Source organism: Phyllostomus discolor, chromosome 3, assembly GCF_004126475.2.
Source record: "Phyllostomus discolor isolate MPI-MPIP mPhyDis1 chromosome 3, mPhyDis1.pri.v3, whole genome shotgun sequence".
NCBI lineage: Eukaryota > Metazoa > Chordata > Mammalia > Chiroptera > Phyllostomidae > Phyllostomus > Phyllostomus discolor.
In genome coordinates this window covers 147546646-148003337 of record NC_040905.2, presented here as the reverse complement: position 1 = coordinate 148003337, position 456692 = coordinate 147546646, and the positions used below count along the sequence as shown (strand labels likewise).

At 37.5% G+C, this 456692-nt stretch overlaps 2 protein-coding genes and 1 long non-coding RNA gene across 5 annotated transcripts in view; 2 read left to right on the top strand and 1 right to left on the bottom strand.

Moving 5' to 3' along the window:
* The first annotated feature begins 58336 nt into the window (after positions 1 to 58336).
* FOCAD (focadhesin) lies at positions 58337 to 380277 on the top strand. Of its 2 annotated transcripts, XM_028508513.2 has the most exons (44): positions 58337 to 58412; positions 97002 to 97090; positions 99876 to 99950; positions 102233 to 102387; positions 119477 to 119581; positions 135643 to 135744; positions 145674 to 145878; positions 151150 to 151356; positions 159352 to 159439; positions 162403 to 162605; positions 169022 to 169279; positions 213108 to 213212; positions 213616 to 213717; positions 214247 to 214377; positions 216358 to 216484; positions 254749 to 254883; positions 258579 to 258629; positions 259331 to 259414; positions 268951 to 269089; positions 273436 to 273621; positions 280774 to 280895; positions 297832 to 297924; positions 303746 to 303834; positions 309262 to 309306; positions 313886 to 313994; positions 317454 to 317570; positions 320026 to 320264; positions 323857 to 323946; positions 330699 to 330846; positions 332683 to 332802; positions 334131 to 334253; positions 334709 to 334786; positions 335440 to 335511; positions 336806 to 336908; positions 338795 to 338875; positions 359009 to 359137; positions 361291 to 361406; positions 363748 to 364008; positions 364897 to 364986; positions 368408 to 368585; positions 370119 to 370216; positions 371675 to 371926; positions 373711 to 373786; positions 375701 to 380277. In XM_028508513.2, the coding sequence occupies exons 2-44, from the start codon at positions 97034 to 97036 to the stop codon at positions 375772 to 375774; spliced, it is 5418 nt and encodes a 1805-aa protein (XP_028364314.1). In that variant the 5' UTR covers positions 58337 to 58412; positions 97002 to 97033; the 3' UTR covers positions 375775 to 380277. The 2 variants fall into 2 exon arrangements, with proteins under 2 accessions (XP_028364314.1, XP_035877437.1); XM_036021544.1 differs by lacking the exons at positions 361291 to 361406; positions 363748 to 364008; positions 364897 to 364986; ... (3 more) ...; positions 373711 to 373786; positions 375701 to 380277 and adding an exon at positions 359217 to 361262 and having other exon boundaries at positions 58390 to 58412.
* Positions 380278 to 380888: 611 nt separating this feature from the next.
* HACD4 (3-hydroxyacyl-CoA dehydratase 4) lies at positions 380889 to 410124 on the bottom strand. Of its 2 annotated transcripts, none has more exons than XM_028520562.2 (7): positions 409976 to 410124; positions 408523 to 408626; positions 405778 to 405905; positions 396125 to 396237; positions 392600 to 392706; positions 383116 to 383241; positions 380889 to 382241 (listed from the first exon to the last, which is right to left on the bottom strand). In XM_028520562.2, exons 1-7 carry the CDS (start codon positions 410002 to 410004, stop codon positions 382159 to 382161), a joined length of 690 nt encoding a protein of 229 aa, XP_028376363.1. In that variant the 5' UTR covers positions 410005 to 410124; the 3' UTR covers positions 380889 to 382158. The 2 variants fall into 2 exon arrangements, with proteins under 2 accessions (XP_028376363.1, XP_035877438.1); XM_036021545.1 differs by lacking the exon at positions 409976 to 410124 and adding an exon at positions 409825 to 409843.
* A 45324-nt stretch (positions 410125 to 455448) lies between these two features.
* LOC118499346 overlaps positions 455449 to 456692 on the top strand; it is a 16515-nt gene continuing 15271 nt past the window's right edge. The window contains exon 1 of the long non-coding RNA XR_004901862.1: positions 455449 to 455502. This is a non-coding gene — a long non-coding RNA (uncharacterized LOC118499346). The remainder of the gene's footprint in view (positions 455503 to 456692) is intronic.

Sequence of the window (456692 nt, the reverse complement as noted above, 5' to 3'; positions counted from 1 at the left end):
TTAAAGTGAGTGTTGTCAGGGGAAGGAGGTTACCTGGGGCATTCCAGGTCTTCGTTGTTAATTTTCAGTTCTCCCAGCTGCTCACAAAAAAATAACATGAATCAGATCCGACCACTTCGGGCCAACTTTAATTTCCAATCCAACCCTCTAACTCCAACAGTTTGTACTTACAAAACTGATACTCTGCTCTCCCTTCCATTTGCAACCAAGAAAACTTTTCTGGCTTGAGGACTCCTATTTCTCCCATCTCTCTATTGAATTTAGCACAGAGTGGAGAGAACTAGGAAGGGAGAGACATTTTAATTCAAGTCCAAGGGCTTAGATTTTTTAACTGACCTACATGCGCAAAGATGCATATCATCTTGTAGGTGTGCCCACAGGTGTGTCTCTGTGCACAAAAGCACTAAATGTATATACAGTTAGACAAGCTGTGTGTTAGGATCTACGTGAAGGGTGGGCCTGCTTGCTATGCATTATTAAATTCTTGATAAAATAATCAAATTGAGAAGTCCTGTGCAATAAGATTGGAAACTGATGGTTACCTGGATGTGCCATTAGTAAAGCCATTTCCTATAAGGCAGCAACCATTAGGCAGCCAGTGTAGCTCACCACACAGGTGAAAAACAACCATCCTATTCATTGTTTAAGTTGACTTCAAGGTTTGGCTAGCTTCTTCCAATGCCAAACGGGCTCCCTTGGAACTTCACCTTGGAACTTGTACTCGCACTAAGGAGCTGATGTCTTCTTTTTGAGTTATGTGTTTGCTGAATCCAGATTTATTCCAGGTGTCACCAATATGTCATAGAGTCAGGGAGAGTCTTTTCCCTTTACCCATCCTTTCTAAAGAATACTTTAAAAAAAGAACGTGGGTGTAATTCTCATTATCCCGACCCCCTGGAAATATGGATTCCGTCAGTAGATGGCGCACAGAGCCCTTTTACCAACGTCCTTACTTGACCTCTTTAGAACAGAAAACACCAGGAGGGGGAGAAAAGAAAAAAAAAACACACACACACATGCACAATCCTAAATACTCTAGATTCAACTTTTGGGTAAGGAACTTTATGCCAGTCTGTTGATTTATTATTTATAACATTCTAACAAGCCAGCTATTGATGAAAAGCAATCAAACGGGAATAACAGCAGGTTGATTTTGTGCCCAGCATGTCTGAAGACGTTTGCACTTTGAGGTACAAATATGAAACGACCTTTTGATACTTAACAATGTTGTAGATAATATTTTCAAATAAATTTTAAGACAAACATCTTCCATATTAAATAGCAAAAATGGAAGTGATGAGAGACAAAACCATCTATTTATCCAAAAAAACAATTATCTTACCAAAATTTGTACTATAGGACTTAGCACAGATGAAGCACCATAGGGTTAGCTTTGAGGAGCAGAAAAGGAAAGCAATTTACATAGTTATATCAAATAAACTATGTGATGAAGGATAAAAGATGACAATGTGTGAGACAGATCGTAACTCCTGACCATTACCACCACCTTCACCACTGTCCTAACACCATCGTTTTGGCTGCAGCCCTTTTATTTGCAATTGTCCTGTTTACTTTGGAAGCTGAGGCCAGTTTGGATGCTTCTAGAACAAAATAACTCATTTGCAGAGTAATTATGGTATAAAGAAGAAACTGTTTTTTCTTTCTAGAATTTTATCTATTTGTTGTGGTAAATTACGGATGTATGAACTCAAATAATCAAATCAGTAAAAAATAACTATTGCTCGTGCTTTGAAATATGGACTTGGAGAGAAAGGGAGGAATCCTTTTCATGCATGGAAAATAACGATAATGGGACAAACATTAACGAGATATCTTGCAAATATTAGATTCAGAATAATTAATGGTACGCTTTTTCTGTGTACTCCACCCGTGTGTTCACCTACCCAAACTATGTTTTGTCTTTTGCATGTGCCAGGCACAGAGTTGAGCTCTAAGAATAAAAGAATGGCAGGGTTCCTGCTGCCAAAGAGGGAAAGTATTTCACCAAAAGTGTTTCTCTGTAATTTTTTCTTTTTAAAATATTTTATTTATTTACTTTTAGAGAGAGGGGAAAGGAAGGAGGAAGAGAGGGAGAAATATCAGTATAAGTGAGTGCCTCTCCAAACCCACAGTCCAGGCATGTGCCCTGACTGGAAACTGAACTGGTGACATTTCACTTTGCAGAACAATGCCCAACCAACTGAGCCACACAGGTTGGGGCTCTTTGTAATTTTATAATACCAAAATTTGGGATTAAGATGTGTGTCATACATAAGCAAGCAGCATACAAATTTGACATAAACATCCCAAGGACAAGAAAAAGAGTGGCTGGAAATTAGAAGCCAGGAGTCATTGCCCTCAAAGCCACCTTTTAACACTTAAAATAAGGTGGGAGGGGAGTGGCCTCTTTTTGCAACAGCAGCCAAGTCCTAATTTTTTCCCTTGATCTTGAAATGTTTTTCTCTGTTCACCTTATTATAGCTCTTTTAAGAAAAAAAAAACAGGCCCTGACTGGCTTAGCTCAGTGGATTGAGCGTGGGCTGCGAACCAAAGTGTCGCAGGTTCAATTCCTAGCCAGGGTACATGCCTGGGTTGCAGGCCATAACCCCCAGCAACCGCACATTGATGTCTCTCTCTCTCTCTCCCTCCCTCCCTCCCTCTCTCCCTTCCCTCTCTAAAAATAAATAAATAAATAAATCTTTAAAAAAAAAAAGAATGTCAGTTAGTACACAAAATCTTAAAAAGAAAAAGAAAAAAATCCCCTCACAATGAAAGAAAGTTTACTAAAGCTTTTCAAGATCATGAGCATATTTTCTATTGAGACATTTCTCTCTTTCTTATGAAAATTTTTGGTTCAAAATGTTACATTTTTAACATTATGTTTAGTTCATGATTCTAGGATAGTGTGTTAGGAACCCCAAAATAGTACGAATCATTTGAAGAAACAATTGCTCTGATACCACTTCAAGACCTAGTCCAGGACTATTTCCTGGAAATACACAAAGCTATTTTAAACACCAGAGCCTTTTCATGTGTAAATCATTCCCTGAGAATAATTTAAGCAATGTATTTATACATTCAGAAGACAAGAGTGCCTCCACTATAATAATTTATTAATTTACTAGGTTGTATCTCTAATTTAATAAATAGCACCTATAGGCCCAAAACTTAATCAAGGATATTATGTAAGACCAACAATGTGAAACATAAGTATTGGAGACCAGTTGGCATAGTGTGATTGAAAAGATCTTCCCAATACATATAAGAACCCCAGTGGAATATTTATTTGTAGGTAAAATGCATATTAAATTGAAACTGCTTTCTGTAAAACTATCTAAAAAGTTGACCTTTTTATGTATTGCTGGCAGTTCCTCAAAGGCTGCTGCATAATTTCCTATCTTTAATAATGATGTGACTTTCTTAATTTTCAGGGGAAGTTCTGTTTTCATATATGATTTCACTATTCTCATTCACATATTATGAATGGAAAATTAAAATAATCACTTTATCGTAAATCATAAACTATATTTTCCCTATTTGGTAAAAATGGAAAAATAGCATACTAGGCCTATGACCTAATGTAGACAGCTCACACTTCAATTAAAACTGTGTTAAAAACTTAGGAAGTAGAAATTATTGCCTTCTATGTATTAAATGGTCTGACACTAGTTTGAAAATAATAGTAAGCCCCTAAGAAGTGAGTGATTTATTGCGTTCTGATAGGATCAAGTATCCTGATTGGGTTAAACTATTTATAATCAGCTCTGAATAATCCATGAGTGTATTATCCACTTTGTAGATAATCTATAATGACAAACTTATGTGTGGGTTTTATGAATGTAAATTTATGTTTAAGTTTTTAAAAAACTGTACAAAATACACACATGACTGCATCTATTCGTCAGTTTCCATTCATAATTCTTCTCACAGAGAAGTTTGTTAATTCATCCCCTCTCTTTTGGACCCCACATTCTAACTTTTGTTAAGCAATTTAGCAGTTTGTCGTCCCAGAGGCAAAACGCTTTGGCGCGGGGGGGGGGGGGGGGGTAATAACCCTGTTATCTAGTGAGCAATACAAATTGAAAAGAAAAAAAGGAATATTCATTTACTAGCATGCTGAATCAAAAGAATTCCTATAAGCTATTAGTAATTAGTGTTCTATTATATATTTTCTATGAAATCAAATACAGGAATGGTAGTGAAGGACTATCTTCTAAACTGTAGTGGTAGCAATATTGGGGAAATTTCAAGTTGTAACAAGGAGATAAAAATCACTTATGAATAGCAAAAGAGCTTTACTTATTTCTATACAGTTAGACCCTTAACCTGTATTATTTTAATCGTTTGGCTTATGTTTCATGACTTTGACATTTGGTTCTACTATTAATTCAATGTATTCAATTAACTTTTATTGGTTCTTCATTGAAGGTCAGCCACTGTACTTGGTCTTTTGAAATCAGGATACAAGTATAGGATGCCTCTAACACTCTCATTTATTTCAAGGCATTTCACAATTACTACTTTGGAGTTGATAGGTTGTCACAAAAAAATGAAAGATGTTATTAAGCACATAACAATAAAGCCTTGTTATTCACTATATTTCTATTGAAGAAAGAAAAAAGATTTAACCATGACATTGGCAGTTATCCTTTTTTTTTTCAATTTTGATATCATGAAATTATTGCCCTGGTTGGTGTGCCTCAGTGTATTGAGTGCTGGCCTGTGAATCAAAAGGTCTCTAGTTCAGTTCCCGTAAAGGGCACATGCCTGGGTTGTGGGCCAGTTGGGGTAGTGCAAGAGACAACTGATCAATGTATCTCTTGCACATCAATGTTTCTCTCCCTCTCTTTCTCCCTCCCTCCCTCTCTCTCTAAAAATAAATAAATAAAATCTTTTTTAAAAAATATGAAAGAATTGACTGCGGTCACAAACAAGCACTGAGAGTACTTCCAGATCAAAATTTTATTTTTAAGGGCTCCAATTGGTCAAATTTGGGGAAACTTGAGTCTCAAAAAAAATCTATGAGTCCATAATGATAATTTAAAAAAAATAAGCAGGTAAAAGAAAAAGTTTCTCCTTACAGAAAAAATACCAGCTAATTAGTATATATAAAAGGAATGTTAAAATTAGAAAAATCATTATTTTATAGCCACCAGTGCAGTAATAGATTTCGTCCAGGCTCATCAATGTACAATATGCTGAAAGCATAGAAAGTGAAAGATTTTTGAAAAATACATTATTCACAATGATACAATGTCTCATTATATCACTCCACAAATTACATATAAATTACATAGGGAGAAAAGGGTCTGTACAGTGAAGAAACTGGTGAACACCATTTAACCAAGTGATTAAACTTAACATCACCAGTAATGGGAAGAACTGACATCATATACCTCTTGATGTGATGTGATAACAAGCACATAGCATCACTTATGTAGTATTTCTGCCCAAAGTGTTGGAATCTAATGGTGAGGAAGAAACCAGGCAAAATCCAGATCACATGGGACATTTTACAAGATAACTGGCCTGGATCCTTGAAATATCATTATTATAAGAGAACCCCACCCCACAAAAAGTGAGGAGATGTTCCAGCAATTAAAGAAATATGACAACTAAATACAATGCTTAATAGTTAACTGGATTATAGACCCAAAAACAAACATATAAACCTGAACAGCTTAGGGAAATTCCTGGAACAATTGGGGGGATTTGAATGTGTACTATATATTTATTGATGTTACTATATCAAGATTATATTAACTGGATATACTAATGGCACTGTGGTTATACAGGAAATTCTCCTAGTTCTTAGGAAATATATACTGAAGTATTTAGGAAAGTGTCATAATGCCTATAACTTACTCTCAAGTAGATCAGTCAAAATAATCAATATATAAAGTTATATATAAATATAAGTTGAGATAGAAAAGAAAGACAAAGCAAATGAGTAGAAGTGATTGGTGTATTATGTTTCTGTAGATTTATTTTTCAAAATATAAATTTTAGGGGGAAAACTGATCCTCAGGATTCAGAAGAAATTTCTGAAGTCACAGTTCAGTATCTTTCTTCAGTAATCTGGCTTTCTTTTTCTTTCTTTCTTTCTTTCTTTCTTTCTTTCTTTCTTTCTTTCATCTAGTCCTCTCATGAGGATATGCTTTTTGATTTTTTAGAGTGAGAGGAAGAGAGAGAGAGAGAGAAACATTGATCAGTTGCCTACTGTATGTACCCTGACCAGGGATTGAACCCACAGCCTAGGTATGTGCCCTGACAGAGGATGGAACCCGCAACCTTTTGGTGCACAGCATGATGCTCCAACCAAATGAGCCATCCAGCCAAGGCAATAGTATTTCCTTTTGTTTACTTTAAAAAAAATAACAAGGATGAAAGTAGGGAAAATGGGAAGAAGAAAATATAATATAAAGGATTATATTTGAAAGAAAAGAGAGAGAGTTAGAATGGGGGAGGCATTTGAGGCTTTATATTTTCTCCTTTCAACTCACCACCAAAAAAAATTGTTTCTGAATTATAATAGTGTGATAGCTATTGGTTGATTGACATCTTTAAGGTCAGTATCTTTTGGTGATCTCAGCTTTTCACTGGAAATGAAGGGCTCCAAAAGGGAGCAAGACCCAGGACATGGGTTTGGCATGCCATGCTAAATTAGTGACAATATTTTCATGTGAATGTTTTTTCAAAAGTAGATGCTGTTTATAAAGGTTTCTCTCATGAGATTACAGCAATGTAAAGGTCATTTGATTCTACAGACCACTTAATTGTGCCCCATTAAGCATTTCTGAAAAAGAAGTGTGGTTTTTTAAAATAACATTCAAGGACTGCCAATATCAGCATTGTCTAACTTAGAAAGATTATTTTTTTCATGGCTTTTATCACTGACTCAGTGTATAATGCACTGACTTTCCCTTTTTATTGCTCAAGGGCAGCTGGATGAGTTGCCTTGGCTCATTTGGAAACCATCTAATGCTTTTATTCTCAGTTAATATTTTCTTTAAAGGTCTCCTACCTCTGACACCTGTCAGGTTAGCAGTTTTCAGAATCAGGAATAGGACTTCTTTTTGATCAGGCATAGCCAGCACAATGTCTTTAGACATTGGTCAGCAGTTCTGAACAAATAGCAGATGAAGAGATTGCTCTTTGGGCTCTCATTTTAGAGCCGGGATTGTTAAGGGGAATTTTTACGGATCAGGTACCAGAAAGAGGAATGTGGTAAGAGAACACAAAACAGAAACAAGGTAGAAAGCTCTGTGTTTCCTTTCCAAACTTGAGAGAGAATGTACAAAGGCACCACTCATTCCTTAAAATGTCGGTCAGGGGTTGAGAAAGTCAATAAGTAAAATAAGTGTTGAAAAAAATCAAGCCACAAATAAAGAATGAATAAACAATATAAATCCAAACCACTTTAAGAAAAATAAAATCCAAACTAGACCACAAAACAAATGTATGGGGAAAAAGAAATCCAAACTAGACCACAAAACAAATGTATGGGAATTATAAATACAATAACTCTACTGTGGAAAAATTCTTTTCACTCTAGGGGAAAAGCTTGTAGAGGCAGACTTTGACTTTTATTCAGTAACCCCAATGTGGTAGCTATAATTGCATATAACATAACCCATATAGTTTGTCAATTAATTAGTTTTTATACTGTAGTTCTTAACCAAATTGTGGTTACTCTGTAAACAAAAGGCACCAGAAGGATCGTTTAGAGATATCAGACTTCTTAACTTTTCCTTCAATCTCAACATTTTATTGTATTACATAAACCTGTATTTAAAACTGTGTACAGCCCCGCTGTGTGCCCGATGTTTTGATTAGAGGGCTAAGGCAATGGTCTGAATACATGCCAAACCCTAAGTTGAGCCTTAAGGCACTGATCATTTTCACATGGCAGAAAAAAAAAAAGATGTAAAGATAGTTTCCAGGTCACAACACAAAATATCCCAATTCATTTGTCTTCCTTGATTTATTGTCTTGGTCCAAATTTTCAGCTAGACACTTGAGGCTTGGATTTTTGTTGCTGTAACTCTAATTAAGAGTAAAACAATTACTATTTTACTGGATAAAATTTCTTCTGCTCCTAGGTTCATTAATCTGTAAAACTATGGAAGGAATACATTAGAATAATATGAAATATTAAAGAATAACCAGTTTCCCTAACATTATAGATTCATTTAACAAACATTTATTGTACACCTATTATATGTAAAGCACACAGAAAAATAAACTTTGCTACTTTATATAAACTTCAATGGAAAGCAAATTTGGGTGGAGAGATATTGTTTAAAAGAGAAAGATAAATATAAGGAAAAAAGAAATATTTGGAATTATATAGAGAAATAAGAAAATCTGCTAAATGGCAATATTGAAAAACTTGCAAGTATTTAGTATTTCAGTTCCTCAAGATGGTATATTTCCTGGTCCAAATCTACTTGTTAAATAACAGGAAACAGTGTGAATAAGATATTATGGGCACAGTTTGAATTTCATAACAATGTGAGAATGGAAAATTATGGGCTACACAGGATTCTGTCATTATGAACAAATACAATGAAGATACACTCAACTTTATTCTTCCAGCTGAGATAAATTAGAACCAATCCTGGTCCTGATTTTCTTATAGCAGCAGTCTTTACCTTTATTCCTTTCCCCTCTACTCTAGTATTTGATCATATTGGTCATTTTGAAAAACTGTGCTTGTTTCATGGATATAAACTCTGAAAAATTAGGTCTGAATGTAATTGCTGAGGCTTTATTGTTTAATTTTACATGTTAGGGGGTAGCAGTTCATTGAACTCATATGAATATATGTGAAAAATGCTACAAAACAAAATTAAATCAACCTAAGTGTATGTTTTGTAAGGTCGACCTAAACAAATATTGGCTAAACTGCTCCTTAATGTCAAAGATAAAATGATTTAACTCTTGGGTATAAGAAGCCCAATTGGCAAAACTGAGAAGCTCAAGTAACTGAACCATGCACATTTCTCAAAAAGGAAGGTCTTTCAGGGTTCTTAGGATATAATCCTAGCAGTGGAATTGCTGGGTCAAAAGGCAGATCCATTTTTAGTTTTCTGAGGAAGTTCCATACTGTTTTCCATAGTGGTTGTACCAGTCTGCAATCCCACCAACAGTGCACTAGGGTTGCCTTTTCTCCACAACCTCTCCAACACTTGTTTGTTGCTTTGTTCATGATGGCCATGCTGACTGGCGTGAAGTGGTATCTCATTGTGGTTTTAATTTGCATCTCTGATAGCTAGCAATACTAAGCATCTTTTCATGTGCCTCTGGATCCTCTGCCAGGATTATAACCTAAGAACCCTGAAACACCAATCCAAAAGAACCTATGCACCCCAGTGTTCATAGTAGCACAATTTATAATAGCTAAGTGTTGGAAGCAACCTAGGTGCCCATCAGTAAATGAATGAATCAAAAAACTATGGTACATTTACACAATGGAATTCTATGAAGCAGAAAGAAAGAAGGAGCTCCTACCCTTTGCAACAGCGTGGATGGAGCTGGAAAACATTATGCTAAGTGAAATAAGCCAGGCAGTGAAGGACAAATACCATAGGTTCCTTTAACAGGAACCTAAACAACAAAACAAAGAAGCAAGCAAAATATAACCAAAGACACTGAAATAGAGGACAGGCTGACAGTGACCACAGGGGAGAGTAGAGGGAATTTCAGGGGACTTTGGGAAGGGGTTCACGGGAACAAACTTAAAGGACACATGGTCAAAAACTAGGGGGAGCGTGGTAATGGGAGGGAAGTGGGGAGGGGTGGAGGGGGGTTGGACTGGGAGTAAAAAGGAGAAAACTGTATTTGAACAATGATTAAAATAAAATTTGAAAAAAAAGAAGATGGATGGGAAGTTCAAGGCATCACAATCAGCACTATAAAAAAAACTGGAGTGAGCTCTCTTGGGAAGTCATTAGAGTGGCTGGAATAACCACTTAACTTTTGAGGGGGAGGGGAATGGTTCTATTTTTGGTTTTTTGGTGTGGCTTGATGATAAAATATTAGATGATATTTGAACTGTATACTTCCTTCTGTTGCAGTTTGAAGTTAGCAATTAATCACACCCCTCCTCACTTCCTAGTTCAAAAAATAAAGATAAAAAGAATGGATGCAACTGGAAACAAAACAAAACAAAACAAAACAAAACTATGGTACACTTACACAATGGAATTCTATGCAGCAGAAAGAAAGAAGGAGCTCCTACCCTTTGCAACAGCATGGATGGAACTGGAAAGCATTATGCTAAGTGAAATAAGCCAGGCAGTGAAAGACAAATACCATGTGATCTCACATTTAAATGGGACCTAATCAACAAAACAAACAAACAAGCAAAATATAACCAAAGACACTGAAATAGAAAACAGGCTGACCAGAGGAGAGAGGGGAGGGAATTTCAGGGGAAAAGAGGAGTGTTTACAGGAACAAGTATAAAGGACACATGGACATAAACTAGGGGGGTGGAAATGGGAAGGAGATGGGGAGGGCTGCGGGGGTTGGCTGGGATGGGAGTAAAAGACAGAAAACTGTACTTAAGCAACAATTAAATTTAAAAAAAAAAAAAGAAAAAAGGAAGCTCTTTGATATCAAGTAGTTGTCTCCAGTTGGCAGAGCTCAGGAACAGCAGACTTTCCCCCCAAAATTTGAGAGCTTATTCTGCTATAGCAATAGAAAAAAATTATTTCAGGATAATTTTTATTAAGCTAATTGTACAAAATTTATTTCAATTAGGAATACAGATGGCCCAAAAGTAAGTAACCATCAAACCAAATGTGAAAGTGGTATTTTTTAAACTTATTTTTTATCCTCCCCTGAGGACATGCTTATTGATTTTATTTTTTTATTTTCAAGGATTTCATTTATTTTTTTTAGAGAGAGGAGAAGGGAAAGAGAAGGAGAGAAACATCAGTGTATGATTGCTTCTCACATGTCCTCCATTTGGGACCTGGCCTGCAACCCAGGATGTGCCCTGCCTGGGAATTGAATCAGCAATCCTTTAGTTTGCAGCCTGCACTCAATCCACTGAGATACACCAGCCAGGCAGCACTCATTGACTTTAGAGAGAGGGTTAAGGAGGGAGAGTGTGAGGGAGAGAACCATCGATGTGAGAGAAAAACATTGATTGGCTACCTCCTCTCACATGCACCTCAACCAAGGACCAAACTGGAAACCTAGGCATTTGCCCTCATCTCAAACTTGCAGCCTTTCAGTTTCTGGCATGTCATTACTACCAACTGAGCCACATCAGTCAGGGCAAAAGTGATATTTTTTAAATCCCCAAATCTGTGTTTGTGTTGTTGTTTTTTTCTTTTGAGGCAGTAAATACACATAGTTTTCTAAGCACTTACTCTGCCTGAAACAATCACAGTGAAACTAAAATAAAAGTCTGGCTCTGTTGAGTCATGACAGCTCCCACCTGCAAGTCACTCAAAAGCTATTTTCAGGAAAGGATACATGTTTGCAAAGAAGAAAACCCTAAAAAAATAGGGAAATTACATAAAAGTGGGGGAAATTAGTAATTGGAAAATTTAACATGAATATTTGAATTTACTGCTTCTCCTGGAAAAAGAAAATGAAAAGATCTGGCCACCCAAGGCTCACATATCTGTATGACAGCCCAGAAGGCTCTGACTTCAGGCCCCCATTAGACTAGGTAATCCTTCTCTAATTACCTGCAGTTCTCTGTGCATTGCACTCACTTACTAAACAGGCATAGCCCTTGAGACCTTTTATATGGCAGTAAAGATAATCTTATCCCTAGGACACAGCCAATGTGGGTAATCAATGGTGGGCAAATTATGGCCGGCAGACCAAATCAGGCTTTAAGTCTTTTGAGCTAAAACAACAACGACAAAAAAAGAACTTCTACATTTTAAAATAATTAAATAAAAAAATTTAAAGGCTATTTTATGATGTAAAAATTATTTGAATTCAATTCTTTGTGTCTATAACTAAAGTTTTATTGGAGCACAGTAAAACCCATTGGTTTACTTATTATCTATGGCTGCTGTTTGTATCATGAGGGAAGAATGGAGTAATTGTGACAGAGACTATAGGGCCCACAAAGTATACAAGATATTTCTTCTGGCCCTAAACAGAAAATGTTTGCTAACCTGATTTGGAATGCTACTCTCCAATAGAAGTTAATGTAAGCCACATATGTAATTTTAAATATTCTAGTAGCCCCATTTCAAAAGAAACAAATGAAGTTGATTTTAATGTTTTAGTTAACCCAGTATATCTAAATATTATCATTTTAATATGCAATTGATATAAGACTTTTTAATAAAATATTTTACATTATTTTTTCATAATAAGTCTTTGAATTCAATGCTAGCAGTATATCTCAAATTGGATTAGCCACATCTCAAGTGCTCAAGAGCCACAATGGTGCTAGCAAACTGGAAGGACAACACAGATTTAGAGCCTGAGAATATTCCTAGGAGAAGGCAAAAATTTAGCAAAGCAGTGAAGTCAATTTATATAATAAGGAGCTCAGGGTTATAGGAGAAATGGAGTAGGAGCAGAGGCTTCTAGGCTGGAGAGTGCAATGTGGTAGAGTGAAGGAAATGAGAGTGGCTCTAAGGAGGTAAGGTATTGGGCTGCCTCACTGAATAGAGTAGAAGACGTATGGGAGAAAAGAATGATTTTAAGAAGGATTGAGGGGAATCTATGGGTCCTTTTCATGGGGTTCAAAACCCCAAAGATCTTGTTTTTTTGTAAGTGAAATATTTTTTTAAATTTATTAAGGTGACATTGGTTAATAAAATTATGTAGGTTTCAAGTATACAATTCTGATACATCATCTGTATATTGCAGTGTGTGTTTACCACCTAAAGTCAAACTATATTTGACCCTCTTTACTCTTTTCCACTCCCAGCCCCTCTTTCCTCTGGTAGCCACCATACTGTTAATTTAAAATATTTAAGATTGCATGGACTTCACTCTTTGTCAAGTACACTGCTCTAGGTTTGAGTCCCAAGGATTAAAGCTTCAGAGCATTAACAAATATTTTAGAGGAGAGGTCTTTTCATCAAAATGCAGTGTGGGAAGGAGAAAAATCCCTAATCTATCCCTCTTTTCATTTCCCTAGCATGTGGGAGGAACACTTCTTGTTGCCTTCTCCACCATTACCCACTCCCCTCCATTGGTGGAGGGGTGTCTAACCAGATGAGTGGGGTCTGACCCTCACTGGGTCTCTCATTTCTGGAGGAAGAGTGCAGATGGTAACAGCCACTGGCTGAAGCTCTCTTGTCCCTCCATGCAGTCAGCGCAGCACAGGCTCTCCCTTTGTACTCCTCCCACTCCTTGCACGTCCTCTCTCATGCAGTGATAAACATACAATTCTAATACAATACAGTAATTACTATAGTGGAGCTTTATTTCATTGTGATGTAATTAACATACTCATACAACATTATATTAGTTATAATGGAGCTTTGTTTAAAGTAGCATAAGAGCAAAAAGGAAAGAGAGGCAGGGTGTTGGAGGACATTCCTCGCAATCAGGAGTCTTCCTTTACCACTCATATCACTTTACATAATACCATTTTGTCACTCAACATTACAGTGAAAATGTTGCTTTGGAGTTTGTATTCTATGTAAAATTATATGGTAAAAGCTCCATTCATCAGAATTTGTATATGTATATAAGTAAATGTGTATATAAATGAGAAATTTAATTTTGGAAATTCCTAATACAGGGATTGCTTGGACATTGAGATTATACCCAGTGTAAAATGTGTCTTTGTTAATTTTTTAATTTGGTAAACACTCATGTATGCTAGACACTGTTACAAGTACTTTACAAGTGTTAACTTTTTAACTCCAATAATACTTCCATCATGTTGAGGTACTATTCTTTTCTCCATCCTAGGCCTGAACAATCTGAGGCACTGAAAGGTTAAGTACCTTGTAGAAGGTCACACAGCTAGTAAGTGACAAAGATCTAGGGTGACCCACTGTCCCAATTTGCCTGGAAGTGTCCATTGACAAGTCCTACATCCCTGATAGAAATTTTCAGTGCTGGGAAAGCCAGGATGGGTGGTCACCCAAAAATTCAAACCCTAGCAATCTGACTCCAGACTCCATGTTACTAAGTAAGGGGCTCTTCCCTCACAATAATGCAGGGATAACACCATATGTAATAATAGACCAAACAAAACCCACCATGAAACCTGGGCCTTTAAATATAAGATGCTCTACTTGACAAATTCACCTTCAGCTCACTTACTCTTCTAATTAACACTCCAGAATTTGCTAGGGTTAATTCACATCAATTGCTTGCAACTGTAGAGCAGACATGGCATTTGCAGAGTTTTCAGAAAATGAAGCAGAGAGAAGATTGGAAATTCCCTGTGAGAATGGCAGAGATGTCTTACTCTTCACAACTAGGGACTATGGGAACTTGAAAAGTCTGTAAATCAAACTGGAAGCACCCCATGTTGTTTCCTGCTTTGTCTGTCTGTTTCTGTAAGTTTCTGTTTCCATGATCAGTAAAGAAAGTTTCCCTTATTTGTGTCTGTTGGCTTTTTCTTTCTTTCTTTTTTTTTTTTTAGGGAGAATCTTTTTTCAAATTGATTTGAGAGAGAGAGAGACAGACATCAATTTGTTGTTCCACTTATTTATGCATTTATTGGTTAATTCCTTGAAAGTTTGTTTGGAAGTTCTAGCAGGGGAGAGTAGCTACTCCTATACCTTTGACTGAAGACTGGTCCTCTCCTCTAGTTGGGAAGCTCTTCCACCGAGTGCACAGCTTCATTGGGGACACACATGGATTGATGAGGGTGGAAGGGGACACCCGCCTAGCCAGCCAGATCAGCCAAATCAACCCTGGTGATCAATGGGGTGACAGATGCCACAGCCAGATTGCCCTCACATCCAATTGGTTGATTCCTATATGTGCCCTGACCAGAGATTGAATTTGCAACATTGGCATATCGAGACAATGCTCCAACCAACTAGACTACTTGGATAGGCATGCTGGCATTTCCCTTCAGTCATCATCATAACTTTGTCATGACAGTACCAGACTAAAAAAGCAGCTCTGACAAGGCCAGTGCCCAGAGGACAGAGAAGATGGGTGGGTGTCCCCAGGGTGATGGGGAAAGATACCCTAAAAGCTAGTGAAGGACACAGGTAGAAGATAGACGTGTATTGGCAGGGCCTGAGTCCAAGTTTCTGCCATCACCTCTCAAATCGCACACAGATGCAGCAGAGTGAATAAAATTTTCAGAAGACGCTTCAGGGAGTAGCCTCCACCACTCTGGCATTTCATGAGGAGCATCCCCACTGTCCACCTCTCTGCTCCTTCTGTGGCCAATACTAAGTACAGAAAGAGCCATCAGAGAAGTAAGATGCCTTTATTTCCCTACTCCTGCCTTTCATCTCCCTACTCCTGCAAAAATAAGTGGAAAGAAAAGAATAGTAAACACCATTTAAAGAAACTACAGTGGTTGGCTTCTTCCACTGAGATCTTGTGTAAAACTGCTTGCTATGAAGAAAGGTGTTTTTTTAAGTCCTTAATTCAGACTTAGATTTTCAAACCAAGACAAAGAAAATGCACCCAATTTGTCAGGAAGTCTTAGGGAAGGTGTTCACAAGGAGTTAATGCTGAGTTGAGATTGAAGGGTAAGAGTTTGTCACATGAACAAAGGGGAAGGAAATTGAGAGGAAACAACCCAGTTAGCCAATATTCCCTCAGCCTGGAAAGACAAGGGGCAGGGGTGGGGTGCAGAGGTACTGAGAGTGGAGAAATCACAGGTGCTCAGCAGCCTGAGGAAAGAGTGGTGGGAGACAAGAAGCCAACTCTTGAAGGGCATTGTATGTCATGCTAAGAACTGAATTTGTGCCAAAGGAAAACTATTAAAATAGTTTCAGCAGAGGAGTAACACAATCAGATTTGCATGTTAAAAAGATCACAGTATGAGAATGTCAGTCACACAGAGTCCTAAGGAATGTGCCAAGTTCATGGTTAATTTTGAACTAGTTATTAAATGGACCAGGACAAAACAAAACTTTGAAGATCTCCTGGAAAGGGATTACAAAACTAATAAATACAATAAAAAGATTTAAATATATCAAAGAAAATGAGTCAGAAAAGATTTTAAGTAACTTGAACCAAGAGTGAATTTAAGGATAAAGATAAAAAAGCTCATCAAATGAATAAGTTCTTAACCTCAGTATTGACCCAAGAAAGATTATGGAGGTTCCAGTTTCCAGACTGTCCCTACCAATAGCAAATAATGGTCAATGGTTGGGTATTCCAAACCAATTAAAAAAAATATATACAAAATTCATGGGACTGCCTAGTTGGTAGTCCCTCATCACCTCACAGAAACATGCCTTATCCTTTTTAAGAGGTCCTTCCTTCACATAATAACTAGACAGTCACTCATTTGTACATACATTTCTAATTTAGAAGGCAATATATTCTTTTTTTATTTTAATAGGTGGAATGAGGATATTTGTGTTAATCCTTAGCACAAATGTTTATTAGACTGTGTAGGTTACCAACTTTTCAAATTTCAATTGTTTTACCCTTTCCTAATGTTTATATCAGTTTATTTTTCTAAAACTGACAATCTCTATAAAATTTTATTTTTTTGTTATTTATTTTCAAAATTTTATTTTAATTGTTGTTCAAATACAATTTTCTATCTTTTACTCCCATCCCAACCCATCTATCCAGCCTTCCCCTCTATAAAATTTTATTTAGTTGACTAATCATTCATTGACAAATATTTCTTGAAAACCTTTTTTCCCCTTCTTAGGCCCTGAGGAGCCAAAAATTGACAAGATAGACAAGCATGGCTGCTGCCTTCATGGAGATTATAGTCTAGTGGCAAAGCAAAAAAAAATTATAATGGGAAATGTGTAAAGAACATGACAGAAACCTACTTTGCCTACCAGGTGTTTCCTGTTAAGAGAACCGTACTTTGGTTTGAGGCAACTGGCATGCCCATTTGTAGCAGATTATATTTCTTCTAAATGGCCACACCGATATTTTGATCCCACAGTTCTTCTAGAATCTGCCACCCCCACATTAAGAGGTAAAATTGATTTTTCCCTCCCCTTTAACCTGGGAAGACCTTGGTGTTTGTCACTGTAAATAGAGTACAGCACAAGTAATACTGTGTGAATTCCAGGCCTAGGTCATAAAAGCCCATACAGTTTCCTCTGGGTTTCTCTTGGGACCCTTACCCTTGGGACTCAGGCATCATAGGGTGGGGAACCAAGCAGCCACATGGAAAGGTCTTGTGTAGGTGTTCTAACCACAGTTCCAATCATGAGTCTTCTTGGCTCACATCTAGCATCAACTGCTGCTGTGTTGATGCCAAGTAGAGCAGAGACAGGCCATTTCTGCTGAGTTTTGCTCAAATAGCATATTTGTGAGAAAAATGCATTTTCATTTTAAGCCACTAAGTTTTGAGTTGATTTTTTACACAGCAATAGATACCCAGAACACCAACTTAAAAAGCTACATTCCCCAGTCTTCCTTAATGATTAGAGTGGCCATGTGACATAATTCTGACCAAAGTGATGTAAGCAGATGCCACTAGACAGGGCTTCTGGGAAAGACTCAACAGACACATGACTTCAGGACCTGCATCCTTTATTCTTTTTTGATGCCAACAATTCAGAGTGACTGCTGGATGTCCAGCAGCCATTGTGCAAAAGTAAAAACAAAGGTTATACCCTAAAGTTTCTGGAATAGAAACCTAGAAAAGGTACTCAACATCATTAGTTGAGAGCAATGTGTGTTTCAGGGCAACACACATTAAAACAATACTGAGAAACTGTGTTATACTTACAAAGTGGTAAACATTAAAAAAACTGCCCTCCTCCTTCCCCAAAGATTAACACCACCAGATTTTGGTGTGAATGTGGAACCACTTGTGGAGATCAAGACCAATAAAATGGCATTGGTCCCATTAAAACAACATAAGTATATAAAACAAAGTAGAGTCACTCATGTCAACCAAGATGGCTGTCAGTCAGCCATGACACCTTGATTCAAGAGGAAAATGACCTAAGTCAGAGTAAACACATCTTACAAAGAGATATCTCCCCATGTGGTGAGAGTAGACATGACTGGCAAGGAGACACACTTAAGATGTCTGCACACGTGGTCAGAGCAGCAGTGTCTGCAGAGTGGAACCATTCGTAGATAGGCTCCTGGGGAAATTCCATACTTGCCAGCAGGGTGTCAAGCAGAACAGCATGTACCACCCACAGACTCCTGGGAGAATCCCACACTTGACATCAGAAGTGGCAAGACATTTACCCAAAAGATCCAGAAGGATGAAGTATTCCACTTTCAAGGGTATAACTGAGGCAGGTTCCAGACCACTGTTGGGACAGCCAAGCTCCACACACCAGGGTGCTGTTCCATGCCACGCTGATCTCCCTTGGCATCAGCCTCCAGAGGCTCTGTTTGGCTTGACTGAGGACTTTGTCTGCCCTGATGCCCACCCGGCTCCAGAGATCCTTCTCTGCAAGACTCTGACAACTCTCTTGCCCACCATGTTGTCTCCCAGACCAGCAGGCTGAGACTCTGGGACTCAGGTTCATTGTCCCCCATTGATTTCTGTGTGTGTGTGTGTGTGTGTGTGTGTGTGTTATATTCCTCTTAGATTGTTAGAGTGTGAGTAGGATATTAATGTATGTTGATGTTCTACTTTGAGTGAACCTGCATTCAATAAAAGCTGAGTGAATAGCATAGTTACTGTGTGTGACTCTTGTCTATTCCCTCATGCCGGGCTGCTCGGCAGGCAGCTAGCTGAGCACTTGCCTGACTGACTTATAGGAAATACTATATCATGAACAGATACTTGTGACACCACTAGAACTTGCATACATTTCTAGTATAGAGTATAAAATGGTATCAGTGCATTGGAAGACTGTTTAGCAGTTTCCAACAAAGACAAAAAATATATCTATTCTATCATCCAGCTATTTAACATCTAGATTTTAATTAAATCTATAATATGAAATCATACGTTTACAAAAAGACATGCAAAAATGTTCCTAAGAGCCATAAACAGGAAACAATCCATAAGTGTACCAACATGAGAACTGATAAAAGAGATAAACAAATAGCAGTACATATACTACATTGCAATATTGTCTGGTAAGAAAAAAGAATGAAGTACTCATATACACAACAATGTGGATGCATCTCAAAAATATAGGTTGAGCAAAAGAAGTCAACCACATAAGAGTATATGCTTTATGATTCTACTTATATGACATTCAAGAACATGTAAAACTAATGGATTATGATAGAAGTCAGAACAGTGGTTGCCTGGTGAAGGGACTGATTAGAGGCACAAAGGAACTATCTGGAATAACAGAAAAATTCTACATCTCAGCTGGCACATACCATATTTTGCTGTGTATAATGCTCATTTTTTTGCCCACATTTTTGAGGGAAAAATAAAGATGCACATTATATGTGTGTAGTACTAATTCCATATCCATATAAACATTTTTAAAGATTTTATTTATTTATTTTTAGACAGAGGGTATAGGAAGGAGGAAGAGAGGGAGAGAAACATCAGTATGTGGTTGCCTCTCACGTGCCCTACACCAGGGACCTGGCCCACAACCCAGACTTGTGCCCTGACTAGGAATCTAACCAGCAACCCTTTGGTTAATAGGTAGAAGGTAGACTCGCAGGTGGGCACTCAGTCCACTGAACCACACCAGTCAGGGACATATAAACATTTTTAATTCTTTTATTTATGCTTCTGTGTTAAAAGTGTAAGTCTGAAAAGCAATAATGATACCCATTTGCAAAATAATAGCCTGGAATACTAGAATTGGTTTTGTTTCTAAATATAAATAAGTAATTGAATTGTAAAATTAAAATGAAAGATTGTTTTCCTGAAAGTTTGGGCCAAAAACGTGGGTGCACATTATACATGGCAAAATATGGTAGTTACCCAGGTGTAGACAGTTGTCAAAACTCATCAAACTACTCTACAATGTGATGTGTGCACTTTACTGTATATAATTTATTTTAAAATAGTTAAGTAAAAATAAATATAGGCTTAACTTTCAATTGTTTATCTATTCCTAAGAACTGCTCAGAGGAGCTAGGGCTTAAATATTACTGACTTGCTGCTATAGCTAAATTACAGAAGCAATGTCTAAACTAATATTAAGAATGAAAATATTTTTGTAACCATATCTCACTGACCAGTAAAATGTTATCTCTAATTTATTTACCCCCAAACAATATATTATAAATCAAAACATACTCAACATGAATTTTCTTTCCCCTTTTCCCAAATTCAGATAATCATAACAAAATTCTTTAGGCAAACCCCCATACCAGCAACTAACAGGGCTTCTTGATAACCAAGTGATGTCTCAACTGAGATCTGAATTACACAACAGGATTAGCAAGGCAAAAACAGGGGAAGGGAGAAGAGGAGTAAAGTGAAGCCCCAGAGAATCTCAATCTCAGTCTCTCTCTCTCTTTCTCTCTCCTCTCTCTCTCCTCTAATTTGATTTTGTAACTATTTATAGTGAATTGTTTCACATATTTATTGGTCATTCGTATCGTCCAAGATTTGTCTATACATTGTTGTTCTGTTGAAGCTTCATTGTTTTCTTTATTGATTTAAACTGCTACTTTGTATCTGATATTTTTACTTTGTAATTTGCTACTCAATTTTTATGGTTTCTTTTAAATTTTTTATGTAGTAAAAGCTTTGATTTTTTTTCCTTTGTGACTTAGCCCATCGATTTTATGCTCAGACAATTCTTCCTTCAGCTCTAGAAAAGGTAAATAGTTTAAATAGTTCTCTAAATATTCTTTTAGCTTTATAGCCATACTTTGACAAATGTTGATTTTGTTTTAGGCACATTTTTAAGCATTTGCTTGTTTACTTTATATTGAACACTTTTCTCATTTAGCATCCTGATATTTTGGTATATTCTTTACATTGGCTATTTAAGTTATCACAACTAGACAATTTACTGGATATTTTTTACACATGGAAATGCAATGCCAACTTTATTATTTAAATCATTTTTATATGTAATACTTCTAGTTATAGCTACTTATTTCAAAGATATGCTTATATGTTTATACTAGTAGTACTCTGTTTTATGTGTTGTTTTAATATCTTTTAATACATTGCAGGGAATGTTCTTGTATTAAGAGTCTTTTGGTTACAGGTCAAAAATTTATTAAAGTTACTTCAGGCCAGGGGGAGTATCCATGGACCAATCGATGTGTCCAGAGGTAAGGATCACCTTGAGCAGGAGAGACCATTACGGAGGCACCAGTATTAAGTAGTTTAAGCCAGGCAGGGCACCCAGTGGGTTGTTCATTGTTTCCCTCATCAATTTTCTTTTTTCAAAAATTTCTTGGCTCTTCTCTACTTTTTCTAGCTAATCAACTTTAGAATCCCCATTTAAAACTCTAAAACATCGTCTTTGGAGTTGGTTAGAGTTGCGCTAAACCTATACATTAATTTGAGAAGAACTGACATCTTTACTATAGTCACTGTTACAAAGGAACATGACAGGATTCCCCATTTATTCAGGTCTCCTTTTGTGCTCTTCAGTAAAATTTTGTAGTTTTATTTATATCATTCCTGTCTATTTCTTATTATGGTTATTCTGATGTATTTTATATCATTCACTTTTAAATTAATTATAATCTGACTTCTACCTATTAATCTTATTTTTTTGTTGCTAAAAAAAAGAGAGAGGTGGGGGAAGCAGTGAAAATTATGGAAAGGACATTGAGGAGAATTAAGAGAAAAGAATTAAGTTTCAGGAAAGGGAGACAGGACTGATGTCACAGTTGACTGGAACCATGTGCTGAAACACAGTTGAGTCTTTCATATTGTTCATCTCTCAGCTCTACATATCTCAGTGTATTTACTTCATTCTGATATTTCCATTGCCCAAAAGAAAAGTTGGCATTTTCCTCACTGGTTCCAAATAGTAAGATCCCAGACAAAGGTTCATATTGGCCCAGTAGGTCATTTCACTACTATAGAACACATGCCAGTATCGAACATACACCTACCTCTACAGCCAGGGGGATGAGGTCTAGGATTGGCAAGACCTGAGTTCTGCATCTATCCCTGTGGACAGAGAAGTAGATTGCTGCCAGATTAAGGGGAAAAAGGCTTTGCTGGGCAGACATTACATCCACTGACATTGTTCCTATCAATTTGCCTACAAATGGTCTTGTTGCTAATTCCAACTGATACTTTTCAATCCTTATTAATACTTTCCTCTCTGAAACTTTGATGTTGACAGCCTCTTGAAGTTCTCTCCTCCCTGTGCTCCAAAAACACATTTTTCTTATGGCTGCTGCTTTCCATTCTTTTTGTAGACCTTTCTTTTTCCAATTACTCTTTTAATTGGTTTTCTCCAGGCTTTCACCCTTGGTTTATTTCTGTTCTCTTTCTAAAGTACATTTTCTTCATTATCTCATCTATTCCTATGGCTTCCATTATCACCTGTATGCTGTTGACTCCCCAATCCACTCCTCCAGGCCAGATCTCACTTTGCATCTCCAGACTCAGTCTCTAGAAATAACTCACTGCTTTAACAATGAAGAAGAATGGTAGGTTAAACTGTTTTCTTGGCTGTAGGAACATATAGTGACTACTCTGGAAAACATTATCTGTGTCCTCTAAGAGAGTTTAATTTTCAAATCTCCTTCATCCTCAAACTATTTAATGTGTTTCCTGAGTGAAATATTTTTCTGCTATACTTCATCTATAAGAATCATACAGAGAACAGAACATGGCATACTGATTAGAAAAAGTGCTGGGACAGATGTCTGTAGACTTGTGTTCTAAATCCTGCTTTTCAACTGAGTCTCCATGCCTAAGATTCCTAATTCAGGCTTGTAGCAGGGATCCAGTGAGATGACTAATGCCTGTGGAAACATTCTCTATCATGAACGACTGTGTACCTGAAACATGTGTCATTATTGTCTCATCTTTCCCTAGCTCTTTCAAAGCCATCATATGAAAATTAATTTTGTTCACTACCAATTTAGGCTAACTGGGCATCTCTCATTCCTCTCTAAGAAAGCCTTAATGATTGCATCAGTTACTTTAACTTGATATACAATAATTAGTCATTGTACAAAGTGAGGCAAAAGTAGGTTTATAGTTGTTTTATGGAAAATAATACAATAATTAATAAATAATAATACAAGAATCAACTCTGTTTTGCATACTCACAACTGTAAACCTACTTTTGCCCCACCCTGTTTATCAGGTTGTTCAAACTATGGAGGTGTTTCAGTTATCTATTGTTGCATAACAACCACTCCATGATGTAGTGGTTTAGAATAATTGTTTATTAACATACTGTGGCTTTCCTTCCTTTTTCTGTGGATTTGGTTGTGAGTGGGCTCACTCATGTGGCTGCACTCAGAGTCAGCTGGAGGCTCTACTCACCTGGGATAGCTGGGATGACTGGCCCATTCTTTCCATGAGGTCTGTGTTCCTTAGGGAAGACTCAGCCATACTTCCTCACCTGCTGGAGACAGGGTTCTCAGAGGGCGGTGTGAAGTATCAATATTCACCAAACAGTGTTCCTTTGACCAAAGCAAGCCACGTGTCCAACTCGATGCAGTGTGGGAATGACCACACAAGAGCATGGACAGCAGGAGGGAGATTCACTGGGGCCATTAGTGTAACAGTTTACTCAAGTGGGGAAATACATTCAATAATTTCAGTGAAATAGATAAACTTTGTAGGAAAATATAATTTACTAAATCTAAGTGCAGAAATATAATTTACTAAATCTAAGCCGAGAAAATATTTTTAAAAACTACAAATTACCATTAAAATAAAAAACCTGAGACAATTATTAACTAGCTACCCCCTCACCCACCAAATAAGAAGACTTAGATGGTTTTCTCAGATGGTTTCTTAGATGGTTAGAAAACCATCTAAGCCTTGTTATTTGGTGGGAATACAGAGGAATTCTGCCAAATTCTCAAGGAAAATATATCTTTATTGTTACACAAAATGTTCCAGAACATAAAAAATACTTACAAACTTTTATGAAATCTATATAAATATCAGAAGTGTCAGAATAACATTTGAAGGATAAATAGCAGTTTACCAGTGACATGGATGAAAGTAGGGTGGCATTCCCATCAAAAGGAATGGGTGGCATAGGAACACCTAATATATTGAATGTTTGAGGAACTATACACAATCTGGTATTCCCAGAATTTAAAATGACAGGGGAAATAACAAGAGATGAAGCTGAAGAGTTGAAAAGGCCACATACAAGTGGATTTGCATGTTATAACAGCTAACGCCACCCTTAATTTGTATGTGACTGCTATGAGCTGAATTGTGTCCCCCAAAATTCATATGTTGTAGCTACAAACTCTAGTACCTCATAATGTAACTGTATTTGGAGTTAGGGCCTTTAGAGAGGTAAATAAGTTATAAGAATAGGAAATTTAGGCATGTCAAAAGATACCAGGGATGTGTGTACACAGAGGAAAGACTATGTGAGGACACAGAGAGAAGGCAGCCATATGCAAACTGAGAAAGAGTCTCAGAAGAAACCAGACCTGCCAACACCTTGATCTTAGACTTCTAGCTTCTAGAACTGTGAGAAAATAAATTTCTGTTGTTTAAGCCACCTACTCTATGATATTTTGTCATTGTAGCCTTAGCAAACTAATATAGTGATGAAGAGCCAGTGAAAAATTTTATGCGAGGAAGCAGTTATTTTGATGGCAATGTGGAAGAAAAAATGGAAAACAGTGAGATAAAAATGGGAGATCAGTTAGGCTACTGCATTGGTCTAGGCAAGAAGGACCTGACTATGTCAGTGACTATGGGAATGGTGAAATTAGATCTGAGAACTCTTTCAGAGGTCAAATTAAATGGAGAGGGAGTGGAGAAGTTGACAGCAGGTCTCTTACTTGAATGGTTTCATGAATAATATGCCATCAAATAAAATTAAGGAATATAAGAAGAAAACTAGTTTTTATGATAAGGACAATAAAGTCAGCTATAGAGATCTTTTAGTGAGGTGACTGTAGGACATCCCTGTGGCTGCATTCAGCAGTAGCTAAATGTCTAGATGCGGAGGTGAGAAGACAAGTAGAGGCTAGAGACAATAACTTGTGAGTCATTTCAACAATAATAATAGTAATGCAGTATGTAATAATAGTACTAATGCTAATTATGCTTAACACTAAAGTCTACTATATGACAGGCAGTGTTCTAAACACTTTGGATATATTAATCTACATATTCTTATAATGATCCTATAGTATAAATACTATTGTTATCCTTCTATCGAAGATGAGACAACTGAAGCACAGGGAGATTGATTGCTCAAGGGTACTGTCAAGGTAAAGCCAGGTTACGAACCAATGCATAGATTATTTGCCTTTTCATATAGTTGGTGATTAAAGCTATGGAATAATTTTGAGATCCCTTATGGAGATGGTATCTATAGAATGAGGAGAGGTAAAGATAAAATCTGAGGGCATATCAACACCAGTATGTAAGGTGTGAGCAGAAAAAGAAGATTTAAAGCAGCAGTTTGGTCAGGATGATAGAAGGGAGATCGAGGTGAGAGAACATAGTCAACAGAGTCAGTTCCACAGAGATGTCAAGTAACAGAGGCAGAAAATGTTCATTGAGTGTGAAAAACAGGATTAATTGATAGTCCCAGCAAGGGTCATTTCAGTGGAGTTTGGAGGGGAAGGGCCAGAAGTCAGATTATTGTGTTCAGAGGTGAGCCAGAAAAAGAAAAGGTAGAGCTAAAAGTGAAGAATCATGGCTGAGAAGACTGTGAGAGTTGAGAGCAGACCGACAGCTCTGTGGTTGTTGGGGGCAGGGGTGGGAGGATTGAGGAAAGAAGAAAAAGAGTTCATGGACACACACAACAGTGTGGTGATTGTGGGGATGGGGGGTAGAAGGAGGGGTGGGTGGAGGTGGGAGAGCATATGCAGGATAAATGGTGATGGAAAAAATAAAATAAAAAATAAACTATCAATATGAAAACATTTAAAAGACAAATTAAAAAAATAATAAAGTGACTGATAATGTAATGAATAAAACCAGAGGGACACTGCAAGACAAGAAAGGTGGTATTTAGAATGAAGTGGTTGAACTTCATGGACTATGGGAAATGAGTAAGCAGAAGGGGAGAGATTTACAACAGTGAGGGGAAATTTGATAGAAGGGATGTCTTTGAAGAGGATGGAAAAGTAGGATTAGAGCACAGCTAGAGAGTCCTGCAATGGCGTCTAGAAACTGACAGAGTTCAGGCCAATGTTTTTTGTCTTCTCTGAGAAGTAAGGAGGCAAAGTTATTTAATGAATGTGGTTCAGAGAGGAAGGGGATGAAGGCCACCAAAACCCTATAAGGTACAGTACTGAAGGGCAGTTTTACCTACTGAGCCCCCAGCCAGGTTGATAGGGGGCTTTGTCAGGCCAGCATCAAAGTTCAATGTTTCCCTCTACTCAATTTGGCTTCCTCCCCAGAATTTCAACAGGTGTTTATCCCTTATAAACATCTTGGAACCTGAACTTCTCAGAGTCAGCTCCTAGAGATCTTAATCTGTGAAGCACATGTATTTGGTAACATTCTAAATATTTGATTTTCAATAGACATTATTCTTAAAAGCAAAATCAAGAAGTTAAAAACATATATTTTAAAAAGTTTACACTTAAAGGAATAAGTTAAATAACATCATAGAAAATTCTTTGTATCCAGTTATATTGGGTCTAATGTATTTCAACATAACCTTTTTTTCTAACTTTACTTTATACTAGTTTCAGATGTACAATATAATGAGCATACATTTGTATATATTGCCAAATGATCACCAGAATAAAGTTAATTAACATCATCCCCATATATAATTATATTTTTTATGTGATGAGTACTTTTAAGATAAACTTGCTTAGCAAATTTCAAATATGTATTATAGTATTCTTCACTATAATTACCATGCTGTATACATCCCCAACAGCATCCTCAATATTAGAATATTAGAATAATAATTATTAGAATAATAATTCAAACAGCAATACTTACAATGTATCTTGTTCTCAGCAAACAGAATAACCATGTAACAAAAGGTATTTTTACTTCTGACAATATCAAGGAAGGGACAATGACTGTTTACAAATGAAAGTAAATTAAAAGGAACTTTTTTATGTAATTAAATATTCAGCCAACAGTCTACCTTACCTATCACATGTGCAATTGCTCATGTGCTCACACACATATGCACTCTAAATTGATGCCTAGGGTTGAAATCTCCCATCCATTATCATTTAATAATTTATAAACATTTATCAAATGTCATGTGTCAGAAACTATTCTAGGATACCAGTCCTGTTTTCAAAGAACTCACAATCTATTTGGCACTTGAATAATAGTAAGAAAATTCTTTTCAAGTTGTGAAGAGAGCAATATAACCTGAAGCTGCTTTAGGTAACTGCATTTTCTGAAGAACTTTCCTTCAAGCTTCTGTTTGTTCCATTTTTCTAAAACACATTTTGTGCTAAAATCATCTCAAGAATCCTTACAAAATATAGTCCATAAGGTATTCTCTCCCTATCATCACACTAGAAAATAAACATAGAGGGATTATATATCTTTCTAATTTTCACTAATATCATAAAGTAAATAAGTAATGAATGATGTTGTTTTTAAAAAGTTACCTGTTTTTGTATTGTTATTTTGTTTTAGTGAGATCAGATAAGACAATAAATTTCAAAGTACTTTACAAAAGGTGATATAAAATAATTATTTTATTATTATTAATAATAAAATAAAATATTAAGCCATGTTTTCCTCTTAAGATTCTTTATAAAATGTAATTTAAAATTCAACAATATTCCCTCTCTGACTCCTCCTCATGAACTCTGGCTATAAAAACTTGTGGCAGTTGCACTAGTGAAAGAAACTGCCAGTCTCTCAAAGAGCCCATTTCAGGGGCCCACAGGGTGCTAGAATGTACATAAGCCCACCCACTTGGGAAATTAGCACCAGGGCAGCAACTGGAAGGGCACCAATCACTTGCAGGAAGCAAGGAAGTGACTGAAAGCTGGGCAAGAGCTGAGCAAGGTGCATTGTTTCCTCTCTGACCCTTCCCCCACAGACAGTGCCAAAGCTGCAGTGAAGAAAGTTGACTCACCTTAGAGAATACCTAAGGCTCTGCCTCTCACAATGTAACAGGTGAACCGAGATGAAGAAAAATGGCCCAAATGAAAAAACAGATTAAAACTCCAGAAAAAAGGACTAAGTGAAGAGGAGATAGCCAAACTATCAGATGCAGAGTTCAAAACTCTGGTAATCAGGATGCTCACAGAAATTATTGAGTACAGCTGCAAAATAAAGGAAGATGCAAAGGCTACCTAAAATGAAACAAAGAAAAATATACACAGAACCAACAGTGAAGGGAAAAAAACTGGGTCTCAAACTGGGACTTTGATTAACAAGATTTGGAAAAAAAGGAAGAAATAAACATTCAACCAGGACAGAACAAAGAAACAAGAATTAAAAAAAAATGAGAGAGGTTTAGAAACCTCTGAGACAGCTTTAAATGTTCCAACATTTAAATCATAGCTGTGCCAGAAGGGGAAGAGCAAGAAATTGAAAACAATTAAAAACAATAAAAGAAAACTTCCCCAACCTGATAAGGGAAATAGACATACAAGTCCAGGAAGCTGAGAGAGTCCCAAATAAGTTGGACTCAAAGAGGCCCACACCAAGACACAGCATAATTAAATTGCCAAAGATTAAAGATAAAGAGAGAATCTTAAAAGCAGCCAGAGAAAAGGAGAGTTACCTATAAAGGAGTGTCCATAAGACTCTCAGCTGATTTCGCAAAAGAAATGTTGTAGGCAAAGAGGGGATGGAAAGAGGTATTCAAAGTCATGAAAAGCAGGGACCTCCATCTAAGATTACTCTATCCAGCAAAGCTATCATTTAGAAAGGAAGGGCAGATAAAGTGCTTCCCAGATAAGGTCAAATTAAAGGAGTTCATCATCACCAAGCTTTTATTATATGAAATGTTAAAGGGACTTATCTAAGCAAAAGAAGATAAAAATATGAACAGTAAAATGATAATAAACTCACCACTATCGACCAATGAACCTAAAAAAAAAGAAAGAAAATGAAAACATAAAGTAAGAAAACAACTAGAACAGGAATAGAATCAGAGAAATGGACATCATATAGAGGGTTTTCAGGGGAAGGGGAGGGTAGAAATGGCAGGAGAGGTACAGGGAAGAAGAAGCATAATTGGTAGGCATTAAATAGATGGTGAGAGGTCAAAAATGGTATGGGAAACAGAGAACTCAAAGAACTTATATGTACAACCCATGGACATGAACTAAGGAGGAAATGCTGGAGGGTTGGGGAGTGTAGGGTGGAGTGGGGGTAAAGGGGGAAAATTGGGAAAACTGTAAGAGCATAAGTAATAAAACATACTTTAAAACAAGAAGCATAATTGGTGCAAAATAAACAATGGTTGGTTAAGAATAGTACAGGAAATGGAGAACCCAAAAAACTTATATATATATGACTTATGGACATGAACTAAGTCAGGGGGAATGCTGGAGGGAATAGGGGTACCAGGTGGAGGGGGATAAAGGGGAGAAAAAATGGAACAACTGTAATAGCATAGCCAGTAAAATATACTTTAAAAAATCCTTCATAATGTGTCTTCCTTTCTAAAAAGTTCTTTTAGTGCTTGCATGCCTATTCATAAATATAAAATAATTAATAGTATTAAATTTATATCTATTTGTGGTATGATATTGACCAAGTGATCTGACATCTAAGAAGGGCATAGAAATATCTACTTTATTAAAGGATGTTAAAAGTAATAATAGTTCTATTATTTAGAACTATTAATAATAGTTTAATTAATAATGATTCTATTTAAAGATTCAGAAGATCAGGCCTTAATAAAAACAGCTATTTTTTCAAGTGTATACTATTTACCAGGCACTTTGAACATTTCAAAGACAAATAAGATTTTCTCTGTCTTTCTGAAGACTTTATAGTGTATTCAAGAAGAATGAGGCAAATAAGCAAGCAGAAAGAGATAAATCTCACAAAGATAGATCATATAATACAGAGCTTCAAATGCCAGGGAGATACCTTAATTCTGGCAATGGGTTCAAGATTGTATACATATGTCAAAACTTATAAAATTGTATATCTTAACTATCCACAGTTAATTGTATGTCAAATCTACCTCAATAAATCTACCAGGAGAGGTTAGTTTATGCAATATTATGTGCAATGAAAACTACTACAGTTTTTTTAAAGCAGAAAAATTATAAAACTGATATTCTGGTTTATGAAGAGTAAACTGGTGACAATGTTAGTTGACTCAATAGCAAAGAAAGTGATAAAGCCCAAAGAAGACCTCATTATGAGGTTTTCTGCTAGATTAATTAGGTGGGAGTGTTGATTGTTAAAGGTTTAGTAGACCTAGAGTCACTGGCTTCAGAGTCAGAGAGAGAGAGAGAGAGAGAGAGAGAGAGAGAGAGAGAGGAGAACCTTGCTTGAAGTTTTATCAAGACTAAGAATGATTCCCAAGAGGTCCAAGTGCCTGGGATAATTGCATAGTTCTCTGTTTTATAGAAGAGTGTCGTAGTGAAAAATATGAATACCTCCTAACTTCCACATTATTTTTTGTTAGAGAATGTGTTTAATATGGCACAGACTGACATTGACTCAATCAATAAAGCCCAACTCTGTATCTTTTGTTGATATAGAATCAACTATAAGTCATATTTTCATTGAATTAAAGAATGTAAGTGTTGGTACAGTCCAGTAACTTCCTCAGAATTGTATCTGTGTTGTGTCTGGAAAAGATTAGATAAATGTGTATATGTTTATGCTATGTGCATACAATTGATTCCATAAATATGAAAGCAAAAGAAGAAACTGAGTATGTTGGTAAAAAGTGTGAACACAAGACTAAGTGGGAGAATGGAATAAAAAGTTATTCTTGAGGGAGAGAAATATTTTTGTATATTTGCTTTTCCCAGGTCTTAATCTGTCATCAAAAATGCAATTGAAATATATTATTTTAAAATATAATTTATGACCACAATAAGATGAAATTCTTCCCCCCAAATTCTTTCTTAAGTTAAAAGGAATTGCTCTACATTTAAGTTTTTATAAAGTTCCTTATATAAATTTCTTATGTTATTTGAATTTTAAAGTATGTTTTTTGAAGAACCATTAGCTTGAACTGACCTTAATAAATGCTACTTTTGGATACTTCAATAAGTCAAGTAATGGAATAACCTGTTAAAAAAAAGCTGACCAAGAACTTTAACCAGATTTACAATAGTTATTATTTTGGGTGTGGGAGAGTATGGCATCAAACTAAAATCATTTTTTTTTGTCATATAAAACATACTTTTTTGGTAAGATTCCCTTAAAAAGAAATATAGGTTTCCAATTAAATTTGGTGGAGCAGGGACATAAATTTCTCTCTGCCACTTCCCAAAAATAATAATGAAAATGGCAGTTAAGAGATAAAAGAACAGGAGAGGCAGTAACAACAGATCAAAGATATTAATAACATTTTGAAAACTGGAAAATGGATGAATAGTATTTGAATTAACAAGACTGAGAAAGCTGACACTTAAGTGGAAAAGCCAGAAAAATAAAAAAATAAGCAAACCACTTCAAAGGCAGAATACTACAAGATTATTCAGAAGTTGAGTCAGTGGTGCATTGGAGAAAACACACAAAACAAATAGAAAAAAGAACTCTGCAAAAGCAAAGACAATTCAGGAAGAATGATAAAACAAAAACAATTCTGAAAAAGAAGTCTTTCAGAATGATAAAGTACTATATTCATCAAGTACTAACAGAGTATTATAAAAATATGTATGGAATCAGAGGACTTCCAGCCAAGATAGAGGTGTAGGTAGACACACTGTGCCTCCTTGCACAACCAAAATAAGGACAGCAACAATTTAGAAACAAAACAACAACCAGATCTGACAGAAAATTGAACTATATGGAACTCTGACAACCAATGAGTTAAAATAGACACATTCATCTAGATCAGTGGGTGGGGCAGAGCCAGATGGCCAGGCGGAGAGGGGTCATGGCACAAAAAGCAGTGGCACTGGGCATGCAAGGCACCCCGGGTGCACAAGACGGCACCGGGCAGACCCTGGGAGCACAGGCGGCGGCTGGCAGACCCTGGGCTTGGGGTGGCAATGGCAGATCCAGTGAGGTGGTGATTGTGAAGCGAGGCAATATGCACAAGGTGGTTGACTGACTGGGTAGTCTTACATTCGAGTGCAGAGAAACCAGGCGAAACTGGAGAGCACGACAGACCTCCCAGCCCAGGGTCCCAGTGCTGGGAAATAAGGTCTCGAAATACCGAATGAAAACATCTGTGGCAGTTGAGGCCCAGGGAGAGACTTCCAGCCTCACAGAAGAGTTCACTGGAGAGACACACAGGCTCCTAGAATGTACACAAGCCCACCCACATGGGAATCAGCACCAGAAGAGCCCAGTTTGCTTGGGGGAAGTGGTGGAGGGGACTGGGATCCAACAGAGAGCAGAGCAAGTGCAATTGTTTCCTCTCAGACCCTGCCCTCACATACAGCGCCACAACCCAGAGACTGGGTTGCCCCACCCTGGTGAACACTTATGGCTCTGCCCCTCATACTTAACAGGCACCACAAGATGAAAAAAAAAAAAAAAAAAAAGCCCAAACAGAAGAACAGATCAAAGCTCCACAGCAAATACAACTAACCAATAAACAGATAGCCAACCTATCAGATGCACAGTTCAAAGCACTGGTGCTCAGGATGCTCACAGAAGTGGTTGAATTTGGTTGCAAATTAGATGAAAGAATAAAGGCTACACTAAGTGAAATGAAGGAAAATGCACAGGGAACCAATAATGATGGGAAGAAAACTGGAACTCAGATCAATGGAGTGGACCAGAAGGAAGAAAGAAACAATCAAACAGAAAAGAATGAAGAAACAAGAATTCAAAAAAAACTGAGAGGCTTAGGAACCTCCAGGACATCATTAAACATTCCAACATCTGAATTATAGGGGTACCAGGAGGGGAAGAGGAAGAGCAACAAGTGGAAACGTTATTTGAACAAATAATAAAGGAGAACTTCCCCAATCTGGCAAAGGAAATAGACTTCCAGGGAGTCCAGGAAGCACAGAGAATCCCAAAGAACTTAGACCCAAGAAGGAACACACCAAGGCACATCATAATTACATTACCCAAGACTAAAATGAAGGAGAGAATTCTACAACCAGCAAGAGATAAGGGGACAGTCACCTACAAAGGAGTTCCCATCAGACTATCAGCTGATTTCTTAAAAGAGACCTTTCAGGCAAACAGGGGCTGGAAAGAAGTATTCCAAGTTATGAAAAGCAAGGACCTACATCCAAGATTGCTCTATCCAGCAAAGCTTTCATTTAGAATGCAAGGGCAGATAAAGTGATTCTCAGATAAGGTCAAGTTAAAGGAGTTCATCATCACCAAGCCCTTATTATGTAAAATGTTAAAGGGTCTTATCTAAGAAAAAGAAGATAAAAAATGTGTATAATAAAATGACAGCAAACTCACAATTATTAAAAACCACACCTAAAACAAAAACAAAAACAAACTAAGCAAACAACTAGAACAGAACAGAACCACAGAAATGGAGATCACATAGAGGGTTAGCAACAGGAGAGTGGGAGGAGGAGAGAGGGGGAAAGGTACAGAGAATAAGTAGCATAGATGGTAGGTAGAAAATAGACAGGGGGAGGGCAAGAATAGCATGGGAAATATAGAAGCTAAAGAACTTATGACACATGGACATGAACTAAAAGGTGGGGAATGTGGGTGGGAGAGGGTGTGCAGGGTGGAGGGGAATGAAGGGGGGAAATGGGACAACTGCAATAGCATAATCAATAAAATATATTTAAAAAAAGAGAATGCTCCTAAAGAAGGTTACAATGTTAGGATGTTTCATCTTTGCCAGAAGGATGACTTCTTTCCTGGAAGGTCCTTTTTCTTGGATGGGCATCTAAATTATATTAAGAGACAGAATAGTCTGTAAAGATGGCTTGCTTTCAGCAACATGCTTCCTGCTCCCTCCTACCTAAAGTTCTCCAGGGTTTCACTGGCTTGGAATGGTACTTCTGAAACTGATCTCTCAACCTCAGGAAATGAAATTTCTAGAATTAGCAAAGTGCCCTGGATCTAATCAGTGGTTTGTCATGGAAAATCATAAATAAGAATATATATATATATTTTATATATATGTATATACCAAAATATATATATACACCAAAAAATATATATACATTTATATATATAAAATATATATATACCAAAACATATATATACACCTATTTCTGGTGAAATTTTGCTGTATTGAAAGTTCAGTTGGACAAGAAAAAGCTGAAGGGATTCTTCACCACCAAGCTAGTATTACAATAAATGCCAAAGGATCTTCTTTAAGAACAAGAAAATGTGATTTAAAAAGAAAATCACAAAGGAAAAAATCCCAGTGACAAAGGCAAACACACAATAAAAGCAGTGGATTAACCAACACTAATGCAACTACAAAGGTTAAAAGACAAAAGTAGGAAGATCAGGTATAATTATAAGAGTAAATTAAGGGATATACACAAACACACACAAAAGAGACAAAAATAAAACCACAAAAATATAAATGGGGAGGGGCTGAGTAAAAATGCAATTAAACACATGAGGATATACTTTCAAGAACTTTCTTTAATTGTTAAACTTTGTCATCACTGGAGTCACATTTGGCCAATACAAATATATGAACAAGTATCATTATGAAGTAAAATCATTTCAAGTGTGATGTATGTATGGCATGCCTGCATGTGAATGGGGGTGGTGAGCACAAGACTACTTCACCCCAGGCATTGTATCGGAAGACTGATGGAAACCTGGGAGGCTGCACCTAAGACTGTATTATCAGTGGCTGTGCTAAATTTATTGTACTTGATGAAAGAATGTAGATAGTCTGGTCAAAGTTACTTGGATTTAAATGTCTAAACAAGTATCTCTTGTTTTAATGTGCTATTTGTGCTATTGGTGGGAGGTATTCTTGGACTGCAAGAGTTATTGTCAATATGTGATTTTATTTTACAGAATCACCTAATGTGGTATATTGATTTTTCATAAGTGATATTTAGATAATTCTAATAGCTCTTATTTGACAACCTATTAAATGCTTTGCATTGGGAAAAATGCAAAAATGAAAAAAAATATGTATGGAATCAAAAAGTCTCTTAAAAATTGAAAATATAGAAATAGAAATGTAAAATTCTGTAAGTTGCCAGGAAGGTAGAACCAAAAAAGTCACAGAGATGTGAAATAGGAGAGAAAATATTATTTAAGTTAAGGTGAACATCACATAACATACAATTAACCATTTTAGAGTATGTAATTCATTGCTATGTAGTGCATTCATCATGTTATACAACTACCTCTCTCTAGTTTCCAAAATTTCTCACCACATCAGAAGAATATAATGTAAAATATTTTTTTAGATTGTTGAAGTGAAAACCACAGGCTCAAAAGGGCATCACTTTGTGTTAAAGCTGATGCTACCAAATCTAGATTTAATATTTGACCTAATTTCTGTTTCCACCTTTCTCAGAAACATAATATTAATCAATTGGGCTGAAATTTCCTGATTAACACCAATGACATAATCTGTCAAGTGGGCCCTGTTCATTTCCTGTAGGAAGAAGAGACAATCTGCATATTAAAACCTTTCCAGCTCTGTCACCCACCAAAAAGATGTGTCTGGTCAAAAATAATCCTTTCTTTTCTTTTGTAATACCTTTGACACAGGATAGTAAGAAGCTAGGAGAATTCCTTATCAAATGGCATAGAAAAACTGAGAGATAGCTGAACAAACTGGCCAAGCAATTTACAGCCAGGTGCAAATTGTCACCAGGGCAGGAGATCCCAAATGCCTGGCAGGAGGCAAAACTGGGAAAATGAAGACCTTGCTTCCACGTAACCTCTTCTCCCTTGGTCTTTACTCCCTAGAGACAACCCCACATCTAGGCCTAAGATTTATTTCAGTTCTAGGCCCAGAAAAGCAGTGAAACAAAGCAGGTGATGCAAAAAAAAACTGCAGTGACTAAAGACTTCCTGCCCTGTCACTGGCCAATCAGTGGAGACCATGACCATGAAAGCACACACCTGGAGAACTGATGAATATTCTACTGAGACCCTTCCCTGAGACCTCCCCTAAGATTCCTGCCTGCAAGAGAGAGACAGAAGACTCAAGACAAAGGACCCAGTTTGGGTGTGTTCTCCTTCTGGTGAGCAGCTGAAGTCAGAGCCATTTCCTTCCTCCTCTTCCCCCAATTCTTTCTTCACAGGCACATATATCCTAAACTCTAAGGCAATTGGCAGCCAGCAGGTTGTCCCAGGCTAATCCCCTGAACCTGTCCCCAAAGTCTCCTTTTCTCTGACTTCCCAGTGAGCTAAGGCAGCCCAGCCTAGGCTTTCCTGTTGCTTCTTCTCTCTTAAGCACTTTTTTTGTTTCACTGTCCCCAGCTTGAATAAATGGATCCTCATAGTCACCTGGACTTGTGCTGTGAGATCTTTCCTATACAAAGTTAAGAACCCACATACTACAGCTGGCCCTGGGCAGCCACACTAAGGATCAGGACTCTGTCTTGTAACTGCTTTATTGTCAAAACCTTCTTTTCTATAAAAACTTTCCATTTGTACAACTCCTCTGAGTGCCCTCCTAGTTGCTAGGTGGGATGTTGTCCACTTCATGAATCACTTAATAAAGACAATTAGATATTCTAATTTACTCAGTTGATTTTTTTTTACAAAATAAAAGAAATTAGAAGGTTCAACATCTGACTAATAAAAAAACAGAGAAAATGGTGGGAAAGAATTATTAAAGAAACAATGCAAGACCAATTTCCAGACTTAGTGGATTAGAATTTCCTGACTTAAAAAAATTTCTGTGCCTTTTTTAATACCCAGTCAAACAAAGTATGAGTAAAGACTAAACCAAAGGTATATCAAAATAAAATGTCAGGGATAAAGAGAAGATCTTAACATTTTCAAACACAAAACACAAATTACATGAAAATAATTGGGTATCAAAATAACTTTAGATTTTTCAATAGTATCACTGGAAGATAATGGAACCACACATTTAAAACTGTAGGTACAATTATTTTCACTTAGTATTCTACACCTAGCTAAACTATCAATCGACATGAAAAATATGTCATTTTTGGAATACAAAATTTCAAAAATGTATATCCCTTCCTTTCCTAGGAAGCTAGTGAGAATACAAAATGAGAAAGAAGTGGGGGTAAGGGAAAGTGAGATCTACCAGAGGAAAGAGATGAAGAGAATTTTGATAATGATGATAATGATGATGATAGGAATCCTCTCAGGATAAATACAAGAAGACAAGAAATCCATGAGGAATATCTCCCTATAAAAAATGAAATATATAGATTACATGATGTGTTTAGACATACTGAACACAGCTTTATAAGTTTCGTTGAGAGTTTGAGGATGAATTAGTAATAGGTATATAGAAGACAAAACAATGAAAATAAATGAGGCAGTTCCAAGATGGCAGAGGAGTAAATGGAAGCTACACTAACCTCCTCCCAGGACCAATCTGGAATTACAACTAAACTGCAAAGAAATCATCCCAAATAACCAACTGAACACTAGCTGGAGGGAAGCCTTATAACCACAGACAGACAGGAAAAACCATTTCACCACAACGTGACTGGTAGGGAGTCCAGAGATGAGAGAAGCCTGGCAGGGCTCCCATGGGCAACAGCTGAAGATCCGAAGGGATATTTAAGCAGTCTGGTGGCCCCCTCTGAGATCTGTGAAGTATAAACCCCAAGCTGGACTCCCCACCTTACAGCATCAGAGCCAGAAAGAAACCCAGATAACACCCAGCTATGAAAAGCAGCAGTATTTCTATCTGCCTGGGAGAGATGGCTGGAGATGCAGAGAGCCTCTCAAAGGCACAACATAGAAAATTTCATTTGCAGCCAGTTACCCTAAGCTCCAGAAGAGGGAGGGTAGAGAGGACTAGAAATGCTTGAGGACAGTCTGGGATTAGTGGCTCTGGGGACAGAACTAAAGGAATAGCTGCTAGGATCCCTGTGCTGAGTCATTCCTCATGCTGCAGAAGCCATCTTTCTCTGACAGAGCACCCCTGTCCAAGTGGCATCAGCCTGAGAGGAAGCAAGAGCCCAGCTGAGCCCCGCCCACAGGAATTACTCTGCCCCATCCTGTGAAGCTTAAGCTGATTAAGCTTGATTAGTTTATCAGCTGATCAGCGTGATGATTGATGGTTTTATCAATTAGGGCAAAAAATACAAAGAAGTAGCCAAAACAGGAAGACAAAGAAATAGAACTCAAATGAAAGAACAAGAGAATTCTCCAGAAGGAGAACTAGATCAAATAGAGGCAAGCAATTTATCAGATAGAGAGTTTAGAGTATTGATTATAAGGATACTCAAAAGCAAGAAAAAGACATAGAAACCATAAAAAGAGACTAATCAGAAATAAAGAATAACGGCTTCACTAGGGAATTTTGCCAAGCTTAGGAGAACAACTAACGTTCTCTTTCTCAAACTATTTCATGAAATTCAAGAGGAGGGAAATCTCCCAAACTGCTTATATGAACCCTACACAATCTTAATTCCTAAACCAGATAAAGACACTACAAAGAAAGAAAATTTTAGGCCAGTATCCCTGATGAACATAGATGCTAAAATCCTCAACAAAATATTAGTAAATAGAGCACAGCAATGCATCAAAAAGATCATACACCATGATCAAGTGGGATTTATTCTGGGAATGCAAGGTTGGTATAACATTTGCAAATCAATAAATGTGATTCATTACATAAACAAAGTGAAGGGTAAAAACCATATGATCATATCAACAGATGCAAAAAAAAAGCATTTGATAAAATTCAGCACCCATTTACGATAAAAAAAAACTCTCAGCAAAGTGGGAATAAAGGGAACATACTTAAACATAATGAAGGCTATATATGAAACCCACTGCCAGCATCAATCATATTCAATTGGTAAAAACTAAAAGTGTTTCCCTTAAGACTGAGCACAAGACAGGGATGTCCAATTTTACCTCTTATTCAACATAGTACTGGAAGTCCTAGGCATAGCAATCAGACAAGAAGGAGAAATAAAAGGCATCCAAATTGGAAAGGAGGTGGTAACACTGTCTTTCTTCACAGGTGACATGATACTATACATAGAGAACCACAGAGATTCCATCAAGAAACTATTAGAACTGGTAAATGAATTCAGCAAAGTAACATGATACAAAATTAATATCCAGAAATCAGGTCTATTTTATATGCCAATAATGAACTACCAGAAAGAGAAATTAAGAAAACAATCCCATTCACAATTGCTTCAAAAAGAATAAAACAACTACAAAAAAAATCTAACCAAGAATGTAAAAGACCTGTACTCAGAAAATTATAAGACACTAAACAAAGAAATTGAAGAAGATACAAATAAGTGGAAACACATACTGTGTTTATGGATAGTAAGAATTAACATCATTAAAATGTCCATATTACCCAAAGCAAACTATAGATTAATGCAATTCCTATCAAGATACCAATGACATATTTTACAGAACTAGAACAAATATTTCAAAAATTTATATGGAATCACAAAAAGCCCTGCATAGCAACAGTGATCCTGAGAAAGAACAAAGTTGGAGGAATCCCACTACCTAATGTGAAATTATAGTATAAGGCCATAGTAATGAAAAGAGCCTGATATTGGCATAAAAACAGACACATAGATCAATGGAACAGAATAGAAAGCCCAAAAATAAACTCACAGCTTTATAGTCAATTAGTATTCAACATAGTAAGCAAGCACATACAATGGGCTAAAGATAGTTTATTCAATAAAGGGTGCTGGGAAAATTAGACAGATAAGCACAGAAAACAAAACTAAACCACCTTCTTACACTACATGTGAAAATAAATGTAAAATAGATCAAAGACTTAAATGGTAGACCCCAAATCATAAAACTCCTAGATGAACACATAGGCAGCAAAATTTTGGACATTGCCTGTAGAAATTTTTTAGCAGAAATATCTCAGGTAAGAGAAACAGAAGAAAAAATAAATAGGACTACATCAAACTAAAACGTTTTTGCACAGCAAAGGATATCATCAACAAAATAAAAAAGAGAACTCACAGAATGGGAGAATATGTTCACCAATTCATCTGATAAGGGGTTAATATCCAAAATTTATAAAGTACTTACAAAACTCAACACCAAAAAAATAAACAACACAATTAAAATGTGGATAAAGGACCTAAGTAGACCCATCCAAAGAGGACATACAGATGGCCAATAGACATCTAAAAACATGCTCAACATCAATAATCATCAGGGATTTGCAAATAAAAACCACAATGAGATATCATCTCACACCTGTCAGAATGGTATCATCAATAAATCAACAAACAACAAATGCTGGCAAGGTTGTGGAGAAAGGGAAACCCTTAGGCACTGTTGGTGGGAATGCAGACTGGTGCAGCCACTGTGGAAAGCAATATGGAGATAACTCAAAAAATTGAAAATGGATCTTCCTTTTGACTCAGCAATCCCACTTCTGAGAATATATCTGAATGACCCCAAAACACTAATTCAAAAAAACATAAGTACCCCTATGTCCATTGTAGCATTATTTATAATTACGAAGATATGGAAGCAGGCCAAAGCCACAGTAGATGAGTGGATAAAACAACTATATGATATTTATACAATGAAATACTACTCAGTCATAAAAAAAGAAGAAAAATTTTACCCTTTGTGACAGTATGGATGGACCTGGAGAACATTATGCTAAGTGAAATAAGCCAGTCAGAGAGAGAGAGAAATACCAAATACCATACAATTTGGCTCATATGTGGAACCTAATGAACAAACTGAACTAACAAGGAAGATGGGGCCAGACTCAAGATTGAATAAAAAGGAAAAAAGACTCATGGACATGGACAGCGGTGTGGTGATTACTGCGGGAAGGGAGGTAAAGGGGACCAAAGTTAATGTAAAAAATACAATAAAGATTAAATTAAAAAAGAAAACAATTTGAGACAATCATTAATGCCAGAAAAAATAAACAAAAAATTGTACAGTCATGAAAATGTTATTATTTCATATGAGGAAACTTAGCTGTGGATAATATTAATATAATTATAACAATGTAAACACAATAGTGATTTAGCCCCAAATTATTATAGAAATACACTAAAATGATGGAGAGAATGAAAACAAGAGAGTTTGCAAGGTGCTTATGACTTAGAATAAAATTTCCAATGAGAGGTCATATGCAGATTCAATAGGTACTTAATCTTAAGCAACTCAGATGAAAGTGAAAATGCTGTGCTGGAAAATCATAACTTAAAATATGGCTCTATCAGTGACAAAAGTACTGGCAATGGAGTTCTCTCTCTCGGAGCATGCCCTCATCTTCCCTCGTTCTTGCCCCAGCATGCTGTCTCTGGAGCATGCCCGCACCTTTCCCTTCCCCCTCATCTTCTTCCCCAGGCATATTCCCTTTGCCCTTCTCTCTCCTAAGCTCCAAGGGCCCTTCTTTTGTCTCTGTAACTTATTTCCAGAGCCCATGCAGCCCAGCTGGCTCACCTTTTCTACTGCTGTAACTTTTTTAAAATCCTCACCTAGAAATATGTTTATTGATTTTTAGAGTGAATAGAAGGGGGAGAGAGAGATGTGAGACAGAAACATCTATTGGTTGCCTTCCATACACATCCCGACCAGGGAATTGAACCAGCAACCTAGGTATGTACCCAGACTCAGAATTCAACCTGCAACCTTCAGTGTTTAAGATGATGCTCCAACCAACTGAGTCACCCAGCCAGGGCTCTACCTCTGTGACTTTCTAAATAAACTTTTCTCTTATAAAAAGAAATACTGATGGCAGAGATGGCAGTGAAAAGTTTGAATTAAATTATTCAATGAAAATATATGAATAGGAAAACATTACAAAATAATATTAGGTAACATGATATTATAAATATGTATAAATCAATTATTAAATTAGTTTTTACTATTTCTTTAATTTTCCTAAAATATTACATATTCTAGCAGGCAAAAAAGAAAAACACTATTTTTCTATCTTTTTTATCAGGAAAGTAAAAGATTAATTTAAAATTTCCAGTCACTTAGGCTATATACTTTAGGAAAAGCTAAACAATCATTCACCTGTTTGTTTGAAATTGAAATTGTCTTATATAATGCTCATTGACAGGCTTCTAAGCTTAAAGGAAAGTCTGCAGATTTATTAACCTAGAAGGAATAGACTGAGTGTACTATATAATTTTATATTCACAAATTTGAACTGTAAAAGAAAAAGAACCCAATAAATAGCTCATTTGCTATGTTTTAACCTCATCCCAAATTAATCCCACTCTTTTGGCCACATCCCTGACAATGGAGTCTTTCATTTTAATTCTATGATGTTAGCTTGAAATCCAGAAGCATCCCTGATAGGACAAAAAAAAAAAAGAAAAATCACCAAGGAAACCATTGCAGAAATTCTGAATATATTTTAGGTGCTTTACAACTGATGGCTGCAGACTTTTTGAACATGGTCACTGTTGTAATAGGAAATAATGTGTCCAGGTCAGGCTGTGGCAAGTTTACATGTGGAACACCAAAGAATAAAGAAATCAAAAATCTCTCCAAAACAACAAAAAGACAGGCAAGAGTAAAAACCAAACTCCCTATCTTCCTAACTGAGGAGGGATTCTTTCTTCATTGTATTTATCAAAGAGAACACTCCAATGTAGATAATAGCAGGGGAATCAAATTGCTCATTTTTCAGTTTTTTACAGATGCCACTAGAAAAGGTTGAAGTCTGTTCAAACAGAGAAGAGGGAATGCAGCTTTTTTTTTCCATTATTCTTCCTGGCAGAGCTAAATTTCTCTAATAATGTCTGAGAGAAATGTGATTCAATTATACAGTTTCTTGTAAATAATATTTAATACGGTAGGAAAAATCCATTTTTATTTCCATCTCTTCAGTATTTTTTTAGAATGAGGTGTTAAGTTGTAATAACAAAATTATCTTTGTTTTATTGAGTGTTCATTATTGAATACTTATAACATTTAATCATAAAAGGAAAAAAATGACCCTAGAGTGATCTGATCTTTAATGACTCCATTTTGACAACTAGATAGAAGAGGAGAAGCAAGATGAAAGACATCATCTTCACCCATCCAGATGGAAGTGTGAATAAAGAGGGCATTTTATAAATGTCTATTGATATAAGCAAAGTTGCATTTTCCGCCAGCATTATTATGCTGTGCAAGAAAATAGTCTTGGTGATAAGCAGTAATTACTAACAGCTAAGGGTTATTTTCATACTTCTATTTCTGATATAAAGCAACATCTGTTTTTTTAAAAAAATACAGGAGGAAGAAAAGGGATAAATTAGGATGGGCCATAAAGGTTGTAAAAATTCTAACTGGTGTGATTACAGAGCGTAATGGCCACTGAATGGATCCATTAGTCATAATTGAAGCTGTCAGGAGCCAGTTAAATGGCTGTCTCTGAGGAGGTCACCTTCCACATATGAGCTGCCCTATGTTGGGTATTAGCTATGTCAGGAGGTTGAATCCTGCCTCATCTGGACAAACCTTAAAATAATTATTTTAATTAATTTTTTTTTACTTAATAGAAATGAACTAGCAAGGTTCAAAAGTAATTTAGCACCTGGACTATAAAAACGATAGCATAGGTAGTAGTAATCACACTAGATAAAGTTTATTGTCTGTCCTGTCCCCAGCCTGCTGGGTAGTCTCCTTCTGCTTCTCTAAATCCCTCGTTAGCCTCTGCACTGGACTCTGGGTTGATGTCTAGGGACTGCATCAAAAGGGATACCTTGCCCTCTGACTTTCATTTGGATCAGCCAATAGGATGTTTTGTGTGGAGACTGGAGGATGGAAAAGAGAAAATTTTTGTTTACTTGCTCTTGGATATTCAATTCCCTGGAGTCACTGTGCCCCAGAAAACCAATCTGTATGAACTATACCACTGGCTTCAGAAGATCAGAAGGTTGGAAGAGAATGAGGAAGGTCAAGGTATTAATTCCTGGGCATGGTATAACTGCATAGGAACTTCATTTATTTAATATTATTTTTTCTCCTTTCTTTCCTTTTGTTTCAAAGTGGCCTCATCCAGCACCTTGACTCACTGGCCTCCTTCTACCTAGAAGGACCACTTCCTTAATTATGAAGCCCTAGAGACAATGAGAGTCTGATCAGCATCAAATAATCTTAGGAACAAAGCCTCAGGTCTGCTACCACAGAGAGTGTTTTAGTCGAACCTAGAGATAACATCTAGGCCTCAGTAGTGTTTCAGCTCCGGGCACAGAAAATTGGTGAAACCAGATGAAGCAATGCCATGGCTGACATCAGGACCAGATGTCATGACTAATGACCCCCTATCCTAGCACAGACCAATCAGTAGAGACCACGACCCTGATCGTGACCCAAACTCCCTTAGTCACCATGATTAATGATTTTTCTCCTTTATAACCCATCCCCTGGAAGCAATCAAAGAGTCAGGTCTTTAGGCATTAACTAATGCGCTATGGGACACTTCTGAAAACTAAATCCTTACTTTCTTTGCTGCAAATTCCTGTTCATGTCTCTGAGCTTTGATGAGCACAGGCAAATGGACTCCGTTAGTCTGGTAATATAATGAGACCAAAGGGCCCAATGCCTGTCAGGTAGTCCTTAGGTACACAACCTTCTGTATGTTTGGAAACTACTTTCCCTTGCCCTATTAGGCTCAGGGGTGATTTTGGGGGTCTGAGTGTTACTGAGTCTTTCATGCGTGGTCTCTTTACTTCCTGCCCACATCTTTGTTTATTGTATCTCCTTGAACTCTAGTTTTCCTAATTTGATCCTGCCTGTCAATTTCCTGCTAGGACCCAGACTAATAAACTAGGTCTTACCCAGAAGGTGATATCTAAGCAAAGACTTGAATAATCCAATGAAATGAGTTATGAAGATATGTGGGGGATGTGCCAAGGTCCTGCAGCAGCAAGAAGGCCCGGGAGGAATATAGAAGGCAAGGTCAAAGATGCAACAAGCTGTATGCATGTGTTGGGGATGGTGGTGTGTGGTTCATGGGAGGCAAATTATATATGGCCTTGTTGGTCTTTGTAAGGACTTTGGTTTCTGCTCTGAAAAAATGAGAAGCCATCAGAACCATGTACTCAGATCTAATTAAATCTAATAAGATTACATTCTGTTATATGTCAATAGTGGAGCTCCAGGACTCAATTCTGTATTTCTCCTCCTAGGCTGGTGCCTGATGATAAATGTGTGGGCATGTGGAGCTAGCCCAGCATGCTTGGGCTTGAGTTCAAGCCTTTGTGCCTCTCCTGAGGCTGTTGGGGGACATGACCTTCCCTTACAGTACAGGATTCAGAGACTACAGTGTCTTTTTTTGTTAGCATATTCTTTTCAGTTCAGTTAATGATTTGGGAGTGGACACATTTTTCTTACTCTTTCTTTTTTTGTTGTTGTTCAAGTCAGTAGGCCCTTCTATGCTGACTTCAAAAAGTATGCTTATCTAAAGGGTCTAGTACAATAGAGAACTGTTTAACTACTTCAGGGGAAATAATACAAGGAGTTTAACAGAGAAATGCTGTCTGCCTGCTTACCTCTTCAAGACAGGTTTGTCTTGATTATTTAAAAGATGGACTTCATTTGCATGTGCAATCTAAGCCTATTCAGAAAATAATATACAGATTTGAAGTCTGTTTTAATCCTTCAATTGAAATTTCCATCTGTGCTGCGTCTTTCTGTGTTAAGTCTAAATCACACTGTGCAGGTTACATAAATAAACTTAAACCTCTTCCCACTGCCCCCTCTTCTTACTGTTTGTCAAAAAATTCTTCCCAGGGTACTCTCAGTGAACCACTTGTGTAGGACTCTGAATATCCAAATGTCTGTATTAGATGTGTGTGTGTCCTATTCAATCTAGCTCACCTTTCCTAGGTCTTGCCTCAATCAATATAACTACATATTGTAGATTTTTTTTCCCTCAGGCCCATTCTCTCCCTTCAGCTCAGAAGGAAACCAAACTATTTAGATACTTTAGTTAATTAAGCAGGCCAGTTTCCTCCTGGCTAACAACACATTTGGCCTATTAGAACCTGTTCCAATCTCTGTTGTCTAACCTTGACCCTGATTTCTTTAAACTTTTTTTATTATTACTTAAAAAAATTCTAGTCCTGTACATGAAATGGGCTGTTCCAATAGGTGTGCAGTCAAGAGAGGACAGGACCTCCTCCCTCTGAGTTTTAGTTTCTCTCTCTGTAAATTGATGGCATTAAAAACTAAATCAGTAAAACAACAAAAATTTTTGAAAACCAGAATAGGACTTGAAAGTCATAAAAATAATCAAAATTCCCAACTATAACTTAGTAATTATATTTCATACAAGAGAGAATATTTTTAATGTAAAAAAATCAAGGCATATCTCAGAAACAGGACATTTCTTCAAATACATTTGTTTTCATGAATGAATAAACTCAGTATGTTGTATTTATTTTTTTTAAATTACAGTTGATGTACAATATTATGTTAACTTCAGGTATACAACCCCATGATTATATATTTATATAACATATGAAATGATTACCCCAATAAATCTAATTTCCATCTGACTATATATAGTTTTTACAATATTATTAACTATATTAGCTATGCTCTACTTTACATCCCCATGACTATTCTGTAACTACCAATTTGTACTTTAAAATTTTTTTTAAATGTATTTTATTGATTATGCTATTACAGTTGTCCCATTTCCCCCCTTTATTCCCCTCTGCCCTTCACACCCCCTCCCGCCTGCATTTCTCCCCTTTAGTTTATGTCCATGGGTCATACTTATAAGTTCTTTGGCTTCTACATTTCCTATACTATTCTTAACCTCCCCCTGTCTATTTTGTACCTACTTATTTATGCTACTTATTCTCTATACCTTTCCCCCATTTCTCCTCCTCCCACTCTCCTGCTGATAACCCTCCATGTGATCTCCATTTCTGTAGTTCTGTTCCTGTTCTAGTTGTTTGCTTAGTTCACTTTTGTTTTAGGTTCGATTGTTAATAATCATCAGTTTGTTGTCATTTTACTGTTCATATTTTCATGAGTTTGTTGTCATTTTACTATTCATATTTTTTATCTCCTTTTTCTTAGATAAGACCCTTTAACATTTCATGTAATAAGGGCTTGGTAATGATGAACTCCTTTAATTTGATCTTACCTGGGAAGCACTTTATCTGTCCTTCTATTCTAAATGATAGTTTTGTTGGATAGAGTAATCTTGGATGTAGGTCCTTGCCTTTCATGACGTGGAATACTTCTTTCCAACCCCTTCTTGCCTGTAAGATCTCTTTTGAGAAATCAGCTGACAGTCTGATGAGAACTCCTTTGTAGGTTACTGTCTCCTTATCTCTTGCTGCTTCTAGGATTCTCTCCTTCATTTTTTACCTTGGCTAATGTAATTATGATGTGCCTTGGTGTGTTCCTCCTTGGGTCCACCTTCTTTGGGACTCTCCGAGCTTCCTGGACTTCCTGGATGTCCATTTCCTTTGCCAGGTTGGGGAAGTTCTCCTTCATTATGTTTTAAATAAGTTTTCTATTTGTTGCTTTTCCTCTTCTCCTTCTGGTACCCCTATGATTTGGATGTTGGAAAGTTTAAAGATGTCCTGGAGGTTCTTAAGCCTCTCCTCATTTTTTGAATTCTTGTTTCTTCATTCTGTTCTGGTCGAATGTTTATTTCTTCCTTCTCATACAAACTGTTGATTTGAGTCTCAGTTTCCTTCCCATCACTGGTGGTTCCCTGTACATTTTTCTTCATTTCACTTAGCATAGCCTTCATTTTTTTCATCTGATTTTGACCATATTCAACCAATTCTGTGAGCATCCTGATCACCAGTGTTTTGAACTGTGCATCTGATAGGTTGGCTATCTCTTCATCACTTAGTTGTATTTTTTCTAGAGCTTTGATCTGTTCTTTCATTCGGGTCATTTTTTTTTTTTTGTCTTGGTGCACCTGTTACGTAGACAGAGGCAGAGCCTTAGGTGTTCACCAGGCTGGGGCAACCCATGTGGCTTTGTTGTGATGCTGTGTGTGGGGAAGGAGTCAAGAGGTGTTGGAGTCTGCCCTGCCTGGTCTCAGGAAGCTGTAACCCCCTCATGACTTAGGCTGAGTGAGAGACCTCTGAACCAGGAGCCACTAAGCAGATAAAATTTATTTCCCTGGCATGAACGCTGCCTCTTCTGTGCCTGGCCTCCAATGCTTGATCAGTTAGCCAATGATGGGTAAGATTTCCCAAGGGTGGAATAGCCTAAGACAGGCATGATCATGTGGAGGCCTCAGGGAAGGACTTGGGGGGCTGTGGAAATGAAGGGGTGATCAACATCAACCCCTGACCCCTCCGCTTTGTTAAAGCCTGAGTCCTTGTTCTTAGTTGTGAGAAATCCAAGTCTTCTGGCTGACTTTGTCTCCTCTGCCCAACTCAGGCCTGTGGAAATAACAGGGGCAGAGCAGCCCAGACCAGAGTTGGCAAACCCCTGGGGTGATCAGGCCTGGGACATAGAATATGCAAGATCCTGTGAGATCTGCTCACTGGAGGATGCTATTGAATTAGAATATGAAGGCACGGGCAGAAAACAAAACTAGCCTTTTAGGTCCTGTGGTCTTTTTAAGTGATAAAACACGAACTCTCTGCCCAGAATCCCAGCGGGAGTTCTGTCAGCACCTTTGAAAATTACGAACTTGTTTGATCTTCCCAGCCAGACTGGAATCCACAAACTGTGTCTGTATTCTTAATAAAAGCCTACTCAGGTGGGGGCTCAGGGCATTCTACACTAGAGAGAGTGGCCGTTTCATCCCTATTTCCCCACAGGACTCGGTTGTCCCTGTGTATGTTTTCCTCATGTTTCGATGAGCATCCACAGCAGGGATGGATACTGCTGGTCAGTATCCTCCACAAAGAGGGAATAGTGCTGCTCGCTCCACTCTCTGCCAGTTTTCAGTCACTTCCTCCATTACCCACAATCAAATTTGGCCCTTCTGGTGCTGATTCCCAGGTGAGTGCATTTGTGTACAGTCTAGGACCCTGTGGGTCTCTTCAAAAAACTCTCTTGTAAGGCTGGGAGTTTCTCTTGCTGCCGCCTCAACCCCCACAGGTGTTTTCAGTTAGAGGCTTTGAGGCTTTATTTCCCCGTGCTGGAGCCCTGGGTTGCAAGGTCTATCTTGCTCCCCATTTGTTCCTCCCGGTGTATCTGCATATGAATGTAAGTCTGCCCAGTCGCCAATCCACCACCTCACTGGGTTTGCCAGCTGCTGCCTTGGCACCAGTCCACTCAGCCCTGGCTGCCTGTCTCTGCCACTCCTGCTGGTCTGGATGAATGTTTCTTCTTTAACTCCTTGGTTGTCAGTCTTCCATACAGTTCGATTTTCTGTCAGTTCTGGTTGTTTTTTATTTTTAAATTTATTGCTGTCCTTCTTTTGGTTGTGTGAGGAGACACCTATGCCTCCATCTTTGCCGGAAGTCCCAATTTGTACTTTTAAATCAGCAATTTTCAACTTTTTTAATTTCATGTAATTAGTAACAAACTAATTACAAAATTACTGTGGAACATCAGAAAATATGTTATTTTTTTTGCTGATCTGATAAAAAACATTGGTATAATTTTGGTTAATTTATACCAGACAGCCATCATTGTGTTGGCTGTTGTCATTTTTTTTTAACTTGACAGTCTAAGGGAAAGAGATCAGTGTCCCTGACAAAAGTAGTCAGGTATTGCATACTTTAAAAATTCTTGTGGCACACTGGTTGAAAATCACTGTTCTAAATTCCTTCACCTTTTTTACCTATCTTCTGAATCCCTCTCCAATCTTGCAACCCTCAAAATGTTCTTTGTATCTATGAATCTGTTTCTACTCTGTTTGTTTGTTTGCTCTGATTTTACATTCCACCTATAAGTGAAATCATCTGGCAGTTGTCATTCTCTGACTTCTTTCACTTAGCATAATACCCTCTAGGTCCATATATATTGTTGCAGATGGCAAGATTTCATTCTTTTTTATGGCTGAATCATATTTCATTGTATATATGCACCATTTCTTTATCTATTCACCTATTTGACATTTAGGTTACTTCCATATCTTGGCTATTGTAAATATGCTGCAATAAAATACGGATGTATATATCTTTCCAATTTAGTTTTTTGGCTTTCTTTGGCTAAGTACACAGAAGTGGAGTTTCTGGGTCCTTCTTTATCTGTTGTTATAGTCTTTGTTTTAAAATCTATTTTGTGTGGTATAAGAATTGCTACACCAGTCTTTTTGTTTTTGTTTTGTTTTGTTTCCATTTTCATGAAATATCTTTTTTCTGTCTCTTTGTTTTCAACCTGTATGTGTCTTTTGATCTGAAATGATTCCTTTGGAGACAACATATAAGGGTCTTGTTTTGCTCTCTGTTCAATTTCCATATGTCTTTTGATTGAATCATTTAACCCATTTGAATTAAAGTAATTGTTGACAGGTATATATTTATTGCCATTTTACTATTCATATTTTTTATCTTTTTTTCTTCTTTTTCTTAAAGAAGACCCTTTAACATTTCTTGCAATACTTGTTTGGTGGTGATGAACTCCTTCAGCTTTTTCTTGTCTAGAAAGATCTTTATCTATCCTTTGATTCTAAATGATAGCTTTGCTGGGTAGAGTAATGTTGGTTGTAGGTCCTTGCTTTTTGCCATTTTGATTATTGCATGCCAATCCTTTCTGGCCTGCAAAGTTTCTGTTGAGAAATCAGCTGACAGTCTTATGGAAGCCATGTTATAGGTAACTAATTGCTTTTCTCATGCTGCTTTTAAGATTCTTTCTTTGTCTTTAACCTCTTGCACTTGAATTATGATATGTCTTGGTGTGGTCCGCTTTGGGTTTATCTTGTTTGGGATTCTCTGCACTTCCTGGACTTGTATGTCTATTTCCTTCACCCAATTAGGAAAGTTTTCCATAATTATCTTTCATAGGATTCCAATTTCTTGCTCTCTTTCTTCTCCTTCTGGCACCCCTATGATGTGATGTGAATGTTGGTATGTTTGAATTTGTCTTTGAGGCTCCTCACACTGTCCACATTTTTTGGATTATTTTTTTCTTGCTGTTTTAATTGGGTATTTTTCTGCCTTTTTATATTTCAAATCACATTTCAGTCTCAGCTTCATACTCTACTGCTGATTTCCTGGAAATTATTCTTCATTTCAGTTATCGTATCCTTCATTTCTGACTGGTTCTTTTTTATTGTTTCCATGTCCTTTATTATGCTGTGGAAGTTCTCACTAAGTTCATTGAGTATTCTTATAATCATTGTTTTGGACACTGTATCTGGTAGTTTGCTTGCCTTCATTTTATTTAGTTCTTTTTCTGAAGATTTTTTTCTGTTCTTCATCATTTGAGACCTGTATTTTTTTTCCTTTTCATTTTGGCTGCTTTCCTGTGTTTGTTTCTGTGTTATAAATAAAACTATTTCTCCAAGTGGCCTTATATAGCAGGTGTCCTGTAGGGCCCAGCAGTACAGGTTCCCTAGTCACCCAAGTTGGGTACTCCAGGTGTGTCCCCATGTTGGCTGTTGTAGTTGAGTTTTGATTGCTGTTAACATGTCACGAGGAGGGGTTGACCCCCCAGGTCAATCTGCTATGAGGACCAGCTGTGACTACATCAGAGGAACTGCTATGCAGAGGCAGACTCCATGGGGTAGTACTTTGATGCCTGCCATGTATGCCCTTGAGTGTGTCACTTTTGAAAGAAGTTGGGTTATACCCAACATGGTCTGAAATTGTCTACCAGGTGCAATGGCTCTGGGGCCTCCATGGAGGAACAATGTTAGCTACTGCCTGTTCTCTGCCTCCCATCATGAAACTACAGAGTGATCTGCATATGTTGTGTAGGGGTTAGAGGTGCCTGGGTGTGGCCCAAGCTGAGGACTGAGGCTGGCTGCCACTAGTTCCAGGCCTGGGGTTACTTAGTGAGAGGTATACAGGGCATGCAGAGACCAGATGCTGCTTATTTGAGAGATTTTAGGAAATGCTGAAGCATGACCCAAGACAGGCCATTCACATGGAAACATCACTGGAAACAGTTTGGGGGGCCCCACAAGTTGGGTGGGGTGGCATCTGAGGTAATTACCAGGGCAAGGCAAAGAATGTGAGCCAGATTGATGGAGTCTCAGGCAGGTGTGCCCCCTTCTGCTTACTCAGAGGTAGGGGGATCTCAGCAAAGGAACAATGTCCCCTACCAGCACTTTTGTCTAGCAGAAAGCTGTCCCTCTAATTCTTCCCCTGATGCCATACAATTCAGTTCTTCCCCACATATCCCTTGTGCCTTTCAAGCTGCTGCACCAGTGCTGTGCTGGAGCTCCAATGGAGTAAATCTGAGTAAGTCATTATGTGGGCCCATTATGAAGAACTGCCTGGGACTTCAGCCCTTCACCTAACTCAGCCACATTTTTCTGCTGGTTTTGTTTTTGAAACCTTATTTACTATTAGAGAGAAGGGAAGGGGAGGAGAAAGACAGAGAAAGAAACATCAATGTGTGAGAAAAACATCAGTTGGTTGCCTCTTTTATGCAACCCAACTGGGAACCAGACCAGGAACCCAGGCATGTGTTCTGATTAGGAGTCAAACTGGTGATCTTTTGCATTGTAGGATGATGCCCAACCAACTGAGCCACGCTGGTGAGGGCCCTGCTGGGTTTTGTAGTCAAAAGTTAAGGAGACTTCTCTTCTTAGTACTAGAGCCCTGGGCTGGGGGGCATGGCATGGGGGTGGGGCCCTCTTTCTCCCCAGGGGCACTTTAGCAACCAAGATATCCCTCCCAATTTTTATCTGCCACATATGGGTATGGGGCTTGCCCTTCCACCTCCACACCTCCTGCCATCTCCTTCTTTTTAAAATTCCTAGTTGTCAGATTTCCATTCAGTTAGATCTCAGATGATTCTGAATGGTGGTTTTCTTGTAGTTTAGTTGTGATTCCGATGTGCTTTGTGGGAGGCTCCATGTACTCCATTTGTCTACACTGCTATCTGGATCAGAACCCTTTATTTATTTATTTATTTTCAAACTTCAGCACTTGTCAGTGAAAACTTTGTCTTGGACCAGAAGCTTCTGGGGAACTTTCTGATTTTAAAAGTTTGTACTGCAACTCTTGTCCAGGTAAATCTGAAGGCTGCTGTCTCGGCCTGCAGGTGATTTCATTCCTTGAGGCTCTGAATTGTGTCTTTCATCTTCTTCTCTCTCATGTCTAGCACAGTGCCTGGTATAGCAGTAGATTAAATCAGTTAAAAGGTAAATGATCCCTACTGAACTACAGTTATGTATAAAGGAGTATATCCTAGAGGTAGGGTGAATATACCCTCGAAGCAGGATAAGTATATCCCAGAATGGGGTGAGCCCTTGCACTTCCAGCCTAGACCAAGATCTGCAGCAAGCACTCAAGACAGCACTAGATTCAAGGTTTAAAAGCCCAAGTCCCTCAGGCCTGCCCCAAAACAAAATGTAGGGGAGCTATCAAAGTGAAAAATTACAGGCTCACCATCATTCTTATTTTTAAAAATATTTTTCTTTTCTTTTTAAAATTTTTTCAGTTAGAGTTGGCATTCAATATTTATATTAGTTTCAGATGTACACCCTAGTGTTTAGACATTTATGTAATTTACAAAGTGATCCCCCTAATATGTCTAGAACCTACCTGGCTCCATACATAGTTATTACAATATGTAATACAATATGCTGCAGTGAACATAGGAGTGCATGTATCTTTTCAAATTAGTGTGGTCTTCAGATAAATACCCAAAAATGAAATTGCTGGGTCATGAGGTAATTTTATTTTTAATTTTTTGAGGAACCTCCACACTGTTTTCCATAGTGGATACACCAATTTCCAGTCCCACCAGTAAGGCATGACAGTTCCTTTTCCTCCACATCCTCACCAACACTTGTTTTCACCATCATTCTTTAAATGGGTATTTACCCAAACACTCTTAAAACCAGCCTGTCTATAAACATGGGAGTGCATTTACTTATTGAGAGCCAGGGTACCTGTATTCAGATTTTGGCTTTGTAACTAGCTAGGTGCATATTCTTGGTCAAGACATTTCACCCTCTATGCCTAAAGTTTCTTCTTTATAAAATGTGAATAATTATTATACTTGCTTCATGAAGTTATTCTGTGGATTAAATGATTTGGTATACTTAGAACAGTACTATTCACATGATTGAATGCTCAATTATAATTTTGACTAATGGATCTCAAGAAATAGCTGAATAAAAGAAGACTTAAAAAAAAAGAATTTAAAAGGCCCTAAAAGAGTGCTAGTGCTTTTGGAATTATTAAGAGCAAAGGGGAATATCATCAAAGTCCATAAAATTAAGAAGTCAATTATAGACCTTATAAAACTCCCCTCTCTCAAAGGGTTGGTTCAAAATTAATTTAGATCAGTTCTTACAGATTGAATACATAATGGGTTATTGAGTGAACTGAAGATGATCTATGGTACATAATTACTTTTCCCAAGTGGAGTATAGGGAACCAAATACTTTCTAGAAATGAGAAGTAGAACTTCTTGTCAGCACATTTAAATGACTTTGGAAACTTAGGCAAATACATCAGAGCTATTAAATCAGAATCTCTAGAGATAGGACCCAGGCTCTGGTACTTTTTTTTTTTTTTTTAAAGCTCTCCTAATGCTTATAAAGGTGCATGAGGGTTTAGAAACTGCTGGGTTAGTCAGGTCCTCTAGAGTGATTTGCCTTAACTCTTTCATCTTGTATGTAATTTCCACCTCTGTTGTCCACAAACAGAATTCCATTTCTTCATGACCTCTTCTTATTTTTTTCTGATGCCTTTGTGGCTTCTGTTCCACTGTGCCACGTGTCTCAGCCTTCATATGAAAATGTGTGCTCACACATGAGTGGACACTCAATAAGTATTAGACAAAAATAATAACAATAACTGTAAAAGTTATGAGTGCCAGTTCTCCCCAGACAAGATCAGCAGAAATGTCTGGGCTAGAACAACCTGTACGACTATCCAAAAGGTGAATATACCAGTTGTTGATGAAAGAATGTTCAAACCTGTAGAAAGCTTTACAAGATGGATTTATTTGAGCTGAAGTTTTGAGAACATGCCCAGAAGCAAAATCTCAACAGATTGTGAAAATGTCCAAAGAATAGCAGTTTTGTAGCATATTTTATACTTTAGAATTAAAAGAGAAAGACTAAGAAATATTATATGAAATCCATCGGTGGTAGATTAAGGAGGCTGGAGGAAGCACACCTGGTTAATCTTTAGGACTGGCTTTTCAGAAAGATGGAAAGATACACACTTCCTTTACTTCGGTGGGTACAGAAGAGTTAACATTTAACATATATAGTCCATAGAGATGGTATGTGGGCAACAGAATAACAATAGTCTTCTGCTCTGTTGGTTTTGTGTTCTGGGGCCAGTTGTGCTTTCAAAGAGTCTAGAAAAGAAAATTACTTGAACATTTAAAAGGTATGTTATCCTAGATGCTTAAGAAGAATAGACAGCATTCACTTTAGGTAAAGATTAATCTTTGCCAGGGAAGGTATAGGCCTTGAACAGTGACTACCCACCATGACCTTCCCAGTTAGGAATACATGCTAAGACATTGCTATGCAGTTACTGTTGGTCACTGGGCTTTGTCAGGGCTGCCAAGTTGCTCCTAAGCTTGTTCGGTGTACTCTGTTGCCCCTTTTTGTTCACACAGTTAACTTTAGGAGCTGCGTGTAGTGGTTGTGTGTTAGACAAGTGAAGTACAGATATCAATCAACAGCTACAAGGGAAGAACCACTTGGCAAGTCTGTTGCTTATATGAAATTTACTGAATCCTTTATTTCCCTTGCCCTAGGATATATATTAGCAAATATATTGCTATGTGGGATATCTGAAATTTTCCTATGTTTTCCTCTAGGACTTTTATGGTGTCACAACTTATATTTAAGTCTTTTATCCACTTGGTAGTCTAGTTCCATTTTTTTACATGTACCCATCCAGTTCTCCCAACACCATTTATTGAAGAGATTATTTTTGCTCCATTGTATGCTCCTGCCCTCTTTGTCAAACATTAATTGACCATAGAGGCATGGGTTTATTTCTGGCCTCTCTATTCTGTTCCACTGATCTGCCTGTTCTTGTGCCAGGACCAGACTCTTTTGATTATAGTGGGCTTGTAATATAGTTTGATATCAGGTATTGCGATCCCTCCAACTTTGTTCTTCATTCACAAAATTGCTGAGGATATTTGGGGTCTTTTTTTGGTTCCATATGAATTTTTGAAATATTTGTTTTAGATCTGTGAAATATGCTATTGGTATTTTAATAGGAATTGTGTTGAATCTATAGATTGCTTTGGGTAGTATGGACATTTAATGTTAATTTTCCAATCCATGAACAAAGTATATGCTTCCATTTATTTGTATCTTCCTTAATTTCTTTCTTCATTGTTCTATAGTTTTCTAAGTACAGGTCTTTAACCTTATTGATTAAATTTATTCCTAGGTACTTTGTTTTTCTTATTGCTATGGGGTTTTTGCCTAGTTACTCTTTCTGATATTTCATTATTGAAATATGCCATCTCCAAAATATATAAAGAACTTATAAGACTCAACACCTAGAAGACAAACAATCCAATTAATAAATGGACAAATGACCTGAATAGACACTTCTCCAAGGAGGACATACAGATGGCCCATAGACATATAAAAACATGCTCAATATCACTACCTATCAGAGAGATACAAATTAAAACCATAATGAGATATCACCTCACACCTGTCAGAATGGCTATCATTAATAAACAACAAGTGCTGGAGAGGACGTAGAGAAAAGAGAACCTTCATGCACTGTTGGTGGGAATGCACACTGGTGCAGCCACTGTGGAAAACAGTATGGAATTTTCCCCCAAACTCATAATGGACTTGCCTTTTGATCTAGCAATTCTGCTGCTGGGAATATACCCTAAGAATCCCAAATCATCAATTCAGAAGAACTTATGCACCCCTATGTTCATAGCAGTGCTTGATATATATATATATAGCATATATATATATATATATATATATATGCTATATATAATAGCCAAGTGCTAGAAACAGCCTAAGTGCCTGTCGGTAAATGAGTGGATTCAAAAACTATGGTACATTTACACAATGGAATACTATGCAGCAGAAAGAAAGAAGCTCCTACCCTTCCCGACAGCATGGATGGAACTGGAGTGTATTATGCTAAGTGAAATAAGTCAGGCCGTGAAACAAATAGCATATGATTACACTTTTAAGAGGAATCTAATATAAACTAAATAAACTAAAGAACTACAGGCATGGAGACATGGAACAGAGTGATAGTAACAGGAGGGAAGAGGGTGGGGGATAATGCTGGAAAGGGACTAGTCAAAGAACATGTATGAATGATCCAGGGACATGGACAACAGTGTGGAAATTGACTGTGGGGGGGGGCAGGGTTGGATGGGCAGAGGAAAGCAAATGGGGTAAAAATTGGAACGATTGTAATATAATAACAGTAAAGGAGAGGGGCGGGAATTTCAGGGGAAAAGGGGAAGTGTTTGCAGGAAAAAGTATAAAGGACACAGGGACAAAAACAAGAGGGGTGTGGAAAGGGGAGGGAGGTGGGGAGCGCTTGGGGGTGGGCTGGGAATAAAAGGCAGAAAATTGTACTTGAACAATTAAAATAAAAAATAAAGATAAAAATAAAATGAAAAAATTATGAATTCTAATGCTATCGGTACTATTTTTTTCCCTTGGGAAACAAAATCTCCAAATCCCAAGAAGCCGCCAAAAGCTATATAGGGGTATTTTTCAATCTGCCTTGCTTTGGGATAACTCTCCACTGAGGTGCAGCCACACAGACGGCACCTGTGCGCACCCTCTCCCCTTGTACGCACTATATCTTTTCAGACCCGGCGCAAGGCCAGACTCTACGACCCACGCCACCTTCCAGACGCAGAGAGAGGCATCAGCCTTGGACGCCTGCGCACCAGAGAGGTAGGGCGGGTCAAAACTGGAGGAGGAGGGGTAGGCCCTCTCAGTCTGTAGTGCATTGGCCAGCTACGGGTAGCCCCGCCCCCGGATGTTTGAGACGGCGGGGCGGGCCACGTCAGGCAGCCGGCGTGGGTCTGAACTTGCAGCAGAAGAGAGGTAAGCAGTATTCCTTGTTTGTCTGTGGACTGCCGGCTGTTGTCCCCTGATCCTACACCGCAGGTCGCACCCGCCTGTCGTTTGTCTGTTTGTGTGCAGGGCGATCTTGGCCCTGTGGGCCTGGGGTTCTGCCAAGAGATGGGGCATTGGAGCGAGTGGTGGCATGACCCTGTTGCGGAGTGGGGCGGTAGAGCAGGGGAGGGATCTTGCTGTTTGCCCTCGCCCTGTCTTTTCTGGGTTGTGAACTCCCTGAAAACTAGGCCTTTTGTGTTAGAAATCTCTGGTATGCCTGGGTGGGGCCCTCTGGTGCCCGCAGTGGGGCTCAGCGGGATCCTGACTCTGAAAGTGATCAGCGCGATCTTTGCATACTCACCTGCAGCTTATTTCAGTCATTGCACCATGGCCAGACAGATTCCCTAGTCCAGGGCAGTTCAGGGGAACCCAGCTATGCCCTCCCTGGCCTGGGGTAACTGTCTCCTTATTGCTAGCGACTCACTGAGATCCTGTCCACTTTAATGAAAAAGATTATGGGTGAGCAGGGCCTGTTTTCAGATCTCCTGGTTCTCTGGTCCTCACTTGTGATAATTACCTGAAGAAATTGTATGTGTCTGTATGTACATAATAGCACATGCATGTACAAATGCATGTTTTGACATGTCTGCAACAACTATGGGGAGATTTGCCAAAATTTGCACTTCTGTTACACCTACTATCCGTGAGTTTTAATTTCAGCTGTGGAATCCTGATCCCTTAGTTTATTTTGTGAATTTGGAGCTTTTAAAATCAATGAAGTTATCCTGTGTGTGAAGTGTCATGCAATCCTTCATTCGTCCATTCAATAGACTTTTGATGGGTTCCATGATGGTCAGAGTCTTATGCCACAAACTAAAACAGGCATCTCTTGCCTTCTCTTCTAGTTTATCTGCCAGTTTTATTGTCTAGATGTGAGATGGAATTTATTATTTATTGTATTATTTTTTCCATTACCATTTATCCCCCTTACACTCTCTTCCACCTCCACTGCCCTCCCTGCAGTCACCACACTGTTGTCCATGTGTCTTTGTTTTTTTTACTCTAGAAAATCCCCTCCCCCCACAAGCTGTCACCATGCTCTCTATGGGTCTTTCTCTATTTTGCTTGTTAGTTCAGTTTTCTCATTGGATTCCACATATGAGTGAAATCACATGGTACTTTTTCTGGCTGACTTATTTCACTTAGCATAATGCTCTCTAGGTCCATCCATGCTGTCACAAAGGCTGAAATTTTCTTTTTTATGATTGAGTAGTATTCCATTGTGTAAATGTCCCATGGTTGTTTTATCCACTCATCTACAGGTGGACACTTGGACTGCTTCCATATCTTGGCAATTGTAAATAATGCTGCAACAAACATAGGGTTGCTTAATTCTTTCTAATTAGTGTTTTGGATTTCTTTTAATAAATTCCCAGAAGTGGAATTGCTGGGTCACAAGGCAGTTCCATTTTTAAGTTTTTGAAGTAAAACTCCATACTGCTTTCCACAGTGGCTGCACCAATCTGCATTCCCACCAACAGTGCAAAAGGGTTCCCTGAGATGGAATTTTTGTTGATGGCTCAATTTCAGGTTCTAGATTTAGGTACAGAAGCTTATGATGCTGTATCATAAGATAGAGCTCTTCTGGGACCCCTTTGTTTTCCTTACTTTCACCTTTAGTAAGCCTCAGACCATGATGGCCTAGAGCCCTAATCTTGCTTACTATGTCACTAAAGACCCTAGGTCTGAGGTACCTATCTGTAAAGTGCGGGGATGTGTTTGAAGTATTCTGTAATTTTAAGATGTTTAAGGATAGGGAGAGCAAATGACATATGTATTGCATTAATAGGTGGGAAGTGACCATTTTAAAAAACGCAATGTATTTTATGGTTATGTTTTATTCATTTTGAATCTGTCTACATTTAGTTTTTGACTAGCAAGCAAGTGCATGTTTATGATTTTGAGTCATATCCAATTCCTGCATACAGAGCACTATGACTCATCTAAATTTTGAAATGTAATAATCAGAAGCTTTTAAATGTTACATATAATGAATGGTATGATATAAAAATAATTGGATGTGAATGCAATTTTCTTTCTTTTTCTTATTTTAAACAAATGCAATTTTCAAAGCAAGTTTATTTGCTTTGTTAGATAAATGGTATCTAAAACATCTCCCTTGGCTATTTGCTTACTTGATTAATGCTAGGTAGTTACCATCACCTGGCTAAGGTCTATTAATGTCATGTGGATATGTTATTAATCAAAAATTTACTATATTTTAATTGATTGCTGCTTCCAGTTGAGAATTGATAACCAAATGGTAAATACATTGTTAGTTTGAGAATAAAAATACCCATAAAGATGTAAGAAGTTTTTCATTTGTTGATTGACTGATGGTACTTATGTGCCTGGCCTTCCTGTAGGAATAAAATCATATCTAAAATAATTCCCCTAAGACATAATATTCATAGCCTTGGGATACTTTTTGGATAATGCCCACAACTTTTAGTTGAATTAAACTGTTTACATCACTATTAGGGTTACAGAAAATTCAAGAAAATACAACTTTTCAAAATTTTGCATTTGCTAGACCTTTCTAGTTCTAGAAACAGACCAAATCAAGATGGGAAAAATAATCCAAATGGAGACTATTCTAGTTTAAAATTTGAGGGCAAAAAAACCACAATGAAAAAATGCAATTATAACTATTTGGCAGAAGTGTAAAGAAATAGTAGTGTCTGGATTATTGGTGGGTCTATAGGAAAGCTTGATCTTAATCTATATTTCTTGGTTTGTAACAATGAACTTAGTTTATCTGATAAGAGAAACCTAGGGTGATAATTTAAACTTTTATCAGGTGGGCAATACATGTTCCTTTAAGAGATGTAAAATCTATAAGTATCACATGTTTTTTATAGTATAAATCTGTAATTCACAATTAGTGGTAAATTGGATAGCGATTGTGTGTACTAATTCTACATGATAGAAAATAAGATTTGCTAAGCTAACAGGACAAGGGATGTTTGTAATTTTTTTCCCATTTAAATTATTTGAAACTTTTTTTTAAGCAATGTGGGTGATCCAATTTATTTTCAGAGATCTAGGTTGCACATTATTGTTTTTATAAGTTGGGTCCCCTAAGTACTTCTGCCCTCAATTTTTAACCTATTTCAAGTCACAATGGAAGTCATAAATTGCATTTATGACTTTTAACTTTTTAAAATTTATATTGACTTTCATTCAGTTAGCCTTAGTTTACTTTAGTTTTATATATTTTGAGGACATTTCAAAAGGTTTCACATTACTTACCATGTAATTTCCCATTGCTCATGATAGGAAAACATTCATTTTGGCCCAAGGAAGATGAGAATCCAAACTATATACATAGATTGTTTATTATTATTTATTTAAAGACTTATCTTTTCCCTTGCCTGGGACTAATGAAGCATTCCACCCAAGCTTCTAAACTGAAGATTTCAGTTCTTTCCAGTGCATTAGAATATATCTTCTAATCTCTTTTTGGTCAGATGAGTGATTGATTGCTAATTTGGCTGATAAGCATTTTGGACACATGTTATGATTATGAATGTTGTAACTATAATTTTATAAATGAGGTTTTCTGGCTGCTAGTGTGTACCTTTCCCTTCTCTCTTAATAAACCTTTTTCTTTGTCCTAACTGGTTTCTGAATTTAAGTTTTACTCTATTTGTCAGTCCTTGAACAGGTTTATGTAATTAAACCTTTAGGTTTTAGTATATGCTATTAGGAAATCAACATGGAGGGAGTAGAGGAAACTTTTTATTAAAGTTGTTTTGAAACATTTAAATAGAATTTTTAAAGAGTCATAGAAATTAAAGATACTATTTTTACTATTCATTTTTTCATTCATCAAAGACAGGACATCTGCTCTGGTTCTGAGCACCTAACTTTTCTTCAGGTAACTTAATGTTATTGCATGGAAGCTATAGAAAAGATGAAAATATGAGATAAATACTGTAATTAGATGGAGGCAAAGAGTATTGTGGGGGATACACACAGCAAAACTGTGAGTGTGCGTTTTTAGGAGATTCAGAGAAGACTTTCTGGAGGAATTTTCATTTGCACTGAATTTTTTTTTTAACTCTCATACAAGGACATTTTTTTTCCCCATTGCTTTGAGAGAGAGAAAGAGACAGACAGATGGTGACAGATGTGAGAGAGAAACATCTATTGGTTACCTTCTTGTATGCATCCTGACTTAGGATCAAACCTGCAGCCTGGGTATGTGCTCTGACGGGGAATCAAACCTGCAGCCTTTTGATCTACTATTCCAAAATCAACTGAGCCGCATAGGCCAAGGCTGAACTGAATTTTGAAAGTATGTAGGAATCAGTTGGTGGGGATGGAGGATAAGACATTTTAGGCACAGGAGAGGAGTAGGGCCAAGGAAAGAATAGAGAGATGAAGTTTAATGAGAAACAAAGGCCCACTATGTTAAAGATTTTGAACTATTTCCTTAAGGCTATGGTGATCTATTGGTAGTAGATTTAAAGTAGAGGAGAGTTAAGATCAGTTTTAAATGCAGTGAAGCAAGGCACATTTGTGAAAGTAAGATACAGAACTCCAAATTATGCAGTGGGGCTTGAGAAAATAGGATGGATTTAGGATATATTAAGGTGATCAAGCTGATGTCCAGTTTGATATGCAGGGCAAAGGAAAGATGGACTCAAGGTTTATGATTTATGATTCCCAACATAGAATCACATGATTCTATGAGGATTCTAATCACATGAGGATTATCAAATGTATAGGAGAATAAAATCAGTCTTAGAGAGCCTTTTGGGTCACACAGTTGGCAATGTTCTGTGCACAATTGGCTGTATTGGTCTGGAGATGCGGAGGGAATTCTAGGCTATCTAGAGATTAGGATGGATGTTTTCAGTATATTAGGTGATAGTGAAGACAGAGTAAGAATGGATGTGACACCTAAGGGAGAGTTTGTGGAATAAGAAAGAATAAAACAGAAGAGAAACTCTGGGAAGCATGCCCATTTAAGGAAGATGATCCAATGAAAAAGACTGAGAAGGAACATCCTAATGACAGTAGAGCTCTTGAAGACAAGGGAGGGAATTTAAGAAGAGAACGTCAACTGTTAAATGCCGTGGGAATGGAAGAGAGAGCTGACTGGAGATATTAGGAAGGTGTACCAGATTTGCAAGGATCATTAATTGGTAATGATACTAGTTCATATAATTGTGTGACTTTCTGTAGTGAAATTCAGTAGAATTTTTTGTGTACATATGGTAAGGATGCAAGGGAGTACAAAATATTGGCAAGACAGTGGTTGAATTGATGGAATGTGAGGTTTACACTGGGTAGGGGTGATGACCAAGCCAGGAGGAAACTGAAAGATTGAGAAAAAAAAAATTAGTTCAAGGGATGGGAGCCTGGATAAAGTAAACATACAAGTGTATGCAGTTTTAAGGAAGATAGCTTATAGGATAGAAGTACTTTGTAGTTATAGTAGAATTTTGGAGTTTAAGATTTTAGGGTGCAGATGGAGCATAGGATTTGGCCATTAATGTAGATGGCTGGAATGGAGCTTATACGAGGCACGTCTGGAAAAAATCAAGCCATTGTTAATATAACGAGAGTAGTTTGTGCAACATCTGTGTAACCTGGCAGCCAAGGAGAGTGGACTGGAATGTGTGTGCATGAACAAAGATGACTTCACTGTCCTAGTTGGTGGGGACACTAGGTGCTGTTGAGTAAGCATGTGTTCTGTGTGGCTGTCACATTCAAAATGACTGAGTGAGTAGAGCAATGAACCTGCATCAATTTTGTGTTAAGCTTCAACATTCCTCTGTGGGAATTATTCAGATGATTCAGAAGGCCACAACTATGGGCTACTGGTGATTGGCAGCTTCATCACAACAACGCTTCTGCTCATGCATCACGTGTTATGCAGAAGTTTTTGGTGAAACATCAAATCACCCAGGAGACTCAGCCCCTCTACAGCCCTGATTTGATGCCCTGTGACCTCTGGCTTTTCCAAAACTAAAATCTGCTTTGAAAGGGAAGAGATTTCAGACTGTTGATGAGATTCAGGAAAATATGACAGGGCAGCTGATGTGATTGGGAGAACTGTGTGAGGTCCCAAGGTGCCTACTATGAAGGGGACTGAGATGTCATTTTCCTATGTACAATGTTTCTTGTATCATATATCCTTTTCAAGAAATGTCTGGTTTTCATTATCACATGGCTGGATACCTTCTGGACAGACCTTGTATGTAAGTGTTAAAGAACAGTGAAACTGGTGTATTGGAAGTATTACTTACTTAGACATTGACCCCAGATGATTGTGGTACCCAGGTTGGAGGGGGAGACTATGAGATTGACTGTTTTCTGAGGTTTTAGACCACCTATGGTATCAATCAGTATATATGAAAGATGAAAATACTTAGATGGCATGCCTTCAAAGATATGGAGGTAAATGGTGTGGAAATATTGTTTTGGGCCATGGAGCTTGGAAGGATGGTTAGCCTTCACTGAAGAAGTCACCAAAGAATGAGAGTCTAATTTCTATTAGAGCTAGGAGGTAGGGGGACCATATAATAAAGAAGCTGAGCATCTAATAAGAAAGCTTGTGACTATGGTATCAGAGTCTGAAAGACTGAGAGGGAAGACCATTTAGTAAAGAGCAAGGCAGGTTAGAAAGAGGTTAGATTTGGGTGGGAATAAGGGTGACAGAGCTTTTCTGAAGCATATGGCTGGCTTTGAAGTTCCAAATAGTAGTTTGGATTTCAAGTTTTGTTGAAACTTCCTTTTGTCAACTTTTATCCACCAGATCATTATAATTTCTGTTATAGTACAGGTGTAGTACTATTTCTGAATTTAAAACTAACGTATATGGTCCTAGTGAGTGTGGGTTATGGGCATTATTTGTCAGAAAAAGCAGAGGCAATGGTTGTTTGTTTGTTTTTGTTTTGTGTTGTTTTATGTACATCTTTTTGACTTTCGGACTTCCAAACTACTTTGGAAGTAGTTTATCACATGTGATATCTCTCGTCTATTGTTAAGATGCCCAGAAGTTTGTGTTGAGTAGTTTTAGGTCACTTCTGGGCGCAGAGGTGTGACAAATGCCTTGATACTAATGACAGTTGTTATGGGTGTGAGAGGTGTGCATATCTGCATTTACCTCTGTTTTTCCTCCTGTTATTTTTTGGACCTGGAGTTTCATTGAACAGTCTCTATTTCTGACTTCCACTCATGCATAATCCTACTTGGGTCTAGCTCATCTATGCCCTATAAGATCACATTTTCTCATGAGATTATTCCCTTCAGCATATTAATATACTGTTCTTCTTTTCTTTTTTTTTTTAATTTTATTTATTTTTTTAGAGAGGGAAAGGGAGAGAGAAAGAGAGGGAGAAAAACATCAATGTTTGGTTGCCTCTCATGTTTCCCCTGCTGGGAACTTGGCTTGTAACCCAGGCATGTGCTCTAGATAGGGAATTGAACTGGTGACCCTTTGATTTGCAGCCTGGCATTCTACCACTGAGCCACACCAGCCAGGGCAATATGCTGTTACTCTTATCTTAAAACTAGTTACTATTAAACAATAATTACTCCTTGTTGACCTCCTTTCTTTCTTAAGCCACCACACAATTTCTTTTATCCCATTTATGGCAAAGCTACTTATGTGTCCAATTATTTTCCTTCTGTTCTTTCTTAAACCCAGTGTAATCAGCCTCTCCTCACCATTCTAAAAGAATTACTCTCCTCAAAGTCATGATGACTTTCGTTTTGCTAAGTCCAAGGTCGTTCTTTTAATCCTTGTCTCTTACTTGACCTATTGACATCCCCCGCTTCACTGAGTTATCATTGACACATAACATTGTATTAGTTTAAAATATACAATGTATTGATTTGATACATTTATAAGTTGCAAAATGGTTATCATGGTAGTATTAGCTACCACCTCCATCCATCACATAGTTACCATTTTCTATTAACATTTTTGAAACAGTTGATCATTCTCTGCTTTTTGAAACACTTGCTTCCCTTAATATTAAAGATGCCACAATTCTAGGTTTTCCTTCTACCCCTTTGTGGGGGGCTCCACCTGCAGAGCACCCCCATCTGCCACAGATGAGAATAAGTCTACTAAGACATGATCTGCTTGGGGAGGAAAGATGGCTGATCTCTCAAAGGAGAAGGCCCAGCAGCCTGTTCCTCAATGGGCTTTTACTGGGTTCAATTTGCACAGGAATACAGGTAAAGCTTGTCAATCATTGTCAGGCAGTAATGATCAAATAATAGATAACAGACAAAGAACTCTGAGGGCCTATTTTGAGTCAGGGTCAAATAGCTAAAGGGCCATAAAACTTTGGGGGGAAAAAACTCATTTCATGCTTGGACCTTATCATTTAAATTGAGGGTATTAGCAAAGCAGGTTTCACAGGATTTTATGCATTCTTTCTTAGGCCCAATTGCCCCAGGGAACTGCCCATTCCTGCCCAGGGCTGTACCCACCTCCAGCATTGTTTCAGGCTTAAGTCAGGCAGGGGAAGTAAGGTAGCCAAGAGATTAGGAGACTTCTTGCAGACAGAATGAGGACTCTGGGACTTCTGGCAAGATGGAGGAATAGGTGGACGCACCGTACCTCCTCGCACAACCAAGATTAGAACAATAATTTACAGACAGAATAACACTCAGAACTGACAGAGGATTTATCTGAATGGAAGTCGGACAGCCAAGAAGTTGAAGTAGACCCGCACATCCAGACTGGTGGGAGACTATGAGCTGGGCAGGTGCGGGGCTGGTGCGGGTAGGCGGTGCGCGGAGGTTGGGGAAAATTTGGCTCAAAATCGGCACGACAGCCATCTGGGGCGCAAGAACACAGCGGTGATCCCTGAGTATGCAAGCTGTGGCTGGTAGACCCAGTGAGGCAGCGATTGTGGACCAGGGCAGAGCTCACAGCCCAGGATCCCAGAGAAGGGTCTGAGCCCAGGAGAACGGAACTACCGCCATTGTTCCCTCCCACCCCCGCTCCCGCCCCCGCCCCCACATGTAACGTCACAATCTAGCGACCGGGGTGCCTAGCCCCGGTGAACACCTAAGGCTGCGCCCCCCACCGTAACAAGAGTGACCAGACCAAAAAAAAAAAAAAAAAGTAGAGACAGGGAAAGATATAAGATATGTTTCCAACAGAACAGATCAGTCCCCCAGGACTCATCCTTTTGAGTGACCAAGAAATAGCCAATCTATCAGATGCACAGTTCAAAACACTGGTGATCAGAAAGCTCATGGAATTGGTTGATTTTGGGCGCAAATTAGATGAAAGGATGCAGGTTACCATAAAAGAGATGCAGGAAGATACTCGGAGGAGAGCCAATAGTGAAAGGAAGGAATCTGAGTCTCAAAACAATACAGTGGACCAGAAGGAAGATAGAATCAACCAAGTAGAAAAGCATGATGAAATAAGAATTCTAAAAAATGAGGAAAAGCTTAAGAGCATCCAGGATACCTTTAAACGTTCCAACATCCGAATTATAGGGGTACCAGAATGGGGAGGGGAAAAGCAACAAATTGAGCATGTATTTGAACAAATAATAAAGAACTTCCCCAGTCTGGCAAAGGGAACAGTCTTTCAAGAAACCCAAGAAGCTCAGAGAGTCCCAAAGAAGTTGGACCCAAGAAGAAACACACCAAGGAACATCATAATTACATTAGCCAAGGTAATCCTAGAAGCAGCAAGAGATAAGGGGACAGTAAGCTACAAAGGAGTTCCCATTAGAGTGTCAGCTGATTTCTCCAAAGAGACCTTACAGGCAAGAAGGGGCTGGAAAGAAATATTCCAAGTCATGAAAGGCAAGGACCTACATCCCAGATTGCTCTATCCAGTAAAGCTCTCATTTAGAATGGAAGGGAAGATAAAATGCTTTTCAGATAAGGTCAAGTTAAAGGAGTTCATCATCACCAAGCCCTTATTTTATGAAATGCTAAAGGGACTTATCTAAGAAAAGAAGATAAAGAAAAGACACGTATAGTAAAATGACAGCAAACTCACAATTATTAACAACCACACCTAAAGCAAAACCAAAAGAAACTAAGCAAACAACTAGAACAGGAACAGAACCACAGAAATGGAGATCCCATGGAGGGCTAGCAGCAGGGGGGTGGGAGGAGGAGAGAGGGGGAAAAGGTATAGAGAATAAGTAGCATAGAATGTAGGTTGAAAATAGATAGGGGGAGGGCAAGAATAGTACGGGAAATGTAGAAGCTAAAGAACTCATAAGTATGACACATGGACATGAACTAAAGGGGGGAAACGTGAGTGGGAGAGGGGGTACAGGGTGGAGGGGAGAGAAGGGGGAAAATGGGACAACTGTAATAGCATAATCAATAAAATATATTAAAAAAAGAATGAGGACTCTGAATGCTATGTCAAAGCCAAGGGGTGAAGGTCCATTACCCCCTTCTTCTATAGTCCCCCAAGTCCGTTCCTGAGGGCCCCTTCATGACTGTGCCTGTCTTAGGTCGTCCCTCCCTTGAGGAGTCTTATCTGTCATTGGCTAACCAGTTATCCACCCAGGGCCAAGCAGGGTGCAGTAAAAAGGGGCAGAGGCGGTGCCCCTGCCAGGGGGATAAGCTTTGTCTCCTTAGTGGCTTATAGTCCCAAGGTGTCTTTAGTCACCCTTAGCCATGGAGCGTTACAGCTTCTGAAACCAGGCATGGCAGTTCCCAATACTCACTGTTTTTTTAAAAATTCTTTCCTGGTTCTTTCTTTTATCTCTGACCTCTTAGCATTGGGGTGCTCCTGAGCTCAGTTGTTAGACCTTACACTTCCTCAATTATATCATCAAGGCTTTAATACTAGTAATATCCCTATTAGCTCTCATATTTATGTTTTCAGCCTGGACATCTTTTTTTGGACTCCAGACTTCATATATTCAGATGCCCACTCAGCATTTCTATAACTAATGGAAATTGCAAACTCAACTTCTGATTTCCTTTCTATATCTGCTGCCACTCTGGTCTTTCCCATCTCAGTTAATGGAAACTATCCTTTCTGTGACTTGGGCCAAAAACCTGGGTGTCATCTTTGACTCTTCTCTTTCTCTCATCATCTACATACAAACTACTAGAAAAGCATGTTGGCTGCACCTTCAAAATATATTTAGACTCTGAATACTTCTCTCTCCCCAGTGCTCTCATCCTAGTCTAAACCCCCATTTGCCTATGTCCTTGATGTCGCAGTAGTCTTTGTATCAGTTATCTATTATCACCCACTCCCAAAATTTAGTGGCTTAAAGCAACAATTATTTATTATTTATTGATACTCATGTTGGCAATTTGGATTGAGCTTTGCTGATGTTATCTTGGCTCACTCATGTAATGATAGGGACTGGCAGCTTTGGAAGCTGCAGCTGAGATGCCTTGTGTCTGCTATGTGTGGCCCAGTGAACTGTCCCATGCTTCTTTACATGGTTGTTAATGGAAGCAAGAGAGTAAGAGGAAGCGGCGTGGCCTTTTGAGATCTAGGCTAAGAATTCTCACAACTTTACTTTCCTCTTGTTGATCAAAGCAGAGCACAAGGACAGCCTAGATTCAAGAGGATGGAGAAACAGACTATCTCTTCTTCGAGGGAAGAAGCAGTCACTTTATACAGAAAGGTGCATATGGGAATAGGCAGGAATTGGGGGCCATTTTTTTACTATCAGAGCCTCCTAACTGGTCTCTTCTTTTCTCTCGTTGCCTTCTGTAGTATTGTCAGCAGAGCAGCAACATGATTTCAAAACAAAAAACAACAACAAAAAACATGACTTGGATTTCTTTTCTCTTCTGCCCCAAGCCCTCCAATGGCTTTCCATTGCCGCTGAGAGTTAAAAGGCAAAGTCTTCGCGGTGGCCTGTGAGGCTTGCTGTGACCTGACCACTTTGCTGCCCCTCTAACTTTATTTCCAACTGCTCTCTCCTTCACTTACTGAAGTCCTCAGTTAACTTCTTTTCTGCTCTCCCCATGGCTTTTGTACTGCTATTCTTTGTTCCTAGAGCCAGTCCTCTTCTCAGAGACGATGGGCTCCTTTACCTCCTTTAAGTCTTTGCTCATGCTTCACTTCTGTGAACCTTTCCCTGATCATCCTGTTTAAAATTGGTCCTCTCTAATACTATCTCTCTTATTTGCTTTACTTTTGTAAGTAGCACTTACAATAGGATATTTTTAAAATTGCTTTTAGAGAGAGGAAGGGAGAGAGGAAGAAGGGAGAGAAACTTCACTGCAAGAGAGAAGCAATATTTGCTTGCCTCCTGTATGCTCCTAGACAGGGATTGGCACTGGGATGGTGGTGGTGGGGGACTTTACATATCCTGACCAGGGGTTGCAGTTGGCCACATCCAGACCTGGGATCAACCCATAACCTGGGTCTCTGCCCTGATGGGGAATTGAACCCTACAACCTTTCAGTTACAGGAGGACACTCCAACCAACTGAGCCACATCGACCATAGCTATTTTGTTTATTCTTATCTTTATTCCACTAGGAATGTTATTTACAGAGGCGGGGATTTTTGTCTCCCTAGTGCTTAGAACAATGTCTGGAATAAGGTAGACATCTAACAAATATTTGTTGAATGAATGAATGAATGAATGAATGGTAGGGTTTGGTACTAAACATTTTCTAGGCCTAGGTATCTCTTCCATGTTTGTGGAAAAGCTATTGAAACAGATTCTGGATTATTATCTGAGGAAATTCCTGACCTCTTTTTGCAGGTACTTTTGTGATGCAGTGTTTTTTGTTTTTTGCTTTAGAGGTCTGCTACCCAAAGTGTTCTTCACACCCAGGCTTTTTATTATTTGAAAGAAGAGTATCACATTCTCTAATAACTGCATAGAATACCTGCCCTTTAGATACTTAATACCAACCTGTTCACTTTGAGTTCTACATCATAACATTATTATTCCAAGCAAAGATGAAATAGTTAATATATGAAAGGAATAGTCTAAGGCAGAAAAATTTCAAACATTTTTCTTAAACTGTTTGACCTTCCCCTATTCCAAAGTATCTTGTTGAGAATGTCAGGTAAGAGAGATGTTTTTATTAGTCAAAATAAAGTATTTTACATACTAATTTATAGCATAATCTTATTATAAACTCAGTCTGAATCTTGCAGCTATTTTAATGAGCATGTACGGACAGAGCTGACTCCATCTTGAAGCTGATCCACCCTCTCAACTTGTGAGTGAAGGAACCCTGACCTTTGATCTCCTGCTCATCCTCCTGGTGGTCTCTGGAATGTATACAGAAGCTTTGGACTAAGCATGGAATTTCCATTAATCCTCTGTGGCAAGGTGCCCTCAGTGTTATCTCTCCCTTAGCTCACTCTGGCGCCAGGGCCTCCTGATGTCTGGCCCCTCGGTTCCCTCCTGACCACCCACGACTTCCTTTCCTAGAACATGGGTCCATCTCTAACCAAGGATAATAGAGGGTGCTCTAGGGGGTAAAAGATGCGGAGATCTGAGTGTCCTGTTGTTGCTCACGCCCTGGTTCTGTATGCCCCATATTAAGCCCATTAATCGACAAGCTGGGCTTGTCTGTTTCCTTCTTTGGCCTCTCAGCTCCTTTGACATTTGGAGGCCACTTTACATCCACAGCCTTTTCATGGAACAGGATATAACCTTTCAAATTAGTGATTATGAATGAAAATGATAATCTTTTAGGTGCCTCAGCCTCCAATTTCTTTTCATATTTTGCTTTAGTTGTATACAGTCAAGGAAAATTCACATAAATTAGCAGTTGCAAACAGTAATAATTTTTAAAACAATTTACATTGCATCTTACAACTTCTGTTCATTTTTTCCGTTTTGTTTTATTCTTAAAAACATCCTATTGTGGAAAACTTCAAACACACACACACACACACACACACACACACAAATAGGGAGTATAGTAAGTGTACTTAGTTTCAACAAAATCAACATTTTTTTAATCTTGTTTCCTCTCTCCTCTAACAGGTTTTCTTCCCAGAGCTTTTTTAAAAAAGTAATCATCTTTATTAATGAAGACTTTTTATTGATTTAATTTTAAGGACTTTTTATTTTAAATTTAATTACTGTGTCATTATTGTAGCTAACAAAAGTAACACCAGTTCCTTACTGTTAACTGTCCATACTTCAGGATTTCTCAGTTGTGCTAAGGATATCTTATAGTTGATTTGTTGGAATCAGAAGTCAAATAAGATTTCCCAGTTGTTTGGTTATTCTGACTGTCAAGTCACTTATACTATAACAGCCCCATCCACCCCTTTTGTTTCTATGTCATTGATTTGTTGGAGAAAATAGTCATTTGTCCTTAAAATGTCCCAAATTCTGAACTTGACCTATTGCTCTGCAAGTGGTTTTGTTTATCTTGTTCTTCTGCCTCTTGTATTGTCTATAAATAGGCAATTATACAGAGCTGTGTAGATCTATTTTGAATACATTTTTTAACATTATTCATAGAGGGTTCTATGTATGTCTTATTCATCACATTGTGAAGGTTCTCACAATGTGTGGTTTTCTGTTTTTAGTGATGCTGTGATGAATCACTGGATTCAGGAGGGGTCATCTTATCCCTTTAATATGAAGTTCCCATCATTTTTTAGCATAATAGTTTTAATGACAATTGATGATTCATTCCTACCAAATCAATTTTATATTAACAAAATGATGTAAAATCTCTAAATGTATTTTTAGAAAAATGAATACATTTTAACTATTTTCTTTACATCTCTGCTCTACTTGTCTCCTCACAACTAAATTGTTCCCTTCTCTGCTCTGAATGCTACATTTATACATAGCCACAATGCCTTCAGAATGTACTGAGCATTTGACATAAAGCTTGGAAGGAGAAATGAAATGGAACGGACAATGAAGGCTGGGGAAATAGAGAAAATAAGAATTGTCTACCCACCTACTACATATACTTTGGCTGTCTCACCTCCCTTCTTCCTTGTCTCTTATTTCCTTGTTTTTAGTTTATAAGATTTTTAAAGCTGTGAAGGATATTAGGGTTTAGAAGGCCACTAAGGACTGACAAGGATTAGAAAATAGGTAGATTCGGGGCAGGTGTTAACAGCAGCATTGGCAGGTATGAATTAATGTAAATCGAGGCTGGAGCCAAGCATACAAATTTTTTTTAATATATTTTATTGACTATGCTATTACAGTTGTCCCATTTCCCCCCTTCACTCCTCTCCACCCTGTACACCCTATATCCCCCACTTCCCCCCTTTAGTTCATGTCCATGTGTCATACTTATCAGTTCTTCAGCTTCTACATTTCTTATACTATTCTTACCCTCCCCCTGTCTATTTCCTACTTACAATCTATGCTACTTATTCTCTGTACCTTTTCCCCCCTCTCTTCTCCTCCCACTCCCCTGTTGCTAACCCTCCATGGGATCTCCATTTCTGTGGTTCTGTTCCTGTTCCAGTTGTTTGCTTAGTTTCTTTTGGTTTTGCTTTAGGTGTGGTTGTTAATAATTGTGAGTTTGCTGTCATTTTACTATACATGCTTTTTATCTTCTTTTTCTTAGGTAAGTCCCTTTAACATTTCATAAAATAAGGGCTTGGTGATGATGAACTCCTTTAACTTGACCTTATCTGAGATGCACTTTATCTGCCCTTCCACTTTAAATGAAAGCTTTACTGGATAGAGCAATCTTGGATGTAGGTCCTTGCCTTTCATGACTTGGAATACTTCTTTCCAGCCCCTTCTTGCCTGCCAGGTCTCTTCTGAGAAATCAGCTGACAGTCTGATGGGAACTCCTTTGTAGGTAACTGTCTCCTTATCTCTTGCTGCTTCTAGGATTCTCTCCTTCATTTTAATCTTGGGTAATGTAATTATGATGTGCCTAGGTGTGTTCCTCCTTGGGTCCAAGTTCTTTGGGACTCTCTGAGCTTCCTGGACTTTCTGGAAGTCTATTTCCTTTGCCAGATTGGGGAAGTTCTTCTTTATTGTTTGTTCAAATAACTTTTCCACTTGTTGTTCTTCCTCTTCCCCTCCTGGTACCCCTATAATTTGGATGTTGGAATGTTTAAAGATGTCCTGGAGGTTCCTAAACTTCTCCTCATTTTTTAAAATTCTTATTTCTCCATTCTTTCCTGTTTTGTTGTTTCTTTCTTCCTTCTGGTCCACTCTATTGATTTGAGTGCCAGTTTCCTTTCCATCACTATTGGTTCCTTGTACATTTTCCTTTGTTTTACTTAGTGTAGCTTTCATTTTTTATCTAATTTGCGCCCCAAATCAACCAATTCTGTGAATTTCCTGATCACCAGTGTTTTGAACTGTGCATCTGATAGGTTAGCTATCTCTTGGTCACTCAAAGGATGAGTTCTGGGGCACTGATTTGTTTTTCTGTTTGAGCCATGTCTCTCTCTCTCTCTTTTTTCTTTTCTTTCTTTTTTTTTTTTTTGGTATGGTTGCTCCTGTTATGGTGAGGGGCAGAGCCTTAGGTGTTCACCAGGGCTGGGCACCCCAGTCCCTAGATTGTGACGTTGTATTGGGGGGCGGGGTTGAGAGGGAACAATGGTGGTAGCTCCGTTCTTCTTGGGACTTCAGACCCTTCCCTGTGATCATTGGTTGCGTGCTCTGCCCTGCTCCACAATCGCCGCCTCACTGGGTCTGCCAGCTGCTGCTTACATACTCAGGGTCCACCCGCTGCGATCTTGTGCGCCCCAGATGCCTTACACGCTCCCGGTTGCCTAATGCGCCCAATTCTCCCTGTTCTCCGCACCTCAACCTGTGCCCGACCTGCTGCACCTGGCTGCTTGTCTCTGCCCCTCCTACCGGTCTGGATAAACAGGTCTATTTCAACTTCTTGGCTGTCCGACTTCCATTCAGATAAATTTTCTGTCAGTTTTGGGTGTTATTCTGCCTCTAAATTGTTGTTGTTCCAATTTTGGTTGTGCGTCGAGGTATGGTGCATCCACCTATGCCTCCGTCTTGCCGGAAGTCCCTCCAAGCATACAAATATTAACATTTGCTTTGGTGGGGGAGTTGTTGGGGGGAAATGGAGACAACAGTACTTGAACAACAATAAAAAAGAGAGAGAGAAAAGATTGGACTCAAGTAAAATTGAGAGCTTCTCAATTTTAAGCTTATACTCTGTGTACTTAGTACCTTTCTGTTGTGTAGCCTTTCCTTGCTGACATACACAAAAGTAATTTGTATCTCAAGCACTTAGGGATTCATGCATTGTCATAATGTTTTAAAAACAGATGAATGACTCCTTTAAGCCTTCTGCATATTAGCGTATGACTGCTGCTTCCGATTGTCAGGCCCAAAACCTTGGAGTTATCCTTTACTCTTCTTACATCCCACATTTCATCCATTAGCAAATGTTGTCAAAATATATGTAAAGTCTGACCTCTGCTCACCATCTCCACTGGTGTTCTCATCTAAGGCAACTCAGTTGCTGTAACCTCCTAACCGATCTCCTTTTTATCATCCTTGCCTTCTTATAGTTTATTGTACATAGAAGCCAAAGTGATCTTTTTAAAATGACAGTTAGGTATGCCATCCTTCAGTCCCAAATCTCCAGGACTTCCCATCTCACTCAGGAACATTCAAGGCCCAGTGCCCCACAGGGCCCCTGCTTCACTCTGTTGTCTCTTAGGGTCCAACTTGCTCACTTTCATGAACCGCAGTGGTGTCCTTGGTTTTCCCAAAGCTTGCCCAGCTTGCTTCCACCTCAAGGTCATTGTCCTTGGTGTACCTTCTGCCTGGAATGCTCATTGTTTTCTGCATGTCTCTGTCCAAATGTCATCTGAAAGGCCTTTCTTTCAGCCTTTGACACATCAAAACATATAAAGACCTCCAAAAATTTACCTATTGATGACTAAAATGATTTTTTAGGTATTTTGTTATATATACATTTGAAAAAATAAACCTTTTGTACTACAATTGAAGTGATTAAAAATACCTTTCTTCTATAAAGTTTCAGTTTTGTTAGATGAGTAAATTCTGTAGGTGATATAACATGGTACTTATAGTTGACAGTGCAGTAAACATGATATTATACTTTCATGTTTGCTTACCTCACTCACAAAACAACAACAACAACAAACACCCCCCTCCCAAAACCAAAAGCTCTCAAGGAAACCTTGGAAGGTGTTGAGTATGTCTGTTACCTTGATTGTGGAGATGGCATCATGAGTGCCTCCTGTCCGTACTTGTTAAACTGTACACATGCAATACATGCATTTTTTGGTATATCAATTATACTTCAATAAATCTGTTTAAAAATACCTACTCTCTCGACTGAGCCTCACATACTTGATTAAAATGAGATTGGAGGAAGTTGAACACACTGGAGGAACACTTAATTTTTTTCAGGGGTAGATGGATTAATCTCCTGGCAAACAATTTAGAATCAAAGGTAATTCTGTTAGGTTGCTTATTTGGAACTCTGCAGGACCATTATAGCTTCTAATAACTCAAAGGTGTGACTTTCTCATTAAATAGCTCTTAATAAGCAGCATAATTGGATCAAGCAAGACTTTTTTTATCTGATGTGTGCTGTGGTGAAACTCTCTCTTTAGACAGTGATAAAAGACTATGGTTTCTAGTCAGTAAATAAGATCACTTATTTTTTTTATTGAGCTTTAAAAAATGATCTTATGTTTTTATTTGAAGGAAATAATATCTATTTAATGAGAAAATAATGTGCACCTATTGCAAAGAAAAAATTAAATGTAGCAATTATAAAGAGAAATGTAATAGGATGTACTCCATCATCTTATATCTAGAAATAACCTTAATATTTTTGCATAATCACTTAATTTTTTTCTTAATCTGGTCCATATATATCTATTTGATTGTGTTCATGTTCATAATTGTGTATAATAATTTCATTTTTTATTTTATTATAAGAATTTCTTTATATTATTAAAACTCTTTGTTGTTTTGAATTACTAATCAGTATTGTGTCTGCATGTTCCTTAGCTTATCTTTTAGCTCAATGAATAACTTTGCAAAAGATCCTTCCTTTAAGCCTTTTGTATTTTTATACTTTGAAATGGGAGGTGAATAGAACTTAAAGAATGTGAGACTTTGGAAAAAGTGCCAGACACTAAGATCACATGCTCAGTAAGTAGTGCCCTGAATGCCCACTCACTCCCAGAGTGGGTTAGTTTTGGGCCTACCCAAGACTTTCAGTTTTATTGTGCTGGTTTCCCTGTGGAATTGAGTGTGATGGATGAGGCCTTGGGACACTTGTGAACCTGGGCACCATGCTGTTTCTGCCCTTTTTCTCTGGCTTTGCTTCTGAGCTGACTGGGTTGGTCTTTGAGAACCTTTGTCTCAGTCTGGAGGTAAGCCAGGTTGGGAGCAGTTTGATAGATAATGTTTGAATGTGGGCTGAGGCAGAAGTAGTCTTTAAGGGTAAAGTGATGCTGTTTGAACATTGGATTCATTGTGAGTTGATAGCTTATGGAGCTGCTGCTGCTGTTCATGTAGTCAGTCATTTACTTCCAACGTTGATGCAGACTCTACTGCCTACAGTGTCTGTGGCATTATGGCTGAGACGAGACAAATTCACATGGACTATGGAGTAGTCCTGTGGAAGAAAAGGGACAGCACGGCCACTCTCTCAAGAGGAGAGTGCCCTGTCCCTTGCCTTGACAGGCTTTTACTGGTTTTAATTTGCATAGGAATACAAGGCGAATATGGAAGGCTGATCAGTCACTGTCAGGCAGTAATGATCAAATAGATAACATACAAAAAACTCTGAGGGCCTATTTTGAGTTAGGGTCAAATAGCTAAAGGGCCATAAAACTTTGGGGAAACAAACTCATTTCATGCTTGGACCTTATCATTTAAATTGAGGGTATTAGCAAAGCAGGTTTCACAGGATTTTATGCATTCTTTCTTAGGCCCAATTGCCCCAGGGAACTGCCCATTCCTGCCCAGGGCTGTACCCACCTCCAGCATTGTTTCAGGCTTAAGTCAGGCAGGGGAAGTAAGGCAGCCAAGAGATTAGGAGACTTCTTGCAGACAGAATGAGGACTCTGAATGCTATGTCAAAGCCAAGGGGTGAAGGTCCATCACCCCCTTCTTCTATAGTCCCTCAAGTCCGTTCCTGAGGGCCCCTTCATGACTGTGCCTGTCTTAGGTCGTCCCTCCCTTGAGGAATCTTACCTGTCATTGGCTAACCAGTTATCCACCCAGGGCCAAGCAGGGTGCAGTAAAAAGGGGCAGAGGCAGTGCCCCTGCCAGGGGGATAAGCTTTGTCTCCTTAGTGGCTTATAGTCCCAAAGTCTCTCACTCAGCCTTAGTCACGGAGAATTACAGCTTCTGAAACCAGGCAGGGCGGTTTCAAATACAACATACTGTTCAAAAGTTCCATTTAACTCATATATATGGATACACACATATGAACCTGTAATACTTAGGTATGTATGTATGCATTGGTTATGAACTCTGAAATTTTAAATTTTCATAAAGGAAAAATCATGCTACATGATTTTCCACCTCTTCCTTTTTAAAAATATAATTGAATTTATCTGAAAAACATTCTACATGTTTACTGTGCCAACTGGTTATCAGCATTTCCTTTCAGGATTCTCTTGTATTCATTGAATGTGCTGCTTGATGTCTCTTTGCTAATATGTAAAGACTTACTAGGGACCTTCTGTCGAGGATGGTGGTGAAGGTTAACTAATATATGATTATCAAGCACCCTACAAATAAAAACAGCCATGAATAATGTTAGCTGTGCAATAGAAAATTAGTAAATGTTATTTCTTTGGATAATTACATGTTTAAAATGCCTTTTACCTAGTGAGAACTACACAGAGGTGATGCTGGCAGTTTTTAAAAGGTTTTCTTATGTAACAGATTAAGAGCAAAGCTGTGATAAATAATAGCTATCACCTCAAGTGTTCATGTAAAACTTATGATGTGTTCAAATAACCAAGATCCTTTTTCATCTCTATTATGTTCATCTGGAAACTGTGAAGAACCAGTCTTGTGAGCTTTTACATGTGTTCTTTGACGTTCTTTTTTTTTTTTTAAGAAAATGTACCAAAATGAATAACAATGTAATAAAATCTCACTAATTTGGACCACTGATTTGGGATTTGGATGTGGCTGAAATTCATCTTTATACTACCTATTCAAAAGCTATTTGATCAGTTAAACAAATAAAATTAAATGCTGGGAGAAAGGTCTGTGAAAACAAATAATTGTTTTCAAACACTTAATGTGTAGATAGCTGAATTCAGGTTACCGTATTAATTTGAAAATAAAGTTGTTTACAAATTTATTATTTATTTCCATTTCTTATTAACATAATTTTGTCTTTGTTCATGAGTCTTAATTAGTGGGAAAGAGATATAGATTCTTCTCTATCACTTTCTGTTTGAGAAAGTTGGTCTGTAAACAGTAGAATTCTGTGTCTTAACTTCTTTTTTGAGTCTATTGTATGTTAGGTATGGTGCTAAGCACAATAATTCAAAAAACATTTATTATGCACCATGCCCTGCAGTAGGTGAACAAGACTCAGCTGCTTCCCTCAAGAAACTCAAAAGTCCGGGAGAATAATGCAGCGGAGTTGTTCAGTGAAGAGCCCTTCCTGCTTGAGATGCTCCACCAGTGTCTGGGCAGCTGCAGCTGCTGCACAGATGGAAGCTAGCCTCCTCAGAATGAGTGAGATGTACTGATCTTGAGGACTGATTCCAATCCTCTGAGAGTTGAAAGGGGCCTAGATACTGTCTGCTCCTAGCTCTGCAGTGTGGCTCCTCTACACTGTATCCTCCCTCATATTCTCCTTGCCTGGAATATGCTGTCAAATTATAGTTCAAGCCCTGTTTTCTGTGGCAGCTGCAGGAACTGAGAAAAACATAAAGTGGCTTTCTCTTGATCTTCCTGCTTCCAGAACGTTCCACTGTTATTTCAAACTCTTTGTTTTTACAAGTAAAGTCATTCACCCAGAAATTTCCCTGTCTCGTCAAGCTGTGCTCTGAACTGTCATGTGGTGGGGCTACCTGCCAGGCAAGTGTTCATTTGCAGCAGAGTAGCCATCTGTGACTGTGTGGTAGTGTTTGAGCAATCATTTGGGCAAATAATTGCTTTCATTTATTTTAATGAATATTTATTAAAAAAGTGGAAAATGTAAATATGAATGACTTGACATCAGTGGCAAGAAGCATGAATTGACTAAAGATCTACACTAATTGTGATGTAAGTGGGCAATTGTTATCCTTTGTTGGATGCTCATTGCACTTAAACTAAATGGTCAATGGTGAAATAAAAGTATAAAATCAAAGACCATACACAGAAATGGGAGATGTATTGCCTGCGTGGTGCCACAAGGCTGAGGATTACATTTAGATTGTTAATTTCTGTGTTTTGTGCCCAGCACAGAGCGCCCCTTTAATATGTAACATTTGCACATTAAACTTGATTGCATGTTTTTAGGAATGCAGTATATATAAAGATACAGAGCTGTTTTTACATGTTGATGAGCTGCTTTGGGAACCTGATTTAACTCTGTATCTGAACCTGAGCATTTTTTTAAAAAATAAGATTTGCTTGATTCACTGGGAGTGCAGCAAACTATAACAGATAAAACAAGGTGTTGGATTCAGACTAAGAATAATAGCTAATGTTTAAAATGCATTCTGTGTCTCATTCTGAGTGAAGTGTTTTAATAGATTATCTTAATTTTGTAAAAACTCTGTCAACCATACTTTATAGAGGAGTGGTTAAGAATGAGAGCTTTGGAGACTGCACCATTTATACCCATGCTGTGCTTCTTATATAATTAGCATGTAATTTTGACCTCTTTTTGCTGCACTTTTTTTTTAATATAAAAATGAAGATAATAATAGTACTATGTCATGATGTCATGGGGTTGTTTTGAATATTGGGTGAGAGAATCCATATAAGAGCTTGATAGTGCCTGCCTGGCCCATGGTAAAATTTTCAGTAAATCCTGGCTATTAATACCACTGTATAACCTTAGGCTAGTTAGCACTTTCTTTCTGAGCTCCTTTTTTTCTTGTATAGGAAATGGAGTTAATACTATTCACCTCAGGGTAATCGTGATAATCCAATTGGATTCGCTATTTAAAGTATTCTGTGGAGTGCTTGGCACATAGGAGCTGTTTCATCCAACATGGATTTCTAAATCCTGTGTTGTGCTTTGTGTTTGTACAGTGAGACTTCATCGAACAGGTACTTGTTATATGCTGGAGTTATAATGATCAAAAAGAGAGACCAGCTCTATGTCCTCAAGAGTTTGCACTTCAGTGGTGGGTAGAGAAGGGCAGCAGAAATAAGTAAATGATGATCATCTGCATATGTGATCAAAACTATGAGGGATACAACAGTGGGTCTCTGTGGGGAGCAGGTGGGGATCTCCTTGAGGCTGGGTGCTAGGGAAGGCTCAAGGGAAAATGTGAAGGGTGAGACGAGTCAGCTGTTTGAACAAGGGCAAGAACTCTTGAGGCTGAGAGGCCTCAGGGTTGCACACCTGGACATGCAAAGAACGTGGGGGTTCATGGAGCAAACTGGAGGTCAGTGTGGCTGAAGCTCCCTTACTGAGGTGGAGTTGTGAGATCAAATCATGTAGGAACTTTGGCTGCGGAAAAGAGGTAGGATTTTATTACCTGGTGTAGTGGGAAGCTATTGAGAAGTTTTAGGAAAGTGAGTTAGAAGTCAACTGTATTTTGAATGGGAATCTCATGCATTTCCTCACCTTGGCCTGGTGTCTTATTTCTCTATCTGGTAACTCAGGTACAAGATCCCCTGGTCTTTGATTAGAGATGTCCTCCTTTTAACTAAAATGCATTCTTTTCCATTATTCACCTCTCTTGACTATCTCATGTGGTATTGAGAGAGAGGAAAAACATTTTTAGAGTACAGACTATATCAAGACCTCCTTGGCTTTTAAGCACACCTCATATTATTATTCACACTGCCTTGTGTGTCAGGTGTTCCCATGTCTAACCAATGAGGAAATGGCTTCAAGTGATTTACTGAGGCAGTAAGTGATTAACCTTAATTTTTTAATGGCTAGTGCTGGAGCCAGGTTTGCATCAATTGTCCTCTCCAACCCCACCCATGCAAAACCTGTATGGCATTGCTTCACAGTGCAACATTTATCTTATTTATTTGAACATTTTCAGAGCAATTCTTCTAATAGTGTGGTTCTTATATTGTTTTATGATTGTAGTCATTCAGGACTGGAATATAGTGGTATTCTCTGTGTCCATTTTGGGCTACATTGATTTAGTTAACAGCAGGGAAATTTACTATCTTCCTATAAATTTCCTTTGCTCATTTGACCTTCAGCTCTCATTACTACCAAGAATGCAAGTTAAAGTAACTGAACTATAATTTCCATTCCACATAAATTTAATAATTTAGTTTTCATGAAAAATAAGAAATGAGGTTGATAGGTCCTTTTGCAACATTTAAGAGAAACTTGCTTTAAATCTATATAATTCTTTTTAAGAGTAAGAGTTTTTACTCTGATGTAAAATTCCCCAGGATTCTAATTGGGAAGACTTTAGGAATGGGTATGTTTCTGCTTGGAAGTGGAGGAAATTTTAAAATGGTCTAAAGGTAATTGAATCTACCCAGTTAAATTACATTGACCTCTTTTCAATATTATTCTTTCTGTAAGCAGGGATGTCCAACCTTTTGGCGTCTCTGGGCCACACTGGGAGAGGAAGAGTTGTCATGGGCTACACAGTAAATACACAAACACTAACTAAAACTGATGAGCAAATAAAAGGTTTTAAATAAATTTATGATTTTGTGTTGAGCTGTATTCATGGCCACCCTGAGCCGCATGTGGACTGCAGGCCAAGGGTTGGACACCCCTGAAAGAATTGGTTAAATGGCTGACAAAGTGATTAATCTTTTATCATTTCTAAAATTTCCCTAGTTTGTTGCTGCTCACTTTAACATATCTGTTAATGATGGAGTTTTACGCTTGCAGTATTTTGAGTTTCAGAAACTCATTTCCTCTATTTTTAGAAGTTAGTATATTAATAAAGATTTTCCCACTATAGAAAAACATGTTCATGTGGGAAAAGATTAGAAAATAGGAACAAGCAAAAATAAAAAAAATTACCCATAGTTTATATTTCCCAGGCTTTTCTATGTATATTTGTACCCAGATCACCTGCATTTAAACTCCAACTTACTAAATGACCTTGGGAATATTAACTTTTTTGTGCCTTAGTTTCTTCATCTGTCAAATGAGTTCGTATCTTATAGTGTTATTGTGAGGGTTAAATGAATTAATAAGGTGAAATGCTTAGAATATTGCCTGGCCCCTACTAAGAACCTCATACTTGGGGTTTAATTTTTTTTTTTTTAATAAACAACAGAAATTGAATTCTTGTTGTTCTGGAGGCTGGAAGGGTGAGTTTAGGGTACCAGCATAGTTGGGTGAGAACCTTCTTCCTGGTTCATAGCCAGTGCCTTCTCTCTGTGTCCTCACATGGTGGAGGGGCTAAAACTTTTATTATGGAAAATATCAAACATACATGAAAATAAAATAGTGTTGTGAACTTTAATGTGCTCATCTATTAGCTTTTAGATGTTTTTGTTTTTCTTATTGTTTTCTCTTTTTTCTTCCTTCTGGAGATAGACGGGAGTATTTTATAGAAAATCCCAAATGTTACGCAATTACCCCATAAATACTTCAGCTTGTATCATGTTGATATTTACCAAGAAGTTATGTTTCCGAACCAGTGCACAAAATTTGAATAATTTTTGAGGGGAGGAAATATACCTATAAAATGCATCTGTGGTGTTTTATTAGATTTTAATAATAATGGCATTTGAAGTAAGATTATGAATATGGAGATTTTAATCAGATTATTTTTTATATTTCTAAAGCATCTATTTGTTTCAGCAGCTTTATTATTACTAATGCACATGGTTCCAAGGAAGTAGGGAGAACTTGAATGTAAATAACCACTGTGGCAACACCAGTGGCAACAGCACCAGTTATACACTCCAGGGCTGTTTCTGTCCTCTGAAGGCCACTACAGTGGGAAGTAAAACTTACAACACACTGGTGCAGTCCCAATTATGGGTCACATTTCAACACTTGTTTAAATGGTTCCATTAGGTCCTACTTAAAGTGTGTGTGTGTGTGTATAAATTTTAGCATGTCTTTCCTATTTTAAAACAATTTAATCTTTAATGTATTTTTTATTACCATTTTGTCCCCTTATACCCCCCTCCTCCCAGCAATCACCACACTGTTGTCCATGTCAATGAGTCCTTTTTCCTTTTTACTCAATCCTTCTACCCCCTAACCTCTTCCCCTTCCAGTAGCTGTCATCCTGCTCTCCATCTATGAGTCTGTCCCCATTGTCCCTGTTAGTTCAGTTTGTTCATTAGATTCCACATGTGAGTGAAATATGGCACTTGCCTATCTCTGACTGGCTTATTTCATTTAACGTAATGTTCTCCAGGTCCATCCATACTGTTGCAAAGGGTAAAATTTTCTTCTTTTTTATATCTGAGTAGTATTTCATTGTGTAACTATCCCATAGTTGTTTTATCTACTCATCTACTGATGGACACTTGGGCTGCTTCCATATCTTGGTGATTATAAATAATGCTATCATGAACATAGGGGTGCTTATGCTCTTTCAAATTAGTGTCAGATGTAGTCCCAGAAGTGGGATAGCTGGGTCGAAAGGCAGATCCATTTTTAATCTTTTGAGGTATTTCCATACTGCTTTCCACAGTGGCTGTACCAGTCTGTATTCCCACCAACAGTGCAAAGTGTACCTCTTTCTCTACATCCTTGCCAGCACTTGTTGTTTGTTGATTTATTGATAATAGACATTTTGACAGTTGTGAGATATCTCATTGTGTTTTAATTTTCATTTCTCTGATGATTAGTGACATTGAGCAGCTTTTTATTTATTTTTTTAAAAGATTTTATTTATTTATTTTTAGAGGGAAAGGGAGGGAGAAATAGGGGGAGAGAAACATTGATGTGTTGTTGCCTCTCGTGAGCTGGGGACCTGGCCTGCAATCCAGGCATGTGCCCTGACTGGGAATCTAATCGTCAACTCTTTGGATTGCAGGCCAGCACTCAGTCTACTGAGCCACACTAGCCAGGGTGAGCGAGCATCTTTTCATATGTTTTTTGGTTATCCATATGTCCTGTTTGGATGTGTCTATCAAGGACATTTGCCCATTTTTTAATTGGGTTGTTTATTCTTTTGGTGTTGAGTTTTGTAAATTCCTTATAAATTTTGGATATCAACCTCTCATCAGATGTTTCAGTGAATATTTCTCCCATTTTGTGGGTTGTCTTTTTTACCGGTCTGTACATCTTTAAAATGATTAGGCATCAGTTTTATTATAAGTATACAGTAAAGATTATTTGTGTCAACATAAAATATTTATTCAAAAATGTACTGAGCAATTTGAGTATTCTTTGGTGGAGCAAAAATATCTAAAAATTATAATACTGGAAAAAATGATGTCATAAAGGAGCCAATTTGAAGGCTTTTTTGAAGACTTAGATTGGATACTATGAAATTTCTAGAGATGAATAAGTCTTTAAATAAGATTAAAGAAATTATTGTTCATCTATATTCCCTTATAGACTTATATGTTTATATTATGTGTAAATACATATAAAATGTGACATTATATTAGAGGTTATTTAAGAATAATTAGAGAAAATATTGTAACAAACCAGGCATTCAATTGGTGGTTTTGTTTCTTTAATGCCTGGTTCTTCTGGACAGAAACAGATCTAACTTGAAATTTCCTGCCTTTGATTTTAGTTTAGATTGCCATGTCAAAATCTATGAGTAAAGTAGCATGTGATATAACTGAGAAGGAAATCAACTGTAAAGGCAAGGCAGAAATTTGACAGCAATTTGATGTATTTCAGTAACTTGCAACTGGTGAGATCATTAGAAGTCATAGTACCTAAATTTGCTCAGCATTTTAATTATAAATCTTAAAATTCCTAGGATGTGATGCAGTGATGTGGACTGTGGTGCTCATGTCTCATGTCATTGATGGTCCAGGGAAACACTGGGTTGGAAGTCAGGAAACCTCTCTTCTCACTTGAACTGCCAGTGTGATTTGTCTTTTTGGCAAGTTGCTTAACCTAACATTCAGTTTCTTCATTTTGCCAATGGAAAAAAGTCCTGAAGGGAGGTGATCTCAGGTATTATTATCATTATTATTTTATCTCAGGTATTATTATTATGGAACTACTAGCTACTGCAACAAAGAGGCCCCAAAATTCAGTGGTTCAGGTCAAGTAGAAATTTTCTTTCTCAGAGTTCCAGGTGTTCAGTTCTGCTCTAATGTCATTTAAAAATTCAGGTTCCTTCCATCTTGTTTATTCAACAATGTCTTAGAGTGGCGGTTTTTAGCCTTTTTCATCTCATGGCACACATAAACTAATTACTAAAATTCTGTGGCACACTAAAAAATAACTATAATTTTGTTTAATTCACACTGGATGGCTGTTGCGTTGACTGTTGTCATTTTTTTTTAATATGACAGTCTAAGGAAAAAGATTATCAGTGCCCCTGATGAAATAGTCAGGTATTGCATGTTTTAAAAATTATTGCAGCACATCAGTTAAAAATCGCTATCTTAGAGGCACCGTCTTTATGCACATAATTGATTTTGAGTTGTTGCCAAGACCCGATTTTGGTTGGGAATACAGTAGAAGAAGCAGTCTGCAGCCTGGAAGTGGCATGTCACATCTGCTTGAACACCACTAAAGAGAACTTGATTACGCACATGGTCAGACAAGCCATACTTGAGACTAGGAAATGTAACTGAGCTGATCAGGCTACAGCTTATTAATATTGGAAAAGGAGAGCACAGATATTGAAGTTCATGGTCTCTGCCACATCGATGCAGTTTCTGCTTTCTCTGATTATAATATTGATCAAGTAGCTCTGTCACCCCACGTAGTTGCCTTCTGCCTTGGCTTGATTTTGCAATTACTGCTAACATGAAAGTATTTTCTACTCAGCCTAATTTAACAATGATTTAGTGATGTCTTTTAGAATATAATGATATGAAATTACTGTTTTCTTATACTTGTTATTGTTGAAAACTTTCCATTATGATTTCCCCATGATCTTTCCATTTTTATGAGTTACATAGTTAGAGGGCTCTAATTGTCTTGGCCTGTTAATTGGAGAATATAGGTAACAGTTGGATTTTGAAGCTTTTGAAGCAAGAGCTCAGGCTAAGCTTGAGCTCTAACAGGTGCCAGGATTTCATGTAGGATGATGACAGTGTCTGGGACATACCTCTGAGCCACAGTCTCAATAAACTTATAAAATCAGCTCAAATTTATTGATGGTATCCATTAGCAATTCTATAAGCCATTTTAAAAAGTGGTAAAAAAGAAAAATTGCCAAAATATGTGTTTAAAATCCTCAGGCTTATGATTCTACAGCTTAATTTGTGGGAGGAAGAAACTAAATATATGCATAATGTATAATTGGTATAATTGATAAAGTGTTAGAAAGAAAATAAAAGCCCTAGATTTTGTGTCTCAAACATAGGGCCCCATTAATGTGACTGAAATATATATTTTCTTCTGTCTGCTGTTGACATTGCTCATGTAAACTAGATTCAAGAATGTGTTCTCTATAGCCCCAACTTTTCCTACGTCGCTGCTCTGAGCTCTTTTTATGTAGAAATTTCATAGTCAAGAGTGCTGAAAGCCATCTTTCTCTGACCAACAGACAACTCACCCCCACACCTCCCACCCCAGCCAACTACCCTGCATAATTTTTCTGTTGCCTTTCCTTTGCTCTTGTGAATATAATTAGATAGATTTTTCTTGTGTTTCAGATTGTGCCCTTCATTTGAAGTTTGACACCAAATACTTTTGTGTGATACATGATTGTCTGTTGTTGTATCCTAGAGAAACTATTGAGATAGTTGAAAACCTAAAGTGCTTTATCTGTCTGCTGCACCTTTATTACTTCTGGAGTGCAATTGATAGTTTTATTTTCTCGAAAGTATTCTCAAGGGGCTGAAATGCCTTGACAGATAAGATAATTGCTTAAGTTAAACAAATGCTTTGATTCACTTGGAACTTTAGATCTCATTAAAAATTCTCTTTCTGATTTAGATTTAGACAGACCAAAAAAGGCACAATGATGGGTTGCAGATAAATCTTTTAAAATCAAACACTCTTCTTGTATCATGTGGTTTATGGAGTGTATTGTGCCATGTTTCCTTTTGGTAAAGTATGCCATGGTAAGAAGAAATTGTCTTCTTTTTAATGTATAAAGTGCCCAAGGGTAGTTGAAGTTAAAATAAAGTAGGACACACACTGCACTGCCAATGCTGAAGTAGGCGTATGTGTTCTTTTTTGAAATTCTCTGAGAGAATATGATGTTTTAATACCGTAAAAGGCCAAATGGTTGTGATTAACCTTGAGATGTAAGTCTCCAGCAGATGAAAACCCTTACAATTTGTAGGCCCAGCATAGCAGCAAATCAAGGATGATATGAAATCATATTCTGGCTTGGGTAGTGGTTTTGAGAATGCTTAATGACCATTTTTTAGGGAAGATAAAGTTACTATAGATTAAAAAATGTGTTCATTCTCTAAAGTGTCACATCAAAATAAAGGCTGTCTTTTGTCAGCATAGGTATTTGCCATCTATACTTAAGTAATTTTGAAAAAATCGTACTCACTCCATTGACCACCTTTTAGAGATAGTCGTTTTTCTGGATGGTTTGGCCTCTTCACTGCCATAATAATCTATTAGCCTAACCAGCTGATCATCTGGCCCCCAAAGTACTTTGGAGTTCCCCTATTCTGAGTTTGGATCCTAGAGTATGACCCCACATTTTATTTTATTTAGCTCTATCACTGTTGACATTTGGGCAAGTATATTCTGTGATATGCTGATAACCATCTGCTTCTCTGGATAATGTACAGTCTACTTTCTGTTGAGTTGGATTAGATCATCAGAAAACTGCACTTGGATTCCTCTAGCTGGGGCTCTTTTGCTGAATTACATGTTATATTATACCCATTGCTTTAGCCAAGGTTTGTTTACAGAAGTAGTAACATAAAATTCCCTATTGCTTATGTAATTAAGAATATTGCTTATTATATATCACTGCATTCCATGTATAAAGCCTAACATGAGGAATTTCCTTCACAATGTAGGGGCATGAAAAAGTTTTAGATAATAAAAAGTATGTAATTCACCTTATTTTTATATTTAACTGAGCCTGGAGGCACAGGGGCCAGTTTGAGTGTCAGTTGTTGCATTTGCATCAACAAATTTTATAAATTAATTTAAATGATAGTCATTATGTAAACCAGAAGTCAGTAAACCATGGCCTACCTGCCTTCTATTTTTGCAAATAAAGTTTTGCTGGAGCACAGCTGTGGTCCATAGCTGCTTTCCTGCTACAATGGCAGGCTTTATCAGTTGCTGTTTGACCCTTTACAGAAAAATACCAACAATCCTAATGTGAACAGTCCTATGATGGCACAGGTCAGACCAAATGCAACAGCACTGAGGAATATAAAGCAGAGTGATTACTGTAAGATGTGGCTACTTGGGAAAGTCAGCAGAGAAGATGTGGTACGAAAAGCATTTCGTCTTTAAGTAGTGGGAATGCAGAATGTCATTTTATGTGGCAGAGAACAGCATGAGTAAGATCTCTTAGGAATGATCAGATTTTGAGCATGTGGGACTATTTTGAAAATGGTTTTAGCCAGATTGGAATTAGACAGAAGTAAAAATGCAGTTGAATAGGTGAGATGGTTGTTGGAGGGCTTAAAAACTAGGCATTGGAATTTGCATTTAATCGCACAGGCTATTGAAAACTTGGTCTTAATTTTTCACAGGGACATGATGTGATAGAAATAGCTTTTTAGGACAACTGATCTGACAGTGTATGGAATGAATTCAAGCAAGACTAAGCAGTTATTAGAGTATACTAGCGTGAGAAACTCAGATGAATAGTATAGAGATAGACAGGGAAAGTAGACTTCAAGATGCTGAAAAGAATGAAATCGACTTTGGGACTGACTAGATTTAGAGAATGGTGGGAGGGAAATTGTGAGAGGAGAATTGGGAAAAGATGGACTAAAATGTGTACAGTTTTTTTAAAATTATATTTTATTGATTACTTTTATAGCTGTCCCATTTTTTTCTCCTTTGTCCCCTTCACTCAATACCCCCTACTCCATCAGACAATCCTCATACCAGTGTTCATGTCCATGGGTCATGTGTATATGTTCTTTGGCTACTCTATTTCCTGTGCTGTACTTTATATCCCCATGACTATTCTGTAACTTATAATTTATACTTTTTAATCCCCTCACCTCTTCACCTGTTCCCCTACAACTCCTTCCCATCTAGCAACCAACAAAACATTCTCCATATTCACAATTCTGTCTCTGTTCCTGTTTTTTGTTTACTTCATTTTTTAGATAATTGTTGATAGATATGTATTTACTGTCATTTTATTCTTCATAGTTTTGATCCTCATTTTCTTAAATAAGTCTCTTTATATTTCATATAACAATGGGTTGGTGATGATTAACCCCTCTAATTTTTTTCTTGTCTATGAAGCTCTTTATCTGACCTTATATTCTCAATGATAGCTTTGCTGGGTAGAGCAATCTTGGCTGTAGGTCCCTGTTTTTCATGACTTTGAATATTTCTTTTTTTTAAAAAAACTTTGATTGTTGTTCCAGTAGAGTTTTCTGTCTTTTACTCCCATCCCAGCCAAACCCTGCAGTCCTCCCCACCTCCCTCCCATTTCTACTCCCCCCCACTGCAATTTTTGTCCATATGTCCTTTATACTTGTTCCTGTAAACCCTTCCTTGTCCCTTGAAATTCCCTTCCCTCTCCCCTCTGGTCACTGTCAGCCTGTTCTCTATTTCAGTGTCTTTGGTTATATTTTGCTTGTTTGTTTGTTTTGTTGTTTAGGTTCCTGTTAAAGGTGAGATCATATGGTATTTGTCTTTCACCACCTGGCTTATTTCACTTAGCATAATGTTTTCTGATTTTATCCATGCTGTTGCAAAGGGTAGGAGCTCCTTTCTTTCTGCTACATAGAATTCCATTGTGTAAATGTACCATAGTTTTTTGATCCGTTCATTTACTGATGAGCACCTAGGTTGCTTCCAACACTTGGCTATTGTAAATTGTGCTGCTATGAACATTGGGGTACATAAATTCTTTTGGATTGGTGTTTCAGGGTTCTTAGGATATAATCCTAGCAGTGGAATTGCTGGGTCAAAAGGCAGATCCATTTTTAGTTTTCTGAGAAAATTCCATACTGTTTTCCATAGTGGTTGTACCAGTCTGCAATCCCACCAACAGTGCACTAGGGTTCCCTTTTCTCCACAACCTCTCCAACACTTGTTTGTTGCTTTGTTCATGATTGGCCATTCTGACTGGCGTGAAGTGGTATCTCATTGTGGTTTTAATTTGCATCTCTGATAGCTAGCAATACTGAGCATCTTTTCATGTGCCTCTGGATCCTCTGTCTGTCCTCCTTGGAGAAGTGTCTGTTCAAGTCCCTTGCCCATTTTTTAATTGAGTTGTTTGTCTTCCTAGAGTGGAGCCGTGTAAGTTCTTTATATATTTTGGAGATTAAACCCTTGTCTGAGGTATCATTGGCAAATATGTTTTCCCATACAGTTAGTTCTCTTTTTACTTTAATACTGTTTTCTTTAGCTGTGCAGAAGCTTTTTATTTTGATGAGATCTCATTTGTTTATTCTTTCCTTTATGTCCCTTGCTCTAGGGAACATATCAGTAAAAATGTTGCTGCATGAAATATCTGAGATTTTCCTGTCTATGTTCTCCTCTAGGACTTTAATATTGTCACAGCTAATTAATTCAAGGTGTATAAATTTAAATCATTTATCCACCTTGAATTTATTTTTGTGAATATTTCTTGCCAGTCCCTTCTAGCCTGCAAAGTTTCTTTTGCGAAATCAGCTGACAGTCTTATTGGAACTTCCTTATAGTTAACTAACTGCTTTTCTCTTGCTACTTTTAAGATTCTCTCTTTATATTTAACCTTTGTTTTTTTAATTATGGTGTGTCTTGGTGTGGGCCTCAGCATCCATGTTGTTTGGGACTTTCTGTGCTTCCTGAACTTGCATGTCTATTTCCTTCACCAAATTAGGGAAGTTTTCTTTCATTATTTTTTCAAATAGATTTCTGATTTTCTGCTCATTCTCTCCTCTTTCTAGCACCCCTATGAGGTGAATTTTGCAATGCTTGAAGTTGTCCCAGAGGCTCCTTACACTATCCTCATTTTTTTTGGAGTTTTTTTCCTTCTTGTTATTCTGATTGGTTGTTTTTTTCTTTCTTGTGTTCCAAATCATTGACTTGATTCTCACCTTCATCCATTCTACTGTTAAGTTCCTGTAAATTGTTCTTTATTTCAATTAATGTATCCTTTATTTCTGACTGGATCTTTTTTATGCCATTAAGGTCCTTACTAAGTTCCTTGAGAATCCTTTTAACCAGTGTTTTGTACTCTGCATCTAATAGATTGCTTATCTCCATTTTATTTAGCTCTTTTTCTGGAGGTTGATCTGTTCTTTCATTTGGGCCATGTTTCTTTGTCTCTTCATTTTGGCAGCCGCCCTGTGTTTGTTTCTATGTATGAGGTGTCTTGGTAGTGTGGCCAAATGTAGTAGGTGTCCTATAGGGTCCAGTGGCACAGTCTCCCTTATCACCCAATCCGAGTACTCAAGGTACATTCTTCATGTGGGCTGAGTATACCTCCTCTTGTAGTTAAGCCTTGAGTGCTATTGGCAGGTCAATGGGAAGGATTTATCCAGGCCAGTCAGCTGCAAGGACCGGCAGTGACCACTGACCACCAACCTCTGCCCTCCATGGAGAATCAGCTGTGCAGGGGCAGGGTGATGGTGCTCCAATGTGGCCTGTAGCTGTCCACTGGGTGCACAGGTTCTAGGTTTCCCATGTGCTGCCAGCCAAGGTCAGCCTGCACTGTGTCCTGCCCTGGGGCCATCTTGCATGAGCTATAAAGCAACTGCAGATAGTGCTGGGCTTTGAGATTCCCAGGCAAAATGAAGCTGTGAATCTTGACTTGCTGCTGTGAGTACAGGGCTTGGGGCCACTTAGCAAGGGGTACAGGGGCTGGGAGCCTCATTGAGGCCAACTATTGCGTGTTTGAAAAGATTTAGAAAGTTGTGAGGCAAGAACCAAGACCAGCCATTCATATGGAAAAGCCACTGTTAGCAGCTTAGGTGAGCCCATAAGTTCAGTGGGATAGAGCATCAAGGTATTGGTATCTCCAGGGTGGGGCAAACAGTGTTAGCCAGGTTGATGGAGTCTCAGATATGCAATCCACCTGCCAGCTCTGTGGCTCTGTGGATAGAGGGTTCAGAAATGGACAGTAGCATCTGTCCACCTTTCTGTCTGGGAGGAAGTTGTCCCCAGCTCTTGCCTTGATGCCAGACACTTCCATTTCTCTTTGTATGCCACTGGTGTCTTTTAAGCAGCTACCCTGGTGCTAGAGTTCTGAGGGAGTAAGTCTGAATAAGTCCATATGTGGGTACTTTAAGAGGATCTGCTTTGGACTCCAGAAGTTTCTCCTACCCACTCAATTCCCACTGGTTTTTGCAGCCAGGAGGGTTGGGGACTTATTTTCCTGGCACTGGAACCCTGGGATGAGGGCCTCATGTGGGACTGGGACTCATCACTCCTGAGATATCCCCCTGAATTTTTATCTATCACACGGGGATGTGGGACAAGCCCAGCCTGTTCCACATCTCCACCCCCCTTACCAGTCTGGATGGATGTGGTTTCTTTAATTCTGTAGTTGGATTTCCGTTCAACTTGATTTGATGATTCTGAGTGATGGCAGTTCTATAGTTGTAATTTTGATGTGGTTGTGCATGGAGATGAGCTGTGTTTACCTATGCCTCCATCTTGACTGGAGTCTGCTAATAGTTTTTAAGAGAGAAAATATGTGTTTTGATATTGACCTCTCCAATTTCTGATGTTCAGAACTTTGTAAGAGAAAGTAGGTAAGTGTTCGGAGATATGGATTGGATGAAGGCTCTGGGAGAGTTTACGTAAAGGAAGACAGCACAAGATAAGAAACTTCAGGTGCCTTTGGGAAGGAAGATGGAGCTCAAGAAGCAGAGGAAAGAGGAATAGGAGGAGTCAGGAGAGCAATGTTTCCCAGTGTGGATCCCAGGAAAGGCTGGTTGTATAGACTGTTAACATGAATATCTAGAAAAAAAGGGTACCATAATCAGCAAAGTTAATCAAACTTCTTGCTCAAGAACTTCTCAGATTCTTTAATAATATGTACTATTATTTAGAACAGTCTCTCCAATTATAGATTTATGTATCCAAGATTACACCTGTCATTTCCTTGAATATATATTAGTCCTCTAAAACTTACCTGTTCCAAATGAATTCCTTGTCTGCCCCCACAAAACTTGTTTCTTATCTCAGTTGATGGCAACTGCATATTTTCCTTTTTTAAAAAGACTTGATAAGTAATATTTGAATAGTTTTGCTTAATCTGTAAAATTTCCAAAAGAAAGGAGATTAAAAATAAAGTGGTTCAGATAAAACATGGAGTCACCCTTGACCCTTTCTTTCTCCTATGCTGTTACCTAATTCTTCAGAAACCACGTTGGCTCTCCCTTCAATGATATCCAGAATTGGATCACTTCTCATTTCAAGTGATTGTATTAAAATCTTATCACTTTTTTTTCTTTCTGTAGTAGTTTCCCTGTTTCATTCAGGATAAATGCATCAGTCCTTCCAGTAGACTACAAGGTTTTTTATGATCTGGCTTCTCACTGACTCTCTGATTTACAATTCTCTTCCTCTTCCCTTCTGTGTCCAATTCATTTCTGCTTTTTCTGGAACAGGTCCTAAGCATTTAATTAGCTAAGGCTTTTGCACTCACCGTTTTCTGTGCCTGTGACACTTTCCAGAGATATCTGTATAGCTAGCAATTCCCAATGCCACCCTCTTTAGAAAAGACCAACACTGGCCACCATACTTAAAACAGAAAGTTTGTCCTTCCTTCATTTCTCATCCCCTTTACTCTATCTTCTTTACTCCCTTTTTCTCCATAGTGCTTATCAGTTTTTAACATGCTATATTTATTATTATTATTTTTTAATTCACTGTCTACCTCTTCCTGCTAGACTGTAAGCTCTGTGAATGTCAGGAGGTGTGTCTATTTTGTTCACTGAGGTAGCCTAAGCTGCTAGAACAGTTTCTAAGACACGGTAGGCATCTAGTGAAGCAAGTGTTTGTTAAGTGAGTGAATGAGATCTTCAGGATGGCAATATATCTTTTTTTCCTCCCCACTGAAATCTCTTTATTGTGGGTTTCCCAGGAACACACTTTGGAAAATTCTATTATGACGTTTTATGGAATTCAAAAGAGAAGCAAACTTCAAGGAAGGTGAGATTAGTGCAACTGGGAAGCTGAAATTTTGACCAGCTTCAGCTAAGGAGCAGATTTAGATAGAGGACATCATTTGCAGTTTTAAAACAAGTTTCAGTGCTGTGAAATATCAAATTTAAGGGAGTAAAGTAGGCCTAGATGTTGAAGAAGAAAGCTAGGATGAATTTTTTATTCAGGGAGGTTAGCTGAATAAGGGAGGAAAGTAGCTAGAAAGAGCCTCAAGTTCAACACAAGCTACCTTCAATTTTGAGATCAGGAGAGCTTGGTTTTGTAGCCTATTATTTAAGTAACCTGAAGTGTTATAGTGACATAAATTTTTTGAAAGTTATATTGCAATGAATAGGTGAGCTAAGGCAGCCATTTTTCAAAGTAGTAATTTGGTGGGTTTCAGTGCTGCATGGGAAATGGATAAATTGGGATCCTGAGGAAATCCTTTTATTCTGTGCTTCTGATTTATCATCTGCCCTCCTTCATCCTTGTGTGTGTGTGTGTGTGTGTGTGTGTGTGTGTGTTGAAGACCCCAGTAGGAATGAGAGGTGTGATGTAAATATTAAAGTTTGTTGCTAATTGCTTGCTGGTTTCTCTTTTAGGAGACAAGCAATCTGTTTTGATGTGTGCATTTCTAGGCCATTTCTATACTCCCTGAAAAAAAGCTCACCTAGGCTTTACACTTGTCACTAGCAGTTGGATTACTGTTTAAATGAAAGATTTGTTTGAAAGCAAAGCATAGTTTAAACATTTGTTTTAAAAGTTTGATTATTTCCCCCTTAGAAGTTTTGATTGATAAAACAATTACTTTCTATTTCAGGCATGCTGTTGAACTTTAAAAATCATATTGTGTAGGCTAAAATTTTTGAATTTTTTAAAAAGGGTGGTTCATCTGTTTCTGAACTAGCTCTAATGGGAAAAACAAAGAGCTTTTGGGTATTTTGGCTTATCAATCATGGCATTTGAGGACTACAATTGTTAACAGTGAAGTGTATGGCAAGGATTACGTTGCAGAGCCCTGTGCTTTATTTCCATTGTTGACTTTGGAATGAATTACTTTCATGTTATTTGAGGAATAATTGGTTTGAACTCTTTTTCTAGATTAACAAATATTCTTTTGTTTTGGTTATAGAATTTGCATACATACATGTAAGAGAAGCAGAAATGTCAGATGATATCAGGAAAAGGTTTGAATTTCCAAATTCTCTTATCCAATCACAGGTAATTATTTTTATTTATTTATTTACTTATGCTTCATGGTGACAAATGTTGAATATTTTACTCTGTATATAGAGATATAATTTTATTAAATGACTTTTATATGAGCCAATTTGAAAATTTATATTTGACAAGAAGGTAAATATTTGAAATTGACCAACCTGAGCTTCAAATTTAAAAATTTTTTATTTCTTTTTATCTTCACCTGAGGATATTTTTTAAATTGCTTTTAGGGAGTGGGCAAGAGAGAGAGTAAGGGGGAGAGAGAAACATCCATGGGAGGGAGAAGCATTGATTGATTGCCTCTATACACACCTGAACTGGGATTCCAACCCAAAACGTATATATGAGTATATGCCCTGACTGAGAATTGAACTCACAACCTTTTAGTTATGGGATGATGCTCCAACCAACTGAGACACACTGAAGTATGTCTGAAGCTGAGGTCAGGGCTCAGTTTCTATTCATGTCATACTTTTCTTCTTAGAATAATAAAACCTTGATTAACTACTTGAATATGTATTTTTGGTCTATAATTAATTATTGAGAACACAAATAAATGGTTGTACATTTGATATATATATCTACAGAGTATGAGAGATTAATATCTTAAAAGGTATATTCTACAACTATAATCAATTTGTATAATAATGACATTTAATAAATAAAATATCCTGGATTTAAAAACGTCAATCTATATACTATCTCAGGCAAGAGGTTGTGGTTTATTTTAGAGAGCTTTTCAGTGATTAGGGTTAAAAGAAAGATGGCTTTCTGGTTAGCCTTTAGCTAACTAGAAGCATTGAAGTCAGTCAAAGAATCATAATAGCTTACTGCCTTTTCTCATGAGAATAAAGTTGAAAGGAACAGCAGACACCTATCTAAAGACTTAATAATATACAGCATCTTGAAGAATTTCAAGCAGTTGATTTCAGAGGCGCCTGCTGGGGGATGGACTTAGCTGGCTATGGGGAACCCTTCAACAAGGAGAAGAATAGTCGTTAGGCACAATTCCCTTCCACCTGTGCACAATTTTTATTTTTCTGTGCCTGGTGTCCCTTCACTAGCACAGATAATCAAGAAATGCTTATGTGTGTTACTGTTAAAAAATGAAAGTGTGACTGTATTATAGGGCATCTATTTAAATTATTCTGTTATTAGAAAACTAAAGTAACAGTGTAGGCTGATATATCCTTAAATTTTAAAATCATTTTAGGCTATATTCTCTGATTTTAACATCTGTGATATTGGGTTGCATCTAGTAATTGATGGCAGTAGTCATCAGTCAGTTGGTATTGCTTGTATATTTGTGAACTTGACCCTGATTTTCTAAATGAGTTTGAAAGAGCTCTTTTTTAAATATAAAATACAAATTCTAAACTATATGAAGCACTGTATAACATGAATTAATTGGCAGCCTTTTTTTCTTTCATACTGGTACATAAAATAATGGTGTGTCTTATAATTGATGGCCCGTTACATTCAGAGAAATATGGTATATTTTGTAAACAGAAACCAAAACTATTCACTGGTCCTCAATTCTTGTTACTATCCCTTTAACTGGGAGGTAAGAGAAAGTTAATTGATCTAAACTTAATATTCATGGAAACGACTGAACTTTTATTGCAAAACTGAGACCATCAAGCATTGAGGTCTTGAATCATTTTTAATGTGTGACATATAAAAAGAAATGAGGGACTGGGTGCTGTGTTTCTGTTTGAACTTTTCTGGAAACTTTGCAAGACTGACAGGTATTCACAGCTGTATCATACATTGGTCCCAAGCGCAGGATCAACAGTTGTTGCAGTTGCCAAGTATTTCCATCCCTCACACACAGAATGGCTGTCCTTGTTGCAGGCCTAGGTTCTGTGAAAGCAGAGATGGGTAGGACAGCTGAAGAGCTAGGAGAATGAGATTCAGGTGGTAGGAGGTAATAATATTTACATATTTATGTAATCAATACTCCTGTAAGAGTATTAGCTTCAAATTTGAGCTTATGGACCAATGCAAGATATGGGAAAATTTTAGGGACTTATTAGGTTGAAAGCTTGTTAAAGGACTAAAACCTGTGAGAAAATAATCAGGAAATTAAATCATAGAGCCTAGAGGAGGGAGAACAATTGTGATCAAGGGAGACCCATCGGTTCAGATCGGTGTGGGCCATAGTCAAAGATGAGGATGCGTTTTCTCCCTCTTTGTTAAGAGCTTGTTGAAGCATGAAGTTCATTTAGATGCAAAGATGATTTTAAAAACTGTGGAGTTTCCTGTATGCCTTACCATTTCACGTATCAAGCGATCTCAAGGCATCTTATATTAAGGGACAGCAATTTGAACTGAAAATACAGCAAGTTTCTTAACATCTATGAACTGTAGTTTGCTTACTGGGATAAAAATCAGGGTAAAAATGCTTACCTTGATGGTTGTTATGATGATAAGAAATTATGCATGTGGACTGACTACCACATTTTGCCATGTATAATATGCACCCACATTTTTTGCACATTATACACAGGATTATTATATCCATGGTATGTAATCATTATGCCTGTGTATAATGTGCATCTTTACTTTTTCCTTAAAAATTTGGGCAAGAAAATGTGCATTGTATTTGGCAAAATATGGGTAATTCAGTGCATTCTACATAACACATACTCAGTGACTTGGAATTTTGTCACCAGTTGACTGGCATACTCATATTCATATCAACTACTATTGATATTATTTACCTTCAAATGCAATATTTAAAGAGAACTTCTGAGGAAAATGTATTCATTATTCTTTTTTTAAGGCTGTGGGTCATCTTATTGCTGCAGTCCTAAAGGAAAATGGTTTTTCAGAAAAGATCCATCAATCCACAAACCAGGTATGTGTTTAACTTTGTGCTTTCATTCTGTTCAGATATTGCTGCTGCCTGGATCATATATGCATGCCTTTTGTTTCCTTCACAGCTCAGGTCACTGCAGAAATGATTTGAAATTGTGAAAAGTGTATTGCCTTTTTTTTTTTGCTAGTATTTTCTTCCAAATAGTTAAGAAATTTTAATTTTTGACAACAGACTCCAGGAATAAGATATGGAGGGGATAAGAGGAGTAATTTTATGATTACTAATGAAAAATAACATGGGTAGAATGAGAGTAGGCATGTTTTAGAGAAGGTTGATAGGGTTACCTGTGAGGGAATATTTTTGTTTAATAGAGAAAGTGAACATAGTGGCTCCCTTTGAGTGCAGGAGATTTTTCATGCTGTAGATGGCCCCATATGTGAAAAAGTCACGTATTGGCAGTTGGAATTGGAGGAAAAATTCTGCACCGTGCATAATGCAGGTGAATGCTCAGTGTTGGAGCGATGCCAGCTTACTGAGTATGCATATCACTTGGGTTTTGGTTGACCAGTGTTGTGTATCTTGACATGCTGGTTGGAAATTCTACTGAAGTAGCTGCTCTAAGGTAAACTGTAGAGAATATAGGTGATGGAAATGAGATTTTTTTTTTTCACAGCAGAAACAAATTGATTTCCTTTTTCTTGAATTCCTTTTGATTAGCTGCTCTAAGTTACATTTCTTTACTGCATCTGCTGACATGCTGAAGGAAGTGTAGGGGTATACTTCACTGATTGGCATTTATCTGGCATTTGTGTGTAGCCATCTAAATGATGTTTTCTGAGAACCCTAATCTTAATCTTGCCTATAGTCACATTATGTATTCTGACAAGAGCTAGTGGTTTTACTTAAACTGCCAGGATTTATTGTCAACGTCAGTCCCTATGACCAAATATTCCCTCTTGCATTAATAAATGAATACTTAACTTCCAAGGGAACACAGTAGTCCCTGAAGGGACAGTTATTTATTTATTTATTTATTTATTTATTTATTTATTTATTTATTTATTCTGGCTTAGTAATGGAGTGAGGACATTTAGAACCCTTTGATATTATCTATACAAGTGAATAAAACTTCCCTGTAAATAAAAGAAATGGAATATTACTTTCCTGCAGTGACTTTTAACTATATTATTCTGGTACAGTAGGATCCTACAATTGAAAAGGCTCCCGCAGCCAGCTACAGTAGGAAAGCAGACACAATAAGATGTTGATTTCCATTCTTTTAGTTATTCTTTGGGAGCTGGGGGTTTTAATCTTTTTCTCCAAGTTATATATTTCCCCAATAAACTATTGGAGGAAGAAAGGAAAGAAAAAAAGATGGTTTCACTGTGTGTGTGTGTGTGTGTGTGTGTGTGTTTAAGCCACAAACCAAAAAGACCCCAGACTGTGTGTAAATCTAAATGGACTTGATCCACGATACATTTAAATATAGTGTTATCATTAATAGTGAACCTTTTTTTTTTGATGAGATGATTATGGGTGCCTGAGAAAGTTATGAAAGTTAGAACCTCTGCCTTTGCGGGAGTTTTCAAAATAAAGAACTTATATTTCCTTACATAACTTTCCAGTGTTTTTCTATGAATGATAACAGATTCACAGTGTGAGGTAAGGGTGGAAAAAGTCAATCTCTTTCATGAGCAAACAGTCTTTCTAGGCTTTGGTTGGCAGTCATGGAACCAGCAGCCTGCTGGTAGCCAGTCCTACTTTTCTCTCTTCCATCTGGGCCCATTTGGGCAGGGACATTGTGTGTGTGGGGTGGGGGGTGGTTAGCATGGGGCGGGAATACATGTAAGTAATAACGGTTGTTAGTAGTAGAGCAGGGACATTTTCTGAAAATGGAATTGTTGTTGAGGGCTTTGAAGCATAGGTGTGGATTGGAATTCAACTTAGACTAACTGGTCTGCTGATGTTGTTGGTGTCTGATGAAAGGGCTTGGTTTGGCTAGAGCCCTTTGCTGGAGCCAAGTCTTAGTTGTGATCCCCCGTTCTGTTGTGTTGCTCGAAATGAGGTCATCATACTTGTTGGCAGCCGGGCTTATTTTCAGCAAATACACCAGATGAGAGAGAGTTCCTATATCAGAATACATCCATTACCTCTCTTGAAAAACTGACTTTGGTCTATTCTACAAATACTGTGACAGCAGCATCATCTTTGTGTAGGAGAGCAAGCCTACTATGAATGAATTACACTTTGATGCATGGCTGGGGGTGTGTATGCATTTGTTGCTTATCAGAAGTGTCCTTTAACTACTGGTTTGATTTCAGACTCCTGCTTTGAACTTGCTGTGGGAGAAGTGTTGCAGTGATAATGTAGTGGTTCGGACAGCCTGCTGTGAGGGCCTGGTGGCACTTGTTGCTCAGGATCATGCGGAGTTCAGCTATGTTCTCAATGGGATACTCAACCTGATTCCATCGACCAGGTACTCTTTATGTTTGATCAGTTAACATTTTAAAATTTTAGAAAAAAAATTTACTAATTTCCATTAAGGGTCAACATTTACCCTACTTGCCAGTTGTTTTTATTTCTCTTAAAATGTCATGTGATTGATATTTCATATGTGATGCGAACATGCTAGTTTAAACTCTGCAGTTTTGTAATCTTGTGGGTATTTGCTCTACTTAAGTCTTGAGGTTCTACATAAATTTGTCACTGTTCTTTTTGTGAAGAAAATAGCCAACTAGTTTAGAATTCACAACTGTAGTGCAAATTCCTGACTTACTCTAAGAAAGAGAGTTGCCTATAAGCAATACTTCCACAATGATAAAATTTTTATACACCATTGAAAATAGTTTGGCATTAGTACATGTATTAAAAAAATAATAGCACTAACCCCTTTAAAAAGTATTTTGTGACTTAGATATGTCTTCTGATTATTATCCAAGTATATAATGTATAACCTTTTGCATTTGTTTGGTATGATCATATTTATTCCATTCACAGTATGAGGTTAGTAGAATCACAAGAGATAAAAGGGGCATACAGCATTCTGAGGTGGTTAAATAGGACCATATTTGAATCCTCCTGTGGAAGTAAGCCTGTCTTGTAAAATACTCCCTGAAAAAGAGATGCCACTCATTGTTTCAAGAAATGGTCTTGATCTGTACCCTTTCGATTTTGCCTTTAAGTCATTTGAGTTTCTGCCTCCTTCTCCTAAATCTTTCCCATGTTTTTTACTCACCTTTATTGTAGTATCATCAGAATTGAATACTTAATCTTTTTTTTCTCACTCTCATTGTGGGTGTTCAGGAGGGGAAATCACAATCTCATTCATGGGCAAAACAGTTTTTCTATCAGTCTATGGAAGATGCTTTCCTGGGCTTGAAGTATAAGTATATTAGATTAAATAACCTCTGGCCTTTTAAGTACCTTTTTTTAAAACAATATTTTGTTCCTTTAAGTCATCTCTTCATATCTTTTTGGAACCTTGGTTTTTCTTTATATTCTGCTGTCTATAGTCATAAGTCCTATCCCTTTAGGTGTGGTACATGTGCTTCCCAAACCACCTACCATCTGTTTTACATGCATTTCCTACCATGAACCTCCCTTCCCTCCCCTCTAGCTACATACACCTGTTCCTCATTCTTGAATCTTTGCATGCACTCAGCCTCTGCACAGAATGTTCCTTCTCCTTCTCTTTCTGACTTCCTCTTCATCCTTTCAAGCTCAACTCAGATGTCACCTGTATTACCTAGACATTTCCCTCTTCTCAGCTGGGCTACTTACTTACTCTTTCACAGCATTCTTTTAAACTTTTATTTTCAAATCTAGGACACTTTTTGATAGAAGGGGACCAAATATTTCCGAGTAAGGATTTGATGATGACTAAAAATTAATTTATTTTCTGTCCTTTTCTTTGTGTGCATGCCGACACATGTGCACACACACAGCACACACACAGACGTTTTTAGAAGGCTCCTGTTGTCTACCCATTGAAAAAAGTAGTTTTGAGGAGGCTTTTAAAAACTTAAGTTTTAATGTGTCTCTCCTTTTGTAACTTGTTGGTTGACCTTAAACAAGCCACTTAGATTTTGACTTACCCCTTTTTTCAAATGCAGGTAATGGTATTTCTTCCCCCCTAAATAATTTTCAAGTGCCTTAAAATTCACAAATATAAAATCCACTTACATTGTGTTATACTATTTTTATTTATTTAATATTTTATTTCTTTATTTTTAGAGAGAGGGAAGGGAAGGTGAAAGAGAGGGAGAGACATCAATGTGTGGTTGCTTCTCAGGTGCCCCCTACTGGTGGCCTGGCCTGCAACCCAAACATTTGACCTGACTGGGAATTGAACCAGTGACCCCTTTGTTCACAGGCTGGAGCTCAATCCACTGAGCCACACCAGCCAGGGCTGTACTATTTATATTTAAAAGCAAGGGTATTAGCAGCTAAGGGGGCCATGATAATGTCTTTGTCTGTGTAAGGGATAATCAAAGCAGGTTAGATTATTCCTTTAATTCTAGAAGATCATGAAAGAAAATTATGCTGGTATGAGATATTCTTCACACATCAGTATAAATTCATCATCACTATTGTGAATATCACTATTGTGAACCGAAAAGCATACTTTACTGATAGTGAATCAGCATACCATTTATATATTATATTTTTTCAGTGACCTTAGATTCTTTAAAATTAAAAATGTATTTTTTTGAATAGACAATATGTGGTAAAAAATTCAAAAGGGTGTATGAGGCCAAGTCTCTGTCTTACTCCTGTATCTGCTTTTCTCCTCAGAGGCAAAACTCTTACCAGGTCTTATATTTTAAGGGTGTTGAATGTACATGCACCTGAAAACTTACATGTATCTATTTTTTCTTTTTTAAAAAAATATTTATTTATTTTTACAGAGAGGGAAAGGGAAGGAGAAAGAGAGGAAGAGAAACATAGATCTGTTGCCCCTTGCACACCCCCGATGGGGGGCTAGGCCTGTAATGCAGGCATGTGCCCTGACTGGGAGTCGATCCACTGACCCTTCACTTTGTGGAATGATACCCAACCAACTGAGCCACACCAGCCAAGGCTATGTGTATATATTTTTCTTTAAAAAAACTCCTACAGAATTAGTAGTCTTCTAAACACAGTATTCTTTATTTTAGATTTTTCATTGGAAAATATATCTTGGAAATACTTTCTTAACATACATAAAATGCTTTCTAATTTTTCCATCTACATTTTAGTCCATTGTTTGAATGGCCATTGTTTACCAATTTCCTATTGTTTTTAGTTATTTGCAATCATAGGCAGTGCTTCAGTTGATAATGTAATCATACACATTGGTGACCATTAGTTTTCAGAGATCTTTAGAAATATGGCCAAGATATAGAAGAAGGCCTTAACTTTTATAGTATGCAAATATGTAAATTTTAACAATTGAAGTATCCTGGAAAATTTCTTTTCCATAAATTTTCTTATTGAGAATGTTCATGTTGTCTAAATTGTTAGCCCCAGGGAAATGGTGACAGAATAGACCCTGAAGCTACCCAATTTAATTTTTGAATCAATTTGATTGCACAATGTGTTATGTAAGTGCTAAGTTTTTTTTATTGTTGCCAGTAGAAATAATAATTATATGTGAAAGATTTTCTTCACTTCGATGGTTTCAAATAGCAGAACTGTGTAGTTTATAGCAATTTCAAAGACTATACATTATGTTTTTTAAAAAAGTCACATGAGAATTAATTAAGAAATTAAACTAAATTTAATAAAAAAAGCAGGAGATCCAAATAACCTCCTCCAAATGCTACTCAGACAATCTTCTGAGACAGAAAACCATCTTTATATTTGGGATCCAAAAGCAGAAATGACTTTGTCACTTGCTTGTGCTTCTTGGCTGAGACATTTTGGATCTTCAGTTTCCAGTATTCAGGTTTCTACTTGTCTGTGGAAATCTCTTCTTAAAATAGAGGTTTATCAGAATTTAGAGGCACCTTGGGAACAGAGCTACTCAGTTTTGATGTAGAAAATAATTCTAAAAATTTATTTTTATTTTGCCTACCTGCAAGGCTAACATCTTTCAGGAACACATATAGAGAGCCAGAAGGGCAGAGAGTGCTCATGTGAGTTGGAGGTGGGGGTTAGAGAGAGATGGTGAGAAACAGCAGGCTTCTATGGAATAGGTATTTAGAGAATGTAGCAGTTTCTGGAACTTTCTCAGTATTATAGTAAATGTTGAGGTAGGTGGAGGTGGGCCAAGGGGGTAAATGGGATGGAAAGAGACTTTGCTTGGGGTGATGGAACACGATGTAGTGCGCAGATGATGTTTTGTTGAATTGTACACTTGAAACGGGTATGGTTTTGTGAACCAAATGTCACTCCAATAAATTCAAATTTTTTTTTAAAAAAGCTGCTGGTGCAGCCACTGTGGAAAACAGTACGAAATTTCTTCAGAAAACTAAAAATGGGACTGCCTTTCACCTGGCAATCCCACTGCTGGGACTATACCCTAGGAATCCTCAAACGCCAATCCAAAAGAACTTATGTACCCCAATGTTCATAGCAGCATAATTTACAATAGCCAAGTGCTGGAAGCAAACCTAAGTACCCAACAGTAAATGAGTGGATCAAGAAACTATGGTACATTTATAAGATGGAATACTATGCAGCAGAAAGAAAGAAGGAGCTCCTACCCTTTGCTATAGCATGGATGGACTGGAGAGCATTATGCTAAGTGAGATAAGCCAGGTGGTGAAAGACAAATACCATATGATCTCACCTATAAGTGGGATTTAACCTAATCAACAAAACAAACAAGCAAGCAAAATATAACGAGAGAAATTGAAATAAAGAAAAAACTGATAAGAAGGGGAGAGGTTTTCAAGAAACATGTATAAAGGACACATGGACAAAGCCAAATGTGGGTAGGATTGAGGATGGGAAGGGGGGGATGAGATGGGAGGGAGGATGAGATGGGAGGGGAGGGAGTGAGTGGTGGTGGGAAAAATGGAGATAATTGTACTTGAACAACAGTAAAAAAAAAAAAACAATGCAAGGAAAGATAGAAGGAAAAATCAGTGAGGTCATCTCTCCTAACTTTATAACCTTCCCCTTAGCCCTTTGCAGGTCTAGTCTATAAATTTCTTTTAGAATATGTACGAAACACCACCTCCAATCCCCTTCCACCCATCCACCACCACCTCAAATCTAACCCACATTGTATAGTCTAACTTTAAAAAAAAAAATTTGACATTAGCAAAGCTCTGGTTGTCTGAACTTCAGGGAGTGGCTGGGAAAGTGTCTGGGGCTGTGTTTGAGAGACTTCCCTTCAAAGGAGTAGCTTGATGTCCAATAGTGTTTTTGGTTCAAAGCTGAGGCTACACTGAAACAATTGTAAACTAGTTTTTATAGCTTCTGTAAACAATGAAATGGATTTTAGAGGTCAAAAATGTTCTTCTAATCAGTAAGGAAATTTGAAAAAAGATCCCTAGGGAGGGTGAAGGAAAGAAAGGGGACCACAATGGCAACATAGTAAGGAAATCACCAGTTAAATGTGAATTTTGAAGTTAAAACTGAAATTAAAGTGAATGATACATAGTAACATGTACTTTTCTTGTCCTTTAAGGAACTGCTTGGTTTAAGTTTGGATAGTTTTTGGTTTTGCTTGTTCTTTGTTTTTACATTGGGTTTATCCTAAGAAAAAAATTCCCAAGGCAAGGAGTTTCCCCATTTTTCTTAGATTTCCTGCCCCCTTAACTGAGCTGGCTTCTAGAAATCTGAGGCAGCCATTGTTATAGTTGCTTAGTAACAGGATTGTGAATAAAAAGCATACTGTCCTGTGGAAACAGGTATTCAGTTTTCGATATTGAGATGTCATGACAGCCTGTAATTTCAGTTTAACTGCTCCCCCCACCCAGCCCCCTGCACCAGCCCCTTCTTTTAAAAATGTGTTTGGTAGAATGGTTATGCTCTAGATAAACTAGGCTGCTACTTGATTTGTGTGCCTTTGTGCTTTCAAACAGGGAAGAGACCTACAATTTATACATTTGTGAAAATAAAGTGTATTAAGGTATAAGAGATTAAAATAAGTTACTTTCTGAGGTTCCTAAAGTCTACCTTTTAATGAAATTTTGCACAGGGTATTAAAAACGCCCATTGTACATCATGACTAAAGCTGTTGGATTCGGTGAGTTCTTAATCATGGGTTGCTCAAGGTCCAATTTGGTTAAAAAGTGATTCTGAGAACTATTTGGAATTAAGGTATAGGGTAAATTAATGACAAAATTTTTGTCTCTTTGGGTCTTCTCTTGTATTGATGACCCTGTTCCTTGGGGACACCTAATTGCTTCGTTATCGTGTAGAAAATGGCTAGCAACCTAAGGAGACACTGTATTTGTATCTTGTACTCTTGAGGCTTTTCTGTATTATTTAGCTTCCTTATCTCTTTTAATTTGGTAGGAAAAGAACCAAGGAAGGGTGACTTTGTGAAGTTTCCTCTGAGGTGTCCTCTAAGGAGGACAGCTGGCATCTTCCCTCTGCAGCTGGGGTGTCACAGTGTTTTTTATTAACTGAGATGGTTTCAGGGCTAAATCTGCATTGATTGATAACACTGCTCATTTAAACCTTACCTGAGAGGGATGGAATTAGTAGATTATGTCTGTTTTTCCACCTTCTCTTTTAAATATCCCTTTAAGTTATTTAGCTTGTTTTCAGATGTTCTCTTTTCTTTTTTTCCAAGCTTTTTTCTTTCATTAAAAATCCCAGAATCTCTTTTAAATTTCAGCTCATAACCAGAAAAGTAATTCTAGCCAGTTTTATTGTATAGGACATTCTGCCCTTTTTGTCTTTTAAGTTGGTTGATCTGGTTGAAGGCTTTGTTTGTTACAAAAATCTTCCAGTCATGTGTTTATGCTAAGCCATTTCCAGGTGATTTAAGGAAAGTACCTACTGAGCACGTGACTTTCATAATGGAAAAATGTCTCAGAAGGAATCAGGCTATTTTCTGGCACTTAGAGGACAGATGAAGGTACAGAACTTTCCCAAGCACAGCTCAATAGCATGACATCTCTCAGGTTTTTTTTTTTTTTTAAAGAAGCGTTATTTTTTTTTGTCATTTATTCGACAATGGATTCCTCAGAATGTTTTTTTTTTTAAAATTTTTATCTCCTTCTTCTCTTCCTGGCTCTCTTTTCTCATAATTTTTTTCTAATAAATTTAAAAAATGGTTTGACCGTTAATCTAATGTTTATTATTCTCTAATTTGCTGGTGACTAACTCTGCTTAGGGCTGGTAAGTTATTCTTTCCCGTTAAAAAGGGACTTGGCCACAATCTTCCCATTTGTCCCCATGATGCCCCTTTTGGGGATATTTATATCATCTTCTTCAACCCTGTTTATTCTCATCCCTGGCCAAAAAATTAGTGTGGGTACTTCCTTGTACCTCATGTTTGGAATATCTCGAAAGCAAAGAACCAGGAAAACCTCAAATTATTTGTTGTATTCAAAAGGAGACTGAAATGAAATACATGAGCAGTGCTTAATGTTATTATCAAATGAACCCCAAACAAAGGAAACCTGGTAATGTTATTCATATACACAATAGCAATTGTGCAATTTCTCTAGTGTAAAGCTATTTTTTGGGTGGTGCTTTACAAAATTTTTTTTACTTTATTTTTATTGTTTACACTATTACCAATGTCCCCATTCCTCCCACCTGCCACCCCCGTACTCACTGCACTTTCCTGGGTGGTTTTATTTAACATAGTTTGTATAGCATAACCAAAAAATATTTTCTTTTCTGTTTTATTTTTATTTTTTTTTGGAATATTCAGCATCATTTTTGACCCCCACTTCTCTCAGGATAAGATCTGGGTCTTTTCATGCCCAGTGAAAATTGAGGTTCTGTTTTGCATCATCTCCTGCCACTGTACTTGTAGCTATGGCCTGGCCTTTCCTTTTCTCTTTGAGGGTTCTTGAGTCAATTCTGCTTTTCTTGGCACCCATCCAGGAAAAGGCTTGTTGCAGCTGAGTTTTACTGAAGGGCTTTTGGCAGCAGGCTTCTGAATGTGTAAGGACTCTTTGGGTGACAACTTACGGAAACCCACTTGCACTACACTAGTTTGAGATAAAGGTGTGATTTTAATTTTTTTTATAAAGGGCTGTCCCAAACGAACAAAGAACTGTGATGCACCTGGACCTCAGGAACAAATTGGACACAGGCTTTGTGTTTTTTCTTTATTGTAGCTGACTTTCTCTGCTTCCTAGTCCATGGCCACCACCTGCTTCTGGGTTAATATCTCTTCTGTCCAAGAGACAGCCACACTGCAGTTGTAATTTCTTGGTCACATTTAAAGGTGACCAAGGGTGGGCCCCAGCACATGTGAGATGTCTACTCCCGGACCAGTCAACTCTGCCAGGGGCTGTGTATTAGTGTTCCAGGGCTGCTGTCACAAATGACCAGAAACCTGGTGGCTGTAAACAACAGAAATTTATTATTTCTCAACTCCGGAGGCCAGGAGTCCAAAATTAAGACTTTAGCAGCGTTGGTTCCTTCTTGGCTGCAAGAATCTGTTCCATGTCTTTCTCCTAGTTTTTGGTGGCTGCTGCAGCCCTTGGCATGTGGCTGCATGACTCTGATCTCTGCCTTTGTCCTTTTATGACCACCTTCTCTGTGTGTCTTCGTATCTCAAATTTCTTTCCTTTCTCTTATGAGGATACCAGTCACTGGATTTAAGACTCATTGAGGATGATCTCACTTTGAGATCCTTAATTATATCTTCAAAGACACTATTTCCAAATGAAGTCGCAGTCACAGGTACTGGAGTTAGCACTAACATGTATTGTTTTGCGGGACATAATTTAACTCTCTACAGGCTGTGTCTTTATTGTGTGAACATATGAGTGCTAGGGTCCCTTGTATAGTAATCATACAAATAGGGAAGGAATGGTATTTGCCAAAACAGAGAAGAGGAGACTGGGACACTATTCCTGAGGAGTCTCCTGCACTGGGATTGAACTTTGGGCAGTCATGACTTTGGAAATAGGTATCTCTCAGCCTCTCAGCTCAGCTCTAGTTTGGAAACATAATTGTGCTCAAGTATGAGTGACTAGTACTACATTTGTGTTGTTCTGACAGGGACAAAGGGTAGAGAGATTGAGTGGATGGAGATTTATTTTCAAAGATAACATACTTGCTTTACTGTGATGGCAAGATGCCACTGTGTTTTCTATCAGCATCATCATCATTATCATCATCCTCTTGAATATTTTTTTGAAACTGTAAATTATCTCTCCGAACAGCAATAATGATAGAACCAGCCATTGCCTTGGTTGCCAGGGTTAGGTAGATAAAGGAAGATAGCTTGGAGTGTGACACACAAAAATAACCAAGAAAATTTCAGAAAAAAAATGGGTGTTATAAAGAGGAGCTCTTCCTATGATTTCTAAACCTTTTAATGGAGAATTTCAAAAGTACAGCATGGTGTTGTGAACCCTCCTGTTTCTGTCACTGAGCCCAGCAGCTGCTGGCCCACGGCTGGTCCTGCTCCCTCCACAGCCCCATCCAACTCCGTCCTGCCCATATTCTTTAGGAGAAAATCCAACATTGCGTGATTTTGTCTGTAGATATTTATGTGCGTAGCTCCATTTTAAACACATCATGACGAAGGTGTATTATACCTAGATGTACATGTGTGAGTGCATGCATAATGTTTTAAATGTCCAATCAGCCTCCAGGTTTCTAATTACCTCATAACTTTTTTTTTTAACAGTTTGTTTGTATGGCCATCGAAATAAGCATGGGCTGTTATGTCTTTTACATCTCTTTTAATATATAGGGTCCCCTCCTCACATCTGTCTCTCTCCATCTGTCTCTCCTTTTCTTACAATTTTTTGAAGAAACTTGGTTCTTGGCAGAGATTTCCTTAGTGTGGATTTTGCTGATTATATCACCATGTACTTTAATTTATTTTTCTTTATATCCTGTTCATTGAAAGTTTGCTTCAGCCCTGGCTGGCATAGCTCAGTAGATTGAGCACGGGCTGTGAACCAAAGTGTTTCAGGTTCAATACCCAGTCAGGGCACATGCCTGGGTTGCAGACCATGGCCCCCAGCAACCACACATTGATGTTTCTCTCTCTCTCTCTTTCTCCCTCCCTTTCCTCTCTAAAAAAATAAATAAATAAAATCTAAAAAAAAAGAAAGTTTGCTTCTAGAAATGTGATGATATTTAAGTTAAATTTTTGTTGTTGTTGGAGGTGGGTGTCGGGAGAGGGAAGAATTCTCCATAGGTGGTAATGTGTTCTTCCATCAGTAGGTACATAATGTCTGATTGTTAACTGTTGATATTCAGTGGCTTGATCCATTAACTCATTAGGAGATTCTCAGTGGTGAAATGCTAATTCTATAATTTTTTGTTCATTTATTACCTGAAATATCACTATAAAGAGAACCTTACCTAAACCTACTGTTAGATTAGTTATTAGTATGGTTTGTATAGGAAAGGCAGGTTATATATCTGATTCTTTTCTCTTTATTTACTAAACTTCAAAATAATCAGTTTTTGACATATCCTTTAGTGGTGACTAATTTGATTTTAAATAAAATCAGATTTATTTTATAAAGAATTATAATAAGCTCATGGATTTAAAGAATTGATATATTTTATTTCTGTTTTCTCCTTTTTTAATGATTTTTTGAAGCTATTTTTTCACTCTTTTGAGTGAGTTTGCTTTGGACCCATGCTTAAGAAGCAGCTTGAGAGAAAGGGAGAGGGAGAAGAAGAGGGAGAAAGAGCGATTGAGAGAGAAAAATTTAAGTAAAGTTTTAAAAAATCCTATAGCTATTAAATAACTTTCATATGCAATAAGTGATTTAAGAGGGAAAAGAGTTAAGCAAAACAACGTCTTCCCAAAGGGCCTTGGCGCAGCTGCTCTGTCTGGTGTTTGGGAACAGGAACCATTTAGGAGTTAGTTCTCAGTGTGGTGAATTTAGCTGCATGGTGGGCAGTTGTGACCACAGTAGTTATATCTCTATTTACCTTGCTAAATATTTATCTTTTATTGTACTTATCTTACCAGGAGTCTTAATTTGTTTTAATGTTGTAAGTACATGGATTAAAGTGTATTAAAAAATCTAAAGGCAAAACAAAACACCTGCCTCTCTCCCCTCAGCAGGGTTATTTCATTGCTTGATAATGTAAAAGCATTCTATATCAATTTTATCTTCCTAGTATTTATAATGTCCTCATTTGCTAAATGTGTAATTCCTAAAATGAAAGGCTCATAACCACAAATAATAATACCATTTATATTTGTTAATTTAGTAATAAAGTAACAAATTTTAGTAATAAAGATATCAGCTCCTGTAATTTTAATGTTCATATGTAAAATCATGTAATTGCAGAATTAGAAATTACCTTCAGAGGTCACCTCTGTAGTCAATCAAGGCAGTACCTTTTAGCAGTCTTTCATCCATCTATCCATGTGTTAATTAAACATATTTATTGAATATTTTCTGTATGCCTGTGCTAGGTGCTATATATCATAGTGAGGAAAGCAGACATAGTCCTTGCACTCATGATGCTTTTGGTATACAGGGAGAAATTGACATGACTATAGTTGCACAAATACATATTGAACAGCATCCTTGTCAGTGGTCACAGAGTATTCCATAATATGGATGGGTCATATTTTGACTCTATTAATAGTCACGAATTTCTTTTTATTTTTTAAAAAAGATAACAAATACAGTGAAAGATCTTTTTTTTAGGTGTATGTATGAGTAATTTTTTTAAGGAGGAGTTCTTAGAAGTGAAATTTATGGGAAAAGGGATATGTGTATTAAAAATTTTTATAGGCACTGCCAAATTCCTTTCCATAAAAGCTTAACCAGTGTATATTCAACACGAAAGTGCTTATTTCCCCATTCACTCATCAACACAGGATATTATGACTCTTATTCTGTGATTTACATATCTATATTCTCTGCCTATGTTTCTAATATGATTTACCTTATTTTGTTGCTTTTCTTGTTTTATGGATATTAATCTTTTCTGTCATATATGTGATAAATATTTTCCCTCAAACTATCTCTTATTTTTAACTTTGTGTTTCCTCTCCCCTGAAATTGCTTCTAAATGAGCTTTGCTAAAACTATCTGGAATTTTACTTACAGATTATCTTTGTTGTCGTTGTTCTTTTTCACATCTTACCAATTCTCTCCTAACAATTGCTTTAATTTTCATAGCCACTTGAGAAACATGATAAAGACCTTATGTAAGTTCTGGTATTCACTTTAATCAAAGTTCTTTGTAGTCTACATCTATTTCATTTATTATTTTTTATGTTTTATCTTAAAAAAAAATAAAAGCTTTATATAACCACCCTTTAAAAGTGTACAACACAGCAGTTTTAATATATTTACAAAACTGTGCAGTCATCATGCATTATCTTTTAACTAGAGAACTTCTTTAAGAAAAAATTTTTGTGTTATATCTGAAAATATTTCTTCTGTCATTACACATTACTCTCAGTTGTTTGTGGGTAGGTTTAAATTTATTAAGTTACATAAACCTTTCCCCAATAATTCTGTATACATTGGTTCATTCAATGTTGCAGATGAGAATCCTGTGCCAAATTAGAAATTGTATCAGTTTAATGGTCTTTATTTTATAGATGTCATTTAAAAATCTGAGAATTCATAGGATTTTCTTTATATCTTCGGATTTGAAAAATTCTAGCAATTTAATTTTTTCTGGTATCTTGCATAGTACTTGATAATAATCCTTTCAATTTGAAAATTTAAGTTCAGTGAAATTTTCTTCTATGCTTTTTTTGACTTTTGCTTTTTCAGTGTTTATGTTTTCTTCTACTTCATTATTTTGATTTTCAGCACTATTTAAACTATTATAACCTCTTCTGTTAATCATTACAGAATTCAATAAAAATGTTTGATTTTGTAAGAGCAGATCTCAGGTACAGAGTAGCAATGTCAGAGTAACAAGAAAAAGAGGGTTTTGTGAGGAGAGATGGAAAATACTAGAAATTAGGGTAGGTTTATAGTTATTTTAGGCTTAATTATTAATTAACTGAATGATTAAAGAGTAAAAAACATTACAATCTTTATGGTACAGTTAAACAGATTATCACAACTTTTTGAAAAAATAACTGGGTACTTTATTGACATACTTTTATTTGTTCTCTAAAACAACACAAAAGCTGGACTTATTCTTGTACTTCTAATTTTACAGATGAGGCTGTGAAGGCTCCTAGGTATTAAGTGGTTTGCCCAATATTCTTAGCTAATTAGAATTAAAGCAAGGATTTACATAAAAATCTGAAATCGTCCCTCTCAACCCACTTGGAATATTTAAATAATTTGAATAGTTATTCAATTGAATTTAAGGTAAATGTGTTACTATTTGAATAGTTCTGTATGTGACTTGACTGATACCATATCTTTTAAAAATCATAATCTAGTAATGCTTCACTCTTACTTAAAATACAGTAAGGACACAGTTATTCACATCGTAAAATCTGAATCCATAGATAAGACCAAGCAAGACCTAACTTAAAGAAAGTGAAGTTCATTTGTCAGCCTCAGTGGTTCTGTGAACTTCCTGGAATTCAATGCAAATATGATGTGTGCACTTTTCTCTGGGATTCTATTGCTTTTGTAAAGGGTGGGTGGTCCATGTTGGTTAAGATTATAGGTCTGTTATCTGCCTCTGTAAAACTCCAGTCATATGACAAATAAATCATTAGAAAAGAAAAACCAATCTAGTTTCATGTACAAAAAAGGATTATAGCCACACTTCGTCTTATTGTGCTTTACAAATGTGACTTTTACAAATTGAATACAAGCCCCTCCACGACAAGCAAAAAGATTATGACCCTCTTTATTGTGGTGGTTTGGAATTGAATCCACAGTGTCTCTGAGGTATGCCTGTATTTAATGAATCCATATTTCTTGGAAGAAATTCAGCCAGAAATTCAATTAACACTGATCATCTAAAATGAATACCGTTTAAACTAATCATTAGGCCCAAGAGAAGTGGCTTTATGTGGTTACTAGGTGCAGCCTGGACTTTCTAGGTTTATATAAGTGGAATCATTTTAGCTTAAATTAGACATTAGAGCTGATTTCCAGTTGCATAAACATTCAAGGTGAGAATCTAGACAAGGATACTTCTGAATATGTAGTGATCCTCTGACCAATGCAAACCAAAGTCGGCCTCCTATGACAGATCCCAGCCAGATACTACAATGTGGAAACTGCTCACTCACTCTGATGATGAGAATTTATCTGCTAAATATAGCTGCAGACCTGAGATTTCATGTTATTGTATAACATCTAGGCATAAGCCTGGGTCAGAGCCACAGTAGTTTGTACTATTCCAAAGAACTACCTCTGAAAACCCAAGACTGCAACCCTGAGGCCTGGTGAATCTTTGTATTTGGAGGAGTCAGGTCATCCTGAAGCTCTGAGGAGTCTCCATAAGCTCTGTTCTCTATGACTAAGTCCAGACATTCATTCCCAGGAGTGGGTGCTTAATAAAGTATTTATGGAACAATTATGATTTCTATGCAGAAGAATATCCAACTCTTTGTAAATGGAAGCGTGAGGGCTGTGAAGAGCTAGAGGATATACTGGAATAAGATACCATTCCTTAAAATTTGTATTCTCAGCTACAGAATGGTTTTGATTTTATAAAAGTGAGTGGTATGAATAAGGAATTTATTCTAAAAGTTTGGGTGTTGAGATATCTCTTTTCCTAAGCTTTAGAGGAGGATTATTCTAGAAACTCAGAGTGTCAATAGAGAAGGTTATCAGAAGAACGTGAGCAACACCTCTATTCCCAAGGAAATCTTGAAGAGATGCCATGCAATGAGAGACAACTACAGTTCATTCCAGTATTTTTTAAAATTACTTTTTAATTGTATTTAGTCCCAGTGGGATTAACTGGCCACAGAGCACCATGGGATTGACACAATACCAATGTAGGGTACGTGAGGAAAGCTAAATCTCTGTTTGACATCCACTAGAGAACACTCGCAGGAGGGAGAATCTTAGGGTAAAGGCTTTATGCAGTGATGAGACCTCTGTGTTCACCATAGAATCCACACAGGAGAGAAACCATACACTTGTAATAGCTTTCACAAAAGATTCAGTCATGACACTACATTGCATGTTGTAAAAATTGTGGAAAATGCTCCAAGTGCAAGGGAAACCTCAATGCTCACCAAAGAACCTACGTAGGAACTAAACCATGTGAGTGTCTACAGCAGTGCTGGGTAGTAGAAATATAATGTGAGCCACAAATGTGAGCCACATATATAATCAAAATTTTCTAGTAGCCACATTAAAAAAATAAAAAGAAACAGGTGATATTAATTTTAATAATGTATTTTATGTAACCCCACATGTCAAAATATTATTTCAATATGTAACCAATATAAAACATTATGCATGGCTATTTTACATTTTATTTTTGTGTCCTAAGTCTTTTAAACCCAGTATGTATTTTATACTTACAGCTCATCTCAATTTGAATTCACCACATTTTAAGTGCTCAGTAGCCACATGTGGCTATTGGCCACTGTATTGGACAGCATTGCCAAACCTTTGGTCAGCTGGACAACTTTAATGCCGTGAAAGAGTACACTCAATAACACCTCACTCAGTAGCACCAACAAATATCAATTACTTATGTCCAAGTCCTTGTCCTAGCTACAAAATAAGTTAACAGTGATTTGTAACTTATTATTTTTCTGGATAGCAAACGACATAATACATGGTAAGCACTTAGAAGAGTACTTAGCTTGCAATAAGTGCTCTGAAATATTAACATAACTATGTTAATGTTATATATGACTAAAATATAATTAATTTTTTATTTAACAAATATCTTTTTTTATTTCTAGAATTTCTTTTTAGTTCCTAGGAAGGTCCTTATACAAAAAGGGCAGGATAATTTGTGACAACATGGATGAATCTGGAGGGCATTATGCTAAGTGAAACAATCCAGACAAAGAAAGACAAACAATATGGTATTACTCACAAGTGGAATCTAAACAAAAGAAAAAAAGTTGAACTCATAGAAGCTAAGGTGGTTGTCAGGGGGGTAGTAGGGGGTGGAAGAAGTGGAAAGAGATTGGCCCAAGGGCACAAACTTCCTGTTATAAGATGAATAAGTTCACAGGATCTAATGAACAGCATGCTGACTGTAGCTAACAGTGTGGTATTGTATACTTGAAATATGCTAGGAGAGTAGATTTTAAGCATTCTCACATACACAAAAAAATCAATAAATGATATCAGAAGAGCTACTTAATTGTATACTCAATTATTTTACAAAAAGGATTAAATGAAAATATAAAATCTGTAAAGAACTAGAATAAGTATTATCATCACTTGGGAGAATGTGAGCTGACTGGGAACCTGCAGTGTGGGAAGGACCGTTGATGTTCCTTTGCTCTCTCCCACCTGCTTCCCCGCCTTCCTCCTGCCCCATGACTGGATGGAGGGCACAGCTAGAGGAAGAGAGGCAAAAGCCCTACTTTACTGACATCACTGTGGTTCTCTGTCGACTCTTGCAGTTTTTTTTTTTTTAAAGAAAAGTAGCCAGGTGAGTCATAATGTATTAATTGTGGTAATCATTTCACAATGTACAGTACATATATCACCTTGTACACTTTAAATATGTTATAATTGTATTTGTTAATTTTACCCCAATGAAGCTAAAACTGGAGAAAAATCTCATTGTGCAATTTAAAAAATTAATCTGAAGGAAAAAATAAAACAAAAAGTGCAGGCTGTTCTTCTTTTTGATGTATTATCCTCCTGCCTCTTATAGGAATATGGAAAAAATTTAAAGTTTTATTCCCCACTCCCATTAACTTTGTTTTAATGGGGGTTATTTGTTCTTATTGGTCCTCTGAACTACTGTTTTGAATGGCTGATTTAGTTCATGTCTTGTTATTCATATGTCTGTAATAATAATTCATGGTCTGCTAATATTTATAAATGAAGGACTTGATTATTCAGTAGGGGTAACTGATGTGGTCACTGCCAGCAATTATGCGGGCTCATGTTTGTTTTTCCTGATTGATTTTCCCCCCGAGTGTGTGTAGGTAAGTGATTGATAACTTGGTGGTTTGATTTTTCGGCCCTACTTCTCCTTTTTGGGAGCTGTCTGCCTGTAGGCCTCTCCTTGGCTGTGCTGTAGAATGAGCTGGGTGGCTACTGTTCAGTATGGGTAGCAAGTGTTCAGTCATTTAAAAATGGTAAAATTAAGCCCTGGCTGCTGTGGCTCAGCGGATTGAGCACAGGCTGTGAACCAAAGGGTTGCTAGTTTGATTCCCAGTCAGGGCACATGCCTGGGTTGTGGGCCAGGTCCTGAGTGGGGGCCACGTGAGGGGCAACCACACATTGATATTTCTTTCCCTCTCTTTCTCCTTCCCTTCCCCTCTGCATAAAAATAAAATCTTCTAAAAAATGGTAAAATTAAGCACTTCATTAGAATATTTGCTTTATATCTATAATATTTAACATGTCATTATATATCTTTAACAGGAATCCACACGGCTTGTTAAAAGCCATTATGAAATTATTACAAATGCAAGCTGTTAAGGAAGGACAAGCTGGGAAGAAGAACATTCAGGATATATATTCTATTAGGTAAGCCTTTTCCCTTTTCTTTAAAAACCATGTTTTTTGTTGTGTGAATTGTTAAGTTATGAACTGAGACATGCTAATCCATGAAGAATTAGTTATTTCAGAGATTTTGCAAGTGTACTTAAAGCAGGAGGGTAAACTTTCTCACTATGAAAAATAATAGGAGACTAACAAAAGGGTTATTACCCAGGGGTAGGTCAGTAGTTAGGAGCCTTGATTTGCCTTTTCTTTGTCATCTATAGAATATAACATGGTAGAATTACTTTAAAAAGAAAAACCACACTGCAACAATTAAAGTGAAATGCAGTAGATTTTATGGGGGAGTTGTGGACAAAAGATAGCACCATACTTATTTGTGAGTGTGACCTTAACCATTGCCTTGAAAGTCCTAGAAAGCCATTTCTTAAGAGAGGAGCTCCCATCCAGTGAACAGAGTTCCAGTAACCCAGAGGATGCCAGTAACCAATGCATATTGTCTTAGGAACTCTGTTTAGTGATGCATCCAGAAATGCCTGCTTCAGAAGAATGAGAACATGGGACCATAAACAAGGGTACTGGTTCTTGGTGGAAAATGGCTTACACAGGCTGTGACAATTCAACATGGAAAGTAAAAGATACATGAGGATCCTCATTGGCTTGAGCATACAGAACCCGAAGTTTGGAGCATTTAACACCACAGAAATCAGAAGCTGAGAGGAGTCTGTCCAAAATGTTGACTGGTGTCTACTTGTGTATATTTATAGTGTTTTCCTTTTGAGAATAAGTCAACAGTATCTTTTGTATTACAATGATCTTTCCTGAAATTTTAGTGGTATTTATGATCTCTTTTATTTTTATGAGTACAATGTTGAGAGTTTTTAAAGCCAGTTTTTTCAAACAAGGCCAGATTTCCATTTTATGCAATTTTTTCTTAATATGCCTTTTGAATGTCTTCAAACACACAGAAAAGTTGGGAGATTGTAGTACAATAAGTTAATAAATTTATTTACTTGTTAACTCATCAATTAATTTTTTATTTTTTTTAAAGATTTTATTTATTTTTAGAGAGGGAAAGGGAAGGAGAAAGAGAGGGAAAGAAACACCAATGTGTGGTTGCCTCTCATGTGCCCCCCACTTGGGGACCTGATCTGCAACTCAGGCATGTACCCTGACTGGGAATCAAACCAGTGACCCTTTGGTTTGCTGGCCCCTGCTTAATGCATGGAGCCACATCAGCCAGGGCCATTAATTTATTTTTAAACAGGGGAAGCAAAAGGAAAACTATTTGCTATTTGAAAATACTGTGGAAATATGATATGTAGCATAAACTTTTCCAAACTGATAATATGTTGCTTTTTAACATAGTTTTGCCTCTTGAGGTTCAAGGTTTGTCTTTGATCCATTACCTTGACCAGAATTGAACGTAAGGAGTAGATGAGCAGATGTTAATATTTCTAGATGAGTCATATGAACATCTGTGTTTTTTCTCCTTTTAAAAAGAAGTTCAAATTCTTGGGCCAGGGTTCCAGGGTAGAAAATGATTTCATTTTATTATTGGGTTTCATTTCATTATTGTTCATGGCTGGGGAGGGGTGGGGCATTTATTTATTTATTTATTTTAAGATAGGAAAGCTATTGAAGTTTTTTTATATATAACAGTTTTATGACAGAAATTCACCCATTTATAGTGTACGATTCCCATAGTTTTTAGTATATTCATAAAATTATACAACTATCACCGTAATGAATTCTAGGACTTTTTTTTTTATCATTCCAAAAAGAAATTCCTCACCCATTAGCTGTTTTTCCACATTTCCCTCCACCCACTGGGGTGTTTTTAATTTAATTTAATGTTCTCGACCCTGACTGCTCATTAGAAATATCTGGGTGTGGAACTTACCAATAATCAAATACCCCTGCCCAACTGAGTCATAACCTCTGCCATGAGGCCTCAACATTTGTATTTTTTAAAAGGCCCAGGTGATTCTGATTTACAGCGAGCACAAGATGGTATGTTAGCTGCTCATTAAGGTGCATTCTTATCACCTGGGACCTTGCTGGATTGCAGATTCTCTTTCCTTATGGCTAGGACAGACTCCAGATTTTTCTCTGACCAGCTCCCAGGTGCTGCTGCTGGTCCCCCATCAAATAGCAGAGCTACGAACAGCATCAGCAGTACCTGGGGGCTTGGTGGGGATGCACCTTCTCAGACCCCATCTTTGACTGCCTGAGTCACAGCCTGCATTCTGGTAAGGTAATTTAGAGGCACCTTAAAGTTTAAGAAGCCCTGTTTAGATGATGGTAAAGGGAAAGTTTCTGTCATGCATAAGAATTAGAGTTACTCTCATTTTCATACTGATTGTCCTCACTGGCTCTGAGTGCTAGACCTTCAGTCATCTGTAATGTTTCACTTATTTTTCTATTTATAATTTATATTCTCTTGTACTTGGTTCTTCTAACTGCAATGTTGTTTTCATAAGATACTAGGTGCTAGGCATGGATAGGGGGCCTAGTTTGAGGAGCTGATATCATAGTGGATACATAAGGTTTGTCCTTAGATTGGTGGCACATTAAGAGGTCCAGAATCAATCGCCTGAGTTGTCATAATCCAGTAATGTTTATGGAGAGCCCTTATGTGAATGGCTGTCTGGCACTATAAATCAGTAGAGTGCAATCGAGTGCGTAAGGGCCTTAAGTTCCTCCAGGGGGGATTGGGGATGACAGAAATGGGGGAGAGGTGAGCCTGAAGAGCAGCTTCCCCTTGAGAGAGCTGTGATTACCTGAGTCAAGCACAAAATCATCATGCTGTTTTGGAGCCTTCTTTGCCACATGTTGGTTGGCATTATCACCCAGCCTTGGAGAGGCAACTGATGAGCTATGTTTGAAAGCATAAACAAAGATATGAGAAGCTCAGAACTCCCCTGAGAGGTGTTCCTGTTACAGGGTGCAGCCAAGAGGGGGGCCCCAAAAAGGCATTTGAAATGGGGTCCAGAACTTAAGGTGTCCAGGAGATTTTAAGATGTCTCCATCCCCCACCCCAGGGTGTGGGCTGGGGGAAGGGACAAATGGAACAGGGCCATTGAGAGCTGTTTTGCATAGCAACAGCCTTGCAGCTAACCTCTGGGTTGGTCATTTAACATATCTATAGCCTTTGGCTGGTTGCAAAGATATGTTAAGTAGCTGTGATCAGCTCTAAGATAGGGGAACAGAAGTAACTTCCCCACCTAGATGTAACGGGGGGGGGGGGGGGCAGGTCCCCTGCGTTACAGCACCTGCGTGGGAGCTCAGAGAGGATTGGCTCCAGGACATGGGGCACGCCTGCCCAGATTCATGATGGCAGCCCAGTAAAGCTGGAAGGATACGAATTCTGGCTTGTGAAGCTGAGTGTGGGAGGAGTCAGAAATGAGGCTGCAGAGGAAGATTGGCTGCGGGGATTTAAAAACCGAGATTTGGCGGCCATTGAGGAGAACCATGCTGCTTTAGGGAGAAGAGCCATGTGCAGCCATTGAGGAGAATCATGCTGCTTTAGGAAGGAGAAGCACGCGGACTTGACGGAGTGGAGACTCCTGCAGCCCTGAGGAGAGAACCACGCGGCCTGGCAGAGTGGGGACCCCCACAGCTTTAGAAGGGGGAACCACCACCTGGTTTTAGCAGAGATCCCGGTGACTCAGCGGAGGGTGCCGGGAACCCAGGGAGGTCTCCCAGTCGAGATGGAGTTCCAACTGGGAAGAACCAGAGGACTGCCTAAGCCATGGACTTCTATTTCCTTTCCTGAGATATGGTACTCTGGACTGGGCAAAGGGGGAAGGAAGGAAGGACTGTGTGTTTGTGGGTGTTTTAAGGGACTTTGGGATTTTGGTAAAGACATTAGGTCACTACTTTAAGTTAGTATAGCATTAAATAAACATTTCCTTTTCACAAATCTCTGGCATTGAGAGATGTCTTTCCTCTGGCGGCGGACATAATGGACCCGGGGCCTTCTTTCAATAATAGTATATCATCCCAGGCCCCCCTTGTTGTGTTCTGTAACATTCCCTGGTTATGCTGTAGGGTTAATTTAAAATGGAAGTGGTATGAAACTTAATTGTAAGCTTTCTGGGAATGAAACTAATCTATGTTTTTATTGGTATTAAGGACTCTGCTAGTAAACTGTTGGGACTTAAGTATTTCTCACTTCTTTTTGTACTAAGAGCTGACTAACTTGAATTATAGTAAAACAGAATATGTGATTATTTTAAGTGAGCCTGTGCTGAGTTGCATAACTCATGCCAGTATGGGAGTAAAGAGAGAGGGAGATGTGAGGGCCCAAAATGTTAGCCAGTGGCTTCCTTGGTCCCTGTGAATTTCTTGAAGGGGATCTAGAGTGGGTTTTCTCTTCATTGACCCTAGACCTCAGTGGTTCTTAAACTTCCTGTGCATAAGAATCATCTGGGGAGCTTTCTAAAAGTATAGCTTCTCAAACCCACTTCCCAGAGATTCTCATTCATTCAGTCAGTTTTGTGTGAGACTCTGAATCAGCGTGTTTGTCCAGTTAGTCAGTGATATGGATATAGGTCATTTGTGGATCGCACTTGAGAAATAACTGCTTGAGCTCCTGGGAGTTTTATGGTACCACATATGACCTGCAAGGAACCCCTTGGGTACACTCACAGGTGGTTCTTGAGTGGCCTAATCATTTCTCCTTGCCTCTGTTCCGTATTTGGGAGGGAAAAGGTCTGTATGTTTTTAAGTTGCAAGGCACCAATTTCCTCTTGTCATGTCCACTATGGGCAGTAGTGGCCTAGAGCAGAACCAAAGAATAATTCTAAAGGAAAAGCAATCCAATGAGAGCAAGCCCCATATAGATGCAGGGGGAAAGTATATAAGAGATTTAAACTCATTGCTCTGCTCAGTGAAATAATGCCATGGTCCGAACACATTAGTGTTCTTCCTAGTTGGGGGGTGGATGGCTGTAGGAGGAGGAGAGAACCCTCAGCACCCTCCCAGAAAGCACCACTGGTGTTTAGTGTTTACAGTGCATATGCAGCTCATCCTCAGTGTTTGATGTGTATGTCTGGAACATGCCTGCAAACCTGAATTTTAATAAGAGACTTGGATATACAGATGGTCTGTTCACCATGCTTTGAGATGCACTAGATTAGATTGTGTGCAGCTAATAAAGTTCCTGTTGCTTAAGTGGACCTTTCTTTAGTTGTGTGGCTTAAACAAGATTAAATGGGGATATTTAAGTGGGGTTTCAACTTCCAGTGCCTTTGAGGATGGGGGAAGTTGGAAGAACAATGCAGTATGTTTGACTGGGTGATTAAATGAAGAGCATATGCCAAGTGTTAAAACCTTGGGTCTCTCAACTTGGGAGCACATTAGAGCCCTCTGAGGAGCTTTGAAGTGTGAGACTCCTGGGTTCTTCCTGGAATGACTGGAGTGTCAGCCTTGGGCATTGGTGTTTTTTTAAGCTTCCTGGGTGGTTTCTTATTTTTCTCCTTTCACTTTTATTTGGTCTGAATTCCTTTGGGTTAGCTTGAACTCCATTTTTCCTGTAACACAGGTATATTTAAGTTAAGCAGTCTTGACTATTGACCATACAGGAATTTCAGCAGAGAACTGATATTTGGCTGGTGTTTTGGTTGCAAGAAGAATAACTAAATTTTTATTATTTATAAATTACTAAAGGGTCATTTTCTCATTTGCTTTATAATGTGCCATTTTCTACCCTGAAATTTTATCATGTGCTTTTGCTTTTAATTTTTCCTCTGCATATTCATATTATGGCAGTCTCCTTAAGATCTCTTCTCTCAGCTGAAGTGAGGAAATAGCTGTGAATTCATGAGCAGTAACTGCTTGTTCCAGAATTCATGCATCATTCTGATGTGCCAGACAGTGGCTGACATGCACAAATATCAAATGTGAAGAATGTTATTTGTGGAAAGGCTTGGTCTGATCAACATCAAGCTGTACTTTCTGAAATAAGAGAATATTAAATGTTTTTGGCAGATGTGTGCTCTGAAATGGGTGATTAGGCCAACAGTAATGGATAGTTAATATCCTGAGTAAATTAAAGTTATGCAGTCTATGTGTGTATTTTTTCATCCATTTGTGCAGTGTTACATAGTTTATTCAGATGGAGATTTGATTTTAAGAACTTCAAGACTTGTGTTCTAAAGGCTGAGGTACTTTTTAATGAATATTGATTTTTTTTTTCATTTATCTCTTAAGGCAAATGCATCCATTCCTTGGGTGAAAAGAGAAAAACAAGAGAAAGTCCCAAGATAATACACAGAGTGCACTAAGACTAGTTTGTGATTGTCGGTATCAAACAATAGCCCAGTGCAGACCAGGTGGCTCAGTTGGTTGGTTGGAGTGTAATCGTGTACACCAAAAAGGTTACGGGTCCGATTCCCAATCAGGGCACATACCTAGGCTGTGGGTTCAGTCCCTGGTTGGGGTGAATATGAGAGGCACCTGATCCATATTTCTCCCTCTCCCTCTTCCTCTCCCGTCAATGAACATATCCTCAGATGAGGACTGAAAAAGGGAAGGGAAGGAAGAAAATCATAGCCCAGTTTTAATTCTGGTAACTAGCTCTTTTTTAGCATTGAACTGTTTCTGCTTTTTCTCTCATATCCATTTCGAAGGACTAGATGAAGTCAGCCATGCAGAGAGCAACAGGAAGGAAGCTGCAGATACAAGGAAAAGCATGTGTTTAGATGCTGCTGTGTGGACAAGCCTGGTGCACTGGAGAAATTAACGGGAGGCAAAGTAGTTGGAACTTGTGTTCAGGGAGGCAGAGGCCTAGGCAGAGGCTCAGGGTAGGTGGCTGTGGCCTAGAATATAACAAGATCATAGCAAAGACTTTGGGTTTTATTTAAAGAGTAGTTGGAATTCAATGAAGATTTTTCTTTTTAACTTATTATTTTAAAATAATTTTAATGTTCCAGAAAAGTTGCAAGAATAGGGTAAAAGACTCATTCACCATTTATCAAGATTTCATCACTTTCTTTTATACTTTGCCACATTTTCTTTATCATTCTCTATATAAAATTGAGCAGAAAAAACCCAGAATATTTGGGAATAGATTGCTTATATTCAATAGTATGTGTTTCCTAAGAACAAAAATATTCTTATATTACCAGAGTATAGTCATCAGATTGAGAAAATTTAACATTGTTACAATGTTTCAATTTATAGCCCATATCCCAGTTTTGTCATTTGTCCTTCTATACCTTTTTCCCTTTTATTTCCAGTGTATAGGATCTAGTGTAGGGCGATATGCTGCCTTTAGTTGTCGTATCTTTTTAGTCTTTTAAAATTGGGAACTCTTCCTCATTCTTTCTCTTTAACAGCATTGACAACTTTGGATACCATGGAAGTGACACTTGTCAGGATATTACAGCTGGAGGCACTAATGTCCGTCTTGCCCTCATTGGTGATTTTAATTTTGGTCACTCATTCAAGGTCATAATCTGATTTCTCTACTGTATAGTTATTTTCCTCTTGCAACTAATAAGCGGTCTCTGAGACACTTTGAGACCATGCAAATATTCTGTTTCTCAGTAAGCTCACAATCCCCCATTCAGTTTTCTTTGATGATTTCAAAATGGTTATTTCTCAACCCCCACTCCCAACCCCAACACTCCCTTCACATGTACTAGTGACAGTGGCAATAGAGGTAAGTTTTAGGAGTGGAAGCAATAGGAATCCCCAGAAATTTGCTTAATATATAGATTCTAAAGCTCTACCTCTGTAGATCATGATTTAGAAAGGTTGGGTGGGAACCTTGTGATTATTAGAATTTGTATATTTTTTAAAAGTTCCAGGGGGTCCTGATGTAGAACTAGGTTTGGAAATCACTGGACAAATGGTCCATGTACCAAACAGTGTCCTGGTGTTTTGTAATGACATTTGAAAAAAACACACCTTTCTTTCCTTCCACATCTGCATCTTTAAGATGGATAAAATTAAGCTCTCAATCTGGGACATTGAGGTAAATAAGTGAGACTGTGATTTGAACTTATTCCTTTATAGGTAAATCCAAGTTCTTATGATTATTTATATTGGGCATATACTTATGCTTCACATGATACATATGAATTTTCCTAAAATCAAGACTAGGTAACCTAAATTTAAAACAGTATGTGGCTGAGTTAAGTTTTGAATATTTTAATGCCCTTTTTGTTGAGATATAATGCACTATACAATGAAATTCACCCTTTTAAAGTATACAGTTCCATGTTTTTTATTATATTTGCAAAGTCATTTAACCATTGCTGCTCTCTGATTCCAGGATATTTTCACCACCCCCAAAGGAAGCACCATGCCCATTTGCAGTCAGTCATTTCCAATACCACATGTTCTCAGCCCCCAGAACATGTTACTTTTATCTGTGGGTTTGATTCTTCTGGACATTTCATATGAATAGAATCATATAATGTGTGGCCTTTTATGACTGGCTTCTTCCACTTAGCATAATGTTTTCAAGGTTTATCTATATTGTAGTATGATTAGTACTTCATTTTTTATGGCTGAATGATACTACATAGGATGGATTACCACATTTTATTCTGTAATATCTTTGCATGCTTATCAATGAATTTTTAGTGTTCTTGCATTTTACATTTATTTCTGAAGTCAAACTACCTCTTCTAAGTTCCTGAAAAGAAACCTCTTAGTCTTTAAGAGTAGTAGTTAGTGTTTTTCATTTCTATGCAGATTTCCTTATTTCATTTACTATCTTAATGAGGTTGCTTAGATTCTTGCAATACTAAAATACCATCAGCTCTTAAATTATAGTTTTGTTGTCAAAGTAAGCATTTTGCTTTTTGAGGGGTTTGATTATTTCAATAATTGAATATATTATCCAGGGATCCCCTGAGCTGCAGGTGCTTGGTTTTATTTAGCATAAAGTAAGCATGACAGCATGACTTAATCCTTTGTACTATGCACTTGAGCTTCCATAAGAGATTGGAGCCAGCAGAATACATTAATATAATTTATTTTGCTGAAATTATAGAAACTTTAATACTTACAGAGCCCAGATTCTGGGCGGAACTCATAGTATGTAACCTTTTTTTAGGGGGAAGTGGTGCTTGCTTCATAGTTTCTTTGGAAGTGGTGTTTTAACTAGGCTGCGTTACAGCAGTTACCTTAGATATACTTAGTTTTAATTCACTGATACATTTTTTGGAGTTGGGGCAGGGGTCAGGATCTTCCTTGATAATCTCACAAAATGTTTGTCTTTCTCCTAGAAAATGTACGCATATATGTACTTAAAATTTTACATATAATTTCAGAGGGCTTGTCAATTTTTGCTTTAATGGATGAGTAGACATCTTTATAGAAAAATCAGGAAAAAAAAAAAGATGGATAAGAAAGGAGTATTCATGTCCCTGAAAAAGTCCAGAAGAGTTAAGGATAGGAAAGAAACGAGGACAGTAATTGGGGAAGTACAGCCAATAATACTATCCAAGGGCTAGCTGTCTCTTTGCATTTTGATTCTTTCTGTGGAACAGCATGTTTTGCTTATGTCTTTATTTATTCTTTCTCTCCTCTTCCCCACCCAGGGAAGTCTTTGCTCACAGTTTATGATTCTAATCACCTGGGGTTTATCCCTGGGACTTAGAATCAGACCTAAAGAATAAGCTACAGATATTGAACAGTCATCTAGTTAGTAATTGCCACTAGAAAATGCTTCATAGGCTACTTGAAGTGTGGATGTTTAATTTAAAATTGTATGGTAATTTGCCAATAAATGTCTTAAGACCACAAAATATTTTAATTTTTGCCTTATTAACCTATTTACCTCTAGTTTTGTTTTTGTTTTTTTATTTTTGCAATCATAGCATGTAACTTAGTAATATAAGCTCTGTATCCCTAGCTCTGTATTTTTATGTTTTTTCCCCAACCATCACTCTATACCTAAAATAACCCCACACTCCTGACACTGGCAGACACCCTTGCATTAAATCCCTGATCCTATGACAATGATGTATCATTGAATTGCACAGTTGAAATCTATATAACTTTATTAACCAATGCCACTGCAATAAATTTGAGAAAAATCCCTTCCCCTCAAAACAGGGATTCTGTGAAAGTTCATTGTGAGGGCAGAATCATCATAAAATGAAACATATGTATTTTCAAATAAAAGCTATACTCTCCCTATTTACCTTATCCAAAGAAAAAATAAATTTAGTCAAAAATGTCAAAATTAAAATCACTTTTTCTCTGAGTCTTTTTCTGGGAGCTTGTATGGGAACCATGAATTGATCATTCCTTCCTTCCCCCACTCCATTCTGTTAAGATGCACGTATTGCCATGTGTTGGAAGGATAAAATGTTTTTTTCTTAAAACACTATGGAATATATAATGAGTTATAATTATTGTTTAATTTTATTTTATAGTAGTATTCATTGTGGAATCTTCATAATTTTGCAGTATGCATTTTTTTAACTTAAAATCTACAGAGCTTTTAAAAAATCCCTTTTTGGCTTCTAACTAGTACGCTCAAATCAAAATTCAGAGCAGGTAGAGAATAGCTTTTAAAATGCATATTTGATGTAGTAAGTGCTATGCTATGCTTCTGAAAGTGCCAGGGTCACAGCTGCACACAGAAAAGGCATGGTGACTGCAGGCATTTTTTCCTTACACAGAAAAGGCAATCTCTCTCTATCAGTGAATTTATGATGTAAATCAAATCTTGGCTTTCCTATATTCAGAGATGTAGCAGAAAATTTGAGATGACCTAAAGGTTACGAATAACTTTTGCTTTTTGATTTGCCTACCACAAGACTAATTTTTAAATACTCTTTTCTGTTAAGATTAATGCACTTATGCTTGGAGAGGTGAATCTAGTTATACACCTTAGTTGACCATCGCTTCTGTGCTAGTGGAACCATGAATTGATCATTCCTTCCTTCCTCCGCTCCGTTCTGTTAAGATGCACGTATTGCCATGTGTTGGAAATATTACTAAAGGGTGGGAGCACTGCAGTATTAGGTACCAGTTCTGCATACTTCCTGTGTTTTTAAATTTTTTTTCTTTAATCCACATGGACTTTGAAACAGTGTACTGGTGGGGCTATGATAAGTTGGTTTAATGATCCAAAGAGTTTAAAAGCATGGTTTGGGGAAAATGTGTGTGTGTGTGTAATACATTTATTGTAGATGTACATTTAACACTGAAAGGGAAACAAAAGATATAAGACATAAATCCAGCTTTCAAGCTGCTTTTGTTCTAGTGTAAGATACAAGACTACCTGCATGATAATCATAATAGTACTCCATTTATGGAGTATTCTGTGTGCTGGTACTATGGTAAATGCTTTATTTAAAATAGCCATTAAAGCATTTGCAAATTATGAAATAGGGAAGTGAAGTGCCGAAGAATGTACAACACATTCATTCATTGTGGTAGGAGGAGAAAAACAACACGCAGTGAAGGAGAGATTAGAGGCACTAAATAGGCCATTGAAGGGTGACCTGGCTGCCTGGTTTGTATTGATTTTAATCTTTAGAAACAATGTTATTTATTCTCTTTTAAGAAGAAAGCAGAATCTATTGGATGTCTCAAGAGTTAGAATGTTCTTATTTAAAAATTTCTGTGGGCTCCTTGTTGTAACACTTCTCTCTGAAATAAAAAAATATATAGGGTGATTTATCCTTCAAGATAAAAATGGATACTTTCAGGTCTCAGATTTTAATAGACATTGTTCTTAGAGCCATTTTAACTTGACATGGAATTATTAATAGTTGAAAGCTGTCTTCACTGCTTTCTGCTTTCACAGGGTTTGTTTCTACCTCTAGTTCTGAGCAGTATGAAGGTTAGCGCTTTAATGGGTGCCTTGGGTTATATAACTTTAGCACTAGAAGGTACTTAGCCTGATTTCCTTATTTTACAGATAAAGAAATTGCCTAAGAAAGGTTAATTATCTTGCCTGAGATCACACAATTTGTTGCAGAGACAGAATGTAAATTGGAACTCTTGATTCTTAATTCAATGCTTTCCTCTATTATTTTACCTCATCTCTCCACTTGTATTTTATTCTGAAACAAAATGTCAGTATAACAGTAAATAATTTTGATGATACTATGTAGGCATTGCTTATGTCATAATAACAATAACAATGCCCCAAATTTGTTTATCAAAACTTGTATAGTTTATTATCTGCCACTGTTTTACCAGTGATCAGGTTGATTGTATGGTCAACCCATCTATCATTTTGAATGAAGTATTGTAGTCCATTTACTCTGTAACTTGAATAGTAGGCCTGAGGATAATTGAAATTTTTAGGTATAACCCAGGTTTTGTTTTGGTGTTCTTTTGTACCACATTATTTCTTTTTTGATCAACAGTGCTTCTAAAAAAGAGCAAAGTTGACTTACTTATTTAAATTGTCAGCCCTTCATTTACCTCGAGCTTTTCCAGTTAAGTGTACTTGAAAGAAGTGGAATGGCTAATAAGCACTGAGTGAGAGTAAGAAAGAAAAGAAAAAGCTTGAATAATCCATAAATTGAATAATTAATCCTTGAATATATCAAGAGTGAACTTACTCAGCCTTATGACATTTTAAATGCTCAAATTATAATATTTTATTTTTTAAAATATTTTTTGGGGAGGGAGGAAGGAAAGGAGCAAGGGAGAGAATCATCATTGTGTGGTTGCCTCCCACATGACCCCTACTGGGGACTCTGTCCACAACCCAGACATGTGCCCTGACTGTGAATCAAGGCAGTGACTCTTTGGTCAAAACTAACTTTTAAAAAGCAGATAGATATTTAACATTTTGGGGGCCTGAGGAGTGGCAAGGGGTGGAGGATGACTTACTTACAAGGGGAATATATTAAAAAGCACTTCAGTGCTTTGTGATCATGTTGCAGAACACACAAGGGGGGGGGCCTGGGATGATATACTATTATTAAAAGAAGGCCCCGGTCCGTTATGTCCGCCGCCCTAGGAAAGACGTCTCTCAATGCCAGAGATTCGTGAAAGGAAAGAAAATGTTTATTTAATGCTATACTAACTTAAAGTAGTAACCTAATGACTTCACCAAAATCCCAAAGTCCCTTAAAAACACCCACAAACAGACAGTCCTTCCTTCCTTCCCCTTTGCCCAGTCCAGAGTACCGTATCTCAGGAAAGGAAATAGAAGTCCATGACTTAGGCAGTCCTCTGGTTCTTTCCAGTTAGAACTCCATCTCGACTGGGAGACCTCCTTGGATTCCCGGCACCCTCGGCTGAGTCACCAGGATCTCTGCTAAAACCAGGTGGTGGTTCCCCCTTCTAAAGCTGTGGGGGTCCCCACTCAGCCAGGCATGTGGTCCTCTCTCTCTCAGGGCTGCAGGAACCTCCACTCCGTCAAGGCCGCGTGGTTTCTCCCTCTCTCAAGCAGCATGGTTCTCCTCTCAGGGCTGCGCATGGCTCTCCTCTAATGGCCGTGATCTTCTCTGAGCTCCCACGCAGGAGCTGTAGCTCAGGGGACCCACCCTCCCCAGTCTGGGTGGGGAAGTTACTTCTGTTCCCCTGGCTTAGAGCTGATCACGGCTACTTAACATATCCATGCAACCAGCCAAAGGCCATAGATATGCTAAATGACCAACCCAGAGGTTAGCTGCAAGGCTGTTGCTATGCAAAACAGCTCTCAATAGCCCTGCTCCATTTGTCCCTTCCCCCAACCCACACCCTGGGGTGGGGGATGGAGACATCTTAAAATCTCCTGGACACCTTAAGTTCTGGACCCCATTTCAAATGCCTATTTGGGGTCCCCCCTCTTGGCTGCACCCTGTAACAATCACACAAAAACTATGTGGTAACTTGTTTGATTTTCTTTTTTTTAAAAAAATTATTGTTCAAGTACAGTTTTCTGCCTTTTACCCCTATCCCCCCCCCCCCCCCCCCAACACTGGAGACAGTGATTTTCTTTTTAAGTTGTTATAAATGCTGCCACTAGCTGGCTTCTTATGTCATGATGGTGCTTTTCAGAAGTAAAAAACATAGATAAAATCATTGCAGTTGCTGTGCTATTCTCTTTACTCATGTTTACTTGAACGTGACCTACTGAACTTTTCATTTAAGAGTATCAGTTGATGTGTCATGCCTGAGATGCTTTTAGGATTTGTTAAATTTGTTGTTAAGTATCTGTGGGAACCATAGTAGAAGCAAGTTCTAGATAGGTTTAACTGCCAACGAATTTGAAATTTAGAAATGTGATTTTTATATGATTTTTGAGTTTTAGTCTAAAGAAATTGCTTAGAGTGATTCCTTGTAATGGCAGTAACCTCATCAGTCAGAAATAGCCTGTGCTTTAGCAAAACATGCTGCCAGTGAGTGGCGTTAGTGCGTGATAGATTAGGTGAGGTTGAGCAGAAAATAAAGAGATGGTGTTATTTATAATAGCCAGAACTGTGTAGTAGTGTCAGAGAGGTGTTTAAGATGAGTGTTTGAATGTGATGGATCTGACATACTTTTCTGTTTAAGAGAGAAAACAAAAATCAGAAAACTTTCTAATTCCTAACAACTTTCCTCTTCTGTGGTGGTTTACTGGTAGTGGTTCTCATCCCAGGCAACACATTAAAATTGCTAGAGGAGTTTTTAAAAATTACTAATGCCTGGGCTCTGTTCCTAGCAACCTGAATATAATTGAGACCTGGACGTTGGTATTTTTTTTTAAAGAGCTCCACAGATGACTCTAACTTGCAGACACAGTTAAGAACCGCTCCTTTATAGGAGTGCATCAGAATTATTTGTAGGGCTATCAAGTCTGGGCTGGAGCCTGGGATTTATTTACATTTCTAACAAGTTCCCAGGTGATGCTGATATTGCTGGTAAGGTGATCACACTTTCAGAACTACCAAGAAGTCTGTCTTAAAAAATCAGTTTCAGTGAAACTAGTCTGCTTGTTTTTATTTTCTTTAAATCATCACTAGTGACATTTTGTTCAGTTAAAAATTACATTATGTATTTGATTCCTTTTTTTTCTTTTTTAAAGATTTTATTTATTTATTTTTAGAGAGGGAAGAGAGAGAGGGAAGAGAGAGAGAGAGGGAGAGAGAGAGAGAGAGAGAGAGAGGGAGAGAGAGAGAGACAACATCAATGTGCGGTTGCTGGGGGTTCTGGCCTGCAACCCAGGAATGTACCCTGGCTGGGAATCGAACCTGGGACACTTTGGTTCCCAGCCCGCGCTCAATCCACTGAGCTACGCCAGCCAGGTGTATTTGATTCCTTTTATAGTAAAAACATGGATATTTCTCTTTTTGAATTTATAATAAGGATTTACATTTTATTTTTAAATTTTTTTGGAGGAAAAAGTCACTTCCATACTAACTAAAAACCTTGTATAGTGTTTCAGAGTTTAAGATTCTAATGAATTTAGAGTTTCTTGTAGACTCTTTGAGCTATTTAAAATAGCTTGTGCTTTTATTCTTTTTCTTATTTAAGAATTCTTCAGAGTTCAGATCTTATGTTTCATATAGGTTTTTAGGTATCTTAATTAATGTAGCCCAAATAAAAAGATTCATCCTCATTCAAGAGAAATTTGAAGCATTTTCAATTTGGACAGATTGTTGTTTGAGGTGGGAGAAATATTTTCTTTTTTCCATATTAAATATACGGAGGGAACATGGAGTCATACCCTGAGAGAAATGGGGTAAATGGGAACAGAAAAGAGATAGTGCTTACAAGTTGGGGCAATGTTAGAGAAAATGGAACCTTCTAGGTTCTTAAGGAGAGTAGCAGGAGAAGGAAGCATGACTTTCAAGAGTAAAGGAATCAAGGGATGGAGATGAGAGAGCTACTGGATTCAGGAGCTTGGTTGGTCATAGAGCTGTTGAGTGGCAGAGTCCATTCTTGGCTTTGGGTCTCTAAGACTTGGGGTTCATTCTATTTTCTGTAAAACAGTTTAAAGGAAAAAATGTCAGTTCTAATGAAGCAACTTGCCAACAAATGAAGCAGATAATAATTTTGTGACAATTATGAATCCTGCAAAAAAGTCTATAGATGGCATTGGCTTTTTTTTTTTTCCTGCTGTGTTTGGATATTGAGAATGTATAGTCCTGAAATGACAGTTTCCAATGTGGCTTTTCTGTGTGTTTCAGAAATCACCCTCAGCCTTTGATCACTGTGCTTGAACACAGACCTGATTGTTGGCCAGTACTTTTGCAGCAGCTGACAGCTTTTTTCCAGCAATGCCCTGAAAGGTAATGTAAAATAAAATAACTGAGGGTGATGGAATGGTATATGCTAATTTTAGAGCTTGGTTTTTCTTTTTAAGCTGCTTTGGCTGAAGAAATATCTTTAAGCATATATACTTTTGTATTTTCTTAAGAGTAAGGAAATAAAAACCTACCACATTTATTGATGATTTAAATAGTAAATATAAGACAAGCTATTATTAAAGAAGTTAAACATTGGTTAGTTAGGAAAGTTTATTAGAAATATTCAGTGAACTACTATACATTTAAAAAATTTTAATGACAAATCATTTTAATAGTTGTGTTAAACAATTAATGTAAAGCAAAAGAACATAAATCAGTTTTTCCTAGTAATAATATGAAACAGGGTATAAAGTCTTGATACTCCATATACAATACGTGTAGATGATAGTTCCTCCCCCCAACCCCGCAAATTGATTAGTGAGTTAAACTCTCCCTGTTTGAAACCTGCCAAGTGGGATCAAGTGATAGTTCCAGCTGGGATTAGGTAGCAACCATATGAGCAGTTAGTTTAGCTTCATCAGGACCTCCTGATGTTCCTCTACACTGCCCCCTTTCTTTTATTCTTATAACCATGACACCGGCTTAGGTCACCATCTTTTGCCTTTGGTGACTTGTTTGTAACTGACATTTTTGCCTCTAATTTCATGTTACTCAAATCTGTTCTCTGTGTAGAGAGTGATATATCGAGAGAGCAAATATTATTGTATCACTCCTTTACTTAAATCACCACAGCTCTGGTTTTCATACTGCACTTGCCATGTGTGGGCTAAGTACAGGGAATCCCTTACCCCCTTCGGGTCTGTTTTTATAGAACTTATATGTTGATAGCTTATGGAAGCTTTGTATTAAAAAAATATAGAAATATCAAATATCAGAAAATAGTTGGAAAATCCCCAGGCTACAAGATAAAATCGAGTATATTATTCTAGGCTCTGTGTATGATATGGTTTCACCTGTTTTACCAGTTTTATCATCTGTCTTTATCTCACAATTCATGACCTGTGTACCCAACAATACGCTGACTTCCATACAGGAAGCAGTGCTGTTCTCTTGCCTCTGTGCTTCTGTTAGTACCCACCTTCATCTCTTAAACCTTACACAACCCTTTCTCAATTCCTCTCTTGAAACTCAGTTTAGGCTTTCTCTCTCCTAGAAGGTCATTGCTTACCACAGGCTCACTTAGGTATCTTTTATATGCTCCCATAATTTCAGTTGTGATTTCTTACATCATTATACTTACTCCATTGTCTTATAATTAACTCTCCTCTGTTAACTGTGAAACCTTCCTGAGGGCAAATATAAGACTATGTCATTATTCTTTGAACTAATAATGATTGGCAGATTTCTAGGTGCTCTGTAAGTGTTGGATTTATACACATGAGGCTCACAGACTGGTGGGTCCAGGCAGTGGGTTGGAGCATTCCTTCTAATATATAATATATACATAGTACCATCATGCAAGGTCATGATAGGATACCATTGTCTAGAGTAATCCAATGCCTGAGTTACACTCGCCACACCAACTTCATTCATGTTTTCCTACTCTTGAAGTTTTTACAGTATCCTATAGATGTAGTTTCTTAGAATACCACTTGAGTCCATAACTTCAGTTTTAGATAGAATTTCTAAGCAGGATATAGTGGTATAGGAAGTTTTAAAGAGATATAGGGAACCTTGTAATCATCTCCCAGTCAGAAAATCCATGTGGCATCTAAATGAATAGCCAAAAATATACATCATTATCCTTTCTTCTCTCACCTAGGATTGCACTTTCAAAGGTAGGATTAGTATTTACTAAATAAATCTTTCATCAACTATGTTAGAAACCAAAAATAAATGTACAATAAACACATTTGTTTAATGACATTTCTCTTATTAAATAGATAGGGATACTTTTTAAGGGATGTTGCTGCTAATTTGACCAATTTGTCATTAAGCTTGTTAAGACTCTCTTTTTCAATGCTTTAATTGACAAGTAATTTAGCTTTTGGTTATTTTCATTTTAAAGGAAGATTGTTTTGGGATTTGGGTGTATTTATTCTAATGAAATTTGTCCAGATATTCATAAGGAAAAAAAGATTATTAATAGACTTTGGTTTATTTACTGATAAGCTTCTATTGACTTACTCTTTTCATTTAAATTCTCAGGTGTTAGGATATGCTATCTAGAGCCTTTTGGAAGTTCTAAATTATTTTATATTAATTTACAAAAAAATAACTGCAGTTGCCTCATTTCTACTTTTGCACTATGAGATTATTCTTTGCAGTAGAAATTATAATTCTGATTGCATTTTCAGCAGACTGTTGGTTTTCTTGATTTAATTTTAGAGTAAGTTAACTTAGCAGTTTTAAGTTGTTGTTTAGAAAGAAGGTGCATACCGGTGTAGGAACTTGAAAGGCACCAGTGGTATACCAGGAAAAACTGAAGTGCCTGGCATCAATAGGCCCTGAGGGACAGCTTTCTCCCAGACAGAAAGGCAGGCAGAGGCCATTGTCCCTTTTCTGAGCCCTCCCTCCAGAGAACCTCAGAGCTTACAGGCAGGTACCATATCTGAGACTCCATCTACCTGGCTAACACTGTTTGCTCTGCCCTTAAGATTCCCTGAGACTCTACCACCCACCTTACAGGGTCACTCACTGTTATGATGACTTTTCAGTATGAATGGCTGGTTTAGGCTCTTGCTTCACAACTTCCTAAATCCTGTCAAACAAGCAGCAGCTGGCCTCAGTGAGCCCCCAGTTCCTCAGCCCCCATACCTCTTGCTAAGTGGCCCCAGACCCAGCACTTGTAGCAGCCAGCCTAGATTCACAGCTTGGCTTTGCTTGGGAATCTCCAAGTCCAACACAAATAGCATCCATCTCAGATTGCTTTATAGTTCTACTAGGTGGCCCTGGGCAGAACACAGGTGGGAGCTGATCTTGGCCTGTACCCCAGGAAACCCCAGAGCCTGGGTATCCAGTGGACAGCTATAGATCACGTTAAAGCATAACACCCTGCCCCTGATCTGCTATAGAGGGTGGAGGTTGGTCAGTGGTTACAGCCAATCATTGGCAGCTGACTGGCGTGGGTAAATTATTCCCATTGACCTGCTAACAGCAATCAGGGCTCAACTATAAGAGGAAGGTGTACTCAGACCAAACAGAGGGTACACCTCAAGTATCCAGCTTGGGTGATAGGGGAGACTGTGCCACTGGACTTTACAAGACACCTACTACATTAGGACATGCTACCAAGACGGGGAGTCATGCAGCTCTACCTAACACATAGAAACAAACAGAGGGAGGCTGCCAAAATGAGGAGACAGAGAAACATGGCCCAATTGAAAGAACAGATCAAACTCCAGAAAAAGAGCTAAACAAAATGGAGATAAGCAATCTATCAGATGCAGAGTTCAAAACACTGGTTATAAGGATTCTCAAGGAACTTAGTGAGGATGTCAACGGCATAAAAAAGAATCAGTCAAAACTAAAGGATACACTAATTGAAATAAAGAACTATTTACAGGGAAACCACAGTAGAGTGGAGGAAGACTAGAATCAAATCAATGATTTGGAACATAAGGAAGCAAAACAAAACAAAACAAGAAAAAAACAAAAAAAAACAAGCCCAACCAATCTGAACAACAAGAAGAAAAAAAGAATTAAAAAAAATGAGGATAGTGTAAGCTACCTCTGGGACAACTTCATAGGGGTGCCAAAAGGAAAAGAGCAAGAGCAAGAAATTGGAATCTATTTGAAAAAATAATAAAAGGAAACTTCCTTGATTTGGTGAAGGCAATAGACATGCAAATCCAGGAAGCACATAAAGTCCCAAACTAGATGAATGCAAAGAAGCCCACTAAATGGCAATTAAAATGCCAAAGGTTAAAGATAAAGAGAATCTTAAAAGCAGCCAGAGAAAAGTAGCTAATTATCTATAGGGGAGTTTCCATGAGAAACTTTGCAGATTAGAAGGGATTGGCAAGCAATTTTCAAAGTCATGAAAAGCAGGGACCTATAGCTAAGAGTGCTGTACCCAGTAAAGCTATATTTGGAATTGAAGGGCAGGCAAATAGCTTCCCAGACAAAACCCTCCCCCCCAAAAACTAACAACCTAAAGACTCATCATCACCAAACTATTATTACATGAAATGTTAAAGGGACTTATTTAGGAAAGAAGATCAAAACTGTGAACAATAAAATGGCAATAAATACATGTCTATCAACAACTGAATCTAAAAAGCAAACTAAGGAAACAAGAACAGAGACAAAATCATGGATACAGAGAGTGTTCTGTTGGTTGGGTGGGTTTGGGGGAATGAGTGAAGAGGTGAGACAATTAAGTACCAATAGGTAGTTACAGAATAGCCATTAGGATGTAAAGTACAGTATAGAAAATGGAGTAGCCAAAGGACTTGCACACATGACCCATGGACATGAAGAATGGTATGGGGATTGCCTGAGGGAGTTGGGGGTCCTTGGTGGAGGATGGCAAAGGGGAAAAGAATTCAGACAATTTTAATAGCATAATCAATAAAATATAATTTAAAAAAGGAGGTAGATAATTTAATAATCTAGTGATTTGTAACTATGCGGAGGAGGCTAAATGTTGTGGAGATAGCTTGTAACCTATCTTTTTCTGTGTTAGGAATTATTGATTAGACTAGCTGTTTGCATTCATTTTTTTAAGATTTTATTTATTTTTAGACAGGGGAAGGGAGAGAGAGAGAGAGAGAGAGAGAGAGAAAGAAACATAGGTGTGTGAGAGATACATTAATTGGTTGTCTCTCCTGGGCCCCCTGTTACAGAACACAACAAGGGGGGCCTGGGATGATATACTATTATTGAAAGAAGGCCCTGGGTCCGTTATGTCTGCCACCAGAGGAAAGACGTCTCTCAATGCCAGAGATTCGTGAAAAGGAAAGGAAATGTTTATTTAATGCTATACTAACTTAAAGTAGTTAAAGTAGTGACCTAATGTCTTTACCAAAATCCCAAAGTCCCTAAAAACACCCACAAACAGACACAGTCCTTCCTTCCTTCCCCCTTTGCCCAGTCCAGAGTACTGTATCTCAGGAAAGGAAATAGAAGTCCATGGCTTAGGCAGTCCTCTGGTTCTTCCCAGTTAGTACTCCATCTCGACTGGGAGACCTCCCTGGGTTCCCAGCACCCTCCGCTGAGTCACCGGGATCTCTGCTAAAACCAGGTGGTGGTTCCCCCTTCTAAAGCTGTGGGGGTCCCCACTCTGCCAGGCCGCATGGTTCTCCCTCTGTCAGGGCTGCAGGAGTCTCCACTCCGTCAAGTCCTCGTGGTTCTCCCCCAATGGCTGCACATGGCTCTTCTCAGGGCTGCGCATGGTTCTCCTTCCTAAAGCAGCACGGTTCTCCTTCCTAAAGCAGCATGGTTCTCCTCCTCTCAGGGCTGTGCATGGCTCTTCCTAAAGCAGCATGGTTCTCTTCCTCAGGGCTGCCGCGTGGTTCTCTCTCTCTGGGATGCGGGAGTCTCCACTCTGCTAAAGACGCGTGGTTCTCTCCTCAGGGCTGCCGCATGGTTCTCCCTCTCTCAGGGCTGCAGGAGTCTACACTCCATCAAGTCCACGTGCTTCTCCTTTTCCTAAAGCAGCATGGTTCTCCCCCAATGGCTGCACATGGCTCTTCTTCTCCGGGCTGCCGCGTGGTTCTCCTTCTCAGGGCTGCCGCGTGGTTCTCCTCCTCCATGGCCGCCAAATCTGGGTTTTAAATCCCCGAGGCCAATCTTCTCCTGCAGCCCCATTTCCGACTCCTCCCACACTTGGCTTCACATGCCAGAACTCGTATCCTTCCAGCTTTACTGGGCTGCCATCATGAGTCTGGGCAGGTGTGGCCTCATGTCCTGGAGCCAATCCTCTCTGAGCTCCTATGCAGGCTCGGTAACGCAGGGGACCCCCCCCCCCCCCAGTTACATCTGGGTGGGGAAATTACTCTCATTCCCCTGGCTTAGAGCTGATCACAGCTACTTAACTTATCTATGCAACCAGTCAAAGGTTATAGACCACGCCAGAGCTTAGCTGCAAGGCTGTTGCTATGCGAAACAGCTCTCAATGGCCCTGCTCCATTTGTCCCTTCCCCCAACCCACACCCTGGGGTGGGGGATGGAGACATCTTAAAATCTCCTGGACACTTTAAGTTCTGGACCCCATTTCAAATGCCTATTTGGGGCCCCCCTCTTGGCTGCACCCTGTAACACCCCTACTGAATACCTGGCCTACAACCCAGGCATGTGCTCTGGGAATTGAACCAGCGACCCTTTGGTTTGCAGGTCCATGCTCAGTCCGCCGAGGTACACCAGGTATGGCAATTTTTAGTCTTAAGAGTGGCAAAATATTTTCTTCGCCTGTTCCCTTTTATTTTATTTATTTTATTATTGGGAACCCAACTGGTGACCCTTTGTTCATAGGCTGGCACTCAGTCCACTGAGCCATACCAGTGAGGGCTGCATTCATTTTTAATAGTATGTAGATGTCTGGAAATAACAGTAGATCATTATGCAAGGTTTTAGAGGGGTGTTATTTTATGATTAAGTTCTGCATTCATTTGTAGAAGGCCCTGTAATGTTAAAACTTCACTTTCATGGAACTGAGAATTGTGTAAATTGACAGTGATGTTATGGTCTTCAGACCTGTATACTTCAAGGTTATGTAGTCTAACGTGTTTTTTCACATGAGGGAACTAAGGAGAACAACATTAAATGACTTGTTCAAGGTCACATGGCTAGTGAATGGCAGAATGGGCCCGAAAGCCTCAGTTTTTTATTCTTATTCCAGGTCTTTTCTTGTGACTTCTCTCTTAATGGTAAACAGAAATATGAAAGATATATATGTATATACATACACCCTTGGTTACATTTTTAAATATTCTTAATCACATTGGGATTTCTGGTTATGTTTTATTATTTTCTTTTTTCTCATAAGCCCTGTCAATTTCATGCATACTGAAGTTATAGTTAATCATTAGATACCACATAGGAAATGCAATATTCAAAATTGGGACAGATTAAGCCAAGGAAATTTCTAAAGAGTGTAATACTATATTGTCCTTCAGAAAGTTCAACATTATGCTCCTGATGTCAAGTAGTAACAGTAACTTGGAAATATACTTCTCTGTATGAATCTTGCATTTCACCTTCAGCATCTCAAAGTAGGAGAAAACTGATAAGCTGGTAGTGGAGATTCTTGACACCTGGATTGTATTTATTCTTTGGGAAAACATTGTTAGAGAGATGGGGAAACTGTTTCTAAATCTCTTTTCTAGAAACCTGTGCTTCATAGTCTAGCTCATAATAAATCGCTTTTTTGATCTGTGAAACTGTGTTTAGTTTTCCAGAGTGGATGGTATGGTAAAGATATGTTTCAGTAATAATTATGAACTCAAAAAAGTCCTTCTTTTGTTTTTTATAGATTGTATAAGTATTTGTGCTATTGAGGAAAAAATATACATACAGATTATAAGCTCCACCAGAACAAGGATTTAATCTATTTTTGTTTCTGGTACATAGAAGAGTGAATGATATATAGGTACTAAGCACATATTGCCCAGAGAATAAATAATTGAATAAATTAATTAAATCTTACTGATTTGGTAATTTTAGGGCTTTTATTAATGGTGATGTTTTAAAGTCACTTTGCTGTAAAATGAATAATATTATAAAATTACATGGTCAGCCATAATTCACTGATTCGCTGAGTTGGTTGGGTGTCATTCTGCAAAGTGAAAGGTTGCTCGCTTGATTCCCAGTCAGGGCACATGCCTGATTTCTCTCTCGCATCATGTTTCTCTCTCTCTTTCTCCCTCCCTGCCCCTCTCTCCCTAATAAATAAATAAATAAATACATACATACAGAAATAAATAAGTAAATAAATAAATAAATTGTAATGCAAATATCATTTCCTCTGTGCAGCAGTGCACTTTGTACCTTTCTTTCAGTGATTTTCACTTTCTGTCCTCTAGTCCAGGGGCAGAACTGATTGCCCCTGTTACATTCTGTGCTTCTTAAGAATAGATAATGCCTGGTTCATCTTTGTAGCTTACCTAATAATTTCTTATGTATAATAAATATGAAAAACAAAATAAAGTCCTGATACTTAATTGATATGTGCTAATTGTAAAGCTACTCTACATTTTAGTGTAACTGAATCAATTAATAACCAAATAAGCACCTATTTGAAGGCCTACTGTGTATAGTTATTGCTTATACAGAAGTGAACAGAAACCCAAGGTCCATGCCCTTGTTTGGCTTACAGTCTGACAAGGGATAGAGGCATTAAAAAAATGATGATGAAGTCATTGTCCTGTGGGAGCACAAAATAGGGCTCTGACCTAGGTTAGGTATCAGGGAAGGCCCTCAGGAAGTGCTTTTAAAGGAGAGACCTGAAAGATGGTAGAAATTGGGTAGAGGAAGGAACAGGGAAGGGAGCAAGAGAACAGTATTACAGACAGAGGGAACAGCAAGTGAGAGAGAAGCCTGATGACAGGAGATCTGATAGTTTAGTGTTTAGTGGAGAATGGAGAAGAGCAAAAAATAAGGCTGGAAAGATAAGCAGTGGTCAAAATATGAAGGGTTTGTGAATTGGGCTAAATATTTTATCTTAAGTATAAACTCTTTTAAACTAGTTAATGACATAATGAAATTTTTATATTTGAAAGGTCATTTTGGTATTTGAGTGACTTTCAACTTGGAATTATTGGGATATATTGAAATCTAAAGATCCCAAAGATTGTTAAGGTTTTCCTCTTTTGAATGGCAAAAGCTTAAGTAGATGGCCTTGGTAAATTACTTCACCTCTCTCGGCCTCAGTTGCTGCATAATGTGATACAATATTGGGCTGGCCAAAAAGTTCGTTTGGTTTTTCCATAAGCTGACTTTAGTGGTGCTTAGCTGTTTATAGGTTCATTCAAAACAATTTTATTAGATTGTATTGTGAGAGCTGTGCATTTAAAAGAAAACTTATCAAAATCAGTGAATTTTTGTGTAGCCATCTTAATATTGAAGATGCAAGAAAATATGCAACATTTTCAGTACATTATGCTTTATTATTTCAGGAAAGGTAAAAATATAGCTAAAACACAAAGACTTGTGCAGTTTATGGAGAAGGTGCTGTGACTGATCAAAAATGTCAAAAGTAGTTTGCCAAGTTTTATGCTGGAGATTTCTCACTGGATGACGCTTCACGGTTGGATAAACCAGTTGAAGTTGATAGCAATCACATCGAGACATTGATTGAAAACAATCAACCTCATACCAGTTTGAGTGTGTGGGAGATAGCCAGCACATTCAAAATATTCAAATCAATAAAGTTATTTTTGAAAATGAAAAATGTGTTTTATTTTATGGAAAAAACTAAATGAACTTTTTGGCCAACCCAGTGTTTTTTATTTTACAGAGTTGTGTCGAAAATCAAATTACTTTAAAAGCATGAAGTACAGTTACTTATACTCCATGTTAACAAGTTCACAAGTAAATATTAACTGTTACAGTCTTCTTGGGTTGTCACTATGGCTTTGTTTCACAGAGAATTGCAACTATAGAGTTTTTTTAAAAATGTATACCTGTGGTATATTACTGGACAATGGGCCCTAATGTCTAGAAGTCTAAACAGGTTCTCAGATGATTCTGCTGTTCACCAAAGACTGAGGCATAGATGCTATTCTAGTGTGCAGGTAGAGACTCTCCTATTCCTGGCCATCAGGCTGATGGTCTCCAGGTGCTGAGTCATTTTCTCCAGTGGACAAAGAACTGTTTGGCCTGGGTCTAGGTAAGTTATGATGTAATAGGAGAATTATGAAAAAAAGTCACACTTGGTGATAAAACATGATAGGTCATGAACTAGTAGTTGATATTTCACTGCTTGATACTTTTTAACTCAGTGGTTGGCTTCTGTGTTACAATTTTTGCAGGTCAGAAGTTTCGTGCGTCCAAATAATGGCACCATTCCTATGGTATCTATATTGTGAACCATCCCAGTTACAAGAATATGCTAAACTCAGACTAGCCCTGCTAAAAGTCTTACTTCAACCCCAAGAGCCTTGTGGCAAAGAACAGCCATCAGTATTGGAACAACAGATACTTCAGCTGTGCTGCGACATGGTTCCATGTTTACAGGTAAGGCCTTTCATCCTCCTTCGTTCATACAGTATCAGCAAGTGTTAATTGTTCTTGTCATACAATTAGTAGAACCTGTGTGGCCTGGCCACCTGAGACACAATCCTGGCTCTACAAATGCTCCCTGGCTTTTAGGAAGTGAATCTAGATTTAACATTAATACATTTATAACATTAACTAGATTCATAGTTATATAAATCAGCATAGTCCATTTTAGGATTAGTAGGAATGAAAACTTTTCTTTGTTTAAGAGGCTTCACAGGGAAAGGAAATCTTGAGTTGAATTTTTCCTTGTGCAAGACACTGAATTATAAGGAAAAAAAAGAGAGACCTCTTTGTGTAAATTAGAAAAAAAACTTATCTCAAGGACATGCGGCTTGACCAGAGCGGTGCTGGCTGAATTTCAGTTTCCCCATGTCCCCTTACAACATGTGTGGTGACCCTGATGGATCGTGCTTTTGAGAAGCCCATGGTGTAGTAAGAGAATTAAAACAAGTATATAAAGTCTCATAGTTTAAAAGTAGTTGGATGAAAGATGTTTAACAGAGGTATGGATAAAATGCCTAGGGAATTCAAGGGAGAGATAAATATGAGCTAATGTCTCTGTAACTGAAGATTAAAAAAAGACAAATCTCCAGTTGGCACTGTGTTATGGTTTTAGTGTAGTGATTCATTTATCAGGCCATCCCATCCCATCATTGAGGTTTGACCTTTGCCTAGAATCTGAGCCCCATGCTGCTTAGCTAACGGAGAGAATCTGTGAATATTTTTCAAAGTGATCACTTGGGGTCACAGATGACCTGTTTTAAGTTTGTGTTAGCAAGGAATGGCTACAGTGAACCTTTCCTCTGTGGTCATAAGTTGGCTTTCCTTTAATCAAAGCATAGAAAAGTTAATTAAAATGAATTCTCTTGTGGCTTTTCCAAAGATTTTGTTTTGTGTGGACAGTAAAGCAATGTATAGGCAGAACATCTTAAACAAGGGTACACTTTTTCACACTACCCTGTTCTCTGCACTTTGAGAGATGTTTGTCTTCATCTTTGTGAATCTATATTGACAAGCCTAAATACTTCTGGAAGTGAGCTCTGTAGAGAGTTTTTGGGAATCTGTGGCTTGTTAATATAGTTGAGATAGTTGAAGAAGAAAAGGGATACATCATTTGAAACAAATGAAACTAGCAGCATAAACACATCTAATCACTTCACATATCGGCTTTATGAGAATGAAGAGTATGAACCTTGGGAAAGATCTTAGCAGCGGTGTAATCCATTTTCCCACCGATTACAGGTATTTCTTATACTCTTTAAAACACAACCATCCCATGAAAAATGAAATATTTTAGTGACAGGAAGTGTAGTATTTTGCAAATAACCATTTTTCTTTTTTAAAATATTTTATTGATTATGCTACTACAGTTGTCCCATTTTCCCCCTTTAATCCCCTCCGCCCTGCACACCCTCTCCCATTCGCATCTCATTGCCTTTAGTTCATGTCTATGGGTCATATATATATAAATTCTTTGGCTTCTACATTTCCTATACTATTCTTAACTTCCCCCTTTCTATTTTCTACCTACCATCTATGCTACTTATTCTCTGTACCTTCCCCCCTCTCCCAACACCCACTCCCCCACTGATAACCGTCCATGTGATCTCCATTTCTATGATTCTGTTCCTGTTCTAGTTTGCTTAGTTTCTGTTTTTGTTTGTGTTTTAGGTTTGGTTGTTATAACTGTGACTTTGTTGTCATTTTACTGTTCATATTTTTGATCTTCTTTTTCTTAGATAAATCCTTTTAATATTTCTTATAATAAGGGCTTCATAATGATGTACTCCTTTAACTTGACCTTATCTGGGAAGCACTTTATCTGCCCTTCCATTCTAAATGATAGCTTTGTGGGTAGAGTAATCTTGGATGTGGGTCCTTGCCTTTCCTTGTCTTTCCAGCCCCTTCTTGCCTGCCAGGTTTCTTGTGAGAAATCAACTGGTAGTCTTATGGGCACTCCTTTGTAGGTAACTGTCTCCTTTTCTCTTGCTGCTTTTAAGATTCTCTCCTAACCTTTAACCTTGGGTGATGACATTATGATGGGCCTTGGTGTGTTCCTCCTTGGGTCCAAGTTCTTTGGGACTCTCTGAGCTTCCTGGACTTCCTGGAAGTCTATTTCCTTTTCCAGATTGGGGAAGTTCTCTGTCATTATTTTTTCAAATAAGTTTTTAATTTCTTGCTGTTCCTCTTCTGCTTCTGGTACCCCTATGATTTGGATGTTGGAATGCTTAAAGATATCCTGGAGGTTCCTAAGCCTCTCCTCATTTTTTTGGATTCTTGTTTCTTCATTCTGTTCTGGTCACATGTTTTCTTTCTTCCTTCTGGTCCACACCGTTGATTTGAGTCCCCGTTTCTTTCCTGTCACTGGTGGTTTCCTGTACATTTTCCTTAGTTTCACTTAGCATGGCCTTCATTTTTTCATTTAATTTGCCACCATATTGAACCATTTCTCTGAGCATCCTGATTACCAGTGTTTCAAACTGTGCACCTGATAGGTTGGCTATCTTTTCATTGCTTAGTTGTATTTTTTCTGGAGCTTTGATCTGTTCTTTCATTTGGGCCGTTTTTTTGTCTTGACATGCCTGTTGCATAGTGAGAGGCAGAACCTTAGATGTTCACCAGGGTGGGGCAACCCACATACCTTCATTGTGACACTGTATATGGGGAAGGGGTCCGAGAGGGAGCAGTGCCCCTTGCTCAGCTCTCTGCCGGATTTCAGTCACTTCCCCCACCACCCACAATGAAATTGGGCCCTTCTGGTGCTGATTCCTGGTGGGTTGGCTTGTTTATGTTCTAGGAGCCTTTGGGACTCTCCAATGAACTCTCCTATGAGGCTGGGAGTTTCTCCTGCTCCTGCCTCAACCCCACAGGTACTTTCATTCAGAGTTTTTGAGGCTTTATTTCCCTGAGCTGGAGCCCTGGGCTGCTTAGTCTGTCTCCCTTCCCAGTTGTTCCTCCCAGTTTATCTGCATGTGAATGTGGGACTGGCTGGTCTGCCAGCTGCCACCTTGCCCACCAGCTGCAACCTTGCCTGCCCCAGTCCTCCATCTGCCACCTTGCTGCAAGTCCTCTCTGCCTGGCTGCCCATTTCTGCCCCTCCTATGGGTCTGGATGAATGTTTCTTTTTTAGCTCCTTGGTTGTAGGACTTCCACACAGTTCGATTTTCTGTCAGTTCTGGTTGTTTTTTTGTTTTAAATTTGTTGTTGTCCTTCTTTTGGTTGTGTGAGGAAGTACATCGTGTCTACCTACGTCTCCATCTTGGCCAGAAGTTCTTCTTCTTTTTTTTTTTTTTTTAAGCAAGTACTTCTAATTGACCTGCATTTTCATAAGACTATTAATTAGTCACCATTCTTAGAACAAAACAAACTTTTTTTTTAAAGATTTTATTTATTTATTTTTAGAGAGGGAAGGGAGGGAGATAGAGAGAGAGAGAGAGAAACATCAATGTGCGGTTGCTGGGGGTTCTGGCCTGCAACCCAGGAATGTACCCTGGCTGGGAATCGAACCTGGGACACTTTGGTTCCCAGCCCACACTCAATCCACTGAGCTACGCCAGCCAGGGCAAAACAAACTTTTTAAAAAGCCAATCTGCAACCTATTTTGTATTTTCTTTTTGCCTGCCTTCTCTTCCTTTCCATCCTTCCCTTCCTTCTGCCTTTCTTCATCAATTTCTTTACTTCTCTACATGAAATGGTGTCCAGACTTTTCACTGTCCTTTCGCAGTAATTCTCTACTCTATTGGTGCTCACATTGTGTTACTATGAAATGTTCTTCCTAGAGCTGAATACAGTATTGACCCATACTGAGCCCTTGCAGAGAATTGCAGTAATTACTTTTTTTTTTTTTGAAATAGCCATGCCACCCTATTGACCTGTGATCAGATGGCAGTCAGTAGAACTCCTATTTCCTTTCTTTTAATTCCAATTGTCCTTCAATTTAAATTTTTTGGAATTATCTTTATTTGAACTTACCTATCTTAAGCTTTACTATTGACTTTGGTCCCAGTTGTTCTTTCTTTGTAATTATGACTCTTGTCATTACGTGTGTTATGCATTGTACATGGTGCATTTCTACATAAAGAGAGAACATTACTTTAAAACTGTCCTTGTTAAGAATTTAGGTAATGGTAAGGATTATAGAGCCTTTTTAGTGATAAGTTGCTGAGGTTACTTTTCAAAATTTCTTTTATTATGGAAAATTTGAAATATGCTCAAAATGTCAAATAAACATGAAGCTTATCTTCATTTTAAATCCCTTTTTATTTCTTGACAGCCCTTTGCCTCTCTCATTATATATTTGAAAAGAGCCAAATATTTACTGAACCTTCACACTTATTTTATATAACGGTGTTTTCTGCTATATCCTCCCACTTGATCTTACTATATCTTTTTTCTCCTGTTTGCTAGGAATTAATTTTTCTCTTTGTGTTAAACTTATAGTCATCTGGGGTTATTATGTTGGTAGTGACTGGTGAAAAGTACAGCTGATCAAGTGTAGGCCTTCCTCTTGATGAGTTTGACAGACACAGGCTCCTGATTGAAGTAGATGGTTTGTTGTTTGTAATCTTTGGGAAATCCCAGTGTGTCTGCTAGAAGGACCATATCCTTAATAACTCCCAAATTTTGACTAGAACAGCTGGGTTTGAATTGAATTGAGATTTTTCAAGAGCATCCAAGTCTTTCCTACCTAATACCCGTTGAGAAGATACCCTACCATTTGAATATGCTCTTTCCTCACACCTGCCAAGAATGGAAATGATGCTCTCAGTTAAGGTTTTCTGAGAAAATACCTTGGCAGATGAAGGACTTAGTAGTGCATTAGACCAACATGCTAACCCTTCACTACCAGGTAATTATGTTGCAATTGTAGAAAAGAGAGTTCATTTGGAGAACTCAAAACCAAATTTAATTTTCTTCAAAATGTTGATATTCTTATGTAATTTGTCTTAAGAAATATGTACTTAGAGAAGTTAGAAAAATTAGTGAGAACACTTGGTGCCAGACAGCAGTAATAAAAACAATAACAAGTTGTATTTTGTTTAGTGACAAAAGAAAAAAGCGGGGTTGTATAGTTTAACCCTAATTGAGTTCTGTACATTTCTGCATCTTCCTAGGCTTTATAGGTTTCAAGAAAAATATTTTATTGTTAGTGATTCTTGTATAGCTTTAAATTATTTTTTGGTTTTTATGTTATTGTAATTATCATATAATGACTTTTTTAAACAGATAAAAGATTTGATACAGACAACAGAAGTGATGCTGTTTATCGAGGAAGTATATTTAAGCCTTTCGCGTCATCCTGTTTTCTGGAAAATTCAGCTTACCCAGCTGACCCTTCAGCTGCTGTGTGTCTGTGAAGTCAGCTTAAAGATAACTGGGGAATGCTCATCGTTAATTCACCTTTTGGCACACAGTGTTGAACTTCTGAAGGAGGTAAGAATAGTAAGAAATGTTGATGTCATTTATCACTTAAGTGGATCTTCTATAAAAGACCTGGGTGGATGTGCTCTTTATATCAAAGGTGTATTGCTCTAACATGATTAAATCCTAGTACTAATGTACCACAACTACTATTACTTATTGTAAAAATGAATCATTAAATACTCTTTAGAGCAGGGGTGTCAAACTCATTTTCACCGGGGGCCACATCAGCGTTGTGGTTGCTTCATAGGGCTGAATGTAATTTTGGGACTGTATAAATGTAACTACTCCTTAACTAGGGGCAAGGAGCTCTACATTCGGCCCTTTGAAGGCAACCACACGGCTGATGTGGCCCCCAGTGGCAATGAGTTTGATACCCCTGCTTTAGAGCATCAGTTAAGGATCTACCACTCTGGTATTTTTTCATTTATTCATGTAGAACGCAAGTAATATTTATTATATGCCAAACCCTGTAGAATATATAGATGAAAAGGTACATTGTGATCTCAAGGGACTTACAGACATGTAAACAAATAATTGTAAAACAATAAGGTAAATGCTTTTATATATTTAAAGATCACAATTAAGGAAAGTAGGGCATGGGTTTAGATTTGAGAAGTCTGAGTGGGACTTTTCCCTAGTACACCCCAGAGGCTGGGAAGGTGTTCCGGCTGCCGGAACAGCATGTGCCCAAACTTGGAAACATGAGAGGGTGGGCAGGTGGGCAGGCCTGGCCTCTTCAGAAAACAAAAAGGTGTTGAGTGTTGTTGAAGGATTCAGGTATAGGAGAAAATACTTGAGTATGCATTTTATCTTGTAGGTAAGAGGATGCAGAGAGGTGCCTTGATATTTTGTGTGTCGAGGGTCATTCTGATGGTAGAGTAGAGGAGAGTTTAGAGAAGGGCAACACACACAGGGCAGGAAGTGAGGAGGGATGCCTTAGACTGCCAGGGCTGCCAGAGCACTATACCACAGACTGGGTAGCTTTAACAATGGAATTTTTTCCTTCCAGTTCTAGAGACTAGAAAGTTCAAGATCAAGATGTTGGCTGATTTGATTCCTAGCGAAAGCTGTCTTCTTGATGTGTAGACAGATGCTGTCTTGCTGTGTCCTCACATGGTAGAGAGCAGGAGTGAATTTTCTATTGTTTCTTCTTAAAAGGACACTAATCTGACTGGTAAAGGCCCCACTGTTATGATCTCATTTAACTTTAATTGGTTCCTTACTCCAAACACTTATATTGGCAGATAGGGCTTCAGCGAGTGAATTTGGGGTTAGAAGGACACAATTTAGTTTATAGCAAGGTGCTAATTAGGGAAATGAAAATGGGAAAAGAAAAATACAGCAGATTAAATCAATAGGCCTTGTGTTTGATTAGATGGTGAAGGAGAGGTCCTTGGTAGAGTTTGAGATTTCTATTTTGTACAACTGGTTAGTGCCATTCACTTTGGGAAATGGTGGCTGGTGTTAGAGGGAAAATGGTAAGTTTGGTTTGAGATATGCTTTGTTTGAGGTATGTATGCATCATAAATTATTGGCTGCATGGTTTTAAAATTCTGGATGGAAGCCTAAGCTAAAGGTGTAGATTTGTAGATATTTACTTTGTGATAAGGGTTTTACTGAGGGACTGCATGACAAGGCTTGTGTTGCAGCTGCACAGGCACTGTTGATACTTGGAGTGTGCCCGTGAAGAGGAGTCTGGGAAAGTGTGGCTAGAAGATTGTATGACAAACAGAAGGGATGTTTTCATACAGATGGTATGAAAATGAAGGGAAGGGATATCTCAAAAAGGGGGATGGTCAACAGTGGCATGGAGAGAGGATTTAAAGTAAGAGGATATAAAGTCAGTATACTCTTCAGTGAGCTGAAGTTTATTCTTCACATTGGAGGAAGCAGGTTTAGTGGAGTGGTGGTGGTAGCAACCAAACTGGGTTAAGAGAGTGAATGGCAGGTAAGGAAATGGAGAGATTTTCATGAAAGGAGGGAATTGATGAAGGCTCAAATAACTCATTTGTCAATTTGTCAAATTGACAAATTGATAACGACTCTATAGATAATGCTATAGATAATGCTAGAGTCAAATTGACTCTATAGATAATGCTATTTTATACTGTTATATATTTATGTTGTAGTATGGCATGTATTATCTATTATATATACTAGTAATATGCATTAATATATAGTAATATATATCTGTCATATTATAGAATACCTATTACATATTATATACACATATAATATCATATCACATTTAAATATATAATTATACCTATATTATACACCTGTGTAATTATATCATACATAGTTATACCTATTAGGTATATGATAATATATAGAAAATACATAGAAAAATATAAACAGATATTGAATAGATAAATATTATATGGCTAAATTACTAGGAGTTATGTGTTTTAACTGTAACTCATATTTTTCTTTAGGTTGTCCTAGATTCATTTGAATAGTGGACATAATATCAATTATAATTTTGTAGAGTTACTGTAAAATTACTATCATTCTCTGACCATTTTATTGTGTAGCTGCCCCTCTCCCACATACACATTTAGTATATATTTGTTAAACTTCTATGGCAAACACTTTGCTACAAGCAATTAGGTGAAAACAAATAAGAGTTGTGAAGTTTACCTTCCAGTGAAATGGTTCAAACAAGTGTGCATAAAAATCACTAGGCAGAGTTTATTAAAATGCAAGTGCCTGGGGCTTACCTCTATAGATACTGAATTAGCAGGGCTGAGTGGGCCTTAACTATCTGGATTTTTTTTTTTTTTAAAGATTTTATTTATTTATTTTTAGAGAGGGAAGGGAGGGAGAAAGAGAGAGAGAGAGACATCAATGTGCGGTTGCTGGGGGTCATGGCCTGCAACCCAGGTATGTGCCCTGACTGGGAATCCAACCTGCGACACTTTGGTTCGCAGCCCGCGCTCCATCCACTGAGCTACGCCAGCCAGGGCGAGTATCTGGATTTTTAAACTAGACCCTCAGGTAATGCCCCACTTCCCCCACCGCATATAAGGCAAACAACCTAGTAAGTATCACAGAGTTTGAACTTTTTGAGCTGCCACAGAAGTTTCCTGCAAGCTCCATCCGAATGTTGCAGAAAGCTGCCTATGCTGTTCTGGAATACCTGTGGGGTTTGATTGCCCACTGCCAAAAAGTGTGACTCCCAATGCAAAAGTTTGGGAAAAAAGGAAAGGGTTGTTTAAAGGTTATGCAGTTTCATAGTAAGGTGGATTTCTTCCGTTAAGTCCCACTCCCTTTAAAACACCCAAAAAACACATAGTCCTGCCCCACTTTGCCAAACCAGACCAGTTACAGAATATACCAGTAAGAGGTACCATCTTTCAGAAAAGCAGAAGTCCGTGGCTCGGCATTCCTGGTGCACTGTTTAGCATTCCAGGCATCTCCCACTAATCCAGGTGTGGCGAGGCAGGTCCCAATAATTCGCAGCTACATCAGTTCCGCCTCTGTGTTCTCCAAGCAGGTTTCCTAGTAGGTCTCCTCTTTCCTACTCCAGCTTGTAATCCAAAACTACATGGCATCTCCTTACTCCAGACTGAGTGGCACCTCCTTACACACCACACCTCATGGCCAAATCCCCCTTCCTCACTGGCTGCCTTCCTTATGGCTGCCACTCACTACTGTCCACATGGCTGATGGGATGGCCCTTCTATACCCTTTTAAACCTCAGGGCTGCTATTTCATGGCTGCCTGCCCTTATTTTAAATGCTCACCCAGAGCTTCATACGTGACCTGCTATCCAGCCCCTCCTACAATGAGCTGTTTTTGCCAGTTTCCTGAATCTTTTTACCTTTGTTTGGCTGCCATCTTTAGTCAGGGCAAGAGTACCCCATGATACAGGACATCCGAGTGAGCCAACTGCCCTGGCTATGTCACAAGTCAGTGAATGCTCTTAGAATCATGTCCACATTTCCCCCGGGGCAGCAGCACAATGATTAACTTGCCTTTTGTTATGAAAAATATCTTAATGCTGTATCATGTCCTTCCCCATTCCCCACCATGGGCTACGGAAAATATGCTTTGCTCTTTTTGGGACCCGCCCCCCAGCTCTGCATCCTGTTACATTAATCACAGCCACCTCTGTCCCCTGACCACCCTGACTTCTGTAGGAATATCTTTCTTACATGTTTAAAATAGTTTTAACACCTAAATGTGTGTGCCTACACATAGTATAGTTTTGGCATGCATGATCTTTTAGGTATCTTTTATACTAAAGGTGTCCCCTTCCATTCCCTCCCTTTTTTTTCTTGAAGTATAGAGGGCGAGGCAAGAGTAAGTTTATAGTTGTGAACATGCAAAACAGTTTATTCTTATATTATTAATTATTGTATTATTTTCCATATGAATAACTGTAAACTTACTTTTGTCCCATTCTATATGTAGTGAAAAACCCAGCTTCTTTGACCCTGTTTTGCTGCCATCTTTAGTAAGGGCAAAGGTTCCTCAGCCACACACAGGCCTCTCTTTGTCTGGCAGCATCTGGCCCCCTCAGCTCATGGTTGCTATTTTAATCTGCCCCCATGAGTGCCTCCTAACCAGCACTTTTGCAGTTCCCTTCCTTCTGAGTGGGAGGTAGCTGGCCCTAACCTTATCTGGGGTACCCTGCCTGAATTGGGGTTCCTTGCCTGAGTTTCTGGCAATCTCTGGTCTAATGTACCCCATTACATACATTTCCACAAAGCTGAGGCTGATGCAGTAGGAGTTCATTTGCAAGTGTGATCACAGGAAGCAGGTGGGAGAGGGACAAGAACAGTGAAATATTGACCATGGCAGAGGCAACACAAATACAGCAGAACCTCGGTTCTCAAACTTCATTCTGGAAAACTGTTGGAGAAGTGGTTTGTTCAAATACTGAATGTCTTTGTTTATTGCCTGAGAGACGCATGACTGATTATATAGGTATTAACATGAGAGGGTTATTAGGTGGAGAATCAGAAAGTGAAGTTTTGTTGGACAACTGAGATATTTTTTTCTATGCACAACTTGGCCAAGAATTGAATTGTTCCAGAACTGAGTCATATGAGAACTGAGGTTTAACTGTATTATCAGTTTGGCCACTGCTACAAGCAACCAGTTGCTCCATCCCACAGAATATTCTGAGAAGTAGAAAGTATATCTCAGAATCTTCCTGAGGAAGGGGAAGATATTTGTCCTTGGGCTTCTCTTGCCCAGTTCTCAAACTTTGGCCTATGGGGCTTTAACTTCCCTGTGCTTCTGCATCTCTTACTGGTCTGGGGCAAGGAGCAAGAGTAACTACAGCAGTGGCTGTAGTATTTGAAGTGGCACATGTCATGTCCAACACAGGATTTTATTAAAAGATCTCATGAAATGGTACCATTTTTGGTGTCCATCAAAAATCAATCAATCACATGTGATAGTGTCAACAATAAAAAAAATCACCCATTGGAAGATCTTTCACCTGCCTTAAGGAGCAAGGAAAGATCCACACTTAACCTATTTCTACTGTACACCAAAAACTTATATTATTCTTAGTCTATAATTAACAGAGTCATACCTGATAAAAATTTTAATACATGCCCTGGCTGGTGTAGCTTAGTGTATTGAGCACGGGCTGTGAAACAAAGGGTCACTGGTTTGATTCCCAGTCAGGGCATGTGCCTGGATTGCAGGCCAGGTCCCCAGTGGAGGCCACGAGAGAGGCAACTACACATTGATGTTTCTCTCCCTCCTTTTCTCCCTCCCTTTCCCTCTCTCTAAAAATAAATAAATAAAAGCTTAAAAAATTTTGATACAGGTATATAAAAAATAAAGAGAAAAAATCAAACAAAAATCTTGTAACCTCTCAGAAGTGTAAGTAGTTTAAGATTATTTAGTTTAATCCTCCACAATTACTTTTCCTTATTTTTGATGTCTTGAATCTCCAGCTATTTTCCTTTCACCCTCTATTCTGAACAGGCTAGTCTTGTTTATGCCTTCATACCTTTAAGTTCCATCCACTTAAAATGATTCTAGGCCATTGAAGAACACTGAAAAGCTACACTATGACCCTTTCAGTGATAGCTTGTGTGAAAAGGCTTTCCAGTGATAGCATTAGCATACAGTAATACTTTTGTGTCTGATCCTCTTGGTAGCCACTAAGTTTGAAATTTAAATTCCTGTGCTGGTTTTCTTTCTGTTTTCTTATGCACTTGCAGAGTTTGAAATGAAATTGAGGAAAAGATAATGGGAAAGAATAGTGTGATGGTGTATACTGTAAGTGTATTTGTTTCAAAATGCATTTATTGTCCTCAAAGAGGTAACAGTTGTTTCATGCTTGTTGATGGTATTTTAAAATAATGACTATATATAAGATGCAAAAACACAAATTAGAATATATTTCATTCAAGAATACTCACAAATTAAGTTTTCTCTTTAGATGGGTTTTTGAAGTTCATAAACAAACACTTTAGAAGATTTTGCAGTTTGATTATTTTCGCCTTTTTTAAAAAAAGATTTTATTTATTTTTAGAAGGGAGGGAGAAAGAGAGGGAAAGAAACATCAATGTAGGGTTGCCTCTCATGTGCCCCCTACTGGGGGCCTGACCTGCAACTCAGACAATGTGCCCTGACTGGGAATCAAACTGGTGACCCTTTGGTTCACAGGCTGGCACTCAATCCACTGAGCTATACCAGCCAGGGTTAATTTCACCTTTTAAAATGTATAACCTAGATTTATAGATATATATTTATTAATTTGTGCCAGAGTTGATAGCATCTCCAAGATTATAACTTCTGAATGGCTCAGACTGTTTTCTCTCAAGTGTTTCCTTAATGTGGCTCTACCTCACATACCCTTTTTATTCTCTTTGCCTATCCTTTTAATTTATAGGTATTTCTCTTCTGTAGGCACTTCTGTGAAATTTCAGAATGAAGTAATTTTAGCAACATATGGTGGACCTTTCTTCTTTAGTTCCATAATACACTAATCTTCTCTGTATTTGAATACTCAAATAACATCTAATGTCATTTGCATCTTATTTATTGGAACTTAATGTGTATATCCTTCTCTTTTTCATTTTGTTTGAAAACTTAGTGAAATTAATAATTTTAACTTTCTATGGTTATTGCTTTGCTGCATTTAAATATGCTTAATAAATTACTGTAATTTATAAATAATCTCTGCCTCTCTGGGTACTAATGTTTCCTTTATTATGATATGATTTATTAAAATTTGTTTAGTGTAATTCATTATGCAAATTATGTAGATGAATCATATCTGTATTAGGTAAGTAGACAATTGAGCTACTTTTCAGAAATGAAATATTCTTAAATTAAGGGTTTCAGGTAGTTTTCAGTGGCTTGCAAAGATTCTGTTTTCAAAACTTGCAGATCTGTTGTGTTAAGGTATTATTCCTCTAATTTTTTTTAGCCTATTGCTTTTTGTTCAGATATGATAAGGTTTGAAATTTATGTATGACTTCTTAGGCATTCACCAATTCTTCCTTTAGTAGAGCAGACTTACTGTAGGTATTTTGCATACAGTCTCCCTTGGTATCCTTGGAGGATTGGTTCCAGGACCCCTGTGGATACCAACCTTAGTGATGCTCAAGTTTCCTACATAAAATAATATAATTTCTGCAGATAGTCTATGCACATCCTCCTGTATACCTTAAATCATCTCTAGACTACTTATAATACCTAGTACAATGTAAATGCTATGTAAATAGTTGTTATAATGTATTGCTTAGGGAATAATAGAGAATAATGACAAGGAAAAAAGCCTGTACCTATTGGGTACAGGTGCAACCATTGTAGGTCTTAAGTACATAGTAAATGTCAACAACAATGTAACATATTTTAAAAGATATTTTTAATTTGTAGTTGGTTGAATCTGTGAATACGGAGCCCACAGGTATGGAGGACAACTGTAATAGGTTTATAATCTTTCCTGTTGAATATACTCTCCCTGGATACATGTTATAAAGCCATGGCTCTGGGCCTCTTAACAGCTTTTTTTGTTTTCTTCTGTAGGATTTTCCTGTTGAACTGGTCATAATTGGACTAGCTTTACTGCTTCTACAGACTCCAGCAAGTCAGCAGAAGCCCATCTTAAGTCTCGGTAAATAAACGTATACTCATTAAAGTAAAAAGTAAATGTAACCTGAGTGTTGGCAGTAGTCATTTGACCTATGTATATCCTGTTATGATATAAAATCCTGTGTATTTTGAGTTTCTGTTCTGGAAGTTTTGAATTAGTCATTATCAACTAGGCCTTCTTTTTCTTGTCTAACAGGGTTCTATGTGTCAGAACCTACTAAGTATTTTGGCTGTTTGTTAGGACATTATAATCTGAATCATGTAGCAATGACATCAATGAATATATTAACGGGCATATCACCTATTAACAGTTGTACAACATACTCAGAATCAATAGCATAAAACCCTTGAAACAAAAGAAACACTTAGCATTTGTATTTGTTTTTTAAAAGTATGTAGCCTTACTATTCAAAACTCTTGCCACATTGGACAAGATTTAATTTATGGTTATTATATTAATTTAGCTAGAACACATGAAAGATAACATTCTTCTGACTGTCCAGTGTGATTTGAAGAAAAGTGAGGAAGGGGCAAAAGGGAGGCAAAAATGTTCTATTTAAGAATAATGTGGTAAAGAATCAAGGTGGCAGATTAGCAAGTAAGTCACACCTTTCAATGCAGCTTTTACATTAAAGTTGCCTGGCTTTATTTGGTCCAGTATAGTCTGTGTGGTATTGGATACTCTGTCTAAATTATGTTATATAGAAGCCCTGGCAGGGTGGCTTAGTTGGTTAGGTTAGAGTTTCATCTTGATACACTAAGGTTGTAGGTTCAATCTCCCGTCAGGGCCCATACAAGAAACAACCAATGAATGCATAAATAAGTGGGTCAACAAATTGACCTCTTTTCCCTATCCCCTTTCTCTCTCTTTAAAATCAATAAATTAAAAAAAATTTAAATTATGTTGTATAGTGGTATGATACATTGATACATTCCCACCCTCATTTTAAAAATGTGCTTGAGGTAATTGCCAAGTACATAGTTTATTATTCTGGGCATTTTAATTCATTATGATTTTGAGGGTGAATTGCTCTTGCACATAGAGTCTACATTGGTAACGGCTTCAGCATGTGGAAGAGGACCCTTGGCTCTTGGGGTTTGATTGGTTTCTACCCTGCTTTTGCCTGTGGGAGTTAATGCTCGTTTGTGCCTTCCTCACTCGTCCTTTTGTTTCTTGTAACAGAGCATGTGGCATCCTCCCACGTGTGTAGTTTTCTAGTGCTGCTGCTTCTGACAGCAGTAGGTTTTTAAACAGCTTTATTGAGATGTTATTTATTTACCATGATTTTTACCATTTTAACTGTAGGATAAAGTGTCCTTTCACTAAGTTTACAGAGTTATGCCACCAGAACCACAATTTAGTTTTCAAACATTGCCATCACCTTCCCCCTTGCATATGTCTGTGCCCACTCACAGTTAATCCTCAGTCCCACCCTCTGCCCCAGACAAGCACTGATGTGCCTTCTGCCTGTATAAACTTGCTTTTTGTGAATATTTCATATAAATAGATTTTCTTCTGACAAAAAAATTTCAAAGCTGTAGGGAAGCCCATTTTTAATTCTGAAGCTACACTCTTGTTGTGTTTCATGTGTAACAGGATGCTATAGGCCCAAACACTCCCAACACGTTGATTTGCTGGATATCAGAGTTTTTGTCTTATAAGCCTGTGTCTGTGATTGGAAGTTAATTTAGTTAGATTGAATAAATCATATTGGAAATTACTAAGCTAGCATGTCTTGTTGAAAAGTATGGAAGAACTATTGTTTACTATATTGGGGACAAGTATTTAAAGAAATAGAATAACCAAGAGTATATTCATTAGTTCAAATTTTAAACATGTACTGCATAAACAGTATTATGCTTCTTAATTATTATCCCCAGCCTTTACTATAAATTTATAAAAGTGCCTGGAAGATTTATAATATAAAATATATAAATATTTGTATTATATGTATTTCCTGCTTTGTTAAAGATAATGAATTTTCATGATGTCTCAGAGACGATTATGTATTAAAACTAATATTTAGGAAAAAATGTAAATTAATAGTGTTAGAGAAGCAGAGAAACTGATGTACAATATGAAGTACATCATACTGTATTTGTACTTCATACCATATTCAGGTTTGACTTCCAGGTGGTTTAATAACAAATGCTGGCAACTCACATGATTTAAGGCTTGTAGAATTTTTTGTTTTTGTTGTAGTGGGCATATCAGTTCATTACTTTGATAATTTATTATAGCTTGGAAGTCTATGAATAACATCACTCAGTAAATCAGGGTCCATTTGATAACCATGAAAAAAGTTCATTTATGCTTTAACTCATTCTGTTATTAGTCTAGGGGAGACCATACATTTAACTAAGTCATCATACATTTGCTCATATTGGTTCTGATGTGGAAGTTGAGTTTCCATATTAAAAAAAATCATTTGTAAAATTGGGTTTGACTGTTATGCTGTTCATGAACTTTGAGACTTTCCTGATTTACTTCTTAGTAATTGAAGTGGAAAGATAACCCTGCTTCAGCTTGTTTATTTACTAATCTCGTCATATAATTCTCAGTTGGGCTTGTAAGGGAAGCACATACATCAGTCTCGCTATCCACTGACTGGGAACTCTGTGGTGTCTCGGCTCTGTCGAAGGCGGTGGAAGGATCTGACAGAACAGGGATGAAAGTTGAACTGTATTTTAAAGAAATTTGTAGTGACCAAAAAAAGAGTTGATTTATACTTTATGATATATGATACATATTTTTTTCTAAGAATATCATCAGGTTTTCACTTGTATACAGAAACAGATTGTTTTAGATGCTAGTTAATTTTTATGTTCCTTTTATTTCTAAAAAGATAAGATTTCTCATTTATATGCCTGACCCAGTTATAAAGGGCTAAGAAAACTTCTTGCATATCACCCTTTAATAAAATAGCGTTTTGTTTGGCTGTGGTACTGATTTTTAAAAACATGAATTGTTGTTTTGATAAATAGCTTTGAAGCTCCACTCTTTTGCTGAGGGTCAGAAAATTCCAAAGTCATCCTCGCTGCTAATAATGCCAGTTCTGCAGATATTATCTTCTACTGCCTTGGAAGACTGCATATCCGTGGATGAAGACGGTCCCTCGAGGCAGCAGTTGGCTCTAAAACTTTTGGAAACAGTACAGCAGGAGTGCTATAGAGTCGACCACCAAAAGGTAATGACGTTCATCCTTGGTTTCCTTAAATAAAGGTAAACTGGTAATGTAGGGTTTATAGGTCTCTGCAGATAACCTCACCTTCTGATGAAGTATGTGTTTGGGTTTAAACTGTCTTTGTGAACTTTACTGTATTGTCAGGCAGGCAGTTTTGTCCATGTTAGTATATTTTTCTGGATAGTGAGAAGGAAGGATAATCCTATTGTAAAATAAGTTTTGGAAATGCTGTATAATTTTATCCTCACTGGGGACATGCTTTATTGATATTTTAGAAGGAGAGGAGAGGAGGAAGAGAGAGGGGGAAAGAAATATTGATAGGTTACCTCTTGCATGCACCCTGACCAGGGACTGAACCCTTAGCCTAGGCCTGTGCCCTGACCGGCAATCGGTCCTGCAACCTTTCAGTTACAGGATAAGGCTCCAACCGACTGAACCACACTGGCCAGGGTAGAAATGCTGTATAATCTTTTTTTCTCTTTGATTTTCCAGTGTACATTAGTAATTAAAGGTCCTAAGTAATCCTGCAGGAAAGCAACTAGTTCTATTTCACCCAGCGCTTCTCCCACTTACTTGAGCATGGACTGCTTTTTTTTTCTAGTCATACTGTTTAGTAAGAGCAGCATATTGCTGGATCTGGGATAGTCCAAGGTGGGAAATCTCTCTGATGTTCTGGGATCTGTAAGAACTAAGACTTCAGTTTTGAATATGACACCTTGGACCACATTCCCTAACATACTGGTTGTTGGTGTCTCCTGTGTGTGCCCTTGCTCTGCTGCCTTCAGTGGGAAGATGGCAGGCCAGTGAGATGTCAGTCTCACTGTTCCTGTTCCTTTGTACATTATTGTGTTGTGAGTGTCTGGATGATGGCTGGGTTCTAGGCCTATATTTGTCAGACCTTCTCTCTTTTGCTATTTCAGTTTGTCTTCAATGAAACTTATTACTTCCCAACTATTACTTTTATTGGGATTGAATGAGGGTACAATAAGATAAAACTGTTGAAGCATCTAAGTCTCCATGGAGAGAGAAATTACATAAATGCAAACTAGGGCCATAGTTGTTCCATCTGTAAAAGCAGATACCTCTAGTATTGTTAAATGTCCTAGCAGCAGAAATTGAGGCATTGTCATTCTTTGTTAGATCATGCAGCTGAAACTAGCCTATAGGCAAATTGAATGTATCCTATAGCTTCCTAAATTCTTATTGTTTGACTGAATCTTTAAAACTTGAAATATGTAATTGTTTTTGTATTAAAAGAAGGCAGTTCTTACATCTGCCCTAATGGGAGTGCAAAATGTAACCAAAATTTTCTAGTAGTTTTTTACCTTCCCTTTTGACTTGCCCATGCAGAACAATGGTTGGATTCTGAATGGGGCTGGGAGCAGGACGGGATGTACTATGTTTAAGAGTTCTGTTCCTTTAAATCATAAGTGGTATTTACTGAGGATCACCCTAACTCTAATACTAAAGTACTCAGCTCACTATTTGCTCAGGTGTATGAATATTATTTATCAACACTAATAGTGAGGCTTTCTCTTCAGCAGCTGGCTGAGACAGAGGAGGGAGGAATACTATTAGAGCTATAAACACCTCCTGATGATAGTGTGATGCTTTGAGTATATATATGATCACCCTTTTAAAAAATTTAAGCCTTTTGGCTTTTCTTCTGCACCTGTCCTGGACTCTGTATTCCAAACATACTTACAGATTTAACATGCTCCAAACTCGCCAAGTTTTTTCCAGGATCTTTGCCTAACCTATTCATCCTTTAAGACCCATCTAAAAGTTCTCAGCCTCCCTGAGAAAGAATTAATTACTCTTCTTTGCATCCATAGCACTTCACTCAGTAATGTTTTGTTTAATTTAGGGGGTTACAGATTTGTACCTCCAACTATTCTATGAGCTCACTGAGGGAAAGAATCTTGGCCCTTTTCATGATTTGCCTTTATTTTCCAAGTATGCTAATATTTAAATTGCAACAATTGTTGAAATTTTTTATATTTTTTCCCACTCAAAATATTTCTGCTTTATCTTTTTTAGTTGACCATAGATGAGAGAATCAAAAATATTTTAGCTAGTTGTTAAATTACTTTACTATTTTCCACATACTCAAAGAAATAGGTAACATCCTAGCCAATCTGGGCATCCTTTACATCTGACCCATTGTTTAGCACATGGTAGACATTCAGTAAATTTTTGTTCAGAGAGCAATGTGTGCTTCTGATAAGATAATTTTACCATCTTGATTTATTGTGGAAATACCATGGTTGTTTTTGTTGTTATTAGTTCACTATAGATTGGTGACTCCAATTTCGAGTGTTTGGTTTAGAGCTAGAGCAGTTCTTTAGAAGCCGAGTTCTTCTGGTGAATGAAAGCAAGGCTGCGTACCCTGTGCCACGCAGTTCTGGATTGCCTGTCCTGTGTCTGAAGTGTTGATAACCATGAAATAAAACACATTTTAGTTTCTTTCTACTTCTAAGAATTAAAAAATGTAAGATACCAAACTAGGCATTCATCTCTTTAAAATAAAACGCTAATATAATCTAATAAACTTAACATTTTTGAGTACTGTGTGGGAAACAGGATCCTTTTCTATTAGGCTATTTGTGTTCTCCTAGGTTAAAAAAAAAAACAAACACTAGTTTTAAGTTCTAAAGTGCTTAACATCTTGCTGCCGTTGCCCCCAGAGAAAGTGGCAGAGGTGGGTAGGGTGAGAATGCACCAGTGTTTGAGTCAGGGTTCAGTCAGGAGGCAGAAACCACTCTGGTAATTTGAACAAAGGAAAATTCAATACAAAGAATTATTCATTAGTAAATAACAGGAGTTACAGGGAACTAGTAAATCAATAGTAAGTTGAAGTAAACTGGTTTCTTAAAAGTTTTTAGTTGAAAGTTAAAAGGAATTAGTAAGTCTTAGATCTTAGGCTTCTATCTTTATGTTCTGATTAGCATGAATACAGAGGATGGTGTGGGTTATCGTTTGGTAGTGATCAGCTACCCCCAAGCCTCTCAACTCTTGAGTAGATTCTTCATAAAGGCTGACAGCAGAAAGACCCACTTCAGGCTTTAATCTAATCCAGTCTTCTGTTTCTGGTCTGGTGAGTGATTAAATCCCTTCCTACAAAACCTATCTTAAAGGCCTCCAGGTTTGAGTTTCCATACCCCTTCTCCTGATCAACTCCTGGCTCCACTTTTGTTAAGCCTGTTTTAGTTACTATGATAGATGAGTATTATTCTTTAAAGTTAATGAAAATCTGTATTGTTCACCTGTACTCACAATTTCTTTTTCAGACCTTTTTAGATGATGTACTGCTATGGATGTCTGGCTTATTGTTGATATTACCTGAATATTTTTACTAAAAGCTTTTTAAAATAAAGATTCATTTTTATATCCATAAAGGATGTTTTACTATAACCATTTAATAGTCATTGAAATGCTATTTTTGTATGGTTTTTCTTTTATTTTTTTGTTGAGATGTAGTATATCTAACATAAGCATCTCTTATTTGTAAACACCCACTTTCTGCTCTAAAACATAGCCTACTAGCACATTCACAGGTACTCCCACAGGCTGGGAGGGCCAGGATTTGGTAGCTGGTGCTGAGAGAAAACCCTTTGTTGCATCCTTGCCCTAGGACTGTGCTGGGGAACTCTACCCATCCCTCATTGGACCAGAGAGACTGTCCCATGATATCTTACCCCAACACTGGGCCTTTCTCCTGCTACTCTAACTTAAGGCAAGCAAACAGGAAACAGAGCCTAAACCTGGACATAACAGTTCAAGTAAAGTAGGATTTCTTTTCTGTTTCAGTGTGTTTATTGATATGTGTCTGTGTAATATTGCTATTTTTGACTTAATTTATGGTTCATGGTGATTTCCAATTATTTTCTTTTATATTCTTATCTACCAGTTTTATTTTTCTCTCCTAAAGATGACACTGATAGTATTTCCCTGTATTTTGCAACTTTAGGTACTGTGATAGGTGCTTGATGCATATCATCTCATTATCTACCTCAGTAATCTTGCAGGAAGATAGTCATAACTTCTATTTTACAAATGAAAAAAGTCTGCCTCACACAGATTGTGTAACAGCTAATAGTTGCCATGGCTGTGCTGAAATCCTTGTCTTTTAAATCTCAAGTTCAGTGCTGTTTGTTATTAGTCTAAAGAAATTGACTCTAGTCTTTAATGAATTTCATTTTAGGAAAAAAAAAGTATTTTTAGAGAGAGAGCTATAATAAACTTAGGTATTTAGCCTTGGCTGGTGTAGCTCAGTGGATTGAGTATGGACTGTGAACCAAAGGGTTGGTGGTTCGATTCCCAGTCAGAGCATATGCCTGGGTTGCAGGCCAGGTCCCCAGTGGGGACCATGTGAGAGGCAACCACACATGGATGCTTCTCTCCTTGTCTTTCTCCTTCCCTTGCACTCTCTCTAAAAATAAAGAAATAAAACATTTTTTTTTGAAATTTACATATTTAATTTTAAAAATTTATAATTTTAATAAATTATAATATATAAAAATGGTTCAAAGCTTATAAAAAGGTGTACAATGAGTAGTCTCCTTCTCATCCTTGATCTTGGTTGTCCAGTTCCCACCTTGTCAATTCCACCCTCTCCAAAAGAAAATGAAAATTAGGGCCCTGGCTGGTGTAGCTCAGTGGATTGAGTGTGGGCCTATGAGCTAAAAGGTTGCAAGTTTGATTCCCAGTCAGGACACATGCCTGGGTTGCAGGCCAGGTCCCCAGTGGGGGGCAACCACACATTGATATTTCTCTCCCTCTCTTTCTCCCTTCCCTTCTCTCTAAAAATAAATAAATAAATAAAATCTTTTGAAAAGAAATGAAAATTAGTGCATGTTAATTGCTTTTTAATTTGCCTAGGTACTTTTCCAATCCCCCTTTCCCAACAAATAATTGGTAGTATTTCAGGCATACTATCTGTATCTTTTATTTTCATGTGGGAGATCTTTCCATATCAGTAAGGATAGAGCTTCCTCATTTTTTACAGTGGCATTTACTTTAAAATATATATTATCTCCACTCATAAGCGGACACTCAAGATATTTAGGACCTATGACCTTACAAAAACTTTTGTAGGAATATTTATATCAGTGTTATTCATAACCAAAAAGCAGAAATAATCGTAATGTTCATTAAGTGATGAATTAATAAAAATGGTACATCTGTACAATAGAATAATTGACAGTAAAATGAGGTATTGATGCCAGCTACAACATAGATGAAAAGATGCCAAATAAGCCAGTCAAAAAAGACCACATATTATGTGGTTTCTATTATATAAAATAACCAGAAGAGGAACAGAAAATGGATTGTGTTTGCCAGAGTGTGGGGGATCAGGGTGAATGCAGAGTGATTGTGAATGGGTATGGTGTTTCATTTTGGAATGAAGAAAATGTTCTAAAGTTAGATATTGATGATGGTTACACAGCTCTATGAATTACTAAAATCCATTGAGCTGTTAATTTCAAAAGGATGGATTTTGAATTATATCTCAATAAAACTGTTACTTAAAAACTTGTAAAGAATAACTTTTACTTCCCATTCTTTTAGTTATTATCCTTGTCTGTATAAGTCAGTCTCCAATATCAGGACAGTTATAATCTACAGATTTCTAATTTGTGTCTAATTATACTCTTAATTAAATTGTTTTATTCACAGGCTGTATCTAATGCTCCCTTATGTCTGTGGCTTCTCCTGAGCCATTTGGGTACACAGCTCACTTCGTCAGAGTTCTGTCCACTCTCTGTCCCTGACCGTGCTGTTTTATTTCTGAGGAGCCACTTCAGATTGACTTAAGCATAACATCATCTTTGGGTGTCATTTCAGTTTAGAACTGTCAGGTTATTTCTTATTGCAGAAGTTATTCACAATTATAAATGAATTCCCAGGCTCCAGCTGACTCAACTCTGTTCCTGTCAACGTACTGTCTATTATAAAAATAAATTGTTCTCAGTCCAAGTTTGCCATTTGCCCAGGGCTGCCTCTTGCCAGGGTCTGTGGAGCTGGGCAAATGCAATGTTTTTATTTTTGTTTCCTATGTTCCCTCTAACTAGAGAATACTTTCCTAGTGATAATGACTTTTCCAAATTGTTTTGCCTCTGGGTCTTATTTGATTTCTTTTTTTTCCCCCTGCCTTAACTGGGAGCAAATGGTAAACAAGAGGAAAAGTAGTGATAAACTGTTCTAGAGTTCCTTGTAACAACTGTTTTCTTCTTGTGTAATTCTTTTAGCTCAAATATGCGCAGAAGGTTGGGGCAGGCATTGAAAATTCTGTATTCGTTTTGTTGGAAGGATTTATTTCTTACAGTGAAATGTAAAATATAAATGAATGTCAAATATATTTCTGACTGATACATTTACCTCGTTTTACTCATGCCTTTTTTGCGTTTATTTTTCAGCTGTCCTACAAGCTTGTGTTTCCCATAACCAGCACATATGGTTCAGTATGTACAGCCTGGAGGATCCTTGAAGTAATGAGTGAAGAGTCTGCAGTGACTGAATGGTTGGCTTCAGTAGAGTCTTTGCTCCCTATTACTACTGTGATTCCTGAGCATGTTTTTCTTCTGCTGGTTCACCTCCTTGTTGAAGATAAAGGACGAAATCTTCGCCAAATACTGAAGGTCACTACAAAATTAGCCCAAGCAGATTCTTCTCAGGTAATGAAAGGAAATAATGGAGCAGTTATGGGGGTTAAAGCTTAACTACTGAAATTATAGATTATTCTTACTTTGTGGATGATTTTTATCATTTTTAAATTATGGGTTGATTTTTTTCTTTTTTACTTTTCTGCTATCCTTATTTTCCTAATTTGTTGTTTTTTTCTGCTTGCTCTGAGTTATATGAACTTAGTGATGTAAAAGATCTTTAATGAAAGCATATTTTGCAAGGAAATTTGCACATGATGCTATTCTGCTGTTTTTATTTATTGGTGGATTTGTGAATTTGTAACTCGTTTGTTACTTGTCCATCCTATTCCAAAATGCATATCTCTTGGGTAGATGCAAAATAATTAATTGAGTTTAAAGGTGCCTATATGATAGGCATTAACCTCTTCTTAATTTGTTGGAAATTTCATTCTGTCTTTATTTAGTCATTTGATAAACTAAAAACATTGGGTTCTTGCTATCTATGGTATTAATCAACATGCTAGGATGTGAGGATAGTTATTATTGCTGTCTACACAGAACTTGTAATAAGAGAACATTTAGACATTAATAAGACTCCCCCTCTTTAAATTAACCATATATTTAGCATTGTATTCTAATTTTTTTTCCTTGGATGGGATCTGTAGAATGTATTTCTTGTGAAGGAGTTTTCCTAACTAAGGAGGTATGGTGTTTTTATTATTTTCTGTTTATTAATATCTGTGCTTGTAATTCTTTTTAAGACAATGAGGAAAAAGTCCATCTCTTTATGGCAAATTATGTGTTCCTACAGGAAAAAATTTGGTACTGAAGGTGGATAAATGCTTAAGATATGAAATTAATGTGTGTGGAATCCATTTTCATCAAAGAAATAACTGCTGCTGCCTCACAAAGAGTTTTCTTTGTGACCAGACCTCTTCTGGTCTGATTGTGCAAGTGGATCTGTAATGTACTCAAAGTACCTTTGCCCATGTTGTTTCATTTGTATAACGGGACTCATTTCAACTTGCTTCCTACTTTATTTCTCCCTTCACCTTCCCTAATGATCTTGCTTCTACCTAAATGTTTTCTTTCAGTGTTGGCACTCTGTAGGATAATCTCCTTAGAATAGTTATCACCTAGATAATGTCTGGGGATTATCTAAAGAAGTTCCACAGTAGGTTACCTGACCTGTGTATGCTGCTGATGTAAAATATGTATTGCATACAATGCACATGTGTGTTGATACTCAGGAAATTCACTGAGTCTTTGAAATTGTAGAGCAGCGATTGTCAGCCAATGTGCAGTGGCTGAATTTTTAAAACATGGAATACCTGACTGTGTAGCCAAGGGCACTGACCTCTTTTCCCTTAGATTGTCAAATAAAAAAATGACGACAGCCAGCCCGACAATAGCTGTCCAATGTGAATGAATCATTGCCGTGTGATAGTTTTGGTTACAAGTAATAGAAACCCATCAGTCCTAAACTTTTTATTCATTCTAAAATTTAGAATAGCCATGATCTGGACCGTGTATTCATTTCAAAGTGTATTTCCTCTGGGAACTGGTGGAAGTCCAAAGCCTTATAACCTGGTATTCACAATCCACAAGGAAGAGAATGGTAGAACTTTTGGATTGGCTTTGCCTGGGTCACATACCCACATTGGATCAACCATGATAGCAAGATAATGGATCACTTTAATTGATTGTCCTGAGTAGAATGGAGATGGATGAAATGTCAGGGTCCTGAAGTTATCTACACCACCAGGATCATGTAGAACCAGGGGGTTCTACATGAGGGATGAGTTGCTAAAGGAAAAGTAGTTTCCAGGTTTTTTTAAGTAACAGTATGCAAAATAGGAAAAAAATGTGGAGAACAATTTCTTAGTTAGCCTTTTGGGGACACTGAAAAGCTCTAAATGAGTTTCAGGTATTTCATTGTGCTACCATTATTCCTCTACCTTTCAGCTTTCAGGTAGCCAGGTAGTTGTGTAAGCTTAGGGTGCCAGATACCCTTAGCTGGTAGTTTCCGGTCACCTGGCTCTTTTTTTTTTTCTTACCCCAGCATCCTTATACACATTATTTTTCATGTGTGCCATGAAAGGAAAAGGTTGGGAAGCACCAGAGTGACCATCCAGGTTCACTTATTTATTCAATAAATGTTTATTAAGAAGCAGCGCCATAAATTGAAGTCAATATTTTATACTTCTGTTGATTACTTCTTAGTTTTGAAGGAAATGAAAGAATTGTGTAATTCTTCACAATTATAGGCCAGTGTAATTGTGCTTGTTAAGATGAATGGCAGAGTGAAATATTTAAATATAATTACACAACTTCATGCAGAAGCAAAGGCAGTGACTTCAATAACAACTTAAAAGTAGAGTCACATGTTTTGAAAAGAACAAGTAAATGTCCCAGAAGTAGGATATAGTGTTTTCTCCTCACTTTTCTTTATGAAGTGACCATGTCATATCATTTCACTGGCCTTTAGCTATAAGAAAAAGCAGTCAAAAAGAGAAGACTGAGTATTTTGAAAAAGCAAGTTTTCTGATTGTGAGTAAGTGCTTCAAGTAAATTCCATTCATATGAGTCAGGGTGCGGCACTGGTGGTATAGTGGTGAGCATAGCTGCCTTCCATTGATATGAGTTAGGGTTGTAATTTATTATTGGAGGAGTGTTATCTATTTCATGTTGACAGACTACAGGAAATGTACTCAGTTCATATATGTTTGTTCTCACCTCATAGAAAGCAGCTGTATTATATATAATCAATCATTGTCTCAAATTCTCTTTTGGTGGTCACTTCTATAGTAGAATTCACTGGCCCACAGTATACTTATCTAAGTGTTATGTTTTACAAGGTTTGTCCGGAAAAATTCAACCATTGTTAATATAACAAGTATGGTTTGCAAAACATCAGTGTAACCTGGCAGCCAAGGAGAGTGGACTGGAATGCGCATGTGTGAGCAATGACGACTTCCCTGCACTAATCAGTGGGGGGAGTAGACTCTGTTGAGTGACATGTGTACTGTGTGGCTGTCACATTCAAAATGGCTGAGCGAGTAGAACAACAAATCTGTATCAAATTTTGCATTAAGCTTAAACATTCTTCCATGGAAACTGTTCGAATAATTCAGAATCCCGCAGCTATGGGCAACTGGTGATTGGCAGCATCATCATGACAACGTGCCCACTCATGCATCACATCTCATGAAGTTTTTTTTGTGAAACATCAAGTACCCAAGTGACTCAGCTCCCCCTATAGCCCTGATTCACCACCCTGCAACTTCTGGCTTTTCCCTGAACTTAAATCACTTTTGAAAGGAAAGGGATTTCAGACCATCCATGAGATTCAGGAAAATACAATGGGGCAGCTGATGGTGATTAGGAGAACTGTGTGAGGTTATAAGGTGCCTACTTTGAAGAGGACTGAGGCATCATTATCCTGTGTACAATGTTTCTTGTATCTTGTATTTTCTTTAATAAATGCCTGTTTTTCATACTACATAGTTGAATACTTTCCGGGCATATGTGACAAATATTGAAAGAGATGTACCATACATGAAATATGCTTTGGTATTATTGTTATTATTCTGAAATATCAATATAAATTATTTTTAGTAATACTAATTAATAGTAATACAAGTTATCAGTATCAACTAGTAATGTTAATTAGTGTTAACAGTGGTAAGAAAATGTGCTTTTAAAAAACATGTGGTTTTATTACTTCTTACTTCTCATGTAGTTTGATGGGGCCCCCTTCTCCAGTAAGTTTTTATCCCTAATCTCTTACTTGGTCCCCTTGTGACATGCATTTTCCATCAGGTTGAATACATTTAGGACCATGGGAGATTATGAAGTTAAGTAGTCTGAAGGGAATTTGGCCTTGTTAGTACCATTTTAGAGTTAACTAGATGCAGATGATGTTTTTGAGTAACTAGTTACTCAAAGCCACAGCAATAAATCAACACTTGAAAAAAATAGTAAGGAACTTTTTTTTCCTGTGTCTAGAAATGTTGTCAGTAATTACTAATAATCCCTATAGATTTCTTACCCAGATGTGAGACTTAAGAGTGAGATTTGCAGAGGAGACAAGCTCAGGTCAGGTGGTGCTCAGTAGAAGTTAAGTACCTGTTACATTTTTAGAGGGAATGTCTTCGAGTGTTCTAGGGAGAGGTCCAAGAATGGGAATCCTGTGTGAATTTCCGTGGGTCTTAAAAGTTTTGAACACATTGCTTTAGTTTAGAGAGAGGTCTTTGCTTATAATAAATGGAATGCCATCTATTTCCTTAATTTGTGTTTGTTTTTTTTTTCCTGGAAATAACAGTTGACACTCTCATGCTTTTAGGTTATGTTTATATAACAGTTACTGCCTTTCTGATAACTGTAATATTTTTTTTATAATTGGAAGTAAATTATTCAGGCTGCCTTCAGAGATGCCTGATGACTATTTTTAAGCACATTGCTTCATGGCTTATGTACAGTAATGTCTAGCTGGTCTTTTTCTCTCCTCTTCAGAGGAAAAGAGAGCTATTTTCTACCTCTTATCTGTCCAGGATCTGGTCACATCTGGTATGAAATCAATGGTAGTGAATGTTAAACATAGGCTCTATTGAGTTCATTGAAGACTAATCTGGACCCCTGGCCTAAATGAAGACATTTCTGAACTTTAATTTATAGCCCTTTACTCTTAGCCAGGGATTGACCAACTGTGTAACATGATTGGACAGTTTGGAAATGTCTGAGATTGACATAACCTCCTTAAGAAGACATCAGTAACTCTTTGTTAATAAATAAGTATTGATTGACCTTCTAGCTCTTCATTCATAAGAGCCCAGCACAGTGACCTCTCACTTGTTAAGAAAGACATCTGGCTCTGTGAGCTGCACTGTGTGCCTCTGATGCACACTCCCTAGGTGGGAGCACACATTTTGTACTTCCTCAACCCGTTCCACATACCTGATTGTACCTGACTTCTAAGACTCTCAGCCAGAAACCTTACTTTTCCTTCCAGTTCTTCCAACCCCTTCCTTCCATTTTGGATGTTATGTGTGGTTCTTTGCCAACTCTGACCTTAGCTTCCAGTAACTGCCACCCATGCTCCCTCTGGCAGCTTCAGATAAACTGTCTATATCTACCTGGGAAGTCCCCTACAAATCCCTCACGATGTTCTCTGGCCCCCAACCCCTTGAGAAGAAAGAGATACTACCTCTTGAAACCTCTAATATATATTCGCTTAGCTGTATTTTATTAACTATATTATCAGCTAATTATTTAGTATGTAATTATTTATGTGTTAAATATATGATGATCAATATATTAAATATAAAAGTATTATACTAATTATTTATTTATATTAGCTATATCATTAACTATTGCTTCCCTGTGGCTGTTGGTATTGAGATTTCTCCATCTGAAGCATTATACCCTAGAGAATAATAGAGATGTTGGAGGAAACTATTTTTTCCCACAGCTGTATGATTCTACAAAAAACCTTATAGCAGTTATTTGTTAGTGGTTTAGAACTTAAGAAAATGTGTTTTTTCCTATGTTTCTACCTACATTGTAAGAGTTTATGGCTATATTAAATATTCATACTTAGGTATCTAAACTGAACATTAATCACAAAGATTAGTCATTTTTTAGATAGGCTGAGTGTTTAAAATAAAATCTTATAATAGCTCACTATGTCTACTTAAATATAATAACTCTAAATATTGTATGTAAGGCATATCAATTTCTTTTGATTGATTTATAAAATGGGTTGTGCCAAAGAGGAAAAGTTAATAAACTTGACTTTAGAGAACCACAAGTTTCTTACCTCAAACCTTACCCTCACTGAGGAGCTTTACAAATTAAGCTTTGTAAAACTCAATGTCTCTTTCAAACCTTGATACTTGCTTACTTCTCTCTTTTTTGGAAGTGGGGATAGATTTGTGGGGGTTTTGTCTGTTGCTTTGTTTTTACTTGCACTTTACAGTTTTGTGGTCTTTTACTTAGTTTTTACATCTTAATGGGTAAGTCTAGCTAAAGGTCTTGCTTATGGGAATAATTGCTATCTTTGATAATTTTATTTTTATCTTTAATGTTCCATGGCTTAATTTGTTTCCATTTGTAAAAGTGTATACGCTTTGAGCCATTTGAAATCACTTATGTGGCTAGGTTCATGGCCCATGACTTCCTAGTCCTTTTAAAAGTCATATATTATCAAATAGTAAAAAGTGACTTCCAGGGCAGAATCCTATTCTGCTCTGGGTCATAAGCCATATTTTAACATGAAAAATGAAAAGGAATGTGTGTAATTTAATGGTCTGTAAGTTACTGCTGTGAAAAAGGAGAAAATATATTCTGTAAAGGAACTTGCACAAAGAGTCCTTGGACAATTTGCACTCTGTTCTATCGTCACCCGTCACCAAGTTTTGTGACTTGCTACCCTCCTGAGGTCAGTCTGCTTCCTGAAGTCTCGTGGTTCTTCACAACAGCAAAAGAAGCTAGAAAGTACAGTACTTTAATAAAGAGCTTTACAGATAACGAGTGCTATATTACTATTCCTGTCTATTGTGCCTGGAGCAAAATTGGGATGAGCTTGTCAACAGGAAGCAATTAGACAAAGGAAAACAGATCAAAATGTGAAGTCAAGACTCTCTTCTATCTTGTGGCAATATATTTATTTCTTCTTTATAAAACCCACATAGATACCTCTAGAATCAATGTTTTAGCTGGCATTTGAACCTTTAAATGTTTTGCAGGGGGTTTTTGTTTGTTTTGCAGAAAGCCTGTGTCAATTTCTTGCCTTTTATAAAATTTTAATTTTAATTGTCATTCTAGTACAGTTTTCTGCATTTCTTGCCTTTTTTGAGTGTTAATATTGTTCTGAGTCTCTTCTGACAAGTCTACAGATTTATAAATTGCTTACAATACTCACTGAGAAAATTGTAATTTTTCAATTCAACTTATATCACCATGCCGCTTACTAGCTTTACTAATAAACTAAAACAAAAGCCATCTGTCTTCTTGTGCTACTGAAACCTGAGTATCAGAAAGAATGGAGTGAAATTTGATGAGGATGGGTCCCAAAACTGCACTGAGAACTCTCAGTGGAGTATATCTGCTCCATTCAAATGTCAGGAAACAGTAGCTTTGTCTTCTGGTTAAAGCCTGCTTAGAATTGCCTTCAGTGTGAGTGAAGGACTCAGAGGGGAATCAGATTTTGTGGTAATTTTGAATTTCATAACGGGCATGAGGAATTCTGCTAAAGGGGAAAATAAATGGAAGTCCACAATTGACAGAATAAAGTTTTTCTAATTTAGTCAGTGAACAGGGAAGGGAGAGGGAATATTGGTTCTCTCTCCCTACTAAAATCACAGTGTGACAACCTGAAGTGAAGCTGCCAGTGAACATTTCTTACCACTGATTCCACAGTCAGACCTTCCAATAAAGGGATTCTTATTTACAGAAATATTTTCTTAAATTCTACAGACAAATCGTGTCAACTTCCTAGTCTTTAATGTAGCCTAGTCATTTAGAAGTTGAACTATCTTCTTCTTTTAATTATATTTTGTTGATTATGCTATTACAGATGTCCCAATTTTCCCATTTACCCCCATTACCTAGCACCTCCTACTCCCTCAGGCAATCCTCACACCTTTGTTCATGTCTACTGGTCATGCGTATGAGTTCTATGTCTACTACATTTCCTATACTGTATTTTACATTCCCTTGGTTATTCTGTGACTACCAATTGTATTTCTTAATCTCCTTATCTCATAACCCACTTCCCAAAACACCTCTCCCATCTGCCGAACGCCAAAACACTCTCCATATCCATGATTCTATCTCTGTTCCTCTTGTTTACTTTGTTTTTTAGATTCAATTGTTGATAGATTTGTGTTTATTGCCATCTTATTGTTCATAGTTTTGATCTTTTTCTTGAATACCATATTGTGCCATGTATAATATGGAATTTCTTGCCCATATTTTAGAGATAAAAATAAGGATGTGCATTATACATGGGTATAATGATTATATACCATGGGTAAAATAATCCTGTGTATAATGTGCACAAAAACGTGGGTGTGCATCATCCACGGGAGCACATTATACACAGGAAAATATGGTAAGTCCCTTTAACATTTCATGTAATAATGATTTGGATCATGTGAACTCCTTAGTTGTTTTTTGTTTTTTTTGGGGGGAAGCTCTTTCCATCCTTCAATTCCAAATGATATCTTTACTGGGTAGAGGATACTTGGCTGTAGGTCCCTGCTTTTTTAACTTTGAATATTTCTTATCAGTCCCTTCTAGCCTGCAAGTTTCTTTTCATAAATCAGTTCACAGTCTATGGGAACACCCTTGTAGGTAATTAAATACCTTCTCTTGTGGCTTGTAATATCCTCTCTTTATCTTTAACCTTTGGCATTTTAATTATGGGTGTGTCTTGGAATGGGCTTCTTTGTATCCATCTGATTTGGGACTCTCTGTGTTTCCTGGACTTGCATGTCTATTTCTTTCATGAAATTAGGAAAGTTTTCTGTCATTATTTTTTTCAATAAATTTCCAAGTTCTTACTCTTCTCTTCTCTTTTGGGAACAACTATGATGTGAATGTTGGACCTCTTGAAGTTATCCCAGAGGATGCTTAAACTATCCTGATTTTTTTTGGATTCTTTTTCTTCTTGTTCTGCTTGTTTGTTTTTTGCTTCCTTATGTTCTAAGTCCTTGATTTGATTCTCAACTTCAACCATTCTGCTGCTGTTTCCCTGTAAATTGTTCTTTATTTCAATTATTATATCCTTCATTTCTGACTGAATCTCTTTATTGCTGTTGAGGTTCTCACTACATTCCTTGAGCATCCTTATATCCAGTATCTTAACCTCTGAATCTGATAGCTTGCTTATCTCCATTTTGTTTTAGCTCTTTTTCTGGGATTTTGATCTGTTCTTTCAATTGGGCCATGCTTCTTTGTCTCCTCATTTTGGCAACCTCCCTCTGTTTGTTTCTGTGTATTAGTAGAGCTGCTGTAACTCCCTGTCTTGGTAGCATGACCTAATATAGTAGGTGTCCTGTAGGGTCCAGTGACACAGCCTTCCCTATCACCCAAGCTGCGTACTTGAGGTATGCCCTCTGGGCTGAGTACACCTTCCTCTTGTAGTTGAGCCTTAAGTGCTATTGGTAGGTCAATGGGAGGTATTTACTCAGGCCAGTCAGCTGCAAAGATTGGCTGTGACCACTGACCACCATCTTCACCCTCTGTGGAGGAATCAGCTGTGTGGGGGCAGGGTGTTGGTGTTCTATAGCTGTGTACTGGGTGCTCAGGCTTTGGGGTTTTCTGGGTGGTGCAGTCCAAGGTCAGCCACCACTCGTGTTTCTGCCTGAGGCCACCCAGCATGAGCCGCAAAGCAATCTGCAGATGGCTGCTACTTTTGCTAGGGTTGAAGGTTCCCAGGTGAAGCCAAGCATGAACCAAGGCTGGCTGCTGCTAGTTCTGGTTTTGGGGCCACTTAGCAAGATGTATGGGGGAAGGGTCTTGGCAAGCTAGGGCCTGCTGTTGTTTGTTTGAGAGGAATTAGGAGGATGTGAAGCATGAGCCAAGACAAGCCGTTCATATGGAAAAGCCACCATTAACAGCTTGAGTGGGGTAGAGACTCAGGGAATCACCAGGGCAGGGTAAACAGTGTGAGCTGGGTTTGGGGAGTCTCAGATATGGCACCCACCTGCCAGCAATGTGGTTTTGTTGGGGGGAGGTCTCAGAAATGGAACCATAGCCACTGCCTCTTGCTCTGTCTGGGAAAAAGCTGTCCCCCAGTTCTTGCCCTGATGCCAGACGCTTCAGTTCCCCACTGTATGCCACTAGTGCCTTTCAAGCTGCTACTCCAGTGCTGGAGCTCAGGGAGTGAGTCTGAGTAAGTCTGCGTGTGGACCCTTTAAGAGGAACTGTTGGGAATATAGCAATTTCTTCCATCAATTTAATCTCTGTTGGTTTTTATAGCCAGAAGTTATGGGGACTTATTTTCCTGGCACTGGAACCCTGAGCTGGGGGCCCTTGCTCCTGAGGTATTCCTACCGAATTTTTATCCACCACACATGGGTGTGGAACCAGCCTGTTCTGTGTCTTCACGTCTCTGCCCCTCCTACCAGCCTGGATGGATGTGGTTTCTTTAATTCTGCATTTGTTGGACTTTGATTCAATTCAATTTCTAAGTGTTGTGAGGGATGGTTGTTTTATAGTTTAGGTAAAATTTATGTGGTTGTGCGTGGACGGGAGCCATGTTTACCTACACCTCCATATTCTGAACTATTATGTCGAACAAAACGATAGCTGATAAAAATAGCTAATATTGACAAGCTTTTATCTCCCAGTCACTATTCTAATCACTTTATTTGCATAACAAACTCAGTGAACACTCATAGCTCTTTGAGATTGGTACCACCACTTTAGGAAACTGAGGCACTGAGTTTGATGAACTTGCCTGAAGTCACACACAGCTAGTAACTGGCAGTCAGGATTTGAACCCAGCACAAATGGTTCCAGGGTCAGTGCTCTCACCCATATGCATACTGTCTCATTGAAATGTTTTGTTAAAATATTTTTTAAAAATTTTTGAAAGAATAAACAAGGTTTACTAGCTTTATATTCTTTAGATTGGTCTAGTCAGTTGTACAGCTAATTAAATGCTAAGAGAGGTGGGAACCTCATTTGTTTGAAATCTGGCCAGATCTTCAGTCTAGTATGATTATTTTTGCCTCTGTTATGCTAGCTCCCACTGGCCCTTCCATAAATAGGCAAATCACATTTACTCAGACATTTATACCTAAATAGGACACATACACAGGGTCACGACTCATGTAAGCACACATTAAAGGAAAGATTGAGAAAGTCCAAGTGACTCAGCATCAGCAAGCATGCTTGCAATTGGGTCAAAAATTATTCTTTTATTTTTTGTTATTAATGACCATAATTGCAATATTCTGAAATCTAATAAAATACAGGAATATTTTTTAGTGAAAAGTATGCTGTATTGTATTCCCTTTTTTTTTTTTTTGAAAAGGGTTTACAAAATGTTGAGAAAATTATGCCTTGGCTGTTAACATTTGAAACATTTAAAAGGTTTGGCATGATACAGTTAATTTAAGATCTTCTAATAGGATGAAAGAATCATCCTATTTACTTAGTAAATAGTCATGGAGAACCTTTTTAGGACTCTCATTTGAATTGAAGCTTGGTATACAAAGACAGTTGTTTGGGAAGTCACGGTGCATAGAGAAAATGGGTACCATGCAGTCAGAATAACCTGTGATAAGTGTTAGGATGCAGGGAAGCACAGGGTGTTGTGTGAGCCCAGAAAGGGGCAGCTAAGTCATAATAGGAAGACTGTTTGTAGTACATGATTTATAAGCTAAATATTATGGAATAAATGGAAGTTTGAAAAAAAAATCTTCGAATAAAATCTTGGTATGATTGCTCCTGTTGCCTCAGCACTAGAGAAAAAAGCACATTGCTGAGGATAGACAACCACTCAGTGCCTCAACTTCTAAAAAAATGGGGTCTTGTACTTCCTCCAGAAGTTACTAAAAGGTAACAGAGCCCATCCTGTTAATATAGGCTTCCCAGTCTGTTAGATCATGGGGGAGGTGGGGAACTAAGGGTCCTGGGTGGGAGGGCAATATGAGCTCCCCATTCTTTGGGGTACCCAGCCTCCCAGCTCACTCCTGCCCCCACCAACTGGTGGGCATGCCAACAGAGTCACGCAGAGATTGGGGGTGCCTACAAGAAAGACCACCACTGCCAACAAAAAACAAGATCTTTGAAATAAACTAAAAGAAGCATATTGCCTGTTTCTATTGCATGTGAAGTGCTTTTTATGTGATGTCCTCTTCTTTGAGTACTGCCATTGGGCAAATAACGCAACAAATAAATTTTTGATGGTGGTCTTGGACTACTTTTTTGTGAAACATAGGTTCACTAGCAGTAATTTCTCTTATAGTCAGGTTTGATTTTTTTGTTGAAGAGTGAAAGAAAGCCACTGATATTTAGTCGCAATTGTAACTACTGTCTGGTAGCTGTAACTGACACTATGCGCCGTGATTTGGTGGGAAAGGTCTACTCCAGAATTCTTGAAGTTGAACAGCTACGTTAGCTCTCTTAGGACTTTGACCCCACCAGGGACAATTTTGAGCTCTTTGTGATAGATACAGTGTAATAAACTCTGGCAAGTTTTCAAGCCAGTTTATGTAATGAAATTGGGCAGTCTAAAGTGAGTTTATTTCAAATGGGTAGACATGGTTACAAATTCAGTGGAGGCAGATAGGTAGTTAAGATGTGACTTGGGATGATTTCAACATGTCAGGTGTCCTGCGTATTGATCAGACTTTTGGAGACCTTGTTCCCTGCTGTACTTGTTTACTAACATTCTTGTGGTAGTGGGTCACGTCTGCATGTGAGACACTTTATGTATTTATTCTCTATCTAAAGGAAACAAGCATATAAAAATATATGTAACCATATATGATATGAATTTATCATATCAGAGTCAGACAACACTAAAGATGAATGAGATGAGTAAGGACAGATCCATGCTTGGAAGTGTCCTGTAGTTATCATGAATGTAAGTAGTCTTCAAGGGAAATTTCCAGTAAATTATAATTAGATTTAAAATTTTTAAAAGGAATTCCTCAAGGGGAACTGTCTTACATGTTTTTGCCTCCTAGTAACCCTAGACAGTTCCTGGGCTTTACCTGTTTTGTTGCCTGATTGAATCAACACATAAAAATATTAGACATACGTACTTATCATCCTGAAAACAATAACCTGTTTTCTAATATTGTCATGTGTTACCCAGAGTAATTGATAGAACAGTGAGTCTGGGGTGAGGGATTAGGTTAGGTTAGATTACAGTAAAATCTTATTAAATGAAATCCTATTAATTTAGGGATCTGGGTAATTTGATATAGGCTGAGTTAAAACATAACTGATGTTGAAGCTTTTTTTTTTTTAGACTCTTTGGGTTTGCTCATTTGCATTAGTACAATGAACGTGCCAATTTAAGATGATCAAATTATCTGTTCATTAAGGCATCAGCAGGGACTGGTACTTGGCAACACTTGGCTAATTAGTTTGTTACAGTATTTTTGTGAAAGTAATTGAGTTTTATTTCTTTTAACATTATTTTTAATCCATCTCATCTACTTTCATTGTTTTCAGTAGTCTAAATTTTTTAGTGATAATTATACCAGTGACATTTTACTATTTATGCATATTTAATTGTTAAATTGTATCCAGTTTTTATCAGTGAACTTGAACTGCGTGGAGTTATCATTTAGCTTGAAACACTGTACATACTTTGTTTTTTTAGGTCCCATTTTATTAAGAATTTTCAAGTTATTGATTTGTTCATATACATTATATTGTATATATATATATATATGTGCGTGTATATATTAGTTGGTTGACAGAGTCATTAAAAATATTGTTGAGTAGGAGGTGGTATTGCCATGTGGAGGGATGTAAGTGTCTTTGGAACGCACATGAAGAGACCCATAAGATTTCTTGAAGCAGGGGAAAAGGAGGGCATCCTAGGCAGCATAAAGAGCATATGCAAAGACACAAATGTGTGGCAGGTAACATTGTGATAATGAGACTGAAAGCAGTACTGTATGAAACTGAGATGTATAGGGTGAGGGAAATTGATCCTGGAGTGGATATTGGGCAAACATTTGGAAGCAAGATCCTAAAGAGCCTTGCAGTAAGGCAGGAGATGAGAATTTAAAGGATTGGGGTAATCAGATATAGAGGAGGTAGTTACATAACAGGATGTTAGAAGTTTTGATGGGGACCTTGTGATACCAAGATGAGTTTTGGGACAGAACACCTGGTAGAACTTACAGAGTATCAGGAATAAACCTTGATATCGGAGTGTTGTTGTAGTTTGTAGCCCCTCACTCATATTGACGGTCTAGAAATTAGGAATGAGAAGATAAAGAAAACAAAGGATTCTATTAGCAAGATGTTGAAGTGCTGAGTCGTCCTGCAAGGGCTAGCCCCTTATCTCAATCCCAATGACAAGAGCTTCAGTGGGAAGCTCTGACCTACTTCCCCCAATCCAGCCGGATATGTATCTCCTATAGTTGGAATAAACAGATATATATGGTGGATTTGCTACTGCCCAAAAGAGTCTAAAAAGAGTGATGGACTGGCTAGCTTGTGTGATGCTGCAAGTGAAGAGGAAAGTACTGCAATATAGAGATTGGCTTGCATGCCTAGAATTTGTCAGAGAAAAAGGTGTGTTAGTGTTCCCGATGGGTAAAATGTGGGCAGCATGAACAAGAGAACTTTAGCAGAATTGTCTCTTTTCATCCCATAGGTCTGCTTACAGGATTACTAGAGGAGGGGAACAATTAAACCAGAAGAGAGCATCCTACCTGCATCAAAAATCTAAAGAGAAGTTGATCTTGCAGGTTTTGGCTGCTTGCCATAGAGCAGTAGAAGAATCTCTCTGGGGCATGTGGGCTATAAAGATGCTCCTAGCCCAGTAGGAAAGGAGTGCTGACTCTACTCCTTGGAGAAGCCTGCCTAGATCCAGAGATGGGAGGGGGAATCCAAGCCTATCAGCATCAATTAAAAGGTAGTAAGGTTAAGGGAACCCCTGAATTCCTCCGACTGTCACTATAGCCTTCTGCTGCAGAGATTCTCGATATAACCTTCCTAATCTCATTAGCAAGTCAGTAAGAAATGTGTAGATGTTCTCCAATTTAGGCTTTTGTGGGCAATGAATGATGCTGAACCATTTATTATAATAGAGATTCCAGATGGTCTTTATTTCACACTTTTTCTGTTGGTGTCCACTTTTAAATTTGTTGTGCTTTGCTGAGGTTTTCAAATGGGGATATCAAAATTTACTTTAATGCTTTTCTTGATAATGTCAAATTGTCTTTATAATTAATGGTACTTGGCTCAAATGTTTTGAAGCATAAAAGTCATTGCAACAGTTATGCCCATTTTCTCCCTTTTCATGTTTTTTTTTCTTCTCGAGACAGTGGAATGTCACTTACCCCATATAGAAATGAGGAGCCTTATGCACAGTTTTGTTGCTTGGTGGAGAATTCTTGGTACTTGGTTTCAAGTGCTTGGTGAGCATTTGATGACATCTTAGTTTTTTTGAAGTCAGGGAGGGTTCAGGCAATAGTGTGCAAAATTGCTGAAGAATGTAGATGAATTTTTTTTTAAAACCATAGAAAAAGGAAGAATCATGCATGCATACATTAAGTTGTCTTAAATCAAATCCTAGCTGAAGCTGTACTGACACATGCTGTTCATGAAAGACTTAATACAGTCCTTCTAATCGGATGAATTGTCTTGTTGTGCAAAAACTGTTATTACACTGTGTGTGAAACCAACCATGTTGCAGGGGGAAAAAATTAAATCGCCTGACTGAGAGGTCACTTGTGAATAGTAACACAAGATCTATTACCATTATTAGAGACTCTGGAGGACATTCACCCTTTTATGGTCTTTCAACTGCTGGAATGAAATATTTTAATGGTAAATGACACCCTTCTGGGAAATCCTACTAAAGATTCATTATTCCCCCCTGCTGTTTGTACTTAAAAAGGGCAGGGAGGGGCCTCAGGGAAAACACCACATTGTTCTTTTCAGATCACTTAAAATTCTTGCTTATTTTGATTTGTTGTGATGACAGTTGCCTTTGAATGTTACTCATTACACCTTTCTTAATCTGCCTCTATTAGTACCTCACTTTATCTTTCGTAACACATGCACATTCTATAATTCTTTCCATAGGGAAATTCACCATCGAGTGAAAGCGCAGAGACCACGGTGTATGTAGTCTATACCAAAATCTGGATTCAAGCACTTTAAAATACATGAAATGAAAAGTCTGTCTGCTTATTTTGTTTATTTTTTAGAAGGTCTTTTGAATATATATAAGAAAGATTATGTGAGTACATAATTTAGTTCTGCATGACAATGATGGTCATCGGTAAATATTTTAAGAAATATTTTCAGAAGTAAATGAATAGATATTGATCTGAGGTGAAGCTTTATAACATAGTTATTAAGTTGGGGAGCAGATTTCCCTTCCAATGGATGCATTCATTATAAGCTGTTAACACATTTGCTATAGTTTATTACCAACTCAGGAATGTCTGCCGTATTTACTAAATGGGATTATTGGGGGTGGGGAACAAGAAAGAATAGAAGAATAGCAGGGAGAGCAGGGGAAAGAAATTTGGTATAATTGTTTGAAAAGTCAAAGAAACTGACTGGCCTCCCTCCATGTTCAGTATCTTTTTTCATCCTTTCTTTTAAATCTTCCTTATTTTATTGCCTAATAGATATGGAACTGTTAGAGAGTTGTGAATAGGCACATAATTCTGTTAGATTTCTCATTGCCTGCTTTTGTTACAGGTATTTGATGGGTTCATTAAAACATATCTGTTGAAATGGGGGTTGGTAAGAAGAAGGATAGAGGGAAGGGAATACATTGTCAGAAGGAATAATATATAGCTATTTGAGCTTCACCTGGAAAATAAAAATAATTTAGTAAAATGGGAGATAGAAACCCTTTCTCAGGTTGCTAATGAGAGGCTTGACCTAGCTGCTGCTGCAGCAGCATCTTTGGGGATGATGAGAGATGCAAAATGCACTGTTGCTAGGCAACTCTCTTGGCTGCCTTTGGAGCAGGTTCATATGTGCTAAGAGCTAATGAATCCTCCTATCTGCTCTTTGAAACTGTTCAAAAGCCAATGAAGACATACCCAGACATTTAGTATTTACAAGTACCTGAACCATTCTTGCTATGTCATTTATGCATTAAAAATTAAGTTGCCCATTTATTGTGTACTGAATATTACTTATTTTTTCAAGTTGGACCAAAATTTGAGCCCTAATAAATGTTTTCAAAAAGGAGGTAAATAAGGGATGACTTAGTTATAACTGATGCTAAATTATTCTATATGAAGGTTTATCTTTAAATGTAATGTTTTCTTTTTTTTTTTTTCAAAAGTGGTAAGGTATTTGAAACTTGCCCCTTTACACTTCCAAGAAAGCTGTTAATTAATTACACTGTCTTCATACCTTGAAGACAGTGTAATTAATACCTTGCTCAGCCAAGACTGTTATTTGTGAAGATGATAAGAATCTGGAACCCAGAACCATTTTTTTATGGGGCCTGTCTAAAGCTGCCTCCCTACTCCTAACCCCCTCCCCCTAAAACACACACACTGGACAGTAGCCTGTAAGACAAACCACAGAACAGAAATAAAGCCTGATGAGGAAAAATCCCTGGATCAAATAATGAATCCAACTCTTCGTAAGATCCACCCAACCTCTAATAATACCTACCTCTGAGGGATGTGGTAAAGATTATAGGATCTTGCGCATGAAAAAACATTGTAAAGTGCCATATGAATGCTAGTTTTTGCAGTAATTCCAACAGGTTGTCTAAATTCAACAAAAAATTCTGTGTTGCTGGATTACTAGCTATTAGTGAGGCTTGTTCATATTTTGGTAGGCTATAGGATAATTATAGTAGGATTTATTTGTAACAAAATTTAATCTATAACTCTATTTTTGTTGCATTAACCTATGATTTCTCTTATTGTCACATCAAATAGTATAATACTGGTGTGATAGAAGGTACTCAATAAATATTTAGTAATTAAGAAAGTTGTGTTAAACCTCTGTATAGAACTCTAAAGTGAAATGATTCATTCTTCAAATATTGCAAAATACAGTGGAGAGTCTGTTACAATTCTGTGTATGTCTGCATTTTTGCATCTGTAAAATAAGAATAGTAAAAGAATCCACATAATTAAATTCATCATGTGGGTTAAGTGAAATAATCCAGAGTAAATCTGTATAGCACCTGGTTTATAATCAGTGCTCAACAAAAGCTATGTATTCTTAAAATTGTAGTTGATTTTCATAGGTCCTTTTATTCATTTCATAATTATTTTTGTGCTGTATTATGGTCTAGTACCAGTGCTATGCTATGTAGCAAATTAGACATGTTCCTTGCCTATTTGGGGCTTATTGTCATACTTTATTCCCCAAATACATGAAGAGAGAGACATTACTGTTTTCTCTGTGTGTGTGTGTGTGTGTGTTTTAAACTATACTTGTATACATAAAAGGGATAGAGAATAGTGCTGTTCAGTAGAAATACAATATGAGCCACATATATAGGTTTAAATTTTTTTGTAGCCACATGACAAAAGTGAAAATAAACAGGTAAAATTAATTTTTAAAAATGTTATTTAACTCAATATATCTGAAATATTTCAATATATAACATAAAACTATTAATGAAATATTTATATGTAATTTATTGTACTAAACCTTCCAGATCTAGTATGTACCTTACAGCACATCTCCATTGAGATTAGCTGCATTTTAACTGTTCGTCAGCCATACGTGGCTAGTGGGCTACTGTGTAGAATAGTGCTGAAGTACTAGCAATTCCCATGCTCATTTCTTTGATATAAATGTAAATATGTATTTGGAAATACTCTTCCCATTGCTTTTATTAGCTGACAATAGCTTCACAGTCTCTGCAGTGCAATAGAGAAATTTTAAAATAAAAAAATTAAAACTTCACAAAATATTGTAAGAATTGTGTATGCTGCCAGCTGGGTACTAGAAATATCAGAAGGAATATGTACTCTGTAAAGGATATGGTTGTCTAACCACTGTGCTGTACACCTGAAGCTAATATAAAATAACATTGAATGCTTACTGTAATTGAAAAAATTAAGGAAAAAATATTTTAATAAGGGATAACTAAAGACTAGTGTTAAGGTGATTAGAAGGCGTGGAGATTTCAAAATGTTGAACAGTAAAATTAAAATGCAGCTCTCATTAACAAAAGAATTAAAAATCTTTAAGAAAAATAATACTTCAAAAAGAGTTTTTTAGAGAAGTACTAAGAGAGTAATGGAATGTCTGGCAGCATTTTTTGAATGGAAGTAGTTAGTCTCAAAATTATACTTTTTTCTTTCTTCTGTAGTTAGTCTTAAGTTTAATGTACCTCATGTTTACTGAGTACTTGCTTTGTGTGTGCTCCTGAGCAAATACAAAGACAAAAAGGAGGAACAAGGTTGCTGCCTGTAAGGTGGTCTCTGGCTCATGTGAGCAACAGTGTTAGGAACAAGACTGTTACCCAAAATAAATTGACATAAAGTTGTACACAAAGCTAGAGTGACAAACAGTGTTTAGAATGTTATTTTCTTAGAAGGGGGCAAACAGTTACTCTATTATCCTTTAATATTTTCCATGTTTACAATGATAAAACACTATTTTCATGGTTAGTGCATGAGTAGTTGAACTATCAGTTTGAAAAAGGAAGAAACATCAAAATTAAGTGGGCAAGAGAAAGGGCTAGATGTGCCTTGAAAAATACCCTGAGTAAGAAGGCAAGGGGAGCCTGATCAGACTTTGTTCCTTGATGTCCACTGTCTTCTTTGGGCAGGAAATCTGCCCTCTGTCTCATTCCCTCACTGAGCAGTTGCTGGGTTCTACTGCTGCCATAACGACTTCACACTCTTCTGTCTACAAGTCCTATAGCTACTGGTCATTTAATATCCAGTTCAGGCCCATCACTTGTTGAAGCACTGCTGAAAATAATTTTATTTTCCACTTATAAAATCTCCTTACTGCCCATCATGAAGCATCTTCTGCATGCCTTGGCTTCCAAAGTTAGTATCAGCTAAGATTCCATTCATTGTTCAGGTTATTTGTTGGAAGATCAGCCTAGAATCCAAGTTTGGGGCAAGAGCAAGTGGACTCAGCTTCTACCTACTTGGCTGCCAACTTCTCTCTGGTCTCTCACAATTTGCACTTCTTAATCGAAGCCTTCACCTTTTTCACCCATCTTCCTGACCGCCCTTGCTATCTAGCAACCATCAGAACATTCTCTGTATCTATGATTCTGTTTCTCTTCTCCTTGTGTGTTCCTTTTGTTTTTTAGAATCAATTATTGACAGACACATATTTATTACCATTTTTGGGTACATATTTTTGGTCTTCTTTTTCTTAAATAGGACTCTAACATTTCATATACTACTGGCTTGGAGGTAATGAAATCCTTTAGCTTTTTCTTGTCTGGGAAGCTCTTTACCTGCCATTGATTCTAAATGATAGCTTTGCTTAGAGTAATCTGGTTGTAGGTCCTTGCTTTTTATCACTTTGATATTTCTTGCCAGTCGCTTCTAGCATGCAAAATTTCTTTTGAGAAATTAGCTGATATTCTTATGGGAACCTGCTGAAGGAAACTAACTGCTATTCTCTTGCTGCTTTTAAGATTCTCTCTTTGTCTATAAACTTTGGCATTTAAATTATGTGTCTTGGCATGGGCCCCTTTGTGTTCATCTTGTTTGAGACTCTCTGTGCTTCCTGACTTGTATTTCTATTTCCTTTACCAAGTTAGGAGAGTTTTCTGTCATCATTTTTTAAAAAAATAGATTTCCAATTCCTTGCTCTTCTTTTCTCCTTCTGGCATGCCCATGATGCAAATGTTGGTATGCTTGAAGTTGTCCCAGAGGTTCCTTACACTATCCTCATGGTTTTGTGGTGTGTTTTTTTTGCATTCATTTTTTTCTTGCTGTTTTGATTGGTTGTTTTTTTGCTTCCTTATATTCCAAATCACTGATCCACTCTACTGTTAAGTCCTTTAAATTGTTCTTTATTTCAATTAGTGAATCCTTCATTTCTGACTAGATGTTTTTAATGCTGTGAGGTCCTTAGTAATTTCTGTTTTTCCCTTCCCTATTTCCTTTTCTAAAAATATATTTATTGATTATGCCATTACAGGTATCCCATTTATTCCCTTTATTCCCCTCCCATTTATTCCTCTCCACCCTGTACCACCCTCCCACCATCATTCCCCCACCTAGTTTGCATGTCCATGGGTTTGTACATATAAGTTCTTTGGCTCTCCATTTCCCATACTATTCTTAACCCTCCCTCTGTCTATTTGTGCCCATCATTTATGTTTCTTACTCTCCTATACCTTTTCCCTCATTCTTCCCCCTCCCCACTGATAACCTCCAAGGTGCTCTCTATTTCTGTGAATCTGTTCCTGTTCTAGTTGTTTGCTTAGTTGGTTTTTGTTTTTTTAGGTTCAGTTGTTGATAGTTGTGAGTTTGTTGTCATTTTACTGTTTGTATTTTTTATCTTCATTTTCTTAGATAAACTTAACATTTCATATATTAGATCTTGGTGATGATGAACTCCTTTATCTTGACCTTATCTGGGAAGCACTTTTTCTGCCCTTCCATTCTAAATGAGAGCTTTGCTGGCTAGAGTAATCTTGGATATAGGTCCTTGCCTTTCATGATTTGGAATACTTCTTATCCAGCCTTTTCTTGCCTGCAAGGTTTCTTTGAGAAGTCAGCTGACAGTGCTAATGGGAACTCCTTGTAGGAAACTGCCTCTTTTTCTCTTGCTGCCTTTAAGATTCTTTCCTCATCTTTAATTTTGGGTAACTTGTGATGTGCCTTGGTATGTGCTTCCTTGGGTCCAACTTCTTTGGGACTCTCTGAGCTTCCTGGACTTCCTGCAAGTCTATTCTGTTGCCAGATTAGGGATGTTGTCCTCATTATTTTTTCAAATAAGTTTTCAAGTTCTTGCTCTCCTCTGGTACCCCTATGATTCGGTATGTTGGAATATTTAAAGTTGTCCTAGAGGGTCCTAGCCTCCCCTCAATTTTGAATTCTTGTTTCTTCATTCTATTCTGGTTGAATGTTTATATCTTCCTTCTGCTCCAACCATTGATTTTGAGTCCCAGTTTCCTTTCCTTCACTGGTGGTTCCCTGAACAGTTTTCCTTTATTTCACTTTTCATAGCCCTTTTTCTCTATTTTGCAAACATGTTCCACCATTTCTGTGAGCATCCTGATTACCAGTGTTTTGAACTGTGCATCTGATAGGTTGGCTATCTCTTCATCACTTGATTGTATTTTTCCTGGAGCTTTGATCTGTTCTTTCATGTAGGCCATATTTTTCTGTCTTGCACATCTGTTACATTGTAAGGGACAGAGCCTTAGGTATCCACCAGGGCAGGGTAATCCCTGCTGCTGTGTTGATGATGCTGTATGTGTGTGGAGGTGTCTGTGAGGAACAATGCCACCTGCTTAGCTCTAGGCCAACTTTCCGTCACTTCCCTTGCTACCCACAATCAAATGGCCCTTCTGTTGCTGATTCCCATGTAGGTGGGTTTGTGTATGTTCTAGGACACTGTGGTCTCTCCAACCAACTCTCCTGTTAGGTTGGGAGTGTCTCCTGCCACCTCAATCCCCACAGGTTTTTTATCAGTCAGAGGTTTCCATGCTTTATTTCCCCTGCAGTGGAACCCTATCTGTCTGACTCCCTAGTTGTTACTCCCAGTTTATCTGCATGAAAATGTGGGACCTCTAGGTCTGCCAGCCACTGCCTTGCCTGCCCCAGTCTTCCAGCTGCCACCTTGCAACAAGTCCTCCCCACTCTCGCTGCCTGTTTCTGTCCCTCCTACTGATATGGATAACTGTTTCTCCTCCAACTCCTTGGTTGTTGGACTTCAATACAGTTCAGTTTTCTGGCACTTTTGGTTATTTTTGTTTTTAAATTTGTTGTTGTCCTTGTTTTGGTTGTGTGAGGAGGCAAAATGTACTTACCTACACTGCCATCTTGGTTGGAAGTCAAGATCCTCATTAATTTCCTTGAGCATTCTTATAAGCTTTGTTTTGAACTCTGCATCTAGTGGATTGCTTGTCTCCAATTTGTTTATTTTTTTCTGGAATGTTGTTCTGTTCTTTCATTTGGGCTATGTTTCTTTGTCAACCCCCTGTGTCTTCCTTCCTGTGTTTGCTTCTATGTGTTAGGTAGAAGAGCTGGTATATCTTCCCAGCTTGGTAGAGTGACCAAATATAGTATGTGTCCCATATATTTCAGTGGGACAGCTTCCTCTATGACCCAAGTTTGTAGTCAGGTTGTGCCCACCATGCAGTCTGTGTACACCCTTTTTTTTTAATTGGGCCTTGATTGCTGCTGACATGTCAAGGTCAACCACTGACTGTATTCTGTCCAGGGTCACACAGCATAATCTACAAAGTGATCTACAGATGGCTGCTACTTGTACTGGATTTGGAGGTGTCTAGGTGAGGCCAAGCTGTGAACCAAGGTCAGTTGGTTCTAGTGCCAGACCTGGGACAATTTAGGAAGAGGTACAGGGCTCACTGAGGCCAGATGTTGCTTGTGTGAGAATTTAGGAAAATCTGACATGCACCAAAGCAAACCATTCATATGGGAAAGCCATTGGAAACAGCTTGTATTGACTCAAAAGTTGGGTGGTGCAGGGCCTCAGGGATTCACCAGGGTGGGGCAAATGGTATGAGCCAGGTTGGTGAGTCCCACATATAACTCTTGCTGCTGGCTCTGTAGCTCTGTGAGGAGAGGGCTCAGAAAGGAACAGTGGCCTTTGCCAGCACTTCTGTCTGGGAAAAGCTGTCCCCCAGCTCTTGCCCTGATGCCAAGCTATTCGATTTCTCCCTGTATGTCTCTGATGCCTATGAATCTGCTGCCCTTGTGCTGGAACTCAGAGGGAATTTGTCTGAGTAAGTTCACATGTAGGTTCTGTAAGAGGAACTGCTTGGGAGTTTAGTAGCTTCTGTCTTCTACAGCATTAATACCCACTGGTTTTTACAGCCAGACTTAATGGGAACTTCTGTTCTTGGTACTGGAGCCATGGGCTGGGGGACCTGGTGTGGGGCTGGGACACCTTGCTCCTGAGATATCCCTCCTAATTTTTATCCACCACATGTGGGTGTTGGACAAGCTCATTGTGTCTCTGCCCCTCCTACTTGTCTCAGTGTGTTTCCTTCTTTAGTTCTGTAGTTGGTTTCTTATTTAATTCTGTATTATAGGACTTGCATTCAGCTCAGTTTCTGATCATTTGGAATGATGGTTTCAGGGGTGTCTAACCTTTTGGTGCCTCTGGGCCACACTTTAAATACATTTCTACATATAATCACAAAAAATCTCAGTGTTTTAAGTAAATTTACAACTTTGTGTTGGTCTGTATTCATAGCCAACCTGAGCCATATTTGGCCCATGGGTCGGGGTTGGACACTTCTGATTACTTTTAATTTTTATGTGTTTTTTTCAAGGAGGCGAGCCATGTTTACAAATGCCACCATCTTGACCAGAAGTCTAGAAGTTATTCTTTTAAAAAATCCTACATAACATTATTTTCCCTGAATTGGTATTTGTTTTTAAAGAAATATATGAAATGAGAGAAGAGGGAATTTCAGGGGGGAATGGGTAGGGATTACAGGAACAAATTTGGAGGACACATGGACAAAAACTAGGGGTGGGGGGTAATGGGGGGAAGGGGGGAGGGTTGGGTGGAGGGGCTGGAACGGGAGTAGGGGGGAGAAAACTGTACTTGAACAATGATTGAAATAAAAAAAAATATATGAAATGATTCTAGGTCAGGGGTCTTCAAGACTACACTCAAGTGTATTGATTTGCTATAAGGCCTCACTGGACTCAGTGTATAGTTGCATACATGACTATGATTTATTACAGCAAAAGGGTAAAAGCAAAATCCATAAGGGGAAATTGTTCATTTGGTGAAGTTTAGAAGAAACGAGGCAAAACCTTATGATTTCTCTTCTAGTAGAGTCATAGAGCTGCATTTCATTCTTCCAGCATCACATTGTGACACCTGTGAAGTGCTCTCTAGTAGGAAAGCTCATTTTAGACTTTGTGCCCAAGGGTTTTAATGTGGGCTGTCAGTTCAGGCATGGTGTTTGGTATAATGTGTTTGTGCTGACAGTTTAGGCACACTCCTATTAGTAAAAAGTGGTAGGAAGCATCTTCAGATCTGCTTTCCAAGGCCCACCCAGAGGCTACCTTTGCAAGCAGGCTTTTAAAGTTGGCAGCAGTTTTAGGCCTGCCATGGTAACTATTTTCTGCACAAATAATTATTTAAATGTTATTTAAATTGGGTTATGTTCTCTATTTTTAAGTAGTAGATTCTAAATTAATCATTAGCATTTTCTCTCTTTTTGATATTTGAATATATACATGAAACATCTCCTAAGTACTCTTGGTTATAGAAAACCTAGTACCTCTTGGGGGCAGCCCACTCTATTCTCTAAATATTTTTTTGAAACCTCTTTTTTCATGTTAAATCCATATATGCCTTTCAGTATGGGTCTTGGGATTATAAAAATCAAACCAGGTTTTCTTTTATGTTAGCCTTTTTAAATATTAGAAGATGTCAATTATTTTTCGTCAATTCTTCTGTAGTACAGGAACACAGAATTTTCTGTGTTTTTCGAATGCCCCTTTTCTTTGTGGTTATAACAAAAATCCCATTTATAGCATTTTTTTTCCTGGCATAAGTTTTACACATTGTATTTTGTGGATTTTAATATGGAAGTTTTATTTTGCTTTGCTTTTTTCAGTTGGTTTGGTCTGATAATAATATAATACATACTACTGTATGTATATTGTATGTGTATCCGGGTATATGTTTTCTCTTAGATTTATTGAATTTCTGCTGTTTTTTTATTTTTTAAAAATATATTTTATTGCTTATGCTATTACAGTTGTCCCATTTTCCCCCCTTCGTTCCCCTCCACCCTGTACACCCTCTCCCACCCATATCCCCCCCTTTAGTCATGTCCATGTGTCATACGTATAAGTTCTTTAGCTTCTACATTTCCCATACTATTCTTACCCTCCCCCTATCTATTTTCAACCTACAATCTATGCTACTTATTCTCTGTTCCTTTTCCTCCTCCCCACTCCCCTGTTGCTAACCCTCTGTGGGATCTGCATTTCTGTGGTTCTGTTCCTGTTCCAGTTGTTTGCTTAGTTTCTTTTGGTTTTGCTTTAGGTGTGATTGTTAATAATTGTGAGTTTGCTGTCCTTTTACTATACATGTTTTTTCTTTATCTTCTTTTCTTAGATAAGTCCCTTTAACATTTCATAAAATAAGGGCTTGGTGATGATGAACTCCTTTAACTTGACCTTATCTGGGAAGCACTTTATCTGCCCTTCCATTCTAAATGAAAGCTTTGCTGGATAGAGTAATCTTGGATGTAGATCCTTGTCTTTCATGACTTGGAATATTTCTTTCCAGCCCCTTCTTGCCTGTGCAAGGTCTCTTTTGAGAAATCAGCTGACAGTCTGATGGGAACTCCTTTGTAGGTTACTGTCCCCTTATCTCTTGCTGCTTCTAGGATTCTCGCCTTCATTTTTACCTTGGCTAATGTAATTATGATGTGCCTTGGTGTCTCTCTTCTTGGGTCCAACTTCTTTGGGGCTCTCTGAGCTTCCTGGATTTCCTGGAAGTCTATTTCCTTTGCCAGAATGGGGGAGTTCTCCTTTATTATTTGTTCAAATAAGTGCTCAATCTGTTGCTTTTCCTCTTCCCCTTCTGGTACCCCTATAATTCAGATGTTGGAAAGTTTAAAGATGTCCTGGAGGTTCCTAAGCTTCTCCTCGTTTTTTTTGAATTCTTATTTCTTCATTCTTTCCTGTTTGTTTGTTTTTTTCTTCATTTTGGTCCACTCTATTGTTTTGAGTCCTAGTTTCCTTCCCATCACTATTGGTTCTCTGTGCATCTTCCTTCGTCTCTTTTATGGTAACCTGCATTTTTTCATCTAATTTGCACCCAAAATCAACCAATTCTGTGAGTTTCCTGATCACCAGTGTTCTGAACTGTGCATCTGATAGATTGGCTATCTCTTGGTCACTCAAAAGGATGAGCCCTGGGGCATTGATCTGTTTTTCTGTTTGAGACATATCTCTCTCTCTCTCTCTCTCTTTTTTTTTTTGGTCTGGTCGCTCCTGTTATGGTGAGGGGTGGAGCCTTAGGTGTTCCCCGGGGCTGGGCACCCCAGTTGCTAGATTGTGACGTTGTATGTGGGGGCAGAGGCGGGGGTGGGAGGGAACAATGGCAGTAGCTCCATTCTCCTGGGATCTCAGTCCCTTCCCTGGGATCCTGGGTTGCGCGCTCTGCCCTGGTTCACAATCACAGCCTCGCTGGGTCCACCAGTTGCTGCTTGCGTACTCAGGGTCCACCTGCTGCACTCTTGCGTGCCCCGAATGGCTTATGCGCTCCCGGTTGCCTTAGGTGCCCAGTTCTCCTGCGCCCAGTTCTCCCTGTACTCCTCACGCCGAGACCTGTGCCCGGCTGCTCCTCTCTGCCCCTCCCACTGGTCTGGATGAACGGGTCTACTTCAACTTCTTGGCTGTCCGACTTCCATTCAGATAAATTCTCTATCAGTTCTGGGTGTTATTCTACCTCTAAATTGTTGTTGTTCTAATCTTGGTTGTGTGTGGAGGTACGGTGAGTCCACCTATGCCTCCATCTTGCCGGAAGTCCTCTGCTGTGTTTTTAAATTATTCTCTCTACATAAAAATATGTTTATATAAAGAGATTACTAGATTAAACAACTTTAACCTTTTATTTTGAAAAAAAACTAAGCATATTCAAAAGTGTGGAGAATAGTATAAATTAGTATAAAGATAGAAATGTATATCCCATGCCTTACCAGTTACTGTGTTTTGCCATGTATAATGCATACTTTTTTTTGCCATTTTTGAGGTAAAAATAAGAATCCATATTATACATGGGTGGTACTAGGTACTTAAAAAAACAGCTTTGCTTGTTTTTGATTACTTCAAAGCCCATCTTAAACAAAATGTAAGTCAATCGCAGTAGACTTAAAACCCCATCTTGCAGTGATACCTGGTGGGCTAAACAGCCAACTGCAACATCTGGATGTGTCAGTGAACAAGCCCTTTAAAGCCCTAATGAAGAGAGAGTGGACATCGTGGATGCAGTCAGCTGATAGTGATTTAACTCCTACAGGCAGGATCAAGAATGCATCCATTGCCCAAGTTTGTGATGGGATCCTAAGACTATGGGATGGTGTAGGAAGTGGTTGTGGAATTGTTTTAAAAAATGTGGCATCAGCAATGCTATGGCTGGAACTGAGGATGATGAAATTTTCTGGGATGAGGAAAGTGACTCTTCAGAAGACACTGGTAATGTAGAAATTGAAGAAGACAACACTTCTGATATTGATAGCGACAAAGTTCTTGGCCTTCTATGATGTGTAAATATCATGAATTTGTTACTAGTAAATAAAATTTCTTGTACCTTGTATCTGTTCTTGTGTTTTGTAATTATCCATTACATAAAATTTCTTGTATCATAATATGTTAAAAAATAAATGCTAAAATTCTTTTATAATACAAAAAACAAGTACTTAAATATAAATGAATGAATGAATGAAAAAATTAAAATGGAAGATTTTTTTCCTAAAAGCTTAGGCCAAGAACATTGGTGCACATTATCCTCAGCAAAATATGGTATTTATCATTGCATAGGTAGTCTGTATTTTCTGTACGCTAGAGTTCCTAGTCTCCCGTTCTGTAATGTTGTTTTGAAGCAAATCTGAGATTAGAGCTGAACTTCTTAAATGAAGTTTAAACATTTTCTCTTTGAAAACATTACATCACCATTTACTCCCCTAAAATTATGTGAGGATGTCAGTTTCACTATCTTTACCTTAAATTTTATAATTAAAAAATGTTTTACAGCCCTGGCTGGTGTGGCTTAGTAGATTGAGCACCACCTTGTGAACCAAAGGGTCACTAGTTTGATTCCCAGTCAGGGAAAATGCCTGGGTTGCAGGCCAGGTCCACAGTAGGGGGCGCTCGAGAGGCAACCACACATTGATGTTTCTCTCCCTCTCTTTGTCCCTCCCTTTCCTTCTGCCCCAAAATAAATAAAACCTTTAAAAAACTTTAAAATAAAAAAATTTTACAATCTAGTATGTGAGAGAATTATCTTGTTATAATTTTCAGTTTAAATTATAGTAGATTAAATGCTCTTAAAGTTCTTATTTGCTGATTTTTTTTCTTTGAGTTTTAGATTTGTATGCTTTAGCTATATTTGGTGGGGAGAAAATCTGTATGTATCCTAAAAATTTGTATTCTTTGTTTAGATTATCAAATCATTGGTTGGTAATTAGACACATACACACATGCACTTTTTTTAAAAGCAAACTATTAATGAGTGTTTTTTACTATGTACAGGTATTTAGTTACTTTGGCTGGGTGGAGAATTCTGGGTTGGGAATCACATTCCTTCACAGTCTTGTTTGTTTGCTTCCATAGCTTGCGATGTTGCTGTGCAGAAATCCAAAGTTATTCTGATTCCTGAATTGCTGAGTATATGTTTATATGAATCTAATTTTTATTTTTCCTCTCTGGAAGCTTTTAATATCCTCTCTTTGTTCCTGGTGCTCTTGTAACTTTGTTACAATGTGCCTTTGTATGAGTCTTTTTTCATTTGTTGTACTGGATAATTGGTGTATCTTTTAAGCTGAAGATTCAGGTCCTTGGATTCTGGGAAATTAAAAAAAATATTTTTTTTACTGACTTCTCTTTCCCTTTTTCTTTACTGACTTCTCTTTCCCTAAATTTCTGGAACTTTGCTTGTTTGGAACCTGAGTTCCTATACTAGTCTTCTAATTTTCTTCTTTTCTGTCCCAATTCTTTCTCTCTGCTTTTTTACTCTACTTTTTGAGAGATTTTCTTAATTTTGCATTTCAAATGTTATTAAATTTTTTTGTCATGCTATTTCTAATTCTACAGCTCTTTTGGTTTTCTGAATATTCCTTTTTAGTTATATCCATCTTATTAGTCTTCCATTGATTTAATGCTGAGTGAGTTCTTTCCTTTCTAAAGAACATGTATATATTCACTTAATATTTCTTGTAGATTTTTCAAAGATTATTTCTCCATCTAGAATTTTTCTTTTTAATTTTAATTGTTGCAGTACAATTTTCTATCTTTTACTCCCATCCCAACCCACCCACCAAACCCTCCCCTCCTCCCTCCAATTTCCACCTGCCCCTACTTTTAATCCATGTGTCCTTTATATTTCTTCTTGTAAATCCTTCCCTTTTTCCCCTGAAATTCCCCTGAAATTCCATCTCCTCTCCCCTCTGAACACTGTCAGACTGTTCTCTATTTCAGTGTCTTTGGTTATATTTTGCTTGTTTCTTTGTTTTGTCCTTTAGGTTCCTGTTAAAGGTGAGATCATATGGTATTTGTCCTTCACCACCTGGCTTATTTCACTAGAATTTTTCATTGCATGTTAGTATATTAGAATAGCCCTTCCCATTTAGCTAACCAGTTTTTATAATACCATTCATGGATTTTTTTTTTTTCTGTTGGTTTGTAGTCTGCTTCTGTCATCGATGTGACTGCAAGTGTCTTTGTACTAATATTTACTTCATCTTTATAGTCCAGTGATTTTCCATAATGCAGAAGATGATATAAGATAGAACTTACTAAATCTGTTTTATTTATCAGTACACTGTCTACTTGGAGCAATGGAATCAGTCGTCTTTGCTATTCTTTGTTCCAAGAAATTTAAATCAATACTTTTTTATGTTTCTGGCTTTTTAAAATTAATTTTGGTTCATCCTGGGTGTGAATCTTCTTGGCTAATGTAGTATTCTAATTAGTTTATTTGTTTACCATTATTTATGTAGACCCCATTTAATGCTCAACCTTAAATTTGTCCATAAAATGATCAATTTAATGGACCTTGACTTTTGACCTTATAAAATTCATGGTATAAGATAATATTTACCACTTACTTAAACTTAAAAGGATTTTTGTCATTGAAGAAGGAAAGATGATTTGGAGTCTTACTTTATGTTTAGCCAAGTTGTGTTAGCCATGTAATTTTTTCCTCTTCAAATGTAGTATGGATTAGTTTACATTTTATCATTGTCATCCTTGCATAGTTTTTATAACTCAATAAAACTCATCTGACTATCATAAGTTTGGGTTCTGTTATTTACTATTTTAATAAATTCAAAAGCATTGAATCTCTCTAGTTTTATTACATAGTTCCTTCTCTAGCTGAGCTGAATTTAATTAGATCTCATTGTTGTGAGGCATTCAAACTCCTCCTTCCAACTGTCTGATAGAAAACACATTGCCACTGACAGAGACAGTAGTAGAAATTGATGTACCTAACTGAAGGGAAAAACATTTGCATTATAGTTATAGGACATTAGCTTTTAACTTTTGTTCTACCAAAGGACTACCAGATATTTAGATCTCACCATGATAGAAATGTAAAACCTACTTTTGTTCAGGAAGGAAATGTTATGCTCATAGGAATTCAGTCATTATAGTTATAATTTATAACAAGTTGTCAAAATGTTAGCAACTGAAAAAATTAATGTTGATTATATTCCTTTTTCTCACTAGTGATTTTACATGTTGATAGTATGGCTAATCATTACCTCATGAGTTAAGTTTTCTTTTACAACTTTCTAAATATTTAGTTGTCTCTGACTTTGAGAGATAATGAAGATTCAGATGGCTGAGGTGACTAATGTGGAAATTAAGTTTCCGTTGGGAAAGGTCATGGTTATTGTATTTAATTACTTCAAACTCCTAAAGTGATAAGGTACTTTATCTTATTCTAACCTGTGACCTTTCCTCTATTTTTCCATATTTGGAGCCCCTGTGTTCTGTTGCCCTTTTTTCCTATATACTGGGAAAATCTTACCTCAAATTCTGATGCTGTCCTGGTAATGTTTACCTAATTGGTAAATTTTTCTAAGTTTTTTTGGTTAGAGTACTTTTTAAGTACTTTGCAAGTGTCAGGCTTTTAATAATTGTTTAAATTCAAATACTAGCTGAAACACTATTACAAGATCCATCTCATTGAACAGAATTGGAGCAAATAAAAAAACATTAGGAGTGGTTTGTGCATTTTAAAAGTATTTTATGGTATGCTGGGAACCAGAGATACAAAGATGGAGAAGATGTCTTCTCTGCCTTTGGTAAAGAAACATGTCAAGTTTATGAGCTTTGGAGTTGAATTGCTTTGGTCAAGTCCTAACTCAAGTATGTGCTGGTTCTATTACCTTGGACAAATTATTTGGCCTTTATGAGCTTCAGTTTTGTCATTTGAAACATGGTGATAATCATGATTTTCTATAAAGTGCTTAGGAGAGTGTTTATAGTAACTCTTCAATAGATGTTAGCTGCTGCTATAAGAGGAGTCATTATAGATCAGATGCTCGAGCTGGCCTGGAATAAGGCTAGAATGAATATTAAATAGAAGGAAGATTGCCTGGTAGGGGGTTTTGGTATTCTAGATACCTCTTCCCTTGACATTATTTAACTCTCAGAGGTCAAATTTCAAGACCCTAGATTACTTCACTATTATGTTATGATATAAATATAATTTGAACCACAGAAGAATAAAATTATACTATGTTTACACTTCTTTGATGTTGCTGCATGCCTGTAGATTCCTCATAAGTGGAAGGGATGATTAACTTTTCAGCACTTCTGTCTGTGGACTGCTTAACAGTGCAGCACGTAAGTAATGAGCAGATACCATAAGTAGAAATGTCAAGTCGAGTCATTACAAGGTGGGATTAACTGATGCTCAAGAGCATGATAGGAATTATGTCCTTTTTCATAGAATGATTTTTGAAGTTTTGATGTTAAAATTATTAAATAATACATTTTATGCTTCTGTTTGTATGAACCATTCAAGCATTTAATTCTGTTATATAAAAATTCGTTTTATTTTTCATTTTAAACTTACCAGTAAGACACTGTTATCTTACCACTGTTTTATAAAAGGCAAATACACTTGTGTACTTAGAACATATTTCCACTTTTTCACAAAACAGAGTGGCTCAGCACTTATTGAATCCAAGGATATGAATAAAATATGAACTAAGAATTCAGTTTTGTAGTTCACATCTAGGTTTATAAAATGTACATCTGAACAGTTAAATAAAAACAGATACTGCTACCAGTTTTTGCCTCTTCCAGTAAATGATCATGTCTTGAGTTATTTCTTTTTTATTTTCTATTTATATTTATTTGTTACTATATTTATTATATAGTTATAAAGTATGTCCGATTTGTCATACTTTCAAAAAAGAGGGATGAGTTGTAAACATTAATTATATATTCTCTCATTTGATAACTAAGATGAATTATAACAAACCCTTTGTATTTCTCAGAATTGATGAGTCGATAGCACTGCTCATGATTTTCATTATAGAACTGTCTGAAAGATTATTATCTATGTAACCTCGTACAGTGTTGTCAACATGGATATTTTTCATGGAATCCAAGTTAAATTTTTGTACTCTGTTCTATATATGATTAACTCAAAGGAGATGCTGGTTTGTGTCTCTTCAGATTATTTTTTCTGGTGTGTTTTGTTCAAATATAGGAAGAATACTTACATGATAGTTCTTTATCCCAGTGGTCCCCAACCTTTTTGGCATCATGGACCAGTTTCGTAGGGGACAATTTTTCCACAGACCAGGGTTGGGGGGATGGTTTCAGGATGATTAGACAGGGCATTATATTCAAGCTTACTTCCTACTGTGAGGCCCAGTTAGAAACAGGTATCAGTCCGTGTCAGGGGTGGTGGAGGCCCCTGCTTTATCCCATTATAGAAAGCCTGGACTCTTTGGTCGCTTTAACTCTACCAAGGCAGAATGGAGGGCTGAACTAAAACATGGACTCCCATCCTCACTCTGCCACCAGCTCACTTTGTGATCCCTTTGGGCTCTGAGACTACTCTGACTCTTAAAAAATAATCTCATGATTCCTTTTTTAAAATTGTAGTAAAAGCATAACATGAAATATACCCTATCAAAATGTTGTGTATAGTACAGTATTGTGTACAATTTTTCATCTTGCAAGAGTGAATGTCCATATCTGTTGACCCACACCTCACTGTTTCCTCCTCCTGCCAACCTGGGGCCAGCCCTCACTCTACTTTCTTCTGAGACAGAGTACTTTGGATACCTCGTACAAGTAGAATCATGCAGTATGTGTCCTTCTGTGACTGGCTTGTTTCACACAGGATAATGTCCTCAACTATGTGGCAGGATTTCTTTCTCTTTTTAAGGCTGGAAATATTACATTATATGTCTGTACTACATTTTCTTTATCCATTCATTCGCTGGTGGATATTTAGGGTGTTTCTGTATTTGGGCCGTTGTGAAGAATGCTGCAATGAGCATGGGAGTGTGACTCTTTGAGATCCTGATTTTAGTTCTTCTGAAATATTTTTGAAAATGCACGTGTGTGTTTTATTGTAAAAACTAACAGTGTGAAGTTAAACAAGTCAAACAATTAATCTCTTTATATAATATATTATAAAGTATTCAGAGAAGTTTGTTTCAATAAAAAGACTTGTTTTAGTACAGGCAGCTAACAGCAACTGTGCAGTTAATGGTTTTTTTGTAATTACATTTTGAAAGAGCCTACTGCCTGTCCTTTGTCCTGAAACTCCCAGAAACAAGATTACAAGGTCATGTGTTAGTTTTACTTTTACTTATTTGAGGAATCTCCATACTGTTTATCATAGTAGCTATATCATTTTACATTATACCAAGAGTTCACAATGGTTCCAACTTTCCCACAGCCTTGACAGCACTTATTTTCTATTTCATCAATAATGGCCATCCAAACAGATGTGAGGTGATACCACATTGTGGCTTTGATTTAGTGATTTTGAGTATCTTTTAATACACCTGTAGCCATTTTATGCCTTCTTTGGGACTCTATTTCAGTCCTTTGCTCATTTTCTAATCAAGTTATATATTTGTTTTTTACTATTGAGTTGTAGGAGTTCCTGATATGTTTTTTTCTGCTATATTTTGGATATTAACCCTTTATCAGATATATGATTTGTAAACATTTTATATCATTTTGTAAGATGTCTTTTTTTTTTTACTATATGATTATTTCCTCTGCTACACAGCAGCTTTTAATTTGATTTTGACCAACAGAGATGTTTTTAGTTTTGTTGCTCGTGCTTTGGGTGTCTCATTAAACAAATCATTGCCCAAACTGATATTATGATATTTTTCCCTTGTGTTTTCTTCTAGGAGCTTCATAGGTCCAGGTCTTATGTTTCAGCCTTTAAGTCACGTTAAGTTAACTTTTTGTGTCTGGTGTAAGGTCAGGGTCTAATATCTTTCTTTGCATGGAGATATCTGGTTTTTCTAGCACCATTTGTTGCAGACTATCCGTTCTCCATTGTGTGTTCTTGTCTCCTTTGTCATTAATTAATTTACCATATATTCATGGGTTTGTTTCTGTGCTCTATGTTCTATCCTATTGACTATTTGTTTGTCCTTGTGCCAATATCATACTATTTTGATTACTGTAGCTAAGTAATACTTTTTGAAGAAAGGAAGCATGAGGCACCCAGCTTTATTCTTTCTCAGGATTGTTTTGGTTAGTCAGGGGCCTTTGTGGTTCTATATCAATGTTATCATTGTTTTTTCTACTGTGCAAAAAGTACCATTGGAATTTTAATAAGGATAATTTGAAGCTGTAGATTGGGCAGTATGAACATTTAAACCATATTAAGTCTTCCAGTCTATGTATGCAAAATATATATTTGTGTCCTGTTTAATTTCTTAAGCAATGTTTTGTAGTTTTCGATATGTAAGTCTTCACTTATATCATTAAATTTATTCCTAAGTATTTAATCATTTTTTTGATGAGATGGTAAAGATTTTTAAAATTTTTGAGATTGTTTGCTGTTAGTATATGAAAATATAACTGGCTTTTTTGTTTTGTGTTCTGCAGCTTTTCTTACTTCATTTATTAGTTTTAACTAATGTCTTTATCTGGGATCTTTAGGGTTTCTACCTATAAGTTTGTCATCTGTGAGAGATAATTTTACTTTTTCCTTTCTAATTTGGATGACTTTTTTTTCTTGCCTAATTGCCCTGGACAGCACTTTCAATACTATGGTCTATGTTCTATTAATATTATGTACTATGAATAGAAATGGCAAGAATTGGCATTCTTGACTTGGTCCTGATCGTAGAGGTAAAGCTTTCAGTCTTTTACTGTTCAACTTGGTATTAGCTGTCAACTTTTTATTAAGAGATTTTATTATGTTGAAGTGATTCCCTTCCATTCTAAGTTTAGTGCTTTTTTTTTTTTAACTCATGAAAGGGTGTTGAGTTTTGTCAAAAATGTTTTTGTCTCTTGAGATGATTGTCTGATTTTTATTCTTCATTCTGTTAGTGTTATTTAGAACATTGATTAATTTCATATGTTGAACCATTCTTGCATCCCAGAAATAAATTTCACTTGGTCAAAGTGTATGATACTTTTAAAGTGCTGTTGACTTCTGTTTGCTAGTATTTTATTGAGCAATTTTGCATCTATGTTTATTAGGAATATTGGCAGGTAGTATTTTGTTTGTTTTATGGTAGTTAGTGTCTTTCTTTGGCTTTGGTATGAGAGTAGTTCTGGTCTTTAAAATGAGTTTGGAAGTGCTTCTGCTTGTTCAGTTTTTGGGGAGTAGTTTAAGAGGGATTCATGTTAGTTCTTTTTTAAATGTTCGGTAGAATTCAACTGTAAGGCCATCTGGTTTTTCTGTGTTGGGAGGTTTTTGATTGCTGATTTAATCTCCTATGTTATTTGTCTGTTCAGATTTTCTATTTCTTCACAATTCAGTCTTGATAAATTGTATATTTCCAGGAATTCATCCATTTCTTTTAGGCTGTTTCATTTGTTACAGTATTATATAGAGTTGTCTGTTATAATATTTTTATTTCTGTGGTATCAGTTGTAATGTCTCCATTCATTTCTGATTTTATTTATTTGAGTCTTTTCTCTTTTTTCTTTTCTTTTTTTAAGATATATTTTATTGATTATGCTATTACAGTTGTCCCATTCCCCTCCTTCACTCCCCTCCATCCTGCATACCCCCTCCCACCCACATTCCCCACCTTTAGTTCATGTACATGGGTCACATATATAAGTTCTTTGGCTTCTCCATTTCCTATACTATTCTTAACCTCTCCCTGTCTACCTTCTCCCTACCATTTATGCTACTTATTCTCTGTACCTTTTTCCCCTCTCTCCCCACCCACTCCCCCATTGATAACTCTCCATGTGATCTCCATTTCTGTGATTTTTGTTCCTGTTCTAGTTGTTTCTTAGTTTCCTTTTGTTTTTGTTTTAGGTTCAGTTGTTAATAACTGTAAGTTTGTTGTCATGTTACTGTTCATATTTTTATCTTTTTTTTAGATAAGTCCCTTTAATATTTCATATAACAAGGGCTGGGTGATAATGAACTCCTAAAACTTGACCTTATCTGGGAAGCACTTATCTGCCCTCCCATTCTAAATGATAGCTTTGCTGGATAGAGTAATCTTGGATGTAGGTCCTTGCCTTTCATGACTTCAAATAATTCTTTCCAGCCCCTTCTTGCCTGTAAGGTTTCTTTTAAGAAATCAGCTGACAGTCTGATGGGAACTCCTTTGTAGGTAACTGTCTCCTTATCTTTTGCTGCTTCTAGGATTCTCTCCTTCATTTTAATATTGTGTAATGTAATTATGATGTGCCTTGGTGTGTTCCTCCTTGGGCCCAACTTCTTTGGGACTCTTTGAGCTTTCTGGATTTCCTGGAAGTCTATTTCCTTTGCCAGATTGGGGAAGTTCTTTATTATTTGTTCAAATAAGTTTTCCACTTGTTGCTCTTCCTCTTCTCCTTCTGGTACCCCTGTAATTCAGATGTTGGAAAGTTTAAAGATGTCCTGGAAGTTCCCAAACCTCTCCTTATTTTTTTTTGAATTCTTGTTTCTTCATCGATTCTGGTTGAATGTTTTTTCTTCCTTCATGTCCACACTGTTGATCTGAATCCTGGTTTCCTTCCTGTCATTGTTGGTTCCCTGTACACTTTCCTTTATTTCTCTTAGCATAGGTTTCATTTTTTCATCCAATTTGTGACCAAATTCAACCAATTCTGTGAGCATCCTGATTACCAGTGTTTTGAACTGTGCATCTAATAGGTTGGCTATCTCTTCATCACTTAGTTATATTTTTTCTAGAGCTTTGATCTATTCTTTCATTTGGGCCATTTTTTTTTTTTTTTGTCTCAGCGGGCCTGTTACATAGTAGGGGCAGAGCCTTAGGTGTTCACCTGGGTGGGGCAACCCATGTCACTTGGGTGTCATCCTGTATGTGGGGAAGGGGTCCGAGAGGGAACAGTGCCGCTTGCTTTGCTGTCTGACAGATTTCAGTCACTCCCCCCACTTCCCTCCAGCAAACTGGGCCCTTCTGGTGTTGATTCTTGGGTGGGTGGGTTTGTGTATGATCTAGGACCCTGTGGGTCTCTCCAGTGAACTCTTCCTGTGAGGCTGAGAGTTTCTCCCAGCACCTCAAACCCTGCAGGTGTTTTCAGTCAGTGATTTGAGGCTTGATTTCCCCGGGGCTGGGGCCTTGGGTTGTGTGGTCTGTCTCACCCCCCAGTTTCACCCGGTTTGTCTGCGTGTGAATGTGGGACCGCCCAGTCTGCCAGCCACCTTGTGCACTGCGCCCCTCCAGAATCCGCTGCCTCACTGGGTTTTCCCCCTACTGTCCTGCACTCCCGGGGTCTGCCAGCTACCACTTTGCTGTGATCCCTCTCCTCCCTGGCTGCCCGACTCCACCTCTCCTACTGGTCTGGATGAATATGTCTACTTTAACTCCTTGGTTGTCAGACTTCCATACAGTTCAGTTTTCTGTCAATTCTGGTTGTTTTTTGTTTTTAAATTGTTGTTGTCCTTATTTTGGTTGTGGGAGGAGGCGCAATATGTCTACCTATGCCTCCATCTTGGTCGGAAGTCTCTAAGTGAATCTCTTATAGACAGCAAGTATTTGTATCTTGTTTTTTATTCTTTTAACCACTCTGTCTTTTGATTGGGGAGTTTACTCCGTTTACATTTAACCTAATTGCAGATAGGGAAGGACTTATTATTGCCATGTTGTTAATTGTTTTCTGTCTGTCTTACAGCTTTTTTTGTCCCTTTGTTTTCCTGTTGCTGTCTTATGTTGTGTTTCATTCTTTTATTTTATTTTTTTGTCAGTGACATGCTTTGTTAACTTACACATTATCTTTTGAGTATCCTCTATAGGTATTTTCATGTGGTTACCCTGGGGCTTATAGAAAACATCTTATAGTTATAACAGTCTATTTTAGGCTGATAGCAGCTCTAATTCCATACAAAATATCTACATTTTTATCCCCCCGACATATTATGGTCTTGATGTCACAGCTTATATCTTTTTATATTGTTTGTTAACATATTTTTATAGTTATACTTAAACTTTTGTCTTTGAACTTCTATGCCAGAAGTAAAAGTGAGTTATGTACCAGTATTATAGTATTTTGTATTTTTCTATATAGCTACCTTTATCAGTGAGCTTTATGCTTTCATATGCTTTTATGTTGCTTTCTAGGATCCTTTCCTTTCAACTTCAAGGACTCCTGTTAGTATTTCTTATAAGGCAGGTCTAACAGATAAACTACCTCATCTTTTGAGTATCTGGAAAAGTCTATATCTTTCCTTCATTATTGAAAGAATGTTTTGCTTAATATAGTTTTTGGCTGGCTTTTTTTTCTTTCAGTACTTTGAATGTATCATGCTTTTCCCCTTTTGGCTGTCAATATTTTTACTGAGAAATCTGTGAAATGGGGGCTACTTAATAATCCCATCACCCTAAATCAGTTTGTTTATCAAGGACTTGCGTTCTGAAGGAGAGAAGAAAGTGTTGAGTTTTAAGAAACCCAAAAGGTCTTTTTTTAAAAAGATTGTATTTATTTTTTAGAGAGAGGGAAAGGGAGGGAGAAAGAGAGGGAGAGAAACATCATTTGGTGCCTCTTGCATACCCCAACAGGGACCTGGCCCGAAACCCAGGCATGTGCCTGGCTGAAATTGAACAGGCAATCCTTTCAGTTTGCAGGCTGACACTAACCCCACAGAGCCACACCAGCCAGGGCAGAAACCCAAAAGGTCTTGATTCAGTAAATTATAGGGTACTTACCAGCTTATTTTAAATTTAAAATAAAATCAGAACATTTATTCTCTTTTCTACCTCTGTAGTATAGAAAGCCCAAGCACAGAGGAATCAAGAGCTCATAATGACCTCTCAAGTATATATATACATATTACTTCACTAGGAAAACAATAGTCCATTCTTTATGAAAAAAATTTTCCACACCTATGTATCTATATGTCTTTTCCTAATGAAGTAACACCTATTTTGTGTTTTTCCCATTGACCTGTGGATTTAATTAGCATTATAATATATTCAAAAACTATACTAAGCTTAAGGTTATTATATTTCTGGATTAAAAATGTGTTCTTTTTTGTTATTATTCAGTTACAGCTGTCCCCATTTTCCCCCATTACTCTCCCCTGCCTTACCCAACCCCATCTCCCACATTCCATCCTCCCCCCACCCCCGCCACCCCGTTGTCTTTGTCCAGGGGTCCTTTATACATGTTCTTTGACTTTAAGCCTAAGATGATTTACTGTAAAAATTTCCCATTTTGTGTTTTCATTTCTGATCTTGCCAGAGAAAATAGATAACCCTACATACTTCTTTAGTTCCAAGGCTCATAAAGGAACTGCACTCTTTAGCATAAATAGAGTACTTTATTTCTTTCCTGACAGTATAATTAAAAGTTGTTTAAAAGCCATAGGACTAAATAAATTATTTTATAAAATGCCACTAAGTGTACTGATTGCCCTTCCCAGAACTAAGTATCTGTCAAAGTGCCTGGGTAGACATCTTCCCAGAAGAGGTAATTCACTGAGATATGTACAGACAATCTAAGATAACCCTTTATTTTTAATTTAAATGGGGAATAAGAAGCCAATTCAAAAATTTGTCTCCTTTCATTTGCTCAAAGTGAGGATGATGAAACTTCTGTTGTAATAGAGCCCCAGCAATTGTTAAAAAATCATAAATCCTGGCTATTTGTTGTGAGACTTTAGCTATTGTATACATAGTTCTAAATACTGCCCTTACATAACATGGTTAGGCTTGTTAATGAATTAATTTTGAACTGTTATATTTTTGTTGGTAGAGTTAAGATTTTTTCTTCTTTGAAATTGAATTAAAGTAAATGCCTTCTAAGTTAGGAAGGAATAGGATTTCTAAGATTACAGCATATAAAGAAATTCAAAAAGTTTCTGAGCAACAAAACTGAAATGCACTCTAAGAAAAATAAATTTTTTTTGCATTCAAGTAGTTTCTTGCTCATAGTAGGTATTCATTCAATAATTTTGAATGGAATTTAAAAAATAAAAGTAGCTTTGCTGTGGTCAGTGTGGCTTATAGGTGGTTGGATAGTCATCCTGTAGACTGAAAGGTCATAAGTTTGAGCCCCAGTCAGGGCACATAACAAGGTTGGGTGGGTTTGAGCCCTGATTGGAGTGCATACAAAAATGTAACCAATTGATGTTTCACTCTCACATCGATGTTTCTCTCTCTCTGTCTCTTTCTCTTCTCTCCCTCTTCCTCTCACTGTCTCTAAAAGCAACGAAAAAATGTCCTCAGATGAGGATAAAAAAATTTTAAATAAAAATTGTTTGTTAAGATGTAATTTATGTGCCACATAATTAGATCAAAGTGTGCCCTACAATGACTTTCAGTATATTTACAGAGTTGTGCAAACATAATTAAAAATAATTTGAGAACATTTTTATCACTCCCCCAAAGAAACCTTCTACCCATTAGCAATCCCACCTCATTTTTCCTGCAGATTCCTAATCCTAAGCAATTACCTTTTATAATTAGGTATTTGTAAATAGATTTGCCTATTCTGGACATTTTGTATAAATGGAATCATACAATAATTGGTCTTTTGTGACTGGCTTATTTCACTTTACATAATATTTTCAAGTTTTATCCATATTGATTCCTTTTCATTTTTATGGCCAAATAACAAACATTACATTGTATGGCTACACTACATTTTATTTATCCATTAATCAGTTGATGGCTATTTTGGATTGTTTCTGCTATTTGGCTGTTCTGAATTATGCTGCATGAACATTTATATTCAAGTTTTGTGTGGATTTATGTTTTTCTTTCTTTTTGGTAGACATCTAGGAATAGAAATGCTAGATCATATGTTAATTCTCTTTAACCATTTGAGAAACTCTCAGTCTGTTTTCTGAAGGATTTGCACCATTTTACATTTCCACTAGCAGTATATGAAGGATTCAATTTCTCCACATGCTTACCAACATTTGCTATTGTCTTTTTTTTTTTTTTTGTTTTTTTTTTTGTTTTTGTTTTTTTTTAGTATAAGCATTCTATTGGGTGTGAAGTTGTATATCATTCTGGTCTTGATTTTTAATAATGTCAAGGCTAATGATGGTTGAGTATCTTTTTCTCTCTTTATTGGCCATTTATCTTCAGAGAAATATCTGTTCAGCTTCTTTGCTATTTTAAAATTGGGTTATTTTTCCTTTTATTCTTAAGTTACAAGAATTCTGTATATATTCTGGATACAAACTCCTTATTAAATACACGATTTGCAAATGTTTTCTCCCATTTTATGGATTGTCTTTTTATTTTTCTTTATAGTATCTTTTGACAGACAAATATTTTTAACTTAATGAAATCTATGTTTTCCTTTTCTTGCTTGTGATTTTGTTGTCACATCTGAAAAAGGCTTTGACTAACCTAAGGTCATAAAAATTTACTCCTATAGTAGTTACATGTGAATTTGCAACTATGTGGGAAGTTGGTGTGTTCTTTTAGGGTCAACCGTATTTTTCTTAAGTATACTTTTAGATCTTACATTTTGCTCTAAAATCTATTTTGAATTCACATTCACATGTGGTGTGAGGAAGAGATCCAAATTTATTCTTTTGCATGTGAATATCTGGTTGTTGAAACCCAGTACCAGTTTTCAAAGAGGCTATTCTTTCCCTAGTGTATTTTCTTTGCATTTTTTTGTCAAAAATCAATTGAACATAAATAAGAGGATTTATTTCTGGACTCTTGAGTTTTTTTTCATTGATCTATATTTTTATTTTTATGCCAGTACCATACTGTATCTTTATAGTAAAATTTGAAATTGGGAAGTTTGAGTTGTCAGACTTTGTTCTATTTTTTTTTAAGATTATTTTGGCTAGTTAGTTTTGTTGATTAGATTCAACTTATCGGTGAGATCAGGATTGACAGTGGGAATGAGGGGTGGGGTGGTTGGAGGGGGCCAAAAGGGGAAATATTGGGACAACTGTAATAAACAATAAAATAAAAAGGAAAATAAATCCTCACATTAAAACAATAATAAAAAATAAAAAAGATTATTTTGGCTATTTGGGATCCCTTGCTGTTCGATATGAATTTTACAATTACTTCCTTAATTTTGCCAAAGAATACAGATGGTGTTTTGGGAGGGATTGCATTGAGTCTGTAGATCTACTTGGGAAATATTACTATTTTAACATTATTAAGTCTTCTGATCCACAGATGAATTGCTTTTCTCATTTCATTGTGTTATGCATAGTGATTGAAATGGGACCTTACTTATTAACTCTTCCCACCTTACAACTGATTTTAAGCATTTCATACTGGAATAACATAACTGAATATTTCAATATGTGGAATTATTTTATTATTTATATATCCTAAGTATTAGCTGCTCATTAGTACTGTAAATTTCTTTGGGGCAGTATATATCTTAACTAGCTTTGTGTTGCTAAGAGTAAATATATCATATTATAGTTGTTTTAGGAAAAAACCATTATTTTGGTTGGTGTTTGGAAGCTAATTTTAAAAGAGAATATTAGTGGTACTATAAAATTACCATCAACAACACATTGCTAACTTAGTTTTTAGTCTTCCAATTTATATATAATTCATATTTATTTTACTCTTCTGAATAAAAATGAAATAATAATTGCTTTATAGATTGATTTCTTTCATAAGGCATAGTTAATATCTTTTTTAAATTCACTTTAGGTACCAAATTTGATTCCAGTTTTGATGTTCAAATTGGGAAGACCACTGGAACCTGTATTATACAATGATATCTTATATACTTTACCTGCACTTGGTGTTCACAAGGTTTGTATATTAACCAGTTTACTTCAAGGCAAAAAGAAAGTAAGGCATGAGTAATACATTTAATTTTGGTTGTAATTATTTGAAATTTTGAGTCCTTAATTTTGCTGTGATCACTACTTCCCTTGTTGAGCCAAAAGTGTTTATTAAAATATGTAAGAAGTTCTTTTAAATCAATAGCCAAGTTTTTCCATTGGCAGTTATCTGAAGTAAGGTTTTTATGTTCTCAGGATTGGTAGATAACCCTTCCTAAGGCTATCCCCAATCTTTGAGAAGATGTGTAAGACTATAGTAAGCTTCCATTTAGGTCTTTATTTCATAATAAGGGGTTTTAAAAATCTCTTGGTAACTTTGGAATTATCTACATTTACATTTATGAAACCCAAATTTTTAAAATATTTCCTAGGTGTGCATAGGACAAATTCTACGGGTAATCCAACTTCTGGGAACCACTCCACAACTAAGGGCTGTCACTTTGCGCTTGTTGACATCTTTGTGGGAAAAGCAGGTAAGCTCAGACATATACTTGTGTGAGTATTAAACATGTTTCTTTCAATGAAGGAAACTAATTTGCATCATTATGTGTAATAGGACTTTGATATGGTAGTACTGTGTGACATCAGTGATTGCATTTGAGAAATTTTGATTTAGCGTGACACCTTTGATCAGTAATGCAGTCAGTTGTGATTGACTCTCAGAGAGAAACTGAGGATAGAAAATAATCTTATTTCTTTAATTCTGAAATTTAGTTTTCCATTTGTGTGGAAAAGTAATAGAAATATGATTATAAGTGATTAGAGCCTTTGTCATTAGGGTTTGATTTAGCCACTTTTTTCTTGTTTTATGAAATGAACGGTACATGGAATGTAAGAAATCCCTAGCAATCACAACAGCCTTTTTCTCTGCTGATTAGAAGAAATACATTATAATTTGCAATGCAGATGGGAAATTTGAAGATGAAAATGCTGCATAAAAGTAGATAATGATTATTCAACTCAAATTGGGAAATTACCTTTTTTGTAAAATTATTTTGGTAGGATCGTGTCTATCCTGAACTGCAGCGGTTCATGGCCATGTCCGATACGCCCTCTCTGTCTGTGGGCAAGGAAGTCCAATGGGAAAAACTGATTGCTAAAGCAGCATCGATCAGAGACATATGTAAGCAAAGGTAAGATGTACTTAACTCTTGGGAATGTATACCACAATAATGTTATTTTGCACTTATTTTTTAACTTACAAGCAGGCCTCTAGGAAAGATAGGCAGAAAATATTTGAGTAATATTTTAATTTTCAATTTAAGTTTTCTGATGGTAAAATTTAGTAATATTGGAAAATAACTTTGGGAAGCAAGCGTGTCTTCATTTCAGGCCTAGTCTTATAGCTGACCTAGCTTTATAGGATATTTATATCTTTTTTGGGATGGCAGTTTAATATTATAATAAAACATGATATATATTTTTTATTTTTCTATATATAAATCATTGAAACCTAAGCAGTTTTGTCAAAGATTGAATATTCATTCCTAGAGATCTTTGGTAGGAGTGAAGCAAACCTACTTTACACATTCTTTGTGGAGGGAAATCAAACTATTTTTATCTAGTTTTAATTGACAAGGCCTTATTTGTGACTCATTGCATGGAATTAATTATTAGGAATTATTACAAGGAAGGACATGATCTTGAATTTACATGTATACTATAGGGTTTAGAAAAACATGCAGCTATTAAGGAGATGACTTGGCTGTTCCAGTGGATGAATTGATAAACAGGGAGGAGGGGACAAGACTGCAATAACACTAAGCGAAGCTCCAGTTGGCCAGATTTTTTTTTCTTTAAGAGAGTAAGGTAAAAATATTTAGGGAGGAAATAGATTTGATACATTCAAAATGAGCTATATTCCTGCCATTCCATATTTTTAGCCACTGCACTGTAGAATTCCTGGGGCCATCATCCCAATTTTCAGTACTGACCCAGTGAATGGTCCTTTGTAAAGCTGTGTGATGAATGGGTTGGCCCAGGTGCTGATAGCATGGATGGTTCCTGTTTCATGTGAAATCTCAGATCAGAATATATCTAAGCCTCAGCAGTTCTGCCTCTTTTCTAAGCTCCAGCCTTCTGGCAACACAAAAATGACCTCAGCCTCAAAGTTCCATACATGGAACACAACACCTGAGAGTTTGGATGCTCTTAAGGTATGGGCATGGAAAAAGTTTTAGAGGTGAGAGATTATTATCTGACCCTTTAATTTTGCGTTCATAAAGCTCCGCTCAGGAGAGGATAAATATCAGACCAGATCAGGGTCTACTAAGAAGTTACTCAGTGTTCCTTTCAATTACCACCTCAAGATCTGTCAAATTGTCCCATTTTGGAACATGACTTCCATTTGTCAGACAGTGAAAGCATAGAATCCAATCAGGCAACTTCATCAATTGATATTTTGTTAACTGGGGAAAAGTATCATTATATCACTGCAGGGTTACAAGGAACGCAGAGGATGAACCTGAGCATTTCCTTATGCAGTTGAAAGCATCCTGGAGATAACACAATATGTGTAGCATTGAGAGGAGAGGAAGGTGGGAGCAAGAAGTATGAGTAAATTCAGCACAGTGCCTGGATAGGTGTTTCATCGGTTATAATTCATATTATTATTTTTTATCATCATCCTCATCAGCATTGTGATAGGTATAGCCATTTTAGCTAGTATCATTACTATAACAAATCATCTGCTATCCAATACCCACTTTTATAGCCAGTGTCAGATACCTGAGCAACTTCCAGGCAGGGCTAGCTCTCTTCTTACTGGTAATCTCAGTAAGTTCCTGTCACCATTATACACTTGAAATTTTGTCAATTTAGACAACTTATACATTACTGTAAGTTGAAGAATACTATAAGGAGAATACTATAAGGAGAATACCATTTAATGTCTTGAGATAATATTTCTATACCAAAAATGAGCCTTAACTTTGAGCAAAAATGATGATGATGAAAATCTTTGAAGAAAAATACATGGTGTTATTATATGAGGGTCAATATTTAGTAGGCACAAGGGTAAAGGAAAGCATTAATGCTTTTGGTTCAAGTAAAAGACATGGGAGTGCTACTGCAGCTCGCTGGCTGTAATCTTTCTAAACTGTCACTTCCTGTAGGCCGTATCAGCACGGTGCAGATATGTTGGCAGCTATTTCCCAGGTGTTGAATGAATGCACCAAGCCTGATCAAGCTACTCCAGCAGCCTTGGTGTTGCAAGGTCTTCATGCACTCTGCCACGCTGAGGTAGGCTTTTTTTTTTTCTTAATTTATTGAGATGACATTGGTTAACAGAATTATATAGGTTTCAGGGGTACAGTTCTATATAATAGATCATCTGTATATTGTATTGTGTGTTCATTACTCCAAGTCAAGTCTCTTTTCATCACCATTTATCCTCTCTTCACCCTCTCCTACTTCCCCCACCCTCCTGAAGTAGGCTTTTTTTGAATTGGTGTGTATCATTTCTAACAAATTATTTATAAGGTATATCAGTTACAAGAATGTAAGATTAGATTCAAGTAACTGAACATTTGAATATTCATTCCCAGATTTTTGGTTGAGGGACTGGAGCAAGACCTACTTTAGACATCCTTTGTAAAGGGTAGCCTTGAATTAAACGGTTATATAGCCATTCTAGTTTTGTTAATACAGAAAGGGATGTTTTGCTTATAGGAGAACTCTTGAATGTGTTTGCTTCTTAGTTTTGTGATTAGATAGCCTTACAAGCAGATGAGTTGAGGAAATTGGCATCAGCTAGTGGTAGTTTTATAGCCAGCAAAAATTACTGAAGAGTAGCAAAGGAAGCTTTTTTTTTCCTAGTGATCAGATTGGATGGATCAGTGTTAGAACTCAACTTCTACATCATTTTCTGAGCTTTACACAATTCCCAAAATTACAACACAGCAGAGAATCTTTACTGTTTTGGAGAAATGTGGTAATTACATCAATGATAATTCATCGATTATACTTTGGTTTATGACAGAGTACACACAATTGTAGTTTTGTTACTGAATAGCAGGTGGGGTCCTGTTGCCTGCTGCCCACTGACACCTTCCAGGCAAAATTCTGAAGGCGAAGGTTTGGTGATACAGAAAAGGAGTCTTTATTCAAAAGCTACACAGTTTTGGAATGCATTAGTCACTTAAGTCTATTAAGGCTAAAATCTTTAACATTTTAGTTACAGCTTTAATTACTTAAGTCTACCAATTAAGGCTAAACTGTAACTCTTTAGTTATACCCTTTATCACTTAACCCTCTCAATTAAGACTAAACTCTTTAGTTCTTCCATTTCCCTATCATTCCCTAGGTAGTTTTTAATTATCTTATTTCTATAGGATTAGTATACAAACTAAAACAACATAAGATACAAAAGCCACACAATTTTGGAAGAATGGCAGGCTCCTGCCTCAGAGCCTGTTCCCTCTAGGACACCCCAAGAAGAAGAACCTTGCCATCCCTGCCAGGTCAGCTAGATCCTGGGCTATGCCCAGAGTTTCTTCTCCCATCCCAAACACTGTCTCTTGGGAAATGCAGGCAGCTGCACCACAGTCCTCCAGGAAGAGGGCCAGAGAGCCAGACTCTGCCCTCCTTTTACTTTAAATCTTCTGGCCCCTAATTCCATGTGCTTCAGAGGTATTCAGCTTCTCAGCTCATCCCATCCTAGACTGCTTATCTTTACCTCAGGCAACCCCCTCCTGCGGCCCCTCTCGACTCCTCCCCAGTTATCTGATCAGATCTCTGTATCAGTTTTTTATAGAATGAGACTAAGTAGAATTCCTTTAGCTTATGATAACTATTGTGGATTTGATAATAATGAATATAGTTTAATAATGCAAGCAGTAACTGTATTGAGTGTTTGTAACCTCATGTCCCTGGGCAAAGTAAGAATTTTCATTTGTGTTCAACTCTGCAATGTAGGGATTATAATAACATTTTATCAATGAGGAAAATGTAGGTTAGGTGTTTACTCAGGGTCTGGGTATAAGTAAACTAATGGTCTTTTAGGTAAACACTTATTTGAGCAGGTGTCATCACTGTTCAGGAACCGATGTGTACAAAAGGTGGGGTTTTCATTGCTCAATCATCAGCAAAGTTTTTAGGGTTCATGGCAGAGGACTATTGCAGCAGGGAAAATACTACACATAACCAGGGACTTGTATTTTATTACTTCAATTCCAGTCATCTAGAATTGGGAAGTATCACTTTAATAATTGTTATTTTCATTAAACCTGATTTTTAAATGAGTTTTAAAAGAAGTTTTGAGAGAAGATTTTCATATAAGTACCTCCAAAAGGTGACCACTGTCACCATTTTGGAGTATTTTCTTTTCATTATTTTTTCCAAACAGAAATCAATTTATTTCTGAAATTAACTTTCCCCCCTGACAAATAGTAATTTTGTCGTATTGGGTCTGTAATTGCATTGCGTTCTCCATCTGCCCTCTGCTGTTACTCTAAGGCTCTATTGCCTACTGATGCTCATTAACTCATAAGAGACTCTCAGATCAGAATATATCTAAGCCTCTAAGGGTGTAGTACTGTTTTTTTCATTCTATGTCTTTAAGATACTCATTGTAGTCATTACCAGAGATATGAAAAATGCCCTCTAGTGTAATACAAAGCATATTTTTTTTAGGTGGTCATAGGACTGTACCTGATACAGAACATTTATTGGTGTATCCTTTGTCTACTTTTCTTAACCTCCTGAGTCTCTGTTTCTTCCAATCAGGATAAAATGATAGTACACACACAAAAAAGAACTAGCATAGGCCTGGCTGGTGTGGCTCAGTGGATTGAATTCCAGCCTGGTAACTGAAGGATTGTCAGATCAATTCCCAGTCAGGGCACATGCCTGGGTTTCGGGCCAGGTCCCTAGTAGGGGGTGCTTAAGAGGCAACCACACATTGATATTTTTCTTCCTCTCTTTCTCCCTCCCTTTCCCTCTCTAAAAATAAATAATATCTAAAAAAAGAAAAACACCTTGCATAATTTGTGCCCCTATAGGTACTCTTTAAATGTTCAACTTGCTTCTGAAAAATTAGTACATAATTGGATCTACTCAATGCCTTCGGGAAGGTTTTAAGTAGGTTTTTTTTTCTTTTAAATCTTTCTCTTAAAACGCACATAATGATAGTGTCTTAATTTCTTTCTTCAAATAGTATCCTATCCCTTCACCGCTAAAGAAGCTCTTGGTACTTGTTTCTATACTTAACAGAGGCCATTATGGATTGCTAAATATTTAGCCTCAAATCCATTTCCCCAATCCAAACTACTACTTAAAATAATAATTTTGAGCCCACATTTATACTGTATTACTGTCTGAGGCCATCTGGGCTGCTATACCAAAAATAATATAAATCGAATGGCTTATTAACAACAAATATTTGTTTCTAAGAGTTCTAGAGTATGGGAAGTCCAAGGTCAAGGTATGGGCATATTCGGTGTTTGGTGTGGGCAAACTTCCTGGTTCATAGATGGTCATGGTTCTCAGAGACAGCTGTGTTTTCACTAACCCCACATGGCAGAAGATGCAAGATAACTCCCTGGAGTCTCTTTATAAAAGAATACTAATCCCAATCACGAAAATTCTACCCTCCAGATCTAATCACCTCCCAGAGATCCCATCTCACAATGCCATCATCATGGGGATTAGGATTTCAATTTACGGATTTGGAGGGGGATACAAATATTTAGCCTGTAGAACTACCTTGCCTCTTCCATTCCATTTGTCCTTTAAAGGAATTGAGGTGTCATGTCTAGGTATTTTATTTAATAAACCCTTATTTCTTATTTTGATACTTCAATAATTGCTTGGTTAAAGGCATTTCTGTTTCTCATCATTATCTCTCTCCCCACTCCTTCTCTCTCTGTTATGGAATCCAAAATCAAGATAATATTTTTATCAAAATTCACTTTTAATAAACTTCAACTCAGATGGTGCAAATGAAATAAGAATTCAACATGTCTTTCTAACAAATAGATACTAGCCCCTTTAAATCTTTTTTGTAATAAGGTGGACATTAATAAATCATAAAGCAATACTAGCAATCAGTTAACTTCACTTTATTGTAAGGAAGACTTATTTTCTTATCTCATATTTTCATTTCTCTTTCTTGTTTAGAAGATGAACTTACTATTTTATTGATATTTATTAAAGATGAATATTGTTACTTATCATGTTTTCCTTATAGATATTACTAGTGTTCTGAGTTATGGAATTTGTTGAAACTGCATCATTGTTAATTTTGATAACAAAAATATTCTCTGTTATGTTTGGTGATGAATAGCTTTATGTTCATCTGAATATGTAGAAATAGTCTATTCTCCCTTAATGAGCATAGAAGGTAATAATATATCTTTCTGTTTTAAGCCTTTCCAAGCTTCTTTTGTGTGTGTTCATTAGTTGTGAAACTGCTGCTGTTATGTCCTGTGATGTGTGTTAAAGTTGTAAAATATACTCAATTCAGAGGCTCTTGCCAGGTCACATTTACTAATTTTGAGCTAATCTTCTGGGTTTTTTGCCAGCATGCTATCCACAGGAGCCAGCATGCATTCTGTGAGGCTGTTTATTCTGTCTCCTAATTGATATCATGTGTGAAGTATCTCTAGCTGCCAAGAGTTTCAAGAATGAAAATATTCAGCATAGTCATAAATCTCTTTCCCAGCAGCATTTGGTAGTGATTTGTCTATTCACTACTCTTGAGATCCCTGACTATCAAATATAATTAAGAATATAAAAAGACATCCTAAGACAAAGAAATTTTAAAAATCAGTAAGGGTAAGAGAATAGCCTATCTTTAAGAAAATACTTCAGTTGGAAAACCATACAAGATTGGGTTTTACTGGGCTTTCCCATCCTTACCTTGTATAAAAAGTAGAGCTCTTTTTCTTAAGGTTGACAGTGGACTCTGCAGTTTTGAAAGTCAAATCATGAAATTCATTTGTCCCTAGTAGGGTCAGATTAAGACCTCAACTATTGCTGCTTAATCATTTATCATGATCTGCAGTGAAAGATTCAAAGGATGGATACTATCTACATGCCAAGTCTGACAAGGTGAAGATTGTGTTTGCAGTATGGTTTTCTTTGGTCCTACTTTACTAAACAAAAAATGGAGAAAGTTCTAGGTATCTTGGCTGACAGTATAGACAAGAATGCAGTTTGGCATTTTGGAATTGGAAAAGAGAAACTTTTCTTTCCTTAACACTGTTGATACATTGATTCAGGACTTCACAAGTTTATTTTTTATGCTGAACTACTTAAAAAATATTGGTAATATTTCTTGTGTTCCTCATATGAATTTGAACATTTTGTGATGGGGGATTCATTTTAAACTAACAAACAGAGGCTCTGGCAGTTTGTCTCCTTCCCAGGTCAGCAGGCTAATAAATGAGAGGAAAAAAAAAAGTAGACATAGGACTCCTCCAAGTCTGATGCTCTTACGTTACTCTGTGTCTTTCCTTTGAAAAATGTGGGGATTGGAAGAAAGTAGTTTTCAAGTTGAAGGTTTGTCATTGTCAAAGAAAAATTAATAATTTTGTACTCTTTTCTTAATTTTGCCATTCAGCTTTCTCATCACATTTGCCCTATTCACCTTAATTTTCTTCTTTTAACTTAATGTAAAATTATGGCTTCTTGAACCAATAATCTCACATTTTAAAAAGTTTTACAGACATGTAATTCATGAACCATTTATTTCATCCATTTAATGTGTACAACTTAATGGTTTTTAGTATATTTACAGAGTTAAACAGTCATCACCACAATCAGCTTTAGAACATTTTAATCTCCTCCCCACCTCCAATCCTGTACCCTTTAGCTGTTACCCCCAAGTCCCCTCTAGCTATAGGCAACCACTAATCTACCTTCTGTCTCTATGGATTTTGCCTAGTCTGGACATTTCAGATAAGTAGAATTATATACTGTCTTTTGAGACTGGCTTATTTTACTTAACTTCAAGGTTCATCAATGTTGCAGAATGTACAGATACTTTATTTTATGGTTGAATAATATTCCATATGTTTATCCTACATGTAATGTATCCATCAGTTGATAGACTTTTTTTTCCTGTTTTTTGGCTATTATGAGTAATACTGCTCTGAACATTTATGTACAAGTTTTTGTATGGATATAAGTTTTCATTTTGAGAGAGATAATCCAGGAGTGGAATTGCTGGGTCATACAGTCACTCTTCGTTTAACGGCATAAGGAACTTCCATAGCTCTTTTCCAAAGTGGCTGTGCCAGTTTACATTTCCACTGGCAGTGTCTGCAGGTTCTGTGTTCTCCCCATCCTCAGGAGCACTTGCTATTATCTGCTGTTTTGTTTAAACTGGAGCCATTTTAGTGAGTGTGAGGTAGTATCACATGTGGCTTTGATTTGCATTTTCCTGATGACTAATGTTATTGGGCATCTTTTCTTGTGTTTATTGACCACTTGACATATCTTCTTGGAGAAATTCAGGTTCCTTTAGTATTCTCTTTTTCATTGCTTTTAACTTTCCTGGTCAGCCAAGTTACATTTAGTTCCTACAGGAATGATTATTAAACTAATTTCAACCTCATGCTTCTAAGTAAAGGAAATCATAAGAGTTTTTTCTTTTTTTTTTAAGGGCCTTTTACTACACAGTTTATTAAACCATACAAAAGATCAGATAAAGGCACATATGTTGTACTTTGATATTTTGTGTATAACTTTTTTTTTGTTTTCATATGAAAGTAGTGGAATGCTTTGAGCTGTAGAACTATTAGTTATCTATTGATGTACTGAGTGCTTTCTATATTTTAAAAACTATATACTATAATTATTATATTTGTTATAATTTAAACTTACCAAAACTTACTTGTCACTCAATAGGTACTATTTACTCTGGGAGACTGACTGAGATTAAATAATTGCTCAAGTCACTCAGTTAAAATACAGCAGAGTCAGGATTCAAATCTAGGTCTATTCAAAGGCAATTTCCTAGGAACTCAAGATGTCAGAGGAGTAAGTGGAAGCACACTAATTGCCTCCAAGTACCAACCTGGGATTACAACTAAATTAAAGAAAAATTATCCTGAATAACCAACTGAACTGGAGCTGGAGAGAAGCTTTATAACCAAGGACAAATGTAAGAAACCACAATGTGACTGGTAGGGAGTGTGGAGGTGTGAGAGGGCAGGTTGGGCTCCCATGGGCAATGGCTGAAGTTCCTGAGAGGTATTCATCAGCTGGGGGTTTACACCTGAGAAGTGTGGGGTCTAAACCCCAAGCTGGGCTCCCCAGCCTATAGTACCAGAACCAGGAATGGAACTCAAACATCTGGCTGTGAAAAGCAGTAGGGTTTCTGTTTGCCAGGGAGAGATGGCATGAGACTCAGAGAGCCTCTTAAAGGTCCAATGTACAAATTTCTCTTTGTAGCCACTTACCCTGGGCTCCGGCAAAGGGAGGGCATAGTGGACTTGAAATGTGTTAGGAGAGCCTGGGGCCAGTGGCACTGGGGAGGGAACTGAAGGAACAGCCCCCAGGATCCCTGTGCTGAGTCATTCCCCATACAGCAGTAACCATCTGTCTCAGAATGCTCCCGTCAAAGTGGCATCAGTCAGAAGGAAAGCAATAACCCCACCCACAGTAATCCCTTTCGTCCCACCCCGTGGAATTTAAGTCAGTCTGCTGAGTACAGCTGGAGGCTATCTCAGTGATTAAATCTAACAGCAAAGAGGGATCTCTAGGAGCTTGGAGAGTTTAGCTAACCCTTTGTCAGACCTGCTGAATTAAAACCACAGTGAGATACCATTTCTCACCTGTTTTGGAAGGCTGCCCTCAATAAGTCAACAGGCAGGTGCTGAAGAGGATGTGGAGAAAGGGGAACGCTTTTGCAGTTTTGGTGGGAATGCACAATGGTGCATCTACTGTGGAAAACAGTATGGAGATACCTTTAAAAAATTAAAAATTGAACTGCCTTTTGACCCAGTGACCTCACTTCTGGGGATATATCTAAAGAAACTGAGAACACTAACTCAAATGAACATAAGCACCCCTGTGTTCTTTGCAGTGTTATTTACAGTCACTAAGATATGGAAGCAGATCAAGTGTCCATCGGTAAATGAGTGGATAAAACAACTGTGGGACATACATACTGGAATACGACTTGGCCACAAAAAAACAAAATTTTACCCTTTGCAACAGATTGGATGGACCTAGAGAATATTATGCTAAATGAAAAAGTCAGAGGAAGACAAAACCCATATGATTTCACTCATATGTGGAATCTAATGAACAAACTGAACTAACAAGCAAAACAGAGACAGACTCATAGATGGAGAGCAGGATGACAGCTAGTGGGAGGGGTGGTGACTGGTGGGGGTGGAGGGATTGAGCAAAAAGGAAAAAGGACTCAAGGACTTGGACAACAGTGTTGTGACTGCTGAGGGAGGGGGATATAAAGGGACTAAATGGTAATGAAAAATATAACAGATTAAATTTTTAAAAACTACAATAAAAAAGTATAGAGTAAAAAAGACAAAGTCAATTTCTTAATCATTGTTTTTTAGTACAGCATTTTTCTAAATATAAATTACATTTAATGTGTGTTTGCTAATCTTGTTTGTATTTAGTTGATCATGTCATGATGTGGCATTGGAAAAATCATTTTGTGAGAATGATATTTAGACTCTTTTCTCATACTTTCTTTTGTGATTGAATAATGCCTAAGATTTGATATTCTTTAGAATTTACATTAAGATTATAATGAAAATAATGTTTTCATTATAAAATAGATTTTCAGTGTTTTTATGGATTATATATTAATTTTATATTTTAAACATGCATTAAAGTGATTTTATGCCCCTTTTATTTTTTATATATTTGTTTTATTTTTCCATTATAGTTAATATACAATATTATATTTTTTATAGGTGTACAACATACTGATTTGACATTTATATGTTATAAATTGATCCCCCTAATAAGTCTAGTACTCATAACAATACATAGTTATTATAATATTATTGACTCTATTTCCTATGCTGTACTTTACATCCCTGTGATTTTTATTTTTTAATTCTGTTTTATTGATTATGCTATTACAGTTGTCCCAATTTTCCCCCCTTAGCCCTCTTTAGCACCCCTGACTCCCTCAGGCAATCCCCACACCATTGTTCATGTCCATGGTTCATGCCTATAAGTTCTTTGTATGTCCCTTTTAAAGACATTGTTTATGTAGCATTACTTATCCACTTCTTATAAAGCCATTTTAATTTTCCCATATCTCTTCCCATTGTATTTTCTTTACACACACATATTTTGCACTTTTCTTCTCTATTTATATTTTGCTAGAAAGGTTTTTGATTTTCTCCATATTTTAATGACATAATTACTTTTCATTAAGTGAAAGTATCATAAGTAATCAAATAATTCATTTTTGATCAGATTTTTAAGTTTCCATTTTTCTTTTCTTATAGTCAATAATTTAAGAAGTACTTATAATAAAAATTTTTCCTTTCTTTGGGGTTATTTTCCTGACTGAGAATTTCAGAGTTTTAAGGGTATGATTTTATTAAATAGGTTATTTTTTTTTTCATAACTCTTCATGTTTACTTGAGCATGAGAGAGAGGTGGGATGTAGCAATTTGTACCTAAGTTTCCTTAGTATTATTTGTTACTGGTGAGAACAGTTGAATTGTATCCCTACTTCAGTCAGTCTCGGGCAGAATTGCTTCTTATTGTGATCAGCCTGCTTGTTGCCAGGAGCCCAGAATCCCTTATGTCCAAAGATGACAAACTTATTAAGGAAAGGGAAGGTCTAAATTGAATGCTTTTTCCTCCCAGTGAATTTGCCCCATTTAGGTTTACCTTTCAGGAATTGGAGAATTATTAATAAAAAAGAATGGTGGTGATTTAATACATTATAGAATTTTAAGTAAAAATTGTAAAAAGTTAAATATATTTTTATTGGTTTTATTTTTAAATCATTTGCATATTGTCATGATGAGTGTTTTTAAAATTCATCTTAACTAGAGATCATATTTAAATCCATACTAGCTTTTTTTGCTTTTATTTTACTTTTTAAATGTTTTTTTGCCATTCTTTTCTTTATGGGTTATAAGTTTAAAAGGGATTCTATTTATCTCATAAAGTCTGTTGCCTCTTCCAGAAGATGTTCAGGAAGAAGGGTTCACAGCCTTTCAGAAGTGTTCTGCCAAGTTGTCACTTATTCACCCTCTGATGAGTAGAGGTGGTGATCAGGGCAAGGGAAAAGGAGGTGGTGCAACTTCCCGCTCAAACTCTGTGTCCACTGCAGCAGCACACAGAGGCAAGCATTCCCTAGGCAGAATACAAATAGCATTCACCTTAAAATAAAAATATTGATAAAACATAAGCCAGGCTGTGCAAGAACCTCTGTATAAAAAGAGGTTCTCAAGATTTAAGAGATTAAAGAGGTAAAAAAGATTTATGAGACATTTTTGGCCTTCTGTGAACTCACGGGCCGGTAGGGGAGAACATTGTGTTACATACACTAACTATATTTGAAATTCAGAAATACTGCAGAGGAGAGATGTAAGACATGAAAGGAACATTTCTCTATACCTTAAACAGCAGAGGGAAAGAATATTTTGGACTAGAAGAGAGAGGCTCTACCTCACCAATACCTTTAGTTTTTCTTTCTTGTTTATGTAAATAGTGGTAGCGAGATATGATTCACCCACCAAACTACTCACCAATTTGTAGTGTACAGTTCAGTGGCTTTTGAATATTCAGTTGTGCCTTCTTCATCACAATCAATTTTAGAACATTTTCATTACCCCAGAGAAAAATTCCACACCCTTTGTGCCCTCCAGCCCCAGGGAACCAGACATCTGTTTTAAATCCGTATGGATTTGTCTGTTCTGAACATTTCATATAAATGGAATCATACAATATGTGGCTTTTTGTGTGCATCTTCTTTCACTTAACATAATGTCGAGGTCTATCTATGTTGTAGCATGTATGGCTACTTCATTCATTTTTATGACTGTAATATTGCATTCTATGTACCACATTTTACTCATCTATTCATCAGTTTATGGACATTTGCATTGTTTCCGCTTTGCGGATGTTATGAATAATGCTTCTGTGAACATTCATGTGCAAGTTCTTGTGTGGACATGTGTTTCATTTGTCTAGGATATATATTTAAGAGTGGTTTGCTGGATGGATCATTTGACTCAGTATCTGACCATTTAAGGAACTGCCAGGCTGTTGTCCAAAGCAGCTGTACTGTTTTACATTTGACCAAAATATATCTTTCTTTTGCTCTCCCCAAATAATGCAGATATTATGAGGTAGGCATTGCTATAAAACATTATTAGTTATTTTCTTCATTCTTACTCAAAACAAAAATGTACATGGTGAATATAGCCATTTAAGAATAAAATGACAACAGCATATATTTTCATCGTAGTGGAGGGTTGCTAGGAAAGAGGAAAGGGGAAGTGCCCTGGCCAGTTGTTTGTTTCCAGCTTTATCCGGGACATTATTTCCTGGCCACTCACAGTGATTTTATGATCTGCCTTCGGTGGATTGCCAGCCCTTGTCTTAATAGGTGCCATCTTTGACCTCAGTAATCAATAATAATCTTGAATGGTTTGATGTTTACCATACTAAGGATGTTTCTCATAAAACCACTGACATTTATATAAATAAAAGTGTGAAAACTTACAGCCTATTTTGTTTGATTATGATAGGGATTAATATTTTAAATTAATTCTAGTATCAGCCTTGGCTGGTGTAGCTCAGTGGATTGAGTGCCAGCCTGTGAACCAAAGGGTCACTGGTTCTATTCTCAGTCAGGGCATGCGCCTGGGTTGTGGGCCAGGTCCCTAGTAGAGGCTGCATGAGAGACAACCACACATTGATGTTTTTCTCCCTCTCTTTCTCCCTCCCTTCCCCTCTCTCTAAGAATAAAAAAAATATTTAAATTAATTTTAGTATTAATTGAAAGTAAAACTACAAATATTAACCAATTCTTGGTGAAACAGGAAGATCATGCCATACCTGGCCTGCTTTTATACATGAAAAAGCCAGTGACCACTTGGTGCTATGTAGCAGTAGCTTCCTATATTTGAGTATTTACTCTAATTGCTGTAGTCCCCTTGGCTTCTAGATTTATGTTAACTGTCTGGCCCAGGTAGTCCTTGCAGATGTGTTCCTTATTTTAATTTTACAAGTAATTTCATGTAAGAAATCTCATTTTGTCTTTGTAACAACTTTCACTTCACCTTTCCAAATCATTCTTCAAAAAAGGTTTTATATGGCTAGTAAACAAATGAAAAGTCACATCGTTGGTCATTGGGGAATGTGTACACCACTGAAACCACTAAATTTAAAAAGACTGACAATACCAAATATTGGAGGAGGTGTGAAGTAATTGAATGTCTCATATGTTATTGTCAGGAATATGAAGTGCTGTAACCACTATGGGAAACTATTTGGCAGTTTCTTATAAAGATGTTGAACATACACCTACCTTATGTAACATTTTGTCCAGGAATTTGCCTGAGTAAATGAAAACATAAGCATAAAATGACTTGTATAAGACTTTTCCTTTCTGCTTTATTATGACAACATTTTTTAGGAACAACCTAAATGTCCATCAGCAGGTCAATGAGTAAACAGATTGCCTGTATTCATACAGTGGAATGATATTCAGCAATAAAAAGGATTGGACCCACCATGCTACTTGCAGAAACATGAATGAATTTCAGAATCATGCCCTGTGAAAAAAGCAACTCACAAAAACATTCATACATTCTATTTCTACGAAATTCAAGAATGGGCAAAAAATTCACTCTGGGAGGTAGAAACAGAATAGTGGTTGATAGGATGGGGAGAAGGAGGATAGACTAGAAAGGGACATGAGGAGAATTTCTGGACTGTGGTCTCCACACTGTCCAAAGTAGAAGCTGTTAGCCATATGTAGCTAATAAGCACTTGAACTATGGCCAATTCAAATGGCGATGTGTTCCAAGTGTAAAATATACAGCAGAGCAAAGCCTTAGCATAAATAAAATGTAAAACATATCATTGATAATATTTTAAAAATCAATTACATATTGATGTGAGAATATTTTGGATACATGAAGATAAATAAAACATTCAAATTTCATTTGTCTCCTTTTATGTTTAAAAAATGTGGTCACTAGAAAATTTAAAACTGCACACATGACTCACATTTCTATAGTCTATATCTTGATTAGGGTGGTGGTTACAATAGTAGGTACATTTGTCAGAGTTTACCAAACTGCATAATTAAGATTTATATGTTTTACAATATATTGTTATACTTAAAAAAACAAAAGTATAAAAGCTACATTTTTTTTCATGCTAGTTACAGGTTTGGCATTTGATATCCATAATATCCTTTACTAAACTTCATAATAATCTTGTAATATAGGTATTGTTTGCTGATGGGTATAGGAAGCTAACATCCAAATTAACACAGAAACATGTGGTAACATGGGGATTTGAATGCTCTTTCCTTTAACTAACTTCGTGTGCCTTTCCCACTTTATCATGTTGTTTTACCAGTTTTATAAAACTGTGAGTGTACTTTGGGGACAGTTTAAGTTTTGCTGCTTCAGTCATTGATTTCTAAACCTGAGCTGTGAGTGACGGTGACTGTGTCCAAATATATTTCTATAACTGCATAAAAATCTACTAACCTTACACTAACGTTTCAAAGAGGAAAAGACCTTCCAGTCTAAGAAAATTGCTGAAGGTTGGAGGAGAAACAGCTTATGGTGTGTGCAGAAATGAAAATCACTATCTGCAGTGAAAAGAGGGCTCCTTCACTTTTAACATTTCCTCTCTTCAGTCTTGGGATGAAGATGGGGGGCAGTGTTTTCTTAATCAGCTGTGAGTCTGTTGTGGCAAAAATTAATAGGCGTTTCAAGATCATGAAGAAAAGCTCTTTCATCTTGCCCGTCTCTAAGGGGGTGTTATATTTTCAAAGCAGAGTATTGTACAATTCAGCAATAGATAAGGAGGGGAGGGGCCTTTCCTGGGGATTGTTGACCGCTGGAAGAGTTCACTTCAGGCTATTTGTCACAGCAGTGATTTTCCCGGAAATACCCTATGCCAAGGTTATGTTTTGGCTATTCTATCCTCTTTTATTGATTTATTTTCTGAAATCATGGGGAAGGTAGTTGTCCCTGCCCTCTCCCATCCTCGCAACCCTTTGTCAAGCGGCCCCCTCTGAGCACCATGGGGTGGGAATGATTTTCAATGGCACTCTGCAGGTTGGGAAGGTTTTATGGAGTGAGTGTGGTATAAAAATGGCCAATAGAAATCCTGCATTTTGTTTAAGCACTTTGCAGCATGATAAATATAATTTAATATGGAAATGTGATCCATTGTCTTGTGGCAGGTTTTCTCAGCTGTGTACAGTAAGGATTCTGTCGCCTACTGTGGATTGAGTATTTATTATACTCTGGAACCTCTTTTGTTGCTCTGATGTTTTGTTTGTGGGGACATTTAAAGGTGGATTGCCTGTTCAACCTTACAGAGAAGTTGATTAAGTTTAATTTGCTATGCATTAGAGAAGGAATTTGCTGGTCTTTTTGAACCAAGCTCTATGTTATTTGTAGTTGGGGCATGTTTTTTGATGCCTTCAGTTCTTCCTGGGCATGAAAACGCTTTTTGTACAGTTGTTGAATCTATTTCCATGCTGAGCTTTTTATGTACTACACAATGACTCTTTGCAGTTGAAAGTTGTAGTTTGGCCTTATTTTTAACTTTGAAAGGACAGCAGGAACTTGCCTTTTATTAAACATTTGTGGATATTATAACATTTACTTTGTCATTTTGTAAGTAGATTTTAAAATATGATTTAAAATGGTTTTTCATTTTCAAAATAAAATTTTAACTGACTGGTATGTTCATATAATGGGATACTATTAGCACATAAGCCATGTGTGAAATGTGTGGGAAACTAAAACTTTGTTATTTTTTTTTCTTAAATAGAGAAGAATTAAGCTTTCCACTATTCTTTAATTGGTTGTTTTTCATTTTTAAAAGAAAACATTTTCAGATCATGTAAAATTGAATACTATGTCAAAATTTATAACAGAAAATTTTAAATTGAAGCTTTTGAATTTCACCATTTGTTTTTGCTTTTATACTTCCATCCTCTTTCCTCTGCTGTTTGCCCTTTTCCGTACTCAAATCTGCTGTGCTCTTTTAAGATACTTTACTCTGAAACACTTATAATCTCAACTTTTAAATTTATAACATTTAGGAGATTCTCCTATACATTATTTCAATCCGGTTTTCTGTTTGTTTTGTAAAACAAAAAATATGTGTAAAACAGAAAATATTTATAAAAAATATTTAAGCACAACCTTCCTTCTTGAATTGGAATCATGGTCTCTGAGGATTATTAACTGATGTGTGAGTAGTTTGTGACCAAACGTGAACACTGTTCATGGTCTCCAGCCAGGAGTTTCTGGCTTTCAGTCACAGACCCAGGGCATTCTTTAAAAGATCAAACGAGTTGGACACTGGGAGGGTTTTAATGATGCCAGTTAACATCAGAAGAGCTAGGCTCAGAGGCTGCAAATTGTGCTCATCTGAATAAATACCACTGAGCTGGAAATAATGACATGATCGAAATGATGCTAATTGTGTGCCACTCTGAAATTCCAGTGAATAAAATATATTGGTTTAGGCTTATACAAGGGGTGGGTTTTTCTTTGGGGGGTAAATGGGGTGTAGAGAGAGAGTCATTGAAGGAGGGTAGTAGGCTAAATGGCATCATCAATGGTTTGAAAGCCTTTATGGATTTTGAGATCTGATTGAAAGTATTATTTTGATATCCTCCAAAAAATTAACAGGTCTGTTAAAATTTCTATTTAGTGACTATCCCTAACTGACCTGTAATTAACCTTTTTAATCAAAAATGGAATCATCCGTGGTACTTAAGCTCCTCTCCTACTATATAAATGTGTTGATAAGGAGAGGTGTATCTCACCTTCTCCTGGTCTAAGGTAAAATATAACTAAGAGATTCATTTCTGGAAACACTAATAATTCCAGATTAGACTTCACCTTGATTGGATGACTAAAATCACTTGTTAGTGAAAGGCAGTGCTTAGGAAATATTTGGCACTAAGGCAGAAAGAATTTGGTAAGTCTTTGCAAAGGTACCAAATTACTCAGAATGCCTCTCTGACAAGCAATACAAATCTAGCAACAGTATTTTAAAACGATAATATATGCATTTGGTTTTGAGGTTGTTTAGTTTCAAGTTTGAAATACTTTTCATAGTTGAAAGAAAAGGAGCTGTTGTTAGTCTGTGGACTCTGCTGTTAGTGAGATGTCATTCTAAAGGCTTTTTCATGGTTTGAGTACACATTACTTATCTTTTATGATTATTTAGATGACTTGTGATATAGGCCTTGTTGTCTGGTTTTTGAGCTTTATTAAAAACTGAATTAATTCTTTTTGCAATAACATGGTGGAATGTATTGTCCTAGGCTCTAATTCAGTAGTAATGAGTGAAATGTTCTCATGGGTACTATTTTCTTCAATTGCTTTATAACCATGGAACATTGCCTCGACTTATGTAAGTGGTCATTTGAGCACTTTACTTGCTTAAATATTTGACAGGGTCATATAGCATTGAGCTGAAATGGTTGAAATACAGGTAAGAAAAAAGAATGCCATTGACTTTATTTCTTTATGTTACACTTATAACTTTAATTGGAGTGTATTTCTCATTTTTTACTTGTTTCATTCAGCTACTCTATCCTAGTTATGGACTTCATAGAAAAACGAATGGCAATGATTTGTAGTGTGCAGAGTAGGTCTTCAATGGTTTGTGGATAGCTTGGGCTACTCAGTTAAAATTACTAGTGTTTAAGCTTAAGCTCTCTACTTTCTAGTGAGTTCCCTAGAGACTTGGATGTGCAGTGAAGTTTGGGAACATAGTCAAGAGCAGCAGTCTCTAAAGTGGTCTGTGTGTAGGTCCACCCTTGAGGTATAAGAAGGAAATATTTATTTATCTTAAAAATAGAGAAATTAATTCTTAATAATATTTAATATATGGATTGATGGTTTCTTTACTTATACTTCCATCAGATGACCGTGCGTCACCTGTATGTGGTAGCCAGGTGTCCCAAAGGGAGAGTGGGAGTCCATAATGAAGACTAGTTGTAGCGTCATCTCTCCTTTGTTAGAATGGCTATCCATTGCAGTTTATGGATATGCAGTTAAAGGAATTATAGGAGATATATGTATATGTATTTAGTTCCATCATTTTATTAAACATGCTGATTGCAGGTAGATTGTTAAAACTTTATCTGAAACACTGTTAACCTCAGCTTTATGGTATTTTCTTATTTCTTCATATTATGCCTAAGTACAACTATACACAAATTGTCTTTTTAAGAAAAAATATTTTATTTATTTATTTTTAGAGAAAGGGGAAGGGAGGAAGAAAGATGGAGAGAAACGTCAATGTATGGTTGCCTCTTGCATGCCCCCTAATGGGGACTTGATCTGCAATCCAGGCATGTGCCCTGACTGGGAATCGAACCAGTGACCCTTTGGTTCACAGGCTGGCAGTCAGTCCACTGAGCCACACCAGCCAGGGCTCACAAATTGTCTTTTAAAACCACTAATAGCTATATTTTTCTGATAAAAGTCTCCTTTTAAGAAAATAATTGAATGGAGAGTAATTCAAATATCATAAAGTTCACTCTTTTAAAATGTACAATTCAGCAATTATTTTTTAGTATATTCACAAAGTTGTACATTGACCACCACTATCCAATTCCAGAACATCTTAAACCATTCCTGTGGTAGGCTGAACAATGGCTCCCAAAGATATCCAGGTCTTAATCTCTGGAACCTGTAAATGTTATCCTATATAATAAAGAGGACTTTGCACATGTGATTAAGTTAAGGATTTTGAGATGGGGAGATTATCCTGGATTATGTAGGAACGGAATTTCTGGGTCATATAATAAGTCTATTTTTAACTTTTCAAGGGACTGCCAAACTTTTCTTTCAAGTGGTTATAACATTTTACATTACATGCCAGCAATGGTATAGAGTTTCTATTTTTCCATATTCTCACCAACATTTGTTACTGTCTTTTTTCTTTATTATAGCCATCCTCATTGAGTAGGAAGTGGTATCTCATTATAGTTTTGATTTTCAGTTTCCTGACTATTTATGTTGTTGAGCATCTTTCACATGCTTATTGGCAGATTATATTATTTATAATTTTTTTACTGAGATTAGAATTATCCCTGACAGATATTTTTTATTACATGAAGGTTCAAAGGTTATTGAACTTAAAGATGTTCTACATTTTTTGAAAATAAGGACCACTGCTCTAAATAGTCTTACTTTGCCTAATATTTTTCTTTCTATAGATCATGTATATAACATATAAACAAGTGTACATGTATGCTGGTGTGCTAAAAATTTGGTACCAGTGGAGGTATACAAATAAGCATGTTTATAGGTCACTGGTCTAGGAAATATTTCTGTGGAACTTAGGCTAAGATCTCTATCAAAGGTGTCATACAATCAGTCACTATGGAGAGGTCTGCTTATGGTGACTTTTTCTTGGATTTTGTTTTACTAGGTAATATAGAAATGTTTTGAAGGAATAAGGACCTGACCCTAAAGAAACTAAGATATGTCATTTATTTAAAGAAACTGTCTTCGTATGGGTAATTTAGGAATAAATGTCATTATGCAACAAACCCCAAACAAGGAGAAAAACAGCCCCTGTTTCTTGCATGCTGTGGTCAAGGCACAACAGTAAGTGTGTGACATAGCTTATTTCATTTAATTATCACAGCCTCTCTGTGAGTTTGTGGTTTGTCCTTTTTTTATGTATGATAAGCTGAAACCCACAGAGTGTAAGTGATTTTCCCACGGGAATGGTGCTAAGGAAGCGTCAGAGTTGGGCTACAAATACAAGGCCAATTCTTTGCCCTTTATTCTATAGTATATGTGTGATGTAATTAGTTCTTCCCCTCTGTTCCCATCCCCTATCCTCTTGCTCTCCTCTACCCCAAAGGGGAGAAGGTGAGAAAGATACAGCCACTGCTACTTGATAAATAAAAGAGGGTGAAGAAGAATGACTTAGAAATTAAGAGAGCAAGAGAAACAGTATTAGCCATGGAAAACTTAAGAACCACCTAGGATGGGTTAGGGTTTAGGATCTGCAGTTGGAGAGCAATATTAAAGAGAGAGTTGCTTCCCAGGTATAAGTAAAAGACATCCTTGGGCCAGGCAAGACAACCTACTTTCTGAATGGACCCTATGAAGGAAAGGGTAAACTGACAATTCTTACTTAAATTCATTCATTCCATGTTCATTTATCCAAGTACAATTTTGCGCTTACTGTGAACCAAGGCATTGTTAGATCCTGTTCTTACCCTTGGGACCTTTCATTCGAAGCTGGGGACCTGGAGCAAAAGGACACTTAACCTTTCCTGGTATACTGACCTATTTGCAGTTGCGGTAATTCCTACAAAGAATGAGTGAGTGTAAATTACTTTAGAAGTTTGGTGGATTTAAACTAATCTAAGAATGCCAGTAAAACTCTTATTTTTAGTGGGACATTCATAGCTGTTAATAATAAGGTTTGAGTGATACCTGTTTCTCCTTTTTGAAATGTCCTTACCCCTTCCGTGTGTGTACTTCCCTCTTTGCCCCACAGCATCCCTTCAGTATTTGATCATCAGAACTTCCTGTAGATGTTTGTTTCCCTGTTTGTGTCCTGTGAGCTAGTTCGGGGACACATTAAGCTCTTTTCATTTATCTCTGTCTTAGTTCTTCACAGAAGTGTTGGCCTATTACGAGATTTTAATTCTACCTTACTTATGAGACATTCTTGAATAGTTCAGGAAAATTTTGATTTTATATTTCCTGTTCCATTGTTTAATGCATTTTTTCTAGAATATACATATGGAGTTTTGAAAGTGTGTGTGTGTGTGTGTGTGTGTTTATTTTTTACTACACAGGACATTTGTTGTTTAAACAAATCAGAAAATTTGGATAAAGAAAATTTCAAACAAAAAAATTACCCATGATGTCACCATGCAGAGATAAACTCTAAACAATTAGCCATCTATAATTATGTACCCTTTTCTGTGCACATGTATGTTTATAGATATTTTTAAAATTGAGATGGTACCAAGAATATTGTTTAGCAGCCCTGGCTGGTGTAACTCAGTGAATTGAGTGCGGACTGGGAACCAAAGTGTCCCAGGTTCGATTCCCAGCCAGGGTACATGCCTGGGTTGCAGGCCATAACCCCCAGCAAGTGCACATTGATGTTTCCCTCTCTCTCTATCTCCCTCCCCTCTCTAAAAATAAATAAAATATCTAAAAAAAAAATATTGTTTAGCCTAACCTGATTTTTTTTCTTTTTCCCTCTTCATATATTATGTATATCTTTTGGTAGCAGTATGTATAGAAGTATTTTTTAGAAGTATTTCTAATGACAACATAGTATTTTATTGTACATTGCATGCATCATACTTCTATCAATATTTTATTGAGTATTTTGTTTTCTATTTTTTACTGTTGTCTACAATACTGCAATGACAATCCTTAGAGCTAAGCCTTAGCATGAATCTCTTTTTTTCTTAAGGTAAATACTTAGAAATAAAATTGCTAGCCCAAGGGCATATGATATCTATCCATAAAGATTTCCCCCTTTTGAACTCCTATTTGCACAATATGGGAGTGCTGCTTTCTCTATATTGTGGTCTACATAGGATATATATTTTTCATATGTGTCCTGATATTTTGGAAAACAAGGTTGACCGTTGTAACTATATTATTTATTCTTTGTTTACTAAATGTGAGTCCTGTGCAAATGCTAACGTAGTTAACAGTTACTTAAGAATAAACTATATGGCCCTGGCTGGTGTGGCTCAGTGGATTGAGTGCTGACCTGTGAACCGAAAGGTCACTGGTTCGATTCCCAGTCAAGGCACATCCTGTGTTGTGGGCCAAGTTCCCAGTGGCAGACATATGAGGGGCAACCACACACTGATGTTTCTCTCCCTCTCTTTTTCCTTCCCTTCCCCTCTGTCTAAAAATAAATACATAAAATCTTTTTAAAAAAGAATAAATTATATGATACATTGAAATAACTAAGAAATAGACGGAAATCTCAAACTATTATTGCTATTATTATTACTTATTGCAATAGAAATTTACATTCACTTTCTCGTTGTATGCTAGTCACGAGTGGTGGGAAGGCCCTGGACCTCTTCTACACTCAAATAGACACTTGCATTTACCTTCGGAGATTCCAGGCCGGAATGTGGCTATTCGCTCGTTGTGCTGGAGCACTTCCGTCTCAGCCATGTGTGCCTCGTACAGACATCTGTGCCTTTGTGCCATTTCTGAGGGTTGAAACTCAAAAGCCACTGTAAAGACATACATCCCCTTTATCCCTACATGGAAATTCTGTCCAGTCTTGCCTTCTTTCTACTTTGGAGGTTAGGCTGCATAGTCAAAGGGAATTTCCAAATCTCCTTTATTTTTCTTTCTTAAAGCTTAAAGCTAACACCAACCTAGGTAGAAGCAGCCAACTTCCTGGTGCTTATCTTTTCCTTTCATGGGACTTTGTTAGCTTCAACCCCAAACTGTTTTACAGCCAAAAGTTTACTACAAAGGAGTAAGGGTAAAAGAGCATGAAGGAGAAGCAAGAACTTAAAAATCTTTTTACATCTTCTACTTGGCCTGGGAGACCTCTACAGTGTTGTGGGACTTCCATGGTGACTACAGTTGGCACTGTTGGATGAATCAGATGCCAAATGAATACCCCCAGGTATCTGTTCTAATCAGACCCCAGAAAAGGTGTTGATTAAAGTACCCATGAAAGCTGAATTCTGATGAATCACAACCAGCCTAGTGCTGAAAATGGATGGTCATCCATTGTCTGATCTATCTTTGGAAAATTACCCAAGAAGAAACAGAGTATATTCTTAACATTGATGCCAAGAGCAGACATCTGTTGAGTGCTTGCCCTCTGCCAAGTACTGTGTTAAGTCTTTTTACAAGCATCTTCAGAGTAACTTTGTGAAACTAGTTAACACTGTGATGACTACTTTTATGTGTCCACTTGACTGATCTAAGGGATACCCAGATAGTTGGTAGAACATTATTTCTGGGTGTGTCTGTGAGGATGTTCCTGACAGAGATAAGCATTTGATTCAGTCAACTGAGCAAAGGATCTGCTTGCCCTCACCAATGTGGGTGGCTTCATCTGATTCATTGAGGGCCCAGATGGAACAAAAAGGCAAAGAAAGGGCAAGTTCTCTTCTTTATCTGGGATGTCTGTCTTCTGCTGCCTCAGACATCTGAGCTGCTGGTTCACAGGCCTTCAGACTGTGGGGCTTACTGCCATGCCCTCCTCGTTCTTAAGCCTTTGGATTTGGACTGAATTATACCACCGGCTTCCCTAGTTCTCCAGCTTGCTGCTGACGGTTTATGGGACTTCTTGGACTCTATAACTGCATAAGCCAAACCCTCTAATAAATCTCTTTTTATATCTACCTAATTTGCTATTGGTTCTGCTTTCTGGAGAATCCTGACTAATACAAATACTACCCTAATTCTCTGATACCAAAATACCTGTTCTCCTGGTATTAAACAGGACCACACTGAATCTAAACTTGTGTGTGTGTGTGTGTGTGTGTGTGTGTGTGAAAAGATTTATTGATAAAATTCATGTATAATATAATTCACCCTTTATAGTTTGCAGTTTTATGGTTTTAGTATATTCATAGAGTGGTACAATCATCACCACAATCAAGATTAGAACATTTTTATTACTCCCCCAAAAGAAACTTCATATGCCTTAACCATCACCCCACAGTGCCTCCATCCTTCCCTCCACCCCCAGCCCTGTATAGTTCATAAGCTACTTTCTGTCTCCATAGATTTGTCTGTTTTCTGTTTCATCTAAGTGTGGTCATACAATGCAGGGTGGAGCAAAAGAAGGTTTATAGTTGTTCATATGAAAAATAATGCAATAATGAATAATAATACAAGAACTGTTTCATGTACTCACAACTATAAACCTACCTTGTCTCCACCCCTCTAGCCCCCACATGTATTTTTTGACTGGCTTCTTTTATAAAGCCTAATGTTTTGAAGGTAGGTTCATGTCATAGCAGCTTAAATTTAAACTGTTATGTTGCCACTGTCTGTTGTTTTCTTTGAGACCCTACTGGAAGCTCTTTAGTCCATCTGCTCAGAATTTTTTCAGTTTTGTATAGTGTTATTTTCCTGGCATGTTTTTACAGATTGTATACTTATCAGCCATATATTTAATTGATGTGGCAGGAATAGTTATTAATTCTTGGCTTATGCTCTGTGGAAGGAGGAACAATAATCATGCCTGGCAATTAGGGTGTATATAGAAATGTTGGGAATTATATTAGGTTTCTCATGTATGTTGGAAGATGTTTGGCTCCATTGTATTTTATTATATTTTCTTAATATAGTTAATATAATTTAATTTTTTGGTGTTCACATCTTTAAAAAACTAACATAAAAACAAAATCTTTTATTATTAGGTATTTGTCTTTTCATTCAGGAAACATGGTGATCTTACATATAAGTTATAAATGTTATCTTCCTGTGTTAATTATTTAGTAACACTTTTTTAAAGTGTACTTTATTGATTATGCTATTAGTTTTCCCATTTTTTTCCCTTTATTCCTCCTCCACTTTGCACCCCCAACCCTCTAGCTTCCCCCTGCTTAGTTCATGTCCATGGATTGTACATATAAGTTCTTTGAGTCCTCTGTTTCCTATACCATTTTTGACCTCTCCCCATCTGTTTTATGCCTACTAATTATGTTCCTTCCCTGTAACTTTTCCCCCATTCCTTCCTTCCCCCTCCCCATTTTAAACCCTCCATGTGATGTCCATTTCTCTGATTCTGTTCCTGTTCTAGTTGTTTGTTTAGTTTTTGTTTTCATTGTTTTTCTTTCTTTTATTTTTTTTAGGTTCATTTATTCATAGTTGTGCGTTTGTTGTCATTTTACTATTCATGTTTTTAATCTTCTTTTTCTTAGATAAGTCCTGTGAACATTTCATGTAATAATGGCTTGGTGGTGATGAACTCCTTTAACTTGACCTTATCTGGGAAGCACTTTATCTGCCCTTCCATTCTAAATGAAAGCTTTGCTGGATAGAGTAACCTTGGATGTAGGTCCTTGCTTTTCATGACTTCCAATACAGCCCCTTCTTGCCTGCAAGGTTTCTTTTGAGAAATCACCTGATAGCTTTATGGGAATTCTTTTGTAGGTAACTCCTCCCTCTCCTCTTGCTGCTTTTAAGATTCTCTATCTTTAATCTTGGGTAACTTAATGAGGATGTGCCTTGATGTGTTCCTCTTTGGGTTCAAATTCTTTGGGACTCCCTGAGCTTCCTGGACTTCCTAGAAGTCTATTTTCCTTCACCAGATTGGGGAAGTTTTCCTTCATTATTTGTTCAAATAAGTTTTCAATTTCTTGCTGGTGTTCTTCTCCTTCTCGGACCCCTATAATTTGGATATTGGAACATTTCAGGTTGTCCCAGAGATTCCTCAGCCTCTCTTCATTTTTTTTTGGATTCTTGTTTCTTTATTCTGTTCTGGTTGAATGTTTATGTCTTCCTTTTGTTCCAAATCATTGATTTGAATCCTGGTTTCCTTCTTGTCACTGTTGGTTCTCTGAATATTTTGCTTTATTTCACTTTGGGTATCTTTCATTTGTTCTTTCATTTTTCAACCAAGCTCAGTCAGTTCTGTGAGCATTGATTACCAGGGCTTTAAATTCTCCATCAGATAGGTTGGCTATCTCCTCATCCTTTAGCTCTCTTTCTGAAGTTTTGCTATGTTCTTTCAGTTTGGCCCTATTTCTTTGTTTGGGGCCCCTGTTAAGTTGTAAGCTGTAAGGGGGCAGAGCCTTAGTATTTACCTGGGCAGGGCGACCCTTCTTGCTGTGCTGCATGCTGCCTGTGGGGAAGAGGCCAGAGAGGGAACAGCACAGCTCCCCTGCTCAGCTCTAGCCCCACTTTTCAACAAACTCTCAAGTGAGACTGGGAGTTTCTCCCACTGCAGCAACCACCGTAGTCCATAGCCAGCTCTGAGTTTCACTTTTCCCTTAAGTCAGCTCTGCCTGTGCAGCCTGCCACCTTACCTCCATTTCTGTCTGTCTGCAGCCTTACTGGTCTGATTGTTCTGTATGACTGTTTCTTTAATTCCTTGGTTGTTGGAGTTTCATATAGTTTGATTTTCTGGCCCTTCTGGTTGTTTATTGATTTTAGATTGGTTGTTATTCTCCTTTTGATTGTGTGAAGAAGTGACGGGTTTCTACCTATTCCTCCATCTTGGCTGGAACTCTAGTCTGTTTGGCTCCATTTTATAAAATAAGAACATCTTTAGTAAACTTCCAAGTGTCCTTGAACCAGTATTATGCTAGATGTGTAGATGGAGAAAACATAACTGCCAGTTTTTACAAAAGACTAACCACTTTGCTAAGTGTTATTTTTAAAAAGCACTGATTTTGGATGACATAGGAAAATAAGCCTGTATGTAAGCTATAGGAAAGTGGGAGAACCAAAAAAACCCTAATTTTAATTAATGGAAAAATGATTAAGACTGAAATTCATAAAATGAACATATATTTCTTTTAAAATATGACTCAAATATTTGTTTAGGAGGAAAGAAGATAGGACAAAGGAAATGAAAATTCAAAATCACCTATAATGAAATATAACAAAATAGGATCACATTATAATCTTCTTACAGTTTATTTTTTATTGAATTTTCTTCCATTACTGTTTATTCCCCAATCTTTGTGACCTGTTTTTTCCACCAGCATTTTATCGTGGGCACCATGTCATGTGGACAATCTACTGACATGTAATTGCATGAGCACTTGGCTATAATGTGGTTGATAAATTTCCTGTTATGGGATACTTAAGTTTTTTTCTGTCTTAATATTTTTTCACATTATAAACCACACTGTGATAAATGTTTTCAAATCCTAATCTCTGCACAGGCCTTTATTATTTAGCAGGTAGGTTTACATTTCTGATACATGTGGACAGTTAGTTTTGAACAGAGTTGGGGGTGAGAAAAGCATCACTTTTCTGTATTCTTATTTTTTTATAATGAAGAGGTTTAAACAGAACATGGTTTATTTATGTTTTAAGTTAGATGACAAATAAAGACTATTACTGGCAAAGCCAATGATTTTCCCAACTTTCTTAACTTCTCTGGGGTACAAAAGTCATGGGAAGTTTTCCTTACCAGCAGCACCTTCCTCCTCTCCTGGCCTCTGGGCCCTAAACTCGACTCTCCTACTTTGCCAGCATTTCTCTTTGTCACCCTTCATTTCTCGTCTTTTTTAATGGCCTTGAAATTCAACAATTTCTCTGCTCCTCTTCTCTAGCAGTTGTGGTTGGCTTTCTTGAAAGGTCCCTTTACCATTGCTGTAGTATTGATATTTTTCTGGGATTTCTGATATAGCAATTCAGTTGTAAGGTAGACTTCTGAGAATAATTTAAGAAGACATTAATTGCTCAGTTAGATTTGTGGGTTTTTTTCACATATACAGTAAATTGAATTTTCAAATTCCTTAGTATTTGCTTAGGAGTGGTTTGGATTTGCTGTTTCTCAAGAGACTTGGGTCCAGGGAGTTAGCATCAACAGTTTGCAGTGAACAGTTCATTAAATCCAGTTTACAAACTGGAGTACATGGGGAAATTTGAAGACTGCCTTAGGGATAAGTAAACATCATTAGTTTTAAGTGACTACATTTTTAGAGCTTCAACTTCACTGTCTGCTTTTCACTAACTTTTATCTGAGATCATGCTATTTCTGGTTTCCCAACTCTCCTTTCTACTCTGTAAAAGGAAGGTAGCTTTCTACTTACTGTAAATATTTCTTAGGTCACTGTTCTGAGATCTAAGACCTTCAGAACCTCAAACAAAGAGACAAATCAAAATATTGATTTTTGGCAAAACATTTTTTAACCAAGTTGCCATCTCTCTCTTCCACGCAACCCATGCCCTTTCTGAATTATTTTTTATGTTTAGTGATTATTAATAATTGCAATATATTTGTTTTAATCAAATATGTTGATTAAACTGCTTTCATGATACAATAGCAGAGTTAAGTAGTTGCGACAGAGACTGTGCCATAGAGTCTGAAATGCTACATCTGGCCCTTGGCGGAAAGAGTACTCTGCCTGTTCTAGTTGTTCGTGCAGCAAGTAGCACTGTTCATTTGTTCACAAACTCACTTTGAGGGGCTTGCCTTTATACACCAAGCACTTTACTAGATGCTGCATGTGTGTGGATGAAAAAACTTTGTTTATACTTGTTCAAACCTTGTTTGGGAGAACAATTTTTGTAGTAATTCACTGGCTTTTGGTCACTAAAGAATAAAGTAATTCCTAAAGAAGGCCTGCTAAATTGTTCTTTTCTCTCGAATTTGTAGTTTTTAATTTTCTTAATCAGGAATTTGTTTCTTTGTAAAGGGGTCACATGTACATTTTCTTCTTGTTAGGGAGTTGTAGGTAGATCTGTTATAAGACTTTCAGGCCCAAGAGGCTGAGCTTCACTATTGTTATCCATGAAGAAGACATCAGTTCTATTATGCTAAAATCTGTGGGTATATAGGTGGCTAGAGGGGTGTAGAAGAATTATTTTCAGTGAACCTGAAATGAGGCTGTTTCAGTAACTGTCTACATTAGTTACTTAGTAATGTATTCATGAAACTCCATAGTTTAAAGTGGACCAAACTCAATAGGTATTCCTAAAAGCTTCATCTTTACAGTTTCACATTGCTCTCCAAAGTGTTTTTAGAGCCTCTGAAGTGACTGCTTGATTCATCAGTTACTTTTGATACACAGCATGTTGATTTTTCAATATGAAATGACATTAAACTGTATTTCTCAGTCTCTTTCTACAGTGCAGACATAATAGTCTCTCTAGCTCTTTTTAAAATTTAGATGGATGATATTTTATGCTTCCTGCTGGTGGATACTCAGTTTGCTTTGCTTTTAATTTTGAATCTGCTGAATAATTTTCTGGCAGTTGGGTTTTTTTTTGGGGGGGGTTAAACTATTTTGATTGAATTTCTATTATTTTTTTCTTATTACTTTTGAGTTCAACCTCTATCTGAATAGGGGAAGGAGATTGGGAGGGGGGATAAAGCACTAATCATTTTCTTCTGAAAGGATATTTCTGACACATTCTTACTGAGAGTTTGCTAGTTCATGCCAGAATGTTCAACATGAAATAGGTAATTAATCCAGGCAGAATCTAGCAAAACTGAAAAGTGAACGTCCCTACAGGGAGTTCTTTGTGTCACTCTTTCTGTTCCTGCAGAGAAATCAATGGTGTTTGCATGGGAAGATACTGTTCCTTGTAGGGAGGTATCTCAGAAAAGCTGCAACTTCTCACATGGGGGAATAAAAGAGACACCTATAATCTTTGGCTGCTGAGTATTGAGTCCCATAGGTGACTTGATAGTCTAGATCAATCTGTTTAATAAATGCCTCTCTGTTTTCACATGTGTTACTTACACAGTTCTAAGCTTCTTCTACTCAGATATTAAAATTACAAGTGTGCATTACAAACTGGTAGACAGTTCTTCAGAAATACAGAATAATTTGAAAGGTCTCTGGTGTATCTCTTTATGAAATGGCATGGTGATGTTAGGGATTCTTAATATGAAATAGCTTTACCACATCAAGTACACATATTTTTGATTGGCTAAGGCACAATTTGGGATTTAGATATGAGCCTTTATGAAGTTGAGCAATTCTAATAGCAAATCATAAGAATTACTGTCCTTTAGATTACAAGGGATTTGAAAAGGCAAACTCAGTATTTATTGCTATTATTTTCTACAGCACTGCCTTTATAATAAATTAGGCTCAGACATAAAAGACTGAAATTGTTTAAATAAACTTGTGCTAGTCATTTATAATACTTACAACCCCATATTATTAGGATAAGGAAGAATCTTATTTTTCCCATTGTTTCTGCTCCATTGATAGTGTCTCCTTAAAGTCTCTCTTATCCCCTGTTTTGGTGTCAGAGCATCCTGTTTTGTGAATTGTGTGTGCTGAATTAGCTAAAAGGGCTTCACTGCATGATGATGACTTAAGTCCTTTAATTGTGAAGGCAGTTTCTTTTACCTTCATTATGAAAAGGGAAAATAAGGCAGTTTTCATAGCCTGAAGGTTTTTATAAAGCTTTTTCCCCAGCTAGAATAAACCATCAGTACAAAAGGAGTAGGCTGTTCGCAGGAATATCTAGAAATAGCTTTTGGAAGTAAAATTGGAAGATAGCTATCTGTTCCTCTGCAAAGGAACAAAGTCATTCTTATAGCACAAGAATTAGAAACAAAGGCTCTGATTCTTTGAGGATTCATTATTTTTTCCATTGGTTATAATAGCAATAACCATCATTCACTGTGTATAAAGCACGTTTGCAGACGATTGTCTCAGTATGGCCTATACTGTTAACCTGGTGCTATACATAAAGTAGGCATTACTAGTATTGTGTTTTGCAGCTGAAGAAACAGATTGAAATAGATTAATGACTTTTCATAGTCACACAGCTACCAAATGGGAGAACCTGAGATTTCTGAATCCAATCATGTGTACTCTTTCCAGTATTCCACACTGCACAGGGCCTTTTTCATCTGCACTGTTTAGTGTTGCTAAATAGAACAACAAGAAAAAGATATCATTCTCTGAGAGAAACAAAAATAGCAACAAAATATGTGTAATGTAAGCATGTAGCATGGGATGAATGCTCCAAAATTTGGTAGACAAACAAAGCAAGATGTTCTGAGTCATTTGTACATAAATATTCATAGGCTATATGTGCACAATACCTAGGTTATGTTCCTCCTATTTTATTTATTTATTTTTGCTTGTTTTGCCTTTACTGTTGAATGGTGGTTTTAGTATTATAGGCTAGTAGTTTCCTCAGCACTTTTAAGATCCTACTGCATGATCTCTTTAATTTTGAAAAGTCTGTTGTTACTCTGAATTGTTCATTTGTATATAGTCTTTATTTTCAAAGATTGTCTATATGCCTTTGGGTGTAAACAGTCATAATATATATAGATATAAACTTATTTTTATTTATCCTACTTGGACTTAGAGAATAAAGATCCTTCTTTGATTCTGAAAACTTTCAGCTGTTATTCCTTTAAGTAATACATTTTTTTACTGTTCCTGTGGTGTAACCTTTTATTTTGAAATAACTTTAAACTTACAGAAAAGTTTTAAAATGTAGTACAGAGAGATGTATACATAGAATAGATTATTATTTGAAAATTAAAAGGCATAAGTGCAGGAGGTTAGGGGGTGGAGGGATTGAGCCAAAAGGAAAAAGGACTCATGGACATGGACAACATTGTGGTGATTGCTGGAGAGAGCAGGATATAAGGGGACTAAAAGGTAATGTAAAAAATATACAATAAAGATGAATTTAAAATGTTAAAATAAATAGGCACTGCCAGTCAAGATAGAGGCATAGGTAGGTACTCCTCGCTTCCTTTCACATCCAAAAGAAGGATAGCAACCAATGTAAATACAAAAAACAACCAGAACTGCCAGAAAATTGAACTGTATGGAAGTCCAACAACTAAGGAGTTAAAGAAGGAACATTCATCTAGACTGGTAGGAGGGGTGGAGATGGGCAGCTGGGGTGGAGAGGACTCACAGCAAGGTGGTGGCTAGTGGACTAGGAGGAACAACTGGGGAGCAAGACAGACCATGCAACCCAGAGTTCCAGTGTGAGGAAATAAAGCCTCAAAACCTCTAGCTGTAGAAACCTGTGGGGGTTGCTGCAGTAGGAGAATCTCCCAGTCTCACAGGAGAGACCATTGGAAGGGTCCATCAGGTCCTAGTCCGTACACAAAGCCACCCACATGGGACTCAGCACCTGAAAGAAGCAATTCATTTGTGGGTAGTGGGGGAAATGATTGAAAGGCGAGAACTGAGAAAGCAGCATTGTTCCCTCTCTGACCCCTCTTCCACAGACAGCACTCACAATGCAAAGAAGTGGGTTGCCCCACCCTGGCAAATATCTAAGGCTCTGCTCCTTACATTGTAGCAGGTGCGCTGAAACAAACAAATGTGGCCCAAATGAAAGAACAGATCAAAACTCTAGAAAAAGAACTAAGTGATGAGGAGATAGCCAACCTATCAGATGCAGAGTTCAAAACGCTGGTGATCAGGATGCTCACAGAAATTGAGTACAGCTGCAAAATAAAGGAAAAAGTAAAGGCTATACAAAGTAAAATAAAGAAAAATATACAGGGAACCAATGGTGAAGGCAAAGAAACTGGGACTCAGATCAACAATTTGGAACAGAAGGAAGAAGTAAATAAACATTCAACTGGAACAGAATGAAGACACAAGAATTCAAAAAAACGAGGAGAGGCTCAGGAACCTCCAGCATAGCTTTAAATGATCCAAAATCTGAATCATAGGGATGCCAGAAGGAAAAGAGGAAGAGCAATAAATAGAAAACTTATTTGAAGAAATAATGAAGGAAAACTTCCCCAGTCTGGCAAAGGAAATAGACATGCAGGTCCAGGAAGCTCCAGCAATTCCAAAGAAGTTGGACCCAAGGAGGACCACACCGAGACACATTATAATTAAATTGTCCAAGATAAAGAGAGAATCTTAAAAGCAGCAAGAAAAAAGAGAGTTACCTACAAAGGCGTTCCCATAAGACTATCAGATGATTTCTCAAAAGAAATGTTACAGCCCCAGCTGGTGTAGCTCAGTGGATTGAGGGCAAGCCTGTGAACCAAAGTGTCACTGGTTAGATTCCCAGTTGGGACATGGGCCTGGATTTTGAGCCAAGTCTCCAGTGGGGGGGCAAGTCAAAGGCAACCACACATTGATATTTCTCTCCCTCTCTTCCTCCCCACCCCTGTCTAAAAAATAAATGAATAAAATCTTTTAAAAAAACTAAAAGAAAAGAAATCTTACAGGCAATAAGGGGCTGGAAAGAAGTATTCAAAGTCATGAAAAGCAAGGACCTACATCCAAGACTACTGTATCCAGCAAAGCTACTATTGAGAATGGAAGGGCAGATCAAGCGGTTCCCAGATAAGGTCAAGTTAAAGGAGCTCATCATCACCAAGCCCTTATTATATAAAATGTTAAAGGGACTTATCTAAGAAAAAGAATATCAAAACTATGAACTGCAAATGATAAACTCACAACTGTCAACAACTGGACCTTAAAAAAAAAAAAAACAAACAAAAACTAAGCAAACAACTGGAACAGGATCAGAATCACAGAAATGGAGATCACATGGAGGGTTATCAGCAGGCAGGGGATGAAGGGAGAATGGGAGAAAAGTTACAGGGAATAAGAGGCATAAATGGTAGGCGGAAAATAGACAAGGAAAGGTTAAGGACAGTATAGGAAATGGAGAAGCCAAAGAACTTACATGTACCACCCATAGACATGAACCAAGGGGAGGATGCTGGAGGGAGGAATGGCACAGGGCAGAGGGGGATAAAGGAGAGAAAAAAAAGGGGACAACTGCAATGGCATAATAAATAAAATGTACTTTAAAACATGTTAAAAAGTAAATAAAATACAATTGATTTTTAGACAGAACAAGAGAGGATAAAAAGGCGTAAGTACAGGCATATTCTATGACATGAAGGACCCTTAAAAGCAATATGTTAATTGAACAAAGCCAATAACAAAAGACCACATATTGTATGATTTTATTTATAGAAAAGGTCTAGAAAAAACATTCGCACAGACAGAAAGTAGAGTTATGATTGCCTAGTATTGGGAATTATGGGAAGAAATGGGGAATGACAAAGGATTCCAAGGCTTCCTATTGGGGTGATGAAAATGTTCTGAATTTGATCGTGATCATGGCCACAACAGCTTTGTGAGTGTACCCAAACCACCGAGTTGTGCTCTCAATGTGTAATTTGTATGGCGTGTGATTGATATTGCAAAAAGCTGTCATTTTTAAAAAGAGACTTCTTGACTTCTTATATATATTTTCATTTTGTTTTCCTTAATGTTAACATTTTGCTTTCCTCATTATAGCACAGTTATCAAAAATAAACATTGGTACAATACTATTGACTAGATTGTGCACTTGATTCAGATTTCACTACTTCTCTTGTAATTGTCTCTTTACTGTGCCATCATCCCACATTGCATTTAGTTGTCATGTGTCCTAACTCTTCCAATCTGTGCCAGTTTTTTTTGTTTTTTTTTTTCCCCCTTTCTTTCTTTCATGAACTAGATGCTTTTGAAAAGTCCTGTTAGTTATTTTGTTGAATGACTTTTGGTTTGAGTGTATGGATGATTTCTCATGATTAGATTAAGGTTATGCATTCTGTAGTATTTTAGAATATTGTAGAAATAATGTGCCTTTCCCAATGTGTCATATCAGGGGTACATGATGTTGGTAAGTTTATTATGGGTGATGTTAATGTTAATCACTTGATTAAGATGATGAATTCTGAGTTTTTCCACAGCAAAGTTACTGTTTTTTATTTTGTAATTAATAAATGTCTCACTGGTGAGACTTTGAGACTGTCTAATTGTCCTGTTTGTCCTCAGACTTTTGCCCCATAATTTTAATGTCCATCAGCACATCTTGCCTACAACTTATTCCCGTGGTATCTAATGATGATCTTTTTTTCTTTCCTGCATTGATTCTACATTTAGTAGTTAGAATTCTTCTGTAAGGAAGAGCCATTCCTTCTCTTTCATTCATTCATTCACTCATTTACTTATTTATACTAGTGTAGACTCATGGATATATATTTGGCCATTAGGAACTCTTTCAGATTGGCTCCTATGCCCTTTCAACAAAACCTTTTATGGACACTTCCTTACTCTCTGGCACCAGAAGGTACTCCAGAATTAAGTTACAGTTTCCTCACCCCAGCCCTGGAATCAACCATTTCTCCATGGGCCATTCTAACATTAAAGTTTGCTAGGGACTCTTGGTAAATGTAAGAAAGTCACCTCAATCAATGTTACCTGATTTTGAACTTTTAAAAAATGTTTTATAATTCTAATTTCTGGTCTATATATAAGGTACTTCCTATTCATTGGATGAATGTATTTTTTACTTGTAGAGATTCTGTTTAGTTCTTTTCCAGGTTTCTCTCTTTTCCATCATGCCCTAGTCTTTTACTTGGAATTTAATGTGTTGTCTTTCACCTTTTATTATTTTAGGTGCTTTTGTATTATTTTCTGCTTGCTCTGTTATTTGAAGGTAGTGGATGTTTAATCCTGTTGATTATTTTTGCTGATGCTCAATCATGTTGGACTCATGCATCATTTCATGTTTTGAAATTTTTCTTTTGTTGTGGCTTCATATTTAGAGGGGCTGATTTTATTTTTCCGTGTGAATCATTTGGGTTATGTGTTTTGGGAGTACCCTTTCATTGTGGTCCAGGTGCCTCTATCCTATAACATTTTTTATATTAATTTTGCAACTCATTGGTTTCTAGTTCAACCATTACACTGAACGTACTCCCTACAAGGGTGCTGGTTTTATGTGGGAGTCTCAGTTCCAGCTCCCGCCTTAGTAGGCTAAAGGCTCTATCTCTTCTTCCCATGTGGACATTTAAACTCAAGCTACTAGGTTATGGAAACCGATACATTCCTTACAACACCTCAATTCGGGTATTTCCCTCTTTGTTTCTAACTCTGTGTGATATCTCCCCATTTTCCTTTATTTCCTTTTCAGCTCAGCTATGTATAGATAGAATTTTATTCTTTATTAATCATTTCAGGTGTGGCCCATCACATTGTTGGAACCAGCAGTCAATCTGTATTTTTGAAAACAAGTTATTGGGTAATGTATAGAAGAAAGCTGAACAAGCCAGTAAAGGACAGGATCATGAGCCTGACTAATCTGATGTAATTTGACAGATCTCACAGTTCTAAACACTGGTAGATCAAGGAGATGAGCATAGTGAGAGGGTACCAAGTTCAATCCAAGGAGCTCTCAGGGCCAGAAGATCTAGTGAAGAATAAATAGCTCAGGTTGGGAAAGTCAGAGAAAGCAGCCTTCTTTACTGGAGGCCTCTCTGTTCCTGCTTATGTATGGACAAGCCTGGATTTGCAAATATTCTCTATAGGCATACCTTGTTTATGCATAAGGCCACCATTTATGGCTGGATTCTAGAATATTTTCTCACAGTCTGTATGTAAGTACCGTTTCAGGCATTAGACTGTGAATGTTCTAGGAAGAAGACTTTCAAAAATAAAATTGTAAACTCTTGAAAATAGTTGCAGTATGCAGCTTAGTCCCCATCTACACACCACCCATGGAAAGGGCAGGACCTGTTTCATACTTCTGTAACTGGTGGCCAGAGATCTTTTTTTGTTGATCTGCAAAGTGCATCAGGATGTCTCTGAGGCCATACTTCCTTGTATTTTGATTTATAGAAACACTCGTATGACAGAGCTGTTGATCAACCTCACATCTGAGTTATAGTCATTTTTCCTCTTACCTGCAGGATATTTCTATCTGGGTGTCTTTTTATCAACTCAAATTAAACATATCTCAAGTGGAACTTTTTGACCCCTATCTTCTGCAAATATGCCCCTTTTTCCAGTTTCCACTACTTTTTAAATGTTACATTTTATTTATCCAGGTCTCTAGGCTCATAATATCCAACTTTCCAATTCATTCTCTAAGTTCTTTTCATTCTTTTCATCTCTGCTTCAGATTTACCATTCCTCCAGTTTCAGTATCATCAGTAGTTAAGAACTAATAATCTCTCATATACTTTAGTACTGTGCTAGGTAGTGGGGAGTAAGAACTGTAAGATATCATTATCTTTTAAGAATTTAATATCTAATTGAGGAGACAATTTACATTCACAAAAAGAGTGAGCAATACTAGACAGTATATAATTAAATACTAAATCGGGTGACACAGAATTTTAAGAATTAGAAATTGGAGGAAAGAAAGCGATAAAATGAGAGCTTGAATTGTAAGAAAAAACTTAATTGTGGAAATGGGATTTGAACTGGGTCTCGAAACAACATAGATTGGAATTGGATAGGCATTTAAAGTGAAGAGAAGGCATGTGCAATTACTACATTGAGCATATAATTTTTAGAAAACTTTGAGGCTGTATTTTGTGCTAGGGATTAGTGAGAGATAGAAATTAGAGAGATAGATGACTGCTTTGACTTTGGCTATAAGACTACTGGATGGATCTTTCAGAAGTTGTCTTTAATTTTATTTATTTGTCAATTCAGAAATTTCTAGAGGCTGCTTTTTCTTTTTGAGTCTGGTACAAACTGCTTTGGTATACCAGATAATCTCTCACCCATGAGGCATTCCTCTGGTACTCATGCATTTTTGTGCCTGCAACATGCTCTTTTTTATGTGTTTTGACTTAAGTTTTCCATTTTCTGGTGGTTTGCTCATTTCTGTTTATCCCTTCTTCAAGTCCCATCTCAAGACTAACTACATCTTGCCCTGGCCAGGTAATTCAGTTGGTTGAAGCATCATCTTTGTGCCAAAATGTTTTCGGGTCAATCCTCAGTGAGGTAGGGCACAGGCAGAGGTTGTGATCTGGGCATGTACAGGAGGCGCCATCGATGTTTCTCTCTTACTTAGATATTTCTCTTTCACATCAATGTTTTTCTCAACCAATAAACATATCTTTGGGTGAGGATTTAAAAATTATTTAAAAAAATAAAAAGACTAACTGGCTCTTGAAACCCTCTCTGATGACTTTCACCTACTGTTATCTTCCTTCCCTAGATTCATCTTGAAAATACTTTCTGTTGAGCAGTTCAAAATCTAATTATACACCTTTTGTTTTTTTATAATTTAGAATTACATACACTTCTCTTATTTTCAATAGGTGCTGAGTTCTTTGAAGGGTTAGGTTATATTTTATATTTTATTGTTTCTCTTAGTATGGTATACTAACTACTCTGGGTACACACTCAATGTTGAAAGCTTTTAAGGAATTTTAAATTTCAAACACTGGCAATTTGTAATATTAGAGCTACTTTATATAAATGTGCCTACTTTCATGCTTGTCACATAGTACTGCTCTTACTTAGTAAATTTCATTAGAATCTAACTTTGTAGTAGATCCCAAGTCAAAGAGTATTTTTCTACTGTTTCGTGGAAAGTATGAAATTAGAGCAACAGCACTAAATTCAAGTTTTCTGAGGTACTTTATCCTGTCTTCTCCTTTCAGCATCTCCTTAATATGTGTCCTTAAGTATATATTATTCACTTACCTTTGACATCTGTTCACTGACTACCTCCTGTAGCATTACTAAATAATGTATGTGAGTAGATGGAGATGAATTGTGTGTGTTAATTCAACCCTAAGAGAAGAGATTGGAGTATTTTAGGAAGATTAATCCTTGTTAAACTCTATCTAATTGATCTGTGTTTGCACTGTTCCTGTCTGAGTTTTAAAATTTTAATAAAATGTCTATTGGAATTGCACTTAAGAAGACATTTGAATATCTATAATGTTAGATATTAAAATGATCTAAGAACACTTGGTTTAAGGAAATTGAGCTTAAACATTTTTGTTGGGTTTTGGCTTTTGTTTTATCACTTAACAGCCTCTTAAAAAATCGGAGATAACTTTTAAAACCATCTTAAATTATTATTTTAAATAATATAAGCATTCTCCTTCTTTAAAAGCATATAAGATAATTTAAGAGTGTTCAGTTTTATATATATAGACACACATGTATATAAAATGTATATATACAATTTACATTTGTATATATGTATATATACATATATACATATACACATACATATAAATATAAATGTAAATATACACACCCAATTTTTTGATTGGTGTTGTAGTTTCAGCAGGCTGAAAAACTACAACAACTGTGGATACCTGACTTTAGAAATGTCCTAACATTATCTTACCCTTCTTCATTTCAGAGACTGGTTCTTCAACAATGAATGTCACTAGTCTGGAATTTAATTTCATGTGTGTGCATGCATCTGAGAAAAAGAGACAGAAATTTTTTTTTCCTCTTGGTTAACCAAAGTACTTAAAAAAAAGCAATTGTATGAGGCAGGCTGGGTCTTCTTCAACAGCAGTTTATATTGGTTTAAATAATTTCTTTTGAGGGCAATACTTTAGCATATCTTAACTTCTATGAATGTTCTGTTCTCAAATTTTCTTATAATAAAAGATAATGCCCTTGTCATGGGGATATAAAGTATAGCACTGAGAGAATAGTCAACAATATTGTAATAACTGTGTATGGTACCAGGTGGGTACTAAACTTACTGGGGAATCACATCTAAGTCACATAATTATCTAACCACTATGCTCTATACATGAAATTAAAATAACATTGGATGCCAACCGTAATTTAAAAATATAACATATTTTTAAAAGTACTCCTTACTAATAGCTTCATAGGAATTGGGATTTTGTTATGCATTGGCTTCTTACTTGCTTTGCAGGTTGTGTGTATTCGCTCCACTTGGAATGCTCTGTCTCCAAAGCTGAGCTGTGACACGAGACCTCTCATTTTGAAGACCCTCAGTGAGCTGTTTTCTCTGGTTCCTTCCTTAACAGTCAATACAGCTGAATATGAGGTATGTGTTTGGAGCTCAATAAATTGTTTTTACATTGGAAAGACTTGTTTTATAATAATTTTTGGAAAAATATTTGTAATTCTTTGTCAAAAATCCTCTAGCACTTTTTATTTTGAGAATATTTTGATATCTTTATAGACTTTTAGGAGTAGGAGGCTACCCACTGTTATCAATTCTGTGTCTTTAAGACTTATTTACATAAAGGATACCAAATTTTTATTATGAGAGTCCAGTCAAGATTTGAAAAAGTATGTTAAAAATAGTGTTTCTAAAATAATAGAATTCATTAGGCTAACATTTTAAAATCATTTTGTTGGTATTTTAATTTCTAAAAAAATGTACAGAGACTTTTTAAAAAGCAGGACAGATTCTCTCATTAGTGTGGACATACTGTCATTTTGTTCCTGGCTTTGCCATAGAGATTTGATTTTTACATGTTCCCATTTTCTGTATACACCTGTCATCTTTGTCTGTACTCTGCAATGAGGATGATTATAAGTTAAGCCGTCCTAGAAGAAGAAAATAGTTTTATGAATGACTTTATGTTTGTCATTGTAATAAATTAAAACACTAAGTGAAAGATGCTTTACTATAAGATTAATACATTCCTGCTTAACATTTTCTTCATTAACTCTTCTTTGAGTGAAACAGAGAGAGTGGTGAATTTACTTATGCTTCCTCTTTGGCAGCCATACCCCCTTCCATGTTCATCTTTTTTCCTTTTCCTTTGAAGGGCGGCAGTTGATTCTCATGGCAAGTCTTGGTGAACTTTTAGTTTGATTCATAGACTGATAAACTACCCTCCCGTTATAGTCCAATAATAATCCCTGTCATGTTTTAGATCACTTGGTAAGACAGAATTGTAGGATAATACTTCTAATCATTCTAAATAACCATTAATAAAATCAGATTTGTCCTACTGAGTATGCAGCAGCTAGCACAATGCCTGGCACATAATGTATTCAGTAAGTAGTTGTTGAATGCATGATTGAACAAGTACATTGTGAGTTTATTCTCACATCCCAACATTTGTTTTACCGTATTAAAAATAAATCAGGTTGGGACTCCTAGAGTACATAGTTTACCAACAGTCTTTCTTTATGGTTACTATTCACTGGTACATACCTTTATGTTGTCAGAAAGTCTGCCAGGCTACTGAAACAGAGCTAACACTAAAAATCAAAGTAAGGGCAAGTTGTATATATTTATTTTCTGTTTTCAAGGACTGAATTCACATACTTTTATATTGCTTATACTTTTGAGTTATTCAGGTTTTATTATAGGTTAATTTAGGAAGTGATTTGTATGTACATTTCTTATGTTTACATACCAATGGCTATAAATTGTCCTTTGAATTAGAAGTGGGTTTATTCTTCTTCAGATTTTACATTGGCATTTTATTTTGGTTTATTTTCACGCTTATATTAATAAGGTTCTTCTGTTGTTCATTCCATCTATCAGTTTCCTCCCAGGAAAGGTGATTCCCTCAGAGACCTAGTCCACATGGAAGCAGAAGTGAAGAAATGTAGAGGGAAACATCTCTTCATCTGTCTCTCTTTGTTCCTCTTTTTCCTCATCACCCACCCCCACCTTGTTCCTCCTTCTCTGTGTATGTTTAAATAATTTGTTTTCTGTTAACTGCTTAGAGGTTGTTTGGATGTAAGCCAGAGATGAAAAAAGTAATGTTCCCAAAGCATTTCGTTGGTCATTGCTATCCCTAGTCACCTCAGTGCTTTGTGTTTCCCTGAAATGACGCCCATCCTCTTTATTCCTAATCAATCAAACCTTTTAGAATCTGGCCTCACTCTTTTCTTTGCTACTTTACGTTGTTCATTTTTGTCTTACAATTTTATTCTTTTCTACCTTGTGCACTCCAGGAAAACCGAGAGCCACTTATGGCTTCCTTATCTGTCTCTAAACTTTTCTGTTTCTTTTCCTTTGTTCATGTTCTTTCTGCCCAGGATCACTTCCTTTTTCATCTCTAACTTTAAAATTTGTATTAGGATATAAATAATTGATTTAACTTATCCCATTCTTTGAGAATTTTTCTGCAATCAGGAGTCTACTTCTCCAAAACTTCTTCATCTACACTATTCTAAGAATGTTTATTTCCATTTTATACTGCAAGTATATGTGTACATATATTATTTTACCCATTAAAAGCTTGTTGAAAATGGAGTCCATGTTTCCATTACTGTATTTTCTGAATTGCTTTACAAAATGCTCGTACATTTATTCGTTGACTCAATATATTTATTAAAACTATACTAGGCTTTAGTGATACTAATAAATAATAATAGATACTATTATAAAGTACCAATTATATTGCTCTAGCTGGTATGGCTCAGTTGGTTGGAGCATCATCCCATACATCTAGAGGCTGGAGGTTTGATTCCCAGTCAGGGAACATACACAAGTTGAAGGTTCAAACCCTAGTTGGGATGTGAATGGGAGGCAACCAACTGATGTTTCTCTCTCACATCCATGTTTCTCTCTCTCTTTCTCTCCCCCTCCCCCGCTCTCTCTCTCTCTCTGTCTCTCAGGTGCGCTCCCCCTCTTCCAACCACTTTGCCTCTCTTTCTTCTTCTCTCTCTAAAATCAAAAAACATATTTTCAAATTAAAAGAAAATTTTAAAGTACCTATTATATATTTCCAGCACTATTCTAGTTAACTTTATACCAATTAGATCTAATGTCTGATAAGAAGGTAGTATTTTTTAATTTTATAGCTAAAGAATCTTTTTACAAGGCTCATTCATTCATTAAACAAATATTTACTAGGTGTCTGCTATATGCCAGACAAATAACTTCATCAACACTGTTGTTTCTAAGTGAAAGCGGGTGTCTAAACCAAGGACTTTATAGCTCTGTAGCCTATGTTTTTCTGTTATACTGTGCTGTCAGTCTCTGCCTTCTGAAAGCTCAAAGATTGGTAAAGAAGGTAGACACAAGCAATAATAATTACAACATTTGATGAGTATGGGTAATATCAGGGCTTTGAGAGTATAGTGGAAGTGAGCAGCATTCTTAGGAGGAATCTAAGGAAACCTAATTTAATTGGTGCTATTAGACTAGGATCTTGAAGAATTAATGAAATGTTGCTTCCCACTGATGTTTGGGGAATAGAATATGCAAAGGCAAGGAGGTATACAAGAACCTTATATAGTTTAGATGGGCAAGAATTTAGAAGTTGGAAGATAATTTTATGTACAATTATTTATTAGTTATTTGAGAAACTGGGCTGTGTGTTCTTTATGTTCTGGGTTCTATGGTCTAGGCCCTTAAATGAAAATGACAGGCACTGCTCAAAGGCGTATACAGTGTAGCAGGGAGTTAACCGCACAGCAGATGCTGAAGTGTGCCATGTAACTGCTTAGAGAGGAGAGATTGCTGCTGGGTAAGGGTCAGGAACAGTGGCATGAAAGAGGACTGTGACATTTGTACTGGGATTTGAGAGGTCAGTAAGGAAGGATTAGGTTTCTAATTTTAATAGCCTTAAAACCCCATTGTGTTTCAATATCTGTGTATTTATAAGTCTGTTTCTGAGTATTTTCATTTTATGAATGATGGGTAAATACAGGTTAAGTCAGTTACTAGTGGTAAAAATTTTAAAGTGATTTAATTTCTACTCTTTGCTACTTTACGTTGTTCATTTTTGTCTTAAAATTTTATTCTGATATTTGTTGATTTTTCAGAATTTTAAGGTTCAAGTCCTCAGCTTCCTCTGGACCCATACTCAAAACAAGGTACTGTCATGAGGAGTACAAGTAAAACAAAACCAAGCTGGGAAGAACTATCAGATAAGATTCTTGGAATAAAAAATATGGTGGCTTCCTGATTTTAAGAGAATTGTGACTATTCATAAGTTTCAACTTTAAAAATTATTCCCAATTTACTTTCATTAACACATTTTGACCATAAAGTTCACTTAACACCTTGTGAAGCTGACATTTGTCTGGAGAGGAACTGTTGCCATTGTTTCATGGCCCTTCTCTTTTCCTGCTTTGTCCCTCTCCCACAAGCAAGCATGGCAAACAAGCAAAAAATCCCATCCATTCCTTAGATATTGTTTCCAATTAAGGAGCATAGAGAAGTTATACCTGGGTGATGTTATACCTCACTCATGAGTGAAAGAGCTTAGAATCCTAAAAGCTAATTTTCCCTGTTAGTAGCTGGAACATCAGAATCCAGGTCCAGGCCAATCAGACTTTAAGCCTCATACATCTTTCACTAAGCTGTACTACCTCATGGGGCCTGAACGATTATAAGTTACTTTATGTTTGTCTAAGCTTGGATAAAAAGTTAGTGCTTCTGATTTCTCTACCCTATTCTGTTTTCTCTCTATTTCTGTTGGGACAGATGAGGCAAGTGAATACCATTTCCAAATTGCTTCCTCCAGAGTTGATGTTTAAAATGTGCTTTCTGTTAAATTTGTTTTACTGTCTAGGACCCAGTTGTAGCAAATGCTGCATATAAATCTCTGTCACACTTCAGCGCCAGAGAGCACACCATTCTTCATCTGCCTGAACAGGTAGGCCTTTCTGCTCTCTCACTGGTATCTCTTTACTGCTTGTTTTTACAACTTTATTTGTATCTCCCTCCCACCCCCCCTAGCCCCTTAGAAGATTCATACCTGATGGATGTATGGGTAACTCTAGATAGTTGTCTAGAAAGATAATAATTTATATTCATTATCTGTGTAATCTGTAATGGTCTTAGAATCACAATGAATTTAAATCTCTCTGTAGCAGATAGAAGACACCTATGGTGCAAATGAGGGCTCCTTTAGATGACAGGGTGTATGACTGCATGTCTGTGCCTGTGGCTCACTCCAGACCTATGGCACCATAGGAACTGCTGTGCCCAGTTAGTGTGCCATCTTGGACTTCAAATCCAAGCCTGGCCTGCACCAACTAAGATTTATACCCCTGTGCAGCCAAAGATGTTTATTTGTAATATAGAATAGAGAGGCCATGTGAAAAAAATCTACTATTTATTAGTTTAGCTTTAAAAGATGTGTAGGTGAGTACCAGGGAACTGAATGAGGAAAGTATTACTGCCTTTTATGAGTTAACACATAGTGTAACATTATCTTAGCATTTAGACTACACTAAAAATATTCAACCTTTTCTAGTATTTACCTAATAAAACCATTTAAAATGATCAGGTTATGTCTGGAGTTGTCTGATTTCATGTTTAGTGTTACTACTAATTCAAATGCACAAATGCCTTTAGAATGTAAGGCAGACATTGTATTAGAAGTTATGTGTAACATTACCCAGAATCTGTCCTTGAGGCCAAAAGGCAAGAAGTTTTAGTGTGAATTTCTTGGGATCCTCAGACATTAAAATGGGTTTGTTTCATCTTCTAGATTGATCTTTTATGGAAATTAGATGTCAGTAAGAACCAGGCAAACTTCCGTCTATTGAATTGAATAGGAGCCACCACCTAAGAGTCACTGAAGGATAGGCTCTCATGAAACCAGTTCTAAGTAAGGCAGGTTTCCCATGTTATCAAGGACTCCCAAGATAGATTGACTGCCTTGTTATGCAGTTAGCACAAATAGGAAGCCTTAACAAAAAGTGTATTATGACCCATAAAATTAAAAAATGTGGGACTTTAGACTGTGCTATTGTGACTAGCAATACCCATAGATTCTTTAAAAAGAATTTTTTTTTAATCCTCACCTAAGGACATTTTTTTTCACTGCTTTTTAGAGAAAGAAGAAGGGAGAGAGAGAAACGTCAATGCAAGAGAGAAACATTGATTGGTTGCCTCCCATACATGCCCAGACGTGGGGTGTTGAACCTGCAAACCTTTGGTTATGGGATGATGTTGCAACCAAGGCCCACTGGTCAGGGCACAGTACCCATAGCTTCTGGAAGGAAGAAAGGAAGGGAGGAAGGGAGGAAAGGGAGGAAGAGAGGGGAGAGAGGGGAGGAGAGAAGAGGAAAGGGGAGGGAAAGGGAGGAGGGAAGAAAAGGAAGGAAGATAAAAGAAAGGAAGGAAGGAAAGGGAGAAGAAAGTGGAGGGGAAGGAAGGAAGGAAGAATAAAAGAAGGAAAGAAGGTGGGAAGGAAGAGGAGAAGAGGGAAGGGGAAAGAAAGGAAGGAGGAGCCCTGGCTGGCGTAGCTCAGTGGATTGAGCGTGGGCTGCGAAACAAAGCATCGCAGGTTCAATTCCCAGTCAGGGCACATGCCTGGGTTGCAGGCCACAGCCCCCAGCAACCACACATTGATGTTTCTCTCTCTCTCTCGCTTTCTCCCACCCTTCCCTCTCTAAAAATAAATAAATAAAATCTTTAAAGAAAAGTCCATTTGTTTCAAAAAAAAAAAAGAAAGGAAGGAGGAAAAAGGAAGGAAGGAATGAGAGAAAGAAAGGGAGAAGAGGAGGGAAGGGGAGGGAAAAGAAGAAGGAATGAAGGGAGAAAGGAAAGTAGTTATATGTAAATTTCATGATCAAAGTCCTACAATAGATTAGCTATTGCATCTTATTTTAATAAGCAATTGCTAATGTACATCACAATATAACAATTACTTTTCTTTTTAGCAATTCTTATAATATTCCAGCTGGAATATATAGTTTTTATTGAACAACTTTCACATTCACTTGACTGTTTCGTCTCTACCTCTTTTATTTAATATGTTTTATTCATTATGCTATTACAGTTGTCCCATTTCCCCCCTTCACTCCCCTCCACCCCGCACATTCCCCCCCTCTTTAGTTCATGTCCATGGGTCATACATATAAGTTCTTTAGCTTCTACATTTTCCATACTATTCTTACCCTCCCCCTGTCTATTCTCTACCTACCATCTATGCTACTTATTCTCTGTACCTTTCCCCCTCTCTCCCCCTCCCACTGCCCTGTTGATAATCTTCCATGTGACCTTCATTTCTGTGGTTCTGTTCCTGTTCTGGTTGTTTGCTTAGTTTTTGTTTTTGTTTTTGTTTTAGGTGTGGTTGTTGATAATTGTGAGTTTGCTGTCATTTTACTTTACATGTTTTTCATCTTCTTTTTCTTAGATAAGTCCCTTTAACATTTCATATAATAAGGGCTTGGTGATGATGAACTCCTTTAACTTGACCTTATCTGAAAAGCACTTTATCTGCCCTTCCATTCTAAATGAAAGCTTTGCTGGATAGAGCAATCTTGGATGTAGGTCCTTGCCTTTCATGACTTAGAATACTTCTTTCCAGCCCCTTCTTGCCTGTAAGGTCTCTTTTGAGAAATCAGCTGACAGTCTGATGGGAACTCCTTTGTAGGTTACTGTCTCCTTATCTCTTGCTGATTCTAGGATTCTCTGCTTAATTTTTATCTTGGGTAATGTAATTATGATGTGCCTTGGTGTGTTCCTCCTTGGGTCCAACTTCCGTGGGACTCTCTAAGCTTCCTGGGTTTCCTGGAAGTCTATTTCCTTTGCCAGATTGGGGAAGTTCTCCTTTATTATTTGTTCAAATAACATTTCCACTTGTTGTTCTTCCTCTTCCCCTATACCCCTGTAATTCAAGGGTATAGGGGTATAATATAGGGGTCCCCTGGTACCCCTGTAATTCAGATGTTGGGATGTTTAAAGATGTCCTGGAGGTTCCTAAGCCTCTCCTCATTTGTTTGGATTCTTGTTTCTTCATTCTTTTCTGATTGGGTGTTTCTTTGTTCCTTCTGATCCACTCTGTTGATTTGAGTTTTTCCTTTATTTCACTTAGCATAGCCTTCATTTTTTCATCTAATTTGCAACCAAATTTAAGCAATTCTGTGAGCATCCTGATTACCAGTGTTTTGAACTGTGCATCAGATAGGTTGGCTATCTCTTCATCGCTTAGTTGTATTTTTTGTGGAGCTTTGATCTGTTCTTCGTTTGGGCCTTTTTTTTTTTTGTCTTGACCTGCCTGTTACGTACTGAGGGGCGGAGCCTTAGGTATTTACTGGGGTGACAACCCACGTGGCTGTTTTGTGGCCCTGTATGTGGGGAAGGGGTCCAAGAGGGAACAGTGGAACTTGCTCAGCTCTCTGCCAGATTTCAGTCACTTCCCCTGATACCCACAATTAAATTGGGCCCTTTTGGTGCTGGTCCCATGTGGATGGGTTTGTTTATATTCTAACACCCTGTGGGTCTCTCCAACGAAATCTCCTGTGAGGCTGGGCGTTTCTCCCAGCACCTCAACCCCCATAGGTGTTTTCAATCAGTGGTTTGAGGCTTTATTTCCCCGCTCTAGGACCCTGAGTTGGATGGTCAGTCCTGCTACCCAGTTTTGCCTGGTTTATCTGCGTATGAATGTGGGACCTCCTGATCCACCAGCTGCCTTACACACTGCACCCTGTTCCACAATCTGCCCTGTCGCTGGGTTCACCAGCCACTGCTTGCATACCCAGGTCCATCCCTCCTACCAATCTGGATGAATGTGCCTTCTTTAACTCCTTGGTTGTCAGACTTCTATACAGTTCAATTTTCTGTCAGTACTGATTGTTTTTTTTGTTTCTAAATTTTTGTTGTCCTTGTTTTGGTTGTACGAGGAGGCAGTGTGTCTACCTATGCCTCCATCTTGACTGGAAGTTCTTCGTCTCTACCTGTTTAAATGTTGATGTGTTTATTTTATTTTTCTACTTTAGGGTTATATCCATTTTCTGATTATGGTTGTTAGCATTTATACTCAAATAAGAGCTATACTCATTCAAATATTAGGACTTGCTTAATCTAACTTTTCCTTATTTTCTGATCCCTAATAGCCATAAATAGCTCTTTATATCTTCCCACTTAAAGGATAGTGATGTACATAGAGTTGGTGTTTCTATGTATGCTTGGGTTTTCACCACTAGCATGTGACAAGCTGTAAAGGAAATCTCTAAGGTTTGTTATTTATGCTTTTCGATCTTTTCTTCAGCCCTAACTCCCTCCTGGGGTATGAATAGTGGCTCACTATTGTGTGTATTCTCAACTGGGATTAAGATGAACAGATATAAGTGGTTTAAAAGAATCTACCTCTGACACCCATCTTCTAGTCTAGAGGATAAGCCTCCTCATGGAGAATTGTTGTTTCCAAACCTGTACCACGCAATCTTCTTTTTATTGATTAATGATTTTCAATTTGGCTATTTGAATACCTAAGGAATGAAAGTCCTGAAAGCCATCAATGTATTCATATTACAGACAAGTCCCAAAGTTCTCAAAGGCTAAGGAGACAACCAAGTCAGCCTCCTACCTCTGTTTTGTAGATGATGACAGTGATGTGAAACAGGCTCATTTTCCATAAAAGCTTATTTTCAGTTGTTTTAGAGGTCCCTGCCAGGTAGGAACTTTTATAATATAAAAACTAAGGTTCTTTGCTGTCAGAGACTACTCACTCTGCCTTAAGGGCAATTTCATTTAAGCACAAAACTGAAGGTTACCCATGTACCTTTCCAGTGAAAGTAAGTCCACCTTCTCTTTTCTATTTATGGAAACTTGTGAAATAATCTTCTAGATGAGCACAGTATGAATTTGAAGTAAAAATTTTTTCAAAAGATATAATGCATTCTTATCAACATGGCTACACTTGTGGATTATAGTTCAGCTACTTTTGTAAGCACTACATTTCTTTAAATTTACTGAAGAAAGATTTCTTGTTGACTAATGCATTAATTTAAAAAACATGGAGCTCATTGAAAGCTAGTAGGCTGGTGGAGCAAAAAGTGTTAGAGGAGTGGTAGACATCAGAGAAAACACTGAGGGTTGAATAAGGAATTGCATCTGGCAGGAGTGTCTAACCTTATGATGTCTCTGAGCCAAGCTGGAAGAAGAGTTGTCTTGGGCCACACATTAATACACAGTGACACATAGTCACTAAAAATCTCATAATGTAAGTAAATTTACAATTTTGTGTTGGGTCACATTCACAGCCATCTGGGATGGGTGTGGCCGTTGGGTTGCAGGTTGGATACCCCTGAATTAAGGCAAGATGGAAAATATCAATGAATAATAGAGCTGAATGAGATACCATTTGAGTTAAAGATAAAAATTCATTAACTCATCTTTCTTGTCATTGGTTTGTTTTTAGGAAGTTCTGTGAGATTAATGGTGATAGACACTTAACACTTGAGTTGTTTTAATCATTATTTTTTGGACATACACTAGGGGCCAGGCCATCTTATGAGCTGAAAATGTTGAATGAATCCACGTGTTTTGTTGGCTTGTAAAAATGTTGTTAATTACTTGAAACTTGCAAATCTATAGTTGGTCAAAAAATTTGGGGGGGCTCATTGAGGACCTATTATTGATTCTAATATTAAAAAATAGACATGAATGCTTTCTACCTTTTAGTTTGCATTTCTTCTGTTTTTAGCTATTTATCCTTCTCCTCTGCCTTAGTTTGTTAAAAAAAATCAATCTCCCTCAAAACAGCCAACCAAACAAAAAAAAACTATACAGAATTATTTTCCTAATAAAACAATCAGTAATGGATAAACATTTAGGTAGAAGATTGGCTCTTCTCTCTGATTTGGGTTCATTTAAAAATATTTAGCTACTTAAAAATTAAACATTTTTATTATAGAGATCTTAAAATAAGTTGTTGATTTCTTGAGTTAATTTTAGATGTGAATATAATATAAAATGACTCATTATTCATGCCAGCTTCATATTAAGATGGTGTGACCTGTTAGGCTTTGATTTAAGTGAATGTCACTGCATTCATCAGAAGCTGTTTCTTTTTTTTAAAGGAATTTATGCAGATACTTGATGTGTTCCAAATAAAACCCTCTGTTTATGTTCAAACTCCTTGATTTTTATAGGTTACACACAAAGAAAGGTAGTTGAAAGGTTATCTAGCTCAGAACCCACAGTAAGACATTTGTTTTTCCAATATAAGTTTTCCAGTATTCAATCGGAAGCAGATTTTAAAAGTAATTTATCATTTTAGATTTGGCTCTCCATTAAAGTTTCTCCAGTAAAGTTTAGCTATAATTGGAAAGTCATAGTAGTGTGTGTACATGTGTGTGTTTGTTTTAAATATATGTGCAGTTTTCCTGGGTGTTTTAGCAGCTAATGTAATATAATCGCCCAAATTATATAATGTTAACAGGCATTTTTTCATACGATGTCTCAGTTTTCCTTAGTTATACTCACATTGATCGTCTTCAGTTGTACACAAGCCAAGGGAAAAGGCTGGAGCTCACATCGGGAAGCTGGAATAAATAGCTCTTTCAGAGATGAGCAGAAAAGGACAGAAATGTAATGGAACCAAGTTCTAACAATAAGTGCTAATTTGTTCAGGAGAATCAACTTACATTTGAAGAAACAAAATTGAAGGAGTCATTATAGCATTATAAGTAGGCAGAGTTATGTCATCTCTACTTAAATTACAGTACATCTGTAGCTACCTACAGATATAGGCATTCAGTTATATGAATATGAAATTAGATAGCTTAAGATGGATGAGTGGATCAGTTTTGTTTAGTCCCCAACCTAGTAGGTCTTCCTTTAGTGGCTCTCAGAAATATTGATGTCCTGGTTGCTGTGACTTATTTAACTAATTTAGGTTGATGGAGCAGAAAGTCTGGGTAGGCTAAAATCTGTGGGAAAATGATTCTATTACTTTTATAGTAAATAATTATGGAAATTGAGGCATTTGATCATTTGGCATAGTTCATACACCAGTTAAAGTCCCACTGAAGCTGATGGTGGTTTCCACTACTCCTTCTTCTTCCTCTTATGCCTCTAACACCTCCCTCTCTTCGTTTCCCATCTCCCATTTCCTCTTTGCCTCTTCGTTATAGCCTTCCTTCCTTCCTCCTCTCTCTCTGTTCCCCACTATGGCCTTCCTTCTATTTAAACAGATTAATTGAGATATGATTCACATTCCATTTAGTTCACCCACTTAAAGCATACAATTCAGTGGTTTTCATTTATTCAAGGAATTGTGCAACTAATCACAGAGCAACCACAGTCTAATCGTAGAACACCTTATTATCAGTCAATTCCCATTATCCCTTTCCAAGCCCTAAGCAACCATTAATCTACTTTCTGTCTCTAAATTTGCCTGTCCTGAACCTTTACTGTAATGAAATCATATAGTGTGGGGTCTTTTGTGACCTGCTTTCTTCACAGCATAGTATTTTCAAGGTTCATTTCTGTGTAGCATATCTGCACTTCATATCTTTTTCATGACAATAATATTACAGTATAGATATGCCACATTTTGTTTGTTTTCATCAGTTCATGGGCATTTGAGTTGCCTCCATTTTTAAATAGCTATTATGAATAATGCATTAACATTCGTGAACATTCATGTACAAGTTCTTGTATGATCATATATTTTCACTTCTCTTGCTTACATACCTAGCAGTAGAATTTCTGGGGCATATGATAACTGTGTTTAACATTCTGAGAAACTGCCAAACTGGTTTCCAAAGGGGTTCTACCATTTTACATTCACACCAGCAGTGTATGGGGATTCTGATTTTCTCCACATCCTCACCATTCCTCTGAGTTTTCATATTAGCTTAAGTGTTTACCTCTGCCCTTCACCTCCGTAAGTCTCCTGTCACTCTAGTGTGATGTATAACAGAGCTTCCTAGTGCTTTGATGGACTAGTGTGTTAACTGGTACTCCTGACGTAGCCTCTAGCCGTAAGCATTGTCTGTTTCCCCAGTGTGCTGTTTACGTATTATTTTCAAAATTTGTACTGTGGATGTGTAAAAAGTCAGGAAGTAAGGCAAATAGACCCAGACCAACTCCTTTATTGGGAACTTTTTAGTCATCTAGGACTGGTTAGAATCTCTAAGATAATTCCTGATGACATCAACCCTGGTAACTTCCAAATAGGTATGCAGACCAGAGATACTTGGAAACGTCAACTTGTCAGAACCAAGAGGTTTGCAGACATGCCAGGGTTTCTCTCATATGCATTAATATCAACAAATGTCCCATGTGAAGCATGGATTATTGTTATCTCTGTAATTATGGCTGGCTCAGTTTTCTGAGAATTAGGTACTCAATATTGAATCAGAATTAAACCGTGTCTTTGAAAGTGCTCAGGTAGTCAGGTTGCTTTCACTCCTTAACTGTTGAAGAGAACACTAGTTACGGTTGAAAGGCTTCATTGGAGTTGAGATTATGATACTTATGAGAAGCATTTCCTCTTGTTTTTAAAATCCCCATGCAAGAACCCTGACTTAGTGCAGTTCCTAAATGGAACAGTGCTTTGGGGACCTATGAAGAAGGCAGTCTGCAGGAGTTGTTAATTATTTCTAAAAATAACTCCAGGAGACAGGCTAATGGTAATGACTGGGTTCTGGCACTTTATGGTTATAGCAACTACTTTTATATATTTGGATTTCCTTCCCTAATGCTTAATTATCTCCATGTGGGCATCATGATGGTGTGTCATTGTAAGTATTAAAAGTTTAATTAATTGCTTGACAGTTATATCTTGTGTAAATTACAATAGTGGTAATCTTTTTACATTTTTTATTTTTGGTTCAGACAACCCTAACTAGCCACAGAGCAACCACAAAATCTTCACATTGCAAATCACATACAATAAAGTATAGCTACCAATTACAGATTTTAGTGTTTTTATATTCTAGAGCAACAAACTGCCAAGTCAAAAATAAAGTCAACTAAAGCACTTGGTCCTTTCCTGATCTCTACTATACATCTCACTGGAAGATTTTAATTTTGTCATGGAGATATGGCTGGAATAACAAATTAAAAAAAATCTATTCAGACAAGGAAAATATTTAATTATAAACCATAGCAGTTCAATATATTCAATGTGTCAGTATTTGCATTTTACTGTCACATGGTATAAGATTTTATTAGTTTTCTATAATAGTCATTGCTTTTGTTGGTTTACAGTGATTTTCTTACTATATATTATCATTAGTGCTTTACATGGATCTGGGATTGTATCTAATAAGATGATTTGAGGTTAACATTTAGTTAATCTGAAAATGAATAGTTTTAAAAAATTTTAATGGTCTTTTGACATTATAGAGCAATATATCTAACTCAATTTTTAAATCTTGACATAAAAAGGACAAAGAAAAGATTTTACGTAATGTTATAGTGTTGTCTTCTCTGTCATTGCAGATAAGAGCAGAAATCCCTATTCTTGATGAGCTAGATGAAGATGAAGATGATGAGGGTGATGAAAAGGATGTGGATCTTTCAGTTCCTGGCTATTGCTATCTCAAACTGTTGTCACTCACCTCACCTTTGGTTTTACCAGGTGATGCTTATGTATTTAGTGGCAGGGAAGCTTGCAGTTTTCAGTGATTTTTACCTATCTGATTGTGTTCTTTTGTGATGCATAGATATTAATAGCTCACTTTAATCTTGCATACATATTTTCTATCTGAAATGCCAAATGCATCCATCTGTTCTATAGGGCTCCTCGAAGTAGTACAGTGTTCAAAATATTCTGAATATGTTAGACTTGAATAAAATTGAACTGGAAAACTAAATAACCATTTTTACTGAGAAGTTAAAATTTCTCTCAAATTCTCAATTTCTTCTGTAAAACAAATTTGCAGTGGTCACTGATTCAAATAATGGTTTATTATGATATAAACTAAGTGAAAAGATCATTAGAATCTTCCAAGATTTACTGGCTACTTTCATAATTATAAATTTAATCTTTCTTTGGAATTATTCCAAAGATGGTACCAATATTGGAGAACTATAAATTAATGCCTTGAAAAAGTAGGTCAAATTGTATGGTCATTTAGTTTCAACATAAATTTCACAGAGCCATGGCATTTAAAAATTATTCTAATTATGTGTAATTATTCTAATTCAGTATTATCCAGCATTTTGCTGAACATGCATCCATAACCTATCCTGTCCCAGTTCTAGCTTGGATGTTCATGGATGTAAAAATTTAATTTCTGAAAGTTAAGTTCAATAAACCCAAGAAATATCATCATATCTTCACAATCATAATTTCACTATACTGTAACACTGGAAGATTTTTCCTTGGTTTCATCTCACATGGAGATTCTTAAGAGATTCAGCCATATGCATATTATTTATTTCTAGATAAAGCTCCTGTCCCAAATCCCCACCTCTTTTCATTAGAGAAAATTGAATGGTACAACTTAGACAAAGACTTCACCTTTTCTTTTTTCCTGATGTCCTGAACAAGCAGCAAAGACTTGTTTCCTGTTCCTCTTTTCTGTTTTTCCCACTTGCTACATCAGGGTTTTCTTTTCACTGTATGACTTGTTCTTTTTTATTACTGAGCTGTATTCCACTGTAGGATGTACTACTGTTTCTTTATCCACTCATCTGTTGAAAGACATTTAGGTTGTTTCAGAGTCGAGGACCTTTCCTGTAGTTAATATTGAGTTGAAGAAAAAAGTCATCAGTTACCAAAGTTCTTCTTGTATACTAAAATAGCCTTAGAGTTAAAAATCCTCTTGAGCTTTTTAAATGTTGATGTTTTCTCTTACATGGACCCCTTACCCACTGGGCATATGGTATGAGAAGAAGGGGAGATACTTGTTGCTACAGCATCTGCTGTTTCTCTCCTCCTGGTCTGTGCAGTGCTGTGCTGGCCATGAGGCGGCTCCTCTACATAGTTTGTCCTTGATGGCTGTTAGCCCCTTTCCTCAAGAAGGGGAGGATTTGAGATCAGCAATTGTATCTGTTTGAGAAAATTCAATAATAAGGGTTAGGTGGGTAGTGTAGATGCTATCTGTGTCTAGCAAACCATGTCACCATGGACAAAGTTCTTCATTTTCCTGTGCCTCACTCTCCCTGGGATTACTCAGAAGAGAACCAGGAAAAAGCACCAGTCTCAGGAATGTGCACCTTAACAGGCCCACCATGGATAACACACATTAGGCAGGAAACCAGAATGCATTGGATGTGAGTGAGTCCTGGCCCTTTTCTCCTCTTATTTTCTTTCAAGTAAACAAAAATGCAGCTGCAGAGTAAATTCAGTAATTTGCATTATTTTAAATATAGGCGTTACTGGTATCAATTTCATTTTTTAAATTTTGAAAAAACTTCAGACTTACAAGAAGTCACAAAAATAGTTTTGAGAGTTTCTGTTTACTTTTACCTAAGCTGCTCTGGATTGATAACATCTCACATACCCATAGTTTAATATTAAAGCTGGGAATTTCACATTGGTACAACATTGTTAACTATAGACCTATTCAGATTTTTCTAGGTTTTTAAATATAGTATATAAACTTTTGGAATTAGCACTTTTTTTTCACTCAGGACATTTTGAATCCACCCCAATAGTTGCCTGTATGACTTGTTCTTTTTTATTACTGAGCTGTATTCCATTGTAGGATGTACTACTGTTTCTTTATCCACTCATCTGTTGAAAGACATTTAGGTGTTTTAAAAATTTATAACTAACAATGTGACCTACAAATTTTCAGTTTTGTTCAAATTCTGACCTGGTCTTCTGTAAGGAAAATTGTAGGGCACGACTCAATGAGTGGGGAAAAAAATTCTACATGCTAGCTTAGTGGCTAGGGAAGATGCTGTTTTTATATCAGTTGCAGTCATGGCATCTTATCTTCATTTAAACTATTCTCAGGTCTGGAGTTATTATGAGAATCTTTAGTTCTCTGAAGAGCTTGACAAGTAGACAAATTTACATTCCTAGGTTAGTCTGTTGCAGATGTGGACTTATTTCTTGACATATATCAGCTTTTGACAGAATAGGATTCCTTATAGGAAGCATGAAATTACCTTCTCTCATCATAGCGCCGGTGTCCTCACAAACAGTGATTGTAGCTATATCCCAAAAAGTCTATACTCATCCTCAGCGGGCTTGAAGCAGTCATATGCGGGCATGTGAATGCAAGTATTGGGTATATGGCCTGCAGTTGGATATTATTTATCTCTTTCAGTTAGATATTGATTAGGGTCTTGACAGGAAAGGCAAATTCAGATGAAGTAATTGATCTGAAGGTAGTTGAATGAAGGGACTCTTTATACTTAAAGGAAAATTCACAAGCCATGGTGAATCCTCCCAGGGTGGTTAATGTCCCTTAGCTAGAAGAGGTAAGGGGAGGTAGCAGTTAGGAGAATGAGAGAGAGCATCTGTGTCTTAAATAGGGGAGCCAGGGCCTTCCAGAGCAATGTAGGCTACCTGTAGCAAACCTGCAGGAGGGTATTGGGGAATACAGGTCCGACCCCACTGTGTTTCCACTTTCTGGCCTCCTGCCAGTGTTTCCCTTTCAATGAAGCCAGAGGACAAGGGAGCCTGATGATTCATTTGTTAAAGGTTATTCTTCCAGGGCACAGAGCACAGTTGAGAGGGCAGAGGATGGTCCTGGAGAGGGTAAATGGAAAGCATCCCACACAGTGTTCTCTTGGCTTTGAATGGAGAAGCTTGGTTGCATCTAGGGGGTTTCTATATGGGATTAACAAGACTGGGCACCCAATAGATGCTCCAATGAGCCCTTACTGTCTTTAATTTCATCATGGTCTTTAAAGGAGACTTTTTTATCTATTCAGAATGAAATTCCAGTTTTGCTAGGTGTATCCTTGCCTTTTTGTTCCTGTAATAAGAAGCACATGCAGTAGTTTCCTTTTTTGTTTACTTTTAATGTTTTTGATTTTTGCATTGGGCAACCTCTAGTGGTTCTTAGGAAAATGACACTTGCATATGAACCTATAATCTTATCAAGTATTTTGTTTGGATATCTATTGTCTTCTGATCCCACATTTCTGTGTTACCTTATAATATGTAAAAATGGCAAGTAATAAGCTTTTTGGGATTAATTAGAGGCACCACAGCAAAGAAATTAATATTTTGTTTTTTAATAATTGTATTGATATTGCTACAGAAAGATAAAAGACCTATCTGAAAATGCCTAAATAACAAGAAGCAGCCAGTCACATGGATGTCTGGGACTAGTGTGTTCCATGTAAAAGGAATAACAGGTGTCATGGCCCTGAGTTAGCTATGAACTTTGTGTTACTGAGGAATGGAAAAAAGGCCGTGTGGTAGTGTGCCTTTAACATCTCTAGCAAGGAGGGCAGGTGGTTGGAGAGAAGGTAAGAGGGGAAGTCAGGCTCAATGTCAGAAGTTTTGATGTTATTCCATCTACAGTGAAAAACCTTTGGAAGACGTTAGGAAGGGGAATGATGTAAAATTCTGGCTTTTGAGTAGACAAGATGGTTTGTAGGGGTGGTCATGAGGAGTAGAAAACAACAAACTTGTACTTAAATTAGGATGAGGAAGAGAGGAAATATGACTGGGCAAGTAGCAGCGAAAATGGAGATGGATTTAAGATGTATTTTTGAAGGTTGATCTAGGCCTTGCTAATGGAGTACATATCAGGAGTGGGGGAAAGGGAGAAGTTAAGGATGACTAAGTTTTTAAGCTTGAGCAACTGGGCACCATGGTCTGACTTGGGGCACTAAAAAGAGGATAAGGATCAAGAGTTCTCTTTTTACTTTGTGAAGTTTGGCCTGAAATAGGCTAAGTTGTTATTGTTGCTGTTGTGTGCACACATGTGTGTGTGTGTGAGAGAGTTAAGAATGAATGTTTCTCTTCTAGCATACTGTAATACTCTACTTTTCATCTCCTTTTATCTCTTTCAGCTTTGGAGGAATTTTTTATGTCGCTCATGAAGCAAGAAATGGTGAATATGCCCCGTGGGGTCTATCACTTGGCATTAAAAGGAGGTGCCCGCGTAGACCAAGGAAAGACAGTAGCAGGAATCCCCAATTTTATGTTAAAAATGTATGAAACAAACAAGCAGCCAGGTTTGAAACCTGGCCTTGCAGGTGAGCATATTACATTGTACTCAACCACAAGTTGTTTTGCTTTTTTTTTCCTTTCCATCTCACATGTATTTAACTTTGAAATATATCTGGTTAGGGAATATTTAGGTTGTGTGTCATCTCATTTTTTAAATTAATTACTTTATTGTTGTTCAATTACAGTTGTCTGCATTTTCTCCCCACCACTCCCCACTACCCTACAAGTTTTTAATATAATCTTTTAACTTCCATTTTTGTGTACAGGGGAGTACTTCATGCCAGGGCATTGCTGCTGTTGCTAACATGTAGACACAGCGGGATAAATGAGAAAAATAAATCCCGTTTTAAAGGTATTAGAGACTGTAGAAGCAAACATGAATAGATAGACAAAAAGACCATAATAGGAGACCCTTTGAGGACTGTTTCCATCCCCGAGGAGGGTAATCAGTGATTCTGGTTTTGGGCTAGGAATGGGGGTTGGCCAGGAAGAGGCCAATTAGAGGACAGAGAAACCAGTGGACCTTTTAGTGGTTCCACTGGACTAGGGTGATGTGATGGTTAATTTTATATGTCAGTGTGATTGGGCTAAGAGATGCCCAGGTAGCTACTAAAACATTATTTTTGTATATGCCTGTGAGTGTGTGTTCAGAAGAGGTTAGCATTTGAACATGTAGATTGAGTAAAGAAGGTCACCCTCACCAATGCGTTTGGGCATCATCCAATCTGTTAGGTGCCTGAATAGAACAGAAAAACAAAGAAAGGGTGAAACTGCTCTCTTTGCATGAACGAGTATGTCTATCTTCTGCCCTTGGACATTGTCACTACTGGTTCTCAGGCTTTTAGACTCAGACTGAATTATACCACTGGCTTTCCTGTTTCTCCAGCTCACAGATATTTACCTCTTTTTCATTCTGTTTCTCTGAAGACTCTGACTAATATAAGAGACAAATTGGAGATTTTCCTCGTAAGATATTTGCTGAATTTTGATTTTGCCCTGAAAGTTAAAGAACTAGGCTGATGGCTTCTTCTGAAATGCAGAGTGAAATCTCATTCAGTCTTGTGCTTAGGGAACAAAGACTGGCTAGGAGAATGGGTCTGAAAACAAAGCACATGAGTAGTGAATTAATACTAAAGATGTAGCTCTTTGTACCTGGGTGCATTTACTGATTTTTTTGACCTGAGCTAGAGGCTGAAACTGAGGCTTGACCTTAGTAAAAGTCTGATGTAAGAGACAGAGAAACCAACAGAGATCTTGACATTTATATGGTATCTGAGTGACAACACAGGAGACTTAAGGAACCCCCAATACGCAGCCTGTGTCTCCCTCCAGATATTTGCCAAGATTTGGAACTTTAAGGGATGGAGAGGTAAAGAGATAAGCTGAAAACCTATGAGGACAGGTCAGAATCTCTCATAACTATTCCATACTTAGGAGTCTGATTAGACTGTTGATTGAAAATCTTGGGGAGGCATATCCTAGGAACAGGGTTGAACCAGACATAGACTGAGATTTACCAGAACTATAAATAAGCCTAACCCAGTCCAATCCCTGATTTGATTGTGAAGATCATTCCTTCACTCTATCTGCCTAACAGAGGAGAGGAGTTTAACACCATTTCAACTAAAATTTCTGTAGTTCTTTTATTTACTATCCAGTATACAATGAAAAAGTTCTGGACATACGAAAAAGGAAGAAGCTAGAAATGTAGGGACATTTCATGGAGATAATGAAGTTCCTCCATTAAGAAAATATCACAGTTTTAATCAATGTACACAAAATAAAATAGCTTCAAAATACATGACAAAAATGAGCAGACCATTTTATTTTCAAAAAGTTTTTTTCAAAAAAGATTAAATAGACCCACAATAAAAGTGCTAAACATTAAAATGTCTTTCTCAATAGCTTGATGAATAAGCAAATAAAATCAGTAAGTTTGCAGGATATCTGAACAATGCTGTGAACAAACTTAGTTGGCATGTAGAACAGTGATAGAATTCCTATACTTTTTAATGGTACATAGGTGAACTTGCCAAAATGACCATATGGCAAACCATAAATTTCAACACATCTCAAAATACTGAAGTCATTTAGAGCCTGTCCCCTGATGAACATGGAATGAAAAGTAAATACCCAAAAGATAACTAGAATGTCTCCAGTAGCCTGGAAATGGAACATTACATTTATAAATAATCCAAGGATTAAACTAAAAATCAACATGGAAATCAAAAAATATTTTGAACTGAATGATAATGAAAACAAGCCAATCACAACTGCTAAAACAGTATTAGAGGGAAACTTATAACTTCAGAGAATATATTAAAAAAGAGAAAGGGAAAACAATCATGATTTAAGCTTCTATCTCAAGAAGCTTGGAAAAGAACAGCAAATTAAATTTAAAGAAAGGAAAAAGGAAGGAATAATAAATATAAGAATAAAATTTAGTGTAGTAGAAAACATAAAATCAGCATAGCCAAAAGTTGATTCTTTGAAAAGTTTAACAAAATGGTAAACTAATATAAGTTTGGATAGTAAAATACAGAAATGTAGGTATATGCATGCCTGTTATCACCACTGTTGTTCAGTATTATAATGGAGGACATAGCTAGTGTAATAAGCCAAAAAAAAAAAGTCATAAGGATTAGAAAGGAAGAAATAAAATAGTCATTATTTGCAGATGACATGATTGTGTACGCAGAAAATTGAAAATTATGTACAGACTAATTGGGTTAATAAATGAATTTGGCAAGATTACTGCATGCATACAAAAGTCACCATATAAAAATCAGTGACAATTTAAAAGATGTTTAAAAATTAAAAATTAAATAGTCACTAAGAAATTGCCAAAAAAATCAGTGAGATTTTTTTATACCATACAAATAAAAATATGATTTAAAATCTATACCATTTACAATAGTATCGAAACTACCAAGTACCCAGAGTAAATTTATCAAAAGCATGCAAAACCCTTATGCTGGAAGATACAGAACATTACAGAGAAAAAGTAAACAGATTCTAACAAATGGAATGATATACAATGCATATGGACTAGAAAACTATGTTGTAAAAATGTTAATTCTCTTCAAATTGATATTTAGATTCAACCCAATCCAAATTAATATCCCAGTGGGTTTGTGTTTTTGTTTTGGAAATTGGCAAGCTGATTTTAAAATGTGCATGAATAGCCAATGAAATCTTGAAGAATAAAAAGAAAGTAGGAGGATATACATTACCAGATATCACAGCCTACTATAAAACTGCACTGATTGACCATGTGGTCTTGGGGCAAGGTTAGACAAACCAACCAATGGGAGAATATAGAATGTTGAGAAGCAGACACACATGAGCAAGGTCACCAGATTTATTACAGAGCTGGCACTGCAGTGCTGTGAAGAAACGGGATGATCTTTACAATAAATGATTCTATAATTAAATGCTCCAGTTACAAAAATAATGACAAATTATATTAAAATCAAGAACATGTGTTAATCAGAATGTACCTTGAAGACAGTAATAAGGCAAGTCACAGAATGCAAGAAAGAATAATACATATATCTGATAAAAACTCATCTTGAATATATAACATATTTTTACAAATCGATAAGAAAAGACAATCAGAAAACAGAAAATAGAATTAAACACCCTTCAAAATGAGAGTACTCAAATGTCCAATGAACATATGAGTAGATGATCAACTTAGTCAACTTGATACAAATTAAAACCCCCATAACATACTACCACATATTGAACAGATTGGCTAAAATGGGAAAAAGATGGGGGTTCTGACCAAGATGGAGGCATAGGTAGAAACCCTTCACTTCCTCTCACAACCAAAAGGAGGATAACAACCAATCTAAAATCAATAAGCAACCAGAAGTACCAGAAAATCAAACTGCATGAAACTCCAACAACTAAGGAATTAAAGAAAAAATCAACCGAAACAACCAGACCAGTAAGGTGGGCCCCGCGGGGCAAGCTACCCAGAAAAACCACGGCTAGGTGGCTGAGGGGCAGGGTTGACTTAAGGGGGAAACTGAGACTCAGAGCTGACTGTGGGCTACAGCTGGAGTTGCCACGGTGGGAGATACTTCCACTCTGACTCAAGAGTCTGTTGGAAAGTGCTCTGGAGACCAGCAGGTGAGCTGCATTGCTCCCTCTCTGGCCCCTGCCCCACAGGAGGCAGCACAGCAAAGAGGATTGTCCTGCCTGGGTGAACACCTAGGGCCCTGCCCCTTACAACCTATCAGCTGTGCCAAGACAAAGAAATATGGCTCAAATGAAAGAACACAGCAAAACCTCAACTAAGCAATGAGGACACTGCCAACCTAACTGATGGAGAACTTAAAGCCCTGGTAATCAAAATGCTCACAGAATTGATTAAGCTTAGTTGAAAAATGAAAGAACAAATGAAAGATACCCAAAATGAAATAAAGCAAAATAATTCAGGGAACCAATAGTGACAAGAAGGAAACCAGGATTCAATTCAATGATTTTGGAACAAAAGGAAGAAATAAACATCCAACTGGTTCAGAACTGAGAAACAAGAATCCAAAAAATGAGAGGCTGAGGACTCTCTGGGACAACCTGAAATGTTCCAATATTCGAATTATAGGGGTGCCAGAAGGAGAAGAACAACAGCAAGAAATTGAAAACTTATTTGAACAAATAATGAAGGAAAACTTCCCCAATCTGGTGAAGGAAATAGACTTCCAGGAAGTCCAGGAAGCCCAGAGAGTCCCAAAGAAGTTGGACCCAAGGAGGAACACACCCAAGGCACATCATCATTTACTTACCCAAGATGAAAGACAAAGAGAAAATCCTAAGAGCAGCAAGAGAAAAGGAGACAGTTATCTACAAAGGAGTTCCCATAAAGCCATCAGCTGATTTCTCAAAGGAAATCTTACAGGCAAGAAGGGGCTGGAAAGTAGTATTCTTCCAAGTCATGAAAGGCAAGGACCTACATCCAAGATTGCTCTATCCAGCAAAGCTATCATTTAGAATTAAAGGGCAGATAAAGTCCTTTCCAAATAAGGTCAAGTTAAAAGAGTTCACCATCACCAAGCCCTTATTATATGAAATGTTAAAGGGACTTATCTAAGAAAAAGGAAATAAAAAATATGAACAGTAAAATGACAACACACAGCTATCAACAAATGAACCTAAAAGAAAAGAAAAACTAAAACAGCCAGAACAGGAACAGAATCAGAGAAATGGAGATCACACAGAGAGAGTTCAGTGGGGAGGGGGAAGGGAGGAATAGGGGGAAGGTACAAGGAAGAAGAAACATAATTGGTAGGCATAAAATAGACGGGGAAAGATAAAAAATGGTATAGGAAACAGGACTCAAAGAACTTATATGTACAACCCATGGACATGAACTAAGGTGAGAGGCATTGCTGGAGGGTTGGGAGGGCAGAGTGGAGAGGGGATAAAGGGGAAAAAAATGGGAAACTGTAATAGCATAATCAATAAAATATACTTTAAAAAGAAAAAGAAAAAAGATGGAAAATACAAAGTGTTGATAAATATGTGAAGCAACCAGAACTGCTGCTGGAATGCATGTTAGTACAACCACTTTGGAAAACTGGTACTGAATAAATGTATACTCTTACCCAGGTATGTCATTCCTAGGGAAAAACCCAAATGAAGTCACTAGATGACATGTACATGTAATAGTGCTCATAGCAGCATTATTTGAGTTGTCCTATACTTGGAGGCTATCTAAATGCCTATAGACAGTAAAATGGATAAATAAATTGTGGTTTGTTCCCATGATGGAATATTATTCAGCAACAAGAATGAATGTACTACAACTGCCAATAACAATATGAATGATTCTTGCAGTGATTAGGCTGACTGAAGTCAGATTTTTAAAAAGCCATTTTACAGTCTATTTTATATGAAGTATGAAAGTAGGCAAAATGGTTACTAGAAGGTTGCTACCTTTGCAGCAGGGTTGCATAGCTCTGTATGCTTATGATGTGTATACCTTTGTCTATGTATACCATTCTTCAAAATGAGATGTTTAAAAATGTAACGATCTCGGTTTTAAATTATCTTAGTCCTTCAGTGTGTCTTTCATCAGCTCAAAATTACCCAGGCAGTTTCTAAGACTACCCCAACTCACTCTAGCACTTGCCTGCCTGCCCTTGCCTTTTCACTGCTACTGGTGGCCAGCTGGATCTAGAAGTTCAATTTTAGAACTTAGACCAGGGTGGGAAGGACTGGGAAGAGAAGGATTAGAGGAGCGAGAGGGAAAAAGGGAGAATGAATGTACCTAAGTGCTGGTATGAGGAAAATCTTGTCCACTTGTAGGTATTAACTGAAGGACCCCATGGTATCAGAAAATTGATATGTGCAAGCATTTCTCTTTAATTGTAATTTTTTTTTAAAGATTTTACTTATTTATTCCCAGAGGGGGAAGGGAGGGAGAAAGAGAAAGAGAGAGAGAGAAACATCAATGTGCAGTTGCTGGGGGTCACGGCCTGCAACCCACGCATGTACCCTGACTGGGAATCGAACCTGCGACACTTTGGTTCACAGCCTGCGCTCAATCCACTGAGCTACACCAGCCAGGGCTAATTGTAATTTTTTTAAAAAGCTTAATAAAATATCCAAAGCAACAGTTCATAAAATTTAAAGTAACTCATGACTTGTAAATTTATTCATTTCTTTAAAAGTGAATAAAGCTTTGACAAACAAGCCAACAAAATATAACCAAAGACACTGAAATTTGGAACAGGCTGACAGTGACCAGAGGGGAGGGTATTATAGAGGAAAAGGGTGAAGGGTTTGCAGGAACAATTATAAAGGACACATGGACAATAACAAGGGGAGATGGAAACAGGAGGGAGGTGGGGAGGGCTGGGGTGTTGGGCTGGGGTGAGGGGGAAAGGCAGAAAACTGTAGTGGAACAACAAAAAATGTTAAGAAAATAACATTTATGTACAAATACATAAAATAAAAGTGAATAAAGCTTTGAAATAAGTGATAGTTTAAATATAAGTTACAAATTTCTTCTACTTTTTCTTTCCTTGGACACCTATAGCCAAATATAATCTGCTTGGCAAATTCTTTTAATTTGTAAATATCGCTATACATATTGATGGAATATTGATTACTGGGAATCTAATCAATGAAGTTATTTTCATAAGAAATGTTTTTCTGTTTTTTTTAAGGTGGTATGTTATTTTGTTATGATGTTTCAATGTATCAGAGTAAAGATGGTAAACCTTTGAATCGACTGATGGCCAATAGAGGGCGCAGTTTCAAGCAGACCTCACTTGCTCTAGTGCATGAGGTAGGTGCCTTCCAAAACCCTAACAGGTTCTTCTTCCTTGTTTTGAGGTTTTTCACCTTACTTTATGCTCATGAAATTTAGTGTATATTTGGAAATATTTTTTCTCTTTATCATAATTAATTTAAGTTCCTTTAAAAGGCAACCAAAATAGCTGACCCAACTGAATACTAAAATATTTTGATAACTTCTGGGAGAAACTGGCCTGCCTCCCCTAATGCCCAGCCTAATATTTGGGAGTAGTCTTTATTGGTTTATTTCATCAACTTTTAACTTCCATTGTAAAGAATAAATACCAATTTGTTATTTAAAGATATTATCTTGCCTATTTCTTAATTCTAATCCTTTGCAAGTATGTAGGGCACCAGTGTTTATATTTTGTGAATGTAGAAAATTAATAGTAAATAAAAATGTTTAGGTTAAAAAAAACCTTTGGTTTTAGTGTTTATTTTACTTTTCAACTACCCTTTTAAAATAAAGCTTTGTGTTATATATGATACCATTACAAGATTTGTATGAAATCTGATCATTGCAAATATAGCAATATCTGAAGGATGTGGGAAGATGGAAATTACTTGGGAAATGTGTGTTTTTGTTGTTCTTTTTTAAACTTTTTATGGCAGTTGCTCATTCCAGTGTATATGAATTAAAATGTACAAATGAAAGCAAAATATTGCAGCAAAGATATTTGTTTTATATAATATATGTAACATATAGCAGCTATAAATAGAAAAATATAAATTATACTATAAAAATTAATGGAGATGATGTAAAAATAGGGCTTCTATGCTATATACTAAATCTTACATTGATGCACAATTTATAAATCTTGGCTATATTAATTTGGTTTGGTTATATTCCATATGCCAATTACCACCAATTAGCAAAACTGATTTTTAAGGAAGCATCTTTATCCTATGCCACCTGTACTCCTTTAATATATTTAGTTGGAGTTCAAATTATATAAACATTTGATTCAGAACCATTTTTTGTCTAATACAGTATCTTCATTTAACTAAGGAGGGAAGAAAGATTTGGGAAGACCACTGATTCTCTACAAAGTAGAGAGGTTTACTTTTATAAAAGAAGGAAAACCATAGGTGATTTCTAGATATGTTTTCCCTAGCATCTTATTAGTTGGTGTAGAGATGGGAGAAATTTGTTACCTTTTTGTGTTTTTAAGCTGTGCACTTAGGTATTTGAAGGATAATCAAAGTGTTAAATATTACTAGAAAGCTGACTTTATATTCACAATCAGAACAGAAACGAGAAAAAGTGTGAATGTGGGGGATAGCAGAAGGTATCTAATAAATTCAGCAAATGGTATCAGAACTTACAAGGTATGCTTTAGATATGAACAGATGAAAATATTTGGGTTAAGATAATACTACTGTTACAGAATGTCTAGAAAATTTCAAAGAGATGAGAAAACTAAGATCATTATTTTAGGAGTCAATCAGAAGATATATTGGACAGGATTCTGCCAAAGCTATGGTAGGATTAATAACAGTTTTAAGAGCTGCTTAACAAGAATAACACTTGCAATAATAATAGCTAATAACCAGCTCAGGTACTTGAAAAATTGCTACACATATGTTAATTCATTTCATCTTTACATTAACACTGTGAGGTTGGTACTGTTAATGTGCTGGAGGTTGAACCCGTGCAGTGTCAATCCACAGTTCTTGAACTACCTTACACCCTCCCAGGTTAAGCAGAGCACATTTTAAAACATTTTAAAAATACCTTTGGATCTTTCCAAGATGACTGTAGTATTTCTTAGCTCTTCTTCTTGCTTCTAGTTGTTTTATTGTTGTAGTCCATTTGATATTTTTCTAGCTGAAGTTTCTTAAAACTCTGTTTTGCTTCCTATCTCTACATTATTCTGAGTTATTTTATTTAAAAAAAAGCTGTCATGAATGTTTCAAGTTCACCCATTTATGGGTCTTTGGGTTGTTGCCAGTTTTTGGCAATTATGACTAAAGCTGCTATAAACATTCTCATACAGGTATATGTGTGGGCATTTGTTTTAATTTCTTTTGAGTAAATAAATACCTAGGAGTGGGTCTGTTAGTTTGTATCGTAAGTGAAAATATTAATAAGGTACTTCCAAAATGTTTTCATAGCTGACAGTCTCATTTTGAATTCCCACCATCTCTATTTATAGACATTGTAATGAAAACAAAAAGAATCTGCAAAAAAAGTACAAGACTATGTAAGTGGGTTTATTAAGGTCATAGAAAAGTATTGATTATGTGTTTGTATACTAGTAGTGAATAGTTGGAAATGAAAGCAAAAACATCTAATTGAATTTCTGATCTGTGTATGTATATTATATATACAGAATGTCTGCTGTCACCACCTCTCTATGTATATTTGCCTAACTGCTCTGTGTAGGGCTCTCCAGTGCAGTGCTGACCAGGAGTGCTGAGAGTGGATGTTCTCGTGCACAGTCTTGGGGAAAGCATTCAGCTTAATAACATTAAATGTGATGTTAGTATGGAGTTTTTGTAGATATCCTTCATTGGGTTGACAAAGTTTCCTTTTATTCCTAAACTGCTGAGATTTTTTGTTTTTTACAAATAGATGTTGAGTCTTGTCAAATGTTTTTTTCCCACATCTTTTGAGATGATTCTATACTTTTTTAGTGTGTTAATATGAGGAATTATTTTGATAGATCTATTGTGAACCAAACCCACATTGCTGTGATAAACTCCACTTGATCATAATGTATTATCCTATTTATACATTGCTGAATTTGATTTGCTAATAATATTTAAGTAAGAATGTTTTAATCTATACTTATGAGGGATATTGTTATGTAGTTTCCTTCTAATATTTTTGTATGGTGTGTTGTCAGGGCAATGCTATCATAATAAATAATATTTCCTTAAATTTTTGGTACAGTAGAATATTCCAGGCTTGGAGGTTTCTTTAGGAATGTTTGTAACTATGAATTCATTTTATCTATCTGTCTCTCCATCCATACCTATCTGTCTATTCATCTGTCCATTCATATCTGTCTATCTATTCTGTCTACATACCTGTCTGTCAGTTTGTCTGTACATTCATTTATTCTTCCATCCATCTGTCCATCTATCCCTATTAAACCTGAAGAATGGATTTGGGAGGCATGGCATACACAATTAGTATCTTTCTGCCTTTTGAAAGTGTAAGGTTGAGGAGGTTTTGGTTTTTTGTTTTTTTTGTAATGTTTAGCTCCAGTACCTGGTATTGCTGGTATGTAGTAGACACTTCATAAATGTTTGTTAAGTTAATGATTATAATCCCTTAATACTTGGATGTGTCTTATCTTTCATATGTACATGTAGTGGGATATTTCCTTTTCCCCAAAATGTTGTTATTAAGTTGGTGGTGAATGTTACAATTGTTGAAGTCTTACTAAGAAGCTATGTTATTGTCATCTGAACAAGCTCTTAGGTACTGTTTTGTATTGTTATTCATTTACATGGTTTAGCCCCTCCTCCCTGCCAAGGATTACATACCCCTATAGGATATTCTGTGGCCCTCTTAATGCTCACAGCTAGAAGTGGGTGAATGAGTGAATAAATGGGTAAAATAATTTTGATATGAATGTTCAAGAGCTATGCTCTTCATATTTTGAAGTATATTTTGCTTTATTTAATTGCCAATATTTCTCAATAACTATGTTAGTTAACTCAAGTAATTTCCAAATCATGGGAAACTAGTTATTTCTAGAAGTAGTGATGAATCATTTTGGAAAATGTTATATCCTGTTCTTTTGAGGAAAATTTTTTTTCATAAACTTCTTTTTAAATTTAATCTTTATTGTATTTTTGTCTCATTACCATTTATCCCCCCATACCCCTGTGCTTGCAGCAATCACCATACTGCTGCCCATGTCCAGGAGTTCTTTCTCCTTTTTTTCTCAATTCTTCTGCTTGTCACCTCCCCCACCCCAGCTGTCATCCTGCTCTCCATCTGAGTCTGTCCCCATTTTCTTTGTTAGTTCAGTTTGATCACTAGATTCCACATATGAGTGATATCAGATAATATTTTTCTTGCTCTGACTGGCTTATTTCACTTAGCATAATGTTCTCCAGGTCCATCCATACTGTCTCAAAGGGTAAAATTATCTTCTTTTTTATGGCCAAGTAGAGTTCCATTTTGTAAATGTCCCATAGTTGTTTTATCCACTCGTCTACTGATGGACACTTGAGCTGCTTCCATATCTTGGTGACTGTAAATAATGTTGCAATGAACATAGGGATGCTTATGTTTTTTGGAATTAGAGTTTTTGGTTCTTTCAGATACATGCTCAGAAGTAGGATCACTGAGTCAAAAAGCACATGCATTGTTAACTTCTTGAGGTATCTCCATACTGCCTTCCACAGTGGTTGTTCCAGTCTGCATTCCCACCATCAGTGAAAAAGGTTTCCCCTTTCTCCACATCTTCACCAGTACTTGTTGTTTGTTGATTTATTGATGATGATAATTCTGATAGGTATGAGATGATATCTTATTGTGGTATTAATTTACATTTGTCTGAGGATCTGTGATGTTGAACATCTTTTCATACGTCCATTGGCCATCTGTATGTCCTCTTTAGATAAGTGTCTATTCTGGTCCTTTGCCCATTTCTTAATTGGGTTGTTTGTTTTTTTGGTGTTGAGTTTTATAAGTTCTTTAAACTTGGTTATTAACCCCTTATCAGATGTATCAGTCAATACAACCCATTCTGTGGGTTGTCTTTTTGTTGATGATTTCCATTGCTGTGAAAAAGCTTTTTAGTTTGGTATAGTCCCATCTATTTATTTTTTCTTTTGTTTCCGTTACCTGGGGAGATATATCTGATAAAATATTGCTATAAGCAATGTCCTAGATTTTGCTGCTTATATTTTCTTCTACGATTCGTATGGTAGAATAAACTATCTACCATACATAGTTTATAGAATAAACTATCTTTTCTTTTTAATATCTTTATCTGGTTTTGTGATTATTATAATGCTGAGCTAGAAAATGAGATGGGAGTCTTCTCTCCTTTTGAATTTTATGAAATAGTTGGAGAAAGAGAGGTACTAATCCTTCTCAGAATGTTTGGTAAAATTCACCTGTGAAGACATCCAGTCTAGGGCTTTTGTTTGTTGGGAGTTTTTTTATTATTACTTCAGTTTCACTAAGGATAATTTGTCTATTCATAATCTCGTATTCTTCCTGATTTAGTTTTACAAGATTGTATGTTTCTAGGAATTTATCCATTTCATCCAGGTTGTTTAGTTTGTTGGCATATGGTTGCTCAGAATATTTTCATATAATCCCTTGTATTTCTTTGGTGTCAGTTGTTATTTCTCCTCTTTCATTTCTGAATTTATTTACTTGGATTCTTTCTCTTTTTCTGATGAAAGTTTTGTCAAACTTGTTTATCTTTTCAAAGAACCAGCTCTTAGATGCATTGATCTTTTGGGTTTTGTTTGGTTTTGTTTTTTGTTTTTTTTTAGACTCTATTCCATTTATTCCTGCTCTGATCTTTCTACTCACTTCTGGGCTTTGCTTATTATTCTTTTACTAGTTCCTTTAAGTATAAAGTTAGATTATTTATTTGAAATTTTTCTTTTTTTTTTTTTGAGATAGGCCTGTGATGCAATGAATTTCCCTCTAAGAGTTGCTTTCCCTGTGTCCCACAGATTTTGGATTGTGTGTCCTCATTTTCATTTGTTTCTAGGTATCTTTTGATTTCTTCCTTGATCTCATGTTGACCCATTCATTGTTTAATAACTTAGTATTTAGCTTCCATGTCTTTGCATGTTTTTCAGTGTACTTATGATTGATTTCTAGTTCCATAACATTGTGGTCAGAGAAGATGCTTGATAGGATTTTAGTCGTCTTAAATTTATTGAGAATTGTTTTTTTTGTCCTAACATGTGGTCTGTCCTAGAAAACATTCCATGTGCACTTGAAATGTATGTATATTCTGCTGCTTTGGGGTGAAATGCTCTGAAGTTATCAATTAAATCCATTTGATCTAGTGTGTGTTTAAGTCCATTGTCCCCTTGTTGATTTTCTACCTGGAAGATCTGTCCATCAAAGTCAATGGGGTGTTAAAACCCCCCACTATGACTATATTTCTGTCGATCTCTCCCTATATGTCCATCAAGATTTGCTTCATATATTTAGGTGCTTCTATGTTAGGTGAGAGAATGTTTACTAAGGTTATATCCTCTTGTTGGATCATTCCCTTTACCATTATGTAGTGTCCATCTTTGTCTCTTACTATAACCTTGGTTTTAAAGTCTATTTTGTCGGATATAAGTACTTCTATCCCAGCTTTTTTTCCTTTCCATTTGCATGAAATATCTTTCTGTGTGGGTATCTTTTTTTTTCTGTGTGGGTATCTTTTTTTTTTTTTTCTGTGTGAGTATCTTTTGATCTGAGGTGGGTGTCTTGGAGGCAGCATATATATAGGTCTTAATTTTCTTATCCATTCAGCTACCCTGTGTCTTGGTTGAAACATTTAAGCCATTTACTTATAAGGTGATTACTGATAGATACTTTCCTGGGGTTTTTCCCCACTTTTCTTTTTCTTCTTCTTAAAGCAAGCCTTTTAACATTTGTTGCAGTACTGGTTTGGTGTTAACAAACTCCTTTAGCTTTTTCTTGTCTGGGAAGCTACTTATTTCTCCTTCAGTTTTAAATGATAGCCTTGCCTGGTAAAGTAGCCTTGGTTGTAGGTCCTTGCTTTTCATCATTTTGAATATTTCACATCATTCCCTTCTGCCCTGAAATGTTTCTGTTTAGTAATCTGATGCCAGTCTAATTGGTGCTCCCTTATAGGTAACTACCTACTTTTCTCTTACAGCTTTTAGGATTCTCTCCTTGTCTTTAAGCCTTGTCAATTTAATTATGATGTGCCTTGGTGTTAGCCTTTGTGTCCAACTTGTTTGGTATTCTCTAAGCTTACTGGACTTGTGTGTCTTTTTCCTTCACCAGATTAGGAAATTTCTCAGTTGTTATTTCTTCAAATAGGTTCTCAGTCCCTTGCTACCTCTCTTTTCCTTCTGGTAGTCTCATGATGCAAATGTTATTATGCTTCATGTTGTCTAAAATGTTTCTTAGTGTCTCCTCATTCAAATTCTCTTTTTCTTTTTGCTGCTCTGGCTGGGTGTTCTTTTTTACCTTGTCTTCCAAATCACTGATTCGATCCTCTGCTTCATCTAACCTGTTTATTCCTTCTAGTGTATTATTTATTTCAGATACTGCATTCTTTATTTTTGACTGGTCCTTTTTTATGGTTTCTGTATTTTTTTTCATGCTGTTGTGTGTCCTTATAATCATTACTCTAAGCTCTGTATCTGATAAATTGCTTACCTCCATTTCATCTAGTTCTTCTGGATAATTCTATTGTTTTTCATTTGGGGTGTATTTCCTTGTCTTCCCATTTTGACGTTTCTTTGTATTTGTTTCTGTGTATTAGGTAGATCTGCAAAGACTCTGGTGTAGACCTTTGTCAGACACTGCTTGTGACTGGCCCTGGTCAATCTGTTTGGAACTGTCATTGACTTTTTTTTAAGTGAAACTCCCTCATATTACTTTTTGAAGACACAGATCTAAACTGATTTGGGTTTGATCTGACATACCAGGAGCCATTCTACGTATAGTATTCTATCCTTTTCCAATGGGCCTTACATCCCAAGACTTCTAAGGAAATTCCTGAAGACCCAGATAGTACTACACCCTATATGTACACTATATTTTTTCCTGTACATACCTATGATAAATCTTAATTTATAAACTAGGAACAACATCAATAATAAAATAGAACTATTGTAACAATATACTCTAATTAAAGTTATGTGAATGTGGTCTCTCTCTCAAAATATTTTACTGGACTATATTCACCCCTCTTCTCCCTGCAGTGATGTGCATTGATCAGTTTTTTTACATAATGAAGTGAGGTAAATGATATAAACATTGTGACAGCATTAGGCTACTAAAAGGGATACTTGAACACAAGCACCGTGATATGGCAACAGCCCAGCTGATAACCGAGACAGCTACGAAGTGACTAACTGGGAGGTAGTATATACATCATGGAGACACAGGACAAAGGATGATTTATATCATGGGTAGGGTAGAGGAAGAAGCCTAAGATTTCATGACAGTGCTTGGAATGGTGCTAGGTTTAAAACTTATGAATCATTTCTAGAATTTTCCTTTCAATAATTTCATATTGCAGTTGATTATGGTAACTAAAACCACAAAAAGTGAAAGAGCAGATAAGGGGGGACCACTGGAGGGACTACTGTGATCACTCTCCTGTTGAGATTTCTTTAAAACTGAAGTGTCCTCTCTCTCTTTGCTCATTTGAACAGGGCACAACCAGGGGTCATTTCAGATCTACTAGGGCTTGTCTAAGTTCAAGGGACTGTCCTCTTCTGCTCTGATTCCTAACTACTATATCTCATCCTGAAACTAACTTGGCACCTGTTAATGAGGAAGTTGAAGGTGAATAACATTTTCCTTCCCTGTCTTGTCATCCATGGCATTTCTAATTCTGACATCACACTCTCATCTGCATTGAATGATACTGGTTTGTCCCTGGATGTGAATGTCAGTCTTGCTTCATCATTTCCTCCATCTTTGGGCACATGCAAATTTTCCTGATCCTACTGCTGCTCCCAATCATATTTCTACCTCCACATTAGGCAGTGAATTCTTTTCTCATTTTTATTTCAGCATAACTTTATCTGGATTTATTGGTGGCACTGCTCTGAATGAAATCTTTGCTTCTAAATTTTTCTTATTGATCATCATTTGATTATTTTTACCTTATAAATTAGTTGGTTTTCCTTCTGTCTCCTTTAAATTTTCTACCTAGATTCCCAAAAGCACATGTGATATATAACTCATTATTTGAAATACAAGGAGTGTATTTTCCTTTTTCTTTCAATTTCTTATTTATTTAAAAACCCTTATGTCTGTAATGAAGAACGTGTAGTAGTACAGCCATTCATGCAATATGAAACCATTAGATGAAAATTCTGAACAATAATTGGGAGAAGTAGTATCTGTGCTTAGTATACATTCCCCTTAGAAAACACTGTGAAAAGTATGGTTTGCTATATTTTAGAGACCCCATAATTACTATGTGATGTGAGTTGTTATGGTAACTGGCTTTTCCCCCTTCTATTAAATAACAGTAAATGGTTGCTTGAGATGTGATTGAATTGTCAGCTTTCAAGCTGATGTTACCCTGATGGGGAAGGGGGTTAGGGGTGAGGGGAGAAAGATAAACTGAACAGAGAGAGAGAATGAATGAGGGAAGAAGGAGTGAAGCGGGGAGAGAGAGTTTTAAATGTCCAGAAAGCACCTTCAAAGAATGGGTGTCATTTTAAAAATGTGTCCATAAGTCCTCCCTTCTTATCTTCCAGTCACTATTTGTCATAGGATAGGAATTAAAAAAAAAAAACACAAAACACTATTTTGGGCAAACAAGATTAGTACTGACAGAAAATTGAAGCCTGTTATGTCCTATATATAAACAATGGGATATTGAATGGCTTTGGGGGGTCTCTAACACGAAGTACAAATGATTTTTCTCCTGGGAATGTGGGAGGACTGTATGTGTTTGTCACAGACCAAATGTGGTGGCTTGCGCTTCATATGTCTGTAGCAACTGAAGTTAAATACTTTTATTATTTTGATAATACATACATCTAGGGAGCATGAAAAAATGCCTTTGTGAAACTGGGGTTTTAAGTCAATAATAAACAGTTTACTTGTCATTTTTACATGCTGTCCTACTTTATTTCATTCTAGTTTGACAATTAAAGCTTGCCTTATTGATTTGTAGTATTTAATGAGGGGTTGTTAAAAGGGTATTTTCTTACGAACAAATAATCTTATTTGTTATCATCAACCAGAGGAAGAAAATAATACCAAATTTCTAGGCAATGTATTCTGAACAGTAAATTAACTAATTAGAGGACCATGTAGTCCTTCTAGTAAGACACACATCAGTGAGGAAACAAGATCTACTTTTCATTCTGCTTGTTAACATTGCTCTACATTGTGAACTGTGTGCCTGAGCAGAGTATTTTCTGTTGAGCTAGTATTTCGAATATACTTAATTAGAGGCTGTAGGTTTGGTTAGGAAATTTCAAAATATAAGTTTTATCATACCAGCTTTAAAATTTTGCCTTGTCATGCACTATGTTCTTATCTGGAGTTAAGCATTTCCTGGCCAGAACATTTTGAACAAGCTTTTATAAAATTTCAAATAATTGCATCCTCAACAACCTGTGCTTGAGTTTTGCTGTTCCTACTAAAAAAGTTTTCTAAAATTGTGCTTCTAGCATGATTGAAAGTTGTACATAATCTTTTGTGATCACTTGTTTATGGTAGTATGTTTTTCACATGACAAAACTTTGCTTAAAGCAAATACATTTAGTTTGGTTAAAGTCACCAGGTACTTAATTGAACGCTTATGTGCAAGACATTGTTATGGGTGCCAAGGGAGAGATTCTGTGATAAATAGGACATGATCTTTGCCTGTAGGATTCTATGAGATTAATGTCCTTACACAAATAATCTAAGATTGAATTTATTGACTTTTAGAGGAGAGGCTGATAATGTAGTGGAAATTATTTCAGTAAGTACTGACGAGAGGAAAACGGCATTAAACAAAGAGGAAGCAGTGAGTGCAAAGGTCCTGTTGAATAAAGGGTAGGCTTGGGAGTTGGTTTATAATCCAGTTCATCAAGAATACAGGTTAAGTGGAAGAGAAGAGCAGAAGATCAAGTGGGGAGGTGGGTTGAGGATCTTGGCCAGTAAAGTACAAAAGAGTCTGAACTTTATTCTTTAATGAACCATCAAGGGTTTCTGAAAAGAAGTTCTGAGTTAATGTGATAGTAGCTGTGCCATTTAGGGTGTACTGGGAGGAGGAAAGGCCCTGACTGAGTGGCCTAGTTGGTTGGAGCCTTGTTCCATGCACCAAAATGTTGTGGGTTTGATCCCTGGCTGGGGCACTTATGGGAGGCAACAGATGAATGTTTATTGCTCACTTGCTCTCTCTTTCTCAAATCAATAAACATTCCCCTCAGTGAAGATTAAAAAAGAGAGAAGAAGGAGGAAAGATTTTAGTTTTAGGGGATTACTTAGGTGACCTCAGTAATCTAGGCAGGAATTAGGACTAAACCAATGAGGAAGAAAGTAGGAACAAATATAATAAACATTTCAGAGGTAGGGTTGGTATTGAGTCAGGGGAAGTAAAGAAGTCCCAAAGAAACCAGAAGTTTTAAACTTGTGTGACTTGGAAATTGATGGGGAATATTGGTAGAAAAAGGAACGATGGGTGCAAGAGTGGGACTTAAATGATGATGACAAAGAAATGTACAGTGTGTAATAGGTGGTAGAAGGTGTGTGGGTGAGAAGTACATGTTCTAAAAACAGTGATTCCTATTTCTTTTTAATAAAGAGAAACTGTATTTTTTATTTTATTTTTGTTGAGGTATAATACACATACAGTGGGTTTTACACCATTCAGTATATAGTTCTATGAATTTTAACAGTACACCTATTCGTGTAACCAGTACCACAGTCAAGATAAGAACAGTTTTATCACCCTAAAAATTCCCTGTGCTCCTTTATAATCAACCCCTTTCCCCTCCCCTGTCTACTTATAACCTCTGATCTCTTTCATGTCCCTCTAGTTAAAATGCTTAAAGAGTCCTAGGAGCCACCACAAACTGGGGTGTGATGATCAAGAGGGCTGAGTGTCAAGTCTCCAGCCTTTGCCCTGACTTCATCTGGACAAGACTGAATTCTCTGTTTTCTGTTTTATATGTTGGCATTTTCCTTAACAATTTGGGTGGGGTGGAAATATTTACATAGCTAAATACTTGAAAACTATTATTCTGTAGTCTTACTGATATGACTGTGTGAGCCACCGTTATCCCTTACCTGGTGAGTTGCATGCAGTAGCAGCTGAGTAGGCTTCCTCATGTTGACCCTTGTCCTCTACAATTATTATAGTGGTCAGCATGATTCCTTTATAGTAGATCAGATGATATCCTGCTTCTTCTAAAAAATTTATAATAGCTCATCATTAGTAAGAATAAAAGCAGGTCCTGAAAAATGACCTAGAAGACCCTCAATTCTCTGGCCCCTTGCTCATTCACCAGCCTATTCTCTTTCTACTCCCCCCTGTGCAGTTGATACCAGCCTTCTTTCTGTCCTCTAACAGATCAGCTATGTGCTGTGCTCATTTTAGGACTTTGCCTTATCTTTTTTTAAATTTTAATTGCACTATAATTCACATAACATAAACCTAACCACATTAAAGTTTGCAACTCATAGCATTTAGTACATTCACAATATACACGACTATGTCTACCTAGTTCCAAAACATCTTTATCCCCCTCACGTGAGACATGTATCCCTTAAGCAGTGGGGAGGAGAAACTCCCCATTTCCCCTGCCTTCTTGTTCTAGTCTCTTCCCTTCTTCATCCCCATACTGGAAACTACTCTTTTGCTTCTGTCCCTATGTACTTACCTATTGTGGATATTTCATATAAATGGGATCACATAATATATGACCTTTTGTGTCTGGCTTCTTTCACTTAGCATAATGTTTTCCAGGTTCATCTACACTGTAGCATGTGCCGATACCTCATTCCTTTTTGTGGCACAACAGTATTATATTGTGGATATACCATATTTTATTTATCCTTTCATGCATTCATGAACCTTTAGGTTATTTTCACCTTTTGGCTATTTTGAAAATGCTGCTATGAATGTTCATGTACAAGTATTTGTTTGAATACATGTTTTCATTTCACTTGGGTATATATCTAGTAGTGGAATTGGTATGTTATATGGTAATTCTGTCTTTAACTTTTTGAGGAACCACTAAACTGTTTTCCATAGCAGCTGAATAATTATACATTCCCACTAGTACACACCTTCATCTCTTTCCAGTTTTTACTCAGACTTCACCTCCTCAAAGAGACCTATTCTGACTACCCTGTTTAACTCTGTCACCTGCCTCCATCTCCACCCTTTCCTCATTAGCATTCTTCTCCTTCTTATATTATTTGCATGTTCCCCTAATGTGGTCTCTTTTTGAGGCATATGCATAACATTTCATTATACTTACTACCTCTTACACATAGAAACTCTTATTCTTCTCTAAATCATAGGACTCACCCATCTCAACAGTTCACCAGATGCCTGTCATTGTAAGGGTATGTGTAGTTAGTTATAGAAAGAGTAAACTTCACATAGTCCTTGAAACTTGATGTACAGTGGTTGAAAACTCTCCTTTATCATCTGCTGAATAACAAAGTTGCAACTTCATTATTTGAATATTTTTCTCCCGAAGACCATCATTTAGTCCTTTATTTATTTTTTTTAATTTTATTGTTGTTCAAGTACAGTTGTCTGCATTTTTCCTCCACCACTCACCCCTTCACCCCAGTCATCCCCACCTCCCTCCCCCATTCCACCCCTATTAGGTTTTGTTCACGTGTCCTTTACAGTTGTCCCTGAAAACACTTTCCCCCTGCCCCAGCATTATCCTCTACCACCTCCCCTCTGGAACAATATTATATTGTGGATATACCGTATTTTATTTATCCATTCATTCATTCATGAACCTTCAGGTTATTTTCACCTTTTGGCTATTTCGAAAATGCGGCTATGAAATTGTTCTTAATTTCAATGTCTTTGGTTATATTTTGCTTGCTTGTTTGTTTTGTTGATTAGATTCTACTTATAGGTGAGATCATATGGTATTTCTTTTTCACCACCTGGCTTATTTCACTCACCATAATACTTTCCAGTTCCATCCATGTTGCTGCAAAGGGTAGGAGCTCCTTCTTTCTTTCTGCTGCGTAGTATTCCATCGTGTAAATGTACCATCATCTTCTGATCCACTCATTTACTGATAGGCACTTAGGTTGCTTCCAGAACTTGACTATTGTAAATTGTGCTGCTATGAACATTGGGGTACATAGGTTCTTATGGATTGGTGTTTCAGGGTTCTTAGAATATAATCCCACCCAGGTCAAAAGGCAGTTCTATTTTTAGTTTTCTGAGGAAATTCCATACTGTTTTCCATAGTGGTTGCACCAGTCTGCATTCCTACCAACAATGCATTAGGGTTCCCTTTTCTCTACAACCTCTCCAACACTTGTTGTTTGTTGATTTGTTTATGATGGCCATTCTGACTGGTGTAAAGTGGTATCTCATTGTGGTTTTAATTTGCATCTCTCTGATGGCTAGTGATGCTGAGTTTATTTTCATATGTCTCTGGGCCCTCATAAGTTGTAATATCATAAAAGTCCTACAGGAAAACATAGGCTGGGAAATCTCAGATATTCCACACAGCAATATTTTCACTGAGATGTCCCCTAGAGCAAGGGACATAAAGGAAAGAATAAACAAATGGGGGTCTCATCAAAATGAAATTTTTAAGATTTTATTTATTTATTTTTAGAAAGAGGAGAAGGCAGAGAGAAAGAGAGGGTGGGAAACATTGATGTGTGAGAGAAACATCAGTCGGTGGCCTCTTGTATACCCCCAACCACGGACCTGGCTAGCAACAGAAGTATGTGCCCTGACTACAAATGGAACCCACAACCTCTCAGTTACAGGATGCCATCCAATCCACTGAACCACACCAGTCATGGCTGAAATTATTTTGTTGATTAGGTTTACTTCAAGGGCTTCTCACAAGTAATGCAAATTATATATAACTTTCATACTTAAAAAGTGTGAATTGTATTTTCCAGCCTAGCAACATTAACCTTTATGGATAACTATATATTGAATTGGAATAGCTTCCTCTTTTGCTTGTAACATAACTGGAATGTGGGTGTTGACTGTTTTTAAGCTGTTTCCCTAAGTCTCTTCAATAAGAGAAAGAGCAAGAAAATGCATCTTTAAGGAGATTTGTTCACAGCTAACTCCATGGAACACTAAGACTAGGTATAATCTCATAAAACATAAGGAGTGCTGGCTGATGTCTAGGCCCAAGTGTTCCATTGCGTCCCTGCACCGCCTTCAGATGTGGTTGGAGCAGTAGCAGGAAGATTAGTTTTAACCTTCACTTTATAACTTCCTTTTAAATAGGTTTCCTGGCATGAATGTCTTTGTTCTTAGAAGCTCAACATTTGATTTGCTCATTTTCCTTTACATTTTTTCCATAACGCTTTCTTTTTGTTTTAACTCTGGTTTAAAAACCAATTGAGATCATTGTCTTTCCAAAAACATTCAGTGCTCTTATTGCCAGTTTGCTGAGGCTGTGGATCACCTCAGTCACTCAGTGGTAATGATGTCCATGAATTGTAATACTTGGCAGGGAAATTTTTAATATTTTGAGGTTCTGACAGAGATAAAAGTGTCTATTGTGGTGTTTGAGTGTTCTTTCTGGTAAATCCAGAACTCAAAATACAATATAGAGATAGTTAATATAGTTGATGAAAAGGGAACAGAATTGATAGGAAAAAATTAAGAAAATTCCTTCCATTTTGGAAACAAAGGGCAAAAACCAAAGACTGATTAATGCCTCCCAGCTTGAAATGTGGCCTTGGGTGGCCTGTTCCTTCAAGTATGTCTAGTACCATGTTGACAAGCCTCCCCCTGCTTTCTTCTACAGAGAGAATACTTCATCAGAAAAGGGAGAAACCTGTCTTTATCATTTTTTAAAGTTCATTTCATGGTCCCAATACCTTTTTCATACTGTTTGAGTATCTAATTCTTTAAAACACAGCAGTGGATTGAGAGGTGATAGGTAGCAAGCAGAATTAATCTCTTCATTCTCCATAGAGTCTTCATAATTTTGCCTTGTAATCTATTTGTGCCTGTTTCTGATTCTCACACTAGAAAGCTGTGTGAGGACACAGATTCGCCGATATTCTTTATATTTTCTCATAAAACGTTTGTGTATAGTGGACCCACACTAAGACTAGAATTAAACACCAGAGGCCATGAGACCCAACTCTATTCAGAAAGGCTATTCTCTTCCCGGTCACAAAGCAATTGAACCTTATAATACAATAAAATCTCTTAAGCAATCTGGTTTTCCTGATTCTGGGGTAATTATGTAGAAATTTGGGGGGATTTTTGTTTGGTTCTTGTTTTTTTGTCTGTAGGACACAGACTGAAGTTTTTGTTGTGTCAGTCTGATGAGATGAGTTACAGGAAACACGAAATGTGATGTACTGTGACTGTCTGTTTGGAGTGATCTTTCTTTAACAGAAGCAGCCCTTGGGAAGATTTGTTTCAAGATAGCTGTATACTAATAGGTAGAAACAGAAATGACTATGAAAACCAGATGTTGTATCTGGGCCTCGCTTCAGAAACAAGGTTTCCGTGCTGGCCTATTTCATTTTTCGCTTGTTTACCCACACTGATTAAAGGGCATTTATATGGTGGTGTGCACAATTGCTGAGTGCAGTGTTCATTTGCATGCTCTTACCATCATGGTTTCTACACAACATGATATTTCTGTTGGCAATTTAGGTTTATTACTTCAGAAATTGTCAGAATGAAAATCCAGGATGTGAGCAATATTTATTTTTATTTAAAATTACTAGGGAGATTTGTTAGACAATACCTCATTTTCTGACATTGGCAAGAGGCTTTACAGAGTTTCTCCCTAATTTTCAGGGACACATTTGTATTATATATACATTTCAACTTGTTATTATTGCAAGACTCTATTTGCTTTAATTTAGAAAATTTCAGGCTTATTTTATTTTGTCTTTACAGGACTCTAAGCTCCACTCCTTTGAAAATATTCAAAGACCTTATTTGTGGTTCTGATCCCAGACTGATTTGGTTTGTTTTAGAACATAACCATTTAAATAAGGGGAAAGAAAGAATTGATGCTAAGGTTTAATTTTACAGTGTGATACTGTGTAGTCTGACTCATGGTGCGGTGCATCTTTCCCACAGGTTCACATCCAGCTTTCTGAGTGGCACCGGGCCATTTTCCTCCCACAGGCGTGGCTAGCATATATGACTCGAGCTTACCATGCCATTTTACAGGTAATGAAACTGTAAGATGGTTTGTTTCAGGGGAGTGTCTCCTTCTCTCAAATTTTACTGCATATATGTATTTAATAGAAAATCACTTAGGAAAATAACACTATCCAAAATGCAGTGGTTATAATTGCTGATAAAGAATGTACGGCATAAATGTATATAATGCACTTAAAATTTTTTTTGCCTACAATAATTACTGCATTGTTTTTAATTTAAATTTTAAATGTTGATTTCTTCCCAATATGTGTCCCGTCTAGAACTCCCTCATGAGTGCTACTGTCCTACATCATGCTGCTTTTTGAACATCTCCCCGATGTCCCAAATGTCCCCCTTGGCTGTCCCATGGCACCTCACCTTGAGTGGTTCCCAAACCGAGCTCATTGTCTGCCCTAACCTCCTCAAGGTGGGCTTGCTTACATCTCCAGCCTTATCTTATTATCCTTCCTCTAGATGTTGTGTCTCAGCCTTGCTAAATTTCTTTGTTTTCCAAACTCAGCAAGTCTCTCCTAATCTCCTGACATTGACACATGGTTTCTTCTGGTACAGGTATTGCCATTCCCTCTTTGCCCACCTAATTTCTACATGTTCTTTAGATCATTTTATCTGAGAAGGCACCAGTGTGTGTCCCGCTCCCCCACCCCACTGGACTGTATGCTGCTCTCGTGTGCTTCCTTAGAATATGCACTTCTCTCTTTGAAGGCTTTATCACCATGGTTATTTGTTAGGGGCCTCCATCCTGGTGTCTCTGCTCCTTAGAATTGGAGCTTTGTCGTCTCTAGAACTTGACATGGTGTCTAAAACACAATAGGTGCTCACTAAATAAAGGAATTACACTCAATTTGACTTCATTTAATCCAGTATTATAAATTAGTTTGTAAATTTTAAAAATAGAAATAATTCTTAATCAGTTTGAGACTATATGAACAGTTAACAATGTAAGAAAACAACAATTATTTTTCCTGTGTTAAAATTCCTTTTTAAGGATGATAGAACAAAATTTGAAGGTATTGAGTAATTTATGGCCCAGAATCATATTTTCATGGAGTCTCAGCTGTACTAAAAGATGGTTGGGGGTAGAGGGATGAAGGAAATGACTAAGCATCTGAGCTTCAGGGTTCTCATATTATATTAAAACCTTATTGCAACATATTTTATTGAGTCTAGATTTCATGAAGTACTGATGCATCTTCAGAGATTCCTATCATTAGAACTGCAGAGGTGGACCAGGAATCTCTGTGCTTACCTAACTGCCTGTTAATTTTAACTCAGTCTGTCAACCACACTCCGAGCACCGGGTTTTAGATGGTTCCCCAAACCACACTGGAGTCTGCATTTTAAAGATGTTCTCTTGGAACAATGGTTTCCTTTTTCTTAGCTTACCCACTTTTTTATCCTCAGCTGCATCTTGGCACTCAGTTTTAAGTAGATGCATGAGTGAATGAGTGCATTACTCATATATACTCTTGACTAATTATAGTTTTTATTCAAGGTGAGTGAAATTATAAGTTGGACTCTGCACTTTTCCTCACATTTATTTTTCTCTTTGTAATTTTTCAGTGTTTTCCTTCCCCAGACATCAATGGAGTGCTTTTTACTGGCCAGGTCCTGTGCGGGGTGTGGGGGATCCAAAGGGGTGTAAAGCACTTCTTCTCAGTGAGCTCCCAGTCCCATGCAGGACCTAGCATGTCCACTAGCAATTCCAGCAACAACCCCTGAGAATTGTATTTAGCTCTCAGCATGAGGAAGACTAAATTGAACAGGATTATGGTGTAACTCATGCAGATGACTTGCAATTGATTTAAAAAAAAATCTTACATAGTTGTCTTTATAGTTAGAGCTACCATTTTTTGAATAACTAGTGTGTGTCCAATACTACCATATATAATTTCAATAATTTCAATTACAGAGACCCTTTGAAGTGGGTGTTATAAACCCCCACATATAATGGGATTAGAAATGGGGAAACAGGGTTAGCTAGGAAAACAAAGCAAATGGTACAAAACCCAACAGTCAGTAAATGAAAGAACTGGAAATTAACTGGAATCTTTTTGGACTCCAGAAATTCACCCTTTCCTACTGTATTGCATTTTCCCTAACACATAATGTCACACATTAGTAGTACATTGCTTTAATATTTTAAAGGACAGATCTATTTTTTAAAAGCCAGCTGAGTATTTTTAGTTATGCAGGTCAATTGTTCTACTTTTCTTCTGTTGTGATAGTGTACATCTTTTTTTATTTATCATTTAAAATGTCTTTACTTCGAATTTTTAATAAATCCAGTTCCATTGAAAAATGGTGATAAAAGTGAAAAATGTCGACTGTAATAAAATTTTCAGTGTTATTTGAAAATACAACATTGCTTTCTGGGCTGTCACTATGGCTTAATGGTACACTGATGCATTTTAACTGTTCAACACGTTTTGTGGATGACTCCACACTTAAATAGGATCTGTGGGATCTTAGAAGAATGAGAGCAACTGCCAGGCTCCTTGTCCATGTCAAGAATTTCTGTCCTATAGGATACTTCTTCTGCATAGGATTTACAGTTACTTCCCATCTGGTGCTAGATATATTTAGTACCACTAAACTAAAGGATCATTTTTAGGAGCCACATTAATTAAGTCTAAGAGACACATTAAAGGGTACATTCTACATTATTTCCTGCAGGTTGATTTTGATGTGAATAAGTTTGAGTTGTGAATACTACAGGCAGCTTTTGTTTAGTTGCTTCAGCCATATCTTTCCACAATTTTTCCACAATATGTGGGATTTGGAATTATAAGCATATAAGTGGTTAACATGGGGAAGAATTTGGATTTCTTCTCATTAAGATGAAAAATGCAGATACAAGTTGATTAACAGTTCAGAGTCCATTTTGATAAAGAGCCCTTTATAGCCGCCTTTACCTTGCTGTCCTTGTGGGATGCAAAGGTTAAGGTCTCCAGCTTTTGTGCAAAGGGCTCATGGGGATTTTGAATATGACCTCAAACAGGAGAGAGGAGTTAAAACAGGTTGACTGCAGACACTTGTTTCCTGAGTCAGTCAGCCAGCTGCAAAAGAATCTGAAATCAAAACCAGGGTCAGAACTGTGACCCCTCGTAAGTTACTCTCCGGCCATTTGTAAGGGTTGCTTGTTTCTAATGTATAGGTGTGGAGCAGGATGGACTTGCTCACTATAATCAGTAAGCTCTTGGTTATGTAGGCTGGAAAATTTTTTTTTAAGTAAGAGGGATTGATAGATTAAGAATTGGAAACTCCAGGCAATCCAAAACTCATTTCAGGTGACCATTTCAGCCTTCCCTGACCCCATGAGCGCTTTCCACCCGTAACCATAGCTGTTAGCCAGAGGCAGAGGTAACTGAGTTGAATGCCACTGGGTGTCTGTTACCAGTAGTCTGAGAATTGGAAGGCAAAGTACGTCTGGATAAATAGCCTAAAATGGACTTGTGGAAGGGGTTAGAGACATTCAGGAGGGAATTGAGAGGAACAGAGACCCTGAGAAAGAAAAAATATCTACTTGGTCACAACAGAATTGTATTGTTCATGGCTACAAGAGAGATTAGAAAAATAGGCTTCTCAAGAGGCTGTATGCGTACTAGTTTTTTGTGTTTTATTTCTAAACAGATTTTAACTTTTAATTTCTTATTCCTTGTTTGATAAAGCATTATGGAAAGTAAGTGTTTTAGGAAGAAAGAGGCATCATTGAAGAAGCACTACAAATAAAGATAGGCAATAAAAATTATTTTCTCTTTTGCCTACCCTCCTAGGGGGCCAGTATCAACATTAAATATTAATATCAATATCTTGCCAGTTTAGTCACCTTTAATACCTTGCTCTAAGAGGTAAGGGGAAAAAACAATAAAAAATAATCATTAAAAAAAAAACAAGAAAGGACAAGGATTCTATCTTGGAGCACCAGGAGTTGGGCATGGGTATGACTGAAGTAAATGGAAACTATGAAGAATGAGAATAGAACACTGGTGAAATCTCTGAGCGTCAGGACTGGTGAGCCTCAGTACGTTGTGTGCTAGAAGTGGTGCTGTGTACAAGGGCTCCTTAGACTGATGAAACAGGCCTTGCTTTCAGTGAGCTCACAGGATAGTAACTGAGAGTGTTTGAGAGAAATAAAAGGATATTCAACTGTCTAATCTGGATATTACGTTTTGAGGAACCTTTTGCTCTACAAGACTATACAGATAAAAATAAGAATTATTTTATGAAGGATTTTAATATATTCGTGAAAGAATATTTTGTAAGAAGATTATAGGGGGAAGTGGGATTTTTTTGTTGTTATTGACAATGACCCTGGTAATAGTAGGTATTGTTTGTATTAGGCACTGTATTAAATAGACCGTTTTCCACATTATTTAATATGATCCTCTAATATTGTGAGATAGTTGTTAGCTACATTTTATAAATAAGGAAATGAAACTTAGAGAAGTGAAGTAACTTGCTGAAATATACACTTTAACTAAGTGGAAATGGTATTAAATTCTGTTTCCAAAGCTCACATTCTTAACTCACCAAGCTATATTGCTTCCCTCTCTAGGGTATATATAGAGACATACCCTTTTCTTCTATAGAACATACGTTAGAACACTATAATCAATAAGAAAAGACAACCTGTAAAAAAATGGACAGAAGAACCTAAATAGTCAATAAACCCTTGAAAAGATGCACAATCTCCTTAGTGAACAATGAAATGAAAATGAAAACCATAACAAACACCATTTCACACCCACAAGAATAGTAAAAATTAAAAAGCCCCCTGGCTGGTATAGTTCAATGGATTGAGCGTGAGCCTGCTAAAGCAAAGGGTTGCAGGTTCAATTCCCAGTCAGGGCACATGCCTGGGTTATAGGCCAAGTCCCCATTAAGGGGCATGCGAGAGGCAACCACACATTGATGTTTCTCTCCCTCTCTTTCTCCTTCCCTTCTCCTTTCTCTAAAAATAAAATAAATAAAATCTTTAAAAAAATAAAAATAAAAAGCCTGACAATTCCCAGTGTTGGTGAGGATGGGAAGTAACTAGAACTCTTACTTACTGCTACTGAGAATGTAAGCTGCACCACCACTTCTGAAAATGGTTTGATATTACTCAGTAATATAATACACAATCTAAGTTCTTATTTAATTTAGGGTTCACCAATAAACCAGCATTTTAATTACATTTAAATAATGTAGCTGCTGATTGAGAAGAAGGGAAAGCATCTGATAAAAGTAACTCTGAGTGTAAAAAAAGGATAAGTGTTTGAAGGTCCTAGCTTTTAAATGGATGACATTAGCTATATTTTTATTACATGGTAGAGGTTGAGCATTATAATATCTATTTTTATATGTTCACTCAAGAAATAGAAATGTAGTGTGTAGCTGTTTGAGAATTTTGTTATACATTACCTGAATCTTACATGTTATATACCATCCTTACTATTCTGTTATGATACTGGTACCCAGACCCCAATCTTGGGATAGTGTCAGTTAAAGTTGACACAGGCTGAGCATTGCTATGCAGCAGACTTTTTGGAATGGGACCTATGAAATTAAAATCTGCTTTTAATAGGCATCCCAAAATGAAGCGCTCTGCACTAAACTTGTCAAATAAAACTTCTCCAGGATATGCTTATTTGGTGAACATGGAAATACCCAAGCAGTAATGTAATTATCTTGCTCACACATCCTCATTTATAATTCAGTAACCTATTGGGAACACTTATGGTGAACTGGGAAATGTTAGATCTGTTATCTTTGTGTTTTCCAAAGAAATTTTAAGATAATTTTGGCTATAGAGTTTGCATGCTGATTTATGCTGTGTTTGTTACAGGGAAGAATAGCAGAGCTGGAGGTGCAATTAAAACATGGAAAAGAAGGAGCTGAGGAGGTGCAATACAAAAAAAGCACAGCCTGGCTCTGGTAAGGGGGCAAGGAAAATGGCAGTGCCGTGATGTTGTGGGAAATGAACTTTGAGAAGGTGGCTACTTCAAAGGCTTTAATGTTGGGGCTTTTAACTTCTATAAGAGTCTGAGGTGGGGGGAGGGAGGGAGGAAACTGAAGATCTGATAGCTGTGGTTTTCATCTCCTTAGATATAAGAAGGAGGGCTTTATTCATAAATTTTATTTTTTTCTAAAGCAGTGTAGAAATTGTTTTCTTTCCCCTTTTTTCCTTATAACTGATCATTTTGTATGCTTTTGAGTAATTTTTTTTTGCTTTTCCCCACTTAATTTATTGTCTTCCTAACTCACATTTAGTTATGAAATACCTTCTACTCCTTTGCTCCTTCCTTCCCAAGACGGCTTCATTATTAGGAGCAACTTTACCACATTAAGGCTTTAATTTCTTTGGCAGACATCTCCTTGTGAATTCCCACTATATTTTCAAGAAATGTGTAAATGCTGGCACATTAAAGGCAATTTGAATTGTTACATGGGTTGGGATTAATACATTGTCAAATTAATGTTGCAGCAGCCTAAATCTAAGAAAAGTGCCTGGAATCTAAATAGTTTTGCCTACAGCCACTGGTTTCTTTAATCTAAAAACCTGTTCAAAGGTTACTTGGTTTTAGATTTTTTTATTACTGACAGTTGACATATGTAGAAAAGCAGAAGCTGTGTGTGTGTGTGTGTGTGTGTGTGTGCAAGTGTGTATATACATGTGTGTATGTATGTGAATAAATCTAACTTTCATTTTCTAGATTTAGTTTTAAAAATAACATGGCAGTTAAAAACATATGACATTGGATTTATGATTAGAGATTAGGAATTGGATTTTGCTTCCTATTTGCTATTATCTTTTACATGTAGTTTTAATTTCATCTTCTGAAAATGATCATTTGGTAGAGGTGGTATGTTGGCTATACTTTTCAAAATATGTAGAGAGATACATTAAACGAAGAATGTGAGAAACAGATGGATGTCAAGGATAACTGCAATATTTTAACTCTGAATAACTAAAAGTATGGATCTCCCATTTACTAAGATGGGAAAGACAATGGAAAAGCAGGTCTGTGTATAGTAGGAATCAGATTTGTGATTTGCTAAGCCAGAGATACCTAATTAGACCTACAATTGGCAATATCAAGTAGGTTGTTGACCATATGAGTGTAGAGTTCAGGGGTGAAGTGAGGGCTGGAAATGCAATTTGGGAATAATTAGCATATCTACTGCATTTAAAATTGTGCTGCTGGATGAGATCACCTAAGAGTAACTAAAGACAGAGAGAAACAGTCAGAGGACTGAAACCCAGAGCAATTCAGCATTTAGAAATGGAGAAGATAGCCCTAACTGGTGTGGCTCAGTGGGTTGAGCATCGGTCTACAAACCAGAAGGTCACTGGTTCAGTTCCTGGTCAGGGCAATTGCCTGGGTTGTGGGTCAGGTCTGCAGGTCGGGGAGTGTAAGAAGCAACTAATCCATGTTTCTCTCATATATCAATGTCTCTCTCCCTCCCTTTCTACCTCCCTCCCCTCTCTCTAAAAATAAATAAATCTTTTTAAAAAAAGAAATGGAGAAGATGAAGAAGGAACCAATAAAGCACAGAGAAATTTAGTAATAGGTGATAAGAGGAAGAAAACCAAGAGAGCTTGGACTCTTAAAAGCCAAGGGAAGAAAGTGTTTCAAGGAAGAAGCAACCAATTGTGTCAAATGCTGCTGTGAGGTACCAAAAGGTGCAGACTGAGAGAGTTGGGAATCTGATATGGCCTCTTGAAAGTTGGTGGTGGCCATGGCAGCAGCTCCTCTGGTGGAGTTCGAGGAATAAAAGGCAGGTTATAGTAGGCTGTAGAGAGAGTGGAAGGAGATGAACTAGAGTCAAGTATAGACTATTTTAAATGAGTTCTAATGTATGAGAAGCAGTGAAATGGGACAATAGTTGGAGGACTCTTTCTTATTTTAAAATGGTAGTTATTTCAGTATGCTCACATGCTAAGGGAAGTAATACAAGTAGAAAAGGAAATATGATGATGTGGCAGAGGGAAGAGATGAGTAAAAAGAGAGAACTAGTTCACAAATGGAAGGTTTAGCCCTACATGGAAGTCAGTATGGGCCTGTCATCATTTGTAAATATTCCATATTGACCAATAAAAGAGTACATTAATTGTACTACTTTCCATCTAGAAAAACTGATCTTGTACAGTTTAGAGAATTTATTGTCCAGTGGTTTTTTTTAAATATATTTTACTGATTATGCTACTACACTTGTCCCATTTCCCCCCTTTCGTTCCCCCCCCACCCTGCACACCCTCTCCCACCCACATTCCCCCCCTTTAATTCATGTCCATGTGTCATGAGTTCTTTAGTTTCTACATTTCCTATACTACTCTTGCCCTCCTCCTGTCTATTTTCTACCTACCATCTATGCTACTTATTCTCCGTACGTTTTCCCCTCTCTCCTCCTCCCACTCTCCTGTTGCTAACCCTCCAGGTGACCTCCATTTCTGTGGTTCTGTCCCTGTTCTAGTGTTTTGCTTAGTTTGTTTTGTTTTTGTTTTAGGTGTGATTGTTAATAATTGTGAGTTTGCTGTCATTTTACTATATATGTTTTTTATCTTCTTAGATAAGTCCTTTTAACATTTCATATAATAAGGGCTTGGTGATGATGAACTCCTTTAACTTGACCTTATCTGGGAAGCACTTGATCTGCCCTTCCATTCTAAATGAAAGCTTTGCTGGATAGAGCAATCTTGGATGTAGGTCCTTGCCTTTCATGACTTGGAATACTTCTTTCCAGTCCCATCTTGCCTGTAAGGTCTCTTTTGAGAAATTAGCTGACAGTCTGATGGGAACTCCTTTGTAGGTAACTGTCTCCTTATCTCTTGATGATTCTAGGATTCTCTCCTTCATTTTAATCTTAGCTAATGTAATTATGATGTGCCTTGGTGTGTTCTTGCTTGGGTCCACCTTCTTTGGGACTCTCTGAGCTTCCTGGACCTCCTGGAAGTTTATTTCCTTTGCTAGAATGAGGAAGTTCTCTTATTATTTGTTCAAATAACTTTTCCACTGATTGCTTTTCCTCTTCCCCTTCTGGTGCCCCTATAATTTGGATGTTGGAATGTTTAAAGATGTCCTGGAGGTTCCTAAGCTTCTCCTCGTTTTTTTGAATTCTTGTTTCTTCCTTCTTTTCTGTTTGGTTCTTTCTACCTTCTGGTCCACTCCATTGATTTGAGTCCCAGTTTCCTTCCCATCACTATTGGTTCCCTGTGCATTTTCCTTCATTTCACTTAGCATAGCCTTCATATTTTCATCTAATTTGCAACCAAATTCAACTAATTCTGTGAGCATCCTGATCACCAGTGCTTTGAACTGTGCATCTGATAGGTTGGCTATCTCTTCGTTGCTTAGTTGTATTTGTTGTGGCACTTTGATCTGTTCTGTTTGGGCCATTTTTTTTTTTTTTGTCATGTCATACCTGTTAAGTATGAGGGGTGGAGCCTTAGGTGTTCACCAGGGCAGGGCAACCCAGTACTGGGTTGTGGCACAGTATGTGGAGGCGGGGTCTGAGAGAGAACAATGGTACTTTCTCCACTCTCTGTTAGATCCCAGTCCCCTCTGCCGCTTCCCCCAAGCAAACTGGGCCCTTCTGGCATTGATTTACATGTGGGTGGGCTTGTATACATTCTAGGACCCTATGGGTCTCTCCAACGAACTCTCCTGTGAAGCTGGGGGTCTCGCCCTGTGCCTCAGCCCCCACTGGTGTTTTCAGTTAGTGTTTCAATGCCTTATTTCCCAGCGCTGGAACCCTGGGCTGGGAGGTCTGTCTTGCTCCCCTGTTTCACCTGATTTATCTGCACTGGAATGTGGGACTGCCTAGTCAGCCAGCCGCCTTGCACACAGTGCCTTGCTTCACAATTGCCAACTCACTGGGTCTGCCCATTGCCACCCCGCACCCGGGGTCTGCCAGCCGCCACCTGCACACACAGGGTCCGCCTGCTGCCATCTTGTGTGCCCGGGGTGCCTTGTGCACTTGGTGCCACTGCTTTTTGTGCTGCTACCCCTCTCCACCTGGCTGGCTGTCCAACCCCACCCCCTTCACTGGCCTGGATGAATGTGTCTATTTTAACTGCTTGGTTGTCTGACTTCTATACAGTTCAATTTTCTCTCAGTTCTGGTTGTTATTTTGTTTCTGAATTGTTGTTGTCCTTATTTCGGTTGTGCAAGGAGGCACAGTATGTCTACCTATGCCTCCATCTTGGCTGGAAGTCCTGTCCAGTGGTTTTATAAAATACAAGTTAAAAGTCTATAGGACAGTTTGCTACTGAAAAACTTAAGAAAAGGCTCTTAGGAATGACATTTCTCAGAGTGTGGGGAATAGCTAGGATTTTGTTAGATTTCGAATGAAAATATGAATGCAAATATAACTTTTATTTGCAAAATGTCATAATATTTATAGAAACTTTGAATCTATAAAACTCAAAGTAGATAGTGAAAATGTCTGTATCCTCTTCAAAATGTAAAGGTGGCAGTCTGTGATTGTTTTTCACTTTATCTCAAGGCTTATATACTGAAAAAATTTGTTATTCTGTGAATATTTGAATTGAGCATACCTTCCTTCAAATTCACAAGTGTAGTTATTTTGTTTTAGCTTCAGAGTGATTTTATAACCAATGTTTTTAGCTTTATTTCATATACATACATAGTGACTATTCCATTATCTACAATTCAGAAATAGTAAATTACTGTTTTGGTGAGTTCTTGTGCATGAAAGAAAGTAAATGTCTTAGTTCAGGCTGTTATAACAAAAATACCACAGATTTGGCTTAAACAACAAGATATTTATTTCTCACAGTTCTGGAGGCTGGGAGATCATTGCTGCCTTCTTCCTGTGTCTTCAGGTGGCAGAGGCAGACAATGAGAGAAGGGAGGGAGCGGAGAGAAAGAAAGAGGAGAGAGGACAAAGAGCGAGTTCTCTGGTGTCTCTTTTTATAAGGACTCCACCCTCACGACTTCCCAAGGGTCCCATGTACCATACCCTACATTGGGAGTTAAGATTTCACCATGTGAATCTGGGGGGATGCAAACATTCAGACCACCATAGACAATAGTATAAAGGACACACATACTCTCCAGTCAGTTCATGAGGTGACACCGTTACAACACTGCCTACACACCCCTCCTTAGTTATATTCACCTCCTTCTCCCTCCACTAAGTGACCAAAGGAATAGGAAGATGGAAGTCTTTGAAGTAAAGCCCTTATTACAATTATTTCTCATTACACTAAAATTCTACATATACGGTGTTTAGATCTGGAATAATTTCTAGAGGTTCTTATTAATTGGTGAATAAGCCAAAAGATTGCATTTTTGCTCATAAACTCTTATACCTATTTTCTTTCCATCATTATTGCAGGGTTCGAGACATGTTGACTGATGAGATCACCAAGTCAGCTGCAAAGTAAGATCTGTTTACTCTCTTGCCAAAAATTTTCTATAAACCTTTTTTTCCATGCCATGTACATATGATTTGCCCTTTTAGGTATTTCATAACTTTAAGAATTTTAAAGGACTTTTCAATTATTTTTTTTAAAAACCAGTTATTATCCTTTCTCATATTAAGTTAATTCTTAGTACATGTCTTTTTGTGAAAATACAGAAGAATCAGTACAAATACATACTCTCACATCAAGAGTCTACTGAGGTTGTATAGGTACAAAGTACCCAGTGCTGACTTAGATTTTTAAAATTCTAATTTAGTTCCTGTGGGAGAGTGGTGGTGGGTGGTAGGAAACTTTGCTAATGTGAATTAATAAGTAGATTATTAAATCTCAACAGTCAGCCAGCAAATAAATCAAAGTAGTACTTCCTTTTATTCCTTTTGTGTTATCGGGTCTAGGGTATCTAAAAATCAAATTTTTAAATACTAGAAATTAATGTGAAGATCCAGTAAAAAAAGGCAGTTTCAGTCATATCTTATGGTTGTTTTAACAAAAAATAAAGAATATTACTATCTCGAGGCTTTTTATCTTAAGCCAACTAAGAAAATTATACTCTAATGAATGTGCTTAAACAATCCCATCAGTTTCATTTGTTAACAGGCTGACTAATTGTTTCTGGCAGTAAGTTACAGCCAGCTACATACACTTCTCCCTTCCACCATCATCTTTAGCTGCTGGCATTCTTTGACATCCTTTCTTCTTACTCACCAACCAATACAGATATGCCTTTGACCTAAAAGATTTCATGTGCATTGAAACTCCATTATCCAGAAATATTTCATTGCAGTTTAGTTTATCCCTCTGTAGCTAAGTAGATTTTGCCTTAAAAAATGATTTACCTTAGAGTTAGCTTTCTACCAGTAATTTCTTAAACAGGCACTTAACATGATCACTCCTCAGCCTCATGTCTCCTGAATGAAGGCAAATAGAAGTGGTAATCCTTCATGCTCTCAGTGCTGTGGGAGGCACCCAGATGTACCAGGATGTATCTGTTGACAAAACGAAAACTAAAGTACCAAGAGGCTTCTATAGGGACTCATTTGTTTCTGTTTATCTAGTTTGGTGAATTACAGCCACAGTGGGAGAGCACTCAGCTGCATGTTGGAAGGGAGGAAGTGCTGGGATGGGGGCTGCCTTTCACCCTACCTCTCATAGTTTGTTCTATCTTATTAGTCTACTTATATACTAATATCCCATTTAAAATGATGCTCTGATATTTGCAGCAAAAAGCTTGAGTACTGAAAAAACTAGCATCTTTCTTTTATTTTTATTTTTTAAATTTTTTTAAAGATTTTATTTATTTTTAGAGAGGGAAGGGAGGGAGAGAGAGAGAGAGAGAGAGAGAGAAACATCAATGTGCAGTTGCTGGGGGTTTTGGCCTGCAACCCAGGAATGTACCCTGGCTGGGAATCGAACCTGGGACACTTTGGTTCTCAGCCCGCACTCAATCCACTGAGCTACGCCAGCCAGGGCAGCATCTTTCTTTTAAAACAGACATAATTATGCCTGTCGAGTACCTTTTATATTTTCCATTCTGAAATTTTATTTCAATGAGACTTTAATCTTCAGACTTCCAAAGCATTGTTTCATGGCTAATACCTAAGAAGATGTTCCCATTCTCAGTGGTTCAGAGTAAGAGTAATTCATATTTTCGTGGCATTACTTTTTCATCAAAAATTTCAAAGCATTTTATAGACCTTATCTTATTAAATCAATCCTGACAATACTGGGGCATGACAGCAAGTGAATAGGAGGTAGTTCCAGTCTGGAGGCGAAGGGATTAATGACAGAGCAGGGGAAAAACCGCTCTGCTGCCCTCCCTTTACTTTTTCCCTCTGACTTCCTCCAACCATGTGAGGACCCCACCACCATCTCCTGCCTGCTGAGCTTTCTGTTCCTTGGACCATAGATTGTCACAGGCTGGTTTGGGCCAGCCTAGCACTACTTTGTTCTGAGCTATAAGTTAAATGCAGGAAGTAAAACATCAGTCTACAGGATTAGACTGATTTGCTCATTTGAGAGCATTTGTTTCTCAAGTGTCTGGGATAGGGCTAAGGGAGAATCAGAATGCAGATAAAACCTGATGATTGATGTAAGTTTATTTTCACTGTTATTAATTAGATAGATTCGAACTTGAAGATAAAAATCCCCAAGGGATTGGGTCACTTTACTAATATGTAACATAATACTTTGTCCCTGAGAAAGCATCATCATAGCTCATCCTTTTATGTGCTTTTTAATTAGGTTAATGGCATCAGTTTGTTTCAAAGGAAAATTTAATTAAAATGTCAGTGGTGTTGCCTAGATAAATATTGAACTGATGCTGACATGTCATTATGCAAATCAGTAACTCCTGCATGACTGTAGGGGATAGTTATTTGATCAACAAGGTGATGAGTTTTTGCTGAATCAGTTGTAGATTTTCACCTGACCATCTACTCCTTGAATTTATTTTATTGAATATGTACTGAGTGTCTTCTCTCCCTAAGTCACTGTGCTAGGCATGTAGGGAATACATAGATGATCAAGAGCTAGTCACGGTACCTTTGTGAAACATAGGTACCATGGCCTAAGCATGCGCTGAGTGGACTGTGGACTAATTTTTTCTATTCAAAGATTAATGTCCAAATTTGCATTTAATCTGTAATCAAAGTTCTAATTAGCAATAGTTTTAAATATATCTTTCTCCATTTTATAAGAAACAGTGCGTGCTCTGGAATGTCAAGACCAGTAAAACTTTTGAAATAAAATTATTTAGAGCACTGTTTTAAAACGAAGGCTAAATTCTCTTTAAGAATTTCAGAGTTAAAAAGATAACTTTTTATTTTATCTTGTCTACTATCCTTGTTTGAAAAGATGTGATACTGATTTCTAGTGACCATCTAAGTTTTTCTGTGGGGTGATTAAAACCAGGAATTTAAAACTATTTTTTCTAACTTTAGGAATTTATGACCATTTTGTAGCAAGACAGGCTTCAGGACATTCTCAGCTAAAGAAAAGAGATAAGAGAAATAAAAGATTTAATTTTGGTTTTGTTAAATGATTTTTATGGCTAGGCTACCTAAGAATGCCTAGATCATGCCTTGCTTCTTATGTTATTATTAGCTATATGCGTTCCCAATAATCCCAACTTCAGAACTCTAGCAAAACCTCAGTGAAGCCACCTGCTTGGATTATAAGTCTTCCTTCCTATTTTCTCCCCTACTCAATCCCCCAATATAAATGTTGTTGTCTTGTCAACTTAAGGCAGGTCTCATACAGGGTTGAATTCAGGAACAAATTGGTGAACACAATGACCAAGTGTGCAGAGCAAGTTTTCACTGAGCTTAACCAGCCCCAGGTGGGAGAGAGAGAAGGAAGGAGGAAGTGGATGAATAGACAGATGAAAGAACTTGATCATGGCACATCCTGAGTCCTGTTCCTACCGAATGGAAGCAAAAATACAAGGACACATGTGCATACTAATTTTTTAATACTCACTAACTCACATTCAGTCATGACTCTGTCTTCTTTATCCTACATACCTGTTCCATTGCAGCACTGGGGTGAATAGGGAACAGTTCTTGATTCAAGTTCAGGTATCAGGTCCAGGTTTAGGGAAACATTCTCTGTATTTATGGAAACCCACAGTCAGTCCTAGGGCTGAGAACTGAACTATCTGACAGTATGTGTGCTCTGCTGCCTGAGTTCTGTTTGGACAGAGTTGGCAAGCCAGGAATATCTCATTGTGTACAATTTTGGAATTGTGGAATAATACTACATGTGTATTTTCAAATGGTGAGTATGTTGAAAGGGCTCAATTTCTTGATACTAAACTCAGAAGTCAAATTTAAGATTTTGCTGACATTAGAAAACTACCATTTGGATGATGTAAAAGGGAACTCTCAATCCAAATAAACTAAAAACAGGTCTTTTTTTTTTTCTTTATGTCTTATCTAGGGTCTCAAAATTCATTACAAACTGACTTTAAGGTTGCTGGCTTTGACGTGAAAAGAGATGGGGGAGGCTAATAATGAGTGAGGAAAGCTGCCAGTCAGTTTGTCAGGCTGCTAGGAAAGTGTGCTGTCTGAGTGGTTTGCTGGAAGCCTGTTCCACACACCAGTGCTTTCAGAAAGGCAGAGGCCAGTTCCATCCAGTTGGGCCTGTTTACCTAACTGTCCTTGGTCATGTTTCCAGAATAAGTCAATACATTTATATTGGCCAAAGATGACAAAAGAAGATAGCTAAGGAAATGTAATATCAAATGATGAAATAAAAATTTTAGGAAGAACTTAGGTATGATGAGCTTGGATTTTTAAGTTACAAAGAAGTAGACTGACCTTCCATCTGTAAGAGGACTTAAAAATAAGCACCAGTATCAAAAGATGGAAAAGAAGCTGCTGGCGTCGAGGAACAACAGACCTGTGTTTACCAGATGCAGTGAAGGAGTAGAAGTGCTTTTTGACCTTTTCTGCCCTCCCTATAATAGCTCCTCCTTTTCTTCTAGTTAATGCTCCAAAATTATCTCTTGGACTTTTTGTTTTGTTTTGTTTTAAACAGGGACAGCCCAGTGGTTAAAGGCAATGCGCTGTTAGCCTTAAGCAGCCTTGCTGTCGTCGTATCCAAACATGAAGCCAGCCTCTCCTCAGATGCCGAGGGGGTCCTTGAGGTGAGCAGAGGGTGATGTGAACCAGTGGGGTTTGTCTGTGTGATATTTGAAAAGTGAGGAGTCTCTGGAAGCCTCACTCTGAATTCAGGAGGTTTGAGTGTCTGTCTGCAGCGCCAAGCTAAGCTAGTTGATGGGCCTTTACACTGTGAGCTGTAGTGTCCTTCAGACACTTTGCTTTGCAGCTTTTCAATTTTGCTTTCTCCATCACACTTAAGTGGTCATTTCAATTCGAAGGTACCAATTTTATGCAACAGGGGTTGTCTTTTTGTGATTACATTAGTGGTAACCAATCTTAGGAGGTTAACTAGGCTTACTGAAAGTGAACAATGCTGTCAAGAAATGATAAATAAGCAGTGTTTACTGACTGAAAAAAATTATACTTTGCATTTTAATTGTAGATGTCAATGACAAAGTGCCTATTCATTTTTGCAAGGCATTTATTTCTTAATTAAACATGTGGTGATCTGGCCAATGTTCATTTCCAATATACTTTTTCAGATAATTCATATCTGTCAAAATAAAAAGGCATGGATTTATTTTTCTTAGAAGCCCCATTATCTAGTAGCTATCAGTATCTGGAGACAATAGAGTCTAGTGGTTAAAAGCATGGGCTTTGGAGTGGTAGAGTTCTTTATTCAAATCCTGAAACTTGCACTTACCCTTATTTTTGGACTATATGATGCACTGTTTACCACATTTTTTGCTTCAAAATTTTTTTTCCTGTTTTCCTCCTCTAAAACCTAGTTGTGTCTTAATGGTGTGGACCTCAGACACACCTAGGTTTTAGAAGAGGAAAATAGGGGGGGAATTTTGAAGCAAAAAATGTGGTTTAAAAAAAAAAGTGCATCTTATAGTCCGAAAAAATACGGTACTAGCTCTATGGCCTGCTGTTGGTAACTTTTCAGAGCCTGTTTGCCATCTAAAATGGGGATAATGATACTCACCACATAGGATTATTAAAAGATTAAGTGAATTAATATGGAAAGCACAATGGCTGGTAGGTACTAACCTCTCAATAATAGCTGCCATTATCATAAGCATCACCATATAATTCTTCACTTCTTGGTGCAAAAACTGGACTTTATTCATTGTTATTCAGCCTTTCTCTGTTGCCACAGAGTGTCTTATGGACCATCTGTACTGTTTTTTAACTCATTTTATCTTTGTAACAACCCAGGAGGTAAGTGTAATATTCTTCCCCACATTAAAGACAAAGGTTCAGAGAGGCTACACAACTTTCCTGAGGTGACACAGCAAATGCAAAACCAGGATTTGAACACAGGTAGTCTGGCTCCAGAACCTGTTATTAACTGCTAAACCAGCCAGTACTATTGTACTGATTTATTTCACGGTGGAGTTTTTTTTTGGTTGCAAGCAAAGAAAATGGCTCTCATTTAAAAAAGGAACTAGAAGGATAAGGCATTTGGAAGCTCAAGGGACTGAAAGCAGAGTTTAAAACTTGGATTTTGGGAAAAACAGTAACCAAGTCAAGTTGGGGAGTCCAGGACAGGTACTGAGCCATCTCAGCAGACCCCTCCCCTAGCCATCTCCCACATTGGGATGGATCAGCTCTACTCATTTACTGTCTTTGCATCACTCGCTTAAGATGTAGAGTTCCATGGGTTCCTACACTTTGGGTAGGGTAGGACGAGTAGCTTGATTAAGCATTTAACCAAGCTTCAAATCACAGGGGAGGGAATTCCCCAAAGGGTGCTATTACTAGTAAACAAGAAAATAGATACCGTGTGACAAAAGCTACCAATATTAATTACATGTGGGGAAGGGAAAGAGGTCAAGGGAAAATGTAACAGCAATTACTTACTATATAAAAACTTACTTTTAAACCCAGCATCTTATTTTAATGATGAGAAAGATGAAATTTTTAAGAGAGGAAATGTTTTGTATCCTTTAATAAGAGCCATGCAGCTCACCCTGGCTGGCGTAGCTCAGTGGATTGAGTGTGAGCTGCAGACCAGGCATCGCAGGTTCGATTCCGAGTCAGGGCACATGCCTAGGTTGCAGGCCATGGTCCCCAGCAACCACACATTGGTGTTTCTCTCTCTCTCTCTCTCTCTCTCTCTCTCTCCCCCCCTCCCTCCTTCCCTTCCCTCTCTAAAAATAAATAAATAAAATCTTCAAAAAAATGGCACATCTACCCCCCATATTTTAAAAAAAAGAGTCATGCAGCTCTACAGGTTACTTTGCCCCAGTAATAAATGGGGTTCAAGTTCAGAGTTAGAATTCCACCCTCTCTTGGTCTTCTTTATTCCCCCACTCTTTCGTTCTGCACTGTAGCATATAGTACACAAAACATTGAGAGACCACACAGTCCAGAGACAGGGCGTTGCCTTTATTCTTGATGACCTTGACGTTAGCTGTTACTCAGTACAAACTCAAGATCTCATTACTTAAAGTTGAAGTTTTCAAACTTCATTTAAATCTGCATATGATCAACAGCTAAAGATCTAAGGAGGTCTTGTTAGATTTGAGAATTAATTCCAAGGAGCTACTTAACACTGCACTGACCTTTAGTTTGCATGACCTGAAAATACCATTTGAGTTAATGAATGCTTTTGACATCCACGGTGTCAAAAGCATTCACATGCTTTTGTGACTGAATGACTTTTAAAACTTCTTTTTTTCAATGAGTTGAGTTTTGTCATTGTTTTTTTGTTTGTTTTGCTTTTTTTGTTTTGTTTTTTACATTCTCCAAACTGAAAATCAATTATGTTTTCATAACTGATTAGCTGGGAAAATGTTGTGGTGTTTCTTGAAAGATAAATATATGATGATGGCACAAATGCTAGGGATAATGATCAAAATTTTGTAAGCCACTTTATTGACCCTTTTGTGAAATAACGTCGTAAAATTGAAAAATTTTGAGTTGCTTTCTCATACAGCTCTCCCTTTAAACTCCATATTTTTCTCACTGAACTCAGGAGAGCCCTGAGGAGCTCTCGAATACGTTCTGTTGTGCAGCCCCCATCCTCTCACTTCTGTTAAGTTTTGTATGGAAGGTAAACACCCCTGTTGGGGCACAGGGGGTGTCTGTTTGTCAAATACCTATTCACCTTCTTAGTCCTGGCAGGTCAAGTTAACTTTTTTTTTTAAAGATATTTATGTATGTATGTATGTATGTATTTATTTATTTCAGAGAGGGGAGGGAGGGAGAAAGAAAGGGAGAGAAACATCAATGTGTGATTGCCTCTCACGTGCCCCAAAATGGGGACCTGGCTGGCAACCCAGGCATGTGCCCTGACTGGGAATCAAACTGGTGACCCCTTGGTTCACAGGCTGGTACCCAATCCACCGAGCCATAACAGCCATGGCCTTAAAGTTAACTTTTTGACGATAGCACTTCATTCTTTAATTCAGAATGGGGCTACACCCTGAATCTAGAAATAATGTTTAAGTTTTTTAATTTCTCCATCATCATTTCATGTTTTTCTTCATCTGCAGGTTCAACCTAATTTCCTTTCAATGAAAGAGTGGCTTTCTATGGTGTGTGATACTCTCCTGGTCATTGTGGATAGCCACTACCAACCCAGAGGACAGCTTTTCTCCTGGTTTTATTATGTAAGTCTGAGAAATAAAAAATGATTAGCAAACTCAAGGGTTGATTCTGCTCATATCAGTTATTCACATGAAATCCATGATGTCATGTGATGATTGTTAGGTGTACATTAGAATCACTTAGGGATATTTAAATAAATAAATATATATTATATACATATTATATATATATATATATAAATTGAAAAAAGAAATACAGATGTATAGGCCTTATCTCTTAATTGCTCATGGATAAGCCCTGAGTATCAGCATTTTGGAAGCTTTCTAGGTTATTCTAATGTGTAAGTCAGAGTCAAGAGCTACGGTTCTTAGTAAAATAAACACTGGCTGACAATGGGGATCCTAAGTTTCTAGTCATAGGATTTTTTTTCCCCCATTTCAGGGGATGTGAACATGGGTAGTTCCCTTAATCTCTGAGGATCTTTGTTTCCTTGTTTATAAATGAGGCAGGTGAGCAGTATTGTCTATAGTGATTATGACCCTAGTTTCATCCTTTATTAGTTTTGTTACTGTTGACCTGACCCTGAACCCATCATCTTATTTTCCTTATTTGTAAAATGAAGGTAAAAATTAACACTTTGCCAACTTTATAAAAGATTGTGGGCATCAAATTGTATAATATATGGGAAGAGGCTTTTGAAAATTTTGAAATACTTTATAAATACAAATACCATTGATCAAAACAAAACACCTGTTACTTAGTCATTTTCTTTCTTCTTGCTTATATCGTAAGATTTGAAGCAAATTAAAAACACACTTATTTTGTTTAGGTTTCATTTTCCCTTCACTAGCTGGAGCGAATGCTTTATTTATCTGTATGGGAATTACAGTGGTCATGGGACAGTCAGCTGAGTGGCAGAGGATTATAGTTGATTAGAATAAAAATATAGCACAGGCCCTGAACAGTTGCTAATATCACGAATTTAGCCTGAAACTCCATCGCCTTAGGTCTTCTCTCTGTGCCTCTGCCCTGCTGCCCTTGGGAGGACCTGGTATGTATCCATCTGAGCCTTAGGGTGTGGAGCTAGATTTTTAACCATGCTTGAGGACAGTAAAATGCCTTACTAGATAATGTAGAATTAAATTGGAAGGTAGATTTTTCTCACAGAAATACTTTCTTGGCAATGATTTGTTTTCTGTCAAAGTGTTCGTATTTCTTTAATAATGGATGAAAAATTGGTTTGCTTATGTGGAGGTCTTTGCAGTGACTACCTCGTTTAGATCTTGAGCAGGACAGGATATTTTATAGATTCCTAATAACACTACTTAGTTCTTGCACACCAAAAAAGAATAATCTCTGTATTAACTATGTCATTATTGCCTCTTACTTTTGTGATTTTTGCATTATTGTACTTTTTCAAAGCACTGGTTCAAAAGTCACTTTTTCAATTTTCATTGTCCTAGCAGCTGGGTCATTTTGAGTAGTATTGTCATAATAGTGCTATATTAGCTAAAACAATACCTTAGCACATGCTTGATTTTTGTCCTTAAAGTACTAAAGCTTAGAGAGCAAATGAGTATAGAGTTAAAAACACTTTTTAATGTGCTTGGTCTATAAGAGACAACACAGCCTTTATGGTGTGTCTGAAAATTTGAAGCAGGTAATAGTGAGGAGTGATAAACAGACTTTCGCCCGCACTTTAGACATGTTTATAAGTGTATATAATGCCTTGTGGAGCTCTCAAACATGAGATTGTGTTAGAAGCTGTTCATATTCAGCTGCCCTGTCATGGTATTAGGGCTGTTATTCATTTCTTTTCCCATAATTGCATATAGGAAGGAGCATATAGGGCTCTCCATTTCATTTTCAATAGCTGGTTATTGCTTTGTAACCAGAGGCTTTTAGGATTTCAACTTCCTTTTTAATTAAAAGGAATTAACCCCCTGTAGGAAATAATCCATCTACTGGGAAACGTTCCCACCAAAGATTTTGGGAGATCTGCCAATAGATCCCTGTGTTAAATTTACACTTGTCCCTCCACACTACACTTAAACTGCTCCCCCGCCCCCGACTCCTACCTCATTCTTTCTCTAAATTCCTGGCTTTCTGGACCTTTATAATACAGCTTGGTAGTTCCTCCAAGCTTGGATTGCTTCACTTTGGGTTTTTCATTATATATACAGGTGGGCTTTCAAAATACTGAAATTCTTTCAGGGTTTCTAGTGAGGGAATTCACGCCCTTTAAAGGGAGGCACTTATAATTTGTTTTGTTTTTTTTTAAATTTAAAAGGATATTGTTAGTTAACAGATTGTTTAGTAGCAAATCGTTTCAGTAAGAATGAAACTGTAAACCTATAGTCAAACACAGAAACAGATTTTTTAAGTTACTTGTTTGCTTGGCAGGGGTAGACCTAAGAGAAGTTTGTATTGTTGCATAGTGTTGTTGTGATAGGTATGTTTCCTTCATGTTTTAAACAAAAGGCCAACCCCCTGTTTTCTTTCTTTGGCGTGTCCTAGAAATCCTATTCTGGTGAAAACACAGCTAGTGCCATCGCCCGTTCTGCGGCCGCCACGGCTTTGTCTCTCCTGGTGCCAGTTTTCATTATCTCTTGCAAAGAGAAGGTTGAGGAAATCCTGAACATGCTGACTGCCAGGTTACCTGGGAAACCAAGTGCTGATGAGTCTCAAGCTGTGCAAATCCACATGGGCCTTGCTTTGGGGATGTTTCTCTCTCGTTTGTGTGAGGAGAAACTCAGGTACAGTTTATTAAAATAGCCTTGCTTTTCCTCTTTGTGGTATAGGTGGAGGATTTTATACACATACATAAGCATTTTATCTGAAAATACATGCTTGCTAAACTTTTTGAGATATACAAGTTGATCATGTATTCTTTATGAGTGAATTTGTCTTTCTAAAATACCATTGCATAGATATTAATGTATTTTAAGGGTTGCTCTTATTAAAGTGATAGATGACTTGAAAATCATTTCATGCTTAGATGAAAGCCCTGAATACATCTGTGTAATAGATATGAGGAGAAGTCTAATCTTATGGTGCAATAAATAAAGAAAAGCTGCTTTTGTTCCTGGCTTATAAGGGTGAAAATAATTGCTGTTCCTTTACTGATATCACTGTAAAATGGAAGGAAAGGATTGGGGTGTTCCTTGTGCCTGAGGGTATGAGAATCACTTGAACCACCTGAGAACTGTATGTACCCAGTTTTAAATATTGCTCTTAACCTGTGCCCTGGCCACAGTTTTATAATCCTTAAAGAGTCTTAATGTGTACATATTATACTGTGTGGTTTATACAGTCAGATTGCTCATTTTTTGGCCTGCTAGCTTTCCTCTTGAGTGGTGCTAATAGACTGTCAAAGACCTGGGTGGAAAATTCCACTCAAGCAGAAAGTTTTCCTGTACATGACTCTAGTTTTGTTGTTCATTTTATTTTTTATTTTATAACAAATCTTAGAATTTTATATATCTAAATTCATTGCAGTGTGGTAGAGCATGAATATTTGAGTATCATGAATATTTAGATGTCACTGAATTGGAATTTAACCCCATTTTCCAGCATTGGAAGTGGGGTAGTAGGGAGAGGCATCCTGGGCGACTTTAGCTGTCATTAAGCTTCTCTGCTTAGCAGAAGTGAACTGTCTGTCCAAAGGCAAGAAATGCTGTTGATGTGGATGAACTGGATGACATGATGCTATATTTAGGTTTCAGTGTAAAACCAGTGCTGAAGTTTCATTTGTAATTTACAGTTTTGTGCAAATACCAATATATGAAACCTTTATGAAAATTGCTATCGATTTAGGGAAATAACCTATTTCAGATCATCATTTCAGCTCTTGGAACCATCTGTCAGATGATTAGGAAGATTTGAATTAATCTTTGTGATCGTAAATGAAATGTTTCCAGAATGTTCATTTTGTTCTATTCACCAGTGTTAGTATATATAGGCCTGGGCATGAACAAAACGCTGGCCTTGGCATGTGAATTTACTGCTACATAGTGAGTAAGTGTGTGTGTGTGTGTGTGTGTGTGAGTGAATACAAAGTGTTTTTGAAGACTTAAAAATGATTTTTCTTTTCCTTTGCCACAATGCTACAAATGGTAGTCTCTTCACCATATGTGTTCATGCCCTTTCTTCAGTATCTTTTCAAGTAATGTGTTTTGCAGCTAAAAATGAGCCCTGGCAGTTTAATTCCAGGCCACTCATTTCATCCTGTGGCTCTCTTTTTCATGAGTTTTGGATGAGCTCCTGCTGGTTTTAAGGCTTGACAGGCTTGACAGAAACCTATGGTGATTCACCTAAAGCATTTATCTCTGGTTCCTAGACTGCCTTCCACCCTGTGTTCTCTCACTTGACTTTGTACCTACAGGACACCCTGGGGAAGGACCCAAGGAAGCCCTTCCCATGGTGAAGTGCCCTCAGAATAACTGCAGATTTTAAGTTTCCCTTAATGATCCTGTGTTTGATAGCATCTTCCTTCTGGCTGCTATAGCCACCAGTATAGCTTCTCATGGTTCTCACCTTCCTAATTTCTTAGAGCAGAGGAATCAGAAATATATGTACCTTTAGTACTAAAAAAGTATTTTGCTAGATAATGACAATGTCATCAGATAATGACATTTTTGGAGAAAGTTTCTATTTTTCTGAAGTTAAAGTAAATGTTTTGAGGGCTGTCTACTCTGACTAGTCAATGACATCATATAAGTGACCCAAAATAGCCCCTTTAAGGGAACAGGATTAGGACAGTATGTTTTTCTCAAGAATGAAAAAGTCACCTTGTAAAAGAGAATTGCAACAATCAATCCATTTTTTGCTAAAGCTTATGAAAAAAAAGTCACCTGAATTTAAATTCCAGTCTAGAATTTATTCAGGAAAGCATATTATTTCAAGCTTGCTTTTGTTATAACTCCCAGAGGATTCTGGTACTTTAACATTTGTTTAGCATATTTAAATATATTTTACTCCACAGAACAACTATTCTAGGACTTATTTAGTTAAAACTATTAAAAGTGTGTGTGTGTGTACATGTGTGTGTGTTTTCATTGTAAAATTTAATCTCTCACCTCAAGCAAAGCCAGCGTAGCCTTGGTTTGAGAAGACCCGGAAGGGGCTCTCTGGCTGCCTGGCATTCTTGGGGCCGCGTTCCACTTCGTGCGGCTGCGGCTGCGGCGTGAGAGGCAGGCGGCTTGTGGGGCCCTTGATAATCAAGTACTGGTGAGGAAGCCCGCAGCTCTGCCTGAAAAAAACACCTTTGAAGTTTATTTTACTGTACAAGTCACAGTTCTCACCAAGACAATTACAAAATCACATCAATTACTGTAAAGAAAAATATAGGGCTGGTGTTCCCCCCACTTTTAAAAAAATTTAAGTAAAGGAATATTACTGAATATTACTTATAACCTCCATAACTGAGACATGAAAAGTAACAGTCTTTACATGAAAGAGATTTGGAACAGTTATTGATAATATCAGCCTAAAGGATTTATTAAATATCTGAAGGCAATCACTTCAGCATTCTTAGAAATAATATTTTTGGATTTCTTACTTTGGTTCTTATTTTGTAGTGATTTAAAACTTGAATGGGCTAAATTCACAACAAAATGGGTGGACTAGAGAATATTATGCTAATGAAATAAGTCAGAAAAAGACAAATACCATATGATTTTGCTTATATGTGGGATAAAAAAAGAAAAGGAACAAATAAATAAACCAGAAACAGACTCATAGATACAGAAAACAAATTGGTGATTATAAATACAAAGAACGAATTGATGGTTTTAACACCAGAGGGGAGAAAGTGGGGGGATAGATGAGAAAGCAAAGGGAAATAAGAGGTACAGACTTCCAGTTATAAAATAAATAAGTTACAGGGATGTAGTATACAGCACAGGGAATATAGTCAATGATGTGACAGTAACTTTGTATGGTGACAGGGGATTACTAGACTTACTGTGATGATCACTTAGTAAAGTATATAAATGTAGAGTCACTATATTGTTCCCTTCAAACTAATATAATATTGCGTGTCAACTATACTTCAGTTACAAAAAAAGTTTTGATGAGCTGAGAAAATGTAAAAGCAATTTTAGGGTTTATTGGTTTGCAAATAATTCTAATGTTTAGAAACTCAACTATTGAATAAATTCTTGGACTCACTTTCTCTGTCTACAAAATAAGTATATATGAATCATCAGTATTATTGATTGTTACATTTATGTTTTTTGAAGTAAATGCATTTTCAGTAAAATATTGAGAGCAAAATATTATATGGTAAGTATTTTAGACCGCTTCATGACTTTAAATAATTCATTTCCCCCTTTGGCCTTTACCTAGTGATATTTCTGGCAAACAGATGAACCTTCTTCTGATGAGGTCCTTGGACACCCTGGAGAACTGCTGCTTTGACAGTGATCTTGAATACAAGTAGGTTGATCCCCTTTCCTCTCTAACAGATCTGAGAGATGAGTTTTCTCCACCATAAACTTTGTGTTCTATGATGGAATATTTGTCAGACCTGATCGTAATTACATTCGTTTGCAAAGAACTTTCAGTAATAATTAAAAATCTGTAATTAAAGTTTACTTTTTCTGAAAACAGTATTTCAGCAAGAGAAAACTTGCTTCACTACAAAGCAACAAATGTCATTTTATGGCTGTCATTAAGTTCTGTCTTGGAAATGTCATATTAAGCATATATTTGGAGGCTGTGTGTACAAGTTAGCCTTTTTAAAGAAACTATTTTTTTTTTAATTCAATTGGGCTAAGAGTTTTTGACCCATGATTTAGATTTCCCTGTGAAATCCAGTAGCTGAGGAGTCACATTGAAAACAAATACAGTTTACACCAGGGTTCCCTAACCTCCTCCATGCTAATAAATCTTTTTTTGCCCCCCCAAATTCATAATTTTTTAACATTTTTGTCCATTAAATGAAATACATATTTTAAAATTTAATTCATTTTCTCATTACCATCATGAAAGATAAAACAAAAAGGAATGATCAGGAAAAAATACCTCAAAAACAGTGTTAAACATACTCATTTAGTGAGACATTTAGTGTTTCAATTAGCCTGTGAGACTTGTGTGGGAAAATATACGGTTTTATCAGGCTCTCTGAAATATTGATACCATTGGGGACTAATTGTACTTTTTTGGACCTCACATGTTTGGGAACCTCAGGTTTGGATCATCTGGGATTTGTGGTTACGTGGAAACTTAATAGATTATAAGCACTCCCTTCCAATTTACGAACTTCACTTTTTTGCTGTTATGGGCATTGTTCAAATAGGATTTAATTCAGAGTTCACGTTTCTGATCTTTAGGAACTTAGGATCTGAAGTTACATTTATACCTAAAGTCTGTTTGTTCAGGCTAACAAAAGACTAAGTGGTAGAAGTAGCTTCATGTGTCAAGTGTTTCATCATGAACAAGCAAAACCAAATCTTCACGTAGTAGGTAGTCATGACAGGTTCTTCCAGATGCAGGCTGAGATTGGATAAGAACCATTGGTGCCCTCCCTGTTTATCACAAAGCACTTTAGAGATGGCATGCTGTGTTTAGAGTGTGGTTTTGATTATGGGGAAAGAGAGGTCAGTGGCACGATTGAAGTTTCTTGAATATAGAAAATTATTAATAGAATGTATAGAGCCATTTAACTGTTACTGGGTCTGATAAAAAGTTGAGATTTTAGGCCTAATCCCTGATGTTGCCTTTTACAACCAAGGAGTAAGATGGGTTCTCTCTCTCTCTCTCCCTCTCTCTCCCTTCCTTCCTTCCTCCGTTTTCCTGCCTTCGTTCCAAAGGTGTTCATCATACCTGCAACTCAAGTATTATAAAGTTGGGGGGAAATTTGGTGATTAACATGCTCCAAACTTTCAGCCAATTGAGACAATCAAGAATGACTTTCATGCATTAAGTTGGCCAAAAACTTCATTTGGGTTTCTTTTTGTAAGATGACTCTAGTAGCACTTTAACTTCATTAGAAACAATTTTGTTAGATTGTATTGTGACAGCTGTCATATCAGCGTGCATTTTTTAAAAACTTATCAAAATCAGTGAATTTTTCTGTAGCCTTTTAAATATTGAAGGTAGAAGAAAATATGCAACTTTTGGCATATTATGCTTTATTATTTCAAGAAAGATAAAGATGTAACTGAAATGCAAAAAATATATATTTGTGCAGTGTATGGAGAAGTTCTATGACTGATCGAATGTGTCAAAAGTAGTTTGTAAAGGAATTTCATGCTGGAGTTTTCTCACTAGATGATGCTCCACAGTCAGGTAGACCAGTTGAAGTCAATAATGATCAAATTGAGACATTAATTGAGAACAATCAATGTTATACTATGCAGGAGATAGCCGACATATTCAAAATATCCAAATCAACAAAGTTACTGGTGAAAATTAAAAGTGTGTTTTATTTTATGGAAAAAACTAAATGGACTTTTTGGTCAACCAGTATTATCTTCATTAGTGTGTAGCTTGGTCTTTTGAATGTAAGGAGGACCATGGGGATAGCTGGATTATCCACAGTATAGGTATTTATGCATGTAGTAACTAAATATGTCTAAGCATATTTAACTTTAAAATGAACTTTTCAAAATAATAAGATTCTTATTTCTTGATTCTTACCTTCCTTATTCTTACCTTCCTTCCTTATTCTTACCTTCTTAATGAACAGCTGTGTTTGGGAGAGGGACGGGTGGGCCTAGATAGGGGACTGATCCCACAAAGTCAGGTAGAAATTTCCTGTCCACTTTGTAAACTCTGGCTTGTCTTTCAGTGCCCAATTAAAAGCTCAGTTCCTTCAAGAAACCCTCCCCCATCTTCTGAAAACTCCTGTTATTCCTGTAGTTAGTGATGTTTAGTATTTTGCCATTTCTAATGCTTTGTGGGTAGCAGTGCTTATTTGTTCCCTCTTTGGTTTGAGGTCCAATTAATAGTTACTGAGTAGCCACAAATTGTGCTAAGCATTTTCACATTCATTTCTCATGTAATTAAGCCCTGATTACAACCTAAATGTTGATACCAAAGTGGGCATCATTGTTATTTTGGTTTACTGATAAAAAAAAAGTCTCAAATAGGAGACTCATTCAAGGTCACTCAATAAGTGACATCTCAGAGAGAAGAGAAAACCTGTTGTCTGACTTCAAAGCCATTTTTCTCTTAAATAGTACAGCACTGAGAACATTTCAACAGAAAGAAAGCTCGAATATTACAATAAAAAGGAATGAAATCTTGCCATTTGCAACAACATGGGTGGACCTACAGAGTGTTATGCTAAGTGAAATAAATCAAAAACAAATACCATATGATCTCACTTATATAGAGTCTAAAAAACAACTGAATAAACAAAACAAAACAGAAACAGACCCATAGATGTACAGAACAAGCTGATGGTTGCCAAAGGGGAAGGGGGTAGGAAAAATGAGTGAAATAAAATAAACAAACATTTTTTAAAATCAGAAAAAGTATATAAAGCAATTTGGCCCTTGACAATGTGGAGATTATTATTTTTCTCCGACATGTGGGTCTTGTTTGCCATTAAAAAAAGTGTCTAAGTAGTCTGAGGCCTGGCTCATGGCATGAAGTATTCCTCTGTCCAATGAGATTGCAAGAGTCTAGGGCAGTCCTCCCTCACGTGAAATAATGGAAGCGTTACCAGGAGGTAGTTAATAGATCTGGGAGCATGCTATCTCAGGTGATAGACTTCAACCAGAGCAAACTCACCATGCTTCCTTGATTTAATGGACATGTCCCTGCTGAAAGAACCAAGCACCTGGGCTAGTTAGTAGGTATTTGTGCTCCTATCACTTACATTTTGCTGCCATCTAGTGGTACTTGTGCCATTGCAATCCTCACAACCCTAACTAGTCATGCTATCCGCCTGAGAGCATTGGTTAATTGCTATTGAGCCTTCACAAATACGATAATGTTTGTATAGCACTTTGTAAAGGGCAAAGTGCTATACCAATGGTAACTGTTATTAGAACTAATTATTAGATGGCCCAGTACTTAATCTGCAGGATAGCCTACAGTAAACTAGGGAATTGAAGATTTATCTGTGGTTTTTAGAAAAATTAGGTTAATTTTAGAAAAATATAGTGTTATATCTCTATTGGTATAGCAACACATCGGAATTCCATAGATTTTAAGTTGCAGAATTTATTTTTGGTAGTGATATTTTAATATACTTAGATAAGACATTCAAATACGTAATGACATAATAGGGCATATAATTTTAAAACTTAATTTCTCTTTATCATTTATTAGTATTCTTATAAAAGACTTACATTAGCCATTCCAAAACCTCAATTTTATACATAACTTGTTTTTATCTCATATGTTTGACACACCAGCACTTAACTGCTTGTTGTTTTCAATGAACAGGAAGATGTAATAGCCACCTCTGCCCAAGTTAGCCCTGGTTTAGAACTGGCAGATACAGCAAAGGGAAGCTAGCTTGGAATCAATGTGTAGCAGTGCTGAACTAAGCACTTGGGGGAATCATTAAGACTCAAGACAGAAAATAAACACATTAAAATACAGAAGATTTGGAAATCAGGAGGAAACATCAGAAATAAAATTTAGAACTACCTACTTGGTGCATGCTGGAAAAATAAAGCAAAATAGAAGGAAACAATTTAGTGGATCAGTAGGTGCATGCACTCTAACATTTATATTGGTGCACACATATGCAGTTAGATTATGTACTTGTATATTACAACAGTTAAATAACTACCATTATAGCAATGAATGGAATTGTTAGTGAATGGTAACCTTACCTAAGACTAATTATGCTGTGATAATAATTTAGGTAAATGTGAACTACAAAACTGGGATTGAAGCCGTTGTATCCATATGCCTAGAGATGGTGAAAAAGTAGCTTCAGTCCAAGGAATAGAGATTTTTCTATAACTAGAATAATACAAGGAACAAGATTTAAATAACTGCCTATTTATTGAGAAAGATGAACCCCAGAACTTAAGCAAGCTTTGGAAGGAATCTTTTTATTGATGAACCTAACACCCCTTTTTCTTAAATCAGTCTGGCAGGAAATATAAATCAGGTTTTCTTGATTGAATCTTGCATGATATAGTCATTGAAATTTTCAACTCCAATTTTGCCTCCAACTAAACAAAAGAATCAAATCTTGGTTTTCTTTTTTATTGTTGTTTTTCTTTAAGGAGTGCTTCTCCTCACTTTAGACTCCCTCGAATCTCTGCAACTGGTCACTTGTTCAGCATTCAGTAGGTATTCGCTTGGTGCCTGTCCCCATCCAGCAGCATCCTGGGTGCCACAGGCATTGTGGTGAGGAAGAAACAGAAAGGGCATCCACCCTCATGTAGCTCGCAGGCTCATGAATGGGGTGGGTGGTAATTAAACACTACCCCAGATAATCCTCATCAGAGTTTATAATTAAAATTGTCTGAAGTAAATTAGTACAGGATGCTGTGGGAGAATAGTAAAGAGGTTCCCTGCTGGGCTGGGGAAGGTGTCCCTGAGGAAGTCACATTTGAAATCTTAAGCATAAGTAGCAACTTAATAGTCAAAGAGGGAACAAAAGTCAAATTTTTCAGAGTATTAACCACATTTTGTCTAACTATATCTTTGGTATAATTCTATCAAAATTTTATATGCATCAGTATAGACAGATAACCAGAAAAACTTCCTTTAGATTCTAAATGAAAAGAAAGACTTGAATCCATACTGATGAAGAGCAGCCTCTCTTTCAGATATGTGCTTTGTCTCAACAGCATGCAGTGTTCAGATGTTCGATGCCGATGTAACTGGTTGGAAATGCATTATGCTAGTTGAGCTTCTTGTTAAGTTCATGCTCGCTATAATAGCATTTCTGCCTGACTAATGATGGATCGTTACTGCAGTAGCTTCCTTACAAAGGATTTTCTAATGCCAGACTGTTATGCAATAGAGCCTAGAAAAACACTTGAGCTATATTGCCTTCTCATAGGCATTCCATCACGGCAACATGCGGGGCACCAGAGGGGCCTGCGGTTTGGCAGATGGAACAGAAGGCTGGGAATTACAAAAAAAAAAATCTTCTGGTCGTGCTCTGCTGGAAATGCTCCGCGTGACCTTGAGGAAATCCTGTAGCATCCCTATCCTTTGGGTGTCTCTTATCAGATGTGGATGCTCTGTTTGCACAGAGGCGTTGGGGGAAATAACTAACATGTTCATGTAACAATGCAAAGGGGATGCCAGCCAAGGAGAGAGATGCTATATAAGAGCAAAATAACATAACATACAGGCATCGAAATACATTATTGGAGAAATGCCTTGGAATGTGTTCTTAAGCAGCAGCTAGCATGAGAAGCAAGCCAAGCCAGAGTGAGGATGATTCCGGAAAACCTCAGCATTCCCTGAATTTGAAAAACAGCAATGATGACAAAAAACTTTTTTAAGAAATAAATTACATCAAAGCTCTATTATCTTATACTAACTAGAAGTTTTCTGAGAGAACAATTCATTTCTTTAAATGGATATGCATTCTTTCAGAAGAGTGGAGGCACAAAGTCCAAGATCCCAATTGAATCATCACGTGGGGTAACTTTTGACAAATCTGTCATCTATCCATTTTCTTTTCTGACCCATTGGTACTTTGAGGGATCAGAGGGGAGAACAGGATTAATGTCATTTAAGAAAGAAATTCAACTTGTTGAAGCTCACTAGGAAACATGAAGCACTTAGCAGGATCTCATAATCATGTGTTACATTTTTGTATCCACCTTGTTATTAGTCAGATGTCCTCAGCTCATATCCTTAAATTTAGGCTTTTCTCTCCTTACATAATTAATCATTCAATGTGGGGGTGGGGACTGGAGAGAGGACCACAGATTTTCTCTGGGTGCAGAGAGAGAGCTGTTTTCACTACAGTTTATGCCTCCTCCTCTCCCCACCATAGAGTTTTAAGTCCAACTATTTCATGTTTTTACTTGTTTGTTGTTCCCCAGTGGATACACAGCACTAGCACAGGCCACCTGTTTTGTTACAAAGGTTTCCTTTTGAGGGTGGAGGTGGCATACTTGTGGTGTAGCAGCAGAATTAGAATCCAGCCATGTCACCTCAGACTTCAGGGCACTGTAAACTCCCAGGAAGAATGAAGGATGATGCCATGGGTTTCTGTGATTGTTAACCCTCATCTTTTTTTGGCATCCAAGCACAGGCTGTGTCCTGGGAGTTGGACTTGTTCTGTCCCTCATGAGCCACAGCAGCCACACGGAGTCACGAGTTCATGTGGCAGCGTCGCTTCGCAAGCTCTCTGAGTACCTTGATGGCAGCGGGAGCCAGAGCAGGACGTTTCAGGAGGTGGGCGATGAGGATGCAGTCTTCTTCCCTTTTCTGGCTTTTGTTTTCTTCTTGTTGCTCATTATTTACTTCCCATATTTTGGTGACTCTGAAATTAAATTCTTCTTCAATTTCAACTGGGATAAGGAGAAAATCTGAGCAGCAAACAACCTACACTAGATCATAAGGTTTTCAAATTGTGCAGCTGTTTAAATCAACTTTGAGTTAAATGTGGCATATAAGATAAGAGCCTTGAGTGAATACAAAAACCTTAGTCAGCATCACTAGAAGGCAGTTTCTAAGAAGAGCTGCAATTTCTGGAAGAAGGTTAAATGGAGAGTTTTAGAATTATGCCCTAGCCTATGTAACTTTAAAAGATGGCCAGGAAAGAGCTTAAGAAACTGCAGATCGAAAAGGCATGGTTTTTTTAATGTCAGCTAGCATGAAAAATTATTAAGGGAATTCCCTTTACCACATTAAATGAAGAGCTTTTTCTATTATGTCACAAAAATATGCATAATTGCAGTTCATGTGACAGTCTCTGAGAGTTGACCGTGTTTGGAGGGAACGTGGGAGGCGTGTGTGTCTGCTGTGCCCAGGTGAAGCCGGACCGCCTGTGCTCTTCTCTGGGAGGAGCTGAGACGACCTATTGGCCTGGCCAGACTCCCCCTCTCATTAGAGCCGATTCTGTTTTATCTGGGCCTGCCCACAAGCTATTGATGAGTGTATAATGGCTCCTGTGTTTCCTTGCTTGGCTACTCTGCTTTCAGACATGGGACTTGTTGAATCAGTGAATTTCTTGGGGGCACAGTTTTGTTCTAAGACATGCACCACATTTTCATTTTTTAAGCAGAGCATAATTTAAAAGTACATTTTTTAAGCAAAAGGAAAAAAATTGCAACCAAGGAGCAATTTGATTAATAAATAAAAGCAAGGTTTTTATAATTGAGGCATTTGACTGTTCAGTGTTTGATTTATAAGGCCTTGGACAAGCATTTTGTTTTCCCTCATGTTTTATTATTCAATTTCTAACTTAGAAATCACTTTTTTCCATGCTGTATAAACCAGTGTTAGGAGGTGAACATTTCTACTTTGTCTTAAGAGTATCTTTGTAAGTGAGGGTCGCATCATGAAAATTCAAGATAGCAGGGAAGGGTAGTTAACTTTAATTTGCAAATCCGAGGCTCAAATAGATTGTTTGACTTGCCTGATGTTACTTAGCCATTAAATGGTGAATTTGGAACATGCACCTGAGTATTCTGTCTCTATTCCCAGCATTTTTATTTGTTCATTTAGTCATTTACTTATTTATTCATTTACTTACTAAATTCTCCTACAGTGCTGTGAAGTCAGTAGTACTATCTCTAGTTTGCACAATTTGTCTAACTCGAAGACCCATGGCTGTGGCCCTGTGCGCTCCACTGTGGAACCCTGAAGCAGCGGCATCCGCATTTCCCCTGCGCTGTGGCCTCAGATTGGAAGCATGTGTCAATTAGTAACATCCACTGTGACAAGCATCTGCTTCTGCTGTTTGTGGATGGTGCGTTCTGAGTTGGTGAGGGAATTTTTTTGGTATAGAGTCTCAGGACCTGATTTGAATGTCAGCTCTGTCACTTGCTAACTCTGTGTAATTGAGCCTCAGTGTCCTTATCTATAAAGTAGAAATAATGACTCCCATCTCATGACATTGGTGGGAAATATGAGATGGGCAGCAAAATAATGGCCAGTTCTCGGTAGGTTTATTTGAATTTGATTCTTATCCCAGGAAGAAGTTTGACCAAATATTTGCATCAACTAAACCTTGTTCTTTTATTTTCCCTCATGAAGAAATTTTTCTCTGCTGTCTTTTCTTCTCAGGTCCTTGCCTATACCCTTAGCTGTGTGTGCACATCAGCATTCAGCACTGGAATCATTGAAGCTGCAGAGGCTGAAGACATTATGAATAAGCTTCGACTGTTGGTAGAGAACAACCAGCAGGTTGGAATGCATGCCCTAAGTATTTCTCTCTTTGGGTGTCATGCTGCTGCTAGGCCCTAATTTTGACTTACTCTGATTAGAGTATAGTGGGATATTTTTCATACCCAGAACTCAGGAACATCTAACCTGTCCCTTGTCTCACGGCAAGAGCCAACAATCACAGGTGCCTTTTTCTCTCTTCATCCCCTATGTCTGAGAGAAGATAGGCTTTTCAATATGAATACATAGAGGGTTTTGATAAGGTCAACCCTTAGCAGATTCAAGGCAAAGAATCTCTACTCATGACTGAATAGGTATAGGTAAACTTAAATATCTATAAATTAAATACCTTTAAATATTGCCTCTGAAATATTATTGAGCTTTAAAAAGAAAGGAAATCCTAACCTACATCAGGGCTGAACCTTGAGGACATTATGCTAAGTGAAACAAGCAATCAGAAAAAAACACATACTATATGAGTGTATTTCTATGAGGTAGCAAGAGTAGTCAAATTCATAGAGGCAGAAAGTAGAACGGTGGTTGCCAGGGGCTGGAGGAGTGGGAATGGTGAGTTGCTGTTTAATGGATGCAAAGTGTGTTTCGCAAAATGAAAAGATTTCTGGAGATGGAGGTGGTGTGGTTGCACAACAGTATGAGCATACTTAATACTCCTGAACCGCACAGTTAAAAATGATTAAGATGGTAAACTTTATGTTGCATATATTTTACCACAGTTTTAAAAATTGAAAAATAAATGTTTTGTCTGATTACACATACTCTAGATTTCCCCATTGATGGTGGTGGTGGTTTTATTTTTTTTAAAGGTTTCTCTAAACTCTTAATATTGGCCATGGGGAGTTACTTCAGAATTCACTGGTTTTAAGTTTACTTGCTCCCTGTTGTTGCTACTTTATGATTACATGCCTGATCACTTACAGTAGGTCTTGTAACACCAAAATGTAGAAGTTCACATATGCAGTGCTTGGTGTGAGACGTTTTCTCTACTTGTTCAGGAGTTGACTGAGCTATGCAGTCTACTTTGGTATTTTCATCCCAAACCCTTCTGAGAATGTGGATCATATAAGCCAAGTTGCTCAATAGTGCAGTATTATTTTCCTCAAATACATCATTCACTGCAGCTTAATCCCTCACGGTTAGACTGTAGCTTCTCTTACAAACCAAAGTCTAGATTTTAAAAATATGCCAGTCTCTGATTTTCGGATGGCAAAAAAACTTGTCGGCAGGAAAGGGAGCCCCTAGAAGGGCTTGTGCTGCTGTCTGTAAGCATTCCTGATCTGTGCCATTCTTCTTCTTTCTTCTTACCCTGTGTTTTTATTTATTTATGACAGACTTCAGGTTTTGCCTTGGCATTAGGAAACATCGTTCATGGTCTGTCTGTGTGTGGACATGGCAAAGCTGAAGACTTGGGCAACAAACTGCTCCCTGCCTGGATCAGAACTGTGCTAGCAGAGGTAGAGGCCACCTCCTGCATATTGTTTTATTTTTTTATAAAGGAAAAGGGGCTACTTAATTGGATGATCTAAAGGTACTGCTCAGGTATATAGCTTCACAATAAAAAAATAGGCAATTTTAAAGGAAGGAGAAACATGTACTTTCCAGCCCTTATGTATGATATATCCTGTCAACTATGATAGTTTTTTTCTTGAACTGGTTATTTGGTCAGTGTTTTAATTTAAAACAACATTGTGGTTTTGAAAAATAAAAAAAGAAGAAGCCACCTATGATCTAATAACTTTAACATGTTGCTTTATTTAAGTCTAAGGCCATTTTTGGTTCAGGTTTGATACAGGTTATGCTGACCCTACAAATTTAGCACCATCTTGACCACTTATGTCTCTATGATGCACTAAGTCATAGAATTGAGTCCCAGGGACTGTTTCCCGTTTGACTTATTTTTTGTTTGCAGGGCTCATCCACAATGCTTTGTTTGGCAGCTCTTCATGGCATGGTGGCCTCGGTAGGCTCTGAAGGGGATGTAATGCAGGTAAAAAAAGAAAAGAAGGAAAAAAGAAATCTAAGTGTGTACATAGCTACAGCAAGAGCAGAACACCTAATATCTCAGCATGCTAAGGACAGAAGAACATGTGCTCATGGAAATGGTCATACTGGGCTTTGCAGGGACTTAATGTGTGGAAAATTGTTCTTTGCTGAGAATTCTTTGTATAGAGATTTTTTCCTTATTTTATTTGGTTTGTAGGGATTAAACCTAGTCAACTTCAGTACTTTCCACAAAGTTCCCTGCCTGAGAAAAGTGATTGAATCATAAGAAATTTCAGAAGTCATTCATAAGAAACTACATTTTGCATCTGTAACATTTAAGTCAGTATCCAAGAAATTTTTTTTACTTTAAAATGTTTTTTGTAGTGGACACATATATGCATAAGTTTATAAGTAATTCTAAGGTTCCTTTGTTTATACAGTAAAGGTTTCTTAAGTGACGGCTACAGGCCACCCAACTGAAACCAATGATAGATAAAGCATGGGCCCTGCTCTCAGGGGGCTCACAGCCTCTGTTTTTGAAGTGTAAGGACATAATGATAGATTGGTCCGTAGTTTAGAAGGTGATAGCTCATACTGGGAATATCATTATTTACTTTCTGGGGGATATCGGAGTGGATATTCTTGTGTTTCTTTCAGCTGAAGTCAGAAGCCTTCCAGAGCTCGCAGTTTCAAGCCAGGCTTAATGAAGTCATTAGAACCTTAACACAGGTGAGAAGAGGAATTTATTGGATAAAACCCTTCAGTGGGAAAGCAAATTCTCCCCCTCTGTCTTTTCTCTCTTTCACGATACAAGCTTTTTTACTTAGAAAATGAGGAAATCTTGGGTTATTGGTGGTGAATTTAACAGGCATTTGAAAGTGGTTTATGCCCCTACATTTGCTGACAGACATGCACTGCCTCTGGAAAAAAAGAAAGCTGGCATTTTGAGTTAACTTAAGTTGACATTAGTTTCCCTTAAAAACTAAAACCCAGCACTGCAAGGAATTCCGGGTTCCAAGGACACGGAGAAATGACGGTGCTCAGAGGGCGGGGCGGACTCTGAGTTGCACGGTCATGTGGTGCTGGTCCAGGTGTCACGGGCAAAAGCACTTGAGTAAATCATTGTCAGCGTTATCCTTGGCTGAAGAATAAACATATTTAGGTGCTGAGAAATGGTTTTATAGTTTAACATCTTTACTTTTAAAAACAAGTACTGTGTTCATTGCATAAAATTTGAAGGTACAGATAGAGTGGAAGAAGCTAGAAACGTACCGCTGTGGGCCCTCCCACTGCAAAGTGGCTGTGGCTAACGTTGGGTCATATGCTTTTTGAGCATTCTCATGTTCTTTGCATAGTTGGTATTCTTACCACATAGAGAACTTTGTCGTCTTTTCACTTAGCATACTTGTTTTCTTCTTATAAAATGTAGCTGGTTATAACACGTGAAGAAGTTTTAGTAATTCATGCTTTTAAAGGAAAACAGTTAAATTAATGCTTTTAATTTTTGGACAGAAGAAACTATCTCTTTCATATTTGGATATGAATATTCTCAAAAAAAGAAATCTACTTAAACTTAAGGTCTTTAACTTGGGAGAAAAAATATATTTTAAACTATTGTAAAAATGCTTATATGGATGATCAAACATAATAGAACATTATTTAAGGAAGAGAGCAAAATAATATCTCCTTATATTTTTAGGGATATTTTAATCCTAAGAAACTATCACCTCTTTTTACCTTTTGGATTTGCTTCTCCAGTTTTTGAATATCCTTTGAGACCAATCTGTCTCAGTGATACCTGACACAGTCATTAATATGCTCTTCTGTCACCATTTGATTGATTGATTCAATAACCCTTGTTAACCACCTATATGTTCCTGGTTTAGTACACTAGACATAGGCCTTCTCATTACCAGGCAAGCCACCATCTCATAAAATAATTAGTGACTTTCTGTGAATGACCTTTTATTGAATGGAGTTTAGATTGTGAGCCATCACTGAACTGTTACATTTTCATCCATAGGTCATCAGTGTGTCTGGGGTGATTGGTCTTCAGTCCAATGCAATCTGGCTTCTAGGACATCTTCACCTATCTACTCTGTCCTCAAGTCAAAGTAGAACCTCTGGTAAGATTAAAGCCGTAGAACACTGGATCTGAAAGCAGGGATTGCTGGAGTGGGGCTATGTACTCTGTTAAGAGCATTCATCTCTACAACAACCCTCAGTGATGGGTATGGGTATTCCCATCACTGTTTTACATCAGAAAATGGGCCGTGGAAAGGCTTCCTGACCTACCCAGGGTCATGTGGCAGTTAGTGGTGGACAGTAGTTAAACTCAGATCTGTTAGCCTCCAAAGCTCATGCTCTTTTCACTCTTCCTTTCTGCTCCCTCAGAGAACAATTTAGAAATTACATCTGACCCCATATTTTACAGGTGAAGAACCTGAAGCTCAGAAACATTGCATAACTTATATACAGAGTTAGTTTAATGACAAATCCAGAAAAAAGAAGTGAGGTCCTTAAAGCTTTGAGCAGAGTTCGTTTTACTTTACTAGATGTAATAATCAAGGTTTGTGTACCACTTGTATTTCATTAAAAATCTCTTCATATATGGCCGGAGTTCTTCTGGCTTCTCCTTTTGAGGAAATAATGGGGTAAGTACATTTAAAGTTGTGCATCTTGTTGTCTGAAACTGAAATCCTAGGTCTTAATATAATAAGGCTTTTTCTATTTCCAGTTTTTTTATAACAAGCAATAAGAAATATTTGCAATTTCTATATGCTTAATTTATGTTTGCACTTAAAGATTTTCTGGGGAGGCATCACTATAATGTAGTGGGATCTGTATCTGCTCCTTGTTCTTTATAGAACTTTGACCCACTGGCTCTCTTGGACCCAGGCCAGAGGGGTTTAGGTGCCAAAGATTCCTCATTAAAACCTAGGTTCACATATCCCCTGACAGGTAGTCTGTGGACAGCATTACCATGAACGTGGGCCCCTGTAATTACTGTCTCCCTTACTTTCAATCACTCCCCAGCTGCAGAAATAGGACATTATTCCACAGCATTCCCAACATAATGAACTTTGGACAGCTGTCGTATTAAAATGGGGAGAGAAAAAACTTAGTCATCAGAGGAAACCCTTAGTAATGCGAGTCTTGAAGGGCAGTGCTCCCACAGTGTCCTGGTAGAATAGCACGTTTATGTCAGGCTTTTGCTTTTTTACATAGGCTTTTAAATGTTCTGGGCTACACGGCCTGGCCCACATATGGTCACCCTCAAGTCAGATCACAGTGAATCATCCTACACTCAGGTTCTCGGGAACAAATGATTGTATGTCTGGAAAAGTACAGCTACTTGTTTCTGATGGAATTTTCCAATTGAGCCATTTATTGCAGTAAAAACCATCTCATGCAACAATTATGGGGGACTGGGAGGGAATGAATCTAGGAAACTCCCCGGACTCAATGAGCATAAATGTCACCGCCTCACTGTTCCAGGTCAGCAACATCTGGTTATTTGTACATGTTGGTCACTTAGAAGTCCCTGCTGTATGAAGTAAGAGACTGGTTGCTATTAATACTGATCATTACATTTCATAGTTCGTATATCTGATTCAGGATGTGTTGAAGTGACTCCCAGAATGGTGGTCTCAGCCTGGAAGCCCAGCAACCTTGGCGACACTAAGGAGGTCACAGGATTGGGGCACATTGATGTGACAGGATGGAAAGGATTTTTTTAACCACTTCAGTAAGATTTTCCTCCCCTGTGGTTTTCAGCTTCTACTAGGTTTACTGCCATTTTTAAATAGCTTACATAGCCTAAGTGATTACTTCAAGGCCAGTCACTTTAATCTAATAGAATTAGTTTCAGCCACAGAGTATTGTGCTGAGATTAATGGCATGAACATCTCTGGTTTGTCTCTAGGTTGATATGGCAGCATGAGATCATTATCTTCCCTTCATTAGTCCCGCCAAGTTCATTGGTTAATTTGATCATTTTCTGTCTCCACAGTTCCTACTGACTATAGCTATTTGCCTGAAAGCAGTTTTATTAGAGCAGCCATTGGCTTCTTCATTACGGGAGGAAAAAAAGGCAAGTAAACACATTTCTTACATTTTATCATTTTTTCTACATATTAAGTAAGTTTGTGTGCCCCGAGCATGCTTCTGTGTAATTAAACGACACAAATCTGAAGGGGTGAATATTTTCTTCTTCTAGAGCATCTTTGCAATAGAGGTAGTCAGGATCCCAGCTACAAAAGGTGGTACATGAAGCATACACACTGTGTAGTCTCTTAGAATCACCATATCTGACTTTGGGGGGCTCTGTGAAGACCTTCATCTTCCACTTGGTTATTTCAAAAGTATAAGCACATGTTACTTTTCTTGTCAGTTTCAAGTGAGTGTGACCTAGAAAGAGAAAACAGACCTGGGTGCAGTTTGTATTTCAGGGCCTGACTTGGAAGTAGGCCTTCACCCTGAACCTCGTATGATCACCCCATGCTGTTGGAATCACTGGCTCTGGGATTTATTTTTAGCTTATGTTTTTTTTTCTCTGCAAACATTTTTTCCCTTTGTGATTCTTTCTTGCTGTCACCACATTAGAGCACAAGCAATCTGAAGACAGAGATTGAGTGCCTTTTGTTTTAACTGGAGCCAAAATAATGCCATATATGTTATTAAATAAACACTCTTTAATGATATACATGCACTATTCACTGCTGTGAGGAAAAGACGGATTCGAACTGAACATGGCACAGCTCAGGAACCAGTTTCATCCATGTAGTAATCTTTCACTGATATTTGCAAGTTTCGTTCTTCCTTGGGCTGCTTTGGCCAGTCTGGACAAAACCAATGTGTGTATCACAAGGCCATCCCAACTTTAGGGGAAGTTTTTTCACAAATGAAAATGAAGAAATCTGATTAATGAAGATTGTGGAAGAATAAAATCTTACCATTGAAAGGGATATTAAATGTCACATCGTCTGATTTCCAACTGAGTATAGTAATCCCTGGAATTTCCAGATTTTAAACTACTCTCATAGTTTGGAGATGAATTCCTTTAGTTTCTGGAGTTCTAGAAATTGTGCCATTATCCCAGAGTCATGAGTTAGCCTGGTTTGCTTTTCCGTATCCTTAGTGGAAACTGATGTATGGTTATATCATTGTTGCACATAAATATTTATATATAAACATGTCATATATGACACACAATGAGGAGTTAATTGTTTAAAGTGCCATGCTGCCATATCAACCCAGAGACAATTGTTTAAATATAAATCAAGTATATTTAAAGTAGATATTATAAATAGAAATGTCTTCATTAGTAAGTCATTAAATTTTCACCAAAGGAACATCTAAAATTTCCATGCCTAGAATAATTCTAGAGTTACATATTTTTGCTCAATTTTTTGTTAGATTGCTCACTGATATCTTATAAAAAATTTTTTTATTTTTAAAAATATTTTATTTCTTTATTTTTTAGAGAGAAGGGAAGGGAGGGAGAAGGAGAGGGAGAGAAACATCAATGTTTCACTCATCTGCCGCCTCTCCCACACTCCTAACTGGGGACCTGGCCCACAACCCAGGCATGTGCCTTGACTGGGAATCAAACGACTGACCCTTAGGTTCACAGGCCGACACTCAATCCACCGAGCCACACCAGCCAGAGCTCTTATAAAATTTTTAAATGATGATAATGTAAGGTCATTTCCATGAGAAAAAAAAATCCTAAGGTCAAATGAAAGATAGACTCTTTTCTAGTGGATAAATTATCACTTGGCTTCCTAGATCCATATTTCTTGGCAGAGATGAATTTTCTCTGAATCTTGTGTGAAATTGTTAGTCGCATGTAAATCTGTACGGTTGCTCAGTCATGGCACAACAGGAAATGTTCTGCTGTTAAATGAAAAATCAGGAGGCTGGCATCAGTGACGATACATGCGGTCTTCCCAAGTGCTATTTTAAAATAGATAAATGAAGTATTAAAAATGCCCTATTATCAATCAGATTTTTGGTATTTTCAGGTTGTGGGAGAGGGCTGCCTTCTTGTCAGGTTTGCTGACTAGATTCAGAGAAAAATCTATTCAGCCTTACACATTACTAATGATGACCCCAGAGGAGTGGGGGCCGTGGGAGGCTGACCTCAGTCTCCCAGGCCCATTTACAAAAACAAAACCAGACCCTGCTCTATGGGGCTAAATGGGATGACCAAATGCGGAGGTGTGCGTGCAAAGGAGTGTTTTCTTCTTCAATATGCCCAGCTCATTTGAATTTTAATAACTCCCTTCTGAAGCAGCTTTTGAGTTTAAATGTCTGGATGTCATTCACCAGAGCCCAGTGGAGCCGCTGATAGGAAGGATGACAACTTTGGTGAGCTCTTTTGAGGAAGAAATGCCTTTCGAGGATAAAAATCAAGCTTGGCATAGGCAGAAGAGAGCAAACTTTAGGGAGAGCTTGGCTTCATTGCCTCTGTGTACCATTTAATAACTCATCAGAAGAAGGAAAATGGATTGAGTTATCCCTTTGCCACACTTATGCCAGGAGATTGGGCATCACAATCTCAGTTTAGGTGATCAAATTTGAGATGGTGAAAATACTCATCTGCTCTCTGATGCTGAGAGTTTTTCTCGTGTGAAAGAATATACAAGATGTTCATGGAATCATAAATGTTCATAGCAGGCCTACATTTTCAAACCACAACTAATAGGTGAAATTCCATCCAGTTATTAAAGACTTCAGTTAATACTTTTGAATATCACTGTTTTTTTTTCTATACCCTGTAACCACTCTCTTTTCTTTCCTCATAGCCCTAGCCTTCCAAGCAGATGTATTATTCCTTAACCTTTGTCATTGTCTATTCCTATGGACATTTCTTGACTATGCTAGGCTTAAAATTTGCTGATCACTGAATTCTTTGTATCATGGAATTGTTTGTCCCCTTAAGGGCCTGTGAACTTTGACTTATTTTTGCTTCTTTTCTAATCATTTATTTTTGTTCTGACTTCTGATCTTTGCTTTTTTTTCAACCTCATAGAATATTCAGATTTCAAGATTTTATTTACTTTTTTATAAAGCACTTAAAATGTATTAAAAATTCTTAATGAAATAATCATTTATTTTTTGGTGCTAACATTAGGTATTTGAATCTAACAATTTAGGATTATTTTTCTTATCATTCTGTTGCTAGGGCATGTGACTAATTTTCTAAGCTTCTATTTTTCTGTTAGACTTTGAAGTTAACAGTAAGAAGTATTATTTGAGGGAAATATATCTAAATCCTTATAAGAAAGTCATTATGAATAGCATTTTTTGTTGATATGAATTCATTGGTCAGTGATCTGTATGTATAAGTATTGGGCTTATATATAAACTATAAATTGGTATATTATCAATCATTTTGGACTGCTAATATGAGATATAATTGTTGACCAGTCTAGCCAAAGAAGCACAGTTAGTGAACTCTATAAAATAAATGATATGAGAAAGTTGTCCTATTTTTTCTGATGAAATTGTGGGCTCAGTTGCCAAGATTGTTACTTTAAAGTATTTTAATTTAGTAATAATTACCCTATACAATTCTGTTTAAAAGGTTATTAAAAATGGATACATGTGTATAAATAACACTAAGTTTAATAATGGTATAAAGAAGAAAAAAAAATCCCCTACAATCTTACCACCTGCAAGCCACAGTAGATGTTTCAGCATATGTCCTTCCAGATGTGTATCTTATATTATCTTAAATCATAAGATTTATATTACTTTGTTATCTGCTTTTGACAAATTTAACAACTCCCCATGTATATGGACGTGCTCACCAACGATCTCCTCCAAAGGGAGGCTTGGAGAAAAGTATGAAAAGAATCCTTGCATCACTTTCTAGATGTTTGTTAATGGGTATGTTTTGGGAGTGTTTGATTTCTGTTTTTGTTGTAAACACCATGAAAATATATAGAAGCAAAAAATGTCACCAGTTTTTATCCCCATGACTCTCTAACAGCATCTATTGTTTTTGAATTTTACTTTTTAATTTGCTTTTATGTACTCACAATTTTTACATATTTCACATTATGCTAAGTGAAATAAGCCAGGCAGTGAAAGACAAATACCATATGATCTCACCTTTAACTGGAACCTAAACAACAAAACAAACAAGCAAAATATAACTAAAGACATTGAAATTAAGAACAAACTGACAGTAACCGGAGGGGAGCTGGGAGGGGGTAATGGGGGGAAGGGTGAAGGGTTTACGGGAACGACTATAGAGGACACATGGACAAAACCAAGGTGGGTAGAAATGGGATGAAGGTGTAGATGTCTGGGGTGGTGGCGAGTGATGGGGGGAAAAGGCAGAAAACTGCACTTGAACAACAATAAAATCCAAAAGTATTTAATAAAAAAAAATGAAAAAAGTGTACATATACTTTGTATTTGTACCTTAGTATTATATTAACATGTAACTTTTTCACATATCTCCATAATTATCCATTTTTAAGTGACTGTAGAATATTCCATCAAGTTAATCAAAATTAACTATTTCCCTATTGGTCATCTAAAATTTTTCTATTATGGAGAACATCTTTATGTAATTCTCTCTCTTGTGCATATAGCTTTCCTTAGGATAACTCTCAGCAATTTTTAATTGGTGACTAAAGGGACGGCGTGACCTCCTTCCTCTTCAAAGGGTGGTAGCAGGTTTCAGTACCTCTGCCCTGCATGAGCATGCAAAGCAGTCCATCAGGAAGGTTAAAGCACAGGAGTCAGACTGCCAGGGTTCATGCCCACTTCTGCCACTACTGGCTAAGTACCTTCAGGCAAGCTGCTGAAGTCTCTTATCCTCAATTGCTCCTATAAAGTGGAGAAAATAAATAATGGAATCAACTGTCTTTATAGTTTTGGTAAGGATTATGAGCTTGTGAATTACTTTGTGAAACAGTGCTTAGAAAAGGAAGTAAAGATTAAACCCTATCTAGTTACCAAATTACAAAGCAAACCAGCACGTAGACAAACAAATGACTACAGTCAAAACCAGGCAGGTATAAAAGGATAACTTAAGACTCTAATTTGAATTTCATTGCCAGAAGGAGTAAACATTTTTACCTGTATTTACTATTCAAGAGGTTGTTTACTTTTATTTAAATTTTAGGCAGTTTTTTAATGTACCTTTTTTCTTTTACTTTTTATTTTGAAATAATTTCAAACTTACAAAAAAATGAAAATAGTCAGCTAACTCCTATATTCCTTTTATCTGATATTCTATTCAGGTTTCACTGGCAGGCCAAGTGATGTTTTTAGCATAAAAAGAATTTGATTTTGACGGTCACACTGTACTTATTTAGCATATCTCTTCAGTCTCCATCAGTCTGAACGGTTCCTCAGTTATTCTTTGTATTTCATGACTTCAACATGTTTTAAAATTAGAAGCAAGGTCTATTATAGAACATTCTCCTGTTTGAGTTTCCTGTTGTTCCTCATAGACAATCAGGTCAGTCATCTTTGGCAGGAATGCCATGGACCTGAAGCTCTGCTCTTCTCACCAAATCCCATCAGGTGGCAGGTGCCGTCTGCCTCCTTCCCCTGATGATGTTAGCTTTGATCACATAAGGGGCTGCTTCCAGATTTCTCTACTACGAAGTTTGTGTTTTCCCCTTATCATCAATTAGGATTATGTGTGGCAGTATTTTGAGACTTTATCCTACTTTCACCCATTAGTTTTAATATTCATTAATGTGTTTTTGCCTGCATTAATTATTGCTATAATGTGTCAAAAGTAATTCTTAAAATTCTGTCATTCCATTTACATTTAGTAGGCATTATACTACTGATAATGAGCCCCTTTCTTTCTTTCTCTTTCCTCTCTCCCTCCCTCCCTTCCTTCCTTTCCTTCTTTCATTCCTTTCTTCCTTCTCTGTATGGACTACTAAATTCCCATTTTGTTTAATTTTTATTTAATTATTGTTTTGGTCCTCAGATTGTGCCAGATTAGATCAGTAAGAGCCTCTTAAAGTTGGCTCTTGTGTCGTTTTGATATGATCCTATAGTTCTTTGAGATACTTTCTTTCTTTGTGGCACAAGGTGTTCTTAGGCTCATTCTATATCAGCCTCAGCCTTGTAGAAGCCAGATAGCTCAGGTTCCTCCTGGTGCAGAATAATATTTAGACACCAAGATCTGGCCACAGTTTATGCCATTGCTGCTGGGGTAATTACTGTTCCCAGGCCCTTTCAGGGGACAGTTAGGAAATTCTCTTTCCCCTTCTCTGTTTTCCCTGCTTTCTCCTCCTTCTCCCTCCCCACCCCTTCTCATGTCTATATTAATTTTTACATATATACATATGTAAAAATGTGTGTGTGTGAGAGAGAGAGAGAGAGACTTGTGGTCACACATATATATACATGACCACAAGTTTACACTAATATCTCCAATTACAGTTCAACGCCACAGGGTTCATTCACTCTACCTTTCCCTCTTTTCATATTTGGAAATTCTCTGACAGTAAGAAACCTGGCACCCATTATTCTCAATATATTTGCTCATTTTCTCAGTCCCTGTAAATGTGACCAATCTCCTATCTCCACTGGGCCAAAGCTGCCTTTCTCTGTCAGGTACTGGTCTCCCGTGAGCAGCCTTCATGGTGTTAAGGGACCCAGGGATGTTTTTGTTTCTGATAAGACTGAATGTGATTGAAGTACTTGGTATTAAGACAGAACATCCCACCAACTCTCAGAATCTGACTGGCATCAGAATCATCAACTGTTTCCAGTGGCTATCATGAGTGTAGTTTCTGGCAGAAGGCTAAGCATCTCCTAGTCCTCACAAATATGCCATCCTGTGATTATCTCTACCTGTGTTTTCTGAGGACTTTGGAAAATTTCTACTCATCCTTTTCATCCTGATTTAAATATTCTTTCCTCAGTGAGGAAGAGAGAAGTTTCCCTGATGGTCCCAGATGGGTTTAGATATCTTGTATGATACCTTTCTAGATCAGTTTTGGGTGTGTTCTTTTTTTTAGTTTCTAAAATTTGGAGTTATTTTTCTTTTTTCTTTTTAAAGTATTTTATTGTTTATGCTATTACAGTTGTCCCACTTTTTCCCCCTTCTCCTCCTTCCACCCAGCCCACCGCCCCTTCTATAATCAGCCCCCTCACCATTGTCCATGTCCCTTGGGTCCTTTGCCGCCTTTCAGTCAGTCACCATCTCCCCCTTCCCTCTTACCTCTGTCAGTCTGTTCCATGATTCTATGCCTCTGGTTCTATTTTACTCATTAGTTCATTTTGTTCATTAGATTCCTCTATAAGTGAGATCATGTGGTATTTGTTTTTCACCCACTGACCTATTTCACTTAGCATAACAGTCTTCTTTCTATATGTTTCATCCTACTTTATTTATGTATAATGATTTGCTTAATTTTGTATGGCTCTTTGCTTAAGCCTGTCTTTCTCATTAGATTGTAATTTCCTCAAGGGCAGAAAGAACATCTGTATTTTATCCTAAATGCTTTGAGAAGAGTACTTGGCAAGTAATAGTTTTCAAATATTTATTGATCCACAGCTTTAAGCCCATATATGGGAATAGATAATTCTAAGCTAAATTGCTCCTAAACAGCTCTGAAGATGGACAAAGTAAAGACACATCCATACTGCACAAACAGCGTGCTGGTGATGGGAATGCATGTTAGCCTACTTGTTACCAGACTTTTACTGGAGAGCTTACACATGTGCACTGTGGCACAGATCTGAAATCTGTGTAGCCAAATGTGATAATGGGTCCAGTTGTAACGCATTATGTTCAGATATGCCATTTATATCAGGGTTCTTTGAAGCTGTCAACTGGATGAGAGATTAAAAGCAACTTTTTAACTGGATTTTAAAATATGTGGATCCTCTTATTAAGTACTGTTAGGTCTTCTCAGCCCCAAATCCATTGTCTGTAAAGCATTTCAGTGTTTCCTTTTATCTAAGGTACTTGTTTGAAAGACAAAGCACTGTCGTAAGGGAGCTGACCATTCCCATTGCTGAGACTTGCATTCCTGTGTCCATTGCTAAAGATCTCTGGGGAAGGAACCATGTGACTTCATTCTTCCAGGCTTGCAGACTCCCTCTCTTTCCATACACAACCCCCTGCCCCACCTCCAGATGCATGGAACTGTCAAGTATTTTCTTCATTCCTTACAGTTATTATAATTTCTTTTATTCCAGCTAGTGTCAGAATTTATTGTCTGCAAGTAGTGGAAAATTTTGTGTGATTCTGTTTGTTATCTGGTAGTGATTCTCTGCCCTTTAAAAGTGGAAGATTTATTGTATCATAGCACTTTCTTAATTTTCAACCCTATGCTCCATTTTACAAGTTCTCCTTGTTTCTGACATTTGGTTGTCAGATCAGGGTTTTAGGGTTGATATCAGATCAGCCCTAAAGAGCAAAGAAGCAACATGAAAAGTGCACAGTAAAATGCACTTATTGGGAAAGTTCTACTGTCCTGTCAAAGGAGAGCTCATTGTCTAGGCAATAAAACATCTGGAAAATGGTCATATTTCACTCTGGGTCCTGGTATTAGAGGGCAGGTTGAATGTCTTTCCTGATTCCCTAGGTCCTCTGGAAAATGCAACAATTTTATAGTGAATTTTGTAGAAGGACCTGGAGTAAAATTGTATTTAATTTTGAAAACACTTGATGTACAAAAAATTAATAGAAATCTGCATATGAGTTAGTGATATCCAATATAAAATTCTATTCGAGTCTTTAATAGGAGAGAAAAAAGTAATTCTATGAATAGATATTTATTCTACTGTCTGCCAGTTCATCAGGCCATTATTATGAATAATGAGCCAAAAGGACTCTCCTCCCCACAAAAAGCTCAATTTTCGTTCACTTTTCTGTGAAATCAAAGACTCCAATTTGCAGCCAGTGTTGTATAGGGACATTGTCACATGTGCATAAGCAGCACAGAGTTACAGGAATAGCCCACCAGTGAAGTTCCACCACTGCATTTTTATGTTTACTGCATCTGATTTTTCCACATCTGTTTGTCCTCTCACTGGAATATCAGCTCCGTGAGCATAGTGACGTATTCTGTCTTGTTCAGCTCTGCCTCCACTGTTTGGAACAGTTCCTGGTACCTAATAGATGCTCAGTTAATGACTGGATGAGTGAATGTTTATGAATACATTTACCTTTTGTGAGAAATTCTTCTTGTAATAGCAACGGTTAACTTCCTGACAATATGTCTGCTCTCCTAGTATTACATCTCAAGATGGACTAGAAATAAAGCTTCCATTACTGGTAACATAGAATAGAAAAGTAGCAAGTGTGTTGAGTTTTAACATTTTCAAAAAGCAAAAAGTGTTTGTTGGAGGCAAGAGAAACATCAGTGGAAGGCACACAACTAGTTCTACTTTCCCAAGTTGGCAGAGGCAGAGGAAAGGAGGTAGGATATTTGGTAACTAGCCTAAGAAAACATGCAGATTTCTGAGATAGTTCTAGTAGGAGATACGAGTCTAAAACATCAGAGTTCGAAATATGGATTTACTAGTCATCAGCATTAAAGTGATATGTGGAACTGTGAGAGGAGATGAGCTCAGGCCATGAGACTCAGCAGAGGAACAACACAGAAGTTTAGAGAAGCATTTATTTGAAGAATGAGGACATGATACAATTTTAGATAGAAAAGTATACAAAGAAAGACAAATGCCCTTGAATTTGGCATTTATATAGCAATTAGAAATCTTCATAAGTACAGTTCAAGTGGAGTAGTGGGGTCAGTAACTAGATAGCAATTATGTTAGGGTATTTTTATTACAGAAAGTGATTAACTCACTTCATCTGACTCAAAAGTAAAGCTGTTTATTGCACAGATTGCTAATTTTCCTAGAAATCTAAGGGCAGTAATTATCTTTCAGGAGCTGCATAGGATCAGTTTTTCTCATGGATTCTGCTTTTCTTTCCAGTGACTGCATCATCCCTTTCTATGCTTCTTGTGCTTTAAAAATATATACTGTGGTGAGATTTACATAACATGAAATTTACCATTTTAAAGTGTACCACTCAGTGACATTTAGTGCATTTACACTGTGGTGCAACCACCACCATGACCTAGTTCCAGAATGTTTTCATCACCCCAAAAGGAAACCTTGCAACCATTGAACAGCTGTCCCCACACTCCACTTCCCCAGCCCCTAGCAACCGACAGCCTCCTGTCTCTCTCTGTGGATTTGCCTGTTCTGCACATGTAAATGGAGTCATGCACAGTGTGACCATTCATGTCTGGCTCTTTTACTTAGAATAATATTTTAAAGGCCCATCCATGTTTTAGCTTATATCAGTATTTAATTTTTTATGGCCAAGTATTTGTCCATTATGTGGATATGCATTTTAATTATCCATTCATCACATTGATTAACATTCAGGTTGTTTCTACCTTTTGACTATTATGAGTGGTCCTGATATGAAGATTTGTGTACAAGTTTTTGTTTGAACTCCTGTTTTCAATTCTTTTGGGCATATATCTAGAAATGATGGGATCGTTGGATCATACATTAATTTTGTGTCATTTTTTGAAGAGCTGTGAAACTTTTTATACAGTGGCTGCACCATTTCATATTCCTACCAGCAACATGTGAGGGTTCCAGTTTCTCCACATCATTGTAGAGAACAAGCCTGCACATTTTTTCCCGTTGTTGTTGTTGCCATCCCAGTGAATGTGAAGTGATATAATTTGGTTTTGATTTGCATTTCCATAATAAACAATGATGTTGAGCATATTTTCAAATACTTGATGGCTATTTGAGCATATCTCCTTCGGAGAATTATTTACTCAAGTCCTTTGACAATTAAAAAAATCACATTGTATATTCTGGATACTAGAGTCTTATCAAATATGCAATTTGCAAATATTTTCTTGCATTCTGTAGGTTGTTGACAATGTCCATTGATGCACAAAAGTTAACTTTGACAAAGCCCAATTTATCTGTTTTTTCTTTTGTTGCTCATGTTTTTGGTGTCATGTCTAAAAATCCACTGCCAGATCAAAGGTCATGAAGATTTACCTCTATGTTATTTTCTAAGATTTTTATGGTTTAATTCTTGTATTTAGGTCATTGATTAATTTTGAGTTAATTTTTGTGTACCATGTTAGGTAGGGGTCTGATTTTGTTACTGGTATGTGGCTGTCTAATTTTCTCAGAACCATTTATTTAAGAAACCTTTCTTTTTCTCACTGAATTTGACCCTTGTCAAAAGTCAACTGACCATAAAGTATGAGTCTATTTTTGACCTCTTATTTCTGTTTCATTTGTTTATATGTTTATCCTTATATTCATCAATTCCAGACCATTTTGATTACTGTAGCTTTGTAGTAAATTTTGAATTTAGTATGTGCGAGTCCTTCACATTTTTTTCAAGGTTGATTTGGCTATTTGGAGCCCTTGCAATTCCATATATATATTTGAGAATCAGCCTATCCATTTCTAAAAAAAAAAAAAGGCTGATGAAATTTTTATATGCATTCTGTTGAATCCGTATATAGATAGCTTTGGGTAGTATTGTCATCTTTTTGGGTAGTATTGTCAGTGTTTCCAATTCATGAACACAAGATGTCTTTCCATTTATATATTTTTAAATTTCATTTAGCAAAGTTTTGTACTTTTTAGTGTAGTGTTTTTCACCTCAAATAAATTATTACCAGGTTATTTTATTCTTGTGGACACTGTTGCGAGCAGCATTGTTTCTTAATATCTTTTTTATATTAATCATTGTTGGAATATAGAAACACATTTTTGTACATTTCTTCCTTCTTCCTTTCTAATCTGATTGCCTTTTACTTCTTTTTCTTGCCTAATGGCTCTGGCTAGAACATCCAATACAAAGTATTGAAAGTAGGTATCTTTGCCTTGTTCCTAATTAGAAAGGGAAAGCTTTCAGCCTTTCATCATTGGGTATGATGTTTGCTGTGGGGTTCTAACAGATGCTTTTTACCATGTTGAGATCATTCCATTCTATTCATAATTTCTGAGCATTTTTATCATGAAAGGGTGTTAGATTTTATCAAAAGCTTTGTGTCATTTAAGATAAGCGTGTTTCTCTCCCTCTTTCACTCTATTAATGTGGTATATCACATTGATTCATTTTCTTATGTTGAATGACATGTGCAGGCCTGGAATAAGTCCTGTGTTGTCATCATGTATGATCCTTTAATATGCCATTGGGTGCTGTTTGCTAGTGTTTTATTGAGAATTTTCACATCTGTATTTATAACATATATTGGTCTGTAGTTTTCTGTTTTTGTGATATCTTTGCCTGGCTTTCGTATCAGGATAATGCTGGTCTCATGAATGAGTTCCTTCTCTTCTCTTTTTTGGAAGTAATTAAGAAGGACTGATGTTAATTCTTAAGTGTTTGGTAGAATTCACTAGTAAAATCATCAGGTCTTGGATTTTTCTTTGTTGGAGGGTTTATGATTACTGATTCAATCTTCTGACTTGTTATAGGTCTGTTCATATTTTCTATTTATTCTTGGTCAGTTTGGATATATGTTTCTAGGAATTTGTTCATTTTATCTAGATCATCTCATTTGTTAGCATACAATTTTCCTAGTTTTCTGTATCGTTTTTATTTTTGTAAAGTCAGTAGAAATATCTCCTGTTCATTTTTTGTTTTAGTTAATTGTGTCTTGCTTCCTAATCAGTATACCTTTTATTTGCTTTTCTTGTCTTATTACATAAAATAGAACTTCCAATATAATATTAAAAAGAAGTGTTGCCCTGGCCAGTGTGGCTCCTTTGGTTGGCCATCATCCTGCAAACTGAAAGGTCACAGATTTGATTTCTGGCCAGAACATGTGGTCAAGGTGCAGTTTCAGTCCCCAGTCAGGGGACAAGAAAGAGGCGGCTGATAGATGTTTCTCTCTCACATCAATGTTCCTCTTCCTCTGTTTCCCTCTCTTGGAATCAATAAAAGAAAAAAAAATTTAAAGAAAAGGAATGGTGAAACATCTTTGCCTTGTTCCTGATCTGAGTGAGAAAGCTTCTAATTTCTCACAGTTAAGTATGATAGCTTTAATTTTTTTGTACATATTTTTTATCAAGTTGAGGAAGTTTCTCTATCGAGTATAATGAGCGTTTTTATCATGAATGGGTGTTGGATTTTGTCAAATGTTTTTTCTACATCTATTGACATGTTCATGTGACTTTTCTTCTTTAGCCTGCTGATGTGATGGATTACATTAATTGATTTTTGAATGTTAACAAGCCTTGCGTACTTGAGATAAAGCTCACTTGATCGCAGTGTATAATTCTTTCACACATTGTTAGATTTGATATGCTAACATTTCGTTGAGGATTTTGTTTTTGTCTGTGTTCATGAGAGACGTTGGCTTGTAGTGTTTTGTTATCTTTTTGTCTGGTTTTGGTATTGGGGTAATGCTGTCCTCATAGAATGAGACAGGAAGTACTCCCTGTGCTTCCATCTTCTGTAAGAGCTTGTAGAGAATGGGTATAATTTCTTCCTTAAATGTTCGGTGGAATTCACCAGTGAACCCATCTGGGCATTTCTGTTTTAGAAGGTTATAAATTATTGATTCAATTTTTAAGTAGATATGGCCCTATTCAGATTATCTATGACTTCTTGTGTAAGTTTTGTCAGATTGTGTCTTTAAAAGAATTGACCCATTTCATCTAGCTTATCAAATTTGTGTGCATAAGAGTTGTTCACACAAAACCTTCAGGATTTCATCATTTATAGTTCAGGATGAGTCACGTGAATTTTTGGGTTTCTCAGTGCATATAAAAGTTACACTTACGCTATATTGTAGACTGTTAAGTGTGCAATAGCATTATGTCTTTAAAAAATCTATATACCTTAATTTGAAATACTTTATTGCTAAAAAGAAAAATGTTAGCTATCATCTGTCTCCAAATTGGGAGCTACAGTTTTCCCTGTGTCCTTTCCTTTTTTAAGGATCCAAGAAGAGTGTTGATTTTTCAGTTTGTTTAGCTTTTTATGTGTTGTTAGGACAGTAGCAAATTCCAAGCTCCTTACCTGCAGAACTGGAAACCCAAAATCTTTCCTTTTTTTAATGTTTTTAGTTTTTTATTATAAAATGCACGTAATATAAAATTTATCATCTTACCCATTTTAAGTATACAGTTCAGTAGTGTTAAGTATATTCACATTGTTTTAAAATTAAACCAATCTCCAGAACTTTTCATCCTATGAAAGTGAAAGTCTAAAGAACAACATAAACAAACAGGCAAAACAGAAACAGACTCATGGATGGAACAGTCTGATTGTTGCCAGAGGGGAGGGGGTTAAAGATTGAGTGAAAAAGGTAAAGGGATTGAGAAGTACAGATTGATAGTTACAGAATAGTCATGGGGATGTACAGCATAGGAAACAGTCATTGTTATAATACATTTGTATGGTGCCAGGTGGATACTGGAGATATTGGGGAGAACACTTTGTAAAGTATATGATTATCTCACTACTATGCTGTATACCTGAAACTAGTACAAAATAATATTGAATGTCAACTGCAATTTAAAACTTTTTAAAAACTGAAAATCTAGACCTATTAAACAACGTATCCTTTCTCTCTCGCCCTAACCCCTGATAACAATCATTCTACTTTCTGTTTCTATTTGGTTACTTCAAATACCTGCTATGACTGCTAGTTGCAGTCAGTGCAGTGTCCCTGAGATTTATTCATGTTGTAGTATATAACATGTTTTCTTTTCTTTTTAAGGTTAAATACTATTCCATTGTGTGTATGTATTATATTTTATTTTATTTATCCATTTATCAACGGATACTTGGGTTGCTTCCACCTCCTGGCTATTTTGAATACAGCCACTGTAAACGTGTATAAACATCTCTTTAAGACTCTGCTTTCAGTTCTTTTGGATATATGCCCAAAGTGGGATTGCTGGATCATATGGTAGTCCTACTTATAATTTTTTGAGGGGCTATCATACTGCTTTCCATAGTGGTTCTACCATTTTACAATCCCACCAGAAGTACAAAAGGGTTTCAGTTTCTCCACATCCTTGCCAACACTTACGTATATTCTTTTTCTGTCTTTCTTTTTTCATAGTATACATCCTAATCAGTGCATTATCTCATTGTTTTTATTTGGTTTTCTCTCATGATTAGTGATGTTGAGGATCTTTTCATATTCTTGCTGGTAATTTGTGTATCATCCATAGAGAAATGTCTATTCAAGTGCTTTGCCCATTTTTAGATGTTTCTTCTTTTCCCTATGCTTCTCCTTTCTTCAACATTTTTCCTTTTATTGACTCTGGTTCCACTTCTGCTTTTCCCGTTTTTTCAACCTCTACTAATTCTACTGCTTTTCCTACTGATTCTGCATCTGCTGTTTTTCTTGGGCTCCTCCTTTCTGTAACTGTTTTGCTCTTAATGACTCTGTCTCCTATGGCTGCCTTTCCTTTTGCTGGCTCTCTGCCTGCTTCTCCTTTCCCCTTCTTATGTATCTGCTCATTCCACTGCTTTTTCTGCCCTTGCTTCTCCTTACCCTTTGGGTCTCCTTTCTGTAGCTGGTTTCTTTTTTCCTGACTCTGTCCTGCTTCTGCTTTTCCCTTTAGTGTCTGCTGATTCTACTACTTGTTCTATCTCTGCTTCTCCTTTCCCTGTGTTTCTCCTTTCTGCAGCTGGTTTCCTTTTGCTGGTTCTTTCCCCACTTCTGCATTCCATCTGAGTGTCGTGGTTCTGTGGCGCTGGGCTTCTAGTTCGACTTTCTGTAGTTGGTTTCCTTTTGTTGCCTGCTTCTGCTTTCCATTTTGGTGTCTGGTGATTCCACTGCTTTTTCTGCCTCTGCTTCTCCTGTCCTTGTGCTTCTCCTTTTCTGCAGCTGGTTTTCTTTACCTGGCTCTGCCCCCACTTCTGCTTTCCATTTCAGAGTCTTTGAGTTCTGTAGCTTTTTTGGCCCCGGCTTCTCCTTTCTTCAGCTGGTTTCCTTTTCTTGGCTCCTTCTGCTTTCCCTTTAGTGTTTGCTGATTCTGCTACTTGTTCTGCCTCTGCTTCTCCTTTCCCTGTGCTTCTCCTTTCTGCACCTGGTTTCCTTTTGCTGGTTCTTTTCCTGTTTCTGCTTTCCATTTCAGTGCCTTCGGGTTCTGTAGCTTTTTTGGCCCCTGGTTCTCCTTGCTGCAGTTAGCTTCCTTTTGTTGGCTGCTTCTGTTTTCCCCTTTAGGGTCTGCTGATTCTGCTACTTGTTTTGCCTCTGCATCTCCTTTCCCTGTACTTCTCCTTTCTGCAGCTGGTTTCCTTTTCCAGCTTCTTTCCCTGCTTCTGCTTTCCATTTCAGTCCCTTCCGGTTCTGTGGCTCTTTTGACTTCTGCTTCTCCTTTCCATGTACTTCTCCTTTCTGCAGCTGGCTTCCTTTTCTTGGCTCCTTCTGCTTCCCCTTTAGTGTCTGCTGATTCTGCTACTCATTCTGCCTCTGCTTCTCCTCTCCCTGTGCTTCTCCCTTCTGCAGCTGGTTTCCTTTTGCTGGCTCTTCCCTGCTTCTGCTTTCCATTTCACTATCTTGGGTTTCTGTGGCTCTTTTGCTTCTGCTTCTCCTTTCCCTGTACTTCTCCTTTCTGCAGCTTGTTACATTTTGCTGACTCTGCTCCAGCTTCTGCTTTCCATTTCTGTGTCTTGGGGTTCTGGGGCTTTTTTGCTTCTGCTTCTCCTTTCCCTATACTTCTCCTTTCTGCAGCTGGTTTCCTTTTCTTGGCTGCTTCTGCTTTCCCTTTAGTGTCTGCTGATTCTGCTACTTGTTCTGCCTCTGCTTCTCCTTTCCCTGTGCTTCTCCTTTCTGCAGCTGGTTTCCTTCTCCTGCTTCTTTTCCTGCTTCTGCTTTCCATTTCAGTGCCTTCGGGTTCTGTGGCTTTTTGACTTCTGCTTCCCCTTTCCATATACTTCTTTTTTCTGAAGTGGGTTTCCTTTTGCTGGCTCTGCCCCCAGTTCTGCTTTCCACTTCAGTGTCTTCGGGTTCTGGGCCTTTTTTGGTCCCTGCTTCTCCTTTCCCTGTACTTCTCCTTTCTGCAGCTGGTTACCTTTTGCTGACTCTGCCCAGCTTCTGCTTTCCATTTCAGTGTCTTTAGGTTCTGTGGCTTTTTTGGCCCCTGCTTTTCCTTTGTGCTGTTGGTTCCTTTTGTTGGCTCCTTCTGCTTTCCTCTTTAGTGTCTGCTATTTCTGCTTCTCGTTCTGCCTCTGCTTCTCCTTTCCCTGTGCTTCTCCCTTCTGCAGCTGGTTTCCTTTTCTTGGCTCCTTCTGCTTCCCCTTTAGTGTCTGCTGATTTTGCTACTTGTCCTGCCTCTGCTTCTCCTTTCCCTGTGCTTCTCCTTTCTGCAGCTGGTTTCCTTCTCCTGCTTCTTTCCCTGCTTCTGCTTTCCATTTCAGTGCCTTCGGGTTCTGTGGCTCTTTGACTTCTGCTTCTCCTTTCCATATACTTCTTTTCTCTGACGTGGGTTTCCTTTTGCTGGCTCTGCCCACAGTTCTGCTTTCCATTTCAGTGTCTTGGGGTTCTGGGCCTTTTTTGGCTTCTGCTTCTCCTTCCCCTGTACTCCTTTCTGCAGCTGGTTACCTTTTGCTGACTCTGCCCCAGCTTCTGCTTTCCATTTCAGTGTCTTGGGGTTCTGGGGCTTTTTTGCTTCTGCTTCTCCTCTCTGCAGTTGATTCCTTTTGTTGGCTACTTCTGCTTTCCCCTTTAGTGTCTGCTGATTCTGCTACTTGTTCTGCCTCTGCTTCTCCTTTCCGTGTGCTTCTCCTTTCTGCAACTGGTTGCCTTTTGCTGGCTCTGCCCCCACTTCTGCTTTCCATTTCAGTGGCTTTGGGTTCTGAGGCTTTTTTGGCCCCTGCTTCTCCTTTCCATGTACTTTTCCTTTCTGCAGCTGGCTTCCTTTTCTTGGCTCCTTCTGCTTCCCCTTTAGTGTCTGCTGATTCTGCTACTCATTCTGCCTCTGCTTCTCCTCTCCCTGTGCTTCTCCCTTCTGCAGCTGGTTTCCTTTTGCTGGTTCTTCCCTGCTTCTGCTTTCCATTTCACTATCTTGGGTTTCTGTGGCTCTTTTGCTTCTGCTTCTCCTTTCCCTGTACTTCTCCTTTCTGCAGCTTGTTACATTTTGCTGACTCTGCCCCAGCTTCTGCTTTCCATTTCTGTGTCTTGGGGTTCTGGGGCTTTTTTGCTTCTGCTTCTCCTTTCCCTGTACTTCTCCTTTCTGCAGCTGGTTTCCTTTTCTTGGCTGCTTCTGCTTTCCCTTTAGTGTCTGCTGATTCTGCTACTTGTTCTGCCTCTGCTTCTCCTTTCCCTGTGCTTCTCCTTTCTGCAGCTGGTTTCCTTCTCCTGCTTCTTTTCCTGCTTCTGCTTTCCATTTCAGTGCCTTCGGGTTCTGTGGCTTTTTGACTTCTGCTTCTCCTTTCCATATACTTCTTTTTTCTGAAGTGGGTTTCCTTTTGCTGGCTCTGCCCCCAGTTCTGCTTTCCATTTCAGTGTCTTGGGGTTCTGGGCCTTTTTTGGTCCCTGCTTCTCCTTTCCCTATACTTCTCCTTTCTGCAGCTGGTTACCTTTTGCTGACTCTGCCCCAGCTTCTGCTTTCCATTTCAGTGTCTTCAGGTTCTGTGGTTTTTTTGGCCCCTGCTTTTCCTTTGTGCTGTTGGTTCCTTTTGTTGGCTACTTCTGCTTTCCCCTTTAGTGTCTGCTGATTCTGCTACTTGTTCTGCCTCTGCTTCTCCTTTCCGTGTGCTTCTCCTTTCTGCAACTGGTTGCCTTTTGCTGGCTCTGCCCCCACTTCTGCTTTCCATTTCAGTGGCTTTGGGCTCTGGGTCTTTTTTGGCCCCTGCTTCTCCTTTCCCTGTACTTCTCCTTTCTCCTGCTGGTTTCCTTTTCTTGGCTCCTTCTGCTTTCCCTTTAGTGTCTGCTGATTCTGCTACTTGTTCTGCCTCTGCCTCTCCTTTCCCTGTGCTTCTCCTTTCTGCAGCTGGTTTCCTTTTGCTGGTTCTTTTCCTGCTTCTGCTTTCCATTTCAGTGTCTTCAGATTCTGGAGCTTTTTTGGCTTCTGCTTCTTCTTTCCCTGTGCTTCTCCTTTCTACTGCTGGTTTCCTTTTGCTGGTTCTTTCCCTGATTCTGCTTTCCATTGCAGTGCCTTCTGGTTCTGTGGCTTTTTTGGCCTCTGCTTTTCCTTTTGCTTTGGTTATCCTTTCTGCAGCGTGTTTCTTTTCACTTACTCTGTCCCTACTTTGCTTTCCATTTTGGTGTCTGCTGATTCTGTGGCTGTTTTGGCCCCTGCTTATCCTTTCCTTGTGCTTCTCCTTTCTATAGCTGGTTTTCTTTTGCTGACTTTCTCCTTGCTTTTGCTCTCTTTCGGTGTCTGCTAACTCTGCTTGTCTTTCTACTGATTCTAACCCTTATCCTTCTTTTCCTATTGATGCTCTTGTTTTTGCTGATTCTGCTTTTCTTTCTTCTGATGCTGGTTTCCTTTCTCCTTCTCAAGTTGCTCCTGCTACTTTTGCTTCTTCTCCTTGGTCTTCTACTTTTCTATACATTATTTATGACCCTCTTGTAACTTCACTTTTTCATGACCCTTAATGGCTACTCCAGTCCTCACTGCACGTTATGCACCAATTTATAACTGCTCCATGCCTCATTTTTTTTGCAATTCAATTTACTCCCCCCTTAAATAAAAAGGATATAATATTATAGTCATGGTACTGTGTTCTAGATAGCTGGTTAACTTGTGGATTAGCCATTACCTTAGATGTTCACCTCTGCAGCAATCAGCTGTGGCACCAGCTGAGGAGTAGAACGGTGAATCACATGGTAGAATACAAGCCCCTTTAGGGCCTGGGCACTGAAGGTAATTCATAGTCCTTACAGGGAGCGTGCCTGCGTCGGCAGAAGTGGTCTCTCCGTCTGGAATTGAACTGAACAGTGAATGAGCAGTGAGGCAGTAATGTAGAGGAAGTTACTCTTTTTGGAGAGCTGGGTGAAAAGACACAAGAAAGCATGGAGGTGGCTGAGCATTTATGACCCATCTTCTTATCCAGACATGAGGGAAAGAATGGAGACAAATAAGAGAGAGGAGAATAGAGGGAACAAAGTTTTGTAGTAATTGAAGATGAGATTAAGAACACAAGATTGATGGGGAGACCATAATGGAAAATGTGATACCAAATTTCTTCAAAACAAGAAGAACCAGGAGGGAAACCTGAACTGTTTTGTTATTGATCTCCTTTTTGTTGCAGGTCCTGAATCTGTGCCGCCTTCCCTGCTCAAGGTAGTGATGAAACCCATAGCAGTGGTTGGCGAGAACTACCAGTACCCTCCAGTGAACTGGGCTGCATTGCTCTCTCCGCTCATGAGGCTGAACTTTGGTAAACATCAAGTGTTTTTAGGTCTCTGGAGTCTGATTTTAAGTTGTGACCGGGCAGAAAAATGTGTCCTGTCTCACAGGTGGCACTGACCAGATAGACCTTTGGGATTTTGAAGTTTGGCTTCTTGGATGGGATCATTGGATTGCTTTCACTGGTCACTTTGTAAACAGTTGAGGATAAGGAGGTGGAGGTCTGAAGACACAGACAGATGCAGAAATACGCACTCATCAAGATAACACTTGACTGAGATGTGCTTGGCGTTGGGCTTGTGTTTCAGGCACCAAAAGGTCAGGTTGGATGCTTCTCAAACTATACTTCCAGAGCCCTGTGTTTCAGGGAAGTAGCCAGTGGGATGCTGCAACAGTCTTCTGTTGCTGCTGTAACAAATTTCCACACACTTAGTGGCTTGGACCAACACAAATTTATTTATTTGTCTTACAGTTCTGTAGATCACAAGTCCAGCATGGTTCTTTCTGGGCTAAGATCAAGGTATCAGCAGAGCAGCATCATTTTCTAGATGCTTTAGTGGGGGTGCTATGGTCTAAACATTTATACCCCTCCAAAATTCCTATGTTGAAATCCTAAATTCCAGTATGATGATACGAGGAGGTGGGGCCCTTGGGAAGCGATTAGGTCATGAGAGCTGGAGCCCTCATGAATGGGATTAATGCTCTCATAAAAGAGGCCCCACAGAGCTCTCTAGCACTTTCCCCAGGTGAGGACACAGCGAGAAATTGGCAGTCTGCCTCCCCAAAAAGGATCCTCACCAGAATCTGACCCTGCTGGCACCCTGATCATGGAATTCCAGCCTCCAGAACTGTGAGAAATAAATTTCTTCTGTTTATAAGCCACCCAGTCTGCGGTACTTCGATATCAACCCAAGCAGACTATGACAGGGAGAATCTTTTTTTTTTTCCCTTTTCTAGCTTCTAGAGGCCTCCCATATTTCTTGGTTTGTGCCTCCTGCCCCTTCTCCATCATCAAAGCAAGCAACAGAGGGCTGGTCTTCTCATACTGTCATCTTTCTGGTTCTCTGAAACTGGACAAAAGTATCCACATTTAAAGATTTATGTAATTAAATGAGTCCAATTGAATAGCCAAGGATAACTACCCTATCTCCAGGTCATTAAATTTAATCAGATCTGTAGAGTTCCTTTGCCATGCAAAGTAACATATTCACAGGTTCCAGAGAGATTAGCATGTGGACGTCTTTGGGGGCCACTATTCCGTCCACCACAGGTACTTTGTGGTGAGAGGCAAAGGGAATGCCTTCCTCCACACCTCTAATTCATCCACAGCACCCTCTTTTAGGGGCTTGGCATCTACAAATTTAAGTTCATGTACTTGCCCCTAACACCCCCCAAAAGAGAGAGAGAATAATTTTAACAGCGCTGCAAGTGTGGGTGTTTGTGTGTATTTGTTACAACTGCTATTTTTTATAGTAGAATGTTTACTTATGTATATAAGAAATATTTGTATACTATAATTTATGGGCAATTTAAGGGATAATCAAAGATGATTTTAACTGTACACAATTTTTAATTTAAATGTTTTCATTTTAACCCAATCCCACCGTAAGAAATGATGCTACTGTACTGTGTTATCAGAGATTTCATTTAAAAAATATGTCTCCCCGCCCCTCCCCTGTTTTTGCATGCTTTGTTGAAAATGCTTGTGTTTTAGTAAACCCCTTGGAGAAAACAAGAAAGTATGTCTGCTGATGTGGATCAGACTGTTAGAAAGGCTCAATCACTTCAGAATGCGGCTACATCTTTTAAGTCCTTCTAGATCTAGACAGATTTCTCTATATGCTGAATGCAAGGTTGAGAGGAGAGGAAAGCAAAGGCAAAGACATCTTTAGCTAAAATTTTCTCAAAATTTTGACAGCATTCGAGTGTCTAGGTTTATCTGGGTATCATAAGAGATACTACCCTCGCTAGCTCAAGGCCCTTATATGTCCTAAGGCTTGGGATTCTGATGCTAGTAGGTACATTCTTGTACCTCATCTCCAAAAGTCTTGAAATAGCTCTTGGTTTACTGAAGTTCTGTTACCTGTAGAAGTCACACAAGCAGATGCTTTGATTTGAGACACTAAAAGCTAAAAATCAGAGAAGCAGCTACATTAGATATTCTTTTTCTTTCTTCTCTTTTAGGTGAAGAGATACAGCAACTGTGCCTTGAAATTATGGTGACTCAGGCACAGTCATCCCAGAATGCAGCTGCACTGTTGGGATTGTGGGTGATGCCACCGCTGGTCCACAGTCTTAGTGTAGGTAGCAACTGAGAGTGTTGGCAACACGAGGGTATGGTTCTTTGGGGGAGGTTAACATTTATTGGGGTGTGTGTTCTCAAAGTCAAGAGTGGGAAAGTGGGATTTTATAGAAAAGTTGAGGGTTTGACAGTCACTGGCCAGCAGACTGGAACATTGTGAGACTCAGAACTCTGCCATAGCTGTCACCATTCATGCCATCAACTGCTGTTTACTATAAAAAGGGAAAATGATGATCCAAGATACTAAAGTTCCCTTTTCAAGTTCATACAGCTAGAAAGTTGTAGAGTTATTTGAGCCTAGGCTTATTCGTTTATATGATAACATAATCATTTCAGTAAGTATTAAGAGGGACAATCCACACGTACAGGATATATGATCCCTTCTTTTCACTGAAAAGTCAACAATTAAAATGAGCCTTGAAGGCTAGGTAGGATTTGGTTAGGCATCAATTAGAGACACCAGGAGAGGTGCAGGGAGTAGGACATCTCTGCTAGGGTGTGCATCTTAAACAAAGTGCTGAGGAAGAAGCGATATAGCCTGTCATTTGTGAATTACCGTAGGTCAGGGCTAATGGTGCTTGTTTTTCAGTCGTACTCCTGTCTTCATTCCTAAAGGATGAAGGAAACGTTCCATGCTTCCTTAGAGGTTTGCTAATGGACAATAAGTTCAATAACCTTACCTTTGTTATTCTTCTCTTCTAAGAGGCTTTAATTCTTTGAGAATACTGCAAAGCCCTCCTATTATTTCCTCAAACTTTGGCTTCAGTCCCTACTCTTCACTTTTTTCTTTAAGCTCTCCTATGTCTCCTAATACTTTTTAATTGACAGTCAATGTTATTGATATCTGCATCCTCTCTGTCAGCTTTTATCATTGCCTCTCTGCTCCAAGCAGCTCCCATCCGGCTACCACTTGCTGAGAGCTTGCTATGCACCAGCTACTTATAAGCAAGCACTCAGTGAGTACTTTCAGACATCAGATTAAATCTCCTCAACCCTGACAGGCTGATTTTTCTTACAGCTTTATTGAGTTATGATTTACATTCCATAAAGTATAGCCATTTTAAGTGTAATTTGAGTTTTAGTATATTTATAAATTTTCCTCCATCACCCCCAAAGCTCCTGTGCCTGCTTGTAGTCAATCTGCACTCCCAGGGTCAGACCCAGGCGACCGCTGATCTGTTCTTTGTCTCTGTATTTTTGCCTTTTTGAAAGAACTTTCATATAAATTTAAATTTCCTATAAAGTTTAGAAATTCTGTAGAATGGAATCATACAATATGAAGTCTTCCATGTCTGGCTTATTTTACTTCTAAGCAGTATATTTTGTTATTTCCATTTTACAGGTTGATAAACTGAGGCAAAGTTCACGTACCTAGCTAGTGGAGGGGAGTCTGAATGACCCCAGAGCCTGTGCCCTAAACACTGTGCTGTAATTCCTTCCCTTTGAATCAGGTGTGATTCTCCCAGCCAGTTTTGTTGACCTCAGAAATTGTTTTAGGTTTTACTTTTTTTTCCATTTCTCTTTCAGATCTGTGCTACTCTTTTGCATTTGTCCTTGATTATGGACTTTTCATATTATCTTCATTAATTAATAAATGAAGTTTGTGAATTCATTTACTTAATTATAACCCTTCTCATTAAAAAAAATCTGAAATGGCCTATTCTTTACTGATTATTGTCCAATTTGATTTCTTTATACAACTTCTTGTAGACTTGCTCTTTCATTAGTATCATACTTAATGTTTCTGACAACTTTTGAAGCCTGCTTTCTTAAAGTCTGCAGCCCAGTCCTGTGGTTAACCATGCCCCTTCTGAGCTCTCCCAAACTTTTAAGATGCCGGGTCAGTTTCATGTGCTCAGCTGGTGCTTTTTTGGTCAGAAGTAGACTCAGCATGCCAGTTCCTCTTACTTCCCTGTGCTTCCTCAGAAGAAGAAATTAGTACTACCAGATACCCTGTTTCATTGATTTTCAGAAGACAAGGCTTTCATCTTCAGGAGCTTTTCTTGACAGAATATGTGACCTGTTAAGACTGAATAACGACAACTGTCTTGTGCTTTCAGAGGTAGCATTTTATTCCCCTAACTGAAAAGATCCAAGGTTTAAGCTGAGTAGTTTGCAGGTGGTTTGGCTGATACCATATATACTCATGAGTCAGGCTGGATCAGAAGTCACTGCAGCAACCAAAGTCACATGCACTGGTGGCACTTTGACGCTGAAGCTGTGGGAAATTGAGGGGCATGTCCCAGTCTACTCTCAAACACAGTGACAACCCGGAAGTTTTGAGCATTGCAAATCCAGACTTGCCCGTTTACATCTGATCTCTTCTGTTTAACTTCCAGCTGAATATCAAGAAATACCTCCTGGTATCTGCACCTCTGTGGATCAAACACGTCTCCGATGAACAGATCCTGGGTTTTGTTGAAAACTTAATGGTGGTAGTTTTTGAAGCTGCTTCCCCACTCTCCAATCGTGAGTTATGCCTGAGTGCCTTACAGGGTCTGAGCCAGGCTATGAAACTGCCCAGCCCTGACCACCACCTCTGGAGTCTGCTCCGTGAAGCTACTGGGAAAATTTTTGACCTTCTGCCAAGTAAGATTCGGGTGAGGAACAAAAATATTTACATTCCTGACAATTTATGTTTGGGATTTTTAAAGCCCTTTTGGCAAAGCAGGGAGGTGTATGTTTTAAGAATGTGGTGGGAAGGCTAGCAAGAAATAACCACGTTCTTCACTAAGAATGTGTTTGCTTCCAAGATCTAAATTGAGGTTGAATATTTAGAGCCAAAGTCTTGAGCAAGCTCAGAGGCCGGTTAACCAGTGCTACACCAGGATGTTTGCTCTTACACCTTTTACCAAATGCCTACAATTGTTGAGCAAGCTCAGGAACACACACACACACACTCTACACCTGGAGAATCCCTGGGCATGTTTTTCAACATGCTATTCATATGACCTAGCACTAGCCTTGGCCCCCGCTCCCCCAACAGACCCCTGAATTGTAGTTCTACGAAGATGTTAATAATCCATTTGGAATGATAGATTCTGATGAGAATAAAGAAAGAACAGTCAAACAAATACACAGTAGCAGGAAAGATGTGTTTTTTCTTTTTTAATGAGAAAGAATGACCACATGTTAAAATTAAAATCTTGCTCTGGCTGGGTGGTTCAGCGGTTGGAGTACCATTCCGTACAACAGAAGGTTGTGGGTTCCATCCCTGGTCAGGGCACACTCCTAGGTTGTGGGTGTGATCCCCAGTCAGGGCATGTTTGGAGGCAAACAACTGATGTTTCCTGCTTCAATGTTTCTCTCTCTCCCTTCCTCCTCTCTCTCTAAAATCAATAAAAACATATCCTTGGGTAAGGATTTTAAAAAAAATTAGAACCTCATCAATTGCTGTTCATGGAGATAAGCAAATCTAATAATTTGTCAGAACATTAAGAATATACTTACCTTTCATTGTATTTGACATGCTTGTTTTTCTTTACCAGAGAAATGATTTAGAGCTGTATATCAGTGTGGCAAAATGCCTCTCAGAAATGACAGATGATGAAGTCAATCGGGTTGCCCAGGTTACTGAGGTAATAACATATCTATGTCTGTTTTCATTAGTTAGGTGGGAATTACAATTGAAGAGTTGATTACAGTGTCCTTTTGGTTGAATCTAGTTTTGCTTCCTACTTGTTACTGTTAATTTTAGAAACCTGCCTCACTCTGGTCTTGTGTCCAGGCTGGTAGTATGATTGGTTCTTACACATGTTGTGTGTAATGGCACTTTAACCTGACTAATCCCACTTTATCAAGAACATGTTAGTGTCACCTGTGGGCAAAAATAAGTACAGGACAACGTCTTCAATATAAAATCCACAAGAATGGGAATATTTTATCCAAAGAACTTTCTGGTGCATGGAAGGCATAAATAGTTCAGGTCTTACATTTATTTTTCATTGTCTGTTGCTTATCCTTTTGGAATAGAGAAAGGTGTTTGACTGAAAAACAAGCACCCTCAGACCCATGCCCAGACAAATGATGAATGGGCAGGAGTAGCGTATCTGTGAGGTTGCCAGATTTAGCAAATATGGCCTGTTAAATTTGAATTGCAGGTCAACAATGAATAATTTTTTACTCTAAGTACATCCCAGTGGACATACTTGTTCAAATGGCAACCCTGCTTACCAGGTAATATCAAAGTTCTGTAGAACTGTGAGTCCTCACATAGTGGGCGGACATCTTATTTCACTTTAAGGAGGATTTTACCTATCCAGTCACATCCTTGAACTTCTGCATCATGTAGCAGCGATTCATAAAGTGTGCTCCCTGAGCCTGGGAACTGAGTAGATATGCAAGTTCTCAAGTCCCACCCAGACCTACTCCCTCAGAAACTCTGGGGTGGTGCCAGGAGAGTGTGCCTCAGTAGCTGTCCCAGGTGCCTGGGGCATTCCTGAGGTCTGAGGAGACTGGAGCACTCAGAACGCCAGCATTTTGGAGATGTGATCATTTTAAGGAAGGAAAACCAGTACCAGGAAAAGCTTAAATGAATGGACTATGGAGTCTCACATCCAGGGTTTGAAATCCAGCTCTCTAATTTACCAGTGTGACCTTAGTTACATTTCATAACCTCTCTCTGCCTGAGTTTCCTCATCTGTAAAAGGGAGGTAAGAGCACCTACCTGTTTGGGTTAATTTGTGAGTTAAATAACTTAATGCACATTAAGTTCTTAGAAAAGTGCCTGAACCAAGGTGAAGACTCAATAATGATTTATTATCATAATTATGATTTTCATGTAATTTATTATATCTTGTGATTATATTCATGTAATATACTCAGAGGTAGTGCATACGATTTACTTTGTAGTACCAAGCACTAGAGGTTGCTATGTTATTCACTTGGGTTCCTAACGTACCGTTCAAGACACTGTCACTACAACATACTAAATAGTCTTCTGATGTCCCCAAAAGTGTTAGTGTGTTCCACTGAGGTCAGTGTTATCATTTCTGGAAAGAATAGGGGTAAGAAAACAGTAGTGGTGAAGACCTCAGAATCCATTTGTTCCCATTTTTTTCTGCCACCAAAGCTGTATGACCTTAAGCAAGTTACCCAACCCCTGTGCCTCAGTCTCCTCATCTGAAAAGGAGGGGTGAAAATAGTAACCTACTGCATACAGCTGGTGTGAAAAGTCCGTAGTTAATATAGTGGTTAAACTTTTTGGTCTCAGGACTATTTTCATGTCTTAAAAGTTAAGACATGATTGATGATTCCAAAAAGCTTTATTTACACGGATTATCTCTGTCAACATTTACCATATTGGAAATTAAAACTAGGAAATTTAGAATTATTTACTTAAAAGTAATAATAATAAAGCCATTGTATCTTAACAAATAAAAAAATATTTTCCAGAAAATCAAAATAACTAGTGAGAAAAGTAGCATTGTTTCACATTTTTGTAAGTCTCTTCAGTGTCTGCCTTAATAGAAGACAGTCAGAGTCTCATAGCTGTTGCTTTTTTCAACCTATTGTCCATTATTTTGGTGAAATATGTGAAGAAAACCCAGCATCATACAGATATGCAGGTAGAAAAGGGAAGAGTGTGTTAATAGGCTTGTCAGATAATTATGGGTATCTTTCTTTGATACTGCATCAAAATGCAGCAAGTGGTACTTGCTTCTAGGTTGGTTGCAGTGGGAGTCTGAAATACCATATTTTGCAGACTATACAACACATTTCCCCGCCCCAATTTGGAAGGAGATGGGGGTGTGTCTTATAGTCCGAATGTAGTGTTCCATTTACACTGGTGAAATATGTTATTTATGTTAAATATTTTACCACATTTTTTGCTTCAAGTTTTTTTTCCCTATTTTCCTTTTATAAAACCTAGGTGTGTCTTATGGTCCGAAAATATGGTAATCCATGAACTTCACATACTCTGTTACATTAAAATCTTTCGGTCTTTCTTATGCTCTCAGTCTGTTACCAGTGCATGATTTTGTACATTGGCCATTTGAAAAATTTCGAATCACTGTTTTGAAAATCTTTCAAATGTTGATGCATTTCATTATATAATATCAAAATATCATATTAATATCACCAGCAATTTCATCAGAAAAGTCTTTTATGTATTGGGAAGCTGCCAAACCCATATAAGCAGATATAGATTTCGTAAAAATCTAATTTGTGCTTGAAATTTCAGGCTTTATTATTGGCAGTGAATATTGTGAAGTATTTTCCTTGAAGTGACAGTCTCATTTCCTTCAGTTTTAAGAAAATGGTCTTCCAGATACTCAGTTTGAATAACCATGGGTGTTCATGGGAAGAGTGGCCATTTCAGCTTGCAGCTCAGTGTTACAAGTGCTCTCCCTTGAGAATGCCGTGATGCAGCAGCAGTCTCCTACACGTGCTCCCTGTTCTGTCACACAGAGTATGGGAAACATGTGCACTCAAGGGCAAAGGCTTAATGAAACTAATAATTTCCATTTACAGGGACATTTTAAGTGAAACTAGATATTTTAAAAATTTCAAGTGGCAGTGAAAAATATACTGAATATTATTACTACAGTTTGATGCTGTTATGAATATAGTTTGGCCTCACAGATCTTCTAAAAGGGTCTCGGATCCCCCAGAGGTCTGTGCGCTGCCAAATCAGTACAGGTTAAGTGCTCAGAATGGTGCCAGGCACATGATAACTACTCGTGTGTGTGTGTGTGTGTGTGTGTGTGTGATCATTGTTATCATTTGTGTATTTTTACTAAATATCATCACCAATTAACCCCTGAAATCATTTATGGTTTTTATAAGAAAACAGGAGGTGACACTGCAATGCTCAATCTACATGCACATTTTAATAGAGCACGCAGGCAGCTAGGTCACACGCTGCAGGAAATGAGCAGTTTAGCATTTGGAATAATAATTAACTTCACTCTCACCCTTTCTGTTTTGCCCTTGCCCTGAGGGCCTGTGATGACTTCAGTTAATTTAATAGCAACAGAACAATTTGCTATTTTGCAGAGCAGCATAGAAAAGGCAGCCTTTGTTAGACTGTACTTGGTCTCTCAAGGACGGTTCCCCTTGATGGGCTTGACTGACATGCTCAGTGTTGCTGTTCGGCACCATGAAAAAGACACGCTGGCCTGGATGATGCTGCACAGCTTATACCACGCACGGATTGTGAGCCATGCCAACACAGGTGAGGCCCAAGGAGGCAAACATCAGGAACAGAAGGGTCTGCTACCATCCCTTTTGAAGGGTAATTGTTTCCTCAACTTAAAAACTGGTTTAGTGCTTCTGGACCATGTTAGGCCTGGTTACCCCAAATGAGGAGCACCTTGGATGGAAATGAGCTGTTACATCTCACAGCATCTGCTCTTTGCAGATGGGATCAAATTCTTCTGAGGATTTTTATCTTGTTTTTGGCCCTCAAGGATATAAACAAGTTTATCAGGTAGATTCTGCCTGCTTCAGTTTCTCAAATAGACTGGACAGCCATTGATTATGCCTGATATTCTCATGAAAATGGCATTTGGGTAGTTATTTAACAATCAAAAAACAAACAATGAAATTAAATAGTTCTATCGCAGAACTTCTCAGAAGTGAGAAGAAAGAAATCTGGACAACCTATGTATGTCCTCAAGCCAGAAGTTCCAGCCGAGGCTCTGCTAGTGAATCACACAGTGCAACTCTGAAACCCTTTTAGACATTTAGGGTTTCGAGTCATCTGAAAAGGGAACACCTTCGTTTCTCCCCCAGGCCCTTATTCACATGCTTAGACTTCTCGAGTCCACGTCCAGGTTCTGAGGGGCGCCTGGTTACGAGGACGAGATGTGGCTGGGAAGCCCTGTGACCACAGGCCAGTTACTTACGTTTCTTTGCCCAGTTTTCCCCATCAATTGTATGTGTGAAGTTCTGAGAGAAAACTGGCACACCTAATTATAATGTTCTTTTCAAAACCATATGGAAAATTGGATTCCTCTACCTCTTTAGCAGTTGAAACAATGGTCTCATCTCTGTGTTAGTGCTTCACCAATTGAAAAATGAACCTGTGATGAGAAACTCGACTTTTTTCCTCTAAATCAAAACTGTATTTATCAAGAAAAAATATACAGTAGGTGTTCCCATTTAAGCATGAAGATACATGAAGCAGATTGAAATAAATTTGATACTGCCTTTGGTTCTAACCTTAATTTTGAAAACCTTCCCGAGTAGTTTTTACTCTAATGGGAATCCTCATTTTTAAAAAATAAAAAAGGGGAAAAATCAATATTCATGTTGTTTATTCTCCAGTTACCCTATAACAGCTGGTTTCTATTTTTCCTTTTATGTCTTTGGATAGTTTTTTTCCTGTGATTTTGGCATAAAGTGGGAACATTTAAGCTAAAAACTATAAAAACAACTAATCCAAGATTCAACATTACTGGTTGTTTGGTGTGCCAGATTTCCCAAAGTGTGTTTAATGTTCAGAAAGAAACTCTAAGAAATGTATTTATCACTAGTGGGTGGGTAGGTTTGAAGAATAAATTAGCTATTGAAAACAAAGACTAAAATAGTCATTTGGTATGAACAGTGTCCACTCCCACAGATGACTGCAAGTCTCCAGTACTGTGAGAGGCCATTTCGTGAAACCCTCACCAGCTGTTCTTGAGTTATGACAGTTATTACTCTTCTGTTTTGCATTTCAAAGGAAAAACCATGGCTGGGTCAGAAAATGTTTTTTTCTTTTCAGGTGTGTTGAAGAGAATGGAATGGCTCTTAGAACTGATGGGCTATATCCGAAATGTTGCTTACCAGTCCACACCTGTTCCCAATGTGGCTCTCGATGAGGTACAATTTAGAGAAGTAATTTGTAGCTTTCTTAAAATATAGAACTTATATTGGCTGTCCTCAAAGAGGAATATGTTGCTGCTTGTAGCTTTCTTTTCCTCCTTGTTTTTATTTTTGGGAAACAACAGTGGTGACAACTCTGATGTCACAAACAAATGTATGTTCTTACCAGGCTCTTGGATAGAATGAGGGCTGACCTTTGAAAAAATATTCCCACAGAGTACATTCCTTAACAGGCAGCAGACAGAGGACACTAGCTGAAGAGGGGACCCAGGGTCCCATGTACTTAGGCTTGATCCCACAGAGGGGGTGGGCTACAGGATTCTGGCCTCCACACTGGCCCATGAGGCCTCACACAGCTGATCTGAAGAGATTCCTGGAGTGTATGCAAGTAATTGGTGTCTGCCAATACTTGTGGGGGGGTGGGGAGGTATGTGCATATATTAGGGGTTTTCAGCATGACTTCAAAATGACCTGTGACCCCAAAAAAGGTTAACAACTACTGGTATTGGGTAAATTAAAAAAAGAAAAAGATTGATAAATAAAATAACAGCACCTTCCCACTTGCCTCATTTTCTTAGCAGCCTACTGTGCATTTTTTAGGGGAATATTTTTTTCCCTATAGACATGTATCATGTGTTTCCTTAGTGAATAAAAATGTGTAGGATTTCAAATGTTGTTTGAAATTCTGCCACACTTCTCTGAAGAGTGTGTGTTTTAAAATTTATTTAGCGAGAATAGGAATTTTAAGAAATTGAGGAGTTATTTGTAAATTTCTTTAAACTATCATGATCTGTCCTTTTTTTTCTGATCTCCTAAATTTTTATTAGTCTTCTCTGTTTTCTTATGAAAATCTTTTCAAACCTGGACAATAGAGACAAGCAAAAAGAAGTGAAGTTTAAATCACAGTAACCCAACAGCACAGAGGCAGCCTGTGTTACCACCATTTCTACAATTGTCTGTATTAGTCTAAAATCTAAAGGGATGGATTCTAGGCAGATTCGTTAAAATTGATGAGGAGAGTTATTTGTTATTCTTCAAAATAGAGTAAGACTAGAAATATACTTCTAAATATCTCTCTCTATATCACTCTTAATTAATTTTTTAATATCTTTGAGTACTCAGATCAGATGAGTATTTGGATCTCAGTGTGATTAGTACAACTCAATTCTGTTTCTCTTGAAATGTTAAAGCAGTAATAATGACACTGATAGGCCTTCTTTATTCACAAAAGAGGATCCCAAAAACCTACCAAAGCCCTACCTTGTCTCTTTATTAAGCATGGAAACAGAGTTTGTCCTTCAGTCCAGTTCCTCTCCTAGAGCAGGGTGAGGCAGGAGAAGGAGTTGAGTGAAGGGGAAGATAACATTGCATCATGATGGGGGCTGTGCATGTGAACATGTGTTACTTCAAATTGTGAAAACATGTGACCTAGCCTTGTTTCAATTTCCATTGTAGGCTTTGGACTTCTTCTTGCTGATATTTGCAACCGCAGTGGTTGCATGGGCAGACCATGCTGCCCCTCTCCTCCTCGGTCTCAGTGCCAGTTGGTTGCCATGGCATCAAGAAAATGGCCCTGCTGAGCCAGCATCAAGCTTCCTTGGCAGAAGTCCAATGCACAGGGTCACTCTGCAGGAGGCTCTCACTCTCCTGCCCAGTAGCATGCTTCTTCTGCTGCAGAAAGAGCCGTGGAAGGAACAGACCCAGAAGGTGAGGTTGTCAGCCACCTGCTTATCAGGGCAGGCAGCCATTTGCTCTTCAGCAATTTCTGCTATAGATTTGAAGTGGGAGTTAAGTGAAACTTCAATCACTCAACAGGCTTTCATGCTCAGCCCCAAATCTCAGCCAGATGTGGAACCTCAGAGATGGAGGCTAACGATGACAATAGTAACAACTTGCTTACAGTGGAGGTGAGGTGGAAGGAAAAGCTTATACATGCATTCGTTTATTGAAGGCACATGTGTTCTTGCTCCTGGAGATGAAATGATGAGTATCTGAGAGCTCAGAATCTCCAAGTGAGGAAGACAAGTTCAAGATTGCAAGATAGTATGATAAAGGAGGATACAGTGCTGCTGAACAAGGACTGGGGTGATCAACAGTGCCTGGGAGGGAATCAGAGAAATCTCCTGCGGGGAAGCGTGAGTCTGGAGCATCCATCCTCTTGTAGCTCAGCTCATTTCATCCTGCAGCCAGGCCCCAGGTGCCATGGTGCTCCTGGCTTGTGCTAGAGACCGCAGGGAGATTTGTACAGATCTACTGTGATCACCCTTGCCCTCAGGGAGATCCACACTGTAGGAGGTACCTTGTGGTTTTTGATACTAAGATTCTCCAGGCTACTAGTTTTTGTGCAGAGCATATGAAAATACTGTGCTTTCCTGGGATTCTCATTATGTGGTTCTGACCTATCCTTATTTTAATACAGTTGTTTGAAAGATTCTTTTCTGAATGTCATTTAATCAAAATTGGATTTTTATGAGGTTGAAAGCTTAACTCTAACTTCATGTAGCTTATTCATAAAACCTGAACACCAATCTATAAAAAAACACTTTGAACTGCGCACCCACAGTGCAGCTACGCACAATTCCACTGAGCATATTTACTTTACCAGTAGGATAGTTTAAAACAAAATTGATAAAAGCAAAATAAAGAAACAAACTTAATTAAAGCAGGGAGTTAGGAATATTTTTTCTCTCTCTATTTTACTCTTTCTTCAGCACAGCTTCTATGTCCAAAGTTCAAATGTGTCAAGGTTGGCAACATTCAGGAGTCGATGAAATTACCCCCTATCTGATTCACAACCAATTCTGGCTGCACCCTAGGAAATCAGTCAAACTCATGAGGAATGTGAGCTTCCACTTTATTTGCAGGATTGATTTGCAGTTAACACACTTGGCTCTGCCTAATAAATTATTTTATGCCTTTTCTCCTACATTTCCACTTATTATTTCATATTCATTTGGGCATAAATTATTCTTCTCTACAGAAACATATTTTATTTTACAAATATGCCCAGCCTAGGAGCCTAGGGCTAGATGCACACAGACCCAGGTAGCAGGCAGTATGATGCAAAGAAAGAGTGTAAGGCTTTGGAACCAGGTACACTGGGGTTCAACTCTTGACTCTGCTCTTCATTGAAAGTGGGATTGGGCAAGGCTCTTGCCCGGCCTGGTCTTCTCAGAGTAACGAGAGAATATTCATGGCACGCAGGAGGCCCTTGGACCCACGTGTACCTCATTCTCACCACCCATAGCAGCGCTGAGGGTATTCAGCGAGGGAAGGAGGTTTGACTTTGTGGGTCACCCGACTAAATGGGAGCTATGTCTGTCTTTAACACCTTGTGCCTAGTCCTTTTCTCCAGGGACTCTCCCAGCCCAGTCAGGTGTTACCCAGGGACCAGTGCGCTCATCCACATGTACGTAGGCACAAGGGTCTGACTGATCTCTGGCTAGTGGTAGGGTTGTCTTCACTAATACTGTTCTTTGTTTTCCTCCTAGTTCATTGACTGGCTATTCAACATCATGGATAGCCCTAAAGAAGGCCTCTCTGTAAGATCCAGGGGTCTTTTAAGAGGTATGATTTCCATGCTTTATGCCCAATGTAAGTGAAAAGCTAATGTTGTCTGTGCTGCAAAACAGCATTTAGTGGATGTTGGTTCTGGGAAGGGCTCTTCTTGGTTCAGTTCAGAGAAGTCACCTGGAGCTGTCTCCAGTATGGCACTGAGTTAGAAAGCAGATTTAAAAAAGAGTTTCAGTGTCTTTCCATTTAACTTTTAATTAAATGTTTTATTATAATTATAAAATATAGCTTTAATTAAAATTTAGAAAATTCATTAAAAGAAAAAGAGGAATCCAGAATCCCATTAGCCAACAATAACTTTGATATTTTTCCTAAGAAGTTTTTGCTCCCTCTGTGTACATGTTAACATATTTAAAATCATAAACAATTGACAAAATACACACTTTGAATACTGCCTTTCTATTTTAAAATTATTTTTAAAGCATTGAACATGTTCTTACACTGCCTTCATATAGTATTTTTAATGGCTGCCAAGTATTTGCCAAGGGAGTGGACATTCTCTAAGCGTTCAGGTAGTTAGATGGTCTTTGTGTTTTCATAGTACTCCTCTGTTCATTTGTTAATCTACAGCTGCAGGACCCACTAACACAGGAGGAGATCTTTCTGTGAAAGTTGGGTAGATGTTTTTACTCGAATACGAGGAGTCTTTTAGGCATTGGCTCTGTGGCCTGAGACAGCTTGCAGTGCCATCCGTGTCTTAGGGCTGGGGCGGGGAGTCCAAACCCCTGACCTAGAAAGGGTGCCTACCTGCTTGCTCTCACGACAGTCTGTCGGGCCTCTCTCCAGCCTGACTCACAGCATGACCGTATTTTACTTTAAGTGTGGTATAATTTATTACATGCCAAACAAGCAAGAATTTCCTAAAATATTGGTTCTGATTCTTCTCCCTACCCACAAAGTGTGGGTGGAGGCCATGTCTATAAAGGTGATTCTGGTCAGTCACAGAACTTCATTGAGATTAAGGGTCGGGGCCTGAAATATTTCAACTAGGTCCATCCCTAGAGATTTGCTGCTAGGATTTCCTCCGTTTGTTTGCATCAGGGAGTTTGGACTCATTTCTAATAGCCGTGGGTCCATAACATTATTGGTTGCTCCAAACATACACTGTCTTAGGTTATGAAGGTAACAAACATTTGATACTGATGAGGAAAAGAGTTATGTGGGTCAAGAAAGTACATACTCAACTTGATTATATATTCAAGAGCTTATTAGAGTCTTATACAATAATTGTGTAACTCTGGCTTACCTACATTCCTTCACCCTATTATATTTTAAATAACATCTCAATATATTAATATTCCAAAATAGTATTTATAATACGTTACCTACAGGCATTACACAGACTTCTGTGTTTTAAATTGATCCCTGAGGGATGGACCCATGACAGATAAGAAAAGCTGTGGACTTTCGGGTACATGTTCAAATATAGTTTAGCATGGTTATACTTGCTCCATCGAGTCCATGAGCCTAACTTCATTATGGGATCAGGTGGTGGGGGTTTTTGTTGTTGTTGCTTATTTACCTTATAATTATTTAATGGAGAAATCACATTTATGTAGAAAAGTACTCAAGTCACAAGTAGATTTTTATAATGGGAACATACCTATGTAATCAGCACCCAGATTAAGGAAAAGAATATCACCAATATCCCTGAGGCCAGTTTTTGTTATAATTCTGCAGAATTTCCCCCTGAGCTGGTTGCAAACAAAACAAAACTTTCCCCAAATCTTTATTAATGGTGTTCTGCCATTAAAATTCTGCCTAAGGTTTGATGGGAAGTCTTAGTCTTGAAGATTAGCTAAGTGAGAGAAAAAGGCAAGTTCTGTTGTGATACATTTTTTATCTAAATTACCTTTGCAAATGAAGCATCACCAAAGGCAACAGTGCACTTTTTTTTTGTCCCCTTAGCCACCCTGCTGTCCTTAAGAGTTCTCCCAGAGTTTAAGAAGAAAGCCGTATGGACCAGAGCATATGGTTGGTGAACAGTTATGCCACAGCCAGCCACATTCTCAGCTGGAAGAGGAAAACCACACACATGGAAGAATTTGCTTGGAATTTGCATCTGGGATCACTGAGACGTGATGCAAAGAGTTAACTAACAGTCTGAGCCATGAATGCCCAAAGAGGGGCATTGCTTTGGTCCCCAGGCCAATGGAGACTGAAATGAAAACTTGAACTTTTTTTTATTTGTCTACACGTCCATCTTAAGATTTTCATTGTGAAACTTTGACTATATAAGTTCCTCCCCTCCAAAAAAAATTCTAGTAAAATAATTTGCCTTTTCTGAATTTTATTTATTTTAAGGCATAGGTAAGATTTCACTAGCAAAAGCAAACTATAGTAATTGACAGTGGAATTACAGTCTATTTTCCATTAAGTATCTAGAGGATATTCACTGACTCAGTGTGTTAGACATCTTTTCTTATTCTTATTGATGAAGTATTCTCTTCAAACTGCTATACACATTTAAATAATAAGCATGGTGTTAAACAGTTGCTAAATCAGATTCATTAGCAATGGCTATAATTTTCTTTTGCTTGAGTCTCTTGAATGCAGGTGAAAGTTACCCACCTGAAAATATCTTCAGCTAAAAAGGAGAATATAACTGATTCACAAACTAAGAGTTAAGGAGTAGATCTGAGCAGGTACAGCTGCGTCCAGTGAGTCAATCAATGCCGTCAGGCTCTGTTCCTCTCGGGTCGGGGCACTCCACATAGTTGTTGAGATGGCTCCAAGGAAGGAAATGTGGCTTTGCTCGCAGGTGTGGCAGTAGCAACAGGGGGAGGGCTCTGATTCATCTTGAGTCACATGGGAGCCCTTCGTAAGTGGGGTACTCTAGTTAACCAAGCCTGGGTCATACGTCCCCCTATACTGGGTTTCCTCAGAAGAAAGATTATGAAATGCTAGGCAAGGAAAACATGACAAATACCTCCTTGAAAGATTAATCTTTTTTATAAGTACAAATCTCTATCTTAATCAGGATGACTAGTGGCCTAATGATAAGTAAATGAAGACATGTGACAGTATCCTCAAGAGTTGCATTTTATTCAACAGCTTGAGAATCAGCCAGCATTTTAATTTTGATGTTTGCTCATTATCTTCTCTTCATGCAGTCATTAATCAGGGATGCCATTAGCCAATCACATAAACATACTGCTGTACACATATATAGGATCACTGGGGAGAGATACCGTGTCATTGGAATAGCGTACTGTTGTGTCTGTCATGCTATGCACAGCGCCTGCTGCTTTCTGAGCACTGTGGGACTTTGAGCACTCCCATGCGACATTGCCTCGATGTTCTCCCCAGGTGTACTGACTTAGGATAAAAATAGATCTATTAGTTTTGTTTTTCAAATAGCTAGATTTGTTTTTAGGTCTCAAATAATTGTGCTTCACCGTGTAACTCACATTCTGTTCCCAGGTCACAGTTCTTTCTTTTGCTGAGATGCCTACAGAAAAAAAAAAAAAAAAAAACAAAGGAAGGGAATGCGAGCTCTCAGGTAGTATTTACTTGCATTGCCAATATTTCATATATATTCTTCTTCAGAGGCAGAGCTAGAGGGAAGTGAATTTAAAGGAAGCAAAAATGTAGAATACCCTCTTTTTCCCACCTACAGTTTCTTGTACTTCGTTAATGAGAGGTTGAAATTCATCTAATATTTATTGTTAGATGCCAGACAGTGCACTAGAGCTTTCACTTGTGTTATCTTGTTTAACTCATGCAACAAGACTGTGAAGAGGCATTATTTTCTATTTTTAAATGGAGAAAACACATCTTAGAAGTGACAGAGCTATTCCTAGAACCAAGCTCCTAGAACCTCAGATCCAATTCTCCTACTACATCAGGCTCAACACGCACTTTAAGACGGAAACTTCCACCAAGGATTAAACCTTGGTTTTAATATGCTTGTGGTTTAATATGCTTTATTAAGCCTACAGCTTATATGTTTAATGTAGATTGCTGTAGTCAGATCAAAAAATAATCCTGCCTCATGTTAGTAAGTCTCTGGAATTGAGAAATTTAGGAGCTACAGTGCAAAGAAACTGGTCCTTTGTGGGTTGAAGGACTGTAAGATTCCTGGGCCAGATTGCAAACATGGATGGCAATAAAGAACAGAGAAAAGGAAGTGGGCACTGAAGAACTACTCTGCAGTTTTCTCCCGAGAGAGAGCTGACTGATGCTCAAGGAAAGGATGAGGAGTCAGCCCGTTCTTTGCAGACTTCGTCCCTGCCCCTGCCCCTGCCCCTGCCCTTGACAAGGACACAGACTAGTACAAAGGGAGGGGTAAGATATGCCTCCAACCCCGCTTCCCTGGCTTCCTGTTTTTGTCACCAGCATTCTTGTGCACAAAATTTGTAGGGTTTTCCTATTCATGGGAATCTCTAAAGAGTCTAAAATGGAAGATTTGAAATTTGAAAATCTAAAAATTTTAGAAGCTCAACATTCTAAGATATAGGACACTGCAATAGTAAAACCCCTTCATTTGGTTACCTGTATGACCTCAGGTAAGAATTAATTATTCCCTTATATATTTCACTTTTTTGCCTAAAAACCAGAAGTCTCTGCTTTTTTAGACCAGATGTTCCAAACTCTGGTCAAGTAAGGACTTACTCCCAGTAAGTTTCCTTACTGGTCATCTTCTGTTATTTTTTGAAATCATAAGTCGCCAAGACAAACAGTGTGCTGAGATACACTAACAAGTTGACATGTGGGGCTAAAGCTATGTTGTGTCTCAGAAATATGCAAACGCCCTGGTTCTGGATTTGAAAAGTGTTCATTTGGAACAGATGTTGGGACTTGTGTAAGTGCCTAAAATCTTCTTTGTGTTGTATTTGTATCTAATGGCTCTGTGGGAACTAATAAGTTGTTAATAACCTGTTTTTTGAAGTTAATTGACAGAGTCAATTTCTCCAAATGATTTTAACCAAAGAGATTAATATTATAACCATATAAGGAATAAGACTTTGTTAAGGACTCAACTAGTATCTTGAAATAACTTAATCACTTTGAAAGTAAGATGTAGGTTTAGATTTTGGGTAAGCACTTTAGTAAGTTGCTGTTTTAGAAGATAAATCAGATCATGTGGTGGAGAGGATGGGGCCTTCCTTAAAGTCAGAGTTGTTGGGTACGTCCCTGGTCAGCTCGTATCTCTGACCCAGCCTATGGTCAGCAAACAGCAGGCATTTCAGGTGAAACCAAGGGACAGAGTGAGGCTGCCACGGTGCACATCCCGCATCACTCTTGTGGAAGCCACCTCCCAGCATCACCTTGGTGTGTAAATGTGTTCATCACCACTCTGGGCTAGGGTAACGGAACATGCTTTCAGATTTTCTAGAAGGAAATGCTTTATTCTAAATCTGGAAATTCTACAGTCTCTTAAAATGTATGGTACATATTATATTTATAAACTAGTAGTTAGCATGTAATCTATTAATATTCACAAGCAGTACAAAAAATTTTTAAATTGTAATTCAGAAAGGTCATTCAATTCTTTTCAGACATAGGGAACCTGTGAAGTAATATCCAGCTAAATTGTTGGATGTGAAACTGAAGAAAAATGGCAGGGATGACTCCCTGACTTTGGTTTTATTTCTTGGATAAAAGGAGTAACTTACCTCACAAAGTAGTTGTGAGGGTTAAAAGAATACAAAAATATGCTTCCTAAATTCTAAAATGTAATAGAAATGCTACCACTTTTATGTGTTTCCTGAAAATAGTAGCTGTAACACTTGAATACAGGCCTGCTATGTACATTGGGACTTAGTAAGATAATGGAAATTTCTTAATCAGTCAAGTGTTCTCTTTAACATTTAAAACACAGAAGCATGTAGTAGCGCATTAAGATACTTATATAAATTGTTTTTAAACTATATTAGGTTTCTTTTGAACATAAGGTATGCTAAGATTAATCAAATATAATGGAAACATCACCTAATTTGCTAGATTTCTTAGACTTTTTCTTTTCTGGATGTACTAGTAGTAATCCATAAAGTGAGATTTGCAAAACAATTGTGTCTACAATGCACCACCAAAGAAGCTTCTAAGATGCAAAGTAAACAAGACAGGACATGCCTGTCCTTATGGAGCTTATGTTCAGAAAATATAAATCAGGAAACCATCATGCAATAAAGGAGAGCATCCAGGAAACACGATACAAAATTTTTACTGTGTAGCCCTTTATAATTTACAAAGGTTTAATGCACCATCCTTCATCTGCTCTTCACAACCACCTTAAGCAGTTACGGAAACTGGAACTTGCGGATTTACTCAGTACGTAAATATTGGAGCTGGATTTCCGGTCAAAACCATTGTTCTTAACTCCAGACTGCATCTATTCTCACAGGTCCCCATGGTTCAGCTGAGCACTGCGAAGTAAGTACACAGTGGACTCCTACATTATCTAATAAATTAAGAAATGTTTTTACTAATTGATTTTCATAGAGAATTGACTAACCTTCATTAAAGCAAGATTTAAAATGCCAGATACCTTAACAAAGATAGATTAGTTGGTTAATAATTCCCACTGAGTATCTTGAAAAACGATTTAAGTATAAGAAAATACACAGAAAACTTTTTTTTAAAGATTTTATTTTCAGAGAAAGGGGAGAAAGAGGGAGAGAAACTTCGATTGCTTGCCTCTCGCACAACCCCAACTGATGCCCTGACCAGGAATCAAACTGATGACCCTTTGGTTTGCAGGCCCACGCTCAATCCACTGAGCTACACCAGCCAGGGCAGATGTGGTACATTCTTTAATAAAAAACATGTTTGCAGGAAGCCTGGTAAAGGTTTAATCACATTGACCTGTGTCTCCCACATTTTGGCACAAAATAAGTTTTTCTTGTTGAGTGAACATAGGCATGTGTATGCAGCTGACTGGGGCTCAACTCCTTCTACTAAGGTTAACATGTTTATTGGATCAAAAGCTAAGGCCAGGATAAGAGTGTTTCATGGAAAGCATACTACAGTAAAATAAAACTCATCTAACTGAATGAGTATGCTGGAAGTGTTTGTTATTGTCTTGTTTCAGCTATGATAAAGGAAAAGCTCAGGGACTCTGACATTACATATGAGTGTGTATGTTGCATTTTTAGTAGACTTTTGCTGAGTGATGAAGTAAATTCTCCACAGCAATTGATTTGGTGCAGTTTTCCTCTTTTTTTCCTTCACCACAGGCACTGCTGCTGTGATTATTGTTCCTTTGCTTGGATTACTTGGAAATTCAGGTAATTCACCTTGGCATTTGAAACTCCAAAGAAAGATCATTTAAAAGTTATATCTTAAGCTTTCAAAATATCTAATGGTTCCTATTTCATCTATATTAATTAGATTTGAGAAACTAAGCCTTTGATCACACTGAACAAAACAAAATGAAGACTTGATGGACACAGTTAAAATAGATAGCCAAAGGAATGAAGTTTGCAATCTTGGTGATATCCAATTGGCTAGATGGCTACTCTCTTGTTTACTTAACCTCAGAACATGAACTTGAGTGGAAGAAGAAAGTATACCCTTATTTTCACAAATCTCTAATGAAATTGAGTATGTCAATTTTAATATAAGCAACCAACCACAATTACACTAACAATTGTGACTATGTCCCCATAGGAAATTACAGATCTTATAATTGTTGTAGATACCTCAAATTATTGTCAATGCACATCCCTATTTCAAAATTACCGTAATCATAAAGTTACCTGTGTTTCTTTTTGGTCTTTCATTTTAGGAAGGAGGAAGGTTCTTCAGGTAATTTGCTTTAAAAAATTAAAGTATTATTTAGTAATGAAATTTTAATTTCTTATAATGACCCAGTTAAGTGTAGTTTCTCTAGTTCTTTATCTTCATTTTGGTGACTCCAGATGTGTATTTCAGCAGCGTATTGGAGGAAAGTAGACTAAGTCACCTAAAGTTTGTAAAGGGCACCTGTTCTCTTTGAACACTAAAATAACTAAAATATGTTATTCTAGACAACTGCAGAGCGTGTCTCACATCACTGCCCTCCTATGGATCTGCTGCTACTTGCAAATCCAGAAGTGAAAGAAATAGATGTAAGTTAGATTAACAGCCTTGGTTTCTCAATTTAATTGAATCTACTCTAGTTAATCTATTTCTCATTACCCTTACAGCAAAATAATCAGCCTTCATACAATATAAATTTAACTTGTACAAAATCCACAGCTTTAGAGAAACACATTGTTCAGAGTATACATTTTGAAAATATAATGTGTGAGAATCGAAGACTGCTGTCACAGGTTGTTGTCAAATACTGGGTACTTTCCCACCAGAATTCTTCCTGTGTTGACTTTGCCGCAGCAGAATCCATAAGGCCTGTTTTGTCTTGTGTCACATCAGAACAGTGTGCCTCACGTTTTCTTCTTTTTCATGGAAGAGACTCTGAGGATGTCTCTTCTTTCTGAGTAAAGATGACTGTAGGTAAAATACATACCTAATGTGATAAGGAAATGGTAAAAGTAAGAAAGACTGATTAGCCATTACTTTGGAAAGGACCGTAGTTTTAAAATGCAGTTAGAGCATTGCCTGGAGTCCAAAGCAAGACCCTTACAGGGCAGATTTGAAGAAGGAATGCTTAACAAGTGTCCAGATTTTCTGCAGAAGGAAAGTAAAGCAAACTTCCCACCTCACTGTTTTGTTCATTGCAAGGAATTTTTCCCTGTCTTTAAGGTAGCTGTCTCTCCCCCTAATGTTTCAGTTGTCTTCTCTTTTACATGTTGTTCTTGTATATCTGATAGTTGTTACCTTCTAGAAGTACTCATTATCTCAAGGATGTGTGATGGTTAGAGCCAGGGAAGCTAATTTCATAATGGAAGACTTTTTCCCAGTTTTCTGGAAAAAAATGAATTGATCAAATTTTTCAACTGTATTTTTTGTTGCATGCATTTTTCTTGAGTCATTAGCACCTTCTCCCACTTGCCTACTAGGAAGTGCTAGCACATACGGCCAAACAAACAGAAAAGCAAATAAAGATAAATGGAAAAACCAGAAATAGACAAAGTTGCTCAATTTGACATCTAGATTTTTTTTTGTAGATACCTGTGTCTATGGTCAAAACTTCTATATTTCACACACAGCAGTTAGGTTTTCCACTAATAAAACTGTTCTAGTTCATCTCTTATTCATTTGATCGTGTGATGTGTTGAAAAAAGTATTATAATTTCAAGGTGCTTTACTATCAAGATCTAATTCATTGTTTCAGGCTTCCTTTTTGTTCTTTCCCATATTTGTAGACCTCTTTGTTAAGGTAGGTGACAGCACAAACCAAAACAGGAGGAATGCAAAAACAAAACAGAAAAGACACTTACCCATAAAGAGCATGATGAGATATATTTTCAGCACATACGGGAAATAGATGGATAAGTCAAAGGGCAGTTTTGTGGAGTAAGTGCCAAATGATTCAAAATACGGCAGTGACTGATAGATGGCAAACGCTGTTTAAAGAAAGAAGAAGGGATCATGGAGGTGTCTCTGCTTACCTTGCAGAGATGTATGTCTGCACAGTGGAAGGGTATTTTGAATCTGATAATGACAGCTTTGTGACAATTGCTGAATTCTTTCAGCAATAGATGGACAAATTTAGAAAATGCTGCATATATTTTCCTCTTGGAGTTTCACAACACTCATTAGTATAGTAGACATTGTGAAAAGTTCTACAATAAAGTAACTGGCTTCAGAAGTGAGTCCAAGATGACCACATAGGAGGACACTGAGCTCACCCTCTCCAAAGAACACATCGAATGTACACCATTGGAATTTAGAACAGTTCCTCCTGTGAGACAACTGAGGGTCAGCTGCACAGAGAGGGTTGGGGAACCGTGAAAGCTGTCCTAAAGCTGGGGGAACTCTGCAGGGCTGGAGGGATCCGTTTGTTTCCCTTGGATAGTAGGTGGGAGGGGAGCTCTAGCCAGGGTCTCTAGCCAAGCTGTTGGGCTCCTATAGCAGGTCCCTAGGCATAGCTCAGGATCTAGTTCCAGCAGGAACAGAAGGAGGCTGCCATTGCGTGCATGCACAGGGTCCCCCCACCCAGAAATTAATCTAGCAAATATTTCAGGGCACTGCTGTATGTACCCACTGGCCTACACGTACATGTGGGGTCCTCCCACTCAGACAAAGTACAGAGATAGTGGGGACTCCTGTATGTGCATGTGGGGCTGCCCACCAGGAGCAAGCGCCCCACTGGTAGGGCACTTCAGCACTAGCACATACGGTTGCCCTACCAGAAGGGGAAGAAGGAGTGCTTTCAAAATCATTCTACAAGACCAGCATTACTGATACTAAAAGCAGAAGAAATGTAGAAAATCCTCAACAATATATAATATTAGCGAATCAAATTCAATAATTAAGAGCATTATACACCATGATTGAGTGGGGTTTATATCAGGAATGAAAGGTTCAATATCACAAAACAATGCGATACATCATATCAACAAAACCAAGGATAAAGATTATATAATCAATTTAGTAGATGCAGAAAATACATTTGACAAATCCAACATTAATTTATGAAAAAATTTCAACAAAGTGGGCATAAGAAGTAATGTACCTCACAATGAGAAAGACTATACACGACAGGCCAGAGCTAACATCATAAACAACAGTGAAAAGCTGAAAGCTTTTCCTCTAACATCAAAAACAAGACAAGGATGCCCCCTCTCACTGGTATTCAATATAGTATTGAAAGTCCTAGTCATAGCAATCTGACAAAAAGAAAAGGCATCCAAATTGGAAAGGAAGAAGTAAAACTCACTATTTGCAGATGATGTGATACACACACACGCCCCCTAAAGAATTCACTGAAAAATTAATAGAATAAATGAATTCAGTAAAGTATTAGGACATAAAATTAATATACAGAAATTTGTCATGTTTCTATACACTAATATCAGAGAAATTAAGAAAATAATCCCATTTACTAGTGATACCCAACATAACTACTTACAAGGGAAATGCAAATCAAAATCACAATGAGATAATGCCTCATACCTAGTGAAATAGCTGTTACCAATAAGTGTTAGAGTGAAGGTGGAGAAGAAGAAAAGTCATACACTGCTGGTGGAAATGTAAGTTGGTGCAGCCACTATGGAAAACAGTATGAAAGTTTCTCAGAAAATTAAGATAGAGCTACCATATCACACAGGAATCCCTCTTTTGGGAATCCACTCAAATATTTGAAAACAATTGTAATGAACATATCCCTATGTTCATTGCAGCATTTATTCCCAATAGTCAAAAACAGGGAAATGACCTAAATGTCCTTTGCTGGATAACTAGATAAAGAAGATACAGTACATTTCTATAACAGTACATTTATCCATCCATAAAAAGTAAAATATTGCCATTTGTGACAATGATGGAGTGTGAGGATATTGTACTAAGTGAAAAATCACATGCAAAATGACAAGAAATGTGATTTACTCATTTGTAGGATATAAAACAAAGCAACAAACAAAAAAGGCCATACTCATAGATACAGACAACAGAATGGTAGTTACCAGAGGTGATGGGGGTGGCGATATCACACAGGGTAGGGGGGGGCCAAACATGTAGTGATGGAAGGAGGCTAGACTTTGGAGGGTAAGCATGTGATCGAGTATACAGATACAAAGTTGTACACCCAAAATTTATATAATGTCATTAACCAGTGTTACCCCAATTAATTTTTTAAAAACAGTGTCAGCCAAAATGAGACAGAGAAACTTATCCAAAAATCTCCAAGACAAATAGTTAGTAAAGGTAGAAAATCAACTGGTTATAAAGCTAATATGAAGGTTAAAGGCAAAAGTGGGAAAATTATGTATATATACAATAATAAATTAAGGGATACACACAAACACACATAAAATAGGTAAAACATGACAAAAACATAAATGTAGGAAGTAGAAAATATTTGAGAATACGTTCTGAAAGCAACTATCAACTTAAAACAGACTGTTATAAACATACCCTGTTATGTACAAAGTACATGTTAACTGTAAACCAATAATCTATGAGATATACACACATAAGAAAAAGGAATTCAAACATAACACTATAGAAAGTCATTAATGTGTAAGAGAAGAAACAAAGATACACAAAAACAATAAGAAAAAATAATAAAATGGCAGTAATGAATGGCATACCTATCAATAGTTACTTTAAATGTAAATTGACTAAACACTCCAATCAAAATACAGTGGCTGAATAGATAAAATAATAAGACCTGCATATATATGGCCTATAGCTTAGATCAAAAGGCATACAAAGTGAAGAAATGTAAAAAGATATTTCATGCAAATGGAAAACAAAAAAAAGTCAAAGACTAATGAGGGACAAAGAAGAACATTTTACAATGATAAAGGATTCAATCCAACAAGAAAACATAACTTGTAAACATCTACACACCCAATGTAGGTGCACCTAAATATATAATGCAAGTGTTGACCGACTTAAGGGAGAGATGGATAGTTTAGTACAATAATAGTAGGGGACATTAACACCCCACTTACATCAATGAGGTGTTTTATCATCCAGCAGAAAAATCAATGAGTAAAGTGACCTGAAGTAAGACATTAGAACAGATGAACTTTAGATATTTATAGAGCATTTCATTCAAAAACAGTAGAATATACATTATTTTCAAGTGCAGCAGAACATTTTCCAGGATAGACCACACTAGACCACAAAGTAAGGGTCAATAAATTTAAGAATTAGAAATCTCATCAAGTGTTTTCTCTGACCAAAACAGTATAAAGTTAGAAATCAATTACCAACCCTGTCCAGGTAGACCAGTTGGTTAGAGCTTCATCCCAATACACCAAGTTTCAGGTTTAATTTCTGGTCAGGGCACATACAAGAAGCAACCAATGAATGCATAAATAAGTGGAACAACAAATCGATGTTTTTCTCTCTACATATCTCTCTCCCCCTTTCTCTCTAAAAATCAATAATTAGAAATCAATTACAAGAAGAAAATACAAAAATACCACAAACACATGGAGCATAAACAACATGCTACTAAATAATGAGTGAGTTAATAACAAGATCAACTAGGAAATCAAAGATAGCTTGAAACAAGTGAGAATGCAAACACAATGACCCAAGAGCTATGGGACATAGCAAAAGCAGTTTTAAGAGAACTTCATACACCTACCTAAAGCCTGCCTAAAGAAACAAGAAAAACCTCAAACAATCTAACCTCTTACCTAAGAAATAGAAAAAGAAAAACCCCAAAGGAGTAGAAGGAAGGAAATAATAAAAGAGAGAAAATAAATGAGTGACTATAAAAATGATAGAAAAGATCAATGAAACCAAGAGCTAGTTCTTTGAAAAGATAAACAAAAGTGATAAACCTTTCACCAAAATCAAAACGAGAGAGAGAGAGAGATGGCCCAAATAAAACCAGAAATGAAAGAAATGACGACAGTAACCACAAAAATACAAAGGCTTGTAAGAAAGTTCTAAAAACAATCACATGCTGATACATTGGACAATCTAGAAGAAATGGATAAATTCCTAGAAACATATAATCTTGAGACTTGAATCAGGAAGAAATGGGAAATGTGAATAGACCAATTACTAATAAAAAACTGAATCATTAATAAAAATAAAAGTTCTGGACCAGATGGCTTCATGGGTAATTCTACAAATAGTTAAAGAATAATTAATGCCTACCCTCAAACTTCCAAAAAACTGAAGAGGAAGGAAAGCTCCCAAACTCATTTTATTGAGCCAGCATTACCCTGACCAAAAAAAAAAAAAAGACACCACAAAAAGTAGAAAATTACAGGCTAATATCCTTGATGAACACAGATGCAAAACACTCAACAAGTGTTAGCAAATCAAATTCAGCAATACATTAAAAAGACCATACACTGTGATCAAGTGGGATTTATTCCTGGGATGTAAGGTTGATTCAGTAACCACAAATTAACATGATATATAAACAAAATGAAGGATAAAAATCATATGATCATATTGATGCAGAAAAAACATTTGACAAAATGTAACATCCATTCATGATAAAAACTCTCAGCAAAGTGAGTACAGAGGAAATATACCTCAACATAATAAAGGCCACATATGACAAACTACAGCTGACATCATATTCAACAGTGAAAAGCTAAAAGCTTTTTCTGTAAGGTCAGGAACAAGATAAGGGTGTCCACTTTCACCACTTTTATTTGGCACAGTATTGCAAGTTCTAGCCACACAATCAGACCAGAAAAAGAAATAAGTGGCATCCAAATTGGAAGAGAGGTATAACACTCATTATTTACAGAGTGCATGATACTATATAGAGAGAACCCTAAAGAATCCACCAAGAAAACTAGTAGAATAAGTCCATTCAGAGAAATGGCAGGACACAAAATTAATACTCAGAAGTTGGTTATACATTTATACATCAATAACAAGCTATCAGAAAGAAATTAAGGAAAGAATCCCATTTATAATTGCATCAAAAAGTAAAATATCTAGGAATAAATTTAACCAAGGTTGTAAATGACCTGTACTCAGAAAATTATAAGGCATTACTCAAAGAAATTGAAGAAGAAACAAATGAATGGAAGCATATACCATGCTCATGAATAGGAATAACTGGCATTAAAATGTTCATATTACCCAAAGCCTTTCATTCTGATAAAACTGTAGTGAAGTGTTTGAAAAACCTCAAAACCACTACAGAAAAAGAATATTTCATGTGAAGCAGGTTTTGGGGAAAACACATCTGCTACATTCAAACTCAGTACTTGTACTCATTTCAGTATGTGGTAAATGCGAGTGGTTTCTGAGATAAGTACTGTTTTGTGAGGTTGTCTTCAAGAATCTTTGTGAAATATGTTCATTTCATGGTAAGTGTGATAGCAAAAGAGCTATGAAAATCACTCACTGTTCCATGGGAAAAACAGTGAGTGCATTCATACGACTATGTCAGTTTTCAGGTACAATAAGATCCTGGCCCAGTTTTCTGCAGTGTATTCTTCAAAGCACAAAAGCATACCACACTGAGGATAGCCATACACACTGTAGCACATGAATTTTACTATGCTGGTTTGTGAGTATCAAAGTGAATATGAACATAACAGTCCACTTGTTGTCCTCCAGGTGCTTTGCATTCTGATAAAACTGTAGTGAAGTGTTTGAACACTTCAAAACCTCTGGGAATGAGAATATTTTGAACAAAGTGCATTTTCAGGAAAACATGGCAGTGTTTACATGCCATGTACGTTTACTCATTTCAGTACTGGATGAATAGTAGAGGTTTCTGAGATAATAAATACTGTTTTGTGATGAAAAATAAAATAAAAATTAGAAGAAATAAATAAAATGTTCATATTACCCAAAGTAATGTACAGATTTTATGAAATCCTTATCAAAATACCAATGGCATTTTTCACAGAACTAGAAGAAAAAATCCTGAAATTTATATGGGACTAAAACAGATCCCAAAGAACCAAAGCAATATTGAGAAAAAAGAACAAAGCTGAAGGTATCACACTACCTGATATCAAACTGTACTACAAGTATAGTGATCAAATAGCACGATAATGGCATAAAAACAGGCACATAGATCAATGGAATAGAATAGAGAGCCCAGAAATAAGTTTATGCTATATGGTCAATTAACATACAACAGAAAAGGCAAGAATTTACCTTGGAGTGAAGACAGTCTTTTCAATCAATGATGGAAAACTGTACAGATGTACAGAATGAAACTAGACCACTTTCTTACACCATATAGAAAAATAAAGTGGATTAAAGCTTTAAATGTAAGACCTGAAACCATAAAATTCCTAGAAGAAAACATAGGCAATACACTCTTTGACATTGCTCTTAGCAATATTTTTTTAGCTATGTCTCTTAGGGCAGACAACAACAGCAAAATTAAACAAGTGGGACTATATCAAACTATAAGCTTCTGCATTACAAAGGAAACCATCAACAAAAGGGCAGCCCACTGAATGGGAGAAGATATTTGCAAATGATGTATCTGATGATACAGGGTTTATACCCACAATATACAAAGAACTCATACAGATTAACATAAAAAAGTAAATAATCTCATTTAGGAAAGGGTCAAGTCAAGGAACATGTATAAAAGACCCACAGACAAAGACAACCAGGGGGAGGATTGAATGTGGAAGGTAGGGGTGGGTAGTGCAAGGGACAGCAATGTGGGGGGAAATGGGACAACTGTAATTGAACAACAATTAAAAAGAAGAAAATAAATGAATAACCTCATTTAAAAATGGGCAGAAGACATAGACAATTCTCCAAAGAGGACATAAAGATGGCAAACAGACACACGAAATAATGCTAACATCATTCATCTTAAGAGAAATGCAAATGAGAATCACAATAAGATATCACTTCACACCAGTCAGAATAGCTATTACCAAATCAACAAACAAGTGCTGGCAAGAACATGGAAAAAATGAAATGCTGGTGCACTATTGTCAGGAATGCAGATTGGTGCAGCCACTGTGGAAAACAGCATGGAGGTTCCTCAAAAAATTAATATTAGACCTAATGACCTAGCAATTATACTTCCTGGTATTTATTCAAAGAAACCGAAAACAATAATTCAAAAAGATGTATGCACCCTTTTGTTCATTGCAGCATTATTTAAAATAGCCAAGATGAAAGCAACCTAGTGTCCATCAATAGACAAATGAGTAAACAAGATTTTTTACATATCTACAATGGAATATTATTCAGTCATAAAATATTGCCATTTGCAACAAGATGGATGGATCTAGAAGGCATTATGCTAAGTGACGTAAGTCAGAGAAAGACCAATACTGTAGAATTTCACTTACATGTGGAATTTAAGAAACAAAACAGAAGCAAACCCATAGATACACAGAACAAACTGATGTTTACCAGATGACAGGAAGATTGGGGCGATGGGTAGAAATACTGAAAGGGATTAAAAGTATGAATTGCAACCTATAAAAATAGTCACAAGAACATGATGTACATAGAGCATAGGGAATAGTTATACAATAATAATGTGATAACTATCTGTTGTCAGATAGGCACTAGATCTGTTGTGGTGGTCAGTGCACAAGTTATATAAATGCCCGATCACCATGTTGTGCACCTGAGACTAATATAACACCGTATATCAATTGTAATTGAAAAATACTTTTTAACGCAATACATAATTGGACCTAGTTTGATCAGTTCATCTAGCACAAAACAGAGGTTAGACTTAATGGGCAAAGTCTGAATAAAGAATGTGCCGAACTGGGAGTCCCGGATTTTTCTCTAGTTTCCAGGTAAAAACCAATTACAAATGCCAAGCCTTGTTAGGCCTTTAAAAATACTGCTTCCCACTTTACACATTTAAGATGATGTATATTACATATGCCATGTCTTTCCTCACCTGATAGGTAAAAACTTTAAATTTCCTTTTCAAGTAGAAACTTTAATCAATCTAACATAATCTAATGATCAACCAAATAATTACACAATTAAACAAGACAAGGAAAAGAGGTCTAGACATTCACCAAGGTCATGGACTGCTGAGTATGTCTAGATGACCTAACAGTCACTGAAGGACTCCTCTCAGCTTGTAACTCAGATGTACAAGATGTATTCCTGTTACCAGTATATAAAACTGTCATCACAAATACTCTATTCAGATTAGAGTTTGTCTTAAGATACTTAGAATTTCAGTTGGTTAAAGAAAGGAAAAATATATAACCAAAGCTAATTGTTTAACCTACTTTTTGAAATGAAATGGAGAATTGAAATTTGAATAAAATGCAAGTATAACAGCAATATTGGATAAGAAGCCAAGTTGTAATGATAACCCAGACAAAGGTTTAAGATAGTTTCAGAAAACCTATTGCCACCAAGAGAATTAATTATTGACCTCATTCAGGAAAAACTTAGTATAGGGCAGGGGCAAGGGGGAGGATACCAAATTGGAAGCTGTGAGGAATGTCAAAGACATACGAGACAAAATTCTTCCCCTCAAAGAGTTTACCACCTATTTGAGAACAAAAGATACATGTGTGAAATGACCAGAGGACATCTGTGCAGAGTGGAGGTGAGGTGGGGAAGAAGAAGGAAGCAAGGAACAGACAGTCAGTGCCTTCAGCCATCAAGAAAAAAGAAAGAAATCTTGCCATCTGAGACAGTATGATTAACTAAGAGTATTGTTAAGTGAAATAAGTCAGACAAGATAAATACTGTATGATTTCACTTATATGTGGAATCTAAAAAACAAAACAAACTCAGATACAGAGAACTCATGGTTACCAGAGAAGTGGGGGCTGGTGAAATGGGGAAGGGGACTAAGAAATACAAACTTGCAGTTGTAAGTCACAGGTTGTAATGTGCAGCATAATGGAACAGAGTCAGTAATATAGCAAGAACTGTATACAGTGACAAACAGTACCATGGCAGTCACTCTGTGAGGTATATAAATGTTGAATCACTGTGTTATCTACCTGAAACTAAAATTGTATGTCAACTACAATTTAAAATATTTTTTTTCAAATTGGGGGAAAATAATTGCTGAATTGGTCAATGTTAACCCCCTTCTTGGTGAGGAAACAGACTTAGAGATTCATGTCCTCATTGCTCATCCAATACTTTGTCTACTGTGCAGAGCTGCTTCCCCCTCCAATTTTGCTTCTTCATGCTTTGCTTCTTTGCATCGAGGGAAGTATGACAGGAAAGACACATTGAGTCAGCTATGCGGTACCCGAAATACTAATTTAACCACCAAAATATTTAGTGAGCCATTATAACTAGATGGCTTTTGTCAGTTAGCAACAGAGCAAGTCACTGTTTTCTTACCTTCAGCAAGAACACACAAAGGGTAAATCGGCATCCACAGTGTCTGACTAAGCCACGTCAGGACGGCATAGGATATGCCCAGGACCGATAACATGCTGTACGTGTACCTAAAAGGGGATGAGGAACTGGTAAGAATCATTTGCTGCTGATGTCTGAAGAGTTATGAGAATGAGATACTTCACTCTGTAATTACACAAACAAAGCTGGAATGTGTGCAGATTCCATACTTTATTTCCTATAATTCAAGCAGAAGAGGTTTAAATAATGGGGAGAGGGGACCATGTCAATCTGGCTTGTCTCATGAGGTGGATTGCAGACAATCAAGTCTCCTTGATTAGTGACTTCGATTTCACTCAGAAGCCAAGCCCATTTTATGCAATAAGGAGATAGTTTTTTTTTTTAATTACAAACAAATCTTGTAACTATCTAGGCAGTGAATTTTAAAAATAACAACATGACTTCCAAATCTTTATTGGCATCCTTCTGCTTATGTAGCTGAGCCATCTTATGTGTCAATTAAAGAACTGTGCCAAGGAGCTTGTTTGGGTTACACTAGATAGTTTAAAACCTGCTTTTGTGACACAACAGATGAAGTCAGCTACATCTTTTTACTTCTCTGTTTCCTAAAGAGGCCAGTTGTTCCTCAAGTTAGGCAAACATCAGAATCACCCAGAGGGCTTTCAACAACACAGACTGCTAGGCCTGCAGAACCAAAGGGTTGCTGCTTTGATTCCCAATCAGGGCACATTCCTGGGTTGCAAGCCAGGTCCCCAGTAGGGGGCACACAAGAGGCAACCACACATTGATGTTTCTGTCCCTCTCTTTCTCCCTCTCTTTCCCTCTCTCTAAAAATAAATAAATAAAATATTTTTGAAAAAAGTCAATTGACAATGGATATGAGAGTTATCGCTGTACTATCAATTCTATTCCATGATATATCCTTATGCCAGTATCGCACTGTTGCTTATTGTTGCTTTGTGGTAAATTAAAATTGGAAAGTGTGAGCCTTCCAGCTATGTTCTTTTTCAAGATTGTTTTTGCTATGCTGGGTTCCCTGAGTTTCCATGTGAGTTTTAGGAGCAGCTTTTCAATTTCTGAAAAGAAGCCACCTGGGTTTCTGATAGGGATTGCCCAGAATCTTTAGATATACCGGGGGAGTCTTAACAATATTAAGTTTGCAACCCATTAACATGGGATATCTTTTCATTAATTTTAATCTTTAGTTTCTCTTAACACTGTTTTATAGTTTTTGATGTGTAAATTCTGTACATCTTTTGTTAAACTTACTCCTACTTCTTTTGATTCTATTGTAAAAGGAATTATTTTTTAATTTTACTATAGGTCATTGCAAATATATAGGATATAATTGATTTTTCTGTATTGATTTGGTATTCTACAAACTTGCTGAACTAGCTTATTAGTTTTAGTATTTTTAGTGGATTCCTTATGATTTTTTATATACAAGAAAGATCATATAATCTACCAATAAAGACAGTTTCACTCCTTCCTTTCCAATGGACCCCTCTTACATCATTTTCTTGCCTCATGCCATGGCTAGAGCAATGGTGAATAGAAGTGGCTAGCTCAGACTTGCTTGTCTTGTTCCAGATCTTGGGAGGAAAGCATCAGTCTTTCATCATTAAACATCAAGTTAGCTGTAAATTTTTTGTAGAGGCTTTTATCAGGTTGTGGAAGTTCCCTGAACTTTGCTTTTTAAAAAGTTATCCTAGGGTGAGTTTGGAATATAATTGTACTCCTATTTTACAGAAGAAAAAATGAGTTTCAAAAAGGTTAGATACTCTGGAATTTTACTCCTATGTTAAGAGAAATGAAAATATGCACACACAAAAGCTTGCATGTGGATATTCATATCAGCATTCCTCACAACCAAAAAGTAGGAACAACTCAAATGGAAAAGTGTGGTATATCAATATAAGGAAACAGTATTCAGCCACATAAAACAAATGAAGTATTGATAGATGTTACAACATGGATGAACCTTGAAAACATTATGCCAAGTGAAAGAAGCTAGTCACGGAAGGCCACATATTATATGACTCCATTTATATGAGATGTCCAGAATAGGCAAATCCATGGAGACAGTACCTTAGTGGTTGCAAGAAGCTGGGAGAAGGAGAGAATGGGGAGTGACTACTAACAGGTTTGCAGTTTCTTTTGGGGGCAATAAAAATGTTCTGAAATTAGTAGCAATGGTTGCACACATCTTTGAATACATTAAAAACCAAATTTTATGCTTTAAAAGGGTGAATTTTAATGTACATAAATTATCTCAATGCTGTTATTTAAAAAAAAGGTTAAGTGACTTGCTGAAGATCATATAGCTAGTAATGGTGGAGGTGGGGTTCATCCTGCAATCTCCTTCTGTGTCCAAAAGTTTTTCCATGATGTCATGATACCACTCTCAGTGCACAAGTCACTTCATTCTGTAATGGGTCTGCTGAGTTTATCTGAGCCTGAGCTGACTCAGAAAGAGTCGGGCATGCCAGAGAATAATGCGTTAGAGAGCCGCCATCTCAGGAGAGGCTCTGTGTCTCATGAACAGGAAGTCATGGGCTACAAAAGCCTATGAAAGTTTGTCCAAGTCTACAAAACTATCAGTTAAAAATGAGAACATCCTAAGTTCTATATACAAAAAACTATAGTCATTTTTTCTTTTTTTTGTTTATAGTCAGCTGAAGTCAACAAAATATTCTAATTCACTCTACAGCTCAACCCATTATTTAGAAATATTTTAACTCAGCTAAGTTATTGACAATGTAATAAGAAATTTATATAAGCTCAGCTAATTTGTTACCTGTCCACATCCAGATCTTTTCAAGCAAGAGGGGTAGTTCTCGTCTGTAAAAGCTGAAGTAGCAGTTAGGACAACTCTTCAAGGTGAGCCACAGAGCAAAGCACCACTGGTGCCCATAAGACTTGGCTCTCCTTGCAAAGTTCAGGAATTAGAGGGAAACTGGAGGGGATCTAGAGCAAGCAAGGGTTCTAACCAGAACTCCTAGGAAGTCCATGAAAGAACTTCATTCAGGCTTTTGAACCCACTGGAATTGCATACAAAAATGCATGTGGAGGTACATTTTTTTCTGAGAGATGAGGGCCCTATAGTTAAAATAGTAATGAATTTACAGAAACCAACTTTGTAAGTTCTGACTATGATACAATAAAAAAGTCTTGCTTTGCTTATTAGAGTAACATGTTCCAGAGCAATTGCAAGGAATGCCTTTCATTAGCAAACAGCTGTGAGGTTTATTCCAAATTGGTGTTATGCCAACTCTTCTGTTAGATACCTGCACTGGTTTGCTGTTGTAATACCATGGTTGATTTTCATTATCTTTGATATGCCCATTATGGAAAGCACTAAAAGTACATTTTTATATAAAGATAAAACAATTTGAAAAGGGTTTATGTTTTTCTCTTATTCCAAGTAACCAAACATACACAGTTATTACTGGTTTCACTGCAGAAAGCAATTTAGCTTTGTTTTAAGATGTTATTTTGCCTCCTTACCTAACCATATCCAATAGATTCCAAAAGATGAATAAAACACACACCACATATTTCTCTTGGACTTCCTCTTGACTGGTGATCACCACAAAAAGGATGATTATTCTTTCTGTGAGCTAACAACAACAAAAACAGCAAAGTCAACAATTAGGATCATATGTTAGGCATGTAGGTAATTTCCTAATTAAAAAAAAACAGAGTTCCTCTTAAATGTATACTTTAACTAGAAATGCATATCCTAAACTTAAAATGATCTCTGAGGGAGTAGTGTTATGGGTGAATTTCATTTCCTCCTTTTTTTTTTGTATTCTCCAACATATATAATGACTGAAAAGATAACATTTTATCTGAATCAAGATAGTTTCCTTCTTGAAGTACATGCACACATGTTTTCATTCACTTTGGCAAGCTTTCACTGCGTGACTGCTATGTATTAGATGCTAAGATTATAACAGCGCAGTCCTTGCGCCAGAGGGCAGCAGCAAGAGAATGTGAGGCAGTAACTGACTCGGTGTGAATAATGCTGCCACTCAGAGTGTTACATCCGTCCGGTGCGGGAGATACCTGGCTGGGGAAAGAATGCAGGGACTTATGAAGATAGGCAACATTTCAGTTAGATTTTGAAGAACAGGCAGAGTTTGTGAGGTAGACTGGATAAGAAAAGGGCAATCCTAGGCCAAGGGAGCAGCTCAGCAAAGAGGCAAAGATGTGAAAACAAGGTGTGCTGGGGAGTAATGAGGACCCCGGAGGGCTCGAGTAGGGTGCGTAGAAGGGAACAACAGGAGATAAAACTGAAAATGCATTGGGGGCTGCGTTGTAAAGGGTGTTGAGTGACAGGCCAATACACTTTGATTTCATCCAATAAGGAAGCCATTGTAGCTTTGTTATATTTTTTAGTGGGGGGGGGCAGGGGGAAAGGGGGAATATAATCCTAACCCTCATAAACTAGTAGCAAATGAAAAAAATTCAATATATTCATTTTTTTCAGTCAGTAAGCATTTACAAATTATTGAGAATTCATACAAGTACGGCTTAGCTCTAAGTACTGACCTCAAAAAATACATTCTTCTTTCCCAATCTAAATGTAATGTGCCTTCTTATGTTGTATTTATATCCCCTGTACAGTCTGCATCTTTATGTTTTTAATAAAACATTTTACTTTCAATGGAGATTGAGGGAGCATATTAGTGATAATGAAGGGGGAAAATTGTTCTATATTTTTCAATAGCTGTCTTTGTTTTTAAAGCAGATCAAGGAGAAAAGAGTGGGATAATCTATGACTTAGAATCATAGGCAGTTAGTCCTGGAAAATCACTTAGTGCAGAGAAATCCAAGATTTGCCAACAATGGGCCACGTGATGAGAAACCCATATGTATGAGCTCTATCAGCATGTTTACGACCACAGCAGTGAGTCAAGAGGGTGCTGCTTAGCTATAGGAATTTGACATGATTCAAACCTTAGTCAAACTGTGGATGCTCTCTGCTGCTTCCCTCCTGTCAATCTTTTGTTTCTCTAATTAACTTTACTGTAGTTCTGTAACGGATTACATTTACCTGTGATGGTAGTTACTGAATGATCCAAGATTGCTGCCACAACACCCAGCAGCCTTCAGATAAAAGATCTTAGCAGCAATTTAGGAACTACCTAAACTTACATTTAATCACTGACTGCTAATTAGGAAAATCATCCATTTTGATAAAAGTTCAAGAGACACACACATAAATACACACAAATCCCCTATTTCTAATGACAGGGTTGACCACTGAAAGAAAAAACCCAGATACCTCTTAATAAGATCAATCTCCATCATCCCCGCCAGCTACTAACCCAACCCCACCTTTTTACAAATAAGGAATTTGGGAACCAGACAGAGTTAAGTGACTTGCCCAAACTAGTGGCAGATCTGAAAGTATATACATCCCATGTTCCCTGGTTCCCAGAGTTGCAAGTTATCCATGATGTCAGGTGGCCCCTAATTGATGAGTACAGAGAAGAAAATATCTTCAAAAGAGACTGGAGCTGCACAATGAAATTCAGCCTGTTGAAAATCATCACTTGAGGGTTTGTGGCATGTTAGTGATAGAATCCCTATTGCATAGAAATCAGCAATCCACATGCCCCCCCCTCCAAAAAAAACCACACAACCATGTACATACATGTGGGTATGTGGAGATTCACACACACACAATGTCAGTCTAATTAACAAATTATTTGATGGCTATTTCTCTCTAATTCGACCATTCAATGGCAATACAAAAGTAGAATTGAGGTGAAGATATTCTAAATTAATAAAAGTCAGTATGTATTGGTCACTTTATGCCAGATTCCAATTACACATCACCTCATTTAATCTCCCTAATACCCCTAAGAAGTAAATGATATTATTATTATCTGCTTCTGCATTTCATAAAGTGAAAGTGACCTGCCAAAAGATCTGGAATCAAAATCTAGACAATGTAAATACTGCTGGTGAGGGTGTAAAGCAAAGAAAACATAATAAGTAAAATAAGCCAAACTTAAAAGGCCTTTATGTAAATTATTTCATTTATATGGCATTCCAGGAAAGGCAAAAATGGAAAGACAAATTGTATCAGTGGTTCCCAAGGTCTGGGGTAAGAAGAGCGAATGACCTCAAAGGGGCTCGAAGGAACCTTTTGGGATGCTGTGCATGCTCTGTATCTTGATTGTAAGGGCAACTGCCTGTGTAAGTTTGTGAAAATTCATTGCCTGTACACCAAAGAAAGGTTGATTTTTACTATATCTAAATTATAGCTCAATAAACCAAAAAAGTCATTACAATAAATCCAAAATTAATTACAAAAAATATATAGACAATGTGATTCCACATCCGTTGTTCTGAAACACTGAGACATGTTCATCTTTGGTCTTTGATGGCTGCCCAGTGCCTTTTATCCAGATTATATCCTGTTCTTTCAAAAAGTTTCTCCTCAAAAATGAAACTGTAAAACAAGAACCTCCCTACTTTTCTTTTTTTATTATATTCAGTTTATTATTTTACTGAATATCATTGCTTCTCAGGTACAGTTTTCAGAACTAATTAAATCAGAACTAATAGGAACTTGATAAAAACACAGACTCTTGGATTAATTTCCTAAATCAATACCAAAATGTACTTAAGTCTATTTTAAATAGACTTTAAGATTTTTTTCTTTTATTTACATATAATAATTTCACCACTTATTTGGAGCTTTACATTTGGGAGAACTTAGCACTTTGTCATTTAAAACAAACCCTATGAGAACATGACTAATTGCTAATGAATGTCCTGTATGTTTAGTGCAGCTCAAACAGGTAGAATAAAAGTACAGTAAAAAATTCTATAACTTAGCCCAAATTAAACATGGTGGTAATGTGGTCTGCTCAAAAGTATGGTAACTATAAAATAAAAATACTTTGCATTTTAACATTCTATTTGGGAATCTTAAACTCCAGGTTAAGCAATGACTTAAAGCCAAGTTGTTACATTATACATGGTGGCTAGCACTTTAGTTATAAATTGTTCAAGGGGGCAAAATGATACTTCAACTATATGGAGAATTTCTATAATCTTAGAACATAAATTAGGTTTAGCCCCAAATACTATTCTACTATTTCAAGCCTGTGTGAGCTTTTGTTGAGAACTTCAGAAACATACCCTTATATGATCAAAAACCACCAATTACTTTCTTCTGTAAGACAAAAGCATTCAAATAATTGTATCTTTAAATTTTTGGTTTATTTACTCATCACTCAATAGATATTTATTAAGTGTACTGTCCTGGGCCCTGCGGGGTAAAACTATGAACAAGAGCAAGTCCCAGCCTCATGGTATTCACATCCTATGTGGGGAGAGAGTTGAGAGTTCAGGACAAATAGCCTAAATCCAGGTTCTTCCTGCACCAATCACAATTTATGTGACCTTGGGTAATTTATTTAATTTCTGTGCTCAGTGATTATACCAAAGATAATAATTAGTATTGTATAGTCAATATATAGGACAAGGTTATGAAGATTAAAGAGTTAATGCATGTGAAGAACTTAGAAAAGTATTTGGTGGCACAGAGAAAGTCCTAAATAAATGTAAGCTATTATTTTTTAAAAACATAGTTCAATGTAGTGATTAGTGTTTTGTAGGAAAATATACTTTTCCCTATAATCAAGACTATCACTGAATAAAAAGTTAATCTCAGTATTTTTAAAATTATACTGTGAATATACCTTTATAATTATCACACTGAAGAACTCCATGAATCAAATGCAAATTACAGAGGAAAATCTAAAATCTTACCTATAGGAGAAATTGTGTATATAGGTCATTCCCAGGAGGCTTTGAAGTTTTGAAAATCTCATAGCCTGACACTATCTTTAGTTTTATGTCTAACAGTATAGACCTGTCCCCAACTAAAAACTGGAGAGAAAATCTATATGATTTTATGAAAAAATCAGAAGATTATTTAATCTGGAAATGCAAAGAAGTACCTGCTTCACAGCTGAAAGGAAACTAAGGTGAAACTTGGCTGTTTTACTAAAAGAGTTTATTTTAAAATACTCTCCTTTGGAATTTCCTTCATGTTTGTGCTCATAAGAATCTGTAACTGTGAGACCTTTAGAGCCGTTTTGCTTGTCCTATCAGAGCTAGAAAGTGAGATTCGTAAATATACAGATCATCTTGTAACTTGGGCTCACAAACAGAATTATAATATTGGGGTAATAATATATCTCTATTGTTTTGGTCTATAGACGTTAAAAATTGTGTAAAACATACCTGTGCAGTCATGTTTACTGTGAAGCAAAGGAAAGAATGCAGAATTTAACCATTTTAATTCAGTTATATATTGTATGAAGTCTTTGTATTTTGGGCATTTTTCAACAGGTGAAGGAGTAAACTGAATTACCCTGAGGGTTTCCTAAAGTCACACCAATCTGATGACACAAAGGTTTGCTTTTTGGATATTTTCCCCTCTCCTTGAATCAAAGCATCCTCAAGCTATATCAATAAAATATAGCTTTCTCAGACTTCCACTCAAGCAAAGTCAGAATAAAGCCCTTCAAAGATGTCAAAATCAATATTTCAGAGATGACAGTGTTTCCGATCTGTAAAAGCCAGGTGTTTTCATTAACCCTACTGAAGTAAATTAATTTACCAATTCAAGCATTTTTGTTTTTTTTTTAACCCAGCTAATAAAATATTCCAGTTCATTTGGGAAGAAGTCATTGGAATGGTGAGATACTTCATTTTCATTTGTATCATCATTTCTAATAATAAATACCTGCATTTTGGACCTTTTTTACTTTCCTATTTTATAAATTTGAAATACCAAATACCAAAAGTTAACTATATTTCCTTATATAATTTTAATTGGCATGCAATCATTTCCAAAAATGGATGTCTATAAACAACTATTTGTGTGGTCGTTTGCCCTTTCCCCTAAAGTGTGTTTCTCAAATACATAAAAATATATATGTGTGTTAAATTATTATAGTCTTATTATAAGTCTTTTTCCTCCTTTTTTCTCTAGCAATGGTGTGTAATTCTAAAAATTCATAATGGCTTTCGTCTGTCAAAATAATGTGTATGAAACATTTTAAAATGCACAGAACAAAACACAGAGAACAAGCACTCCCTAAACACACACCACCACCATTTGATTCATACAATTCTAACTGTTCAGCTAGTTTATCATTCTTACCAACTTTTGGAATGACTTATCTTGATATTTTGGAAGACCAGTTCCCAAAAGGAGAATTCAGCTGAGACTTAGCAACCTCCCAAATGTAACGGCAAGATAACATCAGGAATGCGCAGGCATGTTTTTCAGCCCACCTGAAGCCATGGGTTTCATGCATTTTTTTTTTCAAGACACCATATGCAATCAGCTATGATTACTGTGTCAGTAGTTTAGCCACATTCTTAACTACAGTTTCTTCACTTAAAATGGGGAAACAGGAAAACCAGGAAAGATTTCACAACCTTCGAGTTTTGTTTGGTTATTTTAAAGCAGGGGCCCTAGAGCCATCTCATAACATCTCATAACAAAGGAATTCTAACTTCTGCAGAATGCTAATAAAGGCAGGGGGAGAAAATGAAACTTTGGACTTGACGACCTTTGTTCCTCCAATACCGTGTCCATCCTGAACACCAGAGAAAATACAGTACATGAGTAAAACAAAATAGAGAACAGATGAACTCTCAAAGAGGTAAAAAGAGAACCCAAACGATCACAAGAAAAATGAACAATCAGCCCAGGATGAAAACGGTAACAGTCTTCCCACCATGGTGATCCCTGACTTGTTATTTCTCCCAACAATAAAGACTTCAAAATCACCTGAGCCCTGTTAATAGTAGCCCCTACAACCTCACCTTTGCATAAAAAGTTTTAATGTATATTTGCTTATATTTTTTACTTACTAAACAAAAATATAGTTTGATTATGGTGATCATATTTCTTTCTATAAGCCATCACAGTTTCAATTAATAGTGGTTAAAATCACACTTAAATATTCTGGAATTTCTGGAACTCCAAAAAATAGGATTTCTAATATATAATAATTTCTATGAACTCCAAAAAATAGGATTTCTAATATATAATAATTTCTATAATTGGGCAAGCCTATATAAGTTTGGAAAGCATAAAAATGTGCATATTTTTCTTAAGATTGCTATTCTTTTTTATTTTATTTTAAATATTTTATTTATTTACTTTTAGAGAGGAAAGGGAGAGAGATAGAGATAGAGATAGAGAGAGAGAAACATCAATGTGCGGTTGCTGGGGGTTATGGCCAGCAACCCAGGCATGTACCCTGGCTGGGAATCGAACCTGGGACACTTTGGTTCCCAGCCTGTGCTCAATCCACTGAGCTATGCCAGCCAGGGCAAAATTGTGCATATTTTTCTAGGCATATTCAAGGCGCTCTATTTTCTTTCTTACAAATTTAACTGTCCTGGTTCTGACTTGCATCCTGTACATTAACAATAACTCAAATGACACCACTCTTAATTTTGAAAATGCTAAAATTAATATTAGCCAATTTAGCTTACAAAAGTAAAAAGTCCAAAAAAGTATACCAAAAGGAAACATGACTTAGACTGGAGGTAAATTTGACCATGCTCCAAGAAAAATAATTTCGTACAACAGAGTACAACTTTAATTTAACCTGAGTTGTTAATTCTGTTCTCTGAAATTAGCATCATGGGGTGCTGGTATTATATGCATTCTGGTTGTTAACAAATAATAAACGTCAATAAATCTTGTTCCCAAATAATATACTTCTTCTGGGAGAGATATGTACCATTTTTTATTTTTATAAGGGAATGTGTTTAAGGGAATTCCATCTAGATCTTGGCTAACTGACTGTTAGCTAACCATTACTCTGTTATAAATAGTTCATACTTTAAATAGTGCCATGATTTTTATTATACATTTGATATTTCAACACTTGTCTTCATCTTCATGAATACTATTTCTCTACTTTTATGTAATAAGTAAAACTTAGAATCTCCCATAAACTTATAATGCTGATTTATTAGGTTCCTTAGTATTATATTACTATTCCCATCTTTTAAATGTTCATGATATTTTAAGCAAATTTAATACAAGGATCTACGTAACACCTCCATTTTACAAAAATTTAAGATGTGTATTCATATTCTCAGCACTCTGCTAGGTGCTAGCAACATAATCAGCTTCTGACATTTCATTTTTACAGTGCAGATTTGTCAAATTTAGTTGTTTATCCATTTTTCCAATTTATTTTGTGAATAGTTAAAAGGCAATACTCATGTAAATGCCTTTTTCTGAAGATTTTAAACACATGTTCATATAGTCACCTAACCCTTAATGCTTAATTAAGTGCTGGCAACTTATTTCACCCATTTCTGCAGTTACTCCATGAGATATATGTTACTTTCCCATCACATAAGGAAAGAATGTTTGGGACAACTGTGTGACTCATTTAAATGCATACAGCTACTAAGAGGTAGAAGTGGGATATGAACCCACGTCCAGTTGATCCTTGAGTCTGTGGTTAGACACTACACTAGATAACCACGAATAATCACTCTTTCCCACTTGTCCTCAGTGAAAGTGGCAGAGTGAGCAGAAATGGCTAGGAAATATTCTATTCTCTGAACAGGGATGAAAGCAATTTTTTTAAAGTTTTTAATTTGTTGACACTGTTACAGATGTCCCCTACTCACTTCCCCCTTTTTGCCCCTCCACAAAGCCCCCCTACCCTGCCTTCACCACATCGTTGTCTATGACTATGAGCTATGCATATATACATATATTATGTTCTTTGGCTAATTTCTTCCAGTCCCTCCTACCCCCTCCCCTTTGAAAGAAAATTTGTAAAAAATTAAATTTGTAGGTGGTAACATTGGTTAATGACATTATATAATTTTTAGGTGTACAAGATTATAATTCAACATCTGGGACTAATATCCAAAATATATTTAAAAACTCACATAACAACAACAAATCCAATCTGATTAAAAATTGGAAAAAGAATCTGACTAGACACTTTGCAAACCAAAACCACAGTAACATAACACCTCACACTCATTACAATGGCTGTTATCAAAAAGATGAGAACTAAAAAGTGTTGGCAAGAATGTGTAAAAAAGGGAACCCTCATACACTGCTGGCGGGACTATAAATTGGTGCAGCCTCTATAGAAAACAGTGCAGAGGTTTCTCAAAAAATTAATAGATTTTTTTAATCCTCTACTCTTTACCAGGTATTGTGGGTGGTGTCCTTTCCCCAAAACAGCCCATTGACTGTGGGTGATAGGATCCCACAGCATAGAGAGAGGAGCCAGGCATCCTGGGCATCCCGCCCAAGCCTGAATGGCTCCACCCCTATACCTCTCCTCAGTCCTCGCCTGCCCTGTGCAGGGCACTGGAAGAGTCAGAGTGGGGAGTAGCTGTGAAATCTCCTTCCATCAGTAAATGAATGGATCAAAAAACTATGGTACATTTACACAATGGAATTCTATGCAGCAGAAAGAAAGAAGGAGCTCCTACCCTTTGCAACAGCTTGAATGGAGCTGGAAAACATTATGCTAAGCAAAACAAGCCAGGCAGTGAAAGACAAATACCATATGATCTCACCTTTAACAGAAACCTAAACAACAAAACAAAGAAACAAGCAAAATATGACCAAAGACACAGAAATAGAGGACAGGCTGACAGTGACCACAGGGGAGAGAAGAGGGAATTTCAGGGGAGAATGGGAAGGGTTCATGGGAACAAATTTAAAGGACACATGGACAAAAACTAGGGGGAGGGTGGTAATGGGAGAGAAGTGGGGAGGGTTGGGAGGGTGGGCTGGAGTGGGAGTAAAAGGGAGAAAACTGTACTTGAACAATGATTAAAATAAAATTTAAAAAAAAAGAAAGAAATCTCCTTCCAGGAGAGGAGCACTGCAGTTTTGCACAGGGCAACAAGCTTCATTGCCCTGAACATTTCTGATTCGCTCTTCTAACGGGACAGTGTTTGAGGATGGGTAATTTTTTCATGGAATTCTCTGTGTTGGTGACTTGGGTCTTCAGTATGCAAGGACCGGCTTTTTAATGGGCATAAAGTCAAGAAAGGCTATAAATAAAACAAGTTCCATGTAAAACAGATTAAAAAATAATAACATCATAAAAACCTACCTGCAGGAACCTAGGAAGAAGATGGCTTGATTCAATGCCAACATATATGTGCAGCAACTCCAAGAGGGAGAGGGACTGGCAAAGTCTCATCACAAGTCCAATAGCATAAAAAGTGTCAACCATTGAATCTGCATCCAGTGAATTAAAAATACAGATATAATAAGTAAAAACTAGAGCATAACCCACATCTCCATAGCACTTTTAAATAAAATTGAGATTATTTACCCCCATTTTCACTGTACACATAAGAAATTTCCTAGATCACTACATCATAGAGAATATGCAACTGAAGAAATCAGTTCATATTACAATATATTTTCATTGCTCCTCTTCCAAAAAGAAGTAAAAACTTGAAAAAGATGGCTCCATATCCAAAGCTATAGCACTTATTCCCCATTTGCAAGAATATAAAACAATTCCTGCATACAAACCAGTAGAATCTAGAGTACATCAAACACAAACAAGTTGGAGCCCTGGCCAGATGGCTCAGTTGGTTGGAGCGTCATTCCATACACCAAAATGTAGGTTCAATTCCCACTCAGGGCCCATACCTAGGTTTCAGGTTCAATTCCCAGGTTCAGGGTGCCTACGGAGGCAACCAATTGATGTTTCTCTCTCACATCAGTGTTTGTCTTTCTCTCACTCCCCTCCTCTTAAAAACAAAAATCAATAAACATGTCCTCAGGTGAGGATTAAAAAGTGTAAACAGGCTGGAGGTAAGCTTATTACAGAAGCTATTCCCACAGCTTTTCCACTGACAAGAAAATGAGAGATGAGAAAAATAAGATTTCAGAGAAGCCTTACTGAAATTATATTAATGATGCCATAACATCAAATAACAGCTTATGTGTATCTGGTATGTGTGTCCTATACATACTTAGCGTTCTCTGGACTTTTGTTAGTTTTTTTAATTAAATTTATTTTGGTGACAACATTAGCTTCCGGTGTACATCTTTATAATATGACATCAGTATACTCTGTTGTGTGCCCACCACCTGAATTCTAATCTCTTTCTGTCATTGTGTATTTGGTCCCCTTTACCCCTTTCATCCTTCCCTTACCCTCCTTGATTTTTGTTAGTTTGGAACACCAGAACTTGGACCTCTGGTGAGGGCTTTTGGAGTCTGCACTGTAGAGCGCCCAAATGAAAGATTGAATTTGGAGAGAGCTGAAATGGGAGGGAAACAAATGTTCCTCCAAAGAGGACAAATATGTTGGTTTAAATTTTAAAATGAAATCTTTCCATATCAAGAAATGTCTAAGGAAGACTATGCTCTCTTTACTGCCTAATGGTCATAAATTACCATCGAGCACTAAGGGTTTCTCTTCTCAGCTGCTCTGTTTGTGGACACTGTTAATATCATCCCCATTTCGCAGGTGAGTTCTGAGGCCAAGACAGTCTGCTCTTTCCCAGTGGCCTGCACTTGCTCTGACAGAGCATTGTCAGTTACACAGCTCCATGAGGGAGGCAGGGAGCAGGTGTTGCTGATTCAGGTCATCAGCTTCTATAAACTGAAAAGTTAATTTATACATTGGTTCAAGAATTATACTGAAACCCCACTTAGTCATTTTCAGTCTGCCTTCCATATGAATAGGTTATGTTTCTTTAATAAGTAGCTTTTATAATTATAACAGTAGGATAAAATTAAGAAATAAATACACTGTTGACTGGAGCAATTTATCCCACTGGAAAGGCCAGGTAGCAAAGGAATTCATGGCTCGTGACTTGTGCTGTGAATGACCTGTGACATGCCCACAAAGCCACAGCCAACTTCCAAGGCCTAGAAGTGGTTTGTTTGTTTTCTCTAAAAATATAAAGGAAGTTTTCCCATCGCCTGTGTTTTCCTCTGCTTGAAGACTCCCAACATAGCTGAAATTCAAGCCTGAGGTTGTACCTTTGGAGGTTCTTAACAAAGACAAGAATTTTTCTGTAGATTTGCAGTAAGAAGAAAGCAACATAAAATAGTTTAGGATACCTCAAAAGTTGATTAATTTCCTGATGATACAGAAGTCTGAATTGATGAGCACAGCATGACTTTTCCCAGATACATACATGTTTGTTTTTTAGCTGAAACCAGCAATTGCTCAAATTGTCAAGTCACTCAACAGTTGTAAACTGTGATGATGCCATGTGAGGATGGGACATGAAAAGAATGTTATTTTGACAGTCTTTTAGTAATTCCTTTTTTTGAAAATTTAAATGTTATTTTAAAACGTTACTTTTTAGGAAACTAGAAGAAACTTGTAATTTAAACCATTAATGCCAACTTCCATAGAAGTGATGAGTCACCTACAAAGGGTGTCATTTTCTTAGGGACACATTAATTAGTAGTCTCCAGTTACCTTAAACCTGGGCAGTTAAAAATAATGGAAAAATTTGGTTAGTTCCTAGTTTTTCTGCATGAAATATCATACAGACTGGAATTTACAGATTCCCTCAAAACACACCACACCTGCCAATGTCCAGTCCAAAACCAAGTGGGAAGAGAGAAATGGTATCAAGGCCATGAATACTTTTTCAGGGGGAAGCCAAACCCCTTTTTCTCATCTTATCTCCCCACTTCTCCAGAAAAGTTTTATTTTTTTGTACTAAGCAAGAAGTATGGTTTCTGAAAAATGTGGTCACTAAATTTGGAGGAGTGAAGGGTATTAGGTAAAGTTCACAGAAGTTAAAAAGTTAACATAAGCAAGACTAGGTGGAAACAAGGAAAAAAGTAAAAATCAAGAAGTGTTTTTGAGTTTTACCTTTTCCAAATGAAAAGAATCTGACTGTCATATTTGTAAATATCCATGAGTGGCCACAGAACTGGACTAAGTAGTAGATGAAAAGATAGGCATTCTTCCTATACCTATAAATACAGAAAAATCCATTAAACACTGTAAGAAACATCTTTGAATTAACCTACTGGTCAACCAGAGCAAACAATAGAAAATTATTCTCTATCAGTCTTTTATTCGGTTACCCCTCTAATGCACATCAGATTTTGAAAAAACCATAACATACACCTTCCACTAATGAGTATCCTATATTGCTTAAAGCCAAATATGGTTCTATTTCAAAATCCACTTCATCCTTGATAAACTTCTAACCTTGCTGCTCACCAACAGATAAAAGTAAGTGTTGCAAAGACTGATTTGAATACTTTTAGAAGAAAAAATACCTGGGGAAAGGGTTGACATAGTCAATATGTGTTGTAAGTGCAGAACTTGAGAGATAGCTGGTTCACAGTCACCAAAGGGGAGCAGTGATGGTGGCATTCCCCAATGGTGGGTAATTCAGTCATTGGACATACCTGACTTTAGAATGCATTATGTGAATAAGGTCAGTATCTCTCTACTGCCTCCTGTGCTGCAAGGGCAGATGTTTCCTTCATTAGACACACATAGAAGGCAGTTTAGTGGCTCAGGCCAGAAAAGGGAAGTCAAGATGGGTTTTAAAAAGGGTTGCTGGAGAGATGACTAAGAGATGATTGACAGATATGGCTTTGAGGGAGTCCACCCAAGCACTGTCTGAAGTGTTCCCCCGGGGGGTTCAGAAGGGTAGTGGGAGTGGCCCTGCCAGTGTAGACAAGATTTTCTCCTAGTTGAGGATGTGAAACCTCTGAAAAGTAAGGCTGAAAAGTAGACACAGTGTAGCTTTATAAAAGTTTTACTCAGGCACCCTACAAATGCCACAAGCTACTGATGGGGGTAGGGAGGAGGAATACCTTCCTTAAACCAGCATCAGAATCACTTGGAGTCTCGGTTAAACATACAGTCCCCGAGCTCCACCACTGAATGAGTTTTTCTGGAACTGGGCCCTCGAATATACACATTCAATAGGTGTTTTGGCCGCGGGTAGATCTAAAATTCACCCTGCTACGCTAGTCTGAGAAAGTCAAGGGAACGGCACTGGGTGTGGAGGGGAGGGAAGGGAAGGACTGGCACAGAGCGCACAAAATGAAGGAGTGGCCGCCCCGCAGTCCTTCCTATTTCCTCATCTGTAAAATGAGGGAAAAAACAGAGCCTTCTAACCAGAGTTATGGAAACAATTAAACTAGCTAATACCTGGTCAAGAACTCAGAGATGTGTGGGGCGCAGGGTTGCATTGTTCAGCGCTCGCCAGTGCCTGCCCAGACACTGATGGGGTGGGGGAGACCTCGCCCCGGGGGCCCCACCTCCCGCACCCTCTCCCTCCGGCCTCTTCCAAGCGCCCTACCTGGGCTGCAGCCAGGCGGGCAGCGCCATGGGCCCCGTGGGCCGCCACAGCCAGGGCCTCCAGCGCCGTCCGAGAAGGAGCACCGCCTGGGATCTCGGGAGGGGCAGCCCCCGCGGCCTGGTGCGGAAGGGCGGGGCCTCTCTACATTCAGCAATTTACCAAAAAAAAAAAAAAAAAAAAAAAAAAAAGCCCAAGGTTGTGCAACAGGCACGCGAAGCAAGCCAAGTTCCTCAAGTTCCTGCAGCGGCAGCAACGCGCAGCACCACAAATGACCCACCTCCTCCTGATCCAAGCTACACCAGCCTGGCAGTGGCGGGAACGTGCCCACTTACCCCGCCGCGTTCCCCACAGGTTCACGCAGCTTTTTACAGGGCGTCCTAGTCTCAGGGTTGAGTCCGTCGCAGCTTCGTGGAAGGAACAGGCCCTCCCACCTGACCTTCAAAAGCAGGCAATCAAGCCTTCCCAAAGCCCCTCCGGGACGCGCGGCCCAGGTGCGCACCTCTCTTATAACCCTCACCTGTGAGGCCGTTCAGTCAGGAAGTTTGTGGCCACACTTCCCTTAACACCTTCCTTTCAGCTAATGGGCCTGACTCCCCCAGGATCAGACATCAGTGGCCTCTCCTTCCCCCTGGGTTCTCACTGATGCTCAAACATCCTTTTATGTTTCTTGCGCGTTCACCTCCTTATCCTAGCCCACCACCCTGAAAACCTTCTCCCCTTCTCCCAGCCCTATGGTATCACTTCATGCTCAGATGACCCACCTCCTACTTTGCTGATAAGATCCAGACCATCTTCCAAGTTGTATGCCCTCTAAGGGGAACACTCTGAACATTTTGTAAATTTTTAAAAATTAAAATTAAAATAAAGAACAAATAACCAAGAAAGACAATCCCTGTCTTTCCCTGATTTGGGAAGTTGGAAGGTAGTACCCCCACTTTACTTAAAGGAAAGTTGAGGCCTTGAAAAAAATGATAAGTGGCAGCATTAGAACTTCAAGGTCATTTGGTTGTGTTTTTTTCTCCCCATTAGACCATAGACCCCTTTCTCATAGTTCATTCTGACCTCTCACCTCTACAATTGTCTGCACTTTCACCCACCCTCACCCTCTGTCAGAGGTGCAACCCTCCCCTGCATTACCTGTTCCTTCTCAAAGTCACTCCATCAGCTATCACCCACTCTCACTGCCCGTTCCTCCACCTTCGTCCTCTCTCCTTTACACTGGCTGTCACCACAGTTTAGCAACACACTCAAATCACTCCTGCCCTAGAATTAAACATTATATTCTTACTGTTCCTCTCTTGATATAATTTTTTCTCTCCTTTTTCTCATAATTCCCTGACCACCCTTTCACTTGTTGCCCTCTTCCTGTTCATAACACCTTACAGTCTGACTTTCCTTCCCAACACTCCTGAAACTGCTCTCCGGGAACTGCCTTAGTTTCTACCCTGAGCCTCCATCCATCCTGTACTCAACATGTAGATGACCCCACACAGTCCTTGCTTTTGAGGAGCATTTAATCTAAAGGGGAAACTGACACCCGAGCAAGCACTGGTGGTTGACCTGTCCTCAATGTCATCTGTGCTCAGGCCAATTAAAGAAGAAAGTCCTGGGTGTGGGGCAAAGGGAGAGGGCAGAAAGTGTGCCCAGAGGAAGTGACACTTTATCATCAAGCACAGACCCAGCAGCTACATCCTCAGTCTCCTCCCTTTTCCCCTACAACTCTGCATATTCTATCGCTCTTGCTTCTTCCTCTCTCTCTCCCTCCCCCCTCAGTTTTTCCTCTGTAGATGGGCCCCCTTCTGTTTTATTCCCTCAAGGGTCTGCCCTGGGCAACCTTTTTCATTTGCCACCATCTGCACAAACAACTACCATCCACGATTTTTTGTCCACATATGTAGACATCAGCTTATTACATCTCCAGCCCCTAATTTTTAATGAACACCAGCTCTGCCTTTCAACAGCTTCTGGATATTTCTGCATGAAAATCCTATTCCAACTTCCAATTGAACCTATTTAAAATAAGCATACTGTCTTTATTCCAAAATCATTGTCTTATTTCCCACAGGGAGACAACCATTTTCTTAGTCATTCAGTTTTAAAATCTGGGAGTCATCACTAAGTTTCCCCTTCAATCAAATTCTATTGCTTCCATCCTTTTGAGATGCCCTACTGATCACTAGTGTTTCATTTCCAGCCCTTACTACTCAGAACCTGGGGAAAAAACAGACACTAAAAAAATGTTCCTCTTTTTCCCTGGCCAAATAGCTCAGTTGGTTCGAGCGTCATCCCCATATGCCAAGATTGTGGGTTCAAACCCTGGTCAGGGCACAAGTAAGAGTTAACCAATGAATACATAAATAAGTGGAACAACAACAAAAAAATGCTGTTTCTCTCTTTCCCTGTCTCTTCCTCTCCATAAAAAAAAAAAAAACAATAAAAAAGATCATTTTTACTTGCTAGACAAAGAACAAACTACAAACAAAAAACTTTACAAATCAAGGAATTAGGGAATTCTACCTTGTTTTTCAAGAAATAAGTAAAGGAGAGAGTTATGAGAGAATATTTTTGACGGAAACTGAAACTGTCCCTTTCCTTTGGCAGGGCCCCAGGGCAGGTCCTCTACAGGTGTTGCCTCCAGGACCTAGACAGCCTCCACCAGCCTCCCTGCCTCCAGTGGCTCCTCCTACCCAGATGACCACACGCTCTTCTGATCCAGTCATCCACCTGGTGGAGGTCCTTTGCTGGTTGCCTGTTGCCTGCTACAGTGACACCTCATCTTGCCCTCAGGCTTGTCACATGCTGATATTTTGTACCACTCTACCCCACAGTGACAGCAGCTTGCCATTCCATGACCACACAGGCATCTCTGGCCGTCATGCCTCTATGAAACTTTTCACCTCTACCTTGAGTTTCTTTTCTACCTCCTTTCCTTCTAATAGTCCAGTATTTTCTGGTCAAAGTTCTATAATTTAAAAAAGCCCTTCCCAAGCTTCCCTCTGGAACCTGTGCTGGGCTAATGCATAATCTATAATGGCATTTACCTTAAGGTGTTTTTATTAAGGTTCCTGCTTACTCAACCAGATTACAGATTCCCAGAAGGCTCTACCTATTACTAACAGTAAGAATTTGACAAGTTTTAACTTCTTTAACCAAAGTTTCTTTTGTCAAAACTATGCAATTGTTGGAATGATTAAATACAAAAATGTACAGGTGAAAACACATAAAGACACCCAGTACAGTGCTTGGCATGACAGGTGTCCATAATTGTACTGACTGAATAGATAAAATCCGGTATGAGTTTTTCTCTCCCACAATTTTAACCAAAACTGAACAAAACTTTCAGTGATGGTTACATTACTGTTACATGTATAGTAAACTTTCAGTTGTCTACTTGTACAGAAGTCAGAGGCCATGACAGTTCAAATAACTTAAAATTGATAAACTCTTGTCTTTGAAAGGAATTTTAATATTATCTGAACACATGAGTCTCATTTTCCTTGAGCAAATGTTTAAATTTTGTTTTTATGCCTATGAACACAAAGGCATAGTCTCCCCTTTACTTGGGAGACTAAAGCCTTAAAACATTTATGGCAGTAACAGAATGGCTGAAGACTTAAAAAATATACAAAAAGTGATAAAGTATGTATTTCATAATGGTCTTCAGAGAAATTAAATCCAATGGTTGAATGCTCTAACTTTGGATTCTTGTGCATCTACCCAGCCAGTGTCCCATTTTTGTATTGCTTTCCCTCCCCTCCTTTGGCTATCTTATTTTGAATATCAGTACTTCATGTGATATTCGCCGAGAGCAAAGACCCTGGGAAAGTGCCCCATTTCCCACTTTTTCTTCCATTAGCCACAAATGGCTCTATAAGGAACCAGTTATTCTCTGACAACTTTCAATTCTAGATTTGCTTTTTTATTTCAACTACCTGGCATTTTCAGGGATCACAACTTCTCTGTCCCCCCACTCCCACCCCCACAGCACAGATTGGAAATGTCACCAGCTGCTACATCCATACAGGACCCAAGAAAGGATGTGGTTCAATCTCCTGACTTCACAGGCACCAAAAAGCTGGTTAAAAGTGACTTGAGATCTCTTTCCATAGGACTGTGCAAAATTTCATTTGTATTTTCTCCATTATATTGCCTTGCTCAGGAATTAGTCATAAATAGTCACTTAGGGTAATCTTTGACTAAATGTACTCTCAGCCTCTATTGTCATTCTTTTCTAGCTGATCCAAAGCATTGCTTCTACTTCCCCATTGTCTATTCCATTCAGAAGAAGATCACACCCTGGACTTGAACACCTGCCCTGTATCAACATTGCCCAATCTGTCCTCTATGCTATTCCAAGGCAATTGTGTCCAAGTGTGTAATTCATTCATTCAACAAAGCAGGAGTCATTTTTTAATCTGTTTTCTATGCCATGGGCACTCTCCTCTTGTAGTTTACATGATTACATTACTGACTATTAGCTATATGTGCTTTCCAGTGCTTCCTACCTGTAGTCTCACTTAACCCTCAGAACAACCCCGTGATGTAGGAACTATGCTTACCCGATTTTATAGACGAGGAAGAAAGGTCAGGACAGTCAACTATCTTGACCAAGATCCACTCAGCTAGTACATGGTGGAACTGAGATTAGAACTTCAATCTGACTTCAGATATTGAATTCTTAATCACTCTGCTATATTAACTTGTTTCATATGATCAGTATTTGAAAGTTCTGGTTTTCTTTCTATCACATGTAACAGAGTCAAAATGTAACACTGTATGTAAAACCTAAAACTACAAAAATTCTAGAAGAAAACACGGGAAAATCTTTGAGGGCTTGGGTTAGGCAGAGATTTCTTTGATACGACCCTATATATTTCACAGATACTGCCTAGATGAGTATCAAAACAAGTATTTCTTAGATACTTCTGATCTTCAAAAGACACTTTTAAGAGGATAAAACCAGCAAGGTGTAGATGAGAACATATTTACAAAGCATGTAACTAACAAAGAACTTGTATGCAAATAAAGAAATAGCTCTCAAAACTCAATACAGGAACAAATAACCTAATTTAAAAAGTCAAATAATTTGAAGACAAACTTTATCAAGGAAAATACACAGATAGCAAGAACTTGAAATGATACTCAACACAATAAGTCAGTAGAGAAACGTTAATTAACACCATAGTGAGATATCTCTACACATATATGAGAATAGCTAAAATTAAAAACACCCACCATATCAAGTGTCAGAGACACGTGGTACAACCAGAACTCTCATACAAAACTTTATTTGTAAAAACCAAAACTTAGAAGAAACCCAAATGGCCATCAACAGATGAATGGCTAAGCAAATTGAGGCATATTTATACAATAGGACACTTATTCAGCAATAAGAAGGGATGAACTACTGATACAAGCAATAACACGGCTGAAACTCAAAATAATTATGTTGAGTGTATGAGCCAGGTTAAAAAGTATACTATTATACATGATCCCATGTGTAGAAAATCCTAGAAAATGGAAACTAATTTATGGTGACAGAAAGCAGATAAGTAGTTGCCTGAGACTGAGTAGGGGAGGCAGTGACAGAAAGGAAGGATTGCCAAAGGGCATGAGTGATGGATCTGTTGTTCACTGTCTCATTTTTTAAAGATTTTATTTTTTTATTTCTAGACAGAGAGGAAGGGAAGGAGAAAGAGAGGGAGAGAAATGTCAATGTGTGGTTGCCTCTCACGCACCCCCACCAGGGACCCAGCCCGCATCCCAGCATGTGCCCTGACTGGGAATCGAACCAGTGAACCCCTGGTTCACAGGCCAGCACTTAATCCCTTGAGCCACACCAGCCAGGGCTGTTGTTCGTTGTCTTGATTGTGGTGAGTTTCAAAGGTGTATACTATATTGAAACTTACCAAATTTAAATATGTGCAATTTATTATATGCCAGTTATACTTTGATAACACTGCTAAAATTCAGTTACACTAATATTTATTTTTAGTGTAGTTTTCTGATTGTTTACTTTAAAACAACTGCTTTATTTTGTTTACGAACCCACGCCCCATTGATTATCAAGAGAAACAATACAAAACAAAATTTGCCAAGAAAAGGAACTCAATGTTCTTCTTTCAGTCTCTGAATTACTGTTTTTTTCCCCAAGGCACTTTGGCGCATGGGAACATTCTCACAACCTTAGGTGGTGAAGAATGGGTTTCACCTGCACACACAGGCCCTTGGGTTGTCATTTAGTACCTGTAGCCTTCTGTGGAGAAGCTGTGTCCTGCTGGAGTCTCTGCGTTAGAAGTGTCCTCTCTAAACATGTTGACGCTAAACGGGTCCCACCCGCTACGATTACAAGCCCTGCCCTCATTGCCTTATGTCTTCTCCCCAGCCTTGACAGCCTTCTTTTTTACCCTCACGGCCTCTGCCCGTGCTCTTTTTTCTTTTCCTTATCCTCCCGGGGGGGCGGGGGGGGGGGAACATTTAGAACAAGCTGTGGAGAATGAGACTCATTTTTTCAGCCTATCCGTGAAGGCCCCTCCCTCTTTCCCACATCCTGTTGGACCTGGCATTGTGGAATGGGGTGCTGCTCTAAGAACTGCAGGTTTTTCCACATCCGCCTGAGAAAGCAGGACACTAAACCTAAGGCTGCTTGATTCCTCTGTGTTGCTCAGGATGTTTCTACTACCAACTTTGCAGCAGGGCTGGGACTAGAGGAGGCTAGCAGACGCCTACCATGCAAAACTTGAGGTGTTTTCTTTCAGGCTGTCAACACTGAGGGAGTGAGAGAGAAAACAGTGACCTTTGCTCTAGATCTTGTCCGTCCACAGCTTCCTTTTTTAAGAATCTGTCTTTCCTCCCATCCTAGAAACCTCCCCACTAATTCTCTAGGCAGCTGTGTGTCCTCCCTTATTGTCAAATACTAAGTCTTCGGTCCCTTTGTCTTATTCTAAAACTCAGTCCACTGCTCTCCAAGTTTTGCTGTCATACAAAGGAGTCTTTGTAGAATTTAGAAATTCCTTTTACTCCTGAAACAAAATTTGACTCCCAAAACCATTGCCTCACTAGTAACCAAAGAGGCCACTTTGGTAGGTAAAAGCTGAGAGTGAACTGAACCTTTCCATCCCTCTGCTGTCCTACTACACCCAGCCCATGTCTCCTGAGGCAAAACAATGCTTCTGGCAGGCCAGGAAGAAGGGCACGTGCAAAGAAAGGCAAAGAGAGAAACACATTAGTGTATTTCAAAATGTTACCCATTACATGTAGTAAAGGTTTTATTTAAATTCACATACAGCTGGCTGGTGTAGCTCAGTGGATTGAGCACGGGCTGTGAACCAAAGTGTCGCAGGTTCGATTCCCAGTCAGGGCACATGCCTGGGTTGCAGGCCACGGACCCCAGCAACCACACATTGATGTTTCTCTCTCTCTCTTTCTGCCTCCCTTCCCTCTCTAAAAATAAATAAATAAAATCTTTTAAAAAATAAATTCACATACAATTTTCATTTCTCTATATTTTTGTTCAATGTCATTGTTTATGAAAGCTACTTTCCTTAGCTTAATTCACTTTATAAACTATTTGGAGGACTCACCCACAGGAGACCAAATAAATGTGGTAATTTTTAAAATAAGTTTTAATTTTGTAATGATGGAAACATTATTTGGGTGCAGATATAAATGTAGATAAAAAGATAATTTTTATATTGATTATATTGATAATTTTTATAAGACAATACTTTTAGCTAAGTATTGTCTTATATTCAAATGACTTTTAAAGTCAGAGTTGCTTTTTTGTGTTTTAAGGTAAGAAGTTTTTTTTTAATGAATTAAGCTTTGAGAATTTAAGACTTTGTAGTTGTATGATATATACAGTCAAGAAACAAAATTGTAACATGTTTTACAAACATGTTACATTTTTTAATAGGGAAACTTACAAAACAAAAAAGATTGAGTCAAAATAAACAATTGACCAAATAATGGTATTAATAATTATAATAATGATGATAATAGCTAATTATATCAAGGGTTCCCTGTTTCTAGTCTCTATTCTAAACACTGTATGTGAATTAAGCTGCAATGGATATACTATTATCTCTTCATTTTACAGCTGAGGAAACTAGAACACATAATTTAAGTGAGTTACCAAGGGTTAACACTGCTAGCAAACAGTAAAGGTAAGATTTGAACTCAGGTTGACTCAAATGATTGAACCCAACCTTCACACACATAATCATTTTTTAAATTCTGGATTAAAACCTTTGCCTCAAAACTCTAGAAGGTGGTATTTATAAATGGAGCATTGACTAGTCTTTACACTAATCTAAAATTCCAACCTGTGTTTCAGATGATGTGTTTTTCCCTCCAACCTAATTTAATTATATCTGAAGCTGTTCAGATATCCATCTGTCAGCATTGTATTTTTTGTGGCAGCTGCCATATTAAAGTAATTGAATCTGTCACCCTCAAGTCATGTTAAGACACAACTAACAGGCTCCTCTCCCTTGACTGTGCTTCCCACTCCAGCTGTTGCCTTGTCTCCCTCCTTCCTTCCATAGCCCAGTTGCATGCTTTTTAGACCCCAACTCCCTTGGTTTTCTCCTTCATTTGACATTGTCAGCCACTACCTGCTTCTTTAAGCCTTCTGTGCTCTATTGTTGTCCTCTTCCTCTGTCCTATCTCTTGGTTCTTCTTTGGGTCTTCTTCCTCATTTCAGGCTCTACATCAACCATAACCTACAGTGATTATTATTATCATTTTTTTGTACATCTGCCTCTTCATCATGCTTTGAACTTTCTGAGCACGGGAGTCTTTGCATCCACAGATGCAAAGGGAATTCTGGGAAGTCCCCTCCCCAGAACTTGGCACAATACTAGCTGTGGAGTCCTCATGAAATTGTGTGTTTAATGTTATTTGAAATAGCTATCATTGAGAATATGAGCAGGTAACCCCAAAAAGACTCCTTAGGGATGGTAAAGAATCCAATTCCAGGAAAATCATGCATTTTGCTATCTAGGGAAGTTTTCCTCCATATTTGGGAGACTGTGCACATTTGGAGACCCAGGGGAAGAATGCTGTGGAGGATAAGTGATTAAATTTGTTCAAGAAATGGAAAGGAAATACTGTCTTGAGCAGGACTGTGGGAAGGACACTAGGGAACACAAAGGAGAGGAAGTAGCCTCAATTCTCAGTACTGCTCCTCCTGGGCTTTAAGGTTCCTCCTCTAGAAAACAAACTTGTTCTAAATTTTCTTGAATATCAGAAATATTCTAGCAGGAGAAGTATTAGCTCTTCCCCAAGCATACTACCATATTTTGTCATGTATAATGCACACTTTTTGCCCAAATTTTTGAAGGAAAAATAAGGGTGCACATTATACATGTATAGTATTGATTCCATATCTACATAATGTTTTTAATTCTTTTATTTATGCTTATGTGTTAAAAGTGTAACTCTAGAAAGCAATAACAATATCTGTTTGCAAAATAATACCCTGGAATATGATAATAGGTTTTGTTTCTGAACATAAATAAATAAATAAACATTTGAATTAAAAAATTAAAATGGAAGATTTATTTCCCTGAAAGTTTGGGCCAAAAATGAGGGTGCGCATTATATACAGGAGTGCCTTATACATGCCAAAATATGGGTATGTTGATCTTCAGTGTTAAGGCATTTGACACTTTTGGCTTTGGTGATATGAGAGCTACTCTAAATCGTGACTGATTTTTACCTTCAAGATGCGTGTGATCTCACTGAATTGTACCCATCTGTGGGGAGGCTGCAGTGCAGGTGGTGCTATGTAAGGGAAACTCCCAGAGGTGCCTCAGCCTCACAGGGTGCCTGTAGCGCTGGATGGACCTGCCCCTGGTGGGTAGGTAGGGAAAATCCACAATGGTGGTGTTTGAGTATTGCTGAAGTTCTTGAGGATGCAATCCTGATACATGTCAGAGTATATTTGAAAAGAAGATAACACTAATGGATGATAAACTGAGGAGAAAAAAGTCTTCACAATCATAACTAAACTCTAATGATCTATTGTCAAATGTATATTGAATATTTTTTCCAAAAAACATATGAATACTATGGTCAAGTTAGAATTAGGACCAGCGAGACCTTTGGGGTAAAATATTCATTCATTTAAGCTCTAGTTTCCTTTTCTGTAAAGTAATCATTTCAACCTCACAGCATTGTGGTGGGAATAAACTAAATGTTGTTGGAGCTGTTTGTGTCTGTGCATGTACTCACACATGCACATGGACCCAGGCACACTTAGAACAGTGCCTGGCACACTGTTATGGCTGAAACTCAATGAATTACTTATTAAAATATCTAATTTACAAGTATGATACACCCACTTTTGTGCTAAAATATTTTTGCTACTTATAATAGCAGTGGAAATGTTAACTCTTTTCTCATGTAACAGGTATCATCTCATCCTGATAGACATTGTGGTGGGATAAAGGTCCTCCCTCTTAAAACAAAGCAGTAATTTAAAAAAAAACATGTTTAGTAAATTATATTTTGTTGTTATTTTTAAAAATCTAAGTGACAACGCAAAAATAGTTTCTTGAATTGATTTGAAATGTATTTTTGGTAGGAGATTTAAGGTTCTCATTGTATCTAATATTTTACTGATTATTTTTACGTACATTATCTCATATACTCTTGCTAACAAGCAGGAAGGGTAGATACTATTGATGTGGTCCTAGACTTAAGGAAACTGAGCCTTAAGGGATTAAGAGACTATACAGTCGCATAGCAAATGGTGATCTAGACCTGGTACTGACTGTGAGCCGGATTTCCTGGCCCAAGCCTGTGCTCATTCCTCTTCACTCTGCCCCTGCCCACTGTGATCGTCAGTCCCTGGGTTGGAAATGTCAATGTATTTAGGGCCATGCCCCTATGATTTAGTGTTAGTTACTAAAATGAAGAACTTCTTCAATAATGTAAACTCTTTTTTAACCAACATCCAAAGACAGATTTCCAAATGTTGCTATGAATACATTTATAGTTCCATGGATTTTGAGACACTATAGGTGGAATTCAAAAGTATCTTCTGAAATAATGTTTTTAAGGGAGGGGATTTTATATTTTTTTATTTTTGAAGTATATTTTATTGGTTATGCTATTACAGTTGTTCCATGCTTTTCTCCCCTTTATCATCCTCTGATCTGTACCTCCTCCCTCAAGCATTCCTCCCCCCTTAATTCATGCCCATGGGTCATACATGTAATTTCTTTGGCTTCACCATTTCCTAGTCTATTCTTAATCTCCACCTGTCTATTTCATGCCCATGAATTATGCTTCTTATTCCCTGTATCTTTTTTTCACCTTTTTTCTCCCTCCCTACTGATAACCCTCCATGTGATCTCCATTTCTGTGGTTCTGTTCCTGTCTAGTTGTTTGCTTAGTTTTTGTTTAGGTTCAGATGTTAATAATTGTGAGTTTGTTGTCATTTTACTGTTCATAATTTTGATCTTCTTTTCCTTAGATAAGTCCCTTTAATATTTCATATAACAAGGGCTGGGTGATGATGAACTCCTTGAACTTGACCTTATCTGGAAAGCACTTATCTGCCCCCCCATTCTAAATGATAGCTTTGCTGGACAGAGTAATCTTGGATATAGGTCCTTGCCTTTCATGATTTTGAATACTCTTTCCAGCCCCTTTTTGCCTGCAGGGTTTCTTTTGAGAAATCAGATGATAGTCTTTTGGTTACTCCTTTGTAGTTAAATGCCTCCTTTACTCTTGCTGCTTCTAGGATTCTCTCCTTCATTTTTATCTTGGCTAATGTAATTATGATGTGCCTTGGTGTGTTCCTCCTTGGGTCCAACTTCTTTGGGACTCTGAGCTTCCAGGACTTCCTTGAAGTCTATTTCCTTTGCCAGATTGGGGAAGTTTTCCTTCATTATTTTTTCAAATAGGTTTTAAATTTCTTGCTCTTCCTCTTCTCCTTCTGGCACCACTACAATTCAGATGTTGGGATATTTAAAGTTATCCCGGAGGTTCCTAAGCCTCTCCTCATTTTTTTTTTTTTTGAGTTCTTCTTCATTCTGTTCTGGTTGAGTGTTTATTTCTTCTTTTTGTTCCAAATTTTGATTTGAGTCCTGGTGTCCTCCCCTTCACTGTTGGTTCCTTGTATATTTTTCTTGATTTCATTTTGTGTAGCCTTCACTTCTTCCTTTATTTTGTGGTCATACTCAATCATTTCTGTGAGCATCCTGATTACCAATGTTTTGAAGTCTGCATCTGATAGGTTGGCTGTCTCCTTATTGCTTGGTTCTTTTTCTGTAGTTTTGATCTGTTCTTTCATTTGGGCCATATTTCTTTATCTTGGTGCACCTGTTATGTTGTAAAGGGCAGAGCCTTAGGTGTTCACCAGGATGGGGCAACCCACTTCTCTGGTGTTATGGCGCTGTAATTGGGGGAGGGGTCAGAAAGGGAACAATGTCATTTGCTTGGCTCATTCCCCACTTCAGTCACTTACTTTGCTACCCACAAGTGGATTGTGCCCTTTTAGGTGCTGATTCCCTGGGAGTGGGGGTAGGCTTGTGTATGTTCTAAGATCCCATAGGATCCTCCAACAAATTCTCCTGTGAGGCTGGGAGTTTCTGCCACTGCCACAATCCCCACATGCTTTTTCAGCCAGAGGTTTTGAGGCTTTAGCTTCTTGTTCTGGAACCCTGAGTTATGTGATCTATCTCACTTCCTAGTTGTTCCTCTTGGCTTATACACACACAAATGTGGGATATCCTAGTCTGCCAGCTGCTCCCTTCTTTCACGTCCTTACAGCCCCAGCTTCCCACCTCCACCACTCCTACCAGTCTGGATGAATGTTTCTTTAACTCTTTGGTTGTCGAACTTCCATACAGTCCAATTGTCTGTCAGTTCTGGTTGTTTTTTATTTTAAATTGGTTGTTGTCCTTCTTTTGGTTGTATAAGGAAGCAAGGCATATCTTCCTATGCATCCATCTTGGTCAGAAGCCTCTGAAGTAATATTTTTTAAAATATCAAATTATTGTTACTTTTATTTTACTGATGTATTTTATTATAGTCTAATTCTTAAATCTTATAAACTTATATATGGCATGTATTCTCTATTAAACTCACTGGAAAATAAACCAAAGCTTTCAGAAGCTTTAAAAATTTCCATGAAATGTTTCTGAGACTGTACACATATTTTGATGTGACACGGGAGAGGTGTTGTGTTAACTCTTAATTTAGCAACATGAACATTTGAAAGGTGGGAGCACTAAAAGATCACAGAAACCAACTGATTACTCCCACAAATACTATCTAAGTATTTAATACTTAAATACTATTTAAGCACTGGGCTTCTCTGAGAAACTCTGTTTCTCTGTGCATTCAAAAACAATGTCAGGAAGATGCATCCTATCTCTCAGAGGGGTGAGAGAGAGAAGCAAATAGAAAGCTGCTTGTTGGAACATGGGAGAGCATGAAACTATGGGAGAAGGTCATGATCAATGTAAGGTAACCAATGGCCATGACATGAGTTGGGCCACTGAGCCACCTGAGCTGAGGTGACTATATTAGTTTCGTAGGGCTGGTGTAACAAAGTACCACAAACCAGCTAAGTTATAACAGCAGGAATTTATTCTCTCAGTTGTAGAGGCTAGAAATCCAAAATCAAGGGGTTGACAGGACCATGTTCTTTCTGAAGATGGTAGAGGAGGATCCTTCATTGCCTCTTCTTAACTTCTGGTGGCTCCTAACATTTCCTGACGTTCTTTTTTTTTCTAATTCTTGTCTGAGGATATGTTTATTGATTTTTAGAGAGAGGAAGGAAGAGTGGTGGAGAGAGAGAGAGAAACATCTACTGGTCACCTTCCTTGCACTCTGACCACAGTTCAAACCTGCAACCTAGGTATATGTGCCCTGACCCGGAATGGAACCCCCAACCTTTTCATGCACAGGGTGATACTCCAACCAACTGAGCCACCCAGCCAGGACTCCTTGAACTTCTCTAACTTGTAGATACATCACTCTATTTCTGCCTTGTTTTCCTATAACATTCACTTCTATGTGTTTGTGCCCAAATTCCCCTGAATAAATTGTGAGATTGAGAATGTGACCCCAGGCTTCACCTAGACTGAAGACAACACTGAATAAATACATATTGGTGACTTATAATTTATCACTTATGGGCTTAAGTGAAGGACAGGAAATCTGAGAAGGGGAGTGACCATCTCCCAGGGCCCCCTGAAGTTTTTGGTGGGAGAGCGCTGATAGGAGTGCAGCTCAGGAATCCCTGCCCCATTGTTCTTTCTTTCCCTCACTTCTCCTTCTCCACCATCATCTTTCTCCCATGCTTTTCTTTGTTCTCACTCCCTTTTGGAATCACGTATAACATCCAAAATAGAAGATGGGCATGTTCAGAATTGTGACAACAGCCAGCATGGAAGATGTATTTCTGTTCCACTTCAAGTTTAGAACTTACTGAGAACAGAAATTGCCAGGTTTTTCATCACTGCCACAATCTTCTGTATCACTTAATAGTCCCACTATCCAGTTACTCTTTCCTTCTACCTTGTGTGATGATCCTAAAGATAGCTTAAGATAACTCTTTTCTCTGCCAAAGGAAACAGTCTAGAGATTATCCTTTGAGCAAGGTTATAAGAATACTGAATTTAGAAGACATTAATTGTAAAAGTGAAGTAAAAAAACAGAATATATTAAATTTTAAAATAATATTACATATACATCATCAAATATATTAAAATTTTACCAATAAATAGATAATTGATTTTAATAAATAAAAATTTAAATTAATATTTGCAAATGATAAAATAATTGTATCACTTCAGAAAATTGACTGAAAATATTACTCTAATTCATAAAAAGAATAAATAAAAAGTTGCTTAGAAATATCAAACTGATTTGAGGAAACATCTAAAATAATACTAGTAATCAACTTCATATTAGTTATATTTCTTGGCCTTGAAGTCTTTTCATGAGCTGCTCCATGAACAGGAAATACCTTTGGATTTCCACACACATGACCGACCTCCAAGGCACAATGGCTATAAGTTAGGTCTTGCAAATAGTCACAGGCCCCTTGGAAATAAGTCTTTGTCCCAAGTCTGATATTCTCCTTTTGTGAGGGCAAATGTCCTTCCCATTTTTCTGCTCCAGACACAACCCTGTCTTTTCCATTTGCTGATAAAGTCCACTTAGGAGTCTCTAAATTGCTTTCATTCCAGAAAGACTGAGATCGTCCAGGATGAAAGTGTTGAAGATCTGCTGCAGCATTTCTTGAATGGCAATGAAAGCACTTTCTTTGGAAACTGGCCAATTTTTGAAACCTAGAGGAATCTGAAGTCGCTCCTGTCCTTTACACATCTCAAGGGGAATTCTCCTTCCAGGTTTTCTAATTGTAAAAACTCCCAGTTGCCCATTCTCTTTTGAAATGTCTCTTTTGAAAGTGACAATCCCAGAGCAGGCAGCAGCGACGGGAAGCAGCACCCAGGCCCAGTCTGGCAAGCGGGCTGACGCGGTGAGCCCCTTCACAGGGCTCCTCCTCCTTGGAGAGCGCTTGGGTGTGGATTGCCTCTGACTGACTGAATTCTACATATCCGAATTTACATACCTGTGGGAGTTTTGGTTTTGCATGACATTTCAGGGTTCCCCTATATTCTCATGGGCTTTTCCACTTTTTGTTTACTACTTTTAAATAATAATAAAACAGCACTATATTGTCTTTAGACAGCAATATGCACATTTAATGTAAGAATTATGATAGATATAAAGTGTCTCCTATGAAAGACCAGCAATCAGTTAAGTGAAAACAAAGCTGGGAATGTTCTTGCCATATTTGCATTTTCTATGTATAGCCTATAATGGCTTTCCGTCAACCAAGTATGCTGCTTGTCCTTATTCCAATCAAGGATGACCTTCTCAGGATACACGCAATACTTGTTTAGGTAGTTGGTATGGTTTTCAAGGCTCTGTTTTAGCTAGTTGTACTTCATCACAAATTTGCATTGCAAAGTTCTTTTCTCGTGATTATGTGCATTGAGATTTTTGTTAGGTTTTTTTTTTTTTCTGGCAAAATCAGAATTGTAGAATGTGTGAAGTTTGTCTTTGGTTTTCTGTCTACCCATTTAGTTGTTCTCACCTTGCTTCTACTCACCCTGTTCCTCCTTCCCCCACTAAACAGTAAAGCAGAGTGATAGAGAATGCCAATGCTGAGGATGGGTTGTCTGGGTTTGGACCAGACTTACAACCTTAGGTAGCTAATTTAGCTCTCTGGGCCTCAGTTCTTTGCTTATTCACTTAAATGACTTTGGACAGTGGCTCACACCCTGTTAGTGTTCAATGTTAGGTGCTCTTATGATTACCAAGCACTATCTACTCTCTGATGGCCGCCATGATCCCTCATGTGCTGAGAACTAATAAAAGACTCAATTGCTAAGAGTCCCCACTTCTAATTTTATTGAAGCTTGACTATGTATAGTCCACTATGTTAAGTGTGAGGCACATAAAAACAACAAAGAAAAGAAGGTAGGACCTCTGCCTTCAAAAAGTTTATATCTAGACATTTATAAAAGAGCAGGAAAAGAACAAGGAATTCTAGTAGTGTGGTAATGACCATAAAATATAATATAGTGTGATAAAAAAAGTCTGCCAAAAATTCTAGAACAAGTGAGTTATTCCTCTCGGAATAGGACAGGTAGTGAAGAGCCATGAACATCCTTGGCTAGTAGTTGGTTTACAGGAGAAGAGTTGGAGAATACTGGCAAGGCAGAAAGAACGGTATTGGCAAAGGCTATCTGGTTTATATGAGTTTAAATACTTTCCTGTCTTCAAGATTTATTGATGAAAAACACACCTTCCACCTGAGAACCACACTGTACTCAACTCAGTTGCATTCTCCAGCATTTATTCTAGTTAGGATTTATTGTGGCAAAACCCTTAGTTCATATTTCTCTAAAAATGTCTCTATTTCTAGGAAGCACATCAATAAATGTTTGTTGAAATAGTTGAGTAATAGATTGAGTTAAATAACAGATTTTTTATTTTTCAGTTACAGTTTACATTCAATATTATTGTGTATTAGTTTCAGCTGTACATCATAGTGGTTACACAGTCATGTGCTTTACAGAATAGTCCCTCCAATATTTGAAGTACCCACCTGGCCCCATAACTAATATCATAGTTATTATGATATTGTTGACTGTATTCCCTATGCTGTAATTTATATCTCTGTGACTATTCTATAACTACAAATTTGTACTTTTTCATTCCCTCACCTTTTTTTACCCAGCCCCCCAAATACCCTCATCTCTGTCAACTCTCAGTCTGTTCTCTGTGTCTATGAGTCTGTTTTTATTTTGTTTGTTTCTTTTGTTCATAGATTCCACATGTAAGTGGAATTACATGGTATTTGTCGTTCTGTGTATGACTTATATCACTTAACATAATACTCTCTAGGTTCATCCATGCTGTTACAAAGGGTAAGATTTCATTCTTGTTATGGCTGAGTAGTATTCCATTGTGTATTTGTACCACAGCTTTGAAAAGACAGCCTACTGAATGGGAGAAGATATTTGCCAATGACATGTCTAATAAGGGGTTAATATCCAAAATTTATAAAGAACTCAGACAACTCGACACCAGAAAAACAAGAAGCCCAATTAAAAAGTGGGGAGAAGACCTGAATAGACTTTTTCAAAGATCAGTCAATTTTTCATTTTTCTAGCAAATGAGCTCAAAAATGCTATTACTATATTAGCCCAATAACTGAGCTAAATAATTTTTATTTCTTTGACCTACTCTTTATTTTTCTTTCTCTTTCTTTTATTATAAGCCATATTGCAAGATTTTAATTGCCTTTTAAAAAAGCACTGTGTAACCTAAGGGGGGAAATATAGGTGAAGCACAAAGGACTACATTAAATATTCCTTAGTTTGTATTTATTGGGTTTCTTTTCACTTTATTGGGGTGTAATTGAGAAGTAAAAAATTGTGAGATATTGAGTAGAACATGATGATGTGATATATGTATACAGTGAAAAGATAATGTAGGTTTAATATTGGTCTTCTGCTGAAATAATTTTTGAGTGAATTATTTGGCAGTTTTGAATAGCTTTTCTGGCCTTTTACCAATCAGCCAGAATCTCTCTATCCTGTGTCTGCTTGTTTTTCTGTCTCTATCTGCTTTTGCATGCAATCTTTTCAGATGTAGTTAATATATTCATACTTCTATATACATCTTTATGTTTCCACAGGTATCAAAAGTTCTGTATGAGGTATCTAAAAGCCCAAATCATTCCCTGAGGTATAGATTCCCAGGCAGGAAAATCAGGCAATGCCTGGACAGTGCCCATCCAGTCCAGTTGCTGAAGGAAAGGGCCTCAAGGGAGAAAGATGGGCTCTGGCCCCATGCTGCTATGAGCACGCAATCTGGAACCACACCTCCAGGGTGTGAATCCATGCTGAAGAGTTTCATGACCTCCTTTGATGGTTAATCGTATGTGTTTGTTAACTTAACGGGCTAAGAGACGCCCAGATAGCTGGTAAAACATTATTTCTGGGTGTGTCTATTAAAATGTCTTCTGAAAAAATCAGAATTTGAATCAGAAGACTGAGTAAAGAACATGGCCCTCAATGTGGGTAGACATCATCCAATCTACTGAGGGCCTGAATAAAACAGAAAGGTGGAGGAAGGGCAAATTCTCTCCACTTGACACATCCATCTTCCCCTACCTTTGAACACTGAGAGCTAGTGTTCCTGATTCTAGAGCTCTTGGATTCCCCCTTCCCTCACACCCTCATTCATAAGCTTTTGTACTCTTACTGAATTATATCACCACTTTCCTGGTTCTCTAGCTTGCAGACGACAGAAAATGGGACTTTTTTTGGCTTCCATAATTGTGTGAGCCAATTCCTACAATAGATCTCTTTCTATAGCTACATCTACAATCTACATTTACATTTGTATCTACCTACATCTACATCTGTATTTGTACATCCAGCTGGTTCTGTTTCTCTGAAGAACCCTGACTATTAAACCAATTTAATAACTGCATGAACTTGGCAAGTTGTTTAATGTCTTTGTGCCAATTTCCTGATCTCTGAAGTACAGATATTATCACATATGATTGTTATAAAAATTAGTGACCAATTACTGGCACATAGGAAATGTTCAATCAATGTTTATTGCTCTCGGCAGCAGCAGCAGCAGCACTATCATCATCCCATTAAGGAGAGAAAGGCCTGGTTGTCCTTGCAGCTGACATGCTTCTTTCCAGGGTTTTCCTTCTGTGAGGTAAAGTATGTTGCAGACACCTGTGGGTAAATGAGTGGTGAAACCAGCCCTGATATTGTTTTTAAATCCTTCTTTGAGACATCATGTTTTGGAAGCAGATGATAGTGTGAAAACCAACAGTTGGTGAATGAGTAACATTACTAAGAATGAGCTGGGAATGGGCAGTGGGCAGGCTAACATTTATAGGTAACCAATTATGTGCAGGCACCATGCTAGCTTATGCACTACTGTGTGTAAGGCAAGCCAGAATTTTCTGGAGAAGAAAGCTAATTATGATGGAATCATTAAAATGATTGGAAAACAAATGCTTGTATAATGTCAAGGGTAATAATAATTAATCTATATGTCTGCATAGTGTTTTATATACATTATCTTATTACGGACTCAGTGTGGGATAGTTAGTTATATGACCCTTGTTCTATGGGTGAGGAAAGTGAATCTCAGAAAGATTAAGTGTACCAAACATTACATAACTGGCAGAGGCAATGCTTTGGGGTGAAGGAGCTACAAGATTTGAGGGATTGCACTCTAAACTGGAGATAACAAAGAGATTGCTTCCCAAATCCATTGATGTTTGTCTTCTTCAGTGAGAAGGATCCCGAAGCTTCTGATGGGTTAGGTGGAAAGAGTACTCTAATCAGCTAGCAATGACTGCCATGTGATGGAGGAAGGAGAGTCGCCATCCTCTTCTAAATATTATGATATATTGGGTATGTGTCTTGTTTGCTTGAGTGTGGACAAAGCGGCATTTAAGTCTGGGGTGTATGAAGGGAGATTAAACAAGAAAGGTGACAATGAGATACCACTTCACACCAGTCAGAATGGCCATCATAAACAAAGCAACAAACAACAAGTGTTGGAGAGGTTGTGGAGAAAAGGGGTCCTAGTGCACTGCTGGTGGGACTGCAGACTGGTACAACCACTATGGAAAGCAGTATGGAACTTCCTCAGAAAACTAAATATGGATCTGCCTTTTGACCCTGCTATTCCACTGCTGGGACTCTATCCTAAGAACACTGAAACACCAATACAAAAGAACATTTGCACCCCGATGTTCATAGCAGCACAATTTACAATAGCTAGGTGCTGGAAGCAACCTAGATGCCCATCAGTAAATGAATGGATCAAAAAACTATGGTACATTTACACAATGGAATTCTATGCAGCAGAAAGAAAGAAGGAGCTCCTACCCTTTGCAACAGTGTGGATGGAGCTGGAAAACATTATGCTAAGCGAAACAAGTCAGGCAGTGAAAGACAAATACCACATGATATCACATTTAACAGGAACCTAAACAACAAAACAAAGAAACAAGCGAAATATAACCAAAGACACTGAAATAGGGGACAGACTGACAGTGACCATAGGGGAGAGAAGAGGGAATTTCAGAGGGGAATGGGTAGGGTTTACAGGAACAAATTTGGAGGACACATGGACAAAAACTAGGGGTGGGGGTAATGGGGGGGGGAGAGAGGAGGGTTGGGTGGGTGGGCTGGAATGGGAGTAAGTGGGAGAAAACTGTACTTGAACAATGATTAAAATAAAATAAAAAGAAAGAAAAAAAACAAGAAAGGTGATGACAATCTATAAAGAAGGAATGATGTAGTGATTTCTGTAAGTTAATACTGTCTTTACAACCTGGCGTCATAAATATATTTTTTCAAATAAAACCACCACTTTTATTTTTCTCTTTCCTTTCCTTTTTTCCTTCCTTCCTCTCTCCATTCTTTCCTCCCTCTATTCCTTCCTCTCTTCTTTATTTCTTTCTAGGTCTGGACAGATGGAGTAATGTGTAAGACTTACAATTTAGGGATGGTGATTTTCTATGAAACTTCTAACTCTGGTCCTGGGAAAGTCCCACAAGCTACTAAGTCTCATCTTTGTGGAAGAGGAGACCAAGTGAGTGGGATGGTTGTATCTTTCACAGCAATTGTGAAAGACCACATGTGTAAATAGAAAATCTTTACTTCAATTATGAAATGACATCAAGATCCTAAACTAAGGGGTCCTGACTTCAGGGCAAGTCAGCACCTCCTTCACCAGGAATGAAAAAAGGGAACCACCATCTCTTTGTATCTTTACTCTCTGCCCTCCACGTTAACACGGTGTGTGTGCTTGCCTTTGCTTAGCTAGCAGTGGAAAACCACTTCCCCTCTCTGTTGCCTTGAAAATGACAACCACATGTTGTTCCAGTCTTTCCTCTCAGTTTTATTTTCCAGGTCTTAACTCATGATTGCCCTCTGGGTTTCTTTAATGACAAGGGAATGTTTTCAATTGAAACAAGAGTTCCTGCCAGAACGAAAGAACATGAAAACATGATTCTTCATCACATATTTTAGTAAATCCCCTGCTCTCCATTTGAAATTCAGGATTGGGGGTTGAATTACAAGAGCACTTTCAAGTGTTGTTTTATAGAGAGAAAAAAAAACTCAACCTGTGTTTTTCTAAAATCATAGGCAATCTTTGTACAAGCTTGAGTATTAAAACTGTTTAAATGCAATTTATTGAGGAAGACTTTTGAATGAAAATGAGTAAAAATATTTACTGAAATCAACACTTTAATTAAATCATTGTTTAACTACTATTGTAAAATGAGCTGATTTCATTAGAACATTCTAAGTTGTGGTTGCTGTTCAACATTTTAAGACAAATTGTTTTTACTAATGATAAAAAAAGATGACTCAGTTCTTATATATTAAGAATTCCTTTGATGGAATCCAGAAAATTTTGAGAGTAGAATCATGTCTTTTTTTCTCCACTAATGTCCTCATTTCGATTTATCATTTAAATAAAAGTCTACTTAACATAATGAAGTCATGTAGATATTTACTAATAAAAACTTAGTGTTCTCCTTCTCAATCTTATATATTCTCTTATTACTAGAGCTTAATCTGCATTTGAATAGAGGTGAATAATCCATGTAGCCAATGATAACAATAGCTAGCATTAGTCTAGTACTTCCTAAGTAGTAGGAATTGTGCCAGGTATTTAAACATAATATCTCATACCTTAAATCTTAAGAGATAAATCATTTTATTAGCCAATTTTAAAGTGATAAAGCTAAGCCTCAGAAACGTTAAAAATTTCATCCAAGGTAACAATTTATTAAATGTTGACTTATAAATATAAGACATCGAATATAGATATTTTTTAATTCAGACTTTTTGCTTTGGGTATATTAAAAATCAGCAGAAAAAGTCCTTTACATTCAACTATAACCTTAAAGAGAAATGGAAACCAGATAAAATAGAAAATCTTTAAGTGAAAAAACTAAAATTCTTATAACTCAAGACTCTGAAATCTTCCCTGGGCCTCTGAATAAGTCCTATAGAGAGATTTACCCACTAGCTCTCTAGGAGAGAAAAGTATTCATGCCTCCTAAAGCCCAATCTAATGCATTTTCTACTAGTGATAAAAGGTTATAAGTGAGTAATTATGTTTTAAAGTTGCCTCAAGTTACAAAATAATACCATTATGGGATTCTGGGAAATTAAATTGGAACTTATGACTGTATCAAGCAGAGCTTCTTTTCATGTTATCCGTTCCTTTGTCAGGGATACAGCAGATTACATGTAATGCCAAGATACACCCAGGGTTGTGATAAGATTGGAGACAATGTATTTTCTCTTCAAAACTGAGATCACTTTATTGTTATTAAATACTTATAAAACCATTATCTGCTAGGTTTTAAATGTGTTAAACATTCAGAAAAAGTTCCAAGAAAAACAATAAACCTATTCATAAACCTATCACTCGGAGATGCTCACTTCACTATTTTATTTATAATTTGCTATTTATGTAATTCTAGACTTTATTCTATGCATATGTATACATATATATTTTCTCATAAAAATGAGATTATGGTTTGTATAGTGTTTTAAAATATATCTTTGTCACTTAACAGTATGTTGGCAATAGAATACTTTCTAAGTCAGTACATAGAGATCTATCATAGATGTTTTTAATGTCAATATATCATTAATTTTGAAATGATAGCATAATTTAATCTTCTATGGTTAGAAATTTATATTTACTCCCAAATTTTAAGTATTACAAAGTCTGCATCAATAGACATCCTTGTATAAGTACCTTTTCAAAATTTGTCTAATTATTTCCTTAGAAAAAGTTTCTAGAAACAATTGCTAAATACAAAGAGAATATACACTTTTAAGGCTTTTGGCAATTATTTTCTGTTACTCTCCTCCATCATATCAGTTGCTAAATATTTGAGTATTCTGGATTATAAATAACCTGAAAGTTGTATTATTTTGTGTTCAATGCCTATTTCTTTTACTAATGTTGGGTACTTATTATTTTTAAAACATAGTCAGTGACTATTGGCTCCTTTCCAAGCCTAATGGGTGGTGTTTGACATTCACAGCACAAACAATTCCCCACATCTTTCTAAAAAACATCCTTCTAAAATAAATCTCAGGTAGGTATTCTTATTCTAATTTGACAGGTGGAGAAGAAAGTGAGCTTAGATTCCTGATTCTCTTTTTTGTGGCTACCAAAATCATGAAACAGATAAAGTTTGTAACCTCAATTTTGTGACTCCTCTTTTTTCACTTTGATTGTGATTCCTTCTATTAGCCTCCACCTGCTTTCATAGTCACTGTCCCTAGGGCTAATCAAAGGCTGGTTTTAAGTAGAAAGGCCAAAGGCATGCACATCTGGGTACACACATTTAAAACAGTTGCGTGTTGTGGACATTTTAACCAATCCAAAAAACTTGGGACAAACAATGACATTGTATCATCAAACTGAAAAGCATCATATATTTTGACTTCTGTCACTATTTTATCATTTTTTGAAGTGTATAAATATTTAATTTTACTTTTTTATTATAAAAAGTAATTTTTCATTCAAAAATATGTGTTGAGCATATACTTTGTGCTCTGTTAGATATTAGGCATATTTATAACATCTATCCTGTATGACCTGCTTGCAGTACAAAATTGGCACGCATTTTCCTCTCTTTTTACAATTCTTTTTTTTAAAGATTTTATTTATTTATTTTTTAGAGAGAGAAGGGAGGGAGAAAGAAAGGGAGAGAGAAACATCAATGTGCGGTTCTGGGGTCATGGCCCGCAACCCAGTCATGTACCCTGACTGGGAATCGAACCTGCGACACTTCAGTTCGCAGCCCCCGCTCAATTCATTGAGCTATGCCAGCCAGGGCTTCTCTTTACAGTTCTTGTAAAGAACTGTGCATGTACCACATGCACAGGGCATAAAAAAGATTAAAAAAGAATGGAACTGAATGAAGAAACATCCTCTCCCACTGCATGATTCCCATTTCTGATCTACGGGGGCAAACTGTTTTCTATTTATCTCCTTTTACAACTTATTATTAGCTCTGCAATTCTGAATAATGTACTATAATCTTTATTGATTGATTGATTGATTTACATAACAACTCTTTTTTTAAAGAATATCTGCTGAAGTTTTAAAGATTTTATTTATTTATTGTTAGAGAGGGAAGGGAGGGAGAAAGAAAGAGAGAGAGAGAAACATCAATGTGCAGTTGCTGGGGGCTGTGGCCTGCAACCCAGGCATGTGCCCTGACTGGGAATCGAACCTGCGATGCTTTGGTTCTCAGCCCACGCTCAATCCACTGAGCTACGCCAGGCAGGGCTACATAACAACTCTTTTTTTGTTTTGTTTTGTTTTGTTTTTTCTTCCTTTTTAAATTTTATTTTAATCATTGTTCAAATACAGTTTTCTCCTTTTTACTCCCAATCCAGCCTCCCCTCCTACCCCTCCCCACTTCCCTCCCATTACCACCCTCCCCTTAGTTTATGACCATGTGTCCTTTAAGTTTGTTCCCATGAACCCTTCCCACTGTCCCCTGAAATTCCCTCTACTCTCTTCTGTGGGCACTGTCAGCCTGACCTCTATTTCAGTGTCTTTGGTTATATTTTGCTTGTTTCTTTGTTTTGTTATTTAGGTTCCTGTTAAAGGTGATATCATGTGGTATTTGTCTTTCACTGCATGGCTTGTTTTGCTTAGCATAATGTTTTCCAGCTCCATCCACGCTGTTGCAAAGGGTAGGAGCTCCTTCCTTCTTTCTGCTGCATAGAATTCCATTGTGTAAATGTACCATAGTTTTTTGATCCATTCATTTACTGATGGGCATCTAGGTTGCTTCCAGCATCTAGCTATTGTAAATTGTGCTGCTATGAACATTGGGATGCATAGGTTCTTTTGAATTGGTGTTTTAGTATTCTTAGGATAGAGTCCCAGCAGTGGAATTGCTGGGTCAAAAGGCAGATCCATTTATAGTTTTCTGAGGAAGTTCCATACTGCTTTCCATAGTGGTTGTACCAGTCTGCAGTCCCACCAGCAGTGCACTAGGGATCCCTTTTCTCCATAACCTCTCCAACACTTGTTTGTTGCTTTGTTTATGATGGCCATTCTGACTGGTGTGAAGTGGTATCTCATTGTGGTTTTAATGTGCAAATCTCTGATAGCTAGCGATATTGAACATCGTTTCATGTGTCTCTGGATTTTCTGTATGTCCTCCTTGGAGAAGTGTCTGTTCAAGTCCTTTGCCCACTTTTTAATTGGATTCCTTGCCTTCTTAGAGTGCAGTCTTGTAAGTTCTTTATATATTTTGGAGATTAAACCCTTGTCTGAGGTATCATTGGCAAATATGTTTTCCCATACAGTTGGTTCTCTTTTAATTTTGATACTGTTTTATTTAGCTGTGCAGAAGCTTTTAATTTTGATGAGGTCCCATTTGTTTATTCTTTCCTTTATGTCCGTTGCTCTAGGGGACACGTCAGTAAAAAAGTTTCTTCGTGAAATATCTGAGATTTTCCTACCTACGTTCTCCTCTAGGACTTTAATGGTGTCACGTTTTATATTGAAGTCTTTTATCCACCTTGAATTTATTTTTGTATATGGTGTAAGTTGGTGCTCAAGTTTCAATTTTTTGCACGTGGCTGTTCAGTTCTCCCAAGACCATTTATTGGAGAGGCTATTTTTACTCCATTTTATGTTGCTGCCTCCTTTGTCAAATATTAATTGACCATAGGGACTTGGGCTTATTTCTGGGCTCTCTGTTCTGTTCCATTGGTCTATGTGCCTGTTTTTATGCCAGTACCAGGCTGTTTTGATTACAGTGGCCTTGTAGTATAGTTTAGTGTCGGGTATTGTGGTCCCTCCTACTTTACTCTTCTTTCTCAAAATTGCAGCAGCTATCCGGGGTCATTTATAATTCCATATAAATTTTTGAAGTGTTTGTTCTATGTCTGTGAAATATGCCATTGGTACTTTAATAGGAATTGCATTGAATGTGTAAATTGCTTTGGGTAGTATGGACATTTTGATGATATTAATTCTTCCAATCCATGAACACAGTATATGTTTCCATTTGTTTGTGTCTTCCTTGATTTCTTTCTTCAGTGTTGTGTAGTTTTCTGAATATAGGTCTTTTACCTCTTTGGTTAGGTTTATTCCTAGATATTTTATTTCTTTTTGCTATTTCAAATGGGATTTTTTCCTTGATCTCTGCTTCTGCTGTTTCATTGTTGGTGTACAGAAATGCCTTTGGTTTCTGGATATTGACTTTGTATAGTGCTGTTTTGCCAAATTCATTTATTAGGTCAGCAGTTTTTTGGTAGAGTCTATAGGATTTTCTATGTATACTATCATGTCATCTGCAAACAGTGACAGTTTTGTTTCCTCCTTACCGATTTGGATGCCTTTTATTTCTTTTTCTTGTCTCATCACTGTGGCTAAAACTTCCAGTACTATATTGAATAGAAGTGGTGAAAGTAGACAGCCTTGTCTTGTTCCTGATCTTAGTGGAAAAGATTTTAATTTTTGCCCATTGAGTATGATGTTGGCTGTAGGTCTCTCATATATGGCCTTTATTATGTTGAGGAATGCTCCCGCTATTCCCACTATGCCGAGTGTTTTTATCACGAATGGGTGCTGTACCTTATCAAATGCTTTTTCTGCATCAATTGATATGATCATGTGGTTTTTGTCTTTGCTTTTGTTTATGTGATGTATTACATTTACTGACTTGTGAATATTGAACCATCCTTGCATCCCTGGAATGAATCCCACTTGGTCATGGTATATGATCTTTTTAATGTATTGTTGGATGCGGTTTGCCAGTATTTTGTTGAGGATTTTAGCATCAATGTTCATCAGTGATATTGGCCTGAAGTTTTCTTTCTTTGTTGTGTCTTTGTTTTGGAATTAGGATGATGTTGGCCTCATAAAAAGTGTTTGGGAGACTCCCATCTTTTTAGATTTTTTTGGAATAGTCTGTGAAGGATAGGGGTTAGCTCTTCCTTAAATGCTTTGTAGAATTCTCCTGTGAAACCATCTGGTCCAGGGCTTTTGTGTGTTGGGAATTTTTTGATTACTGCTTCAATTTATTTTGTTGTTATTGGTCTGTTCAGGCTTTCTGTTTCTTTTCCATTGAGTTTTGGAAGATTATATTTTTCTAGAAATTTGTCCATCTAGGTTTTCAAATTTTTTGGCATGCAGTTCTTTGTAGTAATTTCTTACAGTCCTTTATATTTCTGTGGTATCTGTTGTAATCTCTCCTCTTTCATTTCTGATTGTGTTTATTTGGGTCTTCTCTCTTTTTTTCTTGATGAATCTGCTTAAAGGCTTGTCGATTTTATCTTCAAAAAACCAGCTCTTGGATTCATTGATCCTTATAATTGTGCTTTTAGTCTCTATGTCATTTAATTCTGCTCTGATCTTGGTTATTTCCTTCCTTCTGCTTGCTCTGGGCTGCCTTTGTTGTTGTTCCTCGAGTTCTTGTAGACGTAGGGTTAGGTTGTTTGTTTGGAATGTTTCTAACCTTTTTGGTGGGTCTGTATTGCTATGAACTTCCCTCTCAGGACTGCCTTGGCTGTGTCCCATAAGTTTTGGGTTGTTGTGAGTTCGTTTTTCATTTGTTTCCAGAAACTTTTTGATTTCTTCCCTAATATCATTCTTGACCCATTCCTTGTTTAATAGTATGCTATTTAACCTCCATGATTTTGAGTGTTTGGGGTTTTTTTCCTTGGGGTTGGTTTCTAGCTTCAGTCCCTTGTGGTCTGAGAAAATGCTTGGCATGATTTCAATTTTCTTGAAATTGTTGAGGCTTGTTTTGTGTCCTGTCATGTGGTCTATCTTTGAAAATGTCCTGTGTACATTTGAAAAGAATATATATCTAGCTTCTTTTGGATGGAGGGCTCTGTATATATCAGTAAAGCCCATTTCATCAAGGATATTGTTCAATGCCACATTATCTTTGTTGATATTTTGTTTGGAAGATCTGTCCATTTTTGATAGTGGGGTGTTAAAATCTCCCATTATAATTGTGTTGCGGTCCATATCTTTCTTGGAGTCCTCTAAGATTTTCTTTATGTATTTGGGTGCTCCTATTTTGGGTGCATATATATTTACAATATTTATGTCTTCTTGGTGGATTCTTCCCTTGAGTATTATGAAATAACCTTCTGGGCCTCTCTTTATGGTCCTTCTTTGGAAGTCTATTTTGTCTGATATGAGTATTGCTACCCCGGCTTTTTTTTCCTGTCCATTTGCTTGGAAGATTTGTTTCCAGCCCTTCACTTTCAGCCTGTGTAGGTCTTTTATCCTGAGGTGGGTCTCTTGTAGACAGCAGATATGTGAGTAATTTTTTCTTATCCATTCAGCTAGTCTATGTCTTTTGATTGGAGCATTTAATCCATTTACATTTAAGGTTATTATTGATAGGTACTTATTCATTGTCTTTTATGTACATGTGTTCCTCTCTCTCTCTCTCTCTCTCTCTCTCTCTCTCTCTTTTCCTTCCCTTCCTTAAAGCAGTCCTTTTAGAATCTCTTGCAGAGCTCGTTTGGTCAAGGTGTATTCTTTTAGACTTCTTTTGTCTGGGAAGCTTCTTATTTGGCCTTCTGTCTTGATTTTGAGCCTTGCTGGATATAGTAGCCTTGGTTGAAGACCTCTGGTTCTCATTACCTGGAGTATTTCTTGCCATTCTCTTTTGGCTTGAAGTGTTTCCATTGAGAAGTCAGCTGTTAGCCTTATTGGGGCTCCCTTGTATGTTACTTCCTTTTTCTCCCTTGCTGCCTTTAAGATTCTCTCTTTGTCTTGTAATTTTGCCATTTTAATTATGATGTGTCTTGGGGTGGGCCTCTTTGGGTTCCTCTTGATTGGGACTTTCTGTGTTTCCTGGATTTGTGTGACTTTTTCTCTCATCAAATTAGGGGAGTTCTCCTTCATTACTTGTTCAACTAGGTTTTTGATCCCTTGCTCTTCTTCTCCTTCTGGTATCCCTATTATACAGATATTATTTCATTTCATATTGTCTTGCAATTCTCTTAATCCCTCTTCATTCTTTCTGAGCCTCTTTTCCTTTTCTTGCTCTTTCTGGATGCTGTTTTCTACTTTGTCCTCCAGCTCGCTAATCCGATCTTCTGCTTCATCGATCCTGCTTTTCATTCCTTCTACTGTGTTCTTCAGTTCAGAAATTGTATTCTTCATTTCCTCTTGACCTTTGTTGAGAGTTTCTATTTCCTTTTTCATGTTTAAATAGTTTGCAGTGAGATTGATGTAGTTTCCCTCTAATTTCTGATAGGTCATTGTGAGTTCATTGAGCTTCCTGATAGTCATTGCTTTGAACTCACTATCTGACAGTTGTGTTGCCTCTATTTCATTTAGCATTTTTCCTGAGGCTTCCTCGTTTCCCTTCAATTGGGGGTTGTTTCTTTGTTTTCTCATTGTTCGTGGGTTTCTTCTTTTTTCTTCTTGTTTGTTAAATTGATCTGTTCTGATTCCCTGTAATTATGGTGTGAACTTCTGTGGTAGAATATTTGTGAGATTCAGTGGTGCAATCTCCTTCATGTATCCTGGTGTTCACAGCTTCCCCCTACTCTTTTTTGTGATCAGTTGGAGGAGTAAGGTGAAATGGTTTAAGACAGCAAGACAGTGTACTATGATATTTACATTAGCAGCCAGTAGAGAAGAGATGGGTTATCCTTTGGCTTCTTATAGTGTTAACCGTGATCCTCCACCCCACTATCCACGTTTTAGAAAGGATGGAAAGAGGGTAAGACTCTTATTGGGGACGAGAGCATTGTTAGTTGGATCTAGAAAGCTGTGAGGCTGTGGGAGGTCAGATTCTAAGGTAGGGTTGGATTAAAGATTAGTATATAGGAGTAGTGTGTAAAAGAATAGAGACAACCCCCACAATAGTATAGTTCAGAAAATTGCAAAGTGGGCTGAGATCAGGTAGGGGTATTGAGTAGTATTTACAATTGTATAGACTAGGTCTTACTAACAGTAATAGTAAAGTGACAGTCTTGTGGCAGAATCGATGAGGTCTAGATAACAAGAATAAAGAGGATAGGACCTTGAGAGGTGTATTAATGGAACACAGATGAAGGATAGTAACTTATCAACATATTGTGACTGAGATACCAGGGGGAACCTATCAAGTGACAGTATAACCAGCCAAGCAAAGAAGATTATACAGAAAGAAAAAGAATACCAAAATATTATTAAAATTAAAAATGTCGGAAAAGTGAGAAAAAGATAATACAAATTTATAGTAACTTGCAAGATTAAAAAAAGGAAAGAAAAGCAGAAGATGTAGTGCAGGAGAGATAAATTTGGAGTGGAAAGAATAATATTAGGATGAATGGAAGAGAAACATAAGGGATTGCAAGATAAAAATAATAAGAATTGAAAAATAAAATGTTGCATAAAACACCAGATAAAATCAATCCACCAACAACAGCCACAAAAACGAAACGAAACCAAACCAAACCAAACAAACAAACAAAAACCCTCTTGTTGGTTTCTAACTGGCCACACCAGTTTTTCTGATCTTGCTGGCTTCAGCTGGTCGAGGGACCTTTGAAATGCTTCTCTCTCTCCCAGCCAGATCTCAGCAAGTCTGTCAGGTATCCTAGGCGCTCCCAAGCACACTGGCTCTCTGGATCTCACTTCCACGTTCTTCCGGACTCTGGGGTCCTGCAGGGTTCCAGCTCTATGATCTCAGGAGGCACCAGCGACGCTTTGGGATTCACTGCACCCTCCCTGGGAATCGTAAAAGGGCGCGCCCCTCCCCCAAACTTTTGAGATTCAGGGTCTAGGATCACCCTAAGCACCTCACCGCAACTCTTCCGGGATTCACAGCGCGCGTGAGTCAGGCTTCCTGATGGTGCTCGAGCCGAGCCCTTTCCGGCTCCGTGTTCCCCACTGAACTGCACTCCGACCGGTCTAGGGGTGTTGGCACCTTTCCCGGCTAGCCCGGTCAGGCTGGCTGGAAATTTCTGAGCCACTACTGTATGAATGCACCAAGTGCCACGTCCCTCCCGGGATCACAGCACGAGATTCAGGCCTCCCTATGGGGCGCGAGCCGAGCGCGGCCCGGCTCTGTGCTCTCCACCGATCTGCACTTCCACCAGGCTAGGAGTGTGGGTGCCCTTCCAGGCTGCCCCTGGTCCTGTTGGCTAGAGGCCCTCACTTCTCCCAGGTCTCTGGGTGGGTGTTCATAGTCCCTGGGCGATTTTTTCCTAGTCCAACTGGCCAATCTGTTCCTTCTAGCAACACGTTCTCCCCTGGAGTTGCCCCCCCATATTCGGGGGAGGGAGCAGCGACTCCCCTCTCCCGGGAGCCCTGAGGCAGACCCGGGAGCACCGGGCCTGGGGCCTGCACACCCCTAGACCCCGCGCTGATCCCTGGGCCCCTTTTGTCCTGAAGCAGTCTCCTTACCATCTGGTTTTTCAGTGATTGCAATAATTTTTGATGTCCTGCTTTCAAAAGTGATTCGGTAACCTAGTCCACTTGCTCTGTTTATCCACCGATCCGTGAGTTTCCCTCCTCTTCACAGAAGCTGAGAAAAACGCTGCCTAGAGTAAAGCCGCCATCTTCCGTCCCATAACAACTCTTTACATCATGTTCTAAATTACATAAAAGATAGTTTGTTTATATCTCTGCCACTTCCCCTCTTTTCTCTGGATTGTGTTAGATATTGTTACAGTTATACTTTTTAAAACATTTCCCCCAACTTTCATTCCTTCTTTCACCATATTAACAGAGGCGTTATGTCCAGCTAACACTCCCACATCCCAGGCTTCATTCGGAAAATAAAGAACTGTTGGAAAGCTTCTGCTTTCTTGAGTCACAAGCCACTTCTTGCTGCAATGTGGAGGCAATGCCTGCAGGTGCAACAGCCATGCAGTCACACAACCATGAAATGGTAGCTGTATCAGTAACAATGGAACAGAAATAGCACACCTAAGTTCCAGGCACCACTGTTCAAAATCTATTCTCATATAAGTAAAATCACATGGTGCTTCTCTTTTTCTGACTGGCTTATTTCACTTAGCATAATGATCTCCAGATCCTTCATGCTGTTGCAAAAGGTGAGAGTTCCTTCTTTTTATAGCTGAGTAATATTCCACTGTGTAAATGTACCACAGCTTTTTAAAAATATATATTTTATTAATTATGCAATTACAGTTGTCCCATTTTCCCCCCTTCATTCCCCTCCACTCTGCACACCTTCTCCCACCCACATTCCCCCCTTTAGTTCATGTCCGTGTGTCATAAGTTCTTTAGCTTCTACATTTCCCATACTATTCTTGCCCTCCCCCTGTCTATTTTCTACCTACCATCTATGCTACTTATTCTCTGTACCTTTTCCCCCTCTCTCCTCCTCCCACTTCCCTGTTGCTAACCCTCCATGTGCTCTCTATGTCTGTGGTTCTGTTCCTGTTCTAGTTGTTCACTTAGTTTTTGTTTTTGTTTTAGGTGTGGTTGTTAATAATTGTGAGTTTGCTGTCATTTTACTATACAAGTTTTTTATCTTCTTTTTCTTAGATAAGTCCCTTTAACATTTCATATAATAAGGGCTTGGTGATGATGACCTCCTTTAACTTGACCTTGTCTGAGAAGCACTTTATCTGTCCTTTCATTCTAAATGAAAGCTTTGCTGGATAGAGCAATCTTGGATGTAGGTCCTTGCCTTTCATGACTTTGAATACTTCCTTCCAGCCCCTCTTGCCTGCAAGATCTCTTTTGAGAAATCAGCCTGACAGTCTGATGGGAACTCCTTTGTAGGTTACTGTCCCCTTATCTCTTGCTGCTTCTAGGATTCTCTCCTTCATTTTTATCTTGGCTAATGTAATTATGATGTGTCTTGGTGTGTTCCTCCTTGGGTCCAAGTTCTTTGGGACTCTCTGAGCTTCCTGGACTTCCTGGAAGTCTATTTCCTTTGCCAGAATGGGGAAGTTCTCCTTTATTATTTGTTCAAATACCTTTTCCACTTGTTGCTCTTCCTCTTCTCCTTTTGATAGCCCTATAATTAGGGTGTTGGAACATTTAAAGATGTCCTGAAGGTTCCTAAACCTCTCCTCATTTTTTTGAATTCCTATTTCTTCATTCTTTTCTGTGTTGTTGTTTCTTTCTTCCTTCTGGTCCACTCCATTGATCTGAATCCCAGTTTCCTTCCCATCACTGTTGGTTCCCTGTGCATTTTCCTTCATTTCACTTATTGTAGTCTTCATTTTTCATCTAATTTGTGACCAGATTCAACCAATTCTGTGAGCATCCTGATCACCAGTGCTTTGAACTGTGCATCTGATTGGTTGGCTATCTCTTCGTCACTTATTTGCTCTGGAGCAAGTTTTATTTTCTCTGGAGCTTTGATCTGTTCTTCTGTTTGAGCCATTTTTTTTTTTTGGTCTGGACGTGCCAGTTAAGTATGAGGGGTGGAGCCTTAGGTGTTCACCAGGGTGGAGCAACCCAGTGGCTGGATTGTGATGCTGTATGTGGGGGCAGAGTTTGAGAGGGAACAATGGTGCTTGCTCCGCTCTCCGTCGGATTTCAGTCCCTTCTGCCACTTCCCCCAAGCAATCTGGACCCTTCTGGCACTGATTCCCCTGTGGGTGGGTTTCTGTATATCCAGGGACCCTGTAGATCTCTCCAACTAATTCTCCTGTGAGGCTGGGAGTCTCTCCCTGAACCTCAACCCTCACAGGTATTTTCAATCAGTGTTTTGAGGCTTTATTTCCCCATGCTGGAGCCCTGGGTTGCATGATCTGTCTCGCTCCCCAGTTTCACCTGGCAATGTGGGACCACCTGGTCAGCCAGCCGCCTTGCGTGCAGTACCTCGCTTCACAATCACCACCTTGCTAGGTCTGCCTGTTGCCACCCCGTGCCCAGGGTCTGCCAGCTGCCATCTTGGGCGCCCAGGGTTTGTCAGCTGCTGCCTTGTGTGCCGGGTGCCACCACTTTTTTTTGCCATGACCCCTCTTTGCCCAGCTGCCCGACTCTGCCCCTGCTATTGGTCTGGATGAATGTGTCTGTTTTAACTCCTTGGTTGTCAGACTTCCATACAGTTCAATTTTCTGTCAGCTCTGGTTGTTATTTTATTTCTAAATTGTTGTTGTCCTTATTTTGGTTGTGTGAGGAGGCATAGTGTCTACCACAGCTTTTTTTATCCACTCATTTACTGATGGACACTTGGTCTGATTTCACTTGTATGTGAAATCTAATGAACAAAATAAACTAACAAAGAAAGTGGAGACAGACTCATGGATACAGAGAACAGACTAACAGCTGTCAGAGGGGAGGGCTTGGGGTTTGGGTAAGAAGGGTAAAGGGATTAAGCAAAGAAAAAAGAAGACTCCTGGACACAGATGAAAATATGGTGATTGTCAGAGGGAAGGGGGTAGGGGAATGTAGAAGAAGGTAAAGGGAAGATAACTGGTGATGGAAGGAGACTTGACTTGGGATGGTGAGCTCACAGTATAATATACAGATGATGTATCATAGAATTGTACAACTGAAACCTATATAATTTTATTAACCAATGTCACTCCAATAAATTCAATTTAAAAAAATTTAAGGAAGTCAGTCTGTCCTGCCCTGACTGTCTGTCTGGATCTATTGGAGGTAGGAAAATAAGCCTTTTTCTAAGTGCCAGCTACTACTAATAAGCTTGTGTCTTCCTCATAACTGAAATCATGGCTAACGGAAATCATTATATTATTTTCATTCTTCATTCATGACTTTGTAAGCATAATATAATAACATACTTGTGAAAACAAATATGAATCTAAATTACATACTCAAATTATTGTCATATTTCATCCACATTAGGTAATACCCCATGACTCCACTCTTTAAACACTTGTTTACTGTTATTTTCAAAGACATATTGAGAGAGGAAGAGGTAAAAGAGGGGTGTTATCTGCCATGTTGAATCAGTAACTTAACATTTCTTTTTGATATTTAAGTTAATTGGATCAAGCTTCATGTGACCTAGAATTTTCTTTCCTTTCCACTAGGGTACTTACTTCTGCTGAAAAGTTCCTGAGGGTGGCTACTGAAATCCTTACCCATTCTTTTTTTCTTTTTAATTAAAATTATTGTATTGTTTTTTAATTACAGTTGTCTGCATTTTCTCCCCACCACTCCCCCCACCCCACCCCATCCAAACCCACCTCCCTCTCTTGCTTCCACCCTGCCCCTTGGTTTTCTCCATGTGTCCTTTATAATAGTTTCTGAAAACCCTTCTCCTCACTATCTCCTCCCCGTTCTCCTCTGGCTATTGTTAGATTGTTCTTAATTTCAGTGACTCTGGTTATATCTTGTTTGCTTTTTTCTTTTGTTGATTATGTTTTGTTTAAAGAAATCCTTACCCATTCTTGAGGACATCTGTTTGTTGCGTAGGAATTGTGAAGGCTGAGGAAGGGAAGGCAATGCTCAGGTCTCTAATCTCTTTGCCAACTCTGATTGTTGGATTGAAAATGCTATATTGAGAAAGATATGATATATGCAGAAAGTATTGTGACTAGACAGTGTGCCCTCAGGTCAGCTGTTTTGACAAAGAGAGAAATAATATTAGAACTAGTTAAATATTATTGTTTTTGGAGCTCCTGCAAAATTATTACTGGGCAATAAAATGCCAGGAAAAGTCTATGAAAATATATTTTCTCCTATTTTGGTTGGTTAATGGTGGGCAAGATCACCAGTGGGCCATTCTCTACTGGAGGCAAACTGTGTTCCACACACAGCCAGGTAAGTGGCCACTTAGTATCCCAGCAAGTTGACAGTGGGTTCCACAGGGGCAGTCTTCTCCAAGTTGCTCAACAGCAGTTCATTAAGGTCAACAAATCAGAATCGTAAATTGTTCTTCCACTGCTTTCCTCTGTTACTATTTTCTCTTTGAGTTATGACCATTTGTCACTTCCAAGAAGTCAAAAGAAAAAAAAGAAGAGAAAGACAGTCAAGAGAGTTCTTAGACTTGGTGGAAAATTTGTTACTGATGAATGAGATGATGTTTCCTTGGATATTATCATAGCTTGTTAGTCTACCGTCCTCGCTCAGAACCTTGAGAAGTCTTTTCTGCCCCATCTGAGTGATCCCAGTGACTCATCCTGTGGGGTTGCCTATGTTTCTCCATTCTCAAGTGATGATCAGAGAGGAAAAGCAAGATAAAAAAGGGGGGTGAAGGCGGGGAAGGCTCATAGGGACTAGTTACAGCTCCCTGTGAGAAGATATCTAAAGATGAAAAGTTGTCACTATCATCTTTTTCTTTTTGGTGTGTTTATGGCTGGGCGACCAGGGAATGGGGAATGAGAGTCAGCCCAGTGGTCCATTACAGGGCACCAAATAGAAAGAGAATTCCAGTGGGATGTTGGGTTCAGGCAATAACGTTTGTGAAATTGTACAATGAGAGACAGAAACTTTATTGCACATGGAGTCAGAATAAGACAAAAGTCCAGTACATTTTTAATTTCTAAACATACATTTGAGATATTCATGAGCCTCATACTAACTTCTGTCTTATTAGCCAGCCAACTACATAAGCATTTTTTTTGTTTTTCACTACATAGGAAAGAATAATTGCCTGAGCTACCTGAGATTTTGTGTAGATTTTAATTTTAATTTGGTTTAAGGATGGGATTCTTTGTAATGGAAGCTCCTAAAATTCAGTGAGATAATGATAGGTAGCAATTGCCTATAAAGAGAAAAAAACAGCCACCATTTACTGAGCTCTTACTGTATGCCAGGCACTCACGGGGCAAGCCCTCCACAAGCAGTGGATACAGAATGGAAGTGTCTGCCACAGTCCCTTCCCACAGACCTCTCCAAGCCTATGGAGCCTGGGGTGAAACCAGCGGTTTAGGATGAAGCAATTTGAAAAGGGGACTTTCTTTTTCATCAGCATAGAAACTGTTATAATGTAGCCCAGGGCAGCTAAGTACTCTCAACTTAAAAAATCCAATATCATTAGGCCATAGGAATAAGACAAAGTTAAATAAATAGAAAGAAAATTAATCTCTCATGGAGACCACATTTATTGTCTCAGGAATAGGGTGTATGATAGAAAATTAGTCTGTAGAATTCAGCTATGTTGGATTTCAGGAAAGCTCAATCTGCAGCCTGGAGGGGAAGAAGCTAATATTGAATGTTGTCCTCCTTCTTTTATGTGGCTCCCCCTTCTCAACAGATGCTAAAATCCACACATGCCCAACCAAGGTCAATTGTTCTAAAGCCAATTCAGCAAATACATTCATGTCTTTTAAACTATTTATAAAGTTTACTACAAATAAAATAGAAGGGATGATTTTAACAACCTCTGAAGATTTCTATTGCATTTAGTTGGCTGGTTTTCATTTTGACTTCATAGCAGCATACCAAGGACTTAGAGGTGTCTCAGTCTCTGTTTACTGCAGCTCTGTTTACTGGAATCTAAGGTGAACAGGGGACCCTCTTTCAAGGCAAAACCAGACAGAAAAGTTGATAAACTTCCTCCCAACCCATACAAAGTAGTGGGGAGAAGAGCAAGGGGTATTTCATCTTCTGCTGCATTATTTGTTTAATTGTGTCTGTATCACCACCACTACTAAATCTGTGTGTTGAAGTCCTAACCCACAGTACCTCAGAATGTGACATTATTTGGAAATACGGTTGTTGCAGATGGAATTAATTAAGTTAGGATGAAGTCATACTGGAGTAGGGTGGACTCCCTAAACCAATGTGATGGATGTCCTTGTTAAAAGTGGAAATTTGGGCACAGACATGGACACAGAAAGAATGCCTTGTAGAGATGAAGACAGTGATCAGGATGAGGCAACAAAAGCCAAACATTCCTGCAAACGACCAAAAGCCAAGAGAGAGTCCTGGCACAGATTATCCCTCTCATCTCTCAGAAGGAACCAACTCTGCTGACAACTTGATCTTGGACTTCTAGCCTTCACACTGTAAGAGAGTAAATTTCTACTGTTTTTGCCACCCAGTTTGTGGTACTTTATTATAGTAGCCCTAGCAAACTAACACACCCTGTCACTGAAGTCTGAATTTCACTGGGGTTAATAGACTGTCATCTGCAGGTGAGAAAGGGACATTGAGTAGAATTGTCACAGCTTTGCTGAATTAGCCAGAGAGCAGGGCATACAGCCTACCCAGGCAGCTAAAAGATCAATAGTATCTACCAGTGAATGGCAAAGACTTCTAAGTGCTCCCAGAAAAAGCAGTTGAAATGCAATGAGATATGAACAATATTCTGTCTTGTACATAAATTGATTTATACCTTGCACATAAGTAGAAGATGTTAATCTCTTCAAGTGATTTCTTGGGTCTAACTAATTGTGCCTGGTTCCTGTCTTAGAGACCCCTGATTAAGCCTTCTGTGAGATGAGAGTGATAGGGGGCCTAAGAGTTGGAAAATTTTATTTTAAGTAGTAGCTAATAAGCTTAGTAATCAATGCATGTAAACGCTTTGTTCCAGGATTGAAGGTATGACCCACCCTGACTCCAGGAGACCATAAACAGTTCCACCTTTGTTCCTCAGAAGGACTGCAAGCAATTCAAAATGATATCTGAGCCATTGTACTCCAGGGTGAGATGACCACTGCCCAGGACACAGCTAAAGATCTCTGCCTGGGGCACAGTTTAAGACTACCACTCAGGGTGAGAATGCTGGAGTTGTATTTTTTTTTAATCCAATTAATCCCTCCCTGAATTTCAAGACCCCTCACCACACCTTGTTTATTCCTTGTGATAAAAACTTTGGCCTGGAAAGAAAAGACAAGGTGGTCTGTTAGGGTATGAACCCAACATCTGAATAAAGAGCCCACAAAGATTCAATCCCTGTCTCTGCTTATTGGGTTTGGTAGTGACAGGCAGCCTGAACTCCGATGTCTTTTCTGGTTTCAAAAAGAGGTTTGAGGCTTTGGTGGAGGTTCATGAATAGCGTCAACTATTGCCTCTTAGTCTGATTGAGATCATCATTTCAGTCCTTTCAAAGACTTATCTCCATGACAATGGCAACATTGGAGTTTAGTTGAGAACAGAAAGAGAAAAGAGCAAATTAAACCTGAGAGGTTTATGTAGAATCAAATTTCCATGGCACATGTTTGTAAACTGAGCCCTGCTCAGTCCTAGTTGGGACGGCCTTCCTCTCATGCTCAGATCTTTGGTGCCTGTGAACCTACCAGCCCTCTCATTTTGACCTATCCCTTCAACCTGTGGCCAGACTGTCTTGTCTTAAAGAGATCTGACATGCCATACTTCTCTTGAAAAACCTGGTTCTCCAACCTAAATTCCAGCTTCCTTTCTTTCTCCCTCTGACCCAGCACCTGTCATTTAGTTGCACTATACTTTGTACATTCCTTGAATAGGCCATATGTTTTCAGGACTCTATTCTCTGGTTCAGAATGTTCTTTCTTTTGAATGCCTTCTCTCCCATTCTTTTTATTTTTAAATGCTACTATCTCTTCAAACCAAGTTCAAATATCTTCTCTGTAAAGGCTGCACAAATCCTGTCAGACAGAACAAATTTGGGCTTCTATAGGAAATTGTTCATTATGTTAGAATGGCATTTATCATTGTGTTATCACTTTTAGACTTACACTATACTTATCTCTTTCTTTCCCTTGAAAATGAGCTTCTTGAGGATAATGTCTATATCTTGTTCATCTGTAGAAGCCCAGTGCTTATCACAGTGTCTGGTATGCATTGGACATTTAGGAAATGTTTGTTGAATTGCATGAAAGGACACAACTGCCTCTGAGAAGACATAGGTTTCAAATAGAAATGAGAGGGCAGTTTAACTCTGAAGCTCTGGCTACCTTCCTGTAAACATTTAGCTAACCCCAATCTAAAGCACTCAGTGGCGAGGTTGCAGGCAGCTTTCTAAGTCACTGGCTTTGACTAGTACATAAATATCATGTCCCACTGACAGGCAAGGACAAAACCTGTTACACAGGGACTGCAGGTACCACCCACACTTCTAAGGGTGGGCAGACCTCTCTGGAGCACCCTTTACAAAATTGAAGGTGGACGAAGTACAGATAGGTTGCTTCAAAAAGCAGGAGAGGACATTGTTATGGGTTTTAGTTTATTTTCCAGTTCCCTGTAACCCTATTTCAAGGCTCAGAAAACAAACATTTTAGGAGTTCACCTGACTTAAGTCATGGCTGAAATAATATTTTCAAGAATGTTTCTTTGTCTGATTTTCCCTTCTGCTCCCCTTTAAGTTGGCTTTATTCTTAAACATTTCTTCTAATGTGGGTCCTATCAGGCTGACCTGAGAAAGGTGTCACCTAAGGCGTTCAGAGCACCAGCTGTGCAGCTGGATGTGGCCACCCTGGCTCCCAGCTTACAATAGACTAAGACACCTGCTGTCACAGAGAGAACCCCTCCCTCCTTTCCCCAGCATTCCAGTGAAAGTTCTGCTTGTTACTCATATGGCCTCTGCCTGAGTCACTTATCTCTTCATGACCAGTCCCTGTGACCCTGCAGCCCTGCCTTCTCCAGGGCCCTCAGCAGCCCAGCCTGAGTCAGATGTCCACTCCTACAGTTGCAGGTGGTGGCCCTGGTTCCAGGCGGGCAACAAGAGATGTCCAATGTAATATGAAAAGAGCTGTGCACAGTTCGGACATATCATAGGAGATCAACAAAGACTGATTCTTGTTCCTCTTCACCCTTTCTCACAGTCTGTTTCTTTCACTCATCTTTTTTCTTGACTTTTCAAAGATTTGTGAGATAATTGCTCTTGCTTCTTAAATAACTTCCTGAAGGCCACCTATAGAAATGCTGAAATGGAAATTCAGAAATGTCTTATTTATATTTGGTAGTCATAGATGCTGAATATTTTTCCCAATATTTATACATACAACTTTGGTGAACATTACATTTATCTATATCTTATTATGAGAGCAATAGTGTTACCAACTATCTATATATTTAGGACTTGCTTTTTGTTTTTCTTTTAAACTTGTTGGCATTTTTATTGGGAATGCATTAAACTTAAGATCAACTTACTAAATTATTTTACCATTTATAATAATTTATTTTCTGTATATTTTAAAATGTTTTTATTTTGAACTACAGTTGTATTAGTTTCAGGTATACAACATAGTGATTAGACATTTACATAACTTACAAAGTGATCACTCCAGTAAATCTGGTATCCATGACATCATACACAGTTATCACAATATTATTGACTATGTTCCCTATGCTGTACTTTATATTCTTGACTATTTTGTAACTACCAGTTTGTAATTCTTAATCCCTTCACCTTTTTCCCTTTCACCCATCACACCAAACCCACTCCCATCTGGCAATAATCAAAATGTCCTCTGTATCTATGAGTTTGTTTCTGTTTTATTTGTCTATTATGTCTTCCTCTATCTGACTTATTTCATTTAGCATACCTCTCTTTATGTCTATCCATGTTGTTGCAGATGGTAAGATTTCATTCTTTTTATGTCTGAGTAATATTCCGCTGTATATAAGTGCCACTTTTTCTTTTCCATTTGTCTATTGATGGACAATTAGGTTACTTCCATATCTTGGCTATTGTAAATAGTGCTGTAATGAACATGTGGGTGCATATGCCTTTTTGAATTGGTGTTTTGGGTTTCTTCAGAACCACTGGGTTCTTCTTTGTAAGACTTGCTTTTTATATGAGATTTTGGAGTGCTCCAGAAACCCACCTAATTTTGTGTGAGAAATTTCTAAAACTTTTACTCACTTCTAAGTTAAGTGTTGGGCACCTTCACAGGCAAGGCCCTGTGCTGACCACATCATACATTCCACTTATTCTTCAAGTATGTGAGGTAGGATTATCTCCAATTTACATAATTTGCCTAAGATCATACACTTAGAAAATGGCAGAACTCATACTAACTTTCAGATTTGTATAACTCCCTGTCCTTTTTCTTTTTGAATAGTAAACTTTATTTTCGAAGTATTTAGACTTTTTAGTTCACACGTTTCCAATTCATGCATCTTGGATTAGTAAATCATTTTTGGGTTTGAAAACTATTTTTTTAATCTCTGTGTTTTTATAAAAAAAAGAAACAAAGCCAAGAAATTTAAAAGTGAAAGGAAAGTTAAAATTTTGATGTGTTATTATTGAACAACTCAGGGCATTTAGTTCTTAAAATTTCCTGTGAGATAATGAAAGCACCTGTGCCAGACTTGAAAAGGAAACCACAAAAGCCAGTACCGGGTAAGAACACAGTGGTCGACAGAAGGAAATGCAGCCTTGCCAGGGAAAACGATGACTCATGGTTCAGGCAGTTACCTCTGAAGCCCTTAAGAAAAATATTCTCTGTGGAGCCTGGCAAGGGAGCAGATGGGAATTTCCTAATCTTTCTAGAGAAAGGGAAAGAGAACCCTTTTCTGGATGGGGTAGAAAGGAAACACAGTGCTTGCGTGAGGAGAGCAGCCCCTCCTGCAGACGCTCCTCAGCACGCTTGGAGAAAAGCCAGGAGTTATGTCCACCGGGCCATATAGCATCTGGTTCCCTCTCTAAATCACAATATTGATGGCAGGGAGTTGGATAAAAATAACATGTAGGAGCTAGCAGACGATTACAGGTGGTTAAGAGTATGGTCTCTGGTTCCAAATATGTCCCTGTTCTTTACCAACTGTAGACTTAGCAATGGGAAATTTATTTAATCTTCCTGAACCTCGTTTCTATTATGTGTAGAAAGGAGATGGTAATACTTTAATCCTAGGGTGCTCAGGAAGATTTAATAACATGGTATATATTTATAACTCACTTAACAGAGTCCCTTGCAGACATGTATATCCTTAAGAAATGTAGCTGTTGCTATGTTTGCATTATGTTATGATCACAAATATTTGTATCATGAAGACAGAACTTAAAATATTTGCTTTCATAATTCCTCAAAAATTTTAATGTAGAATTACCATATGATCCAGAAATTCCACTTTTGGATGTACATCTAAGAAAAGTGAGGCCTGGGACCCAAGCAGGTATTTGTACACCTATGTCCATAGCAGCATTAATTACAATGGCCAAAAGCTGGAAGCAACTCAAACATCCATCATTGGATAAGTAGAGAAACAAAATGTGATATATACATGCAGTGGAATATTACACAGCCTAAAAAAAGAAGGAAATTCTGACACATGCTACAACATGAATGACACTTGAAGACATTACAGTAAGTGAAATAAGCCAGTCATAAAAGGATGAATGCTGCATGATTCCACTTACGTGAGGTACCTAGAGTAATTGAATCCACACAAACAGAAATCAGAATGATAATTTCCAGAAGCTGGAGAGAGGGGAAAATGAGAAATCAGTGTTTCATGTGTGCAAAATTTCAGTTGGAGAAGATCAAAAAGCCCTGGCGATGGATGGTGGTATTAGTTGCACAAATACTGGGTTGGCCTAAAAGTTCCTTTGTTTTTTTGCCCTATGATGGCTCTAGAAGCACTTAGTTGTCTCTGATTTCATTCAAACCAATGTTGTTAGATTGTATTCTGACAACTGTTATATCAGCACACATTTTTAAAAAACTTATAAAATGGGTGAATTTTTGTATAGCCATATTAATATTGAAGATGGAAGAATATATGCAACATTTCTGATGTATTATGCTTTATTATTTCAAGAAAGGTTAAAAATGCAACTGAAATGCAAAAAAAGATTTGTGCAGTGTATGAAGTTGCTGTTACTGATATAATGTGTCAAAACTGGTTTGTGAAGTTTTGTGCTTAAGATTTCTCGCTAGATGATGCTCCACAGGTGGGTAGACCAGTTGAAGTTGGTAGTGATCAAATCAAGACATTAGTTGAGAACAATCAATGTTATACCACATGGGAGATAGATGACATACTCAAAATATCCAACTCAATAAAGTTATTGGTGAAAATGAAAAATGTGTGTTTTTTTAATGTTATGGAAAAAAGCCATACAGACTTTTTTGCCCAACCTAATAGGTGAATGCATTTTATGCCACAGAACTCTACACTTAAAAATAGTTAAAAAAATAGTTAAATAATTTGATGTTACATATATTTTACTACAATAAAAAAGAAACAAAATAGTTTCCTTGTGCACTGGGCTTTGTCCTCTGCAACTTGAAATGCAGTTCATTCAGCTATGCAATGTATGAAGTGCTTTGGGTTTTTTTGTAGCTTTAGCACATGACAACATTGCTCAATTTCTTTGGTAACTTTTAAAATATGAAAAACTATTGCAAATGTGACATGAAAACCTCTAACAATCTAACTGCTGACAATGATGAACATAGACTATAAGGTAATTTTTCCTAAGGGTCTATTGATTCAACTTTATCTTGGAATTTTATAATGAGATCTTAAGACCTCAAAAAATATATTGATTTTGTCAAAGGAACACAAGATGCTTTGGCTTCATTTTACACACATATTTATATTTATATAAAGAGCTTTAATGGAGTATAATTTGTATACTGTAAACTACCCATATTCAAAGTCAATACTTGGATAGGGTTTGACATAGGTGGGCACCCCGAAACCATCAGCATAGCCAGGTAAAAAAACACATTCCTGTCCTGTCGACAGGTTCCCGTGTCCCCTGTAATTTCTGTCTTCTACTCACTACCACTGCTCCTGCCTCCAGGAAACCACTGATCTTCTTTCTGTCATTATAGTCTAGTTTTTTCCCTAGAATTTTGTATAAGTAGGACAATACAGAATGTACCCCTTGTCTGTCTGCTTATACTCAGCATAATTATTTTGAAATTCATCCATGTTGTTATATCAGGATTCATTCCTTTTTATTATTGAATAATATTTCATTACATAGATATACTATAACTTCTTTAATCATTTTCTGTGATGGATACTTGAGTTGTTTCCAACTTGTGGATATCACAAATAAAGCTCCCATGAAGATTCATACTATTCGAGGGCTGTGAACCGAAGTGTTGCAGGTTCGATTCCCAGCCAGGGTACATTCCTGGGTTGCAGGCCATAACCCCCAGCAACCACACATTGATATTTCTCTCTCTCTCTCTCTCTCTCTCTCTCTCTATCTCCCTCCCTTCTCTCTCTAAAAATAAATAAATAAAATCTTAAAAAAAAAGATTCATACTATTCATATATAAGTCTATGCATGGAAACTTGCTTTTTTTCCTGTTAGGTAAATAAACAAGTGGAAAAAGGACTCATGGACATAGACAACAGTGTGGTGATTGTGGTCGGGAGAGGGGTCTAAGGGAGCTAAAATGGCAATGGAATACAAGACATTTAAAGTAAGAAAGGAAGGGAAGGAAGGAAGGAAGGAAGGAAGGAAGGAAGGAAGGAAGGAAGGAAGGAAGGAAGGGAGGGAGGGAGGGAGGGAGGGAGAGGAGGGAGGGGGAGGGCGGGAGGGAGGAAAGAGGAAGAGTGAAAGATAAGAACGAAAGAAAGAAAGAAAGAAGGAAGGAAGGAAGGAAGGAAGGAAGGAAGGAAGGAAGGAAGGGAAGGAAAGAAAGAAAGAAAGAAAGAAAGAAAGAAAGAAAGAAAGAAAGAAAGAAAGAAAGAAAGAAAGAAAGAAAGAAAACTGTAAGACAGTTGTTTAGGCCCAATAAACATTGGTAAGGCAAATTCACTGATAGGAAAAATGTCTGCAGTGGGCAAGGTCTGACTCTGGGTGCCATTCACCTTCTGACTTCACTGCCAACTGCGGGCTCTCTGTGTGTCTCACAGCCAGACTGGTGGAGGGCCCTGCCTTCTCTGCTGGGTAGACCTCAGGAGTGTCACATATAGAATTCAACCAGGATGGCTGGGGGATTTTCCTCAGAAAGGGCAGTGACTATGCTAGGTCCTCATGATGGAATGGCCTCCTTTGTAATCAAAAAACATTTCACATTCACTATCTGATCTAAGCCACAAAAAAATCCATGAAGAAGTCTTTAGTTTCTCAATGGACTTATTTGCAGTTCATGTACCTCTTTGGTGTAGAATCCAGTCAAATATATCACCTATTTTGGGGCAGGTGATTATTTTATTGATTAGTTTTTTCTTAATTCTCACCTGAGGATATGTTTCTTGATTTTAGAGAGAGGAAGGGAGAGAGGGAGAGAAACATCAATATGAGAAACAAACATCAATTGGTTGTCTCCCATATGCGACCTGACCAAGAGTTAAACCTGAAATCTAGGTATGTGGC

What these genes read in the sequence shown, in the direction of transcription:
- FOCAD (XM_028508513.2), top strand. Translation starts at nt 97,034, where the DNA reads ATGTCAGATGATATCAGGAAAAGGTTTGAATTTCCAAATTCTCTTATC. An exon ending in TCCATCAATCCACAAACCAG is followed by an intron (nt 99,951 to 102,232) that starts GTATGTGTTTAA and finishes GTTTGATTTCAG; the next exon opens with ACTCCTGCTTTGAACTTGCT. An exon ending in TTGTGTGAGGAGAAACTCAG is followed by an intron (nt 320,265 to 323,856) that starts GTACAGTTTATT and finishes GCCTTTACCTAG; the next exon opens with TGATATTTCTGGCAAACAGA.
- HACD4 (XM_028520562.2), bottom strand. Translation starts at nt 410,004, where the DNA reads ATGGCGCTGCCCGCCTGGCTGCAGCCCAG. An exon ending in CCCGCCTGGCTGCAGCCCAG is followed by an intron (nt 408,627 to 409,975) that starts GTAGGGCGCTTG and finishes CTGTATTTATAG; the next exon opens with GTATAGGAAGAATGCCTATC. An exon ending in ATTCTTTTCATTTGGAAAAG is followed by an intron (nt 405,906 to 408,522) that starts GTAAAACTCAAA and finishes CACTGGATGCAG; the next exon opens with ATTCAATGGTTGACACTTTT.